The following is a 576,716-nucleotide window of genomic DNA, read 5'->3' on the forward strand; positions in this document are numbered from 1 at the left end:
GATTCATTGTGATGCAGTCATATATGCACATGATTTGGTCAAATTTTAATCCCCAATATCTCCCCTTTTTCTCCACTTGGCTCCCTTCCTTCCTCCCTTCCTTTACACTACTGGTCTCCCTTCTATTTAAAAACATATGTTTTCATTATTATGCAAAAACATAGAAGGAATAAATAATAGGGCAAAAACAACTGTTCAAAATAAGAAAGGGGGGGGGCATAAGGCAAATTAAATCCTTAATTTTCTGTGGGTAAGGACCTTGACAAAATTTTAAATTAATAATTCAAGAGATAGTCCATAAATCAAGTAGAGTCGGGGAGGAAAGCATCAGAATTGGTAGCAGAAAGCATTTGCCTCAGGGAAATGCTAAGCCTGGGGAAGTGTGGGGTGGGTAACTATAGATTTTGATTTTAATTCCTTCCCCTGAGTTCTGTTCTCACTGCAACCCCAACCCCTCAGTGTTCTTGATGAATGGGGGGGGATGAAAAGGGAAAGAAAGAAAAGGAATGGAGAGAGACAGGAAGGAGGGAGAGAGAAAATTTTATTAGGAAGTCACATCTTGCTATGTTAGAACCATGCTTGTTCTTTCAATTCCCAATAGCATAAGATGCCAGGTGGTAAAACATTGTCCAAATTGCTTCATTGGTTTTGCTATCTCCTTCTGAGAAGGACCTGACTGTCTGGCAGAGTTAGAGTTGATTAGGCCCCAACTTCCTTAACAAGACTCCTATAGCGCAAGAATTAAAACCAAGTATCAATAAATGGGATGGATTCAAACTAAAAAGTTTCTTCTCAGCAAAAGAAACAATCTGTGAGGTGAACAGAGAGCCTACATCCTGGGAGCAAATCTTTACCCCTCACACATCAGAGCACTAATCTCTAGGGTATATAAAGAACTCAAAAAGCTAAACACCAAAAAAACCCCCAAATAACCCAATCAATAAGTGGGCCAAGGACCTGAAAAGACCCTTCTCAGAAAAGAATATACAATCAATCAAGAAATATATGAAAAATATTCATCATTGCTAGCAATTAGAGAAATGCAAATAAAAACCACTCTAAGATTTCATCTCACTTCAGTCAGAATGGCAGTTCTTATGAAGACAAACAACAATAAGTGTTGGCAAGGATGTGGGGGGAAAAGGTCCACTCATACATTGCTGGTGGGACTGAAAATTGGCGCAACCACTCTGGGAAGCAGTAAGGAGATACCTCAGAAAACTTGGAATGGACCCACCATTTGACCCAGCTATCCCTTGCCTTGGTCTATATCCAAAGGACTTAAAAATAGCACACTACAGGGACACAGCCACATTTCAATAGCTAAACTGTGGAACCTACCTAGATGTCCTTCAGGAGATGAATGGACAGAGTTGAGTTGGAACAAAAGTTCCAATAGCCCATAAATCCATTCAGGTCTTGTGCTATGGCAGGGTTTGCTGCTTGTCCTGGTCATTGACCATCAACCTTTGTTCCACCCTTTTTCTTACAGACCTCACCCAACGTGGACCCAGGAGTGTGCATGAACCTTCAACTTCTGGGTCTTGTTCACCTCCATCTCTTCATCCTGGCCTTGTTTCTCCTGATTTTGGCCTTCAACCTGATCAACTCAGAGTTAATTTATGCCTCCAGAATAGAGCATCCTCATTTAGCATGGATTATCACAGGATATGATGCACATAGTTTGATCAATATCCTTTCTCTGTTTTCCCTCACCTTTGCCCCCTTGCATTTTAGACACTGGGGACCTTTATGGAGATTCAGTTTTAAGTTCACAGTCCCAAAAAGGAACAACCAGAAATTCTCTTGCTTTTAAAGTAGTGAAAGTATAGCTAAAAATCCACAGCACAAATTATGTATAAAATGTAATAATTTCTAATCTTTTTTGTTGTAGCTGATGAGCTACTATTCTTATTAACAGACTTAATTAGGATTCATAGGGTAGAAGACCATTTGGATGGATCATGAAAGACAAAATGTCAGAAAATGACTTGTATGGGGAGACCAGGTATTATGGTTTAGAAATGAGGTGTCCCCCAAAAACTCATGTGTGAAACAATACAAGAAAGTTTAGAGGTCAAATTGTTGGGTTATGAAAGCCCTAACCTAATCAGTGCCTTAATCCCATCTAGAGATTTACTGAGCGGTACCTATAGGAAGTAGGGTTTGGCTGGAGAAGGTGGGTCATTGGGGGTATGTCTTTGGGGTATATATTTTGTCTCTGGAGAGTGGACCCCCCCCCCGCTACTTTCTTGTGCTATGTCCCAGCTACTTTCCTCCACCATACCCTTCTGCCATGATGTTCTGCCTCACATAAGGCCCCGAGAGACAGAGTTGGCAATCTATGAATGGAGACCCAAACTAAACATTTCCTCTTCTAAAACTATTGTCAGGTCTTTTGGTCAGAAGAGCAAAAAAGCAGACTAAAACACAGGGGAGACTCCAACAGTTTGACCATGGTCTGGTAAATATTAGACAGCATAGCTAGGAGCTGCGGTCTGTGATCTGTGATCTGGTTGGTGTTAATGTCACACTAATTAGGAAATGTAGTAAGGCAATATTTGTAAAGACAGATAAGTCAAGCTTATTATATTATTACATTAATCAGCGACTGCTAAGCCATAAAAGGTTAGAACTGGGAAATATCAAGGATGTAGTCACCAACACAGAGCCCTGCGTATGCCTCTGTGCCTTGAAATTCTGGGTACTATGATCCTTGTGAAGCACACACCACCATCTTCTGCTGTATTTTCTGGAGTTTGGGTAGATCAATTAATGTAGTATAGAGTGGGAAAAAATGTTTTTTGCATTGCTGAAATAAATTAACTTGTTCACATGTTCAAAGGGAAAAAAATCTCCATACCAGCTTTCTATAGACTAGAATATTTCATTTGGGGTCTCCCTAAGATATATAACAATTCATCACATTTTAGAAATATAATATTCAATTGACTCGTTTCTAGAGAAATTACCTGTAAGAAACTCAATTTGTGGGGAATAATCTGGTTCACTTTGAGTTTCCAAAGATGAGAGTGATAGCTTGAATTCCATTCTTAAAATTGTCAGTTTAGAGACTAGATTCCAAAAAGTGTATTTCAAACATAATGAAAACGAAACAACATGGCTAAATGCACTTTTCTCAATCTTAATAGGACAAAGGAAGCACTCTCAATTGATATTATTGAAGAGTTGGACAAAATAATTCTGAAGACTTAATATAACACTATTAAAGCCCAGAATTCTAAAAGTGGAATGCTTCTATCCAAGTTCAGAACACAAAATGGGAGAAGAGACATTGGCATTTTGATATGGAGGGAAAGGTGTTAGTTTTCCAGATTTCCATTAAAGAAGAAATGAATTATTAATATTTTTTGTAATACTGGAGATTGAATCCAGGGTCTCACACATGCAAATGCTCTACTACTGAGCTACACCCTTAGCCTAAACTATTTAATTTATTATTAAATATTCCTTGATCGCTGCTTGCATTTATCAATATCACTATGACACATATTTACATACAACTTTCTTACAATGAAGTTGAATATAAAATAAAACCAGTGTACTGATTTTCCTGAAGTCAAGTTCACTTCACCCATTTCTGCTACCTTATGATTTTTAATCCCTGGCCTGAGAGTCCCTGAACTTGAGGGAAAACTTGCTTCTGCATATATGTGGCTATCACTGGAGGCTGCCCATCTGAACTCAGGAGAAGAATCCTACTCGGCCTGGGCGGAAGGCCAGGGCATTGCCACAGAGTGGGCACACGTCCATGAACCAGATCATATGAAGTTTCATTTGCAGCACTGTGTGGCCCAGACATGCAGAGACTGTGGTTGACTACTGGTTTTCAGTTCCCCAGGCCTCTGGCCTTGAAGCAGGACTGATCATTAGCACCTTGACACAGAGCTTGCTCTGAGATATAGGAATATTTTTTTAAGTGAGAAGTAGAGGGACTCAGAGAAAGAGGGGGATTCTTGACTTTCTATAAATGGGATAAGAAGATACTTAAGTGATTGAATGAAACCACCAAAAGAAATTAATATATATTTTTTGTTTTTAATAGACCTCAGGTGAATATAATTAAGTTAATCATAACTCTTGATTTGTGATATACCCTTATCATGGCCTTCTTTTAGTGTGTGGGAAGATGGTTTATTTAATGACTCAGAGATATGAATGCATTCATATTCCAAGTTCCATACTTAGTAATCCTGGGCATTGCACTGAAACTTACTCACATAAGATCTAAGAAAGGGAGTGCAGAAAGAACTGTCCGCATTGAGCATCTATCTATTCCTTGCCAGGTACTATACTGGGCACTTTGCAAACATTATGTATTTAATTCTACCAAAGTTGTCCCAGGGTAAGCAAAAGCAAGCTAAATTGCTTCTCCTCCCTGTTTCTTCTTCTTCCCACTACTGTAAACTGGTTGGTCCGAAATAGAATCACTATGAGTGACAAGAACATTTCAGTACAATATTCTCAGGTGGTTGGGTGGTTTGATGTTGGGTGACTTTCAATTTTCACAGCTGAACTTTAAAAATCTCATTAAAACGGCTTTTTGTTGCTCTTTGCTGGGCTTAAATCAGCAGTGATTCAGCAAATAAGCAGGCACAGCAGGCTGCCTCTTTTGGCAGGGATAATAATGAGCCTACAAAGAATAGGAGTGGGAAAGGAAAAATGTGATTTCAAAGCTAACACATTGTGAGCTCCTTTGTAAGAATCATCTTCTGTAAATCCTAAGCGATCTTTATATGTCAATGACCTTGAAAGAAAAAGAAATCTCTTTCTTCTCCCCCATCACTGAAGTGTTTGCATTGGCAGAACGGGTTGGATAGGTGGATTGCTGAGGAGTTTGGAAATCTCTATTAGTGTCTGATGCAACCTGGTGTCCTGAGCAACATTAATTTTTTTAAAAAAAAAATTCTGAGCATGAAAAAGATCTCTTTTAGATTTAGACAGGCTCTAAATCCCCTAGCTGGCCTTCACCTAGTGTTTTAAAATTTTTTTTCTTCACATCGACCAGGAAGAATCATGAGGGGATACTGAAGAGGCTCCATATTGATTGCATGTCCACTAACGGGCAGGGGACAGTGAGGGGTGCCACAACGGAATCAGATAAAGCCCCTTCTTCGAGTTGTTCATGGTCTCATGAAATGGTTCAATCTACCCTCCCGGAATAGAACAGGTGTTCAAATATCAGACTTCAAGGAAGAAGGAAATAAAGGCTGTAAGAGGCACCAGACAGGGACAAGTCCTGCAAAGGGAGCTAAAGATCAACAGGTTTTTTTCAGATCAGGGTCACAGATTATGAACTTGAATGTGCAAAAGGGGCTCAGGAACAGGAAGGAGAGAGGAAGAGGCCCCTGCAGTGGAGATAGGAGGATGACATGAGCATGCGTGCTTGAGTGGCTGGGAAAAGAGAAAATAGAAGAAAGAATTATAAGGAGAGTAAAATCTTCCAGCCATCAGCCCCCTCGATCCCCTCCTTTGCACTGGCTGTCCGAATCTCTGTGACTTTAGGCTATCGCACGGTCAACACAACCTCCACCGTTTGGGGGGACTCCCTTTTGCCTGTCTTTCTCCTTTCCTCCTCTCTTTTGTTCCTCCCTAAGAACCAAGTCTCTACATAAGGACTCAATTACTAAATTGACAAAATTAGCATCCAGTGTACCTGTTGACTTTGGAGGGGCCTGTCTCTTAGGGCAGCAATCTGGAGGCCAGAGGAAGAGATTCAAGGACTTGAAATTTTAGATTCTTAGAAGAGCTTCTAAGTCATTTGCATATAGCTTCTAAGTCCGGCCTCCTGCCTTTTCTATCAAATCTTTTTAAATCCTCCCTGGGTCTTGGCAGCCCCTAATCTCTTCCAATGGTAGGTGACTGAGAGCCCAACCCTATGCACATCTTTATTTCAGGTCTGTGCTCAGTAGCATTCAAGGGGATTGGGCAGGAACTGGTCTGCATTAAGGGTACAAAGCCCCTCTTCAGCCCTCGGGCAGCAGGGGGGTCCCAGGATCATAAGACCTTGCCTGGGCGCTTCGAGGAGAACAAGCCACTACTCAAGCCTCGCTGGCTGTTTATATCAGGGACAGAGAGCTTCACACCATTGCCTGCTCAGGGTCTGTGGTGGGGAAGCTGCTGAGGGGTTGGCAGTGGATAATGTGGGCATTCATTCACTCCAACTGCTTTGCCCAGAGCGCTCGCCAGTGCAGAGGGGAGCGAACAGGAGGAGAGCGTGGAAAGCAGACGGGCAAAAGCAGCCTTTGGTACAACAAGCCAGCTCTCCTCTCTGCCTTCGGGGCCACCCTGCAAGGAGAGCCGCTCCTGGGGAGTTGGGCCATCACTGCTGCAGGGGACGTGAACTTCTGTAGCCTGGCTTGCCTAAGTCTATAATAAGTCTAGTTAAACATTTCTAGCATTTCCAAATACTCTTGGTGACTATTTCCCCCAATGAACTGCTGCTAAATAAGGGTGGATGGACCCGATATCCTCAGATCAGTTTGGAAGCTATTCAACGTTTGCTCCCCCAGTTCAGAAGCGTTGGGTCAGACAGTCCCTCTGCCATCTCCTGATAAGAGTCCTGGATGGGGATTTAGGAGGACTTGGGCCTTTTTCCAGCCTCACCACCATGAATGTGACCTCAAAAGTAGTTATGTAAATGTTCTGGACTTTGGTTTCTTCACCTTGAAAATGGACATAGTAACTACTGTCTTTCCTAGCTCCGGGTGGTAAGGATGAAGCAAGAAAACCATCAGTCATGTTCTGTGTGAGGGTCCAGAAGTCCTCAAGATCGGGGGTTGGCAAGATTTTATGCAAAGAGCCAGATAGTCGATATTTTAGGCTTAGTGCAGCACATCGGGTCTTTGGTGCATATTCTTGTGTGTGTGTGTGTGTGTGTGTGTGTGTGTTGTAAAGTGTAGAAGCTATTGTGAAGCTCATGGACCGTACAAAAATCCACAGGCTGGATTTAATGCACAGGTTGAAGTTTGCCAGCCTCTGCTTAAAGATGGACCACAGGTAGAAGCTAGAGGCCGGCTCAGGGGTTTTGAACAGTCTCAGTTAAATCAATAGAATGTGAAGTATACATAAATGTAAATAAACATACATGCTCATAGTACTTCCGGCCTTGTGGCCCCTACTAGTGAAATGATTTGAATCCCGGCCCAAGGAGATTTTGATTCATGTGCTCCTAGACTAACTCGCCATTTGCTGAGAACTTCACTGCGTAGACTAGAGCATCTAGTCTAAATTGTTTAGGAGTCTTAAAGACTGAAGGTCAGCCTTGAACCTCAACTTGGTTAGTTATTACCCTCGGAGGTTCTTGGGACCCCCATGTAAATGAAACCCTGAGCAGCCCAGCTGGTGCCCCATATGCCTTTGCTCTCAGGGAGAATGGGGGAAAGGCCTCTCTCTGGGGACTCACTACTGCTACTACTCATTGACTGTAACAATTAGCACAGGATAATTAGTACTTTGATGACAATGTGCTTTTAAATTGCGTTATCCTTTCTCTAATGAAGTTTGCTGGCTTCATGGCTGTCACTTGCAAAAAAGAAAGATGCGATGGCAAATATTTAAATGTAGAACTTGAGACCCGAAAGCCAACCTTCATTATTAGATAGGGCAATGGGGTCTGCTTCCTCAGTCTCCAGTGAGAAGTCAGGTCCCGTGCTCACTTTGTCTGTCTTTATATGCTTTCTTTTAGATTCACTCCATATTTGAGGATATTAGAAGAGCCACAGAATGGAAGCCCAGTATATCAGATAGCAAAGAATGTTCATTTCATTCCCTTCCCTTCCAAAGTATTTCCAAACAAAAATGGCAGATGGGTAACTCTTATCTAGACTAAAATACAAAATTTTCTTTCTAGGTGATAATTTCCGTTTGTTAGCATATACAGCCCACAACTCAGCACTTCTGCTTCTGCACTGTACAGCGTAGAAATCTCTACTCTGCAGAAGAAAATTGTATCTCCTCACCTAGACCATACCTTGAACATGGACTGAGGTCTTAGAAATGCTTGACCCTGGTCACAAGAAGGAAAGTGTCGATGACTCAGGGTATCTAGCATCCCTCCTGGGTTGCACAACCTATTGTAAAGATGGAGACCATCTGCACTCTATCCTCTGATGAAGGGAAACACTTTAGAAATAACCTAGCTAAGGGCAATGATTGGCAGCCATCTGACACAAGAGGGTGGATTCAGTGAATGAAAATCCCACCAGGGAGAATTTTGAAGTCAATTTTCTTTGGAGACCAATTGGGCATGCTAATGAACCTAAAAGATGAATGGCTTATTGGGGAACATGCTTAGATATCAATTTCTTTATAAAAGTATAATAAAGAGGAGATAGATGGTAGTGTCTTCCACTCTGAAACCATGGAGATACAGAAATGAAAAATCTTTATCCTCCAATTTTGGTTTCATTAGACTGCATACATAGCTGTCATTGTGTTATATTTAAAAATCGTGGTTCTTTTACTAGAATTTGGGTCGAATGATTCCTGACTAGGTATGAGAGGTGCATCCTCATCTGCTGACCCCTGAGAAGCCTTCTCTGTGACCTCCCACTGCAGTCAAACAGTGTGAGTCTTGGTCGACTTTAGTTCTAACACTGGACGTTCTGGCCCTGTCCTTCATCTTTTGGGGAGGGGTATATCCTGCTGTCCTGAGGCTGTGACCCTTCGCTAGAGCTCCCGAGCAGCACAGGCGATGGCACCCTAGGAACCCTGAGAAGGGAGAGCTTCCAGGAAAAGGTGAGGTCCACCGGATCTGCCCGAGGAACTGCTGCTGCTGTGCTTTTAGTTCACATTCTGCTATTCACAGGCAGAAGACAGGTACAGACTCACTAAGGGAGGACGGTCACAACACATCCCACGACTCTCACTAACTTCAGGATAAAATCTAAACTTCATAGGCTAGCAGATCAAGTCCTTCATGATTGGGCCTCCTCAGATAGCCCACTAGCCTCTGGGAACAGCTTGGCCCTTCTCAAATGTACCATATTCCTCTAAGAAAAAAACAAGGCTTTGTGCTTTTCCCTGTGTTGGAAGGTTCTTTCTCCATTGTTATGACTTGGAGAACTCCTGCTCATCCATTGGGGCCCAGGCCAAATCGTCCTCTAGGAAGTCTTTCCTGGCTCTCATGAGCAAATTATTTCTTTTTCTCTCTTCTCCCTTAAGGCCTTATGAAAACTTCTTTGATGGCACACATGACTTCCAGCAGTCATTTATTTTTGTATTAATCTTCTCCAGCATCCTATGAGCTCCTGACCAATACCCTCTGAGCCAGTGCTTAGCCATGGTGTCTCCAAGAAATGTTGAGCAAATAGATGAATGACCTAGAGCCAGACATCAGAAGGCTTTGATGACCTACCAAATGATCCAGTGCGACACTCAGTGCTATCCACTGCGGATTTTAAACAATACACCGGGAAACAGGGAGAGAATATTAGAACTCCTACTTATATCTGTCTGTCAAAAATTATCAGTGAAAGTATGCTTCCTAGTGTTTCATATGAATGGATATAGCACATATATTTAACTTACAAGTAATTGTATACATTAAGGGTGTGCGGACCACTGTTGTAAGCAGTCAAAACCACTGGAAGATTCTGAACAGTGTAAAAGATGCGAGAAAACAATGTGTAGGAGAATCAACCTTATAGACAGGGGGGAGTGAAGGCCATCAATCAATATGCAGAGAACTAAAGAGGGCCATACCTGAGAGATGAGACCAGGCATGTGTATGGGGCATTAGAAATGGGGGGGGTGTCTACTAAATAAATTATTTTCATGACATCAGTAACACTGGGTGGCATACAGGCCAACAGTAAAGAGGAGGAGTCCCATAGAGATTCTGAAATGCAACCTGAAAACAGGTGTGCAGGCTGCACTCAGAGGGGAAGGCAGAATCCTTTGCCCCAGGCTTAGATTCTTTTAAGAGAGGCAAAAAAAAAAAAAAAAATCCCCCTATTTGTTTGAAGGGACAACAAATCAGAGTCCTGCATCAGATCTGTCCAAGTCCAGCTCGGGGCTCTTTAGAAAGACTATTTATAGCCTCGGGTTTTTGCAGCAATGTTGTGCAATTATTGAGTGGGGTGGCTGAACATTGGCTTGAGCCATTGCTGAGTGAGCAGTAGTCTTCTGGCTGCTTTCTGATAGCTTAGGAATTGACCATGAAAGACCCCAGCCTCAAAGCCTTAAGCTTAATGTTAAGAAATATAACGTTTTGCTCTGCAGTCACAAGATGCTTCCTCCTAACCGCAACCCATGCCCCACACCCCCCATGTTGTAACCCATACGTTAATACCCTCATGTCAAAACCGCAAGATGTCCCAGACAGTTAAGAAACCACGAGATGTTCCAGAGGGGCAGACTTGAGCAAAAGAGGACAAAAATAGGAGCACATGGGTGGGGTCTCCAAACCCACTCTGCCCCCTGTGACCACTTTTAGGGGAGCTTGAGAGGGGGCCAATGAAATAGCTGATACTGTGCCAAGCTGTCATGGGGGGGCCAATGAAATAACTGTTACTGTGCTAAGTTGGAATCTTATCCCTTGCAACCTATAAAAATCCTGTAACCCCGAGCCCATGCATGCAAGCTGCCTAAGCCACGGCTGAGGTTCTGCTTTGCATCCATAGGCGCCTATGTAAATAAATTCCTCCTGCTGATTGCATCCAGTGACTCGCGTGTTCCATTCTGGGTTGGGGTCTCGGGGGTCTTTCATTTGGGGGCTCGTCCGGGATCACCGGAACGACCCAGACCCAAATCCGGAGGACACTCGACTTCACTGGGAGGTAAGCCGGCAAATACGAGCTCTCTGTCTCTATGTTTGTCTCTATGTTTAATGTCTTGCGCAGCGTCTGTATTCTGAAGTCTACGCGTAGCTCAGTATCTGAAGGCAGCTTGAGAAGGAGCTAATTTGAGGTTTAGCTCGGACTTCTCCCCTGCCACCCTGGGAGACGTCCCAGGGATCCGAAGGGTCCATTTTTTCGGGGCCCCCAGTGTTTCTGAAGGATACACTGTCTTTGTAGGCGAAAGAGAAGTACTAACTTCTCCCAAGCCATCTGAATTCGGTTTCTGCCGGCACCGCGCAGCGCTCGTCCCGTTCGGTCTCGTCTTTGTACTACTGTGTCTGTCTGTCTACTTTCTGTCTGAAAGAAATATGGGGAACACCCTAACTACCCCTTTGAGCCTTACTCTAGATCATTGGCAGGACGTCCAAAAGCGCGCAAACAACTTGTCCGTGACGGTCAAAAAGAAGAAATGGAAAACTCTCTGTGCCTCAGAATGGCCTACATTCAATACCAGCTGGCCTCCTGAAGGAACCTTTAACATTGATTCTATCTTACAGGTGAAGTCTCGAATCTTCATCCAAGGTCCTCAGGGACACCCTGATCAAATACCCTATATTATTACTTGGGAAGATTTAGCTTCCACGCCACCCTCCTGGGTAGCTCCTTTCTCTCCTCCTAAGTCTCCTTCTTCTTCTTCTCCCCTCGAGCCCTCTGCCCCTCTCCTTCCAGTTCCTCCTCTTCTACCCCCTCAAACCTCCCAACTTTACCCTGTTCTCGACAAATCTGAAACTTCAACTAAGCCAGGGGCAACACCAAAGAAGGTTTTGCCACCAGAAGACTCAGCCCTAATTGACCTGCTAGCTGATGAGCCTCCTCCTTATCAGCCCCAGCCCTTACCAGCCCTTGGGTCCAATCCACCTTCCTCGGAGGAAGAAGAAGATGACCAAGAGGGTCCAACAGCCAGTGCTCCCCCAGATCCATCCCCCATGGTGGGACAGCTCCGAGGACGACGGGATCACACTGCACCAGGGGACACTTCTAGAGTTCTCCCCCTGCGGCAAATGGGGGGTCCCAATGGCCAATATCAGTATTGGCCATTCTCAGCCTCTGACCTTTATAACTGGAAAACTCATAATCCTTCCTTTGCTAAAGACCCTGTAGCTTTAACCTCTCTGATTAAATCTATTCTAGTGACTCACCAGCCAAGGAGAAACAAAAAGTTCTTTTGGAAGCTCGCAAAAATGTACCAGGGGATGATGGGCGACCTACCCAACTCCCAAATTTGATTAACGAGGCTTTTCCTTTAACCCGGCCAAACTGGGACTATACCACTGAAGCAGGTAGGAACCACCTACGTCTCTATCGCCAGTTACTCATAGCGGGTCTCCAAGGAGCAGGGCGTCGGCCCATTAATTTGGCCCAGGTAAGACAAACTATTCAGGGGGCAGAGGAGAGCCCAACAGCATTTTTAGAAAGACTAAAGGAGGCATATCGGAGGTTCACACCCTTCGATCCTGATAGTGAGGATCAGAAAGAAAATGTCTCTATGACATTTATTTGGCAATCTGCCCCAGACATCAGAACTAAGTTGCAAAGACTGGATAATTTGCAGGATTTCTCTCTAACAGATTTGCTGAAGGAAGCAGAAAAGATATTTAACAAGAGAGAAACTCCAGAGGAACAAAAGAATAGAATCAGGAAGATGCAAGAAGAACGAGACCTTAAGCTTAGAGAAGAGTCAGACAAAAGGGAAAGAGAAAGTGATCGAAAGCGTAACAGGGAACTAAGCAAAATATTGGCCACTGTAGTTCAGGCAGGACGTCAGGGAGACAAAGTAAGTCAGGACAGGGAACGGAGCAGACCCCATGTAGACCGAGACCAATGTGCCTACTGTAAGGAAAAAGGACACTGGGTAAAAGACTGCCCAAAGAGACCCCCCAACCCTAGAAGAGGTGCAAATCGGGCCTCGCAGTTACTAGCATTAGATGAAGACTGAAGGAGTCAGGGCCAGGAGCTCCCCCCTGAGCCCCGGGTAACCCTACAAGTAGGGGAGCAACCTGTAACCTTCCTAGTGGATACGGGAGCCCAACACTCAGTGCTGACGCAAGCACCAGGACCCATAAGCCACAGAACAACATGGGTCCAAGGTGCCACCGGGAACAAACCATACCGATGGACTACCGAAAGAGAAGTACACCTTGCCACAGGTAAGGTTTCTCATTCGTTTCTACATGTGCCTGATTGTCCGTATCCACTACTAGGAAGAGACCTGTTAACCAAATTGAGGGCCCAAATTTATTTCAAGGACGGGGGTGTCTCTATTACCGGGCCAAACCAGACCCCCTTGCATGTATTGACTTTCAAACTAGAAGATGAATACAAACTTTTTGATAAGTCCTCACTACCTATTAAAAACATGGACTATTGGCTTAGTTCCTACCCGGAGGCCTGGGCAGAAACTGGAGGAATGGGAATAGCTAAACAACAACCTCCCATAGTCATACAGCTAAAAGCCACTGCAACTCCTATTAATATTAAACAATATCCTATGTCAAGGGAGGCCTACCAAGGCATCAAGCCGCATATCAAACGCCTCCTAGATCAAGGCATTCTAACATCTTGCCGGTCGCCCTGGAACACCCCGCTGCTACCGGTCAAAAAGCCAGGGACTAATGATTATCGACCGGTTCAGGACTTAAGGGAAGTTAACAAAAGGGTAGAAGACATTCACCCCACAGTGCCAAATCCCTACAATCTCCTCAGCACCTTGCCTCCGACCCATACCTGGTATACTGTTTTGGACCTAAAAGATGCCTTTTTCTGCCTAAGACTGTCTCCCCAAAGTCAGGCCCTTTTTGCATTCGAATGGAAAGATCCCGAGGAAAGGGTTTCTGGACAGCTGACTTGGACGAGACTACCACAAGGATTTAAAAACAGCCCAACGCTCTTTGATGAGGCTCTGCACCAGGACTTGGCTGAATTTCGGGTAAGACACCCTTCCTTAATTATGCTTCAATATGTGGATGATATCTTGTTGGCTGCAACCTCCAAAGAAGACTGCCTAACAGGTACGAAAGAATTGTTGCAAACCTTGGGACTACTGGGGTACAGGGCATCAGCAAAGAAGGCCCAAATCTGTCAGACAAAGGTTACCTATCTTGGCTATGAACTTTACGATGGTCGGCGCTGGCTGACAGCTGCCAGGAAAGAGACTATCTCAAATATACCAACTCCCCAGAGTCCCAAGCAGCTGCGGGAGTTTCTAGGAACCGCAGGTTTCTGCAGACTCTGGATTCCTGGGTTTGCTGAGATAGCAGCCCCCTTGTATCCACTGACTAAACCAGGTATCTCCTTTACCTGGACTGAGGAACATCAATTGGCATTTGAACAAATTAAATTGGCTCTTTTATCGGCCCCCGCCTTAGGTCTGCCAGACATTACCAAGCCTTTTGATCTGTTTATAGATGAAAAACAGGGTTATGCAAAAGGGGTTCTAACCCAAAAACTGGGACCCTGGAGGCGCCCTATAGCCTACCTGTCAAAGAAATTGGATCCAGTGGCAGCCGGATGGCCACCTTGCCTCCGGATGATAGCAGCTGTGGCTCTTCTGATTAAGGATGCCACCAAACTGACTTTGGGACAGCCATTAACCCTATTAACCCCTCATGCCATTGAAACCATAATTCGCCAGCCACCCGACCGCTGGATGTCAAATGCCCGGCTCACCCATTACCAGTCTTTGTTATTGGATACTGACCGGATCCAGTTCGGCCCCTTGGTGACATTAAATCCAGCAACCCTCCTGCCGCTCCCGGAAAAAGCAGATCCTCACAACTGCCAGCAGATTCTTGCAGAAACACAGGGGACCCGGCCAGACCTCACAGACCAACCAATGAAGGATGCAGAGCTAGTCTGGTATACAGATGGAAGCAGTTATCTGCTCAATGGAGAACGACGAGCAGGAGCGGCCATCACCACTGAATCTGAGGTAATATGGGCGAGTGCGCTTCCGGGCGGGACGTCAGCTCAGCGGGCAGAACTGATAGCTCTGACTCAAGCCTTAAAGCTGGCAGAGGGGAAAAAGCTAAATGTATACACAGACAGCAGATATGCTTTTGCCACTGCTCATATACATGGGGAAATTTACAAGCGCCAAGGATTACTAACCTCAGAAGGAAAAGAAATCAAAAATAAGACTGAAATATTAGCTTTACTTAAAGCTTTATTTTTGCCTAAGAAATTAAGTATCATGCATTGTCCCGGCCATCAGAAAAAAGACACTCCAGAGGCCAAAGGGAACAGATTAGCAGATGAGACAGCCAAGAAAGCAGCTCTAGGGCCACAGCTCTTAATAATGACTCTATTGCCCCAACAAGTAGACCCACCGCATGCTAACCACGAAGAACAATGGGTCTATGAAGACAAGGACTTAAATGTCATACAGAGACTGGGGGCTACCTACAGCCCAGAGGACAATACCTGGAAATATCAAGGAAAGACTATCATGCCCCTTAAAGATGCAAAACAACTAGTGAAGTCCCTACACAGACTCACACACCTTGGAGCTAAAAAGATAAAAGAACTTTTAGACCGCGGGGAAGGTACTTTATATCTCCCAAACAGGGATCAACTTCTTCGCCAGACAGCAGAAAATTGTCAAGCATGTGCCCAGGTAAATGCTGGTAAAAACAAGATTGGAATCGGAATTCGAATAAAAGGGCATAAACCTGGAACCCATTGGGAAATAGACTTTACTGAAATCAAACCAGGTATGTGGCTATAAGTATCTTCTAGTTTTTGTTGATACCTTCTCCGGATGGGCAGAAGCATTCCCGACTCGACATGAAACTGCTAAGGTGGTTGCAAAGAAATTATTAGAAGAGATTTTTCCCAGGTATGGGGTACCTGGGACAATTGGATCGGATAACGGGCCTGCCTTCGTTTCCCAGGTAAGTCAGATGGTGGCCAATATATTGGGGATCAATTGGAAATTACATTGTGCTTACAGACCCCAAAGTTCAGGACAGGTAGAAAGAATGAATAGAACTATTAAGGAGACCTTGACCAAATTAACGCTTGAAACTGGCACTAGAGACTGGGTACAGCTCCTGCCTTTAGCCTTATATCGGGCCCGAAATACCCCAGGCCCACAGGGACTAACCCCATTTGAGATTCTGTACGGTGCCCCACCACCTGCTGTTAACTTTTATGAAACTGAAACCTGTGCCTCCCTCGCCCCATCTATGCAGACTCATTTGCGTGCCTTGCAGCTGGTTCAGAACGAGGTCTGGAAGCCTTTAGCCGCAGCATACAAAGAGGAACTTAAAACCCCATCGCTGCCACATCCCTTCAAAGTCGGAGACACCGTCTGGGTACGCAGACACCAGAGCAAGAACCTTGAACCACGGTGGAAAGGACCCTACACTGTCCTGCTGACGACTCCTACTGCAGTCAAAGTGGACGGCATCTCTGCTTGGATCCACGCCTCTCATGTAAAGACTGCTCATCCACTGGAATCCACCAGCACCTCTTCAGGATGGAAATTGCAGCGCACTCAAAACCCGCTAAAGATAAGACTCACTCGCTGCTGACTTTATTCACTTTATGTCTAGCTCTCCCCATGTCAGCTGCCAGGCACCACTTGTATAACCCCCCGCACCCCCGAAAGTCCCAGACAGTTGGGGATCCTAGAAGCCGCAGTACAGCAAGATCTGAGGGCAATAGAAACCTCTGTAACTGCTTTAGAAAAATCTTTAACCTCCTTATCAGAGGTAATATTGCAAAATAGACGGGGTCTAGACTTATTGTTCTTAAAGGAAGGAGGGCTTTGTGCTGCCCTAAAAAAAAAAAAATTGTTACTTTTACACAGATCATACAGGGGTAATAAGGGAATCCATGACAAAACTCAGAGAAAAGACTAGATGCACGGGAAAGATCCCTGCGGAGCTCTCAAAGTTGATTTGAAGGCTGGTTCAATAAGTCCCCATGGCTGACTACTCTATTATCTACTATAGCTGGACCCTTGATTATCTTGCTGTTGATTTTAATGTTTGGACCCTGTATTTTTAACAAATTGATGCAGTTTATAAAAGACAGGCTTTCTGTAGTACAAACCATGGTCCTTACCCAGCAATATCACTTGCTTCAACAACAGGCTGAATCTGAACCCGAACAGGCAGATCTATGGATATAAGATTATATCCCTGATAAAAGAAAAGGGGGGAATGAAAGACCCCAGCCTCAAAGCCTTAAGCTTAATGTTAAGAAATATAACGTTTTGCTCTGCAGTCACAAGATGCTTCCTCCTAACCGCAACCCATGCCCCACACCCCCCATGTTGTAACCCATACGTTAATACCCTCATGTCAAAACCGCAAGATGTCCCAGACAGTTAAGAAACCACGAGATGTTCCAGAGGGGCAGACTTGAGCAAAAGAGGACAAAAATAGGAGCACATGGGTGGGGTCTCCAAACCCACTCTGCCCCCTGTGACCACTTTTAGGGGAGCTTGAGAGGGGGCCAATGAAATAGCTGATACTGTGCCAAGCTGTCATGGGGGGGCCAATGAAATAACTGTTACTGTGCTAAGTTGGAATCTTATCCCTTGCAACCTATAAAAATCCTGTAACCCCGAGCCCATGCATGCAAGCTGCCTAAGCCACGGCTGAGGTTCTGCTTTGCATCCATAGGCGCCTATGTAAATAAATTCCTCCTGCTGATTGCATCCAGTGACTCGCGTGTTCCATTCTGGGTTGGGGTCTCGGGGGTCTTTCAACCAGAGAAGGTGGATTTGTTTGTCAGTTGAGCAACCTGAGGTTGTCCTGCCCGATTTTCTCCCTTTAAACATTAACCATCTCTTAAAATGTTTGTGTTTTGTGCCCAAGGCCATGGGGTCCCCAAGAGACGGAGGAGGGGGAAAGAAGGGAGGGAGACACGTCAATAATCCATTTATCCACAAGCAGTTGTTAAGGGCCCTGTGCAAACCCAGGCTCCACCCAAGCCCCAGACTTCCAGAGCTAAACAGCACCCCCTTCCTGTCCTCATAGACTCACAATCTAGTGAAAGAGACAGACATGTAAACAGAAAACAAATGGGAAAGGCTTGGTCCAGTGCTGTCAGTATGCCTTCTACTTGGTCCATCTGCTCTCCAGAGAAGGTTTAATGCAAAAGACAGACCAGAAACTTTGAAAGTTTCCAGGGGAGTCGAACATTAGTGGCACACACCTGCAATCCCAGCAGATCAGGAGGCTGATGCAGGAGGATCACAAACCAGAGGCCAGCCTCAGCAACTCAATTAAACCTTCAGCAATTTAGCAAGACTCTGCCTCAAAAAGTTTTAAAAAGGGGCTGGGGATATAGCTCAGGGGTAAAGTATTCCTGGATTCAATTCTCAGTTCCAAAAAATAAAAAAGTTTCCACGGTCTCTCTCCCCATAGCAGCTGGTCTCACACTTTGAGCAAAAACTGACCTGGAAAACATTTACAATGCAGCTCTCAGCCCAGCAAGTCTGTTTCGGTGGATTTTGGGTGTAGCCCAGGGCTCTGCATTCCTCTAGCTCTCTGTCTGCAGGCTTCTGGTACGAGAGGACACTGCTCTTCCACAGTGGAGCTGGGGACACAAATCTGGCAACTGCCCAGCACAGTGTTAGTGTTCCTGAGGCTCATGGGGAAAGAAGGGAAAGAAAGGAAGAAGAGGCACTGTAGAGGGCCAGAGGCAGGAAATGGAAAAAAAGAGAGAGAATCCAGAGTATGTGAAAAAGAATGTGACTCTGAGAAGGTGACTGCAGTTTACCAGACACCCTGGGGCCACTCAGCTGGTGTGTCCACGGTTTAGCTGTCATTCCCAGACTATCACAAAAACTTGATAACTTACCTAAGCAAGCACAGGGCTCTGGGACAGCAAACTTCACTAGATCCGGGGGCGTCAATATCACCTGCTGCGGATCCCAGCCTTTCCTCTGCTCTGCCTCCTGACAGCAGCCCATTGCTTATCACCAGGTGGCAGATGGGATAAAGCCTGGGGCTATGGAGACTTTCAGAGAAGATGCACTAACTGAACAGGGGCCTTCAGGAACTTCCCTGGTTCTTGGTACCCTTACCCCCAGTCACCTCCAGAGCAGCGTCCAGCTGGTGACTTCTCAAGGATGGGGTACACCAGCCCACGCGAAGCCTGAGCTCTCATGGCCAAAAGCAGTTTCCACCTTGCTGCAGACCCTACTCCAGCCTGATTGCATCAGTATAGTTCTAAACTGGACCCAGGCCACATCTACATGCCCCCTCTACCTGCAAGATATGTTTACTGTGACCCTGGACCATTGCTTTTTTCTCCAGCAATAGGTACAAGGCTCCTGTTCATCCTGGCCCTATTTCCTAAAGTGCATTTCCTCCCCACTCCTCTCCAAAGGCACATCACCTCCCTCATTTTTAAGTACTTGGCTCTGGTGTTTCCTGCTCTGTGAATCCCTCTGTTCCCTTTTCCCATCTGGGATCCTTGTCTTATGGTGTTGAGGCTCTATGTTCAGGGGGACTCCACACATGCAACTACAGATTCCTGCCACAGTCCTGCTGGGCACGATTCAGGAGCCACTTGTCAAAAGAAAGGAACTTTATTTTTAGAACCACACAGGCCAAACAAAACAGCTCCTCAGGAAAACCCCTCAGAGCCCAAATGCCACCACCGGCTTCCCACAAGCCTCTCACACAAACACACAAGCCTCTCCCACTTCCACAATCCTCCTGCTCTTGAGGCCGATTGGCTGGGTTATGTGGGCGGAGCCAAAGAAATCCCCCAATGAGCAGCTCCGTGGTCTGAAAGGGCAGGGAAACAGCCCAATGAGCATCACTGCAGAGGAGCCAATCAGCTAGATTTTGCTGGGGCCGCTGTGAGCCAATCATCAGCTAGCAGTCTGAAAGGGTGGGGAAAACAGCTCAATGAGCATCTCCAATGAGCATCACCACAGAGGAGCCAATCAGATTTCAGGATGTGGTCTCAAGTTGGAATCACTAGAACATAGTGATTAGGAACCCTGGGCTGAGGCAGAACCTCAGCACTACCACCTATCCCCTGTCCCACTTTGGGCAAGTTATTTCATTATTCCAAGCCTCAGTTTCCTTTTTTATAAAATGGGCAAATGATGGTACTTATTATGAAGGAGAAATGAGCTAATACTTGGCTCAGATCCAGAAATTCTGTGGCCATCAATGAATGTTTGCTCTTCTCATTACGCATATTTATGTCCTCCCTTTTACTCTAATCCTCAGGGATTTGGTAGAGTAGATGCTAATAATGTTTATTGAATTAGCAATTAAGATATGTAACCGTATCCCTGCATCTATACATTAGTACATTTTAAGAAGAAATGGGCAACTCAATATATCCATTCATCCATTAATATTTGATGCTGTTTCCTGTCTTCAAGGATTTGTTTAGAGTGGAATTATCTAAATAAGCACAGGCAGTCTCAATCAATCACGCTTGCTTTGTGTCCACAGCTTCAGTCTGCTTTTCTCACTTCTGTTTACAGCCTTCCATCTACTGTCCTGCTCCTAAAGGAATGAGGTAGAAAATGGTGGTTATTTGAAAGGATCTTACCCTGAGTCTGAGCTCTCTAGAGGACAACAGCTGCAGAATCCTCACAGGTCTGTTATCAATGTTGATTTCAGCTTCTCTTCCTGTCAATCTCTACCTTGTGAAGTGGAATGGAAAGAACTGAATAAACTCTGAAGTCCCTTTCAGTTGCAATGGTGTATGATCCCTTTTGTGTGAGGCTGGACTTTTAGGCTCAAAGAAGGTTGAGCAACTTTTTCAAAAAAAGAAAATAAAAGAAAAGACAAAAGAAACTCTGTAATTTAATTATTGTAGACAATCACTGACTTTGAGGGTTTGACATACAATTTCTCAACTTTACAATGGTGAAAAGCAATATTCCTTTTCTAGAAACCAGACTTAGAATATTGAATGTTAATCTTTGCCTGGGCTGGTGAAGATGTGTTCATGATGCTAGGCAGTGGCAGTGAGCTGTGGCTCTCAGTCAGTCGTATGATCCCAAGGGGGGAAAAATAGCAGCCCTCTGCAGCATACCACGTTGCTACAGTAGGATGTTCTGTAGGTTAGGTGCTAAATGAGTTTTCAGCCTACAATATTTTTGACTCACTATCATGGATTTTTTATGATTGAATCCCATTGTAAGCAGAGGAACATCTGTAGCTTAGACTCAGTAATAAGGATAATTTCCAAAAGAAAATAGGTGCAGCCCCACCTGCCTGCCCTACTTGCATCTTCTTTCTTGGAATGACTAGAAGTTGATGCATGGCTGAGCTAAGGCTGGAAATTTGGTTGACATCTCTTTGAGCTCAGGAATCTGAACTTTTTTTTTTTTTTAACCAGGCATTGAACCCAGGAGTGCTTTACCACTGAGCCACAGCCCCAGCCTGTTTTATTTTTATTTTGAGACAGGGTCTTGCTAAGTTGTTGAGGCTGGCTTTGAACTTGCAATCCTTCTCCTCAAGTTCTGGAGCCACTGGGATTTCAAGCGTGGGAATCTGAACTCTTTTTCTGAGGAAGGATTGCAAAAGGAGAACTGAGCTTGGAATGAACTTAACGCTTTTAGACCTTATAGTTAAATAACAGAAAATTATATATGAAAGAGAAAATGTTTTGTAAAAGTAGGTGAAAACCCAGTGATAAATCATTATTATCTTTATTTCCTCTTCTGGAGAATCTGACTGTTACTCTCCTTTTGTCCCCAGAAGCTGCAGGTGGGAGTGCCATCAGCCGGGCCTGGCCCTGTCTGGACCACAGATAAGATCCCTGACAGTGTAACTGGAGACTGCCCGGCCCAGCAGGAGGGGCCTGGGCACAGTCCTTTGCTCCGCTTTCTTCCTCTCCATCTTGTATAGCTCACCTTGAGTCTATTCTTCCTCCCGGGCCATTGTTTCTCATCTTCTTTGAATCCATGATGTTTTTGAAGAACATTTTTTAAAAATCACAAATATGTCTTCCCTCTAGAGACGGTGTCCGTCATTCAGTGGGCCCAGGCCTGTCCCAACCATTTGGGGTGCACAATGTCGACTCTAGCTCCTGCCTCCCACCTTGCTTGATGGATTGCTGGTGGTTAGCTGTAGTAGTTTACTACCAGAGACACGGTAGAAAAACGTATTGTCTACTCCGCGAATGTTTCCTGAGCATTACCTGTGTTCCATTAGGCACTGTGGGAAACCCACAGGTAGAAGGTACTATGGGACTCAGAGTGAGAGTGACTAGCTCTGCATGCCTACCTGGAGAAGGTTTTGCAGGTAGAGAAAGGAAAGAAGCTCACCCAGAAACAGAAAGTAGAGCAGGTATGTTGAAGGGCAGGGGCTGTAGGAAGCACGGTGCCAGAGCTTGGGTCTGGAATATCCCCCATAGGCACGTATATTAAGACTTGGTTCCTCAGCTTGGCACTAAAAGGAGACGGCAGAAAGTTAAGATGTGGGGCCTAGTGGGAAATCTTCAGGTAACTAGGAACATGCCCATAAAGAGGATTGTAGGACTCCACTCTTTTTCTCTTTTTCTCTATGGCCATGAGATAGGAAGTTTTCTGTACTGCAGACTCCTGACCATTGTCATCCTGCATCCCATCAGAGGCCTATAAACAATAGGGCCACCTGATCATACACTAGAACCTCTAAGACCATAAGCCTAAATAATCCTTTTCTCTTTATATGTTGGTTATCTCGGTATTTGTTATAATGATAGAATAATTAATAATTAATGATTAATACTCATGCTTCTTCAGGAAAGATCAGGTTCTTCCTAAGAGCTGCAGCATAGTATGCACGGGTAGAGAGTGCCGGGAGAGGCTGTTGTGAAGGGTTGCTAAAACATTGGACTTGATCCTGTTGGCAACAGTCTAATCATCAGATAACTCAGCAAGGAACTGAAAAATAATATCTGTTTTAGTCTTCTATTCTAAAACAACCTGTTCAGCCATCATCCTACGGGGTATTCAAATAATTATGGTTAAACCTGAGAAGGGCTGAATTGAAGAAACACCCCCAAAGCAAGCAGTGGGTGTACTTATGACCTTTGGGAAGGTGCTATAGAAAAGTAAGAATAGGATCATCTCCAATCTTCAGCTCAGTGAAACCAACTGACATAAACCTCCATTTACCACACTCGTTCTGCCGCACTCCTGCAACACAATCAACTCTGCTTCCTATGACTCCTTTATAGTACAGTGAATGATAGTGTATAATAGGGTTTCTATTTAAAAAAAAAAAAAAGCTTGTAACACCTAGGTAGATTGACACCCAACATTACAGCTGCCAGTGGGCATGCCCAGAGGGTCTATCGAGGATGCACACCCACTCAGATGCTCTCTTTGTGGAATGTCATTCCCTTCGACTTAACTTTCAGGCAGAAATATACCAAGTGAGAAGGGATGGGCACAGCAAATCAGATCAGCCAAATCAAAGTGATCAGCATGATTGTTCCTCAGAATAATAAGACAGTGGAGATTAAGTCCATTCTGCAGAGCTCTGGCTTTTTGGCATGGCTGTTGAGGAACTACTGAGTTAATTAAAATGGTTTCTTTAATAGCAGGAATCACAGAGCCTTTAATATACTAATGATTGTTGTAAACTCAAAGCAAACATTGGGCCAGGCATGGTGGCACACGCTTGTAATCTCAGCAGCTCAGGAGGCTGAGGCAGGAGGATCAAAAATTCAAAGCCAGCCTCAATAAAAGCAAGGCACTAAGCAACTCAGTGAGACCCTGTCTCTAAATAAAATACCAGAAAATAAAAAGGGCTGGGATGTGCCTCAGTGGTCAAGTGAACTCAATCTCAGGTACCAAATGGAAAAAAAAAAAAAAAAAGCAAGTATTAGTGTAGGTATTCCTCAGGTTGGTCTGACTATCAAATCCCCTCCTATTTCCTGGGCCTCACTGCCTGGAGCCCTTCCAAGTCCCTCCAAATATATTAGAGTCCACTCTGTGTCCTTATATCAAGGGGGGAAATGCCAGCTTCTGGGGGCAGTTGAAAGTAACCTTTAAGGCAGGAGCTGGAGGAAGAAGCTACACCAGGGCCCCATGTAAGGCCCCCACTTCCCCTTTTCTCTGCCACTTTGCATGCAGGGGCCTTTCCCTACAGTTCTTAGCCAAGACCTGCCCTGCAGCCCATTAGTTTCACCTTACATGGTGGCGCATGCTTATAATCCCAGCAGCTCAGGAGGCTGAGACAGGAGGATTCAAAGTTCAAAGCCAGCCTCAATAAAAGTGAGGCACTAAGCAACTCAGTGAGACCCTGTCTCTAAATAAAATACCAGAACACCTCTTTGTCACCAGCCTGAACAGTAGCCTTATCCCTAAGTCCTCCCTTTGCTTGATGCTTTTAACACTTGCCTGGAGTTTATTATAGGAAGGGTCCAAAACTATGCCATTAATATCCTCTCATTGTTACAACATTGGCTTATGAAATATGGCTTCCCTCACATATTTGTTTTGGCTGGTTTTTTTTTGGGGGCGGAGGGGGAGTTCCTTTCAGGATCCCTTTTATTTTATGATCTACCTCTCGTTAGTCATTATTTTCATTAGCTTCTGTGTGCATTCAACCTGCTTTTCAATCTTTATGAATCTTTGTTTTCATCTCTGATGCTCTTGCTTTTCTTCACTTAAAGACAAGGAACCATTTTAATTTGGTTTTGCTTTCATGCTCAGTATTAATAATGTGGGCTTCTTTTGTTTGTTTACTATGATCTTTTCAGAATTTACCTGCACAAAGGGCTCTGCGTAGGTGGTGCTGTGATTTGGATCCCGGGTTGCAGCGTGAGTCCCCCATACAGTGATGGGAGAGGTGGTGAGGATGGGTGGAAGGTGGTTTGGTGATGGGAGTGTGTTCTCAGAAGGGGTTAAGATAGTTCTCACGGGACCCTGGTTGGTTCCCATGACAGCAAGTTATAAAAGAGCAAGGTTTGCTCCTGGGCACCCTGTGGCTCCCTGCCTTGCCACATGATCTCTTTTCATGCACACTCCCACCATGATGCCATCTGTCACCATATGATGTGGCCGGGGGTTCCAGGCTGCAGCTGGCTCTAGGCTACCATGCTGTTTGGATCTTCAACCTCCAAATCTGTGAGATTAAAAAAAAAAAAAGAAAAGGAAACCTTGGGCTCAGGAAAACTGACTACTACCGGTGCTTACGGTACAGAAGTGGCATTGAATGGGAACACTTTTTCCTTTTTGTGGGAAGAACTTGTCCCTTTGGGGTTTTGGTCCCTTTGCCTCTGAACCTCTAAAGATCCTGAGTTCTCTTTGCAAAGCAAAACAACAGCTGACTTCTGAAACCACGGGATACATTTTTCAATTAAATCCCAACCTTTCCATTTGAATAAGAAGCTGTTCTCCAGCTTTAAGATTCACCGCAATCAGTGTTAGTTTTATTCAAGTTAAAAATGTCCTTCTGGGTTTCCTTCCCTCCACTCCAATTCTTAGCTCCTTTAGGATCCTCATTTTACTCAAAATAATGAAATTTTTTTCTATCCTTCTAGCCATTCCCCTGGCTCCTCCTAAGACTCTTATGCCTTCAGCCTATATTTCCAGCTGCTTTTGAAACAAACAAACGACAATAAAAAGAAAATTCTCTCTGAGGGCCTGTGAACTTGTCAAACTCAGCCTGTCCGGAGGGAGGCACATTTCCCCCCCGCCAGCCTGTCCCTTCTAGGACTGCCGGTATCTAGTCAGGACATGTGGCGGCCTCTGCCTAGTGCAACGAGCTCAGACCCTCCGGGTCTTCCTTTCTCTTCATTCCACTAGTCTAACTGAATCTACCTTAAATTTTGTCCATCAGTATCAGTAATTCTTCTTGCAAGTATCTCTTTCTCTTCCTCCATCATTGGTTTGCCTTCTCTTTTCTGAACTGTTGAATAACCTCTTTGGTGGTGTTCCCCTCCTTTAAATCTTCCCTTAATCTAGAAAGACTTCATCTCCCATCAGCCATGAGTCCTTCCCACCCCACCCATAGACCACCGCGGTTGGTCTCCAGCATCAGAGTCTCACCCAAGGGGCCATGTACAGGTGCATTCAGCGATCCTTCAGGAGAAGGACTGTGGGTCACTGTATACCTGGACCAAGCAACTCTAGCTTCTCTCTTAACCTCGGTTATGGTTTGGATGTAGAATGTCCCCCAAAGACCTATGTGTTGAAAACTTAGTCCCCATGCAGCAACGTTCAGAGGTAGGGCTTTGGGGCAATACTCCATTAATGGCTTCATAATTTGAATAAACTATTAGGGAGAAGGCGAAACTGCAGGAGGTAACACCTAATTGAAGGGAGTGGGTCCTCTGAGGGATACTCAGAAACTATATCTTGTCCAGGGCTCTTCCCCAATCCCACCTTACCCCCTGCTCCCAGCCACCATGAAGGAACGACTTTGCTCCACCACACTCTCCCTCCCTCACCACAGGCCCAGGATCAACAGAGCCAAGTGGCCATGACCTGAAACATTTGAAACCATGAGCCAATATAACTCTTTCCTCCTTTAAGTTGATTTTTCTCAGGTATTCTGTCACAGTAGTGAAAAGCTGATAAACACATAGGGGCTTTCTATAAAGGACCTATGACCCGTGACCTTTCCCATGGCTCTGGGGATTCCTCCAGGTTCCCATGCTAGCCCAGTTCCATTGGTTATATCCTACACTTTATACCAAGGTCCTCCAGCTATGCCTATCTTCCAAGGACTAGTGGCCCAATTTGATGCTCTGTTGAGTTTTGGAGGTTGCTTTTGATTCCAGGTGACTGGGACACTGCAGACTGGCCCAAGTACAAGACTGTGGCCTTCCACTGGTTGAACAGGTTATTCAAATGGGACCTCTAGTGCCAATGTTCAAGAGAAGTTTGCAAGATGACATTCACTGCAACCTCTTAGAGACATAACAAATATTCCTAGTTTGTTCATTCACCGAGTCATCAAACAAATATTTTTAGCGAGACTACCAAGTGTCAGATACTTTCCATAGTATTGGGGATACAGCAGAAAAGATACAGCATGATTCCCTGCTCATGAAATCTGTATTCTAGAGTTGAAAAGAAAGAGAAAACACACCTGTGCACTCATACATAGCATCAAGAATCATGAAGGGGTATAAGTCTAAAGACAGTTGATGTACAATAGGTAAGGAAAAGGCTGTTTTAAACAAATGCCCAAGGTATTAGTGACCTAGAATTTATAATATTTAAACAAAGATCTGAATGATAAGAAGCCAAAACATAACATTTTGATGGGCAGAGTGTACTGAATAGAGACCGGCAAATGGGCAAAAATCAGAAGTAGGAATGAACTGAATGAATTTGAAAACAGAAAAGAGTGTGGCTGGGCTTGAGGAGTAAAGAGGTGAATGGGAGGAAAGGTCAAACAGGAAGACAGGCTGGATCTCATAAGGCCTTGCTTGCTAAGTTTGCATAAGACATTTGCATTTTCTGTTAAGAGCAGTAAGAAGCCATGGTCTTAACCCAGTGAGAGAGCAACACCAGAGACCCTGGTGACTGAAGACTTAACTAAATTCCTGCTAAGGGTGGAGACTTGGGCCCTGGGAAGTGAGTGAATACCAAGGTTCTCCCCACTATGCCTGGAGATAATATCTTGATGGGAGGCCTGGATCCTCGGGCTGGGACTAGTGAAGTGTTCAAAGAAGAAGGAGACTAAGTTGATCTGGGAGGAAATAAGCAATGACCCAGTGTTACTTAAATAAGTTCTGTTAGAGGAGACAGAATAGGGAGGTAGAATTGAAAGAGGCTGGAGGTTTCTGTTCTAAGACAAATGCTCCTGCAGCCTGCAGACTGGGGCAACAGTGGAGTTTTCTTGAAGAAGCAAAAATGTTCAATGCAACACATTGTTGAAATCTAACCCCAATGTGATGGTATTGGGAGGTGGGGCCTTTGGAAGGCAATTAGGACAAGAGAGCAGGGACCTATAAAAGGGACTCCAGAGAAGAATCTTGTTTTCTTTCCACCCCACGAAAATAACTGAGAGATCTGCAGTCTGCAGCCTGGAAGAAGGCCCCCACTAGTGCCTATCCATGTTGACACCCTGGCCTGGGGGTTTTAGTCCCCAGAACTATAATAAACAAATTCTAGTATCTGGGTGCGGTGGCACACACCTGTGAATCCCAGAAGCTCAGGAGGCTGAGGCAAGAGGATCGTAAGTTCAAAGCCAGCCTCAGCAAAAGCAAGGGTCTAAGCAATTCAGTGAGACCCCATCTCTAAATAAAATACAAAATAGGGCTGGGGATGTGGCTCAGTGGTCAAGTGCCCCTGAGTTCAATCTCCAGTACCCCCCAAAGAAAGAAAGAAAGGAAGAAAGAAATTCTTGTTGTGTATAAGACACCCAGTCAATGGCACTCTGTGAAAGTCACCAGAATGGACTAAGACACACACAATGCCTTAGACAAGCTGGTCACTCTCAGTTCTGCTTTCTTATAGTGTGGGTATTCTGAAACAAAATGCACACGTCTATAAAAATAAGTGTAAAAACGGCACACTGATATTTATGCAACGTGGGCCCCAGAAGTGCCCAGTATGCTGAGTATAAATCCCAGCCCAAGGCAAAATGGCCTCCTTGACCTTTTTAATAGCCTAATGAGCAGATCTCCTCCGAGAAGGACTTTCTCCTTTCATGATTGTTCTTGTCCTTGCAAGATAGTTTTACATGTGCTAATAGGCAATGGTAAAGGAAAAAAAGAAAAAGAAAACTACCAAATAGAAGGTACTTTGAAAGTGCCAAGCCTGCTCAGTTCTCTGACAAGCCTTCCTGCCTTGCCCAGAGTGAGGCTTTGGAATAAAATTAGGACTGTATGAAGGATGAATGGGTCCAGTCTGTCTCCTGCAGTGTGCATGGGGCCGGAGTCATCATTTGGTTCATAAGCTCAAATAGAGCGTCTTTCATTCAAAGATCCCAGGACACTTCACAGCTGCTAAAATGATCCTAAGTAAATATTTGTAGCCACACAGTACAGGTGGGAATATGGAGGCACCAAGAAGAAAAAGAATGGGCCAAACCCCAAGAGTTAGCTGCAGAGGTAGGATCAGAATCCAGGACCTGGGCCAGGTCAGAGCTCGGTGTGTGGCACCAAGCCGGGAAAGGACCTGGTGGGATTTAGTAACTGAGAAGATTCATGATCAAAAAAAAGTTGGGGTTCTACAATAACAGCCGGTTATGTGCCCAGTGCTTCTTAACCCAGTGTCCCTCAGGCATGGATGTGTGGCGACTTGGTAACATGCAGAGCTAAGCAGTTAAGGAGATTTAATCATTAAAGCCCTCTAATTAGATTGACGGTGTCTGTCAGAGTGAGCATTTGCAGAGGAGTGTTTTCGGTGTACCTGACAAATTCATTTTATAGCTTCTATTAGGCCCATTTCCTGTGTTCTGGGGCCAAAAAGACATACAAAATGAGCACACGATCGTGCGTTGCCAAGATAAGAGTGGACGCAATAGAGTCAGCCTGCCGTAGGCTACGGGCTGGAGTCCAAGCCGGTGGACCAAAGTCAAGATTAAAAAGAGTATGCTTCAATGAGGTCCTTTAGGAGAGAGGACGTCCCCTTCTTGTTGCATTGACCTTAAAATAAACAAAACTCCAACATAACATAGAGGTCTGATGAGGGTATCCAGGCATCTTCTTGCAATTGGCCTCAGTGGAGTTGAGTAGTTGGTTAACAGACAAGGCAGAAAGGACTGGAGAAGAAGGAAGGGAAAGAGGGAAAATAAGAAGGGCTCCAAGACACCCAAAGAACTTCTCACCCCATCTGATCCTTAGCGGCTGCTCTGTCCTGGGACTTCTCCCAAGGGTGAGATCTAAGCAGAGTCTCCCCCAGATGATGGGGGTTCAGTGAAGCTTCAGTGCTCACAGGAAACCTGCAGGACAGCCTCAGTAATACAGAGTGGTGGTTACGAATTCAGATTCCAACTCCCCCACTTGCTAGGATCACAGGCAAATTACATCATCTCGGAGAGGCTCATTTTTCTAGGCACAAATAGTATAGACCTGACAGGATTGTGGAATGAGAAGTTGATGGAAATCACAGCTTGCTCTCCATTAAGAACTGCATACATGGTAGTCATTATTGTTACCACTGTGCAGCATCAGGCCCCAGAACCGATTAGATTTCTGATACCTGCAGGTCCAATTTACTCTTGGATCCCATTTAACTTGGGAGTTACATATGAGAGCTAATGCCCAAATTAAAGGCGGTCGAAGAACCACTTTTGTTGGCCTGAAGAAGGAAGCCAGGCTGTTTTGAGAAGTCCCATCATCACCAACATTTGGCTCAGCCTCTATTAAGGCTGGCCTGGGGTAAGACCAAGAGGCAGGCCAAACTTGCTTACGTTAAGCTACTTCTCTCTGGCACCCACCATCCCAGGCCCACCCAGGACCTAGGAACCTGGAAACTCCCAAGGCAGGGGTGTCAGCACAACCTCCCACCACCAATCAGTCAACAGGCTTTCAGTGAATTCACCTCAAGGGAGCAAAGACCAGCTCAGCCTCAGACATCCACAGCTCAGGATGGGCAAGGAGGAAGTAGCAAAAGAACCAGGGCAGAAGGGGCAGACCTCAGTGCTAGATTCTGGTCCTGGGCAATAGAAAGGCATTTTGTATACTGTAAAGGGCCACCTAGATGTTAGGGATTGCTATTATATGACTGTGACTACTTGTTATTTGAAAGCCAAGGTTGAAGATCTACATCACAGTCAACAGGGCGAAGGAAGCCAGAGACATCTGGGTTGGAAGCCTACTCAGACAAGTCCACTCACCTTTCCAACCCCAGCTTCCCCCTCTGTCCCTAGAAAGCAGGGTCTGTAAATATACTGCAAGTGATAAGGTAGATAGAGTGTCCATAGCAAACAAAGTCAGCCAGGGTTCTTTCCCCTTCTCTCTAGGGTGAAGACAGAGAGGACATTCTTTTTTTCTTTTTTTTTTTTAACATGGAAATATGACTTTATACAACCAGAAAAGAAGACTGGGGCACCAGAGAAGTCTTCAGTAGTGAATTATTTCATAGCATCTTTAAATACTTCAAAGACTGCACAGAGAAATGAGTGGTTTTTTCCCATGTTGTTTAGCCTTTAGCTGCAGTTGCTTTGCAAGAAAAAAAAAATGACATTTGGGAATGTTTGCCATACGCAGAGACTTTATTGACCTAGGTTCTGTCTGTATGGACTCCACGTAGCAAAAGGCTCCAGATGTATGTCGAAAGGGCAGAAGAACCTTGCCAGGGAAGCAGAGGGCTCTGGGAGATGGCAGCAGGCTTTGTGGGTTGGCTGGAATGCTTCCCAGAGACCAGAGAACACAAAGGAAACCATGCAGGGGCCAGAGAATATGTCCATGTACACAAGTCTACTGGACAAAGCCAGCACTCCTGATGGCTTGTCCTGGGTCCTCTTACAGGAGCAGCTTCCAAACCTCCAGCCGGGCTGGTCGAGGAGCTGCTGAGAATCTCTGGCAGCCAGTGGCCGGCATTTGTTAGACATGAAGTTTATGAAGGTGGCATGAATTTACTGTCCCACAGTCAATTTGATTGGTCTCTATACCCTCACGCTATTCCCTCCTGCTTCCTTTGTACTAACACCACCACCTCATGGACAGACCTACTCACTACAGATAACAGAACTGGTTTTTTGTTGTTGTTGTTGTTGTTGTTTTTTCCCCAGTCACTAGTCTCCAGGAAAATGAACCTGTTTCCAACATCCTCCACTTCAACCTCTTAGGCCTTTGGGGATACAAAGGCAAGCACAGCTCAAGAAAATTACCCACAGGGGCTGTGAGCAGACTTTAGACCCATAGTCCCAGCTACTATGTGTATACATGCACATATACTGGCTATTTATATAGTAGTTGTATGCTATTTATAGATGGAATATGTACGCAATATGAGACATGCATCTATATTATATGTGTATTTGTATATAGATGAGTATGAGCTCCAACTAACCTATATTCAACATATCTTTATTTATTTAAATATATATGAATACATAGTTTAACATTAGCATGAACATTTATTTTTTAGATGTTTATGTTTAACATGAGCATCTGTTTTTATTTAAGTATATATTAAGTACATAAATATAGTATGCATTTATATATATGCAGTTAATATATATATATGAATAGTAATTATATATACAGTAGTTATTCCTGGACCATCTCTAATTGAGGTCAGCCTTGAAATGCCTCTTTCTGCCATTCCAATGCTTTTCAGGCTACAGATTTTATGCCTGTTCCTCCACGCTTGGTATTTTTAATTTGATTTCATTGGGGAAATAAAACAACTCAGCTGCTGGGCTTCAGGAAAAAGGCTAATGGTGGCCTTGGTAACATACAGAGGATACCTAGCTCAGACTTGGCACATGCAGGTGTTTAATACATGATTATGGTGGTCTAGGGTAATGAGGATGCTATTGCCATTGTAGAGCCGTGTTCTTAGAGAGCATGGTGCAGTTACACTCAGGAAAACCCTACAGTCCTAGCTCTCCAGGAACCATCTGGTTAATACCCCTGACCTCAACTAGTTGAGCCTGGGTACTTGATTCCAATACTGATGGTTCTTTGCCATTGTAAAACCTCATCAAAGATGGAGAGACAAAGTCATAATTAAAGTCCCAAAGAATGGAGTGAAACTGGAGGTAGTGGGGCCTCTCAAAGTTTGTGAATATCTAAACATTTCACATTTTGTACAAGTCCCTTGTAGCTGGAATAGGTTGCAGACAACTTAAGTAATGATTTTGTTAGAATGAAAACAATAATGGGAGTTCCCATGCAATCTGTCTGCTGCCCAGTCTGCACCAATGAGCCGTGAGAAGAATCTGAACAGTAGAAGAGAGCCAGAATTCTCCACCTGCCCAAGAACCTTCATTCAGTTGCCTGTCTTCTCAGCTTGGTTAGAAGTTGAGAAGTTACCAGAGCAAGTGCCTTGTGCAATCTATTAACCAGTCAAACACAAATCAATACAGTACAGTACAGAAAACACACACACACACACACACACACACACACACACACAGTCCAAATGTGTATGTTCTTGTCCTGATCTGACACTCTTAGGACCCATAAACTCATCTATAGCTGTAACTTGACCATGATTTGTTGTCCTCATCTGTCAAGTGATAAGGTTGATCTCATGTTTCCTTATGTTTCCTTCCAGAGTTAATATTCTTTATATGTTTCTCTGATCTAATTTAAAACTTTAAAATGTTTGAATTAACTGAAAATAATGGTAATCCTCATAAGGTTTAGAACAATGATACAGAGAATCCAAATAGTGGAAAATGTGAAAAGCATTTATGTTTGACTTAGAAATTCAGCTTTATCATCCCCTGTGTCATATCTCAATATTGATTATTTGGTAGAGAACTGAGTGGAGCTGAAGCTATTAATAATTAATGTTAAATGTTATTTGCATTCTAAGACCATTAATGGTGGTCAGCGTAGGAGGTGCCTGAGAGATTCATGAAGGAATCATTTGCAGGTTTGACCATTAACTTCTGAGAGCCTTGAGCTCAGTTCTGACTCTTAGAGAGATGCTGAGGAGCAACACTTCTGAATGCAGTATGTGCTCCAATCCCAGGGCATCTTGTTAGGATGCAGATTCTGATTCAGTAGGTCTGGCATGGGGCTCAAGATCCCACAACTCTAACATGCTTCCAGAAGAAATCATATAGATCTTGTATGTATGTGCAGAAAAACAGGAGTCCCACAAGGTGTCCTGTTGGGTGTTGACTTGAAGAGTCCAGATTTTAATTGCAATTGAAGCTCGGAGGAGAGGTGACAGTCCCAAATGTGGTAAGGGAAAGCAGAGCTTTTGCAGAAAAGGGTTAAGCTAGTCTGAGATTGAATGTTGGTGTGCTTAAAATGCACAAGGATAATTGAGAATTAGCTGTTCCCGGAAGGGGAGGGAGGAAAAGAAAGGAGTTTTACAGGTGGCAGGAACCAAGTGTTAAGATGACTGCGGTGCTATTGAAATGCAGTGATGGTTCTGTAATACAGAGACTGGCATCTCAAGGCTCTGGCCTTTCTGTCCTCCAAATTGAGGTTTGCCTTTGACTTAATGGAACAATTTTCTTCTGATGCTGCAGCAGCCATTTCATTCCAAGATGGATTGCAACGTGAACTGATCTTTTTTCATTTCATGTCCCAAACCGCAGCACAATTAGTTTCTAAATAAATGTCAATGGCTTTGTGGGAGGCTTTGAATGTGAGGATGGAAAATGAGTGGCCAGCCACAGAGAAAGTCTATGCTGGCTGTTCCCCTAAAAGTGCTCGGTGCTTCCTGTATTTCCTGAGAGGCAAACAGGCCAATGAGTGCTCATTGAATATTTTTGATGCAAAGCAGTTAAAAAGACAGAAAGAAAATGGAATTTGTTTTAAAGGTCACCACATGTCTTAGGGTAAACACAGTTCACCTCTACCTCTAAACAGTTGTACATGCTTCTATGAGCTCAAGATCTTTCTGTCTTGATAAATGCTAACCACATGTAGAGGTGAGATCTTCCATCTCACCCTCCCTTAAATCTGAATGAGAACAGATGATAGGATTTGAATTGTGGCCCCCACCAAATTCCTATGTTAAAGCCCTAACCCCCTAGACCTCACTATGTGACCTTGTTTGGAAATTGGGTCATTGCAGATGTCATTGGTTAAGATGAAGGCTTAACTTACTGAATGCTGGGGTAGGATGGGCCCCTAATGGAATATGGCTGGGGTCCATATGTAAGTGGGTGATTTGAACATAAACACACATACACATAGGGAGAAACACCCCCCCCCCCCGCAAGGAAGATAAAGGCAGACATTAGAGAGATGTAGCCAAGTAAGGCCAAAGGTGGCCAGCATGTGCCAGGAGCCAGGGGAGAGACAGGGAGCAGATTCTCCCTCACAGCCCTGAGAAGTACCCACCCTACCAACACACTGATCTCAGACTTCCAGCCTCCAGAACTGGGGGGGCAATGAATTTCCATTGTTTAAGCCACTCAGTTTGTGGTATTTTGCTTTGGCAGCCCTAGCAAACACAGACAACAGGTCGATAATAAAATTAAGTCTCAATAAAATTAAGTCATTATGTGCATGGCCTTGAGAAAATCTTTTAAATTCTGGAGAATGTGGAAGTTAGAGCAAGGAGTTAGTGAAATCCCAGGCAGGTAAAGCATTCTGTGACTCTGCAATTCTGCTCTATTGATCCACCTAATGCCATTTTGTAGATAACAGCTGGGAAGCAAGAGGAGAAAGAGAAACGCCACCCAGAAAGGGGGGACGGGGACAAATGGAGGACACAGGGCTCAGTTTGAACATCAATAAAATTAAACCATTAAGCAACCCGACAGACCGTTTACCCATGGGGACGTCAGTACAGAGACTGGACCCTACCAGGTCATCAGAAGACTATAGGAACTCCTGCACTAGGACAACAGCACCCCTGGGCAAGAGCCCTGCAAGCAGTGACTTAGGTGTCAGATTAAGAGGGCCACCTGGGTTTCTGTCCTCGAGATTTGGCAGTAAGCAGAGGGCCAGGAAGATATACCAGGGCAGGCTGCCCTGCTGCTATCGCTAATGCGGACATTTGTTAAAGGAAAACTTTCCTGAGCTAGAAAGTGGGAAGCTAGAGTCATTGTCATTAGGGTGTGAAAGAACCATGACCTCATGTTTAGTCACTAGCAGGTGGCAGGCACATGGACCTGTGGGGTTACACGTTCACTTCTGAACTGGACAGAGCAGGGGCCATGTCAAGCTGTCCCTTTCTGTTTCCCCCACGCCAGTGCCTTGCACATCGGAAAAGCTCAATTTGTCACATGAAAGCACGACAATGAAGTAGGAATTTGTTCCAAGAACAGGGAAAAAACGATTTGGCTGATTTAGTAATCAGGGCCACGTTACCCTTCTAAGTTCAACTTAATTAGCTATTTATTTGAATTAAATGTTTATCTTTGTTACATTGATTATATTATTGTTGGTGAAGGACAATACGTGTATGACCTTTAAAGGTTAGCTTAACCATTCGAGTGACAGAGTTGAAATTTCCCATATTACCAATCAACAAACATAACGGACTCCCTAATATGATCAAGGCTCTTGCAATACATTTGAAAATAAGGTGCTCGGTCATATGCAAAGTGGCTAATGATTCCTCTTTGAGATAACACAGAAAGTAGAATTTCATGATCTCTAAACAGCCTCTACTTTTCTGTTTTTGTATTCTGATTTTTTTTCCCCTTTCCAGGAATTCTCTGCTTTACAAAATGTCCCTCAGGTTTCAATACCTGTTCCTCAAATTACCTTATTGACCTATTTCTTGCAGATCTCATGAATGGGAGCATCTCTTCCTTTGCATATCCATAAACACTATGTGTCTCTCATGGGACTTACGTTCTACCTAAGATTCTATCAAATAGGTCTTCTCTTATCCTTCTCACTAAATTACATGTTCCTTGGTATAGTGGGTTGAATAGCGTCTCCCGAATCTTGTCATCCTGGGAGCACAAAACATGACCTTATTTAGAAAAGAATCTTTGTAGATGTAATTAGTTTTTAAGGACTTAGAGATGAGATTATTATTTAGGACTCATCCCAAATAATATCTGATATCTTTATAAGGTAAAGAGAGGGAGATTTGGACACAGCGGGAAACAGAGGCAGAAATGGGGGTGATAAAAGCACAAGTCGGGGAACACCAGGAACCACCAGAATCTGAAGTACAGAGTTCCGAAAGAAGTACCCCCAGAGCTTCTAAGGGTGCACAGCCCTGCTGTTGCCTTGATTATGGACTTCTGACCTCCAAATCTGTGAGAGAAGAAATTCTTGATGTTTTAGTCCACCCAGTTGGTGGTAATTGGTTATGGCAACCTAGGGAAATAATATACCTCAATATAATCTCTGACTGACCTTTGCCTCCCCTCAAACTTGCTCATAAACATTTGTGAAAATACGACATTTGCTACAGGTCACTAATCTCAGTTGTTCTTCAGTTACTATGGTTACAGAAAAACTTGTTAAGAAAGAAAAAGGAAAGGAAAGGAAAGGAAAGGAAAGGAAGGAAGGAAGGAAGGAAGGAAGGAAGGAAGGAAGGAAGGAAGGAAGGAAGGAAGGAAGGAAGGAAGGAAGGAAGGAAGGAAGGAAGGATAGATCAAGGACCAAGCAAAGTCAAAGTCTATTAGTTATTTTTTCCCTGAAAGACACATGCGACTTATGTGTGCAAAGAAACCAAGCAAGACTCCCTGCATTGATGTGAGCAAGGGCCCTGCTGATGCATCTATCTGAATGAAACCCTGAACTTCTGGCTGGGCCACCTCCAGAGGAATCCAGATCCATTCTCCGTGGCCCTGAGTGTTGCAGAGAAACAGACATTTCTAGAACCCCAGTTGGCTTCTAGAAAGGCATATGGACAAGATGAGGTATTACCACATGTCAAACAAAGGACAGCAGGAAGTTGGAGCCAAGTGTGACCTTATTCCAAGTAGAAGGGAGTTTATTAGAATTTGAGGGCACTGGCCTGAAAGAGCTCCTGAGTAGACCAGGGTTGAAGAGTCAGAACTGGATACTCTTAAATTCAAGCATTGGATCTCGACTCTACTTGTTTTTCATATATGAATATCTTTGGAGATCTGCTCAGAAACCATTAATTTTCTAGTACATCTTGATTTATCAAATAATACTTATCGATCAATTATGTTGAATTCCTATTCCATGCCGTAACTGTCTATACTGAGCACCCTACATATATTAGATCATTCAGTTTTCACAACAATCCCACAAAATAGGGATTTAAATCCCCTTTTGAGAAAACTTGAGCCCGAAGAGGTGAAACAACCTGATCAAGAGCACATGAGCAGTGAGTCGGTTATGCTGGGTCTGAAGCCTGATCGCTCTTCTGCTGCTTTTGAGGGAAGCTTTCTGATCCATTGAAGGCATGAATGATCATGGGCCTCAGTCTCAGAACTGGAAAAGGGAAGCCAAAAGGGAGGGCCGATAATGAAGAGCAGCTTCATGATGTTTTCCACAGCTGCTCCCCGCTATAACGCACAGGGTCTGTTCAAAGCAGAGTCATTTAGAAATTTGCATTAGCTAAGCAAGCCCCCAGACTCCTGCTGGCCCCATTTCCTGCCCTGAGAGCACATTACACATCTCCTTGGATTTTTTTTTTTTTTCCTATACTGGCAGTGCATGTGACTCTTATGGTTCACTCTGCACGACTTCACTTTGCAGAGCCTTTCCCAGGTGTCCTGGGCACCCAAGATTACGAGGTTTGGTGTCCAGGAGTTAAATCCTCAGCTGAAGGGGTTGAGCAGACTCCATATTTGGTGAGAACAGATGCCCCATCCAGAGCCTCCCACTTCCTCACGTTTGCTCATTCTGATTTAATGTTTGGCTCTTGTTGTCAGTTTCTTTCCCACTCGTAAATATTTGTATGGTGAGTACAGTATTATGATTCTATCATTACTCACAACCCAGGAGCAAATCACTCTCTCCATTGATATTGCTCATACATTATTATACCAACTGCTCTACTTTTCCACAGCCGGGTCTTTCCCGGGGTCCCTCAAGAACAATAATCAAAGCCAAAAAAAGCCCAGAAAGATTTCCATCTAGAACCTGCTGGCATAGGGCTAGTGCTGTGACTTCTTGCCTCAATGGCATTTCCTAGAGTTGCAAGTTATTTAATGCTCACAGGGCGACATCTGATTTTTATTTCTATTGTCCCCTAATGGCCACTGGATCTCTCTTATTCAAGCACAAGTTTGTGTGAAATCAAAGAGAAAGCAGTTACCCTGCAGGGCGCCACACAGCTGTGCTTTTCAGATTTTGCTCAAGCAGTTTCAGCTCTATTTTGAGTTAGTAATTTCCATTTAACTACATGTGGCCCCACATGCTGTTCTAGAATGATATTGAGGCACCCCTTTCTCAGCCTGGCATCCCTATTGGTCTCATTGGCAAGGCGGAGACAGTTGTGCCCAAGTGCGATGGAGGTACCTGCTGCGGTGCCACCTAGGAAGCAGCCTTCTGCTCCCCAGACGGACGGGAATGTGCACTGCCGCTTGTGAACTGGACCCTTTGGATAATCTAGGCCTCTTGCCTACTGCCCCCTGTCTTGGTCTGGAGGGCAGGGATTAGCTCTATCAGGGTCATTACTTGGTCTCTGGTGACACTTGTTAAAAAGTCCTGTACTTTAGGGTTTGAGGAGAAGACAGAAATAGTTTATCCCTAACAGATAAGCTATCTTAGAAGCCTGGTTCTGTAGCAACATGTCCATATAGATGTAGAAAGTGTGCCTGGATCCATCAACCTCTCATTGCAGAGAAATTTAGGGAAAAAAAAGGCTGATAAAAGAATCAGACTGCCTATACCAATTTCCTGATAACCTCTTGCATATCTACTGCCAGAAAAGGAAGAATGAGGTGGGGAATAAAAAGACACACAGGTATAGGAAGCCAACCTCCACTAAGGAGGTTGTGATCTGAAGCTCTGTCCTGCCCATGTCAACTTGGGGTGGAGGTGAATAGATGGCAGTAGCAGATGGAGTCTAACGGGTCTCTGCTTTGGCTCTCCAGCAAGCACTGGGCTTGGTGAGTCACCAGGTGCCTCCCACACCTCCAGGGGCGATATCATGAGCAGCATGCCTCACTGGGTGGTAAGATTTATGCCAACTGATGCTATCAGAACCCAGGAGTTGTGAAAAGACCATGATGTCAAGCTGCTAGTGGTCACATTCCCTTTGTCCAATCCAGTTAAAAGCTGTTGTTCTCAGACACAGAAACTCAGGAGTTGTTCGCCCAGTCTGACTCAGGCAGATTCCGTCGGTGGGCACAGACTGATTTCTCATAGGATAGTGAGAGTTGCTCATCATTTCGCACCAGGAAAATCTTTCTTCTTTCTGTGTCGTCCACACTCACAGATGATCTGACTTGAAATAACTCATCTCAAAAACAAAATAAAAAAATTTCCCTTGACCTTATAGTCCCCATCCAACAATGGCCCATCTCTTTACTTCTATCAATAGAAAATCTCCTGAAAAGTTACAGATTATCCGTCTCGATTTGTCTTACTTTATTTTCTCTTCAACCAGCTTCATTTCTGTCCAAACCCAAGGCTGCAAAGACCCCAATCTCACAGAAAGAATTTGGAGGATTCCACTAAGAAAGAAGCTCTGGACTTTTTTTTAATCCTGTGCTCTTCAGTGATGGCAGGTGGGTATGCAAGGCAGGGCTGCATCACACCTACACGCAGGGGAGAGATGTGGGAAAGGTGGCAGGCCCACAGCACAGGTGGGTTTCTTCAGGTGTTTTATGAGTACATCCTTTCACTTTACAACCAAGATCTCTGCTGTGATCCTCTCCTAAAGATTGGAGACAAGGAAAATGGCCAGCATCTCCTCTCCATTTCCTTCTTTATCACATTCTTTAGAGTTCTTCTCATCTTCCTGCTGAGAACCACAAGCTTTCCTAGGTACTGACACTCACTTCCAAATCCATTGAGGTGACACCACGGATCCCCGCCTTCCTTATTCCCAGGTCCGTTATCTGTTCCATCTTACAGAACTGCTAGTGAACAGTTGACTTCTCCCTCTTTCTTGAAACATTTCTTCCCTAGGGTCCCACTGTGCGACATTTTCTTGGTTTTCCTCCTGACGTGTTATTTGCTTTTTCTCAGCCTCTTCGGCCTCATCTCTTAATGTCAGATTGCACAGGATTGAAACCCAGATCTCTTGTCTTCATTTCCTCCTCCCTGCCTCTTGCTTCCCTTCCTATCCCTCCCTTTTCTCTTCTTTTTCCTTCCCTTCCTTTTCCTTTGCTCTTCCTCTCTCACTTTTCCCCCTTCTCTGCTCTCTCTTTAGGTAATCTTTCAGTCTCATTTCATCTACATACTCATGACTCTTGAGTCTGTCTTTTCAGTTCTTATCTCTCCCCCAATCCCAGAGTCACATATCCAACTGCCTATATGACATATCTCTGCTTGGATGTTGTTTCTGTGTCGCTGTTACCAAAATACATAACAAGAACAACTGAGAGGAAGAAACGTTGATTTGTGGCTCTTGGTTTTAGAGGTCTCAGTCTATTGACAGTTGACTCCATTTCTCTGGACCCAAGATGTGGTAGCATGTCACAGGGATAGGGCTCAGTGGAAGAAAGATGCCCAGTTCATAATGGGTCAGGAAGCAGAGGGAGGGGGCAGGAGGGGGTACAAGGAAGATGCACTCTTCCAGGGCATTCCTGGATGATCACCTTCTCCACCCATGTCCCACGGCCTGCAGTCACCACCCTATGAGTTCATTAAAAGTAGGATGAGTGACTTGGTTACGGCTCTCATCATCTTTTTATTTCACCTCTGAACACTCCTGCATTAACAGGAGTTAACCATAACAGATGCCTAATAAACATCCCAAACTTAAGGTCCAAAATTAAACTCTCAATTTCTCCCCCATTCTTTGTGAAGCAAACGGCTCCATGAATTATCAAGTGGCTAAGGTTTAAAACTACGCCATCATTTATCTTTGACTCCTTTTCTTTTTTTCCCTATGATTTTCCTATATTCAACCAACCAATCTATTGACTCTAACTCAAAATAGATCCAGAATCTAATTGCATCTCAATTACATCCACAGCTACAGCTTCAATCCAAGTCATGTTGTCTCCTTCCTAGACCACAGCAAGAATTCCTATCTCCGGGCATAAGTGTTAGTTTTTCATTGCTGTGACCAAAACACCTGACAAGAAGAGAAGTTTATTTTGTCTTATGGTTCTGAAGGCCTCTGTCCATGGTCAGCTGACTTCAATGCTCAGAGGCCCAAGATAAAACAGAACCACAAGGCAGAGGGGTGTGGTGGAGGAAATCTGTTCAGCTGAAGGCAGCCAGAAAGCAGAGAGATAGAGATAGAGATAGAGATAGAGATAGAGATAGAGATAGAGATAGATACAGAGGTAAGCCAAGGACAGGATATAGTCCCCAAGGGCATGCCTCTAGTGGCCTGCCTCCTCTAGCCACGCCCCACCTGCCCAATATTACAACCCACTTCAAATTATTAATCTACCAGTGAAGTAATCCACTGATGAGGTTCTAGCTCCAATTTCATTATCTAAAAGCCCCACCTCTGAACCTTGTTGCACTGGGGACCATGCTTTCAATACACTTGGGGGAGTATTTTAGATCTAAACCACAACACCATACTTACCCAACAATACTTCATTCTCTTCCAGAAGGCAAAAAATGATCTCAGAAAAGTTTAAACTTTCCACTTCACTCCCTTGCACAAATCCTGCTAGTGGTTTGTAACCATATTACAGAATAAAATTTAGGCAATTTTCATGAACAAACAAGTACCCTGTTCATAAGACCTGACATGATCTGACCCCCGTCGTCCTTGTCTCTACTAGCTGCTTATTCATTGTGTTTGATGACAATGACCTATTCCCAGTCCCTAGGCAGCCCTAGCTTGTCTGTGTCCATTCTATCTAGAATACTTCCTCCTCACTTCAGCAGAATTACTCTACACTACTCTCAAGTCTTAGCTTCTTTGTGGCCTCCTAGTCAAGGTCTTCCCTGACCACACGGTTGAACAAACTGTCCATCTCATTACAACTACTTGTTTTCCTATATATCAATTAAAACTCATTTTTTATCTCCCCATCTAGACCGTAGGACAACAATCTCACTTGTTTGACTCACCTTATATTAATGCCTACTCCTTATCATATGTTCAGTAACTATTGTATAAGTAAACACTTCCTTTATGATAAATTCTATACTATAATTCTGTTTTGGGTATGGAGCTACATGATATTCAAATGTGGAAGCTTGGAACTGTATAGACACATTATTAATAATTAATAATGAGGATTCTTGAGCCCCATCCCATGGTTTATTGCTGTGTCACCGATAGTGTGCTAACCTTTTCATTCACAGTTTTGAAGTGTCCAAGGGAGGAGAGGGGGTTAGCATTTAGGCTAATAGATTTGAGCGAAGTCGTTTTGTGAATCCTTGGTTTTACCACAGTAAAAGAACTTCAGAAGCCCAGGGTAGTAGCATAGGCCTGTAATCCCAGCAGCTCGGGAGGCTGAGGCAGGAGGATCACGAGTTCAAAGCCAGCCTCAGAAATGTGAGGCACTAAGCAATTCAGTGGGACCCTGTGTCTAAATAAAATACAAAATAGGGCTGAGGGTGTGGCTCAGTGGTAGAGTGCCCCTGAATTCAATACCTGGTGAAAAAAAAAAGTTGGAAACTTACACTGAAGTTGGAGGAAAGGAGATCAAATCTGTCACAATCTCACCCAGCTGTCCAAAGCCAGGGACTGATTTTAGCCACTTTGGTAGCTAAATTATTCTATGAATTACCAGAGTATCTATTTTTCAAGGAAAACTATGTATCACTCCCTCACACTGAGGATCTAGAACAGTGCTATCTGATACAGTAGCCACAGTTTAAATCCAAGTTAATTAAAAGTAAGATATTTGAATTTAAATTTATTAAAATTAAATGAAATTAAGAAACGTATTCTTCAGTCTTCCCAGACACATCCCAAGCACTCACCAACCCCCCTGGCTAGTCACTCCAGCATCTGAGCGTCTCCATCACTGCACTCGGCTGGAAGTTTCTTGGACAGAGCTGGTCTAGAAAATGGGCTCCTGGGATGAGAGGGCATATACCCTGCTGTTGTTATTGCTTTAAATGTCAGCCTTGTCACTTGTACATGGAAATACAGCTCTACCCTGGTTAGGCAATGGATCTCCGGAGGCCTGGGGATTTCAATCAAGCAAGCAAGAAGCTGATGAAGACAGCCTGTAAAAGCATCTGCCAGCAGCCTTGGAGACACACGTCTTCAGAGACTGACCATTTTTGCCTCAGAGGAAATGGAGGAAAGAGCATCTCCGGACTAAGGATGGTACTTCTCTTGATTTGCTATCCTTGAACTTTAAATCCAAGGTCACTCGTGAAAATAACACTGGGATTTATTAGTTCATTCTTCGATGGGTTTGTAGTCTATACTTCCAGTGTAATTATCAGTCACTTTAAGGGAAGGGAAGTGACTTTGACTCTTGTATTATCTCCTTCTCCTCAAGTTTCATATACAGATATAAACACTTAGATTAACTTGCATAATAATTAGCTCGGTATAGGCCTCTCTTTATCTGCTTATGGAGTCCTCAGGGCTAAGATTATCTTTTATTTCCTTCCCTGCAACAGCTGGTATCATATAGGATGCACAATGGTTTCCATATAAACACACATTATATCGAATGGATGGATGGATGGATGGATGGATAACTGGCTGGCTATCTTCAGAGTTTCACTTTTCAGTGACATCACCATTTCTAATAATACCTCATTTCACATTTTAGGACTTCAGAGGAATTTAGCATTGTTCTCTCTTTTGAAGATGCAGAGGTATCTCCCAGGTCACCAGCGAGCGGATGAAGGAATGAAAGCTTGTCCAATGTCATCAGAGCATTCTCAGAGGACTTCATCAGAGAAACCATTTTGCCTTCTTATTGGTAGAAAGCCCAGCTGGGAAAGAACAAAGCTAGCTAAAAAGGAAAACATGGCAATGGGGAAATTTCACAAGATACTGTGTATATGTCACATGCAAGATTCAGATTCCTGGAACAGGTTTTGTTACTCTTTTAAGAATCCAATCTTGAATGTTTGTCATAGACTGCTGAATCTCGTATCACCATATTTTGTCTCTAAGTGAGAAAAGAATGAGACTGCATGTTCCACAGCAGAGAGACACATGAGACCAAAGAGTAGGCACAAGCCAGCTCTTAGCTACATGGCAAAGGAGGCAGATTTACCCGAGTTGTATTCATTACCTTTATTTGTATGCGCACAGTCCTGAGGTTAGGTTGCTAAAGTGAAATCCAATAAGACTTATTTAGGACAAAATGAACAGACTGTTGCCTCCTTCTAACATGCTTTCTCATGCTAAATTGTCAATTATGTAAGTATTGATTGGGTTTTCTTTCTTGTAATTATTTTCTGATTATAAAAATAATCCATATTCATTATAGAAATAGAGACAACTATAAAGAAAACTAAAAATCCTTATAATCTTACTACTCTCAGCTAACTGCTTTATATATTTAATGTATTTCCATCTTGTCCTTTTTCTGTGCATTTATGATACAAATATATACACCTAAATTTTTTATAATAATTAGAATCATGTCATCATATTTCATTGTTATTTACTTTTTTATTTAACAATGGGTTATTATGAGTGCATCCCCATGTCATCAAATAGTTTTTAAAGCAAAAAGATACAGTGAAATCATAATCCTCCAAAAGTATAAGATATAACCAAAGTATTATTCAGAGGGAAATTTAGTTTTAAGTGTTCATTTCTAAAAAAAATGAAAGTCTCAAAGTTAATGAGTTAGATATTTGGTTAAGAAGTTAAAAGGGGCATAACAGCATTCGCAGACAACTCCAAGCAGGAAATTGAACTAGAGTCATAAACATAGAAATATTTTTATTTTCATCAAACACTCTGCTATCAAATACGTTGTGGCATGATTTCTGCTGATCATTTCCTTACTGTAGATTCAAGTTTTCGTCTGCTCTCATTTCCTGACAGCCTGAAGGACACCCTTGAGCATTTTCTGTAGTGGGGTTCTGCCTGCAATAAATTCTCTTTGCTTTTGTTTATCTCCAAGTATCTTTATTTTACCATAATTTTAAAGTCACTTTCACAGGATATAGAATTCCACATTGATACTTTTTTTTCTCTCTTTGAGCATTTTAAAGGTGTTCTTCCCTTATCTTCTGGTCTCGACTGTTTCTATTAAGAAGTCAGAAATTATTTTTTTTTAACTTTCTTTCCATATATAATCTGCCTTTTCCTCTTTGGCTGGTTCCAGGATTTTCTATTTGCATTTGATCTTCAGAAATTTGACCATGATGTGCCTAGATATGTTCTCTTTGTGTTTATCCCACTTAGGGCTGAGTTTCCTAAATCTAAAAGCAACAATTCAACAATTTGGGGGAAGTTTAAGGGCCATTATTATTCTTATAAATACCACTTCCTCCTGTTCTCACTCTCTTCTCTTTTTAGGACCCCTGTTGCACATAAGTTACCACTTAATCAGGACCTTTGGGTCCCTGAAGCATTGATCACTTTTCTTTAGTTATTTTTCTATTTATCAGATCAGGCAACATTGATTGATCTTAGATATTTCTTCTGTCATCTGTAATAAGTCCATTGGTTGGATTTTTCATTTTGGGTATCATACACTTTAGTTTTAGTGTTTATATTTTTAAAAAATAGATTCAGTTTATCTAGTGATATTTCTTTTTTTTTTCATTAAATCTCTATTTTTCTTTAATTCTTTGGATTTTTCCCTTTAATTCTTTGAGCCATGTTTGTAATAATTAATTTTTAAATCTTTCTATGTTGTGTTCAATGCCACCTTGGGTATTGAAAATACCCCCAAATTGAAAATCATTGAGTGATTGTCTCCTTGACCATTGTTTTAGTCAGCTTTTTGCTGCTGTGATGAAAAGACCCAACCAGAACAATTGTAGAGGAGAAGTTTATTTGGGGCTCACGGTTTCAGAAGTCTCAGTCCCTAGACAGCAGGCTCCATTCCTTTGGACTTGAGATGAGTCAGAACATCATTGTGGAAGAGTGTGGAAGAGGGAGGCAGTTTACCTGCTGATCAGAGAGCAGAGAGAAAGAGATCTCCAGTTGCCAAATGCAAATCTATATCCCAAAGCCAAGGCCCCAATGCCCCACCTCCTTCAGCCACACCCCACCTGCCTTCAATTACCACTCAGTTAATCCCATTAGATGATTAATTCACTGATTGGTATAAGGCTCTCATTACCCAACCATTTCTCCTCTAAACCTTCTTGCCTTGTCTTTCACATGAATTTTTGGAGGACACTTCTCATCCAAATCATAACAACCGTCAAATTACATTTTCCTATTTCTTTTAAACCCAAGTGATTTTTTAAAAAATTGAACACAGGACATGGTACATAATACATTCTGAAGACTAAAGATTCTGTTGTCTTTCTCTAAAAACATTGATTCTTGTTTGTACAAACAGTTCAATTACTATCTGATCACCTTGGATATGTGGATGTTTGGTTTTGAGCTTTCTATTACAGATAAGTCCTTCTGACTTCGATAATTCGTTCTCCACACTTGTCTCCCTGTTGTCCTTACTAGGACTTGGTTTTAGGCTTTCATACAATGGGCCCAGAGTAGGTGGTACTAGAGTGGCTATTTAAGTGAATTAAATGTAAATAAAATTTAAAAATATTCAGTTGCCGTAGTCATATCCCAAGTTTTTAAAAGCCATACTTCTGCACTCCTGTAATCCCAGCAACTTATGAAGCTGAGGCAGGAGGATTGCAAGTTCAAAGCCAGCCTCAGCAACTTACTGAGACCCTTTTCAAAATAAAATAATTTTTAAAAGGACTGAGGATGAAACTCAGTGGTAGAAAGGCCTGGGTTTAATCCTCCATACCAAAAATAAGAAAAAAAATTCTGCAGAGGTCAGTAAACTTTTTTCTTTAAAAGGCCATGGAGTAGATAATTTAGATTTTAGGGGCCATACAGGTCTGTCACATCTAGTCACCTCTTCCACTTGTAGCATGAAAGCAGCCATAGTAATAGGCACATGAGCATGTCTGTGTTTCAACAGAACCTTGTTTAAACACCAGGCAACATTGAATTGGGCCTACAAAACCATTTTTTAAAGCAAAGATCAGAAATTATGAGCCCAGTACCCATTGTTTGTTTTTTTGTAATTGTTTTAACAGCTTTACTGGGATAAAATTTATACGCCATAGAATTCATCCATAAGACTCAGTGGATTTTTAGTACTTTTACAGAGTTGGACAACCATCACTGCATCTAATACTCTTGATTTTATAAATAAAGTTTTATAGGCACACAGTTTTGCTCCTTTACTTAAGTCTTATCTGTGATGACTTTTGTGCTTCAGTGGTAGAGCTAAATAGTTGTGACAGAGATTGTGTGTGGGCCTTCAAAGCTGAAAAATTTACCTTTTGAACTCTTCAAAGAAAATGTTTGCTCTAGAAGTTAGTCTCACCCTTAGGGCACAAGTTTTTGGGTGGTGTTAATGAAGTGTTGAGATATCTCCTTTCTGCCAAGGTCAAAACTCTAATCCCCACAGCACAGTTGGATCTTTCTTACTACTGTTTCCCCCTCAATCCTACTACAGCTCCTATTTGTTGTGCAAGCCTCAGGTCTGTTGCCCATTGTGTATACAGCACAACCCTCAGCCAGACTAACAAGGAACCTGGTACAGATTTCTGAAACTTTTCTCTGGAGCTTTGTCTTGTGTGACATATTGTTTCAATCTGTGTATCTTTCTCAGTTTTTAAAATATATTTAGTACACTAGTCACTATGAGAAGTATTGAAAAGTCTCTCACTATCATGTCTATTTCTTTTTACAAAGTCCCTTTAATTTTGTTTTCTATATTTTGAGATTGTTTTTAAGGTACCTTTTAGTACGAACTTGTTATATTCTTCTGCTGAACTAAAACTTCTATCATTACTGAAACTTGGATCATTACAAGGGGCTCAAGAGAGCCTCTTGATCTCTAAAAATCATGTCAGCTTTCATCTCAAAATCTCTAACTGGAATACTCCCTTTTGCTTTAGGCAAGCCCTTCAAATTTCCTTTAATCAGTCTCTCTGTCCTTACTTCAAAATTTCTTTACTCATTCCTATTTTTGAAAGATATCATTATTTTATATGCAGTTTTAAGCCAATGCTTATTTTTGTTCAGCATATTAAAATATTATACAGCTATTATTCAGTTTCTATGGTTGTTCTTAAGAAGTCAGGTAATTATTTGTCATTCCTTTGTAAGTGATCTATTTTGAAGTTTCATGAGACTCTGTCTGTCTAGGTGGGCATTTCTTTCTCTCTCTCTCTCTTTTGTTAAATCCTGCTGGGTTTCTTGGAATTTCTGAATCTGAGCATTGAAGTTGAATCAATTCTGAAGGTGTATCTCTTTCTGTCTCTGAACTGTGTAATAAATTGCTCTCTGTCTTCCAGTTTTCTAATTCTTCCTTCAGCTGTGTCAATCTTCTCTTATACCACCCATTGGGGTTCATAAAAGTTTTCAGTTATAGTTTGTTTTTTTCATTTCTAGAAGTTCTAGTTGGATCTTTTCTCAAATAGCCTTGAGAACTTTTGCATATTTTGTCCTTTTTTCACACTTACTGACTATAGTATGAGTTAATTTATGCCTCCCCAAATACATATGGTGGATCCCTAACCCTTAGTAGCTGAGAATGAGACTGTATTTGGAGATAAGGCCTTTAAAGATGTAACAAAGGTTAAGTGAAGTCATTAGGGTGGACTCTAATGTGACTAGCCTTTCTATAAGAAAAGGAGACGAGGACACAAACACACAGAGAGAGAAGACAGTGTGACCATGTGGAGAGAAGACAACCATCTCTAAGCCAAGAAAAGAGGCCTCAGAAGAAACCAACCCTGCCAACACCTTGACCTTAAACTTCCAAACTCCAGAGCTATGAGAAACGTTGTTCCTGCCACCCAGTCTGTGATGCTTTGTTACAGAGTCCCTAGCAAACTGCTATAGACCCCTCTTCTTTCCTGTAAACATCATAAAATTTCTTGCTCTATATCCTTTGGCTGATTATCCAATAACTGAAAACGTTTGAACGCTAAATATCGTGTTTGCTTTTTCAGCTGTATTATGTTTATGGAGTCTGGTTTCTTTGTGAGTTTTGTAATCTGTGCTGATGAACTCAGAAGCTGTGAAAGTCTTATCCGTGGGAATTATTTGAAACAAATCTGTGAGAATTGGTTTTTCTTAGGGCCATGAGCCTCGATTCCCTTCCAACCCAACAGCATTCCACACTCATTCTCAGTTTGAGTTTTTAGGGATTACCCAGGTAGTATAAATTGAAGTTGGAAAATTTTATGACAATCTTGTGTAGATGCATAATCGGGGCACCTATTTTGTTTTCTAGTCTAAATACTAAAATGAAAGAAAAGCAATTTCCCTTAATGTCTAGCAGTGGTGATCGTGTGGGGTTATGTGTCATAATAGTTGATTCTTGCAGTAAAGGTCTAACCCAATGAGGTCTTAGTTCTGTGTGAAGATCTTCTGTTAGATTCGTATTTTGTGAAGTCTCTAGGCGTTTTCTCTTGCATAATGACCCCTTGACATTGACAAATAAACTCAAGATGAAAGTCAGATTTAGTGTTTCACAAATGTTCTAGAAAGAGAGGTCATTTTTTTAACCCACAGATTGTGGCATTCCTCCAGAAGGGTCCAGCTGGCCCTGGAAAAGTTCAATGCTGTCTTTATCTGATATCTCACCAGCTAAATGAATCTGGCTTCTTAAGAGAGTGGGGTCCAAAACGAAAGCATTTTTTCTGGAAGTCAGTTCTAGCCCCGCCCCCAGCAATTTATGTGCTTGAGTTCTCATGCCCCCACTATCACAGGGTGCTTTAGAGACCACATCGCCCTACCATCATCTCTCTCAGCACTCTGCCTCCATTTCCCACATACTCCTTTGAAAAAGAAATAAAAGAGACATCTGCCTTGGAAGATTTTCTGGTTTCACTCTCCTTTTTTCAAAAAGTGCTAGAAATAGAGGCCAAATTCAAAGACCCTACATCATCTAAATCTGTACGGAGACAGGGCCAGGGTGCTTGCCTCTGCCGCATCCCTAAAGGAGAGCTTGCCAACACTTATTGCAAGAGGGTATTTTATTTCAAAAGCCTGAGGCAGGCTATGAAGTGGCTCTCTGGCCTGGAGGCATTCTGAAGCATTATAATAGAAGGCAGGTGGCGGAAACCCATGTATAAATTCACCTGGCACTGCCCCTGGCTTCCCTGAATGCAGAACTGGCCTCAATCTCCAAGCTCCTCTCCAGAATCCAGTAGCGTCCAGCACAGGATAAAAGAGACCATAAACATTCATGAGTTAGTGGGCCTCAAGCAAAAATCTGACTGAGAAACTCTACACCATTGTCCAGTTTTATGCAAAGTCTCCAGTGTGGTTTGTGATTAATGTTTTTATGCTAGGGATGGAACCCAGGATCTCACCTAAGCACACTCTACCACTGAGCTACACCCTCAGTCAGTGATTCATTTTTGATTCTTGATCTATGGAGTTAGTCTTGTCCAGGGGCATCACAGAAACGGATGACCAAAAGGCTAAAAGCTCCTCTCAGTCAGGGTCTCTGTCAACCTAAGCTATTTGTTCAGGTTAATAAAACAAAATCCCAAACTAGGGCTGATTGATATATCTATTGACCTTATTCACTAGCTGTTGTTGGTAGACCCCAACCTTTAGACAGCCTCAGGCAGTAAGAAGCACATTTTCAAACTTCACGTCAAGTTTGAAAAGAGCTGGGAGTCTGAGCCTTGTCTTTGGGCTCATCGAAAGACAGTTTCTCAGTTTCCAGCCCTGCTCTACCCCGTGTTTCTAACAGGTAAGTCTGGCCAATAAAATCTGCCTGCTTGATGGATGGCAGAAGCCATAAGCCTGAAAGAATATTTAGGAGACGAAAGATCAGGTAATGCTTAGGAAAATGTTTGAGCCAACAGATTTCTTTTTCTATTGGTAAGGATGATCACTTGGAAGCCACACTTCAGTTTAATAGAAGTACCATGGATCTAAAATGCTTTTCAAATACTCTCCAAAAATTAACTACTGATACATCTAGTAAGAGATGATTGAAAAAAAAATGCTACCTTTTTCTTTCCCTTGCTGAAATACACATTATAAACAATCCCCCAACCATTCTGAAGAATATGAGGATTGATTAAGTGAGAGTAACAGGAGCAAAGAATACCACTAATCAGACCAGTGCCAGACACTCACTGTTCACTAAAGGAACTCTCTAGATCTAAAGCAGGATGCCAATATCTCCAGAAGTGAAAGAATACTGTGAAACCTAATCAAGAGTGATCTACTTGGGGCAGTTAAATTTAAGTTCCTAGAGGAGACAAGGGAAATAAGAACCCCTTCCACAGTGGTATTCATGTTATCTCCAAGGGCACAGGGAAGAACCCTCGGTCAGTTCATCTGTGGGATACCATCCACAGCCCTGCTTACTGCCCCAAAGGGCAAAGCCAAAAGCTTAAAGTAAGTAGGTCTTCAGAGCAGACAGCACATCCCTGAATAAAACTCAGGCAATAATAATTATGAATAAATTTGAAAGCTACGCTTCACAGCCTAAGAATATGATTAAAGCAGTGCTCACAGGAAAATTATTAGGCTTAAGCACTTAGCATTAATAAATAAAAAACAATCAAACAATGCATTAATTATTCAGCTCAAGAAGTTTGAAAAAGAACGCAAGGTAATTACAGAAAACCAAAGGAAGAAATAAACAATGATGAGAGTCATAATAAATAAATTTTTAAAAAATAGACATTTGACAGACAAATAAATCCAAGATCTGGTGGTTTAAAATAAAATAAATAAAATCTCAATATCCCAAATTTAAAACAAAGGGCAAGTTACAAATACACAGAATTAGATAGGAGACTGGGAAATAGCACAAAGATACAGGGAAAAATCTTTTAGATATGCAAATAAATGTGATAACCCCACAAATTGCATATGTAGTTGAGAAGTGGTCTAATTGACACACCTAATAATTTCACAAGTGGCATTTTTAATATTTAAGAAGTAGATCACTCCAGTACTTTTAAAACTTTTCTAAAGAAAATAAAAATGTCCTATTTTTTTTTTCATAAAGTCAGCATAAAACCAAGAGCAAGACTCAGCAGTGATGGCATATCACATACTTACAGAACTCACATGAATGGCTGATCTGTTTTGTTCATAAATCGAATGCAAAAATATCATAAGTAAAATACTGAAGCTTGAGCTAGGATTGGAGGGTCGGGGAAACAACTGGTGCACCTCCTAACAGCTCCTTGACCACAAAGGAAAGGCAGCTCTATTGCAAAACACAAATGATTCGAATGTGTCTGCAGTGCAAAAGGGCATCATGGGAAAGCAGTTTCCATTGTGGTTTGGGGGTCAAGCCAAACATTAGCACCACCAGGTGGGAGTCTTAATCAGAATGAAGAGGTGGACTCTAGAAGTCATAGAAAAACTGGAACCCAGAAATGGCCTACTAATGTTGACTTCGTCTCTCATCCGATGGGAGTTTCTTTTTGTGACAGTGAATGTTCTGTTTAGGCAGGTTACCCCCCAAATGATGCTATGAGCCTCTGAGTCTCTATTTGCTGTGCCAAACTCAGAGAGCCATTGAGAAGGCCAACCTGGTGAGGCAGAAGAGACGAGGTGTGAAGCACCAGGAGAGGAGGGAAGCGGATGGCAGGTCTTGGGAAGAATAAGACTGGAGATTGTGCAGGGAAAGTGAAGCAGCCGGGGAACAGAAGGGCTGTGACATCCTTGGGGCAGAACAGGTTAGTAATCTCAGCTGGAAAGAGCTAGTCATGACTGGTAGTTGCTGACAAAGGCTACATCAGTAAGAGATTAGAGCTAAAGTCCCTAAAGTCTCCCTGGCCGCTTAGCTGACTGTGCTTTTGCTTAATCCTCTTAGGCAAACAAGACACACTCGCCAGGCCTGGGCAGAGGCTCCTGCCGATTCTCATTTCAAGCTGACTTTGGGAATTAAACCTAGTCTTCCACGAGAATTCAGAATAAGCGTGTAAAGTTGGTTCATGGCATGTGGAAAGCCAATTTGCTAATGGCACCCGTCTTCCCTGGAACCCCAGCCAAGCACAGAGTGATGTAGAAAAACACATCTTCAGGACGAATATCAAGAGTGGCTTCTTAAGAGCTGAGAAGAGTCACAGCTGGAAGTGTTACCCGGAGCTCCCACACTCCCAGGCTGATGGAGACAGGCGGCAGGGGGCGGAGGGTGGAGGGAAGCAGTTCTAGAACAAGACCTGTGTGATTTGAGATTGAAACTGGCCTTTGGAGAAAATGGAGCCAGGACCTAGAAACACCCAGAAACACTGCTGTCCATTCCAGAAGGATTCCTTTATAGGCTAGACAGGGTGGGCTGCCCCTGGACTGTCCACTTTCAGAGTGTGGATGGAAAGTCAATCTGGGTCTGAGACAAGACTTTCATTTGATAAAACACATTAAGATCTTCCTCTGAGTAATTTCTTTCCTAACTGACTGTGAAAAGAAAGGATAAAGGTCAGCTTTTAATTGGGTTGGGATCTCAAAGTCTCTAAGATCAATTTCTTTCTTTAAGTGCAGGTTCACTTATGACCAACAGGAGTTTATTATCCAAACTATATAAAGTCTGTGTTTTGGATTTGCCATCAGAGAGGATATAAGACAGTCCCATCTGAAGAAATGCAATGCTTTATACAGAGTTCTACATTTTTAAGTAGCCACATAAGAAAGAAAGAAAGAAAGAAAGAAAGAAAGAAAGAAAGAAAGAAAGAAAGAAAGGAAGGAAGGAAGGAAGGAAGGGAGGGAGGGAGGGAGGGAGGGAGGGAGGGAGGGAGGGAGGGAGGGAGGGAGGGAGGAAGAAAAGAGAGGGAATGAATTTTTTTAAAAATATTTTATTAGTTGTTGAAGGACCTCTATTTATACATGGTGCTAAGAATCAAACCCAGTGCCTCACACATGCTAGGCAAGCACTCTACCACTGAGCCACAATCCCAGCCCCAGAGGAAGTAAATTTTAATAAAATATTTTACTTGGCCAAAATATTATCGTCCTGAAACATAATTAATATAGAAATATATCAGTAAAACATATTACATTATTTTTTTTCAAATTGAGTCTTCAAAATTCAGTACATGTCAACTCAGAGTAACCACTTTTAAAGCTTGTTTTAGCTTTCTGTCACTGTGATAAAATACGTGAGACAAACAACTTACAAAGAGGAAAGATTTATCTTGGCTCAGGATTTCAGAGGTTTAAGTCCATGGTCACTTGGCCCCCTTGCTTTCAGGCCTGTGGTGAGGCCACGCATCACAGCAGAAGTATGACTGAGGAATCCTGTTGGCCTTACAGTGGCCAAGAAGCAGAGACAGAGGAGGAGGAGTGTAAGGCCTTAGCCTCAGCAACTCCATTTTAAAATGAAACCTGCAGTCTCACCAGGCACGCCTACTGAGGCTGGCCTCCAACTCAACCTCAGACCCACTAATCTCTAGTATGGTCACCAAGCATAGCCATGACATAAACAAGTCACTTCTCCCCACCCTGACCAACTCCGAGAGAAGTCTCTGTCACGTTGCCCTCGCCCTGATAAGGGTAACAGGCAAGAAAATCGGGGTGAAAACCACCAGACCAGACCACCAGGGCAAATACTGTCACTGAGAAATCCAGTAGCAGCTGATAGGGATTGAAAGGGTGGTCAGAAGTCCCAAAATTCAGCATAAATGATGGAGCAAATGAACAGACATTCAGCCAGCTGACACTGATGCCCTCATGCCAGGCAGCCTGAGGAGGACCTGGACTGACATCCCAACTCTTCTCATCGTTTGCCTGATCCTCTGCATCTTCCTCGCCACTCTCAGACTCTACAGCCACATCTTGATCCTGGTGAGAACCGCAACTTCTCCCAAGACCGTCTCCTCAACCAGCCGTCAGCTCCGCCCCAGGAGAAGCCTGCCTGGGTTCCTGACCGGATCACCAAGGTCTGAGTGAATGTGCATCTGCTGGACTTAGAGCCTAAGGCTTGAGACTTTAGATATGGCTTTTGAGCTTAGCATGCAGAGGGAATGTCTGTCATGAACCTGTCGTGATTAAGAGTGTTTGCAGTCTTTAGAATTAATCTAGAACTGTTTGCTGTGGATTGATTAAGTCTACTGCAGAGCCTAGCATTAAGGATTGTCATTTTCTTGATTAAGAACCTATAGAGTAAAAATTGTATTGAGTGATTTGAGTGAATAAAGCATTAAAAAAAGGTCAAAAGCGCATGGACATTCTTCATTTCTCCCCCTCAACTGCATAAGTTGTACCTTTGCCCCTCGCCACAAAGGGGCTGGGTTTCAACATCTCCTTCAGGAGCAAGACCACAGTGACCTACTTCCCCCACTGCTTAAAGGCTCCGTTACCTTCTAATAGCACCACAGGCTGCTGAATGTGCCTTTAACACACAAGCCTTTGAGAGACACTGAAGGTTCAAACTATAGCAAAGTTGGTGGTTATGACATTAGACCCAATGCCACATTGAACAAAAGGGGTACCTGCCCTTAAAACTTGCATCCTTATCCTTTATGCAAAGAAATAAAATGGAGGGGAGGATGGAGAAACTTGACTGTTGGATCCCACTGGAGAGAGCTGGGAACCTCCCTGAGGTTTGGTACTGACCTACCAAGACCTAGTGGGTTTTTCACTCTCCCTCCTTCCAGTTTCTAGTTAACTAACAATGTTGCCACCCAGCCAAGCAAAGCAGAACAAATCTCTGACATTTTGTTCAATAAAACAGAAATCACAGGACCAATTGAGCTAACCCAAATTCTTTCACCTCCTCTTGCCATGTTGGAAAGGTCTCCATTCTGCACAGCTTTCAGGAGACAACCCAGGTAAGGTGAGAGTGAAACCTTTACTCTGGATGATCTCTATCTGTTTGTTTAACCTGAGAGTACATTTGAACAACAGTCCTGGAGCAGCACTGCTACCAGGATGGATTCACACCACTTTTGCCACACCTGAAGGTAGGTTTGGCCAATACCTCCACAGTGCACCTGAGCTGTCTGGGTTCCAGTGTTTGGTCTGTGTGTTGGCCAGTATTAGCTTCCCACTCAACCTCAGACTCACTAATCTCAGGCTTTGAAATTTAGCTCAACACTCCAGATTTTATATCCACTTCTGGATCCCTTCAGACTCTCTGTGTGGGTTACTGACCTTGGATGCTTATTTACCTCTTTGTACTTTTGGATTCTGCAGTCTCTTAAGGGTGAACAAGACCCTGGGAGCTCTCACAAGCCAGGCTTGCTCAAGTCTTCCCTGTCCTGCCCTCCCTAAGAGTAGAGATCCATTTGCACCTAGTGAGGGATGCAGCTAATCTTATCCTCCGGATTCCTCAGAATTCCCCAGTAGCAGAGCCAAGTATGCATCCCAGTCCTGGCTCAGCCCAGGCCTTCTTTCTTCAGCCATTCTTCTCTATCTCCAACTCTCCATGTCCTCTATGAAGTTTCCCCAACCTGATCGCCTCCTTCCATATCCAAGCTAACAAGCAAATTTCAGAATCCTCAACTTCTAAATCTACAAATTCTCAAAATGCAGTGCCTGAAACGTGTGCTTGCCAACTTTTGCTATTTCTTTCTTTTGAGACATATTGTTACTGTGCCAACGTTTATGACACAAGAATGTTTCCTTCTATGGGAGCTGGAGACTATCTCAGATCATTGTTTGAGGACTTCCTTGACATCCTATGCCTGATGTCAGCCCATTACGGGAAGAAGTGCTCCCCAGAAGATTTTGAACTATTTGACTCTAAAGCCCTTTTTCTTTGTGGTCATTTTCCTACAGTCTAATATCAAAAGGTCCACTGCTTCTGAATTCATAGAATACACCCACACTGAGACCTGTAATACGAGACGTGTTCACTCTGGGAATTGTGTGTGATTCTTCCATTGCCTCTTCTTGAGGGAACCTTCCATGTCTGGCTCCTGGAAAGGGTCCAGCATTAACAGTCAGAGTTGGATAGCTCTAGATGCTCTTTCCAGAACTTCAGGGGAGTCAGCCAATATACTCTGAGGATTGTTCCATGGCAGAGTTGATGGCTAGCTTGACATCTTGGGAACGTGCCCCATTCTATTTCAGAGAAGTCAGATGTTCATCTTTCTACTATGATTTGGAACAAGTGGCTCCTTATGTTGGACTCAGGTTGCTCACTTGTTAGTAAAATAAGAAAGGGGCACATGAAAATGTCACGATTGATCCTGTCAGCAGACCCTTAATTGCAAGCAAAGTCTAACCCTAATGCAGAAAGCAAGTGCAGACAGATGCTAAACTGGAATCCCCCTAGCTTGAATTTTAGCAGGCCTTAGGACGGGCCCTTCTGATGATGTGCACCAATGTTTGCTGAGTTCACCATAACCAGGTCATGCTTTGTTGTTGTGTCCCTTTGGAGATAGGGATTGAGAGAGGCTACTACGTGCCTGGGCCTGAATGGTGCAGTTCATATGTGCCAGTAGTTTTCAGCGATGCTCTCGTAGGATTTCCTAGTCATCAACATGGGGAGAAGGCACAGAGTCCCCTTCTGCCTGTGTTGCTTTGGGCTTTGGCCTTTGCTCAGCCCCAACTAAAGAAACATTTTTGAAATGGAGAGTTTTCTGTGGTTCTGAATCCTGCTTTCCACTAGGGGGAGATTGTAAGGCACCGCCACAATTCAAAGCCAGGAAAAGCTGTGACTGAAGAAAAGGAACTCAGTGTCGTCTGAAACACACTTCTTTTCTGTTTTGCCTTTCAGATGATTTTGTGGTTAGGTTTTAAATCTGGTGCCAGCAGAATAGATATTATAGCTTCCGTATTTTAAACCTAAAAAGACGGAGCATTTTCTCTATAATTCTTTCTTTCTTTTCATTCATCTTTCTCTCTCTCTCTCTTTCCTCCTCCTCCTCCTCCTCCTCCTCCTCCTCCTCCTCTCCTTTCCTATCAAATTGTACACAGTGTTCTCTTCTTATAGCACTGATTGTCCCCACACAGTCACATGAGTGGGGACTCCTTGTTGATGTTGTAGGCTAACTCTGCATCCATTTCACAAGCACCCACTGTCTTTCAGGGCTATCTGCAAACTGTGCCCTTCTCAGAGGTGTGACCAGCATCAGAGAGCTAATGCCAAATCTCCTCTGTACCTGTCTCAGCTTCTCTTTATTAAATGTAGGTAAGAAGAAATAGAGCCCTCTTTGCTTTTTGAATGGTAATTTTTTTTCTGGTTGAAAAACACACAAACAAACAAAACACGCATTTGTTTCTAGGGCTGTCACATGGAATCACTCTATGTCAGTGACAGCAGTGGAAGAAAACAAGGCTCTAGGGTTAGCAGTGGGGTGTGATCCCCTGGAATGTCCTCAACTTATTAGTTAAAGGGTTTTGGTCCATTTCCATCAACTAAACAGAGATACTAATATCATTTACTATGATTTTTATGAGATTAGACAAAGAGAGGGAGATAAAAAGACACAGAATAGTGTCTAGCATGCAGTAGGCACTCGAACCAGTACTCTTTCCCATTTGGTCAAGAATCTTCTTTGCCACCAGTTCAGTTTTTAAGACAATGTCTCTCGGGTTGGGTGCCGTGCCAAAAGCCCATAGTCCCAGCTTCTCTAGAGGTTAAAGTAGGAAGAAACCTGGGCCCAGGAGTTCAAGGTCAGCCTGGGCAAGATAGCAGGACGCCATTTCAAAAATAAATAAATAAATGATAAAATAAAGACAACTCTCTTTCTAATGTTTACACCTTATTTACTGACCCATTCTCTTGATCATTATGAGACAAAGAAGCTTGGTTGTTCTTTTCTATTTTATTTTATTTCTTTTTCCTTTTCTATTCGACCACTCCTACTTCTAGTACAGAGAAGTAGGAGTGGTCAAATAGAAAAGAAAAAAAAAATTAAAATCAGAGATTACGATTTAACCATCATCAGAATGGGTGAAAGTTGCTTCCTGGTCCGGGCAGCCCAAAGTCCCTTGCCTGGAGCCCAGCAGGGCCTGTCCACTGCTCATCATCAGACCCCAGTGCCAGCGCAATGTGGATACTTGATTTAGGATTTTCAACTTGCTTCCAAGAAGATAGATGTTGCAGTGCTTTGGTAGAGGGTATTAAAGTGAGGCTGTACGTCCATGAAAGTAAATTATAATTTTACACATTCCTTTGGAAGTTTCCAGGATTTGATAAATGGCTCAGTGAGCATCTCCATTCTCGGGGGCCTGGTTTACTGGTACCTGACTTCAAAATCCCAACAATGAGAAAGATATAAGCTCATGATTTATTTCACTCTGCCTCCTTGGCTTCTCAGTTGGTTCAAGACACGCATTCCAATGGAAACCCACTGCTACCTGGGGTGAGCCCACGGAGCCTTCTTATTCTGTTTAGCTATGTTTTGGATAAGTAGGTTTTGTGGACTGGCCTGGGAGTTTTGCCATTATGTATAATTTTGTAGTTATGGGATAAGAGGTCCAAGTTCTAAATGACCCGCTTGCCAATGTTTAGCATTTACCTGAAATTTGTAAATTGAAAATTGGGAACAACCTGTTCTTTTGTAAATGGCCTTAACTGGACCCACATCTCAGATAGTAAGAGCCTTTCTAAATAACAGAGTCCAAAGGAAATTTGTTTGCTAAGGTGACTGATGAGCCCCAGGAAGACAAGCAGGGTCAAGCCTGCTGTAGATCATGAGTCCAGGTGACTACGAGGAGTGGATTGTCTATCTCATGCTGCTCTATGGATGATTGTCCACATCTCAGGGGAAAAGGAGGGGCAAAGATCAGGGAGAAAGTGTTAAAAGTTGAAATGCATTGGAAATAACTCTCTGCATTGGAGGCAGGGTTAGAGGGGAGACATTTGTCCCCCTGGTGTGGGCAAAGCAAGAATCAGCAACATCAGCACCATCTTTGAGATGGGCATCCATGCTGAAAGTCCCCATTGTTGCCACTGTAAACTGGAACAGAGGAGTCAAGGGGTCATTCTTAAAGCCAATGGGGAAGACCAGGTAGCATAAGGCAACACATGGAGACATCCATAATGATTTGAGAGGAAGTGGCTCATCTAAAAATGCCAGATAAACATATTGCAAGTGTTTCTGTGACCATCTGTCTCGCCCCCAAACTGATACAGACAAGGAAACATCTTTACATTTTTAAAAAAATCTTCTTTTTTAAATGTGCTTGCATGTGTATATAAACCCAGCTGGTTCCTGCCAGACAGTAATACTACACTGCCCAGCAAATAAGAAAAGGAAAAGGACACTCACATCTTCAGAAGGCAGCCTGGTCCCTGATTATCTCAATCCATCAGAGCAGTCAACTTCTGAGCCTTCTCTTCCTTGTCTCCTCTTGTGGCTTTTGAACTTTAAAATACTGACAGATGCTGGCTGTCTTCATCCATGTTCTGTTGCTAAACAGCAGATCTATGATTGAGCAATTTACAAGGAACAGAGGTTTCTTTTTACAGTTATAGAGGCTGGAAAGCCTAAGAATGTGGCATGAGAATCTGCTTAGGAACTCATGTTCTGATGAGGACTTGTGTTGATTCAACTCATGGTGGAAAGCAGAAGGGCAAGCGGGCATGTGCAGAAGACACAAAACAGAGACACCCTCACTTTATAACAACCCTCTCTCGGTAACTAGTACAATCCCATGAGAGCAAGAACTCACCCGTGGGAAAAAGGCATTACTCTATCTGTGGGAGCTCTGCCCTCATAACCAACACCTTCCATTAGGCCCCATCTCCCAACATTTGTGCCCTGGGGACCAAGCTTCAACATGAGTTTTAGAGGGGACAATCCATATTCAAATCATAGCACTGTTTCTTGCCTGTGTTCTCTTATTTTTTAAAAAAATATTTCAGTTATAGATGGACATAATTCTTTATTTTATTTATTTATTTTTATGTGGGGCTGAGGATTGAACCCAGTGCCTCACATATACTAGACAAGCTCTCTACCACTGAGCCACAACCCCAGCCCATGTTCTCTGATTTTGCATCTCTTTGATTACACAGGAATCTGACTCAGTCTCTCAATCTGTCTGCTCTCTCAAATGAAACTTCCTAAAGGATTTTTACAAAACACATTTCTGAAAGTGCTCTGCCAATAAATAATAAGTGTATGCAAACAAATAATAAAATAGTTCATAGAGAATAGAGGTGCTGCCCACATTCGAACCATTTTGTACATAGAAAATGCTGCATGAGTAGATGGCCAAGTTTCAGAAACTCTATTTAAGCTTAAAAATAAATATCTTTAATCATGAAATCTTAATTAGCCCTTAATGTATGAAAAAGCATTGAGAATAAACCTTGACCTCTCATGCCATACACAGAAATTAATTCAAAATAGATTATGGACTTAAATGTAAAACTAGGACTATCTGATATATATAAATAGATTTCATTATAAAAGTAAAACTAGCAAACTTTCAGAAGAAAACATAAAAGAAATTTTTTAGGACTGAAGGCTAGGAGAAAGGTTATTGAGTATGACACCAATGTCCAAACCATAAAAGAAAAAATAAATTGGACTTCATCAAAATGAAAAATTGTGTGCTGTGAAAGACCTAGCTAAGCAAATGATAAGACAACGGATGACCCAAGAGGAAGAAATTACAAGCCATATATCTGACAAAGGATTATAATCTAGTCCATAGGGGAAAAAAATTCAAAACTCAACAATAAACAACAAACTCCAGTTATAAAATGGGCAAAGAACAAGGACAGACATTTCACCAAAGAGGAGATACAAATGAAAAATAAGAACATTAAAAGATATTCAACATCATCCTATAATATCACTTCCTATTAGGGAAATGCAAATTAAAATTACATTGCACTATCACTATACACCTTTTACAACAACTAAATTAAATAAAAAACTGATGATAATGCTGGAGAAGATGCAAAGAAACTAGATTTTTCATAAATTCCTAGTGAGTGAATTTGCAGTATCTCATAAAACTAAACATGCAAATAACCATATAACTGAGCCATTATATTTTGGGGCATTTGTCCTAGGAAATTGAAGGTTTTATGTTCATACAAAAACCAGTACTTAAGTTCATAGCATCATTATATATAATAGTCCCAAACTGCAAAAACCCAAATATCCTTTTGTAAGTGAAAGGATAAATTATGGTACATCCACACTATGGAATACTACTCAGCAATATAAAGGACCAAATCTGATAAATGCAATAACCTAGACCAATCCTGGGCATTACACTTAGAGAAAAAAAGTCAATCTTAAAAAGTCACATATTGTATGATTCTATTTATATAAAATTCTTAAAATGATAAAACAGTTACCAAGGGTTAGGCATATGAAGGTCCATAACAATCACGTACATTGTAATTTTAATTTGCATTTCCCTGATAACTAATGATCTTGAATATCTTTGAATGTTCTTATTTTTCATCTGTATCTCCTCCTTGGTGAAATGTTTGTTCATATTCTTAGAAAATACTAAGGTGTAAGCAAAGAGAGTTCCTTTATGGTGATAGAATAGTTCTATATTTTGCTCGTAGTCATGGTTATACAAATATACACATGGGATTAAAATTGCATAGAACTACACGTGCACACATGCACACACAAACATGAATGTGTGTGAATAATGGTGGAAAATGAATAAGCCTATAGTGAACTCAATAGGAGTGTGCTAATGTCAGTTTTCTGGTTGATATTGAACTGCTGCTCCACACAATGTCTCCATGGGAGAAGGATATAAAGGACTATCTGTACTTTTTTGCAACTTCCTGTGAGTCTATAATTATTTCAAAATAGAACTAAAAAAAATTGAAAATATTCAAGACAGGGTTTTAACTATGAGAAATTTTGTTCCTAGAGCACTGAATAGGATTAATGTTCCACAGAACACATCCCAGGAAATGCAAGTCCAAGAAGCTAAGCCTTCCAACCATCATGGTTCCCATTGTTCTGTTACCCCAGACCCCGATCTATGTGCTTCACCTCCATCAGTGGTTAAGCTTACGCCACAATCTTGTCTTACACTGCAGCTGAGAAAACACTCCACAGAATTGATTTTGTTCTAGAGAGTTTTCTAGAAAAATCATATCTTGGCTTGTTTCTTTCTTTTCTTTCTTTCTTTCTTTCTTTTTTTTTTTTTTTTACTTCAGCTTATGATTGTCCTAGCATGTTTCTGCTCCAATGTGTGTCGGTCTATGACAAGTGCCATGCCTCATCCACAGAACCTAATAGAATGTGACACAGGTGACAAGTCAGGATAGTGAGAGCAAAGAGTGTGGAGGAAATAGGTTCTTTGATGGAAAGCTTTTCCAATCTCAGAAAGGACTGGACCTGAGCAGACGCTGTGTTTCTGGTGCAACTGATCTACAGTGTGTACCCACTTGAGTTGAGGCCTCTATTTCTGTTGATATGCAGCCTAAACCAATGGTTCTCAAACATCAGGGTCCATAACAATTGCTCCATTAAGCCCCATTACTTCTCTTATATTAGGATTCTTTGACAGCAATCTGAGAATAGCATTTTGAATAACCTCACCAAGTGATGATGATGCAGGAGATTCTGGGACCCACTTCCTTCCATGGTTATCACTTTTTAAAACAGCATTTTAACTAGGAGCCTTCTTACTTGAATCCATATAACAAAAAATGTTTACAATGAATTACCTCTACCAACTCACAGATTTCTTTTTTTTAAATATTTTTTTAATATTTTTTAAAAATTTTAAAAAAAGAAATGTGTTTGTGAGTTGTGGTTGGACACAATACTTTTTCTTTTTTTATTTTTATGTGGTGCTGAGGATCGAACCCAGGGCCCTGCACATGCTAGGTGAGCACTCTACAACTGAGCCACAACTTCAGCCTACAAACACATTTCTTTAACAGCTGATCTTTTTTATCATTACATGTGTAATTATTTCCCTTACACATCACCCAAAAACAGAACGTAGGTGTATGTATGTGTGCAGGTGTGCATGTTTAAAAATGGAAAGAATTGTTTCTAAATGTGATTCTTTTTTATTGAAGAACAAAACTTATTGGCATCTCAATAGTATGTGTGATATTTCCAGGACCCTGGGAAATAGACTTTTGTTTTGGTATTTGTTTGTTTTGCTTAATCATGGTTGAGGAATCATTAGAGGCACTTTGACCATTCTTTTTATGAACTCTGGAAAATGGTGCTATTGACAGCAATTTTTTTTAATTAACCAAGAAGAAATTCTAGCAAATGACTCTGACAGACTTGGTAACTTGTTTTTTGTTGTGTATTCTGACTTACTTTAGAAGCCCCCCCTGGAGCCATAACAGAAAGAGAGCATAGCTTTATGAAAAGAGAGCAAAGACTCACTTTGTGATTGGAGGTAATGTAACAGAGATGGCAATCCTGTAAGGCACCTGGACACCTTGCCTTTAGTTTTTCTGACTGCACAATGGCAATCCATAGTGCCTTTGTGTTTCCCAAAGCCGATGTAATCCATGTGGCAGAATCTAATAAAAAGCATTAAAGGATTTATGAGAGGTAATGCATATGTTTATTAGTTTGAGCTAACCATTCCACAAAACATGCATAATTCAAAACATCCTTTATAGACATATGCATATGTGTATATATAACATTTTTTGTTATTAATTTAAAACATGTATTTTTTATTTTTACGAATTGGAGATTACAGTCAGGGCCTGACACAGGCCAGACAAGTGCTCTATCACTGAACGACAAACCTAGCCCCAGTTATTAATTTTTTTCAGAGTGTTAAAGAATTTCATAGTCCTTCCAACCAATGTGATCTAGATCAGTAATATCCAAAGTGGAATGTCCGGCATTGATCCCCTAGGAGGCTGGATAAAATGTCAAACTTCCATTTTTATTTCATTTTATTGTTAAAAAGAACACAATTTAACTTAAATAATATTAATAGATAAATTGCAATTGGCATCCTCATTTAGTCTATTTATCCCAAATAATCATGGCACCTCTGCCATGCTCCCAGGATCTGCAGTGGAAAAGCTTTGCTCAAGGAAGTGGATGGCAGCCCCTCACTTAGCCAGGAGCTGTCAGATCATTGGAAAATATTTCTGAGGACATGTTCCTAGTTAAGGGGTCTTATGGGTCATGTTATCTCGATTTAACTAATACAAAATGAGTACGTGACTTGAAACAGTTCCTTTAAGAAATTGCCTACATCCTTATTACAGAAAATTCTGACCTAGAAAATGTCTCAAGAACCCAAACAGCCACATGAAGATGATAACAATGCAAACACAATAGAACATCAAGAAAATGGAAGGTCTGACATTTATTCTACTTACAAATGAGCTCTTTGTTGGCTCCCATCATGAGGTATTTAGAAAAAAAAAACAGATCTATTGGATTTGAAAAGAAGTTGGCTAATCTGTGAGGATGTGCTCTTTGAAGAAATGGATGCTATAAAAAGAACAATTTGAAAGTGGTTATTTAAAAACATTTCTATGTTTATGTGATTTTTTTTTTACCTGATAAAAAAATTTCTGTGCCACTTTTCAAAGCTCTCATATCAGTACAGTTAAAGAAACTATCAAAATTCCGTTGAGAATTCGTCTGAACAGAGTTTTAAACCTATTTGTTAAAAGTACAAATAGGAAACACCTTGTGATTTCTTGGGAAGAGCAACTGACTGACATCAGTTCAGAGAAGATGAAATTTACCAGCAGAATTTAAACAAAAACCTTTGCGCAATCAGTGGAGTGGAACGAAAATGAATATCTAAAAGGGCACTTGTTCCATCTGGTCCTGCGCATATTTGTGAGGGAACTTTTCAGCTGCAATAGCAATACAGCCAAGTATCAAAGAAAGAGAGGAAAAACTGATCCTCTAACCTAAATCAGAATTTCTGTGTCACAAGTATCGAACCAATACAATCTAAGACAACAAAGTATACTCAATCATACCACTGTTACTGAAAATTAGCACTGATAAGTTTCACAGTGAGAGCCAAGATTTGTCAACTTGATAATAAATAACAAGTTTTTAAAAAAATATGTATAAATGGCTGGGCACAGTAGCTCACGCCTGTAATCCCAGTGGCTAGAGAGGCTGAGTCAGGAGGATAGTGAGTTCAAAGCCAGCCTCAGCAAAAGCGAGACACTAAGCAACTCAGTGAGATCTTGTCTCTAAATAAAATACTAAAAATAGGGCTGGGGATGTGGCTCAGTGGTCGAGTGCTCCTGAGTTCAATCCCTGGTACCAAAGGAAAAAGAAAAAAATGTATAAATGCGTATATGTTCAGATACATGATCTATGTCTCAAACTTCAAAAATGCCTTGTGTATTGTTTTATACTGGACAAAATGTATTCCCAGTTCATGAATGTGTAAAAAAAAAAAATCTCTCTCTCTCTCTGTCTCTCTGTCTCTCTCTCTCTCTCTCTCTCGTTATTAGGTTTTTTTGGGGGGAGGGGGGGTGGTGGTGCTATGGTTTGAATATTTGTCCCCTACAAAATTCGTATTCAAATGTAATTGCCATCCTAACAGTATTAAGACTGAGGTAGGGATGTAACTTAGTGGGAGAGATCCTGCTTAGCATGCACAAGGCCCTGGGAGCAATCCAAAAGAAAAAGGAGGTAGGACCTCTTGTACTAAAAGTGATTAGGCTTTGAGGGCTCTGCATTCACAAATAAAATAATGCCATTATCACAGGAGTGAGATCATTATAAAAGGGCAATTTCTATTCACTCTCTCATGCCCTTCTACCTTTCACAGTGGGATAATGCAGCAAGAAGGCCCTCATTAGGTGTTAGCTCATCCATTTTGGACTTTTCAGACTCCAGAACAATGAGGAATAAATTTCTGGTAATTAAAAATTATCCACTCTCAGGTATTCTGTCATAGCTGCAAAAAAATGACTAAGACAATTGGATACAATTTAAAAATACGTGAGGTAGGAGCGTAACTCAACAGTAGAGCGCATGCTTAGCTTGTGTGAGGCCATGGGTTGGGTCTCTAGCATTAAAATAAAAGTAAGTACACATAAATAAATTTATTTCTAATCACCTCCAAAAATCTCTGAAGACCACTGATCTAAATAGGAGTAAAACTACCATCTGAAAAAAAAATCCCTGAGAGGCTAAATTAATCTACTATGTGGTAACAACATCAGTTCAAGGTCAAATGCAAAGAGAACGATCCACAGATGTGAGGACTTGGGAGAGGTGGGGCATCCTGGATTGTTCTTTGACAGATTCTTCGCTTATAATGTGCAGGAGAGCGAATGGAAGAGGGAAAGTGGCTGCAATCAGGAGGATCTCAGAGTGCCGCCATATGACACATGGTGCCTTGCACTTTCCACTTCACAGCCTTTTCAAGAGACCTGAGCAAAGATCTGATATAACTTTTCAAATCATGCTTTTAAGATAACGGACTTGTAATTCTGATGGAGGTAGCCCTGAGCTGAGGCTGTCGTGTTGAGTCCGACTGCCTATGGGTTTTGGAGGCAATGCACATGTCTCTACCCCAGAAGCCTTTGTCCCAAACAACATGAATAGTCAGGCAGTATGGTTCATCACACTGATCACAGGAACTAACTACTAACCTAAAAATAGGCAGTTTATCAACATATATAAATATACAACTACAAATGAACGAACAGGACATTTTCATTCTCTTAACATTAAAATAATTTGGGAAAGAAATGATATTTCAAAGGTATACAGGGTCAATGGTGAGGGTAAAATCAACTGGAAATGGACTATTAGATGGGAATCACCCATGTCCACCCATGTAATATGTAAAGTTCAAGGTGCCCACTGCCCCGATGACCTGCCCAGAATCCCCAGAATTGTACCTTCTTCTTTTCCAGCAACTGGGACCACAGAAGTTGCTACGGTTTGGATGTGAGGTGTCCCCGAAAAGCTCATGTTTGAGACAATGCAGGAAGGTTCAGAGGTGAAATAATTGGGTTGTGAGAGCCTCAAACTAATCAGTGAATTAATCCCCCATGGGATTAATTGAGTGGTAATTGGAGGGGGGAGGTGTCTGGAGGAGGTGCATATTGGGGGCTTGGCTTTGGGGTATACATTTGTATTTGGCAAGTGGAGATCTCTCTCTCTCTCTCTCTCTCTCTCTCTCTCTCCTTCCTGATCTCATGTGCTGCTTCCCTCTGCTACATTTCTTTCTCCTTGATGTTCAGCCTCACATTGAGTCCCAAGGAATGAAGTCTGCCATCTATGGTTTGAGACCTTTGAAATTGTGAGCCCCTAAGTAAACTTTTCCTCCTCTAAAATCGTTATGGTCAGATCTTTTAGTCACAGCATCGAAAAAACTGACTAAAACAGAAATGAATCAACCGCATCAGCTACCTACCCAAGTACCATGACCCCATTACAGGTTCAGAGACAGGCCGCCTTTTCAAAATGAACGAAGAGCCCTGCAAAATGGAAAGAAAAGTGGGGAGAGGGAGAAGTCAAAGATGGGGTATATTATAAGGAATGTGGAATTTTAAGGTAATAGGACTGAGATGCCAAGATTCTGAAGTCTTTGAAGTTTTTAAGGGCTAGATAGAAGAATCACAAACAAAGGACTCAGTAGTAGAGAAAGACTCCATTAATTATACAAAACTCACATGTGTACAGGAGGAATACTTACGAGTAATATATAGAAGTCAAGATATTTAGATATTTCTCTTATAAATAAGTGTTTTGAAAATAAAGTGACACTTCAGGTATTATAACTTCTAGGGCTTTGCAAAAACAACATACTGTGTTGAATGCTTTCAGTTGGGTCATTATAATTATTTTCTAGGACCAACATAACAAATACCACTCAGTGACATGGCTTGCACAACAAAAATTTATTGTCTGGAGGCTGTAAGTCTCAGTGGAAAGGGCTAGTTCCTTCTGAGAACTGTGAGGGAAGGATCAGTTCCACACTTCTCTCCTGGTGGTTTGCTGACAATCGTGTTCCTTATAGGCAGCATTCTTTCTATATCTTTACATTATTTTTCCTCTGAGGGTGTCTCTCTCTTTGTGTATATTTTCCTTTTTTAATAAGCACACCAGTGATACAGGGTGAGGAGCCCATTGTAGTCTACCAAGACCTTACCTTTTATATGTGTGTGTGTGTGTGTGTGTGTGTGTGTGTGTGGTGCTGGGAATTGAACCCAGGGCCTTGTGCATGCAAGACAAGCACTCTACCAACTGAGCTATAACCCCAGCCCCATGACCTCATCTTAACTAGTTCCATTTGCAATGACACTATTTCTAATCAGGTCACATCTGAGGTACTAGGATCATATGAATTTGATGGGGTGGGGGACACAATTCAATCCATACCAGCTATAATTTTGCAAAAATAAATACCCACCTTTCTCATTTCTTTTTTCTTTTCTTTTCTTTTTTTAGTTGTAGATGGACACAATACCTTTATTTTATTATTTTTTTAATGTGGTGCTGAGAATTGAATCCAGTGCCTCACACACACAGGTCTTGCGCTCTACCACTGAGCTACAACCCCCAGCCCCTCTCATTTCTTTTAAAAGTATGGCTTTGGTCGAAGGCTGTGACTCAGAGAGCTCACACTTCTGCATTTCTTTCAAGGAATCACATCCACCCTTCACTGGCTCACATGCAATCTCCATCCGGTAACAAAATATGGTCGTCCATGGGCAGAAACCAACCAGAAATATGTTCAGGCAAAAATTTGCATTCCTGCACCTGTCCTTAGTTCTGCCTTCCCGCTGCTGGTCCCTCCATATGTCACACTCTTTAGTCTTCTACAGCTACAGATAAAAGGTTTCAGGATCAGGCAACATGTCAGGGTGTCAGTACCACCTGGGAAATAGCTTCCGACAGGAACAGTGAAAGGAAACACTGTAAAGGTCTTATTTTAATAAATTTTCATTCTGAACCTACTAAAAGTGAGATTTTTTTTTTATTCTTGCCCTTTACCTGCTGTTATTCTCAATGTGAATAAAGAAGGTGTCCTTTCTGCAGGGCAAGATTCAGAATACAGTCCCTAGAAATGTAACACCATAAATCCTGAGCACAGGTGATAAACAAAAACTATTCCCATGCATTCCACGACCTGAGAGGATGGAAATCTTCCACAACCGCCAAGCATGGCTCTTGGTATTCACGTGAATGAGCCTGAATAATGAGGAGGGCCTCAGCAACAGATAGAGGAGGGGTGACTCCGCTTGCATATGTAATTTCCTGCTAGAAATTACAAGTAGAAAATGTGTTTGGTCTGAAAGATCTGAACAGACAAAATTCTTCCTGGAAGATTAAAATAACCCAATCTAAATCCAATATAGAAATAGAGATTGGTGGAGGACATTTAAAAACACATATTTGTACTTGAAATCTAATTTATATGTGAGCCCCTGTTGATGCCTGAAGACTCTCTGGCGAGATGGATGAGAAGTGGTCACAAGGGTGCGGTGACCTTTCTCAACGACAGGAGCCAGGCAGTGGTGTCTGATCAAGGATTGTGACCATTTGGCAATCCCTGCATGGGTGATTATATAGGGGGATATATCAGGCCTCTTCCAATCTTAGTATCCTCTTAGTCTCCGGGTAGTGATGACATTCATATGGACTCCAACAGGTAAAGTAAATGTGGGCCACAAATCCAAAAGCTTTTGCATAGTCCAGCTCTGCATTGAAATATCCAGTTCTGGAAGTGAAAGACAAAAGGGAAATCAAAAAATAAATTCTGAGTACCTACACTAAATGGAATGAGTTGCTTATCATTTCCATAGGAAAAGTAGGATGGGCTATACTAGAGGCAAACTCTTTTGAGTCCATGATTTGGAGGACAAAAAGGGGCCAAGTATTTCTGAGAAGTATTGAAGTATTCAGAGTTAGAGAAGCTCCATTTGCTATCAAATGTCCCAGAATCAGAAGGCACATAAGCACCTGCATGATGCTTATAAGAAGAGCTTTTATCATTGCTCCCAAGATAAGTCATTCCCACTGAAGGGACAGAAGGTCGCTCATTCAGTGTGGCATTTGAAATCCACAGGGAACATGGTGACAAGTGTTTAATTACCTTCTTCAGTATGATTGGTCTGGTCTGTGGATAAGCCAATTCACTTTCCCCATTTTTAAAATTGTGGTAAAATACACAAAACATAAGACTTACCCATAAAATTTTAGCCGTGTAAAATTTTTAAGGCACTTGAAAATTTTAGCCATTTTAAGCCACTGTTCAATGGCATTAAGTAATTTCTTTTTTTTTAAAGAGAGAGAGAGAGAGAATTTTTTAATATTTATTTTTTAGCTTTCAGCGGACACAACATCTTTGTTTGTATGTGGTGCTAAGGATCGAACCTGGGCCGCACGCATGCCAGGCGAGCGTGCTACCGCTTGAGCCACATCCCCAGCCCCAAGTATTTTCAATAGTATTGTGCAGCCATTGCCCTGATCCACTTCCAGAACATTTTCATCATCCCCAATAGAAAATTGTCACTTCCTCTTTTATTTAAATGAAGGTACAAATTGTCTTTTCCTCTTCCCTCGGACTCTGAGCACTGTTTCAGGCCTGTAGAACCTTCTACCATGGACAGTAGCGCTGAAAACAGGTGCAACTGTCCCAGCTAAGGTTCCAACACCTGCAACCCTGGCTGCACCAAGCTGACAGAGAGAACATTCTCAGACCTCAGCCAGTGTTTCTCCGGGAGCACTGCCTTCTCAACATGGATCCCCAGGTGCTGAGATGAGTGCTCAATTAATTTTAACAGTGCCATAAGCTAGATAATCAGAAAACTAAATGGACCAGGCTGTTTTCCCTCTCGGAGGTTAATAACAACTGTCACAAGATAAATATACAATGGTCAAGCTGAAAAAAATCACTCTTTCCTTTGGTCATCTGCCTGGATGGGCTTTCCCCATGTCTTTGTTTATTTAGGAGGCAGCAGTAAATCTCTAGAACTAGAATGAACAGCACAAGAGAGGCAGGCATCCCAGGGCCTGGCCACAGCTCCTCTCTGCCCTGTTAGTTTTTCCTACCCCAAACAGTGGGATGGCCATCTGTTCTGCCTGTGAATATAGAAAGAGTAATGAGCAGTAAGACTTCTTTTAATACTTCAGGTCTCCTTCTAGAATATGGGATCAGTTTAGTCAGGATCCCAGGTCGGGGCTGGCCTGTAGCTCAGTGGTAGATGACTTGACAAAGCGTGTGAGGCCCTGAGTTCCAAACCCAGCACACAACAACAAGAATAACAAAAGATGCCAGTTCTGTCTGTATCACTGTCTTACCACCATCACCCCAGAACGCTTGACATGACCACCATCAGGTACCCAAGACAACCTAATGTCACTTGTATATTTTCATCTCTGGTGGCCCCCCTGCTGTGCTAGCATCTCAGGCTGTCTCATTCGTCTCTGTGAGATAAATCGAGTGGGTATGGCTTGTAAGGCATAGCTCACCTTCAGATGGGGAAATTGAAGCTTGGTGACTAGTTCTAAAATAAGCAGTTAACTAAGACACCCAACTTTACCTGTTGGCACGTTTGCTGGTGCTTCCTTTCCCAGCAAGAGACTCTCAGAAGACTAGAACTTGAGATTGACCAAGATGAGAACTAGCAGAGGCAGGGATCGGGGAACTGGACACAATATTCTGCATAATAACAGAATTCCAGAATCGGAAACCACCTTAAGGATTTTTTTAGACCAGTGAGCCTCAAATAATTTGTGCTGGTTAAAACACAGATACCTAGGCTCTCCCCTGACCTGCTCATCAGAATTTCTTAGAGGTGGGGTCTAGGGTCCTCTTGTAGCCTATGAAATCTAAGAAACAGTGATCAAATTGATCATCTCCCCACAGAAGATGCATCTGGAAGAACATTAAGTCAACCCCCCTTTTATTCTGGACTTTATCTCCTATAAATGCAGGCTGAGGTGCTGATAGCATTTTCAACAATGGAATCATTGTGGGCATCACTACTGAGTCTGGGGTCAGCTGATATCCTCAAGCCCTGGCTCTTGAATCACCATCACTTTTATGCTTGAATCTCCAAAGACACAACATGGTAAATTAAGGATGAGATTGCAAAAACTGAAAATACAAATGAATCGTGGTTAGTTTGCTCCCATTCTTTTCCACGTCGACTTTTTGTTATTAAAGTGATCAAGATTTCTATCCCATCCATAGGTACTGAAGTATTTTAACTCTAGTGAAGTCAGTCTTGTCCCATAGCACAGTTCACATTTAAAGTCAGCTAATTATTTAATGGACAGATAGTTCAGCATATTATTTAAGTGCTGAGAACTTAATATATAAAAATCCATTACTCAAACAGAGGGCAGAATGATCACTTGCCACGAGAGAAATGCAAGTTTTATGTGTGCTCAAAGAAGACAGATGACATCTTGCTGGGTGTGGGCGGAAGACAAAGGGGGGCTGTATTGGAAGAGATGGCATTGGAGCTGGGGCTTGAAGTACCGTCTTCACACATGGATGAGGAAGGCACTTCATTGATAGAAAAGCTTGTGTGGCAGTAATGGATGTCGGAAGTGCATATGTTGAGGGTAGGTAGGTGTGGGCATAGCATAGTTCGTTGTGAGGCTTAAAGAGTGGGTTTGGGCTAGTACATGCAGGGGCGTTGAGCCAAAGATTTTTTTTCAATTTGTTCTTTTTAGGTGTAGATGACAGTAGAGTGTATTTTGACGAATTATACATATATGGATTATGAAATTCTAATTAGGACTCCATTTTTGTTGTTATACATGATGTGAAGTGTATTCATATATAAACACAGGAAAGTTACATCTGATTCATTCTACTATCTTTCCTATTCCCATAGCCTCTCCCTTCCTTTTATTTCCCTTTGTCTAATCCACTGAATTTCTATTCTTCCCACACCCCTTATTGGGTGTTAGCATCCTTATATCAGAGAGAACTTTTGGCCTTTATTATTTTTTTTTTTGGATTGGCTTATTTCACTTAGCATGATAGTCTCCAGTTTCATCCATTTACTGGCAAAAGTCAGAAAGTCATTCTTTTTTTATAGCTGACTACTATTCTATTGTGTATATGTACCACATTTTCTTTATCCATTCACCTGTTGAATACTACAGCGGCACAGCCACATCAATGTTTATAGCAGCTCAATTCACAATAGCTAAGGACACCTAGGCTGGTTCCATAGCTTAGCTATTGTAAATTGAGCTGCTATAAACATTGATGTGGCTGTGTCGCTGTAGTATTCTAATTTTAATTCTTTTGGGTATATGCCCAGGAGTGGGATAGCTGGATCAAATGGTGGTTCCATTCCCAGTTTTCCAAGGAATCTCCATGCTGCTTTCCAGCGTAGTTGCAGCAATTTGCAGTCCTACCAGCAATGTAAGAGTGTACCTTTTCTGCCACATCCTCTCTTATATTCTTAATAATTGCCATACTGACTAGAGTGAGAAAGAATCTCAGTGTAGTTTAAATATTCATTTCTCTTACTACTAGTGACGTTGAACATTTTTTCATGTATTTGTTGACCATTGATATTTCTTCTGTGAAGTGCCTATTCAGTTCCTTTGCCCATTTATTGATTGTGTTATCTGTTTTGTTTTTGTTTGGTGTTAAGTTTTTTCGAGTTCTTCGTATATCCTGAAGATTAATTGAGCCAAAGCATTAGGATTTAATTTTCAAGAAATGGGGAGAAATCATTAAAGAAAGGCTTTAGAGTAGAGGAGGGGCCATGTAGGTCAGACTTGTGCCCAGGGAGACTGGAGTCAAGTGGTTTTGTGGAGAGGTAGAGGGTAATAAATATTTACAATTCCAAAAAAGTTGGAAACAACCTATGTTAGTCTTGTGTGGCTGCTGTAACAAGTTACCACCAACTTGATGCCTTAAAACATGAATGTCTTCTCTTGCAATTCTAGAAGCCAGAAGTCAGAAGTGAGTTTCACTGAGCCCAAACCAAGGTGGCTTGAGGGGAGAATTTGTGTCCTCATCTTCCCAGTTTTTAGTGCTGCATTCCCTTCATTTTTTTTGGCTCCAGGCCTTCTGAAACCAACATATGCTATTTTGGTAACTAAATAAAGAGGGGAATAGTAAATGAGGGCCCGGAGTAGGGCAGTGAATATTAAAACAGAGGGACGAATGTGAGAAGAATTGCGGAGTCTCTAAGGCTTGTCATCTGGTTTGATATTAGGAATAATGGATCATCCCAGGCCACTCCCAGGCTTCCCATCTAGGCCACCAAGGGCGGTAAGGCTGCTAGCAGACAGGCGGGCGGGAGGAACTCTTTTGGAGAAGACAATGCACTTTCTTTCAGATGTGTTTATTCTTTCAGGCAAGCCTACCGCTTGGCATTGGGCTTTTGTGCTGTGTGATTTGAAACTTCCAGAGTTTCCATCTAGCCAGTGACTGAGAGGAAATCTCTTTTTAAAGAACCGGGACCCTTCAGCAGTTCTCAATTTCCACTTCAAAGGCTCCTCTGTTTCCATATTCACTGAGCCCTACCTTGCAGCCTGGCTCTAATGAGATGTGGCAGTGCCTCTGCTCTGGCCTCTTATCAGCCTTTGGCAGTCCTGGAATTCTCTGGGAGACCAGCAGTCAGTTCCCCTGGGAAGTTCTGTTGCTGTTCTGCTTAGGAGGAGGAGGAGGAGGAGAAGGAGGAGGAGGAGGAGGAGGAAGTAGAATGGTTGGCAGCCATCTCACCGGGAGCACGTCAAAGATCTTCCCTACTGTCAAAATAATAGCACCTACTCTCTGCCCTTCTTCAGTCCCCGGATCAGGCTGGAACCTCCTGCCCACCTCCTCACATCAGCACTATAGTGGGGGAAGCCAGGGGTCCAGATAGGCCTTTGGAGAGATGGCCCAGGAGGGGAGTGAGGACAGAGACTAGGGGTCCTGTGTGTGCAAAGAACACCCTTTCCTGGTTTAAGTGGAAAACTTCATTACAAAAGGAAGACTAGACTGGAAAACTAGGAAGTGTTCCTGCCAGATCCTCCAGTGGCTATGAACAATACTGCTGAAAATACTTAGTGCACTTAGAACCTCTTCCTCCTAGAGACTTTCCTCCTTCTTCTCAAGATAGCCCTGAAGTTGGCTACAGTACCCCAATTTTTCCAACAAGAAAGTGATGCACAGAGAGACCAAATACATTGACCAAGTCCAAATAACAGACCAAGTAGAGCATTAAAATCCTTACTTCTGAATCCTTTTCCCCATGAAATCATGCTGCTGCCTGGAGTTGCTTGTGAAGGGGGGATGAGATTTCTTTCTGTCTCTAAATCAGAGAATCTTTACCTTGGCTGCAGGTAAAAATTGTGCAAAGCTTCAAAAAAAAAATAGTTGCTGTTCTTTTTCCCACCCCACGCCCCATTAGAACAAAACCTCTGGGTGCAGAATCAGGATATTGCTATTTTTTTAGAGTTCCCCAGGTCATGCTAATGTGCAGACAGGCACAGGAGCCTTTTTTTCTAAATGCTCAGTTTGCCTCAAAATAATTTAGCTAACCAGGAATCAATATTCTTCTTTAAACTAGTGGTAGTAATTTCATTAATTAAATTTCTCAAACCTATGATTGAATTATATTTAGATATCAGCTAAGAGGGGAAATAGGGAAAAGAAAAATTAAGTTTTTGTTAAATAGTCTATTTGTGGACAGGCATGCAAGATTGTTATTGGACATGAAAAAAATAATAAATCATCTCAAGAATCAGCCCCCTTCCCATGTCATTCCTAGGGTTCCCTGGAGCCCAGTTGTTACCTTACTATTTGAAAATGCAGCCATCTTTAAAAATAATTAAAGCAAATCAAAATTTAATCATTCTGAACATTATTTTACCAAGAGAAGAATTCTTTTTAAACTTACGATTTCCGTGTAAGGCATTTTGTATCATGTTCCTAGGTTAAACAGAAGATGACAATCTCATGGTAAGTCTTTGGATCTTATCCAAAGGACTGTTTAAGTAATAGCATATTCATTAAGGTCAAAAATAGATTTTGACAAAGGTCTTTCTTTAAGAAAACCTGTCCTTCCTACTGTTAATCATGGTTTCCCCCTATGAAACATGCTCCTCAAAATTTGAGACTTGTTGGCCTAATTCTCTAAATGATGATGTTCATAGAGCCTGAAAGCAACTAAGCCTCCGAGTTTAGGAGCCAGAGACCCCAGGCAGTGATGAGTACAATAGAATCTGCACTTCCTTTCCATCAATGGCTCCCACCTCCTTCTTCACACTGACAACACATCTGGGGGGGCAGCAAACCCCAACCACCCCAGAATATTGTCATCTGCTAATAAACTACTTTAAATTGAACCCAAAGGGACTTACAGATATATATACATATATATCGATAGACAGATAGATATACATAGATAGATATGAATTGTATATTATATATATATATACAATTGTATATATATACAATTGTATATATATAATATATATTGTGTATATATATAATTGTATTTTTTCTGCCTGAATTTTTCTTACCTTATTTACATAAGTGACTTTATTTAGTAATCAAATTTTTTATGGTTGGAGTGAATCTTTTTTTTCAGTCAAGTATTTCTATACAAATTACTAAAGCCTCCCTCCACCTCTCCAGATCAAATGTCTACAATTGAGAGAGGCATGTGCTATAAAAATTTTAGAAAATCTTCAAGAAAGACTTAAGTGACTGGAATTCTTAGCCTGGAGGAAATTGGCTAAGACAATTGTCTACGATTGTCTTCCACAAAGTGTAGAGAGATTACTCTATAGGGGATGGTTACCAGCTATTTTGCACAATCACTGAAAAAAAGAACAAAGGAAGCTTAGTCCAATTGCCGAGGGAGGGATTTAGAAAGATCTATATGAGAAGGACTTTCTCGATTGAAACAGGTGAAACAGCAAGGATTCTCTTCTTTGAAGTTTTAAGGAAAAAGACAACTCCTTGAATTGGCTGACATGGGTTAGTCGAAGGCAGAAAATTAATAGAAATCTTCTTATTTTATGGTTTCAGAAACACAACTCACTCTTTTTAAAGGGGGGAAACCATAGGATCACATGAGCAAAAGCCCAAGGGGTGGACTACAGGCATCCCAGGATTCAGGGTCCAGGCAATAAGGCCAGGGCCTTTGTTTCTTTCTACACTCACCTCGCTGAGATTTATAATCTGAAAGACTTTCTCCTTGGATTGCCAAGATGGCTGCAGACAGCTGCAAACCTAGGCTGCCCTCCAAGATATTTCCCAATATCTGTATCAAAAAAGGGTTCTGACTTAGCCTTAATTCTTCCCATGGACCACCCCCAGGTTCAGGCTAATCTTCTCACACTGAGATGTGTGACTGCCCAGGGAGAACCCGCCACCGGCAGAACCCATAGGTCACATGGAATATGGGAAAGAGTGTTCCCAGGGAAAGGATGTAGGAGCCAGGAAAGGCAGCAGGCCCCCTGCAGGATACAGTGGGGAAGAACTTCTTGTTTTTCTGTAATCACATGCAGACAACTGTGAACAAAAATCTCAATGGAATACACTGATGTCCTAAACCCCAAAGGTGACAACCAAATAGAGATAGGTTTGACTGAACCTCGAATTTCATAAATCATTTACACTATTTTTTTTCTTTGATTTGGAGTTGAGGGTGGCAGAATCATAAGCTCCTCATGAACTAGTTGGAAAAAGGAAACTATCGTTTTCCCATCTTTGGACCACTGTCAAGTAATCTGAGCCTGATGTAATTTGAGTTCATTAGTCATGACCTTGAAAAGGAGTTTCCTACTGACCTTTTCTATTCTTAATATTTTCCTCCACCTGTCACCATGTTGGAGGGTCCTAGAGATGACTGCCCACCAATGGGATTCGAGTCCCCATTCTTAGACTCTAAACTGAAACTTTCCTTAGCTCCAGGGAAGAAGAAATCCAAGACTCCCATTCTCGGAAGCATCACAATGATTAACAGTGTTCTTAATCCCAAGAACAAAGAAGATAATCACAGTGGTTAACAGTTCATCTGCCAAAGTCTTGGGTTCACTTGGTTAAAATCATGTGCATCATTCAAGATTCTGGAAGGGGATAAGACCCATCCCTGAGAGTTCAAGGAGATTTTTATGAAGAACTACTTTCAGATATGTTGGCAGGATTAAGGAAACAAACCAAAGATTGAAGAGGATAGAAAGCTGAGGACAGAAAGTTGAAAGTCAATACCTCCTCTAAGGCCAAAAGGACAAGAAAGAAATTGAGTTGCCAGAGTGGGCAAGAGCTGGAATTGAAGGAGGGCCACTTGGAAGGTGCTGAAGTCATGAAAGGAGTTTCCCATTTGTCCTTTCTATCCACTCTCTAAGGTCCTGCCACTGTCTCCCTAGACCAAATTTACCTGGCAGCTAGCCAGCAAGTAGCACCAGAGATGCAGTCGTCCACAGGGAGGGGTCAGTATTCCAGGGCAGAAAGCATAGTAGAGACCGGCAGAGAATGATGGATGGAGGAAGGTCCAGGGGGCAGTGTACAACCAGCACACCATATGGACACCGACAGACCCATCCAACTGCAAGTCCAAACATGGTCTTACTTTTAAAATCTCTCCTTCAATATCAGGGAAGAAAAGACTAAATCTGCATGTCTCTCCTGGCAGGTGTGCGAGTGTGTGTGTGAGCATGTGTGAACAATGTGTGAGACCTGACAATGTTTTCAGACTGTGAAATCAGACTGAGCTGGAATCTTAGCCCTGCAACTCACTAGTTATATGATCTTGGACAAGTTATTTAACTTTGTCAAGTTTTAGTTTCCCAATCTATAAATGAGGATAATACAGTACTCACTTTAAAGAGATTTTGTGCAAATTAAATGAGACTGTTCATGTAAAGAGCTCCACACAGGGCGTGGCACCGACTTAAAGAAGGCCCTCGATGGTGTCTGATTCTTTCTGAACCTCTCTTGAACAATGAGGCAATTTTTAGTATCAGTCCACCCTAAACTCAAATTTAGAGGGAAGGGAGACAAGCATCTCTTAAGCCCACAAGCACTAGGGCCTGCTAAGGATGCACAGAACCCATATTCTCATGGAAACCATCTGCACTGAAGGCAATGGGGTGACATCAGGGCTCCCTTAGACAAGATGCAGGTGAATTGCTTCACATCCATGTGACCAAGGGGCACATTCTAGTGGTTTTCTAAAAAAAAAAAGTGATAATTACTAGCAATGTTAAAGTGATATTTTCCACCAGTAATCATTAGAGAATACAAATCAAAGTTCCAATGAGAGACCACTTCTCACCCACTGTAGTGGAATGACTACTTTCAAAATAGAGAAAAAAAACACAATTTGTGTTGGAGAGGAGGTGAAGAAATTGGAACTCTTGTAAACTTTTGGTAGAAATATAAAATGGTGACAGCCAGTGTGGAAAACGTTATGGCAATTTCTTGAAAATTAAAAATAGAATTTCCTTGTGATACAACAACTCTACTTCTGGGTATAGACCCCAAAGAATTGAAACAGGGTCTCAAAGAGATATTCATTTACCCATGTTCATAGAGGCATTAGACTACATTGTAAATGTTGAAGCAACCTAAGTATCCACCAATAGATGAATGGATAAACAAAATGTGATATATTCACACAGTGGAACATTATTCGGTCTTAAAAAGGAAGGAAATTCTGACATATTCTAGAAGATGGGTGAGTCTTGAAGACTTACGCTAGGTGAAATAAGTCAGTTACCAAAAAATACCATATGATGTCATTTATATAAAGTAAAGCAGTGAAAGTTATAGAAATGGAGAGAATGGTGATTTCCAGGTAATTTGGAGAGAAGAATGAGTTGTTGATTGATGGGTACAGTTTCGGTTTTCAAACATAAAAGGAGTTATAGAGATGGATGGTGGTTATGATTGTACTTCATTATTATTGTCTTTAAAACCACTGAACTGGACACTTCAAGTGGTTAAGATGGCAAATTTTATGTTATTCATATTTCACCACAATAAAAATAAATGGGTTTCAAAAGATACTTTTCCAACTATATAAAAAAAAAAAATAACAAAATGTCTTGGTCTGCTCAGGCTACCGTAACAGAACATCACCGGCTGAGTGACTTAAACAACAGAAATTTATTTTCATACAGTTTTGAGGACAACAAGTCCCAGATCTGGTTCCAGCTGATCGGGTTTCAGTGAGGGCTCTCTTCCTGGCTGTCAGAAGGCAACCTCTCTGCCGTGTGCTCACATGACCTTTCCTTGGTAAGGAGGAGGAAAGCGGGAATTTCCTTTCTCATAATGTCACTAATCCTATCAGATCATAACCCCACTTTCATGATTGCATTTAATCTTAATTACCTCCTAAAAGCCCTACCCACAAATATAGTTTCATTGGAGCTAAACCATTAACATAAATTTAGCAGGACACAATTCAGTCCACGGCACAAAACCAAACCATAGTCCCACAAGTCATCCAATCACCAAATTTCCTCAGTCCCCCTCAAAATGCCCCTCAAAATGATCTCATCAAATGCCAGAAACTCTTCCTTAGGGGGCAACAGCACCACTGATGAGCATATGTCCAACAGACATGTGTCCATATACTCATCAAAAGATATGTACAGTAATATTTATGACCCCCTATAATACCCCCCAAATTCATGGCATGTGGAATGGACACACAAACTCAAATATATTCATACGACAGAATAGTTTAAAGAGGTGAAAATGAGTCACCATGTGGATAAACCTTACAAATGTCACGGAAGTGAAATATAGTAAGGTATATTATTTTATTCATGTCAAGCTCATTATTAGTTAAAAGTACCATCCATAAGTCAGGATCGTGAGTACCCTTGGGGGAGGATGGTAATGACTAGAAAGGAAAATGGGGAAGGAAACTCTGGGATTGAAATGATATTCTGATGTTCTGCTTCTTGTTTTGGATGGTGGCTATACAGGTGTGTTCCTGTTGTGAAAATTCACTGAGCTCTGAACGCATGCTTTGTGCCACTTTTCCTCTATACAGTTGAACCTTGAACAATGCACAGGCTAGGGGCTCAGTCCCCTATGAAGTCAAAAATCCACATATACCTTTTAATTCCCCTCAAAACTTAATTACTAATAGCCTGCTGTTGACTGGAAACCTTACAGATAACATAAACAATCAACCTGCGTTTTGTATGTTATATGTATTCCGACAGCGAAAAATATGAAAGAACTTCAAGAGATCACTTTTTACTGCCATCAGCAATTTACTGGGGAGACAACTGCTCACGTGGAGATGATCAATGTCACGGGGTATTTTAAGCAGATACTTGCTACTTTGAGCTCACTACAATAGCACCAGGAGTGGCTCTTCATCTGAAATGTCTCCCAAAGGCTGAAGAGTTGAAGACTTGGTCTCCAGTCTGTGGTGTTATTGGGAGGTGGTAAAACCTTTAGGAGATAGGGCTTAGTGGAAGGAAGTTAAGTCATAGAGGGCAAACCTTCAAGGGGATATTGGAACCTCAGCCCCTCCTTGTTTCTCTCTTTGCTTCCTGGACACCACAACATGAATGTAGCCCAAAACAGCAAGGCAAAGAACTATGGACTGAAACCTTTGAAACTGGGAATTAAAATAAACCTTTCCTCATTTTAAGTTTATTTATCTCAAGTATTTTGTCATAGTAATAGAAAGCTAACTAAAACTCCCATTATATACGATGGTCAATTTTATACAGTCATGATTTAATACTGCATCTTTTACATTTCTCTTGACTGCAAATGGCACCATATAGTACCTGTTGGTATGCATAAGTTTTGATAAATTTTAACTTTTTATAATTATATTTGTGTATATTTTATGGCCATCAGTGATTTTTTAAAAAGATGGTTTTCTACATATGTCTTATGCATTCATGACATACCTTTTTCTTAGTTTTTTTTTCATACTTTTAGACTATGTGCTTCCTCTGTTTTTTCAAACTGTCCCAATTCTCAAAATAATAATAATGATGATCATAATAATCTGTATAAGAGTGAATCTGCATAGTTCAAAAACCACGTTGTTGAAGAGTCGACTGGATATGTTAGACTTTGATGAAATCTGCTTTACCAAAGGCTGGCGTCCCTCAAGGTCTGACATACGATTTAAGACATATCCAGCGTTCCCGGTCCTCTACAGTTATCTGTCTCCTGCATTCTTTTTGTAGAACCAGGACAAGAAGTCAGGGCGGGGTACAACCCAAGAGAACAGCTGCAGAGGCTCACAGGAGAAGGGGACGTGTGGAGTGAGCCGGACACAGAACAAAGCCAGTAGATGAGCTGGCAGGAGCATCGCTGAGGGGGGTTTGGGTAATGAGGGCAAAATTAAGCAATATAGTTAAAACAAAATGGGACTTGGGGGAAGGATTTGCAGAATCAGATTAATATGGACAGAGTAGGGAAGGAAAGAAATTGCTCTGACAGAACCATTTTGAGTGTTGTAAATGCACATAATGTGGGAAAGAAAAATCAGGTTCACTGAGAGCAAATGCAAATCAGTACAGGCTGGCTTCACGCTCATTTGCATTTGAATCCATGGAACATTTCCTGTGAGACAAGATGTGCAGAACATCCTGCAATCTCACCCAGCAGACAATGCTGATGTTTGTGCTGTCACCAGCCGCCTGTTGACAATAATATCAACTCTTAAAACCAAAGGAAGTGAATATCTATTCCAGGCGGTCAGGCTGTGCAGGGCTTTTTGGCTGAACTGACAGGACTTGGCCTGCCCACCAGATTCGAAATTGTATTTAGAGACCCGGTCTGTGGCTATGGTCACTGTACACACAGGACCAGAGACATATGTTGTACTCTTCATAAAAACGAAAGCAGGGAGAGGAGAAGGCAGATTTGGGGTGTGGGAGTCTGCCTCTAAATGGTGCCTGATAAGAGGAGGAACCTGAGAGTAGCACCCCCCTCCCCCAAGAAGCCCTGAGACTTTGCAGCCCTCGCCACCCTCGATCACCTTTTCACGACCAACAACTAAGCACCAGGCACTATTTCGTGACATTGGCATGCCTCGGGTGCCATCCTCCCGGCTGTGATAATTCAGTGATTATTAACAAGGAAGCTGAAGTCAGAGATGCTGAATAACTTACCCAAGGACACGGAGCCAGAAAACCAGAGATGAATTTTCAGCCCCATGTGACTCTCAAGTTATAATTTTTGCATTCTGTTCTATTGTCTCCCAGCGTAATTAAAACCTGGAAGGGATTTGTAAAACTGGCATTAATCTGAAGACAGGAAAAACAAGATGGAAAAAAAAATTACCTCTTCAGGCAAAAGGAAAAAATAAGCAGACACAGGAAGGAGGTTTAGAATACTCTGTTCAAAGATTTCCCTTCTCTTGTTGTCTGTGGCTGTGGTCTCCATGTGGCGGGTTCCCCAGGGATTCGTTGTTAGAAGCTGCATCCCCAGCGTAGCCATGTTAAAAAGTGATGGGCTTTTAAGGGAGGTGGGGTGTCCTTGAATAAGGTCATTAGGTCATTGGGGAATTACTGCTGGTCTCCTAGAGTGAGTTCTTGCAAGAGCAAATTGTTATAAAAAGAGAGCAAGTCTGGCCCCACCCTCCACCCCCCTCACTCTTTCTTTCTTGCCAAGTGATTTCTCCCTCTCAGGTTTACTCCTGCCGCCATGCAGTCTGCCATACAGTGATGCAGTTAGAGGGGCCCTCCCCAGAGCTAGGGCTGTGCTGTTTTCACTTTCAGCCTCCCGACCTAGGGGTTTAATATTCCTCTTTTCTTTCTGATTTACATCCAAGTAATGGAAAACACGCGGAGATTTCACTCGAGTAATGGAAAATAGACTAACACATGCGTTAAGGAGGGTGGGGAGGCCCGTGGTGGGAAAGGTCATGGTTTTTGATTAGCCTCACACAGAATTTCAATGGACAGACAGGGAGAGCCAGCGTTACGGCAGCTTTTCCAGAAGCCCCCCATATTTTGGAGCCCAAATGATGGCACGTGCTGACCAAATTTCCTGGAACCAATCCAGAATGCTCCAGCTAGGCCTGGGGGAGATAAAGTCCAGGGGAGCATTCCAGTGACCCGAGCGGACAGGGTCCCCACTTTATTTGTCCCCCTGCCTAAGATAGATATTCATAAATTATGGATTCTATGCACGTAAGTGACAGAAGTCTGCTTCTGGAAAAGGAGAAAGGATTGAGGGACTCTTCAGAAGGCTCTGTGTCCTTAGAATGAACAGTTTCTAGGCAGGTTTAGAGAAGCCACCCAAGAGAAGAATCAAGAAGCCAAGTCAAGCAGACAGAAATTTCATTCAGCGCCAAAAGTGTGAGTAGGATTAAGTACCAGCAAGGAAGGAGAAGTTAGGGAAGCACTGGAAATCATGGGTCACCAGAGGTAGATAGACTATGAGGGTGAAGTTGGAGGGTCCCTCATCCCTCAAAAGGGCACGGGGCATGGATTCGTGTGGCCATATGATAGGCAACATGGGGAGGGGGTGTTCACTGAAATTAGTTAAGGTTGAAGATTGTCTTCATTCCAACTTCTCATCTTCTGCTCCCTTGCTCAGGTGTCTCTAGAATGTCCGTGGTTCTTCAGGAGATCTGGCTGAGGAGAATTTGAAGTTGGAGATCCATTTAGTCAGGTTTAATGGAATTTATTTTTCTGACTTTTCAACGTTTCCATGTATAGTCAGCCCCATGTAGAAACCACTTCCAGGAATACACACACCACTGGCTCTGCCGATTGACCCAGTTCAGCAACACGACAAGGCCTGAGGTCACGTAAAGATAGGAACAAATTCCCCCGAGACTAGCAGGAAATGGCCCGGATAGCAGAGAAGAAATAAGCTTTAAAATGTTTCAGACCCAGCTAGTCTAGGAAAATTCTAATCATCCCCCGAGTTAAACTAGAGGATGTGGGCCTAGTCAAAATTAAAGCTCCCTCTTGTCAGGAATATGCTTAATATTATAACATATTCAATTATAAACTCTCTTTAAATTAGTTTTTTTTTCCTTGTTGAAAATTATATGAAATAGAATTTATCAAAATTCCTACTTGAAGGGCCCAAAGCTGAAGGGGTACTAAAAAACAATAAATAAGTTGGTATCTTTTATTCAAACCCATTATCCACAATAACAAAAGAGTTCCAATGATTTATGTGAGAAGAAAGATTGAATTATTCCTTTTCTCTCTGTATAAAGTGACATTATAAAGTTGTTGCTGTTTGAGGAAGTGATCAAAGAGTATACAGGCAAAAAAAATTTGAAAAATATTAAGGTATGTTAGAAAATTTCAAAAATAAAAATATTGTTATTTGTATGGGCTTTGTGTTATTTATACTTTTAGTCAGATTTTTAAGTTTTATGATGGCAATTTCTATTTTGCACCCTAAGTACATATTCATTTTGTATCTGATTTTATATTTTTATATTCCAATTCTCAAAGAAGGCTTCCAACTTTGAATAAGCTTCAAGCTCCACATCGACTGGCACCACTCGGAGAGTGAATCAACAAACAGCAGGACACATTGAGGAAGATTCACTTGACTGGGCTGTGAGGAGAAATCCTCTATTAACCTAGTACAGAGATACCTGGCTGTTGGCAGAAGCCCCGTGGAAGAGGGTGAAGATAACCAATCACTGGGGGTTTAAGTGGCAATGAGCAGTTGAAACCCTAAAAACATCTGATATGGACTCTCTTGGCCTGAAATTTCTAGAAAGTGGGTGAAATTCTCTGTGTGCAACAGCAGGAGTTTCCCGAAACTAAACCATGACTGGCTTTCCACCAAGAGAATTAGCCCTTTAAGAAAACTTAAGCAAGAGGAGTATTCGTCAGTGTATCAGTCATCATTGTGTCACTATGACAAAATACCTGAGGTAGTTAACTTTATTAAGAGAAGAAGGTTATTTAGCTCACAGTTTGGAAGTTTGAGTTGAAGATCAGGCAGCCCCATCAGTTTGGGACTCTGAAGAAAGCAGTACATCATGGCAGGAGCACATGTGGGAGATAGGGTTCACATCTTGAGTCAGGAAACAGAGAGAAAGAGAGAAGGGGAGAGCCTGGAATCCCATAATCCCCTTCCAGGGCACACTCCCAATGATCTAACGCCCCATTTCTTAAAGATCCACAGTGCCACCCTGGGGACCAAGCTTTTAGATATGGATACTTGGGGGACATTTATCCAAACTAGAGCAGTAAATTATTAAAACTTGTTTCCTAAAATTCTGCAGAAAGTGCAGTTCTAATCCAATGATGTATTGGGCACATGGATGTCCCAAAGGCACTTTAATTCTCAAAGCTCTGAAATTTGTTGCTCCTGAACTTATCACAGGTAAGCACACAGTGACCTCCCTAAGAGGGAATTGCAAACGATTACACCTTGGCTTCCCTGAGAATTAGTGCTTGGGAATGAATTCAAATTAATTACTTGACTACATGATGGCAGGATTAACCTTTAAAGTGGATGCAATAGCCATGATTTACATAATCTATTCAATCATTTTTCAATGGAATTAATATTGAGAAGGCAAACGGGGAGAAATAAATTACACCTTATAACATTTTGTGAACGTTAGACCCGGCTCACAAAAGAACAAAATTAACATGATCTAAGGTATAGAACATATCAGGTGCCTGGAGCAATAAATTAGGTTACAGAGATAATGAACAACTCTTCCGGAGTCTTCTTACAACATGAATTCATCCAGCAAGTAAATAAACAGTGTCACACACACGAAGCAGGTTTCATCCATCACTCCCCTCTTGGGATCCAAAGAGAGAGATCCTGATCTGATGAAACCGTACGGGACATTTGACAGGTGTGTGTCATACAAATAGAGACCAGGTGCTTCAGGATCTGCCAGGGATCTATCTGGAGGGAACAGGCTTGAAAAATAAACTAAATAAAATTTAATTAGAATCTGGGTACATTTCTTATCTGATGTATATATTTTTTCCATTAGGTTCCTTTATGGGCAGGGTATGAGGGTTTTCTTCTGCTTTCTAAAGAGACAAAGTCCTAAGGACTCAGCAGCTGCAGTGGTTGGTTCTCCAGTCCCAGGGGAACTTTGTGCCTCAGAGCTGTTATTTGAGGAATCCAGAAGAGTTCTCATGGATTCCAATGAGCTTTCTGAACCGAAAAACTTGGAAAGATAGTCCCAAGAGAATATGACAAGAAGGGCAGCGATAGAAAAACAGGAACTTGTCATTTTAAAAAGTAGTTTACATGAAAATATATTTTCAATTCAATAAAAGTACTCTGTGATGTTTTTGTGAAGTTTTTAAACATGGAGGAAAAAAAACCCAGAGAGTCCCAAAAGAACAGAGGAGTTCTACTTCTTAGTAGATAAAGTCCATATGCCAAGTGCAGGGGCCGGGGATCCCTGAGTTCCAGACCTGAGAGCCACGGACTAACTGGATGGCTTTGAGGGAGCTCCTATCACTCCCTGGGATTCCAGGATTCTCCTCTGAAAATAAGGAGCATGGGGTACCTGGCTCATAGCTCGGTGTCCAGGTGTGGGTTTAGGCTCTGTCTGACCTGTGTTTGAGTTTCAGCCCTCCTAGCCGTATGACTCTAAAGAAGTCATTTCACCTCTTTACTCTCAATCTATAAAATGGAGAGAGAGCGCTCATAGGATTTTTAGTCTGATTAAACTTAGCTCCAAGAACTGAACAGACACTTTCCAGAAGAAGGTATACAGTCGATCAACAAATATGTGAAAAAATGTTCAACATCTCTAGCAATTAGAGAAATGCAAATCAAAACTACTTTAAGATTTCATCTCACTCCAGTCAGAATGGAAGTTATTAAGAATACAAGCAACAATGAGTGCTGTAGAGGATGTGGGGGGAAAGGCACACTCTTACATTGCTGGTGGGACTGCAAATTGGTGTAACCAATCTGGAAAGCAGCATAGAGATGATTCTTAGAAAACTTGGAATGGAACCACCATTGACCCAGCTATCCCACTCCTCGGTCTATACCCCAAGGACTTTAAAAAAGCGTACAACAGGGACACAGCCAAATCAATGTTTATAGCAACACAATTCACAATAGCTAAGTTGTGGAACCAACCCAGATGTCCTTCAATAGACGAATGAATAAACTGAGGTATATATACATATTACTCAGCATTAAAAGAATAAAATCATGGCATTTGCAGGTAAATGGATGGAGTTAGAGAATGCTAAGTAAGCCAATCTCAAAACACCAAAGGCTTAATGTTTTCTCTGATAACTGGATGCTGCTCCGTAATGGGAGTGTGGAGAAACATGGGAGCAATGGAGGAACTTTGGATAGGGCAAAGGGGAGGGAGGGAAAGGGAGTGGGTATGGGATAGGAAAGATGGTGAAATGAGATGGACACCATTACCGTAGGTGCATGTATGAAGACGTGGTGTGACTCTACTTTGTGTACAACCAGAGAAATGGAAAATTGTGCTCCATTTGTGTACTATGAACTGAAATGCATTCTGCTGTCATGTATAACACATTAAAACAAATTAAGTTTTAAAAATTTTATAAAAACAAAAAGAAACCCACTTAGTCCTGAGCCTGGCACATGTAAGCAATTAATAAACATTGGTTCTTATTAGACACAATATAACACCTAAAATCTCTCCTGCTACATCATTCTATAATTCTAGTTTTATAACATATTCGTACAGTTGAAGAATATTAGAATTGATGAATATATGAGTTATGTCAATCGATAAGAACTGTATACACAGGGTAATACTAAGTAGAAGAATGAGGTTGGGCGTAGTTGTACCTAGTGTATATGTGCCGGGTAAAAACACGGGGTGTGTTGATAAGCCATAGATTGAACTAATCATCAGAACAGTTGAATTGTTGTACTACTCTTCTCACAAAAGTTGTTGGAGAGTTTAACACAGATCTAACAAGAAACTGAAACTCTATGAAAAGTGGCTTTTGCTTCTCCTCTTTTTCTATGAAATTGTCCCAGCTAAGTAGAGATGCCATTTAGGGTTACAGTTAGCCCTTGAGGGCCCTTGGAAAAAACCATCCTGCCAGAGTGATGGATCTACTTGTTTTGTGGCTCATCTGTAGCTCCTCACAAAAAGCTTTTCGAAAAAGAAAGATGGTCCAATCTCTTCAAGGGAAGCCTTGCCTACCATTTTTTTTTCCTCTTCAGAAAATGTTCCTATTAGATTTTCTCCATCTCAGCCTCGAGCATTTTTAGAAAAGCCCATAAAGTCAGCCTACTCCATAAATTAAACGAAACTCTCTACATCAGACTTTGACTTTCACTTTTTATTTTTTTGAACTTGACTGTGGTGGGGGGATGTATAACACCGCTGCCATTTAAATAGCATTGGATGTTGAGAAATCGCCCGTGATGATCAGTGATGGGGAAGCTGGCTTCTAGAGGATACTTTAATACAGGTTCCCAGGTCTCTGGCTCCTGAGCCAATGATCCGTCTTTCCCACCAAAGGTCTTGGGGGTCACTCTAATAATCAGAAGAGTAACAAGGGCTCAATTATTGAGTGCCTTCTTCATGCAAAGCCCTGGGCTAAGTGCTCTGCCGGCTTCTTATCATTTGACCCTCCCAGCAGTTCACCATTATACTGATGAAGACATGAAGGCTTAGAAAATCTAAGTAGCTGATTCAAGGTCACCATGTTGGTAAATATCAGTGATAGAACAAGAATTGCTTTCTGCTTAGGACCAATTGGCTTCTTTGTTGTTGTTGTAGCAGCAGGAATTGAACCCAGAGATACTGAATCACTGAGCCCCATTCCCCAGCCCTTTTTATTTTTTATTTTGATACAGGGTGTCTCACTAGGTTGCTTAGGGCTCACTAAGTTGCTGAGGCTGGCTTTGAGCTTGTGATCCTCTCATTCAGCCTCCAGAGCCCCTGGGATTACAGGTGTGCGCCACCACACCTGGGCCCAATTGGCTTCTTTCTGTTGATTAAGTGATCTCTCTCTCATCATTAACAGTCTTCTCCAAATTGCTGTGGTGCCTCTTCTCCTTTAGGAATAAGACATTCTACTCCACGTGGCTTAGGTTTCCCCAGAGAGGGTGCCTCAATTAGCCAACAGTTGAAGAACCTGCTTCACTAAAAAGAGTGTAATGGAGAGACTGAAGAGACAGGTAAGGTTTTAAAAAATCACAAGTCCATCCTTGGGTGACGGGTTTTTAAAAAAGTAGTCTAAAGGGCAAAAAGTTCTAAAACAGAATGTACATGTGCATGCATGTGTGTGTGTGTGTGTGTGTGTGTGTGTGTGTGTGTGTGTGGTTTGCACCTGCATAAGGAGAGTTGAAGAGAAATGCTGTCCATTTGTTCCACACGATGCCAACAGGAAAGATGAGCCTTGGCAAGGCAAGAGGAAACTCTAGCTCTTTGTTCTTAAAAAGAAGAGCACTTGAAGAGACTCATCGGCCTGACATTAGCACTCCTCCAAAACATTTATACGTCCATTCTTGAAGACAAGAAAAAGACAAATCCATCAGGCACCTGGGATTTGAAAGTATCAGGTTACATGGTTCTAGGAGAAGTCATCGTCTGTGAATGCAGAATCACTCACTTCCCCTCTCGTTGGTTTCCTCCACTTCTACCTGCAAGGAAGAAAAGACAGCTTGGAATCAGCCAAGTCAAGGTAACTACATGTGGCTCTTTAGCACCAACGTGTGGGAAATGAAACAGACAAAGCCCCCTTCTCCATCAGCGCATTCCTTCTCTGCCAAAGCAGCTCCGTCTCACCGATGCGCTCCCCACACGAGGGCCAGAGCTGGGTATTTCTAGGTGCTTTTTGTGTGGCGGGTTTTTGCTGCTGCTGCTACTCTCTGTCATTATGAAACAGAACATAACTATCAAATTGAAGGAGCTATCCATTTGCTCCTCTGTGTCAGTAATAGATGTTTCTTTCATATCAAGAGGATAGAGGGGGGAGAAATGAGTGCACTCATATATATTTACTCTCAAATCAGCCTCAAGTAAGCCACCCAGCACGGGGGAGCCATCCCTGTGGAATTCTTCAGGAATATTCCAGACCTTGAGATTTGCTCTGTTGGTGCCAGGAAAGTGTTTCTGATCTTTGTAGAAAAGGGTTTGCTCACATAAGTCTGAGTTGCACAGTTGAGTTAAAAGTTTCACCTCTTGCCACCTCCACTGTCAGAGGCAGTAGAATTTGACCATGTAATCTTGCACTCTGAAGATGTGCAGGTCGGATTTCAAGCTCTCTGTTTTTGTTTTTTTCTTTCCTGGGCTTTAAGATGTATTTTGTCCTGGGAAAGAGAATAGCAGTGTCACTTTCAGAACTACCCACTTATGTGATGAATTATAGAACTTTGGGGGACTGTTGTCAAGGTTTGAGGCATTCTTACAACAACCATTTATGGTTTCATTATATAGTATTTGAGATGCGACATGGGAAATTCACCAAGTTTCTTGGAAATTTTGTTTCTTCTTTTGCAAAATGGAAACGCTACCTCTGTTTATCATGGAAGTACAATCCACTAGAACAGGAGTTGCTTATAAGCAAAGAGAGTGCTGTTTAAAGTTTTATCTCAAATCCCTCAGTGGCACTTGGCCCAGAAAAAAATGCTGAGAAATATCACTGAGTGAATGAATAAACGAGAGAAGGATTACATCAGTATAGTGACAGTATTAAAAAAAAATCACAGCATTTCTAATCTATCTGAAAGCATACTCTTTTCATACAGCAATTCATTTGGCATGGTTCATAAGAGATATCAAGTTTTAATTCAGAGTTTTTTGAATCACCTGTATTTTAAATCTTGTTTTGTCTTTGGCAAGCTAGTGCGGATTCAAACAAGACTTTTCTTCTGACGAGTGGGCGATTCATCAAATACCCTTCCTTACAGAGGAGGCTCTCATCCAATATCCTCCCTAGTCTCAGGGTAGCTAGATAGTGCCATTCACCTTTGTGACATATCAATAGGAGTCTTATAAAGTCACTTGCCCCTTGCTGTAATCCCTTCAGTCCTTTCCTGAGGTGCATTCCAAACTAAACAATTACCTTCCAAATATTAATGGGAAATGGTTCCTTCAGTAAAGATCAATGCAACGTGAGGTCTCAGATGTGGTTTCCCTATAAGGTAGACAACAGCTGGTCTTTGAAGCTACCTAGATCTTTTCACATGGACCCAGGTCTTCACATTTGTCATAATCCAACTTTGCTCTCTGTCAAAACTCTAGGAAGGGTTAACGACCGATCGGCTTTGACAATGGCTGGGGCCCCTTGCAAGACTCTTGCATAAATTGATGTATATTCTATCTACATGCTCAAGAGGCAGACTGGACCCATAAAAGTTGTCGAGTGATCCAAGGCAGCCCACCTTAGGTGGGGCCATCTGAACGAGCTGGAGTCATTAGGACTGAGAGAGGATCAGAGCATTTAAGAATGATATCATGGTGAAAAGTTAGAAGTGGGGAAGGATTCACCCAGCTGTGTAGACAGGGGTGGAAATTATGACACAGAATCCAGTGAGTGATCCAAGTGTGAAGAGCACAAGTGCAGGGGAGCTAGGACTTATGGGCCAGCAACCAAACAAGAACTGGAAAAAGGGGCTTCCAAGAGGACTCTGCATTCACCTTGGGCAAGGTCAGTGGCTGCAGGGACCTTTCTTTCAAGCCAACTTTACTCCCTCATATGGTTATTGTAAGGATCAAATTTATGGTGGATGTGACATTACTTGAAAATTCTAAATAGCCACACAAATGCAATGTGTTACTCCTGTTATTCAGGGAAAATATGGTCAGGAAAGCAGATTGGGCAAAGACCAGGAAGGACATGGAGAATCAGCTAAGGAGCTGAGCCGAACAAGAGTGAAGGGGAAGGGAGGCCCCCTGCAGGTCCCCTCGGTTGTGCTTCATCTGTTGTCCGCTTCGGGCACCTCACTCCATACCACCTTCCTCACTGTACCTGTCTCTTTACAAACATGCTGGGGAAGAGAAAAACATACTTACAAAAGCACTAATGAAGATAACTCACTCCACTACAACTCCGCCCTCCATCAAAGCCAAAATGAGCAAACCACTGGAAGTGGTCTATTTTAGAATTTAAGCAAGCTTTGAAATCTGAGTCAATGCTGCCTAGCAACAAGAGTCATTATGCAGTAATAGAGTCTTAGTTCTGATTGGAAATGTGCTGCAAACTCACAGCTTACCTCTTTCCTGGTCTGAACATTGGTTTCTACATCTATAAGATGGGGTCTTCCATGTTCTCCAAACACCTGGCAAAGGCTCTTTGGGATTGCTTTCGAACCTGAGGAGAGAGGAGTGGAGGAGTTCCAGTGGGTTGCCAAGTAGGAAAGGCAGATAAAACCTGTGAAGGAGGCACCGACAACCACATGTCTCATCTAGAGCCCGGATGACTCTCGGTCTGCTAACCCAACAGACAGATGACATGTTGGTGAGTGACACAGAGCTTGTAATATCACAGAGCCCACAATCAAGACAAAGTCAAATAAATAGACCACTTCTATGAAACATGACAAGTGTTGGGGTGGGTAGTGCTGGAGCCACGGGAGACTGACAGGAGTCATCTAGCTGTTTTTTGATCAGGTTATTAATCTATCTAATCTCAATTTCCTCTCCTGTAAAATGGAATTAAGAACAGTTGTTACCCATTGAGTTATGAGAATCAAATGACACAAGGCGTGCAAGGCACACAACAGAATGCCTGGCACAGTAGACGTTGCAAAGGGTTAACTCGTAGCCAAGGGGAGCCCTGCCCTGTCCCACCCACTAACTGTGCTCTTATATTTCCTTTTCTTTGTGGCATGATATTTTCTGAGGCTTAATTATCTTGGGATCTTGGGTGGAATCTGAGAATGGTCTGACGGCACCATGTAGGACTGAATGGAATCAAAAGAAATAACCGGATCACGGTTGGCTGCCCTTGGGTTAGGAGTCCATTCTCAGTCCAATTAGCCATGGAGCCTTGGGGGGGCCAAATGAAGCCAGGTTGGTTAGGCTGCAGGGCTCCTGGAAGGCATTCCTACGGGACTCTTTAGCAAGGGAAGCAAATGGATGAAGCCAATCTTGTGTGATACAGATTAATCTACAGGTTTGTATTGACATTTTCAACATCTGTCATTTCCAAGGGTATTGAATCAGCTCATCGACAAGTTCCTAGGTTTACTATTCACTATAAAAATCCATGCTTTATTTCTTTTTTTCCCCCAAAATCACCTTTCTAAACCTTCAAGGGTTTGATATTCGGGAATCTCAAAGACATGCATTTCATAACTACTGTCCTTTGTCTCAAAGATCTCTTATTCCATCCCTTGTTTGCCTCTGCCACTTTGGACTAAGATCCCAACTTTTCCTCCATTCCCTTCGTCATTCTAATGGCTTATCCCAAATTCTTCGCCTGTCCATCAGGTTCTTCTCCCAGACCAGGCTTGAGAAGTGCACATGCTCAACATTCATCAGGTGAAAGCAAGCACTTGCTATTTATTGTCCCAGTTTTTTCTGAAAACTCTAGCCTCATGCTGACCGTTTTGGCCACATCATCCCATGTCACCCAATGAGCCAAATGATAACAGTGTCTTTCTTCTCCTCCACAGGTGCCCTCCCCAAGGCTCTCTGAAAATGACTCTTAACCAGACAGCAGCAATCTGTCATCGCCGTGCTGCCATTCTCAGCCAAAAGTAAGAATTGGTAAGAAGCAAAACCATTCTGCAGCCAGAATTCTAATCCCAGGCTAAGCAGGTGCCCGTTGCCAAGGCGTGCAGGGCACAGATTCTGACAAATGATGACACTGCCCCAGTTGTGGGAACAGAGCTCTTCACAGCCTGCTAGCTTCAACCTCGAGCAGTGGTAAGAAGCTTTCCATCAATGCCAGTCCCTCTGATGAGAGCCCTAAAGCACAGCCCCGGTGGGCCATTTCCTGCCAAACAGTAAAAGTGCAGATCTACGTGAAATGAACTGAATTGTGTTCGTCAAAATATCATCAGCCACTACGTGATTCACTCCATGTCCTCTGCTCCAATATGAGACTTTGAGGTTTTAACCAAAAATTCTAAACTAGGATTGATCTTTCTTTTTTCCCAGAGAAACACTAGTGTGTACATGCACACACTCACCCCTACCCTCATTCACATGCACCGCTTCCTGTTCCTCTTTCTCTCTCCTCTTCCTCTGATGCTTCTTTCCACCTATTTGCCTCTCTATTTATGCATTCAACTCTTGCATGCACTCTTTCTCTGTCTACTCTCCATCCTCCTCTCTTCCCTACTTGTTTTCCTCGCTCCCTCCCTCTCTGTCTCTTGCCCCTTCTTTCTTCCCTCTGTCTTTCTCTGTGCATTCTTCTCTCTCAGCATTTCTGCTAACTCCCCTGGTGCCTAGAATTTCACAGGGAGTTCAGCCCACTCTCCCGTTATTTTAAGTGCTGGTTTGGCAAGGGTCGCATCCCTGTGTCCCGATGTCTCAGCTTAAAGATTCTCACCAATGCATACTAGATAACTAACAAAACAAATACAGTGGGGGGGAAAAGTCATGAAAACCAAAGTGCCTGAAACCTGACTCTTCTGGGTTCATCAGAATTGTTGATGCCATGAATTCTTTTAGACTGACATTTCGCAGCCACAGTGCGACCCGATCTTGATTATGATAATGCAGAGCACCATCATGCTTCTAAAATGCAAAAGATAAAAGGACCAGGGTTTTGCTGGGGCTTGGGGGTATTTTATTGCACTTTTACATTCAGAAATTCTGTAATTTGGGTGATTTTTATTACCCAGGACCTGTACCCACGTATCCAGAGTATGATTAATGAGAGAATTAGATGAACCTAAACACACTTTTCCCTAATTGTGCTACGTGGTAGAAAAGCACCAAGGAAAAGTCTGCACAAACTCTCTGTGGAGCATATTGGAAGATAATACAGAAGTATGTGTAAATGTCTCAGCATGTCACATTGGATCCTGACCCAGCAGTGTGTGTAAATGTCAACAGTCATTGAATAACTGTTGTATCTATCCTTGGGGCTCTGATGGTAAAAGCTGTTTCTGACAAATCCTGATGGTGGTCAGCCCACCTGACCCATGCCTTTTGGTTCCTTTTCTCTGACAGGATCATGTACTCCTGTCTGCTCTGTGCCCTGGCCTCAATCTTACCAGTCATCAGTCTCAGCCTGTGAGCTGTGTATGTTTCCTGTCTCAGTTTCTCTAATTGTAGATGCTGCCTCAGTGACTCTGTCCCGCTGCACTTGGAATGAGAACATATTTTGCACTTGTCCCAGTTATGGTGAGTTATGGAATCATAAATCTGAAAGGACCTCAAAGTTGTCTGCTCCAGTCTTGCATTTGACTAATGAGTAGGGTGACCGGTTTGTCCGGGCAGCCTCAATTTATGCCTCTTGTCTTGATTTAGTTATTAATAGCTCCCTCTCTTTCCTCTCGCATGTGGCCTGATATGGACTGTAAATTATCCGATCTCCCTACTAATGAGAGAAACAATGTAGCTGAACCCAAGACCTGCACCCATGTATCCAGAGTTTTATTCTTTAATAATTGTTACATTGTACTGCCTCTTTTGCTTTAAAGATATGTCTTTGGAGCAATGCCTCCTAACAAAAATCTCCAGAGAGTTGTTTCAAAAAACAAATGCCTTGACTCTAATAATCAGGGTAAAATGCCAACATGTGGGTCTTATGGCAAAGTTCCCAAAGCCACCCTGATGCACACTCTGATTGAGAGCTCCTGCTTAGAGAAAAGAGGTAATTGGGAGAAATTGCTAAATCCCACAAACCATGCATGTAGCAAGATGTGCTGCTTCAGGGCTAGCAGATTTGGCCAATCGCTGCTCCAACATCTCATCACGGATGACTCCATTTTGTTTTTTGACATGCCATGTGACTTTGAAATAGGCTAAACAGGGAGCTAAAACCCTTAGAAGCGACTTCTTCTGTGGGTCCAACTCTTGAAGACTCTTAGGAAGACTTTCTTGACCCTCTAGAGGTTTCCTTCTGACTTTCAGCTTTCTGTTTCCCACACTCACGCCATCAGAGGTCAGGGAACTGAATGAGGACGAGTTTCCCTCATTCGATAACAGATGAAGTTTCCAGCCTAACGGTGGCCTTGAGATAAGCCAGAAAGCAATGCTGACCAACCAGCAATGTGACGCTGAGGACCAGAGAGGTTTAGTCAAAGGTAAGAGTGCTTCTGACATTTTGCAAGGAAAAAAAAAAAAAAAAAGAAACCAGAGGATATGACTCCATGCCAAGAAGGAGAAAGTGAACCACAGCTGGAGACCTAAGTGAAGGAACAGCAGCGATTAATCAGTTCTTGAAAGCCATCTGCTTTCCCTGACAGTGGAATCCAAGCTAGCGGCTCTGCCTACAGATGCTGCACCACAGGCTGGGTGCTGGGTGAAAAGCTTTCCTTTACAGTAAGGGTGTAAAGATCCATCTTCTGGATGACCAGACAGTGGAAAGGCAAGCTCAACTTTGGGCAACATCAGTAGACTTTTTTTTTTTTTTTTGCCCCTTCTCTTGAGGGGGCTATCAGTTGAATTTTGTTTTGATTATTTTTTTCAGTTTGTTTCAACAAGTTGAAATCCTCTACCTGGGCCAAGATTCATGCATGGAGAAATGGCCAAACATAATTATTTTCCTTTCCCTTCCCAAATCTCAATTAAAAAAAAAATAGTGAAGAAATTTTGAAAAAGGTATTAACCCATAGGAAAAGAGAAGTGGAAAAGGAAGAGCAAAAGCTAAAATATGTATATAAATTAGGGAAGGAACAGAAAGCAAATACAGAGTTTATTTAACTAAGAAGGTGGTGGATGGTGAAGGATTTCAGACAGGTGGGTTGTGACAAATGATAAGTTCTTTGAAAGTCTCCATGTTGAGCTTTTGAACCAACAGAGCCAACCCCACTCTTCAGAGCCTGGTAACCAATAAAGAGCAATAAAGAGGGGTTTCTTTTGTTTGTTGTTGTCATTTGGAGAAATTCGACTGAGATTGGAGGCACAAGGCTCAGCTGAAGGCAGAAGAGATTTGGTGCTACAAGCAGGGTGCCGAACTGTGAGGCTGAACTATGAGGCCGAACTGTGAGGCCCTCAGCCTTCTGCCTCAGCCCTGCTCCCAGAATGCCGCAGTCAGGGGTGTGCCGCAGGGAGGAGAGTAGAGCATCCTTCTTTGGAGAACCTAAATGACACTAGGTGAGTGAACTCTGCCCAGTGAAAGCTGAGAGTCTACCCGTAGGAAAAGTAAAACCTACATGTTCCCTGACACCCTATGAAGCAATCTGCAACTTGACAAACGCCATCCACATTCACCAAGGTCCCAATCGTTCTTTGAGTTCCTTTCATTTTAGGTATGAGTAGCCAGTCAAGGATTTGGTGAGGATGAATCAAAGGGGTTTTTCAACAGAGAGAACTCAAAAACTTAACCTCCCATGTACTGTCACTAAGACTCCCAGAGCCTTGCTTTGTCTAAAATGAACGAGAGAGAGAGAGAGAGAGAGAGAGAGAGAGAGAGAGAGAGAGAGAGAGAGAGAGAGAGAGAGAGATATGGTGGATCCAGAAAGAGATGGAATCCAGAACATAAGAGATAAAATAGAAATAATGTTTCTAATAATGGTGAATGGAAGGGCTGGGGGTATAGTGGTAGAGCACTTGTCTAGCATGTGTGAGGCACTGGGTTTGATCCTGAGCACCACATAAAAATAAAATAAAGTTATTGTGTCCGTTTACAAGTAGAAACAATTTTTTCTTAATGGCAAAGGGAAGTCCTAGGGTGGCGTCTGAGCCTGAAGCTTAGGAAGGAACCAGCCTAGATAAAGCAGAAAGATAAAGAGATATGGAAAGGTGAAGTCTACAGGAAAAGACAACATCAATGAACAGAATCTGATATTTTTCAGTGTTCAGAAAAATAATCCCTAGGTGTTTGAAAGATATTGAAGTAATAGGGGAAAATAGTTTAATATGTAAAAAAATTTAACCAACCAAATTAGTTAATTATTTATTATAGGAAATCATTCCTAAGAAAAATACTGATAGCAAACTTCTGAGCTGGTCACCAATGATACTTATTTTCTGGCTTTCATGCCCTTAAAAAAAAAAAAATTCTCTCCCATATATTGTAGGGCTGATGATGTAACAGTTGGGATTTTGGGGAAATGAGGTGCGTAATTTTAAGGCTATAAAAGACATCGGGGCTTTCAGCTTGTTCCTTTAGATTAATTGCTCTGGAGGGAGCCAGCTTCCATGATCTGGTGCCACTCAGACAGCCCTAGGATCAAGAGTCGGCCAACAGCCAGCATAACTTGCCAATCATGTGAGTTACCTACTCTCGAAATCCATCTTCTAACCCTAAGGAAGCATTAAGATGACTCCATTCCCCATTCAACACCTTGACTGCAAATTCATGAGCAACCCAAACCAGAACCACCTGCCTAAACCACTCCCGTATTCCTGACTTATAAAAATCACACAAACCAAGAAATACTTATTTTATTTTAAACCACCAAACTTTGGAGCAAATTTAGGATATGAAGGTATGAATCTGGACTGAGTAGTAGAAGCGGACAGAACTTCAAGGAATATATCACTGAAAACCTGAAGAATAGAAAAAAAAATGATGACCTCTGAGAAGACAACTAGGGAAACCTAAAAAAAAAAAAATATGGGGATAATGTGGTTAGAAAATAGAAAAAAGGAGACTCTTGAATAGTGGTGGAAAGCTTAGCAACACTATTGCCTAAATGGAAAATAGAAAATGTGCCTATGAAAGTGGGTAATCTAACGTGGGGGGTTTTCTGGCAGAATGTTAAAGGTGCCACACTTTTCTTTTTGCTGTTTAAATATTATAGGGGGCTCAAACGTTGAAAAAATTCCAGCATCTTTAGATGGCAAATGGGTATAAAATTAAGAAACGGCTTCTAGGCAAAGGTCAAATACAGGGTAATGGAAGGGAAAAAAAGATAAAAAGATGAAGATGAGGGTGTGGTTGAAAGAAAAGTTTTAAAATTTTAGAAATATCTAAGTAGGGCATCAGAGAACTGTTTAGTCATTCAGCTTTTTCTAAGGAAGTTAAGGATATTATCCATCTACCTTCTCAGCAAAAGACCAAGGTAAAAAAGGACATAGCTGAGAGAGATTTGTGATTTTTTTTGTCGAATTGCACAAACCCCCAAAACGGTTCACAAGAGACCTATAAATTTTTTTTTGAGAATTATTTTGGCAAAAATACCTCCAGTTTGGAACAAAAGGCATCAAAACAACCAGTTACAAAGAGGGTTTTGGATCTCCAAACTTCTACAGGCAGAAAGCAGGCTGAGAAAAATGTCAACTGCGAACACAGGTGACATTTCATAGAAATGAAAGATTCGGGAAATAATAACAAGTACCCAGAGGGCAGAGCCAAGAGCTGTGTGTGGAGAATTCTTCTCAGGTCTTGAGTCTTCACCAAGGAAAGTCAATTGTGTCCCGCCAGATTTAAGAATTGCTATGAATCTCTGATTCCTTTGCGTCTCCTCTTTTCCCTCTTTTTGATAGGAGTTTCTAGCAATTATCATACACCTGTCCCATTAAAGAATGTTGGGTGTGCATGTTGCCAATAAGTTGTCTCTTAGGTTCCCAGAATGCTGCAGTCAGAAGTGTACCACAGGGAGGAGAGCGGAGCATCCTTCTTTGAAGAAGATCTTCACCTTGAGAGAGAGACTGTGTTGCTATTCTCAAAGAATCATCCCTGAGGAGCTGCATCTTTCCCTGGACCAGATTCAGCCAATGAAATTGGAAGTTTCTACTGATGCTCTAGTGGGATGGGAGTGGGAAAGGACCTCCAAATTTTGCATTAGGAAAGACACGTATCATGAGGTTGTGCTATGGTGTAGATATGCTGTGACTCCCAGGAATTCACGTTGAAAGCTTGGACCCTGTTGTGGGGATATTTAGAGGTGGTGGGACATTTGAAAGGTGGGCCTCAGTAGGAAATCATGGGAGCTGTTGCCCTCAGAAGGGATTAAGGTAATTCTTATGGGACCCCTGAATTAGATCTCTCAAGAGCAAGTTGTTATACAATAGTAAGCCTGACCCCTGAACTGTTCTCTTTATTTCTTGTCTCCCTATATATATTCTCCTTATCCTGCAAAACTCCCAATGTTCTGATGCCATCTCAAATGAGGTCTTCACCAGAAACCAGCACCATGCTCTTGGACCTCCAGAACTGTAAATTATATAAACCTCTTTTCTTTATAAATTACTCAGTCTCTGGTATTTCATTATGGTAGTGGAAAATAAATACAGGTTGATATTCTGACTGAAGCTTCATGAAAGACCCCCCCTCCCCAAGCAAGAACCATCTAGCTAAGCTATTCTCAAATTTGAGACCCGCAGACTGTGTGAGATAATAAGTGTGAATTATTATTTTAAGTTGCTAGGTTTGGGTGAAATTTGGTTTGCAGCAATAGATAACTCAATATAAAAATAAATCACAGTATTTGGTTTTGTAATAAACTTTATTTATATAATCATAATAATGTTTAAAATTGTGATAAAATCATCTTGGAAAAGGTGAAATGCAAGTAGTTAGAGATATAAGAGCTAAATACTTTATCTACCTTAATAGAATCAATAGTCACCACTTAAAATTGATGCAATAAGAAATGTTAAAAAAAAAACATATATTGCAGAGGAAAAATGGAGATAAATACTAGAAGAATTACCTGAAATTGTTGAGAGTTTATTTCTAGGGACGAAACACTGAAAACAAAGTGGAAAGATGTGGAAGAGGGCTGGGGTTGTAGCTCAGTGGTAGAGCGCTCGCCTAGTATGCATGAGGCACTGGATTCAATCCTCAGCACCACACAAATGTAAAATAAGATGTTGTGTCCACCCAAAACTTAATAATAAATATTTTTAATAAGATGTGGGAGAAAGAACTGATGCCCATCCCCTATGGTGAATGTTTTCATTGTTCGTGGTTTATTTAAAAAACGATAGGCACATAATAATTCAATAAAAATAAACTCTTACTGAAAGAAAAAAAAAACTCATCCTATAGATATCTGAGACACCTTGACTAGTATGGGGGGTGAGGACTGCAGTAAAGCTCCAGACACAGAATAAAAAGAAGAATATCTATTCACTTGGGAGCTGAAATGCAACCAACTTCCTAAGCCAGGAGTGTGAGCCTGGGGATCCTCCAGGCTGGAGAACAGCTCTCAGGCTGCTGGGTGCAGACCACACACATAGAATGGGGGCTTTCTTTGACCATGACCTCTTGCAGTACCACCATCCTGCCTAACCACCTTCATGCCATCACACCTCCTTAAAAAGAAGCAAAGGAAAGTTACGGAAATGATGCTGCTTTTGGAGGAGAGCATGCCCAACAGGTTGTTTGACCCAGAGCCCCTTCCATCGCTCAAGAGCTCTGAGGCCCCAGGGAAGTTGTCCAACACGTTGTTCCTCTGTCGTCCACGTCACATGGTGCTTCTCTCCCAGGATCACAGTAGGGAAGGATCTGCGAATCTTTAAGCACTGTGCACCTATGAGCCCCTCCTTCCCCACCCTGGCAACTGCACTTCTACCTCCACCCAGGATGTTGACTAGAGGAAGAGAGTGGAGCTCCCTGAACTATGAAGGAAAATAACGCATTATTATTACCATGACCTAGGAAAACCTCCTTCAGGGTCAGAGTTACCTGGAAGTATTGTAGAGAGAGCCAGGACCCTGTCCCTTTGGGTCAAATGAGGTGAACATAATAAGGGCTAAGAGAATTGCAAAATGAAGGCAATTTAATCCCATCACCTTATGTCACCTTCAACACTCTTCCAAATAGCATAGAGTGATGGAAGCTATTGGCTTTGCCTGCCTTGTGTTCTTTCAGCTATGCGTGGGAGGGGTGGTTATATTTCATTCATTCATTCACTCATTCATTCATTCATTCACTTACTTTGGTGCAACACAAAATGATTAGAGTCTAAGAGCAAACTCCACGCCTTCAGGTCTTCCGAAGCTCTTCCCATTTAAGAAGGAAAGATCTTGAGATAAGACTGATTTGTGCATGTGTGTATGGTCTGCCAGCGCAGACATCTTCTGTGGGCAAGTAGGGTCAGAAGACTCTGACACTGACCTGTGTCTCCCCACGATGCCTGTGAGGTAGGTAGTTCCCAGACTTTCTTGAATTTGTTTGAAGTGTTGAAATGCTTTTCCCTTCCTGTAGCGAATGTTGGCATCGCTAGCTCACAGCAGATGTCTAATGCTGCCTGAAAAAAACACTTGTAGGCAAAACTGAGCAGAAATCATTAGAGGTATTTTAACCACCTCATTCCCAAAACAAGAAGAGGATCCTCCAAAGAAAGCCCACAAATGAGCACATTCCCATGTGGGTACAACGTGCTAGTCTTTTCTGGTTTCCCAAATTCATCCCTGAAATCATCTTAAAGAACAAAGGAGTACATTTTTATAAACCTGAAAAACTTGCCATGTGGTCCCGAGAGATGAAATTCCATGAGTGATTCAGCACCTGCTATTGTACATGATCTGCATTTCCACAAAAATAGAAGGCTTGTGGAGGTGGGGGATGGGATTTACTTCTTTATGCCATGGAAGGCAAAGAGCCCTTCCTGGAGGACTGTGAGCTGTTTTCAGGAAAAATGGATCTCCACCTATTCTCACTCCATCTGTGCATGGCTCCTCGCTGTATGGGAGGTGGGGAGGGTCTCTAGAAGGCTGATATAAGATGAGAGTCCCAAACATCATGTTCAGCTGTCCCAATTAACTAGACAATGAAGAAAATTAGCTAACACAGATGCAGTTTCTCAGTGATTGAAAAATAAACAACTACAAACTTGAAGAAGCCATTGCAGGACATCAAGTGAGTATTCCTTTCTGCAAATTTCCCGTGTTGTTTCACAATCGAGTGGCTTCCAGAAACCATATTGGTCTCAAGTCCAAATAAAAAAAGAAAATTATGATATTTAGGGTGAAAGGAGATCTTTTTTTATGGACATTAAATATTCATTTATTCAAGTAGTTTTAAGAGCCTTCAAGGCTCCAGGACTTAGTGATACTTAAAAGCATGAAATAGTACAGCCTCTGCCTTTCTGGCTTCCATTGCAGAGAGATGGAGATGGAGATGCAAAAGGAAAATGATGGAGAGACAGAAAGTCACTGACAGCAGAGAAAGGCATCTGCTGGTATTGACCTGGGAGAGAGGCGAGGTGGCCTAAGCCGCTGACTACTGTACAGTCAGTATTGGTTGAATCTATTCTTTCAGGCTTCTTTGTTTCTCAGATGTTAAAAGCTCTGCTTTTGAATGGAGCAGAAGAATGGGCCTAGTTTTATGGATTCTCCAAAGTCCTCTACTAATAAAAATTTGATATATCTGTAAGCCCTTTTGAGGGGAGATGTTTTTTTATATTTGTTTTAATTAGTTATACATGACATTAGAATGCATTTATGCACTTTGATATATCATTCATAGATGGGATATAATTTATCATTTTTCTGAGTGTAAATGTTGCAGAATCACATATTGGTCATGTACTCACATATATACATACAGTAATCATGTCTGTTTCATTCTACTATCTTTCCTATCCCCCATCCCCTCCCCTTCTCTCCCATCACTTCCCTCTACCTAACCTAAGGTAATGCTCTTCTTTCCTAGTGCCCCCCCACGCCTTATTGTGTATTAGCATCTGCATATTAGAGAAAACATCCGGCCTATGGTTTTCCACAGTTACTTGAACATAATAAGTGCTCAATAAATAGTAGCTCTTGTAAACGGGTTTAAGAACCTTTCCAATTCTGAAATTTGACTCTAAATCACTGTAAGGTTGAAGCTGACTGCCCTACTAAAGGGGAGACGCAGCACGGCTGCTGAAGCTTTTGAGGAGGTCCTATCTGCCACGTGCATCTGCTGTGGACTTGACAATTATTGTCCACTCTTCAAACTCTGGACAGGAATCATGAGCTACAGAAATATGGAATTATCACATTTCCAGATGTTGGTGACTTATTTTCTTCTGAGTTGATGGGAGAAAGAGAATGAATTAACAAGTGTGGAGACTTGTTCATTGGGATTGTTTCTGCTTAATCACTACCTGAGTAATTATAAGTTGGGATTTCATCATTCCTCAGTCTCTGAACTTGGACTGGAAATCCAACAGTTAATTGTCTCATTCTTCAGAGAGAACAGGTCTTTTTTTTTTTCCTAAGAAAATAGTGGGTTTTTTTTAATGGTTTTGAATGATTCATTTTGATCAATATTTTTTTAGGTGACATAAGAACTTCCACAAACAACCCAGAAAACATGTAATCAGGATGTATCAATGAGACACATTTCTTTTTGGTTTGACATTACTTAAACAATAAATAAATAACAATATTTGAGGGTGTTATATTTAAATTTGGATTCAAAGACTTGTGTATTGAAGGCTTGGTCCCCAATGCAGTAGTACTCAAAGGTGGACCCTTTGGGAAGGTGATTGGAATCACAGGGAATCTAACCTCATCAGTGGATTAATCCATTGATGGATTCATAATTTGATGATATTATTGGGAGGTAAGGGAAATTATAGATGGTGGAGCTAGTTGAGGAAGGAAGTCACTGAGGATATACCCTGGAAGGTGGGGTATGACCTGGAAGGGGATACCTTGTACCTTATCCCATCCCTCCTCCCTCTCTCTCTCTCTCTTTCTCCCACTCTCACTACTTCCACCCACCTCGAGGTAAGTAGTTTTGTCCAGCACACACTCCCCTCCATGATGTTCTGCCTTGCTACAAACCCACAGCAATGGAGTCAAGCAACTATGGACAAAAAAACCCTGAGACCATGAGCCAAAATAAATCTTTCCTCCTTTAAGTTGATTTTCTAAGGTATTTGGTCACAATGACAGTAAGTTAACACAATCCCAAATCACCATTATAAGTGTATACTGTTTTCCTCTAAACTATTAAACAAAATTTATTTTCCCATGACTTACCCAGAAAGAATTTCTTCATCTGCTCATACTAAAGAGTATTTCTTCAGATTAACTTTTAAGGTGCTCTTGAGATTTGCATAAATCTTCCCTAACGATAATTATAAAATATCTCCGCTATTCTTCTTCCCTCTCTAATATTTGCAGTCATTCCCCCTCATTTGTATCTTTTGTCTTTCCAGTCATCTTTACCGAGGGTTAGGTAATAAAAGCACAAAGAAGTCATTCCACTGAAATTTCCCTGAAACATTTGCCATTCTCAGAGCAGATTGTTTTATGAGTATATTTCACCCACTTGCATAAAATAGCAAGACAGATTTTCCTTCCAAAGAAAATAGGCTGCATGCATCTTTAACTTTTGCTTTTCAATTAGAATAAGCAATAGCATTCTTCCAAAACATTAGACAAATAGCCCAGTGTATGGCTTATTTCATTTTGATCATTTTCTAGTGTCTAAAATATGGACTTATATTTGTGTTTACAGCCATTCAATATGCACTGGTACCATTTTGTTCCAAGCCCTCTACTTGTGTTAGTGCATTCAGTCAAGGTCAAGAAGTCACTGTCTCTGCCCCAAAGAGCTAACAGTTAGGCAGGGAGACTGGAGAGGCTTTCAGAAGAGCTGTACCTTGAAGAAGGGTAGAAGTCTGCCAGGTAGAGGAGGAGATGAAGTATTCCAAGCAGTGGAGCAGCCTCTTCAAAGATTCAAAGGTATAAAATGGTATGATGGGTTCAGAAAATGAAGCCATGGGTACATGAAAGAAGAGGGCAATTGTCATTCCTTGAACAAAGGTGTGACTCTGCTTGCAAATTGGTAAAAGCATGGATTGAGGGGCTGGGGTTGTGGCTCAGTGGTAGAGTGCTTGCCTAGCATGTGTGAGGCACTGGGTTGGATTCTGAGCACCACATATAAATAAATAAAATAAAGGTCTAATGACAACTAAGAAAATATTTTTTAAAAAGCATTGATTGATTATGTGCTTTTTGGCTTACTTCCTCATCGTACATCATGAGGGCCAATCTTTTTAACTCTTGGGGCCAATTTCTCCTAAAAATTTCTCGTGCACATAAAGATGGTGGTGAGCTATCTTAGGAAATAAAAACAGAATGACTCAAGTATTCAAGGTGATAAAGTACATATAGATTTTAGAGAAGTGCATGGGACATAATAAGTGCTCAATGAATTCTAGATATTGTTTACTTAAAAAAAATAAGATTCTATTCACAGTTCCCTTTATTCTTTCATCTATTTTTGAAGAAGGTCAAAGGCTTATGGTATCTCTGGCTTTTAGCCAAGTGAGGCTCATCCATGTCTCCATTCTTCCACACTCCCACTATCACCTTTTTTAACCTATCTGGTATCTGCTAAAAGTAGATATTATCCTTCTGTTTCATCTAGCCAAGTGATATAGAGAAAACACAAATAATATTATTGCCTTAAGTCTCTCTTCTTTGACTTCCCCCCTCAGGTTCCATTCTTTGGGTTTGTGGCTCCCCCAGGAGGTGCTCAGTGCACAAGGCCACCCACATCTTCTCATGAGCTGCTTCTTCCTGAAAGGGCAGATTCTATATGCTAGAATTTGAAACCATCAAACCAAGGTAGTAACCATATTCCATAAGTTTGTACAATTCAAATAATAATTAGTTTAAAATAACAATCTTTAAAGGGAACATATTCATTCCTTTTGCATACTAATATTCTGAGTTTTATCCCAAAGTTTGAAGTGGTCCATTCTGAAGACGACATTTTTATGTTTTGTCCACTTAATTCAGAGATTCTGCATAAATACTTTTTCTGTTTCCACCGTGTTTCTCTCCCACCTGAGTGTTTTCACATGTACATTTCCCATAGTTGGAAACTTTATCTCAGCCTCTTACATTCACTTTAAAGCCCTCTTAAAATGGCTAACCTCTGGGTAACCAGTCTTTCCTTTCTCTTCCAAGATACAACCCATGCCTATGCAATGGATTGTTAACGTATCTTAAACTATGCTGCACAAATTAAAATTTGACTTTTCACCTTTTCATGGCCAGTCTTCCTTTCATCCAATTCTATACTAAATTCCCAGTAGAAAAATACTACCTTCATTTCCAAGTCTTTTACTGCTCCATTATTATAGGAATAGAAATGGTAGTAGGTAATTTTTATTGGCTCCTGCTACATGTCAAGAACTGAAAATAAACCCTTCATAAATATCAATTCTTGCAATAGTAATAGAAGTCCTGTGACCTAGGTGCTATTATTCTCATTTTATAAATACAGGAACTAGGCTTGAAGGTTAAATAATTTGCCTAAGATCATGCAGCAGAAAAGCATTAGAACCAAGGATTCAAGTTCATCTTTCTCTCAATACAAGATCCATGCTATTAATCATTAGATTCTACTATCCTGCCAAAAGACACTTCAGAACACAAATCTGAATCTTTTGCGTGGTAGATTAAATGATTATCCCAACCTCCATGTATCCACACCCTCACCACACAAAATGAATCAGCATCATCTTTCTGTGCCTGGACTTTGGGTTTGGCCATGTGATCTGCAGAAGTGATAAGCTTAGGTCTTGTGTTCATTACCATAACAAATGACTACAGACTTGGTTACTTCAAATAACAGAAATGTGTTCTTTCACAGTCTAAAGGCCAGAAGTCCTTTTAGCTGGGTTGGTTCCTTCTTGTGGGCTCAGAGGGAGGATTTGGTCTACATTTCTCTGCTAGCTTCTGGTGACTGCTAGAAGTCCTTGGTGTTTCCTGGATGTGTGTGTCTGCATATCTCGACTCTCTGCCTTCATTGTCACGTGATGTTCTCCCAGGATGTCTATGTCCAATTCTCTGTCATCATATGAAAAAACCAGTCTTTGGATTAGGGCGACCTGAATCCAGTATGACCTCATCCTAACAGGATCACAGCTGCAAAGACTCTATTTCCAAATGAAGTCACATTCACAGGGAGAAGGTGAGCAGGAATCAGGACTGCCACAGAGCTTTGAGAGCACACAATTCAACTCACAACAAGCCTTAAAAGGCATTTGGTGTTTCTGTTTGGATTTTTATATTTGTGCCATCACCAGGAAAAGAGATCCCTCGAGAATTTCGTTGTCCTTCAGTCCAGGCCCAAGAATACCCTTGGAGCAGGAACTTTCCCAGGCAGACGGACCTGCAACTTAAAACACAGCTATTGGACTAAGTCCAGCCTATATGAGCCACCCCCATGGGACCTACAGGCCGTGGGAATGTATGATGGTTGTTTTAAGTCACCGTTTTGAAGTGGTTCATCATGCAGCATTTTTGCAGCAAAACTAATTAGTGCAATAAGTTTTTCTATATATTAGAAATAGCTAATTAAAAGGCACAGCGTCAGGGGAAAACCCATTCACGATGGCAACAAAAGCCATAACACATTCAAGTTATAATTACTCTTTGGTAGGTCTTGATCATGTGAACTTGAACTTTATAGTGTTCACAGAAGTCAGCCTAATTTCTAATTAAAAATACTTAAGATCTCACTGGCGAGGCCTTCGAGAAACAATGTGAACCTGTCCAATTAGAATAAGGAGGAATTAGGAAGAGAAAAGAGCAGCTGGAGATGTAAAACAAAATGTCCCTGCACACAGGTGCTCCCCATCTATCAGCCGAGTATTAAGAACTTAGGCAGGTAAATGGAAAAAGAAAATACCCTGTGTCTAGACATTTCTTTCTTGCTCCACAAAGGCATTTTTTGAAAATCAGCGGCACTTGCAGAGGGATCTAGCCATTTCCTGAGGAAGAAGAACAGGAATACACACAGCTCATGGCCAGACGTAAGTGTCTGGGCTTTTCCTTTTGATAAACCCCAAGGAGTTCAGCCTGTATGTCATGGATTCCAGCTGATGTGACTCTTTTATCCAGTCCTCATTCAGTCTTTTCATTTCATCCTATTTCTCCAGTCTTGACTACACCCACACACCTCCAAAAAGGATTTCTCATGCTGATAATTGGAATTGATGTGTTTATGGGACTCTGTTTTCTCAGAGGATCATCCCAGCCAATGCCAACATTCCTTTGGAAGTCTGGTGTGTCTGAGTCTGGCAGTAGCTAAATGGTTCCCAGTGAACAGAACCTCAGGGAATCAAACTTTGGGACAATCTTAAGATCGTTCGTGCTCTTTGTACTAAGTTTCTCTTTGGAGTAATTTTGGTGGAAAAAAATTCATCCATGATCCTATATGAAATTCTAATTAATCAAAATATGAATTCAGTTCTTAACTTGCTGTTTTCATCTCTTAGATTTGGGGTTTGGAAAAAAATCCAAATTCGACCTGTTTTACCCCCTAACCAATAAATAAATCAAAAGAGTCACACTGTAGATGTTGAAGTCTGAGTCATTTGAGGTACCTTTTCATGGCACCAAGCTCCCGGGTCACCTTGCATGAGTCATTGTTCAACAGAGAGAATTTCTAATGCAGTAAACAAAAAGCAATCGAAAGTTCTTCTTTAGCTACCAATTACTCAATTTGAAGATGACATGTACACACAGTATTCAGTTGCTCCACAGTTCTATGAAAACCATCTAAGGACAACCTGTTCTCTTAAATGAGTAGCTAGAAAAGTAACTTTATGGCAGCCATGATCTTATTGTTTTTCTGCAAATAGCTGCCTAGAAAATGCACTCTACTATAGTTTGCCAAGGTTGGTGGACAGGTGCATCTATAACACCACTCAGGGATGGGTAAATGTAAACAAAGGATAGAATAGAAGTGAACTTTTTCATTTTAGGTCGCTTATTAAACCTCTTTAAGCATGGGTTTCTTCATCTGTATAATGAAGATAATAATGCTGGTGCCCCTCATACAGAATGATTGTGAGAATCAGTTTGAATTAATAAATGTATGAGTAGTACTTACTATAATGGATATTTATGGAAATACAAAGGTAAGCAAAAATGCTTCTTGGTTCATTGGTCATTGGATGACATCATAAAATAATTTATGTAAAATTGTTAAAATTCCTTACAAATTCAAAGTATAAGTGGTCGTGGTTGTGGATGTAAACCCAGGAAGTCAAATTGAAAGGGAACTTATAGATTCTTTAGTTTAACCCCCTCAGTTTAAATGAACTGAGTTTCAGAGAAAAAAAAATGGCTCAGCCAAGGTTATATGACTAGTAGAACTTAATACTTACAATAATGTACTCCAATTTTTAAGCAGATTTCTGGAAACTCAGTAAGAGCTAGCATCTTCTGATAAAGTTTGAGAAATGTTTTAGCTCTGTTTAACATGGGTGAGTGAGTGTATTGCTTTGCCACTTGCAGCTATTAAAGAAAAATCTAAGATGAATTAAATTTAATAAAGTTTGCTTTAGCAAGAAAACATTCTAGAACCCGGGAGCATTCAGGACCAAAGTTGGTTTTGAATGTTGGTCCCCATCACATGTGCAAGTTATATTTATAGCTACAAAAAAGAAAATGTCATATAGAATCAACCTTATTGCCTGCAGTCAACCCTTGTCTTATATGGGCACAAGGTAATGAGGCACCTGCCTTATATGGACATGGTGTGATCAGTTGATAACCTGTGACTGGCTGACTGTTGTGAATGAGAATATACAATACTCTTAAGTTAGTTTGCAGTTTGGTACATAACTAAATTAGGTTGCATTTCAGTGTATACAGAGATAGCTTTGGGCTAAATTTCAGCAACCAACTACAGAAATAGTCTTAGGGCAAATTTATTAATTTAACATGAACTAGTAACTTTAGACAAGTTATTTAAACTCTCTCTGTCTCTTCTCCTCATCTGTAAAATGAATGCAATAATAATGCCGAAAGTCACAAGATTGTTGAGGTTAAAGAAATTAGTATTCGAAGTGCTTAGAATATAACATAATTCTCAGAAAAGCTATGATAATGCCCTTCAATCGATGAATGGATAAAAAAATGTGACATTTATACACAATGGAGTATTAAGCAGCACTAAAAAATGACAAAATCATGGAATTTGCAGGGAAATGGATGGCATTAGAGCAGATTATGCTAAGCGAAGCTAGCCAATCCTTAAAAAAACAAATGCAAATGTCTTCTTTGATATAAAGAGAGCAACTAAGAACAGAACAGGGAGGAAGAGCATGAGGAAAAGATTAACATTAAACAGAGACGAGTGGGGGGAGAGAAAGGGAGAGAGAAGGGAAATCGTATGGAAATGGTAGGAGACCCTCAATGTTACACAAAATTACATATAAGAGGTTGTGCGAGGAAAGTGTGTGTGGGGGAAAGAAGGGAGAGAATTGAACAACAGCAGAGGAGGTAGAGAGGGAAGATGGGAGGGGAGGGGAGGGGGGATAGTAGGGGATAGGAAAGGCAGCAGAATACAACAGTCACTAATAGGCCATTATGTAAAAATGTGAATGTGTATTTGGGGTAAAAATGGGAGTTCATAACCCACTTGAATCAAATATATGAAAGATGATATGTCATGAGCTTTGTAATGTTTTGAACAACCAATAAAAAAAAGACAAGCTATGATAAGCTCTCAGCATTGTTATTTTTTTCATATAATGTAAGAAGCGTGAAGAAGGCTAACGTGGTCATCCTGTAGGTATGGAAGGAATGAACTAGGGTAGGCAGGACACAGGGGGTAAAAGGGGCAGAACCCAATGCCACAAATTCAATGAATGTTTCTTTCTCCACAAGCCAAACCAGAGCTGTTTGAGGATATTTCTTCCTTTCCACAAAGACATCAGGTAACATCTTGGGCTTTTCATGTATCAGGTGTGAGTCCTAAGGCAGAAAATGAGCCTGTAACGAGGATTTCAGCAAAGCTTTCATCAGCTAAGCCCCAACAGCAGCTTCTTCTGGGTTCAACTAAGGTAGCAAATAGTTTACAGAGAAGAGGCTGCCCCTGTTCCGAGATAAAGCTATCGATCACCTTCATTACCAATTCATTCAGCCCTACAGGACCCGGCCTGGTGAGCAAAGCCAATGTTGGGGGCGGGGGGATTGTTTGGTTTACACCCTGGTCACAGCTGATCACATGAGGTTTCCTAAACTCAGCGGGACATGACAATCACTGCTGACCTTCAAACCAGGTAAGGGTCCCTCAGGGACAATCGTCCAATCATTTCCCAGTTTCACTTGGAGTCAGGGTAAAGGCAAGGCCAGAGAAGAAGGAGGGAGGGCTGGGCTGTAACTAATCAATGGGATCGACCCAGGTGAAGAAAGAACATGTCCAGCACAAGAGGTGTGGTCAGCAGAGGACAAAGCAGGGTCCACCAGGAGGAGGAAGTTGTGCACGCCCAGGTCAGAGCTAGAGTAGTGACCTGTCTTCAGAATTCGATTGGTCTGATCCCTCCAGATGTATCTCTCTGGTGGTAAAGGAAGCCTCGGCTTCATTTAGCATTCTAATCAGGCAGCCTGCTCCCTTTCCGGCTCCGATCCCAGGCTCATCCCGCTGTCTTCCGATGATAATTTGACTTCCCTCCTAGATTTCGCCACAGGGAGAGAATGTGCTCGAAACAGAATGTGTATCTGATCTCCTGGCTGATTTTACTTGCCATTGTGAATTAATAAAATGGCGTTTTGATTTACACATCCCTCTCTAAACAGATCTTACCTCGGTGTGCTGACAAAACCAATTTTCTCCATTTTTGAACCCGAAAAACAAAGGGCCAGACCCTGGCCTGTGGTTAAATCACCAAGGTAAATCCCTGTTTGAAGACTCTGGCAGTCATACAGTCAGCCTCTCCTCTACCTCCTATCTATCTAACTCATTTCTCTCCTGGACTTTGATCAGTCAAGGTGAACACTACATGTTCAATAACCACTCAAATGATTGCTTCCATGGTGATAAACTCAGGAAATGGGTAATTTGTGCCTCTGCTGAGCTACCCAGTCAATGGTTTGACATGTCTATAAAAGTACGAAATCGAACCATAATTTTAATGAGCATTTGATGTTTAATGTTTTACACATCTTCTGACCATTTGGGGCTGCTCTAACAGAATATCACAAACTGGGTAATTTATAATTAACAGGAACTTATTTGGCTTACAGTTCTGAGGGCTGAAAAGCCCACATCGGTGAAGTCCTTCTTGCTGTAGGATAACATGGTAGAAGCCATTGCGTGGTTGAGAAGGAGAGAAGGAGGCCAAACTCATCATTTTATCAGGAACCCACTCATTCCATTACGACTCCACTATGGCGATGAGGGCATAAATCCATTGATGGGGGCAGAGTCTTTATGACCTCATAGTCTTAAAGGTCCCATTTCTCAATACTGTTGCATTTGGGATCAAGTTTCCAACACATAAACTTGGGGACACACATATTCAAACCAGCGTATCCTCTAATCAAAACTATGAAGCTATCATTCATCTACAATTTGAGCTTTCCTAAGACCCATCAGATAGTGCACACTAGGTTACATTATCAAACCCAACAGAGCTAGCTGAGCGGCTCCTGTAACCTAGCCCCTCCTGTCTGTCCTGTGTGTAGAATCTCACATAAATGTCGGTTTCTGTTATGATTTGAATGTGAGGAGTCTCCGAAATCTTATGTGTGAGACAATGCAAGAAGGCTTAGAGGTGAAACAACTAGGTTATGAGAGTCTTAACACCATCCATGAATCATCCTCTGATAGGGGTTTGCTGAGCGATAACTCAAGGCAGATAGGATGTGGCTGGAAGAGGTGAGGCACTATAGGTCTGCCGTTGGGGTACACCAGTCTCTCTCTACTTCCTGATATGATGATTGAGCCGCTTGTCTCCACTATCCACTTCCGCCATGATGTTCTGCCTCACCTCCAGCTCCCAAGGAATGGAGCAGGCTGTTATGGACTAAGATCTCTGAAACTGTGAGTCTCCAAATAAACTTTTCTTCCTCTAAAATTGTTCTTGACAGGTCTTTCAGTCACAGGAGGGAAAAGGCTGACTAAAACAGTTTCCAATGGGTGAATTTCAAGAGTATAGCCTTTGACACCACCAGACTTTTGGAGTTGCAGGAGTTTCTTTTTTTTTCTTTTCTTTCTTCAGTGCTAGGAATCAAACACAGGTCCCCCAAACACGCTAGGCAAGCACTCTACCACTGAGCTACATTCCCAGCTCTTCTCCATGGATTTCTTCTTCCAAGAACACTCACTATTGTTGGGGATTTGCAAAGCTGCTCTTTGTTATCTCAAGGTACCAGATGGCACAAATTTCTCTCAAGTCATCTCTGTACTCCTAGAGCATCCATTGGTAGCATAGAAATGGATGACCCTTTCTCCCCGGGGCTCATACTGCAAATTGCTCTCTGGGTCCCAGGCTGGCACTGCCTGCATTGAGAGCTCCTTGCGATCATCAGTTTTTACCACTGTGATAAAACACCTGACAAGAACAACTCAGAGGAGAAAAGATTTATTTTGACTCGTGAGGTTTCAGAGGATTCAGTCCATGGTCACCAGCTCCAAGGAAGAAACCTCAGAGTGAAGAAAGTTGCTCAGCACCTGGCAGCTGGTATCATTCATTCGTGCAAATAGACACCCACAGGCGGTCATAGTGTAAAATCTCTCTGTTTATGCTCTGGGTGGAAAACCAGATAATAATACCGTGCTACACTGTCATAGGTCCATTAAATGCACATCTGTGAGTAGCTGCTAAGTATGTCAGCTTCTGAGTGAGGTTGTGAAGACAGAGAGGAAACAGTGGCAGTGCCTAGAAGTTCAGAATCATCACCAGGACAGAATTCATTAATAAGCAACTATGACATAATATGTACCATAATAATGAAACATACAAAATTTGTTAAGATATATAAGTAAGAAGCTTCCTATTGCAGAAGTTAGACAGTCACAGACAAAAGCTGAATCGAGAAAAATGCCAGCATCATCCGAGGCCCAAACCCATGGGACTATCCAATCTTGGATATGAACCTCCTGAACCATAAGCCAAAATAGACCTCCCTTTGCAGTTAAGTAGCCTGTGTTGGGTATTTCACTGTAGTAATGCAAAAGTGACTAAAACCACTACTTTACAGGGATCTGCAAATTTTTTTGGCATGGGGAGGTTAAAAAGTATGTAAAATAATGCTTCTATAAAAATAGTTTTTAAAACTAAATATATAACAATAGCAAACTATCATGTATCAATGAAAGCAGTAACCAAAGACATGGAGCAAAAATCATGAAAAGAGATATTTCAGTTTATATAAGCCACATAAATGACAGATCAAATAGGTGCCCCCAAAATTTAATAACACATTTGAGCAATAGAATTAAATGGATAACATGAGTTTATGTGTGTATTTTTTTTTAATTTTTTTATTGGTTGTTCAAAACATTACAAAGCTCATGACATATCATCTTCCATACATTTGATTCAAGTGGGTTATGAACTCCCATTTTTTACCCCAAATACAAGTTGCAGAATCACATCGGTTACACATCCACATTTTTACATAATACCATGTTAATGACTGTTGTATTCTGCTACCTTTCCTATTTAAAACCCTTTTAAGGCTGGGATCCTGGGTGGGGTCCTTTAATTGCTGGTCCTTGTGTCTTTAGTACAGCAGTACTGGAATCAAACAGACTTGGGTTCATTTCTCAATTCTTAGACTCACGAAGAGGAACTGCTTCGCTTCTCTGAGCATCAGTTTCCTCATCTATAAAATGAGATAATAATATTGTGATAAGGCACATAAAGTCCTGAATACAGTGTCTGCTCCAGGGTACATGTTCAATGCCCATCATCTCTGCTCTCAAATGAAATACTTTTAACATTTCACTATTAAATGTGCTATTTCCTACAGGTTCTTATGTTTTGACATTGCATTCATTTATCATGTAAGGGAAGTTCTCTCTCATTCAGCATTATCACCCTTTCACCCCACCACTGTCTTCCTCCACTGACGGCCAGTGCTCAGCGCTCTCCTCTGACAGAGGAGTTCTTGCGTGAAATCCATGTCAGTGTTCTCCTACAACTTCCCTCACTTCTGTAACTAACATATCTGTCTCCTGTCATACTGATCCATCCTTGAGCAGCTTTTTCTGTGGGGAAGAGATAAGGAATATAGAACAACAGTATTTCCCAGGCTCTGGTGACAACTTTATTGCCTGCAAGACCAAGACCATGGAGTGACAGAGGAAGTTCCCAGGAAGAGCATTTCAGTATTCCCAAGACACTTGAACCTGGAAGAACAGCTTTGTTCTGAAGAGCAGTTCAATGCTGAGTCTTGCCCACATGCCAACTGCAGGTCTCTCTTTTGGAATTGTTTCTTCTTTAAATGCTTAATTCCATCTAGCAATTTGAATGCACTCCTTAGCATCCCAGCTCACTAAATGCTCCTATGTGTGTCTAAATTCTAGTTAGGACAGATTTCAAGTTGTTGCCCACAATGCTTCCTGCCACTTTGGGCATATGACCAGGTAGGTGTTGGCCTGCTCCATGTTCTGGCACCATTGAACATCCGTATTAACCTAGATCTACTCCTGCACCACCTACTCCTACAGAGTATGTATCTTCTCTTTCTGAGAGATCCATAGAATATTTACCAAATATTCATTATATCATCAGAAAGGAAGAAAATTCAATAAATTCACAAGCAAAAATTGAGTAGACTACATTCCTAATCACAATTAAATTTAAACATTTATTTAAATTGTGACCAGAAAAGTTGCCTCAATAATCAGCAATTTAAAAAGAAAAAAATCTTCTAATAATGATTGGACCCAAGAGAAGAAGATAAATAATAAAATAATATATCCTTTAGGAAATAATGAAAATGATGAATACATATCAAAGCATGAAATGAGGCCAAGCCAGATTTAGAAATGAATTCATGAAGTTTAAATGTTTAATTAAGAAGCAAAAGGCATATTAAACTGTAAAGTTATGATTTTTGAGAAAGAAAAAAAATGGTCCCAAGGAAGGAAATAATGAAATAAAGAGCAGAAGTAATAACATCTTCCTTATAATGAGTGTCTAATGTGTTATCCGGTTCTTTAAAATACATTCTCTAATAAGATTTCAAAATGAGTATGATTCCTTTTTTGTATGAGGATACTTAGTGTCAGAGAAGAGGAGGAATTTATCCAAGTTTTCAGAGCTCTCAAGTTGTAGAAGGAATTTGAGCTCTGGTCTGCTGCGTTCCCACTGAACTACACTCACCTTGATGTGCTGTTTCTGCTATATTGCCCACATTCAAACATCTATCAAAAATAAACCACATACTATATCAAATGGATAAATATCAAATGGATAAATCTTAGAAAAAGGTAATGAGTAAAAAAAAGGTCATAAATATAATATCATATCAGATGCAGAAACTTTAAAACACAAGCTAGTACTGTGTAAAAGTGCATGATAATAACATCACAATAGATAATAATTTTATATAAAATGACTAAAACTAGCAACAAAAAATCTATCCATTAGGATTAAATTTGGTTTCGAGTGGCAGAAAATTCAAAATAACAGTGTAGTTCAGATATTGCAAGACTCCCAAACTTTGTTATTTTGCTGCTCATTCATCCTCAACATGAGGTAATCACCTTATGATACAAAAATGGCTACTCAGACTCCAGCCATCAAGTCTGTGTTTTAGCAGGTAAGGAAAACAGCAATCACTTTCCTTTTAAGGACAAGTTCTAGGAGTTGAATATATCACTTTTGTATCCATTCTGTGGTGGACTCTGAGATGGTCTCCAAATATTCCCACTTCTTGATAGTCATGCCCCCATGGAAGCCCTTCCACTTGAGTGTGACCAGAACCAGTAACATGTTTCCATCTAATAGAATATGCCAAAGGTGACGGGATATGATTTCCATGATTATGTAACAAGAATGTGACTTTGTCTAGTGAGCCTTCTCTCTCTAGTAAAACTCTCCCTTGTTACTTTTGAAGAAATAAGCTAACCTACAAAGTGACCTTAGTCACATAAAACCAAGGGTGACTTCTGGCCAAAGCCAGCAAATACCTGAGCCCCTCAATTTGATGGTGCATAAGAGACTGAATCCTGCCAACGCTCATGTGATCTTGAAAGTGGATCCTTCCCCAGCCAAGCCTCAGATGAGACCCCTTCCTGAGTACCACCTGGATTGTAACTCTATGAGAGACACTGGAGCAGAGAACTCAGTTAACTTGGGTCCAGATTCATGACCTACAGAAACCATGAGATAATAAATATGAGGGTTTTTTTTAAGCTGCTATTGCTGTAATATAATTACACAGCCATAGATAAATTTTATATATATATATATATATATATATATATATATATATATATATATATTCCATTCACCAAAATGTATTCACTTGGCCACACAGGGGTGCAAAGGAAGCTAGAAAGTACAGTCTTCTTAAAAAGAAAATATTAACTCATATTTATTGTACAAATTAACGGATCTCACTTTGATATTTCTACACATGAATATATCAAGGTTCAATCCTATCCACCCTCACTTCTACCCCACCTTCCCCATTCTCTGTGTTCCTCTTCCTCTTCCCTGGTAGCCCCTTTTCTATTTTCATGTCATCTTTTTGTTAGTTTCCATATATGAAGGAAAATACAATATTTGTCCTTCTGTGTCTATGACTGGTTTATTTTGCTTGACATGACGAACTAGAGTTTCATCCATTTTTCCTGCAAATGATGTGATTTTTCACTCTTCTTTATGGTTCATTAAGGTTCCACCATATTTATATACCATATATTCTTTATCCATTCATCTGTTGACAGGCACCCAGGCTGATCCCATAACTTGGCTATTGTGACAGTGCCACAATAAAAATAGGTATGCAGGAGTTTCTTTTATATGCTGGTTTCATTTCCTTTGGGTATACACTCAGGAGTGCTATAAATGGATCATATCACAGTTGTATTTTCAGTGTTGTTTTTGTTTTTGTTTTTGTTTTGTTTTGTTTTGTTTTTAGAAACATCCATAGTCTTTACTCTAGCTGGATATATCCAAGATAAAAGTCAAAAATTCAACTCTCAAGGAGAAAGAGGAGAATGAATAAGGGCGCCAACTAGTGGTCTCAATCACAAACAGACTAAATAGACAAATGATCCAAGAGGAAAACAAGAAATTATCAGAGGGCTAAATGCAATATAGTATTTCAAGCCATAGTGCCTTTAGTATTAGATCATTTAAAACATTTAAGAAACAAAAAATCCCTTTCTTATCAAAAGAAGCTATTTAAAATAATCTATTGCTGGTGGCATTGCAAATTGGAATAATCCTTTCAGTAAAACAATCCATAATATGTATTAAGAGCCATGAAAAGTTTCTATCCTTTGACTTAGTGATTCTACTTCTAGAAGCATAACCTATAGAAACAATCCAAATATTCAGAAATAAAATAGTGCAATATACTGGTATTGCAGAAATACTATTAACAGAAAAAAATTGAAATCACCCAAATATTCATTAATAGACCAATCAATAAATAAATAATGGTCTATCTTAGAATTCAAAAATATTTTTAAAAAGATTAGAATGGTAACAATGATAGAAATATTTGTTTTGGCTAATAGAACCATTGTTGGTCATTTCCCTCATGTTTTCCAAAGTTTTTTCTAACTATTGGTATAATTGACAAAAAAATAGCAAACAGAACTTGAAATAATAATTGCAGCCATTTACATTGGGTTTCCTTATCCACATGGCATGCACTTTGGACTACTCTACATACTTTAAGCTTCACAATAACACTGTGAAGTCAGGACCCATGTTCCCCCCTCTTTACAACTGAGAAACTGGAGGTGCAAGGAGTACGATTTCTTTACCCTAGACTCAGCTAGGACACAGCAACAATGCCTGATGTCTGACTGTAAAGGCCAATATTTAAACCACTGGGCAAATGAGAAAAGAATAAATGAAAGACGTGAGACGAGGATAGCAAATAAAATTTCATGAGAGGAATGAGCATTTAAGGTAATTGCTCAGAAAATCACATTTGAAGGGAGAAATTGATGCAGCTAATGAATTCAAAAGCAAGCATCTACAGCCCTCCCAATTCCTCAGGGATCCTAGAACTTTGTCTTAATGATTGTACAGCTAAAAATTCAAGAGATGAGTTTTTTTAGGGTCAATTTCTCTATGCCCCCAAACAACGACCTTTATGTACAAGCTTTTTTGTGCCTGGTGACATTGGGATCTCTGTCTCCTAGCAATTGCCAGGTCCACATGGTTTCTTTCTTTTTTTTTAGGTACCAGCATTGAACCTAGCGGAGACTGCACCATTGAGCAACACCCCCATCTCTTTTTATTTCTGTTCTTGAAATAAGGTATTGCTAAGTTGCCCAGGTGGCCTTAAATTTGTGATCCTTTATTGGGCTTCCTTATCCATATGGCCCATCTCAGCCCCCCTAGTCTCTGTGATTATAGGCTTGGGCCACTGCACTTAGCCCACATGTTCTCCCTACCCATCCTAATGGGTTGTGACAGTCCATCAAATGGCCACAAACATATAGTGAAGCAGTATTGGGTGGAAGTGATTTCCAAGGTAAACTTAAAAAATAAATGCTTTAGAAACTCCTCTGATGAGTCATACCACAGTACTGGAGACCAAATTCTGTGAGCAAGAAGGTCCCTGTCTCAAAAAATAATGAGTTTTCATATATGCGAATAACACTTTGGGTTGCTGACCTCCACTTGCAGAAATGAAGCTGTTCTGCATAGAGAGTCATTAGCAATTCAGCCCTGATTTCTCTCTACTTTTTGAAGACTCTTTTCCCTCATCCGGGGTCAATTTGTGCAGGGCCAGAGTAACATCCTGCATTTTTAATGAGCTTTCCAAATCACATCTGTTGCACAATGTCAAGCTGCCTGTATTACTTTTATTTAATTTTGGAAGGAAAGTTTAAAGCTTATAACTCAATGTTTAATTTTAAGTTCTCCTACATACACTCTGTTGCTCCAATGAAATGCCCTGTGTTACATGCACATGTGTCACATAAACTTGTATTTCACAGAAAGTTTGATGTGCTTGTGTCCACATGCTGATCAAAATTTCCTCTGATATGCTCTCTCTAGCTTTAATCACAGCACATTAATTCAATTGAATTAGACTTGTAAGGAACTAAAATATTCCCAAGCAAAAGAGCTTCATAGTGTTTAGATTAGCTATCTCAACATGGTTAGGATAGAAGTTCTTAATGCAATCATAATAAAAATATAAAGGTCTCTTTCTGAAGGTAAGAAAGTAATGTTAAAGTTCCTATAGAAAAATAAATATGCAAGAATTAGCAGGAAAACACTGAAAAGGAAGAACTATGAAATCAACGAGCCCTCCCAAAAAGTAAAGCCTACTCCAAAATCTCTATAATTAAAACAGTGTGGTATTGGCATATAAATAAATGAACCAATGAGTGAAATAGAACAAAAGGTCTAAAATTTAATTATATAAGAGCTCTAGAGTATGATAAAAAGGTCATTTCGAATTACTAGAGCAAAGATGGACTTTTAGATAGATGGCATTGCTACAACTTGTTAGCCATTTGCAAAAAAAAAAAAAAAACATGAACTTAGATTCATTCCTCACACCCAACATGCACACACCCCCCACATGGATCAAAGAATGGAATGGAAGGAATGAAACCATAGAAGTACAAGAATAAGGGGTTGGGTTGGGGCTCAGCCGTAGCACACTTGCCTGGCATGAGTGAGGCACTGAGTTCAATTCTCAGCACCACATGTAAATAAATAAAATGAAAGTCTATCAACAACTCTCTCTCTCTCTCTCTCTCTCTCTCTCTCTCTCTCTATATATATATATATATATATATATATATATATATATTTTTTTTTTTAAAGAAGTGCAAGAATAAAACAGGAATTTCTTCCTCTATAGTATGAACATCAGGCAAGGTTTTCTAACCATAACTCAAAAATCCAAACATAATAAAAGACTGATAAATTGGACTACATTAGAAATGTTTTGATTGACAAAAAATACAAAATCAACAAAGTCAAAAGACAAAATTCAAATAGTAAGTATCTACAATACATATCACAGATAGTTAATACCCCTGAAGAATTTTGAGAGATTGAGAAGAAGAAAGGCCAAGCAAGATTCAATTAAAAACCAGAAAAATGTTATAAAAATTAAACAATATGACAATATATTCAACTTTCCTTATACTTAAATAGGTAAAAAATAAAACTACACTGACATACCATTTTTTTTATCTATCAGAGAGGGAAAAATTCAAAGCTTGACGAGTATCTTCTTTGGGCAGAGCCTGGGGGAGTGACAGGTCACACCATCCCACAGTGCTGGGGAAAATACAAAATGGTGAACTAAAGAAGGGAAGTTGGCAATATGTAACATAGCTGCACATCATCTATCTTTCAACAAAGCCAGGAACCTCACATCTATATGTTGACCTTTAAGAAACTCCTACAACAATACAAAAATACAGAAACATGAAGTTTTTCATTATTTGTAATTGCAAATTATTATTATTGGCAATTACTTAAATACTCAAGAGGGAATTGGTTAAATCCTATGGCACATACACACAATGGAGTACAATGCAACTAAACACAAGAAAAAACTAATAAAGGAAGATCTTCATGAACTGATAAGGAGTGATTTCTAAGCCATGTGGTTAATTGAAAAAAAGGAAAATGCAAAAAAAAGCTTATATAGCACATTCCCTTTTTGTGTATGAAACAAGGAAAAATAAGAAAACATACAGGTATCTGTTAATTTTTGCAAATACACACACACATATTTTCACTCATAAGTCAACCATGAAACAATGGAATTGTTACCCACAGATAATGAAGGAAATAGGGTATAAAGCTTATAGGAAAGAATGAAATGTCTATGAGTGAATAGTTTTATGTAAATATGACTTACGTAAAATGTGCCAATAATAAATTTAAATTTAAATTAAATCAAGTATTGGGGGGACCTAAAACTTAATGCAAACAGAAAAATAATGATATCATGATATTACAAAGGAAAATCAAAACCACAAAGACGTATAACATACTAATATAGGAACCTTCTAACATAGTACTTTGATTATACACTCCCAGTCAAGAGGGAAAAACTGTTAAAAATGATTTGAACTTCCTCAAGACTTGGGTTTATAATATAGTGTATCATAAGGCTAAGCAAAAGAGTAGATGTGATGACACTGTTAGCAGCCAAAATTCTCTCCCCTGGAGAAGGAAGATACTGTGGTTCTATTTCTCCTTCTCTCTACTGGAGAAGGAAGATATGGAAGCACAGACTAAAGAGAGGTAGAGAAGAACCCTGTGGGATTGGATTGAAATTGGAGGTAACAATATAAACTCATGATTTCATATGATAAAAATATGTCCTGTTACTGTGTACCAAAAAAAAAAAAAACCTAAGAGCAATTTGCACATGTAGTGGCCAGTTATTGGTTTTTAAATATGAAGACTGCAGCAAAAATTTGAACATCAGAATAAATTTGTACATCAGAATAAATAAGTAAATAAATGTAATGGACATTTAAATAAATTTAAGTAAATGACTCATGAACTATGAGTCTATACTTTGAGAACTAGATAGGTAGGTAGGTAGAAAGATGACAGATGGATGTGAAAAGAGAGCTCATTCATTCCACTCTTTCATCTGGGATAATTTGAGCATTCAAATAAATATGAATTATACTAGACTGTAATCCATTGACTAAAACAGGTATCATGAGTCCATACTGATGATAGATAACTAGACAGAAAAATAAGCAGTAGATAGATAGAATTCATACAGTTCATTAATTTTGAAGAATAGTGATATTTTTAACTGCATCACTCTAACATCTGATAAGTTATACAGAGTGACAGAGTTAAAAAACACTATTTTGAATCCATCACAGTAAAGATTGTTTCAAAATCTGAGAGGCAGAAGAAGTTGAATGGAAAACAGGATATTTACATGGTCTTAATATGTCTCCTCACAGAATGGGTATCTAGTAGCACAGAGGAAAATAGTAATTATACAGTGGAGAAATTGAATCACAACTGTGTAATCAAAAGGTACTTCAGAAATTAGGAGCAGATGGGGTCTATGTTCCTCCAGAGTACCTACCCCAAGAAGGACACAATATCAGTTTTGTGGTATTTTTGCCATCAATGTATAACCTGAAACTAATTATAAAGAAACATCAGATAAATCCAAATTGAAAAAATGGTCTATAGAATAACTTTCCTGTTTCCTTCAAAAATTCCAATGTTAGATAAGATAAAGAAAGGCTGAGAAACAATTTCCAAATTAAAGGTGAATACAGAAATATAAAATTGAACATAATCTTGGACTGTAACCTGAATTGGAAAGGAAAAAAAATCGGGGCATAAAAGCTCATTACTGAAACAATTGACAAATCTGAAATATCTATTTGATAAAGTATGTGTTATATATATGTTAAATTTTCAAATCTTATAACTAATCTGGTTACACAAAGGAAGATCTTTGTTTTCAGGAGGAACACACTGAAAGACAAAGCATGGTAATACCAAACCTCTTCTAAAAATGTGTCTGTTCTGTGGGTATGTGGTGTAGAGAGACAGGACAAGAACAAAAGTCATAACACATCAAGACAATTGTTGAATTTGAGCAAAGGGTGTATGGGAATTCTCTGAATTATCCTCTGAATATATTCATATATATGTACCTGAATATGACTGAATCAATCAAGAGCTTCCCTCCCATTCTTCTTCTCCTCATTCACTTTGGACAATTCTCTTAAATGAAAAATAACATTTCATATTCCTGTTCTCATCTTCACCTTTGCCTAGATAAATCTCTTCCTTCCCTGATGCATGTATATGTTGTTTTATCTTACGGTTTTATTATTTTGAGGTGGTAAGAAGTCAACTTCCCAGTTGACAAATGAAAAACAGAAACAAGAGCAGAAAACCAGAAGTGCAGGTACGAGAATAGCTTTGCCAGAAATTGGGCAAGGATGAGGGAGGCCTGGTGTGGGTTTTATCCCAGGGCTCAGCAGCCAGCTGGAGGCATCAGAGACGGGTGGTGGCTTGGAGTAGGGTGTGAGCCCAAGAAGAGGTGAGGCACAGGACTTTTCTATGCAGCCCTGTTGCTGATACGTGCTTCCCCACCCCCCTGCACTGAACCAGGGCCCAGGGATTCCATCCAAGAGGCAGTATCTGCCTCAGTTTTTTTGTCTATTATTCTGACCTAGAGAGCATCCTCCGCACCACCACCACCCCTTGCCCTAACAAGGCCACAGAATAATCATTATAATGATTTTTTCCCATTCTTCCTAGACTCATTTCCATTTAGTTAAAAATGCACTTCCCTAATGATTCATTTATCAGCCTACTCCTGTATTTAATCATGACTTACCACCCTCCTCAAACTATTTGAAATTAATTGTTAGCCAACAAGGCCCAGGCTTCCCATACCCCTACCTTATTGCTTGGCACACCATCGCCTTAAGTTATAGCAATAATTAAACTGTGCTTTAATTAAGTAAGCCCTACTCTCCTCTTGTAACAGTCCCACTCAGGCAATTTCCTTCAAGTAATTTCCTTCATTTCGATATTATTATTCATGCCTACTGGGGTTTGAGGAATATATATGCAGAAACAGGCTGAGATGGTGTGTTGTCTCTGGGTGTTGAATAACTACCTTGGCAACCTTTGTAATTTCTACAACTCTATAAAATCTAGCTTCTTGTTTTCTCCTTCTCGAATCTCTCCTTCTGGGGAAAATAGGAAAGCAAGCTCTTCTACCATTTTCCAACTCAAAGGCAATCAGCATAGAAATCTCCAGACCCAGGGAAGAATTGATATTTATAGCTCTTGCTATTATTCACATCAGAAAACATCGCAGACTGCAGAATACAAGTTTGGAGCGCCTTCGATGAAGCATCATATTGTGAAATTCCTCAGATCCCTATCAAATTGCAGAAAATATAAGGAGCTCAGTGGAATTCTGCTCCCTGTCAGCCCTGAAAACAGAAAGTGCTGTTATGTTTTCCATACCTAAATCAATAGCATCAGGGGCCTCTTTTTCAGAACTTCATACCTCTGAATGTAGATAGACATGGATACATCCAGACCCCAGTCTGGGCATCTTGGCTCCACATACCAGAGACCCAATCCAGTAACACAGGGACTGAGGGTGCCAACCATGCTGGTTTATCTGAGACTGAGTGAATTCCAGGGACCTAAGACAGTCGGTGCAGAATAATCTAGAAGAAAAATCAGGGCAGTTATTTTCCTTAAAGGCAAAGGAGTCCCTAAGGAAAGGCCACACACTGTGGCCAAAGAAACCTAGTAGCTAGGGCTGTAATTGAAACGTCACTGACAGAGACTTATATGAAATGATTTGGGCCTTCCAGTCCTATAGCTGAGCTCCAAATTCAGAAAATTCCTTTCTCTCCATTTGGGAAGTGGGTGCTTCTCAAGTGGACAGCAGCAGCCCTGTTCTCAGGGGCCTGTTGTTTCTGAAGGGCAGGAAGTAACTGGATTAGATTCCAATTCCCAGCACCCCAGAGGAGCGTCAGAAAGACGTATAAGAGGGTGAAAAGGGCATAAGTTTGAGGAAATCAGGTTGGAGGAATGACACACAGCTTCAAACCCATAAGGACTCAGGAAAGCTGAGCAAAAAGCAGAACGATAATCAAAATGAACACATGAACCTGTGAATTGCAAACCTGATTTTAAAGAATTAAAGTCACCTTCTTATCTACCTCTTGGAGAAACTTAAATGAGTAAATCCATTAAAAGTGCCTAGAGTCATGCCAGGCACGCAGTAAAGCTTCATAAATGTTAGCTGTCACTTGTATTACATAACAAGCACCTTAAGAGTTCTTGAAAATCAAGCTCATGAGAAAAGAGGCAACAAAATACCCGCCAACAGCACACAAAAACTAATGAAGGGAGCAGGTAGTCTCCAGAGTTTGTGATCTTAGTCATTGCAACATAAGCTATTCTTCTTCTGTTAAAATGCAGGTTCCCAGGCCTAACCTAATTTAATAAGTTTGGAGTGAGATTTGGGGATATGCATTTTTAACAACAACAACCTGAATGATTGTGATGCAGCATTCAGCAATATCTAAGGGATCAGAGGAAGTCTTTGTTCTGACAGGCATATGCAGGGGATCCTGGACATTAAGCTCATAGCAAGTTCTAATCCTGTACCCCACTGACTGATCTGCACACCCTGGCAAGGGACTCTTCCATTCCCAACAGTGACTATAAGTGGGGCAGGACTGAGGGTGAATGATCTTAAATAGGATTGGCAGAGGTTTGGGCTAGCAACACCTCCTCCCTTTGGTAGACCAGTGAATTTGCTTAAGAAGAAAATGAAAGATGGGAGCATTGAGGTGCATGGCCAAACATGAACCCCTAAACTTCTGAAGTGACCCAGGACTGTGACTGGTAACCCTTGGAGATGAAGTAGTTCTCTGAACTGAAAAGCTGTGATAGCATGTGTGAGCGTCTGGAGCTCAGTAAGAAAAAGTTGGCACGTCTATCATTGCTTTTCAGTGGAACAGAAGCAGCCCCAAAGCCACCTGGTTAGGCCAGACGTGGTCTGAGCAATCCAATATGGAGGAAAAAAAATAAAAAGGAAAACGTGTGTTTCTTTCTATCTTCCTGGGAAGATAGGAGGTTCAGAAAAACAGATTCTCTGCCTGTGTCTAACCAAGGCAGTCTCATTCCCTGGTTCTTTCCCGTCTTTAGCAATTCAAGATGGCTGTGCTTTCAACAGCTGATGGTAGTCCCCAGGGAGTACGTGGTGATGAAGTGCATTTGTGTGTGTGAGAGAGAAAGAAAGAGAGAAGGAGGGAGGGAGGCAGGGAGGAAGACACAGGAAGAGAGGCACACAATAACTTATTCAAGGCCTCCTTCACTCTGGGTGTTGATGTAAGTACAGTTCGGCCTGTTTTCTTTCCCAGAAGTAATTACAGCATGTGTTTCAACGTCTCTTTAAAGTGCCTCCTTGTTCTGGAAGCTGAAAGGCTCCAGCTAACTTGAGCAGAGCCTATTATCTTTCCTCAATCTACTGGTGAGCTACCTCCTTGGAGAATTGATAGGCTTTTGTTTCTTTCTCCTGCCCTTGCTGGTGGAGATTTTTTAGATAATACCACCATACCAGACAAGCTGCTATTCCTGATCAAAAATCCCCAGATTCTGAGCAGGAGCATTCACTGTCTGTTTGCAGAGGGTAAGATAATAAAGTGAAATTAACATTCTGACCATGCTCTTTCTTCTCAGAACTGGCTCTGTACCTAACTCTCTCTACTGGGCTCCCCAACACCACCATCCATTTTTCTTTGTGATTTGTGAAAGGGGGGAGGGGAGGAAAAGAAGAACAATTAGAAACTTCATTTTAAGGTGTGTACATCTGGTGAAAACCTTTTAAGTGATATTCAGAAGGGTTGGATCCACACAATTCCTTATGCCCCAGGCTGGTCTGGCCCAGATTTCTCCTTTCAATGACATCCATTCTTCAGTTTGGCCATTGTGTTCTGGTCTCTTCTCAAATGGCAATACCTAGGGAATAAAACATTTCTTTCTTTTTTTTTTTTTTCTGTATTTTTTGAGAGCATTTCCCCTAGTCCTTTTATTAAACTGCAGAAAAGAAATTTGTTCTCATCAATGGCTCTACTTGACTAAAACTAACCACAGGCAATTGTATGAACAGATCTTACAGTTGATGGCCTGGGAACATTTCATCCATTATAGGGAAGCCTCTGTCACAAATCCTCACTTCACAGAAACCCAAACTTTCAAACAGATTACAATAAACTTATAGGAATCCCTTTTAGTAAAGAATTCAAGGAAATCAAGATTGATTCCTTCAGGTAGCTGCTTATAGATCATTCATTAAAACTAAAAATAGGTGGTGAATCTATTGGAAAATAAAAATTAATTTGGATAGAAATCATAAAGTCAACCTGTGAGAAAAGACAAAAATTTATATCCCTCAGAAATGTGAATAAGCTTTTTGACTATAGTGAAAACCGATCCTAAAGTAGCATATCATGTACAGAAATTTAAACCATTCCTGTTGTTTTTAAAGCTGTAAGCTGATAAGTTTGATTGACTGTATGATGACATCAGAGGCACATCTGTAAGAATAAGAAAAAAATTAACATGACCATCTTATCATTATATTCTAATGAAGACACAAATGAGAATTAGCTCATTATTACATGGAAGGGGAAAGAATATTCTTTTTGTTTGGAAAAAAGGCAGCCATAGAAAGAACCAGGCAAATATTCCATAACTTTTTCTCTTTCTCTTCAGTTTTGGTAACACAATAGATAAAGAATAACATGTCATTGTTCTAGTTTGTATTTTTCTAACTTTCAAGAAAAGCATATGATAATGTGTTTTCATCGTTCAGCTTTTCTCCCCTGTAAAGGGCACCAAGTTATCATTGTGGTTGCTTTGATTTGTTTGCTTATAGAAGCAAATCTATATAATAGATATCCATTTGATATGTTTATATGATAGATATAGCTATCTAATGCAGTACTACTGTAAGCCACATATGATTATTGAGAATTTGAACTGTGGTTAGTTAAAATTGATATGCTATAAATGTAGAATGGACACTGGGTTTCAGAAATAATACAAAATGAGTAATGGTAAATATTAATAACTTTACATTAAATATATGCAGAAATGGTAATATTAAGGATATATTGAGTTAAATAAAATGTTATTAAAATTAACACCCCTTGATTCTTTTTTGCATGTATTTGATTGCTAGAAAATATTTTAAAGCTACCTTTTTTGTTCTTTTATAAAAATATTTTTTAAAATACATATATGGTGAGAAAAAATGTTTCGAACCTTTGTTTCTCTCACAGAAACACCAGTTCAACAATATACAGATACAATACACAATAGACCAATTTCCTTTGTGAGAAATCCAGAAAACTCTTAAGAAGTTCCTTTACCCCAGACAATCACAAAGCCAGTAGCCAGTGTGGTATCCATTCAACATGGTCCCTTTCCCCAGCTCAGCACAGTGTGACAGAGAAAACTCACAACTGTGGTCTTCTCCCAAGGGAGGAAAAGAGACTGAAACATATACCAAATGTGCAGATTTGGGGGCGGTTACCCAAAGGACTTGTTTCTGCTTCTTAAACAGAAACATACAGGAGAGGGATCCAGGAAGTCACTGAGAATAAAGGTGAAGTTTGAACTAGCACACACTCAATTGACGTAGTGCTTCCCCCACATCAGCACAGAAAAAAAAAACAGAAGAAAACCCCAATTCCCAGCTTGTCTCTGGGAAGGAAAATAAGTTGGAGTGTAAACCTGATGTACCTGCTTTTTGAAGGACTAACTTCTGTTTCCTCTGACTTGAAGCTCTAATAGGAGCTGGCATACTCTAAAAGGTTGGGGGCTGCTGAAAAAAAAGAGAGCTGGTCGTCATGTGGAAGACCCAGAGAAATTGCAATACTACAACTACATATGAGTAGGAACAAGAAACTAGGAACTCTTGACTTTAAAAAATCAGAAAATCCCCCTAATTGAGAATTGACGTGCACAGAGCCAGAGAACACAAATTCACTGAAAAAGTGTGAGAAATCCCTAGAATCTCTAGCTGGGCTGATTGATGAAGATCTTTCCCTGTAAGAAGTAGTCCATATAGACTAGGAGAGGTGGTTGCTTTACAAGGCACATAAAGAAACAAGATAACATTGCCAATCAAAGGAACAAAAGAACTGTGCAGAAACTAACCCTTAACAAATGAAGGTATAAATTACCTGACAAGTAATTCAAAATAACCCCATAATAGTGATTATTGAGCACAGCAAAATAATGTATAAACAAAATAAGAATATCAAAGAGATAAAAATATTTATTAAAAAAGAATCAGGGCTGGGGTTGTAGCTCAATGGTAGAGCACTTACCTCACACACATGAGACACTGGATTAGATCCTCAGCATCACATAAAAATATATAAATAAAGATATTGGGTCCATCTACAACTAAAAAAAAATTTTTAATTAAAAAAAACAATGAAATAGTTAAAGTTGAAAATTTTACTGGAAAGTTTCAATAGAAGACTTGATAAAGCAAAAGAAAGATTCAAGGAACAAGTCATTGGAAATGACAAAGTCAAAGAAGCAAAATAAATAAGAAATGGGGGAAAAAAATAAACAAAGACTAAGAAACTGATGGAAACTCATCAGAAGGGTCAATATGTACATAAGATGAAAAGAGGAAGAAAGAGGCAGAAAACTTATATGATGCAATAATTGATGGAAATTCCCAAATTAGGGAAAGCAAATGGACATACAGATTCCAGAATCCCAAGGGACTCCAACCAGAATGACACCCAATAAAGTCCACATTAAAGACATGCCGAAGTCTGGCCGGGCACAATTCAGGAGCCACTTGTCAAAAGAAACTAACTTTATTTTTAGAACTACAAACGCCAAACAAAACAGCTCCTCAGGGAAAAAACCCTCAGAGCCCAACTGCCACCACCGGCTTCCACAAGCCTCTCCCCCACACCAGCCTCTCAACCTCCCACAATCCTCCTGCTCTTGAGGCCGATTGGCTGGGTTGCGTGGGCAGAGCCAAAGAAGTCCCCCAATGAGCAGCTCCGTGGAGGAGCCAATCAGCTAGATGTTGCTGGGGCCGCTGTGAGCCAATCATCAGCTGGCAGCTGGAAGTTTGCTGGCAGCTGGAAATTTGCTGGGGCCCCTTTGGCTGTGGCTCTCAACATCGACACATTATAGTCAAACATTAAAGATAAATAGAAAATTTTGTGAATAACAAGAGTGACTCATCCTGTAAAAGAACACCTATAGAAGACACTGACATATTTTTTTAAACAGAAATTCTGTAGACAAGAAGAGAGTGGAATGATATATTCAAAATGATAATGGAAAATAACTGCCAATCAAGAATACTAGTCTTTAATGATTAAAAAAAAAAAAAAACACTACTCTTGTATTACTAAGAACCATGGCAAAGGGATCCTTTAGAATTAAAGTAGAGAGAAAGACTTCCCCAGAAAAACAAAAGCTGAAAGAATCCATTACCATTACATTTGTCTTATGAGAAATGCTAAAAGGAATCATTTGAGATGAAGGAAACCTAGACAGCAATATGAAAGTATAAAGATCCCTGGCAGATCTTTATCCATATAGACAAATACAGAAAACTGTAAATATCAGTAACAGTAATACAAAATGCTGTTATTGCCTTAAAATAGATTGTAAGGACTACAAACTATTTTATGCAAGTCCTATGGTAACCAAAATGAAAATGTCTATAGAAGATTCACAAAGAAAATGAGGAAAGACCAAATTATATTACTACAAAAAATCAATAGAAAACAGTAAGAATGAAAAGAGAGAAAGAAAAGACCTACAAAGCAGACCAAAAATAATTGATAAAATGGCAAGAGTAAGTTTTTCCCTAAAAATAATCAAATTAAATATAAATGGATTAAACTGTTCAGTCGAAAGACATAGAATGGACAAATGAATTGAAAAATAAAGGACAAGATACAACCGTATGCCATTTACAAAATATTCACCCAAGAGTTAAGAAATCCTACAGGCTAAAAGTGAATGAATTGAAAAAGATATCCCATGCAAATGGCAAGCAAAGATAGCAGGGATGGCTAAACTTCTACTGGACAGAATAAATCAAAAGCTGTCACAAGAATAAAGAAAGATGATAAAAGGTTCAATTCACTAGGAAGATATAAATATATATGTGTCCAACATCAGAGCACCCAAATATATGAAATAAACATTGACAACTGAAGGGAGAAATATATGGCAACACAATAATGGTAGATTTCAATGGTCTACTTTCAATAACTTCCAGACAGAAGGCGAATAAGGAAACAGAGCAGGTAAACAATATTATAGACCAAGTGAACCTAACAGGCGTACACAGAACATTCTATCCAAAAGCAGCAAAATACACACCCAGTAAATTATCTAGGTTAGACCACATGCTGGGCCACACGACAAGTTTTAACAAGGTCAAGAAAATTGATATAATACCAAACTTATTTTCTGACCTGAGAGGATCAACACTAGACACTAATAATATAGGGAAAATTAGAAATTTTGTAAGTATGTTGAAATTCAGCCATACACCCTTGGGTAACCAATGTATTAAAGAAGAAATCAAAAGGAAAATTAGAAACTATCTTGAGACAAATGAAAACAAAAACACAACATACCAAAACTGATGAGATGCAGAAAAATCTGTACTAAGAAGGAATTTTTATGGAGATAAATATCTACATTAAAAATGAATGAATATCTCGAATAAGTATCTCAAATAAACAACTTCATTTTATGCCTCAAAGAACTAGAAAGCTAAGAATGAACTAAGACTAAGTTAGCAGAAGAAAGGAAATAATTAGATCCAAAGAGAAATAAATGAAATAGCAAGAAAAAAAATTCAAGGAAACAATAAGGTTTTTTTTGGAGGGGTGGGGGACAATAAAATTACTTTACCCTTTGGCTAAAGTAACCGTGAAAGAAGAGAAATTACTCAAATAAATAAAATCAGAAATGAAAAAGGAAGCATTAAAATCATGCTACAAAAATGAGAAGAAATATTTTTTAAAAATACTGTTTGATTATACACCAACAATTTGGATAACCTGGAAGAAATAATAAATTCCTAGAAACTTACAATCTACCAAGACTGAATCATGAAGAAATAGAAAATTGAAACAGGACTTCTAACTAATAAGAAGATTGAATCAGTAACCAAAAACCTTTCAATAAAGAAAATCCCAGCACCAGATGGCTTTACTGAAGAACCCCACCAAGCATTCAAAGAAGAATTAATGCCAATACTTCTTAAACTCTTCCAACAAAATTGAAGAGTAGGGAACACTTCCAAACTCATTTTATGAAGCCAGCATTACCCTGACGCCAAAACCACACTGAAGGAAGAGAGAGAGAACAGGCCAATATCCCCTGATGAATATAGATGTGAAAATCTTCAACAAAATATCAGCAAAGCAAATTCAATCAGACATTAAAAGGATAGCACATTATGTCTAGGTGGGATTTATCCCAAAGATGCAAGGATGACTCAACATATAAAAATCAATATACACCACATTAAAGGGTAAACAGATACCCTATGATCATTTCAGCACTGGCAGAAGAAGCATTTGCCCCTACTTGACACCCCTGCATGATGAGAACACTCAACAAGCTAAGACTATAGGAAATCACCTCGACATTATAAATACCACATATGAACGCTCACATTAACATAATTCTCTACAGTGAAAAACTGAAAACTTTTCCTCTAAAACCAGGAACAAGGTAAGGATGCCTACTCTTGTTGTGTCTGTTCAATACAGTACTAGAAATCCCACCTATGGAAATTAGGCAAGAAAAAGAAATAAAAGGTATCCCTATCAGAAAGGAAGAAGTGAAATTAACTGAAGATATCACGATCTTACATATAAGATCACACACACACACACACACACACACACACACACACACACACACACCCCTATTAGAACTAATGAGTAAATTCAGCAAAGTTGGAGTGCACAAAAGCAACATCCCAAAATCTGCTGCATTGTTCTACATAAGCAATGAACAATCTGAAAATGAAATTAAGAAAACAAACCCATTTACCACCAGAGCATCAAAAAGAACAAAATACTTAGAAATAAACTTAACCAAGGAAGCAAAAGCTTTGTATACTAAAAACCATAAAACATTGCTGAAAGAAATCCAAGAAAACACAAATAAATGAAAAGACGCTGTGTTCATGGATTGGAAGACTTTATATTGTAAAACGTCTATATTGAATCTACAAATTCAATAAAGTCCGGAGCATAATCCTAATGGAATTTATTTTTGCAAGAATAGGAAAAAAATCCTAAATTTCATATGGAATCACAAAGGATTTGAATTACTAAAATATTCTTTGGAAAGAAGAACAAAGCTGAAGGAATACATATCAAATCATATCATGAAGCTATAGCAATCAAAACAGTGTAGTGCCAGTGTAAAGACAGAAAACAGGTCAGTGTAAGGAGCCCAGAAATAAATCTAAGAATTCATAGTTAAATGATCTTCCACAATGGTGCCAAGATAGTCTCGGAACAAAACTGAACATACACATCCAAAAGAAGAAACTTGGCCTCCTATCTTACCATATACAAATATTTACTCCAAACGGATTAAAGATTTAAATGTATAGCTTGAAATTATTAATCTCCTAGAAGAAAACATCCAGGAAAATCTTTGGGGGTGGGGGGCACTTACTGGAGATTGAACCCAGAACCCAGAGGCATTTTACCACTGAGTCACATCAATAGTCCTTTTTATATTTTATTTTGACACAGGCTCTCATTAAGTTGCTTGGGGTCTGGCTAAATTGATGAGGCTGGCTTTGAACTTGGAATCATCATGCCTTAGCCTGTACATTTCTTGGCATCTTTTGATTTTAAGGGGAATTGCCTCCTGTAAGCAGCTAGGCTTAGCTACCTTTCCACGGTTCCCAGCTAGCTGCCTCCTCCTCCCTGTGGCCAGTTCAGATGTCATCTGATACAGCTACCTGTTGACTACCTTCCTAAGGACATATAAATATAACCTACAAACTCATCCCACTGCCACCCCACCCCACATACGCTGTGTAGATATGCTACGATGACCACCCCTCTGTCACAGCAAGGCCCCTCAGAACTTATGTCCTCTTTCTCTAACCCCACCTATTAAACACCTCATGAGAAAACTGCTTGAACCCCAGCAAAGGCTCTGGCCCCCAGAGCCTCTAATTCCCCACCTGGTTGGGCACAGGTCCACATGGCACCCTTCCTGGCTAGTGGATCAGTACCATGTTGCTTCTGCCATCTCCTGTGATTTACTGCAGTGCTTTTCCTGGGTCTGCCTTGACCAACACATTCAAACCCATCTTCTTTCCCAGTCAAGTTCTCCTAGAGAAGGAGCACCTCAAGAGGAATAAATGAGACTCAGGAGAGACAAGATCCACAAGGGCATCTGCCAGTATAAACAAGTTTCCTGTGAGAGGACACCTGGTCACAAGCCAAACACCAAGATGTCAGGATAAAGAAGTATCCTGTGGGAGGCGTACTGTAAAAATCCACAACCAGATCCTTAGTGTTCCCATCAGGGTGGGGCTAAAGTTTATAGCCACTCTCCAAGGAGAGACCTCAAAACTGAAATAAGAGGGGAAAAACATAATAATATATATTTGGTCTCTGCCCCTGGTTCCTGACTTAGAGCTCCTTTTAAAAACACTTGTAGGGGTTGGGGTTGTAGCTCAGTGTTGGTGTGCTTGCCTGGTGTTTACAAGGCCCTGTGTTCAATCCCCAGCGAAGAAGGAGAAGGAGAAGGAGAGAAAGAAAGAGAGAAAGAGAAAGAAAAAGAAAAGAAAAGAAAAGCACTTATACATAGGGGCACTAGAAGAATCTTTGTTCCAATATTTTTGGCCTCTGACCTTAGTTCCTAAAAAGCAGCTCCTAAGACCTCTGTAATTTCCTGAGTGATAGGATTATCTAACACAGAGTTCCTAAGCCCCTTGGAATTTCCTAGGTGGTAAGGCCACTCTTGGTCGTCTCCTCTATACCTGTAGGACATGAGCTGATTGCCAGGAGAATCAAAGGACTTTCAGCTCTACCTCCTGACCTCCTGGAAGGGGTTGAAGGTTAAATCCATCAACAGTAGCCAATGATGTAGTCAATCATAAATGCATAATGAAGCCTCCACAAATATCTAAAAGAACAGAGTTTGAATAGTTTCGGACTTTCCAGGAGCATAGTTCACCCTGAGAGGGTATAAAAATTTCCCAGCCCTTTCCCACATCTCTCCTCTACTCCTGTCTTCCATCTGATTGTTCATTTTATCCTTCATTATATTTTTTTAATAACAAACTGTTAAACATAAGTAAAGTGAGCTCTGTGACACTCTAAAAAATCAATTAAACCTGAGAAGGGGATTGTGGGAACTCATGACTTAAGGCTGATTGGTCGAACAGCAGTATGGGTTACAACTTAGTAGTTATAATGATTTATATCTGAAGTGGGGGCTTTTGTGTGAGCCACCAACCTGTGGCTTATTGGACACTCAGTTGGTATCTACTGGATGAACCCCTCATAGTGTTGTGTTGAATGGTATGAGTAGAGAGAAAAGAAGTTAGCTTTTTTTCTCCACAATGTTGCATATTTAAACATGTATTAGAAGGGGCACTCACAATATATGTACTTTTATCACAATAAAAAAACTGGTGAGATTTGCATTAAGTTTCTACTGGACAGTGCCCCTCTATACAGTAATATTCTGACTATCTGCAAATATTTTCTCCCACTTTAAGTCTTGCCTTTTCCCTTTTTAAATAGTAACTCTGATGAAAAAACATAGTCCTTTCAACATCATCCTTGAAACTCTAGCCAGAGCAATTAGACAGACAAAAGATGAAAGAAATTAAAGGCATATGAATAGGAAAAGAAGAACTCAAACGATCACTATTTGCCAAGAACATGATTCTATACTTAGAGGATCTGAAAAATTCTACCAGAAAACTTCTAGAATTAATAAATGAATTCAGCAAAGTAGCAAGATATAAAATCAATACCCATAAATCAAGTGCATTTCTATGCATCAGTGATGAACCCTCTGAAAGAGAAATTAGGAAAACTAACTCATTCACAATAGCCTCAAAAAAAAAAAAAAACACTTGGGAATTAATCTAACAAAAGAGGTGAAAGAACTATATACAATGAAAACTACAGAACACTTAAGAAAGAAATTTTTTAAAAAACGGTTTTAAATATTGATATAGCTAAGCCTAGAAATAGTTTTTCTTTAGGCCTTATACTCTGAAGATAGTCTTTCCTATATTCATTACTGTACGAATATTTACATATTGTTTTTTTTGATTGTTAATTTTTTTCTCATGTTTAAAATTTCATTCCATTTGGAATTTTATGCATATAAGCTATGAGGTTTGGATAGGTGCTTTTTTTCAATATCAAAAGTCAATTGTATCTGTACTATTTATTAAGCAATGCCTCCTTTCCCCCACTAATTTATAAAAGTGTAATTTATCATAAACCAAGTTGCGATGGTGGATAGGAATGTATATTTGAGTACTTTATTCTCTGTCATTGAGCTATTTGTTTTTCCTAGCCCGTTGCCACAATAAATAGCTATAGATTTGTAATCCCATGTTGTCTCTGGGAAGCGGCTCTCCACTTGCCTTTTTTGTTCATTTTTGTTTTAAGAACTTTTCACTTTCAGGATTGGTTCTCCAGCAGCCTTACAGAGGGATGGTGTATGTCCAAGCTCTAGACCTAAAGTGCCATGGATATGGTCCCCAGCTTGAGAAAGAATCTACATCTTCTCCTGGCCCCTGGCAACTGGTCCATTTCAAGCTATAATCCCAGGCTATTTTCTACCTTTGTTCTCTAGCATGAAGCACATCCTCACTTTCCGACTTCTCAATGTGTTCTTAGGAATGGCTTCCCTTGACAAATGGTACAGGTTTGCAACTGACTCCTAGACCACAAAGTCTCAGCCTCCCCTTACCAAACTAAATAAATGATTGCTCCTTTTAAAAAAATAGATATGCACATATGCATGTGTAGGCTAGAGTCCGATTTTTTCAGGCTGATTGGAACAGAGGTAGGTTTAGATTACATCTGATGACATACAAGAAGTACAGAAGGAGGACAAAGAGGAAACAGTTTGAATGGGTGCCTTCAGTCCTTACGGAACCACAGCCATCTCATCTCTGTTCAGAACACAGCTGTGGCTCTGTGCTCCAGGCTGGCAAACAGGGAACAGATGGTCATGTGATGACTTGTCTTGTCAGGGCCTCAGAGAGCTCTGCTTTACCCTTTCTTTTCGCAGGACCCAGTTCTTTTGGGTCTTTCCCTTACTTTTGCTGCTGCCAGCTACTCTCAGTATCTCCTCTCCAACTCAGTTTCAGCTTACTCACCACTGGTACAGCCTCCGGGCTTCTGTTCACTGCTTTCCATCTGCATTTCTCTATTCTTTACATCTATCTGCTTTTCTCCTATTCTGGATCAAAAAAATAAAAAATAAAAAATCTGAAACCCTTGGTTTTTATACTATTTGGTATATGGCACCCTCTCTGGTCAAAGTTCTCTCACCCAAACATCGAAGAGATCTTTGATTTCCTGGTGCCTGGTCTGTATATGTATCTTTGCCTTTTGGGATAATCACAGATGCATGGTTCCTGGAGCTATGGCCAGGATTGCAGAAATGTCATCTAAAGCTTGACATTTCTTGTTGTCTGCAACTACATGACTCTGGGAGAACTAGCAGGCATTGTAGGTACTTGAAGGACAAGAACATACATTAATCCACTTTGTCCCAAGAATCCCAGACATGGAACACATACAAAAATTTTAATTGGTATATAGTATGATTATATAATATGTAATTACATGCTACTAATATTAATAATATAATTATAGTAATAATAGTAATATAATATATAAGCAATAGATTATGATTTTCAACCTATTTTAATGCACCTATGTCAGTTTCATTCACATATTCAGAGTTAAAAATAGGAACTTAATGGGTTAAGGCAATAGAAGTGGTAAGTGTGGGTGGGTAGGATTTTAACTTTTTCCTTTTTATCTTCTTTTTCTTGCTTATCTTCTTTTTCTATAATAAGCATAAAGAGAATATTTTCTCACATAAAATTTTAATGCTTTGCCTAGATAAATATATGTTGTTTATATTTTTTAAACCTTATCTTAAATTGTGCATTCTATTTATGTGGTGTTCTCTGACATAACAACTTGATTAATGGACTTAAAATTAGAGATATTAGGGACTATTTTTATTTGATAGACTAGAGTGCAAAAATACACCAATGCTCGTCTCCATTAACTATTTGTATGGAAAGTCAGGGTATTTAAACCCCAAAACATCATGGTAGATTATCCACCTGGAAGGGACTACTTAAATGGAAATAAACTGGAGGTCAAATTCAAATTGATAAAAATGACAATAATGATCACATCTACCTTATAAAACTTGAAATAATGTGGTTATAATAATGTTGACACTATCTTATATTTGCATATAACAAAAAGTAGAATTTTATATACTTCCTCTAACTTGCTTTCTACAGCAATCTTGTAAAGCAGGCAAATAAATGGTTATTATCCACATTTTAGGGTTGCAAAACTGAGAGAGAGACTAAGGAAAATTGTGAGGTAGAAATAAGACTCAGAAATGTTGGATCTTGATTCAGTACTTTTTTTAGGAATTAAACCTAGGAATAAAATGTAAACTATTTGCATTTGCTACAAAGTCTCATTTTAGTTATGGTAATGGAGTGGGCTACACATGGGTCAAGCATTATGTGGTGATGCCAATGGATACTGAAATCCAAAGAAAATGAGGAAATGGGGCCAGGTATTTTTAAAAAGTGGGGAAGAAGAAACTTCCATCTGTGCTTCTAGCCCTACTCCCAAATCTGGGATGAGCAGATTGCCTTGCCTATGTTTGAACTCAGTGGAATAGGAGAAAGATTTCTATTGGATCAATAACAACCAAATCTATTCGATCAATAACAACCAAATGTGTATGTTCATGTTTTAAAAATAAATTTCATGAGGCTGGGGATGTGGCTCAGGCGGTACTGCACTCGCCTGGCATGCTCGGGGTGCTGGGTTCAATCCTCACCACCACATAAAAATAAAATAAAGATGTTGTGTCCACCGAAAACTAAAATAAATAAATAAATAAATAAATATTTTTAAATTCTCTCTCTCTCTCTTTAAAAAATAAAAATTAAATAAATAAATAAATTTCATTGCCTGAGAAAAGCTTGAGAACTCTGTAGTCCCACAAGGCACAGAGGGTTGGAAATGGACCTGTTTCAGAGGGGTGCAAATGATACTTCCAGCCAACATCATGCTACCAAGAGCCTTGGGATGATTCAAATTACTACAATCTCTAGGAGCCAGTTTCGTTATCCTTATTGACAATTAGCTTTAATGGCAAAATAAAATAATTAGGCAATAGTAAGTCTGGAGCATAGAGCTCTTCTGTAATAAAAGAAATTCCATGGTACGCAGGCAAGTCTACCAAGTCTGGAGTCTTTTCGTATGCACTGAAGTGGTGTGGAGATAAGTTTAGGTTGAGAAGCCAGGGAAATTGCAGTCTCTGGATTCATTAGCGGAATTAACATTCCATGTGGCCTTCAAGCTATTGCTTTACAGATTATCTGAGATAATAGAAAATGTGCTACAATAATGAATGGTATTTTAGTAACTCCTTTGCCATCAGGCACTGCAAAGACCACTAGTATTTAATATACCCCCACTCTGCATGTGTGTGTGCGCCATGTGTACACGGGTCGACTCCTTGAAAGGCATTTTGCCAGTGGCCTGCCTATATTTGACATCATCCCTGTTCATTTTTGAAAAATTAACAGAACCATCATTTGCCTCTCAATCACTGTGTTGACTGCAGGGAACACTAAACTGAGGATTATTTCAGTGTTTCTTAATGGAGATGTTTTTACAATCTTGTTCAGAATACATTCTTGTGGTGAGGAACTGACCCCACATTGTCTGGCATATATCATCCCTGTTTCCTGCCTCTAATTACCCATAACAATCCTCAATCATTTGAATGACCCAATACTCTCTGATACATTCCCAAATTTCTCCTAAGACACAGTCAAGGCAAGACCCAATGAATATCTTAAATTTATAGATGTCCAGAGTAAGAAGCTCAGTGTCCTGGATCATGCAATCCTCAATGGTGGAGGCAGAGAACTACAACCCAACTAGTCCCTCCTGAGTCAGGGGAGCTTCACAGGACAACAGGTTTTTCTCTGCCATCTAACAGAGAGTTAATAATGTCCTCCCTTGTGCATAATAGCTACTTAATCAATATTTGCTGAACAACTGAGAATCCAATTCAATTAAAGTCAAAGTTATGTATTAGAAGGCAGTCATCTATGACAAATGTCACCTTTAATAAACAAATAAGGAAAAGTATTTTGCATGTAGGCTCCAGCCTAAGATAATTATCGGAAGGCCCTTTATTGAATTCAGATAAGACAAAGGGCAGGAGTGTTGTGGATAAGGATGTTTGGGGTCGGGACAAAGTCGGGGCCATTTAATAAACAAGGCATCCGAGGTCCCAAAAAGCATTTTGTACAACATTATGCTTATAGATCCTGAAGAACAGACTCACAAATATTTTTGGTAATACTTTCATATTTCCTTTTCCCACATAAGCCTTTATTTGGTAGCATCTCACTCTTATGGTATAATCTTCTATCTTTATCAACAGAACAAGGGTCCTGCACTAAATAGAAAGGAAAGCAAAAATGGAAAGCCTCTTCACCCAAAAGACTATTTCCTTGACAAGGTCAAAAGCATTTCTTTAACAGGAGACTTAGAAGGTATCAAATATCCTTCTTTTTTCCCTCTTTCCTAGTCTCCAATGTACACATTCTATTCATCACTTAGGCATTCCACAAAATTGCTGAGTGCCCACAGTGTGACAGACTTGGAATACAGACTTGTTCCGACATGAAATACGCTGTGAAAGATATAGATACCATGCAGAAATGTGTAGAATGATATGTGGCTTTGGAAAAACAAGTTAAAATCATAAGCCAGTCACTTATAACTCTGTAACTTGATGACATTCTACCCCTGATTCTAGTTTTCTTGCTTCTAAAATTGATAGAAATACCTACTTGGGTTAAGATAGGAATTGAGCACATATTATGAAAATTCCAAGCACAATGCATGACACATAAATGAAAGTGTCCTATTTACTTTTGCATCTGAAAGCCTGAGCTATGACTCTGACAAGGCCATCGTCACCTCAGCCTTTTCTCATCTGTAAAGTGAGGGTGTTGTCTGCCTGATCAACAGGTATCATGGGTATTCACAGGGGTATTATGAAACCTGAGTGACTGGACAGAAAAACAATAAAGAGATTCACATGGATCTCAGTCCAATGGTATATAATTAATTTAAATTTTAAGTACACATACACATTAAATATGCTTAACTTGTTTTTATTTCATAGCATTGTGTTCAGAATAGAAGCAGTAATCTCAGTTCTGATAATGACATATGCTTTGCATTATTTTCTAAAAAAGAATGCTGACCAAGTTTTTTGCTAAAGTGATCATTAATGACATTTATATCTCTGTAATCTTTGATCATACATAGAAGGGTTCCTTCCTTTTTCTTTTACAATAAGCCCTGACCTGAAACAAACATACATATATGATATCTCAATCCATTTTTAAGATCCTGTGATGCCCCAGGCATGGAGGCAAATGCCTATAATCCCAGCAGCTTGGGAGGAGGCTGAGGCAGGAGGATCACAAGTTTAAAGCCAGCTTAAGCAATTCAGCAAGGCTGTAAGCAACCTAGTGAGACACTGTCTCACAATAAAAAATAAAAATGGCTGGGGGTGTGGCTCAGTGGTTAAACGCCCCTGGGTTCAATCCCCAGAATCAATCAATCAATCAATCAAATTAAAAGATCCTGTGATGCCACTGTAATAAGAATGACCGTCCTGCAGTGAATGTAAATATGACTGGGGACTATGTCAAATTAGGAAGCCTCAAAACTTCAGTCTGTCCTGCATTTCTATCCCAATATGTACATTGGTCAGCTGTGGAAACTTAGAATCATTTCTCAGATAGCTGTCTTACAAGGTTAGCATGAAGATTACATCAGATACTGTCTCAAGGTAGGAAAGTCTGTTCCCATTTTCAATAGCAGGATTGATTGGTAGAATAAAAAGACCTTTTCTTCCTTCTTATTCTGGCTCACTTCTACTCTTTTCCCTGAAATTAGCTCTGGAATCCCACCAGTCACCCACCCGCTGACTCCACTTGGGCTGCACATATCTTCTTGTACTCTTCTGTAGCTGCCATGATTTTTCTCTCTACCTCTGCCACTAGAATAGAAGAGGGTAGAAACCAGTCCAGGGAATGGCTCTCACCCTTACACTCCAGCTCCTAATGGGTGGTAGGTGCTAAGCATGTACTTAGTATCTGAAAGCCAAATGACATAAAGACACCTATAAAGTTCTAGAAAGCCATGCCTCAAAAGTGTCAAAACAAATTTTCTTCCCTACCCTCTCTCCAGCCACAGAGCACAGTCATCTAGTCACTGAAGCAGAAAACTTTGAAGTTCTTTGGTAATGATGTGAGTGGTGCCAAAAAGCAAATCAAAAGAACCTCTAAGAGGTTGTTTCCCTCTTTTTTTTTTTTTTAAACTGGGGATTGAACCCAGGGGCGCTTTACCACTGAGCCACATCCCCAGTCCTTTTTATTTTTTCTTTCAAGACAGGGTCTTGCTAAGTTGCTTGGGGTCTCACTAAGTTGCAGAGACTGCCCTTGGACTCGTAGTCCTGCTGTCTTAGCCTCCAGAGTCACTAGGATTATAGGCATGTGCCATGGCTCCCTCTCTTGATGTTGAAAGCCAGTGTCTAAACTCAGATACTGTTGCCAGATATAATCATTCCTTCAGGACAAACAAGAGATAATTTTTGTTACTTACCCCCACTTTTTAGCACTTTATGAAGCTATTCCTTCCCAAAATGAATATGGGGGTTAAAAGCAATGAGATAGTATATTTAAGATCATTATGCATTTAAGATCCTCATGGAAGCGGCACTTGAACTAGGACCAACTCTGCCTAAATCTGTTGTCCTTTGTCTATCTATTTCTTCCACTGCTGCTTGGTTTCCTCCCTAATCAGGGCAGCCAGATAGGCCAGTTGGTTGTCCCATGAGATGGGTAATGAGGGAAAAGGGAAGAGAAGGGATCTGTTACTAACTTATCCTGCCAGCCTTTATGTATTTTATATGAATTATTTCATTTAATCCTCTCAAAAACCGGTGATGAGATTAAGCAGCTCGTTATCATAGTTTTTACAGATGTAGGCCCAAAGATTCAGAGGTAGTGGATAAGTTGCCACAGACCATAAGAACTCCTCGATGCCATTTGGGCTTCTCACAGAAGGAAGTTTCTTCAGTAGAAGTCACCCAGTCGCAGGAAGCACATGGATGGGATAGCCTTTGAAGTCAACAAAGGGATTGAGTCCTAGCAACTGAAAATACTGAGCGAATATGTAATCTGTGTGCAAGTGAGTTACCCCACCTTTTTTAGGCTCAGTTTTCTTATTGGAAAATGAAGTCATCAAAATGACTTCCTCAAAGGATTATACTGAAGATAAGTGAGATAATGCACATAAAATGTTCAACACAGAGTTACTATGCTGGATATGGTTAGAACTACAAAGAAACAGTTCCAATTCAGCAGCAGAGCTAGTATCCACCTCAATCCCCTAGGAAACAGTGGGCTGTATCAATAGTGACATCAACTAAGTGCTATGGGAGTATTAATGAGGATCAGTGGATTCTGCCTGAGAGAACAGAGAAGGCTTCCTAGAGGCGGTGACTTGTGATTTGAGCCTTACAGGATCTATCACATATCCCTGGTTTGGGGACAGAGAGCAGGGAAGAGGACAAAGGAGTGCATAGGGTTGAATTGTAGGAATGGGGAATTCAGTAAACAAAGCTTGAGATATAGCAGTATTAGTCAGACAGGAATAAACTAGAGGCACATAAATGGGGAGGGCAGGAGATCCAGCTGGGCTATAGGTGATCGATCTAGAAGAACAGGCTCCAGGGTTTGGGCTTCATCTGCAGGCAGTGGGGAGTCATGAGAACATCCTAAGCAGAGGAGCCAAATATCCTCATTTGCATATTGGAAAGAGAATGGAGAAGGCCATCTGGACCATGGATTAGAAGGGAGAGAGCTGGAGGCAGGAAGATTATAATGACACTCCAGAACGTGAAGGATGAATGAATGTGGAAAGGCAGTGCAGAGTACAGCTACCATCCAACAGGATGGATTTCAAGTGTCATCGACGCAGACCTGTTCCTCATTTCTCCAGGACATTGCTGTTCAGCTTTCCATCCTGGTTCAGAATCAAACGTCAAATAAGTTTAAGGCTGTACTTCAGAACTTGAGAGGTGGAAGAACTCGAAATGTAAGAGATGAACCGAAAATAAAAGTAGCTTTTGCTTTTGGCAGTAATGTAGTGTCACCTGCCTGCATGGCCTCCCGGCTTACTCCAAAAATACCTCTTACAAGATTTTGAAATATAAACAGCTATTAGAGTTGCCACTCCGTAAATGATTGGTGAGTATCATAGTCCCGTTTCCCCATGTTTTTACATTCTACCATTCTCCTGTGGAAGGTAAGTTGATCAAAATCCAGGCATTAGAAAATAAAATACTGGATGAAAGGTTTTCATTCAAAAGTTAGCTGACCAACTTTGCCCACAAAAATGCCCCAGCACTAGGGACAGTCAAGATCTCCAAGACACTTCACGTTGAAGTATAAGTCTACATCTTAAAGGTAAAAGACAATTTTATTTCAGATTTCTATTAGAAACTGAGAGGCAGAAGGCTAAATGCACAGAAACATTTTAAAAAGCTGTGAAATGAAATTTTTAGTGCAAGACTGGTTAAGAGCTGAGAGGAAAAGATATGAATACCTAGTAAATAAACATTCAAAGGGCATCTTGGGGTATTTTAAAACATAGTTATAAGACATTAAGCTGACCATGTAGAAAAAAACACAAAAATCCAGATTCCTACATATTCATTAATCTGAAATAGACTGCAGATGGAAAATAAAAATAGCAAAACAGAACAAAATTTAATGTTCTTATTTTTTTAAAAAAAATACTTATGATTTTGAAATAGGGAAGGTATTCCTTAACATAAAATATACCCAAAGCCATAAAGAAAAAAGATTGGTAAATTTGATAATATAAAAACCTAAAATTTCTATAAACATATATTTATATATGTCACATAAATATGAATAAAGTTAAAACACAAACAGTAGTCTGGGAAAAAGCATTTGCAACACACATGACCTCCTCTCACCTGGCTTTCACTTCTACCAGCAGGAGTTAAAAATCTATCCTAAATCCTGTTCTTGCCAAAGCTCCCTCTTCTACCATGCACCTCCCCCTGTGCCCTTTACCCGACGCCTTGCCCTCATTGTGTCTTGAGACCATCAGTACTGATTCCTATCTTGACTTTTATTCCTGTGCATATCAATCACCAAAAGAAGACCAGGATTCCCCCCTCATTACTGGACATATACTCCCAGTTGGTCCATCCCTCTCGTTTTGGGCCCCACCTCTCACCCATCCCAAATTCCTAAAACCATCCCACTGTGTTGTCAATCAAAAACAGGTCTCCTATGCGCTTATCTTCTCTGAATGTTCCTGCCACTTGTTTTTGTGTGTATCTAAATTTTACTGTGGCAGGTGGGGTAGCACATGCCCATAATCCCAGCTACTCAGGAGTCTGAGACAGGAGGATCACGAGTTGTGAGCCAATCTGAGCAACTTAATGAGACCCTGTCTCAAAATAAAACTGAAAAGGGCTGGGGATGTAGCTCAGAGGCAGAATGCTCCCAGTATCATAAATAAACACATAAGTATATTAGTAAATAAACAGTTGTTTTTATTAAATTTATTTTAACTGGTACATAAAAACACTAAATTATACATATATAAGGGGTAATGTGTGGTATTTCAACATACACATATTGTGAAATGTTTAAATCAAGTAAAACATATCTATTTCTTCAAACATTTATCATTTCTTTATAGTAAGGACTTTCAAACTTTTTTCTTATACCTTTTGAAATGTACACTTACTTCATTGCTATCTATAATCTCTCTGCTGAACTTTAACTTAGCACCCACCCATCCATTCTCCCCATCCCTCCCCCAACCCGACTCTCCCCACCCATTGGCAACCACCATTCTACTTTCACCTTCCTATGAGATCAAGGCTTTTAATTTCCACACGTAAGTGAGATCATGTGGGGCTCGTTTTACCCGTGCCAGGTTTATTTCACTTAATCAATATCTCCATTTCCATCCATGTTATCAAAAATGACGGGATTCTAAGACAGTAGAATAAATTGGACATTAACTTTCCTATGGTCATATATGGATACACAACCAGTGTAAGTCCACATCATGTTCAATCACAAGTATAGGAAGTTATTAGACTCCATGTATGTATAACATGTCAAGAGACATTGAATTGTCATGTATAACTAAAAAGAACAAATAAAATTCTTTTTTTTAAAAAAGGCCTGAATCCCATTCCTATTATGGCTAAATAGTATTCTGTTGTGTCCATGTTACCATGTTTTCTTCATCTGTTCATTGTGATGGACACTTCTATTTTTCCAATTTCTTGGCTACTGTGAAAAGCACTACTGTGAACGTGAGTGAGCCCCCTCACCGTGCTGTTCCAGCCGCACCCCACACTGCCAGAGGTCACTGCTTTTCCACAACGCTGTGCAGGGACACCTGCTTTCTCTCCTTCCCTCCCTACCCTCTAGACCCCGTAAATCAGATGGTGTCCTCCTCTTTCTCATTATCACCATGGGGCCCTCAGCACTCTCTCCAGCATCCACAGTCATGTCCTAAGAATAGCATTCTGTTACAGTTTCCCATTGTCCCAGACCATTTCCCTGCATTTCTTGAAGATTTTGAGACCATGGTTCACTTCCATTCTCTTCAACACTTCTTCTGCCTTAATTCTTCATGATGTCAGTGTATGCAGAAGTGATCTTTATAACACTCTGGCATCTGTCTTCTTTGACTTCCTTTTCTCTGGTGTTCTTATCCCTCACCTCAGGTAAGGCCTGTCCCAAAGTCAAACATTTCATGACCAATAACTATAATCCCTCCACAATTCTACATCAGGCATCTGCTCTCTGCCTCCTACTCCAAATTTCCAGTTGCTTGTCTCTATTGTACCATCTTCAACAATTCTTTGACCCTTAACACTGAGATAAGAGAGACCATTAAGCCTACTTTCTCTCACTAATCTTGAGTCTTTAATCTCCTTTCTACTTACTTTAATTCCCTCCCATGGCCCATAATTATAATCACTCCTTTATATCTATCTTCAACTTATCTACCACTCCTACTCTCCTCAGACTCCTCCAGTGTTATGGATTCAATTGTATCCCCTCCTGTACTAGTCTGTGTTCTGTTGCTATGACAAAACACCTAAAGCTTGGTGCTTAATAAATAAAAGAAGTGTATTTAGCTTTTGGTTCTAGATGTTCAAGAGCATGGCACCAGCTTTTGCTTGGTTTTGGTGAGGGCATTGTGGAAGATAATGTAACAGTGGTGGGAAAGCAGGCAGAAAAGATCACATGGCAAGACACAAAGGTAGAGGAGATCACTGCTTTTATAAATTACTCTCAAAGGGGCTGCTAGGATCCCAATAGTGTTACATTAACCCATTTGAGAGCACCATCCTCAATGACCCATCCACCTTCCACTAGGACTCAATTTTCAAAGGTTCCACCTCCTCCCAACAGGGCTACAATTAAGATGAAGCTTCTAGCACATAAACATCTGGAAGACAGACTCGAACCATATTCAAATAATAGTGCCTCCAAAATTATTTGGTTGAACTCCTAACTCCCAGCGTGATTGATTTTGCAGATGGCGCCTTCAATGAAGTCACTGAGATTATAATGAAGTCATAAGTGTGGGGTCCTAATCCAATATTCTTGGTGTCCTAATAAGAAGAAAAAGAAATACCAGGAATGCATGTGCACAGAGAAAAGGCCATGTCAGAACACAGTAGCTAGGCAGCCATCTGCAAGCTTAGGAAAGAGGTTTCAGGGGAAATCAACCCTGCTCGAACTTATATCTTAAACTTCCAGCCTACAGAACTGTGAGAAATAACTTTCTATTATTTATAAATTACCTGGTCTAAGTTATTTGTGATAGCAGCATAAACTAGGACAGCTACTTTTATATATTACAAGTAGAAAGTATTTTCTTTTGATAGTATTGACCAAAATTTAAAACAAACATATTTTACATAAGCATGTTAAGGCATTTGTGTAACTGGCTAGTCATTTCTAACTTTGATAGTAGCAGTAAATATTACATTTAAACCAATATGAGGCTTTAATTAAATTTGATATACCCAGGGATGGGGCTGGGGCTCAGCGGTAGGGCACCTGCGGGGCATGTGTGAAGCACTGGGTTCAATTCTCAGCACCACAGACAAATAAATAAAATAAAGGTCTATCAACAACTTTAAAATATTAAAAAACATTGATACAACCATGTAAGCAAATACTTTGCAGCCATTAAAATTAAAGAGGAGGCTAAAGGTATAGCTCAGTGGCAACGTGCTCGCCTAGCAGATACATAAAGCCCTGGATTCAATATATATATATATATGAAAGAAATCTATGTTTGCTGATATGAAACAATGACTATTATAGTCAACATTCAAGCAAAGCACAAAGCCTTCTATAGAATGTATATGTGTGCGCACATATGTGTATGTTTATTAAACATTCCCAGAAAGCTATATAAGAAACTGATAATAATTACTGTTTCTGGGAGATAGATCCAGAGTTTTGAGGACAGTGAGCTCTTTATTTGTCTGTTTTCTTTCTTCCTTCTTTTTATTTATTTTTTTTTTTGGTATATTTTGGTTTTACTGTTCTGTATTCAAGGCACAGAGATTATGCATTCTAAGCAAATGTTCTTACACTGAGCTGCACCCCAGCCCTGTTTTATTCTGTCCTGTAATGTTCTCTTTTCATGAACATATATGGCTATTTTTTCAACACAGACAGAAATACCTTCAAGGGCAATGGTCAAGCTCTTTTTCCTTCTACAATTTATATATTTTGTATGTAATTATATGAACACACACACTTGTACATCACATTTCTGTAATTCATAGAGTTAAAGCAATTTCATATGAGTTAATGGATCCAGTTTTTTTTTTTTTTTCGTTTAAAAGCTCTGTTTTCAGAAGGCAAAAACAACCTGTCAGGAAAGTTGATGAAGTGCTCTCTACCTCCTACATACAAATACATAAATTCAATAATGGAAAAAAAGTCACCCAGCCATTTGTTTGGCATTTTGAAGACAAAGCAACCAATCAATAAACCACTTCTCAGCTTTGTGTATAGGTATGTATGTTGTTGTTCTTCTCCTTTTTCTTTAGACAAGAGCTATGTTTTATGATTCAGATCGTGAATTCTACTTAAACTGCTATGTACCCCTTGTTATCTAGCACTGGGTGAGGTCCTATAAGAAAACAAAACTAAGCCCCTTTCTCAAAAAGCCCAAGTTCTGGAACGGTGGGAAAAGTGAGATAAAGAAAAAGAAAATTAGCAGGAAAGATTTAATGCAAAAATGAAGCCTTGAGAAGCCACAGCAGAAATCAAGCCATAAAACCAATGACCAATTTTTTTCAATTGTTTTTAATTGTAGATGGACACAATACCTTTTTTAAATTTATTTTTATTTTTATGTGGGGCTGAGGGTCGAACCTAGTGCCTCTCACGTACTAGATAAGTACTCTACCACTGAGCTATGACCCGAGCCATGATCAATTTTTCCTAAGAGTTGGCTATTCTTTTCATAGTCCATGTATTTTAATAAATTATTACAAATCAGAAACACTCCTATTAAAATGGACCCTTGAGACAAGACTTCTTATCAAACCAATTTCAATTCAAATTGATAGCAAAATATACCAAGAGAGGGAAATATCCAACACCGTTTCCAACACTGCTTTATAAACATAATTAACTTTTATGTATTCAGATATAGAAAGATACTGCATAATGGAAAACGGACTATTTTGGGATGTTGCTAAAGATGCAAGCATTTCAGGAGATTCTCTCCCTTCAACTCACCCTTCCTGAATTATTATGCCCATTACCAACCCCATGTCTAAATCAGAAAATTACTGAAATGCAAATTGAACAGAGCAATTTATCTGTGACTGAAAATATCTCAGAGTTAATAGACCTCCACTGATGAGATCTAAACAGGATCAGGGACTAGTGGTGTCTAATTTACAATGGTGTTATTTAGCAACATAAATTTAACCACAAGCAATGTATATCCTGGAAGTCATAAATAAACCAGTGGAAAATGGAGAAACGATAAGGAGTTATATAGACAAAGCTTTGTTAAAACAGCAAATGACCACAAGAGCATCACATTAATGCTGAATACACACAGGCAAAACTCAAATGGGTGAAAGTACTTAAGCCAGGGAATTAAAATTCATGCTTCACTTTCTTTCCCCATTCCAAATTTACAAATGAGCAAATCAACTTACTTTATGATTTAAGGTCTCTTGAAAGATGTCCACAGAAAACAATTTCTCTGTCAATTTGCTGTGGTATCCAAAATTCTCACCACGAAAAATCTACGGATTTAGAAGACTTTTGATACCAAGATCTCTGTATTAAAATGAGTAAATTCCAGAGAAGAATGACTCTCCAACAGGTAAGGTACCATGGAAAATTATGCATCTTAAACTATGGAAATTCATAGACAAAAGGGACTTTAGTAATGCAGCTACCCCTTATCATCCAAACTAACAGATGAGGAAACAGGACCAAAGATGTTTTCTAAGAACTAACAATCATCCAAACTGAAACTAAAACCCAATATTCTGATCTTGAAATCCTACTGCTTTTCCCTATGTAATGCTTAAATTATTTCCAATGCTTTACAATAATGAGACGTGAGATAAATATCCGGGGCAGAAAACAGGAATTGTACAAGTGTATCCCCAGAAAGACAAAAAAGAACCCACAATAAAGCAACTTCACAATATTCTCTAGTTAGACTCTATTAAGAGTAATTGAACTGGGCAGGGTGGTGCACGCCTATAATCCCAGAGGCTCAGGAGGCTGAGACAGGAGGATCACAAGTTCAAAGCCAGACTCAGCAAAAGCGGGGCACTAAGTAACTCAGTGAGACTCTGTCTCTAAATAAAATACCAAATAGGATTGGGGATGTGGCTCAGTGGTTGAGTGCCCCTGAGTTCAATTCCTGGTACCCCCCCCCAAAAAAAAAAAAGTAATTTAGATTTTTGTTTTGTTTTGCTTTTTCATCAAAGAGCTGGCCAAAGTAGGCTAGAATTGAAGGTAAGCATTGAAAGTGTGATTTAAGACGCTGGGTATGATTTTTAAAATATGTTATTTGTTGTAGGCGATTTTAGGCAAAAGTTCCTATGGGGTAAGATGCCAAGATTAGAGATATTTATTGTCCTTCTGGCCAAAGTAGTCTTCTCACCACTAGTGAAATCAGGTTGTTGTACAAGGTGAGGTGGGTGCTTTGACCATTCCAGGAACAACCTTGAAACCTCACTACATTAGGACATTACAGAGGATCCTCTCCATTTTGCACTGCTGTGAAAGTCTACTCGATTTGGAATGTCTGGTGAACTAAGAACTTTTCTTAAAAAGAACATAGAGATGGCAGTAAGATTTGGGAAACACAAGAGACAGGGGCTGGTTCTTTCTAGTGGACCTACCTTAGCAACAAAGCCTGGAAAGAGGATTTCTACTAAGAACCACCAAACACTATTACTGCAGAGCAGGACAAAGGCCCTCATGCTTACATCGCTTTAGAAGAAACGGAAAGAAAAGGCATTTTTCCTTTCTGCTTCCTCATTCCCTCTTTACTTACCTGCTGGTAGTAGTTTAACTTTGGGTTACCTAGTACACATATCGAAGAGACTAGTACAGCAGAGCCAGCAAAGAAAATGGGGGAAATCTTGAGAGCTGAAAAATATGGGTAATGTATATTTCAAAGGAGCTAGAAGAGAAGATCTTGCATGCTTCAACACAAAGGAACAGCAGGTAGGTGGTGCATGCCTGTAATCCCAGTGAATGGGGAAGCTGAGGCAGGAGGAACGCAAGTTGGAGACCAGCCTCAGCAATTTAGTGAGATCCTGTCTCACACTAAAATAAAAATTTAAAGCTGGGGGAGGTAATCTGGGGATGCAGCTTACTGGTAAAGTGCTCTGAGTTCAATCCCCAGTACTAAAAAAAAAAAAAAAAAAAAATTAAATCAACTCAAAGAAACAATAAATGAATGTTGGAGGTGATATATTTGGTGATATATATGCTAATTACTGATTTGATCTTTATGCAAGCTATATATGTGTATCAAAACATCACATTGCACTCCATGAATTTGGGCCTTGATAACATGTCAATTAAAAATAAAATAAGGACTGGAGATATGGCTCAGTGGTAGAGCACTTGTCTAGCATGGGACAGATTCTGGGTTCGATCTCCAACTCTGCAAAAAAAAAAAAATTAAAAATAATCAAAAATAAAATTAAAGATAAAAGTAATTTTATTTGAGAAAACCAGAATGCTGTTAGATAGCTTTACACTTATTTTTACAGCTTAGTAGTATTTTCATTTTAAATTCATATGACCCAGGAGCTCTATAATCTTTTTAGAGCTCAACATTACTGAAGTTTTTTTTAGCTCAGAACTGTGCAGAATGACATAGTGTCTTTAGGCTTTGCTCCATTTTCTATCCCTCACCCTCAAATGCTGGTTAAAAAGAAAAAAAAACAGCAATAATTGACAATCGCATGGGCATAGACAATGTTTAAAAAATGAATCAATGCATGCATATGTATCTGTGAGCCAGAAACAGGAGATCTCAGAATAGTGAAAAAGAGAAGCAACAGAACAGCTGGGATCAGTCGGAGTCAGGAAGCTCGCAGTGGGACTCTTGAAAAGATGCTGTGTATGCTGCCTGGAGCCAGGGCTTCCTAGCAACTCAGAGCCCTGGGAGAGGGGAGAACAAACCAGTCCTCAACTGGAAACTGAATTGTTTTCCTTTGTTTGCTCAGTGAATGAATCTGCGATAGCCCCCACCATATGACAGTGGTCTCAAAATTACATGATAATAAGATCTAGTTTTTGAGACAGAGAATAGTGAAAACCTTGAGTCCAATCAACCAAAGTCACCTTGGACAAAACTACAGTCCAACAAAGTCAGGCTTATTAGCTCCCCTTGGCTGCTTGCTACAAGGGAGACAGCACTCCAGAGGAACTATGGGCATCTCAGGAAAACAGGGGGGGAAATGCAATTAGTATAAGATTGGGTAAGAGTGCATTTTGAGTGAAAAAAAATTAAATGAAGAGGTCCAGTAGTGTAAGTACATTCACTTGGTTACACAACTATCCCTATACCACCACCATCTATTCCCAAAATTCTTTTTTATCTTGCACAACTAAAACTCCATACACATTAAATATTGACTCCCAATTTCACCACCTCCACCTTCAGCCTCTGGTCACCACCAGTTGACTTTCTGTCTCTATGAATTTGACTAATCTAAAGACCACATATAGGCAGGCTCATACAGTATCAGTCCTATGGCTGCTTTCTTTTGCTGAGCATAATAATGTCCTAAAGTTTCATATATGTTCTAGCAAATTTCTGAATATGCATCCTTTTTTAAGGCTGAACAATATTTGCTTTATTCACTTGTCCATGCTAGATACTCAGTTTGTTCACCTTTTGGCTGAGAACAAATGCAGCTTCATGAATATTGGTGCACGAAGATCTATTTGAGTTCCTGCATTCAATTATTTTTGCTATATGCTCAGAAGTGTCATTTCAGGATCATAATCCTATATTTAATATTTTCCTCTCCAGGGTGGCTACAGCATTTTACATTCCCACCAACAATGTGTAAGTTTCCAATTTCCTCACATCCTTGCAAACACTTATTTTACATGTTTTTGATGATAGCCACCCTACTGGGTGTGAAGTGGGAACCCAATGTGGAACCAAGAGTGTTTTGATAGGCTCAACATGAAGTAGGACTGTATAAAAGGGTCAACATTATGTGAGGACTGGAAAGAAGACTCTGTATCTTGTTTCCTAGGAATCTGCAAAGTGAGGTAATGTGAAATGTTGTGCTCAGGAATCCTTACCTGGTTTGGGAATTGAGGCTGCTTCTCTGTTGCAAAATGACTCAGATGTTCCAGGCAAAAGTGGAACTGACATAATTTCAAACTGCCAAATTGCAGACAATCTATGATTTTAGAAAACAAATTTCTCAGTAAATAAGTAAAAGAAAAATCCTTTTGGGATGGGGGTAGTTATGACACTTTACAATGACAGAAGGTCCTCGGGAAGAATATGGGTTGCTGATAACTTTGCAGCTGGCTTTATGCATATCTGTTATTCCAGCATGATGAGTAATGGGTAAATATTTTACTTTCTTTCTCCGAGCTAATCTTTATTTTCTCAGCTTCAAAGATGTAACAGAGAGAAAGTCATAAATAAAAACTTTCCTACTTAAAATGAGCTTGCAAAACAAATTCCAAATGACATAAACATAATGCAAAGATAGCTACCCTGGCTGTGGCCACAGCAGCATGAGACTGACAGCAAATGTGATATTGCTTTAGCTCTAACTAGAAGGCTGGTTTGGCAGAATCATTAGCCCTTCCTGGGTTTCTAATTTCATATTGGGTGAACAACAGGGCTCACTCCATAAGCTTGTTATTGGACAATTCACAGGCCTCAAACCTCAAGACACTCTTCTGTTATTTATTCATTCTGTGAACAAAGCATCTGGAGATGGAAAAATTGCTAGTCCTGCAAGTAAAGGCATCCATTCTTCTTCCCATGTTAAGTGAGACTCTCAGAACACCTTTCCCATCACCCTCTACCATGAAATCTGAGCAGAGTCTGGGCAGGACCCACTTCTAGGGTCCTTATTCCTTCTTTCTGCTCTTCTGTTAGGTTATTTCACCCGGTTAGACTTTATTTTCATGGGTAAAGAGATGGCTGGGTTCCCTTAATATTTCAGCCTTTCTCAGCCTTTCTCCTTTAAGTAGAGGGACTAGCTAGAGAGCCTGTGAGCCTGAAATGCCAACTGTGCAATTTACATCCATCACTACATAATTAGCAATTAGCTGAGCACAACAAAGGGAGATCCTGCTATGAATACCTCTCCACACAATCCAGACGGGAAGATCATGTTTATTTCTTCTCTGCAAAGTGCAAATTGGGAACCATCCAAGTATTTAGCAGGAATACAGTACAACATTCAAATGAACTGTTTAGAAATGACGATAGGGAGGCTTTGTGCAATATAGTCGGGCCTTCTTTGGGGACCTCCTTTTCATTGAGATCCAGGCTCTTGATCTCCTGGTCTTCCCCCCAAAGAAGCAGTTAAGATTTTTTTTTTTTTCTTAATGAAGATGAAGCATTATTTCAGGCAATGACTTCAAACCCCAGGCTACAGTTAGTCACTAATGAAGGGACGCTCAGGCTAAAAGATAATATCTAAGAGGGGAACTAATTGGCCTTTTCAGTTTGCTGCTTCTATGCTGAAAGCCAAGCAGGGCAGTCCCTTGCTGGCATGAAAGGGAAAGTCGACCAGTATGACCCAGGCATCCTTCAGGTTTGCCATTAGAGTAATAATCACTCTGCCCCCTAATTTTCTTGCCACTGTAGGAACTATAAATGGCATTCTGTGAGACCACAAATTGCTAGGGAACACTCTGCGCAGGAGGGAAATTCTCTCATTGTGTAAATGGATCAGTTCCCACCCTAAAATTACTGGCCTCTCCCTGACAAAATGATATGGGAGCCTTGTTTTTGCTTGCTGGGGTTGTATTATAAAATCAGACTCAATTTACAGGAAAAAGTTTTTTATATCTTATGGTCCCTCAAAATGGGGTGGGGGTGCCAATTTGGGGTCAAACCAATGGGCTGAAGGAGTCATTTTCTTTTCTTTTTTTTTTTTTTTCATTTTTTCTTTAAGGTATGATTATCTTCAGAAGCATCATGGTCCAAGAAAATGAAGCAGCTTCCCCCTAGAGTAATCAGCTAAAAGTCCATTTCTGAACTCTTTTCCTCATCATGATTCTAAATCTAAACTCTAAAGTGTCCCCTATTTATTCCTATTACCCCCCCATCCCCCAACTATTTACGGTTACTTGTTGCTAAATTCTCACACCCTCTTTAGGCAATCTTTCTTTTAATATCCAGGAGAGGCAAACACATCCTTCTCTGCTTCCACACGGCCTTGTTCCTGCTTCTAAAGAAGCTCAGCTCACACCCCTATAATATTTGTCTCCCAGTACAATTGTAGTGCCCAGAGGCCAGAAACTCTATTCCATTCAGCTTGGCATCCAGAGAAGAGACCACAATGCCTGGCATATAGTCATTTCTTAATAAATATATAGAGTTGAATGTATCTTCTAAGTCATAATTTACTTGTCCTGTTATAAGAGATAATTAAATCACAGTTTTAAGATATGAGTATTAAGAAAGGAAGGGAGGAAAGATGGAAGGAAGGAAGGATGGAAGGAAGGAAGGGAGGGAGGGTGGAAAGATTTGCCTCATAAGACTTCGTTGGTGTCTCTGTTCTAGGCAATGGGTACACAGAGGACTGAGATACTGCCTACTTATGTTCAGTAAAGCTTACAGCCCAATGGGGAGACAAATCTGAAGACAGATGCTAAAATAGAGAAATAAATCAAGTGTTCTAGGAGCAACCAATTCTCTGTCAGGGTATCCGGGAAGACTCTACAGGGGAGATAACCTTTAAAAGTGGTCTTGAAATATGAGCACTATTCACCAAGCCTAAGAGGGTGAAAGGCATTCTGGAGGCAAAGGAACAACTTCTAAAAATAAAAGTGGCAAGACTATCAAGGCAGGTTCAGGGTATGCTCCTGCCCTCAGCATTAGGCCTACGCTCCTTTCTCAGCCCCAGCCATGGTGGGACTTCCAAGGAAATCTCCTCAGAACTATTTCAGGGTCTTAACTTTCCTGTTCTGCACGCAAGAACTGGGGACCCCAGCAGGCAGGCTTAGGAAATCTCCAGAGGGTCAGTGGCTTCAGGCATTCTCAAAAAGGGAAGAGTCTCCCCTCAGCTATCAGCGAAGTCCAAGTGGTTGGTTTCTGGTGGCTTTTTTGTAGAACCAGGGATTCTTCTTGGCAGAGAAGGCTCCAGAGGCCACCACATCCGCACCCACAGGACTTTCCTAATCCAGCCCCCACAGCCTCCTTCCTTTGGAGGTAGCTGACCCTCTGGACTTCTCAAAGACCCCGGAGGAAAAAAGTTCTCATGCAGGAGAGAACCTCATGTGGCCCTGAAAATAGAACCTGAATTCCCACCAGTGGACACCAAGGCAGTACCTTTTGACCTATTTTCCTTACTTACTGCCATTTTATATTCTGTTCTTGTGCCTGAGAAGACCCCCTACCAGGCCCTGAGGATGGGACTAGGTACCAGAATGATCGTGGGGGAATAACATGTATTTTAAAATTCTAACTGGGTTATTCTTTTAAATCAAGGTCAGCATTAAATAAATGTCTGAATTCTTGCTTTTGACTGCAGTCATCCTGGCTTACGTGGCCTGAGGGATTATATGAAGCCGACTTGCGTCCGTGACTAGGATACGACAGTTGGCTGCGCATCAACTTGAAGAGATGTTGGCCTAGGAAAGCCCTAATTCAACTCTGATATTTTGTGTCTCCTTTCCCTGCTGGGGTCCCTTTTGCCAGTCCTGAAGGTTTTCAGCACTTTGCCTGGTCCTGACCTCTTTCTTGTCTAGACCAGTAGTTTCATATGCTGGATATCAGTAGAATCATCGGGGAAGTTTGCTTTTGTTTTTCTTTTTTGTTTGGTTTGTTTTTATGACAATGCCCAAACTCCACCCCAAATGAATCAGAACCTTTAGCAGGGTGCTGGTATTTTTTAGAAGCTCGTTCATTGTCTACTTAAAGTTAAGAATCACAACTCTAGACATTATTATTTTAAAAAAATTGTAAAAGCTATAGAATCCTTTGCTCAAGTGAAATCTTACACAGAAACCCAAAGTGTAAAAGAAGTTAGAGCCTTTTTACTTGGGTTGATGAAGCTTGAGTGTGAAAAGAAGCCATTCTTCTAAGCAATTGTTGTTACTCTTAAATAAATAAATTTATGTTTTACTCCTGCCCAAGTTTTACCTGTGTAGTCTCACTGGACTTCTCTGACAACTGCCAAAATGGGTTCTCCTGGGTCATTTTCACAGGACAGTGATTATGTGGGGGAAGTTGGAAAATCTATGCAATGGACTAACTTGGGTTAACACAATCCATCATCTCTTTCTATGAAATGGAGCTGAAAGAGTAGGGAACTGAAGTCCCTCTAGCCCCCTAGAAGCTCCAGCAGGAGAGTACTGATTTGGAAGAGTGGTAGTCGTCTCAACCCCTTTGTCAGATAATTATGATGTCATCCTGGAGTGAAATACGATTGCCAAGGTCTGTCAATGTTGGTTTGGAAGAACTCAGGCTGAGGCAGGAGGATCCCAAGTTCAAAGCTAGCCTCCACAACTTAGCAAAGCTCTCAACAACTTAGTAAGATCCTGTCTCAAAATAAAGAATAAAAAAGGGCTGGGGATGTGGCTAATCACCCCTAGGTTCAATCCCTGATACAAAAAAAAAAAAAAAAAAAGAGCTCAGGCTTTTCCTGGCTGAAGGATCATGTCCAATTCAGCTCAGAGCATAAGCCAAGCAGCAGTGATTCTGGAAGCCTGCAAGTGCTCCTGTTGTAGAAGTTGTATATCTGACTCGTTGGCCGGCTGGCACTGGAGGACTTGCTTTTCCTCTCTACAGTTCTGAGGTGCATTTACTTTGTGCTGCCTGGCTCAGGCCTGGGTTTCTCTTGGGTCACATTCAGCAGGACTGTCTTCCTCTGCTAGCAGAACAGCACTCTGTTCCTTGTCCTGCTGCTCCTCAAATGCTGAAGCCCATTTATTTAAAAGCATTTTTTTGTTTTGCAACCACATTCTTTGGATTGCTGTCAGTTTCCAATCCACTTGAAACTCAATTTTCTTTTTCACTCAAGAAACACTTTGATTTTTCTTCACCTATAGACCCTTGCACATCAGAAATGCAAATAGATGTTAGATCTAGTTAAAGATACGAATGCTGAAGTATTTAGGGAGGAATGTTATTAGATATTTGTAAATTTACTCTGAAATGCAACAAAAAAAATTGGTGGATTCAGTGAAAGATGGGTGGACAGATGATAAAATAAATAGACTAAAATATTAATGATAGAATCTAAGTAATAGATATAAGAATATTCGTTGAAAATTCTTTCCACTTTGCTGTATATTTAATGTCTTCATTATAAAATGTTGAAAAAATAAATATTGGAATATTCAGGAAAAAATTATTTGTACAAATTATGTCAGTGCTTAATTCCAGACTCTTGAACATGGGCCAGCAGGTGAGAACCACCCTGCTTGGAGTATTAATAATGAAGAACATTATTACCATAGAGTCTGATTACATTCAAATATTTTATTCTGTCATCATAGCTCTGAAATCCTGTTTAACTCCAAATACTAAATGAACTGTTCTGGGGCCAGCTTAATTTTTTTTTTCTCTTTGAATCTTAGGTAACCCAGAATTATACTCATTATAATAATCCTTAGATACATTCTAATCAATGGCTTGGGCATATCCATGTCTGTTTATTTATTATTTGGTCATTCATATTAAGTACCTGCAAATCCCCCACCTGAAATATACACCAGGACCTTGACAAACTATATACAGCTGCACCTTCAAGAAGCAGCACCTAGTGAAGACGATTAGACCATGGGTGCACTACCAACAGAGGGATTGGTATCATTCTTGGGTTAATTCTCACAGAATGGGTTGCTATATAGCAAGCCTGCCCTATGTGATTAGCCCTCTTGCACATAGATTGTTCTCTTTCCGCTTCTCTGTCCTGTTGTGACACAGTAAAGGATCCTTATGAAGGGCACTGATGTTATGCTGTTTGGCTCTTCTCTCCACCAGAATTGTGAGCCAAATAAGCCTCTTTACTTTCTAAAGTAATCCTTCTCAGGTATTTTGTCATAGCAATACAAAATGGAATAAGACTATGTGTGTTGGTTTTTCCCTAACTAACACTATATAACACAGATTTGCCCGTTTTGTTGCAAAATTGCTATGGTTAATTTAACCACTATTTACTTGCTATGTTCAATTTTTTTAAATGATCATTTATTTATTCTTTCCCACAATGGGTATTTGTTTTCAGGTTTTGGTATTGTGAATGCACTTACACAAATCCCATATTGTTTATATGCAAGAGTCTGTCTTGAGTATATACTAGAAATGAAATTGCTAAATATTGGAGTATATTTAAGGTTTGATATTAGAAGACAGCGCTATCTTATTTTCCAAAGTGGTCATACCATGTATATTCTCTCCAGTAAGTCTCTATTCTTAGGCAATATTCAATCCAGTAAAATGTAAGATAAACAAATGATTTACTATTACACATTCAAAAATAAGGTAAATCAAGGAATGAAAACTTCAATATATACCTCTTAGGGAGGGTAGATATGATTACAGCACAATATATGCATGTATGGAAACATCACAGTGAAACCCATTAATTTGTACAATTAATATGAGTTAATATTTACAATTAAAGTGATATGGCTCTTGGGGATGAGGATCAAGCAGCAGATGAATTGTCTCCTGCCCTCCACTGACTCACTGGAGTTCTATCTAGAGAGATGTTTATGTTTCTGTCCTTTCATTTCTATTTTCTTAGTTCTGACGTTGCTTATGCTGTTTGACTCTCTTGGGTTCCCTCTTCATCTTGGAGGCTATGAAAATGTTTTAACCCAGACAAAATTAAATTCCCCTCCCCACAACAAATCTTTTCTTCCAGACAAAAGGAGCATCAGTCTTTTGTATGCCTTTTGCAAAAAAGTGGTCTTTCTCTATCTGTCATTTTTTTCTTCTGTCCAATGAGTAACCTGGTAGCCAGACATCAGAGGTGCTAAATTAATTCACTTTGTTATTCAGCATCCAAATATGTCCCATAGTCCTCTGGGTCTGCTAAAAATAGTCCCTTCAGGAAACAAATGTATATGATTCATTTTATTGCTAATTCAAGTACAGTCAGGCTGTTGGCTTTCCATGCGTGTCCAGGCTGTCCAGACTATCTGGATGGACAATCCAGAAAATGAATGGCTTCAGACAGAACTACCCATAGACCCCTGGCCCCTCCTCACCACCCCACCCCAGGAACTTTTGTACATTTATTCTGCATATCAATCCACCCAGACAGGGAAGCAACCTGCTACTTCTGCTTCGGATATGAGGGTCACCTTAGGTCTCCTGACAGCCCAGTATTCAGTATGCTGTGCCTGTCTGCCAGTGAGCCTCCTCGGCAAGGCGGCCTTATCAGATAGTGAGTTTCATTATGTACTCTCCACTGGGGACTCCACTAAAAGCAATAAATTCATTTCACCGTGCTAGTCTCTGGACTATTAAAGCATTTTAGTCCTGTTTCTCCTTTAACCTCCCATGAGCCAAATATTCACTCTGACAAAATGCTATTCATTACAAAGTTAAGATGACTTTGACTCTATTTCTCTCACACATAATACAATGAAAAACACTTTGTCCTGGATTCATCTGCAGCCCTGATGGTATTATGGATAAAAACATGCCAAGGCAGGCAGCCTTTTTCTCTAAAATGGATTGAAATTACCCCTAGCTATCTATGTCTTGCTTAGATAAAGAGTGGCTGAAAAAAAAATATATTCTGTTCGTTTTTAATATCCTGACCAATATATATTGCTTAAGGGAGAATGATCAGGGAAAAAAAATAATAAGATAGAAAAATGAAACCTCACTGGAATACAAAAAGGATCAAATCCCTTTTACTCCTCTTTTATTCACAGACATTCCTCCCTGCCCTTTTCCCCATGCTGAGAGTTAGAAAATAGATGGGGGAGCTTGGTGGAGTTATGGAACCTCTTCAAGGCTAGGCACATGACAGACACTTCGAAAGATCTTCTTCATTGATTTATTTAAACAAAATCCCAGCTGTCTTTGATTTACTGTCTAAGTCAGTTGCAAATCCAAACCCTGTCTCTGACACATATCAACATCGGGTAAGTTTATTAACCTCTTGGGGCCTCCTTCATTTATGAAAGGGGGGAAATAATAACTCTTGCATGAAATAACATATGCAAATCTCCTAGCCCAGCACTTAACATAGGGTGAGAATAAAACGAATATTTACTTCCTTTTCCTCCTTTGGTATAGAGAAAGCTTAAGAAAGGAGCAGGAAATAAGAATGTACAACTAGATGGTTATGAAGCTCAGCTTGTCATTCCTACTTCACTCTAGAGCTCTGATCATTCTTCTGCCTACCTTGGAAGAATTATACTGAATGACCACAAAAAAAATCAGATCACTGGGTTTGATGTAGATATGTTGCTGCAGGTATTCCAGAAAGAAAAAAAAAATGTTTAAGTCAGTTTTTTTTTTTGTTTTTTTGTTTTTTTTTTTAATCTCTGTGACCAAATACCTGACCAGAACAACTTAGAGGAGGAAAAGTTGATTGGGGGCTCATGGTTTCAGAGGTCTCAGTCCATAGGATGGCCAATATCATTGCACTGGACCCAAGATGAATCAGTGACCAATGGAGAAAGGGCATGGCAGAGGAAAGCTGCAGGCAGGAAGCAGACAGACACAGGCCACAGGGAAGATGCATCCTTTTAAGGCATGTCCCCAGAGATCCATTGCCTCTAGCCACACCCTACATCTCTACAGTTACCACTCCTATCAGTCCAAACTAGGTCGGACTGATTGGGTGACAGCTCTCACAATCCAACTATTCACCTCTGAACATTTCTGCACTAACACTGGAGTTTTGTGGGGACACTTCATATGCAAACCATAACAAAAACTATGAAAAGAATGTCTTTCTGGTTGAAAAAAAAAATGGAGATTAGTTATGCAACACCCGAGTAGGGGCTTGTTCTGGTCTTCAGTGTGCTAAGTCCTGCTGCCTTCTTTGTATGCCCTGGACTTTATAGCCGTGTTTTCAGTCCCAACTTTACTCCTAGTTTCATCTTCCTCCTTCCTTTGGTTTCCTTTCTCCTTCGCCCACCACCCTTCTTGATTTTCTTATTTATTTTCTACATCATTGTATGCTGTGAATCTTTGCTGTCCACCTTGTACCCTAATCTAATTACTTTGCTGATTAATTAACACTCCGGTCTACTGATTTCTCCCCATGGCTCTGCAGGAGGATTGCCTTGGAATGCCTGATGGGTACCCTGGGGCTTGTCAGCTCTTGCCACTGCAGCCCTGCCTCAGAAACAAAGAGAGATCTGTTGCTTTCACAGCCACATCCCAGAATAAGGAGACATTTGGGCTGAACTTTCTAGAACCCTGGAAAATCCCCATATCTGCTAAGAAAATAGGAGCCAATCATTCACTTTCTTAATTATCTGTCCAATGAGAAAAAAATGCTTTTTAAGCAGTTAACTATTTTTCCAGAAATATTATTTTTCTAAATGGTAGGCCCATTAGGACAAATAAATTTTCTTCTTAAAGTTGTGTCTCAATATGTTCAAGTGGCTCATCAATTATTAGCCAACTGGGAAAGTTTCCAAGAACTGCATCAAAATAATACAACACCAAGAGTCATTCATTCAAACAGGTTCTATTTATTGAATCTTATTTACTATCTCTTGATAGTTTTGTCTTTTGGGGTGATGTTTAGAAATCTTCCTAATGTATACACTGTCAAATGGGGAGAACTCTATTTGGATTTCTTAAATAAAAAGCTGGTAGAAACCCAAAGGGAAATCTGCAAGCTTCAGATTCTTAGATAATTAAAAGCTATTAGCTGGCCATTCTACCTTTGTTGAGTCCCTTCAACTTGCAGAATCAATGTAGACGCTCTTTGGTGGTCTTAAAGATTATACTTGTAAAGCCAGATTACTATATGATGAAAGAGCCTAAAATGTGAATGTGAATGTGAATAGTAGTAGAAAATTAAATTCATAGTAGTTTCGATGTGAATTGGTAACCCTGAAAATGTCTTTTTATTTTAAAATCCTTTAATTGTTTTGTTATTTTGAAAGGTTGGAGGAATTGAGAAAGAATGAGAAATATAGATTTTATTCGGCATGTCTGGTAGTTTTTTGCCATATGCAAATAAAAAGATCAGGTTTTTAACAGCATACACGACTGAATAGCCTTGTGAGTGTTCAGCTGTGAATTTTTAAAGTCTATTTACTGATTTCTTCCTGCAGTAGGCATTTTGTTAAAGGTTTACTTTCAAAGGAATAAAGAATGGGACAAGAGAATAAAGAAAAGAGGTTCTTTGTGGGAAAACAGCCATCACCTGGGTTTGCCAGAGTCTCCAAGATAGTCATAACCCTTAGTGTGTGACGGATGACAGAGTAAAGTAGCCTTCCCAATGCATCCTGTGGCCTCTGAATGGGATATAGGAGCTTGACTGACACTTGTATCTAAAGGGGGCAGCTACAGTGGCTGTTTCTACTAAGGTAGCTGAGAAGCCTGCATCACCACCCTGTTGCAGGCTACAGGCTTGTGAAGCAGACCAGGGTATGCAGCCAGAAGAGGGGAGGATGAAGGAGCCATAAGCATCTTCAGCATTCCCATACCACTAATCTACCTCACAACCGCACAGGAGACCCATGTGGCACTTTGGGGGCACTTTGGGGGCACGATAATAATACTAGATAAACAGCTGAGTGGCTTTTTCTACATTAATCCCCACTTTCTAGAAGCATAGATGAAAGTCCAGGGAGGTAATATTATTTACTTAAACCTACCTGAAATGAAGCAGTGGCTGGAAATTTACTAAAACCCATCTGATATAGAATCCAGGCCCATGGTTAATCTTTTAACAGGGCTGTGCCTCTCTCAGGATTGCAGGAAATGTGAACCTTAGAATGTACAATCCCATAATGTAGAAATCATTAAAGCCCAAACAGTTTTTATTCTATATGTAAAGGCATATATAGAAATATTTCCATTTTTAAAGGAGGGGAAATACATATAAACATCTTAAACTCTTTAAGAGAAAGATATTTTACGAATCTAGAATATGATTGTTTTATTACCCATGTTTCCAATAAATGCCAAAGTCTTTAAACCTCAAGGGACTTTAAAGTGGCCTAGAATCTAGAAGAGTTTGAGGAATTGGAGCTCTCTTCCTTTGTTAAGAACTCAGAAGGAACTCATCCTGTCTTTGCTATGTCATCTGAAGACTTACATCCCAGAAATAATCATTGTAACATAATTGCATCATACCCTATAATAACTTTCAGATGCACTTGCTTTGTGCTAGCTCTAATAACCAAATGACGAAATGTAGACAAATATTTGTGACATAACCATCCTCCTCTCCGGCCTTAGTGCTCATTCTGTGAAAGCAATGCCATTTTTCTCTGAACAGCAGACCTAACAAAGACTTATATCTTCCTTTTACACTTCCCTTGAGAAGCAAATTTCACCAGAAACGGAGTTACATCAACCAAAAGCAATTTGTGCGCCTAAAGTATTCAGAAATGCTCAGACTGCAGAACCATTATTAGCATTCTCGTGCACATTTTGCTCCTAACAAGCACTCCTTGGCCCTACAAAAGGTAATGATTGCAGTTCTTCTTCACCCACTTCAAATTAATTTGTCCTTGGGGGGTCACAGGCATGCTGGGTGAGCAGCCCTAGAATCTAACCTTGTAATTGTACTAAACTAGGTTCTAACAAGCCTCCCTTAGCAGTCACATTTGAAAAACAAAACAAAACACCACCAAAAAAAAAAAAAAAAAAAAAACACCATTAGGATTCTCTCCAAATCCTGAAGGTTAGAAAATAAGCAATGAGGAACAAAGCTAACCTGGACCTAGAGGTTGACTTCTGAATTGTACAAGCAAGGAGACAGAGCCTCCTGTTCTTTATGGGGGATTTACAGATTAACAGATATTTAGACTCAGATAGCTTTGTTCTGAGTCTTGCAGAATTAAAGAAAACAGATAAAATGCATTCTTCCCCGGAGTTTGCTAATCTTGGTTTCCTGTTTCCCCCCCCACCTAGTTCAGAAATATATTTAATGAATAAACAGCAAGTTTCAGCCTGAAGAAACAAAGCATAAACCTATAGAGATTTGAGAAATCAGCCTGATGCAACAGATTTAAACCAATAGTTCTAAAAATTATCAAGGAATAAACATTTTTGCACACCTACCATATACCAGCTTTGAGCTAGGTGCCTTACACTTAAGATCTTTCTACATGTTCACCACAACCTGCTGAAATGGAATTTATGTCCCTCAAATAAGAGAGTATAATTTAATGTTCATCTAGTAAGAGACAGATTTGGATTCCATACCAGTGGCTTAGAGCACTTCCTTTCTAGGCTTCATGCAAATCTAAGTAGCAATCACTGTGTCCTTCCTTCCATGCTAAAATCAGGCTCTGGTGGGAGAGGAAGGATGGGTCCAGCTGAGAAAGCAGATCACAGTTCAGACTATACGATCTAAATCTGTAGATGCTGCGATCTACATATTTGATTAAGGTCCTAAAACTTTAAGCCAATGAGTCAAATCCAAGGTATAACAGAATAAAGCAGAATAAAGCCTCTAAAGGCTCTGGAGAACTAATACAGAAGAAACATTCATGGTTACAAGCAAAACCTATTACAGAGTCTAAGAACAATTACAGGATGTGTTGAGCAGGAAAAATAGTCATTCATTGGGTCAGGCTGTGCTCATGGGATGAAAATAGGAGCTTAGTGAAGATGAGAGGAAACTAAATTAGTCAAAAAATCAGAACAGAGAGACCCAAGCTGGTCTGAGCCACTGGGTGGCTGCTCTGGTAAGTACCCAAAGGGGCAATCACTTTTTGAAGTGATAGCTTCAAACCTGGCCTTACTTGACCTTATTTTAGGTGCACTTTACCTTAGGAGGCAGAGAAGCTATGTGGATTCTTCCAGGGGTCTGGCCAGCACTTGGATGAATGAATGAAGAAATGAAGCGATATCAAGACTTTATCTCCCATTTCAACCACAGAGAAGAAAAAGAAAATGTTAAAATCAAGAGACACAAGAATCATGTTGTTTCTAAGCTTCTCCTTCTAAGGCTCTGGAGGGCTGCAATATAGAAACATAAAACCCCTCTCATCACTGAGCTTGGTGCTGTTAAGTTCAAAATTTACAAAAAGAATGGATTATAAGATGTATGTTATAACTTAACTGTAATATCTAGGTCAATTGCAAATGATTACCATTAATAATTATAAGCTTTTATTGAACCCTTTCTATTTTTAGAGTGCTTTACAGTCATTAATTTGTTATACCTTGTAACATCCCTACAAGATAGATCATTATTATTATCACATTACAGATGCACTAAGGATGTCAAGTTGGATTTAATTGACCCAGGAATATAGCTATTCTTAGTAGTTCATTTGCCCCTCTGCTTTCTGGTCTTAAAAAGCTATTGATGCTGCCTAGAGGGTAATACTACTAAAGTGCAATTTAGAAAGAAACATTGCAGACAACTGAGAGAATCATGGGAACAGAGAGGATACTAAATTTCTGGAAGGTAAAAGGTTTCAGAGAGAAGCCTCAATGTATTCTAGAAGTGCATGCATTAGCTTCTGATCATTTTCTGAAAGATGGCTTTTTTCTTAATGTTACTGTCACCTTGGAAATATGGGTTTTGTTTAGTATGCCCACATTTTAAAGCAGTTTATACAATTTGGCCTCACAATACTGAGCCAGATTTTCCATGAGTGATATATCTGAATCCCAGGAGCAAATAATTTTGTACATATGGGAGCTACATGTGATTAGATGTTCACACCAAGAACTAAAAACCAGTATGATCATATGCTCAGAGGAGCATTGCCCAGAAAGACTGGTGAATCTAGGGGATGGTCCTGCAGTTATTGGAACAAAATGCCTCCATATTCAAGGAGGTTTTTTTTTTTTTTTTTTACTTTACCTCTCCTTGTCTGATTTTCTATTTAGTGTCTTGTTGGAGTCTTCTTAATTGGCATAGATATTGTCCTTCTTGTGTGTTGAATTGTCTCTTTCCCAACCCCCCCCCCGCAAAAGACATGTTGGACCCCCAGTAGCTCCGAATATGATATTCAGAAACAGGATCTTTGCAGAAGTAATGAAGTTAAAATGAAATCATTAGTCTGGGCCCTAATCCAATATGACTGGTGTCCTTATAAAGGGAGAAATTTGAACACAAAGATACACATGCAAAGAACAAAGATTTTATGTGAAGATAGATGGTTAGAATAAGGCATCTACAGGTGAAGAGTAACAGTCAATCACCAGAAACTAAGAAAAAGAAGGAAACGTCCTTCCCTACAGGTTTCAGAGGGATTGTGACTCTGCTTACACTTTGATTTTAGCCTCCAGAACTGCCAGACAATAAATTTTTGTTGTTCTAAGTTACCCAGCTTGTGGTACTTATGGCATGCCTAGGAAATGAATATAGTCCTCTTAATAGATTAATCTCGAACACAGATGAAAATTACATTGTCCAAGGCCATGGCTACTGTGTGCAGTTACTCCTAGTTCTAAGTTCCTTCCTACTATATAATAACATGAAAGGGTGTGTAAAAGATGATCCCCACCAACCTGTTGGGCAACATTTTAAATGGTCACATTATGGATGATAATCATGGCCACAGCTCTACATTAGGAAAGTTGCCCCCCAAAAGTAAAATTGCCACTGTAGCAAGCTATATCCCTAGTTTGTTAGTGAGCCCTCCACTTATAGCACTACAAAGAAAGTTTTTTAAATGTGTATATCCCAAGCAATTTTTTAAAGCATAGCAAATTAAATCCAAATAACACAGAAGAAAATAAATAATAAAGATGGAAGATTAATGAAATAGGGAATATTTAATAAAGAAAAACAACAAATTAAAAGCTGGTTCTCTGAAAAGACATTCCAAGTAATGGATAACCTATGGATAAAGAAAACCAAGAAAAGATGTAAATTTCAAATATTGGAAATGAAAAAGGGTCATTTTTCCACCACACATTTAAAAAATGTTTAAAGGCTGATACAAAGATATTATGAACATGCTATCAACAAATTTGACAATTTAGACAAATTTGTTTTAGAAAAAGATGGTGTAATAAATTGATAGAACTATAAATTTAAAATATTAATTATCTATTATTAAATAATTTTAATATGTGACTTAAAACTCTCTCACAAAGAAGTTGCCAGAGCTGGATGGCTTCACCTATAAATTCATCCACCAGTCTTCACAAACTCCTTCATAGAATATAAAAGCAGAAACACTTTTCATATTGTTTCCTGAGTTCAACATAACCTTTCTACCAAAATCTGACAATGACATTGTAAGAAAAGAAAATTTCAGGACACTATCTGTCATGAGCATAGATGCAGAAATCCTGAATAATATGTTATTCAAGTCCAAGAGAATGATAAAGCATTTTTACAAGTACAAAAGAACTCCTAAATAAATGAAGAAATAAATCATATTTACCAACTGGAAAATTTGACATTATAAAAATGTAAATTTTACCACAAGTAGATACATAGGTTAAATGAACTACCAATCGAGTGGTTACCAATAGGCTTATTCTCATGAAAATTGACAAATTATTCTAAAGCTCATATGCAAAATATGGAATAACCAAGGCAATCCTGAAGAACAAAGCTGGAGGATCTATACTACTAAATACAAAAACTTACTATAAAGCTATAGTAACGAAGACAGTGTGGTGCTAGCACAAGCATAGATAGATGGATTGATGATAGGACATATCATCTCTGAAGAGAGAATCCACAAACAAGCCTGCAACAAATACAGTTATGTGATTTATGACAAAGTTAACACTGCAGTGAGATGGGAAAGGAATGAATTTTTCAATAAATTGGGTCAATTTGATATCCATATGGGAAAACTATATTCTGATTTCTATCTTGCACTGTATAAAAAGTCATTTCTCAATGATTTCAGATCTAAATGTAAAAGACAAAACAATAATTCTTCTACACGAGAGAATATTTTCACAATCCTGGAATGAGCATATTTTTCAAAAGGGCACAAAACGTCCTGACTATAAAAATAGATTTTGAACTTCATTAAAATTAAACAATTGTGCCCATAGAAAGATAACATGGAGAAAGGAAAGGCAAGATACTGACTAGGAAAAAATATATATATGTGTGTGTAACATTTTCTATATCTAAAATAAATAAATAACTCCTAACATAAATAGAAAATGGACAAAAGAACTTAATAAGCACTTAACATGAGAAAAAAGTCCAAAATGGCAAATAAATATATGAAAAGGTGCTTAACATCAACAGTCAAAAAGGAACACAAATTAAAAGCACAATGAGGTGTTACTATACCATCACCAAAATGGCTAATATGAAATAGACCTACATTACCATCTTGGTAAGAATGTGAAGAAAATAAAACAGTCATTGCAGCCGAGAAGAGATAGGGGCACAACCACTTGAAAGCTGTTTGGCTAAAGATATACAAATATTATGACCAGCAATTTTATTCCTAATAGTAATGCATACATATGTCTACAAAAACAAATATACAAGCACATTTATAGCAGCATATTCCTAATAGCCAAAAATGGAAACAACTCAATATCCAACAAAATAAGACTCATGAATAAATTGTAATACTATACTGCAATAGGAATAAGCCTACAATTCCTGCACACACTAACATATATACACTCCATAAGCACAATATTGAGCAAAATAAACCAGATGCAAGAGCATACACTCTGATTGATTAAATTTAAATAAATTTCGAAATCAGAAAAATTCATCCCAGATGATAGAAATGGGGACAGGGAGAACAGGGATCGATAAGGGGTGAAAAGACCTACAGGGGGGCTAGTGATGGGGCATTTCTTGATTGGCACATGGGCACATAGGTATCCTCATTTTAAAAACTGAGCTATACAGGTATGGTTTGTTTGCTTTTCTGTTTGCATATTTCAGTAAAACCCACTTGAAATTCATATCCTACTAATAGTGGGTCTTACAAACTCACAGAATTTTAAAATTTGACAGATTGTTAATTGGGGAATCAAAAAGAAATGACTGACTTACCCTGAAGCGGAGGTAGTTAGAAATGTGGCTGGGAGCTGGGTGCCATGGTGCCTGCCTGTAATCCTCAGCCTCAGGCAGGAGAATTTCGAGTTCAAAGCCAGCCTCAGCAACTTGGCAAGGTCCTAAGCAACTCATCCAAGACCATGTCTCTAAATTAAAATATATAAAAAGGGGCAGGTGATGTGGCTCAGTGGCTAAGTTTTAATCCCTGGTTGCCCTCTGCCTCCCTCCCGTCCCTCCAAAAAAGAAGAAAGAAAAGGAAAGACCCGTGGCTGGGAGAATAAATTCAATGCACACTGTGAAGTTCTCTCAGTGCAATGCTAAGGACTTGAAAATTTATTCATCAGACCATGAAGAGCTGGTAGGGGTTGAGCAAGACATTATGACTAGATCCACATTTATAGAAAACTTCCTATAGCAATAAGCCAGATATGGAGAAGAGAAGATATAGAGAGACCAGTAAAGATACTATAAAAATTATGAGCAAAAATGAAAGTCTGATAGGGAGAAAAAAAAACCCTCATTTCCTCTTGTCTATCCACATTTGCCCCTCTTATCTAGGCCTGTTGAGTAAATGAGTATAGATTCTGAAAACACTGGTTATGCATGGAAAGTTCCCATCCTTCCATCCCAGGAGCATCTTCAGTGTTGATGGCTTGTACAAGACCAAGGCCCTGTAGGAACTGCTGTCAAATAATTTTTATTCTGACAAGTACTCGGGTGCCAATTCTTGTCATGCTTCATATCTCAGGGCACATTCATGCATGGAATCTCCTGTAGAGTTAAAAGGAAAAGTTATGTTATCTGATGAAAAATCACAGGACAGAAACTGCACAGCAGCACAGATCTGAAGACAAAAAGGGTGGATCGACATATTTTTGGCATTAACTTCTTTCCTTGGGTAATACAGTCTGATGTTAAGATAGATTGGAAATACTAAGTAGTAAGGAAGGAAAAAAGCATTAGCAAGTTTGTAATTTAATGTGAAACAAGAATGCTCCTCCAACCCTCCAGACATTAGAAATCTCCCCTGGCTTATGAACAAGTCATATATGTACACAGATCCAGCAAAGTGAAAAAATAACCCTCTTCTCCTCCTCCCTACACATGTTTTTTTCCTTCTTCTCCTCTTTCCTTGGGTAAGTTTCAGTGGTTTATATAAAGAATATGATATGGGGTATATGGGGAAAAAGAGTAAATGCTGCAGATCTGAACCACTGTCCTTAGAAAGGCCTACTTGAAAGGTTAGCCTTTGACTGGATTTGATTAAGTAATCCAAGGGTTCACTGTGCCTAAAGTGTTTGCACAAATAATATCGTTTGTGTTTGTGTTAGTCGGTGTTCTCCAAAGAAACAGAACCAATAGGATGCGTGTGTGTGTGTGTGTGTGTGTGTGTGTGCATGTGTGTGGCATGTGTATGTATTTAGAGAGAGATTTATTTTAAGAAATTGGACCATGTGATTATGCAGACTAAGTCCAAAATCTGCAGAATGGGCCAGCAGAAAGGAGTCCCAGCCACAGCCCATGTGGCAGTTTTGAAGACCATCTGCTGACAGAACTCCTTTTTACACAGGGTTGGTTTGTCTTTCTATTCTAGCCTTCAACTGACTTGATGTGGCCCACCCACGGTAGGAGGGCAATCTGCTACACTCAAAGTTCATCTAATTAAATGTAGATCTCACCCAGAAACACCCTAAGCAGCATCCAAAATAATGTGTGACCAAATAATCCAGGCACAGTAGCCCAGCCAAGTACATAAAGTTAACCAGCATAATGCTGAATATCTGCTCTCCCTTCAGGATGTCTGAATATTTGGTATGTGCCAGGCAGAAGCTGCCTATGTGGTCAGCCCCCCACCCCACCCCCTGTGAAAACCCTTCACACTGAACCTCTGATTAGAGCTTCCCTGGTGGATATTTTACAAGTGCTGTTGCAACTTTTTGCTGGGGAAATTAAGAACGCTCTGTGTGAAGAAGGCCCTGGGCAACCTCGAACCTTTCTCCCATTTGACTTTTCCCTTTGCTGAGTTTTCTTTGTGCCCTTTTGCTGTAATGAATCATGGCTGTGAGTGTGACGAGGGATTGAGTCCTGTGAGTTCCCCTAGTGGATCCTCAAATCTGTAAGGTCTCAGGGACCCCCAATACAGGGTGTGACAAGAGCCCTTCGTATCCCTTTCTTCCACTGAAATACATCAAAAAGCATGACAAAAGGAAGTCTCATGTGATATCAAAAGGACATGATAATAAATAACACAAGAATAGCTCAAAAGGGACAGTGATCATATACTACTTTGGAAATATGAAGTGCCACACAAATGCTAAGCTATAATAATTAGACAAAATTACACTTCTCCATCAATTCCAAAGGACATCTCTACAGATTTTCACAGAAAACAAACCTAATTATATATGTCTAGCAGGAACTGTTGTAAACCATCTCAATAGACATAGAATATTTTCAGTGGAAGAATAAGTACAGAGACCCATTAACTGAAGGGAAAAATGTTTGGGAACTATTGAATGAAATTTCAAGCCTAATAGGTTTTGAAATTAGTTGATTTGAAATATAAGGAAATAATTCATGTATAATGCTTTCTAGGTTTTGCTTAATAGGCATAATAATTAACTTCTCAAACTCGATAAAAACGTAGGAAATTTACCTACGTTCAGTACTTGACAAATAAATCATAGTAATTACATATTCACATGGCCAATAATAATTCTCTTAACTCAAGCTAATAAGAAAGACTGCTTTAGGGTAATTATTCTTCTCTTATAAATTACATGTATAAAATGACTCCTGCTGGTCGGGCTCTGTGATGATATGGCAGCAGGAGTTTCCTAAATCTTCAACTCAGTATTAACTTCCTTCCATGTCCAGCTTTAGTAAGATGAATATTCCCAGAGCACTCTCATACACCCAGACACAGCCTCTAGGAGTCTGAAGGTGTTGGTGATATGGTACTTGGATTTTTTATTTCAGGGTGACTTGTGTATTGCTGTTGATGTACAGGCAAGATATCAAAATCCCAGAAAAGTCACAGAGGACGAATCATCAAAAGCCTATCACATAGGAAGTGATTAAAACCATACCAAGCAGAGTCCATCCAACTTTTGTGTCACAAACAAGGCTATTCAATCATTTGACATGGACTCTAATGCAGAGAGTCTCAAAGTGTACTCAGAGCCAGTAGATGAGTGTCACCTGGAAACTTGTTAAAAATCCAAATTCTTCAATGACAAACAATAACCCAATTCCAAAATGACCAAAAGACTCGAATAGATATCTTTTTCAAAGAACCTGTGCAAATGATCAATAAGCACATGACACGATATTTAACATGACTAGCCAAATTAGGGAAATGCAAATCAAACCACAGTGAATTATCACTTCAAACCCATTAGGATGGATATTATAAAAACACACACACAAACAGAAAGTAGCCACTGTAGGTGAGGATGTGGAGAATATTGGAACCCTTGTGTATTGCTGGTAGGAATGTGAAATGACCCAGCCATTGTGGGAAAGGAGACAATAGTTGCTCAGAAAGTTAAATGTAGAATTACTGTATGATCTAGCAATTCTACTTCTGGGTACATAGTCAAAAGAACAGAAAGAAGAACTGAAATAGAAACACCAGTGTTCATCAGCATTATTCATGAAGACCAAAAAGTAGTAATGACTCAAATATCCGTCAACAAAAGAACAGATAAACAAAATGTGGTACATATAGATATACTTTCAATCTTAGAATAGAATGACACTCTAATACACACCAGAATTTGGATGAACCTTAAATACAGTATTCTAAATGAAAGGAGTTAGACAAGAAGGAAACACTATTTTATGATTCCACTTATATAAGGTACCAACAATAGTCAAATTCAAAGACATAGATGGTAGGAATGGGAAAAGAATGGTGAGTTATTTTTTTCATGGGTCTAGAGTTTTTATTCATGATGGCAAAAACAGTTCTGGGAATCAATAGTGGTGATGGTTGAGTAACATCATGAATGTATCTATGACACTAAATTGTACACTTAAGCCTGGTTATCTCCAATAAGCAAGAGGGCTATCTGGTGGGAAACAAGAATCTTGGAGATCATTATCCAGAGATGCTATGGGGGTGCTGAGACAGATGGAGAATTACCCTGGCTCTTCTTTCCTCCTGACTGCCAATCATATGAATTTCCCATTAATTGAGTCTACCAGAAGGCAAGGAAACAAAGGAGCCCAAGAAATGTCCCAGGTATTACAATGTAGAAAACAGGTGTGGTAGGGATGGATCTGGGATGTGAAATCAGCAGTTTTGGGGTGAATATAGCATAAACAAGGAAGATGCACTTCTTTTATGCACTTCTTATATTCAAAAAACATTTGAATATAAGACCAGCTCTATCATATATGATCTGCAGGAGTTTAAACAAGTAATATTTCCTCCCCCAGCCTAAGTTTCTTTTTTCCAAATTAGGGGTGGCCATGTGATCAACTCATTCAGGATTTTTGTAATCATCAAATGGAAGAATGTCTGTACACATGTTTGTTAACAATAAACCATCACATGAATACAGTGGCATCGTTATTAAAAATGAAGCCAATGATATACTGAAGAAATTTTCACTCATTATTAGAAAGCTGAATTGAGGTACCAACAACAACTTTCCAAAGAAGAATTGGAATGCCTCCCCCCACCCCCATCCCACCTCACTCCCGGCTCTCTTCTCTCATTCAACATCATTCTATCCCAATTCAAAAATCTGAATTTTGGAAAACCAATCTTGTTTAACAATGGAGCAACGCATCACCTAAAGCTCTTTTTAATTCTATTTTCCCAAAAGAATTGGGTGGGAATGAAGAGTAGAAAGTTTAGTGGTAACAGGAATATGAGGGTAGAGGAGAATAGGAGGCATTGGGGTTGTGGTGGGAGGAGTCAATGTTGAGCTGCTTTCTTTTGCCACAAGCTTCATTGCATAAATATGAGAGCTTGAGAGTTCAGAGCTAACAGGACAGCTTTGGGTTATCAAAATAACCTGAAGGAAATTCTTATCTCAATCATGCATAAATAAATAATGCAGTGATATGCCGGAAGACACCAGAACAGACGCAGAAAGCTAGTTTGTGTGAATTGGATTACTTAATAATATTACTGTGAAACAGAGATTTAAAAAAAAAAAAGCTTTGAGACAGTTTATTAGCTTTTTAATTGTTTCTTTCTAGTGCTGTTTATAAAAATGCAGAAGCTTTCCTTCTTTGATAATGTTAATTGTGATTTTCAGGTGACATGCAAAAAATCTTGCTTAAGATTTTTCTCAAAAATTTGAAAAGCCATTAGACAGGATCATGGTGTAATAGGACATAATATTTTTCCTTTTAAAAAAATAAGTGTAGAGTTAAGATGGTATTGCACATTTATGATTTAATAAAACAGTCCCAAAGGAAAAAATAATTGGCAATGTTGAGATGTCTGGACTGGTATCCTAATTTCTAGCCTCAAGAGGTGGACCACTACTACATAAAATGATGGATGTTTCCAGTTTTTCAGCTATTAAATAGCAGTTTGGGCAACATTATGTCTAAGATCACTTTCAGTTCTAGCATTTCATGTTCTTCCAGCAAACTTCTAATTTCATTTTATTTAGAAAAGCTCAATCACTACTAAAACAAAGGGACCAAGCATGCAAAATAAAGACCCTTGTGGCAATGTGTCCCTTTGAATATTAAGTATAGAAAACATAGCAAGGGAAATGGCTGGCATAGTTTCTGTAAATATCTTTATATATCTTCTCATTTTCTTTTCCAAATTGGATAATTACCCTCAGATAGGCTCATCAGCAGATGGTGATGCTCAGGCAGGGACCATCCTGTAGGACTGCCAGAGCTTGGCTGCAGCATGCTCAGGACTTCAGCAAGACCACACAGCTAGAAACATCCAAGACAAGCAGGGCCTTCTCGACATCAAAAGACAGTGGAATCTGATCTTTCATCATATTTCCTGGCAGGCAGCAGCTGGCAAGGAAGAAGACAATCACTGACAGGCATAAACAGCCCCAAGAATCCTAGAACCTATTTGGAAAGCAGAAACCTAAGTCTGGACTTCTCATCATTTAACAAGGGAAAGACAGGAGTCAACGTTTGGGTATAAATACGTGACCATATTTCATTGTCAGAGATGTTTTGAAACCCCTTTCTGTTTCACAAGGAAATAATCATGAGATGTGTTGTCAGCGCACATTTCAACTATTCTCTTAAACACACTTGTTTCCGGTAGCACTGACTCATAATAAATCACTGTAGGAAAAGAATCTCTGCAGCTGATTCCATAATATCTGAACATCACTAGCAACCTGGAAGCAATACATCCTAAGGAAAATAAAATAAGAAAGAAAATACAAAGAGCACAGACTTTCAGGTCAGACAAACTGAGGACCTAAAAGGCTATGGGGGTGCCATGGGGGACCCTGAATCTACATTTGTTAAGGGTGCTTTCAGAAGCAGTATAGGGTGAACTCAATAAATGGATGCTACTCGTATCATTCTTATTATTGTAATGTACTTCTGAAAGAAGTCTTTTTAGTAAAATCTTACTTTTTGATTATTTATATCTGCTCTGAGTTCATCTGATCAATAAGTACCTGTGTATTCTCAATAGCTACCAAAAAGCCATTAGCCTCCCTATCTTAATTCATATCTCTGTCACCATAGAGCTCCCCACGGAAGGTAGCTGCTCTTCTGATTTCCTCCATCTCTCCAAGCCTGAATAATGATGATTATAAAGTTCTCTGATGTTAATCGAGGCTTAAGATATTAAGCCATCCAAATCAATAAAAGCTTGGTATAATTAAAGTTAAGCACCTCTTTTTGTGCTTCAGAAAAACCATAACGATGCTCTTGCTTTTTTTAGAAAGGGTTGGCTGAAGTCTATAGATTTTTCAATAAGTTAAATTTCCAAAGGGGATTTGTTTTTCAGAGGGCCAAAAAGGAAAACGATAAAAAGAATCTGAAAGTACTGTATTGGCAAGGATTTTAAAGATAATTACCCACATTAGTCACTTTTTATCCATTTTATTTCTCTGCACTTTTTTTTTCTTCTAAATAACTAGAAAGGGAATCCAATACAACATTCCATGATAATGAAACAGATCCCTTCATGAACTATAAGTCCACTTGAAATATAAATCCCAATGACACCACTGTAGTTGCCAGCAGGTGTTCAAGTATTCAGTTCACATTAGGTGATGAGGTGATAGGAAAGGTACCCATCACTGGGACTCATAAGACCTTCTCCTTAGGTGCCCTTGGTTGGCATGGAGCTTCCCACAGGGGTTTGTGGTGGGATTCTGGGCATTCTGCTCATAGACCACAACAAACTATTCTGCATTCTGTCTGCCTCCAGAAGCAACTACAGAGCAGGCCCTCCAGTGTTTGTAACGCCTATGTATATTGAGATGGGAGTCATCGATGATGGTACTTCAACAATATACACTGCATTACGTGGCTGATCAGCATTATTGGATGTCTCTGACATTTTTGGTGTTTTACAAAATAAAAGAACATGTAATCCCACGAAGCCTTCAACATAGCAGAGTTGTATATATCTTTCACCCTCTATATGTGAGAACCCACAGCTAGGGATGATATTCAAAATATTTATGATCCTGTATGGCCTGGCATACTAATCATTCAAGATGTCAGCCAACAACTGATATGATTGAATTTCTGCTTTTTAGCTGAACATCAGTTCTCCTTTTCTTGGATTCTTTAGAACCCTCCCTGCGTTAAAGAATTTCCAACATAGATTGATTATAAACCCTAGCAAATGAGAAGATAAAGTCATCTTGAGTCCTTTGAGCCTAAGCATGAAAGGATATCCAGAGGGAGCTGGAGAATAGTACTTGCAGGAAGAGAGAAGAAAAAAATGTACCATTATGATCCCTTATTCAACTCTGAATTTTTGAAAGGACAAAATCTCTTGTGGGGAAAAAAAGGAAGTTCCATTGTAGCAACGTTCTACAATTCTAATTATAGGTACTTTAACTTAATGTATATTTTGGCAAGAACTTTGAAGGAAGAGATGCAATTCTATTGACAGAGAACCCAATTCTTCATAATACAGAAGTTTAGGTCAGTGTGTAAAGTTCTGGAATACCAGAGGGCACAGCTGCTCTGGTGTCATATGAGACTGGGAGCACAGAGCCATACCCGGGTGCTCCAAGGATTGGAAGGCACAGCAGGAAGCTGGAAATGGAGCCAACTCCTCCTTCCTGTGCTGTTCTGAAGCCATAGCTTCCCACTCCTCTGTGATGCCCATAAGTATCATTCCTCAAAATCATCAGTTTATATACTGTGATTAGCATGAGCTTTAGCTTCCTCAGAGGAAAACAAGGCATGAGTGAAATCTAAGCCTCTTGACAGAATGGATACTGACAGAGAGTGGAACACTAACGTACCATGGCTTACGAGGACAAATTGGAAGAGCCTAGAGTGACCAGTGTGGTGGTGGGGGGTAGCAATACAGAAATCCATGGGCAGGACCTACCTTCTACCTTCTAAGGAATGAAAGAACAGATAAGATAAAATAGCCCCTTCCGTTTCCCTTCCCAGTTGTGGGGACACAAATGTCTATCAGGAATAATATTTAAGGTCTTTTTATTAATTTATTCAAAGATAATAATGTCTTTTTAGATTATAATTAAAATAAAACTTTTCATCTTATAGTATACATGCACAGAATAGTAAAATCATAGAAAATGGAACTTGTTTGAAAGTTACAACTGCCCCCTCACCAGCTTGCCAGAAAGATGTGTTGGTTTTTATTCTCTGCCCTGGCTTCTCTTCTTCCCTGCTTTGTCTGGTGGCCTCGGGAGTTAATTTTATGTGTCAGTTTCCAAGATGACTGGTAAAGCATTATTTTCTGAGTGTGTCTGCAAGGGTTGTTACTGTCATCCAATCTGTTACGGGTCTAAATAGAACAAAAAGGCAGAGGAAGAGTGGATTCACTCTTCTCTTTGCTTAATCTGGGACATCCATGTTCTTCTGCCCATAGACTCTGGTGTTCCTAATTCTCAGATGTTTGAACTCAGACTAGGACTTTCACTATTGTATTTTCAGGCCTTTAGATTCAGTTTCAATAATATGCCAACTCCTTGGTTCTCCAACCTGCAGATGGCAAATTAAGAGACTTCTTGTAACCATGTAAGTCAATTGCTGTAATAAATCAATCTCTCTCTCTCTGTCTCTCTCTGTCTGTCTGTCTCTCTCTCTGTATGTGTGTGTGTGTGTGTGTGTGTGTGAGAGAGAGAGAGAGAGAGAGAGAGAGAGAGAGGGAAGGAGGGAGGGGGAGAGAGAGAGAGAGAGAGAGAGAGATAGATCTATTTCTCTGGAAAACTCTGACTATACTGGCCTTGGATTCTGATGTCTCTAGGATTAATGAAGGGGAGGAAGGAGATATAAAGGACAGAAAACCTATTAGTTTCGGGTTCCCTATGAGCACGCCAAATGTTTAAAACTGACTCACTCTGGTAGGATAGATGACCAAACTGACTTCTTTTATAGGGTGCATTGCAGATTCTTCAGATGTGCTCTTGAGAATATTGGACTCCATTTCCTGTGATTTTTCCTCTGGCTGACTGCTAGCATTTTCTTCCTTAGTCTCTAGCCCCTCTGAGGCATTGCTTTTGAGCAGATTGCAAAACCAGGTCAGCTCCTTTCATCTCTAAAGCCAGCTTCTGCCTCATGAATAATATTTGCATGAAATCCACCGACCACATCCCCTACTCCCAGTGCAGCTCATTGCTTCTCTCTCTGCTCTGCCAGATGAGAGTCAAAGCCTCTCATCTTAAATTCCTCAGGTGCATGCTAGACATTGGTCTACTATTTGTAGCACATTCCATCGTCACTTATCAAGCCCTCTGGATGGTCTCTTTGAAGAGAGATAAGGGGGAAGTCTTCCACCCGTCTCTCATGAGGGCTAGTACTCACAGTCCAGTGATGATACTCCCCAAAGAAATGTCCTTCTCTGTTCCACATCTTAAGTTATTTTCTTTAGAGTGGATGGCAGGCTTAGTTCATAGCCACTTCTTTTGCAAACTGTAGATGAGCAATCTAGAAATTCAATTTGTGTGACACACTTGCTATCTGGGGTCTTATGTACTCAGTCAAAATCGAAACTAAAGTCACATTATAACATCCTGTTTTACTTAGCATTTGTCTGGAAGGAAACAAAAGAGCAAAAAATGGACTAGATACAGCAAGTTTTAACTCTTTAACTGCAAGTTGAGTGTTCATTTCTAGCACTCCCCATCTGTTATGGCCTGGATCTAGAATATTCCCCACAGGTTAATGTACTTAAAGACTTGGTTCCCAGTGCAGCAATATCCAGAGGTGAGGCTCTTTAGAAATAATTAATCAGGAGGGCTATAACCTGATCAGTGAATTAATCCATTTGGTGGATTAATAATTTGAATGGATTATTGGGAAGTAGCCTTAGTTGGAGGTAATGAGTCACTGATAACATGCCTAAAATGGTATTTCTTGTGCTGAGGCGCTCTCTCTCTCTCTCTCTCTCTCTCTCTCTCTCTCTCTCTCTCTCTCTCTGTCTCTGTCTCTCTCTCCTTTCCTCTCTTCTTCTCCCTCTCCCTCCTCCCCAGCTGCCATGTGCTAAGCAGCTCTCCTCTGCCACACCCTTCTGCCATGATGTTCTGACTCATTTTAGACCCAAAGCAATGGAAGTGGCCAACCATGGTCTGAAACCTATGAAATTATGAGGAAAAAAACCACTTCTCTTAAACTGTTTGTGTCAGGTATTTTGGTTACAAGCTGACAAACAAGCTATCACAGTATCCTCACTTCCTTTCCCATTGGCTAAGTCAGTTTGGGTTGCTATAACAAAGATACCATGGATTGGGTAGTTGAAACAACAAACATTGCTTTCTCACATTCTAGAGTCTGGGAAGTCCAAGGTCAAAGTGCCAACAGGTCAGGTATCCGGTGAGAATCTTATTATATGCCCACATGGTAGGGACCAGTGGGGATGGAGAAAGAGAGAAAGAGAAAGACTGCATGTCTCATTTATTTATTTATGTATTTGCACTGGGGATTGAACTCTACCACTGAACCACATCCTTAACTCTTCTTATATTTTATTTTGAGACAGGGCCACTGAGTTGCTTAGGGCTTCATTAAGTTGCTAAGGTTGATCTCAAACTTGAAATCCTCCTGCCTCAACTTCCTAAGTCACTGGGATTACAGATGTGCACCGCTGTGCCCAGTACACATGTATATCTTTTTAGAAGGACATTAATTCCTGTGTCCAGGCTCCATTCTCTTGACTCAATTTCCACCCAAACCCTATTTCCAAATACCATTTACTTTGGGACATTCAGCATGTGAATTTTGGGGAGATATAAACATACAGTACTCTCTCCTTCTAGAAAAAATTAAGTTTAACTTTTTTATTAACATAAAAAAACAATGTTTTGAGGTTCCTCAAGGAGTAGGTAAAATAAACTATACTTAAGTCACAAAAATATACAGGAAAACAAGGAAATAGTTATGGTTTAAAAGTTGATATAGTTGATACCGTAGAAAAAGAAGGGAAAGAGGTCATAGAGAGAATTTGGGGGTGTTAGTAATGTTTTATCCTGTGATTTGAATGATATATAGGTATTTACTTTATATTTTATGAAAATTCTCTGTGTATATTTCATAATTTAAATATTTTAATTTTTAAATTATTACCCAAAAAGTGGGCTTGGCTGGAGAGGGAAGTAGCAGAGTGGAAGCACAGAGATATAGCTGAAGATTATTATATTAGTCCAAGTAAAGTTATAATGCTGGCTTGAACCAGAGTGGTGGTGGGGAAAATCATATAAAATGCTAAGATTTATGCTATATTTTCAGGATTGAGTTTCTAGGAATTGCTGATACCCTAGCTGTGAGTATGTTGGGATAGAGGTTGCCACAGTGCATAAAAGAGAGAAATTAAGGATGATTCTTCGGGTTCGGGACTGACCTAATGGGTGAATGGATGGTACCATTCAATAACATCAAAGAGACCTGGATTAAAACATTCTAAGGAAACAATTAGATGTATAAACATTTCAACAATTTAGTGTATGTATTATTTATTAACACAATTTCATAGTGCTCTTCTTTCAATAATCACTAAATTAGTGCAAATGACCTCTACATTTTACAAAAGAAAGTCAATAAGCATTAAAAAGTCCTCATTTGGCTTCTTGTATCTTAGTTGTTATTATGTAATGTTAACTATTACTAGCACACCTTGTGTTGATGATAAGATAATAAGAAAAAGAAGAAAACAAATATATGTAAGCATATTTCTAACAAAAAAAGGAACACTCAAGACATGTGTAGACCTAATTTTTGCAACTGACCAAGTAGTTTTAGTTGGTATTTAAAGCTACCTTCTTCCATTACCCATTCTATATTTTCATTACCTGCAGCAGCAACCTTACTGACCTTTGCCTGGTGGAGTGACCCAAATTTTTATTTTTCCAAGGTCTAGGACATTACTAGCCTTGTCTGAATTGAACTATTATAGTTTCTTTTATTGCTTTTAATCACAGGGCATAGTGTTCCCTAAGGCATCTTCTGTATTCTAAACATACTCTTCCTTATCTCCAATCCAATTCCCCCTTGGTAATCAGGATCAATCCTCCTGCCAATACACTAACTCCTCTCTTTGCCTATTAATTCAGAGGCAAGAGGAGTCCAAAATAGCCAGGCAGCAGTCTTGACTTACAGTTCAATGAATGGAATCATTACTGTGTTTCCTGGTGGAAGCATTTCCTGCTTTAGATTAAGACTTAGACTACCAGAGGATGAGATCACAGAAAGGAGAGAAAGTTTTTGCTAGCTGATCTCTAGGGATAACAGTAAGCATTGCTACTTTTACTTCCGCCTCTTGATTCTTCAACCTGTGAATGCTGACTAGAGGAGAAAGAACACTGTACATTGGATGCTGAATAAGAGCACATACATTCCTTGGAAAATAGTTTTAACCTTGTAAAATATTGCTACCTAACTGGTTCCATAACTAAGTCTCTTCAAAGGACCACTGTACTGTTCTATCAAGACAACTGTTTCAGTATGACGAGGAATATGATGAGATCACTACATTTTGTGACAATGGGCCCATTGCTGCACTTAATTTACTGTGAAATGAATTAATTAATCAGAAGCAATGCTTATTGTAATCCTTATACTATGATAATGGACAATAAATTTTTCAAGTAAAATTGTGGAAGGTAATTTGAGGCAAAGAATTGCATATAGGCAAGGCAAATATACATCCAGAATAAGTTTCTAGTCTAGTGAGAATATAACATCGACCAGTTCATGATGGAAGCAGGTTCAATGTAACCAAAGTGCCTCCAGGTAGCTGGCTGATCATCTCATAGAATAGTACCTTAGTGGGGACTCAGTTTTGGTATTAGTTGCTAACAGATGGGACTTTCAATAGTGATTGTATCCAGATCAGCATTGGTAAATGCAAGTCTATGTTGTTGAACCCATGCATAACCTCCATCTCAGCCATTCATAAACCCATTGGGTAATAATAGATATGGCTGGGGCAAAGTTGACAGTTATTCATAGAACTCATCATTTGATCATTAACATTATACTTTGCGGAGGTCAACTTTTGGTGAACCAGTCACATGAAACACAACTTCGTGTCTTTTGCTCATTCAGAGAGGCCAATCTATATGTCCCTTCCCTAGACTTCCTTGTCACTAATTTTCCAATCATGTTCTTTCTGGGTCCCTAATTATTCAGCTAAACCATTGGCCACAGTCTATTAACATATATAATTGCAATCTGGCTGATTCTCCTTCCAAATAAAATTAAAAACTAGGCACATTGGGAGAATTTGCCTTCTGTCCTTCAGGAGTGTCTGAGAAAAGGGCTATAGTACAGCTGTCCATTTTCAGGTGGTGCCTGAAGAACCATCTTTGAATCAGGCCCAAATTTTCTATTCCTAAGTCAACTGGTCTTAGGTAACTCCCCCATGAGTCCATGAATTCAAGCTGGGAGAAAAAGGTAGTGTAGGAGGAGTGGAAGCCCTGGGCAATCAGGCGATTTCTTCATGTAAATTCTTTAGGACCTGCTTGAATCTGATCTTGAATATGCTATTTCCATTTGACGATGGAGTGTTTCTCTGTTTGCCCAAACTTATAGCTTAATGGACCAGACAACGCCTACTTCATGATGAGTAGCACATGTCATGTGGTAACTTGGTAAACCATGAGTAAATGCTCAGCTTCTACTAAGTCCAGTAGCAAGCAAGTATCTCAAAAGGAGAGAAGATATCTACACAGGATGGCAGAACTTTGTTCTAAAATTAAGGGTCTACACCATGATTCGCCTATATGAGCCTACTAACGTCCCTAAACAGCATCCTTATCTGTTGCTGACACTTTGTCATTGCATCTCCTGGGTCACATGGTCCAGATAGCCAAGCACCTTGCATGGCAGCCTGAACCAGTTGCAGCACTTTCTCTTGTTCTGGACTTAACTCAAATCCTGTAGTTTTTTATGGGTCCCTCAGTAAATAGGCTGAAGTCACAAGTCTAACGGGGACTTTTTTGCCTTCAAAATCCAAAGAGACTCACTCACTGGGCATTATGCATCTTAGGGGGTTGTAGGATGGGCCATAAGCAGCAACTTATCCTTCATATTGGAAGAGACATCCTGACAGGCCCCACACACCACTGGCCTCCTAGAAGTTTCACTGAGGTAGACATCGCCTGAATTTTTTTTTTTTTGGATTTATTTCCCACTCTCTGGTATGCAAATGTCTTACCAATTAAGTCTAAAGTAGTTGCTACTTCCTGTTCACAATGCCATCAATTTAAAGGACCAGAATGATGTCTTTGGAAAAGAAAGGCAATCTAGGTACCTGTGAACTAAGTTATCTCACAAAAAGCCAGGGTGTTTATAATCCTTTATGGTAGGACAGTGTTCATCCTATTACAATTCCCTGAGTAAATGTAGTACAAGATAGTCTGCTTCTTCCTCCTTGTGCTCATCTAACCCAGTTTTGCTCCCTAGGATGGACCGCTTTCCTCTTCATATAAGACACGCTTGGGTATTCTCATTGCCCTTAATAAAGGTCACTGAAATGTGCTTGCATCCAATCCCCAGAACCCATAAATGCTATTTTCTATAGTAATAAGGACTGTGTAGGCATAATTAAGAATTTTGAGGTGGTGAGGTTTCCTTGAATTATCTGGTTGAGTCCAATGAAACCATAATGGTCCCTTTTAAGGGTAAAGCAGGAGAGTTAGACAGAACATGATGTGATAAAAGCAGAAGTTCGAGTAATGTGTTTTGAAGATGGAGGAAGGCATCAAAAGTTGAAGAATACAGCCAGTGAGGGCTGAAAAGAGTCAAGAAAACAGATTCTCCCACTCAAAGGACACTAGAACTGTTTTAATCTCAGCTTTGCCAAGTAAAACTTATCACAAACTTCTGACTCTAGGGCTTAAGAGAAAAAATTTGTGTTGTAGTATTTTAAGCCACTGAGTGTGAGATAATTTGTTATGGCAGCAGTAGGAAACTAGTACACTCCTTGCTTAAGGTTTTGAGGTCTGCCTGTACTATTTGAAGTGTGATTATGGGAAAGTGTGGGAAGAATCCACTTTTACCTTCTCCCATTAAAAATGAGCTATATTATTTGGAGAATTGATCCCAGAGGAGGGTTATGATTAATTCGAGCCCAACTCTTTCACTGCTTGTTGATGAAGGAATGTAACCCAAGTTCATCAGTGCATGGAATTCACCCAGCAACAGGGATTACTTTAGATATAAAAATGTGACCCAATTTGGGCCAATGAGATCCAGAGAAAAACAAAGAAAGACAGTTTCTCTTATTCTAGTTTCTATTTCACTGAGAAGTGGAAGCAAGCAAGAATTGTTCTTTACCTCCCATCACCATATATGTAGCCATTTACTTTCTGCTGTGCCTGTACATTCTACCTTCTCCCTAGACAGTAAAGATGAGCTTCCAGTGAAGGTCTTCTAGATCTCATCTTTCCTGCCTATCCAAGGATGTATTGCCCCAGAAATTATCCCTTTGTCCTGCACCATGAATTTCCTCTTCTGTATTATATCTTCAGTAGCATAAAAATAAACTTTCATTCTTTCTATCTTAAAATCCCTCTCTTGAATGACTCCTAATGGGCATGAGTTTTCTTTTGAGGATGCTGCAAATGTTCCAATATTGATTGTACCAATGGTTGCACAACTTTGAGTACCCTAAAAACCATCAAAGTGTACACTTTAAATGGTAAATTGCACTTATGTGAATTATAGATGAACAGATTTATTATAAAATAAGAGGATGTTGGCAAATATAATATTCTAAATGTTTGAAATAAGTCACAATAATTTTGAACTCCTTTAATGGAGGATCTTAAAACATTTGCAACCTTATTCTAAGAAAAATGATACAAATAGTATCTACTCATTAATAAAAGTATAAGCTATAAAAGAAGATTAGAAACTAAAAGTACATCCCCCAAAGTTCTATCTCGACACCACTCCTTTTTCTCTTTGTTACTTTATTCCTTTCCTTCCCTTTGCTCCATTTACTGAAGAATTGGCCCATTAGGGTCTGGACTCAAAATTGGCACTGCCAAGTGGGAAGTCCACCAACATTTTTATTGGCCAAAGAAAATCATGCCATTGAGTCTAAAATCAAGGAGCTGGTTACCGCACTTTATGTGTAGGTGGAGTAATTGTAACGTCATACAGTTAAGAGCACAGACCCAGAAAGTGGTGAAGAACTGGGGGTCAATAATTTTTATTCTGCCATATTTCTTGAATCACTTCTTCAGTGGTTTCTAGAACACTACTCTCTACTAGTTTCAATCTTATTCCACTAGTTCTTCCTTTCTCAGCAATGGATCTGGAATGCTCTGAGTCTCAATCTTGGGAACTCTAGCTACAATCTTTCATTCAGTAATATCTCATCTGTTTTTATGGCTTAAAAAAACTCCTATATGTTGACGACTCCCCAGTTTATATCTTTACCTTCACATCTCTCCCAAACTCCATACTCAAACATGCAACTGCACTTGAATATCTAACAGTAATTTTAAACTTGGCAAGTTCAAACACAAACCCCATTTAATATATTCCCCATCTAATAAGTGTCAACCCTTTCTATCTATTTGCTCAGGTAAACCTCGGAGTCATTCCTGATTCTTCTTGTTTTCTTGCCACTGTTATTTATTACATTTTAATAGCCTCTTTCTCCCTAGAGCATTATTTAACACAGCAGCTAGAGTAAGCTTTTTAGAAATATGTCCAGCTGTGCCATTCTTCTGTTCAGAATCATTCAAGAACTCCCAGCTTACTCATGGCAAAGTCCTGCTCTGGCCTTGAGATCCTTGTAATCTGATGTGTTATTCTTTGATTCTATCTGACCCCCTTATTCACTCTGCTTCAAATGCATGAGCTTCTTTTGTGTTGTTTGAATATTCTAACTCTCTCTCTCCCCAGAGTATTACTTGTTCCGTTGGCTTGGAACTCTCTTTTCCCAGATGTATTTGTGCTTATTCTTTTACCTCATCCAGATCTTTGCTCAGATATTCCATTTTCACTGAGACCTTTGCTAAGTGCCACTTTTAAAATTATATCCCTATCTTCATTGCCCTGTTTTCCCCAAGTTCTTACCATAGCATTTATCATCATCTGACAGAACACAGATTTTACCTATTTGTTTATTATCTATTTTCCTTAAGTGCATATATGTGAGCAGGATTTTCTGTTTTGTTTATTGCATTGCCCCAATTGTGCCTAGCACTTAGTTTGCCCTCAATGAATATTTGATGAATTCTGAATGGATGGATGGATAGATGACATTGAAGATTTCGGTTACCCTGCATAGTGATGTATGATTGTTTCATTGGTTGTGGCTAAGTGTAGTGATTATAAAAACTGACCAAATGTACCTTAAGTATCTCTGTAAAAAGTGGCTACCCATTGAATGTTGCTAGAGGTATGGGTGTGGATCGAATCAACCAGGAAGTATGTGCACTGCCATTTCTAAGAAGTCATCTCCAATACAAACACTGAGGCTATGGGGAACTATTTCACCCATTGAGAATTAGTTTCTCTTTAACTCAGGGGAAGAGTGAGGCTCCAGAAGAGCACTGGGCCTCACTTTAAGCATAGACACTGATTCGACATCGATTCTACTTTTGACACTCCAGCACAGATATTTGAGTTATTACAGAATGTAGTATGGAAGGGGTATTGTTATGGTTTGGCTCTGGAATGTACCCCAAAAGCTAATGTGTTAAAGACTTGGTCCCCAGTGCAACAGAGGTGGGATTTGGGGAAAGTGATTGGATCATGAAAGTTCTGACCTAAAATGGATTTATCCATTTGATGAATTAATAATTTAAATGGATTAATGGGAGGAGGTAGAAACTGTAAGCAGGTAGGGCATGGTTGGAAGAAGTAGGTCATTGAGGAATGCTCTGGGTGCTACATATTGTCCCTGCATTCACTCCCTCTGCTTCCTGAGAGCCGTGAGTTGAGCAGCTTTCCTCCACCATACCCTTCCTTTCTGCCTTACCTAGGGCCCAAAGCAATAGAGCCAGATGACTGGACTGAAACCTCAGAAAGTATGGACCAAAATAAATTTTTCTTTCTCTATGCTGTGTCAGATATGTTGGTTACAATGACAAAAGCTGACTATAGTAGATGTCAAATACTCAGATACCAGTGCCAACATACCTTAACTTAAACTCTACTCTTCCTAAACATGTGATCTTGGGCAAGTTATTTAAGTTTTTCTTTCTTTTTTTATTTTTTTAAAATCAGGATCGAACTCAGGGGCACTCGACCACTGAGTTACATCCCCAGCCGTATTTTATATTTTATTTAGAGACAGGGTCTCACTGAATTGCTTAGCATCTCGCTTTTACTGAGGCTGGCTCTGAACTTGAGATCCTGCTCTCTTAGCCTCCTGAGCCACTGGGATTACAGGTGTGGACCGCGATGCCCAGCCCGGCAAGTTACTTAAATTTTCAGTCCCCAAGTTTTATCATCTGTGCAATGTGATAACAATACCTGCCTCACAGAGTTATTCTGAAGTAAAAGTAAATTAACACAGATAAGGTGCCTGGGATGGTTTGTGATATATCATAAGTACTGTATAAATTATACTTGCTATTTGAAACTGGGGTCTTATGTTAGAGACATGGAGATATCACCATTTCAAATGCATCACTTTTGAATCCCAGAGGCTGCTACACAGTGCTTTGTATTCTAAGAAAGTACCCTCTGTGTCCTGATCTCATATAGCCTCACTACACTGGTAACATCATCTGTTTTTTATTCTGTCTCCCTCTCTAGATCATAAGCACTCAACAATCTAGGAACACATCTGACTCATTCTGCTAATCTCCAAGTCTTGTAAGCTACCTGACACATAGAAAACACACCAGTGACTTTGGCCACAACCTTAGCTGAGGAAAGTCAGCAAAATGTAAATGCACAAAAGGAATGGTGGAGAATAATTGCCCTCTGGCAATACCCAGTGGTAGTAACTATGCAATTTTAGCTTATTGTCATGTGGAAAATTAGACTGGTTGCATCCTATTATCTGATTTCCCCAAAAAGCTCTATATTAGTTTTATATTGCTGTTGTAACAAATTAGTAGTTTAAAATCATACAAATTTATTTTACAGTTCTATAGTCATAAATTTGGCATGAGTCTACTGGGCTAAAAATCAAGGTGTTAGTAGAGCTACATTGTTTTCTGTAGGTTTCAGGGAATAATCTATCTATTTCTACTTTCCAGCCTCTAGAAACTTCTAGTCCCCTTCCTTCATCTTCACAATCAGCAATAGCTTAGTTAATTTTCTATTACTATAACAGAACACCCACGACTGATAGTGTATAAAGAAAAAGGCTTAATTTTGTCCCATAATTTGGAGGCTGAGAGTTCAAGATTGGGCAGTTTTTATCTGTTAAGGGCTTCCTTGCTGCTTCTGAACATATTGGAACAATAGGTGGGAAAGTGGGTGCCTGTGGAAGAAAGAAAAGGGAGCCAGTTCCTAAAATAGTTAATCCATTTGGCAAGAAAGCATTCATGAGGCTTTGCTCCTGTGACTCCAACACCTCTCACTAGGTTCTTACTTCCCAACACTGCCTCATTGAAAAATTAAGTCTCAACATGAGTTTTGGTGGGGAAAAACAATTCCTCACATTGGGTCATTTCAATGTCCTTGGTCTTTTCTTTTTGCATCTGTAAGGACTCTTGTGTTTATATTAAGCCCATTCCCACATTCCAGGAAAATCTTTTTATTTTTAAAGTTAGTTGATTAGCAATTCTAAATGCAAACTTAAATCTACTTTGTCGCATAAAGTAGCAAATTCTCAGTTTCCAGGTATTAAAGCATGGACATCTTTGAGGTAACATGGTTCTGTTTACCTAATTATGTTCATAAAAGTAGTTTTGGGATGCTCTATTATCTGTAGTCTTTGAGGTATTGGGTTTGCTGTTTTCCTATTCATGTCACGTGGTTGCTCCTTCTTACATATTTGGCGATTCATGGTTCTAAATGCACTTTCTATGGGAGTTTTTTTTTTTTCTTTCTTTTTTTTCAAACATCCTGGATTAAGGAATTCAGGAACTACGTGTAGTTTCTCTCGAGGTGCTCTTGGTAGCTTTGGTTCTTTCCCACACCACAGCAACAGTGGCTTCTCAGCACTATGGGGTAGAATTTTTTTTGAAAGAAATTTGCATATCTTCAGGCCGAGTGAGACTCTTGCAGTCTCCAGTTCCCCACACCCTGACTATAGCTAGCAGGAGCTATTTGTACTTCCTCAAACACAAGCTTTTTAGACTTCCAAGTTTACTAGATTTTCCTTAAAGACATTCTAAAGCAAAAGAAGAAGCAGGTGTGAGAGGGGAAAAACATTATTAGATTGAAAGGAACCTGCATGTTGTTGGGTCGGCAAAATGAGCCATGCCTCTCTGTTCACCTTTCTATGTCCCATACCAGAGGTCTCCCCAGTTCTTAATAATGACAGCTGACATTTATAAAGTATTTACTATATGCTAGAAGCTATTCTAGGCACTTGGCACATATTACTTTATAACAGCTATTAATATCCCCACCTTGCAGATGGAATTACAAAGAAGTTACATGACTTGCTCGGGATTGTACAGTGGTTTCTTCTGAGCAACTCAATATCAAAACAAAGACCTAGGTTCAGGATGTGACCGAGTAGGCAATCATGAGAGAATTTGCACACAAACACCCTTTGATTCCAAGAGCTTTCACTCACTATTTCCTTCAATAAGCCAAGTAAAAACAGGAAGCAAAAGGAGATTGTGGGTGGAAGGTGTGCTTGATCACCTGTTTGAGGATTGACAAATGCTTCTCCTGGCCTCAGCTGTCACTCATGTCTATCCAGAAGTTTGGATGGTCTCTGCTGGCAGGTTTTGCCCTATCTTTACCAGGGTAGGAGTCACCTCATGATCAGTGTATGATACTTGCAACCCCTCGTTGGCTACACCTAAGCCATACATCATTATATATGCATTGTTGACTAAGTATACCATTTCTTACAAATGCATTCAAGAACTTTTTGGAACTTTTCTAAACATGTTTATGAGTTTGGGGAATAGAGTGTATTTTTTTTTTTTTGAGTGAGGTGGGCAGATATTAGTCCTTAAAGGGGTATACATGTATGGATTTAATTAATTTTGGGAAAAATGCTCATAAGGAAAAAAAATTAATGTGAAAACTTGTTTACCATTTTTAAAGCAAAGCAAATAGGATTTTATTCGTCCCGTTAAAATGCTTCATGTGGAGTCCTTAAATCATATACAGAACAACAAAGCTAAGAATTATATCCAAGCAATTGGCATGCAGAATCCACATTGTATTTATTGTATTCATTCTTTTTCTTTTATTAATATATTTTATTTGTTGATGGACTTTTATTGTATTCATTTATTTATATGTAGTGCTGAGAATTGAACCTAGTGCCTCACACATGAGGCAAGCAGTCCACCACTGAGCTATAACCCAAGCCCTAGAATCCACATTCTTCTTTTTTTACTTTTGTGGTGCTGGAGATTGAACCCATGGCCTTGTGCATGCAAGGCAAACACTCTACCAACTGAGCGTTATCCCCAGCCCTAGAATCCACCTTCTTCACCACTATTTTATACTGCCTCTCTGCTGGGAACTAATACTTCACATTGAACTGACTACTCCCAAGTGTAAAGACCATACCTAGCAAGAAAAAAATTAAGTTATAAGAGGGAAGTTTACAGATATCTTGGGAGCTTTGTGTAGAGGTCCCTGGTATGTAGAGATATCTCATAAAGTGATTAAAATCTTCAATGAGAGTTGCTAAGAAACTTACATAGCGGATCTTTGAATTACAATACTTTCCTCTCTAGTGATAAATTGTTTTTTTCTTTTACCAAAATTTCCTCTGATACAATGTAGTTAGTGTGATTAGTTAGTTGTTGACCTTGTTGCCTACCTGTGGCTTTACAAGGAAAGATTCATGTGGGTTTTTGGATGGAACTTCAGCAAAAAGCAGTTAACACTTTCACATAGAAATCTGGGTCCTTGGCATCACGGGAATTTGTGACATAAGAATAATTTATTATCTTCCTCTGAGACCAAGATGAAGACATGTCATGGTCTTGATGAAAATGTAGTTCTGGCTTGTGCTTGTGGATTTGCAGAGAAGGCATTGCATAAGGCATCAAAGAGCAACTGGACTTTACATGTGAAATACTACCAGTGAACTTGGATCTGAGGCAGATCTATGGGATACATACAAATGGAATAACCACACTAAGTCTAACTGCAATATGGAAAATGTGCAAGTTTATGATTGTGTAACTTTCAAGGAGTGTCCTCATGACTCCTTGGAGAAAAACAGCAAACGTCAGAACATAGTCCAGAACGTAAGTGCCCTTTGAGTTGGTGTTTTTTCCTACATCAAAAATATGACCTAGAAGAGTGCTATACGCTCACATTTTAAAAGATCTGATAAGATGCTACTTTATTGGATTCTTCAACAATTCTTAGAGATGTCAGAGATTATAAAGAATCCTGAATTATCAAAATGAGGAAACAAGTTAAATCTTTGTTTGCTCAAGATTCATGTTACAAGAGAAATGGTGGATATTTACTCCCAATCCCGATCTTCGGAAATCCCTATCTTTGGAAGAAAAAAAATTATCAATAGTCATTGATAATGTATATTAACAGTTTATGTACAGCACTTAAGAGAACAGAAATAACATTCGAAGAGTGCTTACAAACTACCTAGGTCTTTTAATCCTCATGACATCAGTGCTCCAATGAAATCAGGAGTTTAGACTGACAGAGCTGAAGTTTATCTACCAAGATTAGCCAACTAGTAAATGTCAGAGATGTGATTCACGCTCCAATTGTTTGACTCCAGGCTTTGTTCTTTTCACTGTGATACAATGCATCCCTCTTGGAATTGTATTTAACCACAGATAAGGTAATGATATTTACCCTTTTGTGTGTAGAGCTCACCATTAGTCCATATAAACCTATAAACCTTATAAATACTTAATGTTAAGTACTTTTACTACTCTCCACTGAGGATGAAAAAAGCAATTTCCAATTGATCGAATGCATTTTCAGACATGGTTTACTGGTAGAATAGTTTCAGGCAATTCTGTCTTTTTATTCTACTCAGCAGAGATTTTCTTATTTATTTTGTACTAATGAACAGACACAATAGATGTGTTCTGAATTAGCTTGTACATTACTTCTCTTTCTGATACATGTAAACTAGCCATCAGGGGACCAGATGAGATATCCCTATGCTTTCCATTCAGGAAGGTCATACATGAGGGGGCAAAAGATGTGCTATGGATAACTCACATATCATTTTGATTCACCTCCCACTCCTCAATGCAATCTAGTGCTCTGCATTAAGAAGTTAAGATTCAAGAGAATGACACCGATTTGGCATTTTACTCTGAAGTTATCAGGAGCAGTTTCCAGATTCTGATGAAAAAGAAGGAATTATTCCTTTGGTTCTGATCATGATTGTTGCAGTTAGTAGACCCTCATCTTTTGCTGTATACACCTTTTGAAAAACCATTGTAATATTCATTGAAAAAAGAAATCCAGAATCTTGGGAAAATGTGGATCCTATTATATCTCAGGGTTTATAATAATAAACCAACAATAGGAGCCCTGTTGTAGGTCTGAAGGGGGATGAAATGACTGACTTTTGCCTCCTTCTTTCAAGAATGAATCTATGAATCTAAGGGAAACAACTATGAATGAATCTATGAATCTAAGCACAACCTAGATTATGGATATCATTGTGTGGTCATGCTTCTATATGTCTGGGGTTTGTCTGCATTCTGAGGAATTAAAATTAGTGCAGTAATAACCACATATCCTACAATAAGTTGTGTTTATTTTTATAAATTTGATTTTTACACATTGATTTGTTTATGATGCCTAAATGTTTTCCTGGAAAAGTATATAGACTTATAAATTTGGTTGTCTTATGTATTGAAATATCATTTATGAAGGAAAAAATAAAAAGAGGATTCAAAACTGGGAGAATTGTGTTGTGGCCTGATTTCAGTTGCACTATAGAGTTTTCTTATCCAGCCACACTTTTTGTCAAGTATCTAATGTAAACAAATGGCACAAATTTATAAGAAAAAAGGATAATGTTAGAATTATACTGTAACTCCATATTTGATGAAAATTAAATGCCACTTATATTATGTTTCTGATCCTATTGCATTTAGTTGATAGCACTAAATAAACTCAACTTTTTACTGAAATGAGAATATTAACATCACACTAATTACAGTGAGTAAATGCCTACTTCACTATTGGACAGAGGTGTGAAATGAGATCTCACTGAGATTATCCCATTCATGGATATATCTTTTTCCTTCCTTCCTTTTTTTTTTTTTTTTTTTTTTTTTTTAGATGGAATCATGCTAGTTTGCCCAGGATGGCCTGGAACTTGCTTCTCCTTCCTAAGCCTACTGAGTAAACTGAGACTCCAGGCTTGTTGTAACACCACCCCCAACCCCACATGCTTGTGTATGTGTGTGTGTGTGTGTGTGTGTGTGTGTGTGTGTGTATGTTTGTACTGAGGATTAAATATGAGGTGCTATCAGTGCTACATTCCAGCCTTTTTAAAGTTTTTTTTACTTTGATACAGATTCTCACAAATTACAGAGGCTGACCTTGAACCTGCCATCTTCCTACTGCAGCCTAGATTGTAGCTGTGACTACAGGCCTGTGCCACTGCGCCTGTATGACACATTCCTTTTGCTGATATAACAAGTATTTCTAAAGGGAGAGAAAAAAATTTAGTTGAAAATAGCATCTGAAAGGTGCGTGATAGCAGTCAGAATTTTATCTGAATTTGGGAGGGGAGAGGGAAGTGGAATGAGAGGAATGATTTACAATCCTGGTAAATCATTCGAGACACTTTTGAACTGGAGGATTAACAAAATATATACACAGAACGAGAAAATTTGTATGAAAGGAACAAGAGATCAAAGGAGATAGCTGGAAAAAAATAGTTTAAATTTTAAAAAAATTTCCAATGAGTTAATTATAACTGAGTATTTGGGAACTAATCAGAGCAAGAAAGGAAGGCAGGCTGAAAGTGAGAAACGCAGGAAGTTTCTTTCGCACTTTGGCAGATGTTGATTCCAGCATTCAAATCTGTCCAGCCGGCCCGCCAGGGCGTCACAAAGCCCGCCCCTCAGCCACAGAGCCACGCCCCCTTCGTTGGTTGTTCCCCGAGCTTCCAATACTTCCCTCCTTCTCTTTGACTCCGCCCACAGCATCTAGTATCATTTCCTGTGTGCCGGATGCTGATTGGCCCAGAAGTCGGAAGTGAGGGCGGGTGGTGGGGCCGTTGCCGCAGTGACAGTGCTGGGGGAGTCCGAAGATGGCGGCGTCGCGTCGCTCTCAGCATCATCACCACCATCATCAACAACAGCTCCAGCCCGCCCCAGGGGCTTCGGCGCCGCCGCCGCCACCTCCCCCACCTCTCAGTCCCGGCCTGGCTCCGGGGACCACCCCAGCCTCCCCCACAGCCGGTGGTCTGGCCCCCTTCGCCTCCCCACGGCACGGCCTAGCACTGCCGGAGGGGGATGGCAGTCGGGATCCGCCCGACAGGCCCAGATCCCCGGACCCGGTTGAGAGTACCAGCTGTTGCAATACCACCAGCACAATTTGTACCGTCGCCGCAACTACCGTGGTCCCGGCGGCTTCTGCATCATCTGCCGTCGGGGTCGCTCCCAACCCAGCCGGCGGTGGCAGTAACAATTCTCCGTCGTCCTCTTCTTCCCCGACGTCTTCCTCATCTTCCTCTCCATCCTCCCCTGGATCAAGCTTGGCTGAGAGCCCCGACGCGTCCGGAGTTAGTTCCACTGCAGCTTTGGGGCCTGGGGCAGCGGCAGCTGGGACAGGGGTCCCAGCAGTGAGCGGGGCCCTACGGGAACTACTGGAGGCCTGTCGCAATGGGGACGTGTCCCGGGTAAAGAGGCTGGTGGACGCGGCAAACGTAAATGCAAAGGACATGGCCGGCCGGAAGTCTTCTCCCCTGCACTTCGCTGCAGGTCAGACACTTTTGAATTGTTTATTACAGGTTTGGACTTGAGGGGTCGGTGGTCCGATTAGAGAAAGAAAACAGGTTATTAAGTTGAAACAAGATGTGGGCGTGGTTATGGTTCTTTAATACCTTACCGGAAGACTAGAGTTTCCTTTCTTTAGGTTGAGTCTGGGGGACGGGGGCGTGGGAATGGGATGTGTGAATCCATTCTTTAGTGTTTGCATAGTGATGATACTTGTACTTATTCTAAAACTTCCTGTAGCGTAATCTCTGGATATGCATATTCTTAAAACTTTTTCAGTTCTGAGAATGTAGGAATAAAGTTAGATTTGGCTTTAGAGCGTGTGCTAATTTATTGTGTTTTTGCAACAGGGTTATGTTCCTCGAGGAGAGTCGATACCAGAAGTTTGATGTAACTCAACAAGTGTTTAAGGATGTATCATAGTCTTAGTAACCTTCAGTGGAGTTTCTGGAACCTTTAAACTCTTAAACCTTTTAAGAAGTTTACAGTTCAGTTAGGAAGACCAAAATATGTCAGTTTGAAACAACTGGGAGAATAATATTTGACTGCATTATGTGAATTTAGAAGAAATACAGGCTTTGAACTTGTGGATACCGCCGTTAGTCGTGTAAAAGACTCAGTTGCCTCAGTTTACTCATGGGCAGAAATGATATAGTAAGATTGGATAAGTAAGATATGAAAAATCTGCAAACTCCTAACTCTGGACCTCACGCTTTTTTTTTTTTTTTTCCCTAACCATTGCTTATTTATTTATTTTTAGCAAGTAGTTGACTATTTTCTTTTCGAAACACTTTATTATTTTTGTTAAACAGAGAAATGTAAGACAAAAACAGGATAACAGATAACAGTCTCACTGCTCAGACACTTTCTATTGCTATTTTCAAAAATAAAGGTAATAAAGTTATATGCATTAGAAACATTATATTAGAAGTACTTTATATATGTTATAAAATTCAAGTAGGACAGAAAGATACAAGGTAGGCATTCCTACCCACCCACACACTTCAAAGTAACACCAAAGGTACCCTCTAATAAGTTTCTATTTGTAATGTATGTCACATCACTCCTTCATTTGGATGTTAATAGTAAAACTATGTTTGGAATTTGTATTTATTTTAATTGCAGCTCAGTAGATATTATCCTAATTTTACAGATACAAGTGAGGCACAGACTGTTTAAATAAAGTCCTGATTCATTCAAGAAGTAGTGAAATTTTCATTCCAGCAGTTTGATTTTAGAGCTTGTGATATCAAGCTTACACTATCATAACCTATTCCTGGGTTAAAGTAACATTTCATTTTGGTGAGTAATTGCAGTGCAGGATTTCTGATTTTTGCAGTGTTTTGAGGGAAAAGTAATTGGGGGTTTATAGACAAGGATAGCTTTCATATATATATATTTTTATTGTAGCCATACTTAGAAATACATTTTACACACTCCAACAAAATGGAATAAAAATCTTCAGGACACTATACTTTTCCATACACAAGTGTGGTACTTGAATATTTTTGTCATAACTCATCTCATTTTAAGCCAAAGATCCATTTAGGATCTTGACCAGTGAGTGGTATGAGAAACACAGAAAATCATTTTTAGGTCAGTGTATCCATTCTTAATATACAGACATTACTGTTAGGAATATAGTGAATTGAGTCATAAATAGGCTTTCATCTAACTAGATGTTCACTCAAGGGTCTTACATATTTTAGATGAAATAGCATTTCTTTTCTTTAAGCTGATTGAAAGATCTAAGTCTGATTTTATAAATCAGCCAAGATTGTTTACTTTTGCAACTTATTCTAAATCTTTTAAATAGTGCTTCACAAGTCTTGTCATTTTTTACAATAACTCTTTATAAGTAATCACTAACAAATTATAATTAGTTATATTTATTTATGTATTAATGTACTCATCAAGTGTCTTCCAAATCACACCTCATCTATTTGCCACAAGTTATTTTTAATTCTGCTCTTGAGGTTTATATATTCCTAGATAATCTAGAATACAAACAATAATATAGCTTTGTAATTAAGTAATAGTTTAACCTAGAATTGACTTTTTAGAAAAAAAAAGGTTATAGTTCAATTGTGGATAACAGAAAATAATAATAGTAAAATTCATGATATAAAAATATAACATCCTTGAGTCAATTTCCTTTACTTTCCTGTTTCTAGGATAACATTAAAGCTTTTTTCAATGTAGTTTCCCTCAGGTATAGGTCAAGTAGTTAAAAGTAATTTTAACTATTAGTTGGTTATTATGGTAGTCGTTGAATATGGTAGTCAATGAAATAAATATTTTAAAGATAGGAAGTTGGTAAAGTCCCTTGGGTAGAAAAATTGTAGTTCATTTGTTTCATAAATTTTTATTACTTATAGGTCAGGTAGTTCATTTGTTTCATAAATTTTTATTACTTATAGGTCAGGTATTAAATACTGGCACAATTTTGGAGTAGCAGATAGTTCTTACTCTTACAGAGCTTCCAGTGTACTGGGAAAGTCTAAAGAAAAACAATTAACAAAACTCCACAAAGTGTGCTACCTAGAGTGATAGGAAAAGAACAGAATGCTCTCTTTTGGAGTGTGTGATAGGGCTGTTATTCTGGGTTTGGAACAGTTAAGAAGTCTTTCTAGATAAGGAGTTTTTTTTTTTTTTTTTCTTTTTTAAAGGAATTCAAAGGTTAAGCCCAAGCCAGCCAAGCAAATGATGGAAGGAATAATAAATAATGCCTTTATTTCTATTTAAAAATGAGTTTACATTTCGGTAGCATGAAATGAAACCATTTAACAACCTCAGGCACAGTATTAAGCCATATATAAATAGTACTTATGATTTCACTTATATTGCTATAAGAATACTAATCATATTCTTATATTCTTTCCAGCAATGGAATTAATATTAGAATTGTCTTGGCCACAATTAGAACGTAATCTTCGTTTTTCCTTGTTGATATCAGTTCTCAAAATACTGTTTCAAATGACTTTCAGAATTCTATTTCTAATCTTTCTAATGATCTTTTTTTTTTTTTTAACTGTTGACTAAAGTTAACTTTTCTATAGATAAGGTCTTCCACGCTGACATTCTGTACGCTGACATTCTGTTGTCAGCAGTACAACACTCAAAGATCTTCATAAATAGGACCAATTTATAGCAATACCATCTTAATTCAGTTCCTAATAGTAACATTTTTGTGAAGGGACCAGTATAATTCTGACAAGATCTATTTTTGTAGAAAAGTTGAGGTTTTGTTTTGTTTCTTCTTTAAGGTTTTAACAAAGCATTGGATTCTGAAGACATTTTGAAGTAAGGTTTTCTACTTCAGTCCTGGAGTGGGAATCTTTTTGTACTTTTAATTTTACCAGTTGTCCTTGGTTGTACTTCAAGTAAATGTCTTGCCTCATGGTTTAAGAAAGGTCTACTTTGGTACTGAAAGGAATTAGTTTCATAAACTAAGAAATATCTTCTTAGACTTCAAATTATTGTTTACAAACTAGATTATCTTTTACTTAGTGTTATCTTAAAACCTTAATATTTCCTTAAGATACCTCTTTTTATAGGAGACTAAGGCAGGAGAATCACAAACTCAAATCCAGCCACGCTTGGTAACTTTCTGAGGCCCTGAGCAATTTAAAGAGATCCTGTCTCAAAATTAAAAATTAAAAAATGGCTTGGGGATGTGACACTATGGTTTAGGGCCCCTGGGTTCAATCCCTGGTACAAACAAAAAAAATAAGACAAACAAACAAAAACCCCCACAAAACCCCCACCTTTTAAAAAAAAGTTCCCATAGAACTTCTAGTTAGAAAGACAGAGCAAATGTTTCTTTTGTCTTAATATCACTTTTTAGAAGCAAATTGTTCAAAGAATAATGAACAGACTTTTAAATAATAGAGGAATGCTTTCATAACTTGTAATACTGCATAATTTCTGTTAATATTATCTGCTTCAGAGTTCCTCTAGCATATTTTTTTAATGCATGTCAATTATATAGATTATATTATATAATTATATAACTAGATTATATAGCCCATATACACCTAGGCCATATGGTATAGTGTATTGCTCCTCTGCTACAAACCTGTAGAGCATGTTAATGTACTGAATATTGTAAACAGTTATGATACAATGGTAGGTATTTGTGTATTTAAACAGAAGAAGAGTAGTAAAAATACCATATAAAAGATTTTAAACAATTGGTATACCTGGTTAGGCATGTATACGTGAATGGAGGTTGTAGGACTGGAAGTTACTCTGAGTGAGTTGTGAGTGAACAGTGAGTGAATGTGAAGGGCTAGAAATTATTGTATGCTACTGTAGATTGTATAAACATGTATACTTAGGGCTACATTAAATTTACCAAAATATTTTCTAATGGTGGGTTGACCTCAATTTACTGTAACTTTTTTATTTCATAAATTTTAAATTTTTAAAACTTCTGATTCTTTTGTAATAACACTAGCTTAAAACATAAACACTTTGTACAAGTGTTCAAAAATATTTTCATTCTTTACATTCTCACTCTATAAGCTTTTTTCTATTTTAAAACTTATGTTTCTGTTATTTTTTTATTTTATTTTATTTTTTTACTTTTGAAACTTTTTTTGTTAAAAAATCAAGACACAAACACACACATTAATTAGCCTAGCCTACACTGGGTCAGAATCATCACTGTCACCCACCTCCATATCCTGGAAGATCCTCAGGAGTGCAACACACATGGAGCTGTCATCCTCTATGATAACAATGTTTTCTTCTAGAATGCCTCCCGAAGGACCTGCCTGAGGCAGTTTTATGGTTGATTTCTTTTTAACAAGTAGGAGTACACTCTAAAATAATAATAAAAAGCATAATATTGTAAATACATAAACCAATAATAGTCTTTTATTATCATTATCAAGTATTATGTACTGTACATAATTGTATGTGCTCCAGTTTTATATGATTTTGCCGTAGGTTTGTACCATCACCACACACATTGGAGTAATGTGTTACACTAAACATTACAATGGCTATGAGGTCACTAGATGATAGGAATTTGTTGACTCCATTGTAATTTTATAGGACCGCAGTTATGGTTGTGATCATTGTTGAGCAAAACATCATGTGCAACTTGACTTTATACCAAGAGTTGGAGATCACTGGGAGTCATCTTAGAAGCTGCCTTCCACATTGACCTTGTTTCTCATTTCCTAGCTTACTCTAAAACAACTAACTGAAGATTATTAGTTTTTACACTTGACTTTTCTAAGAAAGTAAAGTATAAATTTTTTTTAATCACTATTTTAAATGAATTCTACAGATTATTTATTTATATATTTTTGGGTACCAGGGATTGAGCCCAGAGGCACTAGACCACTGAGCCACATCCCCAGCCCTATTTTGTATTTTATTTAGAGACAGGGTCTCACTGAGTTGCTTAGTGTCTCACCTTTGCTAAGGCTGGCTTTGAACTCTTGATCCTCCTGTCTCAGCCTCCTGAGCCACTGGGATTACAGGTGTGTGCCACTGTGCGGCAAATTACACAGATTTTAATATGTAGTATTTTCATTATCATTCAGCTTGAAATGTTTTCTTATTCTATTTGTGTTTTCTCCCTGATCCATGAGTTATTTAGCAATAAGCGTCAGTTTTTTGTTTGTTTTGGGTACTAGGGATTGAACCCAGGGGAACTCTTTTCGGCTGACATACATCCGCATCCCTTTTTATTTTTTGTCTTGACAGGGTCTAAGTTGTTGAGGGTCTTCTAAATTACTGAGGCAGGCTTGGAACTTGCAGTCCTTCTGCCTCAAGCTAGGATTCTAGGTATATGCCTAGGTCCTGGCTAGCAATTTGTTGTTTAATTTCTAAATTGGTGGTATTTCCTAGATGTCTTATTATTGATTTCTAATTTAATTTTACTGAAATAAGAAGGGCATATCCTATATGACTTTAGACCATTCAGATTTATTGAGGCTTTTGTTCTTTGGGTCAGCATTTGATCTGTCTTGGTGAATGCTTTTGAAAAGATTATGCATTATGCAGTTGTTGGTTCTAGTGTTATGTAAATATCAATTAAAATGAGGTAGTTGATAGTGTTGTTTTGATCTCATATCTTTACTGATGTTTTTGTCCATTGGTATCATTAGCTAAGCTCTCCAACTCTAATACTTATATTGTCTATTTTTGTCTTTGATTGTATCTATATATATCTATATATATCTATCTATATCTATATCTATATATTTATCTATATCTATATCTATATCTATATCTATATCTATATCTATATCTATATCTATATCTATATATTTCTCCCAGTGCTAGGGATTAAATCCATGGCCTTGCACAGGCTAGACCTTCCTCTATCATTAAGCTACACCCCAGGCCCAACTTTGTATTTTTAAGCTCTGTTAGTAGATACATAAACATTTATGACTATATGTTGTTTTAGTCAAATCAGGCTGCTATAAAAGTATAATAGTCTGAATGGCTTATAAACAACAAAAAATTATTTATCATAATTCTGGAGGCAGGATGTCTGAGATAAGTATGGGGTGGAATCTAGTGAGGGCTGTCTTCTGTGTTGCAGATTTTGGGCTTCTTATTGTACCCTCATGTGGTTGAGGCAAAGAAAGAGAACATTCTCATGTGTCTTCTTAAAAAGGCACTAGTTCCATTTATGAAGGCTCCATTCTAATGATCTAATTACCTCCCAAAGATCCACCTCCAAATACTTTCACACTGGTGGTTAAAATTTCAATATATGGATTTTGAGAGAACACACACACATTCAGTCCATTTAATATATAACTTCCTGAAGATTTGACCTTCATATTTTGAATTATCATGAAATGTTACATTTTACCTCCAGTAATATTCTTTTTTTCTTAAGACTACTTTATCATATATGAATATACTTCAGCTTTCTTAGCTTACTATAATAAGCTAAGCATGGTACATTTTTTCCAGTCATTTACTTTCAATCTGTCTCGGTCTTCATAAAGTGTATCTGTTGTAGATAGTATATATTTGGGTGTTGTATTTTTAAACATTCTGACAGTTTGTCTTTCTTAATCTACCCTATTAGCTAATATTGACATTTTCAATTCAAATTCAGAACTACTGGGTTTTACTTTACGACTTCTCTTTTCCAAGTATTCTATAATAACTAGGTTTCCAAGAGCCTAGTTATTATAGAATACTACATAATTACTTATTTGCTTAATTCTATACTATGCAAGTCTCAAAATAATAATAGTCACCAAAATGCTTACTGCAAATAGTTAAAAAGTTGCATATGCTCCTTTACTTTTGCTAAATTTTAAGAGGATGTAATCATTACATACTTTCTCTAACAAATTTAGTCATACTTTTAGTTCAGCAAATATATATGTGTAATAGTCCTCAAATGTGGCTGTCATATATTCTTCCCCTTGATGTACATATTGACTGTTCCTTATCTGAAATATTTGGGAGCAGAGGGTTTCAGATTTTGGATTTTCTAAGATTTGAAACATTTGCATACATGTAATGAAATCTCTTAGGGATAGGACCCAAACCCCAACATGAAAATTCATTTGTGTTTTATATATACTTTGTATACATAGCCTGAGGGTAATTTTATATAGTATTTTTAATAATTTTGTGCATGAAACAAAGAGTCATGGTGTGGAATTTTTGTAGTATCATGTTTTGGAATTTGAATTTTCCAATTAGGATTCTCAGTTTTGTGTGTATGCTGTGCACCGTTCATCAGGAGGAAGAGCTATTTCCTCTGTATTTGAGTTGGTCTTGTGACTTGCTGGGATGAGCGTAATGTGGCTGAAGTTATGCTATGTAACATTTGAGCTTTCAGAGATTTGAAATTTTTACTTTTATGTATTGGGAAGACTCAATTTTGAAGCCCGGTCTCCATGTTTTAAGAAAGATGGGGTGGAGAAGGAAGACTGGCCCATTGTCCCCATTGAAGCTCTCAGCCAGGATTCACTTCTAGCTGAGGGAGTGAGCCACCTTGGATACTCCAGCTTCACCTAGCCTTCAGTGACTGAGCTTGGTTATCATTCAGGATGTCATCAGACATATGTGGTTATTGTTATGTTCAGCCACTAAATTTTGCAGTGATTTATTATATAGTCTAAATACCTGAAATCATTATTTTATAGCTACTACTCTATTTCTGTTTTAAATCACTGCTGGTTATTTGATGTAACTAGTTATTTGATGTCACTAATCATTTTGGTGGTTTGTCACTTATCTTTATCATAGTTTACTCAGGAAAGTGTCCTGGAAATAGATTCTCTGAAAATAATTTTAAGTCACTAATAGTTAGCTTTTACCTTAATCTTTGGTTTTTGTTTTCTTTCCTGATTATTTTAAATGTTATTCCATTTTCTTTTGGTCAAAGCTATTAATGTTGATGGTATGATAATAAGTTGATTTTCTTTCTCTTGGTTGTTTTTCCCTGGATGTCCAAAGACATTTTTTATTGAAGTCCAGTGATTCTATTGGAGTATGTCTTGGTGTTAGCCCCTTTAGATGAGATTGCTGTTTGCTCAGGTTCATGATGTATCTTTTCTTTCCATAGTTTCAGACCTTTTCTTTCAGAAAAGTTTCTCAAATACTTTTTAATTTTTGTTTTTTCCCCCTTTTAGGCATATTGAAGCTTTGTTTTCTAAATTTGTCACTTGCTTTTTTTTGTGTGTGTGAAAATATACAAAACATAAAACTTATTTTAACCATTTCTAAGTGTATAACCATTTTAAGTGTATAAATTGAGAACATTAAGTACATTCACCATGTTATACAATCACCACTGTATCCATTTCCAGAATTTTGTCATTCTAAATATGAACTCTGTGCCTATTAAAGAAAATAGCTCATTCTGCCCCATCTCCAGCCCCTGATTGTGATCATTTGCTTTGAATCTTTTTTTAATACTTTTTTTTAAGTTAAAAACATGTTTTTTTCTCCCTTTTATTTCTCTTTAAGGCAGGAGTTAAGAAACTTCATGCAAATAGTCAGGCGGTAAATATTAGGCTTTGTGGGCAATTTGGCCTTTGTCACTGCAACTCAGCTTTGCCTTTGTACCATAAAAATATCCATAGACAATATATAAATGAATAAATGTGATTGTATTTCAGTAAAACTTCATTTACAGAAACAAATGATGGGCCGGATTTGATGTATGTATTATAGTTTACTGTCCCCAGTTATAAGGCATTGTCTACGATATTTTTTTCCCTTTTGTTTTAGCAAAATATGAGAATAAAGCAGGGCAAAGTAACTTCTTTAGTTTTCTCTTCTTGAAATAGCTTTGTTTATTTATTTATTTTGCTTTGAATTATTTCCTGAATTGGTCGTCTTTCTGGTTCACACATGCTATTTTTTCATATGCTGTAGCATTTTTATATTATCTTTTACTAGTATTGAAATAACTGATAATAATTTTTGTCTGTCCTGTGGGCATTTTCTTTTGGTAAATATTAATGGTGTGTAGGGATATTATTTTGCTCACATTCTTCTAAGAGCTTTGCATAGATTTGACTTTAATTTTTTCCACTGCTTGTTTTTACAGATATTAATTTCATAATAATTACAAGGATAAAAATAAGGGTTTGAGATGTTGGGAGTAACTCCCCTTATCTATTTTCTCATGTTGGATATGCACTCTGGCCTAAAATAGATGAGGTCTCACAGTAAGGTTTATAGTAAGATCATCTCTTAAGAGTAATAGCACTTAAAATAAGAAACATCACCTTCCTGTTACATAGAAGTCCTTTTGGTAAATCTAGTCCAAACATGTGCCTGCTTTTCTCTACTATGGCATCCCCTTCTCCCAACAAATTGAACAGGTCACAGACGTTATGTTCTTTCCAGATGGGAAAGTAATTTTTTAAGTTAAGAGGCCAAAGAAATACATTTGGAGGATAGAAAGCATATCATGAAGGGCCATGTTGCAAGAATCAATGTGTTAAAAAATAGAATCTTAAACTGAGAACCCAGAAAAGCAATCAAGGAATGTAAATTATTCTGAGAAAATATATTTTATTTTAGGATTTGCTTTTGCAATAAAATCATTAGTTTTGTGATAAAGTGAGGGAGAAAAATGAATCATGAGTACCTGGTGCGTCCTAATCATATACCGAAGACAGTTTTGTAATAAATGATTTTTAAGTAATACTAGCACAAGTTTTTTTTTTTTTTTTTTTGAACCTCCACACAATGGTCACATCCCACTTACTTTTGCCACAATTTTGGCTTAAAATCTGCCAAAATTTTGTGGTGAATACACATTTATGTATTTAATAGTCTCCTTTTGTTTTGTAGACAAAGCAGTCTTTTGGATAGTTGGTTATAAAATATGCAGTAATTTCAGAGATGGGTGCTGCTTTATTTTCTCCTTATGTCAGGGTACTTGTATTCTTCTGACAGATCAGCTCAGGAAGTTAGGATATAGCCAGAGAAGGGAGGAAAAGGGAGGGAGCCCAAGTTTGAGCCTGGGAGCCAGGAACTAGTTTGAATGTCCTCTCCAAAACTTAAGTTTAATTGCCATTATAACAGTATTAGGAGTACTTTCACGCTCCTGTCGTGGGAGTGGGTTCCTAATAAAAATGATGAGTTCTTCCAGTTTCTGCTCTGCCTTGTGTGCATGCCTATTTGCTTGCCCTACCCTGTCCTTGACTAGATACAGACCCCTTGACTTGATCTCAGACTTTCCAGCTCCCAGAACTGTGAGCCAAACAAATTTCTGTTGTTTATAATTTTTCATTGTTTATAATTGTATTCTATTATAGCAGCAGAAAATGGGCTAAGATACCCATCATTTATGTGGATTCATAATAAGAAATTGAGTAGGGTTAGTTTAGATGTATAGGGTGTGTGTAAGAACTAGCTGAAACCTTCCCTTATGGAACTTTGCTTACTAAAAAATAAAATGTGTACAAGAAAGAAACATCTAGAAATGGACTTTTAGTCCAGTGTTTTTAATATAAAACACTGCATTCTTTAAAAAGAATTGGGTAGGGTGAGTTTCTTAGGGCTTTCTGCTAAAGCCTGGGTGCTCAGAATAACTAAATATGGGCCTAATTTTTTTTGTTTTGATTTCAAGTAATTGAGGACACTTCTGAGAGTTTTGTATTTGAGTGTTCCTCAGGTTTCATCAGATTTCCAAGATTGCTCTTCCCCATGGTTAGTTGTTGGGTTCTTTTGTGGAACTTGTTTTGCCTGTTTGTTCAGGTATGTGTTTTATAGAATTAAATCAGGATGAGCTTAAACTGTTTTTTATCCATGTACTTTTTGGAGGCTGTTTTTTGGAGTGTGTCAGCTCCTTATTCAGTTTTAACAAATGAATTTCTTTCTTTTAAATTATTGGAAAAGCAGAAATAAACTGCCTTTTTCCATGTAACAAACTTAAACTGCTCTTTGGTGGCAGCTATTTCATTCCTTGGACCTGCAACTTTTTCCCTCTGTAGTAGATTTGGAAAAAAGTGAAGAAACCTTTGGTAGTTAGCAGATGATTTCTGTTAACTACAAGTCCTAACTGGTAAAAAGCTGGCTTGAATTTACTGATTGACAAAAACACTTTAACACTATAGTTTCTGTGTTACAGTTTAAAAATTAATGAAACCTCCTGATGCCTAGTTATCTATAATGCTTTTGAAAAGCTATGATATGTATAAGAAAATACTTAAAAGCCCAGAGGCCCTCATTTTGATATATTCTGCAACCATGGGAACTGTTTTGACATTCTCATCCATCCTGTTAATAAGTTATACTGTCCTTTTCCAAATGCTTGGGTTGTTATTATCTTTCTTTTTTCTTTCTTTTTTTTTTTTTTTTTAATGAAATGACCTGGTATTGCAGTTCATGAAAACATGTTAACTATTTTTTTTTAAATGTTTTGGGATGCCAGGTTATGCTTTTCCTCTTTGCAGGGAAATATTTTTGTTTGTGAAAGAATTTCTTTTGAATTAATTTTTAGGGCAAGATATTAGAAATTTGCTTCCCCCCCAATAATGGTGCTCACAAAAAATTAACAATAGAAAGTTCTAACTGTTATTGTATTGGAATTTTATGAAAGCAGATAAATTTGGGATATATGAGAATTTTAATATCTGTGAATTGCTTATAGTAGGTGCTCTATAAATGTTTGAACAAATGAACTATGAAACTATGGCTGTTATGGCCAAGGGTATGTGGTAGCTGTTTCATTCCTTGGACCTGCAACTTTTTCCCTCTGTAGTAGATTTGGAAAAAAGTGAAGAAACCTTTGGTAGTTAGCACTTCTGATTTCTGATCTTCTTGAGTTTTAAGTGTGTGAATTTTTACATATTCCCTATAACCATGGTTCTCAAACTGCATTGGAATCGCCTGGAGGGCTTGTTAAAACACAGCACCCTCCCTCAGAATTTCTCTTCTAGTGGGAATGGAGTGAGCCTGAAAATTTGTATTTTTAACAGGTTCCAGGTGATGCTGATACTCTAAGAGCAATTATTCTTAACCTAGAACCAATTAAATCACTACAGTAGAAGGGTAGGGCTTTGTTCTTTTAAAATCTCCTGCTAATTTTTATGTGCAGGCAAGGTTGAGAGTTATTGCTTGAGGACACATGGAACTCAGTTAAGATTTCTAAGTTGGGGCTGGAGATGTGGCTCAAGCGGTAGCGCACTCACCTGGCATGTGTGCGGCCCGGGTTCGATCCTCAGCATCACATACAAACAAATGTTGTGTCTGCCAAAAAACTAAAAAAAAATTAAATAAATATTAAAATTCTCTCTCTCTCTCTCTTTAAAAAAATTTCTAAGTTATACAGATGTTTATGAATTAGAAAGTAATTTGACAGTTGTTAACTCACTACTTATAAGCCTGTGAAGTGGTTTTTTTATCAAGAAAAACTTGCTTGGTGTTCCTTAAATTGTTATAGGTGTTTTGAGATTATGAAATGAACTGAAATGTAACTGCTAAAGTTTTAAGACTCTCTACATATAAACCTAGAAAGATTTTGCATGTAGATAGGTGTTCCTAAACTTGCTTCCTAAAAGGTTCTATTAGGTTATATTCCTGACATACCCTTGGCCATATCAGCCATGGTTTCTTTTTTGAAATACAGCATATACACAGAAGTGTGCACAATTAAAAATGTACAGTAAGGTGAATTTTTAAAAGTGAATATGACCAGGTCAAGGATCAGAACAAAATAAATAAATAAAAAAAAATAAATTAAAAAAAAAAAAAAAGGATCAGAACGTTATTAGCCAACCACAACCTCCTACTTTTGGGTCTTCTGGATCACTAGCCCTTTACCATCTTTCAGTGAATGTTAGTCTGTTTTTGAACGTGATAAATAAGTGGTATTATATAATTGATTCTGTTTTGTGTGAAATTCAGCTATCATGTAGTTTATTTTCCTTGTATAGAATTCCTTTGTGTGAATATACTACTTACCCATTTTACTTGAACATTTGCATAGTTTCTATGTGTTGGCTATTATGAATAGTGGTCCTACAAATACTTTTGTAGGTCTCTGAACATCAACATTTAAAGCACATTTCTTAGCTTTTTTCTAAATACATATTTTTTAATTGTAGATGGACACAATGCCTTTATTTTATTTATTTTTATGTGGTGCTAAGGATCGAATCCATGCCTTTCATGTGCTAGGCCAGCGCTCTACCATTAAGCTACAACTCCAGTTTCATTTCTTAACTTCTTAGTTTAAAAAATAGTATTCGTGATTTAATTTGCATTTCTTTATTTCTCAGCTTATTGATTTTTGTTTTTTAAAAATAAGTGGTATTTCCTTTTTTTGTGAATTAACTAATTTTTTTCTTTTGCCTTTTGGTGTTTTATTATTTGTGTTTTATTACAATCACTGCAAATATTTTTCTTGCTTGTTTTAATTTTATCTATAAACTTCCAAATGTATTGCCTTTAATTTTTTTTAAAGGTACTTGAATATATAGTGTTTCTAACCTTGACCTTTGCATGTACTGTATATCTTAGCCTCTTTGCAATATGTGTTTTTATCCTTTTACCTTTAGTTTTTCTCTGTTGCTTCTATTCTTGAGATCATGCAAATGTCTACCTATTTTTTTCTGGTTTCATGTTAACATTTACATCTTAATATATTTTGAACTTTTTTTGCTACCTACTGTAAAAAAATAAATTTTTTTTTCTAAGCAGGAAGCCAGTTTCCTTGAACCATCTATTGAAAAATATAATCATTAAAATGAAAGTAAAGGTGGGGTTTCTTTTTTATCAGGAGACATCTTTTTTCTTTTGACTTGTATTTACGATTCTTTCTTTGTGCTGTGTTTTAACTTTTCTCTCCCTACATTGCAATGATTAAGTACTTCTACAATCAGGTCTATGTTGAAAATAAGGCAAGGTATACTGAAAACTGTCAGCAGAATTTCAGGTCTTTTTGGAGTTTTTCCTTGGTTTCTAAGATGATACAAATAGATATTTACTTTTGCAGTTTTCTTTACTTATGTCTAAGTTCACATAGCAGAAATTTATATTTGATACTTTGGTGGGGAATGGTCACAGTCTTCTCAGTAACCAAAAAAAAAGGAATTTTAGTTCTGAAATTTCAGTTTTGAAAGGTGATACTGTTTTTGTTCATGATTCTTGTGGCAGAAAGTTTGATTTCTTTGTTGTTGCCTCTTTCAGTCTCTATTCTGAAATTCTTTTAAAAGGTACTTTAGGGCTGGGACTGGGGCTCAGTGGTAGAGCGCTTGCATGAGGCACTGAGTTCAATCCTCAGCATCACATAAAAATAAAGTTATTGTGTTCACCTACAACTAAATATATATACACATACATATATATGTATGTGTATATATATATATGTAATTTTTTTAAAGATACTTGAATATAGAATGTTTCTAACCTTTACTCTTGTATCTACTATATATCTTGGCCTCTTTGGAATATTTGTCTTTATCCTTTTATCTGATTAACTGCATTAGATCTTAGTTCACAGTATCACTTCATTAGGGAAGCTTTCCTGACCCAGACCTGGTTAAGTTTGAATTGCTGTGTACTCTTTGTAACCCACGTTTGTAATGATTTATTAGTTTTTATTGGTTAATGTTTCTTGAAACAGCAATGGATTCTTATTGAGTTAATTCACGACACATAGATAAATACGCACATGTATGCACTATTGAATTTTTTGGTCGTGATTAAGTATTTTTGAGTGTTTTCAACTAAGATCTTTTTCGGTTTGGCTTCAAGATTTTACATCTGATGTTTCATTTCACTTTTACATGTAAATAGTTAACTAGGTATGAAGTTACGCATTGAAAGACTTTTTCTCATCATTGACAAGTTTGACTTCAGTCAATGATTCCTTTTATTTTTTTAAAAAAGTTGATCTGTTTCCTTTCTGAAGGATTTAGATATTTCTTGATATTGTGTAATGTGTCTTTCAGTTATGTTTGGTACTGCATGAACTCTTATTAACCCAAAGGCTTGTTTTGTTCTATAGTGCTGGGGATCAAACCCATGCATGCCTTGTGAAATTTTACATCTTTCTTTAATTATGAGAAGTCCTGTCATTATTTCTACAGTATTTCCTCTCCTCCCATCCTCCCTCTTGCCTATCTCTTCTCTCATTCTCTCCTATTTATCCCTTTCAGACACCTTTTGGAAAAGTTCTACACAGGTTTGGATTTAGAGCAATGAAAGCCTGTGCTCTAGGTTTATTCCTTCAGATGGTTTGTTGTAAATAGGGACATGCTTCCAGGTAGAGAGTTCCTATTATATGATAATTTCTTCTCAACTCTAGCCTGGTTGCTCAGGATTTACCTGGCCCTTCTTTTCTAATTGATGTCACACTCATTGTTATTACCTAATTGGGAGCTCACCTGGGCTTTGCTCACTTTGAAGCTTCCAATGTTTTACCTTGATGTTACCTCTCTACTGTCTGGAACAGGGCTGGAGGTACTGTTTTCATATTCCTCAATAGTGTTTGGGAAAATGTCACAATGTTGAGGAATGAAAGCTTTCTTCTGGTTTATCACCCGTCCACCTGTCCACCTGTCCAGGTATTTTAAACTAGAATCTGGGGTCATATCCTACCTTTTTTGCTTCTCCATTGGGTGATTTCTCCACTGAGTTTGGGAAAGGCATGTCTTTTTTAATGCACTTGATTAACTCTTTCCTGTAAGCATAACTTTTCTTTCTAAATCGTGTTTTATAAGATGGAAAAACTTAATTGGTCAGATTCTACCTTTAACAAATGATAAATCTATTCACCCTCAATAAAACTCATTTTGTAGTTTATTTTCTAAATAGTTAATGTAAAAACAACAGTGATATATATTCTCCTTTGTTTAACAGTGACTTCTGATCAAATGATCAGAGAAGCTAATATATCTGTTGTAACGAATTAGAAAATGAAGCAATTGTGATTTTGAATATTAAGTGGAATTTCTGTGTGTCAAAGAACATTTATTATAAAATAAGCAGAAGCCTGTTACTGGTTATCTATGATTTTGTGTATGTTGGACTGTATAAATTGAATCCAGGATATAGAAAAGCCTTAATATTGTTAGTGCATATGTCCTAAATCTTTCCCTAACTGCCAGATTAGAGAATATCTTTATTTCATAAAATGAAATAAAACTGAAAACCTTAAAGAACGTTAGAAGGTAAAGAAAACAAGGTACTTAATTAAGATAGGGCTGTTGCTCTGTATACCACTGTGAAATTCTGCAGATGCCTTTTGTACATCAGCCAAGTACAGATGTTATTCACATTTTTAATTTGGCAAAATTATAAATTACTATGTTTAGCAGACCTCTAGAGATGCTCACAGATATTTGGCACTTCTAGTGTTAGTGAATGATGAATCATTTGGCTAGAAAGAAATGTTATTTAATAACTTAACTCTAGTGTAAATGTCTCAGTTGAATTTTGTTTCGTTGAAAGTAATTTTGACACAGTTTAGAGGTTTTTTTTTTTTGGCATGGAAATGGATTGGTAATGTTTAATACAGAGGTAACTATATGTAGCGAATGGGCTATTCTAATTCTTTGTATTCTATTTTTTTCCTAATGTTTTTAAAGGCAATAATGAACAAATTACATCTGTCACCGAGTGTCTTTTTATCTTTCCCATCTATGTTAGGAAAATGACGTGTGTGTGTGTGTGTGTGTGTGTGTGTGTGTGTGTATGTGTTATTTTCCTAAACAATTCCAAACATTTTATTATTATTTTGAAGTTTTTTGGGGGAGTAATGAGATCTTTTTATATGTAAGGAAAATTATTTTGAAAAATATAAGAGAGATGATATATATTTTCTCATTGGGAAAATCAGTGGATTAACAGTTCAAATGATATATATTGTTTGCAGCTTTGCTGACAGTCCAATTAGGGGGAAAATGTCTTTAAGATGTAACTTTGCAGCCATTAAAAAAAAAAAACCCAGCAGTTTTAAATACTCCAAGTATCTTAGGTTTTCCTCTTTTTATTAAATTTTAGTAGTTGTAGTTGTGAGTTACAAGATTTAACATTGGCTAAGGTTGTTTCTTTGAAGCTTTAATTTTGGGCAAGTTTAAAAGCTGAAGATAAGTGAAACAACTTTGTATTTTTAAACTCAGAACTGGAGAATAGATAACAGTGAACACTGAAATATTTTTAAATGGCCTTAATTGTCACCTTTTATTTAATATTAGAATAAGGAAAATTGTGAAGTATTTTCAGTTAAGCCATCTTATAAACTTAGATTTTTCTGAGTGTCAGCAGGATTCTTTCTACATAATATATTTAAAGTAGTTTGAATTTGTGCAATACTGTCATTGTTTCTTATACTTTTTTGGGGGTGGATGGGTACCAAGGATTGAACTCAGGGGCACTCCACTTCTGAGCCACATCCCCAGCCCCATTTTGTATTTTATTAGAGACAGGGGTCTTACTGAGTTGCTTAGTGCCTCCCTGTTGCTGAGGCTGGCTTTGAACTCGCAGTCCTTCTGCCTCAGCCTCTGGAGCCACTGGTATTACAGGAGTGAGCCACTCTGCTCGGCTTCTTATATATTCTTTAGGGGCAAGAATGTGCTGAAATTTACAAATCATGTTACTTAATTTAATATTTGGTGAAGAGTAGTTTTTTAGGGTGAGCTTTGTATTGGCTTGCTTATCTTGACTTTCCCCAAACATACCTCCATAAACTGATTTGCCAAAGTTATAATCCTGGGATTCTGTTGTTCTTGTTTTTTACAAAAACCTACTGTAGTTCTGTGGTCTTTGACTTATCTATGCTGCCACTACTATTCCAAGCCATCATTAACTCTTGCTAGACTAAGGCAAGTAAGCAGAATTTTTCTTAATGTGTGCCTCTGATTTTGCTCCTGATCTTTTCCAGTATGTTTTTTACATAGCTAATTAAGACTTAAACAGAATCAGGTAATTTCCCTTATAAATGGCCCTGTATAATGAAAACCAAACTTCTACCCATGGCTTAACCAAGTTGCAGCAGATACTGTTGATTATTCACCCAAATTCATCTTCTCTAACATACTAGATTTTGTTCAAGGCAGCCCTGTTTCCCAAGGAACTTTAAAAGACTTGGCTTTCCAGCCTGTTTTTGAAGGTGGACAGATGACAAACATTTTTGGCTAATGTGATATAGGTAGAAGTATTTGGAGAGGTTTTTGCTTCCTTAATAATAAAAAAGACTTAAGAGAAAGTCTTTTCTTCCTTTACCCTTTCTCACTTCTTGCCTGGGAACCTGGATATCAAGATTGGAGACAACAGCATGTGGTGATAAGCAAGTAGAAGAAAGCTTGCATATGATAAGGATGCCAGAGTGGAAAGATTCTTAAATGACTCCTAATATCATTCATTAGTAAACTGCATGTTGTGAGCCTGATGTGTCAATGTCTAGACAAGTTGTGTGAGATAAGTGAATCCCTAGTTGGGCATTGTCATTGGAACTAAATGTGTTCCTGCCTGATACAGAGGCCCTACATAGTCAAGCCCTTAGTTATCTTTCTGACCTCATTTGCCATTTCCTCTTTTAAAGGTACCACATTAGTTAGCGGACAGATATGGCTACCTGACAAACCCCTACTTAATTTGAAATTCCTTGCTGCATACTCTAAGGCTTGGAGTGATCTAACTCCTCTGACCCCTCTCCTAACGTATTATTGCCCTCTTCATCCCAATAGGAGCTAATACATTAAAATACCCAATGATTTTTGACAAATGTACAAGATATTAACAGAGAAAAAACAAAATAGAAGGATACAGAGACCTGAGTTTGTGGAAGTCCAGTGTTATAATTTTGTTAACTTTCCAGAATTCTAATCTTTGAACTTTAAAAAAACAAAGCAAAACAACAAATAAAAACATAAGTTTCTTTGCGGAACTTGAAAATATTCATATGGAATATTAAGTAGCAATATTAATCAAGACAATTATTTAAGAGGAACAAAGTAGATTGAAATTTGCCCTGCTAATATCTAGACTTACCTTAAAGTTATGTTAATGAACAAACTGACCCACCAAAGAGAAAAGAAAGGAAAATAAAATTAGATTTCTGATTCACATCTAGTATAGGTAGATGAAAGATCTAAATGTGAAAGCAGAATTATATAGGTCTAGATGATTCCCAGCTTTTAGTGATTTGTTTTAGCAGTTTTTTGACTTAGCATGGTGCTAAAGTTATAAGTAATCAGTAGAGACTGATCTTTGAACTCTGAGATTTTATTTTTTATTGGGCTTGAAGTACAATACTCTCTCCTGGTGGCTGATCAGTGGCTGCGGCTCCAAGTCAGCCACATAGTCACAAGGACAAAAAACCATTACTCAGTAGTTTCTAATGTGTTGCTAAGCTAGAATGTTTTGTAGTTTAGATATATTAAATGGATTTTTGCCTTAATATTTTCAGCTTAAAATGGGTTTATTGGGTTGTAACTCCATTGTAGGTATAGGAGCATATGTAATCTAGTAGAAAATGTAGGAATGGGATAGAAATAGGAAAGGATTTTTTAAAGGTTGTAGAGAAGATACAAATCATGTTAGAAAAGATTGATATATTAAAACTTGTATGAGATCAAATTGTAAACAGTTTAAAAATGAACCATAAACAGAAAGTATTTATAGAGCAATAACAACTAGGATTAGCTTTCAGAATATGCCAAAAAAACAAAAAACAAAAAAACAAGGAAAAAAAAGTTAAGAAAAATATCATAATCACTCTAGTGATTTTGTCTTTTTTCTATTCATTTATAGTTTTTATAAATACATGTATGATTTTTTTCTCCAGTATTTTGTTTCATATATTTTTACTCTTGAAGACTTTAACCTAAAAAATTCTTTTATATGTTTTAAAATTTTCTATAACATCCTTTTTTCTTTTATATAGTTTGTACTTTTTGGTGATTTTGAAAAAAAAAATTGTGGAGGAATGTGTATAACAAAATTTATCATCTTATTGTTTTTAAGTGTAAAATTCAGTGGCATTGAGTACATTCATAGTGTTCTGTAATGTCCCACTTAATATAGGATGACACATTATTATTTGATGATACTAAATAGTAAGTCCAATCTAACAGTCATTTACTTAACAAAGCATCTGTTGGACATTTAAATTGTTTTCATGATTTCCTGTAGGTAATTATGATATTCTTGATGCAGAATCTTTGTTTATATGTGAATTTTTTTATGATAAAGATTGAAAAGTGATAAATCAGAGGGTGTATTTGCTTCAGCCTGATGATAACTGCTACTTCTTCAAATGTGTCCTACTGGTTTACAATCACAGTTCTACTTCACCCCCTTCTTCCGAATACTAACCACTTTCATTTTGTGTTGTAGATCTAAAAGTTTTAGAAAAAATAAACACATACCTTCCTATTTTGCTTTATGGATATTATAATGAGTATTTTTAAAAGTGCCAACTGATAAGCTATGTTTAAAATTTATTTGATTATCATTGAAGAAAGGAATTTAGTTCTCAAACATTAGTGCACTAGTTAGGGAAAAGTAAGTTTTCACTCAAGGTTCATTTAAATCTGTATGGGGAAGGAGAATTATTGTCTTCCTGGGTAAGTAAAGTGTCTTTGGTGCAGTGGAAGAGCAGGGTTGTGATGGAAGAGGGAGGAAGGATATGGAAGTTGGGGAATCAAAGGGAACTAACATCTGTAAAGCTCTGCCAGCAAACCCCAGTAGGATTGTGACAATAACGTTAGCTTGCATCCTATATTTATGCTCTTCCATTTACTAATAAAAAATTGACATCTTTCACCCAAAATTTGCAGCTTAATTTGAATGATATTTTCCATGAAAACCTAATTCTGACTTTGTGATTCATGTCTGTGGAAACATATCTTTAACTTAGGGACTTTTTCTTCTTGCTTTCCTAGAATGAATGAATTTCTATAGATAGCATAGACCGTATATCTTGAAATAAATTTTTTTCCTTACTATTGTTCATATGGTTCTCATTTATTTAATGTATGCATTAAAGTGGAGGAGAATATGACTTTCATTTTGTAAGGTGCCATTTTCTCACAACATTACCTAGTATGTAGTAGCATGGAGATAGTGATATGTAGCCAATAAGACCTAATAAAATATAAGGTGGAAAAAAATCATTTATAAAATGATAATAAGTGCAGTTTCCTTTTATATCTCATTACAGTGTAGCTTGTGATTTTATCATTGTACTAAAATTACTCTAAAATTATAAATGGCCATTTTTTCATTTCTTGTTGATCTCACTAAATCCTTATGCTGAACTTTACTTAACATTTTTGCTCCTTGATTTCATTCTTGTCCTGCTTGGTGTTTTCTACCTTTCTAAGCATTTGCTTCAGACTCTGCCTGGCCCTTCCCCCTTTTCTGTCTGAAAATTGATGCTTCTTTCTGTTACCAGGCAACAGTAGTACTGGCAGTGGTTTTGAGGAGAGGCTAGGGTACTTCACTCAGCTTGGTAGGAAAATAGGTTTTATTCAAAGCCAGTTTTGAAGGGAAATAGAAGACACTTATTATTTCAAAAACTTTCATCTTTGAAATCTCTGAAGGCCCATGAAGCTTTTAAAGGAGATCAAGTAGGGAAGTGAGACAAAAGGGAAATATACATACATAGATTTAGTTACCTTGTGTTACAGGCCTCCACTCTCAGCTTGCTTGGTGCCTGTCAGGCCTTGGGAGTGTAGTTTCTCAGCATGAGGAAGTTGCTCTAAATTTCAGAGGTGGGGGTTTCTCCAAATTCAGTCTGTTTCATTATTGATGTTCTGATTCTATATTCTCAAATGCCTGTATTCCCACTTATCTGCCTGGTGATATTTTTATTCAGTAAATCCAAGCTTGAATAGTTTCACTTAACATCTACTTCACATATTTTGACCCTCCTATCTCAATAATAGGTATTCTGACATCATCTTTAATCTTTCTTTTTAGAGTCCCGTTACCAGACTATTTCTGTTATACTTACATTCCTCTCCAGTTTCTCTAAAAATGTAATGGTGAATATTATGATATATCTTAGCCTTGGTTGTCGGCAGTATTTAAGTAATCTTTACCTTTTAAAATATAGAAATGTGTTTTCTACATGTAATTTTGCCTTGTGAAACTTGAGAGGAAAGTGAGTGCTTTGGATAGGAGTCTTGTCTCATTCTTTGGTATTTCTGGCACAATTGCCCAGCCACATACCAAGTGATTAAGGAATATTTTTTGAATCAACTGCATGAGAGGGTGATTAAAAGAGCTTCCATAGTTCTGGTTCTGTGAAATGAAGATCCTTTTGAACGGAGCTAATATATTTTTTTTTTATTTTGTTTGGCTCTTTTTAGTATAGACTATTAAAGTGCATATTTGTTGGCTCTTTTTACAAAATTGATTTAATGTATAAAAACATTTCCACATTCTTTTTAGGTTTTGGAAGGAAGGATGTTGTGGAACACTTACTACAGATGGGTGCTAATGTACATGCTCGTGATGATGGAGGTCTCATTCCACTTCATAATGCCTGTTCTTTTGGCCATGCTGAGGTTGTGAGTCTGTTGCTGTGCCAAGGAGCTGATCCAAATGCCAGGGATAACTGGAACTATACACCTCTGCATGAAGCTGCTATTAAAGGGAAAATTGATGTCTGTATTGGTAAGTATTATTTGATGATACCTAAATTGTAAGTCCAATTTAAAGTACAATTTTAAATGAAGGCTTACTTTGTGTGTTTGTTTGTGGGGTGTGTGTGTGTGTTAAACTGTGGTATAAATAATGTTCCCCCAGAAAAGGTGAAGATTTATTGCTTCTTTGAAAGGAATTCCTTTCCATCAAAAGGGAAGTAGATGGGAATCTAAAGTTGTTGGTTAGGAACAAAATTCACAACATTAGCTCTCCGAATGCAAATCAAACATCAACTGGTGTAGAACTTAATTTTGATGGATTACCATTGTCAAGTTTAATTAATTTATAGGCTATTAAAAGACTGCAAATTTCCCATCCTTACATCATTGAGAGCTGTTATAAAGTATAAATTCTTACTAAATTAGATGGCATATTTGGATATGATAGCTTGGTTCAGAGAAAGTCATCTAGTAAAGAACTTCTGTAAGTTACTAAAATTGAACACCAGCGAGTTTCACTAGAACTGGAAATCTCTGATTATGTGTTTTAGTTGTTGATGGTCTTTATTTATTTTTATGTGGTGCTGAGGATCGAGCCCAGTGCCTCATGCATGCTAGGAGAGCACGTTACCACTGAGACACAGCCCCAGCCCCCAGCCCCCCTCCCTTTTTTTTTTTTTTTTTTTTTGCAAATTACTTACCTGGCTGCAGAGTCTTCCCATTTCTGATTATGTGTTTTATATCTAGTAGTTAAAAGCTTAGAATTTTTAAGCTACAAAAAGTGATTTCAAACCTTACTGAATTTTTCAACCATTTTAAATATCTAAATTATCTTAATTTATAGTCATTCAGTATTTCTTTTTCACACATGAGAAATTCATTATTATTTCTTAAAAGAAATGTTTATTTTTTAGTTGTAGATGGACACAATACCTTCATTTTATTTTTATGTGGTGCTGAGGATCAAACCCAGTGCCTCACACATGCTAGGTGAGTGCTCTACCTCTGAGCCACAACCCTAGTCCTCATTATTGTCTTTATGTTAACATTTTTAAAAATGTACTGGTGGTACCACTATTAAGACTTCCTCTTAATGGTGGTTTCCCCCTTATAGACATCTATTCCAGCCTCCATATATTTTTCAGTTTTCCTCAAATTATTGCTTTATCTGGCGCAACTTCTTTATCACATTCCCTGTCATTATCCTTGGTTACTTCAGCATCTGTTGACATAAACCTTTGGACATCCTGTCCATCTAGCTCTCTGGCATCTTTTACTTTGGGTTGATCCTCTCATTTCCTCCCGAGCTTCTCACTAACTCTGCCATATCCTGTGCCAAGTTATTACATAAGACTACCTTGAAAAGCTTGAACTTATCCTTTTTCTGACCATAAAACTTCTTAAATTACTTGCTTTTGTGTGTAATCACTATTGTTGAACTTGATAGTTATTCTTACTTAAGCTAGATTTTTAGCATCCCTGTCATCACTATTTCTGTGTCATCTTATTGTCATATCCATTGGATTTTTATCTGTCATTAGTCATAATTTTACACTATTTTCACCTTTTTAAACTTCAGAATTAAGTTTTTATACCTATATTTATGAATTTTTTTTTACCAGTGCTTTGAATTTATTATTGAAACTAATATTCTTCTCCTCTTCATCCTCCTCCCAAAGTACACAATGAAAATACCATTTTTTATCTAGGTTCTGTTGATATGACTAAGTATAGTGCTTGAATATTTAAAGAATGGATCCCTGCAGCCCCCAATTCCCACAGTCCTCAGTAGGCAGTGGCACATATTGCCCTTCTTTTGTTATAAGTTTTGTGGCCTTATAAGAATTGAGGGAAAGGGAAGAGTACCTGTGAAACTGTGATCAAAATATATTTGAGATACACTTGCTATTGAAGTGTGTAATAGGGAACTCAAGATTGGTTGTACACCTTTCTGATACTTACCTTTCAGGAACTTTCTCAATCCTTTGTAATCTCTGATAGCATCTCTGTAATACTTACTGAATTTGAGCATAGTAAAAGAAATCTTAAGTGTTTCCATGAAGAAAATTTCTGTTTTTAGCTACTGAACAAAAGTATTGAAAGCCTGTTTTCCTTTTTGTTTGAGTCTGATAATTTTCAAAGACTGGTCTACAAAATTGATTTTTAAAGGTTTTTGCCTAGATGATGAAATACCTTATTATCTTAAGATTAGTCACACCTCTGTATGTGAAATATAATAGCAAATATTATTATTGGCTTAAGGGGAGCTTTAAGGCAGATTGCCATAAAGACATGCTTGGTCTTATATCCTCACCTCATCAGTTTTCTGCTGTGGGTGAGATAAGGGGCTACTTACTTAACCTCTCACGTTTTATTATATGTAAAATAGGAGTACTATATATACATCTTTCTCTGGGATTCTTGAGAGGATTAGCAAATACATGTACTTAGAAGAATATCTTGTACATACTCAGAAAATATTAAGTGGTATTAATTGCTGCTGTTATCATTATTGCTAAGATCTCAACTTGAATTTTAACTACTCTGTTTTATAGATTTCCTGGTTCTCTCTGTTCATCCTTTATTGACACTTAAAAATACCAATTTAGAAGTCTTTAACCCTTTAAAGCTACTATTTAGCTACCATGAAAAATAAGAAAGTATAGACTGAGGTTATTTAAAAACCAACTTAAGTGCTTGTATAATTAAAGCAGCTACTTAAGGCTGAGGTCATGAAATTGATTAAAGTGATGTTTATGATACTTTTGTATTGTTTATGACAAACCCAATTTATGTCAGAAATCACACTTTCTGCCTTTAAAACTTAATAATTTCTCCCTATGTTCATAATATAGTCTCAAGAAAATTAAAATAAATGCTGTTTTCTTTTCTGCATATATAACATGATTTTTTTTTTTTTGAGACTTTCTAAATGCTGATGCTTGGAAACTGTTTTAAAAGCAAATTGTAGGTATAAACTTTTCATGCAGTCAGTTGATATAAATTCTGGAAGTAATAATGATGGATATCTGCCATTTGTTTCTTTCTTTTTTTTTTTTTCCTTTTTCACTGACTAGTATCCAATTTCTTTCCTAGTTTTGGAGATTTGAAACTATGGATGTTCATAATAGGGAGAAATACAGAAACTGGTGGAGTCAGATATTCCTTCTTTCTACCTTTGGGCAGTCAGTAATGACCTCTGGTCAATCAGCACTCCATTCTATAATGTAGAATTTTAAGTACAAAGTTATAAAGATATTAAAGAATCATTCTAAGCATCAGATTTTTTTGTTGCAGAATTGGCAGTGGTCAGGCGATAAAGTTCTTACTAAAAGACAGTTATGCTTTCTTCTACTTACCGTATAGACTTGTTTTCTAAGGTTGGTTTTATACCTTCCTGTCTGTACAATTTCCATGTGTTAACATTTTTGCCTATTTCCATTGCCTTCCTGCTATTCCCATGTATATCACCTGCCCACTTCTTATTCTCTGGAATTTTCAAGGGTGAAGGGAACAGAATATATTGCCTTTGGAGGCCTCCTCTTGTGCCTCCAGGAAGGACAGCTTGCTGGCTACCATGGAAAGTAATTCTAAAGATAATATGGGGCATGGTTTTCTAACACATCTGGGATTCTCACTTTGGAATACTCCAACATCTGGACCCGAAACCTGGTAAGCTAAATGAAAAATAACCACTCATGTCAAATGGAGAGAAAGATTGAGAGAATAGTTAGCATATATATCTAGGACGATTGAAGTGATCAGATGAGTACTTAACTTAAAAATATCCCTCAGGAAAATTAATTAAAAATTAATATGGAAGAGACTTTCTGGAGTCCCCCCAAAATAATTTTTTTGAAAGCAAAAGTTCAATAGATGAATAAAGATAATATTAGTAGCCTTAAAGATCAGATTTGGGAAATATCCCCCAATATAGGCAAAAATGTTAACACATGAAAATCATGAGGAAAACGATAAATCCGGAAAAGGTAACACTGTTTTAAAACTCTACATGTTATAGGAGTTCCAGAAGGAAAAGAAAAAAGAACTAATGGAAGAGCTCAATAATAATTAAATGATAAGGAAGAAAACCCCATTTAGATGTTGAAAAGGCTTAAGGAGTTTCATACTGCATTGATAGGCTACATTGAAGAGGGGCCATACTGAAGTTGTTTGGGGAAAGAAAATCATTTACAACATTGAAGGCTTGAACACAATGGAATACCTTCCAAAGACTGTTAGAAGAAAAGGATTGAACTGCAGCTCCCTTAATAGAGAGCAGTTCTTCACCTTTTTGAGAGTAAGAAAGGCTGAATGTAGTAAGTGAAACAAAGCTGCTGTTTGCTTTCTTTCTGTACACTTTTAAACACTTTTTGTTTTCCTTTATCTTGTATATGGACTTGTGGGATCTTAACTCTTTATCTTACGTGAAAGTCCAAAATTCATACTGCTTTGTAAAATCTAATAGGACTTAAAAAAATAGATATGTTTTCTAGGATCAGTGGGATTATATCTTAGTGGTTAAAGTCAGAGATCAGGGTCTTTGAGTGAGTTAACATCTTTTGTTATTAAAATAGGGGTAAAAATTGTATGTCTTCTAGTTAGGGTGATTAAGATAATACAAGTAAAGCATCTTCATGTAATATCCCTATATGATATATAGTGTAATATCAGTATGGTATATGCCCAATAGCTTATTGTTGAAATAACATGATTAGAAATAATTTTCCTGTTATTACATGATATTCAGTTACTTTTATATTTACTGAAAATGCAAGAGAAAATGAGATTTGATGGTATTTTTCTTAAAAGTCTGTAAGCATATTGGCTTATTTGAAGAGATTAGGCAAACTATGTAAAGATAGTATCATTTAATAACATAATTAAAATTAAGTTGGTTATCTAAATGAACTAGTGAAAGCAATTAGCTGTAATTCTCATTTTCCCATCTCTGTTCAGAACTTCAGTTAATTATTTAACATGTAATAGGATTTCTGCCAGTTTTTTTCTCTCACTTACAATTTAGGAATTCCTTCTTATTAAACAGTTTTCCCTGTTCTTCCCCTTTTAAATTGATTCTCTCTCCTTCCCTCATTTTTTTTTTCCTTAGAAAATAAAGGGCATACCTTCAGCTTTCAATCACTTACACAGATAAAATTTGCATTCATTCAATTAGATGTAATATGTCCACTGAAGTGAAATCTTGATTAAAAATAAAAGTTAAAACACTATGATAATATATTGCATACATAGTTTTATATATATATATATAAATTTATGTATTTTCATGTGTGTATATACTTCTATGAAATTAAGTGGCAAATAATCCAATTGATTTGTTGATTTGTGGGCTGTTATAATATGGAATTATCAGCCTTGATGAACTTTGCTTTTAGGGTAGTTGAGAACTATTGCCATCTGTTATGAAAAGCAATCAAGTAGAAGCCAGAGCACCTGGAGACTACCTTTGGATCTTCCATTAGCAAGCACGTTGGTTGGGGACATATTATAGGGCAGATTATTCTCTGTACCTTAATTGCTTTGATTATCAAATAAAAATATCTTGCTGAGGCTAAGGCTGTGGCTCAGTGGTAGAGTGCTTGCCTAGCATGTGAGGCACTGGGTTTGATCCTCAGCACCATGTATAAGTAAATGAATAAAATAAAGGTCTACACAACTAAAAAAATATTTAAAAAAAAATCTTGCTGGAATTTTATAAAGACATTATGAGATGTTGGAATGCTATATAAATTTAATGTGGTTGTGCTTTTAAAACCTTTTCTGATTATAAGAAGGGATATATTCAGTTGACTTTTCCACATCAAAGATTCTTCATCTGTAGATCCAAACAATTGTAGATTGAGCATGTTCAGGGGTAGGAGGAGGATTGCCTCTATTGAACATGTAGATTTTTTTGGTCATAATTTCCTAAATCATATTTCGTAACACCCATTTTCATAACGTTTACATTGTATTATTATAAGAAATCAAGACATGATTTAAATAATAAGGGTGGTAGTTTATATGCAAATACTATGCCATTTTTATATGAGTGACTTTATTATTCAAGGATTTTGATATTTTTTGGTGTAGGGGTTGTCCTGAGGCCAATATCCTGTGAATAAAGAGGATTACTATATGTGGCAGACAGAATAATGGTCCAGAAATGTCCACATCTTTTCCTGGGAACCTGGGAATATGTTACTTTACATGCAAATAGGAGTTAGGTTATAGATGGAATTATGTTGGTAATCATTAAAGTGTCTGCTTTTTTTCTTTTGTTGCTTGTGTTTTGGTGTCACATTTGTGACTACATTGCAAACTCTAGATCATGAAGACTTTTAAAAAATTTTTTTATTTATATATGACAGCAGAATGCATTACAGTTCTTATTACACATATAGAATACAATTTTTCATATCTCTGGTTGTATACAAAGTATATTCACACCAATTCGTGTCTTCATACACATACTTTGGTTAATAATGTTTATCACATTCCACCATCATTTCTAACCCATGCCACCTCCCTTCCCATCTCACCCCTCTGCCCTATCTAGAGTTAGTCTGTTCCTCTCATGTTCCCCCTCCCTACCCCACTATGAATCAGCCTCCTTATATTAGAGAAAACAATCGGCATTTGGTTTTTTAGGATTGGCTAACTTCACTTAGCACTATCTTCTCTAACTCCATCCATTTATCTGCAAATGCCATGATTTTGTTCTCTTTTATTGCTGATATTCCATTGTGTATATATGTCACTTTTTTATCCATTCATCTATTGAAGAGCATCTAGGTTGATTCCATAGTTTAGCTATTGTGAATTGTGCTGCTATAAAAATTGATGTGGCTGTGTCCCTGTAGTATGCTATTTTTAAATCATTTGAATATAGACCAAGGAGAGGGATAGCTGGGTCAAATGGTGGTTGCATTCCAAATTTTCCAAGAAATCTCCATACTGCTTTCCATATTGGCTGTACCAATTTGCAGTCCCACCAGCAATGTATGAGTGAACCTTTTCCCCACATCCCCGCCAACACTTATTGTTGTTTGTCTTCATAATAGCTGCCATTCTGACTGGAGAAAGATGAAATCTTAGAGTGGTTTTGATTTGCATTTCTCTGATTGCTAGTCATGATGAACATTTTTTCATGTATTTGTTGATTGATTGTACATCATCTTCTGAGAAGTGTCTCTTCAGGTCCTTGGTCCATTTATTGATTGGATTATTTGTTTTTTGGGAGTTTAGTTTTTTGAGTTCTTTATATATCCTAGAGATTAGTGTTCTATTTGATGTATGAGGGATAAAGATTTGCTTCCAAGATGTAGGCTCTCTGTTCCCCTCACAGATTGTTTCTTTTGCTGAGAAGAAACTTTTTAATTTGAGTCCATCCCATTTATTGATTATTGATTTTAATTCTTGTGCCACAGGAGTCTTATTAAGGAAGTTGGGGCCTAATCCCACATGATGGAGATTAGGGCCTACTTTTTCTCCTATCAGATGCAGGGTCTCTAATTTTATTCCTAGGTCCTTGATCCATTTTGAATTGAGTTTTGTGTGTGGTGAGAGATAGGGGTTTAATTTCATTTTGTGCATATGGATTTCCAATTTTCCCAGCACCATTTGTTGAAGAGGCTATCTTTTTTCCACTGTGTGTTTTTGTCTAACATAAGATAATTGTAATTTTGTGGATTAGTCTCTGTGTCCTCTGTTCTGTACCATTGGTCTACCAGTCTGTTTTGGTGCCAGTACCATGCTGTTTTTGTTATTATTGCTCTGTAGTATAGTTTAAGATCTGGTATAGCAATGCCACCTGCTTCCCTCTTCCTGCTGAGGATTGATTTAGTTATTCTGGGTCTCTTTATTTTTCCAGATGAATTTCATGACTGGTTTTTCCTAATTCTATGAGGAATGTCATTGGGATTTTGATTGGCATTGTATTAAGTCTGTATAGTGCTTTTGGTAGTCTGGTCATTTTGATAATATTAATTCTGCCTATCCAAGAGCAAGGTAGATCTTTCCACTTCTAAGGTCTTCTTTGATTTCTTTCTTTAGGATTCTGTAATTTTCATTATAGATCTTTCTCCTCTTTTGTTAAGTTGATTCCCAAGTATTTTATTTTTTTGAGGCTATTGTAAATGGGGTAGTTTTCCTCGGTTCCCTTTCTGAGGATTTGTCACTGATATACAGAAATGCGTTTGATTTATGGGTGTTAATTTTATATCCTACTTTGCTGAATTCACTTATTAGTTCTAGAAGTTTTCTCGTGGAACTTTTAGGGTCTTCTAGGTATAGAATCATATCATCAGCAAATAGTGGCAATTTTTAGTAGACTTTTGATAGCGTCTACTATTTTGTTGCTTAAATTTCTTCCATGTATCCTGTTAATTTCTTTTTTTTTTCTGTCTAATTGCTCTGGCCAGTGTTTCAAGAATTGTGTTAAATAGAAGTGGTGAAAGAGAGCATCCCTGTTTTGTTCCAGTTTTTTGAGTGAATGCCTTCAGTTTTTCTCCATTTAGAATGATGTTGGTCTGGGGCTTAGCATAGATAGCCTTTATGATGAGGTACATTCCTGTTATCCCTATTTTTCTAGTGTTTTGAACATGAAGCGGTGGTGTATTTTTTCAAATGCTTTTTCTGCGGCTATTGAGATGATCATATGATTCTTTAAGTTTATTGATGTGATGAATTACATTTATTGATTTCCATATGTTGAACCAACCTTGCATCCCTAGGGTGAATCCCACTTGATTGTGGTGCACGATTTTTTTGATGTTTTTGTATTCGATTTGCCAGAATTTTATTGAGAATTTTTGCATCTATGTTCATTAGAGATATTGGTCTCTGGTTTTATTCCTAGGTCTTTGATCCATTTTGTGTTTGCCTGGTTTTGGAATCAGGGTGATATTGGCCTCATAGAATGAGTTTGGAAGTGCTCCTTCTTTTTCTGTTTCCTGAAATAAATTGAAGAGTATTAGTATTAGCTCTTCTTTAAAGGTCTTGTAGAACTTGGCTGTGTATTCATCCGGTCCTGGGCTTTTCTTGGTTAGTAGACTTTTGATAGCGTCTACTATTTTGTTGCTTAAATTGATCCGTTTAAATTGTGTATATCATCGTGACTCAATTTGGGCAAATTATACGATTCTAGAAATTTGTCGATGCCTTCAATATTTTCTATTTTATTGGAGTAATAGGCTTCAAAATAATTTCTAATTATCTTCTGTATTTCTTTAGTGTCTGTCATGATATTTCCTTTTTCATCACTATGTTAGTAATTTGAGTTTTCTCTCTCCTTCTCTTCGTTAGCATGGCTAAGGGTGTGTCAATTTTATTTATTTTATTCAAAGAACCAATTTTTTGTTCTGTCAATTTTTCAGTTGTTTCTTGTGTTTCAGTGTCATTGCTTTTTAGCTCTGATTTTAATTATTTCCTGTCTTCTTCTGCTTTTTGTGTAGATTTGTTTTTTTTCTAGGGCTTTGAGATATAATGTTAAGTCATTTATTTGTTGACTTTTTCTTCTTTTAAGGAATGAACTCCATGCAATGAATTTTCCTCTTAGTACTGCTTTCATAGTGTCCCAGAGATTTTTATATGTTGTATCTGTGTTCTCATTCATTTCTAAATTTTTTTTAAATCTCCTCCTTGATGTCTTCAATAACCCATTGTTCATTCAGTAGCATATTATTTAGTCTTCATGTGTTGGAGTAGCTTTTATTTTTTATTTTATCATTGATTTAGAATTTCATTCCATTATGATCTGATAGATTGCATGGTAGTATCTCTACTTTTTTATATTTACAGAATTGCTCTGTGGCATAGTATATGGTCTATTTTAGAGAAGGATCCATGTGCTGCTGAGAAGAAAGTGTATTCTCTCATTGAAGGATGACATATTCTATATACATCAGTTAAGTCTAAATTTTTGATTGTATTATTGTTCTATAATTTCTTTGTTCAGTTTTTGTTTGAAAGATCTATCTAGTGATGAAAGAGGTGTGTTAAAGTCACCCAAAATTATTGTGTTGTAGTCTATTTGACTCTTGAACTTGAGAAGAGTTTGTTTGATATATGTAGATGCTCCATTGTTTGGGGCATATATATTTAAAATTGTTATGTCTTGTTGGTGTATGATTCCTTTGAGCAGTAGGTAGTGTCCTTCTTTATCCTTGTTGATTGACTTTATCTCGAGGTGTACTTTATTTGATATGAGGATGGAAACCCCTTCTTGCTTCTGCAGTCCATGTGAGTGGTATGATTTTTCCCAACCCTTCACCTTTAGTCTGTGGATGTCTTTTTGTATGAGCTGAGTCTGTTGGAGGCACCATATAGTTAGGTCTTTTTTTTTTTTTAAATCCAGTCTGCTAGTCTATGTCTTTTGATTGGTGAATTTAGGCCATTAACATTTAGGGTTATTATTGAGAAGAAAGTGTATTCTCTCATTGAAGGTTGAGAGAATGGTATGTAACGTGACTTGGTTTCTCCTCTGATTAGATTTTCCTTTAGTGTAATCCCTTCCTCTGCTGATTTTCATTGTTGTTTTTTATTTTCTGTTCTTGGAATATTTTGCTGAGGATGTTCTGTAGTGCAGGATTTCTAGTTGTAAATTCTTTATAACTTTGTTTATCATGGAAGGTTTTTATTTCATCAAATCTAAAGCTTAATTTTGCTGGATATAAGATTCTTGGTTGGCATCCATTTTCTTTCAGAGCTTGGTATATGTTGTTCTATGATTTCCTGGCTTTGAGGGTCTGGTTTGAAAAATCTGCTGAGATCCAAATTGGTCTCCCCCTATATATGATCTGAATCTTCTCTCTTGCGGCTTTTAAGATTCTATCCTTATTCTGCATGCTAGGCATTTTCATTATAATATGCCTTGGTGTAGATTTGTTGTAATTTTGTACATTTGGTGTCCTGCAAGCCTCTTGTATTTGGTTTTCCAATTTGTTCTTCATGCTTGGGAAATTTTCTCATTGAAGAGATTGTGCATTCCTTTGGTTTGAAACTCTGTGCCTTCCTCTATCCCAGTAACTGTTAGATTTGGTCTTTTGATGCTGTCCTATAATTATTGGATGTTCTGTTTATGGATTCTTACTATCTTCATTGGGTGATCAACTTTATTTTTCAGATTGTATACTTTATCTTCATTATCTCATATTTTTCTTCCAAGTGATCTAGTCTGTTGGTTATGCTCTCTATTGAGTTTTTTATCTGGTTTATTGTATCCTTCATTTCAAGGGTTTTTGATTTTTTTTTTCCCATAGTCTCTCTTTTTTTTTTTTTTTTTTAAAGAAAGAGAGAATTTTTAGTATTTTTTTTTTAGTTCTCGGCGGACACAACATCTTTGTTTGTATGTGGTGCTGAGGATCGAACCCGGGCCGCACGCATGTCAGGCGAGCGCGCTACCGCTTGAGCCACATCCCCAGCCCAATTTCAGAGTCTCTTTAAGTAATCTTTTTGTTACCTGTATTTGCTCTCTTATCTCGTTGTTGGAGTGATCAATTTTTGCCTGTATTTGCTCATTTAGGTCAATTCACAGATCATTTTAATTATGAACCTTCTGAATTCCTTCTCTGACATTTCATCAACTTCACTGTCCATGGGTTCTGTTATTATAGTATCCTAGTTTGTTTGGGGCACTTTCCTCCCTTGGTTTTTCATGTTGTCTATGTGTCTTTCTTTTTTGCAGTGTCGATCTGAGATATTATAGTTTCTACCCTATATTCTTGAAGTACCCATGCAGAATGTCTGCAGCTCACCTTGATGTTGGGCTTCTAGACCCTGTTGGGTGTCCCTCAATGTATGCTACTGCAACTAAAGGTGTGGTGGCAATAGCCAAGGTAACTCAAGAAAATAGTTGATGTTATGGATGTCTTACAGAGATAGGACTGAAAGGGTGGGCCTCACACTTTCTTTGGGATGCCTGCTCTGAGATTCAACTGCTTCTAGGCCCTGTCTATTGTCAAAAAGTTAGGAGCTACTGCCTGGGAAAGGCTGTGGTGATAACTGCAGACGAAAGTGAGTTAGGCCTTAGTCTCCCAGGTATGTCAGGGGGTGAACTTGGACCTACCCTGGTCTTGGGTCCTAAGGAAGTTAGTGTGGGCAGATCTGGGCTGGGCCCAGGCTCCCTCATAGTCGGCTGGTTGAAAGGGGTGGTCCTGTGATGGAGGCTGGGCTCCAGCAGGTATGCCTGCTGGTGGAGGGATAGACCCCGGCCTACTGTGAGCCTGGGTCTCGTGCAGGACAGTGTGCATGAAGATTTAACCCTATGTTTTTTCTTATAATTATGAGTTTGAGCTCTTGGTGTTTGATCTATTGATATATCACATGAGAGGATAGGTTAGCTTCATTTGTTTTCTTGTGGCTATTCAGTTTTCCATTCATTCCAAGATAATTATCAAGGAATGAATGGAAAATTGAATACTTACTTTTTAAAAATCATTCCTTGAGAATCTTTTTTAATAATGATGATAATGATATCCTAATAATGAAACTGCCATTTTATTATTTCTCCAAGTGTGGTAGTAATGTACCCCTTTTATGTGATTCTTTGACCTGTTTAGCTAAAATGTAGTTATTTGTCATTTCCTTTTTGTAGGGGCTCATTTAGGTAACAGTATGTATGTGTATTATGTATGTATGTGTATTAGTGGTTCCTATTTTCTTGTATAGTGTTCCATTGTATGGATGTGGCACAGTTGGTGGCTCTTTGGATTGTTTCCAGTTGGTGGCTCTTATGAAGAGTCCTGCTGGGCTGGGAACCACTGGTATGTGTGTCTTGGTGTAAACCAATTTTTTTTTTTTTTTGTATTGATCCCTAGGAGTGGGATGGCTGGGTGGAATGATAAGTGTAGTTTGGATTATGAAAGAAAATGCATTTTTCTGATGGCTGAACTTGTTCAGCATGTACCTACTGGGATTTATATACATTCTTTTATAAGGTGTCTCTTTAGATCTTTTGACTGTTTTGTTGTTTGTTTTGATTTTTCTTAATGAATTATGAGAATTCTTCTGTAGTTTGTCTGTGGTGTTTATTGGATGAGTAAATCATGAAATAATTTCTCCTAATCTGAATTTTGTCTTCCATTTTCTTTCTTTTTTTTTTTTTTAGGCCTACAACCTATTGTTGTTTTTTAACATTTATTTTTTAGTTATAAGTGAACACAATAACTTTATTTTATTTTTTATGTGGTGCTGAGGATCAAGCCCAGTGCCTCACACATGCTAGGCAAGCGCTCTACCTCTGAGCCATAACCCCAACCCCTACCACTTGTTTCTGTAAATAAAGTTTAATTAGACCATTTTCTTAGTGGTATCTTTAGATAAGCAAATATTTTTAATTTTGGTGAAATCTGAATTTATCAATTAAAATACGGAAAGTTTACCAGCATGGAATAAGGTCATATTTATATTTGGCCATTATACTTACATTAAAAGCAGTTACAGTGATATAAGATTATAGTTATAATTATATTGCAAAAATGCAGGAAAGCAGTTTTTGGTTTGAAAGTAATATTTCATTGCCTGAAACCATTTCATAAATGAAGGATCACTAATACTTAAATTTTTTTTTGGTTCATACTTTCCTTTAATGTCTTCTGATAGCATTGTGAACATTATCTACTTTTCCAGAGTCAGAGACACATAGATATCCTTTGAGCTATTTCTTCATGTTATTGGCTTTGGTGGAATTCTTACAACATTTCATATGCCTACAATATTAAAAGATGAAAAATGTTGTATCAAAGACTCCTATTCATATGGTTATAGTCTAACCCTCTAGTTCTCATTGGCATCTAAAAGTGAATGTCAACCCTCTGTTCACTGAATATATTTGCTCTTTAATGCAGCTATAGGACCAGTCTTTTAAGCTGAATCAGAAAAAGTGTGAATTTAAGTAGATTTCAAATTGGTTTAAGTTCCTTGTTACATGTTCCCATAATACTGTTTTTAAATCTTGCTTAATAGGTTGCTTGATGGATAGTAGATTGTTAGTTAGATTGTTGTTAGATTCACAGATTGATTGTTAGTTCTTTGTGATAGAATGAAACCTCTTTCTTTGTAGTCTCATTGCTTAATATTATTATCTAATCATGTACTTGAGAAATTAGTATGGAGCGACAGCAGTTCACAAGAAGATTTTTTTTTTCATTAGTGTGCATTATTAGGTAATATTTTGAATTTAACTTGAAGTGGTGTGAATTGCCATATATCAGATATTCCTGTTCATATACAGGTACAAAACACATTTTACAGTTGGATATGAATTATTTAGATATCAGGCATTTGTCAAGTAACTACTTATCGTTCATCAGGTTTCCTTGAAATGTTGATTCCAGGGGCTGGGGTGGTGGCTCAGTGGTAGAGTGCTCGCCTAGCATGCAGGAGGCACTGGGTTCAATCCTCGGCACCACATAAAAAAAACAAACTAATGTATCCACCTAAAACTAACGATAAATAAATAAATATATATATATATAAAATAAATGTTGATTCTAATTGTGCCTTGACTTTTGGCTATAATGGATTTTCTGGAAAGAAACTTTCTGTAAAAAAAAAAACTTTTTTTGTTATTACTTACAGATCAAATCTTTTGGGTTGCCTCTCATGGGAGATGAGTGCAGATAGGAAGGTAGAAAGGAAAAGGTAATGGTGGTAAATTTAACCAAAATTGTTGTGGATAGATGATATTAGTAAAGGATTTTCCCTTGAGCTATCTCAAAACACTTAGCCTAGTTAATTTCATTAATATTTATGTCCTTTGCGTGAGATTGATGATTCAGATTAATTTTGCTAGTGAGTAAAGAAGAAAGTTGCTCTTCTGCCTACAGTCTGTTGAGCTGATAAAATGTTGTTATAAAAGAAATGTCTGGATTGAGAACTGAAGTTTCTGTCTGCTAAATTTAAAGAGGATTTATTGAATACATTTTAAGCATAAGAAGTTAATTTCATTTTGCAAGTCTGCCAGATTAATTCTTTTTTTCATTCTTTTAAGTTTAGCTTTTAAACCACCTAATATTTAGCACATTTTAAAGTTAGAAAATAATCTTTATATAGGCTTTGTAAAAAATATCAAAAAATTCAATGTCCACTAAAATTTAAACCTACTTTGTACATAAATCCTAAGGTAATATCCTTCTCATAATTTTCTTATTTAACTTTGCTTTATATATGTTTTCTAGAAAAGTAATTTTTATTTTTCCACTATGAACTCTAGTTTAAATTATCTGACACTTCTATGGCTACCTACCCATATATCACTTTATAATTGTTGCAAATTTTGTGCCAAACTTTTTGCCAAAGTGGGATGTGATCATCTTTTTTTTTTTTTTTTAATTCTGCTGGTATTACTTGAAACTCATTTGTTACTAAGCTGGCTTTGGTTCAAGATTAAGACTCATACAACACTCGTGAATATACATTAGTGTAGTAGTGAGAACTCTGAGGTAAAATACATTATCCATCAGTGAATTCATGCCCTGGAACTGGGAGTGATTGGGGATTGGGATGGGCAGAAAGGAAGGCTATTGTTTATATCATATTGGAGAGTGCAGATGTAGAAATTTCCATTAGTATAGAAAGTTTGATTAGTGCTGTTAGACAGTGTTCACAATCCATTTTACATAAAATGGGACCATTCCATGCATTGTTTTGTTCTCCCCTTTTCACTTTGTTTTAAACATATTTTGTTATCACTGAATGTTTTAATATAATCTAATTTTAAAGGCTTCAAGAATTTTATAAAAATAATGTCTTTTTTTTTTTAAATCAGTTTTCTGTTCTAGAGCAGTTAGGCTAGTTCTGGTTTTTGTTATTTTATAAACAGTACTCTAGAAAATATAATTTTCTTTGAATGACTGTATAGTTACTTAGTTACTCTAGGAAACTCCTGGAAATCCACAGCTTCTTAATAAGGAATGAAGAGGTTTTAGCTACTGGAGAACTACGTTAGGGCTCTTGATTTAGTCATTCACATTATCTGTGCATATATCATCCATAAATGAGCTACGTTAAGAATAGATAGTTCTTTTCCCCCAACTTCCATATACCTTGCAAAGATTAGTTTAAAATTTTAGCAAAGCCTTGAATATGATTTCCTTGGTCTTATTTCATTATTGTCTTCTTTCTCCTTTCCTGCCAGAATACCTGCATTTTGCTTTTTTAACATTAATTTCGTATATAAAAACTGAATTGGAATCTTTTTTTTTTAAAACATTTATTTATTTATTTATTTTTTAGTTGTACACAATATCTTTATTTTGTTTATTTATTTATTTATTTATTTATTTATTTTTAAAGAGAGAGTGAGAGAGTAGAGAGAGAGAGGGAGAGAGAATTTTTAATATTTATTTTTTAGCTCTCGGCAGACACAACATCTTTGTTGGTATGTGGTGCTGAGGATCGAACCCGGGCCGCACGCATGCCAGGCGAGCGCGCTACCGCTTGAGCCACATCCCCAGCCCCCTGAATTGGAATCTTATAAACAAATCTCAGTGTAGCATTTTCATAAAAACTAAAAGTTGGCAAAGTTCCATACTTGCATTCTTAAAAAGAGAAGCCAGGATGTCAGTGATTTTTCTCTTCTGAGATAATCCCCACTGGGCATCCTTATCTTGATGATTTGTCTGCTTTTCAAGAAGGTTAGAGTAGTTATACATTTACCTAATAAATTTGATACTATTATTGTAGGCATATTGAATAATGGTGGTAAATATACATATAATACACAAACTCAAATACACATATGTGTATAGTTTTATATTTGTTTATCATATTTTAGAATTCTTGGAAATGCATTAGTATGAATGTCTTCACTCTCTTAAAGCCTTAAGAAATATGGCAAAGCTGCTTAAATTAGTAGGAAAGAGTAACTACCCGCTCCAAACAATAAGAATAAAAACCCCTCATACATACATTTTTTACTTTAGATTGACCAGGATAGTTCAGAACAATCTGTGGGTTTCAGTGATGCATGACTTAACGTTTGGGCTTTTATTTAATGGTATTTGAGAAAAATGGCTCATGTAACCAGTCAATTCTTACTTTACATGGTAACCATTTTATCTGAGCTGTTTTGTCACTTTTTACAGTTCCACAATTATTGAGATTTCAGAGGCAGGTCAGTTTGGAGACAAAAGATTTTAGGAAGTCCTCACTAAATTAGAAAGCTGTGAAGTATAGTATAATTGTATTTATAAGCTTAAAAAGTATATACTTTAAAACAAATCTTGGCTTTTTAAAATCTGATAATCTTTTTCAAATTGGGTGGGTGCTAGACTTTTCATGTGTAAACAGAATCCAGGATTAAAAATGTGCACTGTTTGATATTTTGTCCCCATATATGACAGTATAAATAAGATTTACAAAACAACAACAAAACCTTCCAAACACTGTGTATCCAAATATTTGTTTATTTGGGGACCTGAAAGTTTCTAAATTTGCTGTTGTGCAGATTTGGTTTTGCCTGTTTAGGGAACAGCTTTAAGTGTGATATTTTGAAAGAATATGCTCAAGTATGAGGATTGAGGGAACAAGAGCAGGATAGTTCCAGTGGGTTTCCTTAAGAGAACACAGGCTGTCATGGATGTTAGTCAGAATTATGGTTTCAAGTGTTCCCACAGGGGTATTGTTTGATAGGGTTGTTAGGACGAGGACATTGAATATAGGAATAGTGGATATTTATAAATGTAGATATGCTTCTTAGAATTCATAAAAGGGGAGGAAAGGTGAAGTTATAGTTCTGGGATAATTTTAGTTTGCACTTGTATAGAATGATCAAATAATTTAAATGGTTGGTTTTAGAATTAGATAAGAAATCTAGTTTATCATTTAACAATTGTGAATTTATACAAGTAATTTAATTGCTTTTTTGTCTCAACTAAAATGGGTATCATGTCTACTGTGTAAGGTTATGTAATGTTAAAGGAAATAACACATCTAAAACAATCAAAGCCTCAGTAAATGTTTGCTTGCTTGCTCTTGCTCTTTCTCTCCTTGGATGAAACAGATATTTGCATAGATGACTTTGGTATTCTGACACAAAGTGAACACCCAGAAAAAGCTTAATGACTCATTGGCATTTACCCATATACTGTTCTTTGTTACTATCAATGTGAATTAGTATTATGCTCTTTCTTTTATAACCTTTGTAATTTTATAAACTTGAATTGTGATTTGGTAAGACATGGGATAAAGTCCCCTTTTATTTTTTAGATTTTGACATAATAGACATATTACATGTAAGATTATGGAAAATTATTGATACAACAATTTCCCCACAAGTATTTCAATATTAGGAGAATAAAGTTCTGGTTTGCTATGACCAAGTATAAAGGGAAAGCTTACTAATATTAAAGAAGAGTGAACAATGGTTATTATTTTTTAAAGCAAATGATTTACGGGTAAGTAGTTCTCTTTCAAGCTGACAGAGGGCATTATAGTAGCTGCTTCTGAAAATTGTAACCCATTAGGAATGAGAGGAAGGGAAAGGACAAAGGAGAAATTTCATTAAAAGAAAAAAGGCTCTTTTTTTGCTTCCTTGTACTATGTCCCTAGCTTGGTCCTCTTTGCCCACATTTCCATCATGATGTTCTGCCTAACTTCAGGCCCCAAGGAATGAAGTTGACCATCTGTAAATTGAGACTTCTAAAATTGTGAACCCCCAAATAAACTTTTTCCCCTTTAAAATAAATTTTTAAAAAAGGAAAAAAAAAGAGCATTCTTTTCCTTCTTGAAGTTGGGGGATGGATCTGAGGTAAGATCTGAAATACATAAGTGAATACTACTATTAAGAACAATCCAAATAGGTAATTTACAAACTACAATAGAAAAGCAAAACTGATTTTAAAAAATTACTTAATTTTATATCGACAATTTCCCAGAGAATGGAAACTCCTAAAATTATATTTTATATCTCCCTCAGATTCAAATTACAGTGTTGTTTTGAGGTTTCAGTCTGTTAAGTGAGTTCTCAGAGGCATGGGAAAATAATAGTAATGGTATAATTTCTTAAGAAATCAAAGTTCAAACCGGGTGTGGCGGGACACACCTGTAATTCCAGCTATTTGGGGAGACTGAAGCAGGAGGATCACAAATTTGAAGTAAGACTAGGCAACTTAGCAAGACCCTGTCTCAAAATCAAATAAAAGGGTCTGGTGATGTAGCTCAGTGCTTGCCTAGGATGCGCAAGGCCCTGAGTTCAATCCCTAGTACCATAAAACAAAAACAAAACTAAAGTTCAAAGCAGAATCAGAATTTAGGGTACAGGTTTAATCTTGTTTCTTTGGAGAATGTTTTAAAATATGTAACGTTAAACCTTGTAAACTAGTAATATTAAAAGTGTTTTCTTTGATCTCAGAGTAACACATAGAAAGTTTAGAACAGTAGGAATTCCTTGAGGTCTTGAGAGAAAGGGTGGTTATGAACATTTTAGTCAAGAATTCAGAAAGTCAAGTTAGGAAGCATCTTTATGTACAGTCAGTCCTTCCCTTAGAGCTGGAAAAATTCTGTGATCCTATTTTAAACTCACATGGTCAGATTGTAAAGATACTCACTTTAATTCTTAGGTTTATTTCTTTTAGCTGAATCTAGTTAAGTTGTAGAGAAAGCAATCTCCCTCAAGCTTGGTTCACATTAATTTATTGTTCCTCTGGCTGTTACCGATTTGTCTTTATTTTAATCCAACAGTTTTTTTTTGTTGTTGTTGTTTTTAGCTGTTTGTGATTCTGTTTTTGAGGCAGGTGAAAAGATCCCGATTTGGATAACATAGGGTGTTTATTGAGTTCATTTAATTATAATAGCAGTTCTCTGAATTAGGTAACATTATATGAAAGAAGAGATTAACTAACTTGCCCAAGGTCAGTTACCAAGTACAGAGCAGTATCCCAAACTCGGGTTTATCTAGTTCCTGGGATAGTACTTTCTTTCCAGATTTATTCTCTTAAAATTTTTAGATAGAAAGAAGGATGTTATGTTACTGTGATTGCTTTATTTATTTCAGTACCTGCCTTAATCTTATAATAAACTGATTTGTGAAAGCAGATAATGCAGATTTCATGAATACATTACGGCTTAACTTTGTTCATTTCAAAAGGAATATAATTGACCTTGGATATAAAAATCCTCACTATATACACACAGAGTAATCTGTAGCTAAGTTACTGTAATGTAATGTACCTTTGAGTCAGTAATTAAATATTTATAATGTCCTTTTAAGAAAATTGTTGCCAACTGAGGGGGTTCATGCCTGTAATCCCATCCTAGCACCTTGGTTGGCTTGGCTAAAAAGACTTAGGAAGGAAGTGGGAGGATCACGAATTCAAAGCCAGCCTCAGCAATTTAGCAAGGCGCTAAGCAATTTGATGAGACCCTGTCTGTAAATAAAACACAAAGTAGAGCTGGGGATGTGACTCAGTCATAGAATGCCCCTGAGTTCAATCCCCACGCCCCACGATCCCGCCCTCAACCAAAAAGAAAAACAAAATTGTTACATGATTATGCTTTGAATATTCTGGGCATTTAAAAAAATGCTTGTTTTATCTTCCTAACAACTCTGTGATGTATGTATTATTATAATTGTCTCTTGATTTATAGATGAGAAAATAGAATCACAGAGAGGTAAAGTGGCTTGTTAGTGTCCCAGAACTTGATGGCAGCAGAATTGGGATTCTAAGCACAGCGGTTTAGCTTCTGAGTTTGGGCTATCTTCTTAACTTTATCTATGATACATTGCTATTAGTAAGATAAGCCAACTTAGTCCAAGAGAACTGGATTTTTTGAAACTTAATAGGACTGCATTTGTTTCTTCCTTTTTTCCCCCCCAGTGAGATACACGGAAAAATGTTAAATGGATCTCTGTGTAACGAGGCACATAAGGACAAATGGATTACTTAGGTGAAATTAAGTTTATTACAAGTCTCAGATGTTGACAGAATTCTGAATTTTGATCACTTTTATATGAAAGACAATGACCCAGAAAAGTATGACAAAAACCTTATAATTTTGCAAAATAGTCATTTCTTCACTATTTTAAGACGACTTGTTTCTAAATTCTCAGCATTATCACGGAATCTGAATTAATAGATTTACTTTAAATTAACTTTATTAACTTCATCTACTGGCACCATATATGATGTTATTTAGTTGACAGAACCATTCAACTATTATCTCTCTGCTGGTTACAAATTTAATAATTAAAACAACAGCCCTTGAAAAACATTGTTTTGGCCAACATACTTAAAGCATGCATAAAGATCATTTTTGTCCAGGGAGCAATTACTTCATTAAAATAATATATATTTGTACTAAACATTAAAATAATGTATAAATGTGTAAAATAGACCACAGAAGTCCTGATTCTTTTACTGTCTGAGATATCACTATTTTTGCTTAACCCATGACTAAATCTATCTTCATATTTTAAAAACAAGTTTGGATTTATAGGAGGTGTCCATTGAGGTTATCTGCTGTGTTATCCTCTCAGAACTGATGCCTCCTTCCCTGGTACCGTTATCTGTATTGGCTCTTCCTGTTTCCCTTGCCAAACTTTTAAACTCTAGAACCGAATATTGAGCCAAGCTGGACCAAATTCTCTTAGTGAGAATTTGAAGTAAAGATTCATATAATATAGGTGAATGTGTTTGTATCTGAGAGGAATGGCTAGGAGACAAGAACAGATAGCAGCAAGATAAATATTTGGACATGTTTCTGCCTTTGTTTTTGATGGAATACCTCCATTCTTTAAGAAATATTCAGTGTTGATAGCTAATATAGTTTTTATTCCTTATTAAAAAAAACACTCTATTTGTCAAAGTCTATACTCAAAGATAAATTCATAGATCTTAGCATCTTAAATTTAGAAGGATTTTTAGAGCTCATTTTTAATTCTTTAATATTATTATCATTTTTAGCTTATTCACTATTTTATTTTACTGATTTACTATTTATTTTTTTATGTTTTTTTTTTTTTCGTGGGGGGAGGCAGTGCCGGGGATTGAACTCTGGAGCACTTGGCCATGATTTTGTATTTTATTTAGAGACAGCAACTCGCTTTTGCTGAGGTTGGCTTTGAACTAGCAATCCTCCTGCCTCAGACTCCTGAGCTGCTGGGATTACAGGCATGTGCCACTGAGCTTGGACTTTTTTAATGTTTTTAAACTGCAGAAATCTTTCTTTACATGAAATATAACTTGCAGTAACCTGATAAATAAGTGTATAGAAATGGAAGAAACTTTTTCAACTTCATGTAAGGGGCTGGGGCTGGGTCTTCAAGAACCTAAAGAGCAGGAGTTCTCAATGAGGGAAGTGAGGAGATATTGTCTCATGGCAACTTTCCACCCTTGCAGAGGGTCACCAGGTATTCACTCAACACTCAGATTCACTGCAGTTCATGTATTTATGTACAAACACTGAGAGGATACTTGCTGAATTTCCAAAGCACCGTGGAGGAGTCATCATAGTATACCTGCAACAAAGAATTATGTGGCTCAAAATTTTCATCAGTTTCAAAGCAGAGAATATATCAGTTTAATAATATATTTAAACAGTGTATTCAAAATGTTATTTCAATATGTAATGTTCTTAAAACATTTTTTTAGCTAAGTTTCTGAAATCTGGTGTTTTATACTTCAAAGCACATCTCAGTTAAACATAAAATGTTTCTGAATAATACTTGATTTGTATTTGGATTTCATAAGTTTTGCTATTTTGAAATAGCAGATTCATATACCTAAGGTATTCCAAACATTTCCCTGTAGCTGAATGAAGTATCAATTTTTAAATTTAATTTAGCCGTAATTAAATGTAAAATTCAGATCATCACAGTCTCTGTACTCATTTCAAGGTCATAGCCAGTGGTCATATGTGGGCTGTTTCATTGGATAGCATTGGTCTAGAAAACTGGGAAATTATTAATCATCTTATTTTATGGCTACAGAGACTAAGCCAAGACCACACAGCAGTTATTTGAAAATGTCTCCTGACCTAGCTTTATTCTGTGTTAATTATACTAGAATTCTTGTTCTCTTTTTCTAAAAAAATATGTATTATTTTTTTTTTTTTTTTAGTTACAGATGGACACAATATCTTTATTTTATGTTTATGTGGTGCTGAGGATCGAACCCAGTGCCTCATGCATGCTAGGCAAGCGCTCTACCTCTGAGCCACAACCCCAGCTCTGTGGAATTTTTGTTCTTTAATCTCCATTTTAGAAGAGCTTTATAAATGGGTCACATTAGTCTATGCATTATGTAATGAGGTTCTCAGGTTCCTCCCAAGAATATTAATTAAGATGAAAGAAGCTTACTTCACTCAGTGAATGTCACTAATCATTCACTGCAAAAGACACCATTGAACATCAAAGAAATGTTTATCTCATATTCTCAAGAGAAATTTGCTTATTATCATGAGTATGTTGAGAGAAAACAGAACTGATCACTCTTTTTTGTGTCTCATTTAATCTGGTGTATACAGTCAGTGTTTATTTCCTATGAATGATAGAATTCAAAGAATTTAAATGAATAGTTTATTCAGGTGTTGAAATAGTGCTGTAAAGAAAATCAGTAATTGTAAAGGATTCATAAAAAAAGACAAAGAGAAAGTAAACTATTTTTTAAATGTAAAATTTTACAAGGGGAAAATATTAAACTTATATTCAATAGTTGTTTTGTTTTGATTTGGCTAATCAGACCTAGACTTTGTATGTCTTGGTTGCAGCATAGTATTATAGAAAAGTTTTGAATATATCTCCTTTATTACTAGCAGTAATATAAAATACTTTAAAAAGTATTACATAATTGATAATCACCTAAATTAAACCTGTCCTGAAAAATAGAAATATGGTGACTTTGTAGTTATAAAATAAATTGGATTATTTTGTAAGTGGACATGGAAGCAATTGTAATTAAATCTCTGCTTAGCATATCACTATATATAACATAATATATATATATTAAAACAGGCTTACAAAAATTATTTTCCATGTAGTTCATATACCACTTATTAACTTCATGCTGTATATTGAGTTGTATTATGGTTATTGTTGCTGATATCTATGTGAACATTTTTTTTTTCTGCTTAGGCTTCTTAAAAAAATTTTTTTTTCAAATATTTATTTTTTTGGTTGTAGACGAACACAGTACCTTTATTTATTTTTATGTGGTGCTGAGGATCGAACCCAGGGCCTCAGACATGCTAGGCGAGTGCCCTACCACTGAGCCACAACCCTAGCCCCTGGACTTCTTGAATGTATAGATTGATGTCTTCCTTTAGTTCTAGGAAAATATCAGGCATTATCTCTTTAATTTTTTTTTTTTTTAATTTTTAGAGTGTTGAGCATGTTAGACCATCAAATTCCATCTGCTACGTTTCTTTTTTATGCTTCATTCTTGGAAATAACCTATATCAATATGTATTTTTCAGTTCAGCAATTGTCCGGTTAGCTATGTCTGATCTGCAGTGAAACCCTCTTGATTTCTAAAAAATATTAATTTGATTGAACTTTATCATATAAACAACTTTACTGAGTTTGAGGTAATGAAATAAATGGATCCATTCTAAATATATAGCTTAATGAATTTTGACAAGTATGTACACCCATGTAACCACTACCAAAGTCAAGATAATATTTTTATCACTCTAAAAATTTTTCTGGTGCTCATTTGGTTCATTTACTTCCTTTCTGCCATCTCTAGTCAATATTGAGCTTTTTGAAAACATAAGGTCAATTTTCTATTATAGAAATTTGTTCTTTGGTGTCTGACTTATTTTGCTCAACATGTTCTGGAGTTTTACCTCTGTTGTATGCCTCAGTAGTTTGTTTTTTTTATTTATGAGTAGTATTGTATTGTATGAATATGCTACAATTTGTTTATCTTTTCATCTCTTGATAGAAATTAAGAGTGTTTCTAATTTCGACTAATACAAATAAACATGAATGTGTAAATTTTTTGTATGGACAGATGAGGGGTTTTTTTAGTTTGTTTGTTTGTTTGTTTTTTGGTTTTTAAGTTTCCTTTTGGTTGAATGCCTAAGGCTGGGTATGTATGCTGGGACATATAGTATAGTATATTTAAATTTATAACGAAATGTCAAATTGAGCTCCAAAGTAGTCAAACATTTCTTATACTCTTCAGCAATGTATGAGAGTTCCAGTTTAGTACCTCCTCAATTAACAATTGGTAATGCTGTCTTTAGTTTGTATTTCTCTGTTGACTCATAGTGCTGAACTTCTTTTCTTATGCTCATTAGTAGTATATCTTCTTTTGTGAGTACTCTAGTTTTTTTCAAACTGTATTGTTTTTTCATGATTGACTTGTAGGGAATTCTTTATATAATCTGGTAGTTATTTATCATATTTGTATATTGTAGATGTTTTCTTCTAGTTTTTCTTCCCTTTTCATGTTCTTGATGATGACTTTCAAAGAGCAGTTCTTAATTCTGATAATGTTCAAATTACCAGTAGTTGATTTTAAGGCGTAGGCTCTTTTTCTCCTGTCTAAAAAAATCTTTGCATTTCTCACGGTCCCAAAGATTTTTTTTTCATATTTTCTTTTACAGGTTTTATTTTCAATTTTTAGCTACTTTTAAGACCTTGATCTCTTCAGAGTTAATTTGTTTATATGATGTAAAAGTTTTTTACCTTTTTTTCATTGTTTTCTAGATAGCAATGCCAATATGATTTATTAAATAGACCATTTTCCCACCATTAAATTACTATGACTCTTTTGCTAAAAAATCAGTTGACTTTAGTTATGTTATATTTCAGAGCTATCTTCTATTTCACAGATTTGCGTTTTGTTTTGATTCTAGTACTACATAGCATGTTGACTACTGTAGCTTTCAATAAATCTTGAAATTAGGTTGTGTTGAACTGAAGTTCTATAGTTTCTCCACTTGCTTGCCAGAGTATGTCAGTTTACTTCTTAAGGCCTTTTTAAAAAAATTTTTTATTTTTAAAGTATATTTCCTTTAATTCTTTGGTCTTACTCATGTAATTACTGCTTCAAAATCTTTGTTAACCAAAGGGTCAGTCTTTAATCCACTTTGGGTATGGTTTCTAGTGACTTTTTCTTTACTAAATCACATTGTTCTTTTTCTTTATATATCTAAAAGTTTAATTCAGTAGTTGAGATTGTTATAATTCTGCAGTACTTATTTTCATTTTTGGTGTTCTGAAGAATTTTTATTTTTGTTTTAGCATATAGTTCAGTTGCAGATTCAAAATTACCCTGAACTTGTGAAGGTTTGATTTTTAAGTTTTGTTAATACAGATCTGTGGAAAGCCTAAGGTGTTTCCCATGCTTTTTATAGTATAGTAAGGCTCAGTCTCCTGTCTGTTCCACGGATATGTTTGTTTGGGGTTATAGACTTTATTAGTACATGTCTAGACTTAAGCAGAATTTCTCAAATGTTTAGTCTTCGCATTCTAAAAATCATTGAGCATGCGAAAGAAGTTTTGTTTATGCGGGTCTTACATACCACATTAGAAATCAGAACTAAGAACTTTAAGACATTATTAATATAATTAGCAAATAAACTCATTACCTGTTAGTATTTTATGAAAAATACTGTATTTTCCAAAATGAAAAATGACAAGAGTACAATTGTTTTACATTCATGCAAATCTCTTTAATCAAAAGATAGCTGGATTTTCTCATCTGCTTCTGTGTACAGTCTGTGGTGATATAGTTTTTGGATTGAAATACATATATGAAGAGCATGCCAATTTTTTAGTTAGAAAAGCCAGGAATATATTAATGGACTTTTTGAAATAATTGAATATTCTTTGATACTTTACTTAAACATAACAGTGATAATTAAAGAGATGAAATCTTTTTTAAAAATATTTTTAATTGTAGGTGAATACAATGCCTTTATTTTATTTATTTATTTTTATGTGGTTCTGAATACCAAACCCAGTGACTCACATGTGAAGGCAAACGTTCTACCACTGAGCTACAAACCCAGCCCTTAACAGTGATAATTTCTTTCTTTTCTTTTTTTTTGGTGGTGCTGGGGATCGAACTTAGTGCCTTATGCATGCGAGGCAAGCACTCTACCAACTGAGCTATATCCCCAGCCCAACTGATAATTTCTTAGTGGTTAATTGCTATATGGAATTTGAAACCATATCTGAAAACCTTATTGCACTGTAACATTATAATTCATTGGTTATCTTGTACTTTGAAAGGATTTTGTACCTCTGTATTATTTTGTAATTTTCTATTCATTCCATTTTAACTGTGTGTTTGTGTGTGTGTGTGTGTTAATGGGGATCAAATTGAGGACCTCAGGCATAGCAGGCAAGCACTCTGCCCCTATTCATCGATCCAAAAACACTGGTTTACTTAGTTTTTATTTTACTATATCAAAAAACCTACATTTGTTATTTTTACAACCAGTGTCAGCTGAATGAAGATAAATTTGAAAATTCACACAGGTAGACAAGTGAAAATATTAATAAAATTCTAATTTTTGTTTGAAGACTCACATTTTATAATAGGCATTTGAACAATATGTCTGCCAAGTAGCCAAGTCTGAATAACAGTTTTCATGTCAGTTGTCTTTTTAATTAAAAATAGTGCTTCATGACAAAAAGTGGCTTGTTCAGCTTGCAACTCTTAATCCTTTAAGTACTTTTTCTTCAGAACCACCATTGTACTTTGATACGCAACTGAAGTTCCTATGGGTACTTTCCAATTCTTCAAAAAGAATATTTAAAAAACCCATGTTTCTAAGGGTTCAGATTTAACAAAATTAATAATTTTTCCTACTTCACTAGGGACATTACAATGTGAAACTCCTGTCCTCCCTTTTTACTGCAAACGTAAGGTAACGAATAAAGTGATCACTAGTAAATTCTGGTGGTACTTACCTTGATGCATGCCAAATTAGCAGTATTTCTATCCTCTGTTACTTTTGCATCATCAGTGCAAATGTTAATTCTGTAAAACAGCAGACTATTTTAATGTTACTGTGAAAATGTATTTGACATTGTAGACCTGCACCTCTGCATTAGGGCATGACACACATTCATAACTAAGGTGGCCTTTGTTTTTCTTATTGTACCAGGTGTGTTAATGAGTTCTGTAGATTCTGTTTACTTTCTCAAAACCAGAATTTCTGATTCTGTCTACACTACTCTTCCTCAGCACCTTCTACTATATTATGTTCTCAACCCATAGCACCTACTTAATAGTAAGCCTTAGGTGGGCTGGACTAGGGCCAGCTCACATCTACATCATCTTTGTCCTGAGGAACAGACCTTATTATGCGGGGAGTCTTTGTTAGTCTCTGCTCTTTTAGGGCCCTGGATTTTATTGCTGTTATCTTGCCCCATGAGACATTGGAAAGACAGTTTGTATTATTCTAAATCAATAATTGACCTCTGAACAGTTACAGCTTCTACGTTTTTTCTTCTTTGTTTTGTTTTTTGTTTTTTTGGTAGTGGGGATTGAACCTAGGGGTGCTTTACTACTGAGTTACATTCCCAGTCCTTTCTATTTTTCATTTTGAGAGAGGGTCTTGCTAAGTTGCTGAGGCTGGCCTGGACCTTGTGATCCTCCTGCCTCAGCCTCATGAGTTGTTGGGATTAGAGGCATGTGTCACTGTACCCAGCTGGATTCATTTTGATCTTTAGTTTTTCTGCTAGTAAAACTTTAACTGTTTCATTAGCTCATAAATGATTTTAGGAAGTTGTATATTTGTTTTTGTTTAAAATCTTGTTCTGCTTATTGTTTACAGCCTAAGGGAGGTCCAAATAATCTAGCCTATCATTATTGAAAATAGAAAATTAGAGCCATACAAATTCTAAAGTTTCATTAGCTGTACTACTGTTAAGATAGCAGAGATTGCTTTTGAATTTTCATGTTTACTATTAGTGATAAATCAACTCTTTTTTTGGGGGGAGGGGTGTACCAGGGATTGAACCCAGGAGCATTTAACCACTGAGTCACATCCTTATCCCATTTTGTTTTTCTATTTTGAGACAGGGTCTTGCTAAGTTGTTGAGGCTGGCTTTTGAACTTGGCATCCTCCATCCTCAGCTTTCCAAGCTGCTGGGATTACAGGCATGTGCCACTACACCTGGCAATAAATCAATTCTTGATGATTTAAAGAAATATATACTAACTGCACTATTTTCATGCCATAATAAATACATATCGAATGAAAAGATAAGTGAATTTTTTAAAGTATGTACAATATACAAATATGTTCAGCACTATATGTATAAAAATATATGGTAATAGTATTATACCATTATAATATTGTACATGTTTTTATAGAAGAGATGTCTGAATATGTATTAACTCAAGCATTTATCATAGATTTTAGTTAAAAATTAGTTTGTCTTTTACAGTCCATGTTTATTGGTGAGAATCCTATACACTGAGGGTTGTTAGTTAAAATTGGTCCTTTGATGTTTTGCTAAAAAATTAAAAATTTTCTTTGCTTAAAAAAATCTAAGGGGATTCCACCTCTGGGATCCCCTTCTTCCTCCAGGGAGAAGTCTTTTCTACTGTCCTATAATAAAGCTTATACTTTCCACTCTAAAAAAAAAATCTTAAGGAATTTTGTCCTTTGTGAGATTCAGTTTTCTACATTCAGTCTAATAAGTGAATATCTGTTTATTCTTAAAGAGTAAGATACTTATAAATACTTGAAAAAGCTTTTTATTATTTGAGTGTCATCATGAACAACTTTAAACTCTTAACATAGCTCTAAGTTCACATAAACAGAAACTTTAATATTTTTTAACAGTGTAATTTTTGCCATTTAAAATAAAATCTTACTAAAGTAGTTTTTGATGTGTACTCTAAAAGCCTTTCTACATTTTTAGCCTGGAAAATTCACATTTGTTTCTCCTATTCTGTCTTCTTAATTGAGTTAATAATGCCTGTAGTTAAATGCAGTTTATCATAGTAGCAGTTTGACAGATTGAGGCTTTGTATAAACGCAGAAATGTTTCTCTTTGTAAGAATTGAAGTGATGCACATGCCTAAATTTAAGTTTTGAGGAAGTATATAGAACATTGTGACTGAAGTCCTTTTTTCTGAATCTGGCTCACTGTAAATAGAACACCTATACCGTAAATGGGAAAAAAATCACGTTTGTAGCTTATTTGAAAATGACCTTTAAAAATAATATTATGGTCCTACCTTAGTTTTAAATATCTGTGATTTCTGTTGCTATCTTTTTTCTATTCCTCTTATTTCACAAGAAAATAAAAGTTGATATATATTAGTAAAACAACTGGAAGCAAAGTCTTAGGGATTTGAAGTTTGGTAATGTACCAGTTGGTTAAAAATAGCATAAGAGAATTTTTATTGGCCATTGTATCCTTAAATTTATGGATTGGATGTTATTCAGATTTTAGTTTTTTTGTTTTTCCGTCAAACTTTACTTTGTATATTGTTTGTATATTTTGGAAACTTTGCTTGTGACATTGTGCTATTTAAGCATAATCTGTTTTATGTATGTTGTCAATGCATATTGATTATAGAAGATGAGTTTCTTATAATGTATTAATAGTCACATTTCATTGTTCAGAACTTTGCAAGCAAATTTTGAAGCCTCAGAACAGAGTCTTAGATGACATCATTTCAAGTATAGTCTGGCATTCTTGAAAGCTGTCATTGTTACCTTTACCTGTGCACATGGCATTCTTTTGGTATTAGAAAATAGCCCCCCAGAAATCCCCAGAACAGTGTGAAACACCAGTGATTTATAGGTACTTTAGAATGATTTTCGATTGGAAGACTTGCTTAGGGAGTAGTTTGGGACACATTGGTCAGTACCTGAAAATTTTCAGTGGTTATAAACTCAACTTTAGTTTTGTTGTCTTTTGGTAAAAGTGTTAGGAAAAAGGAAAAAAAAATTTTTTTTGTTTTTTAAAGATTTTAGATCTTGATTTTTTTCAGGTCTTTGGCTGTAATTCTAAAAACATTATCAGGCCTCACCTTAGATATCTAGAATTCACCTATCTGGTCTGACTCCTTTACTTGAGAGGTCTGGGAAGTAAAGTTCCAGAGAATTTTATGTGTCCCCTGACTCAGTTCTCAAATCGTTTGTGATAGAAGACGAGGTTTTTTTTCCCCCCAATGTATGATAGACCAATTTTGTAAAATGTGAATATGATACAGGTAAAAATGTAAAAACTAGTTTAAAAATGCTTATTCTAAATTTCTAAATGTTGACCCTCAAATTCTGTGCTTATTATGTTGATGTAGATGGGTTACAAACAGTTCTGGGAATACACACAGTCCATAGACCACACCATGTAGCACTGCCCAAGGTCAGGGGTCAGTACATTCTGGCTCATAGGCCAGACCCATCCTTCCCTGTGCTTTACTATGGCTAAGAATTGTTTTTATATTTGTAAGTTTTTTTTAAATCAAAAATAATATTTGGGGACACATGAAAATTATATAAAATTTAAATTTCATTATCATTAAGTAAGATTGTACAGCTAATTCTAAGTATTATCTGTGGCTGCTTTTGCACTATAATGGTAAGTAGAGTTGAAGTAAGGATAAGTAGTTGTGATAAACTATATAGTCTACAAAGCCTAAAATATTTACTGTCTGTAACAGAAAAATTTGCTGACTACTACCTTTAGAACAAAGCATGTAATTAGTAGATATTTGTAGAGTTGAGAGTACAAATAGTGTCTGCATTTTTAAATGTGCTTCAAATGTAAAATATTAGTAGCTAATAGGTATTACTAGACTTTAAGCTCAACCCCTTTGCATACCACTTTATGGTTCTGATTTAACCTTCCCAGCTATCTTGTGGCTTTTTATGAAAGTTTAAGATAAGTTTAGATCCCTGCTGGAGTAATTGCAGATACCTGTATTTCTCTTAAAATTCTTTTTTAAGTTTTGTTTTTTTATTAAGTTTTATATATATATAGATATATAGATATACACACACATATTTATGTATATATAACTTATGTATATGTATATATAATATATATATACATAATAATAAATTATATATACATTTTTTTTTAAACTAGGGGTTGAATCTCTGGGACTTTACCACTGAGCTAAATCCTCAGCCCTTTTCAATATTTATTTTGGGACAGGGCTTCACTAAGTTGCTGAGGTTGTCCTTGAACTTGGGATCCTCCTGCCTCAGCCTCCCAAATTGCTAGGATTACAGAAATGGACCGCTGCACCAGGCCAGTTTTGTTTTTTTAACCTATACTTTGTGAATTAAAAATAGCATTTTTTTTCATTTGTCATTTTTTAAAAAATAAATGACAACAGAATGCATTACAATTCATATTACACATATAGAGTGTGATTTTTTTTATACCTCTGGTTGTATATAAAGTATGTTCACACCAATTCGTATCTTCATACATGCATTTTGGATAATCATGTCCACTATCATTGCTGATCCCCTGCCCCTTCTCTTCCCTTCCCACCCCTCTGCCCTATCTAGAGTTCATCTATTTCACCCATGCTCCCCCTACCTTACTATGAGTCAGTCACTTTATATCAGAAAAACATTTGGCATTTGTTTTTTTGGGATTGGCTAACTTCACTTAGTATTATCTTCTCCAGCTCCATCTATTTATCTGCAGATGCCATGATTTTATTCTCTTTTATTGCTGAGTAATATTCCATTGTGTATATATGCCACATTTTTTTTTTGCCCATTCACCTACTGAAGGGTAATTTTTTTTTTAAGTATGGCAATTTTATTTTATTTATTTTTTTATTGGTTGTTCAAAACATTACAAAGCTCATGACATATCATCTTTCATACATTTGATTCAAGTGCGTTGTGAACTCCCATTTTTACCCCAAATACAAGTTGCAGAATCACATCAGTTACACATCCACATTTTTACATAATGCCATATTAGTGACTGTTGTATTCTGCTACCTTTCCTATCCTCTACTATCCCCCCTCCCCTTCCCTCTCATCTTCCCTCTCTACTCCATCTGCTGTTATTCAGTTCTCTCCCTTGTTTTTTTCCCCCTTTCTCCTCACAAACTCTTATATGTAATTTTGTGTAACAATGAGGGTCTCCTTCCATTTCCATACAGTTTCCCTTCTTTCTCCCTTTCTCTCCCTCCACTCGTTTCTGTTTAATGTTAATCTTTTCCTCATGCTCTTCCTCCTTGTTCTGTTCTTAGTTGCTCTCTTTATATCAAAGAAGACATTTGGCATTTGTTTTTTAAGGATTGGCTAGCTTCACTTAGCATAATCTGTTCTAATGCCATCCATTTCCCTGCAAATTCCATGATTTTGTCATTTTTCAGTGCTGCGTAATACTCCATTGTGTATAAATGCCACATTTTTAAAATCCATTCATCTATTGAAGGGTATCTAGGTTGGTTCCAGAGTCTAGCTATTGTGAATTGTGCTGCTATGATCATTGATGTGGCAATATCCCTATAGTATGCTCTTTTAAGGTCCTCAGGGAATAGACCGAGAAGGGCGATAGCTGGGTCAAATGGTTGTTCCATTCCCAGCTTTCCCAGGAATCTCCATATTGCTTTCCATATTGGCCGCACCAATTGGGAGTTCCACCGGCAATGTACAAGTGTACCCTTTTCCCCACATCCTCGCCAGCACTTATTGTTGTTTGACTTCACAATGGCTGCCAATCTTACTGGAGTGAGATGGTATCTTAGGGTGGTTTTGATTTGCATTTCTCTGACTACTAGAGATGGTGAGCATTTTTTCATGTACTTGTTGATTGATTGTATGTTCTCCTCTGAGAAGTGTCAGTTCAGGTCCTTGGCCCATTTGTTAATAGGGGTTATTTGTTATCTTATTGTTTAATTTTTTGAGTTCTTTGGATATTCTGGATATTAGGGCTCTATCTGAAGTGTGAGGAGTAAAAATTTGTTCCCAGGATGTAGGTTCCCTATTTACCTCTCTTATTGTTTCTCTTGCTGAGAAAAAACTTTTTAGTTTAAGTAAGTCCCATTTGTTTATTCTTGTATTTAACTCTTGGGCTATGGGTGTCCTATTAAGGAATTTGAAGCCCGACCCCACAATATGTAGATCGGAGCCAAATTTTTCTTCTATCAGGCGCAGAGTCTCTGATTTGATATCAAGCTCTTTGATCCATTTTGAATTAACTTTTGTGCATGGCGAGAGAAAGGGGTTCAACTTCATTTTGTTGCATATGGATTTCCAGTTTTCCCAGCACCATTTGTTGAAGATGCTATCCTTTCTCCATTGCATGCTTTTAGCCCCTTTATCAAATATAAGAAAGTTGTAATTTTGTGTATTGGTCTCTGTGTCCTCTATTCTGTACCATTGGTCCACCTGCCTGTTTTGGTACCAGTACCATGCTGTTTTTGTTACTATTGCTCTGTAGTACAGTTTGAAATCTGGTATCGCTATATCTCCAGATTCACACTTCCTGCTTAGAATTGCTTTTGCTATTCTGGGTCTTTTGTTTTTCCATATGAATTTCATGATAGCTTTATCTATTTCTACAAGAAATGCCATTTGGATTTTGATTGGCATTGCATTGAACTTGTAGAGAACTTTTGGTAATATCGTCATTTTGATGATGTTGGTTCTGCCTATCCATGAACAGGGTACATTTTTCCATCTTCTAAGATCTTCTTCTATCTCTCTCTTTAGGGTTCTATAGTTTTCATTGTATAAATCTTTCACCTCTTTTGTTAGGTTGATTCCCAAGTATTTTATTTTTTTTGAGGATATTGTGAATGGGGTGGTTTTCCTCATTTCCATTTCAGAAGTTCTGTTGCTGATATACAGGAATGCCTTTGATTTATGCGTGTTGATTTTATATCCTGCCACTTTGCTGAATTAGTTCTAGTAGTTTCTTTGTAGACCCTTTTGGGTCTTCTAGGTATAGGATCATGTCATCCGCAAATAGTGATATTTTAAGTTCTTCTGTTCCTATTTTTATGCCTGTAATTTCTTTTATCTGTCTAATTGCTCTGGCTAGTATTTCAAGGACTAAATTAAATACAAGTGGTGAGAGAGGGTATCCCTGTCTTGTTCCAGATTTTAGCGGGAATGCCTTCAGTTTTTCTCCATTTAGAATGATGCTAGCCTGAGGCTTAGCATATATAGCTTTTACAATGTTGATGTAAGTTCCTGTCATCCCTAGTTTTTCTAGTGTTTTGAACATAAAGGGATGCTGTACTTTGTCGAATGCTTTTTCTGCATCTATCGAGATGTTCATATGGTTCTTATCTTTAAGTCTATTGATGTGGTGAATAACATTTATTGATTTCTGTATATTGAACCAACCTTGCATCCCAGGGATGAATCCTACTTGATCATGGTGCACAATTTTTTTGATATGCTTTTGTATTCGTTCACCAGGATTTTATTGAGAATTTTTGCATCTATATTCATTAGAGATATTGGTCTGTAGTTTTCTTTCTTTGAAGTATCTTTGTCTGGTTTCTGGATCAGGGTGATGTTGGCCTCATAGAATAAATTTGGAAGAGCTCCTTCTTTTTCTATTTCTTGAAATACCTTGAAAAGTATTGGTATTAATTCTTCTTTGAAGGTTTTGTAAAACTCCGCTGTATACCCATCTGGTCCAGGGCTTTTCTTGGTTGGTAGTGTTTTGATGGCTTCTTCTATTTCTTCCTTTGTATTGGTCTGTTTAAATGTGTGTGTGTCTTCCTGACTCAATCTGGGCAGATCATATGACTTAAGAAATTTATCGATATCCTCACTGTCTTCTATTTTATTAGAATATAGGGTTTCAAAATACTTTCTAATTATCTTCTGTATTCCTGTAGTGTCTGTTGTGATGTTGCCTTTTTCATCCTGTATGTTAGTAATTTAGTTTTCTCTCTTCTTCCCTTCGTTAGCATGGCTAAGGGTCTATAGGTCTTATTTATTTTTTCAAAGAACCAACTTTTAGTTTTATCAATTTTTTCAATGTTTTTTTTGTTTCAATTTCGTTGATTTCCGCTCTGATTTTAATTATTTCTTGTTTTCTGCTATATTTGCTGTTGTTTTGCTCTTCTTTTTCTAGGGTTTTGAGATGTAGTGTGAGTTCATTTATTTGTTGGTTTTTTCTGTTTTTGAGGAATGAACTCCAGGAAATGAATTTCCCTCTTAAAACTGCTTTTATTGTGTCCCATAGATTCCGGTATGTTGTGTCTGAATTGTCGTTTATCTCTAAGAATTTTTTGATTTCCTCCTTTATGTCTTCTGTAACCCATTGATCATTCAGTAACATATTGTTTATTTTCTATGTGATGCAGGATTTTTCCTTCCTTCTTTTATCATTGATTTTCAGTTTCATTCCATTATGATCAGATATGGTGCATGGTATTATCTCCACACCTTTATATTTACTAAGAGTTGCCCTATGGCATAATATATGATCTATCTTTGAGTAAGATCCATGTGCTGCTGAGAAGAACGTGTATCCACTTGATGATCGTTGATATATTCTATATATGTTGGTTAAGTCTAGATTATTGATTGTGTCATTGAGTTCTATAGTTTCTTTGTTCAGCTTATGTCTGGAGAATCTGTCTAATGGTGAGAGCGGTGTGTTGAAGTCACCCATAATTATTGTGTTGTGGTCTATTTGACTCTTGAACTTGAGGAGAGTTTGTTTTATGAACGTTGCCGCACCATTGTTTGGTGCATACAAATTGATAATTGTTATGTCTTGTTGGTGGATGGTTCCTTTTAACAGGATATAGTGTCCTTCTTTATCCCTTTTGATTAACTTAGGTTTGAAGTTGATTTTATTCGATATGAGTATGGTCACTCCTGCTTGCTTCCGAGGGCCATGTGAGTGGTATGATTTTTCCCAACCTTTCACCTTCAGCCTGTGTATGTCTTTTCCTATCATATGAGTCTCCTGAAGGCAGCATATTGTTGGATTTGGTTTTTTGATCCAGGTTACTAGCTTGTGTCTCTTGATTGGTGAGTTTAGTCCATTAACATTTAAGTTTACAATTGAAATATGATTTGTATTTCCAGTCATGTTTATTTATTTATTTATTTTAGTTTGGCTAGTTTTTACTTTTTGGTTATTTTCCTCCCCCTTTACTGAGATACCTCCCGCTGTTAGTTTTGGACACTATTTTTCTATTCCTCTTCTTGTAGAATTTTGCCCAAAATGCTTTGCAGTGCTGGTTTTCTGGCTGTGGATTCTTTTAGCTTTTGTTTATCATGAAAGATTTTAATTTCATTGTCAAATCTGAAGCTTAATTTTGCTGGATACAGTATTCTTGGTGGGAATCCATTATTTTTCAGTGTTTCAAATACGTTGTTCCAGGATCTTCTCGCTTTCAAAGTCTGTGATGAAAAATCATTCCTTTTCCTAGTTGGTTTACCCCTGAATGTAATCTGCCTCCTTCCTCTCATAGCTTTTAATATTCTCTCCTTGTTCTGAATGTTAGCTATCTTCATCATTATGTCTTGGAGTTGGTCTATTACTGTTTTGGATGTTTGGGGTTCTCTAGGCTTCCAGGATTTGGCAATCCATTCCATCTTTCATCTCTGGGAAGTTTTCTAGGTTTATTTCATTTAATAGGTTGTCCATTCCTTTGGTTTGAACCTCTGTGCCTTCTTCTATCCCAGTGACTCTCAAATTTGTTTTTTTTATGGGATCCCATATCTCTTGGATAGAGTGCTCGTGAGATTTAAGCATCTTATCTCTGTTGACTATATTCTATTCAAGTTGATAAACTTTGTCTTCATTATCTGATGTTCCTACTTCCTACTTGATCTAGTCTATTTGTAATATTCTCGTTAGAGTTTTTAATCTGGTTTATGGTTTCTTGCATTTCTAGGATTACTGTTTGGTTTTTTTTTTAAGATCTCTATCTCCTGGTAAAGCTCGTTCTTTGCAGTTTGAATTTGTTTGTTTAGTTCGTTTTGAAAATATACTTTCAATGCTTGGACTTGCTGTCTCATGTCTTCTCTAATATTCCTTTCCATCTGAGTTAGGTATGTCTTGATTTCTTTCCCTGTCCATGTTTCTGATGCTTCTAAGTCCTCCTGTAGATTTAAATTGTCCTGCATTATCTGTAATCCTTTTTTCCCTTGTTTTTTCATGTTGTTCACGTTACTTTCCAGCTCTGTTTGACTGCTTTGTAACTGCTTTCTCCTATACATTTGTTTTGGCTTTGTATATCTCTGTTGTCTCTCCTTTGTGGTGGGAGATTATGCCTAGAGAAAGGTAAATATTTTTAACATGGATTTTTTTATTAGCCTGTGGTTCAGAAATTTCAGCTGCTGCTTTACTGTGTCTACATTATTCTGCAGTAGATGTACCTTTGTGTTCAGGTTCAGTGATGGAGATGTGACCTCAAAATGTTCAGAAAACACATTATTTCAAAAAGATTACTCCTTTTAAAGTCACATAAAATAAAACTGCAATTAAATTGTAATGGCATATCTCTTGCACAATAGGAATAGGTAAAATACTGATTATAGCTGGAAGGATTGAGTTTTAGTTGACTTTTGGAGGAGTAGTCTTTTAGGCTTTCAATATTTTGCTTCTCTACCCATTAAAAGCTGCATTATGAAAGTTCCCATCTTATAATTGTTAAACACTTAAATAAAAATGTTCTTATGTGGTTTGTTTAAAAGCCGGTTTTGTTTAGTTCGTTTTCAAAATATACTTTCAATGCTTGGACTTGCTGTCTCATGTCTTCTCTAATATTCCTTTCCATCTGAGTTAGGTAAAATTAGCCATGGCTTGAGAAGATGCAACAAAAAACTCTACTTTTCATGATAGCTATCATTCTTTATTTTCTATTACATTTGCTCACTCAGTAGCTATGTAAGGTTATCAAGTTGATATCAGCTCCCTTTTGATTCTTTATGATAAAACCTGTTACAAACCAAATCTTCACATTAGTTTCTTCCTAGAATAAAGGAAGTATTATTCCTGCAAAAGTTCTAATCATTATCATTATGATGAAAAAGTAACTACAGTTTGATATTTTGGTACTTGCTATTTTATTCCACTTAAGTCTTATCTCTAGAAAATACTTAACATTAAACATCTGTAAACTAATAATGTTTGTTGCTTATGTTCAAGAGTGAAATAATAGGAGCTGGGGTTGTAGCTCAGTGGTAGAATTGTGTTTAGTGAAGCTCTGGGTTCAATCCTCAGCACCACCCCCGCCCCCAGAAAAAGCAGATAATATACAGGAATCCCCCTTATCTGTGGGGAATACATTCCAAGACCCATAGTAGATGCCTGAAACCACAGATAGTGCTGGATCATATGTATACTGTGGTCTTTCCTATACATACAGTGTTTACTTTATAAACTAGCCACAGTAAGTGATAAACAGTAATAACTAATAATAGAAATAGAACAGTTATTATAATATATTGTAACAAAAATTATTATGAATGTGGTTTTCTAACTTGTGTTTAGTGATGGGACAGACTAACTTCTTTTTTCATTTTCACAGTTTAAAAGATTTGTTCTTACAGATTTTAGTAGCCTCATCATTCAAATTTTTTCTATATTGAAAATTTCCCCCTTTTTACTTGAAGCATTTTGTAGCTTCTCTTTAGAATGTCCCATTTACCAGCATCTCTACTCTTGGAACCATTATTAAGTAAAATGAGGGTTACTTGAACGTAGGCATTTGTAGTCCCATGAAAATTGATCTGATAATGAAGATGACTGCCAAGTGACTAATGGGTAAGTAGTGTATACAGCATGGATATGCAGGACAGAGGCATGATTCATCCCACATAGATGAAAAAGGACAGTGTAAAATTTTATCATACTATTCCTGGCACACAGTTTAACACCCGTGAATTGTTTATTTTTGAAATTGTCTATTTAATATTTCTGACTGTAGTTGACTGCCAGTAACTCAAACCACAGAAATCAAAGCTGCAGATAAGTTGGGACTACTGTACAATATCTTCATAAGATTTCTCTGTATCTTCTCAAGCCATGGCTAATTTTAATATCTAAAACAACCCAAGATCTAAATGAAAATTCAGGTCTCGTCAATGGAGGTGACCCAAAAGCTGTACTTGAATTGTACTTATCCTGGGGATCAGAAATGTTTCAAATTTCAGAGTTTTTTTGATTTTAGAAGATTTGTATATATATGCAATATTTGTGTGTGTGTGTGTGTGTGTGTGTGTGTGTGTGTGTATTGCGCGCACACACACACACACACACACACACACACACAATATCTTAGGGTTGGGATCCAGGTCCAGACATGAAAGTGATTTTATATAACATTTTTAGTACACTTGTGTTTTGACTGTGACCTGTCACATAAAGTTGGATGTGGAATTTTCCACTTGGAACATCATAGAGATGCTCACTTTTTCTTTTTTTTTTTTTTGTTTTGTATTTTAGACCATTTTGGATTTTGGATTTTAGACTAGGGATGCTGAGCCTATTTATTAGTTTAATCATTGCTTGAGTAGTATTTATAGCAGTAATCCCTACTGCCATATACATACTCATATACTAGATGGGGCTTAGAAATATTGGATTAACAGATTTACATGTGGATTTTACATTATTTTAACCCAGTATAGCATGTGTTACATACATTTCTTAGTATATGTTTTATTATAGAGATTGAGGTTTTTTTTAATTTTTTTGATGGAAAGATTATTTTAAAAGACCATTCTTTGTGTAGCTTGACTGTAGAGTACCTGAGTTGCATGCATTACTGTGTCTGTTAAACTTCTTGGAAGCAAGCCAGTATGTTATGGTGAGTTTCATATGTAAGCGGTGAGCCACTAAAAGTCTTGCACAGTATTATAACTATTCTGAGAAGAGAAAGCATTTGGAAATCCAGCAGTAAAGCAGCAGCAGCAACAAGCAGCCACAGTGGTAGTAAAGATAGGGCAGGTTCACAGTTAACATATTTCATAGTCTGAGTCAGTGAGCACACAGCTTCCCTTACTGCTGCCCGAAGGAAGCAAACTAAAACTGTATATTGCAAGATTTTTCTAGTTTCATGTTTATGATGTCAAGTCATGTGATAATACTGTATCATAAGTTGCCAACTTCCTTTACTCTAGAGAAGATCTTTTGCTGCAGTGCTTTTTTCTCTTTTTCTTTCTTTTCTTTTTCCTCAAAAGAAAAAAATTTGTGCAATGTATGTTTATGCCTACACCATGCCGAGGCGACACTTACCAGTAAATAATCTCTGTATCCCCGAGGTAAGATATTGTTTCTGCTTTCCCTGCACAGTGCTGCTGCAGCACGGAGCTGATCCAAACATTCGGAACACTGATGGGAAATCAGCTCTGGACCTGGCAGATCCTTCAGCAAAAGCTGTCCTTACAGGTAAGAAAACAGCTACCAGGTTATTTTATCTGTAGAACTACTACTAGTTTGATTTCATAAAATCTTCATGCATTGAATTTTTTTATTGATGAAGCTAAACAAATATTTACATCATTATCCATTATTTTATTACTGATTAGATATCTGTCTTGTTAATAATTGTGTTGTCATGCATATAAGCAATAAACTTGTTCTACTTAGAATCATAGCATTAAATCACAATATTATTCACTTGTATTTTAGTCATTCATGGTTTATATCATAATTTTCCTATACTTCATCTTCTCAGTTATTTCTTTTTAAGACCTTTGCTATTGAGCAGGCAAGGACATTTGTATAACTATAAAAGTAGTTTTGATTGGAAAGACAACCTGCTGCCTTATTACTTGGATCAATAGTAAATAAAATATGCTGCTGCTTCTCGCTTGCCATCCCTTTATATTTTTATCATATATTTTCACTTTTACCATGATAGCCAAGTTATTTTTTAACTGGGGCAATATATTTTACTTTGGATAATGTAAGTAAAATATAGAAATTTATTAAAACAAATGCCAAGAACCAGTAAAGAGGAATGTTAAAATAGAAAGGATCTTTGATATCAACGTAGGAAATAACGTTATAACTGATATAATTTTGAGCAACTATTGTTTCATTGATCTTCATTCTCAAAATGCTGCATTGAATCTATTTTTGTTTTTATTTTTAGTATCTGAGTCTTGCTGCCTTTGCCCTCTTTTACTTAACTGACCTTTGTAATTTGGAGCCTCTTTGTCACTGCAGTGCCAATGTTATTGTTTTAGGTTGAGTGAAAGTAAATGACTTTTAACTACCCTTTAAATTTGCCCTGTTTGAAGAAAATAAATCTTTTGTTCTCGTTTAAGTTTTAGAGTACATGCTGTGCATTTTAAACAAGATTCTGAGGTGAATGAAAACATTATATTGAGTAAGCTATGAATATATATTGAGTTTTGCTTAATTACTGTGCACAGAAGGATAATTTCCCACTATACCAAAATTAATACACTCCCTGCTAAATCAGAATAATATGATTTTTCTCAGTAAAAGGTTATATGCCTTGGTTGCCAAATCAAGATAACTCATTCTAGAGGAATAAAACTGTTTACGTCAGTGTAGATAAGAAAAATAATTAAATATATAGTCTTAAATAATGAAATTAAAATATATAACCTGAGGCCTACATAGATTATCTCTGTAGCCTTTCATTTTCTTCTAACAAAGCCATGAACAACTATAGTAGCTGTAGAGTGGTCTCCAACCAAAGCAGAAATACAGTTCATAGAAACACAGGTACAGTATATTATAAATGCCGAGCAAAACTGTCTCTGTATCTCAGTGTCCTCTTTCTGACCTTTTCCTCCTCTCCAGCTCTCAAGGCCTGCCTGTCCATTTGTTAGATTCAGATAATACATCATTGCTTGTAGATCCATTTGTACTTTTTTTAAAGACAAAGTTTAAATATGTTAGTAACAATAAGAAGCTAACTACTGATTTGTAATGGATTTTAAGATTATATCGGGAAAGAGCTCTGACATAATCATTCATGGAAACTGAGTGTTTCTGGAGGACAGATACCATGTTTATTAAAATTGATTTGAAAGCCATCTTTTCTTAAGTAGGAAGATATTAAATTCTTGATCATATGATTTTATGAATTATTTTCAAGAATTTCTACTTTTTTTAAAAAAAGATATACAGCTTTTCAGATATGATTTAATAGAAACAAAGTCTAATAAGAGTATTGTTGGAAATTGTTACCTAGTTCTACTTATATGTTCATGTTATATAATTCAGTGAAGTAATAGTTAGGTGAACCATATTCTAAAATGTTTTCTGTCCACACAGATTCTGTACTAAACAATTCTTTCCAAGGGCATTATGGTGGAGGTACTATTTTCAAACTGAATTTAAAAGATTAAGCATAAGTTTTAAAAAGAAGGGTGGGCTGAGGATGCAGCTCAGTGGTAGAGTACTTGCCTGACATGTGCAGCAAGATGCTGGGTCCCATCCCCAGTACTGCACACAAAAAGAAAGTATGAAAGAACTTTCTTTTCAAAGTAATGTCTTTGAGTTATTAGATATTATTCGAAGTAATTTTTTATTCCAGTTGCAATTGTGGTTTATTGCTGAACTTTTGAGAGGAAAGTTTTTAAGTGTTTTTCTCATTGGGAATTTAGAAATTTTCTCATTGAAAATTTCTTTCCAACATCCTATCATTTACTACTTGGGTACATTAGCCAAAACTGTGTACAAGGATATATATATTTTTCTTAAAGGAAATTAGCAAGGTGAAAATTAGCAAGGTGAAAATCTCCTTATAAAACATTTAAAAATACATGATTAATTAATGCTGTCTTATAAAATAAAAAATGCATAGAGTTGTATAAAACTTTATAAAGCAACAGTATGTGCTTCATTTTACAGAGAATAATTGTGTATCACTCACTTTGTGTTGATGTGTTCAAAACACTTGACAAGAACAAGTTACAGGAGGAAAAGTATATTTTGACTTAGTTTCAGAGATTTAGTCCATGGTGGGCAGGGTTCAGTTCATTGTACCTTTATTCTGAGGCAGAGCATCATGATGGAAGGGCATGGTAGGGGAGTTTACTGTGCTCATGGAGGCCAGGAAGCAGAAGAAAGCATGGTGAAGGGACTACAGAGAAGATGAACCCGTCCAAGGCATGCCCTCAGTGACCCACCTCTTTCAGTCATGCCCCACCTACCTACAGCAACTTTATTCAAACTCAGATGGACTGATTAGGTTGCTTGCAGCTCTCATAATTCAGTTATTTTACCCCTGAATATTCTTGCAATAATACGGGAGCTTTTGGGGAACGTTTCACATCTAAACCATAATAACTGAGACTGATTACATTCTTTGCTGAATTACTGTTTAAGTGGATGATATGTTTAGAAAAAATATTGAGATTTTTTTTGAGTTATGTTTTTGTTTTTGATGACTTTGATGTTCTAGGCAATCATTTAAAGGACTTGGAAATAAGCTTTTCAATTAAAGCAAGGATATGAAAAGTCTAAAATGGCCTACGTAAATTTTGTTGAAGAGGATGTTTGCTGTGTTATCATTATTAAAATGTTATTAAAATGATTATTATAGACTTTTAAAAGCATATTTGGCCTTTTTCTGGTTATAAAAATACATTGAGAAATTGAGGGAAATAGAAAACGTGTAAAAAGAAAAAGTTATTTATGATTTATACCACTTAGAGATAACATTTTGGTATACTTTATTTTTAAATTTTTGTGTATATATGCTTCACGCTTTTTTTTTCTTTAATCAAATCAGCCTTTTATGTTACATAGTATTAAATTAAGTGTACATACATGGATAGTCCCAGGAGACATTAAGTATTCTGCAACATCAGTTTATAATCACTTCATTAGTTCTGTGGATATATTTTAGTTTTTTGAGTGAGTCCTCTTAAAACATTTTGATACGTTTTTATTCTTTGTGAATTTAGAGTTATTTTATGAATTTCTCTGAAATTGTGCTGCTATACCATGTTCAGTCTGATGGATATCTGTATTCTTGAATGTGAAGTACATGAAGGTTTGGAGAATGAGGCACTTCCCTTTTAAAGAGTGGTATTGCATATGCTATAATGAGAGCCACATTTAAGTTCAAGGTAATTGACAAAAGAGAATGTTCCTTGAATGGGACTGGGAAGGAGGTTTGTTAACCATGAAAAATAATCTTCTGGGGCACAGTAAATAGGATAGAGTGTAATAGTGGGAAGTTGAGTCAGCCAAGGAGGTGAGTGCAGATTAAGACTGAGTTTAGAGGAGGATAGCTGCCCAAAGGAATGTTTATCATTGGCAGGACTAACGATGATTGGGATAAACTGGGTTAGTTTAGATGGTCAAAAAGTTGGCAAGGTAATTGGTCCTAGTAGTTTCTTAGGGGATTGAGAGGAAAAGGAGTTGGGAAGAAAGATATATTTACACTCAGATTGTCTCAACAATAAATAACTTTAACATGGATTCTTTGCACTTCATAGGAAATCCTAATCTATGATTGCTAGGCAGACTCCCAGTCTCTGCAGAAGTAATCAGCGGTGACTCAAGTTTTCAAACAGAGTTGAGGAGTCTGCTGTGTGCCTGCTGAAGCTGGCTTGGTAAATCAACAAAATGTCTGGAGTCTCTTTTTTCTTCTCCCTACTCTACTGCTTTTCAGATAAAGCCAAAATCTTTAGAAGTGGGGACGTTAATGATTTGTATCTTGCCTTTCTAGGTTTGACTATTAGGGTTTGCTCAAGTCACAATTAGCAGTCTTTTCCTCAGACTGCATCCAGTGGATTGGTAATTAGGTCTTCTGTTCTTTCAGATTCCTGATGGAACCATTTCTCCCATACTCACTGTGTTAGCTTCATTATTTTTCTTTCATGACAGCAGTAGCTTCATGGGTCTCTGAACCTTGTTCAGTTTTCTTCACCATAGCTGGAATGGTCTTTCTAAAGCTTAAATCAGCTCTATGTTCAGTAAAATCCAAATTCTTTAACCATGACCTAGATGATCTGGTTCCTGTCTTGCATATCTCTGATCTTATATTCTCTTTTGATCTCTACTTCAGCTACAGATGAATGCTTGCTGTCCCTCAAACAGAGGAAGCACATTTCTGTGGCTGGGCTAACATGATGTTTACTGAAGTGAACACTGCTCCAGAACTTCACATGGTTCATCAATTAAATCTCTGCTCTGATACTTTGTGACTCAAGAGATTAGTTTTTGTTCACACTCCTATTAGCTTTTGTTTTCTTGATAGATATATTAATAACAGAAATTGCATTTTTTTTGTTATTTGTCCCAGAAGAATCATATTTACAAGGATTTGGACTTTTGTGTGTCTTTCTCCCTTCTTTGCCCCCAGGATTTAGTAAAATATATAAAATGAAGTAAACAAATGTGTCTCAGGTCTGACTGGTAACTGAGAGTAGCATATCTTCCAAGTTTTACAAATACTGATTATTAATTATTTGACATCTTATGTCATATTACATTATTTATTACATTGTCTATTTTCTACTTTATAAAAATTTGGGTTGTTTTAAATACTGATTAACTGTTAATTTTTTGACATCTCATACCTAATTATATTCTTTATGCATAATTTTCTGTTGTCGAAAATTTGTTTTGGATTACTTGTCATATATCATCTCTTAAACTATGGTGCATTTTTTCAAAGTTTTAATCAGTATGGTGGATGAGGTATGTACTTAGTTTTCTGTCAACAGATTTTGTAGATGGCTCTGTGATTGATCTTTCCAGAATTGGAATGTTCTCAAACTGCCTGCATCTGTCAAATCAAATTTCCAGATGTCCAACCAGGGCCTAATTTTTACACCTCTCTTTTGGTTATTGTTAATATGTTCTTAATATGCAATTTCATAAGCTAGCTGTGCTACATTGTGGCATATTGCATGTCACATGCATATTTTTCCTGTCAGTATACATGATTAAAAACAGATTTCTCATATTGTTAATCTGAACTTTATGAATTATTCTTGAATTATTATGAAGTCTCATAAGATATCTTCTAGAAAATAAAGAATAATAATAAAGAATAATAATACAGAATAAAAGAGAATACCTTACCTTTTAAGATAAGCTGTGTTTATCCATCTGAGTTTAAGAGAAAGTTATTGTTATATTAAGGTGAATTCCTGACTTTTTAAAAAAAGAATCATCTTTAGTACTGTAATAGTGACAGTTAAAACTAGTTATTGTCGAAAAAAACTGAATACTGCTTTAAAGGTATGCTGAAAATGTTAACCCTTAAGTTTTTAAGAAAATTTTATTACTTATTCTGCTTGTAATTTTGGATATGAATAGGACAACAAATATATATCAATAAGTAAATAAATATAATTTAATTATAAATAAATAAATTTGATAAATAAATAAGTTCATTTATCATAAATAAAATATAAATAAATATATATTAATCAATAAATAAAATATAAATATATATCATAAATGTGGTTGAAACACTTTTGTTGAAACCTTAAAAATATAAAAACAATTTAGGAGTGTAATATGAACTAGTCACCTTTTCTTTTTCTTTTTCCTTTTTTTATAGACCAAAATTGATGTAGGGCATATTGATTTAAATTTTAAAAGTATTTATTTGCACAAGGGACAAACAGGTCAAGGATATCTAAAGATAATCCCTCTCTCCTTCCCTCCCTTCCTTTGCAGGGCTTGAACCCAGGGCATTTAGCTACTGAGTCACATCCCCATCCTTTTTTTTTTTTTTTTTTTAGTGAGAGAGGAAGAGAGAGAGAGAGAGAGAGAGAGAGAGAGAGAGAGAGAGAGAGAGAGAGAGAGAGAGAATTTTTAATATTTATTTTTTTAGTTCTCGGCGGACACAACATCTTTGTTGGTATGTGGTGCTGAGGATGGAACCTGGGTCGCACGCATGCCAGGCGAGTGTGCTACTGCTTGAGCCACATTCCCAGCCCATCCCAGTCCCTTTTAAATTTTTTTCTTTGAAGACAGAACCTTGCTAAGTTGCTAAGGCTAGCTTTGAACTTGAGATCCTCCTGCCTCAGCCTCCTGAATTGTTGGGATTACAGGAGTGTGCCACCATGCCCTGCTCAGTTTTTTCTTTCTAGTACCCATTTATTGAGTAATTTGTGTCAAATTATTTTTTATATTGCTTATGGCAATCTAAATTTTAATGGCTTAAGAAAGCTATATGTCAAATACAATAATAGTAATAAACCTTTTTGAACGCCTCTGTGAGCCAGACACTGTTGTTCTAAGGACATTGATTCTGAAGCTATGAGGTAGGTGTTATCATTGTCCTCACACTTATAGATGAAGATACCAAGTTATACTACTTTACAGATTCATAGGGGAAATTATTAAATTATAAACTTAAGCATTTTGGCTCCATAGTCAGTGATCTTAGGTATACAGAATTAGGAAAAAAAAATATATATATATACAGAATTAGTTTTTTTTCTTTCTTTCTAACCTATTTATTCATTCGGAAGGATGTGGTCTGGCATAAAATGAAAATGAAATCAAAACTGGTTTATAAACTCACAACTGGAATTCTTTAATACATAATGTTAAAATCTGTTAATATTTTTTTTTGGTAAAGATTCTTTCAATAAAAGAAAAATTACCTAATAGTACATCATTGCATAATTTTAATAAAATTAATAAATTTGTTAACATTGTAAAGCTTTATAAGTGCTCTTTTGTCTTTGTTCTCATGTCACTTGGCTTTATTTTGACATGTGAAAAAAAATCTTTTTAAGATCTACAAGGAAAAGTATAGTATGTAAAATATTTGAGCTAGTCATAGTTAAGAGGCAGCAGCACAAGTAATGTAAATACGCCTTATATGAGTTAGTAATATATATGTGTGTGTATATATATATATATAAAATTATATATATAATTATATATATCTCTATATATAATTTTCTGAATGTCTAATTTTTCTGTTTCAATAACCCTAGCCCTCTATTACTTTAGGCTTTTATAAATCTTTTTGTGTAATTAAAGCCATCAAACTTAATCATTAAGCATGATCTTTCAGCTCATCAAAAATGGCATATTTGTGAAGCATAGTAACTTGTTAGTGTATACCCTGAGAGCAGCTGTCATTTTCCCTAGTAAACTGTAGCAACTGTATAGCATTTTCATTGCAATTTTGATTAAAATTTTAAATATAAACAAACTGCTCTTATTTTAAATGATTTTTTAACATTTATTATAATTTATGGTTTTAAATATGAGGTGTCTCCTAGAAGCTCATGAAACAGTGTAGCAGTGTGCAAGGTGACTAGATTATAAAAATGAATGAATTGGTAGATTGATCCATGTGATGAATTAGTGATTTGAAAGGACTACTATATTGGGTGACAACCTTAAGCAGGTAGGGTGTGACTAGAGAAACTAACACTGGGGGCATGCCTTTGGGAATTATGATTTTTGCCCTTACTTCCTTGCTCTGTTTGTCTGTTTTCTGATTGTCCTGAGATGAGCAACTTTTCTCTGCCACACCTTACTACCTTGATGCAGTCGCTCACCTGGGACACAGACAATGGAGTGGTTTGACCATGAACTTTGACCTCTAAACCCAGGAGTCCAGAATAAACTTTTCTTCTTTCAAGTTGTTCTTGTCAGGTGTGTTAGTCACAGGATTGAAAAGCTGACTAACATAGTAGTTTTTACTGTTAATATTTGCTTTCTTAAAATAGCACATATAATATTAGAATTCATTAACACTTTGGGATTTAGTGGCTCTAGCTCTCTTTAAAATTTTTAGGAAACTTTTACTTTGACATAATTATAGACTCACATGCATTTTTGGAAGACATAATATAGAGGCTCCAGGTACCTATTACCTCGTTTTTACTAGTAGTAATATCTTGAAAAACTGTAGTATAATATCCCATCCAGGATATCGATATTGCCATAGTCAAGATGTAGAACATTTCTGACATAGGAGATATTATTGCTTTTGAGTTTTCCTTTCTTATAATATTTTTATCAAGTTTTGTTATTAGGGTAATATAGGCCCCATAAGAGTTAGGAACTGTCTTCTTAGCTTTTAAAATAGTCCTTAAAGAGATTGTGAAATGTATTATTTCATTCTTAATGTTTGGTTGAATTCACTAGTCAAACCATTTGGGCCTGGTAATGGTGGTATTATTATTACTATTATTGTTGTTGTTATTTGAGCTTGATAACTTTCATCATCATTATTGTTTTTTTAATTTTTTAAGAGTTATGGGACTAATCAGGTCATGATTTCTCCTCCTGTAAGTTTCAGTAGTTTGTTTTTCAAAGAATTGGTAACTTTAATCTAAGTGCTCATATTTTTGTGTAGAGTTGTTTGTAGTTTTCCTTTCTTAGGCATTTTGATGTTTGTAGGGTCTATAGTGACAGTTCTTGTTTCTTTCTTGTTTCTTCTACCCATTTACTTTCAGTTCTTGTTTCTTCTACCCTTTTACTTTCAGACTGTAACTACTGATATTGGTAATTTGTGTTATTTTAGTTTCACCCATCTTTTTTGAAGAAACTTTATTTTAAAAAATATTTTCTGTTTTCAGTGTTATTGATTGCATTTTAAAAATTATTTATTCTGCTTACATTGCTTGTATTATGGCAGCAGGGGTGGGTGGGTTATGTGGTGTGAGCTTAAAAGATTAACTAATTTCCTTCCTGCTTTTCTAATATGCATTTAATGTTATAAATTTTCCTGTAAACATGCTTTGTACTGTGTCCCACAAATTTGTTATGTTCTAGTTTCATGTTCATTCAGTTCAATATATTTTTCTTTTTAGACTTTTTAATCCATGGACTATTTAAAAATATATTGTTTACATTATAAGTGTCTAGAGATTTTTCTGTTATCTTTCTTTAGTTGTTTTCTAGTTTGATTCTGTTGTGCTTGGAGAACACTGATTTCAGTTCTTTTGCTTTTTGTTGTTATTTTTTGTTTTATGTCTCAAGATATATCTCTTTTGTATGTGTTCTGTGGGTATATGAAAAAATGTGTTTTTTGATGTCAGAGGATGGATTGTTATAGAAATGAGCATTAGGTCCTATTTGTTAATGATGCTAAGTTCTTATTATCCTTGCTGATTTTCTGTCTAGTTATTCAGTTAGTTAAGAAAAAGCGTAGTAAAAAACTTTCTCTTCTTTTTATTGATGTATTATAATAGTGGGATTTGTTGTTACAGATTTATACATGTACACTATATAACAGTATAATTTGATCAGTATCATTAGGGGCAGTGAAATTTCTAAGTCTGATTATAAAATTGCCTCTTTCCTTTAAGTTCCATAAGTTTTTGTTTCAGATATTTTGTAGCTTTGTTGCTTGGTACATACACATTTAGGATTACTATACTTTCTTCTTGAATTATCCCTTATATAAAGACTATCTCTCGGTAATTTTCCTTGCTCTAAATTGAACTTTATTTGATAATGACATAGCCTCTCCTGCTTTTTAAATTGATGTTTGCATGACGTATATTTTTATATATTTCTACCCTTTTACTTTCAGGATGTAAATATCATTATATTGGAACTGAATTTCTTTTATACAGAATGGAATGTTTTTTCATCTGTGTTGCCAATTTTGGTTTTTAGACCCTGTGAGATCTGTGGCATTTTTATGATCTCCAGCACTGAAAAATAATTAATTTGTGTTTGTTTTGTTTTAAATTATTATATTTTGATAGTTTGTTACAGTAGTGGTTTCCTATTGGTTGTCTTTTTCATTCAGTTTGAGGTCTTTCTGCTTCTTGGTATGATGATTGACTTTTCCATTAACACTGGACATTTTGCTTATGAGACTAGGTTTTATTTAAACCTGTCTGGCTTAATTTTAGCTGGTTTAATTTTACACTACTGGGCCTGGGATTGTAGGTCACCCGTAGAGCCTCGCCTCGCACATGCAAGGCCCTGGGTTTAATCCTCAGCACCACGTAAAAATAAATGAATGAATGAATGAATGAATGAATGAATGAATAGTATTGTGTCCAACTACAACTAAAAAATAAATACTAAAAAATAATTTGATACTACTGTGGCAAGAGAGCTATATGGTTTGGGAATACTGCCTCCTTACAGTCAGTTTTGAGTAGAAGTCTAGGTTCCCTACTTGGTCACTTTTGACATCCAAGAGGGAGGTTCTCATTACTCTTGGTACAGGTGGGATTTCTGTCTCCTACTAGGCCTCCTGTGCTTCCTTCCTTTTATCCATTTGTTCTCTACTGATACCATGCTGTTAGTTTTTTGTTGTTATTGTTGCTCTGACAAAACATCTGGGAAAAATAACATAAAGGAGGAGAGAGAGAAAAAAAAAGTAGAGAGAGGGGAAGAAAAAGAAGGCATGGTCCTGTGACCTGCTTCCTTCAGCTAGGCCCCACCTTCTGTAGTTTCCACCACTTCCCAATAATGCCATCAGTTATGAACACATCAGTGGATTAATTCATGATTAGGGATCAAGCCTTCAATACAGTAGCTTTTGGGGGACTTACAGATCCAAATCATTGAGGTGAGGGCCTCATTTCTATTAAACTAGTGAAAGTCTTGATTCTCAACTAAGTTCCCTCTGACACTACCCTAGTGAGAGTATGTAGGGGCATGTTGCTGTTGCCAGGTTGGGGTGCAAATCCATGGTCCCCATGTGGTCTCCAATGACACTGTGGGGAGGGGGACTAATTATTACCTATCCCCTGATTTCTCATTAAAACCTGGTGAGATTGCCTATCTAGGCTCATCATTAGGTCTTTTAGTCATGGGTGAGGATGGGCTACATATTTGGGGAGGGTTGGTATGTATATTACTTAGCTGGAGTAGAGGGGATATTATATAATGACTTTGTGGTTTGGCAGACTTTATTTTTCGTCCTTCTTTAATTAGAGAGTTGGATTTTTTGAGTTCTTTTTTCTCTATGGTGGTTGACATTTCTGAATTGCCAGCTTCTTTCTCTCTTAGGTTTAAGATATATGGGGCAGAAAGAACTTGGGAACTGAGCACCATATGGTTTCCTGGGTATTGAGATCCCTAGTTGATCTGGCTTCTTATCTCTGCCTTTGAGAGTCCTTTTATATTTATCTTGCATATAATGTCCAGATTTTTTAGATGTATCTAGTTGAAGGAATGGGAAAAGTATGTCTACTGTGTTTTCCCAGAATTTTTGAAATTATTTTTAATCAGTCATTAGTCTTTAGGACACTGTGAGAGGTTTTAAGTATTCTGGAAAACTGCATGAACAATAGGTATTTTTTGGTGTAGCTATTTTCCATATCTACCTGACAATTAGAATATTAGATTTAAGAAACTCTGTAACACGAAGGGATAATATTGGAATCTGGGTAGTGGGTATATATTAGTACAAAGAACACAACTCTTGAATGCTTTTTTAAAAAAATAAAAATATATTTTTAGTTGTAGATGGACACAATATCTTTATTTTATTTACTTTTATGTGGTGCTAAGGATTGAACCCAGTGCTTTAGCTTTTAAAAGCTAAAATTATGATTTTAGCATTTTACAGTTAAATGATTAAGAGTGACTAAAAATGGAAGTTGTCAACAGCCAGCTGCTTTATCATTGGTAACTGAGGGAGAAGCCCATAGTCTTCCTTTTTATTATCTTCTTTCTCTGCCATTTATTAATTCTATTTTCTCTTTGGCTCAATTCTAAGACTGAAATAGCCCAGCAGTGAGTATTTTTCTAGTTTATCTAATTTAGCAGAACTATTTTTCAAAAACTTGTTATTATCATCTTTTAAAAAATGAGCTGTTACTGTGTGGTGGAATTAAGAGAATAATAATTTAGGATTAAGGAGGCACCATAATTAAAGTAACTAGATAACTGTTGGCAAATTTACTAATGGAATTTTTACAGAATACCATATTTTCCTGCTGTACTTCAGCTTTGGTGTACACGATATTGGTGGCCCTGTATTATGTTCTTTTTTTTTCCTTAAAGAGAATTTTTAATATTTATTTTTCAGTTTTCGGCGGGCACAACATCTTTGTTTGTATGTGGTGCTGAGGATCGAACCCGGGCCACATGCATGCCAGGCGAGCGCGCTACTGCTTGAGCCACATCCCCAGCCCTGTATTATGTTCTTAATTCATGTGGCTGAGAAACTGGAACAGGATATGATGCAAAAGATATGTTGACCTAAAAATCAAGAAGCTCCTTCAAACACACAACTACTTTTATGCTTGATATTTCTAGGCAGAAGTGTCCTTACACTTGCATTTAATATCTTCCAGCATGCTGTTTAAGCAGATGCCAATGAGAAATGCGCTAGCTGGTTGTAAAAGGCTAACCAAATTATCTCTTTTTGCTTAGGGAGCCATTTAGAGATGCTTTGAAATAGGAAGGAGGGTTATTGGGGACCCTAAGACAACTCTTAACCTTTATTCTGCTATGCAGAGAAGACATCACTAGTAGCAAGTTTATAGCTAAAAAGGGTAGTAATTAAATTGTTAGGAGAAAAGGCAAAAAGTGAGTTAAAAGAGAAATGTTTGTGTGTCTCTCACTATACTAGTAACTGTTAGGTTCCATATGAAAACTAATTTAGACTTAGGCTAGCATTTCTTGAGCATTGACTTTATTCTAGGCATTGTGCTACGTGTGTTACCAGACTGCAAGAAATAATCTTTTTTGTGAAGGTTTCTGAGTTTTGGATGTTAGTTTGGAAAGGGCTTATCACGGTTTTTATAAAATTACCTTATCAAGTGTTTTTATGGTTTCATGTTTTACATTTGATTATCTTGTCCATCAGAAATGTATTTCTGTATTTTGCAGAAAATTGCATCCCTATACTTTATTTTAAAAATTTTTTCAGTGGTTATCCATTTATTGAATATTTTGTCAACCTTTATTTAAAATGTCACTTTGATTACTTATTACTTAAGAAACTTCTATACTTGTTCTAGAATAGGTTATGTTATATTCTGTTCTATTCCATTGACCTATTAATACTGTTACCAGATCCATATTTTAATAATTTCATTACAAGTTTCTATATTCAAAGGACAGTTTTTTCCCCCTTTTTCCCCCCTTATGTCATGGATTCATAGTAGCCAGAAAAATCTTTAAAATTATAAACTGGTTTTTAAAATTTACCTTCTTAAAAATTGCTTTCCTTATACAACAGTTCAAATTTTTTATCTGGCCCCTGTCTACTTGTCTGACTGTATTGTTTAACAGTTTTCTGTTGCTTTAACCTCCTTTCTGTTATTCAAATTGGTTTGTCTTGGGTTCTTTGCCTGTCTCTTCTTTTCTTCCCTTAAAGTGTTGTTTCCTTTGTTTGAAATGCTTTTCCCTCAGATTTTCACTTAACTACTTTCTCTTGTCAGAACTATCTCTACCTCAACCTTTTACTGATTTCTCATATATCCTAGTATCAAATATATTGTTGCCTTTACATAACTTACCTATCAATGTCTGCAGTGATTTCATTTACTTTTTTTTTCTCTCTCTCTCTTATTCATAGCCTGATTCATGCTCCTGTCTTCCAGTAGTAGCTTCTTGAGAAATGAGATTTTCTTTCTTTTTCATTGTTAGGTTCTAAGCACTCAATAAATATTTGTAAAATGGATAGATACACTGAAACTGGGTTATTATAATAACATTACCATGACAAATTTAAAATACAATAGCAATATGAAAAGAAGAATTGATATATCAGGCAGGCAAAGTGGAGTTGACAGTAAGATTTGGAAAGGGACCTTTGATAAGTCATCTGCTCTGTTGTTTGGTTGGTTCATTTGTTTGTTTGTTAAAATCTGGATGGTTCCGTTGTCCCCAAATCTGAAAGTTTCACTTTCAGCTGCTGTTTTTATAAACTAGCCATTAATTAGATTATTATATATATAAAAAATACCTTTGCATTAAGGGGGGTGGCACCCTTTGTGTATAAATTCACCTGTGTAAAGTTTCCTGACATAGTATGTGATGTTTGGCCTGTACTAGGATGTAAACAGTGGCCTTTGTTACTGAAGAAAAATTGCAGTTAATAAATCTGTTCTGTACAGACTATATTCAGAATTGTTTTCATTGAGCTTCTACAGTCTAGAAAGAACTATAATTCTCCATGATGAAATAACAATGAAGTAAGAGATTTTAAAATCTGTCAATTGTTTTTTGATTGCTTTAGATACACTCTCAGAAAAACTATTTTATCCAGAAAAACTTTACAGTATGTATCTAATGTGTAAAATCTCCTTTTTACTTTATTACTTTTCTCCTTGATGAAACAGTATAGACAATTCTGGAGACAGAGGCAGAAGGGTTACAAGTTTAAAACCATCAATTTAGCCGGACCCAGTCTCAAAAAAAAAAAAAAAAAAAAAAGGGGGCAAAAAGGCCCTGGCCTTGTGGCCCAGTGATTAAGCACCTCTGGTACTAGAAAAGAAACAGTATGGACATCCTCAGGAGCTTTTCTAAAATTATTCTTTATTTATATAAGACCATTACTAATTTGATCTTACAATGATGTAAAACAAAATCTGACATGGTTGGTTGATTTGAAAAAAGTGACATTTTGAAGAACTTTCAACATGAATCTAGTTGTAGAATCATTTACAGTTATCATGAAATGGCATCTGAAATGGGCAGTGATGCATGCATCAATGGTTTTCTTGTTTACAAACCTTATAAAGAAAGAAGAAAATATTATCTTGTATCTTCGAAAGGAATCAAAATTACTAAAGTCTTCAACAAATCTTTAGGTAGCTCATTTGTGGTTATTTTTACTATCCCCAGAAAACTTAATGATATTAAAGGCTGAAACTTGTCATTTGATAAGTAGAAAGATGCCAGACTTATTGTATTCAATTGTAGTCAATTATAGATTATACTCTGTAAATCAAATTTGACTGCTGTTTTTGCTTCAAATTTGTATTTTAACTCTCTGAATAATATAGTTGATCTATTTGAATTGCAGTTGATCTATTAGAATTGTATGAGTGAACTGTCATTGCTGATATCAGCAGGCTATTCCCTACTGCTGTTTTCCCCCATTTCCACTCCTAATATTGGTGATTCAACCCAAGGGCACTATATCACAGAACTCACTGTTAAACCTCCCCCCCCCCTTTTTTTTTAGAGATATGGTTTCAATAGTTATTAGGTCCTCACTAACTTGCTAAGACTGGCTTCAACTTGCAATCCTCCCTCAGCCTCCTGAATCACTGGGATTACGGGCATGTACCACCACAACTGGCAGTTTACCCTAAAAATTTTTATTGACTTTATTTTGAAAATTCTAACTTATTGAAAGTTAAAAAAAAAAATGAAATGAGTACCTGTGAACACTTGTAAAGATTCCCCAGTTGTTAACATTTTCTGGATTGTTTTATATCTATTTTCTCTTCTTTCCTTTACTGAACAGTTTATTATTTACAGACATTGTGGTGCTTCATGTACTTTAGCATGTAGTATCTCCTAAGAACAGGAGTATTAGCCTATATAACTGAAATAAAATTATCACACTTGGGAAATTAATCATTACTACAATACTACCTAATATATAATTGATCTTTCCACTGTCTTATAAAAATATTTCTTGGCCTTTGACTTTTTCCATCAATATGAGGTAGCTCATTTTTTTTTAAAACAGATTTCAAGCTCCTTAAATCCTTTCATGTACACTTAAAAATGGTCATATCATTTCATTTCTATCTAGCTGTCATCTCTTTTCTACACTTGCTCTTACTAACTACTGGAACATTCCTTCCCCACAAAAAAAAGTCTTTTATTTTGGTTTAATGATATTACTGTGGTCTCTCTTGTTCCTTACAGAGATAGTTGGCTGCAGGTAATAATTATGGAATGCTTCATTATTACTTATATTAGGTGCTTAAGAAATGTATTATGAAGTTGTTTTAAAAGTTATTTAAAGCTTTTTAATTTTCCTCCCAAAAATGTGCTACTAACAATGTTTGATTTTCAACTATAGTATTTATAAGTAGTAGTTTACCCATTATTTGTAATTACAAAATATTGGAGCCATATATAAAATAATTGGTTGGGTTAGAGCAATAACTCAGTGTTAGAACGCTTACCTAGTATGATCGAGGTTCGGGATCCCCAGAACCATGATAAATTAAGTGAGTGAATGAATGAATTTCTGTTTGAACTGCTGATGGACTGTTTTCTAATGTATTTTTTTTGTGAAACAACATATGAAGAATTGTTTTTATATATGTGTATATATATGTTCATGTGCTTTATAACCTATCATGCAAGAAACTATGTTGTTAATTAGCCTCTAAGGAAGTCCCCAATCACCCTGTATTCTAGTATTCACAAACCTTTATATATTCTCCTCCATACTGTACTTGGGTAATTTTGTATGACCAGGTAGCATACAGCAGAGTTCATAATGTGCCATGTCTGATGTGGACACTTGATCCCGAGGAAGCAAACTGTCATGTTGTGAGCTGCCCTGTAGAGAAGCCCATGTGGAGAGGTTTTGAAGCTTCTGACCAACGTAGAAACTTTTGGCCAACGAGAAACAGGACTGCCAAAAACCATCCTCAGCTGCCAGGGGTTGCGGAGTGGGGAATAGTTCTACTACAGAAAAGACCCTAGGAGCAATGAAATCCCATAGAAATGAAGCACAACTACTTCTTGGATCTTAGTTTCTGTATGCTATTAAAAGGTACCAGAACTCTGGGGGAAGAGGGGAGATAATTTCAGGGGCAGGACAGGAAAGGTATCAGATGAACCTGGAACATCATGTTCTAAAAAGTAGGCAAATACTCACAAAACAATGGAGTCATGCCATAAGAACACAGGAGCCATCTTGAAACGGCTGGGACAGTTTGACTATCAAAGAATGGGATTTAAATCCCTTGGGGTAAAATAGATGTTTTAATATAATGATAATAAATAAATGTATGAATGAAAGAAAAATGAAAGGGGAGAGGCTCTTTCTTATTGTAGAACACCCACCAGTCAATATGGAAAAATAAACATTTATAGCCATTATAGTAAAGACTGGTTACAATAAGAAATATTGGTGAGTACTAAATCTCAGAGGCCACATTTGATTCGCAGCATTATATTTGCATGGTGCTCAGCATGGTTTGTCCGTATATTTATTATCGCATAGGAAAACCAGTAAATTCTACAGTGGAGCAATCTGACAGTATTTTATTGAATATTAAAAATTAATATCACCAATGACAGTCAAAATATCCTGGGTGGTGACAGATATAATACCTAAGAAGATACTATAAGAAAATGTGTTTTTAGGATACAGGCGAGAGAAATGAAGTATTTATTGCAGCATATTCCAACCTTGTTAATAAAATGTATGTGTATATATATATGGGATGGAGAAAATGATAGGTTATAAAGCACATGAACAAAATAATGAAAATGGGTGAATCAGGGCAAAAGATATACAGGAATCCTCTGTACTAATTTTGTGAATTTTTTTGAATTTGGTTTTCTTTTTTTGAAATTATTTCCAATAAAAAGTTTGTACAAGTTATCATTAGGGAAAAAAAGAAAGGCAAGGGACCCAGTTTGGTTAATAATTATGTGCTGTACTAGTTTTCTACTTTTAACATTGATTCTTTTTGAACTACTTATATTTAGGAAAAGCTCAATCTTGTTTTCTTTTTCTTTATATTTTATTTCTAAATTCATTGATGGTCTTTTCTATTATTGTTTTGAAATTAAAATATTGTTTATTTTATATGAATGATAAAGTTCCCTTATCTTATTTTAGAGCTCAACAATTTATGGTCCTTATGAAAATTGTTAACTCTGCTTGCCTTTTATCTACTGTTCTGAAGAAACCTATTACGTGTTAAATTTGTCTTTTTTTTTGTGTGTGTGTGTGTGTGTGTGAGTGTGTGTGTGTGTGTGTGGTACTGGGGATTGAACCCATAGCCTTGTGCAAGCACTCTACCAACTGAATGAGATTTTCAGCCCTACTCCATTTTGTTTTGAAGCAAATGCTACCTGTACATTTTAGTTTGGTCTTTTCCACAAGATCACAATGGATTCAGTGTTCCTTGTTGGATGAGAATACACTCACCTCATTCTTTGAGGATACCTTATCTTAGACACAAAATAGGTGCTCAGTAGTTTCCAGAAAGCTTTTTAACCAATTAGCTGTCTTAGCATTGTGCATATGACTGTGGTATGTGGGTGAACAATGTTTTCTAGGTGAAAATGATCCTACTTAAAATATCAATAATTTAGAGTGTCTTAATCTTGTACATTTTATTGTTAGTCTCTGACAGTTCTGGAATTGCTAGATTTTTTTTGATGTTGTTGTTTTTGATGTGGGCAATGGAAGTAATCTGAATTGGTAGCCTGACTGGACGTGGAGGAATACAGTGAATCATATGCTTAATTATTTTTCAGTGTTAAATTCATAATTATCTAACATGACTTATTTTATATATGAGGATTACTTTCAGCAGAAGAAGAATTTAGGAAAATAATTAGAAAATCAGTTCTAGATAAGAAAGCTTTGCAATATAAACTATTGATATGTAGATTACCAGAACTTTGTCTTCTTCCATTTGATGATATTGCTCTTCTTTCTGAAGAATAGTAATGTTCTGCATACCAATTTTTTTGTTTATGTTCTTTCTCTCTGGTTTTATCTTTGTGGAGGAAAATTTATTGTTCTTTATTATTCTGGTTATATGTATTTGGCTTCAATATTTGGAAATGGGCCCCAGGTGAGTAAAAAAGAACCTTTTTTCCTACTGATGTCCTAATCTTTCCATATGTTGTTTTCTATTATTCTATTACCCTCCACTGCACTGAGAATGAATGATGTATTGCTTATGACAGGACATAAAAATGACTCTTGTTTTTAAGAAGTTATGAGAATGCCAGGGGCAGTTACAAACAGACATGGGTGAGTTATCCCTTCTCCAGAAGAGCAACAAATTTTGTGAACTAGTTTGCAAAGCAAGTTTTCTTTTCATTTGAAAACACTAATAAGCGAAAAGAAAATAACCTCTTGCCTGTACTCTGTAAAAGAATAACAAATATACCAAGTAGAAATATTAATGATAATTTATACAAGAGAAGGCTAGAAAGGAATAGAGAAAGGAAAGAAACTCAGTAATGGAAGCAGTATTTAAACCACTTTATACTTAGTACCATCATAACAAAAGTTTGTGAATTTATTTGTTCTTTTAAGGGTATATTTTTATATTATCAGCTCTCTCAGTATTTGAATTCTTAGAGAACATTTAACAGCTTAAAGGAATAAGATTTTATGGAAAGTTTTTGGATCCTTTTATGTTTATTTTGATCATGGCTCCTATGTCAGTATTATTCTCTCAATTTTTTTTAAGTATACTTAGGTGAAATGTTATATTGAAGTGTTATGGATAGTGCTTTGAATTAGCAGGTTTTGGACCTAAAAATCTTCTAGCCTCCTGGAGAAAAAAACAGTCACGACTATGCAGCCATATCCACATATACATACATAAACTTTATGTTTTTTTTTTTTTTTTAGGAATAGGAGATGTTATTGAGTGATAGTTTATATATTTTGTTTATGAAAGAAAGAAAAATCAAAAAGGTTAGTCTAAGCATTTTTTCTTTAGATTCTTATGTGGTACTTTTTCAGAAGAAAAGTTTAAGACAAAAGTTGAGATATTTTTAAAGATGTTTTAACCGAAGAATGAAAAGTAGTTTCTAAAGTTATACTTGAAAATATAAAGCAGAAAATTCTTTTAAAATATATTTAAAATCAGGGCTGGGGATATAGCTCAGTTGGTAGAGTGCTTTCCCAGCATGTATACAAGGCCATGGGTTCAATCCCCAGTACCACCACCACCAAAAAAATAAATAAACACACACTCTCACACACACACAAACACACTTAGAACCATAAGAACCAAAGGATATACTATTTCTAGAGGAAAAATAGGATAAAAATATGCAAAAACAGTATAAGAGAAATGTTCATGCCTTATACGCATCAGTGCCCAGAGCATAGGGCAAAAGAACACTTTAGAAAAAGAACTTTCTATAAACTTAGTTAAAAACAGATGGAAATGAGGGTGGGAAGGTTATGAAAATTTTACTCACAGAAAACAAGGTGAATGAGTTCCTACGTAGACTGCAGGGAGACTTCTTTACAAAATGCTGCATTCCAATGAGTTGTCCCTTAAAAACATGTTGTCCTACCTACTTCTTACTGATATTCTTTCTATGAACCTTAATTGAAAACCACTGCTAGATTTTTATTACCACATTTTGCCAATAAGGTTGTCATTCGGCAGGGTGTATATTTAAGTATGAATGTTCTCTATGTTGTTGTTTAGAGCCAGTTTGAGTACTATGCTACAGATTCCTTAAAGTTAAAAACTCAGGAAAACTAATTTATTTTTAAAAATAGACCTGTTTTTAGTTATACTGTTTTGTTGTGTTTTATTTCCAGTACTGGGGATTGAATGTAGGGGAACTCTACCACTGAACTGTATCTCTTTTATTTTATCTATTTTTTATTGATGAATAATAGTTGTACATAATAATGGGATTTGTTATTTCATATTTATACATGCACACAATATAAACAATATAATTTGACCAATATCACATTCCCCTTTTTATTTTGAGACAGGGTTTTCCTAAGTTGCTCAGGCCTTGAACTTGTGATCCTCCCAAGTATCTGGTATTATAGGTGTGGGCTACTATTTCCAGTTTAGATCTGTTTTTCATTTGTATAAAAATCAAACTTTCAAGGTACTCACGTTTATAAACTGCACGTTGTTTAAATGTAACTTATAAACAATTTTTATTACTGACATAGCACCTTTCTTCTGATTTTGACCAATGATTTCTCTTTGGGCTAAAAGATGAAACATTTTTTTATGCTTCCTTAGACTCCTTCCTCAAGCATCCCAACCAAAGCCAGAGAGGGGGGCAGGGGAGAGAAATTTTCCTCCCAATTCAGCATATTTGTTTGCACTTGAAGATATCAGGCATTTTGATAGTTGTTAAGTATATAAAGTTAAAAAGATACTGTCCCTGCCCTCTAGGAAATTCCAAAGTGGATAATTGATAGTTTCACTTAATAATAAAAGTAAGATTGATTTATTAATAGACCTTTATAAGCCACAGTCATTTTTTACCATATTATAATAAGAGACTTGAATTATTTTTTTATTTCATTTCATTTTATTTTTTTGCTCTTGGTACCAGGGATTGAACCCAGGGGCACGTAACCACTGAATCACATCCCCACCCCTTTTCTAAAAATTTGAGACAGGGTTTCACTAAGTTGCTTAGGGCTTTAGCTTCCTGAACTGCTGGGATTATAGGCTCATGCCACTGCACCTGGCTTACTATTCTGTATAGAGTACAGAATTCTAATCACCTAGATCTAATACCTTGACAAAACCTAAAATATTGGAATTTATTCACACAACCTCTAGTGCCATAGAGCATTTCTAACTTTATTTTTTTTAAAGCAAACTCTTTTTGAAAGTATTCCCCCCCACCCCCATGAGTTCTTGACAGAGAGAAACACATAAAGAGACATTTACTTTGCAACTCATTCATAGTGACTTACAGAGAGCCACTTGATGGCCAGTTGTGATGATATATCATGTGCCATTCCTGAAGGAACTTCTGGGATTACTGTTAGTTTCATTATTAACCCTAGGATATATCTGTTTCCAAAGTTGTTTTCTGTAAGATGGGAAAGTTTCTCAGTTTAGTCTTTGTTAAAAATATAGATTTCACACAAAGTAGAGAATGAATCTTAAGTGTTTCTTAGTTTTGTTTTCAGCAAATAGTCTCACCAGGTGTACCAAGGCAAATCATTAGACTTCTGCCCTTGTAAAGAGCTATAGATGATTCTTTACAAGCTTGGTTTACAAGCTTGATGTAGAAATATTTGACTTAAATCTTATAAGGTAAGGATCAGAAAATATTAGGCTGTCAAGAATCCTAAAATAGCCTCCTGAAATTTTATACCACTTGAAAACCTAATAGGTCATCTTTTTTAAAAAACCATTTCTAGATTATTATATATAAAAGCCATTATACAAATGACTGATTCTATCAATTAAACTGCATTTACTCAAATGAATGTATAGTATACTATCTTTTGCTACCACAGAATGAGGGATTATGTGAAGAGAATAGTTTTAGTCTTTGAATATTGCTAGTTCCTCTTTGTTATAACATTCTCTGAATGTGTGACCATTATTTCATATGATGAATTAAAATGTAAGTTTTTGTCACTGGTTTCTGCTGACATAACAAGGTTGATTTGTACTGAAATGCTATTTGGGCTGGAGTCAAATAAATTACAAGATGAGCTAGTATTATGATTTCTAAACACAACTAGCCATGAACTATCTGGATGTGCAATTTATTACTTTTTTTAAGGTTTAAAATACGTTTTTAAATGTTCTTAAATTGGGTTTAATCTAATATACTTTTAGAATATTGTTCCTTTTTTTCCCCTTTAAATATATGAAGCCCTAATGTCTCATCATATCCTTTCTGGACATATTTTAATTCTATATTTATAATGAATTATCAGGGCTGAGGATGTAGAGTACTTGCCTCACATGATTGAGACCGACCACCACAAAATAAATAAATAAACAAATAAAATTGAATTATAGAGTACCTTCTGTAAAATTGCACCATATTCCTTATGGCATATAGACCTTGGTTTAAACTGTAAATAAAATTTTAATAAATATGAATACTTCAGTATCATAAAAAGTCAGGCAAACTCAAATATAGGAAATGAATTATTTTACCTCCTCTTAGAAGGGTAATATTATAATAGTGGCCTGACCAAAAATATGTAAGTACTACGTGACCAATAAGCAGGTAGTGTAGACAGTGTGGGTACAATAGAAAAAGAGATGATATATATTCTAGGTGATGGAGCAGGATGGCTGGATATTTCTTTCTGTTACTAAGAATGGACTGCAATTTAAAACTTATGAATAGATTATTTCTAGAATTTTCCATGTAAATATTTTGTACCACACTTGACCGTAGGAATAACAGAAAACACAGAAAGTTAAACATTAGACTATTATAATTCTCTAGCTCATTATGCATAAATAAGTTTTTTATTTTCCAAGTCAGTTTATTCTATCATTCTAGGTTTTGATACTTTGTCTCCTTCCTTCCTCCCTCCCTCCCTCCCTCCCTCCCTCCTTCCCTCCCTCCCTCCTTCCCTCCCTCCCTCCCTCCCTCTCCCAGAGGCATTTTATTACTGAGCTACATACCCAGTCCTTTAAAAAATATTTTTAAGGCAAGGTCTCTCTAAGTTGCTGAGGCTGGCCTGGAACTTACTATCTTCCTGTCTCTAATGTCTTCTTTTACTTTGACCTGAAATACAATATCTTGTAACTTTCTTCATTAGTCCTAGTTTTATCCTCTGGTCCTATGAAAAAAAACTCCTTTTGGAAGTTCTTCAAATATTTTAAGAGTGTTACCATGCAATTTTAAAACCTCCTTCCAGCTCTCTCTACAACAAAAAAAAAGAAAAGTGTGTTTTTAGTGTTTATACTGTACAGCACAAATTATGTTGTTTTTTTTTTTGTCTTAATAAAGATCAACAGATTTGGGTTTTGTGGAGATGTTTGTGTAATGTAATTTAGGCATAGGCTTCTTTTTACCTCTCAGTGTTTTTAATTTAGGTGAGAAGGATTGGTGATGTGTGATATTTTATATCCTTTAATAGGATGGCAGAGAGGTAGCAGAGCCAAAATAAACTGGAGCATACATCAGATTAGGAAATTTGATTTCCTAAACAATCAAGTTGTAAGATATTCTCTGGAAATTAAAGAAAGTGACTCTTTGGAACTCGACTTAAATGAATTACCACCAGATACTGTCTTCTAGAGATAGTTCCAGCATTACATGGTTATCCCTTGGTATCAGTGGAGAATTAGTTACAGGAACCCACCCGGGATCCAAAATCTGTGGATGCTCAAGTCCCTTATATAAAATAGCATAGTATTTGCATTTGATATGCACATCCTCCAGTGCACTTTAAATCATCTCTAGATTACTTTCAATACACAGTACAGTATAAATACTAGGTAAAAAGTTATTATTCTGTATTGTTTAGGAAATAATGACAAAAAATAACCTGTATTGTTCAGTACAAATAGAGTTTTTCCTCCCCTTAGTAATTTTGATCATTGGTTGATTTAATCCACAGATGTAGAACCCATAGACACAGAGGACTGACTATAAGGAATAATTGTAAAAGTCAACTGCTAGCAAATCAGCATACATGGAGACACACAAAGACACTCACATTTCTATCCTCCTTCTAGATAGTAATTTACTTTGTCTATACAATTTTGCATGGTTCTGATCACTTGATGCCATTGTGGACATAGAAGACAGTGCTATTTAGTAATATTACTGGAAAAAAGCTAAAGAACAGTTGTGTGTTTTTTCTTTTGTTTAGTTTGTTTCTTGTATTTATTTCACATCAAGCTCTTAAATGACCCCAAAATAACTGTAGGGTGAAATTGAATTTGTTCATTTGGCTTTAGTTCAGGCCGTATTTTTTGAGACTGTTCAACAAACATATATAATGATAAAATATTCTAAATGGAAAAACATACAAAAACTTGAGAAAATACTGAGTCTTGTGAGGGTGTAGAAAACAACCCTAGTATAGAAAACAGCCCAGGTGAAATAATGCTTAGTTTTAGGAACTTGTGCAGAAAATCAGTTGCTCCTCCTCCTGTGCTCCCTAACACTTCTAGCCATTGTGTAAGAAATCATTTGTGTCTCTGTCCTCTTGCCTGTTTTGAGCTCAGTAAGGAATCATAGCATATATTGCATTTTATTGGGGGGGGGAAGGAATGTCCCTCTCTTATTTTCCCATTCCTGGAGTCACACATCTTTCTTCACAAGAGTGTCTTATCTAAGGGGAAATTCTATTGCAAAACCAGAGGGGTCTCTTTTATTTAGGCTAGACCTGAGAATTGAAGGAATTATAAAAATTACATAGCAAATCCGGGGGGTGGGGAATAAAGATAGGATTAAGATGTTCTTATGATTTGAATGTGAGGTGTCCCTCCAACAGTTCCATGTTAATTCAGGAATGTTCAGAGGTAAAGTGATTGGATTGTGAGAGCTGTAACCTAATCACTCCATCCTCCTTGGAATGACTGGGTGGTAACTGAAAACAGGTGGGGCATGACTAGGGGAGGTCAGTTATTGGAGGTATGCCCTGGAAGGGTGCACCTTTCCTGTGGCCCCTTTACTCTGTTCCCCTTGCTTTCTGACCCTGCCATTTGCGGAGCAGCTTTTGTCCTCTGGGCTCTTTCTCCATGACGTACTGCCCTACTTTGGTCCCAGAACAATGGAGTCAGTGGTCCTCTGAAACTGGAAGACTCCAATAAATTTTTCCCTTTCTAAGTTGTTCTTGTTGAATATTTTGGTTCCATTGGCAGGGTGGGGTGGGGTGGGGGGACTAACTATAACAGGTTTAGATTTAGAAAGTAATGTCATAGATAAATCAGAATAAGTAAATATAAAATTTGATGTGACAGTTGGAGATTGCTAAAAGTTCTATGCTTTTAATTTAGTAAAAAAAATTATAACATGTACTTTCCAGAAGAAAGTTTGGTCAGAGACCACCAGGAAAACACCTGTATATCAACTGTCTTTGTCTGTTTTCCATGGAGTGTGGGTAATTTGTATAGTTTATTTAGCTCATAGTTCTGAAGGTTTAAGAGCATGGTACCAGCCCCTGCCCAGCTCTGTTGAGGGTCTTAAAATGTTTGATATCACAGAGATAGTGCATGTGAGAATGATCACATGGTGACAGAAGGCCAGAGAGATTCAGAGGTCAGGCCTGCTCTTTTAAAATAACCCATTCTCAAGGGCACTTATTCTTGGAGACCAGCATTAATCTTTTTCAAGAGTCACGTTCCCTTACTTTTATTAAATCCTACTTCTTAAAGAACCCACCACCTCTGAACATTGCTGCTCTAGGGACGAAGCTTCCAGCACAGAAACCCTTGAGAGACAACCATAGCACTATTGAAATTAAATTAATTATACTTGTTTTCTCAAGGGGACACAACCCAGTAGAGTTTTGAGAATAATTTGGGGGAGTTAGGTTAGGCTTTTTATAGATCAGATCTAGGCATGTGTACTAGATGTTTCTACAGAAATGGGGCAGTAAGTAGTTAAGAAATATTTGTTCAGGAGGCAGAAGGAATGAAGCCAGGCTGGTGAAGTCATTATTTAGAAAGCAAATCACTTGAAGAAACAATTGTTGATTACTTTTATAGAAACATTGTGTTCCCTTATCCATGTCCTATTGGGCACAGTCATTTTATCAAGGTGCAGATTCGTACTTCTGCAGTATTTAACATAGTACTAGCCCTAGATGAATTTTATTTTTTGTCCCAAACTTCATGCTTTAAAATACTGAGTAATGTGCATATGAGCTTTAGTCAGGTTTCATAAAGATTGTTTTGTTGCAGGGTTGGTACATTTGTTTAGTAGGCAAAACACATGCCACAATTGACATGCATTTCATGAAATCAGTATATGTAAACATAAAATTTAAAATCAACAAAAAGTACATCTGAAACATAGAAGCAAATCTGTTTGCATTGTAGCTCATCATTACTGACACATGGTTATACTAGCAGCTGTTAGAAGTCAGTAGGTCATCAGCTAGCATATTGAGAACTATCAAGTATCTGTAGAACAGGAACTTAACTACCAATATAGCACTTATTTCCTTTGAAAAGAGTTTTTTCTTTGTAATGAGGAAGTAGATATTTACTCCTGATAAGGTTCTATTGTTGTCAATAAGGATTTATCTTTTTGGTATATAGGAAAAGAGAAAGTTCATCTGCATGGTTTTTGTAATTATCTTCCTGTAGAATAACTTTCACTTTTCCTTGGAAATTATTGAAAACCCTCTTTTGTTTTTGTTCTTTACTAATGAGGGATATCTGTTTCTGTAACTTTCTTCTCCTACTGTGATTACAAATTTCTGGGAATTCAAAAAACTTTTTAGGAATGTAAGTAAAATGCCACGCCCCCTTTTTATTTAAATTAAAGCCCTTGTATTATAGAAAAGAGTTAGTGGGGAATGGGAAAATCTGTTTTCTTTGATTCTTTAAATACTAGTTCTCTTAATAAATTCTTTCACCTATCTCCCTGGTGATTCACCAGGATAAATAATAAATAATTGTTGGTCAGTCTAATTGCTTTAAAATTTGAATTCATTTTTATTGTCATCATTATGTTTTTGAGGTTTTTCTAAAGTCAGGCACTATTGAGTGCTTTATTTATATTATCCCTGACCCTCGATAAGTATTATCTTTCTCTTTTAAAAAATGAGAAACATGAAACTCAGATCAAGGTTAAAAGATTTATTCAAACTTACATAGCTAGATAATAAGAGAGCCAGTATTCATCCAAAATGTCTTACCCTAAAGGTAATGCTCTTAGTTAGAACTCACCAGTGGTTCCTAGGTCAGGTGCAGGTCATACCTCCCTAAGGGACATGGGGTAGGGGATTTCATGCAATTTCTATGGCCATGTGCACATACCCCCATCTTTTGATGAATGCTAAAGTTAGAAGAAGACAAAAAATAGACTGCTGTAATGAGTAGTGAGATAGAAGTTAAGAGAAGTAAATTCAGCACATTTTTATTCAATCAAATTACACTTATTTATGCTGACAGCATTTGTTGGTTAAAGAACTACTACATAATGGCCTAAAATAGGCTTGATTTCAGGGTATGACGGATCCAAGAACTCATGTCATTGTTTCTCGAAACTGCCTACCTTCTTTGTTCCCCCTTCTCTCTGCTGGTTTCTCCTCACTTGTTTCTTCCTCTTCCTGCTCAACCCTGTCCAATACCCCCCCACACCCCAGCTTCTTCGGTTCCTTGCTCAGAACTTCAGAATCACTAGAAATGGCCAATATTTCGTTGAGTTGTTCATCTCTACCAGATTTGGTAAAAGTGGTCAGGGATTTATTTGACATTTTAAGCATACTATCAGTCACATCTGGGCATAGGCATTTGAGTGAAGTAGTCTTCTACAAAACTTGTACTGCATCTTTGTCTTCACAGAGCACTACCAGTCTCTTTCTCTGAATATTGATGCATGTTATACACTCTTTATTTCTTAATACATTTTCAGTATTGCATGCATCTTTAAAAGCCTCATTTTTGCATTATTTGGTCAAACATCTGAATCCCTAACTTTCTCAGAGTCATCCTATCTCAGGAACTTTTTGACTGGATTCTTTACCCATCCCTAACCTCCTCCCCATCCCTAACCTCCTCCCCATCCCTAATCTCATCCCCATCTCTTTTTAATGCTCTTCTTTCTCTCATTTCACTGCTCTTCTTTCTCTCATTTCTTCTTCCCCCTTCCTTTACCTTTTCTTCTTTTTTCTACCCATCACTCTATTTCAGTAAGTAAGTGTCCAGAAGTCATTCTCTTATTAATCTCTGAAGTTCAGCATATTTAGGAGAGTCCTTATTCTCTCAGAGGAAATCTGCCCCTGTTGTAATAATAGTTTATACTGTTTACTGATTAGTTTTACTGTTGTGATCTTTCAGCTTCTGATAATTCAAATGTGTACAATTAAAACATTGTAACCACTAGTCATAGCTATCTATTGAACCTGAGAAATAGGCCTAGTGCCACATGCTGAAATGATAACATTTTGTATATAGTGGATTAAATAAAATGTATTACTGAAATTAATTTCTTCTGTTTCTTTATTATTAGCTAATCAAGTTTTAAAATTACATGTGGCCTGTGTTTTCCTACTGCATAGCATTTTTAGATGTTAAAATTATAAAAGGAAATATGTAAAAATTCATTAATACAAAGAAAAAAATGCATAGCATTCTGGAGCAATTTTAGATAGGTACAGATATCCCTATAAATTTCAAGCCCAGAGACCTTTGTTATTACTGTACAGGATGGTGGAAGTTTGTAATAATTGGCTTGCAGTATCAAGAAAAGTTGCATTATGCCAGGCATGGTGGTACATGCCTGTAATTCCAAAAGCTCACGAGGCTGAGGCAGAAGGATCACAAGTTCAAAGCCAGCCTTAGCAAAAGCAAGGTGCTAAGCAACTCAGTGAGACCCTGTCTCTAAATAAAATGTATGTTTTTCCTGATAAGTGGATGCTGAGCCATAGTGGGGAGATGGGGCATGGGAAGAATGGAGGAACTTTGGATAGGGCAAAGGGAGGAAGGAAAAGGGACGGGGGATGGGGATTGGAAAGATGGTGGAATGAGATGACATGTATGATGGCATGAATGGTGTGACTCTACTTTGTGTACAATCAAAGAAATGAAAAATTGTGTTCCATTTGTGTACTATGAACTGAAATGCATTCTGCTGTGATGTATAACAAATTAGAACAAATACACTTAAAAAAAATAAGGTTAGGGATGTGGCTCAGTGGTCAGTTGCCCCTGAGTTCAGCCTGGTACCACGGGGAAAGAAAAGAAAAGTTGCATTATGTTTATAATAAATTCAGTATTGGATGCATGGTAATATGAAGTATATTTAAGAATGAAATTATATCAAGAACAAAGATTAAAATGCTAATATTAGCAGTTGTGTTGAAAACTTGGCTTTCTGAAGTGATTTAATTCTTAAGTATTCCAAGAAAGTTAATTTTTTTGGTATAAACTTTTTATTAAGGCAAACTGATTATTTTTATAGTAGGGTTGTTGGAAAATTCATGGGAGAAAAACAAGTTTATCATAGAATAGAAATACCAAAATATTAAAATACTTTCTTAACTTTATATAATTTTTCTATGAAGTATCATATTAAAATGATTATTTTAGAAAATTCATTTTAAACCAATTTGCAAATGTTGTCACTTCATTTTTGAAACTTGTAGATAGTACTTGTAATCTCAGAGCTGTGAGGATATATGGATAGAGCATATTCTGATTTATAGGAACCATACTGTTAGGGGCTGGGGGATATAGCTCAGTTGGTAGAGTGCTTGACTCATGCACAAGGCCCTGGATTCGATCCCCAGCACCACACACACACACACACACACACACACACACACACACACACACACACACACAAAGAACCATTCTGTTATCTTTGAAAAGAAAATTACTTTCCTACAGTCCTTGGTCTTATCAGGATGTTTTGCCCTTTCCATGCATCAAACTACTGAGGGTATGAAGTTTCCCATTTGGGGCTCGTGGACCTCTCTTTATGACAATTCCTAAGGAATTGCAGGCTTATGTGGAAGTATATGAAACTCCTTTTTGAATGATGCAAGAACTGTCTTATCTTTATTGTGATTGTGTGCAATTTCATTTTATTTGGATATTTTTTCTTGATTTATAGAGAATGTCTGAAAGGTATAGTTATATTAGGTATAGTTATAGTTATATAGTTAAATTAGGGTTTTCTCAAGATGAATCAATTATGGCTGGACATGGTGGCACATGCCTGTATCTTCCAGCTACTCAGGAGGCTGAGGCAGGAGCATAACAAGTTTGAGGCCAGCTAAAAAAAAAGCAGCAACAGTGCAATAAGTGGTGATCAGTTATGATGTAGTGCTCCAGCTCACTGTGTTTCCTTCCCCCAGCCCCCCGCCACCTATTTTTTCCCAAAAGTACAGTAAATATTTTATTCAGGGTTACAGGTAATTGTCTTTAGTGAAGTTTGATTAAAGACATTATCATAATCTTTTATTTAGCCCTCGTTTTTTGTACTATTATCAGTTCTCCTTTAAATTATATAATTTATTCATTTAACGATATGTATTCACCGCCTACAGTATGCAAGCACAGTATAACAGCACTACTATGAATCTTGAATCAATAGGAGAAAAAGTGGTGGAATTAGATCTAGCACACCAGGAATGGCTCCAGACCCACAGAATTATTCACGTAGACTGCAGAGCACAGCTGTTGCTGATCAAAGTTTATCACCTATATGAACATTATCAGATTTATTGAGGAAAAATGGTTGAGAGCCATTTTAGGAGGTAACAGAACTAAATACTATATGTTCTTAAAGCGTTTAGGGAGTTACCATTGGCTGCATGTGTCTGTATGACATGTCTGTGTAAATAAAGGAATTAGATCAGAGAAGTGATAGTTCTTAACCTTGTTTGGATCATGGACCACTTTTAAGTAGCTAACAAAAGCATCTTTAGACCCACTTTGCACTTTTAAACATAAACTTGCCTATACTTATACAGTTTTTACAGACTTGTTAAATTCCATGAAGTTGCCAAAGTTTAAAAGCCTTTGACTTAACACTTTGGTTATACATATGGTCTTAGAACAGGCTCAGCAAGATAAACTAGTTGATATCTTTATTTTCTACAGGATTAAGACCCAGAGTAGCCAAATCATTTGCCTAAAATTTTCACTATGTAGTGTCAAAAGTAGGACTGGAATCTGTGCCCTTGACAGTATTTTAGATTGGAATGCTGTGGAGTGACTTCATGAAGTCATAGATAAGTGTGTCCATACATTTTGGCAAATGTAAGTGAATTGTAGATTGGATAACTATCAACATGAGCAAAGCAATTCAGGAAAATACAAGTAGTGTTTGGGGAACAGTGAGTGATGTAGAATTTATGAGAAAGTGAAGGAGAATGGGGAACTGTATAATAAATTTTAAAAATTAAGTTGGTCTTTATTTCTTAAGGATTTTGGATGTCAGGCAGTAGAGTTGAACATTATTTTGTAAGGCATAGAAACAGTCATATATTCGTTCAAGGGAGAAGGGAAAGAAAAGGAGAAATACTGGGAAATGATTTTAGACAAATTATATTGTTATATTGTGTGCATGTATGAATATGTAACAATGAATTCCACTATTGTATATAAATATAATGCACCAAAAATATGGAAAAAGATACACGTACTCTGTTTTTTGAGCAAGTAAGTAAATAAAGCAGGAATGAATGAGGTTGCTCTGAATTAAGAACTGGAGACATTAGGTATTAGTTAAAAGACTATTGTAGGTGAATAGAGCCAGAGAGAAGAGTACATAAATAAATGGTGGCAATAAGAATGGAAGTAAGTTCAAGTAGAAGGCATTAGATAGATCCAGAGTATATTTTGATATGTCAGTTTAATGTGTGACTCATGTTACAGAGCTGCAAATTAATGAAAATTGACAATATAATTGAAAATATTTACATTAATATTTAGATTACTACTTTGTCCAGTAGTCTTTCTGAACATAATCATAGGTGCCATCACTATTGAGTCAGCTTGTACTTTGTGTGATATGTTACCATAGATTCGGACTTAACATATTGAGAAATGCTCAATAAACTTAGAATAACTCATTTAAATAGTTTAGTTTTGTTAAGTAGTTTTATTTAACTATTAATTATTAAATCTTACACAGCCATTTTTAAGACTGACATTGAGGATTCAGTTTAGGAAGAGTTTGAGACATAATAAAGAAAATGTTCTTTAAGAGAAGGTAGTTTTGAAAAAATGTATCCAAAAAATTATAAAATAAAAAAGATGAAATGCAGCTGAACATTTACTTAATAATAAATTTATGTAACCATTCTCTTACAGAGTTAACACTATGGCCCATTGTACTGTCTTGATTACTTTTGATTTTAATTTACTTCTTTTTACTTTGATCTACTTTGCGTATTTATTCATTTGAAAAGGAGATAATCGAAGATGTTTATTCTGATTTCAGAAAAATATGGAGAAAGGATTTCTTTATAAGTTGAAGTGAAAAAGGCATATTTGTGTTTTTTTGAAAAATTCTTTTATGATATTTTGTGTTGGGAAATTGTTTCAATTCTAAGTGCAAAGATCTGGAGAATTTTTTATGTGAAGTAGCAAAAAGAAGAAATAGAAGGAAGAGATGTTCAATTTCAGATAATTTAAAGTTATCTTATTGTATTATATTTGCCTATGCATAGAGGGCACACAAAGTCATTTATCAAAATTTAAAAAAAATTTTAAAATATATTTAACTCCACTCTATAGCATCAATTTATCTTATTTCCTTTTTATTTTCAATATCTAGCAAGTTAGGTACCAGCATTTCTATACAAAATACATATAAGACAATCTTATATTAACAATAATGAAATTCCATTTATCCCTTGTCTTTTGTATTTGCTTATATGTTTGCATAATTACTACTACTTACAGGGTAGAAATTAGATTTATGTAATTTTCAAGGCTTGGTATTTTTGGACATGATAATTTAGAACTTCCTTTTTCCTCTTACTTTTTTAGGAAAGTGCTTAGATTACCCTGTGAAATACCTCACTTCATAGTACAGCCTAGCTATCATACTGAGACACTGATGATACCAATTGGTTTTTCCAGAAATAGTTTTTTTTTTATTATAGAATTTACCTGTAAGAAATATTTGTTACTATTTCTAAACATATCCAGAATATTCTTTGAACCAGAGAGAGGAAATACCATTTTCTCTGTTACACACACACACACACACACACACACACACACACACACACACACACACCACAGAACAAGTGAGAAATGAAAAACTAAAAAATGTGCACAGTAGTTTAGATTAGGGGAATGGCCCTCATGAAAGTTAGTCATGGTTGGGATTTCCAGCTATGAAACTGTGGCAGTACTATTGTATTTCTTAGTAGTCAACTTCTCTTTTGTTCTTGTTTTTTTCCATAGGTAACCAGGTCCGTTTTTCAGAATTGAGACTTTTTCAGATTTTAAAAAAGATGATTTGGCAGTCTTTTATTAAAAGTTAATCATAAACTTATGATACAGCCCAGCAGTCATCACTGCTAGATACCCAAGAGAAATGAAGTCATATGTTCAAAATTCTGTCTGTGGATGTTTCTGGTGGTGTCTTTATTTATAATTATCAGAAGCTGGAAACAACCCAAATGCCTGTCAACTGAATGGATATGCAGGTTGAGGTACATCCACATTATGTCTAACAAAAGTATTTATACTAGCCCGATGCAAATGTTTATATGTTCAGTAATTCTATGTAGATGTCATTCTATGAGTTAAAACTATAGAAACAGAAATCAGACCAGTGGTTGCCATGAAATGGGATTTCTGAAGAGCCTGCAGAAACTTTTTGGAGTAATAAAAATGTCCTGTATCTCGAGGATAATGGCCATACAACTGTATAAGTTTGTCAAAATTCACAAAATCCTATCTAAAAAGGGTAAATATTGCTATGTAAATTATACCTTAATAAATTTAAAAAAATAAGTGAAAAAGAAAGGATACATGTACCATCTATTATAAAACAATTGTAGTGGGGTCTGATGTTGTACCCTAAAACATATTTTTGTAGTGAAAAGTATGATAGTGGTATACACTAAATGCGTGAATTTTTGCTGCCATATTAATTTTTAGAGCTTTTTGGACTTCAGATTTGCTAATAAGGAAGCATGAATTGGCAGATGTAGAAAAAAGACCACTTGTGTAAAGGAAATACAAAACAATTGCCAAATTATTTTGAATCAAATATGCAATTTACCTTTCTAAACCCTTTTGGAGCAAGGGTCACAAGCATCATGATGGTTAAAAAAATTAATCTCACTTCCCCAAGCCACCATATCCTATTGACATAGGTATTAGCCAGCATTCTGAACTCCCAGACTTTGTAATTGTAATATGCCATGTTTAGAAATGAAATTCCTTCCCTTTTTTCTTCCATTTTTCTCATCTTTTTAAAAATGTACTGAAAGATAATTTTCTCTGCAATGTGGACTAATAGGCCAGTTTCTTTAAAAGTACAGGCATACTTTGCAGAATGTCTGACTGGCTACCAGCTTCCTAAAGGAATAATTCCCTTGGCTTTTAATATCCAGTTTAACAAATGTATATGTCTCACAGTAAAATCTTTAAAATTTTTTTTTGGCCAGTGTGTATTTATGTTTATGTTTGTATCCTCATTTTTAATATAGTTGTTCTTCAGGAGTTGAGGGATTGGCTTCATTGGTGATGATGTAGTTGTTTGGTAGTCGGTAGGAAAACAACAACAACAAATAAACTTTCATTTTAAGCAGTGACAATTTTAAGAATCTAAGTGACAGTTTTAAAAACAGAAGATATGGAATGTATTGGGGTAAAGATAGTATCTTAAAATAGTCATTAAAATATTCTAAAGTTGGGCTGGACATATAGCTCAGTGCATGCCTAATAGAAGTGAAGCCCTGGGTTTGATCCTCAGCATCACAAAAAAAAAAAAAAAAAAAAAAAAGAGAGAGAGAGAGAAGAAGAAAAAGAAGGGAAAAAAAATCAAAAGTTGAGTGGTCCAATAAAAGTTTTCAACTGTTTTGTCTAATGCCCTCTCTGTATTGTTCAGTATTATGGGCACTGGCTATCTGTGCCTATTGAATATCTGAAATGTTATCAGTGTGACTGAAGAACAAAATTTTAATTTTTTTATAATTTTAATTTATTTAAATTAAGTAGCATGTGGAGGTATGTATACTATATTGGTCAACATAACTTAGAGATTATGTTGATATTAAGCACAGTTGATGTTTAATGCTAACTAATGTTAAAATTTGTCAAAACTATAGGAGACAATAGTAGAAAAGGTCCTCCAACCAATGTTTCAAGGCCCCAGATTTTATAAGGGGTGTGAAATGTTTAGTTTGATCTTGATTCTAGACTTAACTGGGGATTGGCTTTGACGCTAATTTGAGATACCTAATAAGTTCAGGAAAAAAAAGATCAGAATTCTTTTTTAGTGCCTTATTGCTTTGAAGCCAATATCAGAATAAGTGGGAAAATTTGATAGAATTCAAAAGTAGGAGAAAGACATTGAGAGCTCTAGTAGCTTTGTAGTTTTTTACCCTGTTGTTTGGAAAATATTTATGAAAGATTCCAGAGTGAAAATAATAATTCATAAATTCATTCATGGTAGAATGTCTGTCTGGAAATTGCTTTTGGTGGAAAACTTAACTTTAACATGTTAAGATTAGATTATTTCCTGGTTCTTTAGCTAAATTCTTTCCACAACCACATAGGTGGTTCTGAATTTTCAAATCTGTTAGTGAAAATGCAATGCAGTATGTCACCTAAATTAATATTTTATTCCCCAAATGGGCTATTGGTTTAGCTCCATGAATCAATTACTTTATTTGTTCGTACCTTGAAAAAAGATATCTGTATCAGAATTATCAATTTATAATACTGCTTAGCACTTAGCAACACAAGAGTCCCAACATTAACTTGGTAATTGAGATTCTTGACTGAAGTCTTTACATAGCTCTTCCCTCGAGATACCTAATAAGTCCAGGAATTAAAACATGCTATGGGAAATGCAAAATACATTGACCGTTTGACTAGAGCCAGAATGAATTTTCTTCATTCTTTTCCCTTGGCCCAGTGGCCCATGTTTGCAAGCTCATCTGAAAGTTCAAATGCTTTTAGTTTTGATGGAAATTTTTGACTTGTTATTTTAATATATTTAAGCTTTTTAAAGTTGGTGATTGTCTTTGTTTCATAAAATTATCTTCTAGCCATTATTATTTTGTATATCACATCTTCCAAAGCCCAGATTTAGTGAGTCTGTGCTAATATATAAGCCAAGTTCATGGTCTGACAGATTATTGGATAACATTCACTTATTAATTTTATTCACTTATTCTCTTATTAACCCCCAGATTAGTAGATAATCTAATCTTAGTCCATTTAACTGCCATAGCACTGTTTCATTAAATGTAAATGAATGTTGTAGATGATCCCTTAGAGCTTTCCTGAATTGGGGGTGAGGTGATATGGATAATGGTGACTTTTCAAGTTGCATTCCCTGTGTTTTATACAAAGCAAGATGTATTGTGTGGGATTTGAAAGTAGAGAAAAGCAAAAAAAAAATCAGAATTTTTTTTTAGTCCCTTATTGCTTTAAGAGTTTGAGTCCATGTTTACAATCTTTCCATGCTTTTCCATCCCAACAAAATCAGATGACTCATTTTTACAAAACTAAGCTTACTTTGATCCTGTCTGTTGCTAAAGAAACAGATAAAATTCCTTATGATATTAAAAAACTAAATAAAAAATCATTTTTATTCAGAAGGCAGTTTTCCCTTTATACTAAGTAAAGATTGTTTCCAACTATCTCAGAGAAATGTGAAAGGGTTTTTATTTTTAAACTTCATTCTGATAACAGTTTTTTTAAAAAAATTAATTTTTCTATCTGTATAGGGGTGTTTATCTTTACATGTTTTATTAGTTTTGACTAATAATGACAATTCAGACTTCAGAAAGTAAACTTTTTCGCTTATTTTTCTTAATCCCACTTTATTCTAATAAAAATGTTAAGCCATCTATTATCTCCATTCTGGCTGCTATTATCTTAAGTATAATTGCCTAGTTTCCTTTCTAGCTGATCTATTGCTAGTCTTTATCTGGATGTTATTAAAGAATATAAATGCTCCATAGAGCATCATAGTCTCAGCTAGAATATTTTCAGTTTCTCAGCTAAAATGAAATAGATCTGGAGGTTTGACTGTTAAGTAAGTAGCTCAAATTTGTTGTCAGAGTGTATGAGGGGCTCTGAATTCATTATGTCAGTTGTTCCTAAGAGGTAGCATTTGAAAAATAGCTTCAGTTGTTTGTGGATTGTGGTCCTTGGGCACCAGATAGTGGATGCTGGGATGTACTGCAGAAAAGCTGATTAAAGTACTAGGCTCTCCAACAGTAAGAATAGAAAGTCATTTGTAATATTCTGTTAGATGCCTTGATATATTTCTTTTCCAAAGCTGGTCTTATCAGCTTCTCCAGGAAGGAATAACATTTTTGTAGAAATGTACCTTTTAGTGAAAACATCAATAAGCTATGCATGATGAGACACTTACATAGGTAGACTGATTTGAACCTTGAGGACCCCAAGTACTCTGCAGTTTTATTACCTGGCTTATTGGAGTCATGTTTCACTATGACTTAATTTTCACTAGTAACTACTTCCAGTTCACAATGTTAATGTGTTTTACTCTATTTGAAGATGTTTATATTTCCTCCAAAATAAAAATTGTATCAGAATTTAGTTCTCTTTTTCTGCTACTTTCCTCCCCTATAAAAGTTTACTGACGTTTAAAAATATTTATGTAATCATGAAACTTGCAGCTCTTTAAATAGGTTTTGTACTTTCCTTATTAAAATATCTCAGTATTTATTCATTGCTTTCAAAATAAAGTTAAGACTTCTTAATTTATGGAGCCATACATGATCTTTTCATTTATTCTCTGCCTCATTCTCAGCCATTCCCCAGCAAGTGGCCTTTGTTCAGGTTTATAGAGCTACCATTTCCTTTCTCATTTCATTTACTGTGGTTGCTTCCGTCTCCTCCACCCTTGTTCACTTGAGAATCACCTGTTCTTCCTTCACAGTGCTCAACAATCCCGTATTCCAGAAAGGTTTTCTTAAACTACAGTTTACCCTGTCTCTTACTAATTTCATTTAAACTAGCCAGTAAATGCTTAGCATTTTATAAGATCTTCTCATATTCTTTTGTAATCATTTGTTTACTTGTCCATCTTTAATAATTAGAGTATTCCTTGAGGTCAGAGATACTATTGTCTTTTGTTTTCTTGAACCTGCCATATAGGCCTTCCAAATGAATGAATGACTTTTACAGATATATACCATATTTGGTTTACTTATATATTTATTCTTCAGCCATTTGAGGGTATGGGTTATGCCATTTTCCTCCAAGAGGCTTTTAAAATTTACTTCTAACGTCTATATTCTTACCTAAAATGTTCAACTTCCACATTGCTACCTTAAATATTTAATAAAAATAGGTTTTTAGCTTTGAGTCTTACTGGCTAGAAGATATAATAATATAACTTTTACAGTATAATTGAAAATTGAAAGGAACAAATCTATGATTATGAAATTGTGCATTCTAGTTTATGGATGTATACTGTTGAATCTATGATTTTATTGATATACAAAATCTCTATAAGCAAAAAAGAGGTATTTTATAACTTCTCCTTATTTGAAACTCCTGATTATAGTTTACAGATTTTAACCTAATTATGAGGCAAAAGAAGTTAAAGCTAAAGCATTTTTGCTATTAGTGGGTTATAATGTCCCCCACCCCTCGTGTGTATTTTACCGGAAATGGAACCCAGGGCCTTGTATATCTTAGGCAAGCACTCTACCTCCGAGCTGCATTTCCAGCCTGGGCTATAGAATTTAAACATGTACTTTGTGGTCCTGAGGTATCTTTATAGCATTTGCATCAATATAATGCATTCTATAGCAAAACATAAACAAAATGTGAAAAAGTTCATGTTTACATGTTAAGATTTTTTTAAAAGAATTTAAGCTTATTTCATATTAAAATTATAACTTTTCATTTAATCTAAAATTTTTTTCTTATGTGTACTTAATATCTTCACATAATGATTTGTTAAGACACTTTGTATAATTATTTTTTTAATGATACAGCAAACTGAGTCAGTGTATTATAGCTGAATCATAGTCCTGGCTGTTCTTTTTATTTATTGACTGAACAAACACTGTGTTATTAAAACTCCTTGTCCTTCAAATGAGCTTGCAAAAAAAAAAAAAACAACCATATATATATATATATCTTGTTAGGTCTTGAATACCCTAAGAAATTTATTATGGAAGGTTTTTAATAATATTTCTACTTTCAGTTTTTGATATATTTTTAAATCTATTGTGAAAATATAGAAGGAGGGGAAATTGTCCATATCAAATAACTGGATATCTGCTTATCCGCAGAGATGCCAACCTCCTTTTAAAAAATACATTCAATTATTTGTTAAAATTTGGTATTGAAGTTGTATAAAGGTTAAAGCGTGTTAGAATGTTATTGCCATTTAAGAATGTATTCCCTGTTTTGGTTTTGGAGCGCTGCCTCCAAGAGGTTCATAGCATTTGGTACGTAGTTCACGTATTTCTAGTCTACAGACCTTCCCTATCGAGGCAGAGCCTTCGTGGTTCTGGTATTTGCATTCTGCAGCTATAAAGCTCAGTAATGGTAATTAATTAAAAAGAAACTTTCCGTGTCATTACAAATGAAACTGAGTTTTTTTTTTTTTTTGAAGATTGGTAATTTGTACCTTTAAAAAAGCCACACTATTTTGCTTTTGTCTCAGAATGTATTATGCTTCACAAGTATCCTGTGACAGCCTGAATAGAAAAGGGGAGAGGGGACATTGTCTTCAGCTGGCATGCTGTTATCAGAGGGAATGTGTTTCTGGACACGAGATTTAGCATTCATTGGTTGTCTGAAGAAAGCTATTTCATCTGAGGATTGGACAAGGAGCTGCGTCAATTTGCTGCCCGTCTCCAAGGCACTGGTGATGCTGCCTTCACAAGCTGGCTAGCGTCACGGCTCCATCACCCAGCGGGGTGTGGACTCTCTTTTTCTGTTCTTCTCTATTTAATTCTCTATTTGCTGCCTACTGCATTTCTTAATCTGTCTTCTGCCAAATGCTAACAGCATGATATTTTGCAATCATCTAGGTGAATACAAGAAAGATGAACTCCTAGAAGCTGCTAGGTAAGTGATTCCATTCATTTTAAGTGAGTATAATGCATCTAAGAGAGAAAAAGGGGGAGGGCAGGTGGAGGTCTATAAAAATTGTAGCATGTTATTGTCTTGCTTGGATTTTATGCAATAATGCAATTTAGATCTTATAATAAATCTTTGAATACTTTATTTTACATGATTAATGTATATAATGATGAAAATTTTCACTTTGGTGATGATTATCAGGTTAATTTTATTTGAAATGTTTCTTAAGCTACCTGCAAACCTTAGTTGCCTGGCCTTTCAAATGATATTCTTGGAGTGTATAAATACCTATATCTTCATTTTCATTTGAAGATTTTTTTCTATCAAACCTCAAATGAGGGACATAAATGTCAAAATTTTTATTGTTTTATCTTGGTTGGTTGTAGTTTAGTTGATTTGCTCTTTACAACATTTTCTATGTATTTTTTTAAACTCTAGTGTTTTAGATTATTTATTAGAATAAAGTTTGCTTGTAATTAAGATGATGACTTTGTATAGATATATAACATAAAAATGTTGACAGCTGCATTTTCCAAGATGTATCACTAAATGATTAACAGCAATTAATTGGGAAAATACTAATTTGAATATTGAAAAGAGATTCATTGGAATCCATACAAAAGGAATTAAAGCAAACCATTATTTTCCACTCTCTTATGAAAAAATATCCGTAAATATTCATAAGAAACTCCTACAATTTTATAGAAATTGACTTGCTACCTTTTTATAGGAGTGGTAATGAAGAAAAACTAATGGCTTTACTGACTCCTCTAAATGTGAATTGCCATGCAAGTGATGGCCGTAAGGTAAGTTATTTCAAATATAATCCCCTTTAGTAATTTCTTCTTGCTTGACAAATTATTTTGAAGTAGGGATGTGTATATATGTATCTCTACCTACATAAATATACATGCATATATATGGCTGTATTTTCCTGACATCTTTTCACTGTAAAATGAAATACTCTTCTGTTATTGGTACTTGTGACATATTTATAAAGCTGGTAAAGCATGGATCTTAAGTAAACCTTTTAAATATAAGACACTGAAAGTTGTCTGTCGCATGAAACTGTAGCTTTGTCAGTGATTAAAATGAACTATATATTGTTTTCTGTATATGATGATGAAAATAGGAAATATTTATGCCCTATTTACCCATCTTTATTAGGACATTTGCATTTTTTTTATTTCTTGGGAGATTTGTTTGCTAGATATCAACACTTTTTCCATTCAAGCTGAGAAAATGTTAATTTTTTTAGATTTGTATAATAGCTCTCCTTTTTAATTATTATTTTTGATTGACCAAGTCTTAATTATGGCGTACTGAAAGAAAATAGATTAAAAGAGAGGGCAGTGTTCTGCATTAATATGCAGTTGTCAAAGTATAAGGTAATATATAAAATGTACAGGTGGCAGCAGTTTCATCTATTTCGTATTCTTGCAGAATATAGTCTGAAATGCAAACCTTTATAGCCTATGATAACTGACTACAAAATTTTGCAATGATTTACCTAATAGGCTGAAAAATAAAGCACTGTGTAGTGCTATAAACTAGCAAAGATTTACTTAGTATAGTAACTTTGAGGAGGAGTTTTAAAATGGTAACTCTTCATTTTTCCTTCAGTTTTGAAGTTGCTTTGGGAATTTTAACACTCCTGTGTGTGATTTGAACTCCAAATTTTATTTGGATCCTCTCAGTTGATAAAGTGACTTCTGTCACTGTGCAGAAAAGAGGCTTCTTATCTGTGGTAAGTGCCACTCTGGTACTTATGCACAGATATTTAGAGCCCAGCCTACCTCAGTTTTCCATAGCCATTTTAATACTACAGAGTTTATGTGACATTACTCTAGCAGGAGTCTATTCCTATCCCTGCGTCATTCTTACCTTATGTACCATGACAGCCCATATCTAATACAAGAAATCATAATTATTGAGGAGCATGATCACAGATTTTCTCTTTACTCCCTCACAAGTGTATAGAATTCCATTATTTTTCCTTCTCTTCTACCCAAAGGAGGATACATTGGCTTCCTTTTAGCTAGAATCAGTATATTTCTCATCCACATTCTAGGGCTTCTTTCACACAGACTTTCTTAAATTATTGTTGTTTATACATGTCTTCTTTTTATACCAATCAGTCTGTTGTCTTTGTATTTTGCGCAGGACTGAGCCTGGCACTTTGCAGATAGCAGCAGCTTAGGCTATGACTCTGATAGTCCCTGATGAACATAATTTTGTCATCTGAGTGAGAAAATCATCTGCACTCTGTCATTTAGAAAATGAAATCAGAAGTATGTGAATGGGAGATTTTAGATTGATCAGTTTTTTCAAATAGAATTAGAACAAGAAAATTAGACTTAAGCATTTGTTATGGTTCAGTGATATGCATATAGAGAGAATCATTCACAATTGCCATTGATATGCAAACTGCATTTGAAAATTCATAATTTAAATGGAATATTATTCATATTTAGATTTTATCCTCATTTATGGCACAAAGTAATTCTTATTAAATGTACCCACAGTTGCAGTAAAGCCACAAAGCAGTAAATATTTTCAGTGCTGGTGGAGACTGGGACAAGATCCCTTAGCTGTGACAGTGTTTTTTGTTTTTTTCTTTTTACCAATAGTATTAAGAAAATGTGTAAGCAAATATAGCTGCTAAATCATAAGTCTCTTTCTCAGATATTTATATTTTTCAGGTCATTTGCATGTGTTTATCATTAGAAAGTCAGATCACATATTAATGAGAGGATAAAGCTACTCTTTTGTACATAATAAGTTAGTCAAATACATAAAGTTTTATTTCTTGACTTTCATTTTAGGAATTATTTCTTGAAGAATCAATTACATGTTGCAGAGTCACATCCTTTTTTAGAGTTTTTTTCACAGGACTATGTTAATGTAAGACTAAGTCCTATTCCTCCAAGATTTTACTATAGTTCTTGGTTTGTAGATTTTAAAAGTCCAGGAAAGCTGAACATGTGTCACCCAGCTGTAATCCTTGCTTTGGGGAGGCTGAGGCAGGAAAAATCATAAGTTTGAGGCTAGCCCAGGCAACTTAGCAAGACCCTGTCTCAAAATAAAAAGGTCTGGGGATGTAGCTTAGTGGTAGAGTAACAGTGGGTTTAGTTCTCAGTAGAGCAAAAAGTAATAATAAAAATAAATATACAGAAAATGTTAATTATGTAATGTTTTGGGATGAGAAATGTTTCTTATACAGTCCTTGTAGATGAGAATTTGCCTCAAGATATATAAGGGTTTGAGACTAGTGTATTTTTTTTAAACGTGATAGGTGGGATTATACAACATTTATACAAGTGTAAATTTTAAATATTGTCTTAATTTTGCTCTGTGATTTGGTAGTTAGGTAATTTGTGATTATCTAATTAGGTAATATGAGTGGTTACTATTTTTATTTCCCACAGATATTTATTTTTCTACCTACAGAATTCTGAAAATAGTGAAGTAGCCATAGTATTTTACATACTTTATATTGTTACATTGTTTTTGTATTTTTCTCCAAAGACAATTGCAACGAATTTAGTTTTAAATATCTTAATTGATTTATTTATGATTGTAGAATTGGGCAACACCTCATTTTATGAAAAAATATACTGGTGAGCTGAGCGAAGAGGTTGGCTTTATAAGACAAAAGAGCCAAGGAAAGCAGAAACAGAACAAAAAGTGGATGGTTATTTCAAAGTTATTTTTCTGTAAAGGTTGAATTAGAAGGGATTTCCTTTTCATGTTAGCCAGAACTGACCTGTTTGGGGATCTGGCTATTATCTAACTCCCCCTAACCCCAGAGTCTTAGAAGGTCAAATAAACAACTTGTTTTTAGCTTGTCAGTATTGAACTCCAGCATGAGTAACTCCATTTTGGTTTGGTCTGTTGGGCCTAGTGCAGGGAGCTGAATCTAAACCAATGCCTCATTTTTTTTTTTTCCTGGTGCTGGGGATTAGAACCCAGGGCCTTGGCATGCAAGGCAAGCACCGTACCAATTGAGCTGTATCCACAGTTCATAAATTTTATTTAACATTTTACATGTGAATCAAAATTGGAGGTTGACTGTTCTAGAAATTTTATTGATTTTTTTTCACCCTAAAATCCAGAGGCAGAAAAATTGTAATATTTTATTCTAAGATCCTACTTTCATGCAGCTACTCACTTTTAATGATGGCTACATTAGAAATGTAGTGGATATAATTTACTCTCTTATGATTTCTGCCCATTATGAGTATCCATTGCATTCCGTAATTCTTGATTGCAGTGAAGCACAACGAGAGCCTTAAAAACAGATTGTTTCCTTTCTAGAATACCTTATTCCTGTATTTCTAAACTTAAGTTTCTAGACCTTTAATCTCCCTTTGTGGGATTTTGCATCAATACCAGATGTTTTATTAGCAATTATCCAAGTGTTCTGGCCTTGTGTGATATCTGAGCTTAAGGTGGCAATGTTCTCTTTGTTTTTCAGCATTAATTTTCACAAGTATACTTTTCTTTCTATAATAAATAAAAATAAATATTTAAATTCATCTCAGATTTATTCTAATAATCAACCCTCTTGAGAGTTATTTTTGTTCCTTCTTTGCATTATTCCCCTTTCTTGGCTTTCTTTATCAAAAACTGTCCAAAAAAAAAGTCCTAAATTTATTCTTTCCTTATTATAACAAGGAAATAGCGAATTAGGGCTTAGTCTACATATTCTTAAATGGGAATATTATATATCTGTGCATAATCTATTATGCCTGCTATTGCTTTATGTGTCACCAAATATTAAAAATAACTAATTGGTGCTTTTAAAAATAAACTATTCAATATAATTTCTGGTTTCTTTTTGTTTTTTAATTTATTCATTCAACCAAAACTCAATGCCTACCTTGCGTAGGTCATTGTAAATGTCCTGGGAGATAAATATGTGGTTAATGGAACTGTTTACAAGGAGCTAAAAAACTGAATGATTATGACATTATCCAACACATTGAAACAGGTGTGCTAAAAAGAGGTACTTTTTTTTTTTTTGGCTTTGGTATAGTCATATAAAATATAGACCTAAGGTAAGATCTTTTCTGACATTTTTATTTTTAAAGCATTAGTATATAGACATGTATGTCTTTGTGTAAGAAACCACAAATTTAGATGAACAGGCAATTGGAGGAACATGCTTTAATTCAGAAAAATTAACTGAAAGCTTGCTTTAAATGTCAGATTTCTATGATGTAAATGTTTGCTCCATAAAATTGCTAATATTGAATAAGACTCTGGAAACAGATTAGTGTTTAAAAACTATTTTCAAATGGAGATAACCAGAAATAAAGTAAAATTTATTATCATACTTTGAAGACATCATGAAAAAAAAATGATGATATGCTTCAAAGACCAAATATGACTGAGTTCTGTTCTCGGCTCTTTTGTTTTGTAAATATGTGGCTATGGCTCTAGAAATTTCAGTTTACTCATTTATAAATGGTTATATTCATACCCATTCAACAAGGCATTTGAGAGGACTAGTGAAATGGGATTAAGGTGCTGGGATTGGGCTGGGGATGTGGCTCAAGCAATAGCGCGCTCGCCTGGCATGCGTGCGGCCCGGGTTCGATCCTCAGCACCACATACAAAGATGTTGTGTCCGCCGAAAACTAAAAAATAAATATTAAAAAATTCTCTCTTTCTCTCTCTCTCTCTCACTCTCTCTCTTTAAAAAAAAAAAGGTGCTGGGATAGTTCTAGCACATACTAGAACTTCAATAAATTAGATTGTACTCATTTGATAAAGTTTTAGAAGCTTCTGAACATATTCAGAATGGACACATATGAGTCTAACATTCCCTACATCTCCACTTAAATTGTCCGTATTATCTAAGCTCAGTCACAGGTGGCAGTTGAATAAAAATCAGATGTTGATTACCAGGTAATCTACAAAGTGTGTAACTGAATTAATTTTTATTGGAGTTTGGCCTTCCCTTTATCCCCACCCATAAATAAATTTGTTTAAATTAGCAAGTTAACAAATTCAAAAATGTGTTTTTGAGATATGCACCCATTTTTAAATACTCATTAATTAAAAAGTAATATTTAACTGAAAATAATACCACAATATTTATTTGAATTCTATAAAGCACATCTAGTGGAACATAAGGAAGATACAGGATTAGTGTAAGAATTTTGCATTTATATTTAAGTTTTGGAGTTGCATACATTCATCATATTGTAATATAAACAGAATTTTTTATTATTTTTGGTGAGTAGACCCCCTCCCTCAATATAACTCTTCTCTAAATATCATGTTTGCAGGATTTTAGCAATCCCTATGTGGTATATTATTACTTTGAAGACTCCTCAAAGAACCAGGCCTCTTATTACTTTTGCTTCTACCTAGTTCCCTCCCATACTGACCTTGATATTAGCTGGGACTGCTTTGGTAAATAACATAAGACAAAAGTGATGATTGTTCATTCGAAGGCAAGCCCCTGAATTGGTCTGGCAGCCTCTAATGTTCAGAATGTTCCTTCTCCAAACTTGGCTGCTATTCCATGAGGCACCTCTGGTGGCATGTGGAGAGGTACATGTAAAGAAGAATTGAGGCTCCTAATGAGCAGATCCACCTGTGCTTGTAAATAAATGATTGTAATTGTCCAAGCATCACAGGCATTCAAGCCCCATGTGAGTTTCTTGTTGAACCTTCAGGTGGAGTCAGTCATCCTAACACCCCAGCTCTTGCCACATAAGCAGAACTGCCCAGGTAACTCACCATTGCTGAAGTTGCTTTTTATGTAGTAATAGAGAACTAAAATACCTGACTATAAGAACAGAAAATGCAATGCTTATTATCTAATAGGCAAGAAAGAGTGTATCTTCTTTTTCCCAAGTGGATTACTTTGAAAATGATTTTCATAGCTACATAGCAGAATAAATGAGGATTTTTTAATGATCTTCCAAATATATTCACTTTATATCCAGTTATTTTAAATTTGCATCTTACAATTTGAGAGGTTTTCCCCCATAGCAAAATAATTTCATGTTTATATTTTGGGGTCATGATATTATGAGCAAAGGCATAAACTGAAAGCTAGAAGATGAAATATTAAGTTATAAGTAACTATTATTAGCTATATGGTTGGGCAAGTTTTATATCTGAGTCCTCAATTTTTTTTAATCTTGAAATGTGAAGGATTTGAGCCTTGTGACTTCTAAACTACCTTTTGATTCTAACATTCTAAGACTGTAATATGTTTTATTCGTTTTTTAGCAGTTAGTAGTAACTAGTAGTAACACAATTGGATTGCTTAAGAGTCTGTAGTGTCACCTTGGAGACAATACTCTGGTATCTAGATTAAAGTTTATATAGAGCCCTCTTCCCCTATAAGAAACCACTAATATTACCAGGGGGCACATATCTGGCCTCCTCTGGTTCTTAGTGCCCTTTATCATTTTCCTTATTCTTGTCAAATCTTGGTCAATAAAAGGTCATACCATTTTTTAACTTTCCAACTTTTATGGATCATAGTTCAGGCATTTCTTGGGATTACAAGAAGGTCAAAATTCATTAAGTCTGCATCAGGGAACTCTTCAAGTTCTTTAGGTTTAATTATATATCTAATCAAATCACTTCTTTAGAGTACTACTTGCTGAGCAATGCGTGTCTTCTGTAATACAGAAATTCCTTAGAGAATTTTTTCTTGCCTACTTAAGTTAGGAAATATTGTATAAATTCCTTATGCTTGTGTATTCGTCTTGTAACAATAGGGCCTTGAAAATGTCTTGTCTTAGAATTTTTCATTGGGGAATCACTTACACTAAAAAAATCTCCATTTTGTCAAGCACGACACTCCTACTGAGGGTAATTAATATCCATGCCAACTATGCTGTTTTACTCTTCAAGAAATGATTCTTTAATGGAAGAGGACACAGTGTTTAACATCGGGAGGTGAAACTCAGTTGTCCGTTTTACCTGGATTTAGCCACCCTCTCTCCTCCTAGCTTTGGATTCTCCTGCATTCATATCCTAAAGTACAATTTTCCTGTGGTATCTCCTTTACTTTAATTAAGGGATAAGACGGGAATAAGTATTGAATCATTTGGCTATGAGTAAAATTCATACGAAAATTTTATTTAGAAGCCAAGTTGCAAAAGTGACACTTCAGCATCTATTTTTTAAAATTATTAAAATTTACGTGTGAAGCCCTTCCCCCATCCTTCATCCACCATCCCAGTTTTTCCCCTTGCCTCTACAGGTAAACCAAGTTGTCTCAATATGCAGTAGCTGGAAAAACATCTACCCAAAAGACTGGCAAGAGAGGAAGAAATGTGCAGGGTAGCTTCAGTGGTATTGCTGGTGTCATAGTTCAGCTGAATGGAATAGTGGGTGATGGTATTTTTAAATTGTGCTTTGTAACTTAAATTTTCTTTGTTTTTATTTTAATAATTTTTTTGTTTTAGTTATACATGACAGTAGATTACACTTTGATACATCATATATAATGGAGTATAATTTCTCATTCTTCTGGTTGTACATGATGTAGAATCCCACCAGTTGTATAGTTACATATGTACAAAGGGTAATAATGTCTGATTCATTCTACTATCTTTCCTACCTCCAGCCTCTTCCCCTCCCTTTTACCTAATCTAAAGTAACTCTGTTCTTCCCTAGCCCCCCATTGTGAATTAGCATCTGCATATCAGAGAAAACATTCAGCTTTTGATTTTTATGTATCAAATGTTACATGATGAAGATAGTTAAAAACACTCCTATAATCATTATGGCTTGTGTACTCTTTGTTGCTTGAACACACTGTTCAGTTAATAATATCATTTGACAGTAGATATTGTACAAAAAGTTCTTAAAACCTTCAAATAAAGAGAGAACTGTTCTGTGTAAAAGCCTTGCTTAGGTGAAAAGAGGATCTGATTCCAGGAAATCTTTCTAGCCTGATGAGAATCAGCAAAAAGAAAATAAAGAGTTAATTATAGATTTAAGAATTCTGAAATTACCTCTAGCTTTGAATTAGCATTATTAATATAGTTGGTTGCAAACATAAACATGGTCTACCATGCCATTGACAGGGTGCCTTGAACAACAAAATTTTATTTCTCATAGTTCTGAAGGCTGGGAAACCCAAGATTAAGGTGCCAGCATGTTTGGTGGCTGGTGAGGACTCTCTGGCTATATTCTTGCTCTTTGCTTATATAATAGAGTAAAAGCAAGCTCTCTGTGTAAGATAAGAGGACACTAATCCCATCATGAGGGCCCCACCCTCATCTGAATTTAATTACCTCCCAAAGAATTTGTCTTGGAGATACTATCACATTAGAGATTGAGATTTAAAAATATATGAATCTGGGAGGGGGGATACAAGCATTTAATCCTTAATAACTTGGTTATTTTTATATTATGGCCTTTTAAAGAATATTTATATTTGTAGATGGACACAATACCTTTTTTAAAAAATTTATTTTTATGTGGTACCAAGGATCAAACCCAGTTCCTCATATGTGCAAGAAAAGCACTTTATCACTGAGCTATAACTCCAGCCCTTATAGTATAATCTTTTTAATTTAACTAAAAGGAAAATCATTCAAGAAGCCTACTTCTCTTTTTCCCTGTCCCCCTCCCATTTATTTGTTCACTTGTTCAATTAAATCTGAATTATAAAGAGAATTTCTACAAATATCAAGAATCTTCATGCTATACCTTCATAAGATAAAAAGAATGCTTTCAGTAACGAGTAAGAAGCATCATTCTCTTCTAAGAATGGCATCAGAAGTAAAACTTTAAAAATGTAGATAACATGCATAATTATTTGAAGTCCATATTTGGGTAGGTTGACTAATATATCTGGAAACAGATTAATTCTAAAGGGGAATTGTTTCATAATTTGGTTTTCCTATTGTAAAGTTGTTTTATTTTTTAATAGTAAGATCATAATAATCTTAAATACCATAAAAATATTCACGAAAATAATCTTCTACCTTTAGAGAGGTTTCAGTACCTGTTACAATTGGGGGAGAAGGCTGTGGACAGGAAACAAAACTAGAGATCTCTGCTTTTACCATCACTTGTCTTTTGGATTCATGCACGTAAATCCAGAAACCACAAGGATGTTATCACTGCAGGGACTTTGAGGTGGCAATGTATGGCCAAAGTCCTGGAGGCCTTAACCACATTAAAGTCAGCTACAGGAATTTGCTAGTCTCTGATTTACAGTTAAAATAACTACCTAATGAAGTAAGGTTGAAGGATTCTCTCCTGTGTAATCTTTAGATTCCATTTAGTGCAACAGTTATCTATTATAAACGTTACTTAGGATTTCATATCTAAGCATCAACGATTCTAAGATTGCAAATATCAGGAACTCATGAAGTTTGAACAGTACAAATATTTCTCATAAAATATAAAAATGAGGCTATTATCCCATCAGGAAATCTGACTTCCATAAAGTCTACCAGCTATTTCTCATTAAACAATGAAAAACTAATATTGTACTTTGAGAGTACTAAGCATTTTGTTTTCGTCCCATACAAACTGTATGAAAGCATGCTATAAACTTATTTTGGGAGGCTGAGGCTGGAGAAAAGAGACAAATTGCTGACTGTTGAAGAATTCCCTTGGAGTTTACACAATGATAATGTTAAATTGAAATTGACTGAAGCTGACGTTCAGAACTTTATTATCACAAAGATCACTTTATGTGATCCTGTTCATTCTTTTTTTGTTCACTTCCTTTCTCTCTTTTTCTTCTTAATACGTGCCCTTAAAGGCAGCCCTTGGTATTCTCACTTTAATTTTTTACTATTTAAAGCAATTAAAATAAAAAGCACTTATTTTGTAAAATAGTTCATAAAAGTTCCATAACTTTTCAGATGCCTTATATGCTTTGCTGAGTATATATTTTGTCTCTGAGGCTATATCATCCATCATTATCCTAACTCTATTCATGTAATTTATCTGCAATTCATAGAATATTATTTGGAAGATGCCTTAAATGGCAACTAGTCCAGCAATGCATTGTTGAAACTTTCACTGTGAATAATTCTGATAGGTTCTGCTTAACTACATTTTAAAAGAAAGAGAGAGAGAGAGAGAGAGAGAGAGAGAGAGAGAGAGGGGGCTCACTGATGTAGATGAGTTTGATCTGGATTAGTGCCCAATATAGGGTGTCATACTTTAAAAAGGGATATTGACCATCCAGAGGGGGACCAGAAAGCTAGTCAGGAAAATTACTGTATAAGAAGTAGTTGAAGCAGCTGGAGGGGCATAATTCAGGAACATACCACTGGGAAGGAAGCCAAACAAAATAATACTTTTCAATTTTGTTCTTCCTTGATATGAGATACACACACACACACACACACACACACACACACACACACACACACACACACACACATTTAAAGCAGTACTGGGGTTTGGGGATTAAACCCAGGCATACTTTACCACTAAGCTACATTCCCAGCTCTTTTTTATTTTTTACTTTATATTTACTGTTTTTTTAGATAGCTATTATTATTAAGGAGTTTCACAATTCTGGGGTGCCCATTCTAATGGTATGGTCATACTGTCAATATTGATAGTTTGTGTGGTGACCTGTGGATCAGAGTACTAAAGTAGTCAGAAACAAGAAGATCCCTGCCCACACATTAGTAATTCTTTTTGCCACTTACCCATGCTGATTTGTTTCTTAACATCCTGTCTAGAACCTGAGCTTCCAACCAAAAGCATGAAAGTTCTAAGTTCATACTACCTAGATATAATCCCTGTCTCCTCTATTGTTTCCCTGTTCCTCGGTTTCCTCACTTGTTCTAGTGAGGTAGTTGTAGTTTCTGTCTCAGGTAGTTGCCGTGTAAAGCAAACAATACATACAGTGCACTTTGTCATGCTCTTTTTTGTAGTTCAGGAATTAAGAAACTTCAGGGAAACTATCTGATCTTCATTGTGATTTTTTAAACATTTAAAACCCTTGAAAAGACGAGCATTAACAATGAGATATATTTCCATGGATACTTGTCCATATTGATTCTCTAGTTTTTAATTTGTTTAGATTCTGATCTAAGTATCACTGTCTCAAAGAGCTTCTTAGCTCTTTGGCAGATTAATCATGCCTCTGTGCCTGATAGAAATTTAATAAAGCTCTGATTATGTGTTTATTGTATTTTCCTAGGAATTTTATCATAATGGCTGATGTGAAAGGGAAACAATGATCTATCTTAACTAAATAATAGATTAAAATGAGATATATTTTGAAAAGATAGAGCAAAAATTGAACTACTTAAATATCCATTTGTAAGCAATGGGTAGATAATTATGGTACAAGCACACAATGGAAATACTGTACAGTCATTATAAAACAATAAGACAGACTTCTATGTAGTAACATTAAGAGGAAAAAAGTAAATTGCTAAATAATATAATGCAATCCTATTTGTGTGACAAAAACAGCAACAACAACAACAACAAAAAACTCAAGAGGATGCTGGGCATAGTGGTGCATGCTTAAAATCCCAGCTGCTCAGTAGGCTGAGGCAAGAAGATTACAAAATTGAGGCTAGCCTTAACACCTTAGCAAAAGACCCTGTCTCAAAACAGAAGAAAAAGGGGTGGGATGTAACTCAGTGGTAGAGTGCTTGCGTGGCATGAGACCCTGGGTTTGATGCCCAGTACCAGAATATAAAAAACAACAACAAAATCAACATACAACAACAAAAACCTCAAGAGGAGAAAAAAATGCACATTCATAGATGTGGAAAAATCTTAAATGATATTTAAGCAACTGTAAACAGTGATTACCTTTGAAAGAGAGGCTTGTTGGACTGGAGGGAGAAATAGAACCTTTTATTTACATCATATTTTCTGTACTACTTGAATTTTTAGAGGGAATATATTATATTTATTACTTAAAAAGGAACTCTATTGAAAGAATGTTTAATAAATATAAAGTAATTGATAATTGAGACCAGTTAAATCTGAGAAAAAAATATATACAGTACCTCATTTTTTAAGTGAAACTTCAAGAGGCATGTTTTTATACATTCAAAAAGTCAAATTTTAAAATGAGTATGTTTTTGTGTTTCTTTATACTTATATATAGTTTTTAAGAGATGAGGGAAGTTAAAAAAGAAAAACCTACAAAAATGATGTTTAAGACTCATGAGTTCATAGAGATAGTATTTGCAAAACTCATGGTAGATTGAGTGATTTTATCAATAGAAGAATAATATCCAGACATTTTTTTGTCGCCCCAGTGGCTGAGGAAGGAGAAGCAAGTTCAAAGCCAGCCTCAGCAACTTAACAAAATCCTAAGCAACTTCTCAAAAATAATTTGAAAGGACCAGGGATGTAGCTCAGTGGTAAATCGCCCCTGGGTTCTATTCCCGGTACCAAAAATAAATAAATAATAAAATAAAAGACCATATTCTGAAAAAAACAAAAATAAGGATGGATGAAGACTATTGCAGGTTTGAGCAACTTAAAGACTCAATAACCAAATAAACGTATTGGTCTTAATTCCAGCAAACCAATTTTAAACAGATAATTTTTGAGATAGGGAATTTGAATAATGACCTGGATATTAGGTGATAATGACATTTTACCACTGCTATATGTGATAGTAACATTGGAGCTGTAGAAGAAAATTTCCATAAATTTTGGAGGCATCTATGGAATATGCAAAGATGAATTGTCAGAGTATCTTGAATTAGCTTTTGAATATTTCCAGGGAAAAAGTAGGACAAAAGAGATAGCAGAAACTATCTGTTAATTAATGATTATTAATTATTAAATCTAGCAGATCAGTACATAGATTGTTTTATGTTTCTTAAAACTTGTTCTTTTTAAAAAATTGTTTATAGTTGTAGTTGGGACACAATATACTTTTATTTATTTATTTTTATGAGGTGCTTAGGATTGAACCCAGAGCCTCGCACATGCTAGTTGAGTACTCTACTGCTGAGCCCCAGCCCCAGCCCTTAAAACTTACTCTTAATACAGCAAAGGTTTCATGTTCAAGTGCTGAAAGATCATGAAGTTTTTATCAAATCATTTTATAATCATAACTACAGAGCAAGTCTGGAGGAAAATTTTGAATAGTACACTATATTATAGAGCTTATATGGAACTGAGAAAGGCTGTGCTTGTCTGTTGAAGAAATGCATTGCTGGATGGAAAAAATTAATCTTTTATTATCTCTTGAGCCAACTTGTCTTCTAATTTGGTAAATTAATGGGTGTTTGTCATTTTGCACATAAGTGTTTGCACGTACAACTTTCTGGCTCACAGCAGCTCCGGAAACCAGAAACTCATTTGGCTTTAAGTCTATCTAGAGTCAGGTGACCAACCATCCCAGCTTTCCTGGAATCAGTGGGTTTCCTAAAATCATAAAGTCCTGGGCAAACCAGGACAAGCTGATCACCACATTTTGGAAAATCCCAAAGGAGTGGATCCAGATCAAACCGAATCCTCATCTTAAAGAAAATAAAATACACTAATCATGGGCTAGACAGCTCTCTGATGACTTATATCATAGCTTCACAGTTGTAGTTTTATATTTTCCTAAGGAATGTTTCAAAAATCACACATACCTATGTTGAAATGTCAGTGTAAATTTTTTGCACAAATTTAAAGTCAAATTTACCATGTTGGATTATCCATATTGCCTCTTAAGTACCTTCCTAGATTAGGTCTTGAAAACATAAGGTATATTTTCTACTATCAGTGAACTCATGGTGAACTAGAGGATACAAATAAATAACTGTACTGTCTTTGTAACAAACATTTACAGTAAAGGATTGTGGCAAATAATTTGAAGTCCAGTTTTGACAGTTTTTTTTAAATTTTTGCATAAGTATTATCAAAAAAGAGGGAAGGAGATAATTATTTGAAGTATTGATGTTTTGCAGTCTTATTTTATGCTTGTTCAGGGAATACAGCCAGCTTTTTACTTCATAAAAACAGATTAATAGCAATTGTCTTAAGAATATAAGAATTTTTATATTTTATGATTTTTAGATGAAAAATATCATTGAGGTCTGGCTGTTGTATTTTATGGTTGTTGTTGATTTGAAAAGCATCCTCAGCACTATTAGACCAAGAAACCCTTTCCTCTGCACCTAGCAGTCATTTATGAGATAGCAATATGTGTTTTGTGTTAAAATGTAAATGCTGAAGTTCTACTAGGGTTGAATATGTAATAATACATCTAGCCATATTCATAGTTGTCATTATTTTTTTTTGCTCATTGGGAAGAAAGGATGAGGGTGTGGAAATATTTTATATTCTTGACACATACCACCATTTAGTTCTTCCAAAGCTGATAGCTAAATTCTGCCTTTATAAAAATTTTGTTATTTTAATATAAATCCTCAGAAATATTTTTTCTTCCATTGTTTGGATTTATTAAGAAGTAATGTGTGAATTTTAAGTTAGAAAGTATTTTGTTACTAGCTTTTAATTTTTTTCCAGAGGCACTTACTTCACTTAGTACAATGTAATTCTAAGTGGGCTCAGCTAAGTAATAATTATGGTATTTGAGTTATGTAGACCAGAGTGAAGTGAATGAAGGATAACAGAGTAAAATATGATATCGGAAAGTTGAAAGTGGATAGTAGGGGAGATTGTTTTCAGCCTTCTAGGTCATTCTAACAATGTTAACTTTAACTTGGAGTGTGATGAAGAATGTCTGGAAGATTTTGTGTTTGTGTAGATTACTAGTCTATCTAACTTAAGTTACAGGATTTCTTTGTTGCTATGTTGTGTAGACTCTAAGGGGATTATTGTGAAATCAGGGAGATAAAATAGAAGGTTGTTGCAATCAACCAACTGAAAGACCAGGTTGGTGATAAATAGATATGATGAGGAGTTACTGGATTCTGGATATATTTCGTGGGTATAACCAATAGAAATAGTCTGATAGGGTGAATATAGTATGTAAAGATAGATGGGAATCAAGAAAGACATTCAAAATTTCTGGCCTGAGTAAATGAAATGATGAAGTAACCATTAGCAGAGATAAAAGCATTTTTTTTTTCCAGCATAAGTTTTAGGGAAAATACTAGGAGCTTGGTTGTGAACTGTAAACATGAGTATCTCCTATTCATGTGGTGATGTCAAGCAGGCAGTTGGTTTATGAGTGTGTGGATGTCATCAGTGAGGACTAGGTTGGAGATATAATTGAACTGTCAGTTTATGGATGTTATTTAAAGTGACAATACTGCAAGAGATCACTGAAGGAGTGAGTATAGGCAATGAAGAAAAGATGTCTAAATCAGAGCTCTACAGTACCCCAGCGTCAAGAAAATGAGGACCAAATAGTAAAGACTAATAAAGAATGACTGGTGAGTTAGGAAGAAAATGAAGAGTGTAGTGTTCTAGACATTTCACATAAGAAGTGATCCATAAAAATCAAATAATGCTGATAGGTCAAGTAAGGTAAGGACTGTATAAATGACCATTAAAAACGTCTAAATGTGTAAGCTACTTAATAAGTAGTAACTACCATTTATTGACCTTTTTCTATGTGATAAATGCTTTATTAGGTTTTGTATAGTTATCTTTAATCCATAAGACAGCCCTGCATGATAAGGATATATTGGAAGTCAAGTAAGTTTTTTGTTACTGTACTAAAATACGAATTACTTCTTAGAAAAGAGGCTTAATTTGCTCATAGTTTTGGAGGTTCAGGGTTGTGTCACTGGCATCAATTTAACTCTGGTGAGGTCCCTCTGAGCTCTGTCACACCAAGGGAAACAAAGGAAAAAGTGAATTTTGTTTACCCACAAGTCTCAACTCAAGAGAGCTGGAGAATCTTCCGCATCCTCGCTCTCTTCTGTTTGCCTCTAGGGAGGATTCCTTTTGTGCCTCTGGCCTTTGAAGGCACCCTGAACTTCCCTTAGCAGTATTTTTCACACTATACTGCATCCCCTGCTTTCTCTCTTTACTTGACCCCTTAGAAACTATCGAGTTTTGTTTCCTCTCTTTGACCTTCTGAATAAAGAATTAGTTGATTTGACTTTTTGTTAGGCACTCTGTGTTTTATTGGACTTTTCTAGGTTACCACACCATCCCTAAAACTATATACTCTCAGATACATGATGGGTACTAAGATATTTTATGTGAATGCATGTGATGACCAGGTTCTTTTTTAGCCTTTTCCTTCTGAATTGTGGTTTTGTATCTATAATGCACTCTCTCTGACATTACCACTGAGGTATCACAAAGGTACTTTAAATCCAATAAACCTAAATCCCACATTCTTTCCCTTAGGGTCTCCTCACTCCTCTTCTCTCCCTCCTCCTTCTGTCATTGACATTTCCAAACTGGGAGCATCCACATCAGTTAGTTATCAGAGTCCATCGATTCTGCTTTCTAATAGTTTTTGAAATTCATTACCTTACTTCCATATTTTTGCATAGCTTTATTTTATAATTCCTATCACTTTTCTACCTTTCCAATAACAAAGCCTTCTAATTTATCTAAGTTATATAAATTTCAGTAGTTTAAAAAGAAATATATTACCATTTTAAAGCATTGTAAATGAAACATCTGGAAACAATGACTATTACATTTTGCCCTTCTAAATAAACTACTGTGTTTATTTAGTGTGTACATTTTCATTCATTAAGGACTTTGTTCATTTCCAGAAATAAAGTATTGAATCAATTGTGTGCAAATTGTGTAAAAGACATTTAATATATAATAGAGGAAGTTTTTTTCTATTCATAAGCAATAAAGATGCCACCTTGTCCATAAAATATTAAATTTTAGCTATTCCCTATAAGAGCTTACTGACTTACTGACCATGTATCCAAAGCAGTCCTTATCTATGGAGGAAGCTTCCCAATCATATTTAAATTACAGTTTTTTCCCAAAATGGGCCAAGATGGAGTAAAAGGGACCAGATTTACCTTGCTTCCTGAAACAATAAGAAAAATGGGCAAAACATATAAATCAATGGTTTTGGACTTGCTTATTAGGCAGAATGTGACAGTAGTCACTCAGAAGAGGAAACTAGTAAGGTGAAATGTACAATTGTTCCAGCTCTGTCTAGGAAGAATTTTCATGCTTTAATGTAGGAAAGGGGACCTGGTGGTCTCCCTGAGTTGAGGTGGACTTGCAGGGACAACACTGGTGAAAAGTTACTAAGACATAGGTCCTATATCAGGTCCCCTTACAGTCTTCAGCTGGGACTGATTAACATGGAATGAAGAAAGTGCTGAGACTAATAAAGGACCCACCCAAAAGGTTTCGAGATCCTAGGAGGTCAGACAGAATCTGAAATACTTTCTGTTACCACCAGCCAGAGTGGAAGACCCTCTTAATTCTTTGGATATCATGAAGTACTCAGGAGGGCAATACCTCAGGGCAAAAGTAGTGCCATGCTAAGGGCTGTTCTGGTCCTGCCTAACAAAGCTTAAAAATAAAGCTTTGAAAGTAGTCTAATACATGTCTGATGAAGTCCCAGCAGAGAGGATTGTGAAAGAGGAAGCAGAAAAAATATTTAATGAACTATAGCCAAAAGTTATCCCAATTTAGTGAAAACTAGAGCCAAGAAACTCAACAAGACCTAAGCACGAACAAAAACCAAAAAAATAATAAATAAAATAAAAAACCATGAAGAAAACTATGCCAAGGTACTTCACAATCTAATTGCTTAAATCCAGTGATAAAGAAAAAATGTTTATGTATCTAAAGGGAAAAAGCATGTGTACAAGGAAACAGAGATAATGCTGGTGGCAGATTTCTTAAAACAATGCCACCCAAAGACAGTGGAGCAACATCTGTAAAATAGGAAGAAAAAAGAATAGTCAGGTGTCCTTTCTATTTAGGACTCTCTTCTAATCTACCTCAATTCTTCATTAGTAGCTGTGTATTGCTTAAAATATTTTGTAAGAGACTATCAGAATTTATAAAAAGTATGGAGTATTTCGAAAGCAGTAATATATGATATAATATATAATAATTCCGTTGTGTTTTGACATTTGGAATAGGTGAAGAAAATAAATTGAAAATCTTAGTAAATCCCAAGCCCCCAAATAGAAATTATAAAAATGAAAGAGAATTAAAGCATATTAGAGCCTGTGTAAGAAACTATTATAGTATTTAAATATCAAATGAGCAGAGGTGGAAAACTGCCATGGTTGCAGGGAAGTTTTTAATTAAAGTAAAGTTCTTTCTGATTGCTTAAAGGTGAGAAGTTTGATTATTTTAATTACTATATTTAATTTTAGCAGAGAATCTTTTAATAACCTGGTTCAAATTAAAAATTTGTCAGAAATCAGTTGAGAAAAAATGTATTTTCCTCTTGTTTATACTGCAAATGTGGTACATAAAATAGAAAATTAAATACTATCTTGGTATATTTCATTGCACTACTGTGTAGTATATTAGTTTTGACTTATTACTGGAGCCGTATGGAATGAATAATGTCTTTTTGGTTTCCATTAAAATTTCTTCAAATAATTCTAAAGTATACTTTTCAATCTTTTCTATTGACAAACATTTTGCAAGCAAAATCTTTAGATAAAGTTTTGTGGTAGAATTGGGATTTAAAAGTTAAAACTTGAAAGGACAGGACTTAAATAGGATAAGGAAGAATGTTTCCATTTAAAGGAAATATAATACATGATATGACTTCTCAGAACAGTAAGAATGGTTCATGTTTGAAAGATAAAGAAGTAATTAGTGTTGGTAGGGTAGGTCTTGATTATTTGAAGGCTTTTGAAAAACAAATGAGTGAAATAGATGTGGTCCTAGTCCATTTTGTGTTGCTCTAACAAAATAGCTGATGCTGGGTTATATATGAAGAAAAAGGGTATGGTTTGGCTTACAATTCTTGCGGCCACATAGTCCTTGAAAACATCACATCAGCATCTGGCAAGGACCCCTTGACTGCTTGACCACAGGATGGATAGCATCAAGTGCCAGGATTTGGGAGGAGGTATAAAAGAGGGGTCACCTGGAAAGAAAAGAAGAGGTTGAGCTGAGAAGGACAACCGTGCTTTATAACAGACCACTCTTGTGTTAACCAATCCAGTCCCTCTAGAACAGTAAATTACTTTTGAGAAAAAGCATTACTCCCTCTTAAAGGCCCCAAATTTCTGGACACTGTTAAAGTGGGGACCAAACCTCAAAACGAATTATTGTAGAGTCAGTTCAACATTCAAACCATAGCAAATGGCATCTAAGTTAGAATTTTCTTCTAAGGAGAATGAATTATCTTTCATTCAGGTCTGAAATAAAAATTTTTGAATTTCAACCCAGTATTTTTTATATTAACTTTCATTGTGTTTAATTGTGAATAAATACAGATTAAAAAGCAAAGCAAGAACTTTTTAACCTGAAAAGGGGGATGTGTTTTTCTCTTCTAGTCCACTCCTTTACATCTAGCAGCAGGCTACAACAGAGTTCGTATAGTTCAACTTCTTCTTCAGCATGGTGCTGATGTTCATGCAAAAGACAAAGGGTAAGTGCATTAGTTTATTTCCTTTTAGTAGTTTTGTTTATGGAATATTATGCTTTATTTTTATCATCTGATTCTTCAAGGTTTTAAGCTCTGGACAAAGAAAATCATATATCCCATTCATTAAGAATGTTCATAATTTTGATTTCAGACTTTACTTTCAAGTACCCACTTATTATTCAGACTTCTCATAATAATTTCCTAAATCATTCCTAATTTTATTGCAATTCTGTTATTTGAAGTTTTAAATTTGCTTTTGTGCTCCAATCATCTTTTTTTAACTATTGAATTGCACTAAAGAAATATAAAAGAAATTGGAAATTGTAATAATCTGGTAGCATAGCTATCATATTCATCAGGTATTAAAAGACCATCTCTTATTAATAAAAAGAAATATAAAAGAAATTGGAAATTTTAATAATCTGGTAGCATAGCTATCATATTCATCAGGTATTAAAATACCATCTCTTATTAATAAACCAAAATCATAAATATATAATATTCTAATTTGGTTAGTGAAATCTTGTACATCTAAACTGAGAAAACCTAGAAGATCCTTAATGAAGGTTAATATGGGAGAGGAATGAATGGGAACCAAGAAAGCATTTATGTCATTTATTTTATGAATGGAAGATTTTTTTAAAACTTTGTACCAGCCTCCTATTTACTATCCAGGGATTATGAACAGTAGGTTTGTATTATTACTTTGAGATTTAAAAATAATTCACCCTATCCCAGGTAAGGTAGATTATATTATACTCTTGTAATTGACATCAGAAAGAAGAAATGCCCTAGAGGAGAGTTTTTTGCATTCTGCCTCTTTCATTCAAGGAAACAGAGACATGAACTCAGTATTTGAGATATTTATGAGAAGGGGAATCTGTCCATTTCAAATATACAATTTTCCATGCTGTTTCTCTCTTGCCTGTGCCAAGTTTTGTGCCATATGCATATGGCATCCCAGTAGTATAGGGGCATAAATGCCTGATCTTTGGAATATTTCCTTGTGCATGTCTGAAAACGGATGGGTGTACAGTAAGCAAGTAATCAAGAAAAGTACACCACAAAAGGAGTTTTTGACCCGTTTAAACTATTTTGATATGCAAGTTGGATATTTAAGTTTTATGCTGCAAATTACCATGAAAGTGAGTTAAAATGGTAGAAACATTTTAATTCACTACCAGGTAACATTTCTTATAAATAATTAATACATAAAGCGTGCAATGCTGTATTTTTAATATGTTAATATTTGCTAGATTCTTGTTTCTTAGTGCTTTGTAGATGAATAACTATAAGATGTTTGAAATTTAAGAATTTTAATTTGCTTCTTCATTAGTGGACTTGTGCCTCTTCATAATGCATGTTCATATGGACACTATGAAGTCACAGAACTACTACTAAAGGTAAGAAGCTCAAAATTCAAAACGTATGCTGCTTAAAAGTTATTGTTACTTTGTTTTGTTATTGTTGTTTGGCTAATAAGATTTTTAAGAGAATATGATAATTTTAAAAAATATTACTGTGCTTACAATTTTTTGAACATTCAACTAATAATTCAGCTGTTTTTTAAAACTGAAATTATTGCAATCACATTTCAAAAAGTTACAACTGAAATTTACAGTGCAAAAAAAATTTCTGAGTTTAATTTGATTCTGTGAAGTTATTACTAACCTAAAACATTTTTTCTCCATTCAGCATGGAGCTTGTGTTAATGCAATGGATCTCTGGCAGTTTACTCCACTACATGAGGCTGCTTCCAAGAATCGTGTAGAAGTCTGTTCTTTGTTACTGAGCCATGGTGCTGATCCTACTTTAGTCAACTGTCATGGGAAAAGTGCTGTGGATATGGCTCCAACTCCTGAACTTCGGGAGAGACTGACTTGTATGTATTTATACCCTAAAATCAGTATTACTGGCTATTAATCAGAATATCTGATTTCTTTTTAGTTATCAGAGCTAGTATTTTATCTCATTTACACAATACCCTTCCATTCTTACAAGCATACTAGTTTAAAATCCTCTTTTCTTTCCTTCATGAATTACACAAGAATCTTATATACGTACACTATATATATTTTACAGTTATTCAAGACTAATACTAATTCATATGTGTTAAGGCTAATGAGGATGAAGCAAGGCAGCCATTGGCAGCCATTTAGTGAATACTTAGTGACAAACACTAGAAAAAGAGCACTGTACAAACCAGAACAAAAATCTCCACATTCAGAGTGCTTATATTCTTATGCTATTGGTAATAATCAATGATATTTAATATTAAGTACTTTTTTAGTCACATTTTTATCACTATGACAACAACTTAAAGGAGGAGAGTTTAATTGGGCTCATGATTTCAAAGTCTCAATCTTTGTTGGACTAATTCTATTGTTCTGGGCCTACAGTAAAGCAGAACATCATGGTGGAAGGACATAGTGGAGGAATCTACCCAGCTCTTGGTAGCCGGAAAGCAGAAAGAGATGGGGAGGGAGATAAAGAATTTTAAAATAAACTTTGTGTTTTAGAATACTTTTTGAAATACAGAAAATTTATGAAGATGGTATAGAGTTCTCACATACCCCATACTAAGTTTCCTGTATTACCAGCATTTTACATTATTAGTAAGATACATTTATCCCAATTAAAAACCCACATTGATTTAGATTTCTTAGGATTTTACCTAAAATCTTTTTTCTATTCTAGGGTCTTATTCAGGATGACATATAACATGTAGTTACTATATCTAATACTGATTTAATTTTACATATGAACATTTCAGGTTTAAATTAAGCTAGGTGTCACCTAATTTTTAACTTTCCTACATCTAGGATTCTAAGAATCAAAAACAACCTAGTAAAGTTTTTGTTAAATTATAATTCAAGGACAAGGTATAATCAAAATCATGATAATATAATTTGTATTTAAATAGATTTTAAACTTGTCAAAATTAAAATAGAAAAACTTCCCTGTAATTTTCATCTTGTTTAGTGGAAATTTAAATTTTTTTTGGTATTCAAACAAATGACATCTATTAGACTATAGGACAGTATAAACCAGATTGTAATTGTGCAAATGTCTTTTTAATGAACCTTGTAGAAGTTGATCCGACCCAGGTGACTCTTGCTATAGGTTTTCTTGCTTTATATAATTCATTTTTCTAAGTATTTGGTCTAAATAGGAAAATTTACATTCTTTAAGAGAAAGATCTTTGATTTTGGTTTTCTTAACACCTGTACAAGTTCTTTGTTAACTAAGAAAAATGTGGGATGATATTTATGTTTGCACCTGTATGTCCACCTAACTTAAGCCGAGGACGGTGTATTGTAGATACTTTATGCTCAGTAAAATTCTCAAAATGAATTTGGGTGAGTACCACTGTGCACACCCATAATCCCAGCTCCTCAGGAAACCTAGGGAAGACAATCTTAAATTCAAGGCCAGTCAGGACTACATTAACAAGACCTTGTCCTAAAAAAAAACAAAGAACCAGGTGGGGTGACATATGCCTTTAATCCCAGCAGCTCAGGAGGGTGAGACAGAAGGATAGCAAGTTCAAAGCCAGCCTCAGCAAGTTAGGAGGTCCTAAGCAATTTAGTGAGATCCAGTCTCAAAATTTAAAAAAGGGACTGGTAGGGGTGGGTGTGGGGGGTACCAAAAAGAAAAAAACAAAGAGAAGAAAATTTGACACTATTCAAAACCTATTTTACCATTTTCATATTTCCTTATTTTAATTTATATATTGACTCAGCTTTGTCTCTGTTGTTATTTAAATTTTTCCTCCTTTTAATCGTTTTAGAAATTATGACTACTATAAGAAGTTTTTTTAAACTTTTTATTTATATATGACAGCAGAATGCATTATAACTCTTATTACACATATAGAGCACAATTTTTCATATCTCTGGTTGTATACAAAATATATTCACACCAATTCGTGTCTTCATACCTGTATTTTGGATAATAATGATCATCACATTCCACCATCATTTATACTCCCATGCCCCCTCTCTTCCCCTCCCACACCTCTGCCCTATCTAGAGTTCGTCTATGCCTCCCATGCTCCCTCTCCCTATCCCACTATGAATCAGCCTCCTTATATCAGCATTTGTTTTTTTTGGAATTGGCTAACTTCAGTTACATTATCTTCTCTAACTCCCCATTTACTTGCAGACGCCATGATTTTGTTCTCTTTTATTGCTGATATTCCATTGTGTATATATGTCACTTTTTTTTTTATCCATTCATCTATTGAAGAGCATCTAGGTTGATTCCATAGTTTAGCTATTGTGAATTGTGCTGCTATAAAAATTGATGTGGCTGTGTCCCTGTAGTACGCTATTTTTAAGTCATTTGAATATAGACCGAGGAGAGGGATACCTGGGTCAAATGGTGGTTCCATTCCCAATTTTCCATGAAATCTTCATACTGCTTTCCATATTGGCTATACCAATTTACAGTTCGATCAGCAGTGTTTAAGCGTACCTTTTCCCCCACATCCTTGCCAACACTTGTTGTTTGTATGCATAAAAACTGCCATTCTGACTGGAGTGAGCTGAAATCTTAGAGTGGTTTTGATTTGCATTTCTCTGATTGCTAGAGATGATGAACATTCTTTCATATATTTGTTGATTGATTGTATATCATCTTCTGAGAAGTGTCTCTTCGGGTCCTTGGCCCATTTATTGATTGGGTTATTTTTTTTTTCGTCTATAAGAAGTTTTTATAATGTGTTTTACTAGTCTGTCTTATTGTAGTGTAAAGATTAAAATTTATCTTAAATTTGTATAGTTTTTCAAAGGGAGCATTTTTCTGGTTGGACTATTTTTTAGTCTTCTTAGTAAGCAACTTTATTAAATACATAAAACCTTTGTTTTGTTACATAGGATTCTAGCAAGAAATTATCTGAATGAAAGAATTTAATGAAATTAGGCTTTCTCTAACTGCAGTTTTTATTATCATGTGTACTGCTTTTTACTAGGCATTCACAGTTATAGAATTAACTTAAAGAAAATTATATAAGAAACACACACATTTTGATAAGGCTTGTTACTCTATTTTTTCCCCCCTAACCTTTCAAGTTCTATATTTTGAGGAATTTAGCAATAATAAAGAATCACTAAAGAAGAGGTTATGTAATAAAGGGGTTTTTTTCCTAAATTTGTGATAAATATGTTCAGCATTCACACACAACACATAGTTATTGAGTGGGTGTATCAAAATCAAACAAAATTTGTAAAATAAAAAGTAGGACTGTTTTTAATAAGAATATCGTGTTCTTAATTTGCACAGTTAATTTAGATATGAATTTTTAAAAATATTTGTTAATGAAAATAATACAATATTCATTGTTCTTTGAAAATGTTTCAAACTCTAGAAGTTCTTCTACATATCTGTTCTTCCCTACTCTTTTTCAAAACATAGTTGCTATTAATATTTTGCTGAGTATTTCTCTACATCATTTTTTACAAAATTATTTGTATTTAGTTGTGATGGAAAGAGTTGTAACAATACAAAAAAAGGATCAGCCTATTCTTTCTCTTTGGGTACTTGAATAACAATTTGTTCTTTCATGTTAGTGTTTATAGATCTGTCTCTTTTGTTAAAGAGTTTCAGTGTATGTGCTTACAAATTATTTGTCTGGTTTCCTTTGGTGGACTCCTAGTTGCCTGTTTTAAAGACTTTGATGCCATTGATGTCTTTGTGAATCTTCATGAATTCTGAGAGTATGAAATAGTCTTATTTCAGAGCATACATATTTCAGAATTTTTCATTGTATCTTCAGCCTTTGTATTATCAATATTGTCACATTACCACTTTTGCAGAAATAGAGAAATATGTGAAGTTTATGATTTTCCTATTTACATATAATCATACTAGATTTCTTTATAATTTAAACTATTATTTATCAACCATTATTTCATTGTAGATGAATTTAAAGGTCATTCTTTACTACAAGCAGCCAGAGAAGCAGACCTAGCCAAAGTAAAAAAAACACTCGCTTTGGAAATCATTAATTTCAAACAGCCGCAGTCTCATGAAACAGCGCTGGTAAGATTTCATTATTAATAACATTCTTTTTTGTCTGTAATACTGGAGCAAGCCCGACATAATACCTGAAAGTAACTTTACTATTTGCAGTGTCTGTAATTTATATTTTAATGTTAGTTGAATTGATTTTTAAATTTGGTTTAGGGGAAGATTATTTTAATGGGCAAGAGAATAGACATTTGCTCGATCTTGATTTGGAGATAATTTTACCTTTGTGTTTACCCAACCTTATTATAACAGATCTACCTTTGTGGTTGTTCTTTCATAAAATACAAGATGTGATTTTTCATGATTAAATTTTCTTTTTTATTATGTGTTTGCTAGATAAATACCGTATTTGTTTTCTGTAGGGAATTGGTGTGTTTTCAAAGATACTTACATCATCCTTTTATGCAATTATATTCAAATAACTGATTATATTCATGCAGAAAAATGGTAAGATTATAAATTTTTCTGTTCCAGACTGCACAAATTACCCTTATAACTATTTCTTTTTCTTCCAATACATTTTTGGAAAGATTTTTTTATGTTCTTTGACACTGACAAAAAGGGACAGATATAGGGTTTGACTAATGATTGCTCCCAAATACAGAATTTATGCATATATGATGGTTGTATCACAGACTTTTACATATGCTTCAGTTAATATTCTTATATGTATGTGGCACAAAAAGGTCAAACTTTAGTCAATATCTGGTGAAAATAACAAGATTCACCAAACTGAAGTGTGCCAACTATATATGCACTTAAGAATATGTCCATCAAAACTGGGATTCAGATACACTCAAACTACATAGCATTATACCAGCTTATACTCAAAGCCACAGAATAGACCTTACCCACGGGGCGGGGGGGGGGGTAATTTTAGTATCAGTTTTAAGTGTTAATTTTAAAAAGTTAATATATAACTAATGAAGCAGAATATAAAAGTCATATGCATATTAGGATAAGACACAAAATTTATAAGAGTGTTTATTTTCTAAACTGCTTCAAGTTCATCACTTTCTTGCCAATTTCTAGGTATATAAACATACTCTTTCGAAGTGCTTCAAGTGTATCAGTGAAGGAATTTGAAAAATACTGGTTTGTATGGCTGATAGCCTAATGAAGGCATGAATAGTTACAGATTTCTGTAGCTTCTAAGAGGCAGTATTCTAATGACTTTCAGTGGAATATATGCTGGATCATTATTGACTAAAGGAAAAGAAATGAGGTCTTTCCTAACACTTAACTAAAAGCATAATTTTGTGTAGGTTTAAAGACTTTATTTATGTTTTGTATTTAGTGTATTTAGGAGAAATATTCATCATCTCTATAATGTAAAATATATAATTATGTTCTTGGTACTCTTTGAGATAACAGTGTCCTAAATAGTAAGCAGATGCTATTTAATTCAGAAATCTATTTTTAAATAGAAGTTTAGCTTATTAAATGATTTCTCTTTATAGCACTGTGCTGTGGCCTCCTTGCATCCCAAACGAAAACAAGTGACAGAATTATTACTTAGAAAAGGAGCAAATGTCAATGAAAAAAATAAAGAGTAAGTATAATTGCAGAAGAGTTATTCAGTTCTTAAAAGAGGAAATGCAGTAAGAGAAAGAAAATTACTTTTGCCTTTTCTCCTTTCCATAGTTTCATGACTCCCCTGCATGTTGCAGCCGAAAGAGCCCATAATGATGTCATGGAAGTTCTGCATAAGCATGGAGCAAAGGTAAGGCACACACCAGACACAGAGTGCCAGACTCAGCACTGAGCAGCTAGCTGTTCTTAAGAGTGCTACTTTTCTCTGATTTTTTCAGAAGAAATTAATTTTTTCCAGAAAGAACTGTTGATTTGTATTTAAATTCATAAATTCTCCTATAAATCTTATTTTAATTTTGTTTTTAATCAGAGTAATTCCCTGTTTCTTTCTCCTTTACCCTCAATCTTCTAAAAAATAACAAAGTGTAGCTAATACCATTTAAAATAGATTTCAATTTTATAGACATTGTTAATTATATGGCATATTTTGATAGTATATTTTGGTGATAATTGTAAACTATCAGAAAATAGTTTACAGTAGCTCTACTTACTTTAACAAACATTTGTATTCCCCCAAATTGCTAAGATAAACTTTCTCAATTTCTACACTAAAGAAATATGAAATTTTAGTAACTATTTCTATTAGAATTATTTGGATGACATATTCTGAAATTCTGAATATGTCACTTGAGAGAAGAAGAAAGCAAACTGGTTGTTTTTCAGGGGGGACTTGAACTTGCAAATATTTAAATCTTCAAGAATATATATTTTAAAGCACTGGTGTTCAAAATAGGGTACAGATATTGGAGTCACCTATAAAAACTGAACTTACAACCAAATCCTCAAATCCCTACATCATAGTTTTTTTTTAATATTTGTTTTTTAGTTATAGGTGGACACAATATCTTTATTTTTATGTGGTGCTGAGCATCAAACCCAGTGCCTCACACATGATACACAAGCACTCTACCTCTGATCCACAACTCCAGCCCCATACATCACAGTTTTTTAAAAATATATTTTGAAGTAGAGCCAAAGGATATTTTGTACCATTGTAATTAAAATTTTTCTTAAATTTGAATTTTTTTATCTCTTTCCATTTTTTTGTAATTTCTCTTCCAGTAGTACTTATATATTTACTTGTAATGTAGTAGTATAGCACTGCTTGGTTATAATATTTCAAATGAATAAGGAAGACCAAAAGGTGTAGGAAGAGAGAGGGATGGGAGAGAAAGGGAAGGCATGTACTGGGGACTGAACTGGAGCAGACTATGTTATATACACAGGTATATATCAAAATTAACCCCACTAGTATGCATAACTATAATGCCTTAATACAGTTTTTAAAATAAAACAATTTTACAAATGTATACATGTATTCAGAGGCTTATTTTTATTCATAGGGTATAGATTCAAAAATTTATTATATATGACTTCTTTAAGTCATATAAAAGTCTTTAAAAGGCCATTTGAGGGTTTTAATTTAAAAACCAACATGAGCTAGAATAAAAAAATTCCAGAAATTTATTACCTAATTTGTAGGTACAGCTACAGCTTTATTATATAAATAGCATCTTATTCTGTCAAGCTGAAAATAAGGTAAGTAGGGGGCTCAGTTGTTAGAGTGCTTGCCTTGAATGCACATGGCTCTGGGTTCAATCCCCAGCACCACCAAATAAATAAATAAGCCAAGTGGGCTTTCGTTTTTACTTATAAGCATCATGTTTATCATCGGCCTGTTTTTGTAAACATTTATGGCATTTTTAATGCTCTTGAAAAATTATGAATAATGCCTTTAATTTGGGGAAAATAATATCTATTTTCTCTTGTGAATCATTTTAGAAAGATTCAGTGAAAAAATAACATTATCTCAAAGCCTGTCCTAATCATCATTACTCTAGATCTGTAGTTCTCAATCTTTCTCTGCCCTTCATGTGCACAATCAGTTCATCAGTGGAGCATGTATAATTTTAAACATCCTGTCAGTGATGTAGAATGACTTGCAGAGTAGAATATCCTCCCTAGTCTTTCCATTACAGCAAGTAAATGGAGAAGTCTTGTAATTATGTGTTTTAAAATCATACTCAGACAAAGTTATGAACAATAAAGTTGCTATCAATAGATCACAAAAGCCATGTCAACTTCCATTTGCACCTTCCTTGATTCTAAAGCATTATGCTATCCCTCAGGGTTGGTGCATACAGTGATTAATGTGTTAGTTTTTAAAATATGTGTTAATGTGTTAGTTTAAAAAACAAAACAAAACAAAAATTCCTGTGACAAAACCCATGTGGCTTCTCTTGGGCCCAGTTGTTGCTAGCTTGACATTTTCTTTCTAGGAAATCTAGAAATTCTATTTGATTTTTAAGCAATGCATGGTTTTCATTTGACTCTAGAACCACATTCTAAATGAGCCGCACTATACTATAATTTGGATTCAGCCCTCCTAACACTGCGTACACCATCCTGCTTCTGCCCCTTCCTCCTAAAGAGTCAAGTATCCCAGGATGAGGAAGAAGAATTTTGGGAGGAAAAAATTACCATTAATTAATTTGTCTTACCTAGCAGATACTAGTAATTTTTTTTTGTAATCAAAACATTATTTTCCCCAATTGTTGGTGATAAAAACAAATTTCAGGTTCATCGTGCATGTTAATTAAAAATATTGCATATGTAATTTAGGCATGCTTTTGAATTTAGAATTCCTCCACTTTCTAGTTTTGTGATCTTATATTAAATGTCTCTGAGCCTCAATTGACTCATCAATGTTGTGAAATAAGCCTGAGAAGACATTTATCAAATCCATTTATAATTAGTTTTGATCCACCTTAACAAATATTTACAAAATGATCAAAACTGTGCTGGATACAGTGGGAAAATACCAGATTGAAAGTAAATGCAATTACTGAACTTGAGTGTAGTCCTGAATTAATTTAGAAACATTGGTAATAAGGAAGGAAGAGAAAAATGAAAGCCACTTAGAAGGGATTATTATATTAATTGGAAATGAATTGGGCATTAGAAGCACTCAGAAAATGGTGATACAATTAGAAGAAAACTAGAGAGAAATACTGGTTTCCTGTGCCTTAACAATGAGTTTAATTGATATGATAGAGGGACATTTAGGTAAAATCAGCAGTTAGAAATGTAGCACTAGAGTATGAAAGAGAATTTTGGATTGAAAAGATCTGTTGGAGAGCCATCAGTGTAGTGATTATATTGTGGGAGGAATTAAGGGTCTCTGGTAGAGAGCATGAAAAGACAAGTTGAGGGTTAGAGAAAGAATCTTTGAAGATTTCTGAGGTTTATTGAGCAATAATGGAAAATGTTAAGTGAAAGATCTATCACCGTGTCTAACTATACAACAGTAGTATGAGATGCAACAGGTGATGGGTGCCACAGACAGAAATTAAGGCAGATAAAAAGACATTTAATTTGGCAATTTTTATATGCCAGATTTAGCAGCTTTTGAAGGAGATGTTTTAGAGAAATAAAAGTTTGTATCCAAGTATTGATGATAAATGCCCTCAAAATGTGTTTTGCTGAACATTTTAATAAAGAAATTATAGCTGGCTATGGTGGCACATACCTGTAATCTCAGTGGCTCAAGAGGCTGAGACAAGGGTGTTAGGAGTTCAAAGCCAGCCCCAGCAACATCGAGGCTCTAGGCAACTCAGTGAGACCCTGTCTTTAAATAAAAACACAAATTATGGTTGTGCATGTGGCTCAGTGATCGAGTGCCTCTGAGTTCAATCCTTGATACAAAAAAAAAAAAAATTATATCAAAAATGTGGGCAAGTTTTCAAGGATCAGCACAGGAGTGAAGCAGAACTAGCAGAAAGAAGATAGTATCATCATCTTTGACCTGGAGAGGGTAGTTATTTGGAGATGGCCCCTGCTCTCTTCCCAATGTCTCCTGTTAGCCAGATTTAAAAGGCTACAAGAGACTGTTGATTTGGTCCTATGAATAATTTTCCCAGGATGCAGAATAGGATAGAAAATGAATCTGAAGAAACAATTAAGCGATATTCAGTTAAATGTTAGAAAACAGATTGCTAATAAGAAAAGGAAGATTAGAAAAATTTAAAATTAGAAGTTTAGAAAAATTAAGAAAATCGCCTCATTTGGCTGGGGATGTAACTTAGAGGTGGAGCACCTACTTCACATATCCAGGGCCCTAGGTTCAACCCATAATACTGTCAAACAAACAAAAATGTAGCTCCTCAGTGGTAGAGTCTTTGCCTAAAGTGTGAATCCCTAAGTTCATTCCACAATACTGCAAAAAAATAAAGAAAATGAGGTATATTAGCCAACTCATTTGAAAAAAATTCTTGTGCTACAAGTTAACTTCTGTACCTTAAAAAGTTAATAACCGTATTTACCATTCTCTAATTTGTGAGATTGTGAGGTTACATAAAGCCCAAATAAGTAAGACATGGAAGATTTTATTCTTCATGCCATAGTTTTTCATCATTATTGTTAGTCTACCATAGCATTCTGTACTCTGTACTAGTGAATTACCTGGCATTCTGCAGTTTATCACTAATGAATTGTCTGCTGTCATTATTGAGAACTTGTTCTCCAATTGCATATGACATTATTAATATTTAAGAACAAAAAATTTAATTTAGAAGTGTTTTTTTAATACATAAGCACTACTACATTGTCATTTGCATCCATCTGTTTAATACATGAAACATGAATGGATTTCTTTCAATTTGTTCATTTCTTAATTGGCTCATTATATCATCTGTAGGCAGATATGGTGACAACAGTAATTGGCATTTAATGGGCTTCTTTCTCCGATTGAGAAGTGATCACAAGTCTTTGCTCATTTGGGGGGAGTGTGCTTATTTTAAGGTTTCCATTAATGCTATTCTAGAGGAAGATAGATAAGTTTATTAGCTAAAAAGTGTTAAAATGCTTTTAAAGATATTTTGGAACTAAAAGTTTAGTTTAGATAATAATATCTAAGATTTGTCCACATCAAAATAATGTCCATTGGGCTAATATCACAAACATGTTTTAGTTACCAGTTGAATCTGGATTAACCACAAATAGAAATCGGTTATTACTTTTGTGAGATAACCATGTTTATCCCCCAGAAGTAATCTGAAATTATTTCTGAAATTCACATAAAATGACAAAAAAAAAAAAGGAATTTGGAAATGGTACCTTAGAATGGCGAAATACCTTAGCCATTCTGTATGTCTCTTTCTCCTCTCTTTCTCAAGCTGCATTATTTCTTTTCTCTGCCAGTCTTTGTTCACCTGGTTCATTCTTCTTCCCACAGACTGGAGTTTTCTGTTTTATTTCTCTGTAGCCTATGTGGTTTTTGTAGACTCTACTTTGTAATATCTCCTTGACCTCTAGCTGATGCACTTTCTCCTAAGTTTCAGACATGAGAAAAGGAAAATATGAGTGAGTTTTGAACTTGTTCAGCTCAGCCTTTGGATTAGCTTGTTCCGTTTATTATTTCTCAGGGTATAAACTAGGTTAGTGCCCTTTTACTAAAGCACAGTATATACCATTATATTATTCATATATACTACCTTTTTGGGAACTTAAAATTGTTTCTTTTGAAATTCCTCATAAATTTTGAAGGTTTACAAATAATAATTCAAGTTCAGTTAGCTAACAGAAAATAGTATCTTAATAGTGAGTTCACAATACATTAAAGGATTAAAATCCTTCTAAAATAAAATATTAATAACTATCAGAGTTCTAGCTCAGAATTAAATTTGTGGTCATTTGTGTCTTTCATTCCTTATAAAAGATGATTTAACTATATATATACATACCACCAAGGATAATTATGACCTAACACTTACTTTTTGGCCCAGAAAGAAAAGGGAGGAAGAAAAAGATCTCATAATCCACTTGAAAGGCACATCCCCAATGACCTGAAGACCTTACACTAGACCATACCTTTTGAAGATTCCACTCCCTTCCAATAGCACTACCCTAAGGACCAATCCTTTAATGCATGGTCCTTTGGAGGACATTTAACATCCAAACTATAACAGTGCTATTCAACAAAATCAGCTATTTGTTTTCATAAGGAAAGAAGATAAGAAAATAGTTTTTCTTATCTTCAAGAAAAGAAGATCTTAATATGCCTACTGTCTGTTCCCTGGGTTCTAATCTCTGTCTACCAGAATTTGTCCTATTTCAGATTCCTATCTTGTGTTGTTCTTTTGTAGATGTATTAATCCCTATTACTTTTATTACTATTAAAAATATTTTTTTAATATTTTTTTAGTTGTAGATGATCACAGTACCTTTATTGTGATCTTTTATTTTTATGTAGTGCTGAGAATTGAATCCAGTGCCTTAACATGTGCTAGACAGGTGCTCTACCACTGAGCTACAGTCCCAGTCTATTAACTTTTTAATGCTCACATTCACTTTAAATTGTTCTGGTTTGAGGGAAGAAAAATACAATGTTACTCTAGTTAGAGGAATAAGAGATAGTTTTCAATCCTCCAATTATTTGAAATCTTTTTAGATTGAGGCATTTAAAGTAAAGCTATAATGTTAACAATAAATGCCTAAATATAGAAGAAGTTAAAGAATAGTTCATGGTTAATTATCAAATGACTGATAGCTATAAGTTTAGAAAACAGAAATGAATATAGCCTCAAAGTTAGGTGTTTGAAACTCGGCTGTTCACACTGGTTAGAAGAAAGAACAATTCCGCTTGGTCATTTCCTTGTAAAATGCAGAACTGTTTTGACATTTTTTTAATTATGATTTTTGTGACCTATATTTTTCATGCCAGATGTTGTGATTTTGGATCACTTCACTCAATTATCCATCTTCATGAAAATCATTTTTGCTGTCTAGATGGAAATAGATAAAATCTCCAGATATAATAAAAGGGGGGAATGTGTTTTGTCAGCCAGACATCTGTTATTCTTCTAACACCTTCTGAATATATAGTACAAGACAATCCTAAATGTTTAATTACCACAGTTGAGCTGTAACTTTAATTGTAGAGTTTTCCTTATTTGAGGCAGTTTTATATCTTCAAGAAAATAATCTCTTTAGTGCTGAATGTTAAGTATTTTTGGTGACATCCTTTGTCATATCTTGTGGTAAAGATCATGATAGGGAAAATTAGAATTGGGCCTAAAAAAGACTTGAACAAAAAAATGGTTCTAAATTTCCTGGGTAAATATGTTTGTGGTTCCAACTAATAGGTATAAAGAATTAAAATTATGTCTCTTTAAGAAGAATAAATCAATGCTCAGATGTATCAAATCTGTACACGTGAAATATGTTTTAAGTTGAAAACACAAACAGTGGACAAGAGAGCAATATAATGTGCATATTCAGTTTGAAAGTTCTTAAAAGAATCTTTACAAATGGCCATCTCATTTATTTGGTTACTTCAGCTTGAATGATCATGTAGGCACCTAATTATATGTGTACTTCTAGACCATATTCTAGTTTGTTTTGGTTTTTAATTAAAATTTCATTCTTAAACATAGATAATATTTTAAAACATATTGTCATGTCTAATATTTTTGCCTGAATGAAAGGTATCAGTATATGAAATCAGAATTGTCAATGCCAAGAAAACAAAAAATATTATTTCAGTGGCACAATTCAGCTCATTGTCCATATTCTATATTTCATTTGGACCTTTCTTTTCAGTGCTGCTGGTATTTATTTTGGATGACACACACAGGTCATTTAATCTCCTCCTATATTTTCCCTATCAACAGAATGAATCAATATTATTTACCATTTGTGTAACCTAGTGGATAGTAGAAATTCAGACTTAACCTCCTTGAAACTATTTGAATTCCTTATAATGCTCTAGAATTGCAACAAAATAAATATATTGGCCTCAAATGTGAAACTCACAGCAGCAGCATAAATCTTACTGGCTGAAGTGTTAGAGTTGGAGGTGGGAAGAAACTATCATTGCAGATAGTTTCTACTGCCATCTAAAAAACAAATGTATTACTTATTCTGGAAGGCAAGCACATTTTTATATTTCTATGCCTTGAAACATTTCAGAATATATGGAAAAGAATAGTATGGCCATTCTTTATAGCTTTTCTATATCCCATGACTGTCTAAAAAAATAATAATAATCAAAGAAGGAGCATTAGGGTGATAATAAAGCCAAATATAAGACAGAATTCAGGACACAAATTATTATTGTTTCTTTTATTTTGAATTAATTAAAGGTCAAGTAGGTAATTGGCTTACCGTCCAGTAATCAATTTTCCTCTTCTTTTTTATAGAACGAGAGTTAGCAAGCATTTTCTATCAATTCCATATAACAAATATCTCAAGTTTTGTGAGCTAAAAGACAAATTTAAGGATTTTATTTGTATACTCATATAGCTGTTTGAAAATATCAAATCATTCTTAACTTGCAGGCAGTAACAAATACACAGCTGTTTGGAATTGACCCAGGAGTCATAACTTCCCAACTCCTGTGGAATTGTATGTTCAAGTATGGATGACCATTTGCTACAGAGGAGGCTGGGCATGGTAGTCTCATTTTCCTTGCTAATGACTTTGTAGGCCTACATGTAGGAAATATTTCTGTCCTGGACATAAAGAAAAGTTTTGTGGAGGAGTAGTTTTCTTTTCTTTTAAAATAGGTATGTGAAACTTTCTTTTTGACATTGAATATTCCTGCATGAAGGTGAAGCCACCACCCCAGTTATCTTTTTCCCATAGAGGAAAAAGCTTGGAGTCCAAAGATTGTAGGACCTAAAAAGTGTATAACATTTATTTCTAGTGAAGAATAATTCTTCCTCGACAAAAACAAAACAAAAAAACCTTTGTAGATCTGTTTTCCAGTATTATTCATTCTTATCATACACATCATAGACAATTTTTTCTAGTATTGGTATTCTGTATGTCTCTATAGAATGAGTACTTTGATTACATTACTCATTGATAGTTTTCTATGACTTCTTGTATTGCTTCAGCATTACTGTCTGATAAAACACTCCCATACACTTTTATTGCTGATACTTCCTAGAGTTTGAGAGAATATCCTTTCTTAATTAAAAAAATACACATTTATTGAAACAAAGAATTTCATACTGATTTGTTATCTCTCCCCCACATCCCTGCCAGCATATGTTATTATTTCTATTCTTGATGGTTGCCATTTTAACTGGAGCTATAGAGAATTTCATTATAATTTTGATTTGCATTTCCCTGATTGCCTGGGATGTTGAACATTTCTTACATATTTGTTGTCCACTTATATTTCTTCTTTTGAGAAATGAGAAATATCTCTTTGGTTCTTTGTTCATTTATTGATTGGGTTGATTATTAGGTTTTGTTTTGTTTTGACATTGTTTTAGTGTTCTTTGAGTTCTTTATGTATTGTGAATGTTAATGCCCTGTTGAAGAAGTGGCAGGCAAAGATTTTTTCTTGTTCTGTATGCCCTTTCTTCATACTCTTAATTATTACCTATGCTGTGCAGAAATTTTAATTTAATGCTGTTCCACTTATTGATTCTTTATTTTATTTCTTGAGCATTGAGGATCTTATTGAAGAAGTTGGTGTCTACACCTATATGATATAGTGTCGACTCTGTTTTCTTCTAGCATTTGCACAGTTTCTGGCCTAATTTGTAAGTCTTTGATCCATTTTGATTTGACCTTTGTGCAGGCTGTAAGATAGGGATCTGATTTTATTCTTCTACATGTAGCTGCCCAGTTTTCCTAGCACCATTTGTTATAAAAGGCTGTCTTTTCTCCAACCTATTTTTGGCAATTTTGTCAAGTGTCAGATGGTTGTAGTTATGTGAATTTGTCTCTGTGTCTTCTATTCCATTCTGTTGGTCTTCATGCCTGTTATGATGCTAATATAGTGTTGGTTTTTCTACGATAGCTTTTTAGTATAATTTGAAATCAGGTTTTTTAATATCTCCAGTGTCTGTCTTCTTGCTCATTTTGCTATTCTGGCTGGGTCTTTTATTCTTCCAAATGTATTTCAGGACTGTTTTTTTCTATTCTGTGAAGAATATTTTTGGTATTTTAAAGAGAATTGCATTTGAGTAATATTAATTTTGCCTATCCAAAAATATCAGAGTTCTTTCATCTTCCAAGGTCTTTAGTTTCTTCAGTGTTCTATAGTTTTCATTATAGAGATCATTCACCTCCATGGTTAGATTTATTTCCAAGTATTTGTTTTGTTGAGATTATTGTGAATGGGGTAGTTTTCCTGATTTCTGTCTCAGAAGATTGATTATTGTAGTATAGAAAAGCAATTGATTTTTTTATTGTTAATCTTATATCCTGCTACTTTGCTGAATTTATTAGTTCTAGAAGTCTTCTGGTGAAGTTTTTCGGGGTCTTCTGGATATAGAATGATGTCATCAGTGAACAGAGGTAATTTGATGACTTATTTTCCTATTTGTAAGCCTTTAATTTCTTTCTCTTACCTGATTACTCTGGCTGAAGTTTTAAGAACTATATTGATTAGGAGTAGTGAGAGCAGATATCATTGTTTTGTTCCTGATTTTAAAGGAAATGATTTTAGTTTTTCTCCATTCAATATGTTGTTGGCTTTGGGTTTGTCATATATAGCCTTTATAATGTTAAAGTAAGCTTCTTTTATCCCTAGTTTCTCTAGCATGTTTAACATGAATGGGTGCTGAATTTCATCAAAAGCCTTTTCTGCATCTATTGAGATGGTCATTTGATTCTTGTCTTTAATTTTATTTATGTGGCGAATTATATTTATTGATTTCTGTATGTTCAACCAACCTTGAATCCTTGAGATGAAACCTACTCAATTATGGTGTACTGTCTTCTTGATGTGTTTTTAAATACAGTTTGCTAATATTTTTTTAAAGAATTTTTGTGTTGGTATTTATCAGGAATATCTTCAGTTTCCTTATACTAGCTTCATAGAATGAATTTGGGAGTGTTTCCTCCCCTTCTGTTTCATGGAATAATTTGAGGAAGAAGAATAACTTTAAAGAAGAACTGAGAATCCATCCTGTCCTGGTCTTTTCTTTGTAGGAAGATTTAATTTCTGCTTCAATCTCATTGCTTGATATTGGTTTGTTTAGGTTTTCTGTATCTTTGTGGTTCAGTTGGGTCATATCATATGGGTCAAGAAATTTGTCAGTGTCTTCTTGATTTTTCAGTTTATTGACATATGCATTTTCAAAATAGTTCTAGTAATCATCTGGATTTCAGAAATGTCTGTAGTGATGTATCTTTTTCATTTATAATTGATTTTGGTCTCCTCTTTCTTTTGGTTAATTTGGCAAAGAGTTTAAAATCTTGGTGGGGTTTTGTTGTTGTTGCTTTTTCCTGAAGAACTAACTTGGTTGCACTGATCCATTGTATTTTTTTTAATTCCAAATTTCACTAATTTTTAGCTCTGATCTTGTTTCCTGTCTTTTTCTTATTTTGGAATTAGAACAGCCTTCATATTATCCCAGAGAATTTGATAAGTTGTACCTCTGTTCTCATTTGTTTTTAAGAATCAAATTCTTGATTTCTGCTTTCATTTCTTCTATGATCCATTCCTCATTTAAGTATATTGTTCAATTCCATGTGTTTATGTGGTTTCTGTATTTTTTTCTTCTGTTGATTTCTAATTTTGTTCTGTTATGTTCTGATAAGATTTTATTAATTTCTTTGTTTTTGCTAAGATTTACATTGTGACCTACAATATGACCTATTTGGGAAAAGATACCATGTGCTGCTGAAAAGAAAGTGATTTAAGGTGTTTTGGGGTGAAATATTCTGTAGATATATGCTAGGTCCCTTTAATTTATAGTATTATTTATGTCAGAAGTATCTTTGATTTTATTTATTTATGTCAGGTGTTTGGATGACTTGTCTTTTGGTGAAAGAAATATGTTAAAATTGCTCAGTATTATCTATTGTATTTGGGCCTATTGGGGATTAAATGTCTAGAAATTTTCTGTTTTGTCCCCCCCCCCCCAGGGGAACCCAGGGTCACTTTACCACTGAGCTACATCACCAACACATTTTATTTTTTATTTTGAGACAGGATCTCCCTAAGTAGCATAGGGCCTTGGTATGTTTCTGAGGCTAGACTCAAACTTGTGATACTGAGCCTTCCATGTTGCTTGGGATTATAGGTGTGAGTACCACTGCACTCACTAGAAGTATTTTTGAAATGCAATTAATTGCATCTACCTTTGGGACATAAGTATTACCATTATATTTTCTTGTCACATTATTTCCTTTACCAATATGTAGTGAGTTTCTTTATCCTGATTAATTTTTTTGATATTTTATGTCAGATATGAGAATAGCTACTACTGTTTGTTTTCAGACTTCATTTGCATGGAATGTTTTTTCTGTCCTTTTCTGTCCTGTGTCTTTACCTAGGAGATGAGTCTCTTGCAAACCACATATAGTAGGTTCTTGTTTTTAAATCCATTCTGCCGATTTCTTTTATTTGGAGAGGTTAGGGCTTTTACATCCATTGTTGTTATAGACAACTGTTATTATTTCCTGCCCTTTTGGTTTGTTTGCTATTTTCAGTTCCTTCTTAATTTTCATTTAGGTGATTCTTCTTCTGGAGATCTTCATCCATTTGGAGCCATAGAAGTTTTTTTTGGTTTTGGTTTTTTTTTTTTTGTTTAGTATTCTATGTATATCTGAAGTATTTTTTGTAGTGCTTGCTTAATGGTCATGAATTCTTTTAATTTCTCCTTAAGATTTTATTTCTTCTTGAATTCTGAAAAATAGCTTTGCTGGATATAGCAGTCTTGATTGGCAATTATTTTCTTTTAGAACTCAGAATATCTCATTCTAAGCCCTCTTTGATTTTAGCATGTGAGTTGAGAAGTCAGGAGTGAGCCTTACTGATTTATTTGTAAATGTGACATGACATTTTTCTCTTGCAGTTTTTGTTATTCTTTCCTTATTTTCTGTTAGTCACTTTGATTACAGTGTGTCTTGAAGAGGTTTCTTTTTGATCTTGTCTATTTAGGATTCTGTATGTAGATGTCCATCTCATTTCTAAGGTTTGGAACTTTTTCTACTATTTACTGAAAAGGTTCATAATGCCATTAGCTTGTATCTCCTTCCTCTCTTCTATCCTGTTGGCTCTTGAATTTGATCTCTTGATATTGTCCCAGAGTTCTTGTATATTCTAATTATTGTCTGTTATTACTATTTTTATTGTTTTTTTCTTTATTGAATGCTTAGTATGCACATTCTTATACCCTCTCTTGAGGGCCTGAAGTTCTGTTTCCGAGGCCTAAAGTTCTATTTTTTATGTAGTGATATTTTCAAGTGAATTTTTTATTTGATTTATTGTGTTTTTCCAGGAGTTCTAATTAGTTTCTTTTCAGTGTGTATTTCTTTATTAATAGTCGTTCACTTCCTATGTTTACTCTTTTTGTTCCTTAGACCTTGTTTTAGCTTATTGACTATTTTAACAATCAGGATTTTTTTTTAATAGTTTTTCTCTGGAATTTTATTCACTTCCATATCTGGATTCCTTTGGTGGTGGATTTTAAATTCAGGGGGAAGACTTGTTTGCCTGTTTCCTCATGTTTTCAGAACCACTTGTGTGGCTATTAATATCATTTCTCTTTTATGCAATATCTTTTTGGTGTGTATCTACATGTATTCTTTGGTATGGTTTATAGTAATCCTGTATTGTTAATATCTTTTAGCTTTACCACATAGGCTCAGTGTTAATTTCAACCTCCAGTGCCACTTAACCTACTGCTATAGAACTGCTGATTTAATTCAGTCTTGGAGAGTTGCTACCATACTATGAGTTCCCCAAGTCCTCTTGGGACTTCTGTTTTTGCTGTGTGAGTAGATATACAGGAGTGAGATCTGGGGTCACCCAGTAGCTGATCCTTCTTGGGGGCCAGTCATTTGTTTGGGGCTTTGTCTCTTTTTTAATTTTTTTACTGGTCAATCATAATTATACATAGTAGTGGGATTCATACATGCACAGAACATAAGTTGCTCAGTCTCCTTTCATGTACCATCCTTTTGCCTTCCCTCTTCTCTCCTCTCAGCCAGGTTTTATTTAGATCCATGTTTTTGTGTATTTATTCTTGTTCTTTTTAGTTATAAATAACATTAGTATTCATTTGACATAAAAGCATGGAATATAATTTTTTCTAATTCAGTCTTCAGTACTTCCTTTCTTCCCTCCTCTTTCTCCCATTTCCTTCCATCTACTCTACTGATCTTTCTCCTATTATAGTTTTTTAAATTATTGTCTTATGGATATGCATGATGGTGAGATATCTCTCCTATGTATTGAAATATTGTTGAGCTCAAGTGTGACTAGTTCATGCATGGAGTTAGGTTCACTGTCACTTGGCTGAGTTGTGGGTGTAGCTTAGCAGCAGGATCTGAACCCAGTGATCTTGTAGTATTCCAATAGCTCCCAGCACCTCATAAAGGAAGGGGGAACATGTAATAGCAATACAAGCAACCAGTAATGCAGCTTTAAATGTCTGGTGTCTACTCTAATGTCTACAAATCTAATTGTCACATAAAGAGAGATGATGGGGTCAGCATATAACATCAGCACCAACAATAGACAATTGTACTAGATCTAACATTAAACAACAAGTGTCAAATGTGTCATACACCATATTAATAACCACAACTACATTAATGGTGGGGGATAGAAATTATAGAAACTAAATAGTTTTAACAGATAATAAAATTATAGTTCTTTAAGTGAAGAAATAATATGGTAGAAAGGCAAGAGAAAGCTTGATGTATTTAAAAAGTGAACAAAGGGAAAACAGAAGAAGTGTAGTAGGTGATGGTTATAAAGAAGGAGGAATAAAAAATACTGAAAGGAATAAAATAAGAGAGGAAGAGGGAATAAGAGGTTTTGCCTATTAATGGGAAGGAAAATGAAGAAGGAATAATAAGAACAAAAAACAAAGATAAAAACAAACAAATCAAACCAAAATAAACCCACATAAAATTTTACCCCTCCAGAATCAAAACAAGGCTAAATAGCAAACAGGTGAATTTTTAAAAAATAATTAAAATTAAAGAAAAATTACATGTATATATCTTAAATTCTCAGCATAGTGAAAACATTTATATACATAAATACAGAATAGAAGAAATAAAAGTAAAAATTGGAGGAAAATATTTTTAATGATAAATAGAAGGGCTTGTTTCTTCTGGAGTGGTCAAAACTGTTGGAAAGGATGGATGCTCTTAAGCCATTCTTTGTATTTTATATTTTTGTGCTCTGAACCCCTCAGATCAAGGACTGGGGGTTGTTAAATTCGACCTCTTTATGTTTTTCCCCAAGCTGCTAGGTGGTGTGGCCTGGACTCAAAGCTGGTTGTAGTAGTTCTCAGCTTCCTGTCTTACAGAATGTACTCTCCAAATGGAGCTGATGCAGAATTCTAAACCAGGGGCTTGGATTTACTCCTGACTGTCCTTTTGACCTTTCAGGGAGATATTTGAGGTTAAATACACACCCGCTCTTGCTGGACAGATGCTGATCTCTGTTGGACCTATGGATCTCAGGGCCCTTTGGAAAATTCCACTTCTATAGTGGATCTAACTTTCCACAGTTCTCACTTATTCCACTGCTGTGTGTATAGATTTCCCAGGATCAGAGCACCTGTCTGACTGGTTTCTGGCCTCTTCCTAGCCGCTTGCCCATGCTGCCAGCAACAACGGAAATTGGAGCCTCTCCATCCTCAGTATCTCTGGCCTGGATTGCCCTGGGCATAATCCTCTGTGCCTGTTTTCAGTTGTGCTGGTCCAGGCTCACTCTGGACCCCATGGCAGAATGGGTGGCAAATGGCAAACTGCTGTGTAACCACTTGCAAATGTTTCTCACAACCACTCCACTCATCAGCAAAAGATTCTGATCACTTTTGCTTCTCAGCTTGCTCCACTAGTCTGTTAAAATCAGTCTCCCTCTCTGTCCCACAAGTTCTCCCATGCCAAATTTAGTCACAGTTCTTTTCTCTTTCTGCCTGTGTTACCTCTCCCCTCTGCAGTGTACTGGTGGTGCTCATGTTGGTGTGTCTCTAATGTATTCTTTCTTGTTCTATATGACAAGGTTCTGAGTTTCTGATTATTTTATTGTCTAGTGCTGAATTTAAGTGAATTCCCTCAGTCACCTACCTTGCTGAGAAACAGTACTCTTGCTGCTTGAATCTCAAGCTGTGGAACAGCTGGAGAGTGAACCCTTCCTCTAACCTAACATCTTCTTTCTCTTGTTCTCAAATGGAATTTTCTAGCTAAATCTAAAGGGTTTCTTCTGTAAATTAATTGTAATAACCATTTGTACACTGTTATGGTAGGTTTATTATTATAATTCATTGAGAAGACATGAAACTCTCCATACTGTGTGAAAGATGGGACATGAATGCTGATTTCCATATTGCACTTACTCATCTCTGTAATACATATATATAAAGAGAGATTCTCCTTACATAAAGTGTGTTTTTAGTGTTTAAAGATAGTATATGTAGTTTATCTCCTCTGCAGTTAATCTTCTCAGACACTGGAGGTAAAACTGGCTGATATTGGATTTATAGAGAATCTACATTGCCAAGGTATTTTTTTGAGGATCATTCTGATCAAAGGCAAATTTTAGCAATGATTACAGGAAATGAGCACCATCATAAAATGGGGATCCAGTGTAGTCTAATAAAGTTGGTCTATCAGATTTTGATGAAACAGTGATAGAAAAGAAGTGGCATAGGAATAAATTGGGAATGTTTTCAAATGGTGTACTGAAGGATTCAACTTTATCTGAAAGAGTCATTTGAGATCTCTGGTTTCTTAAAAGCTTTATTTTAGAGGAATAACTCTCAAGCGATATTCCTATGACTTAACAAGCTGGATTTCAAGTTTTTGTTACTGGAATTGAATAATTTAGTGTGTTTCTTACCTAATTTTGAGGAAAGTATTAGACTAGAACGTTTGCAGTTTTATGGGTTTTCTCCTATGATGAAGAAGTAACAAAAGAAATATTCATATCATAGAAAAATTTTAGTTTGGCAGTTGTGGTTTTTTGTATATACTTCAAATTTTCTTTATGTATTCATTTCTCAACAAATAATTAGGTTGTTTCCATAGCTTGGCTATTGTGAATAATTCTGAAATGAATATGGAGATACAGATATTTCTTTGAGATAGTAATTTCATTTTCTTTCGATGTATACCTAGGAGTAGGATTGATGGATCAGACAGTAATTATGTTTCTAATTTTTTAAGAAACTTAATACTATTTTTCACAATGACTGTACTGATTTACAGTCCCACAGCAATGTATATGTAAGGGTTCTCTTTTCTCCACATCCTTGCCAACACTTATTACTTATCTTTTTGGTGACAGCCACCCGAACAATGTCAGGGACAGTTGTGTTTTTATGTTGTTTTCGTATACATAGTCATTTTTCTGTCAGCAAATGTGATAGAATTAGACATGTTCATATTTTTTTAAAATTTTTTTTGTTTTAATTAGACATGTTTGTATTTCATGGTGAGTTTCTTGAAAGAACATTAAGAATTTAAGTGAACCCTTTTCTGAATAAGTGTGAGTTTTACTGGTAATAATGAAAGACTGGAAATAGAAAAACCAATTGTCTTAATATTTTATTTTTCTAACCTTCTATATGGGGGTACAAATGTCTTTGAACAACCAACATATTTTTGAGAATTTACTATTTTCTCTTATCAAGAACTTTCTAACGGACTTAGAAATCTTACATAATACAGTTCATCTTCTCAATAATCTTAATTTGATAAGTAAAATGTACCCCGATGTTATAATTTAAAAGTTAAGTGCTAAATTGTCATAAGTATTCATAATAGGAGTAATCATTGAGGCTTCAAGTAATCAAGAAGACTTCTTAGAGCAAGGGAGACTGGCAATGAATGAATCTCATTCAGAAAGGCAGAAAGAAGAAATCCTCTAAGAACAGCAGTGCATGTACAATGAATGTGGACTTTGGTCTTATTTGGGTAGAGGATGTTTATTGGGACATCATGGAATACAGGTTAGAATCAAGATAGGTTTGACAAATTATGAAAATGATCCAGAAAATTAACATTTTCTTAGTCAAAACTAGCTGAGTTTCCCTATATAAATTCTTTAAGGGTTTCAAAGGGAACATTTGAATCCTCGTATCATTTAAATATATTTGTAATTTAATTACACAACATTTCTAATCTAATAATGACCTTCAGACTTTATATGTAAGGTACATATAAAATATAAATTAATTTTGTGTTTAGAATTGACTCTCATCTCCAGTGTAACTCATTATATATATGCAACGATTTTAGAACATGAAAGAATTTTAAATCCAAGACACTTCTGGTCTCAAGATTTCAAATTAGAGATACTCAACCTGTAAAATAGGCATTTTCTAAAATTAGAAAAGAAATATATAATCAAATATTTTTATAATCTTTGCTTACGTGTTTTATTGTCTTTATATTCTGGGAATAAGTGTAGTAAAACCCATTAATTCAAAAGTATTTGAGTGTCTTTCATGTGACAAGAGTGAACACAAACAAGAGGCCCTCTCTTACACTCTGAATGTCAAGGAGATTGGTAGAAAGAGAAAGTTGAAAGTAGACAGGAAAATGGTCATTCAGGGAAAGAAGGGAAGTCTGTGTTGTCAGAAGATGATATTTCTTTAGAACCAGTGAGCAGATGTTAATTTAATATCCATGACTTTTTTCAAAAAAAACTTTTTTTCATAGTTGACAGAATTTACTTGCTAAGGTATAAAAAGATGTTCAATTTCATGTGCTCACCCAATGATTTTTCAGATGAATGCACTGGATACCCTGGGTCAGACTGCTTTGCATAGAGCTGCCCTAGCTGGTCACCTGCAAACCTGCCGCCTCCTGCTGAGTTATGGTTCTGATCCCTCCATCATCTCCTTACAAGGCTTTACAGCGGCACAAATGGGAAATGAAGCAGTGCAGCAGATTCTGAGTGGTGAGTTAAAATAAACAGTGTCCTGCTCAAACTTTATACCAAATGTTTTAAAAAGTATCTCCTTAGAACATTTTCTTGGCCTGAATTTTTCCCCCATGCCTTTCCCAACTTGTAGTTTACTCTGTGACATTTCCTGTCTCTCAGTCTTCGTAGGATGAGGTAGATATCATGAGAAGGATGCAAACATACTTTTAAATTTTTTTCCATTTAAAATTAAAACCTTGACTCATGGGTGATAAGATCGAAGATGACTTAAAATTTATATAAACAGTATGGAATTATGGTAGTTCTAAATCTATCAAATAGAGAAAATTAAAATTCATTCTTGTGATAATGACCTTTAATTAATTATTCTCATGTGTAATATTCTGATCTACTTTCTATCACTTTTAGCTTCAATTACACTATTATGAAATTATCCTTTCCCTCAATTTAAATATAATTATAAAATCTTGCTAAAAATCACAGTAAATGCTTACTACAGTGAGATAGTTTAATTATTTAGTTTATTGAGGGAGATCAAACATAAAATGGATACAGAAGCAGGCACTAGCTTCTTAAGTCCCCACATTAAAGGAAATAGCACAGAAAAAATTTTAGCCTACTGAAAAATTGTGAACTAAATACAAAAGAAAGTTAGTATAATTGACCCCTTTTTCGAATCCTTAACTTTGTGGTTTATATATCTTATAGAATCACATAAGCTAGAAGAGTAAAATGGAAAACACTACAGACTAGCAGGCAGAAGTCCTGGTTACTCTTTTTTACCTGTAGTCCAATAGCTCTTAAACTCTGTGAGGCACAATGTCCCCTTTTTAGTGAATATTTTATGACATCCTCTTTACTTTCCAGAAATGAAATTCAAAGATAATATATACAAATATCTCTACAAATATCTTCCCTAAAAATCTATATAAAATACCATTACTATAAGGAGGAAAATTACAATTACAATTAAATAATTTAAAATTATTGTGTAATAATTTGGTCACGACTATAGTAGAAAACAAAAATTGCCCCTACAAATTTTTAATGGGCCCCCAAGAAGTACAACCCAGTAGAGAATCACTGCTATATCCTGAGATACACAACCTTCCAAGGCAGAGAGATGGAGATCATGGTGGATGTGTTCTAACTCAGAGCCTCATGAAATAATTGTTTAGCACTTTGAAAACTATTGATTTGGATTTTCTTTCCTCATAACAACCATTCTATTTCAGTCTTAGATGATTATCTTTAGATAATGAAAAAATACCAATCTAAGACATCTTCACCATCAAAATGATCTCACTGAAGGAATAAAATTCTCCATTATTGGATTTCAAGCTTGAACTATTTGACCAAGACTTATTTCCTGTTTCTACAGATCACTGAATTATTTGCTTAAGAAAGATGTCACTCTTAACTAGGACTTATTTCTGCCTTCTGTACAAGTTCCAGTAATTGTATAAAAATCGTGATTTTTATTAAAATATTCTAAATTTTTCCCCTATACTTTTTATGAGAATCATTTAGCACTGAATTTTCAGTTAATTCCTATAAGTTTTTAACCTTATGTCAGACAAGCTGACAACTATTGCATCAAAATTCCTAATACTGTAAATAGTTTGTAGAAACAGTCAACAAAATGGGGAAGAAAGAATTGAATAAATCAAGCAGATTTGATTATATAATGTTTTTAAATGTAGCTGTGTAGTAGAGTGTTTGCCTAGCATGTGCAAGGCCCTAGGTTCCGTCCCCTGTATCACATATCAAAGCAAAAAATATTAAATATCTCCTCAATAAATGCAGTTAGAATAAATGCCTTCTTGTGAATGATAACATTAAACACTAAATCATAGATGAGATGTTTTACAATTTTGATAATTGTGCTTTAAAATTGATTTGTAAGATTAGACATATAAGTCACTAGATGGTTAATTTTGGACATGGCAGAACTTTTTCACTGAATTTTTGTAATCTTTATTGCTCTAAAAAGATAATACCAATATTAGAGTATGCAGTGAAATAGTGCCGTTTAAGAGGGTTTTTATTTTTAAATGGGTATTGTTTTATGTTTGGAAGAAGATAATTTTTTAAACTAATTTTTTTTAAGAGAGAGAGAGAGAATTTTATTTTATTTTATTTTACTGTATTAGTTTTCGACAGACACAACATCTTTGTTTTTGTATGTGTTGCTGAGGATCGAACCTGGGCCGCACGCATGCCAGGCGAGCACGCTACCAATTGAGCCACAACCCCAGCCCCTTAAACTAATATTTATACCAGTTATTTATTTGTTAATAGACTGAACCATGCACCAACTGAAATTTTTAATTTTGCTTACATTTATTAATCCAATTCCAGGTTATATTTACAATGACTCCTGAGAGAATGTATTAGTCATATAAGATATATATTAAGTTGTTGAGGTTATGTTGTGGATAATGTTTTAAAGGTTCATTTTAATATGGTTGCTAATACCAGAGTTGAGATCTATTTTAAAAACCTATACCTTTAGATATTAACTTTATAGTTGCCAGTTTACATGAATAAAGCTTTCACTGTAAATTTGGACAGTGTCCAAATTAATGTCAGAGTAAAGAAAACAAAATAGGCAGTTTTCTATGAATTAGCACTTTAAAAGTTCATTTCAGAAGATTTGGCTGTTTTCTCCAGACCAGTTCTGTCCCTATAGTTTGCCTGTAGCTACCTATAACTTCATTTAAATTAGGGCTGGGCTTTAGCTCAGTGGAAGAGCACTACCCTTGCATGCAGAAGACCTTGGGTTCAGTCCTTAGTACCACCAAAATTAATTAAAAAAAAAAATAAGTAAAATTGAAAATTCATGAGTCACCACTGGCCACATTTCAGGTAAAAGTTACACATGTCTAGTGGCAACCATGTTAGATAGGGCAGATAAAAAATATTATATTGGGGCTGAGTTTGTAGCTCAGTGATCAGTAGTAGAGCGCTTGTGAGGCAATGAGTTCAATCCTCAGCACCAAATAAAAATAAATAAATAAAATGTATTAGTGTCCATCTGCAACTAAAAACATTACTTACAGTCTTCTAGACAGTGCATTTAAGCTATATTTTATTCTGAGTTATTCTGACTTTTTTTATCCCAGTGTGGAATAACCATTACTGTCCTCTAATTATTTCCACAGGTAAGGATTTAGGGACTTATGGTAACTAAATTTAAACCTTGAAGTTCACATTTTCAGTGGTATATTGAAATAAGCCACTAAAACTTGTTGCTAGTTCAGTGATCTAATACTAAATAAAGAGCCAGGCCATAAGAGATTATATTAAAATAGCAAAATGGCTTCTAGCTTCTGGAAGATTTAAAAATTCTGGTGAGAATGACTAGGAGAAAAGTAGAAGCCCATCTCCAGTCTCTGACTATAGGTAATATATTTAATACAGAAGCCAGTGTACTTATAAAGGACTTAACTAATACAGTACTTACTATGTAAGCTACTCCTCTTTTGCCTGATTTCCATTTTTATTTTTATATCACTTCTTTTAATTGTACATAACTTTATACAAAGTTCCTTCCAGTTAATACTTTGTTCACACTGTTTCTAAAAATGAGGCTGTTCTAAGCCAATAGAAGATTTTTAACAGATGCAGAGATCTACAGATAGTATAGTAATTAATCAATATCTTTATCTTCTTTACTTTCTGTTCTTTGACCAAGACTAAGTTACCTTTCTCACAGTTCTCAGAAGCCTTTATATATGTGTATAAAACATTTTATTTGATGGGAAAATTACAACCTTTACTAGTCAGTCTCCATCGTGGTACATGTGTGAATATCAAATTGTTCTTAGAATTCAGCCATATTAATAGTATCTCTCAAATTATAAAACCTAAAAATATCCCAAGTTCTAATTCTGTGTACATAAACAAATCATCCCTCTTTTGTTTGTTCAAATAATAAGCTAAAAATATTACCTACAGATATCTAAAGGATGTTTTAGTGAGTTTTATCATCTGTCAATCACTGTCATAAAGACATTCTATACATACAACGATATTCTTACCTATAAATGCAGTAATACCCACACAGAGAATGAAAGAAGATGAGACAGACAAGAACAGAATAAGACCAGCCAAAGGAGAGTTGAAGTTCAACATACACATTGACTGCAGCATTAAAATAGCAAGGAAATCAACTCAGCAATTGCTTTCTGAATTGTTCTCTATGTGAAAAGAAGATTGTTTGTCAGTTCCACACACTGACAAATGTTAGTTAAAAAGAAGAACAATTCAAAATGTATTTCATTATATGAAGCACACTTTTCTTTCCACTCTTTAATCTTAGTACTTTATCTACTAAGCATTATAAATATGATCAAATAGTTTATCTTCCATTGAAGAATTTTCATAACTTATCCTATAAAAGTCTGTCTCCTGAACCAAAGCACTTTAGAAGAACCTAAAGTATTTCTTCTGAAATCAGAAATCTTTTCATGGCATCACTTGATCTTCCCACTTGGAAAGTGGACTCAAAAAGGTGTCTCTGATCATAAGATGATACAATCTTAAATCTGAAAGTGACTCTGAGGGAAACCAACTCTCACTTTTTAAGTGCAAAAATTAAACTACTCTGTGATTTGTTCAAAGTTATACACTAGAGCCCTGTCTAAAATCCTAGTCTCCTGGAGCTTAGTGCTTTTGTGTTAATGTGTACGTGTGCATTATGAAAGCCATATTTAATGCCCATAAACATATTTTGGATGATAAATTATAAATTGTTTGCTTTAAAAGCCTATTTTGTTTGGGTCAATGTGAAATGGATTTGTAGTTTGTTTATATTGAATTAATCAAAATACATCATTTGTCAGTCTTTAGACTTAGCAGTCAAGCTTAATGATATTCTATTTAGCATTGGTATCATACCTTCCAAGTATACAGACATTTTTAATTGCATATCCTTGAAACCATTCAATAAATGTGAATTAAACAAATATATATAGTAGGACTTTTTATTCACTGATGATACTTTATAAGATTGTTGGGGACCACAAATCAAGTCAAGATGGCGCCTGGCAGTTTGCCAGAAGGAGTGGTTTGTGAGGCAACGCCACCGAGCCATTAAGATGGTAGGGATTCCTTATTGGTTGATTGCTGTAACTGGATGATGCTAATTGAGGCAAGCCGTGTGTAATCAGTTAGGTATATATACCGCTGTTGTTCCATAATAAAGCAGTTCCTGCTTCAACCTTCAAGTTGCTTGTCACCTCCCGGTTATTTTGCGCAGCCGGACTGCGGCATAAGATCATTCCAATTTCCTATGTAATGCTTCTGTTTTATATTGAAGACATTAAAACTAAAAAGAAAAATTAAACTAAGTAGTAAAAGTCAAATGGCTTCCCTAGGTTTACATAACAAATCCAGGACAAAGTTTTGCTGCAACACTTTGTAAAACCAATGTATCATAAAGATGTATTTTTGATCTCTTGTCCTAGGCTTTCTCACTTCACTCCCTTTTGTTAAATCTTTGGCCAGAAAATTGGAGGGATAGAGGATAGGATAGTAGGGATAGAAAATTATTTGTGTGCATTAGAAGTTATTTAAATTTGGCTTGGGGTGATACCTAGATTAAAGTAAGAAAGCATTTATTTCTTATCTGAAAAGTTGGGGAAAAAAACCTTTTATTACATCTTAGAAATTTCCAACCCCCTAATCTCTTTCTGTTTATCAAATTGTTTCCCCTCATTAACTGGTCTTTAATTCCCCAAGATCAATAGTAACCTTTCTTTTATTTAGAGAGTACACCTATACGCACTTCTGATGTTGATTATCGGCTCTTAGAGGCATCAAAGGCTGGTGACTTGGAAACTGTGAAGGTAAGTAAGTGCCTTTAATGTCTGGGGCAGCACTGTTGAACTTTGCTATCCAGTTCATTTTTAAGCTTCTTAGTAAAATTACTCAAATCTGGGCAATTAAAAACATTGATAGTTAGAATATATTCATAGATAGGAGAAGTCTTTAACTTTTTGTTTGATGGGAAACAAAACAAACCTACCAAGGATTTCCCAGCAAGTACCATGTAGCAGCAGAAGAAAAGATAAGCATACTTTTTAATCATTTTTCTTCAGGTTGCATGAAAGCTGTTCATTTTCACTTATATTAATTAAAGTGCTATTATTTTAGATCATATTCACAAATAGGTAAACCAGTTTAAATGAAGGCATTAGGATAATGTTTAAAATCTTTCTCAATATTTTTCCAGAGACTCTCATTTGTTTTAAGAAAGCATTCTTATGGCATTGTTTATATGCACAAGAAGAGTTTTCAAAATTTTATCACTATTTGTATTATAGAAAAAAGATTATAGACTAAACTTTGTCAAATATGAAATTCTAATATTGAATATGTTTTTCTTTAATAAAGAAGACCTGATTGCCATCTGTGATTATTCGTTTAGGGATAAAGTTAGCAAAACAAGAATTATGGCTTTGTTTTTGTTTCCATGTTAATTTCATGTGTTTTGTATGTAACAAGCAAATATATACTATAACTTTCAAGTTGTCTCAACAACACATTCACAGTGAAGGCCAAAGTTAATTTTGTCAGTGGAGTGCAAATGTCAAAAGGAAACAAAGCACAAATTAAATGAGTATTACGTCTGGTAAATTGCTTTCCCAAGAGGCTTTAGGAAGTATTAGAAGTATTAGGAGAAAAGGCTGTTTGCTGAGTAAAGTAGTTGAATTTTTTAATTGCTTTGGCATTTGAAATGGAATGGAGAAAAGGAACTTAAATATTCAAAAAGCAAGTATTTAATAAGCAGGATGGGCATTTATGTGTGTGTGTGTTTCATTACCTGCCTCATTCCTACTTTTCAGTATTTTCTGTAAAAGTAATAATAAGCATTTGGAATTTAAAATGGTGGTGGGGGTTGGGGAGCAGCAATATCAGAAAGCAGTTTCAGTTGTATAAGACTCCATAGAGAGCCGGGGTTGCGGCTCAGCAGTAGAGCACTCCCCTAGCGCATGCGAGGCCCTGGATTCGATCCTCAGCACCACATAAAAAAATAAATAAATAGAATATAGCTATTATGTCCAACTACAACTAAAAAATAAATATTTTTTAAAAAAGACTCCATAGAACGTGCTTACTACCCATCTTTACAGCTTTTCTTTTTAGTTTATATATTAATTTATTCATTTTCACTTGGTTTTGTTTATTGGTTCTGTTATTCATCTATTAATGTGGCTAAAGACAAGATATATGACCTGACCAGATCAAATTTTTTTTTAAACAGGACTTTAGATTTTAATTCCCATTTAGAGTTGATGAGCTTATGAGCTCTCTTTCACTAGCTAGACTTCTTCCTAAAAATCGTACCAATTGAAAGCCCTTGTTTTTGTCCTACCTTTGTGAATGTTTCTTTGTTTAGTCCATTTGTGCTTCTTTAATGAAATATCATAGACTAGGTAATTTATAAGCAATGATAATTTATTTCTCTTAGATCTAGAGGCAGGGAAGTCTAAGATCCAGGCATGATCAGGTTTAGTGTCTGGATGGGGCCAGTGTTTTGCTTTCAACGTGTCACCTTGTTGCCATATTCTTTGGAGGGAACAAAATGCTGTGTCCTCACATGGCAGAAGGGGAAAAAGCACTGTGTGTAACCTCTTTTATAAAAAAGTCTTAATCCCAGTCATGAGAGAGGAGTACCCATGGCCTAATCCCTCGCCTCTCGATACTGTTGTGTTGAAGATTAAGTTTCAACACAAATTTTGGAGGGACACATTCAAACCATAGCATCCCTACTCAATATCACTAAAAAAAGATCTTTCAGGTTCTTAGTTTGTATGTACTAATAGCTTGTTGCAGTGGCAGGAGTGAAAGCAAGCTTTACAGACAGTTCTCTCACTGAAAGAATCTGGTGTTCTTTTAAGCTATAAATTATTGAAATATTATTACAGGAGAATAGGAAAGACGGTAGAATGAATCAGAAACAACTTTCTTATATTCATATATGAATACACAACCAGTGAAACTCCACATCATGTACAACCACAAGAACGAGATCCAAATTATGACTGTATAATATGTCAAAATACATTCTACTGTCATGTATAACTAAAAAGAACAAATAATTTTTTTAGACAGATTTCAATCACCACTGGTGATATAGCCTTTTGTTCTTTCTTTGCATCTTACTCTTTGAAACCAATATAATGGAGCCTATAATTTATATTGTGCTGAAATGACATTCAAAGGAGATAGGAGATTTGGAGGTTCAGGTCAAACTACAGTTTGACTTGTAGAGTTAAACATTCTCCCCTAACTCAAGAAACCATTGTTGACTGCATGTCTTTGCTATAGTGGATCAGGGCCAAGTGAGTGACCCAAACAGAAAAATATTATTTCCAGTAAGCTTTTGCTTACTTGATCAATGTTAGAGGGGACAGGAACTTTGAATCTGCAGTCACCCAGAGTTCTTAGTTGAACAGAGAATGGCTAAGAGCATTCTACTAGAAGCAGATATGTTAAGACAAGCAGTTGTAGGGAAGAAAGACATACAAAAATGAAAAGGGAAGACTTCTTATACTTAGAGATGCCTACTTTATTTTGAGTTTTATTGATTAGGATTTGGACTAGGAATGTTAACAGTGATTGATTTACTCTGTACATAATTAGAAGTATTCATAGTCACTATAAAGCAAAACATAATGCCAGCTTTAATGTCATTTGTATTATCTAATCTTTGGAAATAAATATTCATTATAAAATCACAGCATATCCAAGATGTTACAATCTATTACAGCAATGAATAAATGTTAATGACCTTTTTGTGTTTATCTCTATGTATGCACTATTAAAGCAACTTTGCAGCCCTCAAAATGTGAATTGCAGAGATCTAGAAGGCCGCCATTCTACACCCTTACACTTTGCAGCAGGCTATAATCGTGTGTCTGTTGTGGAATACCTTCTACACCATGGTGCCGATGTCCATGCCAAAGACAAAGGGTATGTGTTAAAATTTAGCTATTTGGGATTTATTCTCTTCATACTTCATAAAAAGAAAATATGAAGTCTTAGCTTTATCTCCATTGAAAAACACTCATATGAAGCCAGATGTGGTGGTGCACACCTGTAATCCCAGCTACTCAGGAGGCTGAAGCTGGAGGATCCCAAGTTCAAAGCCAATCTCTGCAATTTAGTGAGATGCTGTCTAAAAATCAAAATTTTTTTAATTAATTAGTTAATTAATTAATTAAAGGGCTAATCATTTTTCATATGATCTCTAAGTGGTAAAGGACCCCTGGGTTTGAACCCAGTACTACCAAAAGAAAAAAAAAAAAAAGGCTGGTTCTGGTAGTGCACAGTTGTAATCCCAGCTATTTAGGAGATTGTGGCAAGAGAATTACTGCATTTTAGCTAGTCCCTGTCTCAAAATAATATACATTTTTTGTTGTTTAAATTGTAAGTTAAAACAGAAATGTACAGTATAGAAAGTAAAAATTCCATTAGCTTATCCCCTAGAAATACAAGCATTAATATTTTTAATATGTAATTTTCAGCTATGTGAAAAACAGTGGTTTTTAACACAGATGATGATGTCATTCTATAGTCTACTTTGAACTGTAATTTTTTTCACACAGTGGTGTATCTTGAATATCTTTCCTTATCAGTATTTGTTTCTTTCTTTTTCTTAATGCCTATATTTAATATTTTATTACATTTTATGAATATTTTCATATAGTTTATGATATGCTATTTGTCTGTTATTTTTTGGTATTAAAAATGTATAATCTCTTTTCTTTAACCATCCATCCCAGAGTCATTAGTATTTAAAGAAACAATTTTATTTTTATTAATTTTAAAATATTATTTATTTTTATTATTAGTTTGATAAATTATTTAACTTTTCCTGGAAAAAGCTTAAAGTAGCCATAGAAGTAAATTAGAAAAGAATATGACTGAAACGAATTTTCATATTGTGTGTTAATTTCATAATCTCAAAATAAGCCAGCACCTCCTGTGCAGTTACACAGCAGAGTGCTGTAGAATTAAACTACATGATTTAGGCTTCAGTTAATCATTATAACGTGTTTATCTTTTTAAAGGGACACATCAGACATAAATATTCAACAGCAATGTCACTGACTCTTTCAAAATATTATGCTGCATTGGAGAGGAACAAATTTTTGTTACTATTGCTTATTTTAACACCCAGCATATTTCATCACAAAACATTTTTTTAAAAGCACTGATCTCTAAATAAAAAGACACTTGATATCTTGTTTTTGTTCTGTCTGAAGTGCAATATAAACTTACCCTTTTGATGCACTCTTTTTTATGGGGCATCTTTTTGTGCTTTTAGAATGCCATTTGCTTTCTAATCAGAACTTAGTCATCCCAGAATAGTTTGCTTATAAGTTGAGTCTACTAGAGTCTCTCTTCTGACTAAAATTTATAATTAGCATCATTATTTTCCTTAGTGAATAATACTTTTCTGAATCACTTGGAATGTGAGTTTTCATTCTTTGGCACCTTAATATTTAAATCTATCTGTTGAAATCATTATAGAATCGGTGCAAATTTTAAAATACGAAACAAAAACAAAAGATAGAATTTCTAAGTAGAATTGAACTGTGTATCTTTTAAGTAAATAATGGTTACATTGTATATTTTACAGGTAAGCATGCAATTTTCATAAACTCAAAAAGAAGAAAATCGATGATAAAACCTGATTGTTAATTATTCTGGAAATCACTTTGTAATATATAATTTTACGGTTGCCAGTGAGAAAATCTAAATTAAAAGTTTTGATGGAGTTTTATTCTCTATTTCTATATGTATTTTAGTGGTAATGATTGCTGTGATGTGTATATCCATGCCCAAGAAACAGAAAAGTCCTTCTGTGAAAAGAAACATTTTTAAAATGATTCATTCTTATTTAGAAATAAATAAATGCTTCATCTTAAAAACCAAAAAAAGGATTTATTTCTTTTTGATCCAATATTCAGAATAGTCAGTGCCATAAGAGCAGTATTTATATTATAAAAATCATTTTAACTCAAAAATTTGTTTTAGAACTTTAAAGTAATGTGTATGTGTCTTTGTTTTAGCGGCTTGGTGCCCCTTCATAATGCCTGTTCCTATGGACACTATGAGGTAGCTGAGCTTTTAGTGAGGCATGGAGCTTCTGTCAATGTGGCGGACTTATGGAAATTTACCCCTCTACATGAAGCAGCAGCTAAAGGAAAATATGAAATCTGCAAGCTCCTTTTAAAAGTATGTGGTTTTAAAAGTTCTAAAAACACAAACATTTGGTTTTTGATGATTAAACTTGAATCAGAATTTTGTTCTATTAAGAATAAGTGCTGTAGGGGCTGAGGTTGTGGCTCAGCAGTAAACACTTGCCTAGCATGTGTGAGGCACTGGGTTTGATTCTCAGCACTGCATATAAATAAAAAAAATAAAGGTCCATTGACAACTAAAAATTTTAAAATAAGTGCTATAGAAACCGCTTCCATTTTCACATTCACAGAGAAATGTTTTAGTATCATGATATGTCTATAGTTCTGAGTAGTCCTTGAAGTGTCTAAGTGAATTTGATTAAAGTCGTTTGTTCAAAGTGGGTTTTGAAAAGAGTTGATTTAGTTTGTGTTGTTTATCTAATATTTACAATATTAATATCAAAAAATGGTACAGGGAAAAATTGTTCTGGTTAGAAATTATTAAAATTTTCCCACCATTTTTCTGATATCAGAATTGTTCTTATGATTCTTCAGAAAAACATTGTATTTAATAATTATTTTTATTACAACTGGCTGGTAAGAAATAACTTCCATGTCATTGTTAATCTAGTTTCTAAGTTGATTTATTCCAAATTTCCATAGTGGGTCAAGAGCAGTCTGCGTTGTTTCTAAAATTAAAATTCTTGACTTTTATTTTATAGGTATGGGTGTTTAAACTTTTTATATCTAGGTTATTTTTAACACATTTTTGCTTAGCTTCAAAATAGATGGTAAAATTTAAAAAGTTACCAAACTTTTTCTTTACTGATGGCATTTAGAATAAAGTACTTTTTCCACTGATGTAATCTTCTTTTTCTCTATTCTTTTTCATGATACCCACTGAATATCTTTATGTAATTGAAATCTTGTGAGAGTTAACATCCAGGACGTTCTTAAATGGACAAGAGCTTTTCCAAAAAGATAACTAGGAATCTGAGAAAAAAGTATATTTTGTGATGAGTAAAAGATACTCAACACCCTCCCCTATTTCATCATCACCATTGATTCGCAGCCTTAGGTTAAGTAGTGCTTAGAAGCTGATCCAATACATTGCTAAGTAGGGAATGAACAAAAGCAGGATGTGGCCTCTCTTTTTTTAAAACACATACAGAACAGATATCTTTTCTCCCATGATGAATGAAAGTGGAATATGTTAAATAAATATGTACATGCTACCCACCCAACTTCCAACTGACAGAAAGCTACTATAGAAAACACAAACCCCATTTGGTTTTTCTTCTTTGTAGCATGGAGCAGATCCAACTAAAAAGAACAGAGATGGAAACACACCTCTCGATTTAGTAAAAGAAGGAGACACAGATATTCAGGACTTACTGAGAGGGGATGCTGCCTTGTTGGATGCTGCCAAGAAGGGCTGCCTGGCAAGAGTGCAGAAGCTGTGTACCCCAGAGAATATCAACTGTAGAGACACTCAGGGCAGAAATTCAACTCCTCTGCACCTGGCAGGTAAGCATCACAAGTGCATCCAAATCTCTTTTCCTTACTTGGATACCTAATACAGTTTTGATTATCAAAAGACGAAATGATTGACATAATTTTGTATAATTTCTTACTTTGAAATTTTCAATTATGGTAATAATAGTATTAGCTTCTAAAGCAGAAAGAATTAAAATCTTAATTACCTGGTCTTTCACAAGATAATTAGTAACATATGAATAGATGTACACATATGTATTTTTTTTTTCTTTAGCTGACATGTTTGCCTTTTTTACTCTTAATAGCAGGCTACAATAACCTGGAAGTAGCTGAATATCTTTTAGAGCATGGAGCAGATGTTAATGCCCAAGACAAAGGTGGTTTAATTCCTCTTCACAATGCAGCATCTTATGGGGTGAGCATTCTAAAGTTAATATCTACAAGACTTCCCTGGCATTTACTGCTTTTTTAAATATATACTACACATTAAATAAGTAGATATCCAGTCAGTAGCATAATTTAGCACAGTTTTAATCAAAATTTTGTTCAGGTTTTGTCTCAGACCTTTCTTGTTAAGCTTAACTATTTTTTGATCAACAACCACACTTTTTAACACTTTCTGATCTCTCCATCTTATCTAGCACAAGAACAGGTATGTAATGAGTACTAAGTTAATATTTATGGATATAGATAATATTTATTAACTCTACCAGCAGATTTTAGAAGCTATAAAATCAGGAGGCTCCTATATAGGCATGGAAATTATGGTGGTTTATGCTATTATCAACATCTTAAAAATGTTCAAGTGAGTGGTTGAGCAATTTATATACGTAATTCCAGAGGATGAATAACTAAAACCTCAAAGTGAAATTCCAGTGCCATCCTTCCAACTACTATAACTACTATTAGTTGGAAGAGGAATGTATCGTAATGCCTTGGTGCTGCTTTTCTGAACTAACTGTAATTTAGTAACCAAGGCCCACTCAGGTCTGATCCCTCCCAGCAGTATAATAACAATTGCTCATGTTCTTGTCTATTCTTCCAAGTGATCACTAACTGGACTTTAGAAATCCACTAATGCCAGATTGTACATACCTGGAGTTCTCACAGTTGGATTCACTATTGTTGAGGATGGTGTATAAATTTGCAGAAATCTGATGAATTGTAAATAACAGCCAAACTAATTACCATGATTTCCCTATTCTCCCTTCCTATTCTCTTCTCCCTTGCAATAATACCTTCTGTGTTCTTAAGCCTTTCTGTAAAGATCAATATTTTAGGGAGATGATAAATCTGAGTGGCAATGCTTTTTTAAAAAGCAAACAATCCAGTTTTGAACAAACAAGAAAGAAAACTACTTCCAAATATAATGTAAATTAATTGAAATACATTTAATTTAATGCATTAATTAAATACATTGTTAGTACTAAAATCTTTTAAATTGCATTTAAAATTGTCTTTTAAGGATGATTACATCTTTTATTAAAAATTTCAGAATTTTTTTTGACCTTACTTGACATAAAATTTACAGTTTCATTGCCCTGAAAACCAGGTATGCTAAATATTTGTTGCTAACATACTGCACATATATTTATGTATAATTACTTTACTGTTAAATTATAACTACACATGTGTATCATTTAAAAACTAATTTGCAGTACTTCTTAACATGATCCTCCTTCTCTATATTGAATTTTACTGAATTTTATATTGAATTTTATTGAATTTTACTTTGCTAAGCTTCACTTAAGAGTTGATAAAGCTGATGAGATCAGTAAAACTTGAATGGGAATCTTCTCTTCTTTGAAAACCTGCTAATGAGAAAAGATAGGTAGTGGCAGTAGAATTTTAGTAATGATCTGACATAATAAAGCTTCTGTTGTGGTTTTAGTTGTATAGATAACATTAATCGTCATATATTATAGATATAAGGAAGTTCTACCCATCATTCATCTTCTTTCACAATCTTCATGGCTGTACCAGAGGATAAAGAAAATAAAACTTAATTTTTTCCTCATTTTCATGGAAAAATGTTGAGATATTATATTGCATGTGTGTGTGTGTGTTTTGTTTTGTTTTGTTTTGTTTTGTTTAGTACTTTGTGGCATTTTACCTCTGAACCATGTCTCCAACCCTTTTCATTTTTATTTTGAGACAGGATCTTGCGAAGTTTCCTTAGGGCCTAATAAAGTTGCTGAGGCTGGCCTTGAACTTACAGTTCTCCTGCCTCAGCCTCCTGAATCCCTAGGAATACAAGCTTGTGCCCCCGTGCCCATCTCTACATGCATGTCATTTGATAACCATTCTGAGGGAATAGAATTTGTAGAGGTTCTCCTTTGTGGCTAAAGAGCAATGCAGTATGCATTCTTTCATGCTATCTTGAAAACATCTTGTCATTAGCTGAAGAGGGGTGTAGTAATGTATTCAATGTGACAACCAGCCCAAGGTTCTTTATTCATAAACTCATTTCCTCATGATCCACAATTTTTGCTCTCCTTTTCTAATACCAGGTGAGAAAAAATAATTAACATTTTTTTCACTATCTCTTTTTAAGTTTTACTTTTTGTTATCAAATCCCTTCTGCCTGGCTCTTTGTAAGTGAAGTCAGCTTACTAAAGTGAAAATGAACAGAAAATTCTCCAAGCTGTATAGAGGTTTTGATCAACCTGATTCATCTCATCTTTGTACTGAAGAATACAGATGAGCTACATGATATGTTTATAGCAAGTGTTTTTACCTCATTGTGTGGGATGGATTATTTGAGTCACTCTAAAAATCCTTCATGAATGTAACTAGTAAATTCAAATATCTCTGAGTTAATGACTACATACTATGAATTTAACACCTTATACTATGAATTTAACACCTTTTCTTTGATGGATTCTTTTTTTTTTTTAATATTTATTTTTTAGTTTCGGCAGACACAACATTTTTGTTTGTATGTGGTGCTGAGGATCGAACCCGGGCCGCACGCATGCCAGGCGAGCATGCTACCACTTGAGCCACATCCCCAGCCCCTCTTTGATGGATTCTTGACCTTTTGGGGTTTTTTCCCTTTGCCATGTTTTTTTTTTTTTTTAACACATGCAACCCATCGCTCTCATGACACATAGTGATTGTCACTTGGCAGTAAATAAGGTCATCTTCTCCATTGAGAATCTCTGCTCTACAAAGTAATTAATATTATTTGCAAACCTGTAATCAATTATCAGTAACTATATGAAATCAATATTTCTGTCACTCTCAATTAAACTGGGGACTGATGTTAACACCTTGACTCCACTAGTTCAGTTTAAGATCTTTCAACTTTATAGTGGAGCTAAAGTGCTACACATCAGTAGAAACCGTACTTCAAACTTCAATTTTTTTCTAGGCTAGAGACATATGGTATATGATATGGCAGCAAGTCCCATCTCCCAGGCAGCCTCTTGATCCTAAGGGAAGTAACCAGTACTCTACAGGGTACTATGTTGCTTAGCTGTGATTTCAGTAGATCAGGTATATTAAAGGCATTTTTAACAATGACATTTTACCGTACAGTGACTATCAGGTACTTTGTCATCTTTTAACAAATGGGAATATAAAGGGAGAATTTTATTATCTGTAGGTATATAAATCTATATATGTTTCCAAAGTTCCTTTTTATTCATGCCATATACCTAGGTCTTGGCTAAATATTTTAATGAAAATTGGACCACACTGTGCATTACTCTATTAGGATGGGAAAACTCTTGTTTCTATTATATTTGTCTCAGTGATGTTTGGAACTGACCTGCCTTCATGGTATTTATGGATACACTTGCCTTGAAATCATCACTTGTGGAATAGACTTTTGTGCTACTTCATCTTGAATAAAGAGTTCTATACTAAAAGCAAAACAATTTGTAGGGTAGTTTAGTGTAGTGTTACCCAACGATCTTGACTTAGATGGTTTTGCTCTAATACCATACTTTCCCATTCTCAGCTTGTCAGGAGAATGGCTCTTGTATTTCAGTCTAGCAAGATCCTGCAGGCATCTGTAGTCATGGAAAAACCTGAAATTGGGATCTGAACATCCAAGATCTAATCTTTCCTCTTATTGCTCAATAACCCAGCAGCCTTTAGCAAGTGTTTTATTTTTTCCAAATCTTCACTTCTTTCTCCAGTAAATGTTGAATTCTAATACCTTCTTTACAGGGTTATTATAATGATTAAGTAAATACATAAGGAGCCTCCCTCCTGCCCCCCTCTCAAGCCACTATAGAAGTGTAATAATACTATTGGTAGAGCAGCTGGTCAGAATAAGGGCTTCATATCACTTCTACAAACAGCCTAGGAATAATCCATGTATTTTTCTAACTCAACATCAATATTAAATAGACACAGATTAATTTACTAGCCTGCAGGTAAAGTAATAATATAAAATATCTGAAAATACATGAAGTTATTTACTTATGCAGTTATTTATTGGTGATTATTCCTTGACAACATTTTTTTCTTCTAGAAAGCTTAGTCTGATCTCTGTGTGTCTTTGTTATATAAAAAGGACTTGCCACCTCAGTTTTTCCAAATGTATAAAATATACACATACTTAAGAAGTTTAAGAGTTTATATTAATGACAACGTACCTTATTCTGTTTAGTGTTCTTTAAATTATAATATGTTGTGTTATTTTTGAATGTACATAACACAGGACATTAATTTCTCTGCTAGTCAGTAAATGTAAATGTTTCATTGACATTTATTACCACAAAGCATGCAGTTTGTTGTCTGGTTCATTTTCTCCCTCAACTCCTTTGTTTTCTTGTATTTTTCCTAAAATGTGTAATATTTGAGGAATTTTATAAGATCATTGTGATAGAGCTTTAGCAGGAGCCCAAGCATGTTTCTCTTCACCCTACTTCCCACATTTCTAAATATAAATTAAAGCCTTTCCAGTCTCTTTATGTTGTTTGTCATTTAAAGTATTGTGTGTTGCAGCTGAATTCTGAAACCCTGTTAAATTTACTCTCCTGGAAACATTCCAAAAGGGTTCCATTTCTTTACTAGACCTTCTAGTTCAGTACTTTGCTCTTGCACGATGAATAAGCTGAGCTGCAGCTTATTGCATTTGTCACCCTTAATTTTCAGTTACTATTTTTGCCCCAGTAGTGTAGCTACCTAAAAGAATTAAAGAAGTTAAGAGTTGTGTTTTTCAGTCTACTTGGGTAGTAATGTACTTCTTCCTGTTCATTGTTCTTTCAGACATTTGTCAACAAATTTAGCAAACATGTAATTGGTTTCTGTAAGCATAAACCATAAATTCAGTAAGGAAAGTTTAATAATACACACGGATACCAGCTGTACAATTCATTTTATACACATGCACACACAAACATGTAATTTTCTTTGCACTCTCTAATTTTAGAAGTCTATGTAGTCTACCAAATTTTATTATTCTGCCAGCAAACGTGGGAGAAAAATAAAATTAATCATCAGAAACAGAAACAGTTTAGCTATAACCTTACTCAGGAGAACTTTGAAATGTATTTTATGGTTTTGGATTAACTGAACAAAAGTTGCTTTTTGCAACATATATCCTCTTAGTAAGGGAGGTTTTTGTATTAAATGATTTTTTAGGTTTTTGTATTAAATGATTTTGACAGTGCCAAAGATGGTACCTCTATTTTCATCTTCTGTTACAAAGTCTAAAAATAATTAAACTATAAAATTAATTTTAAAATTATATCATAGTCTGAGAAGGACCGCAAAACATAGCCTGTTCAATTGAATTCCTAGTCTGCTTATGCTGCCTTTTTATTTTTTTCTTCTTTATATTCTCAGCAATGGAAAGCTTTTCTTAAGGAGTTGGCAATCTGTCCCTTTAAGATAAATTTATTTTTCTTCCTGAAATTATGATTTCTAAGATCAGTAAATATCTGTATTATGTTTTTTTAAAGAGAGAGAGAGAATTTTTTTAATATTTTTATTTTTTTTAGTTTTCGGCAGACCAACATCTTTGTTTGTATGTGGTGCTGAGGATTGAACCCGGGCTGCACGCATGTTTGCACTACTGCTTGAGCCACCTCCCCAGCCTTATATTTTTTAAAAATATTAGTTCAGAAAAAATGCCTGTTCTTTTTCAAAGTACGTGTTTTCAAGGTAGCAGAAAAAACTATTTAAAGAAGATATGAAATAATATTCCATAAATCCTATTTTTGGATATCTGTCTTCCCCATCTGCATTTTCAGAGATCTCAGCCTCAAAAAGTCCAATATATTGTAGTTGAACAACAGCAGGAGTTAAATATGTATTATCAACAGTTACTGTGCGTCTGAATTTATTGTCAAAAGTGGTACCCCCCAAAAAAGTTCCCCTTATCAATAAGGAATATAAATGTGCCAGTCACACAAAATTATAGAGTATTAGAATTGAAATGAATTTCAGAAACACTTGAGTGGTAACCAGCTTAGCATTCCTAAATGTGTTTATAAAAATATACAAGTTATTTTTAATGTTTTTTTTAAATATATATTTATTTTTATTTTTATTTTTACATGGTGCTGAAGATTGAACCCAGGACCTCACACGTGCTAGGCAAGCGTTCTACCGCTGAGCCACAACTCCAGCCCCTATTTTTAATGTTTTTTAAAAGTCTGGTATTGAATTGATAATTCATGGGCTTAATTGATTTTTTAAAAATATGTTTTAAGTTGTTGGTAGACTTTCATTTTATTTATTTATATGCAATGCTGAGAATCAAACCCAGTGCCTCACACATGCCAGGCAAGTGCACTACTAGTGAGCCCCAGACCCTTAATTGATTACTTTAAAGCTTAAGAAGAAGCTGAAAACTTTGCTATATAGAGCTCTTACTATTTGAGAGAATCTGCTCTGTTCAGAACTTTCTCTTTCATTACAATTCTTCCATAGTTATTTTCCCTTTTGTCCCCTCTGAGTACTGTTATTTGACTCTCCTTTTCCAAAATATTATTGTTTTCAAGGCTTTATGCTCCTTATTTTTTTTCTGTATTTTTATTAGTGAGTTCATTTATCAAGTAGCTATGGCTATAAATTCAGTATCAATTTTGTAATACCTCCAGAGTTCCTACCTCCAGTGCCAGTCTCCTACTAAGTGTTCAGTAAATATTTGGTTGCTGGTTGAATTGGTTAGGAGACAGTAAATAAATGATGGTCTCTTATCTTGCTCCAACTGTTTCTATTAAACTATTTTAAAAACATTATTACTTTAGTGTTTTTCCTCAAGAGCCACCTTCCCCAAGTGAACTTATCTTTATTATAGTTCCATTCCTACTTAAACTTTTTCTAGCCAGTATCTGTTAGTAGTTCTGTCTTTATTTTTCAATCTGCTGACTTCCTGCTAAAATATAATCATCTTTTGAGTGTTTGATCACTCTTCTTTGTAGTCCAAATTCTTTTGTAATGAACTTTTCCAAACAGAATTGTTTTTCCTCCAAAAGTTCTTATATTTATCCCTTTGTTTTCATTCTTCTATACACATACTCATGCCCATATTGTTAGTGTGACTGCTACCCACTTTTTCTTCATCCCTAAATCATTTTGGACATAACCAATTTTTATAAAATGTTGTTTTCCTATGTTATTTTCCCAAAGTCTGTAAGAAAAAAGGTTGAGAATCCTTTAATAATCAGATCATAAAGTAGGTTAGAGGAAAAATGGGAATATCAGAAGAGAAGCACAAGGTATAAAATGTTTATTTGAAAAGTTTAGCAGATAGAGTAAACTGTTAACCAAAGACCTGAGAACCCAGGATCCAGGTATAAGTTTATTTTTTAAATTTGTTTTTAAGATAGACCAGAATGTGTTAGAAGAATGAATCTTTATAATAAAGCCCATGCAAAATTATAGAGTAAAAGAATAATTGTGAAATTGAGATTTTTTTTTGAGAAAGCAAGAAAAGACAATATCCTTTTTTTTTCTTTCTTTTTTTTTGTAGAAGAAACTTCTTTTAAGGATGAGAATACAGACATAAATAGAATGAATTGCTAAATAGAAACAAGTAGACATGATGGAGCTTTACCAGGTGATCTCATTCTTAACTCTTTGCATCCTTTTTGTTTGTCCTCAGCATGTTGACATAGCAGCATTACTGATAAAATATAACACGTGTGTAAATGCAACAGATAAATGGGCATTTACTCCTCTCCATGAAGCAGCCCAGAAAGGAAGGACACAGTTATGTGCCCTACTCCTAGCACATGGCGCAGATCCAACTATGAAGAACCAAGAAGGTCAAACACCTTTAGATCTGGCAACAGTAAGTCCTTATTTCAGATATTCAGTATTGCGATTACAGTTTGAGAGTTAATGTTACTTTCTAGGGCTCAGCTATTTGATCTTTAGTAATGCTTGTTCTGCTTAGGACAAGAACAGATTTCCTTCTGAAATTTTTATATTATAATTTAAAACTGTTAAGACAAACTAAGCAGCAGTAAGCTTAATTACCTTACCCTGTGAGTAATCATAGGAATCCATATTTGTAACATGTGTCCTCAAAGAATTACTATGATATAGCACAGCTGATATTTGTGGTAACATATCTATGAAATCATCAAAGAAAAATTCAGTCTAGATAGTATATTATTCTTATGAAAAGGGAAAAGTAAATTTTATACAAGTATTTTCAAAACCATGAATTAAATTTTTGTGATTAATATTATTTAACTGCTAAGTTAAACATTATATCACCTTCCCTAAACTTTTTGAAAATCAGGGAAGTTAATTAATAGTCACAATAATTTATAATCTTTAAGCCAGAGATATTTTTCCATATTCTGTTTCATTTATGTATTGCTGAGCAATAGACTATTTCACAGCACTTAATGGCTCTAAAATAATGATTTATTACCTCTCATGATTCTGAACAATAACTAGGAGGTTCTTATGATGAACTCACCTGGGGTCACTTGTGCAGCTGCACATGCTGGGTGACTAAAGTAGGAACATAAAAGATGGCTTCGCTCATATGCCTGGAGCCTTGGCATAAATGACTAGAATTCTCTACGTCTCATCACTAAATATTCTTGATCAAATTTTTTATAGGATGAGTATGCAATCATCAAAAGGGAAAGGGCAAAAGCTGCCATTTCTTTTAAAGGCTAAACCTAAAGACTCCTGTCATTCCTACCACATTCTGTTGTGCAGAGCAAGTTGTGAGGACAGCCCATGTTGAAAGATTTGGGGAAATAGATGCCATTTTCTCTGGAGGGAGAAAAGAAGATTGTGTGGCCCCGTTTGATCTATCACTGCCCTCCCTATGGCCACAAATTGTTTACATTTTCTCTCACATTCTAACTTTATTCACTCATCCCAATGAGGGGACAGGTAGCTAGCTGTCACTGGTACATAGCAATTCCAGAATCCAGTCAGGCAAATATTATCAGAGCCATCTACTCTGCAGGCAGGGAGTGGCCATTGATTAGGACACACTTCTGTACCCAGGAAGTGGTTTTCTGGAACTCTCGATTATGTCCTCTTTCCATAGGTATGGCCCATATTTATACTTAAAAGGCTTTCTCAGCCTTCTGAGTGCTCCTAGAAATTTGGGGACCTTGAGTCATTCTTCATTTTGATTTGTCTATTCCCATTAGTCCCTCCTGGTATAATTCAGTTATAAATGTTTGAATTTCCTATCAAGTTATACGCCACTTCATCAGACAAAAGCCCCACCCACAAATTTCTTCTCAGCAAGTCCTCCTAATTTGGATTCAAAGACAAGATCCTGTGAGTCAATGTCCTTATGATTCTTAGAAACTTTCAGTTCTAGCTGAGAACTCACAATCTCCCACCTTAAAGGCCTTGGTAAGACTTTTACCTGTAAATCCATGTCTTGGAATTGTATTTTTTTGTTTGTTTTTCACTCTGAGACCATATGTTATTGTCAGCCCTCTGGATATGATCTTTGGTCTGAAGCTATTTTTTATTTTGAGAAATTTTTTGCTAGTAGAAAGGCTGTGGAAGAAAGACTAATTTTGTTTTCTAATCTAGCAATCTAGGTAAATGTATTTCCTTAGAACTGAACAATTACTTTTTAGTTCATTTTTATTTTCCTGTGCTTTCTACATTCTTGAACACATTGTATGCCACTGTGGTCAGACACTCAACTACACATTGGTCCCCCTTTCTTAAGTCTTCAATAGCAATTGCTTATTTTTCAACTTTCACTATTAGTGACCATGCCAACTTTCATGTCTCCAGCCAAAGCCATGTCTTAGTTTTTTGTTACTGCAACACCTACTTCCATGCCTGGCAGTCATTAAAGAAAAAATTCACAAAACATTTGGTGGTACTTGGTGAAAAACTTAACATTTATAATACAATATTTTTGTGTTTTCTTCATTTTTAGGCTGATGATATCAGAGCTTTGCTGATAGATGCCATGCCCCCTGAGGCCTTACCTACCTGTTTTAAGCCTCAAGCAACTGTAGTGAGTGCCTCTCTGATCTCACCAGCATCCACCCCTTCCTGCCTCTCTGCTGCTAGCAGCATAGATAACCTCACTGGCCCTTTAGCAGAGTTGGCAGTAGGAGGAGCCTCCAATGCAGGGGATGGTGCAGCTGGTACAGAAAGGAAGGAGGGAGAAGGTTAGTATAACCTGTGAACGCTTACTTGTTTATACTTTAATGGAACAGATTCACTTTTTTCCCATTGGTAATGATTGAAAACTTCATTTAGAAATATCTTGTCTTTAAATTTGTATACACACATCACCTTAGAAGGAATGCTTCTTCATAGAAGGCTGCTAGGTTCCTCAGCATCTATTTTGTTTTTATTTATGTAAACTGTATGTCCATTGTGCTTGTAGTATGCATATGTGTGTACAGTATGTCTATTTCCAACTGTACTATCTTATTAAACTATTATGTGAATCTTATTCCTGAAATTACATCAGAAAAACAACTGAGAGGTCATTTAAAGAATGAAAAGTGAAACAGTAGCTTGTACATCTGGATTTTTAATTTTTTAGAAGCATTAAATTATCCTATATAATTCTGTATTCTAGTTCTATTTATACTAACTATATTATTAGAATTAATATAAATACTTCTGCTATGATAAAGTACTCTGCTTTTACTTCTCAACTAAATGCGAGATAGCTTAATCTGAATTAAATTTATGTATTCTGAATTTTTTCGTACTATGTAAAAATCATCTGCATAGCCAAGCATGTCCAAGAGCCATGACTTTAAACAGAAACTTCTTTTAGATTCATAAAATTCTTTCCAATAAATTTTATTTCTATTTTAGTTGCAGGTCTTGACATGAATATCAGCCAGTTCCTAAAAAGCCTTGGCCTTGAGCACCTTCGGGATATCTTTGAAACAGAACAGGTAATTCTTTTATTTATATTTGAATGTTTTACGTATTAAGTTATTAATTGTCAGCCATTATTTCTTTTTTGTTTCTTAACAACTATTTTAATACTTGTAGCATTTCCCTAAAAGCCAGGGGAGCCCAAAATTTAAACTTCTCTCCAAAATTATCTGTAAGTGTCTTTGTTGTTTTATTTTATCTTTATAAACAGACCTGTTCAATACATTTTTATCAGTCACGAAAACTTAGATCATGAGAGGTGGGGATATAGTTCAATAGTACAGCACTTATCTAGCACCACACACAAAAAAAAATCTTACACCATGAAACCACTTCAAAAGATTATTCTCAAAGTTGTCTTTTTTGTTGTTGTTGTTGTTGCTATTGTTTGTTTTAAAAAATTGCATTTATTTCACTGCAGTTCCATGTATTAATTAGGATTCTGTTTATTCTGTTTTATTTTGAGAAATTTTTTGCTGTTGAATTAGGATTCTGTTTATTCTGCTTTATTTTGAGAAATTTTTTGCTGCTGTTTTTCTACAGAATTATGAGTTCTTAATACTGCATGCTTTTATACCATGGTTAACATTAAGGACTGATGATAAGAACCTGACCTTAACAATTATTGATGTACGTGGAATTGTAGAATGGTTGTTTAGAGGTCATTAAGTCATTCTCCTAGGTTCAAGAATCACCTTTTAACATCCATGTCAGTCCTCCAGGCTGGAAAGATGATTTGTTAGAACTTGGGGCAAGTGTAATAGAATGGTTGTAATTTAAAATATGTCAAGATCAGCCACCATGTTTAATCCATTTGATTTAGGTTTATGTTTACCCATTCTAACAGAAATATATTCCCTCAGAAGTCTAAAATCAATGTGGCTCAGGACTGCACACCCTACACAAACTTTAGGGGAGAAATTATTCCATGCCTCTTCTCAACTGCCTTGACTTTTCTCAAATTACTCTTCTCAAAGTCTCCTCTCCTGTCTTCATATTGCCACCTTCTCTGTGTCTGTCTTCTATGTGCTTATGAGGACATTTGGCATTGAGATTAGGGCCTACTCCTATAATACTGGTAGATCTCCACATCTCAAGACCTTAATTACATCTGGAAATACTTTTTTTCAAATAAAGTAACATTCACATTAATATAAATTAACATTAATATAAATACTACTGCTGTGATAAAGTACTCTGCTGCTGGAGATGAGAGCACAGACATCTCTTTTTAGGGTCACCAAACTACTACAACATAATATAGCCCTTCTTCTTAAACCCTAGTCAACTTATCATGGACTTTGTCTTTCTAACTTGCCCTCTAGAAATCTTCCCTTATTTTAGGATAAATATAACCTACTCTTTCAATAATTATTCATGTGACAGTTTCCAGATTGTTCATACCTTTGCTTCATTCTGTTTTCTTTCTAGGCAAATAATCAATTTTAATTGATTAAAATTAATGTACTGTTAAGATTTTCTTCTGCTTTTTCTTACTTCTTTACACATACTTTTTTTTTTTTAGTTGTACATAACACAATACCACATACCTTTATTTATTTATTTATTTATTTTTAATGTAGTGCTGAGGATTGAACCCAGTGCCTCACACATTCAAGGCAGGTGCTCTACTGCTGAGCCACAACCCCAGCCCCCCCACATAAATTTATTTATTATTATTCATCTTTAGTGATTTCAGTAATCAGAATAGTTAAGTAGAAATAGTGTTGGACTAAAGGAAAACTTGATTCTAATTATTTTCTCCCTTTTACTAGCTGAGTTAAAAGACATTTAACCTGGCACTTCCCCTACCTGTAAAATCTAATACTTGCAGATGTCCAGATAGTTAAAACTCCCAGTTATATTGTGCTTTTGTGCCAATTTTTAAAACATGCTTTAGTGAAGCATTATAATGGGTCTTTTTTGTGGTGGTGAGGACTTGATAGATTGGTATAAGAGTTTCTTTTTCTTACCATTTATTCATCCTCTGGTTCAGAGATTTCTTATGGGAATATTGTGTAAACACTAAGAATTCTTTTCCCACGTGCCTTCTTCAAAGATTTTTAGATTGTTATAAAAACATTATCCTTGCTGGGCACAGTGATGCATACCTGTGATCCCAGCAGCTTGGGAGAGGCAGCAGGATCTCAAGTTCAAAGCTCAAAATAAAAAGGGCTGGGGATTTAGCTCAGTATTAAAGCTCTCTGGCTTCAATCTCCAGTACCAAAGAAAACAAAAAACAATAACAAAAAAACATTATCGTCTGATATAGCCCCGTTATATCCCTTTAACCCAAATCATACCCATAATAATGATGAAATTTCAAATACATCTTCTCTTAATGAACAAGAGATCCTCATTTAAACACAATTCCAGTTGGCTATTAAAAGTTATTCAGTCAGCTTGCATTATAATTTTATTCCTTTTTTTTTTACTTTATTTTACTTTATATTGTATTTTCTTTGTCAGTACCTGACTTGCTATGGCATGCTTATCTCATCTTATGGATTTTAATATTAAGTTCAGTCTTTCATTCAGTTCTTCTAATAGCTTATCCCATTTTCATCAGTTTGATTCTTTTTTTCACTGCAGTTTTGTTTTGAGTAAATATTTGCTTGATTTTCTTTTTGCCCAAATAATTTCTTTATCTTTTTCTTAATATGTTGACTGTTGTATTTCATTTCCCCAGACCAGACTTGCTTTGTTTGTATAAAACTGTTTGACTGTTTTCTGACCCCGTTGTCAAGCAGTCAGTTTTATTTCAGTTGCAGATATTATCTAAACTTCAGTTATAAAGTGGTAAATTCAGAAGCTTTTTCCATAACTTACCCTTAGATTTTTTCTGAAATATTCTTAACTGGTCAGTAATATGTGACAGTGATTAAGATGTTTGCAAAATGAGGGCAGTGAGGCTACATTCATTGTGTCTGTTTCCTGAGACTCTTCAGAGTATCAGCTTCACCTCTCTCACAGTTTTTCTTTCAGAAGTCTCTAAATATTGTCTTGTTTCACAGATATTTTACTAGGTTCTATATTAAATAATATGTACCTGTATCCCTTATAGTTGTTTGAACATAGTACCAGGATGACTTTGGTTCTAAGTAGCTTCCTACTTAGAGTACTTTCTATGGGAAAAACAAATTTAATGTGCACTGTAATTCCTGGAACTTAAATGCTGTGACTTAGAAGATTGTGGGTGTATTTGTGGTCATCCTGTATATTTTCTTAGAAAATGACCATATAAATTTTTATTTAAGATTCTTGAAGACAAAGGCTTAGACTCACTAAATTTATCGTGAACATAATTCAAGATTAGTTCTTATTACTGCTGCTCTAGCCTGCTGTCTTTTTTAAGCCAAAATAAAAGAAAGGTCTTTTCATTTAAAACTCCCATCTTCTTTCCTTACCCTAGGTAAAATGAACAGATCTTAGAAGCAGGAGGCAATCCTACTAGAAGTGACATTTGCTTTATATGCAGTTTGATTTTAGCTCATAAAGGAATATTCCTTATTCTGAAGATTATAATTTGGGGGCTGGGGTTGTGGCTCAAGTGGTAGAGTGCTCGCCTAGCATGCATGAGGCACTGGGTTCAATCCTCAGCAACACATAAAAATTAATTGTAGATATTGTATCCATCTAAAACTAAAAACTGAACATAAAAAAAGATTATAATTTTACTTTAATGAGTGCTATATATAAATAACTAGCCCAGCAAACTTATTTCCTGGATATAACTAAGTGAAAGCTTAAAAAAAGAATAAAGATGTTCAGAAAGGTATTCTTAGCAGTTTATAAGATTGTAAAAACCCTACATCTTTGAACAGTGTGTCTAAAATCAACTAACCTGCTTTCCTTACAGTTTATTTCATTGATACAGTAATGTCATAGTTACCCAACTTAAGAACTTTGAAAGATCTTTAATTACTTTTTTATTTTTTAAAAGTATTTCTTTTTATTGAGGCCATTAGTTCTGCCTTTGAAATTGCTCTCAGGTTCATGTCTTTCATATCTTGTTCCAAGTCACCCTTCCTTCCAAGCCTGCCCTTCATAATGCCACCAGTGTCATCCTGAAATACAACTTAATTATGTTAGTCTGCTAAAAACACTTCCTAGTGCCTTTTTGTTACCATCTAAACTCCTTAACTCAGTATTCTAAGAGTTGTTTTAGAATTAATTGAAATGCTTATTTCCCTTTTTAAAAGAAATATTTAGCATATAAAAGGTACTCATTAAACATTTTATGGATAAATGAATAAACAAATCTAAATTCCTCTGTTTGTTATTTAAGGTTTCTACTGGCCAACTGCCTGGTAAATATGGGTATAAATTGGGCACCATGTAACTCAAAACAACTAAATTTCGCGTGTGTATTTGTGTAGTTAAGTTTAGCTTTCTAGCCATCTCTTTTCAGAAATAGGAACAGAAAAAAGAAAGAAATGGCTATATATCTCAAATCTTCTAATATTTGTCAAGCAGATATGATATGTCAAACATCTTGTACTTTTTTTGTATTTTTTGAAGTGCTGGGAATTGAACCCAGGGCCTCACATATGTTTTAGGCATATGCTTTACCGCTTTCTAAATCCCCACCCTCTCAGCTCTTTTGTGTACTATCTTTACAGGAGTTTTGAGCTTGCTTTTCCTCATGAGGTCATTAATAGTACTTTCATGGTTCCTTGTGAGGTTAAATGAAGTAAAAGTTAAATGAAGTGCTTTGAACTGCACTTAATAGATTGCAAGCACAAATATTGGGTGGATGAACGGTGGAACTGCAAGAATAATATATATTCAATTACAGGTATATGAAGTTGGCCCTTTTTTTTCAGATTCCAAATGATAACTATTTCTTGATTTTTCCTGTCTTTCTATGCAACTTAATATATATTTTCTTGGATTACATCAAATTGGACTAATGCCAATATAGCATAGGTATATTAGTAGTCCACTGCTGTGTAACAGAAATTATTCCAAAATACTGTGGCTTAAAATAACAGACATTTATTGTCTCACAATATTTGTGGGTTAAGAATCCAATCATAGCTTAGTTGGGTGCCTCAAGGTCTTTCAAAAATTAAGCTGTCAGGGGCTGTGGCTCAGTGGCAGAGTACTTGCCTTGCACATGTAAGGCACTCTATCGTCAGCACCACATAAAATAAATAAATAAGTAAAACAAAGGTATTGTGTCTATGTTTATCTAAAAAAAATTTTTTTTTAAATTAAGCTGTCAGCCATGACTGCATTCTGATCTGGAAACTCAACTGGCAAGCATCAGAATCTACTTCTAAGTTCACTAACATTATTAACTGGCTTTGATTCCTCACCTATGGGCCTTGCACAGGGTGACTTTATGACATGCATATTACCTATTGCTACTTGACAATACCACAAATTTAGCACCTTAAAATAACACACATTTGTAGAATAAGAATGTGCCCTGCTTTGTTGTGTCTTCTTGCTTCAGAGTCTCTCAGAGGCTGCCATCAAGGTTTTAGCCAGCAATGATAACTGAAGACTCAATTGGGTCAGGCGTGTAATCCCAGCAGTTCAGGAGGCTGAGGCAGGAGGGTTTCAAGTTAACAGCCAACCTCAGCAATTTAGCAAGGCTTTAAGCAACTCAGTGAGACCCTGTCTCTAAATAAAAATATTAAAAAAGGGCTGGGGATGTGGTTCAGTAGTTAAGAGCTTCTGAGTTCAATCCCCAGTACCAAAAAAAAAAAAAAAAAAGAAAGAAAGAAAGACTCAATTGGGAAGGGATCTCCTTCCAGGTTCACATGTTATTGGTAGAATTCAACCTGTTGAACTGAAGGCCTTACCATATGGCCTCTCTAATATGACATTTTTTTTTTAATCAGCAAAGGAGAGAGAGGGTCTGGTAGTTACCATCCCATCATCTTTGCTTTATTTTCTTGGTAAAAGTAAGTCACAAGGTAAACCTACACTCTAAGAGAAGGAACACACAAAGGTGCGAACATAAGAAGTTAGGAGTGCTGGGGATATAGCTCACTTGATAGAGTGCTTACCTCACATGCACAAGGCCCTGGGTTCAATCCCCAGTACCACAAAAAAAAAAAAAAAAAAAAAGTTGGTAATCATGGCATCCATCTGCCCCACATGGCAGCTAGTTTCCCCCAGATGAGCAGTCCATGAAATGAACACCTAGGGAGAGAAGCCACATAGTCTTTTTGTAAACCAGTGTAAAAAGCAATATCTATCACTTCTGCCATATTATATTTGTTAGAAATTAGTAAGTTTAGCCCACACTCATGAGGAAGGAATTTCAATCAGGACACAAATACTAGGAGGCATGTTAGAGTTTGTTTTGCTTTCTACGGTAGAGACTTCCTCTAAACCCTTCTTTCTAAACTAAATGCCTTGCAAGTATCAATCTGTCAGGGCATTTTGTTGGTTAGGGTGGTTTGTCTGGGTTTTTTTTTTATTCATTATATGGCTAGAACTCTAAGAAGGACACATTGTGCATTATTAATTTAGAATATTGTTGAAAATAGTGTGGGTTTTTCTCCCCCCAACATGGTTTCTGCTTCTTTCATAAATATATTACATGTATCAATTGAGAAAAAAGGAGGAGTCTTTGAGTTGAAATTACCACATAACTATGAGATCCTACTTTTATGTCAACCTTACATAAACTGATGTTTAGAACATTTAGAAGAAAAAATAGCATATCACTAGCACGGTTTGCAAATTATATTAAATCATATCTAGCTAAATGCAAATCATATCTAGCTAAAAATGTAAAGACCCCTTTTATTTTGTGAACTATTCTTTTTTTCAAAAATGAGTTTTTCAGAATTGCCACTGTTTTAAAAGCTCTGCTGAAAACTTCCTTTGGGTGATTGGAAGTGAATTGCCCATTTTGTGCAATGGGGTAATTATTTCTTAAATGGCCACTTAGAAGCAATATAGTAAATTACTTCAAAGAATGAGTGATATAATGTATGATCACTGCACAGAGATGATCAGACTCATTATATAATCTTTCACTCTGATGATAAAAATCAGCAGAGCTCTAGGCCTAATTTGTCAGGTTTTTGAATGCTCTATGCAAGTCTAAAGGAAGAAAAAAACTATGGGTAAATTTTTTAAAAATCTCATTTGAGTTAGAGAAAGAGTATCTATAAAAGGATTTCTATTTTCCAAGGAAAGAGACATCAAAGGCTAATCTTGTAAACTGGTACATGAATTATCATAGGGCCTACCTCTGGATGGAAAAATAACAGGTTCAGCTTTCAGGAAATGTGGCTGAGATTTCATCCTGTGCATTCAGAACACTGCCACTGGGTGGTAGTAGAGTCACAGTTACTTTAGTCCACAAAAGTTTTAGGTAATTTTGAGCCAACTAATCATCTCCATCTACAGGGATAAATACCAAAAAATTTTTAAAGACCACTCTTCTATGCAAAAATAGACTGTGAGGCCCAGGGATTGTTAAGTCTGAAAATTTATGAGAGTTTAAAAACCGCCTACTCTCCTTTTGGTAAGCCAAATTGGAGTTTTTAATACAGCTTCTCTATGTTCTATAATCTAATTTAATACTTCATAGCTAAATCTCTCTTCTTTCCAAGGCAACCTATTCCTGAATTTACTATTTCTTAGCACTGGGAAGTTCTTTTGCCTAACATCTGCTTATCTAAGACTGCTAATTCCTTTTTCTGCATTCTGTTTAATTTTACCATGCACTTCTCCCTTTCCTCACTATTCATTTCCTTTAACTGCTGGATACTAGGATCTAGAATGTCTCCACTTTCAATCTACTGATCCTACCTATATCTGGAGACGAGCAGAAGATAGAATTTAACAATCAAAAAGAAATAACAGCAGTGTTCATTTTGTATTTCTGAGATGCTTTATTCTCCATTAACTAAAAGCCAATTAAGGAATATTTCAAGTAAGAAAAAGAGCTGTTAAAATTATCAAGGCGACATTTAAGAAAATTACCAGGTCATGTTTATATAGGAAACAAAAGTTTAATTTGTATGGTAGTAATAGCAATGTAGACAAATGGAAGAGCTTTTGTCCTCTAAAGAGCTGTTAAGATTTAGCTACTAATTTTTTTTTTCATTTTTCAGATTACATTAGATGTTTTGGCTGATATGGGTCATGAAGAATTGAAAGAAATAGGCATCAATGCATATGGACACCGCCATAAATTAATCAAAGGAGTAGAAAGACTTTTAGGTGGACAGCAAGGTAAGCTATTCAGAAAATAATTTCAGATTAGTGATATAAGGTAAACATCAGGGCTGGCACCAGCCCAGATAGTCTGTCCACAGAACCCATACAATGTAATATTGGTACAGTACCTCCTGCCTTCCCATCTCAGTCATTTGCATTATATTCTCACTGTCTTCAAAAATCTGAAAATCATTCTCCTTTCTCTCTGTATACTTGTATCCTACATTTCTCTGCAATCTCTATACTTCTGTCTTTCCCCACTACTTTCACTTAACCAAGCTCCCCTCACTCTTCTGAACTGTCCCAACCACTTTCCAGCTTGTTACCAACCTTCACCTTTGCCTCCCTCCAGTACCTTCTCTACACTGTAACCAGAGGACTCTTCAAAATGAAGGTATGATCACATCATTCCATACCTTTAAAACCCTTCAATAGGGTTTGTTGCTTTTAGAATAAATCTGACACTTATAACCTAGCTGTTCATAATGTGACCTCTCTTCCTTATCTCTTCGTGAACTTTTCTCCCTCCCTCATGACTGTCAGCTCAGTCTTTTCCCATTGTCTTTGCTATTACAGGCCTCTTATCTTTCTCTTTCTCTTTTTATATTTATTTGTTAAATATACTTTCACACTAGGAAAACAGAGGAAGAGAAATGAAACAACTTGAATTAGTTAATTTATAGAATTAATAAAATTTTAACAGTGGCATGAAACTAAGAAAGTTTTAAATTTGAGTCTTATTTATCTATATTTTAGATTATCCATGAAATTAACAAGGATAATGTATTATAAAGCTATTATAAGTGACCATTTCAAGCTCTCCCCCCAAAAATTTTAGAGGACAATTTTATATTTTAAATCTGCTACATTGCTATATTCAGAGCCTAAATAGTATGGACTTAAGTTTTATATGTTAATTTTTCTCTCCTACAGGAACCAATCCTTATTTGACTTTTCACTGTGTAAATCAGGGAACTATTTTGCTAGATCTTGCTCCAGAAGATAAAGAATATCAGTCAGTAGAAGAAGAGGTAATGAACATTAAAAGTTTATAATTCTTTTTTCCTGAAACCTGTGATTAAACCTATTTTTCTAGGAGACATAAGATCATCTTGTATTGCCTTATGGTCTCTTGATTTTTATTTAGTATCCCTTAGCCAATGTAATAGAATATTGCAAAATTGAAATATGACTTCAGGTTAGAACCATGTCACATTGCTTTCATATCATAAACCTAGGTTGTTCAGTGTTGGGGGCAGGTCTGTTATTTTATATTCCAGAGTTTTCCTTGAAACTCATGCAAGTAAGGCTCTTATTAGAACTATTTTCTTATATTAGAATACTACCTAAGATTGATGTGGAGTAACAGTCTTGCCTCATAGATGCGAATATCTTCTAATCTGTATTTTCATGCAGTTATAATATACAGAATTTTCATATATGCTTCAGAAGTGTGCCACATAATTTTGAAATACATTTCATCCCTCCAGTCACAGTTATTTTAAGCACCATAGTAAGGCTATTTCTGTGAACCTCCTGGTAGATAGAAGGCATAGATGATTCCCTCTCTACAGAAAGTTTATGCCTCTCTTATTACTGATAATAAATGAAGTGCCCAATTCCGTTATTGTGAATCAGCTGCCCAATTCCATTATTATACAAATACATAAGCATAAAGCATATGTTTACATTTATTTGTGTTTGTTGTTTGTTGTTTTTTTTAATCAACACTCATACAATTTCCATTCCCACGCTAGGAAATTACATTAGAGAACTCAAGAACATTACTCAAAAGTCTTTCAGCTCATACTTAGTCACCATATCAAGAAAACATCACATCTTTTAGTGTTTTATTGCCTAATTATCCTTCCAGTAGTCAATTCAGATGATGTAAAATTTGTTGACTGTCTTCCCAAAAGGAGCAGTGAATAGAGAATTCACTCTATGAATCAGTTCTGTCAGAAACTTTTTTTTTTTTTTTGTATTTTTGTTGCTGTTGTTTTTAATGCAATGATGGGGATTGAGCCTGGCAAGTATCCATACGAAATAACTGTTTTACCTTTGAGATATGTCCCCAGCCCAAGACACTTGGTTTTTTAAAATGTTTTCTTTTTGATAATTACTTTTTGTTTGTAAAGTGGAAGAACAGAGAAACAAAAAATGCATAAATTTAATGTTTATGACTTCTCTCACCAGAAATACTTATCCATTAAGTTTGTTGACCAATTTATAGTGAACTCCTATTTATTAGTACCAGATATTAGACTTACCAGTAGAAACCATATAGAAAATTGACATGTTGAAGACAACAGAAGGAATATCTTTAGAATTATACACTAGCATATTTTTACTATTAATTATTTTTTTCTATAGATGCAGAGTACCATTCGAGAACACAGAGATGGTGGCAATGCTGGTGGCATTTTCAACAGATATAATGTCATTCGAGTAAGTTCAAAAACTTTTATGGTGTAAATTAGATTTTAAGGCTTGCCTGAAAATTCTTGACGATTAAAAATTTTTTAAAAAACTCATATTTTCAAACTGTCAAAGATAATTACTTATACCCAGAGATAAAGTGTCATTGTCCTCAATACAATATAATCTCTAATCCCTTTGAGACACTCTGAAAGCATTAAAGCTGCAAGCAGAAAGCTGTATCAGCCTGAACTGATGACTCTTGTATGAATGTGCATGTCCTAACTTATATGTAAATTCAGACCATAGCTGATGGTAATTTTTTTTTAAACATTTGAAAGTAACATTTAAGGCTTAGATTGTCAATCTCATTGAGTTAATGATACCAGAATACATATATCTCTTAATCTTAGTATCATAATTTAAAATATGGAATTAAGTAACTATTATTTACTTTTTTCATAGGGGTATTATGAAGATGAATAAAATCTGTTGAGAACGAATTTAACTCCTTAAGTTAATGATCTGTGGAAATTATACTGGTACATGTCATAATTACCCAGCAAACTTTTTTAGAAACATGGATTTCTGGGCCCCCATCTTATAAAATTTATTAAGTCTAGGGAGGAACCTAGAAATAACCTTTTGAACCAAGAACCTGGTCTGGTATGGAATAAGTAAAAACTTTTAACTAAAAATTTGTCACTAAAAGCTAGCTCATTAACAGAATTCCACTGAAATGGCAACTTTTTCCTTTGTTTCTTTACAGTACCACAGATGGAACCCAGGGGTGCTCTATTACTGAGCTACATTACAGTCCCCACCATTTTTATTTTTTAATTTGTGTCAGGGTCTAACTAAGTTGCAGAGGCTGGCCTCAAACTCTGTCCTCCTGCCTCGGCCTCCCAAGTCGCTGGGCTTTACAGGTGTGCACCACCATGCCTGGCAACCTTATCTTTTTAAATAATGTCTTAAACAAATAGATCTAAAAAAATTTAACACCCCCATCCCTGGCTAAAGGAAAACATAGTTTTCATTTTAAATCATAGATTTTTATTTTGCTAATAATTAACTGCTTTGTTCTTCATCCATAAAGATTCAGAAGGTTGTGAACAAGAAATTGAGGGAACGATTCTGTCACAGACAAAAAGAAGTATCTGAAGAGAATCACAACCATCACAATGAGCGCATGTTATTTCATGGTGAGTAGCATGCAATTATTATAGACATCCCTCTGGGCTTTTGCAAAATTAATAAAGTGAGAAAGTTACATGATTGACTATATTACAATTGTGTTAAAATTGCTTGTTTTGGTTTTCTTTTTTTAGCCCAAATGATTGTTTGTACTGGCTTTCTAATGCATTACATGTTAGTACAGGATTTCCAAGGCATATGAAATGAAAATAATTTCTCAGATTATTTCAGAACTTCATTTGAGCAAGTTGAGCCATCTAGTTATTTTTTGTTGTAATTTGTTACATTCAGATAGCATGTAAAATAGTCTGTTTTCGTAGCCACATTGCACTTTGCTGTCTAAAAATCCCATGCCATCTGCAAAATCCATGTTACTTATACAATTCTAATACATTAAAATAACTTACGAATAATAGGCCAAAATAAACTTTTTCATGTATGCATTATTTCTTAATATTAACCTCTCAGTTCAGATAGAATGCAGTTAATTGGAATTCCAGAAAAGTGCTCAAAAACTAATCTTTGTTTTTCTATTTTTAGGTTCTCCATTCATTAATGCCATTATTCATAAAGGCTTTGATGAGCGTCATGCATATATAGGAGGAATGTTTGGAGCTGGGATTTATTTTGCGGAAAATTCCTCAAAAAGCAACCAGTATGTTTATGGGATTGGAGGAGGAACAGGCTGCCCCACACACAAAGACAGGTCATGTTATATATGTCATAGGTGAGCATCCAACATATAGTGTAATGGTGGCTACCATCAATAAACCTGATTAGTTTTGGGGGCTCTGCAGAAGTCACGGGTTATCCTTGAGTCTCACTTCTAATAAGTAAGGCTTAGCAGTGAGGTAAAAACAGCTGACCACCTTCTCCTCTAATAGGAGCAATTATGGCAAAGCTAATACCACGTAAAAACCAGATACATGTATACCAACCATGAATTGTAATGAACCTCCCTGCATCTGGGCTTTTCTCCCTGATGTTCACGTGCCTTTCTTCTTAATCAAGACAAGGCTAAAAATGACTTCTACAGAACAAAGACATTCCAGTTCTCATCACATTTGAACTAAGACAACTTCTGTAAACAAGGAGGCTCTTTAATTTGCTTCGGAGTTTGCTAGTGAATTGTTCACATTAGGACAGGACATATAATTAACCTTGAAAAGTTCAACTTTAAAATATCAACTTTGCAATTAGTGACAGTCAAATGAACATCAGAATTTTAAATAGGATTTTAAAATTCAGAAGGTGGAGAGAATAATGGCTACTTTAACTAGGAATAAAGCATAGTGCCCTCACTGAGAACAAATTCAGTGTGTGAAGTTTCAAGGAAGTAGCACAAACCATGTTTGATTTCCAGGTCCAACTCCATTCATCCCTGACTTCTCTGAAGTCAGTGGGGGGAAAAATATTTCCCCTGATAATCAAAATACAAAAGAATCATACTTTACAAAGATCAGAATTTATTACATTTTTTAAACTAATCAAATTTATTTTTGCAGTCAGCTTCATGAGAAATCTTTTTATTCAGCCAAGACCTTAAAAAAAAATTCATATATCCTTGAAATTCCTTATAGCAGTTGATCTTAAAACTTATCTCTTTCAGCTATATTGTGAAAAAATTTCTAGTCATCAGTAGTTCTAAGACGGATGCCATATGGTCAGAAGGAAACTTCTTTCCTATAAGACCTCTCTGGTTAAGAACACACAAATTACTAAGGATATATAGCATACAAAAGCTACATTGCTTCAAACATAACTCCTGTGGATACAAAAGAAAAAACCTAAATAAGCAATCAAAGAGAACCTAGCCAAGTAGCACACCCCTATATTCCCAGTGACTCAAGAGGATGAGGGAGATTGAGGCAGGAGGATCACAGGTTTGAGGTCAACCTCAACAACTTTCTCAAAAATCCAAAAGGACCGGGGATATAGCTCTGCAGTAAAGCTCCCCTAGGTTCAGTCTCCAATACCAAAAAAAAAAGTGAACCTAGATGGGAACTAGCAATCACTCATTTAAGTGAGACACGTAAGTTTATGTCTTCGCCAGCATTTCTTCAAAAACAGCTTGAAACCAAAGCACATGACTAGTACTTCTTTGGCAAGTACAGTCACAAGTAACTGGGAACAAGGGCACAAAAGACAGGTAGAAAAAGAGACAGAGAAAACAATGATATATTATCTGGAAGCTAGGTCGACATCATTTCCTAACAAGTGCTATTGTTTGCTCAGCCCATGAGACATCTTCAGAGAAGCTGTAGGAACTATATTTTGTATTTCAGAATAGTAGTATATCAGTAGGGATGAATTTATCTAATGGCTCCTATCTTGCATTGACCAACATTTGCCCTAGTGAATTAGTACCCCTACATTGTATCTACTGCATAATGTATCACAGTCTGCAAGTCATGCCAGGTGAGCAGACATGAGCTGGTACTCTCCATCTGCTCATCTTTAACCTGAAGTCTCATGGGCTGGCTAGGCAGGTCATGCATCTTCTATCCTCACCAGCCAACAGTAAAGCTTTGGGGCAGGAAGCAGAAAGCTAGAAGCCAGGACCTGTTTGGTCAAAAAGTGTGTTTCCCCGATCAATAGACAAGGATTCTCAGAACCTAATGACAATACATTACTGCCACTACTGTAGAGATAGAACTCAAAAAAAAAAAAAAAAAAAAAACTACCAATATAGAGCAAGACCTATTTCTCTGGGACCTAAAAGAGAATAGGTGGCACCCAACTAAAAAAGCAAGTTCAGGCAGGACTCAGTCATGCTAATAGATTCAATGCAAATTTTTAATTGGCTCAAAATATCTCTGATTGGTCATAACACAAAGATCATACTTTATTACTAAAAGCAAATTATTTGAATAATAACTATTCACATTTAACTGTGTGATTAGCTAAATTGTTTCTCAGATTAGGGGTTGAATTTTTCTTTAAAGGGCTAGATAGTTATTATTTTTGCAGGTCATTTTTTCCATGTCATAATGACTCAGCTCTCACTTGTAATGCAAAAGCAGCCATAGACTCTGTGGAAACAAATGCATGGGTTTGTTCTATAAAATTGTATTTACAAAACAGGTGGCAGTCAGGAGGATTGGGTCCATGGGCTATAGTTATATAATTTTCTTTCTCATCAACCTTTCATACTTTTTGTGACATCTGCCCAAATTCATATTCACCCAATAGTGTGACTTCCAGCTGTACATTTAAGCCAAGTTTTTTTGTTAATGGTTCACTTTTATTAATACTATTTATCTTATCTTAGTTTTTACTGTTTTCCCATAGTAAACGAATCTAATCTTAATTTCAGATGCTGTTTCCATTTTCTTGGTCTCTTTATATTCAACCTGTTTATTCATACAGCACTCTGTTTCCTCTAGTATTTCCCTTTTCTCATTAGACACAACCTAATACCAGTTATTTTCTATGGGTGATTTCTAAGCCACACCAAAACTACTTTAAACTAGAACTATTAAGCCTGATAATTATTTATAATAAATTATATGTCATACCCCATACCATTCCTAGACCTAAAATTTGAAAGTGACATGCAAGTTAGCTTTGCTTGTGTTAAGATTTTTGTAAAAAATTCAAAACCAGAGCTGGGGTTGTGGCTCAGCAGTAGAACGCTTGCCTAGCACATGGGAGGCCCTGGGTTCAATCCTCATAAAAATAAATAAAATAAAGGTATTATGTCCAACTACAACTAAAGTATAAATATTTAAAAAAATTCAAAACCAACATTTACAGCTTCCTTCAAAGCATTGCTTTCTTTTTTTATTTAGACAAATGCTTTTCTGTAGAGTGACCCTTGGAAAATCCTTTCTGCAATTCAGCACCATGAAGATGGCCCATGCCCCTCCAGGTCATCACTCAGTTATTGGGAGACCAAGTGTCAATGGGCTGGCATATGCTGAGTATGTCATATACAGAGGAGAACAGGTATGTTACTCATCAAATATGCATAATCAAAGTTACTAAACATGTCATTACAGAATATGAGACTTATTTATAAGACTTAGGACACCTCATTGGTACCATTTATCACTTTTCACTTCAGGCATAAAATAAAGATGTGATTCTTTGATATTAACTTTGCATCAGTTATCTGTCAGCCAGGTAATGGCTTTTTTTAATATGAAAGACTGAAAAAAAGGACAGCTGAGAAGTAAAGTCTTAGGTCTCATGCTGCTCTTGATGGTAGCTGTTCTGAATTATTGTTCTATAGTGTTCGATGACCCAAGAAAGTAGTGAAAAGCTAAGAGCAGCTGCCATTTGATGGATCTTCTTCATGGGTGTACTTACCATGGCTGGTTATATGATTTGAACCTATAATTCTGATCATGGTACCATAGCTTTCTCAGTCATAAAGCTGCAGTATATTTTATTTTGTCAACTGCTTGGGGCTCTGAAGTAAAATTGGAAAAAATACTTATGGAAATATATACTTAATTCAAACCTATCTTTAACTCTCACAGTACTGCTTCCAATGTGTCTGAAAACAAAAATTTTATAGTCTTTGTTGAATTTCAAATGAATACCATGATGAAAAAAATAACCTTTAGTATTGCTTATTGCTATTGCTTTCAGCAGGCAGAGATAAGAAATTTTATACACATATATGTCCACACAAACATATTTGCTTAAATGTAAATGAAACCGAGCCCAGGTCTTAATCTCTTATAACATTCCCAGCTAGAAGGAACAAAGCCTTCTTGAAGAAACAGGTAATTTAAGGGCTGAATTAGGTACAAGGTGGACCTTAGATATCTTGTTATGCCACAGCTCAAAAATAAATAAAACAAAACCATGGGGGCACATCACAAAGATACAGAAGCCAGCTTGAAGGAGCTCCCACTCGACAGTTAAACACTAAAATAAGTACAGTAATGAATTTTAAACTTTGGGGGGGGGAAGGAATTTATTATTCTGTTCTGATAATAAAGGATAAATAAATGAGGGAGGAAGGGAGGCTCTTGATCACAGTAGGATGTCAAGGACAAATGGATAGTTCTGGAGAGAATATTGGAGTTGGAAAAATTACCATTTTGAACCATTATATGACTGCTAAATTTAGGTGCTAATTTCAAAAGGAGAATATTTGTATCATCTTTTTATTACAGAGTTACAAAAGAGGGGGGAAACACTAATTGCACATTGAAGAAAGAGGACAGTGCCTTGACCAGATAATTAAAATTAACATGAGGGACAGATGGGCATGTAGCATGTCTCCAGAGAGCTATCCTAAGAAGGACACCAACATCATCTATGCCATATTCGGGCCCAAAATATATAAATCTAATCAAAATGAACAGTTTTTTTTTTTAATGTGGAAAGATTGATTTTTCAAAACTGTCAGCATTACAAAAGAGTAAAACGAGAAATTTTCCAGATAAATGTGGCCCCTAAAATTTGTTGATACTGGAAGTGAAAAGACACTATTAGATCAACTGATAAAACTGTAACAGTAGATAGAAAAAAGTATTTTATCAATGTAAAATTATAATGTTGATACAATACAAATTATCTATTTTTAGGAAATACAAACTGGCATCGTATTTATGAGTAAAAGGCCCTAATGATGTATATAACTTAAATGTTTCAGAAAAAAAGTAGGTGTGTGTGTGATTTTGTAGAAGGATGTACATGTATATATATCTAGATGGAGATGGGGGAGGTGAAAATGATAAAGCAAATGAGATGGATCTGGGTAAAAGTTATATAGGTGTGTGGGTACCATATTAACTTGCAATTTAAATTTGTAGTTGTTTCCAGATAAGTTTAGAAAAACAAACAAAAAATTTTCCATTTTTCTGTTTAAATTGCAAATTCCAGACTTGTAGAGAAAATGTTTTTACTTTGAATCAGTATTTATACTTGTGGAAATTTGTATTAGATATAATCAGTGATTTGTCACACATAAGATTGTTGTTTATCATAATGAAAAAATTAACCTAAATAGTCAGCAGAATAGGCACTGGGGTGTGGCTCAGTTGTAGAACATTCACCTAGCATGTGTGAGGCACTGGGTTCGACTTAGCACTACATTAAAAAAATAAATAAATAAAAATAAAGGTATTGTGTCCATCTACAACCAAAAAAAATTTTTTTAATTCAACAACATAGGTTAAATTTTTGTGTAATAATATGCCTGTTAATGCCTTGTATTGAGATTATAAGTTATTTGTTTTCTTCATCTTTCATTTCTAAATATATTATAAGTTATCTATAGTAAACATTTTCTCTTCATTTGGATTGAAAGAAATAATAAGAAATGCTTAGAAAATAAAAGTAAGTTTACATTTCTGAAACGAATCATTCAACTATTTCCCAAGTAAAAGTTGACTTGGTAACTTGCTTAAAAGTCTTGCAATTTAGCTCAGTGGGATACACTTCTGGGTTCAATCCCCAATAACCAACCTCCCCTCAACCAAAAAAAAAAAAAAAACAATCCTTAGTGTTCATTTTATTTCAGGGAAGGATACTCATTCTTCCACATCCAAGTAGACTTGCCTACATGGATAGTGTTAATAAATGTAGTGTCTACTAATTGAACAGTTTCTGGTGAATAATTTTTTCTGACTTTATGAAATTTTCCTTTCCCAACTTTTATATCATTCTCCTTAGTTACAAAGTCATCTTTATTCTTAGAGTTTGACACTTTCAAGAACACATAGATGTTATTTTCAGAAGATTGATGCAAGAAATAGTATTTATTAGTGGGATTATTTCCTTAGGATTTAAAAAAATTGATAGGTAAGCTACACTTGAAAAGAATGGCTCTCATTATAACATACATTGAACTTAAAATATCAGGAGTATGTTATGTGTTTTACACTTCACATTAGACATAAAGGAGAGAGATTCTCTCATCTTGGTTGCTACAGAGAGTTTGCCTGTTTTACTGAAATGGTCTGAAAAATGCAGAACATTTAACCTGGAGAAGAACAGACTATAGAATGGTTTTTAGAATGGTTTTCCATTATACAGAATTACTCAAGAGTGTATGACAGTCCCTTCTTCATCACTATGAGAAATAAACAGCATTTGAGTTTAAATTTTAGCATTAGGAATTTGGATTAAGGAAAATGTCCTGAATGTGAATTAACCAGAGTGGATGTTGAGTTTTAGGAACATAAAACAAGAAAAACATCTGTTTTTTATAACCAGCGTGGACTTAAAGTGACTTAACAGGATGTAATGTTTTTGAGTCCATCCTAGTCTCTTTTAGTCTTGTAGTTTAATGATTTCTTTCCTTTAAATCCCTTTGAACTTTGATATGACTAATTGGTGTCTTAACTGTACACAGAAACAATTCAATAACCTAATTAGTAGGAACAGTAGCACTCATTAATAAGAGCCTTGAAGTAATCAATGCCATTAGAATCTTAGAATCTGACAAAAGTTTACATATGTCAGAGATGATCTTAAACAGTGAGCTACCAAAATGTGTATGTCAGCGTTCCTGACTTCTCTGCTTAGGCAGCTTATCTATAAGCATAAAAGAAGGCATCATACCAAGTATCAGAGGGAGTAAACTTCATTGGGACTTAAGAAAGTAGGAACAAGTTTCATGCTCACTTTTAACACATAGTATGTGCTCCTCACCAACCTTAAGATTCTTTTCTTAACCATTAAACCATCTGATTAACTACTCTGTGTTTCCATTTTCTATAAGTATATGAGATTTGTTACATTCTTTACACTAAACTCTAGAATTAACAGTAAGCGTCTGACCCAGCTTGTTTTAGTACCTAAAAACTAAAATGCATTAAAAGCATTTTAAGAATTAAGCAGTATGCAAATTATAATAAAGTAACATTACAGACTCTTCAGTTATTGAAGCTTCAACTTAGAAAGTCAAGAGATTGTTGATCTTGATTATTCCAACAAACATACTAATTGATGGATCATTGCGATTTTTAACTCAAACCAGAGCAGACTGAAATTTTGGAAAAGAACCTGATGAATGGTAATGGCTCTAAACATGCATATCAACTTTTAAAAATACATTTATGTTTATTTTCTTTTTAAAATACTAGCTGAGACATCTTAGGAGGCACTACTGTATGTTGAATGATAATGATGGTACTAACATTAATAGTAATAACCAACTCATTGAATTCTTACTATGACAGATCTATTGTAAGACCTTAGTATTTAGTCCTCATAAAAATCCAGGTATTATTACTGTTCACATTAATAGATGAGGAAAGCTTAAGACATAGATGTGTAGTAATTTCTGTCACCTAGGATCAAAGTATACTAGTTTTAAAGGATTCAAGCCAGGTACCATGGCATACACTTATAATCCCAGCTCCTCAGGAAGAAAGATCTTGGGCCAACTGGAGCAATTTAAATATCCTCCCCAGCTTTTATAAAAAGAAAGAGAGACAAAGCAAAAATTCAGTAACTCTATCACAAGGTTTTGTTTGTTTTTTGTATTTTGCTTTTTAAATGTTAAAATGATTCAGTTTTTGGTTTTTTTTTTTTTATCCCATGTCTGTATGCAAGTAATTTATAGGTCAGGATTCAACAAATTATTTTAGGATCCGAAAACATTTTGAGTACCAAGAAGTATTATTTTTCAGCCACAGGACACTCTGAAATACTAAGCCTAGTTTTATCCTCATGTTTATATTTAGGGTTGAAGAATTTTGCATAGTAAACAAACTAAGGGGTTTTTTTGTTCCTCCTTTCTTTCCAATAGCTGTCTTCGTAGTGATTTCTGGTTAAGATTTGTAATGTTTTCTCTGGTCAGCCTTTGTTTTTCTGCTCCTATGGAGAAGTGCTCATCCCATTCCATTTATTGAACTTTGTTTTATTAATTGCAAGAATTTAAAAAAAGAAAAAAGAAGTGGTGGGGGTAGGGAGCAAGTCTAAATCTGAGCCATTATCTTTTCCAAATATGATGCCTGTAATTTGTTTCTTAAAATGGTCCCCCAAACTGTTTCCTCTAGGTTATGGGAGACTCAACACATTCACCCTTTCTCCTCCTAGCTCAGAGGGTTGCATCATTTTCTATGATTAATCTGAACTCAGTTGGACAGAATTCTTCTTTCATTTAACAGACTTTTATTGACCACATACTATGTGACAGTACTGTGCTGTATAAAAGATATTAGTGCTGCCTTGTGCAGTTGTTTTCCTGTTTATGGCATGGGACTCTGTAAGAAGGGATGAACAGAATGCAACTATAGTTTTTAAAGTAGAATTAGGGGATTGGAGGTATGGCTCAATGGTGAGCACTTGCCTAGCATGTGCAAGACCCTGGGTTTCATCCCCAGCACCACACACACACAAAAGCAGAAACAACATCCAGTTTTCTATATTGTGAGATTTATGTTTATATACAAACAAGCAGGTGGACCTCCTCATTGTTCAGACACCTGTTATTGAATTGGATTTTGTAGGGTTCTAGGTCTATGTAGAATACTGTTTACCATCAGTAACCTCTGAAGCTTCCACATTAAATAAGGCTTTACAATTGTACCTATCAGAAGAATGAGTTGCTTTTCTTTTTGTCCGTAACAGGCATACCCAGAGTATCTTATCACCTACCAGATCATGAAGCCAGAAGCTCCTTCACAGACCTCAACAGCCGCAGAGCAGAAGACCTAGTGAATGCCCACTGGTAAAGACCAAGTCGATTCAAACCTGGGACTGGATTACAGTGGATTGTTTCCAACAAAAAAAAAAAAATCAATATTCTGTAAATCCCTGACAGCCTAGAAATAAGCTGTTTGTCTTTTATAAAGCATTGCTATAGTGATGAATATAGTATGAGTAACTGATGCATACTCAACTGCTACTGTTCCCTTTGAGGAAATGTTTACAGGGGCGGCCTTTTAACATATCTCAGGCTCATTTCCATTGCAGTTATCCATTTCTAAAGCAAGGTCGCTTTGATCTACACTTGGAAATGGAAAAAAGAGAAGACGTACCAATATTGTTTCAAATGTTCACAACTTACACACTACATTTGCTTTGTTAGATATGGCATGTGGATATAGTAAATATGCACAGGCTCATTTTTAATTTTGTCCAAACACACATCATTGATGCTGGGGGTTTTGTTTATTTTGTTTGTTTTTTGGTTATTTTGAAAATGAGCCAGAGCCTTCCTGAGGATATTTTGCACAAAGTTATACTGACTAAAATCATTAACAGTGCAGCCCAATCTTCTGCCTGAGCAAAATTCTGTTTCCACATTTTGTGTTTAATTTTGTATCTGTACTTCTTGATAACAAAAATCGAGATGAAAAGGAAAAGCATCAAATTTTAGTTTTCTTTAATGAATTGGCCCATCTGACAAGAGAGCTCCCAATTTGAGACAACGTCAAAGCTGGGGACGACTACTTGCTCTTTCCAAAACAAGCCCCACTGCAGGGTTGTTCAGGATATTGCTGGAAATCCCAGGAGAGCACAGCCAGGGAAATGTTAGAGTGAGGGGATTATGACTTCAGTTTCCAGGTGAAATGACTGGGGAGGCTGGGGAGGAGGAACAGCATTAAGAAGAGAGAGGACCAAGTGATTCTCTATCATTGTAGCCCAGAAGGAGCGACAGGACTCCTCAGAGAATAAATAAATATTCCCTTCACTTAATCTGTACCACCAGAATTGTCGCCCCCAAAATTAGCTGCCTTATTTCCAAAGTCAATGGAATTATACTTCATTAGAGTCCCAAAAATTATTTCCTTATTGTCTCTTTAGTTTAGAAAGATCCTATGTAGTAAATAGATGTACACAAATGCAAGAACTTTTTTTTAACTCCAGATTTATTTTGAGTGGCATGCCTCAAATAGTTTATAAAGATCCCTGCACTAAATTTTTGAATCATTGCTTCAAACTTCTTAATATATTTAGACAAGGAAAACAAAAATTGAAACCAAAGCCTTTCAGTTATTTTTTTAAATGAAGATGGTAAAGAAGTACCATACTGTTTTCTTTGTGAAAGTACTGCTTGTTTTAATCAACAGTTGCCAAGTGCACATTGACACTTACAAAAAATTATCTCCTACAGTTCTTACACTTGCCCTGTTCACCTTAATTTTCAAAAAGAAATTGCGTGCATTGTTTTATTTACTTGACATGCTGTACATCTACTCAGCTCTGAAGCAAAAGAAGCATAAACATGGTGGGAAAATAGGAAAAACGGTTTGACACAAACTTGCCATTTCAATTTAACGTCCTAAAAATTAATCTGGGTTTGTTGTTGTTATTTTAATGCAGGCTGATGAAGCTGTGACCTCCTTTAATCTCCAGAAGTGAAATAAAATGGTTACATGCAAAAATTCTAGAAATAGGTCTTGATATACACATTTTGCTCTCTCTCTTTCCTTTTTTTTTTTTTTTTTTTTTCCCTGCTTGAGTACAATGCTAGAACTAAGCATCCACAGAGTAGTTTAAATTTTGTAGCTGAATCTTGCATAGGTCCTCAAAATTAAATCAAGAATATTAACCTCAGTTGTTGCTTCTACTGAAGTTTCAGACCCAGGCTGGGTGTTTATGTCTTGGCTACATGTTTAGTAGCACTAGAAGCCCATATAAAGCTTCAAAAATTGATACTAAGAGGGTTTTTTTTTTCTTCCTTCCCTTCTCTTTTGCTGTGTGTAACAAAGGGTTGAAGAAATTGCCATCTGTGTGGTTTTCAGTAGTCGTGAAGTGTGCATTACTTGCCCCATCCCCTGGCATAGTTTTAAATGGTAATAAACACAGCTGTGATTTTTAGTTACGTAAAAGAGTTAATATGATATAGATATGGAAAACTTAATAGCTTCATTAAAAAGATAAACCACTACCCAATTGTGGTTATATGTTGTGTTGTTTCCATCACACTGACCAGATTAACGGATGTTCCAGTTTTAAACTTGAGCCTTACACTTGGAAAAGTGAACTGTGGTTCATTATTTAAACTGCTGGTATTACATGTCTGATGTTTTGTGTACTGAGAAAAGATGCTGTGTAGTGGGGGGTGTTTGCAGTGCCTTGGTCTTGTAATCATTCAAGTATGCAGTAGTTTTTGAAAGAATATTCTTATATTATGTGCTGAAGAATGTGGGTTAAGGGAGATATCAGAAGAACCAAGACATTTTTTCAGAACTTGAAAACCAAGCGTCATCATGAATATGCTCAAAAGTTGGCAAAAATGTATTACATTTGGAAATTACTTTTTCAGAGTAGTAAGAAGAACCTCTGGCATTAAATTAAGCTGAAATGTATTTAATTTCTTGTGTCTGCAGTATATAGAAATACTAGCAAGATTGGGACTTCCCTAAAATGATGTGTTTCTCAAACCAAGTGGAAGAGAGAATCTGAACATCTCCACCAGTTTTACCACAGCTGTAAATCAAAGGGGTTCTGTCTAGACCTGATGGTTCCAGTTTACCAGGTTTTGGCCAACTGGATACATAGCTATAAATTAAGCATCCTAGACACTTTTCTCCTTGTACTTGACCTTCAGTTTTCCCCAGATTGCTAGTCAAGAATTTAAAATAGCTCCAAACATTACCTTTGATCTCACTCAGTGTCCTTCTTTCTTCATCTTAGAAAAGAAATCTAGGTACTTCTCCATTTTCATATCAAACCAGAACTTGGAGGCTTCATGCACTCTCCTCAGAAGATTCTAACCGAATGACAGCATGGAACCCAGAGTTTAATTCTATGCAAACTTACAACAGTACAACCAAGATTCTTATTTTCCTTTTCATTCTTGGAACTTAGAATTCCTAGCTTTTCAAGCAGCATAAGTAGAATTAAACAATACCAATGTCTTCATGAAACGGCATCCTTAATGCATCATTGAGCTTGATGTTAGCCATCTCCCCTTGCTCTCAAAATAGCAAAGTACATTAGAATACACAGAGAAATGCCTGAATGTGACAAGCAAAAAAAGTAATATAGATTAACATTCTATCACTGATATTATACAAAAAAAATTTGGTTAACACTAGAAAACAACATAAGAATGCAAGAAGTTGTCTAGGTTTTTCTCTATTGCAGTATATTTCCCTATTGCACGAAGGATTATTGGATATTGCTCCGCCCACCCTTTTCAAACATGTGCACTGTCTGGATTCCTGTAAATGGCCTTGCAAACAGAAATGGTGTATTTTTAATCACTTTTCCCCAGTGTGTTCACATCCCGTTAGTGTGATAGCTATGATAACAGCTTTCTTGCTGTGTTTTCTGTCAGCCTAGTTATCTTGTATAGAGTTATAGACTTTAGTCATTCAGCTTATATTCAAAACCAACATTAAAATAGGGTTTTACATGTCAGAAATTTATTTAAAGGCTGAAATTAATTTTGTTTGATGTCAAATCAATGACAAAAAAATGAAAGTAATATTTGACACATCTAGCATATAACAAGGTAATGCATTCAAAAAATACCATCCTAAAAAGTGAGATTTCTTCAAGCAACTCATGCATTCTGCATTTAATAGACAAGTAAATATTTCTAAATAGGAAAAGCCTTAACTGTGGCAGAAACTTTTTAACCTTTTATTTTCTAATAAATGTTGAAAAGTGTCCATGAGTCAGGCATGTCTCCATGTATTTCATATCTGTTAAGCTTATTTCATGAGGGTCTATTTCATAAATAATACTCCCTCACCTACAGTGGGGCTGACATAATAGTCCATTCCAATCTGTTCGCATCTGAAATTCTTCAGCTACCAGACCTTCCGGTTTGGAGAAATGCTAGAAAGACTTCATTTAAAGCCTGTTAAGTTGATATATAATAACTTGATATCTTGAAGAATTTGAATGATATGAAGTTGTTTTTTAATCATTTTAAAATACAAACTATGTTGTATTACACTGAAAACCTTTCAGAAGCTGAAGATTTTATATATTCTGTAAGACCCAATATTGTTATGCTGTGACCAGCTTTAGTCTTCTGCCTAGAGTTTGGCCTCCTATGAAATGACACACTGGAGAAGATGCATTTTGACTCTTCATTCTTTCTCTTTTCATATTGCGACATCTACCTATTACCATCCTTTCAAAGAGTTTTCTTTATCTGTATACTTACTTCCATATACAGCAAGAATGCCCTTGGTTGATTCAGAGCTTTGCAGAGAACTGCAGTTAAACATTGTAGTGGGATGTAACTCACATACCCTCTCACCTCTCCACCTCACACCCTCTCACCTCTCTCAAAGTTCTGGATGAAAAACTAGAAAACACCTCAGTGAAATTAAGTAATAGCCTAGATCCAGAAAATGACCTTGACCATATAACCATTGTGTTCATTACATAGAACACTTAATGTGCATATGATACCTGCTTCTGCTCCCATTGGTTTAAGCTTATCATTGTGGTAGTAATATTTGTCTTTGTCATCTACAAAACTGAAAAGGTACTTTGATAAACAAGGTTTCTCAAAAACATTTACAAAACCAGCTTGGAGGAAATTAGAGTGTTTCCTGGCAGCAGCATTTGGAATAGTAATTGTATTTCTCATTGTGATGTTTGTCTGTGTAAGTAACCAATGTAGTGACCCTTTGGTTTGTTATTGGTGTTGTTTTTATTTTTAGTCTGTGACCCACCAGTAGCAGGTGGTTCCAACCCCTGCTTCTTTCTTTTTACATTTGTCTATTTGTAGGATTGCCAGATAAAACTCAAGATGCCCAGTTAAATTTGAATTTCAGACAATTTTTTAGCTTAAGTACATTTCATGCAAAATTTGGCATACCCTTATCATTAAAAAAAAGAACTATTCAATGTTTATGTGAAATTCAAATTTAATTGAACACCTGGATTTTGTCTTTTTCTAAATCTGGCAATTCTACTGATTTAGTCATGGAAAACCACTTACAGCATGTAAATTCTTCTAGTCTTCATTATCGTTTGCCTGGAATAGAAGACCTTTTTTTCTCTCACCCTCTATTTATTTCCAAAAGAGGGCATCAAGGAACTTTACCTGCCTCCATGGTAGGTTTCTATTTAAAACATATTTGTGATCATATTTAACCTGTAATTGTGCTTTGGCTTAACGTCTAACTTACAGTACTTGTAATTGATTAATATTCAATAAAAACATTTGTAAAGTATACTGTGTGTAGATAACAGCTCTTAAGTATTTTCCTTTCATTTCATTCTGACCAACCCCACACAAATGACCTGAAATCATAGAATTCACATAGCCACACTCCTTCTGTTTTCCTAGTAAGATCTGGGTTTGAGGTGCCTTATCCTCACTGTAGCCAGTGTGGGAGTTTACGAAAGTATAGCAATGGCAAGAGAAACATGGGTTCCTTTAGAAACATCTCTTAAAAGGCAGTGGACCAGAGTCAGAGCTCACACCAGTTCGAAGGGCAGCTCATAGGACCTCTTGGTTGGACTTCTCAGAGACTCCCTCTGTCCACCTCTCATATTGGAAGGGAAGGGGAAGAAAACCAACTTAAGTCATGGTAAATATTAAAGACCTAACACAATGCCTGGCATAGAGAATGAGGGAATTTTACCATTTCTTCCCCCATCTTTTCTCCATACTTAGTGATCCATTAGGTAGCAACTTAAAGCTAGAATTCTTTACCAGAGGGATTATCAGAGTCACAAGTAGACTTGAAAATTAAGTACTTGGAAGCCTTTTGTTAACCCTGCAAATAATAGTCGTTAAGGCCATAAAATAAGCCAAGTTCCTTCTCCCCCACCCCACCCCCACCCCTGCCCCAACCACATCCCCAGCCTTCTTTGGTTTTTATTTTGAGACAGGTTTATCTCAAAATACTTTCCCCTATCAGACCCAGCATTGTTACTATGTACCAACCTCTGACTATGTGTAGAGTCTCAGTATGAGTAGAAATATAAACAAAAAGAGTTGATGCCATTATGTGATTTTATGTCACCAGTGTCTCAGGAGATCAAATTCTAAATGCTTTTAGACTCAGGTGCTCTGCTTTGATTATCCTATTAGAAAAACTAGAATATCTGAATTGTGCACAGAAAGCAAGTGGACTTTAAAATAACAGAATTTCAACAGCTTGGTTTTGCTTGATGATACAGAAATATCTGATTTTATAACTCATAACTTTGGAGACTTAGCCAAAGGGCAGAGACAGAAGGCTACAAATCGCTTGCTAGACTGGATTGATTTTTTAAATAAAATTATTTGCAAGAAAAATAAATCCTATCAATATAAAGGGATGGGTGTTTCTTAGGCAGCAAATTTTAAAGAACTGTTTTTTAATTCCATTGCCTATAGTGCTTGGGTTCTTGGGACACATCTCAGAGTAGAGGCAGTATACCCTATTTAGAGCACAGTAAACCTTTATCTTTTGGTTTGGCTCACTCTTCCTCATTTTATAATCCTAGAACAGCTCAAAAGACCTCCATGCTAAAGGAGCACCTGATTCTACATTGGAAATAATAAAAGAGATAATCTGCTCCCATCCAGTTAGGACCTCACTGCCAGGGTTTCTGATTGGCATCTGCTCTGAAGGTCTGGACATAGGAAAAGGAAGTAGAAAGGGTGTATGTCTTCATTTTGGCCAATTTCCACCATAAAACTGCTTCAAATATGGTAGTAGGTCACATGTTGATTTTGTTAATTGGATTTTTTACATACTTCTCCTGGCTAAGGACTTATTTATAAAGTAAATCTGTTTACGTTCATAATTTTGCTTACAAGTCAAAGTAATAAAAGTAAGGTAACAGTGGATGGAATCATTGAGGGCATGGAGAGGCCAAAGTTGTCAGGAAACCAGTGTCTACCGCATACTCCTTCATAACTCTAAGGTTCCTTCATAACTCCAAGAGTGCTCTATGCCTCTACTTTCATATTCACTAAACAGGAATACTATCTGCCAAATAGTTTGGAGGATATCAAAGTTAGACAAATCAAATGCTTTTGAGGTGCTAGGAGAAAATGAAAGCACAATGAATGTAGATGACTAGTTAAAGTCTGTTAGTGCAGCTAATTTGTTGAAACACTATTTGGATTAAATAAGACCCCAGTCTCCACTTGCTAGCCATAGAACCAGTGGGCAGTTTCCTCCCAGTGCCTGTTTCCTCCTCTTTAAAAATGAGTACACTTATTACTATGTTTCATAGTCTCTGAGAAATTGACTAATTTTATAGCAAATGGTTTTGGGTTTGTTTTTGTAATCCAAAAACTGACTCCATTGTCCTTTCCACTCCGAAGGGAAAGCACATGGTTGGCCAGAAAGGGGATTAGAAGAAATAAATTGCATAATTGGCTTAGACCCCTTGAAGAATTTTCTGCTGGATTGTAGCCCAGGGTGCTGCAGAGTAAAACCGGAAGTCCAAAATCAGATCTAAAATTTTGGTTGCTCCCTATGGATGCGGTAATGAGAATGGAGAGTTTTATAGGAATTTACATTTGGAATATCATCTATTATCAATGATCATGGTGCAGTGCATTTACCCAAATACTCGGAAAGAAAAACCTAAAACAAGATCTGGATTAGACTTTGGACCACAGACCCAAGGCAAATGTAGGGGAAGGAGTTGGGAGAAGGAGTTGTTGAGTTGAATCTGATTCCGTCATTACCATCTAATAGTGTTATCTCATGGTGATAGCCAGGAGTGAGAGAAAGGCAAAAGATTTATTCAACAATTGTTTTAATTGAACTCTTCTAAACTAGTTAATCGTGATGAATATTATTTTTTTATTGTCAACTATTATTGTTTAGCTATCTTTGTGTGTCTGACTTCTCTCTCTAATCAGATGGTTCTTTTTTTTTTTTTTTTTTAATGGCCCGGGCCATTGGATCCCCAATATAGCCTTACGCAGTGCCCTGAACATAGGTTCTATTTCCAGAATGCACTTGAGTAAACTAGCATATCGGCAGATCAATCTTTAATAAAGGGTGTGTAGATGAGTCCTGGTAAATCACCCTAAGCTGGTCACATATTATAGGATGAAGATGAAAATGGAGAATAACATTACATAGACTGAAAATTAGAATGAGTCTTCAGAGATCATCTGGTCTAGCTGCATTATTTTATTGATGAACATACAAGAATGTGAACGAGAGTAATGAGAGGAGTATGTGTGAAGATGCTATGGGCTGGGAAAGGGCAAGAGGAACCCTGCTAGGTCCTGGAAATATTCCATATCTTGTTCTGGATAGTGGCTACATAAGTGTATACATACATAAAATTCATTGAGCTCTACATTTAAAATTTGCACCTATAATTGAGGTTATACCTCAGTTTTTTAAAAAGAGGGATATAAAAAGTTGATTGGAATCTGTGCTTGTGTGAGACTTGATAACTTTGACTTACGTGCGCTATTCATGGGAAAGTACCTTCTGTTGATGTATTTTGGTAATATATTTTGTGCATATCAGCAACCTGATTACAAAGTTTATATAGAAAGGGAAAAGACCCAGAATATCCTACACAATGTTAAAGAACAAAGTTGGAAGACAGATACTACCTAACTCTAATATTTATTATAAAGCTATGGTAATCAAGATGGTATGGTACTGGTGAAGGAATAGTCAGTCAGATGAGTGGAACAGAGTCGAAGGCCCAGCAATAAACCCACATAATCAACTGATCTTTGACCAAACAGCAAAGGCAATACAGGGCATGGAACAACTAGCCAACCACAGGCAAAAAAAAAAAAAAAATGAATCTAGCAATAGACTTTATGTCCTTTACCAAAACTAAAATGGTAGCAGATCTAAATGTAAAACATAAAACAAACTCCTGGAAGATAACCAAGAAAATAAGAAGACTGTGGCTTATGGCCATCACTTTTTTTAGCTAAACACCAAAGGTATGTGTGAAAGAAAGGATTGATAAGCTTCATTAAAATTTAAAACTTTTGCTGTGTGAACAACATTGTCAAGTGAAAGAGAAGACAAGCCACAGGTTGGAAGAAAGTATTTGCAAAAGTTACATCTGTTAAACAGCTAACCCAAAATAGAAAACTCATAAAAACTCAACAGGAAAATGAAAAAAAATGATCAAAAAATAGACAAAAGATCATACTAGACACCACTCTAAAGATATATAAATGTCCAATAATCATGAAAATTTGTTCATCATCATACATCATCAGAAAAATGCAAATTAAGTATATGGAGACAGAAGTTCAGAGGTGTGAATAAGCATAGCACAGAAGATTTTTGGGGCAGCCAAACTGCTCTGTTTGTGACAGTGGATACATATTGTTATACAAATACCAAAACCCATAGAATGTACACCAAAAGTGGTCCCTGATATAAACTATGGACAGTGGGCAATGTGGATGTCTTCTTATAGATTCACCAACTGTAACCAAAGGTGCTGCTATAGTGGGGAATGTTGACTGGTGGGAAAGAGAGGCATATGGGAATTCTGTGTACTTCCTGCTCAATTTTGCAATGTTTCTAAGAGTACCCTTTTAAAAAGTGTTTTTTTAAAAGAGAGATGTGAAGGATAGAAAAGGCCATGCTTTGTGTAGCTGTGGAGAACCTTCCCTGACCACCTACTAAAAGCCCAGGCTGCATTCTGATGCACAGTGTAGCTCAGGTGCTCATCTCTGAACCTTGCCCTGTGGCTAAGTGGGAGGGATTATGTTGTTTAATTAAGGCCTGACTCAGGGGCTTCCCCTGAAGCGTGTGGAAGAATGGATATACCCATGAATCAAATGGGGTGCTATTATTGAAGGATGAGAATTGATCTGTGCTGAGCAGCAGAAACAGCAAGGGAACATTATGATGAGTGACCCCTTAACAAGTTCAGTAGCTTCCCCCAGAACTCCCATATTACAGTGAGTGGGGAGCCAGTTTCCTGCTCTGATCAGGCAGATGTCCTGCTGTCACAAGTGACCTGAGCTCCGTTTTCAGGTCATCCTGGCTCCTTTCTCTGCTGTCACCAGGAGATTCCAGAACACAAGGGGGAACTTTGCCAATTCCAGAAGAGAAAGTATATGCCACTTAACATGTAAATCCTGGGGTGGGCTGGGAGAAATCCTTTAGAGAATGAACAGTTAGGAAACCCTCAGTATCAAAGGTAATAGCTCTCTCCAAAGTTTTCTCCTCCAGGAGGTACGTGGGGAAATTGACCACTTTGCCTGTTTCTAATCTTTCTCTCTGCCTTTGCCTGTCCTCCTAGCCCCTCACTACTAACCCTCCCATGAAAGGGAGCCACTGGCCCAGCTGGTTAGAACTGAGGACATCCATTAGCTCATTGAACTACATTTTTTTTCATCAAGTGGGGTTCCTGTACTTCAAAATGACCTCGTATCTCCTCTTCTTTTCCCTGCCATAATCTGTACCTTCCCCTGTCCCTTCCGTCTCAACTAGGAAGTGTGGGATCTGCATCTTGGGGGATAAGAAGTTAAGAGGTCTAGGCTGAGTAATCCAACTCAGTTCTTACAAAAAAAAAAGCCCATCATTGGAAGATAATAAATGCCTATTTAATAGATGGTATTTATTTTTTTAACTTTTTTGGAATGAATATTTCAGTCTGAAACTCCCCACCCTTGTAGAACCAAAGGCATGAGTTTAGCAGGGGCTCACAGAGATGTCTGCAAAGCTCCCCCATATTGCAGTGGTGGAGGATTCCAGTACACATTTCTGTTTGCTCTCCATGTCCTGCCCTTGCATGGTCTCTGTGTCACTTACTGTACAAAAGCAAGATACCTCAAGTGGATGCAGAGAGAAGGATGCATAAGAGCAGATGTGAGGTGAGCTATGCAGGAACAGGGGGTCTGGAACTAGAATGAACTTCAAACATTCCTTGACTCCATTTCCTCCTTACACTGCTCTTACAGCTCTCTACTTGCTGCATGTCTTTATCTAGGGATAGGTTTGTCTTTTTTAATGTTTCTGGAGAAATGAAGCAGGTACACAATAAGCAGCAGCATGCATGATTGATGGGAGCTCTTGATTCAAACGTGGCTCCACCAAGCATCTGTGATCTTGACCGATTTCCGTGCCTCTCTGCCCCCATCTATAAAACAGATTGTACTAGGACCCACATCTTATTAGGGATGTGGATTAGGATTATCTGTGGTCTAACCAAGGAAGTTGCCGCAGTCTGGCTGGGCACAAATTCACGAGCCACTCACAGCCTTGTAGATTCAAACAGCAATTCTTTATTCCCGAACTCACACCGGCACTCTACACACGTTCTGGGGAAATCCACGTTCTGGCCAAAATCCACGTTCTGGCCAAAATCCACGTACTCCATCAGGCTCTGAATCCCAAATACTTTCTGAATCCCGCGAGAACTCAACGGGAACTCAAGGAGCAGGCGGGCGTTTGAGGCAGCAGGATACGCCCTATTCCTAGCAGGGTACACCTTAAACCTGGAATCGCCCTAAACCCAAGGAGCGGGATACTCCCTAATCCCAGCAGGATACACCCTAAACCTGGATCTGCCCTGGTCCTTGAGCAAGGTCACCTTACTCAAGCATACATGCAATGTCATTGCAAATGACCTGGGTCCAAAGCCCATTTCCACAATGGAGAGTCCTTCCTCTAAGCAACATGGAGTAGGCTGACAAAGAAATTGCCATGCGTCATTCCTACTTGGCAATGGCTCTCAGCAGGAAGTGATCATGTTGAGATTCAGTGCCTCCATAGGAAACAAGAGTAGCTGATTAGTAGTGTCTGTCATGGGAGCAGGAAGATGAAGCAGCAGCGAGGCCACCATACATGACCCACTCTAATAGGGAGCTGGGCCTCAATCCTGCTGCTACTCTCAATTTGATGTATTTCTGTTGGATTACAGGAAAAATTGAAGCAAGATCCTTGGTGTCAACATATAGGGTGCACCCCAATCCATCTGGGAACTTTGAAAGATCGAATCTTCCACACCCCAGGATGCTAAAACCCCATCAGAAGTTTTGGTTCTTGGATGCTATCTCAGATGACAGTTATATCTGTATGAAGGGTAACACTCGCGTGTTTAGGTTTTTCTAGATCACTGTTCCCTGGTGTTGTACAAATGGCTACAAACGTGTTTTGGCTCTCCTTCCAAGGGATTTGAATCAGAGCAGGCTCGCAACTCTTTGACCAATATAGTAGAACCTAAGTAACATGCTGTGACTTCTGAAATGAAGTCTTAAGTGCAACTAACCCCAGTCACTCTGCTCAGGCTGGCTGAAACTGACCTGAAGAGTCATCCTTACCATCATCATGGCCTGTGATTGGCACACAGTGGATTCTTGGATGAAGCACACTCCTGTCTCTTACCGTTCAATTTTCCCTCTCTCCCCTCACTACCAGAGAAACCAGATTGTTAGACATTATTATCAGCTTTCTCCTCTCACCTGCCTTGAATGGTGTTCAGGAGGGGAAAATGTGCTCACTGCTCTCACCAGCCGGTCTCCAGTACAAATGCTACTAAGTATTTAGAACCTGGGCCTGTCTGCGATGCTGGGTGGGAAAGAGCATTTCAAATCCTTCAAGGTCCCAGGATTCTTCCCCTTCTGATAGCAACACAGTTTTCAAGGAAACACTAAACCAAAGCAGAGGTGGCTGAAAATGTATTTATTTTTCTTCAAATGATCTTTTCCAAGCAATAAATAAAAACAGACATGTTTACGTTTCTAAAAAAACAAAACCAAACAAAAAAAAAATCCCCTAAACTATATACATCCTACAGAAATACAGGCATATCAAATGTAGAAATGACATCACTCTGAGAGATGGGGCTATTTACACATGTTACAAGTATTGCATTGCTGTCCTTTAAGAAGTCTCTTATTGTGTGATTCAAACTCTAAGGAAGGGCAGGGTACTGGAGGAAAAGGTACTGCTTCAAAAAGATACCCTCCATTTTTCTTGACAAGAAACTTCCACGGAGAAACAACACCCAGACACTGTACCGTGTCCCATATCTGCACTCCTCAGATGGCTTTGGAGGAACATGAAAGGGTGTCTCATTCAGGAACACCCAGGAGAAACCATCTCATGCTTCAGCGGGACTGGAATTGGCATTGAGACCCTACCAAGCCGTGGTCCACTGCCCAGAAACAACCCTCTGGCTGTGGTTCTGTGAGACAAGCCCGCGAGGTTGGCAAGACCCACCTGCAGTGGCGCTCTGCCCTCTGGGAAGCGAGGCGGTCTCTCTAACTTGGCAGTAGATGAGAAGCACCTGGGGAACTTTGCTGCCTCCTGATGCCTGGTCCCACCTCCGAAATTCTAGTTGACTCGGTAACTCAAGCTTCAGGATTTTGAGGACTCCGCAGGTGTTTCTAATGGGCAGCCAAGATGAACCACTGCTTCATTACTACAGCTTCATGGCCACCTCCCAGCCTCCAGCCTCTTCCCCTTCTGTTTAGAGTCAACTGTCCTCCCTGCCACCCTCCATCTTCCCAAGGACTTTTCGATTTTTTTTTTTCTCATGGCTTCCCAACTTTGTTGAAAACAGCACCTGATCACAATGGCCTCAGGAAGGAATTCCTAAACCAGGGAGCTACCACCGGGCTGCTCACCGTGTTTTCTGCCTAGTACTGCTCTCCGGAAAGACCAGTCCATTTCCTTCAGGGCTTCTCCAAACAGCCAAGGGGTCAGACAAGATCCCGGGAAGGAATCAGCAGCTTTCCTTACGAGCCTTTGTATGGCCAACAGCAAAGCTGGGACTCTATGCATGTGACCATGCTTTTTAAAAACTTCCTGTCACCAAAAGTCACTTCATGGGAGACAGCTGCCTATGAAAACTCACTGGCCATTGGGATGGACCCTGCAGTCACATCTTCATTAGAGCTCTTCCAAGTCATCAAAGAGGCTTCTGGCGGGAGAACAACAATTTAAAAAATGTCCTCCTTTTCAATCACGCCAATGTTCTATTTTATTTCTAAGAGTTTGGGACTCATGCCATTCTCAAGAACAAAGAAATGACTTTATAAATAGTGGTTGATCTTTGTGATAGAAGACTTGAATTGGGAAGTAGGAGAAAGACATCAGGAGCTGGTCCTCAGTTCCCACTGTCTGTGTGACTGGGATCCAGTCTGGGGACGCAGGACAGATTTGGCGAATGTACACTTACTGTATGAAAAGTGAATCTGTTCTTTGGGCGACCCGCCCTCCCTAATCCCCCATGGCCTTTTTAGCTGAGACTGCATTCTCCAGCAACCATGAAGTGACTTCCAGGAATCAAGGAGAAAGTGGGAATGTCCAACCATGCCGTCTCTACGTGGGTCCACTGCCCAGAAACCCCAGCCCCTTCATGCCTTTCTATCAACTAACTGTTCAGCCAAGCAGCTCCCAGGGAAGCAGGGCACCTCTGGCTTTTCTGAAAACAGGAAGCCTCACCCAAAGGTAGGACTTTGAGACAGACAGACAGGATGAATAATGCCAAACCAGGTTCACAGTTCACGAAAGGAAATGTAGTGAACCTGGGCCTGTCTGCAATGCTGGGTGAGAAAGAGCATTCCAACATGATTGTGACATTGAGGCTTGAAGTTATTTATGGATGAGCAACAATGTTCATTGAGATCTAGACGCTCAAAGGGCTTTAAAAAATGCTCTCCTTTCTAGACAAGTTTGCAATGACCTCTAGTCTGGCACTCCATAACACTGTTCCACAACACTACAAATGAAATAACATGTAACTTGCTCCCTCCTCCCTCCCCCCTCCCATCCCTCCCCACAGAAATATTCCTTCTCCCTCCAAAGCCATTCCTCCATTTGGAAAGACCCCTTAAAATGGCATTAGTCCAAGTCAAGATTCAACACGACTCCCATGATGTACTTCACAGGAGCCCACAGCAGGCAAGCAGTCTGCCCCACACCCCACCTCGCCCGTGTGCTCCTGGCCCTTCTAGACTTCAAGGAGACCTGAAATGTGGCATCCCTTTTAGATTCAAAAGAGGGCCTTTGAAAATATTCTTCTAACAGGAATTTAATTATAGAAGAATGTATTGGTATATTTCAAGTAAACTCCTTCAGATTAAAAACTATAATTTACGCAAAATAGAGAGGATGGTGCTTCAACTCATGAAAGGATTCATTTCAGGTGTATCTTTAGTAATCTTTTTTTTTCCCCCATGGTCTTGCCAAATGATTCACTGAAGAAAAACCTGAACTGTACCAAATTTCCCAGGAGCACCTTGGGGCCTGTATCACAGACAATAGGCATGTCCTAGATGGGCCTATGAGAAAAATGCTCCAAACACCAAACTGATCACCAGAGAAAAGGTTATATGGTTGTGGTCTCTGTGCCCAGGAACCAGCAGCAAAAGAAAGTAAAAAGCAGACCTTTCCCTTCCTTTCCCCTCCCACCCCATCCTGCCTGCTTCTCAGTGGCAACAAATTCAAGATCATTAGCTGACTTGCACACACCTACAAGACACCATCTACCTACCTCCTGGCCGCTTGGACATTTGCATGCTACCGTGTTCTGCTGTTTGAGATCAACACAAAGATATTCTAAATCCACTGTCACTGGACTCCTTGTACATACATACTCTGAGGAAATTCTTAATAAATACCTTTATTTATTATTAAGCACAATTATTCACCTGTCGATGAATAATTAGAAAGGAAAACCACATCCTAGATGTCTTATTTTAAAAAGCAAAATTCCTGTGACGACAACAACGAAAGACAAGCACACAGAACCAGGCACTTCTGGCAAACTTGTTTTCTTCTTTTCCCTCCCCCCCTCCCTCCCCCACTTAATAAAACTGGATGGGCACATTTGCCAGGATCTGTGGGTTTCATAACTTCAAGCCTTATTGATTAAAAAAATGAGGTAAGAAATTTCTACCTGAAAAGGAAAACTGACACAGAAACCAAAACCAAGGTCTTCCCTGGCTGCAGAGGCAGCCGTTATTGCTCTAAGTTGGAGTGTTTTGTTTGTTTGCTTTTAACGTGAATTCAAAGTCCTTATTGCCATTCTAGCTGGCCCCATGGTCGGCCAAGGAGAAATGGATGGGGACGGAGTTTGGTCACCTGCCCCCAGCTGGTCAGTCCCTACTTGCTGCCCACACAGGTGGTGGCTCTCCCAAAGCTTGCTGGGAGCCAAGCCTGGTTCCAGGGGTTGGGAGACTGGCTCTAGCAGCTGGGGGAGGTAGTGATGGGGCTGTGCAGGTATGGCAGGCTGCTGGGGGCCGAGTGCACACCCACGGAGACGGGGAAGCTGAAGACAAACTGGGAGGTGGGGGTGGGGGTGGCCTTGCCCCGCTCCCGCAGGGGGCCAGAGGGACTGGCGGCCTCCGCGGCGCAGGTGGTGGCCAGCACCTGGGACTCGAACTGCAGCAGCTGCCCCATGAAGCTGAAGTTGGGCGAGATGATGCTCCGGCGCTGCTTGACGAACTCAAAGGCCTCCTCCAGCCTGACCCGCTTCTTCATCATCAGATAAGCCAGGCAGATGGTGGCTGAGCGTGAGATGCCCGCCTGGCAGTGCACCAGCACCCGACCGCGGCAGTCCTTCACTGCATCTGGGGGGCAGAGACCAGGACGGGATTAGGGCAGTCAGAGGGCCTCATACTTCCAAGTGGCTGGTATATGTGGCACAAGCCAGGCTGTGGGGGTAGCAGTGCTGGACTGGGGAAGGGGTAGGAAGACTCCAGAATTCCACCTGTTCTAGGGTATTTTTTGAGACTGAATCATAAATGCACTACACTTGGAAAAATTGCATGATAAAGCCAGTTAGCTCCCTCCATTCATTCAAGGGATTTTCATTTGCAGAAACAAAATAGTGATCCAATTCTCCTGGTCTTCCTTCGCATGGAAAAAGTCTTAACTACCTCTACACCTGGAGCCATGCCAAAAGGTTCCAAACACAGGTAAAGGAATTGATTTTTTCATCCCTGCCCCACACAACACCCATTGGACAGGCCTTCCTGTTGGGAGCAGGGGAAATGAGCATACTCTGATACACAGCCTGCTGAGTCCCACCCACAACACCAAGTTGGCAGTGGTTTCCTCTCAGGTTTCCCCACCGGGTTCTGGAACCCAGTACCCCAGGGCTGTGCCCACCTACCGATGTACTCGATGGCTTCCATGAACCAGGAGCCAATGTCGGCCTTGTGGTTGTCTTCCACTGGGATGCACTTGTACTGGTAGTGTCCTTCAAAGTGGTTTGGGCAGTCGGAGGAGACATTCAACAGGGCTGTGATCCCCAGGGCATCCAGCATGTCTCTCCGGGCAGCATGGTAGGCACTGCCGAGGTAGAGGAACGGAAGGATCTCCACAGGACCCCCCTGCACCAGAAAGGGCACAAAGGCACCCAAACAAGGTGAGTGTAAGGCAACCAGAGAAGGGACTGCAGTGCCCAAACCAGCCCCAGGTGAGCTTTCTAGGCCTGGGGGAAACACCTGCTGGACACAGCCTTGCTGCTTTGCCCTTCCTATCTTGGGGCTCTGAGAGGGTCACAGGGCTCAGCAGGACTCTGCCAGCCTTTCACTCTGCTGGTGGGCAGAGGAGCCAGGATAGGCCCAGCCGTATGGGACGTCCCCTTGCTTAGGTGGCCCACCTCCCCATGCTAAGCGAGGTAGCAGGCACCACACTGGCTTTGCTGGGCCTCCTGCGACATTAAGAGTTCCCATCTGCCAGTCATCAAGCTATCTGTTGTGTGGTTGGCTCTATCCAGTTTGGTTGGATATATCTTCACTTTGCACATCAGAGACAGATGCCATCTTGGTCTCACAGACAAAGGGAGGGGTCATGGCAGAATTAGGCAGTGCAGGATTAAACTCGTAATGAGACTTGTGGGGCAGAGCTGCAGGGACCCTATAACTTCACTCGTTTCCCATCTCACTGAAAGGGCTGGAAGGGGTGGTATGCTTGGAACACATGCAGCAGCTCAAGCTGATTGTCTTAGGGAAGGGTGGCTACCCCTTTATGTCCACTGGCATTTACAATCGGCTGGTATGGGCGGGGAGAACAGCCTGATTGTTGCAGGGGACCACGGATTCATGGCTGCTCCTGCTGAGAAGGGTGTCCTCTCATTTCACCCTATGGCAGATTCTAGTGGACCTCCTCCTTTGTCCACTCATGACTCGGCAGGCTAAGACGGGGTAATGTCTTTATAATTTTTCTTAAGTGAGGGTAATAAGAGAGGGAAGGGGAAGACCCTACCTAACATCCCACCCTAATACTCAGGGTTCCCCACATTCTCCTGAAATGGAGTCACTGCATTTGAAGCCAAAAAAAAAAAAAAATTCTGAAAAGAAGTCTCCTGCAGTATTCTTGCATTATTCATCCCCTCACTCCCCAGTTCTATGCCTTAGGTCTACCTGGTCATGCAGAGGGGTCCCACAGGAACTGCAGCCCAGGTCCAAAGACTCCGTGGCACTGGAGGGCACAGGAGGAGGGATGGCTGCCAGGGCCTTGGTTTTGGAACAGAATTCTGGGTATTCAGAGGAAAACCTCTCATAGCCACCTGTAAAGGAGAAAGAAGTCCAGGTTAATAGGGGCACCAACCAGAACACCAGAAGAAAAAAAAAAAAAAAATGAATCCTACCAGGCTAAGTAAGGAGCGCCATTAGGATGGGGTGCTAATTAGCTCTTTGTAGGTGCCACTGGGTGGCGCTGTTGGCCTAGATAAGAGCTGCAGAGAATTTTCCAGAGAAGCAGAGTCTAGTCAGACCAGGACTGCCACAAAGCTGCAAGGATGCTGGAAATCTCTGAGAACAAGACTTCTGTTTGAGATAAAGACACTCCAAGGAAGATGTGCAGGGGATATGCAGAGTACCTCCTCAGGGTGAAAAAGCACGGGAGACAAACAGTTGGACATATAAAGATGCCTGGGTTCCCTGGCTCCAGCCCTTCCTTTGAGGAGAAAAGGACAAAAGATTCACCCGTGACACCAGTCCTTCTGGGTCTCAGAAATGGAGCAGATGAAATTGCAGGGCCTCATGAACGGTTGTTCCATCCACAAGGGGCCACAAAGGGGGGAGGAAAGGGCACCCACCTGAGGAAACCCCTCCTGTCACAGTACAGCTTAGGGGCAGGGGAGGTTTCCTGAGAGTTGGTAAGCCCAGGAAGGGCTGTCCATGGATCATCTTCAGGGAAGGAGGACTTTGAGATAAAAAGGTAAAAGGCCGACTTAATTGGAATAGTGGTGAATAGTGGAATACTCGGTGCTACCAGCCTCTACCCCAGGGACAGAGGTGGGTGGGGAAGACCCTGAGAAGACCCTCAAACCAATGCTTCTGACTTTCTCTTGTCTCTGGGACTTGGCTGGTGGGGAACTTCCTATCTGCTGTCAACGTTTGACTCTGAATTTATTTTTATTTTGCAGTTTCTGTAGGATGAGAAATGATGTTGATTCAGTAGGGCCTGCCTGTTGAGCAACCTCAGCCCTCACCAACCTCACAGACCCAAATGGGCAAGTTGGCCGGTGGCCCCATCTGAGCAAACGCTCTTCGTTATTTATATTATTGATGTCTGTGATATAGGGCGCCGTTCCCTCCCGCCATCCACATTAATCTTCCAGTGAGCAGACATGTGACGGTTAGTCAAGCATTTGCCCCTAATCCCAACTCTACTGCTTCAGAGGAAGGAAAATGATTCTTTGCCACATCATAAGGCTCACAGAAACAGGGCATCCACTTTTTCCTCTCTGACCGGAGACTCCTCTTCCCCTCTGCTCCCTCCCTCAGGATATAAATGGATATCTCTCTGGTCACAGGCCCTCCTTCCTGCTGAGTCATGGTGACCCAACTCCCTGCCTAGAAAACCCGCTGGCCAGGGTGGTGCTACCAGCTTTGGATGTGCTGGTGGCCTCAGCGGCCATCTCATCCCGGAGCACCACCTCCCTCCCATTAGAACCCCCATCTATCCCCTTCCATTATAAGACTGCCAACGTTGCTGCCCAAAAAGCAGGGGACAGAGAATGGCCAAAGAACAGGCAGAGTGGGCCTCTACTGAGAAGCTTCCGTCAATGCTCAGGGCAAGTGGGAACACTCAATAGCTGTCATGTGTCACTCTCTGTACTTCTGCAACATCTGAAAAATCTCAAACAAAATGATCTTTGTATCCATTACATAATTTGAGGTATCACACATTTTTAGAAAAGAAATGCAAGGCTGTTACTGGGTACCAAAGAAAGCTCCCCACCTAGAAGGCTAACAGTCGGCCCCACCTAAAAGCCAATGGTGAGGCCAGAGCAGGGTCCAAGGTCACGGAGCAGGAGCAGCCCTCAGGGCACACTGGAGCCCCCAAGAAAATGCTCTTCCCATTGCAGAGGTTACAGGACCAGACCAGACTAAATTCTAGAAGGAACAAAGGCTCTGCAGTCAGGATGAACCTCAACCCTGTCAATCCTTGGCTGTGCAGCCTGCACCCATAATCCAGCATCTCTGAGCCTCCCTCCCCACCTGTAAAAGGTTCTTAACCATTTCCTTGCACAGAGTCCCTGAAAGAATGATTCTTCAAACAGCCAGTGCTCTGCACTTGGCCCTGACAGGTTTCCTTTCTTGGTATCTAAGCTGAGGGACTCTCTCAACAGGAATCCACAAAGACCGAAGAGGAGCAAGGGGACTGTCAGGCTGGCGACTTCCTAGACTCTCAATAGCCCTCTTTCCTGAGCTTTATTGATGTGTCCTGGCCAGAGCCTTGAGACCTGGTGGACAGAGGAAGGGCAGGTGCCAGACTTCTTGACCTCCACCTTCCCTTCCTGGCTCCGTATCTGCCACCACCACCTCTCAGGGTCAATCAATTAGACTGGCTCCGTAAAACCCTCCTGGAGGGACCCAGAGACAGCTGCCAGTCACCAGAGTGGAAGACAGGGAGCACAGGTCAGCTGAATAGCAGGACTGGTGGCCCCAGAGGTGAAGGAGAGAGGCCAGACCAGGTCTCATTCCCTCCAGGCAGATTGTTAACAGGACAGAGAGACAGCCAACTGCCTGGAAAAGACAGTGTTAAAACCGAGGAGAAAATGCTAAGTCGGTTTTCTCTGGGGGATCTGAAAGAACAAGCAAAAAGGAACTAAGGGAAGAAGTGTATTAGCCCAAGAAACAGGAGCACTGGAAGGTTCGCCTGACAGCAGTAGCTGTGTAAGGGTTTTTGTCCCCTTAGCCACTGCTAGTATGGGGGGGGGGCAGGGGGACAGTGGGTGTCTGTGGCTGGTTGCTGTGAGGAGCCTAAAGAACAGAGTGCAAGTGAGAGCTCACCCACAAGATGGAAGAAACCACTCAAGTCCACCCTGGACATGGCCTCTGGGTATCCTCTATCTTAAGGGTAGCGCCAGAATTCAGTTTGAAGCCAGACTTCTAGGACTTCTCCCCATCAGGAGCCTACCCTACTGCCCAGCTATCTCTGCCATTCACCCTGGCCCATCTCGTGGGCACTGCCTCTGGCTTCATCACGAGAGACAGACTTCATATGAAACCAACTGACCCACACAGGACTGCTGACATTTCACCAAACTCTTGCTCTACACAGGGGTCTCTAGTGCAGTCATTAAGAAAAAACAATCAGCATTACAACCAGCATTAAAGAGAGAGAGATGGGGGGAGACTGTAAGAGAATAGGAATTAGCAGAGTGCATTGCATTTAAAAAAAAAAGAGTGCTATCATTTCCTGTAACTTTTGTCCCAGGGGTGCATGTTTGATCATGATGTAAATTCATGATGTAAATTCAACATATTTCTTACTGTGCATGGAAGATTTCTTACTGTGCTCCAAGATTTCTTTCCCTCAGTCCTTCCTACTCATTCTCATATTTGTACTAGTACCATAGCCACAGTCCTTTTGGTTAAAAGATAGGTTTAGATCATCAATTTTTATCCAAAATTTATTCCCCTTATCCCAAGGAGTTTGGACTCTATCCTGCACCTCCAGCAGGTGCCCAAGAACAAGTGGAAGCAGATATGGGGCCAATTTTAGCTTCTAGCCATGAGAATAAGGACTTTCTCTCCTAAAGACTAAATTTTCCCACCCTCAGAATATAAGGATTTCAGACTACAATGATCTCCAAATTCCAGTGTGGTGTGCTTCTAAGTGTCCAAGAGTTACTTATTTCCTGGTCAGTTTTACCAGCTGCAAAGCATCAGGCACCTGAATAAAATTTCCTAACAGAAATGCCAATGAGTTTTGACCTGTTTTTTCTGTGTCCCAGTGAGCGTAATTTCATAACAGACTTCTTACTAATTTTGACCTATTTTCCCCATGTCCTTATTTAAGAATATACTTCCTATTCTTAAAATCTTTGACCTTGAAAGTCAAGAAAGGAGAACAGAGATTGATTTCCCAACTTAACTTGAGGAGTTAACTATACCTACAGTTCAGCTTTCTATTCTCCTACTACCCCCACAGTAAGGCAATTTTGAAAATTTAGCAATTACAATGACCCCCTTGCCACAAATTCTCCGCTACTGAGGACAGCCCCTGCAGGAATAGGAGATAAGTGCCTTACAAAGGGCAGGCTGATTAGCGCTGATAATATCACCTTAATAGGATTCTTAATGGAACCTGGGATGGGGAAGATTGGTGGTGGTGCCTGTGCCGTGGATCTTAATGGGTCTGCCACTTTTTCCCTACCACCCTCTCAGTGCTCAGAATATACCACCAGTTCCTAGATAGGGTCCAAGGCCTTACTTTGGCCCAGCAAAAGAGTCTGGGTTGTTTGAAGGTCATTTTTTGAGAACTTGACCTCACGTGAGTGTAAACACCCATGTAAGCAATCTTCAGAATACACCTGGGTGGGCTTCTCATCTTAGGACTCCACACTCAGGGAGACCAGCCAGTCCTCCAACTGGCTGACCCCTAACACCAGGCTGGGGTCTAGATCTTGCCTGCAGTCTTTCCAAGTCCTCCCGTGCTATCTGCTATATTCAGCAGACTGGCTTCCGTTGGACAGTGAACTTGTCTTCCTGTCATGCTTCCTCTTCGTTAGCCTGGAACTACCTCCCAGTAAGGAAAACAGCTATCTGGTTTCAGATGTTCTGACTTCTTTTAAAGGAATTTTTTGGCTTCTTAAATGGTCACCCTTTCTTTCTCCCTCAGTTTTCTGTGTTGGTGGGTGCAGTCCACCCCTCCTACAAAATCAAGGAGGAGCTCAGAGAAGCTTTGAGGATCTTAAGAATCCAGTTTTCACTCCCAATTTACAGCTACATGTCTTTAGTTACTTTTGTTAGCCTGCAGTGAGAAGACAAAAGTTGTGAGTTTGCTGCATTCTTTGTAATTATGTAAGAATGTCAACAGGGTTTGCAAGTTATCTTTAAGGCCTACCATTTTATAACTGTGAACACCCAGTCCTGGGCTGTCAGGGGCGTTGTGTTATGTTTGCAAACAGAAAAGCAAGCTATTTTCCCTTTGGGCACAAAAGGTACGAAACCTGGGCATGCCTAGGGCTGACAGGGATAAAGAAAAGAAAGAAAACAGTCACCAGAGTAGCCAAGACTCCAGTGGTGCCACAACCCCCACTCCCATTCCAGGTATGGTCAAGCCCAGGGACGACAAGGGACCAAAGGATAAGTAAGGAAAGAAGAAACTGAAATATCTAGATTATCCTCCCAATTGCTCAAAACAGCTCCAGGACAGCTTTGCAATCAGGACAAGAACTGATAAAGGTCAAGAGGTGAACTGTAGACAGGAGGAAAGTCAACTAACATTTTTATACCTGCAGTTTTTTGTGTACTTGATTAATTTGTTATTTGAGGACAGTGGAGGTAAGGAATGACTTATTCTTTTTTTTTTTTTAAAGAGAGAGAGAGAGAGAGAAAGAGAGAATTTTAATATTTATTTTTTAGTTTTCGGCAGACACAACATCTCTGTTTGTATGTGGTGCTGAGGATCGAACCTGGGCCAAACGCATGCCAGGCCAGGTTGCTACCGCTTGAGCCACATCCCCAGCACCAGGAATGACTTCTAATAGGGTAAGGAAATTCTGATTTAAAACTATCAGGGGGTTCCAAAACTCTAATCCAAGGATTTTTTTTAAAAAGGAAAGGAATTTCAAAGATGAATACTGTGATAAAATCAGGAAAACTTAAAAGTTCTAAATTACTCCTAAAGGTGCCTTACTGGATTTTAAGTTACAGAAGCTTTTTAAAAACTGATCCCAGTGGGAATCTTTGACTAGTGAAGAGAAAATATTACAGAATTTTGGTTATTGTGTTTGTTTTATTTGTTTGTTTGTTTGTTTTAGCAAAACATGGTTAATACTAGAAAATGTACAGAAGAAGTATTGCTTTATTGACATTCGGTAAAGTTTATTCCTGTCCTTATGAATGCATGCTTGTGCAATTGGTTATTAATTATCTGCAGTGAGTAACAAATCTCCCTTTGAAGTGGCAGAAATAGGAAAAACTGGACTTTTCATGAAATGCAGTCAATTAATAGAATTAGATAGTTTGGGCTGGGAAGAATGACATCACTTCTAAAAACATCCTGTTTTTATTGCCCCTTCCCAAGAATGACAGGCACCACTTGCCCCATGTCCTGCCCCTTTCACTCCAAATCCACAAGCACACACAAAATCACACACACACACACACACACACACACACACACACACACACACAAGAGCCCTCATTTCCCAACTGGAAAATAAAATGAACAACTCCAGTGGGAAGCTAATTACCCAACCCTTAATCAATTCAGGTATTTACTGAAGATAATCTAAGGCAGTGTTTCTTCCCTTGCTTCCCAATATCCCCCCTTAAGTCCTGGAGCCACGGTTCCCTCCCATAAAGCCCCATTTCTCTGCATGGAAGCCTTGTGTCTCTGGAGACTGGGAGCCCTGGCTTTCCTCCCCAGACCACACCTTCCCTCAGGGGTGTGGTAGCAGGCACTGACAGTTCCCTTTCTGCCCTCTCTAGGAAAGCCTTTAGCAGACAAAGATGAGGAAGATGAACTGAGTTAATTGGGCCTCTGTTCTGCACACATATTGACATCAGCTATGCTAAACAGAATGTGGCCCAGTTGACTTTGCAGATATCCTACCACCACTTATACAACTAGCCGGGAACATTCTCCCACCTTTTAATTTTAGGTGCTTGTTCCCAAGGGCAGAACTTGCAGCTACTGGTGGTGGCAGGGGTGGGAAGGGAAGGGGGTTTCGGAAGATGCAGAAGGGACCCGGTGGTAGACACCTTCCACCTGGGAGGATATGGCCTGTGAGACGGTGGGTGGTCCTCCCTGCCTGGTCGGGGCAAACAGCGAGAGGCAGTGTAGGCCTCGGAGGAAATGCTTCTCTTCCGTTGGCCAGGAACCCTGGCCACCCACCAGAAGGGTGTCATTTGGCTCAGAGGTCACCTGTTCTACCCAGTGTTTACGTCAGTATTAGTCTCTCCCTCAATATCCAGCCCTGAGCCTCTTTCTGAACAGGTCTGGCTCGGGGTGGAACTGGAGGGGTCTGGGAGGTGCTGGGAGCCAGCAAGGTAAACCTTAAAAATATGCCTTCCTCCTCCGGAGCGGGGCCTTAGTGTCTGTGACCCCGGAAGCCCAAGGGCCAAGGTCCCAGAGCTACTGCTCCAGGGCGGTCCCCTCCGGATTTCTTTCAGGAAGAAAAACAAAACAAACCCCTGACTCCACGTGGGACTGAAGGCAGCCCCAGCCCTAAGGCGTTCTCGCGGGCCCTGAGTTCAGAGGCCCGAAAACCTACTGGAGCACTCTGGCTCTAAATCCGGAGGGACTCCAGGGCTGGCGACACGCACAACACCCAGGCCAGCTGCACCTTCCGAAGGGACGTGCGTCCCACAGGAATTTCTTTCCTCTTTTCCACCGGCGCCAGCACCAGGCAGGGGAGAGCTCGCAAGGCCTAACAATAGCGCAGGCGCCCACCGCGGTGGTCCAGGCTGGACCTGGCGGCCCGAGGACGTTGGACGAGCGCTTCCGCGGGGCTTTGGGTACAGGCGCGTCGCCCAAGGCAGATCCTTACGGTCCAAGCCCCTTCCTGTCACTTGCTCCTGAGAGCTGGGGGATGGGGGATGCTGGGCTCAAGAGAGGTGCGAAAGGAGGCTCTCACGCAAAAAAGAAAGAAAAATCAGCAAAATCGCCTTAGCGGTTCAACCACAGGTCAACAGCAGCATTTCCCCAGCAGCTGACAGGTCAAATGGTCAGGAAACAACTGCCGAGAACAAAGCCCCCCGCTGTTCAGCAAGAGCAAACCCGGCTTGTCCGCACTGAGATTTTGTTGTGCTTTTTGGAGCGGGAGGGAGGGAAGCTTCCGCCCCCATCTCCCTTCCTCTGGGGTGGACAGGGCCGGAGAGGAAAGGAAGAGGAGGGGGCGAAGTGTGCTCGCAGAGAAAGGAGCGGCTCTTTGATGGCGAGGGTCTGAAACGCCTCTCTGGTTCGGAAGCCAAGATCCGACCGGGGCGAAAGAATGCGCGGAATGCGGCAGCAGGAGGAAGGGGCGCAGCGCGACAGGGGGCGCCCCGACCCCACGCGCCCAGCCGGCTTCCAAGCATGAGAGCAGCAGACCGACCCGTCTCGGCAGGTGCTACCGCGAACAGTCTCTCCAGTGACTTCACACGCGGTTCTTTCGGGGTTCCTAACTTCCATATTTGACAAGGCACCCGCCCTCCGTCCCGCCACCAAGAGTTTCTCCAGGGTTCACCGAAATCCCCCACGCGCAGCCATCCGTTACTCGAGAATGGTGTCTAAACAAAAGGTCGTAATTCGCCGCCGCCCGAATAAGCAAGGGAGTAGAGGGACGGTTCCGCCGGGCGTCCCCCTGTTACTCAGTTCTCTAGCCTCCAGCTCCCGGAGCCTGGATCCAGCCCCAGGCGGCGTGAGTTGGCCACCTTCCAGCAGAGCTCGGAGTTGGGCAGCGGGAGACGAGTCAGAGATCTCTCCCCACAATGTCTGCAACCCGATTCTCATTTGTACCTTTACCCAGAGCTGGTTTTCAGTCGAAACTGCGGAGCCAATTCCACCTCGGGGCTTACCCTCCTTCACCTCTTCACTCAGCGTTCGGGTCCTCAGAGTCAGGCTCAGTGCAGGGTCACCGCACGCCAACCTAAAAGGCCTATCTTGTCTCCTCCCGCACAGTGGTACTTGGGAGCATTTGGAGATGGGAGGACTCCGAGATGCGCCGCTCAGAGGAGTCGCTTGGGTCTCTAGGCCAGAACCGTGAGTGTAAATAAACGCGGTATCTTTAGAACGCGTGCGAAATCGCAGGTGACCAGGGAAACGCGCCAACGCTGTCCCTGAGGATTTGGAACTCGTATTCGCACCAGTACGCACAAAAACCTAGCAAACCCATGCACAATAACACGCACAAAGGAGCGCACGGGGATCCCCGCAGCCAAGAATCACTCTGGATACTCCTTCCCACGTCCAATAAGGCACAGGCCGCCAAGCCCCCCTACACCTACTCTCCAGTTTGCGCCCCAGCGCCCGCGTTTACCTTTGAGCAAGCAGATGTCTGTGCGCTCGGCGTTGCGACGCAGTGCCTGCACTACCAGGGACACGGTGCTGTCCTCGCGGAGGCTCTCGGCGCGCGGGCTCCGCTCGTCGTACACGATGACCGCCGAATAGAGGCCGGAGCGCAAGCGGGCGCGCACCTCCTCCTCGGCGGGCAAGATCTGCTCCAGGCTCACGGAGCCCTTAGCCCGCCGCCGCACGATGGTGTTGCAGCGCACGTTAACCGAACCTCGGATGTAGCCCGCACTGTGCGCCAGGAACGGTCTGCAGTCCAGCAGCAGGCACTTGCCGCCGCTCAGCAGCCCCAGGGCGCCGTGGCTGCCGCTGCCGCTGGCGCCGCCGCCGTTCTCGTCCCGGTTCATCAGCCTTTTGAGCACACTGCAGTCCATCTCCCGCAGTTCCTCCATCGTCACCATAGTCGCCGGGAACAGCGGCTGTTTGGGAGCGCGAGGAGGCGAGAGAAAGTAACTCGGGCCAGCTAGGCTACAGGAATGGGCGAGTAAGGACTAAGAGAGGGAGCCTTCAGAAGTGACCGCAAACTTGGCCCCCAGAGGCTCCCGCGGGCCAATCTCTACTCGATTCCCTTCTCCCGCAGCCTCCAGGTTACATAGCAGTCCTAGCGGCCTCAGGCACCAAAGCAGGCGGGCGCGCGGCGCGGAGGAGGGGGCGGCGGTGGAGGGGTGTGTGTTTACGGGAGAGGACCACCGGCTCCCTCCGGCTGTTGCCTCGGATGTGTTTTGCTGGTTGTGCCGCTTCTGCTACCGCCCGCGCGTAGCTGCCGTTCCCCACTGGCCGCCAGAGCTCCGCGGACTGCCCCAACCAGAGTTTCCTCCCAGGCTTAAAGATTTATTAATGCACCTCCGCTCTCCCGCGGGAGGGGGAGATTCATTACTACCTCGCGAAGCCCCGCCTATTTCCATTTTCGGCTGGGCGCCCACCCCCCACACCAGCTCCCCGCCCAAGCCCCGGCCCCTCCTCCCGCCCCCTCCACGGAGCGTGAATGGAGCACCGACTGCTGGCGCCCAGTCACGGGAACTCTACGTCACAAAGAGAGGAGTAAACAGGGAGCTTGGTGCTCGCTGCCAGGCCCATTCATAAAACTGAGACCTAGAGGAAGAGGGAGGCGGCCTCCGACCCGCCGGCGAGCGGCGACTCCAGGACTTTGTGAATGGAGCGCGGCGGCGCTTCTCGCTGTCCGCCAGCGGTCCCCAGGCCTCCGCCGCACGCTTCCTGCCCGGCACCAGCCGCCGCGCAGCCATCCCACCCCGCTGCGCAGCGTTTGGCGCAAACAAAATAGCTAGGCGAGAAGCCGGCCTTAACCAAAGCCAGGGCTGGGGTTGGAGATTTCCATTCCCTTTGGCCTCCGAGCCTACCCGGAATAGTCTCTCCGGTCTGTCCCCAATTCAGAAGTGGACAGGGGAACGTTGTACTGCTGCCGGCTCCTCGGGGCCTGGGACCTTCACCAATACTTACCGTGTGCATTCGGACCGGCGGGTCGTTTTTAAATGCCATTCTTCAGACGCTGGCTTAGGCATTAGCGTGATCGATATTCCTCTGAAGCCATTAAATCAGCTTTATAGCTTCCCGAGGAACGTGGGCAAACCCCAACTTAGAAGATGAAAGAGAAAGTCCTCCCGCCCCAAGCCCAGTAATAGGAGTGAGGTGTTGGATTTGTTGCTTTAGGACCCAGTGGGAGGTATTAATTGCCGGAATGTTGTTCCTATGGTAGAGAATTGGGCGGCACTCCTAGCCACGCTTCCTAAAAGATGTTTATTTAACTCTGGGGGTTGCGCGGGGGTGGGGGAGTGGGGGGAGATCACGACAGGTTCGGCTTTTGGAGAAGTCCTCATCCCCATCTTGCACACATTCATTTCTTCTTAGGAAATGACAATTAGGGTCTGACGTTTGATGCGGAGCTAGACCCTTAAAAAAAAAAAGAATGACTGGAAAGGCTTTTTAGTAAACTCTGAGGCCGATTCAGGTTGATTTGCAACCCCCTTTCCAGGTCACGTAGCATTACCCCACCCCCACCCTGTTTTACTTATGCATTTAATTTCCCAGAGGCCGCTTTTGGCAGGGGGTTTGTGCGCGCACGCGGAGGGAACCTTACAGAAGCCAAAAATTATTCGTCCGACATCTTGCCAAGTCTTGTTAGTGAAAATTAATCAACGAGCGAGAGAATTACAGGACTAGCTTACGGCACTGGTGGGGGCGGGTTCGATTATTCCACTTCAGGTTGCGCGCGGAGGCCCGGCCAAAGCAGCGAGAACCGCCAAAGCCGCCGGGTCTCTCCCACCCGGCTCAGCCCTCCCGGCTGTCCTTCCCCTTCGTCTTTGTTCCCGGCGGAGTCGCTCTCGGGAGGTCTCACCCCAAGGCCGCCCATCCACTCAATTGGGGCTTTTGCGGCCTCCACCTTTGAGGCCTGAGACCTGCGCCCCCTTCCCACTGCCCCCGGAATCCCCCACCCCGGCCCAGGTCCGGTGGACTGTGAGGTGCGTCGCTTTTCCCTGGGGATCTTTCCTTTTGCCTCATGACAAAATGGCTCAATGCAGCACTATAATGATCCTGTCTTTATTTAAAATGTAATATTTTGTTTATCATGGGGTTTTGGCATTAATTTTTTTTAAAGGTGTTGCGTTAAGATCTTTCTTTTGACTACTGATTTTTTGGCGCCCCCCGCCCGCCGCCTCCGCTTTAATTTTGCGCACAAGTCACTAGTTTATCCTCATCTCAGCCGTGGAAAGGACCACAACTGAGGCTTGTCAGGACCTGGGCACTCCAGGTGGGAAGGCAGCAACAGCACACAGCATTGACTTTCCAGTGGGGAGTGCAAAACGGGCCTGGGTCCCATTTCTCATTCTGCTGGAGTAGCTATGAGACTCTTGATCCTAATGAGTTTTCTTTCACTAAACGCCAGGAGTGCAACCTCTCCAAGGAGTTCTCCTTGCCCCAACTGTCTAGGGCGGATTCGCTACCCTGGCTGCTCTCCCGCAGCTCAGAAATGCGGCCCTTCTAGGCCCAGCCCCCAGTTTTCTCCCGGTTCAAGGAAACCCCGACTCCCCCTACAAAGGCTTTGACAATACATTTCTTGAAAGAGCCTCTGAATCTGAGGCAGTTCTGGGCCAATTTCACACGTGTCGCAGGAGCTGGAGAGACGTCCCCGGGCGGCTCTGGCTGGCCGCGCTCTGCTAGCCTTTGTCTCCACTGAGCTGGGGCACTTCCCCGCCAGTTCGACCCGGGCGCAGCGTTCACGTGGCCGGTAAATAACAGTCAAATCCGGGGGGAGGAAAATGCCCATGGAACAAAGAGTTGCTTTCTGCACCTGACAGTAATCCATGGTGGCGAGGCCGTAAATCCCGCAGGCGAGTCACACGGAAGGGGGTGTGGGCGGGCGCGTGTGAGTGTGTGTGTGTCCACGTGTGCGTACCCGCGCCTGCGCGCTTGTTCCCTGGAGGGTGACAGCAACTTTGGACTTAGAGCCTTTAAGCTGAGAGCTGCTTTTGTTTCAAACGCGATGTGCTGATTTTTAAAAGAGATGAAGGAAACAAAAATCCCTCCCCTCCTCCCAACTGAGGAATTAGCCTCAGCCACTAAATTTCAACAAATGAGATTTAAATTACGGTATTATATTTATCCGGATACTGTGTAAAAACCCTAAATAATTTTTTTTTAATTGAAGTGTGTGGGCCATTTGGTCCCCAGTCAAAAGGATACAATGTCGAAGCTACCCAACACCCGGTATGGAAATGACATATAGCTGGTCTCCAACTGGTCTGCAGGATGAGAGTAGGAAACAATCAATTTACACGTGAACCTTGTGATCAGCTTGTCAATAAGCCGATCTTGCAGAAAACAAAGGCATTTGGGAGGAAAATATTGTTGAATATCATTTCAAAGTTAATTTAATTAACTAAAGCATATCTGCCGGAATTGGGATGGGATTGCCCAAGGAGAGGTATTTTATTTATATTCAGGAGTAAACCTTGGGGTGAAAATACTTTTAAAAATTCACTGTGACATGTAAATCCAACTTCTCTTTCATCAGATAGTCCTTAGACCGACCTTATTAGTCACTGTCAGGCTCTGGCAAAACCCTTGCTCTTGTTTAAGAAAATTTCTTTCCAATTAGGAAACTGTGTGATCTGGGGATTTGAAATCTCAAACTGAATCCCCAGAGAGGACTATGGCTTCTATTCTGGTTTTGATGCCAACTTCTGACTCACTGCCCTGTCCCAATGTACCTGAATAAAAATTGTCTGAAAAAATCATTAATGAATTAATAAAGTAGCAAAGGAAAGAAAACTCCTGTGATTCCCACTTCCTGAACAAAGCACCTGAGTAATTACTGTGAGCTAGTACAGGAAAGATCCATTTTACTTGGCTGAATTCACCCTCTTGTAGTAGGTAGGCTCAAAAGAATTGGGAGGCCATCTCATGCTCAAAGGAGACACCTCTGTGTAACCAAAGGGTATCTTTAGACAACACTTACCATAGGACTGGAAAATGTCTTTCCTCCGCTGCTCACCTCTGCCCATCAAATGGGGGTGGTGTTGGTATGGATATCTCAAAAGCATAGTCTGAAGGCTTTTTGTTGGTGGTGCTGGTTTTTTGTTTTGTTTTGTTTTTGGGGGGAGAGGTTGTTTGGTTTGGTTTTTCTTTTGTTTTTAGTGCTAATCCTATGGACAAATTATTTAAACAGCTAAATTTCTAACCCAGGGACTCTTCAGAAAGGTTTTAACACTGAGCTACATCCCAAACCCTTTTTATTTTTAGAGATAAGTTCTGGCTAAATTACTCAACTTGCGATTAGTCTAGAACTTGCCATCCTCTTGCCTTAGCCTCCAAAGTAGCTGGGATTATAGGAGTGCACTACTGCAACTGGCTGGCAGAAAAGTTTGAATGCATTGCTTCACTTACTACTTTATTTGAAAACTATTCAATCTAAGACATGCCACCTTTTAGCTTAGTGGCCTGGGGTAAAACACTCTCCGTTGGCAAAAATTTTCTCCTGCAAAATGAAGAGTTTGGACCAGAGAGTTGTAGGTCTAGTACATTTCCAACCCTGCATGACACTGAGCAGGCAAACTCAAATCAACCCCAAACCCAAACTTCACTAGTCTTCTCTCATCCCATCCAAAACTGGTGCATTAAAATGCCATACAGAAAGAGCAATCCCCAGTTCCTTTTCTGTCCCTCCTTTAGAATATAAACTTATGGAGAGCAAAAGTCAAGCACTCATCATGTCCCAAACATTGATAAAAATGAGTTTTAGAATCAAATGCTTTCCCCAAAAATGGGCTCAACAATTTTTGGTTGTTCCAGTTGTGTGTGTGTAAAATACACACAGAGATACATAACTGGGTGTGTGTGGGGGGGTGACCTGTAAAGGAGATTGAACCCAGGGGCGCTTTACTACTGAGCTACATTTCCAGACTTATTTTAATTTTGAGACAGGGTCTCACTAATTAGCCTAGGGCCTTGCTAAATTGCTGAGGCTGGCCTCAAACTTGCAACCCTCCTTGCTCAGCCTCCTGAGTAGCTGGCATTACTGGTATGCTAGCTGTGCATATTTTTATATTTATTCATTCATTCAAAAATATATTAAGCTCATGGGGGAAACAAATTTGTCCAAAACACTGACTGTGCCTTATAAGAATTGTTCTATCCAAGGTGTGGTTGCCAATGTATGTATGGTGTTGCAGAGCGGCATCTAATAAATTTCACTAGAGAAAAACAAATAAAATTCCAGAAGAGGATGGAATTGTGTTGTGGGATTGGGAAAAAGGCTGTCATGAAGAAAATGCATTTCATCCACTTAAATATTATTCTTGAAATGTCCTTGACTTCGCTTAGGAGTCCTTTTTTTCCTCTCACCTCTCACATTCATTCCACCCTTGTGTCTCATATTCTTTTCCTTTCATTTGTTAGCATCTCTCTTCCCCCAGTGAGCTTGCCTGCTAAAAATAGAGGAGCAATTGTCTGAAACTACAAGGGAGCCAAGATGATGCAAAGGCTCTGTCGAAAATCTATGCCATGGACAGTGAGCTGACCTAGATGCAGGATAACCCAGGTACAGGGCCCCCTCTAACTTTCACTGTTATGTTAAGCTAGTCAGTTGTTCTACATGTTAATTTTACCATCTGTAAAACCGGGAGGGGGGCGGAATGTAATTATTTACTTTTTTCAAGACAACAAAATGTCTAAGTCAGCTTTCCAAGGATCCAGTGATGATACACTTATTTTGAAGTGTTTTGGTTATTCTTCACTTCACACATCTTGGCTTCCTGGAGGACTTGGTATAAAATGGTCAGTTAATCTTCACTGTTAACACATCACAGCTTGACCAGGAACTGGGAAGTGCAGGAGAGGATCCAGAGCCTCAGTTTGAGATCTGAATGGATGATGAGCAGGTTCCACCTGGCTAATCAAGTGGATTCAGAAACTCGGTAGTTCTTTAGAAAGCCTAACATCCTTACTTCTAGAGTGCTCAGGTGGACAGATGGGCCAAGAACCAATAATTTCTAAATGCAAAATATCCATCTTTAATGAAATATCTTACAAAAAAAAAAAAACCTTTTGATGCACTATGCGACCAATCAACTCATTTCTGCTGAAATAATGGATTTCTGAAGTAAAGACATGAAAAGCCTCTCCAAGCTGGATGGGATGCCCAGATGAATAGCTCTGGAAAGAAAAAAAAAAAAAAAAAAAAAGGAGAGGCAGAAGTAGAGAGGTGCAAAAGGGTCCCCACCCCCAGCTTCTTGGTGGGCTGCCACTCTTAGATGACTCCTATAGAATAGCAGCCCCAGCTACTCAAGCAGCCAAGACACTGGACTCACAGGGCTGCCTTGACCACCTGCACCTTGTACCTATTCTCTTCATAGGATCTAGTCTTCTATATAACCCAGGTATTTGTTAAAAAAAATTATTTGGGATCCCCAGAATAAGTATACAAAAGTAATAAAGCAAAGTATGCTATATTCCTTTGCAAAAAAAAAAAAAGTAGGTTCTTGATTTTTCTGTTAGAATTAGCAGAATTAGCATTACAATTCACAGGGATTTTCCCTCTGAGGGAACCACCTAGGGTCCCTTCACTCAAGTAATTGTATCCCATCCTGCTCTTTAACTCTTTCATTAGAGGTTAGATAATTAGCATCCAGCCAACTTCTCTCCCCCCACTTTTTTTTTTTTTTCTGTTTTGGGGATTGAACCTGCGGGTGCTTTACCACCAAACTACAACCCCAATCACCATTGTAATTATTATTATTTGTTTATTTATTTATTTTGGGTAGAGGGATTGAACTCAGGGACACTCAACCACTGAGCCACATCCCCAGTCTTATTTTGTATTTTATTTAGAGACAGGATCTCACTGAGTTGCTTAGTGCCTCGAGTTTGCTGAGGCTGGCTTTGAACTCATGATCCTACTGCCTCAACCTCCTGAGCTGCTGGGATTACAGGCACGCGCCACTGTGCAAGGCCCATTATTATTATTGTTGTTGCTGCTGCTGCTGCTGTTGTTCTTTTAATTGCTAAGTTGCTAAGGATGGCCTTGAATTTGCAATTTTCCTACCTCAGTCTCTTGAGTTGCTGGAATTCCAGAGGTGTAGCACTGTGCCTGGCTCTATTTTTAATCTAATTTATTTCTCTACCTTTCCTCCTAGATTCACAATGCTGTGTGTCTTCTCTGTCTCATAGTCTAGGGCTTCCCCACCAAGTGATCAGGTACAAGGTCTGTCTTCTCTTCTAGGAGAAGAACCATCTAGATGATCTGCACCTTGAGTCTGAGCTTTATCTTCTTCTGAACTGGTTTTAGTTTGGTGCCTTGAAAAAGAAACACAGGATATACAGCCAGATAGAGGCAGGTTTTGATACCAGTTTAGCCATTTAGCAGCAGGGGAATTCTGGGTTGGTTGACCTTCAACTTCCACATCTTTTCACTAGAATGTTACTAACAACTAGATTAATTATTGGGAACATTACTCAATGGACTTTATTCCCTTTCACATATGTGTGTGTGTGTGTGAGTGTGTGTCTGTGTCTGTGTACATGCACGTGCACATATAAGTATATATACGTGTGAGTGTGTTTTAAAACTAGGAAATATCCTTCAGGAACTATTTTGGATTTATACATCGTTCTCCACAGAGATGCAGTTGGTGAAATTCCAGATGCATCTGAAAGCACAGGTGGGTTTACCTGTCTTTAGGGCAGGCTGCTCACTTGGCCCAGCTGTTAGTCCAGATGTTTGCCCATTGGTCAACATAACACAAAAAGCTCCCAGATTCTTTTTACTGCTTCTCATCATCCTGGACTGCTCTATTCCTTCATCCTCCCAGTCTCCTGATTTGTCACCTCTCCACCCCCATTATCCCAGCACAATTCTCATTGTCTCAGTCAAAACTGTGGCCTCTCCAGTGGGAACGGTACTCCTTCCAGCTTCTGATTTTCACCAACCCTTACTCCCTTTCACACTGATTTCTTACTGTTTCTTGCACAACGACGGTCCTTTCCTGCATTGTGTGAGAAATTTCCTTGATGCAGTGGTAGTCTCCACTGAGGCTACCAGCAAGCTCTCAGAGATCGTAGAATCTCAAGATGAACTTAAGATGGTTGAGTCCCTTGGTTTATTGAAACAATTTAAAGGGCCCAGTGATTTCAAAGGGAAAGGTATGAAGTATGTTTACCTACATAGGTTAGGGTGCAAGTGAATGGAAGCACTACACTCCCTGGTCAGTAGTTACTCAGTGTTCATCTGACCTGTGTTCTCAGATACATCTGAAATAGTCATTCAGCGAATGTTGTGTGAACCAGGAGGCTCAGTTGAGAAAGTGCCTGAAGTCAAAAGGATCCGGTTCTATCAGAAAAGTGAAGGGTGAGCATGCCTGCAAATAAGTAGCTTGGTAAACAACTGTGGGCTTTCTCTGTGTTTCTAGACATAGCCTATGTAGCACCAGAGTGGACTACAACAGTGTCACCAATGGTGGCTGGTTCAGGGATGACACTATCATATCAGAGATGGCATAATCCATATTTTATAACTTGGTCCTTCCATCTTTTTCTGTCTTTAAGCAATGTTCTCATTGGTTTCATCCTTTTTAAAATTAATTTCAAAAATGATATAACATAAAATTTGCCATTTTAGCCACTTTTAAGTATGATTCATTAACATTAATGTGTATACACAATATTGGGCAACCACGATCATTATCCATCGCTCGGTCTTTTTTATCATACCAAGAGAATATCTGCATTCACAGTAACTCTTCATTCCTCCCACCACACCCCCCAGCCCCTGGCAACCTCTGTGCCTTTCATCTCTATTAATTTGCCTACTCAGCACCTCATATAAGTAGAAATGATACAGGATTTGTCTTTTTGTTTCTGGCTTATTTCACTCACTGTAGTGTTTCCAAGGTTCATCCACAGGGTAGGATATATGAGAATTTCACTCCTTTTTAAGGTTGAATAATATTTCTATGTTGAAGTATATTTTATTTTTCATTCATTTGTTGACAAACAGTCTGTGTTGATGCCTCCTTTGGGGTATTGTGAACAATGCTTCTATGAGCATTGGCATACAAAAATCTGTTTTTAAGTTCCTCTTTCCATTCTTTGGGGTATATACCTGGGAACGGAATTGCTGGATCACATGGTTAATTTTAGCTTTAGCTTTTTGAGAGACCACCTGTTTCATCCTTTTTAGATTTGTGTTCAATCCTCATATATCCTACTTAGTTTCCAAGGCTAACATTAGTTTTTCCTGTGTTCTATAGCAAATTAGGTATTATTAAATAGTGTAGCCAATTCACATTACAACCCTTGACTATATTATCTGCCCACTGACACTGTAAGGTTTTGTCCCTGGATGTTGACAGAATTTTTCCAATCCTCGAGCTACAACTAGGCACAGAATACTTGGAACAGGGATCTATTCACTGATATGACTTTGTGCTCAAGGAAAATGCCAAGAGGGCTACCCTCTGCCCTACCCAGGCTTCCAGCCCCTCTGTCCCATTTGTATTCTTTCCATTCTTTCAAACACTGTATGGGCTTCACCTACTGCACCCTGCCATCACTGTTGCGGGCTTCTCCCACTCCCTCTCTTTGGCTCTGATGTTTGCCCCCTGAGTACCCAGCAAAATAGTTCAGCCTCTGGAGAACCGTTCCAGACACTCAGCCTCCACCTGAGATTTGCTGGTCAACTGCCCTTGGGATCCCTTCACTCCATCAATAGTCCAGTAGCTTCCCTTTCCCATCTGGCTGTAAACTGGCAGGCTTAATTCTCTTATGTGCTTTGTGGGACCTTCTAACCAAACTAGCTACTTCCACTCAGCTGAGGTGTGCAGAGGCAGTCACTCTGAAATGCGCTTACACCTCGATGGCCTTTCAGAGCAGAATGCAAGCGAAAGGGCCCACTTCCTGGCCTGAGGCAGAATTGTCACAATATATATATTTTCCCTTTTAGAAGGGATATTTTTCGAATGTGGAACGAAGTGTGGTTAGAACATATTCTCTACTAGAATATGAGGTCAGGCAGAGTCGTTTTTTCTCTTCTGTTTTCTACATGTGAGTAAAGATGGATAAACAAAACATCCATTAAATACTTCACACATATGTCGCCAAAGGCTATTCTAGAGCAGAAGCTTTTCTGGGTGTTTGAAAACAGAGCATCACTTCTCTGTCATTGGTCCAAGGTCAAAAAGGATTAAATTGTGCTTTTTGAGGTACAGTCTTTAGATTGGTGTAAAAATACATACAAGTATATTTTTAAACGGTTGATTCCACTTGGAATTTATTAAGCCTCAAGAATACCAAATTGCAGAATGCTAAAAGTAAAGATTTTATTTCTTACTTATGAGAATTACTGATCTGGTACCTTCTTTACAATTGACTAAAGAATCTTAGGAATGGGCTCAAACCTCCCTATGGGCGCAGCTCTGGCTTAGGATCTCCTTGACAAAATTCCTAAAGAATTTGTATTGCAGGAGACATGTGTGTGTGTGCCTGTGTGTGCGTGTGTGTGTGTGTGTGTGCACACGCGCACGCGCACGCATGAGCACCCATGTGCACATGCATGTACATAAATTTATTTCTTCTCCTTTTCCTTTTTTATTTAGTGAAGATTGACCCCAGGGCCTGTTTATGCGAAGCACTCAATGTGCCACTGAGCTACACTCCCAGGTATTTTTATTTTTCTTCTGAAAACACTCAATTACAACTTCCCCTTCTATCCTTGGGTTCATTTTTGTAAAATCTCCTAATTCTTTTCCCACCCTTTACAATTCAGAAATGTGCTTTCTTCTTCACCCTCTTGTGGGTGTTAATTCACGTTCACTCGTAACAGAATGTACTCAAATGAAGCACTTGCAAAATTCCAGGACCGATTTATTCCTACCTCTTGAGTTCCATTCTGAGAGTAACTCCACGTAATATTCCGCACAGGGTCCAGAAAACAAAAAGCACTCACTAAAGAGGATCTAGTATTAGTCTTCTCAGGCTGCCATTATAAAGCACCACTGACTGGGTGACTTAAACAATAGAGATTCATTTTCACATACTTCTGGAAGCCAGAAGTCCACCAAAATCAAGATGGCGGCAGGATTGGTATCTTCTGAAGCCTCCCTCTTTGGCCTTCTTCTCCCTGTGTCTTCATGGAGAACTCCCACTACTTGTCAGTTTCCTAATCTCTTTTATGACTTCATTTTAACTTAACTACCTCCCTAAAGACCCAATCACCAAATATATCACAATCTGAGTTACTGGAGGTTAGGACTACAACAAAAGAATTTTAAGAGGACATGATGTAACTTCTTTTTCTGTCACTATTTTCCTAGAAGAGGCCTCCATGCCTCAATACTGTTCATCCTCATAGTCTCACCAGGAGGTGGTTCTGTGTCATAGAGATAGCCTAGGTGCTAGAGACAGCCAGAGCTAGATTTAGACTGCAGCTCTGCCCTTTCTAACAGTGTGAACACTGGCCAATTATTTAATGTATCTGAGTGCTAGTTTTCCCTCCTGTGAAATGGGCACAAAATATACTACCTGAGGGCAAACCTTGGGATTCGGTGAAATGCCGTGAAAGAGCCTCGTGTGGTACCTGGCTCAGTACTCAGACGTCCTTCCTTGACTCTAGACTCAGGAACGTGCATTCACTTCTCTGCAGTCCCAAAGACATACCACCCAGAGATCAGACTGATGCATTTACTTCTGATGCATTAAGGTGAGCCATCGCCCCTGGGGTCAATTGCTTCTGCCCACTTTGTGACATGTCTAAATCTCCAGGGAAGAGCTCCGTCTCCTTGGGCCCCCATCTCTTCCAGGTTCCCACAAGAATAGTTTGGCTGGCTTCTCAGCAGCTCTTCCCCCAGCTGGACTTAGGGGATGGAGCAGGCAGAGGAAGCTCCGTCCTCTAAGGGCACTTTCCCTAAGACAAACGGGGAGGAGCACAGGTCTGGTGCAGATGTCAGAGCGGCTGCAGACTCAAATAGGGATACTCTGGCTCAAGCCTTGGATGGGGGCCAAGGCAAACACCACTTGTACTAGTTGTCAGATCCCAGCGATGAGCAGTTTCCCAGGCTGGGCAAAGTGACCTGTCCCCTTGTCAGGAGAGTCTGAAGCAATTGCTAAGGGCGGTGGAGGAGAGCAGGGAAAAGGGGAGAGTGCCAGTTTCACTGAGAAATCTCCACTCTCCTCACTCCAGCAGGTAGTGTGTGGACAAGGTCCCCAAAGGTGGGGGAGGAGTTTCCCAATCTAAAGGAGTGCCACAGGGCTGTTGGCATCTGTGTCTGCCAAGGCCACCCCCACCATGGCTCACCATGGCTCACCTGCCCCACTGAAATGGGCCTCTTTTGTGTTCAAGGGCTCCTGCAGGCAGCAACGTCTGGCAGAGGAATGGTGGGAGACTGGAGCCAAGGTCAGCCACGTGAAGGGCAGCTGACAGCCCAACTGGCCCTCATGTTCGTTGCGTTGAGGACAAATTGGCCCTTCACGGCCAGGATCTCTTCTGTCTCTGTCTTGCCTAGATCTTTCACTACTGGCTCCCATCTTCCCCAGAAGGTGCTGAAAAGGGAAGAGGTGACAGAGAAACAGGTGCCTTTTGCGTAGCAGGGACAGCTGCATTAGTGTTATTTGGGTAAATGGGCTCAAAAGCACCTTTTCTTCCCAGTACAACAGAAAACAGATGAAGGTTCAATGAGCACGGACCAGTCCATAACCCAAGCGTCTGCTTGAAGCTTTGCCCGGGAGTGGGGAAGGGAGTGTTGGTCTGGAGGTAGGCTTCCCAGCTTCCTTCAGTTTATCCAGGTCGATGCTAGGCCACACTGACCCTCAGCCAAGCTGGGCATGTGCCTGGAGCCCTCGCCTATAGGCTGGTAGGCCCTGAGGTTGGTTTGGTACACTTACTCTGGGTCTGCCAGGGCACCAAGCCTGATTTTTACCATGATTTCCTAGTTTCTTCTCCAAGTTTTTTTGGGGGCCTGGGTCCTTGCATCCTCAATCTTGCTTCCTTGGCTGGGTCTGATGGTCATGACTTTCCTGGTTGGGGACAGATACACAGTGGACACCCACCTTCTCTGTGGGGGTCTGCTCATATTTTGTTAGACCATCAGACCTGGAACCTCCAGAGTGACCCATAGTGTCAGCTGAGGGCATGTGGAAGCTGGCCACACTGTCCACTGACCACTGGAATCTGCATTTCCTGCCCCTTCTTCCCTCCAGTCCCACCCAGTGGCTAGCTAAACCAAACCAAGTTAATCCCTGCAGGCCACCAACCTACACTGCGAAGTCTGACAGGCTTCCTGGCTGAGCCCAGAGCTTCATGACCTGGGAAGGGGTCAGCATGGGGAAGCACAAGTGCCAATGAATCTGTGCCTGGGGCTCTCCCAGAACTGTCTTCCACTCCCACCTGCCTCTGGGCCTCCCTGGCAGCTTGCTTATCTATCCAAGCCTACGATTCTGTTACCTCTCACCTGGAAGATTGCACCAGGCTCCTTGCCAGTGCCTTTGCCTCTGGTCTCACAGCACTGATTCTGTTTCCTTATCACAAATGTTCCATGGCCCTCTTTTACCTACTACATTCATGGGGTCGACAGTTTGACCTCTGTCTCCCTTCTTAGCAGCCCCTCTGCTCAGCTCCCTTGAGTGTGTGTCTTCTTGGGTGTGTTCTGTCTTCTTAATCTTTTGGCTCACACTCTTCTCTCTCTGCCCCAAAGTGCCCATCTCTTGGAGCTCTTGAGATACTTCAAGAAAAGCTTGCCGACCTTTAATCATGCACACACGAATTTGCCCCTGTGTTCCTCCCAGTCCTCTCCTACTACGCACAGCCTTATGCAAATGCTGGACCTGCCTGAGAATTGCCCCATGCCTCGGTGACGCAAAACCAGAATCAAAACCCATCTCAAGGGAGACTTCAGACTCTGCTTCTCAATCAATTGGAAATTTGGACAAAACTTCTTTTCTACATTGTATCTGATTCTTTCACTTTCAATTTAGGGAGACTCACGGACCTTTTCTTTCTTTCTTTTTTAATAACTTTATTTATTTATTTATTATGTGGTGCTGAGAATCGAACCCAGGGCATCACACGTGCGAGGCAAGTGCTCTGCCACTGAGCCACAACCCCAGCCCATCACTGACCTTTTCTTACAGGAAGTATCCCTCCTTGCCAAGACAGCAATAAATTTATGTCTATAAATTTAGACTACACTGCTTATCCTTTGTTCCATGACATAACTAGATTTTATGTTTTCTTGATGGTCCAGCCAAAAGTCATCCTGCTTTCTTTTTGAGCTCTTTCATCATTGTCTGTTTTCTCTTCCCCGACCCCTTTGGTACCAGGGATAGAACCCAGGGGCACTTAACCACTGAGCCACATGACCAACTCTTTTTTATTTTTGATACAAGGTCTCACTGAGTTGCTTAGGACCTCTTTCAGATGCTGAGGCTAGGTTCGAACCTGTGATCCTCCCACCTCAGCCTTCTGAGCTTCTGGGATAACAGGCATGTGCCATAGAACATGACAATATTGTCTGTTCTCTTGAAGCACTCCTCATCTTCTTTTATTCATCAATTTAAGAAATATCCAGGCTTTTTTTTTTTTTTAACTATTCCAGGAACTATTAGTTGCACTGGCTATGGTAGTAGACAAAACTGACAGATATAGATAAGAGTTCCTGACCTCATACAGCTTGCGTTATCTACAGACAATAAACAACAGTAAACACCCCCAAAAAGTTGTAATGTGGCATGTTAGATATTGGTAGATTATGGAGAAAAATAAAAGAGGGACAGGAACCAAAGATAAATAGTTAAATTTTAAAATCCAATTTGAATATTATTACTATTATTATTATCATTATTTTGGATATGCATTATTCTCAGGTTCTCTTTGTGGCATCTAAAAAGTTTGAGCTTGGTGAGGTAATCCCAGCCACTCCCCCATGTTGTCACTGTCCGGGAACAATCAAAGCACATCCTAGATGAGATTCTGCTGTTGATTTTTATCAATCAAATAATGACTAATAAAGCAGGCCCATAATTGTTTGTACAATCCGGTCTGAGTTTCTGTCCATCTTTCTACATTTCTGAGGTTCTGTGCCTTCTGCTAGGGATTATGTAGCCACAGAGCCTTCCAAATCAACAGCTGGACACTGGACAGATCAGGGACCAAGTCTGTCCTGAAGGCTACAGGTTTCAAACTTGGTTGATTCGTATACCCTGTTTACGTAAGTCAGCCGGGGCTCGGTGGTACATGTCTATAAACCCGGCAACTTGAGAAGCAGGAGGTGAGACAGGAGAATTGCAAGTTTGAGGCCAGCCTCAGGAATTGAACAAGATCCTAAGCAACTTAGTGAAACCCTGTCTCAAAAAAGGGTTGGGGATGTGGCTTCTGGGGAAAAAAAAAAAAAGAAGAAGAAGAAAGGGTGTTCCTAAATGATTGTAGCCAACCATTTGAGCCAATCTACAAAAAATGAATTTTAATTTCACTTAAGACCGTCGAATTTTAACTTTTACCATATCATTTAACATGTTACTGGGTTTACCAAAACAAGCATATTTTTTAAATTTAATGTGTTAACTAGCAAATTAGCAAAGTGTTGGTTGCTGCTCAAGATGCAAATAACAGAAATTCAGAGTCACAGCCTCTGGAGTGTGGCCCTTCTGGTAGAAGGCCAGCTGAACTGTGCATTCCTGATTGCACACTGACTGAAGATCTCTGAATTAGAGCTTATATGAACTGGTGCATCTGTGATACTCCACTGATTATACTAAAGTAGTTTAAAGGAAATTACAAATATCGTAGCAGGTGGTGGGGAAGACCACACTTGAAAAGTCTTGAAGGCGGTCCTCTGGGAAGCATGCTAAGTCAAAGGAGCAATGCAGGCAACAAGCAGAGCAGCAGGAACATGCCTGACCTGTCTGCAGAATAGCAAGGAGGCCAGTGTGGCTGAAGCAGAACCAAAGAGGGAGGGAGCCACAGGGTGCCAGGAAGGCCAATTGGGCCTGGATCATGGGGCCTTGGGGGCCATGGCAAGTGAGATGGGAGCCGCTGGAGAGTTTTCCACAGAGGATGGCGTGACCTGGGTTAGGTTTCTCCAGGATCAATCAGGCTGCCATGTGGAGAATCAACTGTCAGAGGACAGAGGTCTAAGTGAGCAGACCAATTGGGAACCTGTTGAAATAGTCTAGGTGAGAGTGGTCAGAGCAGTGGGAAATGGTCAGATTGTACATGGGAGGTAGAACCATGGGATTTGGTGATGCATTAAGGTGGGATGTGAAAGGAAGAAAGAACTCAAAGCTGACTCAAGATGTTTGGGCTATGAAACAGGATGTCAGAGTTGCAATTCACTGAGATAGAGAGGATTGCTGGGGAAAAGATATTAGGTGGAGGTAGATCAGGACTTCAGTTTAACTGGCTTGAGAGGTAGAAGGGTGATGGAGTATCCAATTACGTATAGATGCCTTAGGATCAAGAGAGAATAGGCAGAAATTATAAACTTAGAAGCAATCTGCATGGAGAGAGTGCTTAAAGCCAAGTATCAGGATGAGGTAACCACGAGAGCTGGTGTAGACAGAAGAGAGAAGAGGTCCCAGGTCAGGACTTGACAAAGAACTAGCAAAGAAGTCTGAGAAAAAGCCACCAGTGAGATAGGAGAACACCAGGAGAAGCAAGAGACCAGGAAGAGTGATCCACTAGGGACAGTTGAGACTGAGATCTGACCACAGCACCCAACAACATGAATGTCACTGTTTCCTTGATGAGATGTAGCACATGTAAACAACAGGTTGGAGTGGACACAAGAGACTCAAGAACAGCCTGGAAGGCAGGGAGTATAAACCACTCTGCTGCAAAAGGCAAGAGACAGAGGGGAGGGAAGGGAGATGCTAACACCTGGCAGGATGGGCGAACCATGAATAAGGCTGGAGCCATGCCTCCCCTGGGAGTCACCACCCAGCCAGGGAAAGTCTCCTGCAAATGATGACAACTCACAAGTGACAAATAGTCTAACAATGATAAGACTAGTTATATGGGAAGGAAAAGAGGCAGAGACAAACATTGGGCAAGTCCAAGGAGGTGACATTGGAGCTGGTTGTGAAGAAAATGGCGGTAGCTGCCACACAGTCACGGAAGCTGTTGCTGGCAGATGAAAGAGTGTGTCAGGGCACAAGATGCAGGACACCTGGAATGTGTGCAGTAGAGGGGGGTTGGAACGGGGTCTGCGGCTGGCCACATTGATGAAGGTCTTGTGTGGAAGATCCTATTGTACACAACAGGAAACAACAGGAGTCCTTTTAATTTACTACTAAAATTGACAAAAATGATGTACATTTATTGTGCACAATGCAGTGTTCTGAAATGCACATACATTGTAGAATTACTAACTTGAGCTAATCCATGCAGGTATTACCTCAGACATTCATCTCTCTCTGTGTGTGTGTGTGTGTGTGTGTGTGTGTGTGTGTGTGTGTGTGTGTGTATGTGTGTGTGTATGGTGAGAAACCTTAAAATCGATTGTCAAGAATTTTCAAGAATACATTGTTAACTCACATCATCCTAAGTCAAATTTTGTATCCTTGGACTAACACCCCCCTTATTATTTTCTCTCTCAACTCTCCAACCTCTGGTGACCACCATTCGACTCTTCGCTTCTAGGAGTTGGACTTTTTCAGATTGCAGTCCACAACTAACATGATGGAACATTCACAGTCTTTAACTCTTGGAGTGACAGATCTGACTTGTAGTTTGATGAGATATTTCTGGGGTCTTAGAGGTAGAGAATCACAACGTCCCTGAGAAGCCAAGTTAATCGTGTGGAATAACTGGAGCAATGCTTAGGGCCAAACCCACTGACATGTGCTTCAGAAAAGAAGTGCTCTGGGAGTTTGGAGAAGAGAGAAACCACGATGAGACTTCCAGAAGGGAGAATTAGGACAAGTGTGTAATAATGAAAAATATTTATCAAGCATTTGCTATGTGCCAGGAGTTGTTCTCAGGGTGACACTAACCCAGTGAGACCTTACAATGGGCCTGTGAGGTAGATCCTGTGTCTGCTCCCAATTTACAGACCAAGACAGTGACGTGCCCAGAGCTCAGGCGACCTCTCAAGATTCCCTGGTGAGAACTCTTCAGTGCCAGGGCCACGATGGTGACTCAGGTGGCCCTCCTCTGTCACGCTCACTGCCATGCACAGCTGTGGGGGGACAAGGATTGTATTTCAGGGGACTCAGGAGGGAGAGGAAGGAATTTGGGGTGCAACAAACCTCTGTGACTGACCAAGAGGAGCCATGTCATGCCAGGCAGAGAAGGAGGGGGGCTTCACTAAGCTGTTGAGGGGGACAGCTTAGGGAGGTAGCTCCCCATCCACACCGAGAGGGAGAGTCCTTCCAGAACACAGAAGCCGTGGGGAAGAGCAGAAGGGAAGAAGTTCACAGGCTGCAGTGAGGTGCCGCGTCCAGGTGCTCTGTCCCTGTGGTGGGGAGCAGGAAGAGGGAGACATCGGACAAGGGGCTTCGCCAGCAGGGGCCCCACAGAGGGTGCCTGCCAGGGCGATCCAGGACTCCAGGCCAGGGTCAGCAGGGAGGCGGAAGTGAAGGCCTTTCAGTTTCTGAAGGGCCTGAGCTAAGATGAGAGTTTGTCACCCAAACTAAGTAAATGGAGCTTATTTCTGTAGCAGGATTCCCCGCCCCCCCGCCAACCCTCTCCTTTTCTTTGCATCTTCTAGAGTCAAGAAGAAAAGAGGACCAACAACAATGCATTGTGGGAGAAGACAAGGCTGCATCAGGTCTTGATCTCCCTCTACCATTACATAACCATCCTCCTCCCAGCTCCTCAGGGGAGGCAAGAGTGTGTGTGTGTGTGTGTGTGTGTGTGTGTGTGTGCTCACGCATGTGCGCGTGTGCATGCTGTGAGCAGCTTCCCAGTGGGGCCACTGGCCATGTCCCAGCCTCATCAGTCCCTTTCTGAAAGCAGAAGGGCTTCTGCCTCGTCTCCAGCCCTGAATGTTACAGAGAGCATCAACCAGCTGCCTGGCAGGATCGTTCAGTCTCCTCTGACGGCCTCAGCAGAACAGAAGTGGTGTCTTTACAACCCCTGTGCCCAGGCAGGCTGGGCCACTGGTGGGGAAGATCCCAAGGACTTTTGCAAAGAAGGCAAAGCAATGTTATTACCCCATTAATGCTACAAATGCCTTGTAATTCCCAAATGGGTCAGGCACTGCTCTGTGCAGTCCAGAGGCAGCAGTGAACCAAACAAGCCAGAATCCCTATGCTGTTCATGGTGCAGTAGATTAGTGGGCGATGCCAGCTAGATTCATTAGAGCTTTCTATGATCTGAAGCTGGTAAGACACATACCATCTGGTGTCCTGTAGGCACCAGGCTCCCAGCCCTTGGCCTGCCACTGTTACCTTATCCTGCTTCCTGGTCCTGGTCACTGTGGGAATAGGCATGGATTACAGAGAAGATCAAAAGCAGATCCAGGTCTGTGGACCTTGCTATGGCAAAGGAGGACGCAAAACAGACATGGTGGGCAGTGAAACTAGGTCAAGCATTTTTCCTGCCCAGCACTCCTTCTTTTGGCCATAGCACCATGATTTTCTATCAAGTGAATTCCCCCAGTCTTGGTGGGGTTGTCAATCAATGGGTACAGATTTGTCCCCAAGGGACCATAGATAAGATTCTGCTACTAAGACCTAAGATGACCCTGTTTCGTGTCCTTCCAAGCCTGGTGGTTCATTCTCCCAAGTATTTGTGGGACTACCCTGTTGTTTTCTTAACTAGAATTGGTTTCTGCTGATGGTCACCTTAGAATCCTAAGTAATAGGCAGGCTAATCTGAGGCTTGTCCCTGGGCCTGATCTTGCACAGGGAGAGGATGACATATGACTAGCTGGGCTCCCAGGGTCCTCAGAGCCCTTCTTTCCTAGTGACGGTGGAGTCCTGGGGAGAGAAAGACCCTGCTAACAGAGCTACTCACACTCTCTGGAATGTGGTAGAACAGATGCCTGGCCCCCATCCTTCTGCTGGGTGAATACTGTTGCCATGGAGAAAACTTCACATTTTGGGCCACACTTTCCTGAATGTTCTCTTCACCTTGCTTGTGTCCTGGATGGAGGAGAGGGAGGCCTTCTTAGTATGTTCCTGGAGTCCAGCCTGGCCTTCCAACTCCGAGTCCTAACTGGCCTGGCTCCAGGTTGCCTGTCTCCCTTCTTGTGCTTGTATTATTATTTTCTAAACCAGCCCATCAAAGAGTCTGGAGCGAGGTGTGGGTGCTTGAAGATCAGGAAAGTGTCAGGCCGAAAGGAAAGAACCAGATCTTTAAGTCAGACAAACCTAATGGGTGCAACTCTGCTACTTGCAAGGATGGGACCAGCTTTCGCTCTTGCATCTCCAGTGGTGGCCCCTGGGAATTCTAGAATGGACTTGCTCCCAAGGAGGGCAGATAGCCAGGAGCCCCCTCTCTTCCCTCTCCAAATTCTAGAGCGCCTCATCCCTGCACCTCTCTGACTGCTGGATTCACTATTTTAGTTGTGGATTTGCTCCCCCAGGAGGTAGGAAACACTGCTCTTCACCATATTCAGATCCGGTGAGGGAGACCAACTTAACCTGGATATTTTAAGAAGATCCAAGTTCAAGTGAAAAGATAGGCCACAGAGCTGTAAGATGCCTTCCAACTTGGGATTTCGTTATTCTCTATTTCTTGCTCTTTGACTTCAAAAAAAATATTTTTATTATGAATCATTTTAATCATACCCCAAAGCACAAAAATCACACAACAAATAACAAACACATATGTATCCACCACCTAATTGTCAGTTCTTCACTTTTTTCCCTTGTTAGTTCCAGATATAGATGAAACCTGGGCAGATTGCTCCTTGATTATTCACACAATTAATTTAAAAAGACATGTACCTTTACAGGAGTATAGCTTTTCTCTAAATGAAACAAAAGTTTAACAAAAATATTATGGAATTTGAGTCTTTTGAGAAGAGTGTTCTCTTAAGGAGAATAGAGGGAGAATGGATAGTGTTTGGATTGAGCTGTATCCTCCCCAAATTGCTATGATAAAGTCCTAATCCCCAATACCTCAGAGACAGGGCCTCCAAAGAAGTAAATAAAGTCAAATGATGTTATCTAGGTATATCCTAATTGGATATTATTGTCGCCCTTACAAAAAGTGGAGATTTGGACAAACCATATTAGGACATATTATAACTGGACATCTATAAAATAGACACCGATAAATTAAGTATTTATTGAGGTACAATAAAATAAACAGATTTTAGGTTTTCAGTGTTGTTAAGTTTTGAAAAATGTGTACCTCCCTGCAACTAGCACCCCAGACAAGACACACGACTTTCTCAAGCATCTTTTCCAGGCAATCCCCCCTGCCAGAGGCAGCTGCTTTCCTATTTTCTCTCACCATGGATTAGTTTTGTCTGCTCTGAAACTTCATATAAATAGACTCCGTTGGGCCCAGCTTCTTCTACTCGTCACAGTTTTTGGAATTGTTCCGGGTGGCTGAAAGTCTGGCTAATTCATTCCTCTTTATTCCTGAATAATATTCCATTGAATGAATATACCACAATTTCTCTGTTCACCCAAGAATGGACCTTTGATAACATATTTACCCAACATGGATGAAATCATATGTCCACAAAAAGAACAGTACAAGGACATTCATCACAGTTTTCCCCATAGAGTTCTAAACCAGAAACAGGACAAATGGGTGTTCTGTTTTGAAGGAGCATCCTCCCTCCAGTTCAGTGAGGACGGGATGCTTAAGTGATTCACCTGCGTACACTCCCAGTGTTTCCGGCATCGTAGGTGATCAACAAGTCTTTGTTGAATGGATGAAAGGTCAGGAAGAGGAGGACCCAGATCTCCCCAGCCTACTTCAAGGGATGGGGAGTGAGAACCCTAGTCAGCTGGCTAGGGGAAAGGCAGGGTGCTACCAGGCGGAGTGCAGGTGTTTGGTTCAGCCCGCAGCCTCAGTGCCAAGCACAGGGCCTAACACACACGGTAAGTGTGCAGATTGTGTATACTGAGAGAGCAAATGAAAGGAAAGATGTCAACAGGCTGTCCAGGATTGAAATCACCAGGTCCCCTTGTTCCCACATCAGCCTTGCTTCCTGGAAAGACAAACCTTCCAGGTCAGGGACAAAAGCACAGAGTCAAGTAGGGAGAAAGGTCTAGGGGAGAGCGTGGAAATAAGGGCAGGAAGTTAAGTTTCCATGATGAAGAATTCTTTCTCTTGCCCCATTCCCCACCACTTCTCTCTCTTATTTCTATATACTGATATTTCTCTTATTTCTATATACTGATATATACTTCTCTCTCTTATTTCTATATACTGATATTTCTCTCTCTTATTTCTATATACTGATATTTCTCTCTCTTATTTCTATATACTGATATTTCTCTCTCTTATTTCTATATACTGATATTTCTCTCTCTTATTTCTATATACTGATATTTCTCTCTCTTATTTCTATATACTGATATTTCTCTTATTTCTATATACTGATAGACCCAAGCATAGAAATTCCCCCTGGAGAGCCCCCGAGCCCATCCTCATGTCCAGGGAAGGCTGCCTCTCTTACCCTCCAGCCTGCTTCAGGCTGACTCTTCAGATCCCTATGAAGGCATCGAACAAAGCAGGCGGTGGGTAGACATTCATTCACACCAGGCAGGGCCTCCAAGCCCCAAGCTCTCCATGGATCCACACACACCTGGCTTCAGATGGGAAATGTATTCCACAAAGTATAGAAAATGTGGCTTCAGCTGGGGGGTTGGGGAGGTGGGTGGCTCCGTGGTAGGACACATGCTTAGCACGTACAAGACCCATGGGTTCCATCCTCAGCAATGGAGAGAGGAGGGTGGGTGGGGGCTGGGGGGGGGAGAGAAAGCATGTTGGTTCCAGGATAAATATATTTCCTTAAATGATGAAACCTCAAAACTTCAAGTCCTTCCGGGCAAGAATGCAAGATTTCGAGAGAAGCGTGCAGAAGAGGAAGCTTATCAGGCCCAGGGACCTCAGAGTGACTCTTCTTCATAGAAAGATTCATATACAAGGATCTAGGGATGTTTATCTTCCTGTGCCCCACCTTGGTCTGCAACCTCGGGCAGTCTAGTTTTAGTAAGAGGCATCAGGGCAAGGAACTGAAATCCCAAACCCCTGCATTCTTCTCTTCTGCCTCTGGCTACAATGGGACCTCAGGTAAATGGTTTTCATCTGGGTGATAAGAATGTGGGATTAGCAGGTCTCCAAGACTATTCCAGATCTGAAGCCTTCCTTTCCTTATTACCTGCTCTGGACCTAGATATTGTTGATCTCCCCACTCTGGGGGGAAGATTTCACAGCAGTCTTATGGGCTTGGGAGTGAATGCAGCAAGTTCCTGTGTTTTAAAGACTGAAATGAATGTTTTGAACACTAGGATTCTATGCTCGTTCCCACTGAGATTTTGTTGCTTGTGATGTTTTCTCCTTTAGGGGTCAATTTGAAAACTCTTTTCAGTCAACCTGTCAGTGTGGATGGAAAAAAAAAATATATATATATATGGAAGATTTCCTGTTTTCTATCTTTGTTGATGATACAAACAAGGCTCCATTGCCTTCAGAGGATGGTGGAAGGATAGGAAATTCTCATCCTCTCAGGTCTAAAAATAAGTCCTTGTTGATGATCTGGACAATCTGATTGCTTGAAAAAGCTTCAGCTTGGAGTCTTTGCGCATGAAGAAGAAGGGCTTACCCTTTCCTGACTAGGCCCAGGATGCCACAATTAAAATAAAGTTGACCTTTTGCAAAGGGACACTGAGAAACTCCTATCTGTGGTTTTTTTCCTCCCCCTTCCTCATTTTGTGAGCCCTGTCCTGAATTTCATATGAGATATCTAAGGATGCACTTCAAGCCAAACATCATTTATTTCCTGTTAGGACTTAAAGGGTTTATATATTCAAAAATGACCTTTAAAGAACTTATGATACAAGGAGGATTTCTGAGGATTCACTTTATGGAAGATCCTAAAGATTAAAGATAGTTCAGTCAACAAAAAGGATTTTTTTTTTTTTCCTTTTTTGTTGACTGGTAGAACAGTTGGCTTCAAAGACTTCTGTTTGTTCCCTTCAACCTTTCTCTTAAGAGGGAGCAAGTTCATGGGCTTGGGAGTGAATGGCAGCTGGCCCCAAATTCTGGCTTTGCCCCTCACTAGCTGTGGGAGTGTTGCTGAGGCACCTAAGTCAGGTGATCACTTGGCAAGGGGCAAGGATCACCTGGCAAAGATAAAAAGCTGTAGGCTGGTGTCCCTTACCCACAGCCGTGTTCCAGGGGAGGGGTGATAAGGAAAGCAAGTCTCTGACTGAAATCTGTCCATCAATCATACAAATAGGTTTCATTATCAAGCTGATGTAAAATAGCTACAACCTTCACCCAGTTGTTTTTTTTATAGTACTCTGAGCGGTAACTTGCATGGAAGGTTTGCTTAGAAGGGTGGGGTATGCCTTGTGGTAAGGGGCCCAGCGAACAGGATAGGCATAAGACCACTGGGGATGCCTTCTGGCACGAACCCACTGGACTTGCCCGATTCTGAAACCTCATGTTATCCCAGGATATGGGCATCTGTGTAGTATTGCTAACCAATGATCTGTTTTAGAATGAATCACCCATTCATGTCACCAATAAAAATATTTCTAGCATTCCTTGGCTGATTAAAGTTTAGATTTGCATACTATAATTTAAATGCTAAGCCACTAAATTCCTCTGAGGACATTGATTCTTGATTAGGGCGCTTTATCTATTAACCACCGCTGGAGGGGTGGTTCCTGATTGGTTCTTGACTTATCTTCCCTTAACAGCTCCTGGCATACAGATTAGTTGTCCAAGTATCACTGTTTTCCCAGTATTTTTAATGTAAACTATTGCACAGATAAGGCAGAAATGACCAAGGGCAAATTACTTAACCTCCTTGAAGGTTCTAATTCCTCATCTGGAAAGTGGCTGTGATATCACCCCCTCCGAGGGTTTGTTTTTGTGAGGATTCCAGGAGAAAATGCAAATAAAACAAAATTGTGTGCCTGTGTGCATGCATGTGCAGTAGCTGTTGCTCAGTGCTTCGAAACATCTGCTCCTGTGCACTTTCCTCCTAAGGTATTCAAAGAGTGAAAAGAAGACCCTGAGGAGACAGAACAGGAAACTGGAGTGCCCAGTGGAGGGAGGTACGGGAAACCTGGACCGTTCTTTAAGTCTTAAAGGAAATGAAAGGAGTCGAAGTCACACTCCCGGGCTTCTTCTAGAAATACCCCACGTAGAATTTAACATAGAAATGAAAATCAGTGAAAGGAGAGACCCAGATGTTTTTTCAAAAATGTTTTCCTCGGGAGCATTTTTATTTTCTTGTGATGAAGATCAAAAGCAGAGCCTCAGGAATGCTAGGCATGTGCTCTGCCACCAAGCTCTCCTCCCAGTCCTTCTTAGAGTATGTCATAAACAATATTCTAGATATCCGCTCCCTGAAAGCCTCAGAGTATTGGATCCTTTTCAGGTTATTAAGGGCAGATTCTTCTTGTCTTTGGGCCTGCTCAACACCTGGGCCCCAGGTATCATTGTGAAACATCCTTATTCAGAGTACTTATAAATCGAACATCAAGCTTCTGCAATTGGGAGGATCATGAGGCTGACCCAGTCTTTTTGTTCTGGGGGTATCATTAGAGATGTCACAGCACATGTTGGAGGAACCAGGACTTGGATTCATGGTTCAGATGGATCACTTACTAAATGGTGTAAACTTGGGTAAGGGATCCCACTTCTCTGAGCCTCTGACACTTCCTCTAAAGATGGGGGGAAATAAGACCTAATTTGCTACTTTGCAGGGCTGTAGCACATGACATGGGGGAGTTTTGCCTTTCATAAACCATAAGCTGATGTTTGTTAAAGAGCATTAAAAAAAGATTTTTTTTAATTTGTTATATTTGTTCTAATTTGTTATACATGACCGCAGAATGCATTTCAATTCTTAGTACACATATAGAGCACAATCTTTCATGTCTCTGGTTGTTCACAAAGTAGAATCACACCATTCATGTCTTCATTCATGTACTTAGGGTAATGATGTCCATCTCATTCTACCATCTTTCTTACCCCCATGTTCCCTCTCTCCCTCTCCCTCCCCTTTACCCTATCTAAAGTTCCTCATTCCTCCCATGCTCCCCCACATTTCCATTATGGATCAGCATCCACATATCAGAGAAAACATTTGGCCTTTGGTTTTTTGGGGACTGGCTTACTTCACTTAGCATGATATTCTCCAACTCCATCCATTTACCTGAAAATGCCATGATTTTATTCTTTTTTTTCATGCTGACTAATATTCCATTGTGTACATATACCACAGTTTCTTTATCCATTCATCTACTGAAGGACATCTAGGTTGGTTCCACAGTTTAGCTATTGTGAATTGTGCTGCTATAAACATTGATGTGGCTACATCACTGTGGTATGCTGTTTTTAAGTCCTTTGGGTATAAACAAAAGAGTGGCATAGCTGGGTTAAATGGTGGTTCCATCCCAGTTTTCCAAGGAATCTCCATTCTGCTTTCCAGATTGGCTGCACCAATTTGCCATCCCACCAGCAAAGTATGAGTGTTCCTTTCTCCCCACATCCTTGCCAACACTTATTGTTGTTTGTTTTCTTAATAGCTGCCATTCTGAACAGAGTAAGATGAAATCTTGGAGTAGTTTTGATTTTCACTTCTCTAATTTCTAGAGATGTTGAACATTTTCTCATATATTTGTTGATTGATTGTATATCATCTTCTGACAAGTGTCTGTTCAGTTCCTTGGTCCATCTACTTATTGGTTTTTTGTTTTTTTTTGGTGTTAAATTTTTTGAGTTCTTAAAAGCTAAACACCAAAAACCAAATAACTCAATCAATAAATGGGCCAAGGATCTGAAGAGACACTTCTCAGAAGATGATGTACAATCAATCAACAAATACATGAAAAAATGTTCATCATCACTAGCAATTAGAGGGATGCAAATTAAAACCACTCTAAGGTTTCATCTCACTCCAGTCAGAATGGCAGCTATTATGAAGACAAATAACAAAAAGTGGTGGTGAGGATGTGGGGAAAAAGGCACACTCATACATTGTCAGTGGGCCTGCAAATTGGTTCAGCCAATATGGAAATCAGTACGGAGATTCCTTGGAAACCTGGGAATTGAACCTCCATTTGACCCAGCTATCCGTCTCCTCAGTCTATACTCAAAGGACTTAAAAACAGCATACAACAGGGAAATAGCCACATCAATATTTATAGCAGTACAACTCACAATAGCTTAACTGTGGAATCAACCTAGATGCCCTTCAGTAGAAGAATGGATAAAAAAAAATGTGGCATATATACACAATGGAATATTACTCAGCAATAAAAGAGAATAAAATCATGGCATTTTCAGGTAAATGGATGGACTTAGAGAAGACAATGCTAAGTGAAGTTAGCCAATCCCCCAAAAACAAATGCCAAATGTTTTATCTGACATAAGGAGGCTGATTCATAGTGGAGTAGGGAGGGGGAGCATGGGAGGAACAGATGAACTCTAGATTGGGCAGAGGGGTAGGAGAAAAAGGGAGGGGCATGGAGTAATTAATGATGGTGGAATGTGATGACCATTACTATCCAAAGTGCATGTATGAAGACACAAATTGGTGTGAATATACTATGTATACAACCAGAGATATGAAAAATTGTGCTCTCTCTATATATAATAAGAATTGTAATGCATTCTGCTGTCATATATAAATAAAAATTTACATAAGAAGTAAAAAGAATTTTTTTGAATTCTTTATATATCCTAGAGATTAGTGGTCTATCTGATGTGCGTGTGGTAAAAATTTGTTCCCATTCTGTAGTTCTCCATTCACTTCACGGATTGTTTCTTTGGCTGAGAAGAAGCTTTTCAGTTTTGACTTTGTGATTTTTGAAGTTGGATCAGAAGCGATGGAGACTGTATCAGCCAGCTGAACAGCCTTCAGATTAAGGAGGGAAGCTCGGCTTCTCATGATGGTGCTTGGGAAAAGCAGGTCGAAATAGGTGGAAAGGAGGCGGGGAGTGAAATACAGCTGGAAATTTTTTTTTCCTGAGCCATATCTTACCCACAAAGGCCTTCCCCCACCTCCATTCCCCCGTCTGCAGTAAGAGGTGAGGGCTTTTATGTTGGCGAATCTCTGAGCCACAGATGTTAGGAAGCCCCTGAGCACCGCTGAGGGATTTCGTGCCTCAGGTCTGACACCCAGACCTGGGCCTGGGCCGTCCTGGCTTGGCTTCGGGAAAGAGAATCTTGTCTGCTTTAGGTTTGAAGGGAAATTCAGTTTTCTTCTTTTTCTCCTTCCCCATGGGACCCTGGATGGAATCTTTAGCTCTCTTCTCCACACTGTACAATGATGGAGTTCATTGTTTCACCCTCACACATGGACACCAGTGCTCTGTCCCCTCTCTCTGTTCTATTCATTTGTGGGTTTTCGATGCACCAAGATTTCAGAATCTGGGCTCTGCTAGAGTTTGAATAGAGAGTGCCTCTCAAAGACCACGTGTTAAAGGCTTGGTCTCCACCTTGGCACCATTGGAAGGTGATGAGACTTGTAAGAGGTGGGACCTAGAGGGAGGTCTCTAGGTCACTGGGGTATGTATGTCCTATGAGGAGATTGTGAGATGCCAGTCTCTCTCTTTTTCACTTCCCAGTCACCATGGGGTGAGTACCTGGCTCCAGCACAAGACCCTGTCAGGATATGCCACCTCCCCATAGGCCCGAAAGCAACACGGTCAACCAACCTTGGACTGAACCCTCCAAAACTGTCAATCAAAACAAACCTTTTCTCCCTATGGCTTGATTTATCTCAGGCATTTGTTACAGTAACAGGGAACCGGCTGACACAGGCTCTACAGTTGCGTCTTCACTTTTCAGCTGAAAAATTAAGCAAACCAAAAAGCCCAACGCCACTTAGGACACTGGAGTCTGCCTCTGGCTTTGTGTTCCTGTTTCCCCTTTTTATCTGTGCCTCCCTCACCCCCAAACCTTCGCCTCCTTAGAAAGGTTTCATTTGCCTGTCCAGGTCTCTGCCTGGGGCAATAACAAAAGCCCGAATATGAGGCTACACGGGGGACGCTCTACTTTAAAGAGCTTTGCATCAAGGGTTGAGAAGAAAAGGAAGACCGGAGCCTCATGGAATGTCGCACAACATCACATTCCCTTTGCTCTTTGTCTTTCCTCATATGAATCCTTGGCTTTATCTGGGTTTTGCACACCTGAAACCAAAAGTTATCTTCAGATTCTCTCTCTCTCTCTCTTTTTTTTTTAATCTTTTTTAACTTGATCCCTAGGGGAAAATGATGTAGCATAGCCATTCAGATGGGTGTATTTGAGGTTGGGACTTATTATATTTTTCCTTACATGTGGTTTCTATGACTCATTTATTTTCCTCTGAAGAGTCACCAAAATGACAAGTCTTTGAGTCTGTTCCATAAAACACCTGGGGACAGAAACAAAGTCCTTGGAGCTCCCTACCTTCCAGGTGTCAGGAGGTAGCAGGGAGGAACAGGTATGCATCACCCATGGGCTAGTTGTACAATTCGTTTGCTCTAGAAGGAAACTCTGCCTCACTTTCTTACACAAAGAACTGACTTATGGAGTATGGATGACGATATGAATAATATATGCTCATTATCAAAAGATTGGACATCGAAGGCATTCTGTGCATAAAGAATCCTACCAGTCACCATAATTGTTATTAACATTTCAGTGTATATTCTCCCAGTCTCTTAAATATATAAATATACACATGCATGCACAAACACACACACACACACACACAATTAAATCATACATATATTCCTATTTTTTTAAACAAAGTATAGAATCATCCTATCCCCAGCACTTTTTATTTTTCACTTTGAGGTAGGGTCTAACTAAGTTGCTTGGGGCCTTGCTAAGTGGCCGAATCTGGCCTTGAACTTGTGATCCTCTTCCTTCAGTCTCCTGAGCAGCTGGGATTATAGGTAGGAGCCACCACATTCAGCACAGTATTGTTGTTTTTATAATATTGTTTTAAAATGGCTGTTTAGTATTCTACTTTAAAGAAATAATACCATGGTTTATTTAATTTTGTATTAGTGACAGTTTTCTCCTAGATTTTTTCCTATTATAAATAATGCTGAAATGTGTTTATATTTACACATATATATTTCTGAATTTGTCCAGTTAGTTCTAAGAATAAAAATTCCCAGAGATGAAATTGCTGGATATACCATGTATTCTCAGTGTCTGACTTTGAATTCTGTTCTTATCATCACTTATTTTCACAAATCTTATTTCTTTTAGGGTGCTTCTTCTTTGTGTGTGTTTCTCAACTCTATCGGTGGTCCATTATGTTATAAGTAGAACAAAAAATAAAGAGAAGCCAGTACGTGGAACTGCATATGTTTCTCCCTCCCACTGTCCGTGTTAAAGCTCTGCCTGCTAAAAGATGCTTGAAGGCAGTCAGACAGAGGCCCAGACAGACATCGATGGGAGGGTTGACTGCAAACAGATCAGGTAACCTGTGGACCCAGTGCTCCCTCTTCTTGTTCTAAACCTTCTCTCTGTCAACACGCACATCGCTTTCTAAGACCTGTAGTGCAGTTTGCATCCACAGTACTTTGCGATCTGAATTCAGATTTCAGCAATGTGTTGATGGACTCTTCTGTTTTCACAGTTACGATTGCAGTAAGCCCCCTTAACTCATTTTCATTTTCTGTGGTTTTGATTAAAATCATGATCTGAAAATGTTACATGGAAAATTCCAGAAATAAACAACTCATCGGTTTTCAGTTGTATGGCATCCCGAGTAGCATGATGAAATCTTGTTCTATCCTGCTCTGTCCCTTTGTCTAGTATACCCACATTACCTGCCTGTTCGTTACTCAATAGCTACCTTGGTCATCCGATTGATGACCATCACACTGTATTGCGGAATCACAGGGCACGTATTCAAGGAACCCTTATTTCACTGAAGAAGGTCCCCAAGATAAAAGAGTAGTGATGCTGGCAATTTGGATATGCCAAAGAGAAGCTATAAAATGCTTCCTTTAAGTTAAAGGTGAAAGTTCTCCACTTGACAATAACAAAAATGGTATGTGAAGGTTGCTAATGTGTACAGTAAGAACAAATCTTCTATTCAGGAAATTGTGAAAAAGGAAAAAAGAATTTGTGTTAGTTTTTTTTTCTGTTGCACTTTGAACTGCAAAAATTTAAGGTGGAAAAGTCATTAAATTATAGGATTTGGTACCGTCCTTGGTTGCAAACATGTTGGAACATATCCCTTGTGGATAAGGAAGATTGCTATACGTGGTTAAACTACCTGGTCTTTTCCTCTCCATTGTTCTGTAGTCCATGTTCTGTTCAATTTTTTAAACCTCAGGTGATCAGAACAAATCCTTTGGGACTGGACATGGTAGATGGGGATGAAGTGGGCTGGAGGAAATAAACATATTCAGGCCTCAGCAGAGAGCCACCAGAGAAACTCGGTTTTCTTCTTGCTCCTAGTTCCTAAAATCTATCCATCCTTTTGATCTGACCAGAAGATAAAGAGGGAGCACAGGGAAAGGGAACTTTTGACCTCCAAGTCACCAAGCAGCTCCAGGGAGTGAATGGCAGTGGAGTTTGGTCTTGTGCGTGGCGCTGGGGCTGGGAGAATCTCTGTGGGATGGAAGTGAAACTGCAAATGTTGACCAAACAGAAAACCTGAGTCCACACCACGCCTGGCAACCTGGGCTTCAGCTTGTTCTCTTTACTGCCTGGGATTACTGATGCAAGATCAAATGGGATCCCGTTTATTTGCTTTGAAAATAAGCTGGAGAATTACTCAAACTTAATAACACAGGATTTCAGGTCATGGGACTTATCCCTCAGCTCTTTCCAACATAGATAATTGGAAATTTGACCATGTAAGTACAAGTAGCTCCTGGAAAGAAAAAAAAAAAAGATATATTGTATATTAGATATCACACTGTCTTAGGAAGCTAGTATAAGAATGTCTAGCGATTAGTCACTTTATCTACAACAGAATATTCAATTTTAAAACTTCCCAAATTCTCATATTTACATATAGCTTAAAAAAAAAATCCTTCCTCTCCAAAGTGGGTCCAATTTAAAGTTGCATAGAGAGGATTGTGAGATTAGCTCTCACCAGCCCCACTTAAGAGATGGAGAAATTGAAGTGGAAAATTTGGATCCCTGACATGAGACTTTCTACCAGAACTTTTTCTCCTGAGATTCTGGGTCAGCAGCACTTGAGGATTCAACCCGTGCCCTTTCTTATTCTCAAAACGAAAAAAATCCATGAGGACACTGCTCTCCCTTGAGTGGAGAGAATTCTAGAAACATTGACGTGAGCAGAAGGTGCTGGGGAGACTTGCCACACCCCCAGGGACATGGGAAAACTGAAGGCTGCTGAAACCCTTGGTTCACCTAGACCATTCACCTGTTTGGTAAACCCTTCATCTAATAGGGCTTTGGTTTGCTAAAACAACTTTTATCAGCTTTACCTCTGCATTTCTCCTTCAGAATTGTGAATAACAAAAGTTGTCAAACCACCAGCTCATCTAGTCAGCTGAGAAGTGGTTGGAGCAGCTGAGATGGGGGGTGAAGCCACACCTGTGTTTCTGGCATCATGCTGCAATGAGGCAGAAGGAGGCAGGGACATTGGGGTGGCAGGCTGGAGCCGTGGGGTGAAGCTTAACCTTGGTATTCCAAACCCAAGAGTTAACACATCCTTTACTGATTAAGTCATGAATTCAAAGAGAGAAATAGGCATTGCCCTTGTTCATGGTCAGATGCCAATTCAAGACCCATTTAAAGTCTGTAAGCACCTCATAGTCCCAGGGCCCAAGTGGGATAACTAGAGAAGGTATTCGGTAAAGGATTTTTTGTTCTGAAATGGAGTAGGTTTGGTAGCTTATTTATTTTCTGGGCTTGATTGGATTTTGTCTAATAGTTTCTGTCCCCTAACCCACTGCCTGCTAGAAGGGGAGCTGGGGTCCTTTTTATTTCAATATGTTTCCCAGGTGGAATGATGTGCTGCCGTGTGGCCACCTTCGAAGGCTGGCTCTGCCTTCGAGGCCGGGGGATGGTGCACACTGGCCTTTTCTTCCTTCCTTGAAACCTTTGATGAAGTCAAGAGAAGCAGAGCTTGGCTGTGACCTACCAACATCTAGTTTTGTTTCTTCAGTTTTTGGAAGTTCTAGAAGCCTTTGAATCTGTTTTTTTTTTTTTTTCTCTTGGGAGGTGCGTACTGGGTACTGAATCCAAGGGCACCACTGAGACACATCTCCAGCCCAAGAGAGGGTCTTGCTGAGTTGCTTAAGGTCTTGCTAAATTGCTGAGGCTGGCTTTGAACTCACGATCCTCCTTCCTCAGCCTCCCGAGCCACTTTGCTCGGCTCTGGGTCTGTTTGTAATGCCATCATCCAGTCTCCTAACACTAAGGACCCTGTCTTCCTTCTTGAGTCTTCTGTTTTACCTGAAGGCTTTACATATTTGTCTGCCCCTGATGACCCACCAAGAAAGTTTTGGGGGACTTTGACAATTGATTTAACTGCCAGTGTTAGGTCTCCATTAAGTGACTTACAAGGAAACAGGATTTAACAAATACAAGGAAAACGTTTTACAAACAATTTGCCAGATGGCTCTTCTCCGCTTGTCATATTAGCTTGGTTTGTGACTTATGAGTAAATTTCCCTGCACAATTCCCACCGGGGCTCCAGAGTTAGCAAGAGTGTGTCAGAGGAGCATCTAAATAAATCCTAAGTGGAGGAGGGTTTTCAATCATAAAACTTCTTGGTGACTTTAATCACACAAGAACCTCATGGGCCCTGGAAAGAGAACGTTTATGAAGTAAGTGACCTGTGCAGAGGCAGGACCACCCCAGCCACAAAACAAAAGGGAATTTAGTTTGAGCAGAACTTGCGATTGAATCTCTCCTCCATTTGGAGTAATGGTACTTTTTCAGCATTGGGATGAAATGTACCAAAATAGCGTATATGACACTGGCTTTTCTCAGGCTGCATGGATGATAACCAAGGAATAGGAAAATACCAAACATTTCTTAAGGCCAAGTATGGTCTACATTTTCCATATGGAAAAAAAATGGGAAATGGCTTTTCAATTCTTTCAAGACAAATAGGTTTTCAATGATAATAGGTTGAAAGTGGTGCAGATCTTCCATTTTAAGATCTCCTGCTCAATTGCAGAATCTTCATCTTATGCTTCATTTTTCCAGGTGCAAGACTGAACACACAGATTTCCCTCTCTGAGGCCCTCGAAAGCAGGTGCTGTTTCTGGGACTACAAGGGGCAGGGGAAAGAGGCAAGAGTATTTAGTAAACTCCAGGATTGTTCATAGAGGAACTCTTCTCCGTCCCGCCATTTGTGATTCTATTTTAATAGAAATGGATGGATGTAAGAAAATCTTTTCTTAGTCCACTTGAGGAGACTAATTAGTTCAGTGATTGAGTTTTTCTTGAGAAACAAAACAATGCAAAACTAAACTAACAAGAGCATTAAGCCTGAAAATCAAAAGAGACCTGGGTTCTCTCTGGTTCCAGTTCTGCCATTGATTTAAATTGTCATTTAAACACTCTGAACTATGTTTTCTCACCTGTGAGATGAGGGTGAAGGTAAAGGTTAGATTAGTTAACTTTTAAGATTCCTACTCTGGATATGGAACTATTTCCCTTTTTAGTCCTCTAGTCTAAAAGAGAAAATAATAGTTTCTTTTTGGATATAGTATATCCTCATGAACACCGATCTTATTTTGGGGGGGGGGTGGCTGGATGGGCATTTTCTTTAGAAAATTCTTAAAACAAAGGTCTTCAAAGTATATAGGTATAAAAAAATTGAAGTTTATCTCTGTAAGGGATTATTTGTATAAATTTGGGTATGTGAAAAGGTCCTCAAATGAAGACACCTTCAAAATTATCACTCTGGCTCTTAGGGAACCTCTTGTGAATGGAATTTTGAATTTCGAAACACTCCTCTCAATGGGAAGGGCCATACTCTCTCTCATACACACACACACACACACACACACACACACACACACACACACACACACACGCTCTATATAAGGAATTGAACTAGGGACTGTCTATCCTGAGCTATATCCTCAGCCCTTTTTATGTTTTATTTTGAGACAGGGTTTTTCTAAGTTGCTGAGGCTGGCCTCCAACTTTCAGTCCTCCTGCCTCAGCCTCTAAACTGCTGGGATTATAGGCATGAGCAACAATGCCCAGCCCTCCTCTCCCCGCCTCTTGGCACTTGCTTTTGTACTCTCCTTGGAACCTAATGACTCCCTCCCTTAGAAGGGAAAGTCACAAAATATCTCCAAGGCCAAGCATAAGATTCATAACAACGGTCAGTAAATATTTGCTGAATGAATAAGCAAACTTTTCCACTTCTCTTCCCTCCACGTTACTAGCACAACAAACTTATGTTCTTCAAACATGCCATGCTCTCTACACGCTCCAATCTATTTGCTTTGCCACAAGGCCCTGTCTCAGTTCCTATTCTCCCTAGTCTTTTTTGTTTTTTCCTTGGGGCAGGGGTGTATACCAGGATTGAACTTAGGGTCACTCAACCACTGAGCCACATCCCCAGCCCTATTTTGTATTTTATTTAGAGACAGGGTCTTAGTGAGTTGCTTACTACCTCTCTTTTGCTGAAGCTGGCTTTGAAATTTCCATCTTCCTACCTCAGCCTCCTGAGCTGCTGGGTTATAGGCGTGTGCCACCACACCCAGCTCCTCTTCTCCCTGCTCTTGATGGCTCAAGTCAAAGCCTGTCTTCCCTGGAGCCTCTCTCCTGGTCCCGTCCGTAGAGAAAACACAAAGGCACCTCTTTCTTTTAAATCTGTTTTCAACTCTAGTTGGTCAATTGCAATAACACACATGGGTCCCCTGTAACTGCAAGTGGGCTGTGTAGAGGTTAGTGGTTTATTAAGAATCTTTATCAGAGGGAAACACATGTCCACATATCAATGCTGTATTTCATTTAAAGTTGACGCTGTTGAAGATTTTTAGAAGACCATACAGATATCCTCCCAGTGTGGGGGAAAATAACACTGGTAAAACAATACAGCATGCTCTAAATATTTATTGATCAAAAAGCAATTTATTTTTCTGCTTTACAAATGAATTGAAAAATGTAAAGGCTAGGAGAATAAATAATGTTTAAGTAATGAGCCTAGCCTTTGGGATCAGTTTAAAATTTCATAAATTTTGGGGGCGGATTTGATGGAGGGTTTGATTCATGGAGCAGGATTTCAGAATGAATATTTCAGGATGAATGAAGCTCAGGTTGCTGAGAAATATTTTTATAAGGTAGCACTACTCTTCTTGGATTATTCTTCTAAATTCCTTTTCCATTGGGCATAATTTCTCCTTACTCTGAATGTCTTGGTCCTTCTTAAATTATTCTATTTTTATCTTATAATGTTAGAATCTTATTTTTCCTATTAATTCAAAACTCTTTGAAGAAAGGGTTTATAGCTGACTTATCTTTATAGCTCCTGCGGAATTCAGCATAGGGGAAAGAATTTAATACATTGACCTAAATTCAGAATTGACTTATTGCTCTGGTTTGAGTGTGTTTCCGAAGTTCTTGGGATGGAAACTGAATCTCCTGTGCAGCAGTGTTGGGAGGTCTCCAGTCACTGAGGTGGTCCACCCTTATGCACTGATGCTCATTGTTGTGGGAGCAGATTTATTATAAAAGTGAGTTAAATCCTGATGTGGTGGTGCACGCCTGTAATCCCAGCAGCTCGGGAGACAGAGGCAGGAGGGTAGTGAGTTCAAAGCCATCCTCAGCAATTTAGCAAGGTGCTAAGCAACTCAATGAGATCTTGTCTCTAATACAAATACAAAATAGGGCTGGGGATGTGACTCAGTGGTTGAGTGACCCTGAGTTCAATCCCCAGTACCAAAAAAAAAAAAAAAAAAAAGTGAGTTCAGGCTCCTCTATCACCCTCTCATGCCTGTCTTCTCTTGACTTAGTTCCTCCATGGGTGTTGTGTAAGAAGGCCCTCACCAAGTGCTTTTGCCATGTATGGTCTTTGATTTCCCAACCTCAAAGAAATTTCTACAAAATAAGTTTCTGTTATTCATAAATCTCCCAGCCTTAGTCCTTCAGTTATAGCAGCACAAAATGACTAAGGCACATGTACGACCAGATTCTCCTAAAATCAAAGCCCAGGTGAAATAATAAGAAAATTCGTGAGTGATTTACCAATTAGATACCAATTTATGATTGTGCTCATGCTGTTTGCCAAATATTTCTGTACCTTTCCACATCTGGGCACATTTTCAGATTATATGTCCTTCCCCCCTTGTGGTTGGGTGGAACCCTGCAGCTGGTTCTGGACATTGAGTTATGAATAGCGGTGATATATGTCACATCTGGGTTAAAGTTCAGGTGACAAACACCCCCAGTTTGTTTGAAACTGAGGAGTTTCACAGCATGTGAGATTTGTGGTGCTAAAACAGGACAGTCCCTAGAAAACTAGGACAGGTGTCATGTTAGCTGGAGCATTTAATTGCTGATTCAAGCCTCTCCGTGACTCTTTCTAGAAAGGCACAGAGACTGACATTTGAGATAATGGATGCTCCATTATCGTGAATCCTTGGATCTCTAGGATGAACATAACCTATTTTGTGAACCCATGATGAACATGTAGCATAAATAAAAGAATGAATAAAAACTTTATTCTTATATAGCACTTAGATTTGGAGATATTTGTTACTGCAGCATAAACTAGTTTATCCTGACCAAGGCATGGATATGAATAGCAGTTGGACTGAAATGCACTGATGAATAAGTGTTTCTTTTTTCTTTTCCTTCTGAAATCAAAGCCTATGATTTCACAGGGAAAAAGGAGTTGCATTATCTCAGGGTGTTTTCATTAATCTGGGCTAGGTTTATCATCTTTCTCTTCTCTCTGTAGAACTATACATGCCAACCAAACTTGGTTGAGACTATCTTCCACAAATGATGTTGGGCAACTGAATGATTAATGCATTCTAATTTTCATTTTTAAGACTCAACAATACCATATATTTTAATGTCACAATTAAAAGTTATAGTGCCAAGGGCTGGGGATGTAGCTCAATTGGTAGAGTGCTTGCCTTGCATGCATAAGACCCTGCGTTCAATCCCCAGCACCACACACACACATACAAAAGTTATAGTTCCAGGCCAATAATGTAAATATCCCTGTTTCCATATTAGATGAGCAGTTTCATAAGGAAGGGTCTAGTGGCCTCATCAGTAAATTTTCTGTCATCCACATTTCAGATGTGCAATTTCCTTTATTACTTTAATGAATAGTTGCTGGTGTTTATTTCTGCCAAATACAAACAAGGCAGGTAAGATCCTTTGCCTATTGGAGTTTATATTTCTAGGAATTGGTTTAGGGTTAGCTATAGTAATTGAGACTCAGTGATGGTTCAGTGGTTAAAGAAAGCAGCTCATTTCTGTCTCAGAACAGTCCAAGGAGACCTTCTAGTTTGGCAGCTCTACTCTGCACAGCTATTAAGGACCCAGGTTCTTTCCACTGGTTTGAACCATCATCAACCTTAACCTTATCACCACTATGTAGTTGAAACTTAAGGGGTGCGTAGGTTTGCTAATAGGAAAGGACAAAAGGGTACAGAAGAGACATGGTCAGTTCTTTTAAGGCTCAAGGTTAGAAGTGACAAGTTTCCTTTCCATTCACATTCTATTGGGTCAGAACTTAGTCACATGGCTCTCCTCACTGCAAGGGAGTCTGGGAAATGTAGTCTGTTTACATGCCCAGAAATAAAGTGAAATGGATTTTGGTGGGCAAGCTCAATTGCAACATTTCAAGGATAGATACAAGAATTTATCACATACTTCTCTTCATACAAACCTCTTCTGTGACTGTGAAGTGAAAGACTCAAAGAGAGACAATAGCATCATCTCTCCACAAAGGAATTTACATCTTTATAGAAAAAATATTCCAAGTTTATACAGACACATAGCCATAGCCCAAGATAGAATGTTGCAAATGGCAAGAGGGATTCAAGCACAAAATGCACAGGGAGTTCTAAGGACAAAAGGTTGTGGCATGCTATGATGTCCCCATGTGATAATAATCATCCTAGTCTCTTCCTAGACTCATCCTCTCTTTTGATGTTTATTCCTTACGTCATCCTCTGTGGAATATAAACTAACGTATATTTTGTCTTCTCTGAGAAATGAATCCTCCTTCTGTTATCCTCACGAAACATTTGAGACCTTTATAATGTCTATGTTAGTTCCTTTTCTGCTGCCAATAACACAATAACACAGACTGGGCAAGTTATAAGGAAAAGAGTTTGTCTTGGTTTGTGGTTCTGGAGGAACAAGGAGAAAGGGGCCACATCTAGTATTGACCTTCCTGCTGGCTGAGTCCCCGAGTGGTGCAGGGCATCTCGTGGCAAGACACAGGGAGCACGTGTGAGTGTGTATGCATGTGTGTATGTGTGCCTTCCAAGGTCTCTCTCCAGTTTAGAAAGCTATCAGACTCCAACCCTGGGCGTTCTGCCCTGATGACCTTATCATTTTTGATCACTGCCCCAAAGTCCCACCTCTAAACACCACACTCGGGCTAACATTCCACCCTCTTCATTCCTCCATGAGGATTACATTTCCATGTATGAAGCCTTGGGGGGTACACTCAAACCATAACAAAATCGTACACAAAGGAAGGTAATTATCTAACTATTGCTGTATGTATAAACGTGTCTATATAACCAATGTGATTCTGCAAACCGTACACTTGGAAAAATGAGTAATTATACCCCATTTGATTCAAATGTATGATATGTCAAGATCATTGTATTGTCATGAGCAACTAATACAAAAAATAAAAAAAGAGGGAGAAGGGGTATTGTTGCTTAAACTGGGACTGTAGGAATAATCTGCGATTGTGCCAGACAAACCCGACGTACAGTCACACCACCAGTGGGTATTACTTGGGACTATCAAATGGCTCCTGGTAGCCAGTGGCCTCACTCACTCAGGATTCCTCCCCCTTTCCTGTTTACCTGCTTTATCTTCCCAACCGCAGGTGAAGGAGTCATAGGTTATAGATTTGCATCAATTTAGATTTTAAAAGACATTATTGACTGGTCTTTATTGGGCTTAAAATATCTTGGGATTTTTTGGTGTGTGTGTGTGTGTGTGTGTGTGTGTGTGTGTGTGTTCCCTTAAGCCGTTCTTTTCCAGTTGATACGCTGAGGGTAGGACTTACTTGTGGAAATGTAGCCCTTGTTTTATTCAATACAATCATGTCTTGTATTAATGACCTCAGTTCCTTCATTCTAATTTCTCTATCATAAAATAAACAGGATGCAGCCTACTTTGAGGGAAACCTATCACTCAAACACAAGGCATCTGAATTCATTTTTTATTTTTATTTTTTTTTAGTTATTGTTATTTGGTAAGGGTGGGGTGGGAATGAGGGTGGGGGGAAGAAGGGAAAACCCGTGGGAGTATAGTACATATTCTCATAGACTCCTTTTAGGAACACAGTGGAAGAATTTACAGAACATCTCAAACAAGCTGGCACTTAGCCAGTCTGCATGGCTCTACCCTCGTATTGGTGGGAAAGTGTTCGTTTTAAACACAAATGCCTTATATGCTGACATTTTTCATTGCTGTGGGATATAGGAAATGTGCTTTGTTTGCCTTTTTTTTAAAAAAAGAAATTCTGAATTCTGTGACCTTGAGACCTCCAGCACAAAGATTTAGAAAAGAGGGGTTGGGAACTCTGGAGTCCCCACTGGCCCAGTCCCGCGGTGGCTGAGATGCTTTCTTTATTTCTGGGAAAGTTGGTAGCTGATGTTAGTGGCTCTTATAGATTGTTAAAACAGGACCAATGGGATTTTTCGTTTGTTTGTTTTAAGCTGAGGTTTTGCAATGTTGCTCAGACTAGTCTCTAACTCATTGACTCAAGTGATCCTCCTGCCTCAGCCTCCTCGGTAGCTGGGGCTACAGGTATGTAATGTCACACCTGGCTTGACCAGTTGAATTTTAAATAACCTTGCCTTCTCTTTGCCAAGCTTCTCAGATAGAAGTTTTAGAAAGTTGTTTTTTTTTTTTTTTTTTTTTTTTTTTTGGTACTTGGGATTGAATTCAGGGTCACTCAACCACTGAGCCACATCTGCAGCCCTATTTTGTATTTTATTTAGAGACAGGGTCTCACTGAATTGCTCAGCACCTCAATGTTGCAGAGGCTGGCTTTGAACTCGTGATCCTCCTGTCTCAGCCTCCCGAGGAGTTTTAGAAAGATTTTTGAAGCCAACCATTTACTATTGTTTAGAGTTAAGAACAGCTTACAAGTGATCTAATCAATCCATGATAAAATATATGCCTTTAGGTGGGCATGGTGGTGTACACCTATTAATCTTAGAGATTTGGGAGTCTGAGGCAGGAGGATAGCAGATTCGAAGCCAATCTCAGCAACTTAGTCTATAAGCAACTTAGCGAGACCCTGTCTCAAAATAAAAATAAAGTTACAATTTTCTACAGTATTTAGTACCGTAACCTGGTACATATGTGTGTAGCCTAGGAACAATGGACTATATCCTAGTAGCCTAGCCTAGGTGTGCAGTGAGCTATCCTATCTAGATTTATGTAAGTACTTTCCATGATGTTTACACAATAACAAAATACCTAACAATGGATTCCTTAGAATGTATCCCCGTGGTTAATCAATGCATGACTGTATTTAGAAACATGCATAAATACATGTGTAAGTAATATAAATATTTTGTCTAACTTTCCTGAATAAACAAATAAATAAAATAGGGCTGGGGATGTTGCTCAGTGGTTAAACACCCTGGGGTTCAATCCCTGGTTCCCCCACCCCCCCAAAAAAAAACCCCAATAACAACAACAAAACAAAACATGCCTTTATGGTGATGTATTATTTATTATTTGCTTACGTGGCCTATGTATAAACTATATGGGTCAGGAGATGAAACTGGATGTTCCCCAAGGTATCATTGGTCACTCTTTAGGCTCCTGAACAGTCAAGGGTTCTGGAACCCAAAGACATAGAATATGAGTCTGGGTTTCGTGTTTCCCCAGTAGGTGGATAGTGATAACAGATAAGGTTTATTTAGTATTAGGTGAATATTTTTTTTTTAATATCCTCTCATGGAAATCTCATAAAAATTCCATGAAGAAGGGGCTAATATCCTTATTTCATGGATGAGGAAGTAGAGACTTAAATTAAAAATCTTGTCCAAACCTCTGTTGAATAACTGTCACCACCCAGTAATTGCATCCTTGTCTATTGAACTCTGAAGCTTTTCATTGGCATACTCCACCACACAGTGCTGAAAAGCAGAGTGAGCCTAATGTGCATATGCTACTGACCAAAGTCAAGATATTTCTCCCCCCAAAATAAAGAACTGTTGAGCTAAATCTAGTTAAGATGCGGGGAACTCTCTGTCTTTTCTCTGTTTGCCGAAAAGCAGCAGGATATTTACAAAAAGCAAAAGATTTTTTCCATACCTCCTCACTCTTTTTCCCATCTGAAGACACCATAGAAATTCTCCTTTACAGCATTTATCAACTCAAAGATGGGGCCAGAGGAATCTGGGAGCAGATTTACTTCTTCCTATAGTTTTTGCACCTTCAGAATCCTAGGGCAGCTTCTCTTTTAATTTTGTAACTTCTCTAAAATTTATTGTTCTTCAGTGAAGACAATATTTAAGCTAGACTATAAGTCATGGCTTAGAGTTAGTATTTTTTTTATTGGAGCATAATAATTGCACAGAATAGTGAGTTTCATTGTGGTATAGTCATATACGCCCATAACAATTTGTTTAATTCCAGTCCCCACTATCTCTTGCCTTAGAGGTGCCTTAGGATTGTTTCTCCCGCGTGATGTGCGCTACATGCTTGGATAAGCTTGTTTTTCTCTTGTTAATCTGTCTCTTGTTACAGCATCTGTCTCAACCATGAACTAAAAAGGAACACTATTACATTCTCTCTCTTTAAATACTCTGTGTGATGCACTGGGGTTTTGCATCTTTTGACAGTGCTGAACTCAATAGCTTCCTTGCTTTCCTTTTGCTTGGGGGCATCTCTGGATTTGCTTTAGGTTTCAACTTGACTTTGCCCTCCAGATGGAGTTTACCTTCAGGAAAATAATATATGAAATAAGCTGAGCTTTTATGCCTTTGGAGGAAAATTTGTGTGGACACTACATTTGTGGGTATGGGGTATAAATGACCTTGCTCAAGATTGGAACTTCTTCACCAACCATGGTTCATGGAGGATCCCATGTTTGATGTGTTTAGTGGCAGCCTGCTTCCTCATTTCTGGAAAAGCCCACCTTCAGTCTAGATTGGGAGAAATCAGTTTACCTTCTGGAGAATCCTAGAGAGTTTCTCAGGCCATAGGAATCAGAGATTTGACTACCTGAAGGGAGCCCAAAAAATTGTTGCCCTATTTGTTAAAGAGTGTAAATAGAAATTAATTCAGAACATCAAACTGTGAGTTCAGGTTTGCAGATTTAAAAAAAATAAAAGAGAGAGGATTTCTTTCTGGGTCAATTCTATGTTGAAGTTTAGTCATAAATAATAAAAAAGTGGTCTATAATATTCATCCTTTTTTGTCAAGGTAAGGTAAGTGTTTGAAATGGTTAATTCTGGTTATAGGATTAAAAGTGATTTCATTTGGAGGGAATATTTTAAAATATTTTCTGCATTAAATATGTGTTTATTTTATTACTATTAAAGTAGAAATAGTTTTAGAGATTTATATATCGTTGAGATTCAAAACTAAAATCTTTTATCATGTAGGAAGTGTAGTGTGTGTGTGTGTGTGTGTGTGTGTGTGTGTGTGTGTGTATGTTATGTGTATACACCTGGTTGTGAGATTATCACAGGATGGGGGTGCAAGGATGTCCCTCCAAGGGGCAGTGGGATCTCAACTCAGCAAGTTTTGATTTATGCTTCCAAGAAGAAATTCAGGACATGATGAAAGTAAGGCATAAGTGAAGATTTATTAAAGGACGCCAAAGCAAAGATACCCACACCCCAAAGGCAGGACCCCTCGCTTCTCAGAGAAGACAAGTGACACATCCAGTGTTGAGCTCCCTACTAAAAATGATTCTCCTGGTAATAAAAAATGTGCAGGTTCCCAGGCAAACTTTTGTGAAAATCGTATCCCATATCAATCATTTGATATTTGGGGTTCGGAACGTTTCTTCCTGGTTCAGCAGATCTTTGAGTCTGGTGACATTTGAACTGATTATGTTTTTGTTCTAACTGATCTGGTGCAAGCATACCCTGGAGGTTTTGTTCTAAAAACTAAAGAGACAAGCATAGCTGGTCATGCCCATAGATCCAGGTCTCCATCTAGTAAGGGTCTCTTTTTGTCTATCCTTGGGAGCCCACCTATCTCAAGACTACCCCCCGTAGCTCTCCTCTATACTGCAGATGTCCCCTTCTTTAGTGGATTGTTACCCATAACGTTCTATTCACTATTTTCAACACAGAGACCACTGTGTGCTTCTTCCCATTTGTTGAGAAGCAATCTGTTTTCTCTTCATTTCGTTTAAATATAAATTCAGTCGGTGATATATCTGCCTCCTTCAACATTCAGAAGGTACAAGAAACTCCCTCCCTGGAAAGCAAATAACGTTATCGGTTTCTTGTGTATTTTTCCAGAGATTTTTCTTGTTTATATAAGCCTGCCTGTGCATGTGTGCACGCCTACAAACACACACACACACACACACACACACAAACACACACACACGCACGCACACAAGCAGCAATTTAGGAACAAAATAAAAACAAAGATCAGAAATACAGTGTGTTTTGGTTTGCACTGCTTCGTGGCTGGCCTATCTACCTCCTTTTTACCTTTTTATGGGGGGGGGGGCTGAGATTTCTGGCTTCTGGCTCAAGATTCTAATCCTTCTTCTCTCTTCCCACTCACAGAGAGACAGACACTCCTGTTTATTTCTGGCCCACAAACACTTACTTCTTCTTCTCATTGTTTTTCTAATTTCATACCAGATGACAGTGTGGTGCTCTCAAGTAAAAGGAGCAGAAATGCAGAACAGATGGGGGAGAAGGGAGAGGAGGGGGGGGCAGCAGGCAGGGCCTGTCTCCAGGCCACGGTCCTCAGGCTGCTCCGGAGCTGCATCCTGTGCAGCAGGCAGACTGTAGAAGGCAAGTGGCCCTCAAGGGGGTGACCTTGTGGCCTCTCAGGGTGCAGGGTCCCTGTCCCTGCTACCTCTGCTGGGGCTTCCAGACTCCCTCTCATTTATCTGGCCCATGGCCCACTACGTCCCAGGTTTCCCTGTGCCTTTGAAGAGTCCTCTCATTTCACTCTTAGAAAAGGGGTTCTCACAGTGGAAAAGGAATATGAAGTCCAAAAAGCAATCGCTTAACTCTCAGCCTGTTATTAATTTGTGTATTTTTAGCAACAGCAAGAATCACAGTTACAACTTTTTTTTTCAAAAACTAATTTACCCTCCTCTCCCACCCCGGCTCAGTTTTAGTCAGAATTAAATGCTGTTCCTCCTACCCGGTGTCCCAGCGCACTGAATCACAGCCTCTTCTGAGGAGGAAGGGGACTCGGGTGATGATTTGATAGGGTCCTCTCCGTGTACAGGCCCACGCGTCTCTCCCCAATCTGATTTGAGACTTTCAGGCCTGAATATCACTGTCAGGAAATGGGCCTGGTTTTTCCTGAAAGAAAAAGTCCCATGGACAAGGTCAACTGGCTGTGTCTGATGGTGTTTGTCATCCAGCTTCAAATATGGTGACTCATAGTCACAGGTTGGAATGAACCTACTTGCTATCATTCATTAAAAATGAGTTCCCACCACGAGGGGGGCCGACAGACTCATGTATATCACATCTCTGTGGCCAAGCACGGAAGGAATCATTTTTTTTTTTTAATGGCACAGTCTCCAAAGTAGCTCAAGCTTTCTGTTCTTTTATTTGTTTGTTTGTTTTGGTTTGTTACAGTTCCTTTTGCTAACATTTTAGCCCTCAGATGAGGTAGAGAAACTTTGGAGATGGGAGGGGAAAATGCCTTCTTCTCCCTCCTCCTGGAAATAGACTAGATCCATGGGGGCAGAATGGAAGAATGTACTCAGCAAGGAGGGAGCAGGCTGGTGCCGGATGTGACATTCAAGTGACCTTGTCTAGTCCTTTTCTCTGGTGATCGCCCCCATGGTAGATGGAATGTTCTAGATGGATTCATTGGCGATGTCCCATCCAGGATGGGCCCAGCTGACCTCACAAGTAGTGAGTGCCTCAAGGGAAAATCCCACTACTGGGGTCTGGTCTTCTAATTAAGTTCCAGAGTCTGAACATTCTATTTAGGCAAAAAGGTACAAATAATCATAATGATCAAACTCTCTAGAGGAGATTGTCAACTTACAATAAGAAACATATCCACCAGCGCACTCGATGCCAGCTCATGGCGCAGTTTGTTTTCTCCCTGTAGGAAAAAAAAAAGTCAATTATAACTTTAGGCTGAGCCTTTGTAAATCCAGGCTCAAGGAAAAGGAGGTAGATTTCCAAACATCCAGTTTTATTTACCTTTTCATTGTTCTCTAGTGAGTAACAGACTTACTAAAATACAAACAAAAAGGAGCTTTACAGTAATAGTAATAAATAGTAAATAAATAGTCTTTATTTACTATTTATTACTATTTTGAATAAGAATAACATACATATGATAAAATACTCAGTAAAAATGTTAAAGAGTGAAAAGACCATCCTTCTCCCACCTTCATTCCCAGCTCTCTGATTCTTATCCACGGTTGCCAATTTCTGTGCTTCCTTCCAGAGTTATGCTATGTGCATAGAAACATAAGTGTGTGTATTTCTTCCACTCTCATTTCATAGGTACATACAGTAATACCTCCCCCCCACACACACACACATACACACTGCTGTGTGTTTTGCTTTCTTTACTTAACATTATGTCTTGGACTTCTTTCCAAGATGTCTTATATTTTGATTGCTTGAATACATTCAGTTTGACAGGCAAATCTCTTGCTTACGATTTTTGCTATTACAAAGACTGCTAAAGTGAATGAAATGATTCAAGGTATATTTTTACCATGGAGTGCTTTAGTAAAATAGCTCTTATGATGGTGAACTCACTCATAGTATGATCTTGTTCCCAAGGTCCAGTGGCTTTCTTCCTGGACACTAAGAAGCACTGACAAATTTAGATACCCCTTTTCCCTCTGTGTACCACCTCTGCCCCAGATTTCAGGATTACCATTTTTCTTCCTCCTGGGTACAATGTAGTTCATTGAATTTTTATTGAATTTTGCATTTTAGCTAGACTCATATTTTAGTAAGCACCTCTCAGCAATGCTAAGATTTTAGTCTTTCCAAATTTCTCAGCCATTTCTTTAGAGAAAATTACTAGTGTAACTTTAGGGATGTTCTCTGTGTGAGTTTATGTGTGTTTAACTAATACTCTCAAAAGATAACTTTTATTCGGAAGGCCAAGAGGTTATATGCTTTCAGATTAATTTATGTTGTTAAAGTGTATTGAATTACCTTATTTTTCAGTAATTTGGAAATTTTGAATAAAATCTATTTTTCCTAGAAAAATTTCATTCCCCCTGCCTTTATTTTCTAAGGCTGCTCAGTGATCAGTAGACTGGAGTAGAATAAAACTGTTGTTCCAACACTGTTCTCTTTTGTGTGTGTGTGTGTGTGTGTGTGTGTGTGTGTGTGTGTGTGTATCAAACTTGTTGAGATTTTTCAGGACAGCTTATACAGGGGAAATGTAAGTAAATTAAAAATGAATATTGGTCACATCTGTGTTTTCTGAAGTCCTTCTGACATGTTCTCATCAGAAACTCCTTATCAATCACATTTATGAAAATTCCAATCTCCTATACCCACTTCAGAGCCTACCTTGCTTTCCTAGGGTGTATAAGTCATGCGTCCTACATGTGTCCCATGGTGTAGAGAGCCTGTGCCAGCCAGCCCTAACACTATAGACTCTCTCCTTTTATGCAAATTCCTATGCAAGCTATAAATCTCTGAGTATTTGCTACCCTGGGGAGTAGAGAAGGTGGGCACAGAGACATTCCAATGAACTATTATCAGCCAGTGCCTCTTAGACAGACACTTGACTCTCAAGAGCCAGGCCACTGAGAAATAAAATCCATTATAATAAACTGACTGATGTAAAAAATAGACCTCCAAGTGTATAATGACTCCAACACATTCAAAATTTATTTCTTGTTCTCATAACAAGTGGATGATAGAACCGCTCAGCAGGGTGACCGCCCTCCACAGAAGAATTTCAGATGCAGGCTTTGTTAGTTCTGTACTCTCCAGCCCTTGACTTCCAAGATGACCTTGGAGGTCACCCTATTCCCTCTAGCTGGAAGGAGAAAAAGGTCATGGGCGAGTGCTACATGCCAGGCTTTCAAGGCCAGACCCAGAAGTGGTGCAATCCACCTCTGCTCCTATTTCACCCACCAGAGTACAGCCACATGGCCTCCAAACTGCCAAAGAGCCTGGGAAAGCACAGCTTCCGGCTGGGTATCCACTTCCAGGAACAACTCTACACTGTGGTGGGAGGCTTGGATTTTTGTTGGATGTATAGCTGTCTTTCTCTTATGATCATAAACTTTTGGGGTCATATGTTTGAAGCGTTGTACTATGTATGAACACACATTTAATTCTCACAAACATCCATTTGTTGTAGAAATTGTCAATATATTTTTATAGATTAAGATATTGAAGTTTAGAAATTAAATTACCTGCCCAAGATCATACAGCTAGTAAATTTTAGATCTGAAATTCAAATCCTGGTCTACCTGATTCTAAAACCTAGTGCTTCTAACTTTCTTCTCTACAGCCTGGGTAGTATAACACATTGGAGGCTTTAATGACGAAAACAGAGGACAAGTACACACCCAGAGTCCCCCTTGGTACTTTCTCAGTTTCTTTTATAGCAGCAAAAAAAAAAAAAAAAAAGATGCAAGGTTCTGAGTAATTTCAGTGGTTTTCACATTATCCCTTACCACTTCTGCTTTCCTTATCTAGCATCTAGAATTGCTTCACTTATTCTCAAGGATTCAATCACCATTTACACGAAGATGACTCTCAAGTGTTGATCTTCAGCCTCAACATTTCATCTCAACATCAGCTCCTACTTCTGACAGCCTACTCAACACCCCCCGCAGGTACCCTGGGATTCAAGAGGACCCCAAAGTGAAGGCATTGACCTCACACTTTCCTCACTCCCCAAGTTCATTTGTCAACTACTCACTGGCTTTGATCAGCCTGACCTTGGTTTTTCCATTACTGCTGACTTGGTAAAGACTAAATGGATTCAGAGCTAGTTTGCATGTTTTCTAGACGGCCCAAATGTCATCACTATCGCCTATAGGTTCAGGGGACTATTTTGAGATGGTGATGATGATTAACTCAAAAAAAAACACCCTCTGCCTCTTCTCTTTTCATTTTCTGTTTGACACTGAGGAAGTGCGGAGAACATCTAAACCACACGAGTCCTTAGGCACTCAGCCGGGGCCTGAGTCATGTTTGCCCACTGATGGAGACATATTGACACTCCTGAAAATGATGATGTGGGCCCTGTCCATGCCTTTTACTACCTCAAGTCCCTCTGTCCAACCTATTTTTTTTTGGGGGGGGGGAGGGGATCTCTTTCTTTTTCCTACCTTCCTCATCTTTGAGCTGATTTAAAGGCAGACAATAGCCTAACAAATCACAGTCCCTCCTAAGATGAAGAGTTTGTAGGACAGAGTTGCTTGTCCTTAGAAATAAGCTCAGTCTATGAAAATACAGGGACCTCTCTGAGATAGTTTGTCTCCAGAGAAAACCCAGGCTACTTGTGATAGACCTTAAACCTAGTTAGAGGAGGGCCGGATGATAAACAGTTACCAATTATTAAATTAAAAAAGAAACACGAACACAAAGGCATCCCTGAATAAAGAATGATGTGAACATAGCAAAGGATCATCAGAGAACCTAAATTCTTATATCCGGCTATCTTTTAATTTTTTGCCACCGCACCCAGTGAGTGGAGCAGTTTGCTTCACCATGGACTCCTGCCAAGATGCGCTTCTTTACCTTAGGCCTGAGGCCCTGGGTCTAATAGTAGACTGGAACTTTTGAAACTCTGAGCTCAGTTAAGCCTTTTCTCTGTATAAGTTAATTATCTCAGGTACTTTGTTAAAGTCCTGGAAAGCTGACTGACACAATACCCATCCTAGATGGCTGGGGGGCTCCACTCTGCTCACCATAGCTACTCAAAGACCTAGGCTAATGGAGCTGCTGCTACCTTACACATTGTTGCTTGCACTGTGATGAATTGCAAGCAAACTGCAGTGACCCACATCTCTTGCTCACTACTCATCGGCCAGAACTATCCACATGAGTCCACCAGGGAGGCAGGAATTGCAATTCAATCGTGTGCTAGAAAAAGGGATAGGTGTAAAAATATTTGGCAAACAGCATTAATGACCTTCCATAGGATGTGGGGGTCAAATGAAATGATTTATGTAAAAATGCCTTTGATTAGAGACAGTTGGTGAAACCGGTGATTGTTAGGCCTGGTATGGCCTCAAGTCATCGTATTTACTCCTACGATAGACTTCTATCAGGAAATAATCCTGGGCAATGACAGGAAGAGGCCCTTAGGCCTTGCCAGAAGGAATATCATGTTCAATCCTGATTCTTTAAAAATTTCAGGATGGCTTCCTGTTGAGACACATCTTCCGAACCTCCCAGTCACGCAGGATTCTCAGATTGGTTAGGGGATGGGAGTTTCAGGAAGTCTCATCACTCTGGTATGCTTGGACTTATCTTAATTCTTAACTGGTGAATACTACTGTTCCAGTCCCTATTTTTGCCGGAAACACTCTCGACTCATAGGGTTTGGACAGTTGAAGCTCCGTGGTTGAGGATGTTTATCATGGGTTGTATCTGGCAGTGGAGAGGAAGTAGCCCTTTCCAGACATCTCATAGGTGTATGTGTGATGGGGGAGGCAAGAGGTGGCTTGTGGATTGAGGTTATTAGAAAGGGAACTGGATTCACTGTAGCCCCATAGACAAAGATCGTTTGGGGATATTATTTTGGTTTTCCCCTCTGCATATTATCTCTAAAATGATTGATATGTACTCTTCTGTGGTCAGGAGTGCAGCCTTCCCAGTAGCTCCCATAGAATCAGGGGATGGATATGGGAGCCATTTCTGATTTCCTTAGGTACTGAGAGATGAGCTGTCTTTGGAGGGTCCAGAAGCACAGTAGCTAAAAGCATGGACTTAGGAGTAAGAAAGGCCCATCATCGTAGAAGTAGTAATCTGAAAACATAGATTAGCATTGCCTGTTTAGTAGCTCTGTGTTTACCAGCATTGAGAGAGTAACCCATGTTGGTTTTGGCAACTAGAATGCAGACTGGTCACATTCTTCACTATTCTCTGTGCACTCCAAAATAAAGCTGATTATTTGATGATAAAAGTACATCACCCTATGCAAATGTGAAAAAGCTAAGCAATTTAATATAACCATGGGATATCTTTATACTTACCTCCACTTAGAAATTTTAAAAATATTTATTGAGTGCATGCTGTGTTCTAGGTACTATAGTAAGCATATGCGTTATGTGTACAACATCATCTTCATATAAATTTCTTTATCAGTGAATACTATTGTAATTCTTAAGTTCAGAAACTGAGTCTCAAAGATACTGAGTAACTTCATGAAGGTCACATAGGTAATAACTTTTGTCCCTACCACTGTTTACATGTATTTCTCAGTAAATAACATTATTTATTTTTTGATTTAAAGTTTTATGGTTCAACTGAACTAAATAATGCCAAGTAATTTACAAAGGTTTTTTATTTTTATTTTTCACCAACCTACACATTCACCTGCAGTGTTTAAAAGTCTCTGTTGTTTTCCATACCCACCAATAATTAATACTGCAAGATATCTTAATTTCCCTAAATTATGAAATTTCCTACATTGTAAATTGATAGCCTATTGTCATTTTAATTTACTTTTTTTTCTAATTATCAAGACAGTTGAGTTTTTTTTTAATTACAAATGTTTGCTATTCCCCCCCCCCTTTCCATAGTTTATCTGCTATTACTGTTTTGTTGTCTGCTGATTGTAAGTTCTTTATCTGATTTTCTTTGGGGTTGTGCATATTTTCCTTACTTACATGTAGAGGTCAGGTGTGCCTACACCCCCAGCCACTCAGGAAGCTGAGGCAGGAGGATCACAAGTTCCAGATCACCCTGTCTCAATAAATAAACAAACAGATAAATAAGTAAAGGCTGGGTTTGGGTGCCATGGCACATGCCTGTAATCCCAATGGCTTGGGAGGCTGAAGCTGGAGGGTTGTGAGTTCAAAGCCACCCTCAGCAATTTAGTGGGCCCTAAGTAACTTTGTGAGACACTGTCTCTAAGTAAAAAATTAAAATGCTTGCCTCACATGCACAAGGCCCTTTACTGTAACTTTATATTAAACTTTAAGATAGGATAATTAAAGCCCTCCAATCCCCAGTACCACTAAAATAAGTAAGTAAATAAGTGAAAAATTAACAAAGGGCTGGCGATGTATGTAGCTCAGTGGTTAAGTGCTTCTGAGTTCAATCTCAGGTACCAGAATAAAAACAAAAAAGAGCTGGGGATCCAGCTCATTGGTAGAGTTTACCTGAGTTCAGTCCCTAGCACTGCCAATAATAATAATAATAATAATAATAATAATAATAATAATAATAATAATAACAACAACAATAAAGAAAAAAGCTTACATAAAAAAAAAGAAATTGCTCTTTATATGTGTTGGCAACTACCTTCTTTAAGTTCTTGGCTTGTCTTTTCTTTGTAGCTTTTTAATTTATTTATTTTTGTTTTTAATTTATTTATTTTTGATACACAGTCTCACTAGGTTGCCCAAGCTGACACTGTACTCCTGGGCTCAAGGAATCCTCATGCCTCAGCCTCCTGAATAGCTGGGATTACAGATGTGTGCCACCATGACCAGGTCTTACTATTTTATTTATTTATTTGTTTGTTTGTTTATTTATTTATTTATTTATTTATTTAGCGGTGCTGGGGATTGAACCCACGGTTTTGTGTAGGCAAAGCAAGCACTCTACCAACTGAACTATATCCCAAGCTACTTTTTATTTTTTAAATAAACAAAAAGTATACTTTGAAAAAAAAAAAAACCTGAGCAATTTTGAAAAGGAACATCAAAGTTAAAGGGCTTTAATTATCCTATCTAAAAGTTTAATATAAAGTTACAATAAATGGCAAAGTCTTAATGTTCTGATGGAGATATCCATAAATGTAACAAACCAGAAATAGAACTACACAGATATGGTCAGTAGATTTTCTGTAGAGAAACCAATAATTCATTGAAAAAGAGAAAATCTTTTGAACAACAGTACTGAAACAACTGGACTTTTATATGTAAAAACATAAACAAATAAACCTTATAAGATGACCCTTATCTCACTCCATATGGAAAGTTTCACTTAAAATAAATCAAAGCCCTAAATGTAAGAGCTAAATTTGTAAAACTTCGAGAAGAAAACATAAAATAACTTTTTATCAGAATAGGTTTGTCAAATTTCCTGCATAAGACACAAAAAGTACAAAAAATACAAAACATGTTGCTTTTCAAAATACACTTGCAAAAGAAATTTTTTAAAGTCACAAACTGGATGGGGTTGAGTGTCGACCACATATCTGATAAAGGATTTATAACCAGAATAGATAGAGGTTTTTTATAATTCAGTAATAGGAAGACGTAGAACCCCATTAGCAAGTGGAGAGAAGATAAACACTTCACTCTAGCAAATGAACACAGGAGAAGATACTCAAAACTATTAATTTAGGGAAATGTCAACTGAAACCACAAATGTGTTACCACTACCTACTCGCTACAATAGCTAAAGTGAAAAAGATTGATCTTATCAAGTATTGGCAAGGATGTGGATTAACCAGAACTCTCCTCCTTCGTTGGTGTGAATGCAAAACAGTGTAGCCACTTTGAAAAACAATTTGGCAATTTCTTTGAATTAAGCATATACTTAACCCAGGACCCAGCAGAACCACTCCTAAATATTTACCTAAAAGAAATAAAAACAGGCCTACCCTAAGGCCTGTATGTAAATGTTTACTGCAGCTTTTTTTCCTAATAGACCTAAATTTGAAATAGTGTAAATGTCCTTCAGCTGGTTCGTTGGTTGGTTTGTTTGGTACTGGGGATTGACTCAGGGGTGACTGGCTTTGAACTTGTGATCCTCCTGCCTCGGCCTCCCAAATTGCTGGGATTACAGGCATGCACCACAACGCTCAGCTGATTAATTGATTTTTTAAAAATTGTAATATGTCCATATGATGAAATAGCATGCAACAATAAAAAAGAATGACCTACTGTATTTGTAACCGCATGGATAGATCTCAAAGCATTATGCTAAATGGCAAAGGAGACAGACCACAAAAGGCTACATATATACCGTGTGATTCCATTTTACGTAACATTCTGAAAAAGGTTATAATAATAATAATAATAATAATAATAATAATAATAATAATAATAATAAAATCAGTGAATGCAGCAGCTGGGTTGGAGGAAAGACTTAACTGTAAGGGCACTAGGAAACATTGTGGGGTGATTGAAGTATTTTATATATTGACTAAAGCTGTGGTTACATGACTGCAAATATTTTCATTTCATTATGTTGTATAGTTAAAAAAGATTAATTTTGTCTATGCAGATACACTTATACAAATTATATGCAAATTCAGCAAACCTGATTTTTTAAAAAGAGCCAAGTAATATGCAAGCTTGTGTCTGTGTGTGTGAAAGAGCAGATTTCACAAATGCCCATCTACTTCCCCTGTAAAAGTGGGTGGATTCTAGGGGTAATCCTTCCTAATTCTGTTAGTCAAATCTCGTAGAATCTCCGTATCACTATGCCATCTTATTGTATCTTCATATCACACTGTCATATTTCTTTTTCCGTTGTTGTCATTATCAACTGATTTCCTACTAGCTAAGGTGAGATTAGCTCTCTTTCACCTCCCGTCCCCCCATAAAACACACATATCCTTCCTACCCTGCCCCCTTTTTCCTAATATTTTATGAATTTGGATAAGTCAATATTCAATATTTACATTTACATAACTGTGAATATTTACCCACAGCTCAACTATGTCATAGACTCATTTACTTTTCCTTTCATGCAAAATGTCCCTAATTTTCAGAGCATCCGAGGCTTAGAAACTTAACCATGCTCATTTAGGATACAAGTAGGTTCCATCAGGGCCACTGATTGTTTTACCATTTGCCTAGGCATTCCTCATACTCCCAACCCAAGATTTTAGGTCTCTGATGTTCTTTTTTATTTATTTTACTTTTCTTTCTTGGGCATGTCCCTTACTTCCTAGTATGTTCCATGTCCATTATCATTATGCCTCTTGTTTGTTACTATGTATCAATAAACCAGTGAATTTCTGTGGAGTTGGAGTCCTCAAAGCATCTGCCTACCATACATCCGCCAGCCTCCATTTCCCATCCTTCTCTGTCATTTTGTTTTAATTCTATTTCTTGTAAAACAGCATAATGAGCTGGGTACGGTGATACATGCCTGTAATCCCAGTGGCTTGGGAGGCTGAGACAGGAGGATCATGACTTCAAAGCCAGCCTCAGCAACAGCGAGGCACTGAGCAACTCAGTGAGACCCTGTCTCTAAATAAAATACAAAATAGGGCTGGGGATGTGGCTCAGTGATTGGGTGCCCCTCAGTTCAATCCCTGGTAACCCGCTCCCCCCTCAAAAAACAGTATAATGAACTTCATGTACCATTATCCTGTCTTAAGAGTTGCTAACATTTTATTTCTGATTTCATGCACTTGCTATTATTTTTGAAAAATTCATACTAAATCCTAGAACATTTTATCACTTCATTTATAAGAGCATCAATACATACCTCACCCATAATGTAACTGAAATACCATTATCGCCCCTTAATAGCAATTACCTGGCCTGCAGGAACATTCATTTTTTTCACACGGTGTTTCCTGGATCTATTTGCTGAGTCTTTTTATCTTTCCCCCATAATTTTTATCTTGCAGGTGGTTTTGATTTTCCAGGCCACTAATTTAGCTATGAACAGTGTATTTAGCTTCTAAAGTTTTCCATTTTTGAGCTGCATATTCCTGGGGCTTGAGGCTCATTATTTTTTTTCTTCTGCTGCCCAACTATCACCTTCAATAACTCTATTTTACTGGCCTACGATCTGGTGATTTAATATCATCCTTCTCTTTCTGGCTGCTCCAGCTCCTCGGGTGGGCAGTTATTTTCTCTCTGGGACACAAGCCTGGTTGATGGAATATCTTTAATGGCAAAAAATCCTGCAGACTGTGAAAGCAAAGGTGTCTTAATTAGTGTTTGTTGAATCAGTAATGAACCTACAGGCAGGGGTTTGTGTATCGCATTCTCTTACTGTTTTTTGGTTTTTTTTTTTTCCCTCAACAGACTGAAATAGTAATGAAATTTTCACTTGAACAACTGTTCTGAATTTTCATTTCGAAAGGCAACCCTTTCCAGGACAAGAAGGTCCCTCCTGGGATATATTTTTAGTTACTATACAGGTTTTGTCAAGCTTCATCTTCCAAACACCCTGCAGGTCAGAGAAACATTTGTCATATATGGCAGTTAAACTTTTACTTTTCTGTTCAGCTCAGGCCTCTTTTCCTAGAAAAATAAACAAGTGCAAATAGACGTAAATATTTGCATGCAATTGAATGGACTTCCCTGGTTTCCAGAAACCTCTTCACAGGTCTGAGGAAACAATGCAGCTTTGAGAAGGGACAGGAGGAGACACAAGCAGTCCCAGCCCTCAGAGTTAAAAGCACAAAGCACTGTGAACCAATGACGGAGGCACAAGGCTTGGAAATAGGCAGCGTTTGGCTCAGATTTATTGCCAACCGGCTGTGTAATCCAGAGTGAGCCACTAAATTGTACAATGGGCAAAGTCATACCTACCTCATAGGACCAAAGATTAATAGAGACACAGTACATTGGTAAACACACGTTAGGGTTATCATTTTAAATTTCAGGGTAGCATTCCATACGCCATGTGCTTGCTTTTATAGTAAATAGTTGTATTCCTGGATTTGCCTCCATTGGCCCAAACACTTCTGGATTCTTGTTGGCAACAATATTTTTTCCAATGAGGCCAGAGTATTCCTGTACAGGATTAATTTAGTGTCACTAAATGTGTTATTTTATATTTAAAAATCCATTTAGATGTTAATGCCTTTTTCCCTTAATGGATCTATCTCAGTGGAAAGCCTACCTTCAGCTCAGTGAATTTGCCCTAAGGAGGAAGAGGCATAGTGGGATTCATCACGACTAATGGGATAATTAATAGAGTGTATTTAAGGCTGAGAATGGAATGATTAAGAAAACCCTTGATCCTACTTACTGAAAATCAAATCTGAGTTGTTCTGCAGGAGTGTTTATAAGTGAAACTTGGTATTTTTAGTCTGCCACATTATCAGTCTTGAGCAGATAATGAGGAGAATGAACAAGAAGGAAAGGAGAAACGTGTGTGTGGTGAGGACTGAGAAGAAATAACTAGAGAAAAGTCCATTCAGAAATAGCGTATGGGGGCTAGGGATGTAGCTCAGTTGGTAGAGTGCTTGCCTCCAATGTACAAGGCCCTGGGTTCAATCCCCAGCACCACAAAAAAGAAAGAAAGAGCCCATGGGGCTGAGAATGTGGCTCAGGGTTAGCTACCTAGCTCACTTACCTACTGGGAGTGGGGTTCAATCCTTATTACCTGCCTTGGCATGTGTACCCCCATGAATGGGGGAAGAAGAAAGTTAACTGACACTGATTTTTCTCTTTAAAAGAAAAATCACATGCCTCAGTCTCCCAGAAATCAGAACATTATGAATTGTCTGACCAGAGTGGTGGGTAAGGCAAGAATGGACGTGACAATGTACCTTGGACATGTCTCAATCTTCCCCTAAGCAGAGAGTCTCAAGCAGGAGTCTTCCAGATGGTCAGCTCTGAGCGCAGGGATTTAGAAGGTGCGATTAATAAGGATAGAATCTGGGGAACTTTTTCAAGAGAGAAATACATGATAGATATGAAGGAATTATTGATCAGTTTGTTAGGTGTGATAATAGCAATATGGTTACAGTTTTGCCCACATAATATCACCAACAAGAGCCCAGAAATGTTGAGACCATCAGAAGCAGAATGTAGCTAGTTACTACAGAAGCAAACACCTTGTGTTTTAAATCCTGGACTTTTATTCAGAGTTAGTTTTCGTTAGTGGACTACAGTTAGTTAGGTTTAGTTCTGGACTTTGTACAGCATTATGATACCTAAGCAAGGTCCAACATTTATTAAGAGATGCATTAGGGATAAAATGTCACAATGCCTTTGATTCGCTTTAACGAATATGGAATAAAGTCGGATCAAAATGATATGAAAAAGTGTGATTAGAGGTGACCTCTCTACCTGTCAGAAAATAAGAATAAATAGTAAAACAAGCATGTAGGCTTCAGCAACTGGGAAAAACACAATATGATTATCTGCAAGATTGAAAATATATTTGTTTGTTACTCCAGGATCAAGCGCCTTTGGCAAAACTGTCTTGGTATGCTGCTATCCGGTTAAGCATTGGGTGCGGAGACGCACTTCTTCATGTCTGCCTGCCCGTCCAAAAGGAGGCCGCCATCTGTTGCAGTTCAGAATCATCAACAGGACCATCAAGTGGACTCCTGTGCTGCCTGCAGTTGCGGTGGTCCTTAAATGAGGTCATTAAATTTGTTTCATTATCATACCTTGTGCAAAGCCTCTCCCAACTTTCCCTCTTTCCTTGCACCCCTGCAGCTTCCGCTCACGCTCTTTTCTCAGAATGCACGGGGTTCCTGTGCTTTCCCCAAACCATCCTGCCAGCTACAGGAAGCACAAAAACATATTTCTTCAACAAGCATTTTTTTTTTTTTGAGAGAGAGAGAGAGAAAAGAGAGATTATTTTTCAGTTTTTGGCGGACACAACATCAACGTTTTGCATGTGGTGCCGAGGATTGAAGGCATGCCAGGCGAGCGAGCGCGCCACCGCCTGAGCCACACCCCCAGCCCTTCAACAACCATTTTTGATCAACTCCGCAGGCAGAAGCACCCTGTGCTCCATAGGATGCTCTGTGGACGCCGTCTTGAAATACTGACTAATTTTTAAGCAAGGGGGCATTTTTGTTTAGCACCAGACTCTGCAATTTATGTAGCTGATTTTGAGTAGAAACACACACATACACACACACACACACACACACACATTTCTTTCTTTTTTTTGAAATTTGTTTTATTTTTAAAAAAATTGTTCTTTTTAGATATATGTGACAGCTGAATGTTTCTTGATGTATTTTGCATACATGGAGTATGACTTATTCTAATTAGGAGCCCATTCTTGTGGTTGGACATGATGTATAGTTAGAAACTGGTCATGTATTCATATATGAACATAGGAAATTTATGTATAATTCTTTCTATTGTCTTTCCTGTTCCCACCACGCTCTCCCTTCCCTTTATTTCCCTTTGTCTACTCCAAAGCGCTTCTATTCTTCCCTCCTGTCACCCAGCTTACTGTGTGTTAGCATTTGCATATCAGAGGGAACATTCAGCCTTTGGTTTTATGAGATTGGCTTATTTCACTTAGCATAATAGTGTCTAGTTCCATCCACTCGCTGGTAAATGCCATAATTTCATTCTTCTTTATGGCTGAGTAATATTCCATTATATACCACATTTCTTTTCTTTTTTTTTAAGAGAGAGAGGAGGGAGGGAGAGAGAGAGAGAGAGAGAGAGAGAGAGAATTTTTTTTAGTATTTATTTTTCAGTTTTCAGTGGACACAACATCTTTATTTTTTTATTTTTATGTGGTGCTGAGGATTGAACCCACTGCCCCACACATGCCAGATGAGCACGTTACCGCTTGAGCCACATCCTCAGCCCCACATTTCTTTATCTGTTCACCTGTTGAAGGGCTCCTAGGTTGGTTCCATAGCTTTGCTATTGTGAATTGAGCTGCTATAAACATTGATGTGGTTCTGTCACTACAGCATGCTGATTTAAGTCCTTTGGATATATACCAATGAATGAGATAGCTGGGTCAAATGGTGGTTCCACTTCAAGTTTTCTGAGGAATCGCCAGACTGCTTTTCAGAGTGGTTACACCGATTTACAGTCCCACCAGCAGTGTATAAGTGTACCTTTTCCCCCACATCCTCATCAACATTTTATTGTTACTTGTATTCTTGATGATTGCCATTCTGATGGGAGTGACATGGAATCTCAGTACGGTTTTCATTTGCATTTTTCTAAGTGCTAGAGATGTTGAACATTTTTCATATATTTGTTGACCATTCATATTTCTTCTTCTGTGAAGTGCCTGTTCAGTTCCTTTGCTCATTTGTTGATTGGGTTATTTGGGTTGTTGTTGTTTGTTTGTTTGTTTGGTATGAAGTTTTTTGAGTTCTTTATGTATCCTGGAGATCAATACTCTGAGGTACAGGTGACAAAGATTTTCTCCCATTCTATAGATTGTTTCTTCACATTCTTGATTATTTCTTTTGCTGACACACACACATTTCTGGCCTTGGGTGACATATTTGCTAAGATAAGATTTGGGTCCTGGTGCTGGGGGACACGTAGTTCTGTGGGGAGAGATGCAGACATGTGAATAAGCCCAGCAGAGAAGGGGGAGGGACAGGGAGGAGCCAGGGCTACCTGTGTGGTGGGGGCAAGTGTAGCCTTAAATACGATGAGGTGTTCTCCAGTAGAAATCAGGGTAGGTGAGAAAAGATCAGGCTTCTGGATAGAGGATACTTATCCATGGGCAGCAGCATAGAGAGGGAAGGCATCATTTTTGTGTGTGTGGTAAAGCTGAGCTTGTGGTCTGATGGGTCTAATGTGGTGAGAGAGAGAAGGCCTATGAGGCACTCCGTCCTGGAGGAACGTACCTGCCCTGATAAGGAACTGGAACTTTACCTTTGGGCCCCTGGTCACAACTCTTGTCTACTCATTAAAATCACTTGGGGGAATATTAGTTAGCTGGGTTTGCTCACTCTACAATGTAAACACACATCAAAACATCATATAGTACCCTCTAAATATATGCAATTATTATTTGTCGATTAAAATTTTAAAATTTAAAATGTTATTATTAATATAAAAAAAAATTGCTTGGGAGAAACTTAACACCATGCCCTCGTTTCTAGTTAAACTGGAATTTCAAGGTCAGGGGCAAAGACATTGGCCATTTCGAAAGTGATCGAAGTGGTTTGAAAGTTTGGCTGGAGTTAGCCACACAGGATTTAGGCCACAGGGAGTGTGCTCGAAGCTGCACAGAGGGTACCTGGTTATGGCTGTCTCAGCAAGAACTGAAGAGCTGGAGGGTGAGTTGCAGAGGCACAAGGAGGGACCCCATTTAGGACAGGACTTCTCAAACAGTTACATGCTTATGACTCACCTGGGGATGGTGTGAACAGGCAAAGCAGAGCCAGGGCTTCTGGAGTGAGGCTGAGACGGGCAGTCCTCGGCCACGCTGTGAGCATGGAGAAGCCAAGACAGTCTCACCAGGCCAGGCCTGTGAGAGGCAGCATGCTCCATTGGAGAACACCCATGCTGAGCCCCTGTTTCTTGCTAGGGTGATTGAGTGGAAGTTGTAAAAGGACAGTTTTTATTTAGAGCAGCACTTGCCTGGGAGCTATCAAAGCTGATTACTGCTTTAGTGGCTGCTGATTCTCATCAGCTTGGGCTGATAAGGACCACACACACTTGGAGCAGCCGCCAGGCACCAGACCTTGGGGAAGATTCACTGATGATAACTATTTTTAACCATTGACAGACTTGGTGGTGTACTTCATTTCCATCCAGACCACTTATTTTCAATTCTTAAATTTGGATAGTCCTAACAGATACATATTGCTTCTTTTCCAGCACTTAAATAAATGTCAGTTTTTTCCCTATCAGGAAATTCTTTCTTTTTTTTTCTTTCTTTTCTTTTTTCTTTTTTTCTTTTTTTTTAAGCTTTATTGGTCTTTGGTTTATTTTTTGATAATCTTGTATCTTTCAGGGACAGGGAATACAGAAGGCAGACGTACGTTGTTAGGGAAGAGGTGGGTGAATGTGGAAGGGATGAGAAAATGAGTTTGGTTTTTGATGTTAAAAACTGTGGTGCTTTTGGTGTCTAATTTCACTAAATAGACACACAGATCTGGGTACATGAAGGGAAAGTCTGGGCTGCAGCAATGAATTTGAAACCAGGAGGATATATGTAGTAATTGAGCTGCGAGATGGATCAGACCATCTTGATGAGACGAGGTGGGAGAACAGCCCCTGGTGATACCAGCCTCTCCTGGATGGGCTGAGAATGAGGGGTCAGCAGGGGACACCCGAACAGGAGTTTCAGGAATGGCTCTTCTCCCCCACTCCCCTGACCCTGCTGTCTTGTCACCATAGCCCCTGACCTCATAGAGGAGTCAGTACAGTATTTCCATGGCCAGTTCATCAACAAAGAATGCACAGGCTCCCCTGATGCCTGGATAGGGGGAATCGGGTCAGTCCCATGGAGGGGAGGTAAAATTTCACCTTTACCCTTTTAGGGGCTTTTTAAACAATGGGCTTTAGAATTAAATTGATTAAATTAGATGTAGGACCTATCAGTAGGAGAAGAATATAGAAATTCATTTAATTTCTATTTTAAATGTGGCATGTGAATTTTCCTAAGGAGATGGAAACCTAGAAATGCAATTATTAGAGTTGAACACTTCTACAATACAGTCATTTCTCTGTTCCCCATCTGTGGATTTAACCAACCACTGATCAAAAATGGTGGGAAAAAATTGCATCTGTACTGAACATGTACAGAGTATCTATCTTGTTATTATTTTCTAAAAAATACAATAGAACAACTATTTGCATAGCATTTACATGTGTTAGATATTATTATGTGATCTAGAGATTACTTAAAATATACAGGAAGATATGTGTAGGTTATAAGCAAATACTGTGCCATTTTATACAAGGTCTTGAGCATCTATGGATTTTGTTATCTATAGGTACCCGGAGCCAATTTCCCATAGACACTGAGGGATGGCTGCATGCTGAATTAGATAGGGAATGGTAAGTATGCAAATAAGGCAAGGTAAAGGGGCTTGGGCTAGGGTCCTTACTGGTTGGCCAAGTGGCTAGGGGGATAAGGGTCGGTTTAATAAAGTTAATTTGTATTGATCTCCTTCTGCTTCATGTCCTCATCCTGGATGATAAGAACAACACTTTCCTTTGGGCACAGAGAAGCCATCTCTCACATGGAAATTTCATCTCCTACTTTTAAGAAACAGAAAGAAGTCCAGAGTGATCTCAAACTTGGATTCTTTCAAGAGCCTTTAACTCAAGACAATCAATATGCCAGAGTAGCATGTTTTTAACCCCTCTGGCAACCAAGCTGGTTCTAGAACCATACTTCTGTCCCTCCTACCATCAGGTGCTAAGAGATTGTTTCCTTCCCTTAAGTTACATTTTTTTTTCAGATACCTAAAATCCTCTGTTCTACATTATCTCTCTCTGTTCCCCACTCCCCAGACTCTGGATTTCCCTGGAAATGTCTGTTCCCTTGCAAATCAGTGGAAGGGAGTTTGTAGTTCCACATGTCAGAGGCATTAAAATCTTAGCTTCAACTCCGCCAGGATCCCCTGCTCTGTAATAAAGCTACCATAGATCACAGTTCTGTGGCAAGATATCAGGGGAAGGTGGAAAGGACTGAGAACCGCAGATCTCTTTCAGATAACTGGAACATTGTGAATGGCTGGGGGCAGAGAGGAAGGAAGAGAATAAGGTGAAAGAGTGATTAAAATAATGGTCACCAACCTGTCCCCATAGCCATTCAATAAGAGAGCATTAGAGAAGGTCAAAACAAATAAAACAAGAGCAATAGTAAAAGACCTCCCCCTTAAAAGCATCAAAGTTTGTATTCTAGCAGTTTTCAGATTGATGAGGTTAGGGCAGAAGCAGCTGTTTTCATGTTCCTCACGGTTGTTGTGCTGGGGTCTTGGAGATTACTGGGTAGAGGAACTATTTAAGAAAATCCCAGGTTCTACCTGCTGGAGAAGAGGTTAGAGTTTGGAATCCCTTCATCCTTAGGACTCTATAAAGGAAGAAGCTGTGGAAGGAGGGTGAGGTGGGGGTGGGATGCGTACCTTTACTCTTTATGAACTCCCAGTAAGACAGTGGGATAACTAAAGTTTCAAGATCACTGGCTTTTTGATGAATTTTTAATAATCAATTTATTAAAAACTTCTGACCAGCTCATGCTCATCACAAACTCTGATTGGTAGACATTGGTGGATTTGATGAGTAAAGAGGGGAAGTATAAATGATGAATGAGTGCAATTTCCTTGGGACAGAAACTCTTGCCAACATGGCTTCTATGACTGGTGGTGATGGTGGTGGTAAAACGTTTTACTGGGGACACATTGAAACATCAGTATGGAACGCCCGGTATTCTGAAGCTCCATTCAACAATTATGAGCAGCCAGTATAAAACAACAAATATTTTGTGCTAATGACATTTAATGTGACCATTTTGGTACCTCCCAATATAGTAAGAGAAGACATATCCATCAGGTAGTTGAAATCAGTTGACTTCCCCAGGGCTTTATATGAGGCCATTTCATTTCAACAGATGACACTTTTGAGGTAGGTAATGTGGGTGGAAAAATTAAAGATATAATGTTTCAGTTTTTGAAATAGTAAAAGGGCAAGGATACTATGTAATCCTTTTCACCTCACCCTAGGTGTGGGGAGGGAATAGGTGGCTATGGGGCTCATTCATGGGCGTGTGAGATAAGGTAACATGTTCTCCCCCCTTCTTTATTTTTTTAAGTCATGTGACAAATTAATTAATTTATTTCTATACATTTCATATTCCCTGGATAGTTGGTTCTACAAGTTTTGCTTATACATGGAGATCATTTTATGAATTTGGTGTTAATACTTGTCTTGGATTTAATAAAATAAACCTCCCTTGGAGACAGCCCCAGACTTATATTTTGAACAGACTGTGGTCAAGGTGTGGGCGTTCCTTCAGGTAACATTTGTCTTTCATTATATGAGAAAACGTTTAACAAATTAAATAGCTAATACATCTTGAGTACCTAAGAGTGGATATTAATTTTTAGCAAAATGTTAACCATCTGTTAGGTTGAAATATTTAAAACACCGAATTTAAAACCGATTTAACATAAATAAATATAACTTTACAGGAGAGCATTTTGCAAAATAGGTACTAGGAAAAATACCTGGGAAAGGATTTTGGAGTAGAGAGATTTGGGTTAGTGTTTTTGGGCTTGCACCTGGAATTAGGTTGTGTATACATCATGCTCCTATATTTTCAGTTTTATCAACATTTAAACCCAGACTTAGACTCTACCATCTACTTCTCCACAGTTAGATAAGTTAAGCTGAAATGTTGTGCTCGAATTCGGGACCCCCAAAAGACCACCAGAGACCCAAGATCGATGTAAGCAGCAAAGAGGTGTTTATTGTGAGCTAGCTCGGTCCTCCGCGCGCGCACACAGAGCAACTGGTGACGCAGAGAGGCAGCAGTTTTATACATTCTTTGGAGAAGGCAGGGACCCCCACATACATCATAGCATCCCTTAGCAAATCATCACACACCTCGGGAAAATCAAATACCAACTCTAAAACATGATTAACACATTCACTGGCGGGAACAAGTTGGGTAGGGGTGATTGGTTACTAGAAGAGGGATTCATTTGAACTGATTGGTTTAAGCCAAGAGGGGTGTACGTGCTGAACTACATGGTTTCCCAACACGTTTTCAACCACCATAAACTACTGGGAGGGTCATCTGGCATCCCAGGTATTTCCCTGTCTCATGCTGATTGGTGGTTGCTAGGGGGTAGCTCTGGGTCCCCACCTAGCCTGACTGAGTCAGGGACACCTGGCGCAGCAGATCTCTCCTGTTATTTGTAGATAAACAACTTAGCACGGTGGGAATGCGCCTAGGAGTGCTCTGTGGGTCTTTCCAAGGACAAAGGTGATGTCCCTTCCTTGGACAGGCTTTGCTCTGAGGTAGAGGCTGGTTTTTCAGAAACAACCCTTTTCACACTCAAGTCCATTTGTAAAGAAGGACTGGTCTATTTTCAAGCCCGGTAACACTCCCCTTATACTAGAGAGCTGGAGTATTGGTCAAAAGTCTTGCATCTCTAGAGGATTAAAACTTGCTCATTGTTTTATAAGTTTTAAGAATCTGTATTGGCTTTTTCTTATCCTTTGACATTAGACAATTAAAATGTCAAAGGATAAGAAAAAGCCAATGAATTAGAATAATTTAACCCCTAGAAGATTGATCTTTCAATATAACAAATTGTTGTTCATATTTGAAGACAGTAACAATTCCCCTTGGGGCAGGTGTATTGTATGTGAGTTAGAAAGAGTTTCTAATAGAAACAAAACAAAATGAATTGAATGCGTGGGTGCTGCTGTGGGATGTTACATTTGGATCTGCTGGTAATCTGACCAATAAAAGAGAATTTATCCTCTCGGTTAAAGATGCCAAAGCATGCTAGTTCATACAAAATCACCACCCCCATTCAGTAAGTGCCCACCTTACTGTGGCGGTCCTGAACGGCAGGAGACCTCATGGATAACTGAAAACTTTTACTGTTGCTTAAGAGAAGAAGAAGATGTGTTTTCATGATCACATGAAACTCCCAGGAGTTTGCCTAAGAGACTCCTTGGATAAAAATGCCCCTTGTGGCAGCATTTGCTGCATTATTATTTTTAAGAAACGGTACTTCTAAAAGAGCCTCCCCCAGCTGCTAAAGGTGTTTCTTACTGATGAGTTGGTGTGTACAAAGTGAGATTCCCTCTGAGAAGCAAGAGCTCTGTCAAAGTATTTGTGTCTAAGAAGGAAACTTATAGAATCTGTGGGCAGTAAATCTGCTCCTTGTCAGGACTGGTCACGTGAATGTCTCAGTTGTTGCATCTGAAGGTGGCAAAAAAAATACACCACCCCAAAATATACCAAGTTGGCATAGAGGTCATTTTGAGTTTCAGAGGCTGAGGATGTGACTTGGTAGTAGAGTTCTTGCCTGGCATGAGGTCCTGGGTTTGATCCCCAGCACCAAAATAAAAGTTGACATACAGGCAAGGACACTCTGACCTCCCCTTTTCCTTCCTCAGAGCAGAAAATAAAATCTCTGTATGGAAGATGTCTTTTTTAATGCCAGGAGTAAAAGAACGTTTTTGGTCTCTAGAGATGGGGAGTTGAGGCTGAGGGAATCTGTGTAAACAAACATGGTCAAACCAGCCTTGTTCTTCCTCACCACGTCTCCATGATGAACAGCTCCAGACCTCACCCTTTGGTCTCACCATGTTTTCACGATTTTCTTGGTTCAACCTAGTAAATAGGTGTAAGGGTGGGGGGGGGAAGTCGGAGGAAGACACCACCAAGAGACTGACTCATGCAATTGCAGAAGGGGATTTATTGAGGATCCAATTCAGCGCGCTGAGGCTCCAGGCTCACTCAAGAAGGGAGAGCAGCCCAGAGCCCCCAGCAGAGGTCAAGCAGTGCTTAAGTACATTTTTTGGGGAGGGTGGAGGCTTTGCATACATCAGGACAAATCATTATGAGGCGTGAGAAAAATCAAACAACAATTCTTAAACTTGATTAGTGCATTCCTTGGCGGGAACAGGTCGGGCTGGGGTGATTGGTCACTCCTAAGCGGTACACATTCAAACTGATTGGTTCAGGCTCAGTATGCTTACGTGACAAGCTGCACAGGGCCCTAGGCTAAATGGCCAGTAGGGCGTTGTCTTAACTGCCTCAGGAATTTCAGGTTCTGGGTGTAGCAGAGGAACTTAACAATACCTGGTCCTTCACTTTTTAACTCAGGCCTTGCAGCTTAGAAACTTTACAATGCCCGGTCTTTTACATTTTAACTTTCATAGGCATTTAGGTTTGGGGTCTTCATTTTCCTATGGGGGTTCCCCCACATGAGTAAAATTCTGTACACTTGATCTGTTTTATGTCAATGTAGTTTGCAGGCCCCAGAGACCCGAAGAGAATTTCGCCTTCTCAACTCCTCCACTGTGAATCCAATGCAGCGTTCTATTTGAGTGAAGAATTGCTCAGTTCAGAGGATTTAAACCTCAACTGACCAATGGGGGAAAGAGACAAAACACATACTATACCAGGAGCAGTATTTTTGTGTTTTTGCTTTCCTGACAATAAACACTAATCCAGTAATCAGCCACAACAGAAAGATGTTTCAAGTAGCCTCCAGATGGAGATTTTCCCCCATCAGATTCAAAATTATATTCTTTATCAGAGGAGTAGAAAATGTCTTAAATAGCCCGTGCATCCTGTAGGTAGGTGAGCCTATGTCTTTATCCTGATTTTCACCTGCAAAAGGTTAATCATTGGGTTTGCAGCAGATCTGAGGGCTTGTGTTCTCTTTCCTAACATTTGTGAAGGATGTTTATTATGCATAAAATGATAATGAACATTGAGCAAAAAATTCTTCTCAGGCTCTTTCTTTTATATCAGTAAATTCTAAGTGCTTTCCAATTTATCCATGAAGATATTGATTTCTTAGAAAAACCAGCTGGCATATGAGTGGTAAGACCACAGTCAATGTCATAGAGCAAGAGTATCATTAGTCCTGGGCGAGGGATGTAGTTCAGTGGTAGAGCGCTTGCCTAGCATGCTCAAGCCTGGTTTGATCCCCAGCACTTCCGGTAAAACCAAGACTTACTGGAGTGATTAAGCAAATGAAGCAATCAGTCAAATCCCAGAAAGGGAATGCAAAACTATTTTGGGTGGGCCTGTGGCCTGGGGAAGGAATCAGCAACCCTCTAGGGTGGTCTAGGGTAGTGGTTAAGATCACATAGATTCTGATGCAGATGGATTTGGGCACAAACATGCTTTGATTGCCAGCTCTCCCCTTACTGCTGTGTGTTCTTAGGTAAATTACTTAACTCCCTGGGTCTCTGATTCCCCAATCTGAGGGTCTGGATTAATAATAGTGCCTAATTTATATGGAAGTGAAGTTAGGATTAAATGGAAAATGTTGAAAATTAGTTGAGCAATACCAGGTACATACTTGCTTGTTAATCATCCTAATTAATGTTACAAGAGGGAAGAGTAGCTATGAGTTCCCCACAGATTTTGGGGTCAATGGACACTATCCTCACCTTCCAAAGTGTCTTCTCTCATTGCAGAGGTCAGAACACTAAAACCTGCCACATTCTCTTTCAGCTAGAAAGTTGTTTCCTTTCATTTGATTTGCATAGGTGATATTTGTGTAAAGGCAGGGTCATAGTAGCCATTTTCATGCTGCTTTTGACTCTTTTCTGCAGGCCCAGCAGGTCGTACGAACATAGAATTTTCTGGAGCTCTGGTCCAGTTTTATGGGTGGTGAGAAGCAATGACCTTTTGATATTGGCTTTCAGATGCTTTTTAAAAAATCTTTGGATTACAGCTGTGGTGATATGTTCTTGAACTCAGTAGCTTTCAGGGCAGCCTACTGATCCCCCACATTCCTGGTCTGGGCAGAGGGAGTAGTTCCCTGGTGGAATATTCTTTGACCTTCTGGAAGTTCCTCCTGGAGACACACCTGACAGCCCACCCTCTAGTCTTTCTTTTGTGTTTAAGACACTTGGAGTGGGCTCTGTCTCAAGCTCCAAATCCTAACTTCAATAGTAAACAAGTCCTAGGGGAGGAATGAGCAGAAGAAGGAGACAGTGAGAAGCAGCAAGTGGAAGAGCAAAGGGGAAGGAAGAGGAAGCTGTAAGCGACTGTTAGGCCAATACCACAACCGATGTCAGTCCAGATTTAAGCAATGTGGGAACACTGTAGGGTTTTTGTTGGTGGTGAGTTTTTTTTTTGGGGGGGGGGCGGGTAATGAGGATTGAACCCAGGACACTTTACAACTGAGCCACATCCCCAGCCCTTTTTATTTTTTATTTCTAGCCAAGGTTCTACTAAGTTGCTGAGGCTGTCTGGAACTTGCCATCTTCCTGCCTCAGCCTCCTGAGTCACTGGGATTGCAGACGTGTACTACCATGTCTAAACTACATGATTTTGATTAGGGCCTTTGTTTGATATAAACAGTCTTTCGACTGGCCTCCTTCCCTATACCAAGGAAGTGTAAGGAACGTCTAGCCCCTCTCCAAGAGTTATTCCATAAATGGTTTGAATAATAAAGTTTGATAGGAAATGACTACTTTGGTTTCTCTCTTGAACAGACTGGAAATATAACGACTCTAAGCTTCATGGCCTTGGAAACCCTTACCTATTGGTCTTCTCCCACCTGAGGCTTGATGATTAAGCCATCCTCTCCCCCCTGGGGCCCTGCTCCTATTTCAGAGGCTGATCTGTCACAAGTATAAAGGGGATTAAGTATTACAGAAGCATTCTAGGCTATTAAGCATAACACACTGTTCTGATGGTGTTTGCATTCAACCGTGGCTTGGAATAATCCTGGGTATAAGAGCCCTTAAGAAAACTCTTTCATTAGCACATTTATCCACATGTGTCTAGAGATAACAACTCTTAGCGAAATGTCAGCCCACTTATTGGTCTTTGACTAACACTGGTTTATCAGCAAGGGTGCTGTGAAAAAAAGCACTTGAGTGTAAAGAAAGCAACCATTTCCCTAATAATCTGTCTGGGTAGCAAATTGAGACCATTCTGCCTCCTCTCCCTACAAGATACTGGTGACAGCTTCAGAAAAAGGTTTGATGTGCCCGGCTTTATCAACAACTGTGCAGGGAGTAACCGGGCTGCAGCTGCTTCACCCTAGTTGAGATCATTTGAAGAAAGATTTCTGCTCTCATCCAGCTAGAATATCATCACCAGTGAACATAAACAGAAGACTAGAAATTGGTGTAATAGATGATCCAATAAAATGGATTTACTGATGTGGTAGATTTAAAATACTCACAACTCCTCACACCAAGAAGTGGAATCTATTTCCTCATGCCTTTCATGAGGGCTGGCCTTGTGACTTGCTTTGACCAGTAGAATGTTGGAGAAGCAATGCTGTATGACTTCCACGCCTAGGCTATGGGAGGTCTTGCGACTTCTGTTTTCATCCCCTTGGATGGAGGCTACCACTACTGTGTGAGGAAGCCCAGGCTAGCCCACTAGAGAAGAAACTGTGGAACAGAGATGAGCCAACCTAGCTGAGACCTTGCAGACCAAGCAGCCCCCAGCCGACCCACCAGGCAATACTAGCGGAAATCACCTGCCCTGTTGATTCTAGCCCAACTTATTGACCCACAAAATTGTGTGCAAATAAAATGTTTTTTTTTATTTTACACTAAATGTTGGAGTGCATATTATGCAGAAATAAATAACTAACACAGTTATACTGACGTTGTCCTAACCAAGAGTAGAGGAAATATAGAGAGTGGCAAGACAAGACTGTTGGTCTTGATGGTCATTGGAGTGCCATGGCATGTTTTAAAGTGATTGTACATCTTCAAATTGCATTTAGTAAGAAACACAATTAGTGATCGTTTTCTGTGCCTTTGGATTAATAGACTTCCCAACATAGGATCATATTCTTAGATGGCACCTTGGTAGATGGTGACTTCAACTTCTTTTTTCAGGAAATCCCTTCTGTGATGGTACAGAGGTGGAGTTGCGTTGGAGGAATAACTTCTAACATCCTATGGCACAGTAGGCTAAATATAGTTGACAACAATTAATAGTGCACTTTGAAGTAGCTAGAAGAAAGGATTTTGAACGTTCCCAACACAAAGAAACAATGTTTGAGGAGATGATTCTGACAACCACCCCATTGATTACTTCACATTGTATACATGCATCAAAGAATCACACTGTACTCTCTAAATATGGATATTTGTTAGGCATCAATTAAAATTATATAGGAATAACAAAAGGTGTATATTATTACTTTTATGTATATATGATAAAAAAAGAAAAATAATTCTACTCTGCATCATCTCTAAATGAGTACTCAGCTATACCCAGTTTGAGCCATTCTAGGAAAGGGGAGTTCACCACATTCTGAATTTGTTTCTTCCAATGCTAGATGTTAGGACATTATCTGTTATGCCAAAATGGGCCATCCAATTGCTTCTGTTAGTGTTCCTGATTCTGTGTTTTCTGGAGCTGTAGAGAATGACTCCAAAGTCTTCTACCTTCTGTCTCTCTGGCCAAAGATTTTTTTTCAGCTTACACATTTGTGTTTCCAGTTTGTTTGTTGATAATCTAAATTGCTGGAATTTGAGTCCTTTAGATTCTGTACTTTTGAACCTGGAGATAAATTACATGTGTTATGGTTTAGATGTGGTGTCCCCCTAAAGCTCATGTGTGAGACAATGAAAGATGGTTTGGAGGAGAAATGATTGGGTTATAGCCTTAACCGAATCAGCAAATTAATCCCTAATGGAATTAACTGAGTGGTAACTGGAGGCAGGTGGGGTGTGGCTGGAGGAAGTGGTTCACCGAGGGCGTGACTATGGGGTTTATGTTTTGTATCTGGAGAGTGGAGCATCTCTCTGCTTCCTGATCATGCTGTGAGCTGCTTCACTCTGCCACACTCTTCTCACATAGAGCCCCTGGGGAATGGAGCCAGCCTTCTATGGGACTAAGACCTCTGAAACCCTGAGCCCTCAAATAAACTTTTCCTCCTTTAACATTGTCCGTGTTGGTCTTGTAGTCACAGCAACAATAAAAAGCTGACTCGAACAACATGCATTCCCATTATCATAGCCATAGTCTTCATTATCCAGACAATAACCAAAAAAAAAAAAAAAAAATCAGTTGTTTCACTCACTAGTCTCATCTATTCTAGCATTTAAAAACTAGCTATTCCTCTTGGCTTCACACTTCATATGCATGATGAACATGCTTCATACTGCTCTGAGGATGTCCAGGTAAACAATGCATGCATCTCTAATTGCATAAAGCTTTTTTTTTTTTTTTTAGTACTGGGGATTGAACCCAGGTGTGCTTAACCATTGATCCACACCCCCAGCCCTCAGCTCCCCCCACCCTTTGAGACAGGAATGTAGAAAAAAAAGGCATGAAAACAAGAATGAGGTAGGTGAGGGACTGGTCTGAAAGTTGAAGAGAGGGAAATTGAGAAATGGTGGGAAATGAGTTTAGTTGGTAAATTAATTAATATTGTAACTAAGATTGAAATAATTTTTACAGCCTTGTTAAGTTGCTGAGGCTGGCCTGGAACTTGAAACACTCCTGCCTCAGCCTCCTAAATTACTGGGATTACAGGCATGCACCTACATGCCTGGCTTCATAAAACTTTTTTTTGAATTAACAAATGTTAAATCTCTATCACAGCACTTCTAAATTATATTCAAATATCATGGTATGGAATTCAATTGGTAATGAGAGGCAAAAAGGAGAAACAATGGTCAGGACTTGTATCAGTTTTCTATTGCATATGTAATGAATTACCACAGACTTAGCAGCTAAAAGCAGCATTTTTTGTTTTTTTTTTTTTAAACTCAGTGTTTCTGTGGGTCCAGAGTCTAAGCATGGCTCAGCTGGACTCTCCATTCACATTGCACAAGGCTAAAATCAAGGCATTGACCAAATGTAGTCTCACCCAAAGGCTTTACTGGACAATAATCCTTTTCAAGCTGACTTAGGTTGTAGATAGGATTTGTTTTCTTGTGGCTGAATGAGTAAGGGCCTAACCTTTTTAAAAATATTGAATGGAGGCCACCCTCAGGTTCTAGAGGCCTTTAGAGTTTCTTGAACCTGGGCTTGCTCAACGGTGGCTGCTCATTTCATCAAGCTGGCTGGATGAGTATCTCTAATACATTGTAGCAAGATGGCACCTTATATGGGTAAATCCTTATGTTATTATGGGATATACATTCCATTCCCTTTGTCATATTCCATTGATTGGAAACAAGCCACAGGTAGCATGCATCTTCAAAGGAAGAGACTTACAAGAGGACATGAACGTGGGGTCAGCCTACTCCTATTTACCTCAGGCATGCAGTTTTCAGAAAAGGCTTCCCCAGTGCATGGTATTCTATCCTGAAAGATGGAAATTGATGGAAGAGAGATGTTGAAAAAAAAAAGTCTGAAAACAAGAATGAAATAGGTAAGGGACTGGTCTGAAAGTTGAAGAGAGGGAAATTGAGAAATGGTAGGAAATAAGTTTAGTTGGAGAATTAATTAAGATTGTAATTAAGATTGAATTAATTAACATTGGAATCCTCTGGGGGTAATATTGGTTTTACCAAGTTCTGCTGGCTTAAACCCACCAGTTTGTAGAAGAGCTGATGACTTGAGTTTTTAGGAATTTTGCAGGCCTATTGTTAAATACATGCATTATAAAAAATTAAGTAGTATAAATACACAATTAAATTAATTGTGTTTTAGATTGGGGGTGTAGTTGACTTGTATAGAACTTGCCTAGCCTGAATAAGGCCCTGGGTTCATTGTTCCCTGCACAAAAAAAAAAAAAAAAAAAAATCAAGAAAAAATAATAAATAATAAATACTCAAAACTTATCACTTCCAAATTATTTCATGACATTTTACTATTATCTTTGTTCCAAAGTTTATTTACATCTCTTGTCTCCATGTGCTTGGAAAACTATGTGATGGTTTACTAGTATTCATATCTTCTCCTCTTTTCATTCAGTGACATCACATTGTTTTTTTGAAATCAGCTCTATTGAGAGGATTTAAACAACAAAAACACAACATGTTAAAAATCAAGGCTTTTTTTTTTTTTTCCCTGGAGAGCCAGGAGTTAGAACTTACTTATATTTACATTATTCAAGTTTGGTTTATTTTGACTTCTCAAGCATGGTGAAATCTGGACACAGCTATGGATTACTCTTGGTTCAATAATCCAAGGATATTAGGGTTGAGGTCTCTGTCATCTTACTTCTGCAGTTCTTAACATGTTCACATTCTAAGCAGCAAGAAGAAGGAAAGAACAAAGGGAAGAAATAGTGCCTCTAGTTATAAAAGAAACACTTCTGAGAAGCTTCCAGAAGCTTTCTGAGATACAAGGAGGAACAGGAGATGCAGTTTTTATGAGCTGAGCACAATGTTTTCCCTCTCCTACAAAACTATAGTTCTGTTAATAATTTAAATAGAGGAACAAATTTTGGGTTGACAGCTGTCAATCTCTGCTGCAGTTGAATTGATGGATGAAGAGATCAATCACATTTCACAATTGTAGAGTACTTTAACGTTCACATGAATACATATACATATTAGGTTGTTTTTATACTAATGCAATTCTGAAAAGTAGATCAAGTTTCACTCTATTCTACAGCAGAAAAAACTAAGTCTCAGAGAGATTGTAGGAGTCACAGAGAGGGTGTATTACAAAATTAGTAATTAAAATAGGACTGAGTAAGACCTCCTTCTTTAAGACCTCAGCTCTCTTAATTTTACCACATAATTTTAGTCCCGTACTGTGAAGGATTTTTGATAACCAACAAGAATTTATAATGAGCTCCTCTAAAACAAAAATTTTCAAAAATTGGAAGGATAGTCAAAATATCAAAAAATGTTAAGGAAGTGAAATGAAGTCTGGAGGATATGTGTTAACACCTTGCTCTATTTTTGTTTCAAATCCTTTATATTTATAGCCTGCTCTCATGCGGTTGCTTCCTGCTAGTAGAATCAAGGCCAGTGGTTTGATGTATTGTACGGGGGAGTTCACATTTACTTCCTGGAATGTGTTCTAGGTAGTTCATGGCAATTATCTTAGTCCTGTTTCAATATTGGTTTTACCAAGTTCTGCTTGCTCAATGGATTAGCTGGGGGTCATTCCTGGGTCATCTGTAATTACAAACTGAGGTGACTGAGCATTGTCAATTATCCTCCACAAAAACCCTAGGGGAATAGGGGAGTAGATTTTATTTTATTTTCTGTATTCTAGAAAAATCTTCTAAAATCTTCTTAAAACTATTTTTTAAAGTAGCAGGGCTATGCTTATGATCCTATTGGCTTAAGAACTCATTTTGTTACCACCAAACTATCTTGCCTCTTAAACTAGTATATAAGGTGCTTATTGTTTTTATAGTAGTTTGTTGAATGGGTGAGTGATAATATATTTATGCATTCCCTACATGTAGACTTGAGATTTTTCCATTTTTGATAGTATAAACAATGTTACAATGGGTCACCTAATGTAGATGTGCATTAGTTATATTTTCTTATTTTCCGCATTCTTAATGTTCTGTATGTGACCTCACTGACCAGGGGAAGACTCGTAGTACTAACTCCAGTACTAACCATTGAATCCCCTGTGAGTGCAACTTTCAAATGTAAACCAACCAGCCAGAGCCCATCTCTTAGCTACCTCCTTTATCACCCTCTTATACTCCCAGCTACTGTCTATTGCCTTAATGCTCCCAAGATCCAGGTAACTGACAACTAGGGTCACTATGCCCCAGAGTTCACTGAAATGATTCAAATTAACCAAATCTGTCTTTCCTGGTTATTCTGCCTTGTCCAATCTTGTCCACCAAGAACACAACTCTTATTCCTTCTGTCTCCTGACTCGGATGCTCCTCCCTGTGCGCCTGCCTGGCCTGCCATGTCTCCTGTTACCAGGGAACTGTGAGTGAAAACTTCTTTCATGGCAGTCATTTCTGTGTCTGGGTGTCTTACCATACTGTGTTCGTCAGTTTTCTGTGACTAAATATCTGATGTAGACAAGTTAAATGCAGGAAAGATTTATTTTGGCTCATGGTTTCAGGGGTTTTAATCTATCGTTGGCTGGTTCCATTACTTTGGGTATGAGTGGAGGGAGAGCATCATGCTAGAAGGGTGTGGTGGAGAAGAGATGCTCAAATCATCATAGCCAGGAAGCAGTCAGAATGCCAAGAAGGGACCAGGAAAAGATATAATCCCCAAAGACATGCTTCCACTCCAAGGACCCACTCCTTTAACTAGGTCTCACCTCCTATAGTTTCTATTACTTCCCAATAATGCCATCAAATTATTAATTCACTGAGATCAAATTAGTAAGCCCTCATAATCCAAACACTTGCCTCAGACCCCACCTCTGATCATTGCTACATTGGAGAGCAAGCCTTCAACTCATGAGACTTGGAAAACATTCCAGATACAAACCATAACACATACCTTATGAAAACAAAGTGTGTGTGAGAAGAAGAAATTCCCAGAAATGGAATTTCTTATTTAGAGAACACACATTTAAAATTTTGATAGATACAGCCAAATAGCTCTCAAGAATATACATCAACTAGTTTTCACTCTATTAATGCTCTTTCTCCATAACCTTGCAGTCACAATGATATTAACTTACTGATTTGTTTAATATGATAGTCTTTTTAAAAAAAATATTTCTTTATTTTAATTTGTATGTCTCAGAATGAGTGAGTTTGAACATCTTTCCTTATATTTATTAAGAATCATTTTTTTCTGTGAACTTTGTTTCCATTTGCCCATTTAATTTCTATTCTTCTTAATAGTTTGAATAGAAGGTTTAATGATATATATATATATATATATATATATATATATCCTAATGACATATATACATATATATGTGGATATATACACATATATATGTATGTGTTTATATATATATATATATATATATATATATATATATATATAGTCAATTTGTAGCAGCCATTTGTGGTATAAATTCAAAAGACAGATGCAATTTTTTTTTTTTAAAAAGCCTGAGGACAAAAGATGTATTACCCAACAAATGAGCAGCAACTAGACTTCAGACTTCTCAACCAACAACAACGGAAGCCAGATGATAATGAAGTGATATTTCAACACACTGAAAGTAAATAATGCTTTCATTATTATATCACTATTCAGTAAAGATGGCTAGATCCAATGAAAATATATTGAGAAACAAAGAGGAAAAAAAACTCATTATTTTAAAAAGCGAAAACAATTTATCCTCAGCTGACCTGCACTACAGGAAATAATGGTAAAGGGGAATTGTTTATGCAGAAGGAAAATGATTATTAAACTGGACTGTCCAGACTCGAAAAGAGGAACAACACAAAGGGCAAATATGTGAATGAATCCAAATAAAAAGTGAGTATGTAAAGTAATAATGTAAATGTTTTGTGTGTTTTTCACTACATATACAATTAAAAGTAATGAATCAATGATATAAAAGGCCAGAACAGTTGAGTTAAAATGTTCTAAGGTCATTTCACTGTCTTGGAAGTGATAAAAATATCAATTCATATTTGACTTTAATAAGTCCAGGATGAATGTTGTAACCTCTAGAATTAACACAGAAAAAAATTGTTTCTCTTTTTTCTTTTTACAGTGTTAGGAATAGAGAATAGGGTCCTGCACATGCTAGGAAAATGTTCTGACACTGAGCTACATGTGCAGCCCAAGAAGTTTTTTAAAAATATAATTTGGCAGGGAGTGTACATGCTTATCATTCATGCTCAAGGCCTTAGTTTTAATCTCCAGCACACACACACACACACACACACACACACACACTCACACACAGTAAATAAACATATATAAATTCAGTTGGTAATAATATATAATATAATCATCAACCAAATATAACAGAAAAATGGAGCAATAGAAAGCATTTAATCCAAAGAAAGATATGAAAGGAGAGGAAAAACAACATATGACAGGCAGGACAAATAGAAAATAAACTGTAAGATAGTATATGAAGGGCTGGGGATACAGCTCAGTTGGTAGAGTGCTTGCTTTTTATGCAGAAGGCCTAGGGTTCAATTCCCAGCACCAAAAAAAAAAAAAAAAAAAGATAGTATATTAAAACCTTAAAAGTATCAGAAATTGAGGCTGGGGTTGTAGCTCAGCAGTACAGGGCTTGCCTAGCACATGCGAGACTCTGGGTTCAATCCTCAGTACCACATAAAAATAAATAAATAAATAGAGGTATTGTGTCCAACTACAACTAAGAAAGAATTTTTTAAAAAAAAATCAGAAATTACATTAAACATAAAGAGATTAAATACTCCAATTAAAAGACATTATCAGGTCTGTAGTTGTGGCTTTGCAGTAAACTGCTTGCCTAGCACATGCAAGGCCCTGGATTTGATCCTCAGTACCGCATACAAATAAATAAAATAAAGGTATTTTTTTTTTAAAAAAAGACATTATCAGAATGGATTAAAGACTATGTGCTGCTTACAGGAATTGTAACAATAAATATATCAAAATTTTGGATGCAAAATTTTGGAAAAAAGATATAACATGCAACCACATTCAGACAAAGTACAATATCAAATAAAATAAGCTTTAGAAAAAGAAACATTTTTAAAGTTAGAGGTACATTTCATAAAGATAAAAGAGCAGTCAACCAGGAAGACATAATAATTCTAAACTTATGTGCATTTAATAATATATACATACACTTAATCTCACTAATATTAAGGAAACACAATTTAAAATAATAAAAATATATCTATTAAACTTATCATATTAGACAAATCAGAAGGTTGATCTCAATGTATAGGTAAGGCTATGAAGAAACAGGCTTTTGTGTTGGGAGTCTAAATTGTTATACCATTTTTTGATGAGCTATTTGGCCATATCTATGAAAATTTAAAATGCATACCTTTTGAGTCAAAAATTCCACTTCTGGGAGTTTATCCTCCTCAAATATGTACAAAATATAAGAAAAATCATTACTATCTTAGTAGGTGCAGAAAAAAGCATTTGATTAAATTTAACACATAAAATAAAAACTCTTCATTTAGTAAGAATAGGAGTTACATTGTCTATTCCAGCAAAACTAATTACCCCAAAACTTGTGGCTCAAAATAATAGTAAATAGTTTATCATCCTCACATTTTCTGTGGGTCTGGAATTTGGAGGTAGTTTAGTGGCAGCCCTTACTCTAGTTTTGGCATGAAATTCCAGTCAACATTTGGGCTGGAGCTAAAGTTCTTATCAAGACTGTACTTGAGGTTTCACAGGACCTGGATTGAGGCAACAGGGCAGTCTCCTGGAATAAAAATTGATATGCCTAGAAGCAGATTTCATCATTTCATATCATATCATATCATATCATCTTTCATCATATTATCTGATCATCTTATAACAAACACCATGGCAGCAACAGCATTAAAATGGGTGGTATCAAAGAGAACTTTCTTGAAGCATTTATTCAAAACAGAGCTTTATCTGACGTTTGTCATAAATCTACATTTTCTTCTCTTTCAGTTGACTATAATAGCAGAGTACAGCTCTCTTTGACATCTGATGGCGGGGCAATAGTATGCTCCCATCCTTCTGTGGATATCCTGTAGGAACACACACAACCTATCCCTCAACTAGATTCTGTGCACAATAATGAAGGAACACATGATCAAGTACTAAAAAACAGATTAGAAGACAAAAGGTGAATACCTTGAGCAAGAAACCATGACCGAAAAACTTAGAAAAATGTTCTTTACTACTAAGTATCGTTTGTCTCCTCATGGACAGTATCACAGACGTGCTAAGAATCTGAATCCTCCAAAAGACATATGATATGGAAACTCTTGGGTGAATCAAATAAAAATGTTATCTGGTATTTCATTTGCCATTTGAGAAAATGCAATCTGGTGTATTCACTAATATGTTATATAGTAAAATAATAATAAAATATTTTTTCATACGTGAAAAAAAAAAAGACTTAACTTGAAGGATCTATTTTCAAAGTGGCTCAGGCACATGGCTGACAAATTGGTGCAGGTTGTTAATAAGAGGCATTGTTCTTTTGTCATTATTCTCACATACGAAAATCTTTGCAAAGCTTCCTAGGTCTTCTCAGACAAAATGACTGGCTTCCCCCAGGGTGAGTGATCTAAGAGGCTAAGAAACCCCAGAGGGATTTGGTGGAAACTCAAATGTCTTTGATGACAAAATTTTGGAAGTCACATGTCATTTCTGTCATACTCTTTTGAACATACGGATCAGCCATGATTCAGTGTGGGAGAAGAATATACAAGGACTTGACTGTCAGGAGGTGAGACTTAATTTAGACCATCTCAGATGCAGGTTTCCCCAAAGGGAAATCCCTTTGAAGGAACACATGATCAAGTACTAAAAAACAGATTAGAAGACAAAACCATGTAACACTATATCCAGAAAAATCCTAAAGCAAATATTACACTTGAAAGCAAAATTCTGAAATGTTCCCCTGAAATTGGGACTAAGACAAGAATGGTCACTGGAACCACTTCAAATCAACGTTCTATGAAGTTCTATCCTAAAAAAGAAGGAAGAGAAGGAGAAGTGGAGGGGGTGAAGAGGAGGAGGAAAAGGGGAAAAAAGGAAGAAGAGGGCAAGAGATAGGAGGTATTAAGATTGGTTAGATAGGAAGGAGAAAAAGTCATTATTCATAGATGGCATATTACATAGAAATTCCAGATGAATCCACAGTTATACTTGTAGATTAAATGAGATTCAAGATCCATATAAAAAAACCCATAACAATATTTCCATCTACCAGCAATAAAAAAAATTAGAAATAAAATTATTGAATATCACCAGTTAGAATAGTATATAAAAATGAACTATTTAGTAATAAATGTAATGAAACGTACAAGGTTTTCTATCTACATAGAAAACCATGTAACACTATTGAGAGAAATTAAAGAAATCAAAGAAAATTTGAATAAATGGAAGAAAGACTCAATATTGTAAAGAGGTCAGTTCTCCCTAAATTGATATTTAGTTCAGTGCAATCTCAATAGGCTTCTTTTGTTTCTGAGAGAACTGACAAGCTGATTCTAAAGTTTCTGTGGAAATACAAAAGAACAGGAATAGCCAAGACAATCTTGAAAGTTGAAAAACCTAATACTACTAATATCAATATCAACATATTATTTAAATATTTTAATACCTTTATTTTACTTATTTATTTTTATGTGGTGCTGAGGATTGAACCCAGGGTCTCACATGTGGGAGGTGAGCACTCTACCACTGAGCCCCAGCCCCAGCCCTCAACATTATTTAGTTACAGAAATTAATACAGTAGGTAACTGGTACAAGGATAGATCAATAAAGCAAATTTATGAAAAGGGTCCAAAAAGAACCACACAAATAAAAAACATTACATTTATGGCAAAGGAGCATTGCAAAGTGATAGAAAATCATAGTCTTTAATAAATAACATTGGGTCAACTGGATATCCATCTAGAAAAATAGAAATTTGATCCTTATCTCACAAAAGTCAATTCCCTGTGGATGTTAACTTTAAATGTGAATTTAAATTCACAATTCAACACATTTCCTAGAACATAACAGAATGTCTTCATGATCATGAAGTAAGCAAAGAATTCTTGAAGAAATACAAACCAAATATTTACCATAAATTATTTCCATCACAGATATCTTTGTAGGAGGGAAGGGCGACTGACATCGTGGGAGAAGACGTTTGCAACGCCTGTGAGTGACCAGGACTTGTATCCAGCATATACAAATTATTGCTTAAAAATCAGTTAGAAAAGATATATCTCTCAGTACACAAATGAGCAAAAGACTAAAAATGTCGTTTCGTAAAAAAGGATATCCAAACAACACACCGACAAAACCATATCTATGAGTGAAAGGGGTTCAGCCTCATTAATCTTTATTCTTAGTCATCAGGGAAATTGACCTGGGTGGTGGTTACATGTATATACTCACACTGTGACAGTTTATCACGACGTATGTTTATAACCTGTGTACCTTTTTGTATATTTACTACACTTAGAAAAAAAAAAAGCATTTTAGAAATGCTTTTTAGTCCCTTTTCTTTTGAACTAGCTTTGGATGGGCTTTAGTCATGAATAATGTAAGGAGTAACAGTAAAGAAGTCTGAGAGGTCTCCCCCAGGATGCAACTAGTAATGCTAGGAGTCTAATTCATTTTTCCTTCTATGTTTCTGGCTGCTTTCATGGAAATAGATGACATCTATGGGTCAGAAATCCCCAGGATTCTCAGGAGAGCCTTATCTCTCTGGAGCCAACAGGAAGCTCATCTGGCTGCTGGTTTTAAAAGCCTTAATCCTCATTGCTTGAGCTGTGCCACAGGAAGACTTCATTTAGTTCTGGGAGCATCATTGTCTTCAGGCTTTGTGGAACATGGCTTTAAGTCACTGTGGGAGTTCTAAGCCATTGTGGGTATTGGACATCATTGGAAATCTGATCAGATCTCTGGATCCTTTCCCAAGGGGTGTGGGAGGGACAGGTATTTTCAAAACAAAATTTTGCTCACAGTTTGGGAGAAGAGAATGGGGATAGACCCCAGGGAGTTAAAATAGCAGGATTAGTGTAATTGGTTTCTCTATTAGTTGGAAAGCACAGTTGGGATTCCCTATTTAAATTCCCTCTATGACTTTAAAAAAAAAAAACCGTTTGGATTGTAAATGAAGCAGTTATCAATCAAGTTAGTCCACACAATATAGCCTTTGGAAGTAAAATAAGGGATAAAAGCTATAGTCAAAATGCAAATGGTTCCCTGGGTGTGTCCTTCCTAAAGCTTTTAAGGAAAAGGGAAAATTGCTACTTGTGGCTGTGGGAAGTGCTTTCCATTATCCAGAAATTGAAACAACAGGAGAGCTGTGAGGCCCTGAGGCTTGTTTATTTATTTATATATGCTGGTCTAGGATTGGTGGATTCTCAAGGAATGCTCTCTTTAATAAAAGGTGGGAAGAGCCCTTAACTCAGATCTCAGGGTTCTAATGAAAGCAACTGGTGCTGGGCTTCTGGATCTTTGGGTTAGGGATAATCCAAAGATTTAATCGGTGCCCAGTGGGTCATGCATATTGGGCCACTGAACACCTCTCTCTTACCCGCTTTCTGATAAAGGGTAAATAATGCACAAACAATTTGCAAATTTATGTCTAAAATAAGGACTTCGGACTTCTCTCTCTCTCTCTCTCTCTCTCTCTCTCTTTTTAATGGATACAATGCCTTTATTTTTTTAAATTTATCTATTGATTTATTTTTATGTGGTGCTGAGGGTTGAAACCAGTGCCTCCCACATGCCAGGTAAGCACTCTACCACCAAGCCACAACCTCAGCCCTTGTTTTTTTTTTTTTTTTTTTAAATCCTACCTAGCTAAACAGGAATTTTAGAATGAGAAGGATGGCTTTAAAACTGATTAAAATAACACAATAATTCCATTTATCTTTCCTCAATGAATCTCTTCTGGGTCCTTTATGAATAAGAGCTTAATTTTAGAAAGTGATCAGGAACCCACTTTGAATATCTTGAGGTGCCACCATTTAAACTACTTAGAGAATGTCTGGAGCAGGCTGGGGTTCCTGGCAGTGGGAGCCACGCTGGTTCGGCATGTTTGGTGTCACTGGTTATGAGCAGACTCTCCTCCACCTGAGGCAAAGTGAAGATTCCTGTGGACAATGTAGACACTCCTTCAGTGAGTGGCTCATGTGGGCTGTTTCCAGTTTGTTTAGGTTTTCTCTACTACTTATGTTACCTTCGTACTTGTGTAGTTTGTATATCTTGTAAAATTCGGCAATTTTTGAAATCCAATAGCATTTACTTTGGACTTCAAAACAATTAAAGAAAATGCTCTTTTAAAAAATTATTCTTAAAGTGTATTATAAATTCTCAGAATCTGAGCTAGACCCTGATATGCTCTTATTCATATCTACATTTTGTGATCTGAATAACAGACTTTGCATGAGGTCTCCGATACACAGGAAGTCACTGACAAAGATTATGAAAATCATTGGTAATAACTGCCAGACAAAAGCCTTTCCACATCAAAAACCAAAGTTTCCCTCAGAATCAGAGTCTTTCAGTGCTATGAGACATGTTGTTTTCATTGTTAGAGAAATCAATTTTTTTTCATACAGATATGAGCTAGATATTTGCAAACATCAGACATACCAGGAACACAAATGACTTCATTTTTAATAACTCATTTGACTTAAAAAAAAGTTTTTTTCTCTATGTCTACGTAAGAGAGTCCAAAAAGAATCTATATCATAGTGAAAACTCTCTTTTTAAACATTTTGAGTTGAGAACTAACTATGCTGCTCTCTTTATTGTATAAATCAAATCCAAGAAGAGTTGCTCAGAAAGGATGTGATCTCTTCTCACTCATGTTTTAGGGCTGTGCAAAAACATTTCTTCCCTGCAGGGAAAAATCCTTAACACTTCTGGGTTTATACCCAGAGTAGTATGGAGGTTATAGGAAAATGACCAGGAAGTTGAGCATGTTGGAATACACCTCTAATCCCAGGCATTTGGCAAGATGAGGCAGAAGGATCACAAGTTCAAGGCCAACCTGGACAACTTAGGGACACCCTCAGCAACTTAGCGAGATCTTACACCAAATAGAAAAAGGACTGGTGATATACCTCAATGGTGAAGAGCTCCCCTGGGTTCAATTCCCCAGTACCAATAAAATAAAATAAAAAAGAAAGGAAAATTCTTGGTCTAGGGATAATTCTATTGTAAGTCACTATAAATGGAGACTGTTCAAAATGTTTGTTCATAGCAGCCATAAAGGGAAAATGACAACGTGGAGCAATGGTCTGGATGGGATAGGAGACTGAGGACTTCTGTTAAAAAAACAAAATTGCATTTGGGTGATGAGGTACATCATCCCTGGTAGTGTACATTTAGCACGCATGGGTTTGATCCATGCCCGCCCCTCAAAATTGCATCTCTATCCTGACTCATATGCTAACCTACACTGTTAGCTTGACCAATTCAGTTTAATCATTCTGAGGCTATTCCCTCATCTGGAAAACTAGGACATTAATAACGTTTGTACTGTTAAAGTCAAATAAGATTTATAGGAGGCATTGGTTTAGAATGAGTTCCTTCACTAGGCTCCAACAGATCAAATAAAAATGGAGTCTCTCATGCTAAATTTCCATGTCATCAAGCAAAAAAGTAATTGTTTATCAGACCTTCTAAGAAATCAGGAGAGGGAGAGATAATACAAATCCCTAAAGAGGTCAGTTTTAGCTGGCATGATAAGCTTGTACTCTGTCTTAACCTTATAGAGAAAGTAACTTTGAAATGACCAACTCTCTTTTTGATTCCTATTTCTGTTTTCTTCAGCTCTTTTTTGCCTCTAAAACCAACCTGCTCTTCTCAACTCATTGGGACACATTTTCTAAATTTTTAGAGTAGGCACTGCCTTATTCATGAATAGCAAATAAAAGCCATTCAATTGATTAACCTAATTTGTTGTAATTTTGTCTTTTGACATGTAGAAATTATAAACATATAGGGTAGTGTTTGTGAAACCGCTTCCTTGACCATAACTTCTGCACAAATATTAGTTCTACTGATTTTTATTTATTTAATTTTGGTAGGGAGATGGAAGAAAAATGAAGGCGCCCGTATGGATAGATTTTTCAATGTCTTTCTCCATCTTTCTCTGTGCCTGTATTCATGTGTTCTCCAAATACATACCAAAGTAATTAAATGAGATAACTCATTTTGTAAAATCTTTACTTTGGAATAATTTATAGTAGTCAATTCAGTTTTGGAAGAATTGATCTCTATTCTTTCTTTCTGGCAGTAATTTGAACAGAACCAAATGCCTGTTCAAATTATAATTAGTAACGTGTATTTATATACAAGTAAATATATAATGATCCTAAATTTATTTTTAGCTTTTAAAGCTAAATAAATAAAATTTTCTCCTCTGCTCAGATTTTCCCCCTAAATTTTTACTGAGTTTCTTCAAACTCCTAGCCTAAGGTAATTGTCCTCATTCGGGTACTGGGGGATGATATTGATTTCCAGAGAAAAATCTTGATCCCAGCCACCTCCGAGGAAATAATAATCCAGTGGATCTTCCATTTTTAGTTTCTTTTTAGCTTGTACATTTGGGTGAATTACTTTAGTAAAGCTTAAACCTATGAAAGTTGGTTGAAGAATATTTTTGTCATGTTTATGGGATATGTAACTGAGTGTTCTTAGAAAATCTATTCTGGGCTGTTGCCTGGCACCTTGTACATTGCTGCTTGAAAGTAGAGTTTCTTCCCTCAGATAGTCTGACCTATTCATGGCATCCGGAGGGATAGAGACTTTTAGAAGCTCTGTGTTCCTCCAGTTTTTACCTTCTTGGGCTAGCAGATATAGAAAGCTGGAGAACTTTGTAGGTTTTGTAATTTGGCATTGCTGTGCTAATGGACCAGTTCTCAAAACCCCAAAATCAAAAACAACAAAAATAAATAACCAAATTTGCACTGTGTGCTGATTTTCCTGGGGCAGATACTCTGTTGCCAAGTCTGAGCTACTATTTGGTTAACAAGTGACTTTCCAGAACAGGTGCCAGCTAGTTCTAGCACACAGGAACCGTGAAATTTAGTGCCAGATATCACTTTTCTACAGGGGAAAGCAAGACAAAGGGGCGTGGATCAGTGGCTGTTTATAGTTTGCGCTCTCTGGCATACGTCAGTGGATGAACCATGCCTGGGTCACTGTTCACAATAATTATTTTAGGAAAAGTCAATGTAGGGCATTGTTTGCCCATCATGCTTCCTCCCAGTTATGTCTTTTCTCACCTTAAGAAACTCCAAAAAGAAAGGTTCAGAGTTCCTTTGAATATGACAGAAAGTAAGTAAGTGACTGGGATCAGAGTGTGGCGATGAGGGGAGGATAAATGTGGATGTGGGGAGAAGAGATGGGAAGTAACTACTAATAGTTATGGAATTTCTTGTCTATGTGATGAAATGCTCTAAAATTGACTGTAGTGATGGTTGTACAACTCTGAACATACTCAGAATCCCACTTAATATATATATATTAATATCTAATTAATATATATTAATAAATAGTATGCATATTAATAAATCCCACTTGAAATATATATGGAAATTAAATATATCTATATTAAGTGGGTGAATTATATGTTACATGAATTATATCTCAATAAATCTGTTTTGAAATTTAAAAGGAACCTCTAAAAGAGACTAATAAATATTGGCCTGAGTTTGGAGATGATAATACTGATATGGTTTATTATTTTTTAAATACATTAACGCATAGAAGTGTGTGAAAAATACCTCAGAACTTGTAAATTTCACCAAAAGCAGTACTTAAAGGGAAATTCATGGCATGATGCATGAACTAGAAAAGAAGAAAAACCTAATATCAAAAAGATAAGTGTCCACCTTAAGAAACTAGAATAAGAAAAGAAAATTAAGTCCAAGGTAAATAGAAAAAAAAATGGTTATAAATTAAGAGAAGAGACAAATACAAGTGAAAATAGGAGATCAGTAGAGAAAATCATCAAAATCAAAAGCTGATTCTTTAAATAGATCAATAAAATTGATAAACTTCTAGCTGACTAAGAAAAAAAGATGAAAGGTACAAATTACTAATACCAGAAATTGGTAGGGATGCAGTCCAGTGATAGAGTGCACGCTTAGCATGTGTGAGGTCTTGGATTTGATCCTCAATATCACACACACACACAGGACTATATTAGAAATTAAAAGGGGTCATCACTACTGATCCCATAGACATTGGAAGAGTAAGAAAGCGATATTATGAACGACCCTTGCTCAAAAATTTGGTAGTCTAGATAAAATGGATCAATTTCCAGAAAGACATAATCTACCAAAATTCACACCAGGAGAAATAGGTGACCTGAATATCTGTTGAAGAAATTAAATCAATAATTAATAAATTTTCAGAACAAAAAAGAGCCAGGCCTAAATGGTTTTTATTGGAGAATTCTCCCAAACATTTAAGAAAAATTAAATAAATACAATTGGCATATGATGGCCCATGACAGACTGCCTGTTTTTTAAATAAAGTTTCAGTGGAAATGGAGCTGAGATTAGGGTGGAGCCCATGAAGGAAAGTTATGCAAGTGCAAGTTCAACTTTTTGTTATTTAAAATTTTTATCTTTTATTTATTTGGGATTTTTTTGTATTAAATTTTGTTTTTTAAATATTGCATGACTATGTTATATACCTTGATAACTGAGTGTTTGGTAATCTCAAATTCTGTTCCCATGTCAAGTACCTCACCATTATCCCACCCTTGTGGGGGAAGATAATTGATAAATTGGAAGTACCTTGAAGAGCTGACTCTGAGTATTATTAAATGTGGCTTCTTTTTCCCCAGTGGTGATGGTTTGTATTTCACCACCCACAAGAACCATGGTGCTAAGCAACAGGCAACATGAAGCACTATGGTGTGGAGAATGTTGTATGGTATAAAATCAACTCAGAGGGCTACAGTCCACACTGCACAGCTGGCCACAATGAGGCTTCCATATCTGTAAGATCAACTATATGTTCCAATGAATATTGGATATTATAGAAACATTGAAAATCTAGGCCAACCGTTGCCATTTGACAAGACACATTTGTACTTTTTGATTGACTAGTTTGTATAATCTTTATTGTTCCTTAATGCATTAAACCCATTATTATGTTCTTTTAAAAGAACGGTAATAGTGGAAATGATTCATGCTAAGGGTTTTTTAAAAGCTATGTCAATAAAATACTTGTAAGGCTTATCCTTCCCAAGATTACTGCCTGCCAAAGGATAATCAGAAAATCCTTCCTCTTGTCTAAAAACTGGTTTAAGAAATGATTTCCAAAATTTGCTAAAAAAAAAAAAAATAGCAATTTTTCTTAAAAGTCCAAATAAAACAGGCTCTAGGATGGTTGATAGATATTTGTTCCTTCCTTAAACATTTTTCTTCTTTGAAATCTTAATTTATGATAAAATCATTTTCAGGAAATGTAAAAGATAAATCATAAGTATAGTGGTTATTCCAAGTTTTGGACATTCATTGGAACATAAGACTATTAAGACATTGGATATTATAGAAATAGCTAGACATTATTTACACATGTACCTTGGGACTGTGGTCTGTAAATAAAAAGAGATTTATGGGGCATGGTGGCACACACCAGTAATCTCAGCAACTTGGAAGGAGGCTGAGGCAGAGGATCCCAAGTTTGTGGCCAGCCTCAGCAACTTAATGAGACCCTCAGCAACTCAGTGAGATCCTGTCTCAAAATAAAAAGGGCTGGGGATATAGCTCAGTGGTAAAATGTCCCTGGGTTCAATCCCCAGTACCAAAAATAAATAAATACAGACATAATTGACATTATTTCTCTAGTACCAGTGACAGAGTCACTAAAGTCAATAAATAAGTGAAATTTTGACCCTGGGTAAATTCAGCCTGACGAATGAAAATTGACAGAGAGGTGAAATATTCTGAGAGTCACTTAGTTAACTGTTATGAAAGAAGAAATCTCCTCAGTGTTTGAACAGCTAGAGAAGCCGGTCATTTCAGAACTGTTCAAGGTTTTGTTGTAGTTCTGTTACACAAATGTCACTCCTCATTAGGAAAAAGACCTCCCCCATCGTGTTTCAGATTCTGTGTGCTATCTGCTGAGTATCAACAGCTTGAATGAGTGGATATGGTTGAATTAGAGAGTGGAAGGAAGAGTCAGCTCCCCCCAGACAGGAAGCAATGTGAGATGAAAGACAGGCTGGTGTCTGTTGCTGGGCTTCCCCCTGGGCCGGGAAATAAATAGAACTCATACTTAATATCCTTCCTGCTGCCTGTGGAAGGCCTTTAGGTGGAACATCAGTGCTCATTTTACTCTCTCTATTCAGCCTGTATTTTGATGCATGGTATTTTGGGAAAGTGGGGACATTGTGTAATCTGGAATCCACTAGAAACAAATGTCAGTTTTCCAAAGAGTCATCTGAGGGTCATTCTGCTGTCAGGGCTAACCTGCTAATCTCAAGGGAGATATAAAAAAAGGACAAAGGGTGGTGAGTATTGGTGGAAAGCAGGAAGGTGATGTTTGGATCACAAGATTGCTGATCAGTTTATAGTCTGACTGTATGTAGATAAGAGGAAGAAGAAGATTTTTAAGAGATGAATCACAGCAGAATTTTGAAGCAGTTACACAACCACCCAATGCAGAGTTGCAAAGTCATTCATCACTCCACTGTGGTACTTCTGACCGTCAGTTAACTCAATACTCAGGAGTTAATTCTTTCTTATTGAAGGATAATATATTTTCTACATGCAAAGGAGAAGTCACAAAACTGGACTTACCCCAAAGTCATAGTAAACCAGAGGATCTAATTTCCTAGTTCCATTTGTATTCATTGGTAGAAGAGGAAACTAAGATTTGGGCTCCGTTTCTTATATCTATATCCATCTGATTCCTGCCCCCAACCAGCAGGTCTTTTCTCTTACACAATGGTGAACCATTATCCTAAGCTGAATGTTTAGGCCTGTTTAAATGTTTTAAAGAAGGCAGATTAGCATCAAAGGTACAAAATTCTGCATAGTTTTTTATAAATATGACTAATAGGATGAAGTAACATGTTAGCACAGTGCTTTGCATTAGAACTAGCAAACTGGTTTTCCACGGTTTACTGTCAGAGACTTTAGAGTTAGCTAAAACTTGTTGCTTCTCTTTACATCTGTAAAGTGAAAGGGATACAAAAGAACATTACCCATGAGTCTTAGGTGCCCTCTCTTAGGCAGCTAGGGAAAGAAGTCTTAGGCTGTCCTTTGACCGATCAACCATTGCTTTAGAATTCTGGAAGTGTCTAATTCTGTCCCAGCAGACAGTGACCCTTTGAGTTCAGGTATGTAGTAGGTACAGTTTGGTTCTGGAATGCCCATGTATTCAGATATGGGACTTTGGGGAAGTGAATGGATCATGAGGGTGCTAATCTCATCAGTGGATTAACCCATAGATGGATTTATAACTGAATGAACATCTAGGAGGTGGCCTATATCTTGTTCCCTTGCTCTCTCTGTCTCCCAGACACCATGAAGTGAGCAGCTTTCCTTTGCCATGCCCTTCCAGCATGATGCTCTGCCTCACCTCAGACCCAGAAACAAACAGTGGCCTGCTGCCCACAACCACGGATTAAGCCTCAGACACCATGAGCCAAAATAAGTCCTTTCTCCTTTAAGTTGTTTTTCTCTGGTATTTTGTCACAGTGACAAAGAGCTGACTAACTAGGTACATGAGGAGTGGGGAGTTATCAGCAATGTCCATAGTTTACATACAGTAGTCACCTAGGAGCTCATGTCAGATCACAGTCCTCATTTATGAAAGGAATTCCTTTACAGATTAAAGTCATTTCTAGTATTAAATTCTATAAGCTTATAATTCTATATTGGGTTAATAATATGCTTGGCTTTTGAGGAGGAACAGCAGTAGATTTTTCAGTTTAACCCTTCACACCACTTAGCATCAGATAGGTAAGAGGAATAAACACAGGTGAAATACCTAATTTGGAAATTATTTAGAAAGCTAAATAATTTGTAGACCCAAAGAGCAGGGTCTACATGAGATCTGAAAATGACTAGGGGAAACGTTGTGGAGGACATGGTCATGAAGGACTTTACCTTGGTAGAGCTTGATAAATGAGGATTTGGGTATTCTAAACAAAATATATATATATATATATATAAAAGAATCGTAAATGTATACAGGGAAAATGCATATCTATGTGCACAATGTTTGTATATGTGCATTTTTCTGTTGATAGTGCCACTTATCTGTGCATTTATATAAGGAGATACAAATGGCATATCAGTTGCAGAATTTTCTTTTTGGTCTACATAGGTTCACAGTATGAATGAAACAATATATATTGCGATAGCTGCAGGAAACACACAGAGCATATCCTGAAATACAATGAGTTGTTCAGGCCTGGCTAGTTATCTTTAGGAGTTGAAAATGTACAGAAGCATCATCAATCTGTTAGGGAAAATTCCAAGGCTCTTGTGTGAGATGTTTCCTGTTGAGAACGTCTTTTGTCTCCACCACAATGACTAATTTTCCAGGAGACCCCTAGCTTCTCAAACCCAAGATTGTATAGAATTTTTGAAAAGACTTTCTGGAGCTCACAAACTTAGAATCTGTTTCTCACATGAAGGATGATCTATTTTCAATCCTTTGACACATTAAGAGATTAATGTATTTTTCTAAGACATAACTTTGATTCTGTTTTCAAGCCCACTCACGGGGGTAAGAATCAAAGACCACAAAAGTGTTGATGATTTCAAAGTCTGTACAAATGAAAGGACACCAGATAAATCAAAGTGGCACATTCTTATTGACTGATATGTGAGAACTGAAATCAACTAGAGCACAGAGTGCTATTTATTGTTTTCCAGAAATTCATTAATAGGAGACTATACAGACAAATGTGGCATATCCACTGACGGAATGTTATGCAGTAAACTAATTCACTTTTTCTCTATATGAATTTTCCTATTCATATAAGTGGAATCATATGATATTGGTTCTTCTGTATCTGACTCATTTTACTAAAATAATGTTTTCTAGGCTCATCCATTTTTTTAGCACATATCAAAATTGCTATCCTTTTTATGGTTGAATAATATTCTATTACATGTACATACCATATTTTTTCTATTTATTCATCTGTTGATAGGCACTTGAGTTGTTTCAACCTTTTAACTATTATGAAGAATCTTATTATGAACATTGATGCTGTAGTTTAAGTATGATTTGTCTTCCAGAGTTCATGTGCTGGAATCCCCAGTGTGGCAGTAGAGAGATGATGGAATCTTTAAGAAGCAAGGACCAGTGGAAGGTGATTAGATCATGGGCACTGCCCTCAGAAGGAATTAATATACTTCACATAGTGCCAGATTAGTTTCCTCAAGAATGAATTGTTATAAAGCAAGTTCAGATCAACACAATCAGAACTACATACATGGCCTACATCGTAGAAAATGGAGAAAAGCTGAAATCATTTTCTCTAAGATTAGAAGCAAGCCAAGAATGTCCACTTTCACCACTCTTATTCACTTACTCAATGTAGATTTGGAAGTCTTAGCAACAGCAATAAGGAAAAAAAAAGAAAGAAAGAAAAGAAATAAAGGACATGTAAATAGGAAAAGAGGAAGTCAAATATGCAAAGATCTAAAAACGCCACCAAAATATTGCTAGAACTGGTAAATTTAATAAAATTTATTTGAAAATCAACATATAAAAATTAATATCTGTGTATTTCACCAATAATGAAATTGCTGAGAAAGAGATCAAGAAAGCAATCACATTCACAATAACTGCATGTTTAACCAAAGAAGTGAATGATTTCTACAATGAAATTTCAAAACACTGATGAAGGAAACTAAAAGGACACATAGAAAAGATGAAAAGGCATCCCATGTTCATGGATTGGGAGATTTCATTTTGTTAAAATGTCCATACCACCCAAACCATTCTAAAGATACAGGTAATTTATACCAAATATACCAATGAGATTTTTCACAGAATTAGAAAACACACACACATACACATTCATTTGGAACCACAAAGGACCTCAAAAAAACAGAACAGTTATGAGCAAGAAGAACACATTTGGAGATATTACAATAACTTGACTTCAAAACATATTACAAAGCTATAGTAATCAAAAAAAACATAGTACTGGAATAAAAACAGACACACTGAATAATGGAACAGAAGGGAGAATCTAGAAATAAATCCACATATTTATGGCCAACTGATTTTCAACAAAGACAATAAAAATATACATTAGAGGAAGAAAAGTTTCTTATATGGTGCTGGCGAAGCTAGGTATCCATATGCAGAAGAAAGAAGCTAAACCCTTCTCTCTCACTTCACATATATAAAAATCAACTAGAAATGCACTAACAAATTAAGTGTAGGGCCCCACACTTTGAAATTACTAGAAGAAAATACAGGGAAAATGCTTTGGAACATTGATCTAGGCAAAGGATTTTTGAATATGACCCTCAAAGCATAGGCAACAAAAACTAAAATTACCAAGTGATATTATATCAAGCTAAAAGTACCTGTACAGCAAAGGAAACATCCAACAGACTAAAGAAACAGCCTACAGAATTGAAACAAAACAAAACAAACAAACAAACAAAAAGACACTGGAACTAGTCCTCTGGTAAGTGGAATACGTAAGAAACTAACTCAGCAGTAAACAATACAAAATAAAACAAAACAAAAAATCAAATAAAACAATTTTAAAATGGGAAATTCTCTGAATAGACATTTCTCAAAAGAGGATATACATATAGTCAACAACTATATGAAAAAAATCCACAACATCATTAATCATCAGGGAAATGCAAATCAAAACCTCAATGAGATAGTATCTCACCCCAGTTAGAATAGCTAATATCAAAAAGACAGAAAGTAACACATGCTGGTGAGGCTGTGGAGAAAGAGGAACTTTCATACATTGTGAGAATGCAAATTAGCACAGCCATATGGAAAACATCATGGGGTTTCCTCAAGAAAGTAGAAGTAGAACTCACCATATTATGTAGCAATCCCATTACTGGATATCCAAAGGAACATGAAATCAGTATGTTGAAGAGACATCTGAACCTGTATGTCTCCTGCAGGGTTAGTCACAATGGCCAAGATGTGGAATCAATCTAGATGTCTATCAACAGATGAATGGATAAAGAAAATGTTATATATATATATATATATACACACTCATACCTACATACATATACATATATACAGGTGAATATTAGTTATAAAAAGAACAAAGTCAATCATTGGCAACAATATGGATGAAAATTGAAGGCATTATGTTAAATGAAATAAGTTAAACACGGAAAGACAAATATCACATGATTTTACTTTCATGTGGAAGCTAAAGTTCAAAGTAGAGAATAAAATGGTAGTTACCAGAACCTAGGGAGGGTTTGGGATGCTGTGGGGTGGGGCTAGGGGTCAGGGAGTGGATACAGGATGGTTAGTGGGCACAGGAGTGCAGTTGAATAGGAAAAATAACTTCTAATGTTCTATAGCACAGTGGGGTAACTGTGGTTGACAACAATTAATTGAATATTCCAAAATAACTAATAGAGAAGATTTTGAATATTTACAATACAAATCTATGTCTTGGGTGATAGGCCAATTACCCTGATTTGATCACTACGTACTATATGAATGCACTGAAATGACATACTATACTCCATAAATGTGTACAATTAACTATATCAATTGAAAAAATATATTAATTTTTTAAAAAGTGAGTTTGGCTTTCTTGGTTGGTACTCTTGCTTCCTTCCTCTCGTGCTATTGATCTCTCTCTCTCTCTCTTGCACATGATCCTGCCACATGATACTGGTCACTCTGAAGCCCTTGCCAAATGCCAGTGCCATCCTGTTTGTGCTTCTCAGAATCATGAACCAAATAAGACTCTTTTCTTTATAAAGTATTCAGCCTCAGGTATTTTGTTAAAATTACACACAATGACTAAGACAATTGGTGTACAATCTGCTCAAGTTTCTGCTTGAGCAATTTATTCTTTAGAACAGAATTGCTGAATCACATGACTCAGTCACAGTTGTATATTTAATCTTTTGAGAAAGAGCTAAACTATTTTTCACAGTGGGTAGGCCATTTTATATTCCTACCCATAATATACATGGGCTCTAATTTCTCCACATCCTTGCCAACACTTGTGATTTTCCATTTTTTGTTTTGTTTATGCTGTCCTCACAGGTATAAAGTGGTAAGTTGTGATTTTTGATTTGCATTTCTCTAGTGACTAATGATGTTCAGCATCTTACCAAGTGCTTCCTGGTAATTTGTATATCTTCTTTGGAGAAATGTCCATTCAAGTCCTCTGCCCAATATTTTTTTTTTTAAGAGAGAGAGAGAGAGAGAATTTTTTTAATATATATATATTTTTTTTAGTTTTCGTCAGACACAACATCTTTGTTTGTATGTGGTGCTGAGGATCGAACCCGGGCCGCACGCATGCCAGGCGAGCACATCCCCAGCCCTCCTCTGCCCGTTTTAAAATTAAATTTTTATCATTCTTGTTGATTTCTTTATGCATTCAGGAGTTCTTTATACATCCTGGATATTAATACTTTATCAGATATGTGATCTGCAATATTTTCTCCCATTCACCAGATCACCTTTTTGCTTTCATAGCAGTATCCTTTGATGCACAAAAGTTCTTACTTTTGATGAAGTCCAACTTCTCTTTTTCTTTAGTTACTTGTGTGTTGTGGACTCTTTTAACCAATAAGAACTTAAATTACATTTTGAAGAGTCAATTAGATAGATTTATCTACAAGTTTTCAGGACTAAATGAAGTGAAGCTTCCCTGCACATCTGAACCAAGCACCAGAGCATCCTGTGTAGACAGAAACAAAACCAGGCTCTGGCCCTCTTGGCAGCTCAGCAGGCTGGAGAGCACACCTGGGGCATAGGGGGCTGGGTTCTGAGCTGTAATTTAAAGAAAACATTAAGCAAGGACACCACACCAACGTCTCCTTAGGTCAGTTCACATATAATAAAGACCAAGAGAATGTCTATGTGTAAATGTATATGAAAATCTTTGACAGTGCAGGAGTAGAAGGATGTGGTAGACATAGCTCCAACTTCAGAGGCAGACAGATCTGGTCTTCAATCCCAGTTCTTCCACTTATTAGGTATTAACCCCAGAAAATACTTAATCTCTTTGAGCCTCAATTTTCCTTTTTATGCATTTTATAATAGTTAATTAATAGTTCTAAAGAAGAATTATATCTATGGTAAGCAAAATGACTAATGATGCCCAGCATATAGTAGATGATTAAGTATTTAATACAGGCCCGATGACAAATCAAGTATTCATGCCAGCATTTTTAAATGTAAAAAGAATGCTTTTAGTAACAATAGCAAATGTGTATGCAGTGGTATGTTCAAAGCATTGCTCTACTGTTATTACATCTGTTAACTCATTGATTCTTCTTGATAATCCTGTGAGACATAAATTGTTATTACTATTACCATTTTATAGATTAAAAAAATTAAAACATGTAACAATTAAGGAGGTTTCCACTGATTCAAATCAAAGAAATGGAATTGAAATCTAGACGGCCTGTATTCTCAATCATTCCAGAAAAAAGAATCTGCTTAACATGGAGATTCCTAACTTCTATTGATTTTAATGTTGTGCTTTCTGTCTTACACAATGTTGTTGGCACTCAGAGTAAAGGGGACCCATCCAGTCACAGAGGCAGGCTGGCAGCTGTTTTCTGTCTGCATTAACAGGATTGCATTTCTTGTGCCATTCCTCCCATCCATAGCCAAGGCTAAGGCTGTCCCTGTGACCTTAGCAGGTCAACAGATAGAGGCTGGGGTCCCAGGACCTGCTGTCCATCTGCAATCATGCAAACTCTTTCTCATCCCTGGAGGCTCTGAGGCAAAATTATGCCCACAGGATACCTTTTTTTTTTTTTTTTAACTATTGTGCATTTTTTAATTTGTTCTTTTTAGATAGACACAACAGTAGAGTGTATTTTGACATATTATACACACATGGGACAGGATACATTTTTAACTTTAACAAATGCACCTATAACTTCCCCCTCACTGTTAACCTTTTGACATGTTCCCATTTAGTCTTTTGATCATGCATTTTACCTTGCCTGTTCCTTTACTATTCAAATTTTAATGTGCAGATTGTTCCTGTCTTGTGATGGTTCCACTTAGGATTTTTCAACTTTACAATAGTGCAAAATACATGTATGTTCAGTAAAAACTGTATTTCAGATTTTGAATTTTCAACTTTTTTAGGCTAGCGATATATGGTAGGATGCTTTCGTGCATGTTGGGCAGTTACAGTGAGTCCCAGTCCCAGTCAGCCACTTGATTATAAAGGGAAACAACAATACACTGAACTGTGTTGCTGAGCTGTGATGCTTGATAAACTAGGTAGACTGAATGCATTCTTGACTTATCATATTTTCTGTGTATGATGGGTTTATTGGGGAAAATAACCCCATCATAAATCAAGGAGTATCTGTATAAGCAGTTTTATATACTGCATTTTTGTTTAATATGATTATTTTCTCCTATTATAAATTATTCATAAATACTTTTATTTTTAAGAAAATAGCTCTCTGCATGGTAAACGAATAACAAAAATTAGAAGATTGAGGGGAAAATGCTACTATTCTTGGAAAAGAAAGCTGAAAGATATGCTTTTATTTATTTTAATACATTTTTATTTTTAATTGAACATAGTAATTATACATATTTATAGGGTACAGTGACATTTCAACACCTATATACAATGTGTCATTATCAGATCAGGTTAATTGGTATAGCTGTCACCTCAGGCATTTGAATTAATGTTTTTTGACAAATGAAAGACAAATTCATAGCAAATATTTTAAACAATATTAAAAGATATTTTGAGGCATATATGAAGAACATATATACCATATATGTACAACATATATTTGGTCCTGAGGATTGAACTAAGGGATGCTTAACCACTGAGCCACATCCTTGGCCCTTTTTTTGTATTTTATTTAGATACAGGGTCTCACTGAGTCTTACTCAGTCTCCCAAGCTGCTGGGATTAAAGGCATGTGCCACCATGCCCAACTGAATGAATATTTTTGGTGACATAAAATAGAGCTTATGATATATACAATATGCACTATTCTGTAGTTTGTTTTTTCTTCCCTTTTCCTCTTCCCCTCAAACACACACACAAAAAATACTTTTTTTTTTTTTTTGTACTGGGAATTTAACCCAGGGCTGCTTTACCACTGAGCTATATCCCAAGTCCTTTTTCATTTTTATTTTGTAAAGTTGCTGAGGCTGGTCTCAAACTTGCCATCCTCCTGTCTCAGCCTCCTGAGTGGCTGGAGTTACAGGCAGGCTCCACTGTGCCTGGCTGAAACATACTAATTTGAAACAAACATTTTCTTTTTATTTTCATCTAATTTCCTTTATTGATGTTTTTCAATACAAAAGTAGAGCATTAGCCAGGTGCAGTGGCACACACCTGTAATCCCAAGTGGCTTGGGAGGCGGAGGCAGAAGGATTGAGAGTTCAAAGCCAGCCTCAGCAAAAGCAAGGCACTGAGCAACTCTGTGAGACCCTATCTCTAAATAAAATGCAAAGTAGGGCTGGGGATGTGGCTCAGCTGTCAAGTGCCCTGGAGTTCTATCCCTGTACCAAACAAACAAACAAACAAAAACGTAGGGCACGCTTAGATTAACTACTGAAATGGTACAAAAGCATATGAAGTGAAAGCAAACCATCTCCCTTGGCCTGGTCTCCATCTCACCCATCATAGCTACCAGTGCTAACACCTGTGTTTTTCCCTTGCTCGTTCAAACAGATGCAAATGTGCATTTACATATAGATAGATTCTTTTATTTTTTTTATTTATTTTTACCCAAATATAATTAAAGTAAATGCAATAGTCTGTAATTTGTTTTTGATTTCTTCTCCCTTGACAGTATATCAGAAATACTCCTAACAATTCAAGAGAGATGGCTCTTATATTTGTTTCTTCTTTCTAATTTTTTTTCTCTCTTTGTCTTGTGTGTTGGGGGTGGGGGGGAGAGGGGTGTTAGGTCTCACAATTCTTATTTGCAGTTTGTCTTTGCTGGTATTTCTGCTTCCTCCTGTTAACAGGCCTCCTGATGTTCCAGGAAGTTCTTAGCTCCTAATTCCATCTGTCAAGGTTAAAACAGGTGTCACCTAACTGCATAAGCTTAGGAGACCCCATCCAATCAGGTCCCTGCTCCTGAACCCCAGAGAATGGGGGTCTTCTGGTCCAATTGCTGGTCTCAAATTGGCAGTCCTCCTGCCTTGACCTCCCAAGTAGCTCTCTAACTTCTGAAAGGGAAGAAGCTCTGACTTCAAAGGCTGAAGTAGGAAGACTGGATATGGGAAGGAAACTGCCCGCGCCCCCCCATCACAAGCTGAAGAGTGAGTCATGCCACAGGAGCTACATTCATACTTCAATCTATTGTTCAATAAATATATCGTCATGGTCATCACCTTGTTCATCCCAAGGTCGATAATACGATAATATGTGCCGGCCCCGGGATGAAGCCCCATTGAGAACACCTCTTGTGTAGCTTTGGCAGCAGCTGTGTCTCTACAAGCTTGTTTTCCCCTCTAAGGTTTCACTGGAGAAGTTCTGCATGACTGTAGCACACCCACGTCCCAGAAAGACGGGACAGGGTGATGCACACCCAGAGACAGCATCCACCCACAGCTCCATTTGCTCATCTGTCACATAAGAGGGTTGATTAAATTATCTCCCCGAAGACCTGATTGTGCAACCTCTGTCATTCTGCAGCCCCACCCTGCCCTGAAACAGCTGAAGACCACCTTGTCCATCAAAACCTTGGTGAAGCTGTGTAAACTTGCAGAATTTCCAATGGCCCAGAGCACCAGAGGATCCTTTCAGACACCATTGGAAGAAAAATACTGCTAAGTGGAGAAGGCAAGATTGGGACATATTGGAATCTACAACACCAACTCTGTCTGTAAGAGCCACCTTTCTGGGAGTATAAATCAGTGCAGCCTCTTGGAAGTATTCATCAAAAAAAAAAAAAAAATAGACACCTATCCTTTTGCTTTGGTGTAAATGTTTGTGTCTACCCAAAATTCATGTTGGAACCTAAAATCCAATGGGATAGTAGGGCCTTGTCAGGCATGGTGGCACGTGCCTGTCATCCCAACAACAGGAGGCTGAGCCAGAAGAATGCAAGTCCAAAACCAGTCTCAGCAACTTAGCAAGGCCCTAAGCAACTTGATGAGACCCTGTCTCAAAACAAATATAAAAAAAGCTGGGGAGCTGGGTGCAGTGGCCTGTAATCACAGCAGCTCTGGAGGCTGAGACAGGAGGATCGCGAGTTCCAAGTCAGCCTCAGCAATGGGGAGGCGCTAAGCAACTCTGTGAGGCCCTGTCTCTAAATAAAATACAAAATAGGGTTGAGGATGTAGCTCAGTGATTAAGCACCTCTGGATTCAATCCCCAGTCGAAAAAAAAAAAAAAAAAAAAGAAGAAGAAGAAGGAGGAAAGAAAAAAAAAAAGAAAAGAGATGGGGTCTTTGATGAAACCAGGAGGCTCAAGAACGTGATTAGTGCCTTTCTAGAAAAGGCTCAGTAAACCACTTGGCTCTTCTATCTTTTCCACCACGTGAGGCAACAGCAGAAAGTGCCATCTTGGAAGCAGAAAGCAGCCCTCACCAGACACCAAATCTGCCAGTGCCTGGATCTTGGACTTCCCAGCCTCCGGAACCGTGAGAACTACATTTCTATTGTTTATAATTTACCCAGTCTGCAGTATTCTTTCCTAACAACCCAAACGAACTAATATGCTATGAAATATAAATAACAGAAATGTGTTTCTCACAGTTCCGGAGGCTGGGAAGTCCAAGATTAAGGCTTTGGCAGTTTAGTGTCTGTGGAGGGCCTGGTCTCTGCTTCTAGGATTACTGCTTCCTCTGCAGGAAAGGAATACTATTTTTCATATGGTAGAAGAAGAGCAGAAGGGAAGGGGAGAGTGAGGAAGTGGTGAGATTTATTAAAGCATGAAGCCTACCTATGAGGCTAGAGCCCCTATGGCCTAATCCCCTTCTAACGACCCTACTTCTCAGTCCAACTATACTGGCAATTAAATGTCAATGTGAGTTTGGGAGGGGAGAAACATTCAACCTCTAACACCCAGGCTCAGGTATTTTGTTATAGCAGCACAAACAGACTAACACAGTTTGATTCAGCAATTTTACTTCAGGGAATTCATGGAAATACATCATATAAATGTCAAAAGTTATCTGTATAAAAGATATTTATGAAGCATACTTTGTAATAGTAAAAAAAAAAACCCTCAAAATTCCTTAAATGTCTACTGATAAAAGACTGGTTAAATAAATATGGTTCATATGTAGAATGGCATTACCATGCAGGCATTAAAAAAATGTAATAAGGAGAACCTGTAAGTGCTGACTGAGAAAGTTGTCCAAGACAGACTATTGTTTGAAAACAGCAAGACACTGACATATTGTGTGTGTGTGTGTGTGTGTGTGTGTGTGTGTGTTCTTGTATATGCTTAGACAATAAAAATACATACCCCAGTCTCTTACCAGTGGCAAACTTGGAGGCCCCGATTGTCTGCATTGACGTAGAGGCTGTTGGAAAACAGAAGGATTTTTCATTTTTATACATTTCTACACTTTTTAGTGTTGTTTTTTGAAACAATATACATTTATTATTTTTATGACACATTAAGAAAGTCCCTTCAATTCTCAGAAACTTCCTGGGGAGGAAAAGTTAGCCTCTCCTCCTGCCCTTTTGCTTTCTCACCACAGAATGTAGAAGAATATTCTGTTGATTCTACCAAAAGAGAATCAACCAAGTCTAAAGCCTTAAGGTGGCATCACCTTGTTGAGAGGCCTCCAGTCCCTCTCTGGCCTTAATAGACCCAGATCCATTGCAGAGTGCATGGGATTTGTGAACCAGAGGTCAAAGTCAATGACCAACCAGTTTGGGTTCCTATACAGAATTTCTCCTTATCTACAGTTTCCCTTTCTACAGTTTCAGTCACCTGAAGTCAAATGTGGTCTGAAAATATTAAACGGAAAATTCCAGAAATAAATAATTCACAAGTTTTAAAATATATCTTATTACAGTATATTATTATAATAGTTCTATGTTATCATTAATTATTGTTAATCCCTCATTGTGTCTAGTTTATAGATTAAACTTCATCATAAGAATGTATGTATGGGAAGAAACAGTACATATAGGATTTGGTAGGAGGAGTTTTGAGCATTCATTAGGGATGAAAGAGAACTATCATATATATGTGGAATGAGAGGAAAGCAAAAATAAGCATACCCTACATATTACCCAACTTAAAAATACCTCTTGGTAGGATTACTTACGAGTATCACTGACTATAGCCAATTGCATTTTCCATGGCACCCAAGGGAAGTGCACATGGCTGTTGGTTTTTATGATTTACACTTGTGCCAAATCATGCACAATGTTTCACAGAGACATTCAGGGGCCCTTCTGAGGGTGAGAAGGCTGAGAAGGGTCTGTGAACCCTTTTTTATGTGAATAAACTCCATGTTGCCCAAACTCATGGACCTAAGAAAGATGAGATCATGTTACCATCCAGGCCCAAGTAATCCTGCATCTTTCCACATTCTTGACTCGAGGAATCTAGGGACCTTTCAACATCAATCTCTTCCCTTCTGTAGAACGTCTAGGTGTTCCCTGGAAATGTCTTTATGTACATGATCCTTTTTGACAGCTTCTTGTTTCATCTCTCACTTTGGCCTCTGGGCCATGTGCCCCTTGGGATTCTATTACCACCTGGATGGAACTATGGCTTGCTGCTCTACAGGGCTACCCACTCCAGGCACCTCCTGGGTAGGGCTGTTGCTCCTGGGCCTCCCTTGAATCTAACACTCCACCTGAATAGTGTTGCCTCCGTCCACACCTCATCTCCAGATACTGAGCCCTAGATTGCTGATAGTTAACACTCTGCAAAATATACAAGGCCAGCTCTTTTGCCTCTGTCTGCCACAAAAGCTACTGGCTGCAGAATTGGAATGAGATTCCAGGAGCAGTCTATGTGTTGTTCCAGGGACACTTTCCTCTAACTCTCAGGCCTTGATGCCAAGGCCATTTTGTCATGCCTGCAGCTACCTTTGCCATGTCTTCCTTGGGACGCACAGTCCTTCGCGGAATTCAGTTTCTACTAATTCCTTGCCAACTTGCTGGGTGTACTTGTGATTATCTGACCTCTGAGCATGGACATACTTAAATTTTTGTCCCAGGGTGCCACTAGCTAGATGGAACTCAATGGAGACTAGAAGATACCAAGGGGGGGGGGGATATCACCTATCTATATGTCATATGTATCTGAGTCTCTACTCTGGCAAGCTGAGATCCATCACCATATCTGTGAAACCCTGAGAAGACCCTCCTGAGGCAATATGAAAGGCTATCAAAGTAGACAAGTTAAGAGAGCAAGAAAAGTAACAATAAAGAGAAGAAAGAGCTAAAGACTAAGCGGAGGCAGTTGGTAGACTGCTAAGAGAAAGGGGAAATGATTTCAAAGTCAGTAGGTCAAAAGACTTTACTGTGTCAGTTTTCAACTTGTTCTCTGAGAGATTCCACTGGGAGAGGTTTTGCAGAGTATATCCGTGCTATTTGGGGAAAAAAACTCACCAGACCTCTGGAAATCCCCACACATACAGTTATCACTTAACATGTATTCATGTTAGAAACTGGGACCCGAAGCAAAATGATAAAGCCCCAGTGAAGGCTATAAGTTGGGTGTTTAGCAAGACCAGTCTTTAGCAAAGTGATCTACCCCTGCCCAGTGGACTCGAAGCATGTAGATTCCAACTGGTACTTCCTCAAAGTTACAAGTGAGTATGACATGGACTATGGGGTTCCTATCAAGAGCTGTTACCAAGAACATTAAATATCTGAGAGCTCAGGGACTGTTGGACTAGGAAAGAAGTTGTCTTGGGCCATGCCCAAGAGTTCTCCAACTCTTGATTTTCCACCCACCACCTTTTATTGACCTAAGCAATTCCCAGATGGGCTAGATCCTCAGTCTGTGTGCTGAATAAGTACTGACAATCACTCTAGAATGGCCTGTTTCCTGAACACTCTTTTCAACCTTCTCCTGGGCTTTTCAACCTTCATGCCAGGCCTTGAGGATGAGGGACTGACTGCATTTTCCTGTCTCTTCCTTGTTCCTTCTTCCTGGCTACCCCACTCCCACTAGAGAACAGGGAAGGGAGAGAAGGGTAGAGAGCCTTGCAAATGGGATTCAAGTTAATCAGTCATACTGTTCAGTGGAATAACCTGGTTATAAGCCTAATAAGTTAAAATGATGTTTCTGGATTTGAAAACATAATTTTAAAGATGCATATTTTGCAGAGAGTCAGACGCCAGGTTTCATGCAGAAAAGACAGGAATAAAGAATTGGGCTGTGTGGAGAGACATGGTATGTGTGCAGGGAAGTGACCAAGGGAATCTAGAAGGTTCTGGGTCTGTAGGCCAATGTCCTCACCCACATAGGATCAGAAGTTCTGGGTTTTCCTGTAGCTCTGCCTCTGACCAGCTATAATCTTGAGCACATCACTTAGTTTCCTTCCACAGCTCAGTATCCTCAATATAAAGACAAGAAATTAGATCAGATGTTTTGGAAGACTTCTTTCAGTCCTAACCACTAAGAAACTTTAGTTGTGATTATCATCTCTACTTCAGAGCTGATAATAGAATGACAGATTTCAGGCAAACCTGGTTGGTAGAGGTAAATTAATAGCATCAAATTTCATGTGGATTCAAATTTAACCAGATATTTATCTTCTTCTGCAGTACAATGTATATTGAAATTTTAATTTTAGTAAGAACATTTAAAATATTTATAATTCACTTTTCAAAGTGCTTTCACATATAATTTTTAGAGGCACTGTCAGCAGATGAAGGGGTTAAAAATGTGCAGGCTGCAAGGCTGAACTTAGTTCCAAGGGCTCCCTTCAATCTCTCTTGTCTTAGCAACAAAGAGATCCAAGAAGTCTTCTTTCTTGTCTCAGAAATTCTCTCCTTGCAGCAGGTTGGAGGGTACCTTGGTCCTCCAGGCCAGATCTGTGAGAAGAGAGAGGGAAACTAGTTGCTTCTTTCTCCAGGAAATTACAGACTTGCCCCACTTCTTCTTATTTCTAGACAAACCACTAATTCCTATTAATACCAAAAGCCACCATAATGGGAATTTCCTTCCCAAAGAGGAATAATTTTTCATGGAAAATATCTTCTAGGAAAACATATGGCTGGCCTAGATGGACTTATCGGCAATGCTTCCATTACACATTGAATTATCTTCTCTGCTAGTGGCTTGTTGGCCAATAGCTTCTGTAAGATTATTCCTGAGAGATTTCTAATAGGCTACATAGCCCCATTCATTCAGTGAGACTCTTTTCTTCTGCAGCTGACTACAGATCCTATGTTTAGCATGCAGGGCAGAACAGGCTACCTGCTCTGGCATTCTGAAAGTTGGGGACTACCTCATCCTCTTCCTGAGACAGGGGCTCTCTTTCTTGTGATAATTTTTTTGTTGTTGTTGTTTCACTGAGTCCAGATACATGGAGAAATTTGAGAATAATCAAGAAATTTTTCCTTATAATAGAGTTGCACAAATAATGCATTCATTGAGGAAGATTGCATAGAACACAATTTGTTGAAAGTAGGCATTCACATTTTGACTATTGTTATTGCTATCACAGACTATTCAACACAAAATGAGTTGCAAGTTGCAGTCACAGAGTCTCAAGAGTGGATTCAGACAGGACTCAGATACTCTAAACTCCCAATTTACAAATTGGCGAATAGAGGTCCATAAGACTTGCTCAAGGTCATGGAGTTCACTGGTTGCATAAGTAGGATTAAAATTTAGGTGAAAAATGTTGATTTAGAAATGTTGTATTTTCAGTCAGCCAACAATTCTCAGAAATTTTTGAGACAATTCGTTGTCCTTCACAAAATTCTTGGAAATTTCTTTCTTCTTTATTGTTTCTTGTTCAGCTGACCCTTAAGAGCCCCTCCACTGGACTCCAAAGAGCCCCCACTAATTCTGGCCCTGGTGGCCTGAGATGTAGCAGTGCCAGAGCTGTTTCTTGAGATTCTTCATAATGGTCACCATTGGGAAGGATAGCCACCTACCTTGGGTGGCAGAAGACACATAGGCTAAGCATGTTCTAAGTTTTCATGAATACTTCCTGTTTGAGTGACACTATTTCATAGAAGCCGCTTGTATTTAGTTTACTAGGACTTCTGCAATAAAGTCCTGCAACTAGGTGGCTTAAACAACAGAAATGTACCGCCCCACAATTGCAGAGGGGAGGAGGCTGAGACCAGTATGTGGGGAGGATAGGTTCTTTCTGCAGGGTGACTCTCCCCAGGTTTGCTGGTGATTTTTGGCATTGCTTTGCTTATAGAAGGCAGTCTTTGCCTTCGTCTTTCCATAATGTTCTCCTAGTGACGTGTCTGTCTCCAAATCTCTTTTTTTGATAAGGACACCAGTCAGATTGGATGAGGGCCACTTGAATGACTTCATTTTAATTTGATTACCTCTGTGAAGACTCTATCTCCAAATATGGTTACATTCTGAGGTCCTGAGGGTTATGGCTACAACATATGAATTTATGGGGCACACAACCCAACCCATGAGAGCACTGAATAATTTAGACAAGTAGAAATTGTATCTGTTTCATGTACCATTGAATGTCCCACTATCTAGCACAAAAGCTGTCACATATTGGGTCCTCAAATATTTGCTAAACTAATAAACACGTTCAGTTATCCTCATCTAATTATACTGGGGGCATTCAAGTTGGCTTTTCATGAGGTGTTAATTTTTGCTCAAGGATGGTGATCCTTGGCGACATGGGAATTGGAGGACTGCATTGTTGGTAATCCTCGACCCTCAGGGTAGCCAATTTAACGCCAGCATCTTCTCACACGAGCACTTTCAATTGCACTCTTTCCAAGTAGTAAAACGGACTGACATTGACTTTTGTCTGTCCCATCCGGAGCCTGATGGAGGGTATGTTGAGCAATGAATTGATCTGACAGCAAAGGCAGTAGGAAGAGGAAAAGCGCCTGAATAACAGAGTTGGCAGCCCTCGGTTCCTGCCTTGGAAATTCTATTCTGCCTTTGACTTCTGATGATGCCAGGGTAGACTGACACAGGAGCATCTGCGTGCTGCTGGCCATGGGAACGCTGCCCAAGCAGACAGGGAAGTTCTCACAAATGTCTCTGTGGTTGGGGGGAAGCCAGTTCATAGAGATCTGTGTCCCATCTGGAGGAATAGTAACTCCTTACAAATTAAACCTGGATACAGAGGCTCAAGTAGTAAATCCTGTGTCAGTCCTTTATATTTCCCCTTAGGATTGTTCATGCACATAAACAACAGATGGAAGAGATTAATGAGACACATTATATTCAAGCAGAATGAACTGGTCTGAAACGTGGATGTGGTGCTCTCATTTGGCAGAAGGTACAATGGCTCTGTGGAAAGTCATAGTGTGCTTTGAGGCTGCCTGGGCATTTGTGGCAAGAGGGCCCCAGCCAGGAAGCAAATCCATTGTAGACACCTGTACCCCTGGAGTATCCAAATCATGCCCCTCTGGTTGTATCAAAATGGACGACTATAACAAAAGCAAAAGAGCTCATGAAACAGGATGGAGTCACTGGTTTATTTCCATGTATTTTGCTCTGCTGCATTTTGAAGTGGGTGAGCTGGCCTGTGAGCGTGCCTACACAGCCATATGGGCAGAAACAGGCAACAGATTTTGGGCTCCCTTGGTTCTTCTGTTTGATTGGAAATTAGCTTCCTCCTTGGACTCTAATTTGCAATGTTTAATGGAATAGAAGTGATGAGAAGCTTGTTGTTGACTGTTCATGCTAGAGAGAAGCTGTACTTAGTGTCACAAATGAGCTCTTTGCCCATTTATTGGTTCACTCCAGTGAATGTAAATAGATTGCTGCATCTTGGCACAGCACTTAGGAGTTCAGACCAACAACAAGTCTCCGATGAGTCTGAAAATCCACAAGACAACCAAGTTAGCTCCAGGGAGGCTTATCTGCCAACCCCCCAAACCAGCCTGAGGTTGGCCCGTCAGGGGATCCGGTTCAGGACTCCGAGTGCAGCTGGAAGGACTGTGCCTTTTGGAAAGGCCTGTGCATTTTTAGGTCATCGATTCCCGCAGTGTCCAGGAACATTATTCTTTTCATGTGGAATCTCATGGCCAGAGCTGCCCTGCAACTTGAGGATGAGAACTGGACAGCATTTGTGTCTCATCTGACTTTGTATCCTTTGTGGCATACAAAGTGGCCACTGGCAGCCTGCCACTTTCCAGGATGACATTCCCTGCGCTGCTGGCGTGCTCCACTGCTTGGGAAAGTTCAGAATGTCTTTGACTCTAGGATAAACCTCCCAGGTGCCTTCCCTTGTTTCTTTTATGACCTCGTTTGTGGCTGTTGACGGGTCCCGGTCACTGATTACTAGTTGAACACCTGTTGGTTTGTGGTCCAAGCATGCAAGCAGCCCTTCACACGGAATCAGAGTCTTATTGCCACTACTCTGAGGCCATGTGTCTAGTAATACCCTTTAAGGTTATAGCGAGATCCTGAACATTTTCATGAGACAGTTTAAACATCCAGGAAAGTACTAAGAATAACAGTAAACAAAAACTTGTGCATTCACTTCCCAAATCCATCAAAATCCTTTTTTATTCTTGGCCGTTGTTAAGGTTTAGAGATGAAATGTCTCTCAAAAGCTCTTGTTAAGATGATAGGAATATTCAGAGGTAAAATGATCGCATGAGGAGAACTGTAACCTAATCTGTCCATCCTAATTTGAATGACCGGGTGGTATTTAAGCAGGTGGGGCATGGCTGGAGGAGGAGGGTCACTGGGGATGTGCCCTGGAAGGGTTCATCTTCCCTGTGCCTCCCTGCATTTCTTCTGCTGGGCCCTTCCCCCACGATGGGCGACCTTACCTGGAGCCCAGAGCAATGGAGTGGGCCATCTGTGGACTGGCACCTCTGAAACCGCAAGCTGCAAATGAACTTTTCCTCCTCTAAGTTGTTCTTGTCAGATGTTAAAACTAACTGAATCTTAATGTCCTGGGAACCCCTTTTTGCCGTCCTCCCCTCCTCCCTGCTTCTTCCCTCTCTCTTGTTCTTCTTCTCCAAAGGTAGCCACTATCCCAAATTTGGTATGTTTTCTTCTTATGCATGAGTTTTACATTTTCCCTCCATGTGTATTTATCCTTAAAAACTAGTTTCATTTTAGACTTTTTTGAAAACTTTTTTGAACTTTCAAATCTTTGTTTGGTGGTGGGGATTGAGCCCAGGGACTTGTGCATGCTAAGCATGAGTTCTACCAGTGGTATCTAGAAGGACAGGTATAACTTGCTTTCTCATCTAACTATTGATTTTGGAGATTTCTCCATGCTATTTTATTTTTGCCTGTATTACTACATAGTTTTCCATTTTGCTGATATAATTTACCCACACTCCATTTGATATTTATCTGGTTTCCTTTTTTTTTTTTTTTTTGCCTTTTACAAAGCATTGTAATAAATATTCTAGTACTTATATCCTACTACACCAATGAACTTTTTTCCTCGCATGAATACCTAGAAGGAGAATTGCTAGATTTTCTACTACTGCCAAATATCTCCAACTTTAAGTACTAATGTGAGGCCCTGTTTCTCCATATTCACTCATCCTCAGTGTTATCACCCCAACATTTTCCACCAACTGAAGTTATCTTGGTGTTGTTTTATTTTGCATTTCGTTTCCCTACTTATCAGGGCTGGTGAGTGTTTTTTCATATACTCAGTAACCATTTTCCTCCCCTGTGATTTGCCTCTTTCTTTCTTTGTCTCCTTTTCTATGGAAATGCTTGTCCATTTCTCATTTATTTTTAGGAATCCTTTATAAATTTTGAACATAATCTTCTGTTAGTTTTTAATGTTTTCTAAGTTTGTCTTTTAGTGAAGAAAAATAGATCTATCTTAATATAATAAAATTCACTTTAGGATTTGTCCCCTTTTTATTTTTTTAAGAAAATTTTCCCTCTCACTAGAGACCATGGATATATTATTCTATATTTTCTGCATTAAGTTTTACAGGTACCCCAACCTCGATTTGTGGTTTTAATTAACCTGAAATTGATTTTTGTGCATGGGGTCCTATGGGGCCTAGGATCACTGTATTTTTTTATAAAGATCACCAACTGCCCCAGAACTTTTTTTTTTTTTGGAAGGGGGGCATAATATCACTTCTGCCTATTGATCCAATTCTACCTGTGGGAGCAAGAGGAGGAGATGATGTTAGTAGAGGCCAGGTGAGACTTGGAGATAAGGAAGAGGCCCCCAGCATCTTGTAGGGACAAGAATGAAAGTCTAGTTAGATGTATCCCCCAATAAAAATATGCAAAAATGGAAGGCAGTGGGCAAATGAACATCTTGCCATCTGTCTTCTCCTGCCTTCCATCCTTCTGCTATTGTTTTCCATTGGTCAAACCTCAAAGGAAGCCAGAAGGCATGGGTACAATGGAGATGCAGACTGTGGGGATCCACAGCAGGACAGCCAAGGGCAGAGAAAGAATCTGCATGGACGGGCATATGGAGATGGCCAGCACAGTTCTCCACATGCGTATCTGCCTCACTGAATCTGTTTTCTGCTTCCAGAAACTACCTGTTTCCTTACAGTTTTACAACCTGCGTCTGTTTTCCTACTTACTATGTTTCCAAAGTCAGTTTCAAAAGACTGGTCAGCCGGCTGAAGCCTAGCTGTGCAGAGAAAGAGTAATGTTCCCAGTGCCAGAGAGGAGATGTTGAATAGAGTCTTCAAGTCATTCTGTGACTTTAGAATTCCTTGAGAATCATAAAAGCTCTCCTGGAAAAAGTGATCCTTGCCTACTTAGCTGCTCAAAAGGTAGTTGGAAGTTTCAAGAGGATGGAAGAGACTGATGCACAAGCTGTAGGGTGACCTGTGTGGGCTGTTCTTTGGAGAAACTCCTGAAATCAGTCTCTTTAGATCTTTCCTCTGAGACTATCAGAATCCCTGGAGAAAAGATCTCCGATCTTAACCAAGCTGCATAAGACACTTTATCTCCCTCTTTGGAGCAGGACATCTAAACCCTCAAATCTATCTGGGGGCCCCCTGTCCAGAGGACTCTGGTCATTTTTCCAGGATGGTCTCTAAGGATAACTGTTTCTCAAACAAACAGCTTTCACCAAATTCTTAATTTGTATCCCCTGCCTTCCCAATTCCAGAAGCACCTGATATCCCCCACTGTTCCCATGAAGTTGCTGCCTGCAAACCTGATTTATCCACCGTTCTTTCTGCTGCTGGCTTTGCTGAATCATCATTCATCCCAGCTCCCGCATTACATTACTGTTGTCTTCTCTTTTAGTCTCTCTGTGCTGTGCCTTTCTGGACTTTGAAGAAACTCCTTTATTTATTTGAAGAAACTCCTTTAATTTCTCTGAAGAGAAATTAGATGCATCTGTTTAAACACTCTAACCCCCCAAACCCTTTCTTCTATTTTTTTTGTAAACCTTTTAGCTTTATGAGGTGAATGGTTTATTAACTTATTTTCAATCTTTCTGGTTTTTGTAAGAGAGATGCATTCAAAATTACCGATTTCTCATTAAATATTCTTTGTCTCCATTTGGTATTTAATACTTCCATTGTTGCTATGTTCCAAATAGTGCATCATTTCTATCATAATTTCTACTTAAGTTCATGAATTACATGGGAGTGAATTTTTAAATTTCCCAAACATATTGTAAGTCAATGTCTTTATTGCTGGTTTCTGATCAGCATATAGTCAAAGAACACAGCCAGAATGACACAGGTTCTCTGAAATGTGTTGAACTTTCTTCTGCCTCCTACAGTTGTAGCCATTTTGGGGGTATGTTCTATATGCGCTTGAAAAGAATGTAGACTTTCCATTTGACAGTGAAATTATATATAGATCTCTATATTAGATCAGACTTATTAATATTGCTCTAATCTCCAGTCCTTAAAATTCTTTCCTGGCATAATCTGTTTCTTCCCTGTGATTATTTTAGATTTTGTTTTATATATTTATGACTATGCTGTTAAAAGCATACACAATCAAGATTGGTGGGTTTTTTTTTTCATACAAATTTTATATAATGTTGCCCTTAGCCTCTGTTAATGCTTTTACTTTACTTTTACTTTGTCTAATTAAATTTGATTTATTTGTTTGTTTTTTGGTGTCAGGGATTGAACCCAGGATTGCTTACCACTGAGCCACATCCCAAGTCCTTTTTATTTTTTATTTTGAGACAGGGTCTCACTAAGTAGCTTAGGGCCTTGTTGAGTTGCTGAGGCTGGCTTTGACCTTGCAATCCTCCAGCCTCAACCTCCCAAGCTGTTGAGATTATAGGCATGAGCCACCATGCCCGGCTTCTAAAGTTTATTTGTAAGAAAGCATTCTTTTGCATTTGATTTAATTTTTTATAGTATATATTTTCTATCCACTTATTTCTAATCTCACTCATGCTCTGCATGTGTGTATCTTAAGTGTGTCTCTTACAAGCAGTGTAGAGCTGCATTTTTTTAAAAAAATTAGTTTTTTTTAATTTTTGAAATTTTTTTCTTTAAACTTTTTTATTAATTTTTTATTTATATATGACAACAGGATGCATTATAATTCTTATTACACATATAGAGCACAATTTTTCATATCTCTGGTTGTATATAAAGTATGTTCACACCAATTTGTGTCTTCATACATGTACTTTGGATAATGATGTCCATCACATTCCACCATCATTTCTAACCCCATACCCCCCTTCCCCTCCCACGCCTCTGCCCTATCTAGGGTTCATCTATTCCTCTCATGCTCCCCCTCCCTACCAAACTATGAATAAGCCTCCTTATATCAAAGAAAACATTCGGCATTTGGTTTTTTTGGATTGGCTAACTTCATTTAGCATTATTTTCTCTAACTCTATCCATTTACCTGCAAATGCCATGATTTTATTCTCTTTTATTGCTGAGTAATATTCCATTGTGTATATGCCACATTTTTTATCCATTCATCTACTGAAGAGCATCTAAGTTGGTTCCACAGTTTAGCTATTATGAATTGTGCTGCTATAAACATTGATGTGGCTGTGTCCTGCAGTATACTGTTTTTAAATCATTTGGGTATAGACTGAGGAGAGGGAAAGCTGGGTCAAATGGTGGTTCCATTTCCAATTTTCCAAGGAATCTCCATTCTGCTTTCTTATTTTTGAAATTTGTAATTTCTTACATATTGCAGTATTCTAAAAATACAAAATAGTAAGCAGTTAAAAAAAAAATGCCCTGCTCATCTCCTTTTCCCATTTCTCCAGTCTTTCTCTCCAGAGGGGGCCAATCTTATTACTTTCTTGCTATAGAGAATCATTGTGAATATAAGCAAATATATTCTGTATACTTATTATTTTTATGGTGGCATTATATGCACTGATGTGCATCTTGTGTTTTCATTTCTTAGGAATGTATCCTGATAAAAATCTTCCTCATTCTTTTGGGTGACTGCATATTAGTTTACTTTATATTCCATATTAGTTTACTGAATTTTCCTTTTCTTTAGGAATATGTCTTAATCTATTTGATCTGTCTCCTGTCAGTGGACTTTTAGGTAGTTTCCAATCTTTTACAAAGAATGCCACAATGAGTAGTCTTACACAAACATTAATTAAACAGTAAAAAATTCTAGAAGTCTAATTTCTAGAACAAAGGCTTATGTCTTTGTAACTGATTTGCACAGCTCCAAAGAGGTAGATCTTGCTAATTTTCCAACAGAGTCTTGTCAGTTTACTTGATATGTTCTATTTCAGACCCCCACCCTTTGGTTTTCCCATCGCTCATCTAAACACCCAGTGGCCTGTCAAGAAAAACAGACATTTCTGAGGATTTAAAACAGGACACTGGGCGCTGGGATTGTGGCTCAGCGGTAGAGTGCTTGCCTAGCCCTGGCGGGACCCGGGTTCGATCCTCAGCACCACATAAAAATAAAGGCATTGTGTTGAGTCCATCTACACCTAAGAAATAAATATTAAAAAACAATAACAACAACAACAACAACAACAAAAAAAAAAAAAAAACCAGGACACTGATTGCCCGGGTGATGGAAGAGCTAAGAAGTCAAAGATGGGGTAGGAGAGACAGCCTCAGGCAATAGTGGGCAGAGGAAAGGAAGTGAGGGTACTGGTGGATCCCAGGATCCATAGCTAAAAGCTAGAGTCATGCTGACCAGCCTGATAGGACCCTGGACTATGGAGGGCCAGGCTGTCAGGAGGAAGCTGGAGGAGAAACAGCTGCAGATCAAGATGTCCCCAGACAAAGAGGGAAAGGGAGAGAGAAATACTCTGGCTCTACACATTTTGTTTTCTGTCAGTGCCTCCCATTTCTGAATTCAGCTTGAGAAATACAATTTCCCATGATACAGACTGGGATGAAGGAGGATGGGGAATGAACCCGAAAGGAACAAAATGCAAACCAAAAAAAACAAAAAACAAAAAAACCCCAAAAAACTGCACAATCCAATTTCTTGCTGCTCAGTCCCCATTTTCACCCTTCTTCCCATAGCTAACTGCCATACAAAAATGACTTTGTGCTTCTGCCTGAGAGACTGTAACTGTCATTTACCATCTCTACCTCTAAACCCTTTCTCTTAAATGGGTACACATAAAATCCCTTCTCACCGTATGCATCTCTATTTCCAGGCTGGCTGGTTGTCAACGTAAGGACTATGAACATCTCTTGGATAAATTTCTCAGCAATTAGAAAGCAAAAGAAACCACTGATGAGTATAAAAGCAGGTACAGCTGTTCAGTCTTCACGTCTGTAACTGGCCACGAGGCTGTCATTGATCTCGATCACTTTCTTCTTCAACCGTGCATTTCGCCCACATGCTCTTTGTCTTCTGTGAGCACTTGGCTGTTTGGGAATCTTTACCTGGTGGAGTGATTCCAATCTTAATTCCCAAAGACTGATTTCTTAAGAGTCCTGCCTCATTTGGGTGCAGTGTATTCTGTTATTTTTTACCACTGATCAAGAAGTACTAAGAGGCACCCCAGAGAATCCCTTCACACAGACTTTCCTGACCCACTGTGTATCAGAAACCTAATTTCCTCTGAGTAACTGAGGTTATTCTCTTCAGCCAACATGAGGAGCCCAAAGGAGCCAGTTGGTGGTCTCAATTTCCTGCTCTCTGAAACTGTTATGTCCCTTGGTTTCCAAGAGATGAAATTGCTCACAACTCCAGCAAAAATTCTGAGAATGGCAATTGGTGTAGAGAAAGGAGTCACTGTCCTATCTCTTTGCTCCCAGTGAAGTGTATTCTGACCCTGGGAGCAACTACACCATATATTGGTTCAAGGTGTGTACGATGCCCTTGGTGTGTGGACTGGAGAATAATTGAGACTTCAGGTGACCATTCTGTGAGATGCTTCTTGGTGACAAAGTGTACTGTGAAATCTGCAAGGCAGAAAAAGCCTGGGAATGAATTTAAGAACAAAATAAGTAAGTGACTGGCAAGCTTACCAATATGGCACATCATCCAGTCCTTTGATCTTTGCTACATTGTTGGATGAAAAAATGTCATCTCCTTGTGTTTTCATTTCTTTTGAATATTTTTCATTTACTTAAGAGCCACTTGAATTTTCTTTTCTGTGAACTACTGATATTTTTTCTCTTTTATCTTTGAATCGGTATCTATTTATGTTGTAGTGAAGTTAGCCTCTGCTATGGTATGAAATGCCACTTGGTTATATATAAAATATATTTAGGTCTAGTTTCTGGACTTTTAGACTTATCATCTTGATCTGTTTGCTTATTAGTTTTTAAATATTATGCAATTTTATTTCTTGTAGACTTATTATTATTATTGTTTTTCCATACTAAGGATTGAACCCAGGGCTTGGCACATGCCAAGTAAGGACTCTGCCACAGACCTATATCCCCAGTCTCAGTCTTTATATTTTAGTATTTAATATAGTTCATCTTCCTCCATTGTTCTCTATTTTCAAAAATTTCCTGGATAAACTGGTTTAAAAATTTTTCCATATTAACTTTACAATTGGCTTGTCTAGATGCTCCTGTTTCCTAAAACAACGGTCCTGTGTGCTACTTGTATTGAGATCCCAATCCCAGGCACCATTGCCCTTCTGGTGGCAAAAATTTAATTCCCCATATTTTCCTTGACTTCACCCCAGCCCCTCACTGTGGCTCAGATTGTTCACATCCTCATTTGCTATTGTCTCTTCATTTATCTTAGCCATCTGAGCAATCTCTATCCAAGATTACTTCCCCCATCTGCAGTCATTCCTGTGGGATTTCTCTCCCTCCCTGGGATTTTGAGGTGTGGCAGATCCAGTGTTCTGGTCATCAGGGAGCCAGCCTTGCTGGTAGCTTGATTTTGGACTTCTAGATTCAGAATACATTTTCCTTTTCCTTTTTCTTTTTGCAGTACTGGGAATTGAACCCAGTTTTCTGTGCATGCTAGGCAAGCCCTCTACCACTGAGCTACATCCTCAGCCCCATTGAATTTTTTGTTTATTTATTTATTTTTTCAGTTTTGAGACAGTGTCTCGCTCAGTTTCCCAGGCTGACTTTGAACTTGAGATCCTCCTGTGCATGTACCACAGCACCTGGCTGTATTTTCTGTTGTTTCAAGCCACCTGTTTGTGGTTCTTTGTTATGGCACTATGGAAACACACTGCTTCTCTCCCTATTCCGGGCAGACTTCAACAGTCAGGAGTCTGACCTCTCTGCGGGGTGGGGGGATGGACACACAGCTCCCTCAGAGTCTCTTCACTCATTTTGCTCAGCCTCAACTCTCTCTAAATATTCCCAACCTTGGCCCAGCACAGAGGCCCAAGTTTGAAATTCCAGGTACTCAGAAGGTAGGGGGCGGGCAGTAGGATTCCAGTCTGGGCAGTTTAGCAAGGTTCTATCTCAAAAAAAAAAAAAAAAAAAAAGAGGGCTAGGAGCTTGGGTTGCAGCTCAGTGGTAGAGTGCTTGCCTAAAATGTCTGAGGCCCTGGGTTCAGTCCCCCACCCCCACCAGAAAAAAAGAAGTACCAATTTTAGACACAATATATTTTTATTTGATTGAGATAGTAGTGGTTGTGTTCCAGAAAGAAAAGGCTAGAACTGAATCCTGATTTACCAATCGCTGCCAGGTTCTCAGGAAAGTACAACTCCTTTTGTTGGCTCAGTTTCTCCATCTGTTTAGTGGGGATGTTAATTTCTGCCTTTCCAGATTAAAGATTCAGTGACCTGATGGGGAAAGTTGGGGGCATGTGGTCAGGTCCATAAATGTTCCTCCCTTTAGGAGGCAAGAGCAAGCCCACAATAGCTGGAGCTCTACTTCTCCTTCCTCCTTCACTATTCTGACATGGGCAGGATCGACTCTGGTGGGTTTCTGTTGTGCTTCACACAATTTTAGAAAAACCTTCTCTAAATCTGGCATCTTCATGCAAGCCTTCTCTCTGGGCTGAAAGTCAGAGGCATCTTCTGGGTCCTATTCTAGGGCAAATGTCCAGGCACCTCCACTTCCTCTCTCCCCTCCCCCAACATTGTTACAACTTAGGAAGAATTCTGAGGTTGGCAAGAGCTTCCGGCTCTCCAACCACACTGGTGTGGGGATGCTCTCTGGTCTGCTGACTTTGCACCCCTGGTGACTCACCAGCTTCCCAGCTTCCTAGGGAAGCTCTCTTTTCTCCCAGAGTTGAATGACAACAAAACAAAGAAAATGACAAGGACCTCGTGTAGCACAGCCTGTCTCTGACTAACCCATTTAGTCTTCTGTAACTACTTTATTGACTTCTGTTTAGATTAGGAAAATATTTTCAATGTACCCTTTGAATACTTTTCTTAAAATTTTGTTTTGTGTATGTGTCTTTTTTCATTAGCTATTTTCTCTGTAGTTGTTGTAAGGATTAATACATACATCTTGACTCAGCACAGTGTCCATCAGGTACACTGACTTAATTCTGATAAAACGTAAAAACAGGGCTGGGCGCGGTGGCACAGGTCTGGAAGCTGAGGCAGAAGGATTGCAAGTTCAAAGCCAGTCTGAGCAACTTGGTGAGGACCTAAGCAACTTAGGGAGACCCTGTCTCTAAATAAAAAATAAAAAGATCTGGGGATGTGGCTGAGTGGTTAAGCTCCCCCACCCCATCCCCGGGCTCAATCCTTGGTTAAAACAAACAAACAAACAAAAAACAAGAACAACAAAAAAGAAAAACCAATTTAAGAGAAAGAAAAAATACAGCCTTGTTCCTATACCCTCCCCTTCACCCCTTTCCCTTGTACCATTATTGTTGTGTATACTCATATATGATATAAACCCAACAACACGGTGTTCTAATTATTGCTTTAAACAACCTTGTGTTTTTATTTAAAAAGTAAATGTAAAGGAAGAAAAACATATTTTTCATTTTTCTAGCAACTGCCAGATGCAGAATTCAACCCTGTGTATTCTTCCTTCAGAGCTGAAGTCCTTCCCAGTACCTCCCATGGCCTCCTACTGATGGATCCAGTTAGTCTTTTGAGTTAGCAAATCATCCTGGGAGTGAACCCACAAATACTAGACAGGGGACCTGACCTACTTCCCCCTTGGCTCTGCCATTTGAGAAGCCCATGGAGATAAGGACTCTTCTGCTCTTTCTCTTACTCTTCCTTCCTTGTGTTTCTCCTTCTTCCTTTCCATTCTTTTCTATCTACCCCCGTATTGACTCCTTCTGAGGCTCTTACCTCTGGACCACACCCAGCATCTTACTGACCCTGTGCGAGGTACAGGAGAGATGACAATTGTCCTAGGATGCCCCAGCAGTCCTGGCACAATCTCTTTCTTTTTCGGGTTCATTTTGATCTTGTTGACGTGTTGGCCATACGTTTGTTCCTCTATTGAAGAAGAGCTCCTTATTTGTATGCGATAGTAACGACTTATACAGAAGTGAGCCCTGTGGTCAGACTTTGAGGATTTCTTCATTCAATCCTGTATTCAGCGTCCTTTATGTGCCAGGCATTGTACCAACCATCGAGGTTTAAGATGAATGACATGAGGTCTACTCTCAGGGACCAGCTGCCTTGGAGTTTGAGTTGTACTAGGTTTTCATTTTGACCCCTTCAATCTGTGACTCTGAAATTCTTTTTCCTCTTTGCTCTGGATGAGGTGTGATAGTCTTAACTCATGGGAGTCACCATTAGTCAGAAGATGTTCATAAAATAAAGCATATTGGTTCTCCTTGTCCAATCTCTCCATTTTTTAGTTGGAAAAGAAACTATAGGAGTCTCTTCTGAATCTGCATCAGTTGACAAAGTGGGACCTGGCAATGATGTTGGTGCTCTGTATTAGCTGGGTTTCTGTTAGAAGGTATGTGTCTTAGTCTGTGTTCTGCTGATGTAAGAGCATACCACAGATTAGGTAGTTTATAAATAACAAGTGTTTATTTGGCTCACTGATCTAGAGCCTGGGAAGTTCAAGAGAATGGTGCTAGCACTGGACAAGGGGCTTCATGTGATAGAGTAGAAGGCCATCAAGCACTTATGAGATAGAGGAAGGGTGGGGGGCCAACTTATCCTTATATCAGGAGCCGCGTTAGTGGTAACTAAGCCAAACTTTCAGGATAACAGCATTAATCCATTTGTGAAGGCACAGCACCCATGGCCTAACCATCTCTTCCAGTTCCCACCTCCTCATACAGCTACAATGGCCCTTAAATTTCTACATGAGTTGGAGGGGACTGTTGAACTGTGTCCTTCCCTGACTGTGCTCACAAGACAGCAACGAACAACACAGTGATGGTGAACAGCCCCCAGATAGTATATAGCCTAATGTCACTTGCAGAATATCCTGCCAAAATGCTGCAGAGCAGGAAGGTTATGAGTGCGCTCCACCTTGAACGGCTGTCCTGAAATCTATTGTCCTTTCCAGGAACTAAGCTGAGTTTACACTTGGAAGAGAAAAGCAGGTGACCCTGGCAAGTAAGGAACCTGTTCTGCCAGCTTCTTCCCTAGCACTTTCTTCTACGTCAGTGAGCACTCAGAACAAAACAATATGTGAAGATCCCCTTTGCATCTTGAAACTGAGCCCTTGGCCATTGAAGGACCTGTTCTGGACTGTCTTGCATCAGCCGAGAGGGAACAATAAAGGGGCAACGTGAACTGTGAACTCGTAGGTTGCTGAAAGTCAGTATATGCATAAACTTACAATCAATAAAAAGTGGTCAACCTAGTGTGGGTCCCGCAGGGACACCGACAATACTAGAAAATAAATTTGGTACTCATACTTGGATTTGGATCATGTTCCTAGTAGTGTAGTTGCTTGAACTTGTTTGGGGAGAGGTAGGAGCCTTGTATTTTAGTGTATACTGTATATTTATTAGTAGTAGTATATTTCATATTTAGTGTATAGTGTATATTTACTAGTAGTAGTATATTTCGTATTTAGTGTATAGTGTATATTTAGTTAAGAACAAGACTGATGAAATCAACTCTAAATAGCCCTTTGGTTCAGATACCTTTCTCTCATTTGCAGTGACTTTTTTTTTTTTTTTTGGATGACATTTTCATGTAAGATGTAACTGAGATAAAATCAAATTGATCATCTAAGGCCTATATCATGTACCGGCAGTCCTGAATTGGAGCTCATGATTTGTAAGGGAAGCTGAATCAAATAACTCTTCTAGGAGTGATAAGGTGACTGTGGGCAGTTGGCTTGTTAACTGCTTTACCTCCCTAACTTTTCTCTTTAGTGAAGGGGTAGATATAGGCCCATTTTCTCCACAGACTGATTTTCATGGAGATCCATGTCTGGATAGAGTAATCATACTAGTCAAAATGATTAGAAACCATGTAAATGTCTGTTGATTGGAAATGGATAAATAAATCATGGTTTAGCCATACAAAAGAATATTATGCAGCTTTTGAAAACAGTATTTTAGGAAGATATTGGCTGAAATGGGAAAATTTCTTTGATGTGATAAAATTAAGTGAACTATAATGGTATGGTTTCAATTTTTCAAATTACATAAGCATAGACATTTGTATATATAACTTACATATATCTATGTAGATGCATATTGATGTAATAATTTATTCAACAAGTGTAGATGGAGTGCTTTTTAATTGCCAGTCACTGGGCTAGAGCTGAAGATACAGAATCACTCCCACACACACAAAAACAAATTAGTTTGATCCCTGCCTTTCTTATAGTCCAGCATGCATAGGAAAAGGCATGACACAAATACATCAAATATCTATAATTGGTTTTTCATATTGGTGAGTAGCTTAAATTTTTTCTTTATGTGCTTCTTTATCTTCCAGATTCCTTACTAAAAGTAAGAACAATTTATAGAAAGAAAAAGACGATTAAAAGTATTATTTTTTTTATATGAGCAGAGCTGCCCTTTATTGTAAGGTTCTGCCCCTAAAACTGGAGGGTCAGTTCAACAAACAGGAAGAGCTTTGGCCTGGGGCCCAGTAAGCTGTTGTTAACTGGCTATGTGACAATAGATAAGGGACTCTCCTTTACTGGTCTCAGTTCTTTACTTGTGTGATGATATTGTGGCTCAGGTGATGTCTAAGGACCTTTAGGTTCTAAGGCTCAGGGACTCTTCCAGTATTTGCAAGGACTTTAGTTAAGGACAAGAATTTTCATAGATACAAAGGTGCATGTCAATATATCACTTGCTCTTATAATTTTCCTAATTCACAAGTTAATTGTGGCTCCTCATCTCACAAACAAATGTCACCTTTAAATGCAATGCTTTTTTTTTTTTCTTTTTGAGGCTTCTAGACTCTTTCATCCTTCTTTTTTTCATATTTGGGAGAAAATAATATCTTAATCTTCTTCTTGTCATCTTTTCTGTGTGCCCTAAAGCAAACAATTTCCCATCAGTTATTGAAAAGCTTTTTCTGTTTCATCCCACACTAAATGCAGCAGAGGATAAAAAGTTAGAGTGAGGCATGATTTTGACTCCAATGGCTTGCGATATAGATGCAGAGGGGTAATAAAAGTTTATGAAACAATCTGAGACTGACACAAGAGTGGATCCCAGTCTAGTCCACGTTATTTTGTTAGCATATGTTATTGGTCTTCACAAAAAGAGAGACAACGGCACATGTAGCCCTATAAGAAGATTTCTAGGGAAGGCAAGGTGTGACATGAGCTTTGTAAGCTGAGCACGGCTTAAATAGATTCAAGAAGAGGGGTGGCATTTCTAGTGGGAGAAACAACATAAATTGAGGGCAAAAGCTGTTGGTGTTAAGACTGTCAGATTTAACAAATAAAAATACAAGATGCCCAGGTAAGTTTCTCTCTCTCTCTCTCTCTCTCTCTCTCTCTCTCTCTCTCTCTCTCTGTCTCTTTGACCTGGAGTCTCCATATTTTCTCAGGCTGTCCTTGAACTCCTGGGCTTGAGTGATCTTTCTGCCTGAGTCTCCTGAATAGCTGTGATTACAGATGTATACTACTGTGCCCAGCATTGCCCAGGTAAATTTGAATTTTGAATAAATAACGAATAATTTTTTTAGCATAAGTATGTCCCATGTACATACTTATTACTAAAAATTGTGCATTATTTATCCAAATGAATGTGCATGTCCTGTATTTATATGACAACTTGGGGTGTGCTCATGTGGATGTGTATCAACATCCAAGAAATTCTTCTGTCTGATTCAAATTCTCATCTCATTGTCTTGGATATTTAGAAGCCTATGCTGATTCTGGCCCTGAGTTTCTCCTGGGTTACTTGGTGCAAGTAATTCAGGAACTCTGTATCTTACTTAAAAAATTTAGATGTTGGGGCTGGGTTTGTGGCTCAGTAGTAGAGCGCTTGCCTAGCATGCATGAGGAACTGGTTTTGATCCTCAGCACCAAATAAAAATAAAATTAAATAAATATACTGGGTCCACCTAAAACTAAAAAATAAAATGTTTTTAAAAAAGCTCCAAGTTAGTTTTAAAACAAAAAAAGAAGATGTTGATATTGATGTGTGTGTGTTCTATGGAGTTGGGATAAGAAAACTTGATATTGGTTAAGAAAGGGGAACAAGATCACCCCTGTCATCCATCCTTTTTGGTTTCCAGCCCCTGGGATTCACTGCTACTTGCAAACATTTTATCTCCTTTCCTTTTGGGCACGACTGGAGTAATTTCTTGAGCTTGTCTTTGCATCTTCTATATCCTGATGGATCTTTTTCTCTTCACAGTCTTCACCGTTTGTATTTCAAACACAACGGACCCTCTAACTTCTCTTGAATGGTTGCTGGAGGGGAAAAGAAAATATTACATCCGCAGTTCCACCTTCTCAGACAAACAAACTCAAAACAAGGGAAGGCAACACCAGCAGATATCCTTCTGCTCTTTATTAGCAGGTCAGAATCAGCCAGATTTTCATGTGGGAGATCACATGTCTTCTGAATGCGAGGGTCATTTTATTTTTCTTTACCACACAGAGATACAGGTGAAAGATCATGCCTTTTCCCTGTTCTCCGCAGCACCAGTGTAAAACTGGCACATAATCATTTTTATGCAATAAGGGAGAAGGATTTAGAAATGTGTTCCTTCTCATCATTTATGCTTGCTTATATGAAATAAATTTCCTTTGCTTAAGGGTATTCAGAAGAGGTGATCTATTTCTATTTAGTTGTTCACCCATTGAACTGAAGCTTTCCACCAGCTTCCCACTCCTGGTCCTGGGTGACTATAGTGGGGTGTGGGGGAGGGCAAAATACAGGCTAGGCACCCAGCTCCTTGGATCTGATTTGTTCAGAACTGACTCTGGATACAAGTAAATTTTCTGTGCACTGAGTGCTTCTGAGTCAAGGTTATTTGAAATAGGACCAGATGACCCCACTCCAACCTGCAATCTTTTCAGATCACTAGCTCTTAAGAGGGCTCCTGAGATTCAGACTTGCTTCACTTTGTATCTGTCTTTGTAGGGGTAAAGGGCTGAAGCTCCGCAGGAGTTGTACTCCCCAGGAGTGGGTCTATGCTTCCCACTTCGCTCTGATACAGGCTTATTTTTGATAACAAAAGCAGTTTCTTAGAGCCACTGAGCAAGCAGCACACTTCATTAGACATCAGGTAATCTGTGTGTTTTAATTCTAGGGAAGCCCGTGCACAAGACCCTGGGTTCAATCCCCAGCACTGCAAAAAAAAAAAAAAAAAAAAAGTTCATTTAATTCTAGGGAAGGACACTAAAGTGAATCCAGAGAGTCCAAGTGACTCTTGAGAAGAGACATCACCACCCCTTGAGATCCTCAGAAAAGTCCTTTCTTCCCAGACACACTCACTTCTCACCTACTGCTCCCAGTCTAGCCCACGTTATTTTGAAGCGTCACGGGCCTTCTTTTGGGTCAGACCTATGATCTGGCAGAATAGGAGGATCTAATTTGGCAAAGGCTATGTACTTCTTTTATTTGTATGAAAGCCAAGTAAGGGCATAAAGGAACATAAATTCTGAAAGATTAGATTGGATCCAAACAAGGCAGCTGTTATTCTTCCAGAGTGTAAAGGGCACTGCCAAGGCCATGGGGCCCATTTCTGTTTTATTTAAGGATTTCCCCCTTTCTCATTTGAACACTGTTGCCATTGTCTTTTGTCAGCTGACTGGTACGTGGTGTGCCTCATGCAGGGGAAGGGGTGTGTCTAGACTTGGAAGGAGGATGGATAGCCCTTACCCTTCGGAAGGCTTCACTCAGCTATGTGGACAGTGGTGGCCCAGAGAGATAGTCCCCACAGCTTACCGATGCCCCAAGCCTGGAAACCTGTCCTATCTATCAAACATGACTCCTTGCTAACCTTTTCCCAGATCTCAAGTGGATGGTTAGGATATTTCTAGAAAACGGTAAAGTGGCTTTTTAGCATGTTCCTGTCTTTTTCAGTATTGATTGAGTTAAATTTAGGTTGGCTAAGTAGATATATCAGGTGAAATATCCCTGATCTGAAAATCTGAAACCTAAAATACTCTAAAGCCCACAACATTTTGAGTGACAACATTTTGCTACAAGTGGAAACTTCCACGTCTGACTTCCTGGGAAGGATCACAATCAAAACATAGGTGCACTAGAAGTATTGTGTGAATTTACCTTTGGGCTATATGTATAAGGCGTAGATGAACATCAATGCATTTCATGTTTAAACTTGAACCCCATCCCTAAGTTAATACATTTTATACATGTGACTATTCCAGAATATGAAAAAAAAATCTGAAATCTAAAACATTTCTTAGAAATAAGAATTTCCAGGAAGATCGGAAGTTCAAAGCCAGCCTCAGCAAAAGCGAGGCACTAAGCAACTCAGTGAGATCCTGTCTCCAAATATAATACAAAATAGGGCTGGGGATATGCCCCTGAATTCAATCCCCGGTACAAAAAAAAAAAAAAAAAATTCAGATAAGAGATACTCGATCTGTACTAACTTTCCCAGCAGCTTTCTCTGTATTAACTTAAAGCTCTGACTGAAAGTGACGTAGTATTACCCTTTCTGGTCTCCTCCAGGCATTGCTGTCCTGGTCTGTCTAAGTCAAGAACTTGAGGGAGGCAAACCTCTCTCACTCTGGGTCCTTGGCATTAGCACTCTCATTCATTCACTTGATGCTAGAATAATCACGAGTTTAGAAAGGTCCTAGGGACGTCCACTCTGTCTCTCTTCAAGCCAGGCCTCCTGACTCCTTGCCCAAATCTCTTTCTGCAGCACTATAAACCTCACCGAGGGTGCCCAAAGGGGACTCCCCGCGTTAGGGGAGAGAAGGTGTCGTGGCCTAGAGAGAGCCTGGAGCCTGACACTCTCACAGAAATTGTTGAAATAGAGCCTGGGTCTCTTAATAGCTTTGTGCATTTCAGAAATGCACTCTTTCGTGGAAAGGCAGCTAAAGACAGGAAGTATATTGAAGTACAGTGAACAATTCCCTCCACTGCTCCCCCCACCCCTTAGGCTTCCCCCAGCACCCCCCACTGGTCCTTGTGCTCATTGCCTCTCCCCCCACAGAGGCCTGCCATCTTCCCCGTTGACTGACAGCTGCTTTTTGGCATAGGGAAATTGCCAGTATCTCTGAGCAGGTGGATTGTCAACTGAGGCTCTTCTTTCATCTCAGAGAAAGGAGGCAAGGGAAGAAGAAAGGACACTGTCAGAGACGTGAAAGAATTCTCTGGCTCTGTGGACTCCTTAAGGCAATAACCCCATATAAAATCTAGGTGAAGATGGCATTACTCTTTCTCATGTCTATAGAGGCCACAGGGCCAGCGTGGTCTAGCAATATGTATGAAAGTGTGTGTGATAGCAAAAGGATTCTTATTTCAGGCCTGAGCAGGCAGGAGGAGCCTGTTTGCTTTCTGTTTGCAATCTCAGCAGGATAGCTGGAGGGAGAATGAATGGGAGAGGGAAATCCTGTGGATCCTTTCTCAGGAGGCACCCTAGAGCGGCTGTTGTGTTGTAAATAAGGAAGTGAGTCCCCTTTGTGAGGTCTTTAGGAACAACACAGTGGGTTGTGGAAATTGCACTCCAAAAGGCAAAGGAAATGCAAGTAAATTGAACTAATTATACTTGCGGGTCCTAGAGAGCCAGGTGAGGCAGGGGGCCAGATGGGAGGAGCTTCTAGAGAGCAGACCCACCAAAAGCAGGTAGGGAGCCGGGGGTGGGGGAGAGACCATCAGCTAGTGCCTTTACTGGAAGCCAGGGAGGTTACTCCATTTTAGGTGTGAGGGGACTTTACTGATGCTTTTGAATGTCACTAGGCCAGTCAGGGGAAGGCAAAAAGGGGAACTTGTGTAAGGAGTAACCTCAAGGCGCTGGTACACCTGAGCACCTGGGTGTGGTCATCACAGCCTGTTTGTGGTGATGTTGAGGCATGCGGGGAGGGGGTATGAAATTTTAAAAATTTACAACACACCAGAGTCTTCTGCTTTAATGAATCCAGTGTACAGTTCTGCTGCCCAACTCTGAATGTGTATGAAACATATTGACTGGAAGTTACAATATTGGGTAAGAGTGAGCATTTGTGGGTGAGGGAAACCTGTAATATTTGCAAAATAACTATCCTATGCTCAAATATTTGGAGCCATCATGGAAATACAACAGTCTATCCTGGTTTTCGCATACTGCAAACTTAGCCAGAGTGCTGCTACACCATAGCATCCTATCTAATCTTTCTCTGTGTAGTTTTAAAATATTCTTTGAAGCCAACAGGGATTTGGGTGAAGAGAGGTTGGATGGTGTGTGTGGGGGGGGAGAGTCAGAGTGTCTTCCAGAACAGAAGCAAGCTTCAACCCCTTCCATCCCCAACTGGGCCATGCACTCTGCAGGGGGAGGGGACTGTGGGCTCCAGGGAGCTTTTCTGCCATGAACTTACTTTGTAGTGTGCTAAGAGCCATAGCCAAGTAGTAATGATGCATGGCATTTTTGGTTGAAAGGTGAGGCCAGCAAGCCATTGAGATGATATGATTATGTTAAGATCTGCATTCAAATGGATATTAGACCCCTTCTGTCCACCTTGGCCTGCTAACTCCTGGAGAGTTCCCATTGGTTGGGGAAGTACGGTAGGAGGGAATTCCGGAGAGGGGATTTCCTGTTAGAGGGGCCGGGAGAACACCACGTGTGTCAGTCGGCATATTTTCCCAGGAGCATAAGGGGCATTGGCAGGAGTTTCAAAAATAAAGTTTGTTCCTGCTTGAGTGGCTCGTGATTTTGTGCCCAGCCAGACTCCGGCAGTAGTGCTAGGGATCAAATCTAGGACACCCACTACCGCTGAGCTACACCCCCAGCCCGGTTCTGAGTTTTAGCTGCTCAGGGCCTTCCTGGCTATTTATTGTCCTCTAGGAAAGTTTGGCCTTGGGCTCAGGGAAGGTTTTTTTTTTTTTTTTTTTTTTTTTTTTTTTTTATTAAGAGAGAGTGAGAGAGGAGAGAGAGAAAGAGAATTTTTAATATTTATTTTTAGTTCTCGGTGGACACAACATCTTTGTTGGTATGTGGTGCTGAGGATCGAACCCTGGCCGCACGCATACCAGGCGAGCGCGCTACCACTTGAGCCACATCCCCAGCCCGGTTTTTGTTTTTATTATTCTTTCCCCCTGTAAAATCCTAAGTGCCTTTTGTTTTTGAATTGAAATCACTCCTAATACCACCATGTTTTTCAGAGCTTAAATTGTCTGGTGGTGTTTGGAATCCGGGTCAGGAAAGCCCATGCAGGCCTGGATAAATTAGCTTTTCATTGAGATGGATCTCATGAAAAGGCTGAGAGGGGCTGGTTGATATAACTATTCCCCCAGCAGGTAATATGTGATTAGCAACCACAGCAACAATACTGATCTACCAGGGTGTCTAAGACTTATTTTACCCTTCTTAGGTGCCACATACTGTGCTGATCACTTAATTCTTGAGAACATCAAATGGTTATGGAGGCAAAAAAAAAAAAAAAAAAAAAAAGTAGCCAAGGAATCTCTGACCACAGATATTTTTCAACTTCAAGGCCCGGAGAGCAGAATTTTAAGCAATGTGCTAGAGTTCAGTGAATATGTAGGTCACTCTTTTCTCAATGCAAGACTTTGCATTCAAAGGAAAGGCCACTAAAGCAACATTTGGCTCAGGTATATAGAAGGAGAGCATTTGGTGCTTCTGGCTCTGGGGAAAAGGCAGCAGGCATTCAAGGGCTGGCAGTGCCTTCAATCACTTTTTTGTTTTTTTGGTTGGTTGTGGCAATGCTAGAGATCAAACTTAGGCCCTCATACATGCTAGGCAAGTGACCTATCCCTGAGCCATACTCCAGCAATCTTTTGAACAGCATTTATTATGAGTTCATCATGCCAAAAAAACTATTTGAGGATGACATGGTGCTGCAGATGCATCTACTTAAGAGATGTTTTGGATTTTCAGAATGAGTTGACTTCGAAGACCTTCATCTAGGGTTAAGGAAAACAATTCATGACTGGTGGATTTCAATAGTTAAAGTTAAATATATGGCAAAATGGGTCAGAGCCCCTCCCAGCCTTAAGTGTCTACTGCTGCAAAGTACCTTCCTACCTAGTGTCTCTTCAGCAGAGCACAGATCCTTGTAGAAGGCAAAGCAATCCTGACAGGTGCTGTGGGGATGGAGCACGGGATATGCTAGGTAATTACAGGCATGGTCGCATCACATCAAACTCCCTAGATGCCCCTTAGCACATTTAGCATCTCTGCAGTTGATTCCAATGTCTCTTTCCTGGGTTTCTATTTCCCCTTTTGTTTCTGTTCCACATGTAGCTTCTCCCTCAATTTCCCTAGTTGGTAATAAAATAAGATCCATTCAGGTAGGTTTACTCAGGCCTCCTTTTTGAGGTTAGGTAGCAGTCCACATTCCCTGTATGAGAGTTCCTTGGTCTCTGCTGAAACATTTCACTAAATTAGTCTATTTTTCTTTGCCTCATTGTCTCTGATTGTTTCTTCTGAGTTGCTACTATTTTTTTTTAAATGTACACCACTTTTTAGGTATTTACTTATATATTTTTGTAGAGCTAGGGATTGGACCCAGGGCCTTGTGCATACCAACTGAGGTAGATCCCCAGCCCACAGGTCTCTATTTCTAATGGTATCTCCAGTCTCCAAAAAATGACATGGCATCATGCTCGGGTCTTCTGTAGCTTTCTGAAAGCATCCTTTCATACCTAAATCCAACCAACCAACCAGCAAACAAAAAGAACCAAAAAAATAAATAAGACCTTATACCATTTTAAGTTATTCAGGAGGTATGCAATGGTGACCTTACATTATTAATATTATTATTATGTACAAAGGTAGATTATCAAAAACAATATACTATCATCTGCTTTCTTAGCCATGTTCCACAGAGAAAAGAGTCTAATGCACAGCTTAATACTAATTCTTTCTTGGAGGTGCAATAGCAGGGTAGGCAGAAGGAAGGAAGTGAGTCAGGAGGTAAAAGGTGGCTTATTGAACTGGCTGCATGAGATTGATTCTAGAAAGGTCACATAGAAACATGCTTCAGAGTATCCCACTGGAAGGAGGAATGGAGAGGCAACTTAGTTACTAGCGCATTCTATCTTTTGTCTCCTGTAGGTGAAGGTCAGCCCATGGGTAGTTAAGTCTTCACTTCAGGTTACAGAGGCCAGCCCCTGGGAAAGCTCCATTCCACACCTTTCAGCCCTATTCAGAGGTAGAAGGAATAGTTAGAGGTCCAGGATAAGTCGGAGAGAGGTGAAGCCATTTAAATCTGTCCTCATAATTTCAGTGTGGGCCCATCTAACCTGAGAAGATAAGGGATGGTAGTCTGGGGGAGGAGGGACAAGTACTTACTACAGTGGTGTCCAAAAGGTTTTAGGACATAGAATTAGCCTTCTCTTTAGGGCTTTTGAGAGCAGAACAAACATTTTCATAATGGGTCAGATGGTGAATGTTTTAGGCTTTGGTGATTGTGGACCAAGTGGCAAAATCAAGGTTATTATGTAGTACCACTACAATTATTTAAATTGCCACCATTTAAAAATATTAAAGTCATTCTTAACAGGCAGACCTTTAAAAAGTCAGGGTGCTGGTAAAATTGGGTCTGATGATGAAAAGTGCTGATCACGACTTTAGAAAGCAGGGTTTAAACTAGGGTTCAACTCAACTTTAGATAAGGTCTATGACCAAGTGAATTGTTTCTACCAGGACTTTTGAAGGATACAGATATTTGAGAGTAGATGTGATTGGGGGTTGGCCTTATGGGCCAGTGTGGTTTGGATTCTGCGCTAAAGTTATTTGTTTATTTTAGGTTTGCTGAACATGTGCAGCCGGGTGTGGAAATGGCTTGCTGATTTTACATATAGCTTCCCGATTCCTTATTCAGTGACGTCACATTTCATCTTGAACGTGGCTATATCAAGAATATTTACACTATAGAAATTGGCAAATGCTTCACATCATGCTTTGGGGGAGGTGGTGAAGTGGAAATAAGCAATTGTAAACATTTACCAGATATCACCAGGCCCTTGCCTTATTGCATTAGCTTTTCCTAGAAAATTTTTCCTTGGCGAGAAACATACAGAGGTAACAGGAGAGCTAATTAACTGGGCTAGTTATTTGACCTGATGGGGAGAAGGGCAATGTTCTGAAGTAGTTCCAGGTGTGTTGGTCACTGGCTTACCTGATACCTCCACAGGTGCCCGAACTCAAAAAGTCTAAAATGGTTACTCTCAGTCAATGGCACTGGAAGCCTCTTTGTGTGCTCTCATGCTGTCTCTCTCACCTCCCCTGCTCCAATCAAATTACATCCTGCTGACAACACCTCCTGTGGGATATATGCATTTCTTCCGTCTGCATTGCATTTTTACATTCTCATCCTGGCTACTGGTGGATACCATCTCTTCTGCTCACTGTACCCTCTTCTAGTCCTTTCTCTTGGCAGAATATTTCTAGAATGCAGATTTGCTGGTATCACTTCCAGTCACTAACCGCTTTCACTATATCCTCCTGCCTATAGAATAAAGTCTAGACCCCACTCTGTGCTTCACAAGGCCACTTCCATCCTAAGAGGCCAGACTCACCAGCCTGCTCTCTAACTCCTTAGGCAATCTCATTCCATCATCCTACATCCTGGTCACACTGAACTCACACAGCCTGGATTGGACTGGGCTCCTTTTCACATGCTGGTCTTTCTTAAAATTACTCAGTCCCTATTTTATCAGGCTGATTATTACCCTCCATCTGCACTTAATTAATTGGGTCTGGCTTTCTTTAAGCAGTTTTTTTTTTTTTTTTTTCACTGTTCTGCTCAGGTAGCTGTGGGCTGCTGTGTCCTAACAGCAACATTCAAAGGACAGTGCTGTCAGTGTTGTACTGCATGGTGACTTTGAGAACCTTGGTTAAGTGTACAGAACCTTTTATGCCTACAGTCCAACATTGCTCACTGGAGGCTTTTTGGATATCTCTCTGTGACCCTAAAATATATATCCCAAACAGAAAACATTAAGAGCCCTTTGGATCTGACCTACTGATACCACGATTTAGACTTTATAGCAGGTAGCTGTACTTCTAGTTTTAAAGGCTCCCTGGCATTGAGACTGCCCTCAGACCACCCTGAGCTAAAGCAACACAGACAATGTACAGTTCAGTGCATTCTGACTGTTATAGCCCGTGGGAAATACTTGCATTCTTCTCCCAGAAGTGTCCACATTGAGGTTTGAATATCAGGGCTGGGGGATGTGAGGTAGCTCTGTGGTAGAATGTATGCTTAGCATGACTGAGACATTGGGTTCAATTCCCAGCACCACAAGAACAAAACAAAATAAAACTCAGGGTTTTTATGGAGATTGGTGATGACAGGGATGATCATGAGTTTCTATACATGGGACAAATGCAGAATACATTTGGGTATTACTGCTACAATTCCAATGAATGTGGTAATATTTGAGACCTTGTTTATTTTAAAGGATCATATTTGGATTAAAAAGAGAGTGGATCAGGTATACCCAGAGAGCAGGCAAGTCAAAGAAATAGTGGAGCACTTCCCATAATGCTGGCCAGAGAGAGGTGGGACTGGATTAAGGTAGATTGCAGGGTCAGTCTGCCTTCCTCCTCCTCGCTGCTCACCATCTGCCACCTCGCTGCACTATAGTGTTCAAACAATTTCCCATTGCGATCCCTTAAAATAAAGCTTAATATATTCACATCTGGTGGTTTTCCTGCCCTAGTTTATGCTTAGTGTTAGCCTTCATTTTAACAAACTATTTGGTGATTGCTTTGTGTTGCTTTGGAAGAGTTTCTGGATCAGGGATTTGTGCCTCTGTTTGATTGCATTGTGATTGCATTTGCAAGTGACAGAACAGAGAGGAAATCTGAAGTCTGTTTTTATCCTGTGTCTGTGGGTACCAACCCTGGCTGCAGATCAAAAATCAGCTGAAAAACTTTTTTTTTTTTTTTTTTTTTTAAGTACAGATTGCTGAGACCTAGGGAACAGAAGCCCTAGGGAGGGAGCTGGGCATTTAGTTGAATAATCTCCCCAGGAGATTTTTACAGGAGGTGCAGTGGCACACCTGCAGTCTCCACTAATTGGCAGGCCAAGGCAGGAGGCTCACTTGAGACCAGGAGTTCAAGGCCAGCCTGGGCAGCATAGCAAAACCCGGTTTCTGAAAAAAAAAAAAGAAAAATCAGGTGATTCTGATGTGCAGCTAGCATTGCTAACCATGAATACAGGTGACTTACAAAAGTCCTATCAAAAATGATCAGTGTGGCATCTCTTGAAGAATCCCTTCTTCTGTGCTAGCAGTTGAGATGTTTGCTCTGAGCATTCATAGTGTTGAAATATCCGAGTTTACTGTCTAAGCATCAAGAAAAAAAAATGGCTCAATAATAAGGAAATAATAATAAGCAAAACATTTGAATTGGGTCATTCACATTGGTTTCCAAAGGCAGAAACGAGTGGCTTCCTATGAGAAGTCTGTTCAGTCAGAGTACACAGAGAATATATGTTCCTCTCTTTCCTGCAAAGAGTAGACAGGACACCAGCTTTGGAATCAGGCTGAGTCAGCTTAGAGTCTAGGATCTACCAACTTGTTAGTTGCCCCCTTCTTAGTTTCCACAACTGTGAAAGGGGAATGAAGTATTTTTCTTACAGGATTGTTCTGGAAGCTCTAAATCGTGCCTGACACAGAGGAGTTAGTTGTTAATAAACGATTTCACCCTCCTCTCTGGTATAATGCAGATCCTAGGGCTAGTAGAGAGTAAGATCCTTGTTTCTAATGATATCTGTTTTAAGGTACCAACTTTTTTTTTTTCCTGTTCTGATTTTCTTATTTGATATTTTCCCTAACCATTTTAAAGATGGGAACAAAAAAAATTTTCCCCCTTTGGGGTGGAAACCATTTCTGGTGTCTTCTCAAACTAAAAGCATAAAGCCACTCGGTTTAACTAAAGCAAGCTTCAGGACAAAGCTGTAGTTCTTTGCCTTCCTTCCCTCTACACCCACAGGCCATCTTAGAACCCTAGACTCAGCTTCCACCTCCTTTCCCATCTCTGCTTGGAACAAGCCCCCTCCTCCTTCCCCTGTATGCCTCACCAGGGAAACACAATCTGCTCTCTCTTTCTCACCTTGCCTCAGCTCAGCAGCTTATTTTAATTGATCTCCTGAACCTTAAGGTGTTCTCTAGCACAGCCACCTTTCAACAAAACTCCTCCTTTGCAAACACTCCCAGGAAACGTGTTACACACCTCTGCAACTAAGTGAATTGGTCAGATTATTTTGATTAAAACTCTTTTCTTTGACAGGGCAAAATCCCCCTCTGAGGGAGAGGGGAGTCAACTCCATTGATTAAAACATTTTTATTTTCAATGAATTTACATTTATGAATTATAATGTTAGGCCATTTCTCTGGATTTTACTAAAAAAAAAAAAAAAGCTGCTACATAGTATTATTCAGATACCCTACAACCCTAGAGTGACGTGTGTATTCCTTGTAACCAAGCAGTTTTGACAGATGGCAATTTTAGAAGATGAGAGGAGGTAACCAGATGGAGAAGGGTAGGAGGGGTGTGGGTGGGTGTCTGGGGTGAAAAACCTTCCCATGAGAACACTTTGGATAGAAAATTAAAAGTGTGGATAAAATGAACAAAGAAGATGGAAAAAAGGCAGAAGTAATCGGGGGGGCCTCAAATTGATGGGTACGTGACCAGTGATTTGGGCTGAGACTGAAACAGCTATAAGTCATATTAGAAAAGGGAAGTGCATTAAACTTGAGGCTGTTTGGCTAGAGAGCCACAGAACAGAATGAATGAGGTGGTTTAAGATGAGGAAGTACTCAGAAAGTCTACCATGGAAAAGCACTCCTCTCTTCCTGTCAACCAAAATGAATGTGTGACACATCCTGCAGCGAATGTCTATAGGAAAGGAAGAGAGAGAAGGGGTGGGGGGACACAGAGGAAGAGAGACTAAGAAAAACTAAAAATAATGAAATTCGGAATTTGTAAAAATTGAGTAAAGGAACAGAAAGAGATATTTACTGACACCAACAGTATAAACGTGTAAGCACACACACAAAGCTGATAATACAGCAACTAGGCAGTCCATTTTCTTTGCAATTAATGCTATAGGAATAGTAGGGCCATCCGGAATGATTACATGAGTGAACGTAAGACAAGGTCAGGAAACTCTGACTTGCCTGGATAGGATGGACCCAGATTCCATCTCAGTTCTGCTATTGGAGCTTCTATTTCCCTTTTCTGCCTAACAGGCACAGCAGGTGCCCTCCCTCAAAAACTGACCAGGAGAGTGAAATGGGAGATTCCACTGAGCACTTGATAGGTCTGTGGGCCTCAACCAGTATGTAAAGATGAGGGATGTCTTCTATGCACTGTGAACCTAACCTCCACCAACTATTTGCCAGATTTTCAAATCCAGTCCAACACATAGGCTAATTGGGATATGATTTGCTATGCATGGGTTTTTTTGTTTTTTTTTTTTTCTCTTGAGGAAAAAAAAATCATGTGTTTACTGGGCCTTGTGAGAACTTTGCCTCCTGAGCTGTCAAGACGGTAAACAACTCTTTTCAACAGTGACTCAGAGTATAAGGGTGTGGGGGTGGGAATCAAGTAAATACTGTGAAAACCATGGGTGCTGTTAAAGACAACTTGCTTTAAAATGATAGGTTGAAATGGTGAACAGTTTGCGTGGGTGGATGTGCATCTTTTAACATGCTCAACCACTGTCCCAGACCGACTAGAGAAATGTAGGCACACTGGATAAAGGTAGCCACATGACTTCTTGAGGTTCCTACTAGTTCTCATGGACAAAAACAATTTTCTTGGGATGCTTCATACTGCTTTGATTTCATGATGACTTTCTCTGACACATGACGAGCACTCTGGCCCTGAATCAATGATGTGCTTGGTTTTTGTTTGTTTGTTTGTTTTGTTTTGTTTTTGCTTTGGGCCTAGCACTTAGCATTTATGGCCTGGTGTTATCCGTGACCTGACAAAAGGAGAATTGCAGATGGAGTTAAAATTGCTCATCAGCTGACTTTAATATAGAGAGATTATTCTAGATCATCTGGGTGGGTCCTGTGTCACCAAAACATCCTAAAAAGTAGAAGAGGGAGGCAGAAGTGTAGGTTCAGAGTAATTCGACGTTGAGAAGCACCCAACCTGCCTTTGCTGTTGAGAGGGTAGCTTCTAGAAGCTGGAGAAAGCAAAGAAAACGATTCTGCTGTAGGGTCTCCAGAAGGAACACGCCAGTTGGCACCTTGATTATAGTCCAGTGAGACCCATTGCAAACTTCTGACCTCCAGCATTGCAAGATAATAAATTCTATCATTTAAACTACGAAGTTTGCGGTGATGTGTTGCAGCAGCCATTGGAAGCTAACACAATTTGTTTTTCTTACAGTGTTTGCTTGGTTAATACAGTAGCATCAGTCAGGGTCTAGGGTCTGAAAATGAGGCCTGGCTGCTCACAGAAGTTGTGGCTGATGCTTTCATGCCCAGACCTTCCCAGCTTGGGGGGGGGCGGGGGGAGTGGGGGGGGCGGGGTCTGGGGGAGAAGACCATTTGACTAAGGACCTCTGGCTGGAAGAGTATGAGCTGCCTCTTGGAGGAAACTTCTTCATCCTTCCACACCCTCCAGCAAACTCTGCTTCACTGTCATGGGCTCAGTTCCTGTTCTGGTCCTTTATTTACCAGAAATGTCTCTCCCTTTCTGAGAAAAAAAGTCCACTTGACCATATAGAGAGAAGCTGTTCAGGAAACACATACCAAGGTTTCATTTTGAAAACCTTTACGTGAGAGCTGAGGTTGGAAACCTCAAAGACCCCCAAGTTCAGTAATGGTTTAGAGAACTAGTCAGCATGAAATGTCCTGGGGTGGTACACTAAGCCTTCAGAAACTAGTGTTCAAAATATATATTCCAAGTCAGGGGCAGGGGCGCATGCCTGTAATCCCAAATACTTAGGAAGTAGAGTCAGGAGGATTCCAAGTTTGAGACCAGTCTGGGCAACTTAGCAAGACCCTGCCTCAAAATAAAATTTAAAAAGGGGTGGGGGTACAGCTCAGTGGTAGAGCATCCCTGGATTCCATCCCTAGTACCATAATTAATAAATACATGCACAAAAATGAGTAAATAAATAAAATATATATTCCATCCTTCACTATAAAAGATGGATAAGTAAGGAATTTTGAAACTAAAGACCTGCTATTCAGTCTTATTTTTCCTCCTGGGATTCACTTTCATAGATCTGTCCCTCCTTAGCATCTTGTACCTGGAGTGGCCATGAGTTTATGGAAGGGATGGATTTCAGCCTTAGGGTGGTGGAACTGTAATGCAGGACATGTCTAAGCCATTTACATGAAAGAGAAGTGTGGCTAAGGGCACTTGTAGGATCTTCCTGAATGTGAAAAGAAGCTTATCAGGGTATTCATTACAGCCTCACTGCCTGGCCACAGGGCTTCAGGCAGCACCAGGTGATGTTTGGCTGGTACCCTGGGGGGAAGTTACTCCATACTCCTCTAGGAGGAACAACCCTGCAGATCTCTCAGAATGTCTTAGTTTTCAGCGAATTGTTGATATAATCTTAAATTTTCCAGTGAAAACTGAATTTTAAGTAAAGACCCTGGAGTATACAGTAAGGGGAGTCAGAGAATGACACAGCAATTAAATTAATGTGATAAATGATAAATAGTAATAGTTACTTTCTCTCTCTCTCTTCCAATTTCCCCTTTCTTTCCTTGATTTTTCTTTTCTCGGCAGGATCAGAAGCTCCAGGAAGAGAGATGCTGTGTTTTATTTCCTGTTTTTCCCTGGGGGCCTCACCTGGTAGGGGCCTCCCTGCCTCTTAATGATGCTACTCTCAGCTGTTTCTTTTTTGACTGTATTTTGTGTTCTGCTTTGGCTCCAGGGTGGAGTGAGTGACTCGTTTATATTTTGGGAGAACTTCTGAACACAAGGCGGTCAGTCTTTCAGGGAGCAATATCACACGGAGGGGAAGATGAAGGGCCCGGCTTTCAGGATCTCCTTGGACTGTGAAGCCAGAGCCCATGTGCAGAGCCCGTGGGAGCGCTCCCCGAGGCTGCGAGAAGAATTGCTAGTGTTAACAAGGAAGCCCCTTTCTGCTGCGTATTGTATGTTACGGAGTATGGGGGGGGCGGACACGACTGAAAAGGAAGGACTGCATGGACGGAAATACTCCGTTCCCAAGTGGAAGGCGAGTCCTCCTTAGTGCTGCGAGTAGGGCAGGCGCCGCCAGGCCTGCAGCCGACCTCCACCCGGCAGCCTCTGGTATCAGGCAGGATGCTGGGATGCCCACTTGGTGGAGGAGAGGAACAATGGTGGTTTAATTTGCTTGTTCTAGCCAAGCCCATTTGGGAAGAATGAAGACGGGAGGATCTCAGAAGGGCTTCCTTTCCCCGAGGCTTGGCCCATCTGCTGGGCGCAGAGGTGCTGACTCAGGAAGCCCCACGGGGAGCCCGGGCGCGCCTGGACCCGACGCTGCTGGCCCCCGCGAGGCCACGACTGGAGGCTGGCGGGATCCCGGGAGCAGGGGCTTTGCCAGGGCTCCTTTCTGAGGGCGGGACACCTGACTCTTCTCCGGGGATTCCTTGGACATATGTTCCGTGACCACCGTCAGCATCCATTTTCTAACAAAGCCTCTTTCATAGGCGCTTGGGTGGGGGGCACAGAAAGATAACTGATGCTCACCCCCCCCCCTGCAAGAGTTTAAGCATTTCAGAAAAATTTACCAAAAATATTTCTAAGGATCACTTCTCTTTATTCCTTTTAAAACAGGGTCCAGGACATAAAATGTAAACGTCCATAAACACGTTGGGTCATTGATAAGAATTTTTAAACATGACACATTGTCACTACTGAGCTCCTTAGAAGCTGCAGTGCTTTTTGAGTTCATAAAGCCATGTTTCATCATCTCCCCCCCCCCCATCTTCTTTCATTTTTCTTCGGGTGCTGGGGATTGAACCCAGAGGTGCTCTACCACTGACGTGCATCCACAGATCTTTTTACTTTTGATTTTTGAGACAGGATCTGGCTACACTGTCCAGGATGGCCTTGAACTTGTGATTCCCCTGCCTCAGCCTCCCAAGTAGCTCCCAAGTGCACCACTAAGCTGGACATCTTTCACCTTCTTTGCCTTTCTTACCGCTTTGACATTTTTTTTTTTTTTTGGAGTCAGTTCTGGATGCATTTTCTAGACTCCCCTCCTCCCCCCAGCCTACTGAAACTAAAGAATGTTCTAGTCACGAGTCAAATAAGAATCAGCAAGCTCTGGAAAGAACCTGAGTTTCCTATGAACTTAACTGATAGCCCTTCAGGCTGTTCACAGACTTGGTTTTGTTTTCATGCCTAGAGGTTCCTGCCAGTCTTGCTAAGGATTTTTTTTTTTTTTTTTTTTTTTTTTTGCAGCAGTAACCTCCAGGTGAGGAAGGCATTTTAGACTGTGAGCAGGTGAGCCAGGGGTCTTTACTGAATGGTTCTGATTAGGTTTAGGGCTTAAAGGCACCAGCAAAATCTTTCTGGGAAAAGAATTTTTTGTTGGGAGGACAGTCCCCAAACTCAGTAGCGTTTGCCACACTGATTGATAGTGTTGTGTCTAAACATGGGCTTTCCCTCCTTGAGGTAGAGACAAACCAGTTGAGGTGCCCTCCCTCTTCCTCATATTTTCACTTAGATGCAAATGCACGTACCCACGTGAGTCCTATGCAAGATAATGGTCTTTTCAGTACCTTAGATGACATCATTTGGGGATTTGTTGAGTGAATATCAACCACCACCCAAGAGCTATTGATAAAGAAGAGATATCAGAGTGAAAATATTTGTCATATGAGTCTCACTATTGTTCTTAGTAGTCTACATTTTGAAGTGGTAGTGGGGTAAAGAATATTCTTATGACTGCTCTGGACATAATGGATGGAAAATTCTTGGGTCATTTAGATGAACCTTCAAGATTCACAGGGTTAGGGCTTTCTGCTCATCTTCTGGTCTTATTTTGTCTCTGCATGGTTCCTTCTCAGGACATCCAAAGTGATCAACGAAGACCTCAGTTTTGAAGAGATGTATTCAGAGAATCATGCCTGATGGTACAAATCCTATTTCATCTGATTATATTCCTCTCATGGGTGAGTCCTGCCCAAGCTGCCAGTCACTGATTTTAGTACTGACCTTCCATGGAACCTACGGCAGGGCACTTGAAAGTCTTCTTGTGCCTTAGTTTTCCTTCTTTATCAGCACTGTCCAACACAAATAGAAAAAAAAGATACAATAAAAAAAAAATAAGCCAGCTGGGCATGGTAGTGCATGCCTGTAATCCCAGGGGCTCCAGAGGTTGAGGCAGGAGGATCATAAGTTCAAAGTCACTCTCAGCAAAAGCAAGATGCTAAGCAACTCAGGGAGACCCTGTCGCTAAATAAAATACAAACTAGGGCTGGAGATGTGGCTCAGTGGTTGAGTGTCCTTGAGTTCAATCCCTGGTACCAAAAAAAAAAAAAAAAAAAAAGAAAGAAAAAAGAAAATAAAAACCAGACCCAGAAAGACAAATTCTGTATGATCTCACTTATATGTAACCTAAATAAGTCAAGGTTGTGGAAGCAGAGGGTAGACAATAGTTAATAGACACTAGGTCTGGGGGTAGCGGGGAGTGGGAAGAGACACGTGAAAGGATGTCAACTTTAAATTATAACATGAACAAGTCCTGGGGATCACAGATTCCACATTGGTGGTGATGATGTGTAAAGAAAAAATAAAAAGAAATGAGTGGAATTAATTTGAATATGTATTATTTAATCCAATGTACCCCCAAATTATCATTTCAGGGTAAAACCTATTTTAAATTGAGATTTTTACTTTTTTGTATTTAATACCTAAGTCTTTAACATTTATTGTATATGTTACACTCACAGTACATCTTAAGAGGGGCCGACCACATTTTAAATGCTAAATAACCACACATGGCTGGTAGATAGAGCAGATCTATATAATGGAGGATGTGTCTTTGCTTTTTGAAGAGTATTATATAGTATTTTAGAGCTCAGTGAATATTTGCTTTAAATAATTTCACAAATGCAAGTAAAATTTCAAAAATTTTACAAATACAAGTAAGAAATCATAATAATATCAAGAAAAATATGAATAGTCTTTTTTTCCCTTTATGGGTTGGAGGTTCAGGTAAACTTCAAAAGGTCAGCTGGAGGAGCTGAATGTGGTGGCACACACCTGTAATCCCAGTGGCTCAGGAGATGAGGTAGCTCAGTGGTAGAGTACTTGCCTAGCATGTGCACGGCCCTAGGTTCAACTCTAGCACTGATTAAAAAAAAAAAAAATCAGATGGGAATCTGTCTTAGTCTATTTTCTGTTGCTGAAACAAAATACCTGAGACAGGGTAATATGTAAAGAATAGAGATTTAATTATCTCATGATTCTGGAGGCTGGGAAATTTAAAAACATGGTAGTGGTATCTGGTGTGGGCCTTCTTCCCTCATCATTACATGGCAGAGGGCATCACAGGGTGAGACAGAGCAAGTATGCCAGAGAAATCTCACTTTTATAATAAAATCATTCCTTCAATAACCCATTAATCCATGAATAGTTTAATTGATTTTTGATGACTTACGGCCCAATCACCTCCCAAAGTCCTGACCTCCAAATACTATTAACAGATGATTTGGAGGATTAAATTTACAACACATGGATACTTGGAGACACACACAAACCATAACAGGATCCTATGAATTACAAGAGACCACGGAGGCATAATCTAGAATAGGTCAGGGCAGTCAGATATGGAAAGGTAGATCCCTTGGAACTAGCAAAGTTAGCATATTAAAAACTGGGAGTTGGGGCTGGGCCTATAGCTCAGTGTCAGAGCGTTTGCCTTACATGTGTGAGGACTGGTTTGATCTTCAGCACCACATATAAAATAAATTAATAAATTATTATTGTGTGTCCTTCTACAACTGAAAAAAAAATATATATAAAAAACCCACAAAAAACTATGAGCATGCCCTGTGTAGAACCCATTCTACTTTGAGAGATATTTTACCAATTCATCCAAGTAGCCTCTTAGATGTTATTAAGAAGTAGTCTCAGAAGCTGTCATGGTGATTGAATTGCTTAGAGTTTAAGTTGGTATTTAGAGATTGAAGTGTGATAAGTGAGATGCAGACGGGAAGATGGTAGTTTTAAGGAGTGCCAATAAATCTGTCACTGGCTTTGCAGTCTCGTCCAAGGCAGAGGGCATTCTTGCCATGGTGTGTGCATTCTAGGATGCTTGGAGGAAGTGTCAGTGGAGGAGGCTGGCTCAGCCAGCAGCCTCCATCTGGCAAAAGTCTCCATCAGGCTGACCCCATACCCTCTGCTGGAATAGTATAAAGATCAAACCCTCGTTCAATACCAATATCTTTGTGCTAGTCTCTCCAAATATATTGTATTAGTTTGCAATGGAAACTGTAACAAAAGGATACAGACTGGGTGGATTAACAAATAGAAAATTATTTTCTTATTATTTTGGAGGCTGGAAGTTGAAGATCAAGGTGAGGGCAAGTTTGGTTTCCTCAGAGGACTCTCTCCTTGGCTTATAGATGGCCATCTTCAGGCTGCCTTTTTTTTTTTTTTAATTTTTTTTATTAGTTTTCAGGCTGCCTTTTAAGGTGACCATGCCTCTGTGCGCACATGCCCCTGGTATCTGTTCTTTTAAGGATACCAATCCTATTGTATTAAGCCTGCAAACTAATGACCTCATTTTAACTTAATTATCTTTTAAAGACTATCTTCGAATACAATTAAATGGACCCAGGCAGGGTGGTGCCTATAATCCCAGCCGCTTGGGAGGCTGAGGCAGGAGGATTGCCAGTTCAAAGTCAGCCTCAGCAACAATGAGGTGCTAAGCAACTGAGACCCTGTCTCTAAATAAAGTACAAAATAGGGCTAGGGATGTTGCTCAGTGGTTGAGTGTCCCTGAGTTCAATCTCTGGTACAAAAAAAAAAAAAAAATACAATTAGATTCTGAAGTCATGGGGACTGGGAATTCAATATATTAGTTTTGAGGTGACACAATTCATATATGGGTTTTTCCTATTTTATAGGTGAGAACACTGGGGCCCATTCAGGGAGTCAGTAAACTCAGTGAGATTGACTCTACGTCTCAATTTGGTGTTCTTTATATCAGGAATGCTCTGTCTCGCGAGTCAAAGTGGTACATCTAGCATTGTCTAAGACATTTATAAAATTCAGATATTTTCATTGCCTGAAAGATGACCTGGGGAGTGCAGGGTTGCCTCATGGGAGTGGTGAGAGGCACAGAGATGGCTGATGGGATATATAGCAGCAGCAGTTTGGGGATAGTCTGGAACCTGGGTATGAGTCTTGGCTCGGTCACTTACTGGATGTGTTGCCATGGTCAAGGGTACATTCTCTCTTATGTTGACTAATATTTATTAAGCACTAGTGCTTGGCACTGAGCATATATCTTCTCATCCCATGTTCACAACCAGTCTGTAAAATGAATATTAGTCCTGTATCTACATTACAATTGAGGATAGAGTCTCAGAGAGGTTAAGTGACTTATCCAAGGTTTCAAAACCAATAAGATCCAGAACCAAGACTCCAGACAAGTCTATGGATTCCAAAGCCTATACAATTAACCATGACCAACTTCAGAAATGAGGTCCAGAGTTTCAAAATCCTGTTTTGGTAAGAGGAAATTTTGAGATTTAAAGTAAAATCTTGAAGGTTTTAACTAATGCAAGTTAGGAAACCTCCAGTTCACACTGTTTTGCCTCTTAACTTCCAAAATGGGAAGGTTGAACTAGATAAGCCTGGGATTCTTTGCCTGTCCTGATAGTTTGTGAAACTCTGATGCTGTTTTGAATTCATGAAATAGATTTTGGTGGGTATGGTAGAACTGTGCGGCATTTGGGGTTTGAATGGCTGGATTTGAATCTGTACCTTGACACTTGGTAGCAATATGAGAAGGCAAATTATTTCATCTTTCCTAGTCTCAGTTTCCCTGTTTGGAGGCTGGAAATTATACTGGGCATTGATGTGAATACTGAGATAATATTTAAGTACCTGGAGAATACTTTGCCGAGCAGTGACAAAATTTTTTGTGCCAACAACAGACTACAGTGTCCCTCTCCATGGGATTGTGTGCCTGCAAGGAGAGGGCCTGAGTGGTGATTTGGACAGGGCTTCCACCTAAAGTCTCACATATCCAGGGGTTTGCTATTTTAACTCTAGTTTTGGAATCTTCAAGAGTTCCTAAAAAAAAAAAAAAAAAAAAAAAAAGACAACCGTTTTGTGGGAGGAATTAACCACTCCCTTAGCAGGAATTACTTGGCAATTTTTTTTGTTTTGTTTTGTTTTCTGGTACCGGGGATTGAACCTCAGCCATATCCTAACCCTTTTTTAATTTTTTTTATTTTGAGACAGGATCTTAGTAAGTGGCTTAGGATCTTGCTAAGTTGCTGAGGCTGCCTTTGAATTTGTAATCCTCCTGCCTCAGCCTTCTAAGCCACTAGGTATATTACTTGGCACTTTTTATTTCACTCAAAAAGAATTTAGTGAGCTGCTCGTGTGGTGAGAGCAAAGTACTGTTCAAACTCCGGAGAGGTTCTGAGATGCCACTTCCAGAGGGTGCCGTGGATTAGGTGTGGGAGGAAAGGAATCTGCCTTTTCACTGTTGTCTGGGGATGCTGAGGCAGGCGGTCTGCAGACTGTCTACTGAGGCCCAGTGCAACTTCACTACATGGGACAGCTGGACACATGTCCACCTAGAGGGGCCTATTGAGCTGCCTTGGCCCCTCACTGGCTCAGCTTTCCCACCCCTGGGGAGACCATCATTCAGAGGAAGCCTGAGAAGCAGGGAGAAAGAGCAGATGGAGAGCCTGTCCCAGCTAGATTCTTCCCCACGGAACCGGCCCATTCATTTTTAATAACTTAAAGAAAGAAGGATCATTTAAGTGTCCTGAAATATGCAATAACAGCTTATGACACATATAACATGGGAATATAAGGTGTACTGACCTCCAGGACCCTAGGTTTCATCTGCGTCAATAGCTCAGTGTGCACAGGCTGCCCTGAATGGCTTCCTTTCCCACAGGGACCCTGGGCAAGGGGGACGGTGTTGCCAGTAACGAAGGCCCTCTAACACGTGTGGCTATCACAGGCCAGGCACCATCAGTCATTTCTCTGCTGGCCACCCACGCGTCCCTGTGGGGCGGATGTGTAGGTATCTCCTCTCCTTGGCTGAGTCAAGCCCTCAAAGATTAAGAAAGACAGTGAGGATGTGGCCTAGGGTCTGCTACCTGCTTGGTTCAGAGAAGTGCCAGGTGGCTAGACTTCCTCTGGGGGTTGGACCTGGAGTTTGTGCTGTGACAGGCTGAGAAGGAGTTTTTTCCAACGGTATCTCCAGGAGATATTGGTAGGGTCCAAGGAAACCACAAGGTGTACTCCAGAGGCAGAGCTGAGTTGTGGGGGCGGAAACAGCCTCGGGGCTTCTCCTTTCCCTTTAGCCTGAATGCATCAAATACCATGAGCTTTTTTTAGAGATTAGATAAATTTGCATCCTTCTCCCCAGCCCCTCCCCCAAGCCAGAGGAAGTGCTAGAGGAAGTAAGGTATTAAAAGAATGTGGGGGAGGGAGGCTCTGGTCCAGGAAGAGGGACTCTTGTTTGCTTTCTTTGTGGCCAGAACCCAGAACCACCGCCCCCGCCCCCACTCACCTTTTAGATGTTAACCCCTGAGGATGTGGCTCAGTGATATGCAAAGTTGGAGTCCATTATTTATCTCTGAAAGCCCCCCCCCCACCTTTAATACCAAGCTTTAAAATGATCTTTACAATTTGTCCAACAATTCAGCTCTTGCTCCCTGGGATCACCAGTGAATAACAAAGCAGCAGCTTCTTACCCTGAGAGTAGCTCAAGAGATGTTGACCACCCTGAGGGAGGAGGAATGAGGGCCTCTGCTGAGCCCTCCCTGCTTGCCTTGCGAGGGTGGGTGAGCTGATCTTTAATGCCTTCTTTGTTTCTACACTCTCACCTTCCAACTCTCCAGAAATCCAGTGAAGTGAGGTAGGTTTAAGAGACAAATCTCAAATTAGATTGTCTATAGCAGTAAACCACTGCAAAAAAGCAGTTGAATTACTGGCACAAAACTAAAGGACATAGGAGGGTATGGCAGGGAGACACCACTGGTAAAAGTGGGAAGAAATCACTTTGAAGAGTTTGGTGCTAGTGCTAAGAGACCTCAGGTGTCTAGCCCAACTATGTTTCAGCAAACTTGAAATTATAAACCTGAATGTCAGAGATTGTCAGAAGAGACTTCCTGGGGCTGAGGCTGTAGCTCAGGGGTACAGCCCTTGACTAGTATGAGTGAGGCACTGGGTTCGATCCTTAGCATCACACAAAAATAAATAAATAAACAAATAAAGAGAGAAAGAAAGAAAGAAAAAAGCATGCATTTCCTGGCCTACTTTGCCTGTATTTAGTTGGGTTCATGGATTGCCAAGACCCCTTTTAGCTTGGTTTCCTTTTGGAACTCCTTCATGATGAACAGATCTGAATTTTAGTAGCATTTGTTCTAAGTTTGGGGTGTTTATAGGATATGATCCTACTGCAAAGCATTCAGCCTTCCACCATTCCCTGTCATCTACAGCTCCTTTTCCAGATCTCTGGTCCTCATTCATTGCATCCTGGATTTACTCCTTACCTGCTCCAAATTCCTTCCCTGTTCTCCCCTCCTCTAAGGTCTTGTTGTACAGGCTAGCATCCTAGAGAAGTCAGCTTTTGTCCCCAACTTGTGCCCACTAAGCGCTTGGCAGAATAAAGACTTTCCCATTAACACCATCTGTCCTTGTAGGGGGGTGGGGGGATTGTAGGAGGAAAACAGCTTGCTACACACACAGCACATACATCCCCAATTTTTGGTCCACTAAAACAACTTGAGCCTGTGATACTGCAACAAAGCCAATCCTCCCTCACCTCCATATTTTTGAGGGTCTCTCAAGGAATGTGGAGAAAGGCCCCTAAGTCATTATTTTGCTCCATAATCCCATTGCTTGAGTCCTCTTGCTGGCTAACTCTGGTCATTTTGCAGCAGCCAATCTATTGCTGAAGAAGTCCCCTCCACTCAGCTTCTTGGCAGAAGGGTGGAGACAGGAGCCTCCCTCTGCTCCCCAAGGACTGGCCCTGGCTACCGACCGCCTCACACCTCCACCCTTGCCTGCTCCATCTTGGCTAGATCAGCTCACCTCCTGCCCCGAGTCTTTTGCTCCTCCCTGTTTCTTGGCTCCAGCCAGAGGAAGCAGAGATGCCTTCATGCTGTAAATAATCTCTGCAAAGACCTCTCAGTCCAAAATGAAGGTCGATTTTTCATTTAACGTTTCAGATAATGAAGCATTGGCGTTTGGACTACTCCACTGACTTTTCCAAAGCAAGACTTCCTGGGAAAAAGGGAGGTTGTCCCCATTCAGCTTCTACAGAATTCTACAGAAGCTGAATGCAGAAGCACTCACAGCTTTTTCCCCCACACTAACATTTTAATTTTAAAGGTTTTAAACATACAGAAAACTCATAGATTAATTCAACAAATAAATGTTCACCTAACCTGTACC

The 576,716-nt window shown here is 38.3% G+C and overlaps 3 protein-coding genes, 3 long non-coding RNA genes and 1 pseudogene across 6 annotated transcripts; 3 read left to right on the forward strand and 4 right to left on the reverse strand.

Annotated features, from left to right (window-relative positions):
• The first annotated feature begins 10,808 nt into the window (after positions 1–10,808).
• On the forward strand, positions 10,809–17,526 carry LOC144370497 (uncharacterized). The gene is given in 3 exon segments (XM_078031321.1): positions 10,809–12,005; positions 12,008–15,571; positions 16,052–17,526. Coding segments are annotated over 3 exon segments (4,476 nt in total). The 5' UTR covers positions 10,809–11,170; the 3' UTR covers positions 16,129–17,526.
• Positions 17,527–117,461: 99,935 nt separating this feature from the next.
• LOC120883759 (uncharacterized) lies at positions 117,462–181,018 on the reverse strand. Its single transcript, XR_005725957.2, has 7 exons — positions 180,831–181,018; positions 175,018–175,791; positions 133,044–133,122; positions 132,454–132,535; positions 130,528–131,243; positions 128,192–128,357; positions 117,462–117,823 (listed from the first exon to the last, which is right to left on the reverse strand). It is a non-coding gene; the product is annotated as an uncharacterized LOC120883759 (long non-coding RNA).
• Positions 156,132–172,755, reverse strand: LOC144370636 (uncharacterized). Its single transcript, XR_013430542.1, has 3 exons — positions 170,836–172,755; positions 158,006–158,106; positions 156,132–156,344 (listed from the first exon to the last, which is right to left on the reverse strand). It is a non-coding gene; the product is annotated as an uncharacterized LOC144370636 (long non-coding RNA).
• A 19,929-nt stretch (positions 181,019–200,947) lies between the features above and the next one.
• Tnks (tankyrase) lies at positions 200,948–404,920 on the forward strand. The gene is made up of 27 exons (XM_005330777.4): positions 200,948–201,677; positions 224,556–224,780; positions 265,929–266,024; positions 307,042–307,078; positions 307,824–307,899; positions 327,454–327,548; positions 328,882–328,948; positions 329,241–329,427; positions 333,466–333,587; positions 335,036–335,127; positions 335,220–335,298; positions 353,889–354,060; positions 359,818–359,897; positions 362,882–363,027; positions 365,133–365,298; positions 366,551–366,770; positions 367,046–367,155; positions 374,809–374,997; positions 377,086–377,323; positions 377,988–378,070; positions 386,141–386,261; positions 387,180–387,277; positions 388,620–388,694; positions 389,761–389,866; positions 390,399–390,585; positions 393,650–393,806; positions 399,399–404,920. The coding sequence occupies exons 1-27, from the start codon at positions 201,005–201,007 to the stop codon at positions 399,483–399,485; spliced, it is 3,984 nt and encodes a 1,327-aa protein (XP_005330834.1). The 5' UTR covers positions 200,948–201,004; the 3' UTR covers positions 399,486–404,920.
• Positions 404,921–412,309: 7,389 nt separating this feature from the next.
• On the reverse strand, positions 412,310–427,965 carry Dusp4 (dual specificity phosphatase 4). The gene is made up of 4 exons (XM_005330776.5): positions 427,083–427,965; positions 418,021–418,166; positions 416,766–416,985; positions 412,310–416,220 (listed from the first exon to the last, which is right to left on the reverse strand). Exons 1-4 carry the CDS (start codon positions 427,513–427,515, stop codon positions 415,835–415,837), a joined length of 1,185 nt encoding a protein of 394 aa, XP_005330833.1. The 5' UTR covers positions 427,516–427,965; the 3' UTR covers positions 412,310–415,834.
• Positions 427,966–471,677: 43,712 nt separating this feature from the next.
• Positions 471,678–473,425, reverse strand: LOC144370498 (uncharacterized). The gene is made up of 2 exons (XR_013430471.1): positions 473,232–473,425; positions 471,678–472,319 (listed from the first exon to the last, which is right to left on the reverse strand). It is a non-coding gene; the product is annotated as an uncharacterized LOC144370498 (long non-coding RNA).
• Positions 473,426–507,864: 34,439 nt separating this feature from the next.
• LOC101960205 (large ribosomal subunit protein mL42 pseudogene) lies at positions 507,865–508,287 on the forward strand (annotated as a pseudogene).
• The last annotated feature ends 68,429 nt before the right edge of the window (positions 508,288–576,716 follow it).

The sequence above is a fragment of the Ictidomys tridecemlineatus genome, chromosome 14 (genome assembly GCF_052094955.1).
Source record: "Ictidomys tridecemlineatus isolate mIctTri1 chromosome 14, mIctTri1.hap1, whole genome shotgun sequence".
NCBI classification, from domain to species: domain Eukaryota; kingdom Metazoa; phylum Chordata; class Mammalia; order Rodentia; family Sciuridae; genus Ictidomys; species Ictidomys tridecemlineatus.

Excerpts from the sequence above, each read along its gene's own strand:
- Tnks (XM_005330777.4), top strand. The coding sequence starts at position 201,005 with ATGGCGGCGTCGCGTCGCTCTCAGCATCATCACCACCATCATCAACAA. Across the intron at positions 266,025-307,041 it reads AGCAAAAGCTGTCCTTACAG|GTGAATACAAGAAAGATGAA; the intron begins GTAAGAAAACAG and ends GCAATCATCTAG. Across the intron at positions 366,771-367,045 it reads AACTCCTCTGCACCTGGCAG|CAGGCTACAATAACCTGGAA; the intron begins GTAAGCATCACA and ends TACTCTTAATAG.
- Dusp4 (XM_005330776.5), bottom strand. The coding sequence starts at position 427,515 with ATGGTGACGATGGAGGAACTGCGGGAGATGGACTGCAGTGTGCTCAAA. Across the intron at positions 416,986-418,020 it reads GGACCCCTCTGCATGACCAG|GGGGGTCCTGTGGAGATCCT; the intron begins GTAGACCTAAGG and ends TTTCTGGTGCAG. Across the intron at positions 416,221-416,765 it reads GGAAGCCATCGAGTACATCG|ATGCAGTGAAGGACTGCCGC; the intron begins GTAGGTGGGCAC and ends TCTGCCCCCCAG.